At 44.5% G+C, this 576,716-nt stretch overlaps 1 protein-coding gene and 1 long non-coding RNA gene across 2 annotated transcripts; both read left to right on the forward strand.

Annotated features, from left to right (window-relative positions):
• Positions 1-6,480: 6,480 nt before the first annotated feature.
• Positions 6,481-480,943, forward strand: maml2 (mastermind like transcriptional coactivator 2). The gene is made up of 5 exons (XM_070891947.1): positions 6,481-7,419; positions 346,135-347,589; positions 459,014-459,220; positions 474,698-474,809; positions 479,711-480,943. Exons 1-5 carry the CDS (start codon positions 7,105-7,107, stop codon positions 480,742-480,744), a joined length of 3,123 nt encoding a protein of 1,040 aa, XP_070748048.1. The 5' UTR covers positions 6,481-7,104; the 3' UTR covers positions 480,745-480,943.
• On the forward strand, positions 114,279-122,374 carry LOC139275042 (uncharacterized). Its single transcript, XR_011595662.1, has 3 exons — positions 114,279-114,297; positions 114,410-114,521; positions 122,331-122,374. It is a non-coding gene; the product is annotated as an uncharacterized lncRNA (long non-coding RNA).
• Positions 480,944-576,716: the final 95,773 nt, after the last annotated feature.

Below are 576,716 nucleotides of genomic sequence, written 5' to 3' on the forward strand. Positions count from 1 at the left end.
GCTAGGACCGTGCACAAAGTAATGTCATTTTCAAGCAGGAATATACATGGCAGATCGTACATGCCAGCTGCTGCACGACCTCAGATGACCCAGAGACCGCCATCAATCATTAATGCGAGGCAGTTGGCGTTGTGGAGGTGATCATCGGGCCCATCAATGCCGCTTCAAACACTATGCGTGCAATGGCTGCAGAACAATGGGACACCTCCAGCGAATGTGCAGGCGAGCTGCAAACCCTGTAAATCCTGCAAACCATCATCTTGCAGAGGAAGATCGATCCATGGTGAATCAGGCTGAACTAGAGACTCGAACCGAGGAGGCAGAAGTGAATGGGGTACACACCTTCACCACGAAATGTCCGCCAATTATATTAAAAGTTGAACTGAACGGAATTCCAGTATCCATGGAACTGGACACGGGTGCGAGTCAGTCTATAATGAGCAAAAAGGTCTTCAACCGGCTGTGGTGCAACAAGGCACACAGGCCCAAGCTCAGCGCCATAAGCAAGAACTTACACCAAAGAACTGAAGTAAAAGTCTCCTATGATGGAGCAGTGCACGAACTTCCATTATGGATCATGCCAGGGGATGGCCCCACACTGTTCGGCAGAAGCTGGCTGGGAAAAATCCACTAGAATTGGGACGACATCCGAGAGCTTTCGTCCATCGACGATGCCTCATGTGCCCAGCTTCTGAGCAGATTCCCATCGTTGTTCGAGCCAGGCATTGGAAGTTTCTCGGGGGCGAAGGTGCAGATCCAATTGAGCTGGACAGGCTGCAGCGAGATGGCATCATCGCGCCGGTGGAATTCAACGAGTGGGCCAATCTGATTGTCCTGGTGCTCAAAGGTGACAGCACGGTCAGAATTTGTGGGGAATATAAAGTAACAATTAACCGTTTTTTGCTACAGGACCAGTACCCACTACCCAAGGCAAATGACCTATTTGTGACCCTGGCTGGAGGAAAGACGTTCACCAAGTTAGACCTGACCTCGGCCTACATGACGCAGGAGCTGGCGGAATCGTCGAAAGGCCTCACCTGCATCAACACACACAAAGGTCTGTTCATCTACAACAGATGCCCGTTTGGGATTCGTTCGACCACAGCAATTTTCCAACGGTACATGGAGAGCCTGCTAAAGTTGGTTACACGCACCGTGGTTTTCCAGGACGACATACTGGTCACAGGTCAGAACACCATTGAAGTATTTGGAAGAAGTTCTAAGTCGGCTAGATCGTGTGGGACTCAGGTTGAAACGCTCGAAGTCTGTTTTCGTGGCACCACAAGTTGAGTTCTTGGGAAGAAGAATCACAGCAGATGGCATCAGACCCACCGACGCCAAGACGGAAGCCATCAAGAACGCGCCGAGACCACAGAATGTGATGGAGCTGCGGTCGTTCCTGGGACTCCTCAACTATTTTGGTAATTTCCTACCCGGGTTAAGCACCTTGCTAGAACCCCTACATGTGCTACTGCATAAGGGAGACGACTGGTTATGGGGGAATTTACAAGAGGCTGCCCTTGAGAAAGCCAGAAATCTGTTATGTTCAAACAAATCACTTGTTCTGTATAACCCATGTAAACGATTAATGCTAGATTGTGATGCGTCGTCATACGTGGCTGGGTGTGTGTTACAACAGGCTAACGAATCGGGGATTTTGCAACCGGTCGCCTATGCAACTAGGAGTCTGTCCAAGGCCAAAAGGGCCTTCAGCATGATTAAAAAAGAAGCTCTGGCATGCGTTTACGGGGTGAAAAAAATGCACCAGTATTTGTTTGGTCTCAAGTTTGAGCTAGAAACTGACCATAAGCCGCTCATATCGCTGTTCTCAGAGAGCAAAGGGATTAACACCAATGCCACTGCCCGCATCCAAAGATGGGCGCTCACGCTGTAGGCATACAACTATGTAATCCACCACAGACCGGGCACAGAGAACTGCGCTGATGCTCTCAGTCAGCTATCATTGCCCACCACCGGGGTGGAAATGGTACAGCTGGCAGACTTGCTCATGGTGATGGATGCATTCGAAAACGAAAAGTCACCCGTTACAACCCGTCAGTTCAGGACCTGGACCAGCCAGTATCCTTTATTGTCCCTGGTAAAAAATTGTGTCCTCCATGGGAGTTGGTCCAGCATCCCAGCGGAGATGCAGGAAGAGATTAAGCTGGTCCACAGGCGCAAAGACGAAATTCCCTTACAGGCGGACTGTCTTTTATGGGTTAATCGCGTGGTCTTGCCCAAGAAAGGCAGAGAAATGTTCATAAACGACCTACACAGCACCCACCCAGGCATAGTAATGATGAAAGCCATAGCCAGATCCCATGTCTGGTGGCCCGGCATCGACTCAGATTTAGAGTCATGCGTGCGCCAGTGCAACACTTGCTCTCAACTGAGCAATGCACCCAGAGAGGCACCGCTAAGTTTGTTGTTGTGGCCCTCCAAACCATGGTCTAGGATCCACGTTGACTTTGCGGGCTCATTTCTAGGCAAAATGTTCTTGGTTGTTGTGGATGCTTATTCAAAATGGATTGAATGTGTAATAATGTCTGTAAGCACGTCCACCGCCATCATCAAAAGCCTACGAGCCATGTTTGCCACGCACGGCCTGCCTGATGTCCTTGTCAGTGACAATGGTCGGTGCTTCTCCAGTGCTGAATTCAAGGAATTCATGACCCGCAATGGGATCAAGCACGTTACATGTGCCCCGTTCAAGCCCGCAACCAATGGCCAGGCAGAACGGGCAGTTCAAACCATCAAGCAACACTCGCTCACCGGGGTTCCCCCAGCCAAGCTGCTCATGAAAAGAGCGTTCAAAACAAGGCTCTCTCTTGTCCACCCCGATCTCCATGATCATGTTGAGGGCAGGCGACATCAACAAAGCATGTACCATTATCACGCAAACTTGTCACGCGATATTGAGGTCAATGATCCTGTGTTTGTACTTAATTATGGACATGGTCCCAAGTGGCTTGCTGGCACGGTCATAGCCAAAGAAGGGAGTTGGGTGTTTCTGGTCAGACTAGCCAATGGACTAATGTGCAGAAAGCATTTGGACCAAACCAAATTGCGGTTCACTAACAGCAACGAGCAACCCGAAGAGGACACCACCAACTTCGACCCTCCAACACACACACAAGTGGCAACCGACATCACGGTTGACCACGAAGCCGAACTCACCATCCCCAGCAGCCCGACAAGGCCAGCTGCCCAGCAGCCCAGTGAAGAACCAACCAACTCACCCATACCTGCATTTGTACCGAGATGATCGACAAGGGAGCGAAAAGCCCCAGACCGTCTCACCCTGTAAATAAGTGTACTATTGACTTTACGAGGGAGTGATATTATGTATGTAACCCTTGGCAACCTGTATCACACCACCACCAATGGGCCTATCTGTTGGAATCCCAAGGGATCCCAGCATCCCTTGGGAGCACTGTATATAAGCAGGCCTCCCATGCTGTACCACCACTCTGGAGTCTAATTAAAGGAGCTAAGGTCACACTTACTCATTGCATACAGTACTCAATTTCATCCTTTATTATGAGCATAATAGTCAGTGCTTCAATGCTGGGGATGTTGGCCTGGATGAGGACGTTGATGTTGGTGTGCCTATCCTCCCAGGGGATTTGTAGGATCATGCAGAGACATCGTTGGTGATATTTCTCCAGCGACTTGAGGTGTCTGCTGTACAAGGTCCATGTCTCTGAGCCATACAGAAGGGTGGGTATTGCTACAGCCCTGTATACCATGAGCTTGGTGGCAGTTTTTAGGGCGTGGTCTTCAAACACTCTTTTCCTCAGGCGGCCGAAGGCTGCACTGGTGCACTGGAGGCGGTGTTGGATCTCGTCGGTGATGCCTGCTATTATTGATATGAGGCTCCCGAGATATGCGAAGTGTCCAGGGCCACCTATTACTCCTACAAATCCATTGGCAGGCCTAATGGAAGGCCCATGGTCAGCACTGCTTGCACTGGTCATAGCAGGAATGCAGCTGTGTGCACCAAAGGTGGGTGGGGGAAGGTCAGCAAGCAACAGGCAAAAATTCACTCGCTCTAATGCATAACCTCAGGATGAGAATAGCATTCAGAAGGCAAATCTCAATAATATGGCAAGTTCATTTTACGTGGTGGAGCGCTTCAATTAACAACTTTCAGGCCTCATTGTACCTATTTTATACAAGTGCACAGTGAATTAAGAGCTGCACTGCAAAAATACAAGGGGAATCTCAAGCGATACCAGTTATTAAAATAACTTTGTAGTGTAGACTTATCTACCTATTTGAGGTCCGTTCCTATTACTGGTGCGGGGCCAAATCCTGAGCGCATCTCCCCAGATTTGACCCTTCCATGTGGTGCCAAAACAAAACAGTATGAGACTACCCCTTCAGGGATTTTACACTGCTTTACTCCAGAGACAGGTCATAGAAACATAGAAAATTTCAAGCCTGCAACAGTTCATAGGCCCACCTAATTTTCCATTCTGCTGTCCTTACAGTTGTATCTAATAATGTGTTTATTTTCAGGATATGTGTCCAATTTTGCCTTGAAGAGATTTAAGCTACTATCCCTGCAAGCTCCCTTGATAAGCTATTGCAAATCCAACCTTTCACTTTATCAAAAAAATCTATTCAGCTTACATAGAAACATAGAAAATAGGTGCAGGAGTACGCCATTCGACCCTTCAAGCCTGCATCACCATTCAATAAGATCATGGCTGATCATCCACCTCAGTACCCCTTTTCTGCTTTCTCTCCATACCCCTTGATCCCTTTAGCCGTAAGGGCCATATCTAACTCGCTCTTGAATATATCCAATGAATTAGCATCAACAACTCTCTGCGTTAGGGAATTCCACAGGCTAACAACTCTCTGAGTGAAGAAGTTTCTCCTTACCTCAGTCCTAAATGGCTTACCCCTTATCTTGGTTCTGGACTTCTCCAACATCGGAAACGTTCTTCCTGCATCTAACCTGTTCAGTCCCGTCAGAATTGTATATGTTTCTATGAGATCCCCTCTCATGCTTCTAAACTCCAGTGAACACAGGCCCAGTCGATCCAGTCTCTCCTCATATGTTAGTCCTGCCATCCCGGGAATCAATCCCGGTGAACCTTCGCTGCACTCCCTCAATAGCAAGAACGTCCTTCCTCAGATTAAGAGACCAAAACTGAACACAATATTCCAGGTGAGGCCTCACTAAGGCCCTGTACAACTGCAGTAAGACCTCCCTGCTCCTATACTCAAATCCCCTAGCTATGAAGGCCAACATACCATTTGCCTTCTTCACCGCCTGCTGTACCTGCATGCCAACTTTCAATGACTGTTGTACCATGACACCCAGGTCTAGTTGCACCTCCCCTTTTCCTAATCTGCCGCCATTCAGATAATATTCTGCCTTTTGTGTTTTTGCCACCAAAGTGGATAACCTCACATTTGAGTCTTGATGTTAGGTTTACATTGCCAGTTTAGTGTTGGTGCAAAGTGGAAATCACTTCACACTGATGTTAAACTTGCAGTGCAAGTGCACCCAAGCTATCTTTGAATTGTTGCATTGTGTGTGATCTACATTAACGTTTTTAATGTGAAGAGTACCAGTGCACAGATTGGAGAGGGCACAGGTGTTGCCTATCATTGCCCACTTGGTGACTTCTGATCTACATTTGGCTGTTGTGGTAAGAGAAGGTAAGATGCTTTCTCACCGAGGGTGGGTGGTTATCTATCACACTATGGGCTGTTAACACACATCTTCCATTGACTGTCACAGCATGGATTGCCAGTGTCTGTGTCCGTGCAGGAGAATGAGCAGCAACATGGATCCAAAAAAGAGTTTTCGACAAAAATTGGGATCATACTTAATTTTATTTAACAAAACAGAATTTACTGATGAACCTGGGTCAGTGAGGTTTGCATTGTGATATGAGGCATTTAAGACGCACTCCTCTCACACACCGCGATTACTAACACTGCCCCTTCAAGACATGTGTTCATGCATTTCTCCAATTGTATAGAATATTTAACAGAGAATAAAACAATCCCTAATTCGAGAAGAGGTGGTTTAAATTAGATTGCTCCCAGAGAAAAGAAAGCATTTTTTTAAAAGTTTCCCCGTTTACAAATTTACGTAAAATTGTGAAGAAACTTAATCGTGAAAGGAAAGCTGGAAGAATCGTTGACAAAAAGCGGGCGAGCGAACTCTTCGTGCAGTGGCAGAGGGTGAAGCTTCCACTTTTTTAGGTTTACTTTTTTGCAATGATTCTGAATCCGTTGCCTTTTATTCAATAAAATGTAAAACAAATTGCCCCTTCGCCCATTTTGTTTGCTATTTGGAGTCTGTGGTTTTATTTTCCTTTCCCTTCCCTTGTTTACTCAGGCAGTGGCGGTATCATTCCGCTAGTCTGGGGAAAGAAGCGCCCCCTTTCTCTCTCTCTACACAATGTGAGTCCCAGCTCCGTGCAATGAGCCATTAGACAGCGGCGGCAGCCCACAGCGAGCAGAGACAGCGCCGAGTCCCATTGCCTCCTCTCGCCCACAAACTTGCCGCAGATCCCCGCCGCCAGCGCTGAAAAGCTCCCGCATCTGGATGGCCGGGAGCGGCAGCACAGAAATCCCCAGCCGAATTCCGCCTGCCACCGGGCGCAACTTACCAAGTTTCAGCGCGATCTGCTTTTTCTGAAGACTTTTTGTGTGTGTGTGTGTGTGTGTGTGCGCGTGTTGTTGTGTCTTTTCCTCGAGTATTTTTTTCTGTTGGTCGGGACAGGAGAGGGGACCGTGCGGGCAGCGAAGAGGGAGATACAAACATATCGTGTGTGTGTGTGTGTGTGTGAAAGGAGAGAGAAAGAGAAAGTATCTGTGGGTGCATTAAAGGGGCCGGTGTCACCATTGCGATCGTCTGAAGGAATATTATCGTAATCCAAGAGAAAAATGGGGTTCAATCATCTTGAAGGAGGTGGATTGAAGGGTGCAAAGTGTTTTTGTTAAGATCTTGATTTAATTCAAACAAAAAGGAATCCAAGACTTTTTATTGCAATTTATACCTTTGCAATCCCTCCGGGGTTTTAAAAAAAAATCAGCAAACAAAAACTTGTCAACATAGTGTGCTGGGAGGTGAGGATGGGGGATTACAACATGCCCCCAAACCCGAAGCACAGCGCGATCGTGGAGAGGTTGAGGCAGCGGATCGAGTTGTGCCGCCGGCACCACGCAGTCTGCCAGGTCCGCTACGAGCAGAACCAGCCGCAGCGCATCGAGCAGGAGCGAAGGGACAAACTCGCCCTGCACCAAAAGTACCTGGAAACACGCAGCAAGAAGACCCCCAAAGCCAAACAGCAGCAACACGAGAGCAACCGGTCCACCAAAAACTGCGACAGCGAACAGCCCCCGGGACCTAACGCATCCAGCGAACACAGGAATCTCACTCTGATCGCTGTAAGTTTGCTTCCTTTGCTCGCTCACTTTGCCTCCTTATCTTATGTTTAAAGAAAAAAGCGACACGTTTTGTTGATCTATTTGGAATTCCCTTTGTTGTTGTTTTGGTTTTTGTTCAAAAGAATTGGATCTGCATAAGCATCTGTTAGTTTTTGCAAAACGTGCACTCAGACTTTGAAAAGTGTGTCTAAAAGCTGTCCTTTTCCCAGCTTGTTTACATGAGATTGTGAAGAATAAAATGTCAGTTTGGATTTATTTTAAGAAATGCATTGAAACGTTCAAAAAGGTTGTCCCTTCGAAAATGGCTGTGTCACAATAATATATTTATTTTTTTAAAGTCCCACAAGTGTTATCAAAGAAGCCAAGTCTATTTGCTCCCTTTTTTATTTTGTGAAATAATAAGCTGTGACCTGTGTGGAGGGTTCAGTCGAGTGTATACTCTGAAAAAGCCTGTCTGTACTGAACTGAATGACCCTCTCATCTCATTGGAAGAAACAGCCGACCAGACATGTGATCAATAAATTGAATTTGCTCACTCAAAACTTCTGAATTGGCCAATAAGTTGCACCTGCTTATATTAATGGTTGGTAAATATTAGGGTAAGAACTGCTTTGATTTAAGCAAGTTTGTTGATGTTTTTATCTACAGTTTTGAATAACAGTCACTGTGTGTGTTATACCGAATAACAAATGGCAATTAGGGAATCAAAAGCAGTTATATAATTCTCAGGGTTTGGATTGATGTACATTGCTAGAATTATGTTTCTGTAGTATCTGAACTCCTTAGTTTGCAGCTCTCTCATAACTATCTGTTTTTGTTTGTGTATGAACAATATGATTCTTGGTAAACTGAAACCTTTGTGAATGTACAGCATATCACCAGGACTAAAACTTGTTGATATTGGTATATAGTTGTTCTGCTCTTTGATCCATAGTTTTACGAAAGAGATTTCAGTATTGTACACCTTTTCTCATTAGTTTTCTCCCTTGTCCACTCCTTCTGAAAGTACTGATTCCTAACTTGGGGTACGGTTCCAGTTGCCCACTATATATTACACACATGCGTGTTGTTTATGTGAGCTTTGACAATGAGTGTCCATAGGATAGCTAACTGTCAGTAATAGGGGTGTATCATACCTGTGCTCATCCTGTTCCCATCTGATGTGTACACTTCTAATGGGGGTTGCTGGGTAGCGAATAGGAACCCCAGTGATTTTTCCTTAGATAACACAGGGGTGCTGAGGCAGAAATCAGCTAACTGAGTACAGAAAACTGATCGAACCGGGGACTTTCCTCAGTATAGCCTCACTACTCATTGGATAAACTCATGGGCCATGTGAAGAGCAATGTCTGTACACTTGTATGTATGTGTGTGTGTGTGTATATATAAACATGCATATTTATATAAATAGTTACAAAGCTGTAATTCACTCAAGCAATTGTGATGACATCTCAAACTGTGAAGTTGAAGCTTTAGCAGATTACAAACTTCAGCACAACATTGAGATTAAATTACATCCTTAAACTCAATGCCAGCTATTTGCTTTTGTATCATTAATACTAAATAACTAAACATCACTTTTTCAAGATAACTGCTTATTGACATTTTTTCAGAAAATAAATTGTTTTCTTTGAAATGATAACAGGAAAACAGTATTTAAAAATAAACACACACAGAAGAGAAAATTAAATAAGTACAATAATTATATTTCTGCAAGTTTATATAATGTTGACAAATGGTTTATTTAGGGCATGGGATCAGTACTCCTATAAGAAAAATCCTACTTAAGTGAACATTCTTTAAGGCTGTAACGATACACCTGTGTGATATCTTAACTCATCACCTCAAATTGCTGTCACCACTACCAACACCTGTGGTAGACCTGTAACCATCAGGATTTTAGTCGAGCGTTCTGTTGTTCAAAACATTCTCTCCAGCTGCAAACTAAACTTGGGAAAACAAAACTGAACAATCTTACTGCAGGTTTTTATTTTATAGTTCGGGTGGTTAAAATTTGAAAAATGAACACTCATAGCATTGCAGTACATTCAATATAATTATACATAGTAGTCACTATCCTTGGACAGCTCAAATAATGGTAAAAGGAGGATGAAGACTAGGGCATCAAATGAATCCAGTTCATTATCATTCGGATATCAATGCAAAAAAGATCTGTGGCATGGATTTTCTCTAAAAAGGAGAAATATGAGTTTTTAAAATAATCTTACCAGACCATGAGAAATGCCCTGATGACAGTAAAGGTGGGATAATACAGGTATATATGAATATAGTAGGAAATGAAAAAGCAGGAAACTATAGATCAGTTCGGCTAACATCTGTCATTGAGAAAATGCTGGAGTCCATTATTAAGGAAGCAGTAGCGGGACATTTGGAAAAGCCTGATTCAATCAAGCAGAGTCAGCATGGTTTTATGAAAGGGAAATCATGTTTGACAAATTTGCTGGAGTTCTTTGAGGATGTAACAAGCTGTGTGGATAAGGGGGAACCAGTAGATGTGGTATGTTTGGATTTCCAGAAGGCATTTGATAAGGTGCCACATAAAAGGTTACTGCACAAGATAAAAGCTCACAGGGTTGGGGGTAATATGTTAGTTAACCAATCCTCTATCTATGCTAACAGAAAACAGAGAGTCAAACAGAGACTAGTGGGGTGCCGCAGGGATCGATGCTGGATCCTCAACTATTTACAATCTATATAAATGACTTGGATGAAGGGACTGAGTGTTATGTAGCCAAGTTTGCTGATGATACAAAGGTGGGTGGGAAAGCAAATTGTGAGGAGGACACACAAAATTTGCAAAGGGATATAGACAGGCTAAGTGAATGGGCAAAAATTTGGCAGATGGAGTATAATGTGGGAAAATGTGAGGTTATCCACTTTGGCAGAAATAATAGAATAGCAAATTATAATTTAAATGGAGAAAAATTGCAAAGTGCTGCAGTACAGAGAGACCTTGGGGGTCCTTGTGCATGAAACACAAAAAGTTGGTATGCAGGTACAGCAAGTAATCAAGAAGGCAAATGGAATATTGGCCTTTATTGCAAGGGGGATAGAGTACAAAAGCAGAGAAGTCCTGCTATAACCGTACAGGGTATTGGTGAGGCCACACCTGGAGTACTGTGTACAGTTTTGGTCTCCGTATTTAAGGAAGGATATGCAGGAGGCTGTTCGGAGAAGGTTCATGTTGTGTATCTGTAAAGCATGCACTTCCATGTTCCGCCACCAGGGAGCTCATCCTCTGAAGTCCCAGCATCCCTTGGGAGCACTGTATATAAGCCGGCCCCGAAGGCCTGTTCCTCACTCTGGAGTGTCTTATTAAAGACTGAGGTCACTGTTACTTTAACCTCTCTATGTGCAGCCTCATCTGTGTTAGGAACACAATAACTGGCGACAAGAATACGAATCCAACACAAAGATGCAGCAAACTGTGGGCATCCTGGAGAAGTTCTCGGAGGGTGAGGACTGGGAAGCCTATGTCGAACGGCTAGACCAGTACTTTGTAGCCAACGAGCTGGACGGAGAAGGAAGCGCTGCAAAAAGGAGAGCGGTCCTCCTCACAGTCTGCAGGGCACCGACCTACAGCCTCATGAAGAATCTTCTGGCTCCGGTGAAACCCACAGATAAGTCGTATAAGGAGCTGTGTACACTGGTTCGGGAGCATCTTAACCCGAGGGAGAGCGTGCTGATGGCGAGGTATCAGTTCTACACGTGCCAGCGATCTGAAGGTCAACGTCGCCGAGCTAAGGCAACTTGCAGGACAAAGTGAGTTTGATGGCGACCTGGAACAAATGCTGAGAGACTTTTTTGTACTGGGCATTGGTCACGAGGCCATCCTATGAAAACTTTTGACTGTAGAGACACCGACCCTCAGTCAGGCCATTGTGATAGCACAGGCGTTTATGTCCACCAGTGATAACACCAAACAAATCTCTCAGCACACAAGTGCTAGCAATGTTCATAAATTAACTGGAACTGTGTTAGCAAGCAGAAATGTACAGGGCAGAACCCACGAGTTTGCAACTGCCAGCAGGCCTCAAGTGACCCAGATGACTCTTGTTGGCGTTGTGGAGGCTTCCATTCAGCCTATTCATGCTGCTTCAAAGGGTATGTTTGCAAGAGCTGTGGAACAATGGGGCACCTCCAATGAGCTTGCAAACGAGCTGCAAGCTCTGCAAAACCTGCCAACCACCACGTGGTAGAGGAAGATCGGTCCATGGTAGATCAAAGCAATTTCAAGCCTCAGAGAGAGGAGGCAGATGCTGAAGTACACGGGCTGCACACATTTTCGACGAAATGTCCACCTATAATGCGAAACATAAAATTGAATGGCTTACCCATAGCCATGGAACTGGACACTGGCGCTAGCCAATCCATCATGAGTAAAAAGATGTTTGATAGACTGTGGTTCATTCAGACCAGCCCTGAGCCCCATCCACACAAAACTGAGAATGTACACCAAAGAGCTTATCACTGTCCTGGGCAGTGCCATGGTCAAGGTCACCTACGATGGCACAGTGCACGAACTGCCACTCTGGATTGTCCCGGGTGATGGCCTCACACTGCTTGGAAGGAGCTGGCTGGGCAAAATCCATTAGCGCTCGGATGTCACCCCAGTTCCATCACATGTCGATGAGGCCTCATGTACCCAGGTTCTTAACAAATTTCCTTCCCTTTTTGAGCCAGGCATTGGAAACTTTTCCGGTGCGAAGGTGCGGATCCACTTGGTCCCAGATACACGACCCATTCACCACAAGGCGCGAGAGGTACCTCACATGATGAGGGAGAGAGTGAAAATAGAGCTGGACAGGCTGCAACGCGAGGGCTTCATCACCCCAGTGGAATTCAGCGAGTGGGCCAGCCTGATTGTCCCAGTACTCAAAAGTGATGGCACGGTCAGGATTTGCGGCGATTATAAAGTAACTATTAATCGTTTTTCGCTACAGGACCAATACCCGCTACATTAAGGCAGACGAGCTATTTGCGACACTGGCAGGAGGTAAGACGAAGCTCGACCTGACCTCGGCCTACATGACGCAGGAGCTGGAGGAGTCTTCGAAGGGCCTCACCTGCATCAACACGCACAAGGGACTGTTCATCTACAACAGATGCCCGTTTGGAATTCGGTCGGCTGCAGCGATTTTCCAGAGAAACATGGAGAGCCTACTCAAGTTGGTACCACGCATGGTGGTCTTTCAGGACGACATATTGGTCACGGGTCGGGACACCGCCGAGCACCTTCAAAACCTGGAGGAGGTCCTCCAGCAACTGGATCGTGTAGGGCTGCAGCTGAAGAGGTCGAAATGCGTCTTCATGGCAACAGAAGTGGTGTTTTGGGGAGAAAGATCGCGGTGGACGGCATTCGGCTCACAGCCTCGGTCTTGGCGGCTATCAGGAACGCGCCCAGGCCACAGAACGTCACGGAGCTGCAGTCGTTCCTGGGACTCCTCAACTATTTTGGTAACTTCCTACCGGGGTTAAGCACCCTTTTAGAGCCCCTACATGTAGTATTGCGCAAAGGTGAGAACTGGGTATGGGGGGAAAAAAAAGTAATTGCTTTTAAGAAAGCCAGAAACATTTTATGCTCCAACAAGCTTCTTGTATTGTATAACCCGTGTAAAAGACTTGTGCTCGCATGTGATGCATCGTCGTACGGAGTCGGGTGTGTATTACAATAAGCTAACGTTGCGGGGAAGTTGCAACCTGTCGCCTATGCTTCCAGGAGCTTGTTTAAGGCCGAGAGGGCCGACAGCATGATTGAGAAAGAGGCATTAGCGTGTGTGTTCGGGGTAAAGAAAATGCATCAGTACCTGTTTGGCCTCAAATTTGAGCAGGAAACCGATCACAAGCCCCTCACATCCCTGTTCGCTGAAAACAAGGGGATAAATACTAATGCCTCAGCCCGCATACAAAGGTGGGCACTCGCGCTATCAGCGTATAACTATACCATCCGCCACAGGCCAGGCACCGAGAATTGTGCGGATGCTCTCAGTCGGCTACCATTGCCCACCACGGGGGTGGAAATGGCGCAGCCTGCAAACTTGTTGATGGTCATGGAAGTGTTTGAAAATGATAAATCACGGCCTGCCAGATTAGGACTTGGACCAGCCAAGATCTTCTGCTGTCCCTAGTAAAAAAGCTGTGTACTGCATGGGAGCTGGGCCAGCATCCCCGTTGAAATGCAAAAGCCAATCAAGCCGTTCCAGCGGTGAAAGGATGAGCTGTCCATTCAGGCAGACTGCCTGTTGTGGGGTAACCACGTAGTGCTACCAAAAAAGGGCAGGGAGATGTTCATCTCGGATCTCCACAGCACACACCCGGGTATAGTAATGATGAAAGCCATAGCCAGATCCCACGTGTGGTGGCCCAGTATCAACTCTGACTTAGAGTCCTGTGTATGGCAATGCCGCGTGTGTGTGCTCAGTTGAGCAACGTGCCCAGAGAGACACCACTAAGTTTGTGGTCCTGGCCCTCCAGACCATCGTCGAAGATCCATGTCGACTATGCGGGCCCGTTTCTCGGTAAAAAGTTCCTGGTGGTGGTGGATGCTTTTTCAAAATGGATTGAATGTGAAATAATGTTGGGAAGCACTGCCACCGCCAGCATTGAAAGCCCGAGGGCCATGTTTGCCACCCACGGCCTTCCTGACGTACTGGTCAGTGACAACAGGCCATGTTTCACCAGTGCCGAATTTAAAGAATTCATGACCCGGAATGGGATCAAACATGTCACCTCGGCCCCGTTTAAACCACCCTTCAATGGGTAGGCAGAGTGGGCAGTACAAACAATCAAACAGAGCCTCAAATGAGTCACAGAAGGCTCACTCCAAACCCGCCTGTCCTGAGTACTGCTCAGCTACCGCACGAGACCCCACTCGCTCACAGAGGTGCCCCAGGCTGAGCTACTCATGAAAAGGACACTTAAAACCAGACTCTCACTGGTTCACTCCAACCTACATGATCAGGTAGAGAGCAGGTGGCAGCAACAAAATGTAAACGATGGTCGCGCCACTATGTCACGGGAAATTGATCTGAATGACCCTGTGTATGTGCTAAACTATGGACATGGTCCCAAGTGGATCGCGGGCACGGAGATAGCTAAAGAAGGGAATAGGGTGTTTGTAGTCAAACTAGACAATGGACAAATTTGCAGAAAGCACCTGGATCAAACAAGGCTGCGGTTCACAGACGGCCCTGAACAACCCACAGCAGACACCACCTTTTTCGAGCCCACAACACACATCCAAAGAATCAATGACACCATGCCAGACCAGGAAATCGAACCCATCATGCCCAACAGCCCAGCAAGGTCAGGCTCATCTAGCAGCCCTGCAGGGCCAACAACACGCCAGCCCAGCAAGGGCACAGACAACACACCAGAACAGACATTTGTACCGAGGCAGTCCACCAGGGAAAGAAAGGCTCCCGACAGCCTCACCTTGTAAATAGTTTTCACTTTGACTTTGGGGGGGAGGGGGGGAGTGATATTGTGTATCTGTAAAGCATGCACTCCCATGTTCCGCCACCAGGGAGCTCATCCCCTGAAGTCCCAAGGGATCCCAGCATCCCTTGGGAGCCCTGTATATAAGCTGGCCCCTAAGGCCTGTTCCTCACTCTGGAGTGTCTTATTATTAAAGACTGAGGTCACTGTTACTTTAACCTCCCTGTGTGCAGCCTCATCTGTGTTAGCAACACAATAGTTCACCAGGTGATTGCGGAGATGAGGGGGTTGATTTATGAGGATAGGTTGAGTCGGTTGGGCCTATACACATTGGAGTTCAGAAGAATGAGAGGTGATCTTATTGAAACATAAGATAATGAGGGGGCTCGACAAGGTGGATGTAGAAAGGATATTTTCATTCATAGAGGAAACTGAAACGAGGGGACATAGTCTTAGTTTTAAATGGGCGGTCCTTTATTCTGAGATGAGGAGAAATTTTTTCTCTGAGGGTTGTAAATCTATGAAATTCTCTGCCCCAGAGAGCTCTGGAGGTTGGGTCATTGAATAAATTTAAGGCGGAGATAGACAGATTTTTGAGCGATAAGGGAGTAAAGGGTGATGGGGAGCGAGCAGGGAAGTTGAGCTGAGTCTATGATCAGATCAGCCATGATCTTATTGAATGGCGGAGCAGGCTCGATGGGCCAAATGGCCAACTCCTCCTATTTCTTATGTTTTTATGCTCTTGGGAGCAGGAGTAGACTATTGAGCCCTGCGAGCCTATCAATTTCAGTCTTAAAAATTTCAATGGACTCAACATCCACAGCTTTTTGGGTGAAGAGAGTTCCAGATTTATGTGAAAAGTGCTTATTGATTTTACTCCTAAATGGCTGAGCTCTAATTATAAGATTATGCCCCCTTGTTTTGGATTCCCCATCAGAGGAAATAGTTTCTCTGTATCTATCCTATTGAATCCCTTTATTACCTTGATTTATATCACCCACAACCTTCTAAATTCAATGGAATATAAACCAAGATTTTGCAACTTGTCCTCATAATTTAACTGGGTGAAAGGATAATAAAGCTGAGATAAATCGAATCACATGCCCAACTATAGTATTGTGCTGTTCCAACAACCTCCTGAGTCTAAAAATATATAGTTACATTTGCACATATTGTGACATCTTGTGTAGAGTAGATTTGATTGTGAATACTTTGGAAGGCACCAGAACTAGTTCTATTAACAAGAATTATTAATGCATGTATTTGATGAGCCGTATTTGTTGGTTATTGCTTAAAAGTACTAAGGAAAAAAAGAACTTGTGTTTATGCAGCATCTTCAGGAAGTTCCCAATGCACTTCAAATCCAGTGCATTACTTTTGAAGTCATTAATCTAAAGTAACAAAATGGCAACCAATTTGCAGTCCACAGTGATCAGTTCAGCAGTTTTGGTGTTTTAGTTGAAGGAGGAATGTTGGCCAGAACACCTCCCTGCTCTTCAAATAGTAGCATGAGATTTTTTTACATCTACCTCGACAGGCAGACAGATGCAGTTTAATGTCTCATCCAAAAGACAACACCGTGAAAAGCATAGCACTGTTTCAGGAATATACCAAGTATTAGTTTAGATTATATACTGGAAGAACAAGGCTTGAGCTCTGAATCTTCTGACTGTGAGGTGAGAGTGCTACTAACTCTGCCAAATTGACACTATAGAATGATGTAGAGAATAATATAGCCAGGGGCTATATTTCATACATTACATTAATACTCTCTTGTCTCCCTGACAATATTCAAAAAAAATTGTAGCACAAGATTACTACAGGCAAACAAAATCAATAAATAATCTTCCATGCAAACATAATAAGCTGGAAAATTGTCGCAAGACCATCAGCATCTGAAAAGAGAAAATAAGTTGACTGCCACTCGGCTTTGACCTGTAATTCTCCAGTTGGCATATGTTTTAATGCTAGGACAGGTTGTACCAAACCTGTTGTAAGAGTCTGTTTCTAATCATAAAAAATGTATCTGTTTTTATCAGTTTTGACACTGTGTGTAAAAAGCCAATCTCCACCTATTGTATCTGGTTTTAAATTACTTGTTTTCATTAGAATAACTTTATTTTGCAGCACTTCTGTTGAATTTTAAAACTTTTGTGGTCAAAAAGCAGATTATTATTTAAAAATCTGTTAGTTCTTTAACCAAAATTTGAGATGGGTTTTAATCAGACCTCAATTATCCAATTTTGTTCGGAGACTGTCCAACAAGCCTTTTTTAAATATTCAAGTACCAGCATTTCAAATTAACCAATAAAGAACGTATTAGTACATGACATGTAAACCTTTTCCCCAACTGTAGGGGTTCAGAGCATATAATATACTTACCAGAAAATAGTTTTTGTCACTGAAATTATTTTGTGCAATTTTGCAGACTTTATTTAAAATATTAAAGATTGGCCTGGATTTTGTGGCAAAATTAATGGTGAGGCAACCTGCCTCATTTAAGAGTAAATCAGACAACAACTTCCGGCGATCCCACATGTGAAAATCCAGAAGTTACGGTCCATTGACTCTTTAATTCTGCCTCTATTCGCTTCTCCCTCATATGCTTGTCTAGCCTCCCCTTAAATGCATCTATACTATTCGCTTCAACGGTAGCGAGTTCCACATTCTCACCACTCTTTGGGTAAAGAAGTTTCTTCTGATTTCCCTATGGATTTCTTGGTGATTATCTTATATTGATGGCTTCTAGTTATGCTCTTCCCCACAAATGGAAACATTCTCTCTCTATCCACTCTATCAAAACCTTTCATAGTTTTAAAGACCTCTATTAGATCACCCCTCAGCCTTTATTCAAGGGAAAAAAGATCCAGCCTGTTCATCCTTTCCTGATATGTATACCATCGCATTTCTGATATCATCCTTGTAAAGCTTCTCTGTACCCTCTCCAATGCCTCTCTATGCTTTTTATAATATGGTGACCAGAACTGTACACAGTACACTAAGTGTGGTCTAGCCAAGGTTCGATACAGGTTTAGCATAACTTCCCTACTTTTCAATTCTATACCTCTAGAAATAAACCCTAGTGCTTGGGTTGTATTTTTTTATGGCCTTGCTAATCTGTGTCACAACTTTGTGATTTGTGTAATTATTCTCCAAGATCCCTTTGTTCCTCTACCCCACCTAGACTTGCACCCTCCAAGTAAGAAGTAACCGCCCTATTCTTCCTACCAAAATGTAATATAGTGTACCTCACTTTTATCTGTGTTGAACTTCATTTTCCAATTATATGCCCATTCTGCAAGTTTATTAATGTCCTCCTGTAATTTGTTGCAGCCCTCCTCCGTATTGACTATTGCCCCCAATTTGGTGTCATCCTCAAATTTAGAAATTGTGTTTTTGATTCCAAAGCCTAAATTGTGAACAACATTGGTCCCAGCACTGATCCTTGTGGAACACTACTACCCACCTTCTGCCACTGTGAATAGCTACCGTTTACCCCGATTCTCTGCTTTCTATCTTGAAGCCAACTAACAATCCACGCGTTTTAAAATGCTGTCCCCTGACTCCGCATTCTCTGACCTTGTTCATCAGTCTGTTATGGGGCACCTTATCGAAGGCCTTTTGAAAATCTAAATAAATTACATCGACTGCATTACCATTGTCTACTCTTTCTGTTACCTCTTCAAAAAATTCAATGTGGTTGGCCAAGCAAGATTTTTCCTTTTGAAATCCATGCAGACTATTCATTATTATTATATTTTTGGTTTATAGATGTTCTTCTATTTTCTCCTTTAGTAGCAAATCCATTATTTTTCCTACCACTGATGTTAAGCTGACTGGTCTATAATTCCCTGGACATATTCAATCCCCCCTCTTAAATATAGGTATTATGTTAGCTATCCACCAGTCCTCTGGCACTACACCTATTTCTAATGAATTATTAAACATGTGTAATAATGGCTCTGCTAGCTCGTCCCTAGATTCTTTTAAAATGCGTGGATGCAATCCATCTGGACAAGGGGTTTGATCCTCTCCGTTTGATTAGTTTATTTAATATAGCCCCTCTTTTTATTTTAAATGTACTTATCTCATTACTAATCTCATCATCCAAGGTCATGTCCACCTGTTCTATTTCCCTGGTAAATACTGAAGCAAAACAATTATTTAATATTTCTGACATCTCTCTATCGTTACCTGTAGTATTATCCTGCCTGTCCCTTAATGGCCCTATTCCCATCCCAACCTTCCCTTTTTTATTGATGTGCTTGTAAAATATTTTACTATTTTCTTTTATGTTCCTTGATAATTTAATTTCATAGTTCCTCTTTGCTTCTTAATTGTTTTTTTTTTACTTCTCTCCTAATTTTTTCATATTCTCCCTTATCATGCACTCCCCTGCTGTCTATGTACTTAATATATGCCTCTTTCCTTACCCTCAATTGTTCCTTTATGGTTTTATTCATCCATGGAGTCTCATTAGTGCTTACTTTGTTCTTTCCTTTTAACGGAATATATTGTTCCTGCACTCTGTTGAACAGCAATTTAAATATTCCCATTGCTGTTCTACATTGTTTTTTGCCAATATTGTTGCCCATTTTATTTGATATGATGTGATAAATCATAATTATTGATAAACAAACCCTCTGACACTGAAAATTAAATTTTTCAAGCATGGAGTTTCAGTCCTTCAGATTTTAATTATTGTTGGAGATTTTTAAAATATTACATTTTTTTTGTCTTTGTTTTATCTCTCTTTCTTAATCCCATCTTTCTTTCCCTGTCATTATTTTGCTTTCTGTACATGATTTTGCATTGCATTAACTATTCTAACGTAGACCCTCAGTAAGGATTTTTCATTCTAAGGGGATGCACAGTTGCTTGGCCTATTCACACAGGTGCAGATCCCCTGTAGAGTGCACCGCACTGTTTTAACTCAGTAATCACAGCAGTTCCAGTGCAAAAGCCCATAAAAAGTCTGTGGGCAAGTGTAAGTGGAATAAACAACTGGTGCCATTCGGTCGCCACTGACTGCAAAATCCAGGCCAATATATTTCAAGGACATTTTCAGGGGTATTGTGTGTATATTAATGCCTAATTTTTAAAGCTTTTCTTATTGGCATAGAACCTCAATAAAATGCCTTATATTTGTGTCTTGTTCGCTCATACATTTCATTTCAAGAAACTAAACATTACAAAGAAACAGATTCCAAGTAAATTGGAACAGGATAATCTATCAATGAATATCCCAGGTGTAACATTATTTTCAAAATTAAAAAAACGTTTTTAAAAAAAGCCAAAAGTTTACTTTGGTTTTCATAGTGATATAGGGTCCACATTTCTCCATGAGTTTCACTGTTTTTTTTTGGTGTATCTTTTTAGTTGCAAATATGGCTATTTAATTTGCGCCAGTGTGAGTTAGTTAGGTTTTTTGTTAGGTCAGTTTTTTTTTTCAAAAGGGGGTGTTCCCAGCCACTTACACCATTTATGCCAATTTGGCCAGAAAAAAGTTGTACTAAACTAACTTAGGGCAGCGTATGTGTCCACTTTTGTCCGCACAGAAAAACCTTACTTACAGTTAAGGAATCAGCGCAAGTAACTACATTTAAAGCACCACCAAGCACCAAACAAAGCACAAAAAGTAATAAGCAATTAATTAACAAATAAAATAGAAGGAATCCTACCCCTAAAGCACCAAGATCAAAGTAACAAGCAATCAATAAATAAAAAAGAAAAGAATAGAAGGAACCCTGCCCCTAAAGCATCAAGACCAAAGTAATAAGCAATCAATAAATAACAAATTAAAAAAATAGAAGGAACCCTGCATCTAAAGCACCAAAATCAATCAGTAAATAACAAATAAAAAATAGTCCTACTTAGGGAACGCAGCGGGATGCCGATGAGGGAGCCCATTTGGCCAGGGCTAGGGAGGGTGTGCTTCGGCCCCTCCCACACAGCCTGCAGCGCGCGTTTGCAGAAACAGCCTGCCAGGAGCTACTGCACATACGCGCAGACTCTAGCGCGCATGTGCAGAGGTCCCGGCACTGTTTTCAACGCTGCGCCACGACGGAGGAGAGGCTGGGGAGCGGCCAAAATACGGAGGGTTTTTTTCGGCATGCTTGGAGATGGACAAAAGCAGCGCAGCTCGAGTGAGGGCGCCAGAAAAAGAGTTAGGGAAATTTGGGTCCATAGCACCTGTGTATATATCTTGGTGTCTATGGAAGTCAGTTAAGATGAAAGTGAATGCTATGCATCTTTGTATAGTTGGAAAGTTTTTCAAGTGGAGGTCAATAGAAAGCCAACTAGCTTGTACTGCAAGCAGACAAGTATCTATATATTAAAACTAGCCAGGGTAAAAGGACCATTTTAGATATAACAAGGTTTTGAGGTTGAAATGAATTTGTACTAAGTCCTGAAGAGGTGTTAGAGGTGATGAGTGTTGTATCTTATTTTGGCTAGGTTATTTTGAAAACTACTGAGCTGGAGTCTGTGGTGTGGTTGTGCCAGTAATCTGAGGATTTTCACTGGGTCTTAAAGACAATTGAATGCAAATGAATTCTGGTTCATATCTGTTAACTTTCCCCCTCAAATCCATTTAAAAGGTGGAGAGTTTGACAGTATTAATTGAATAATGTATCAGATAGTCTGTTACATTCAGCACAACATATAAGCTAGAATGTCAATAACATACATTGTAATTTATGTGGGATACAAGTGACATCGTAAGTCAGAAAAGCAAAGATGGTAGATTTATCAGAATCCCAAAGAGTTCATGTCTTTGAAACATGCTCCTTTCTAGATCTTGGCAGCTAGCTTATTCAGATTTTGGCAAATATTTGGTAGTTGCCACCAGCAGGCTCACTTAGTTGAAATATTTGATTTGTACTGAATTATTATTCACTGTCTTTTTACCTCTGGGACCTTGCTTTGAACCCAGCCCAGACTGACAGGATGAAAGTTTCCTCTTTCTGCTGGTTCCTGCTTGAAAAAGGTTTGGGTTGTCCCAGACCAATTTGTGCTGGCATGGGCCCAGAGCACAGAGCTGGTCATCATTTTAATTAACACTAAATTGGCAATTGCACTCAGACCGAAGAGTGGTTGATGTGGAAATAGGCAAAATCTCACTGATGCTGCTTTGTCAAGGCGAAGTTCAGCTCTTGGCATTGGGAAAATAAAGGTGTTGGGAGTGATGACTGTGACCTCAATCACAAATGTAGAGCTGTGTTTATTTCTAAGAGTAATAATAGAATAAAATAGGTCACAATTATTTTTATTAAAAAAAACACTTTTTTTCTTGCTGATATTCTCCTCTGCTCTCCAGAAGGCTTCCCAGGATTCGGCTCCACAGACACCAACCACCCTCCAATGATCTGGTATCTGAGATCATGAAAGGCACTATATAAATGCAAGCCTTTATTCATAGGTTTAAATAAAAATGAGTGATTGCCAATCTTAATGAGTGACATTTAGCATGTCTGGAGTAGAGTGAGCTTTATCTCTGCAGCTGGCCATGACCTGAGAGTGCTTGATGCTGACACTGGGTATCTAGAATGAAAAACTGTTCCATGCTTTAACACTAATAGCCCTTACATAAATGAGAACAAAAATTATAATAAATATTTTTGTGCCATGTTACTTAACTCGACTGATGAGGTTTTATATCACTAAATGTAACCGGAGAATCAGACATACTCTGTAAATGTGAAAAAATTACATAATTCATTTATATTTTATTTTAAAATGTAGTACTTTGAAATTAAAATGTGAGGAGGTGTGTAATTAAAGCTTCATCAAAAACAGTGCCTCCCATTTAATTCCATAGTACTTAATCACATATATGAGCCCAATGTCCTGATTTTTCCTGTTACTTCTGTGAACATAATCCACTTAATTGAATGTATAAACATAAATGGCTAATTTGGATAATATTTTGGCTTTCCAGTAGTTCCCACCCACTTATGTGTGATCACTGCTTGAGTTTCTGACATTGGTAAATTGAACTAAGTGACAGTTCCGTGAAATGACTGTCAGGATGCACTATTTCATGAGATTAAGAATCCGAACACCTCCTTGATGACTCAATTGATAAAGGGAGTATGTAGCTGAACCATACAATCAAAAGGTCCAAGATTCAATTCCTAGTCTATATTGAATAGCTGATCTCAGCTGGAGTGGTAGTTGGAACTATATAATTGGCTCAGTTGGCTTCAGCATCTCTGGGCCAAGGAGGGGAATAAATATCCAGTGATCTGTGCGTGAACATGCCTCTGTCTGAATGTTGGGTGGGGATAGGATAAGACTTGGTTGTGCTGCCCCTAGCAATCAGTCTGTGGACACTCATTGTCTCGGCTCCTACATGAAGAATAGATACTTGGATGAAATAATGGAGGGCTGCCAGCATTTGTGGGACTTCATGAACTTCAGAAGAGGAGAGGAAATCTGGGAGATGTTAATTTAGAAAAGAAGTACTTTTTAATTTCACTTTTGACTATCTCCTTGACATTCTTCAGAAACATTGGCTCAGATTCAGAAGTGGAAATGTTTGTCCAAAGGATTTTGGGTCAGGCCATGTCGGTGCATATTATATAGTTGTACAGAAATCTCATCATTGTGAAACTAAAGAGAAGGTAGCAGGTCTTTAATGCATTGTGATATTTACACTCTATATACCATCACTGACCATGTTTAATGCCCATGTTCATGCCTTCATGTATATCACTGTTATCCAGGCATTTGGATTAACACTATTAAAACTCTTGTAAGCGCCTGCATCAGCTTTTCCAGCAAGATTTTACTGTGCCTCTTTGGTGGGGAATGAAGCAGTATCTGAAGCTTGCACCAATTCTTCATTAACTTATAGACACAGTAGTTTTGTCCACGTTCAATTGAACTGACTGCTTTGAAGTTGTTGTGGTGAGATGCTAAAGTCCAGTCTGTTTACATTGGATCTTTTGAGACTGAATCAAATGATGAGGGATGAGTGGGCTTCAGTCAAAGGAAGATGTTTTAGAGGGTTCCTTCAAAAAAAGGTACCAGTTGTAGGAGCTTGGTCTCTTCAGTTTAGAGAGTTCAACCCTTTGATCTGTTATATTTATTGAGAAACACTTCAACATCTTCAAATAATTGGATTGAAATAATTTTTCATCCTCCTGATATGATGGGACTGGAATAGAAAGAGAATTACTTGCCCATGTTCCCCAGATCACCATTTATCGACACTTATAATTTATCATTGGTGGCTGCTCTTTCAGCTGTTATTCTCCTGCCCACTGAAACTTCCTTCCTAAATCCATCTGTCGTGCCTACTTCCTGTGTGCTTGCCTCATAAAAGCAGGACCCATAAAATCCCTTTCCTTTAACTATGACTTTTCTTGCCCCAACTTGCTATCTTTAATTTCCCTCCTTCTCAGTACCCATTCACATCCTCCATCTTGTAAAGCAGTCTCAGATCTCTTTTTTTGTGAGGAACACGATAGAAATGCAAGTTAGTGGATTCATTATCAATCTGTATTGTAGCTGGTATCATGCAAGTGACGATGGATTGTCTGTGGAAAGTTCCCAGTATCGGATGGTAGCTGTTGAAGGCTGCTACCATTTTCCTTCAGAATGGAGTGATCCGTGACGACAATTTATCGTGCCTTGTTTTCCAAGATTGGAAACTTTGATACATTGTTTTGGAGTTTCTGGTTGTATCCGTTTGCAGTAGGTTGTTGTCACTCAGTCGCATAGATAATTCCAGTGCTTTAACTCTGGAAATCCAGTTTGATTATACTGACTAAACAAAAGTCGAATCACAATCTCTATTTAGATTGAGAATATGTCAAACTATATCTTTTTTTTTCCTTCTTTTATTCTTTTTTGAAAAACCTGTATAAATTCCTGTGCTATCTTATACACAATATAATAAACTTCAGGAAGTATCTTCCTCCTTCGAGAGAAAATAATTGCTCTTCAAAAGGTCTGCCATCTGTACTAATATGTGAGAGTCACACACACTGAAACTCAAACCTTTCTGAGAACTGTGCCCTAGAATATAACAGTATTATATTTTTCCAGGATTAATTTAGATGTTCCAATTGTAACCAATTGCTGTCCTTTAGAAGTTATGCATGTCTGTGTGTATATGCAAATGTTTTTGCACTTGTGTGCATTGGCACTGTCCTCAGGTTCTCCTATCTCCTTGTAGTATATTGATTTTTTGCACATGTCACTGTACTGTGATTCCTTCTGTTTGTTAGCACAAACCTTTAACCCCACTCTCCCTTCGTGTGTGTTATGTCCCTAAGCATTTCAATTGTTTGCATGTGTCTCACCACTGCCAATTTACTAAACATTTGGATGGAAAGCCCTCCAAATGTATTCAAAATAATTAGAATTAAAAAAAAAATTAATCAGCATGTTGATGTTTTAAGTGCAGTGGTGATGTTGGAACCTCCCATGATATTTACAGTAGCTTTTTCATTTTCAAATATGGTACATTAATAAATGCAAGAGCTCCCCCAACAAAGACACATTTGAAATTACTGATATTTATGCATTTTGCTTTAAATAAAAATGAAAATAAGTGTTTCAGGTCACGGAATGAATGAGCTTACCCGTGCTGTGCGAGTTGGAAATCTTGTCATTTGCACATCTCCAGACTCTGGACTCATATAGCAAATTATTCAGGGGCACATTCGGTACCCTGTGACATGGTAATTAATGACTATCCGGATTATTCCAAGCAATGAACTTTGTCATGCCTTGTCCACCTGTTAAAGTACAACTTTCAATTTGATCATCTCTTAATGAAACTTATTCACTTCATTAAACAAATCTGTAGCTTGATAGCTGCGGATATCAGTTAATCAGTAAACTGTGTTGCCAGGTAGACAACCACCCTGTCAGGAGTTATAGGTGCGAGGGTGCAGTTCACATTGTAGCTGACAGTCACGACATACGAGGATTCTTCACTGCAGTCAAGGCCACCTACGGTCCAAACTCCTAAGGTCCCACCCCACTCCTGGCAAAGAACGGGGAAACACTCATCAAGGACACCGAGGCAGTCAGGACCCGTTGGAAGGAACACTTCAAAGATCACCTCAATCGAGACTCTGCCTTTGACTCGAGTGTTCTCTACTCCATCCCGCAGCATGCGACCCGCCACCGCCTCAGTGAAATCCCAACGCTGCACGAGGTAGGCAATGCCATAAAACAGCTCAAGAATAACAAGGCTATGGGTGCAGATGGAATTCCTGCTGAGGCGCTAAAATATGGCGGAGAGGAGTTGGCACGGATACATGACCTCATCTCTCTCATTTGGAGGGAGGAGAGCGTGCCGGGAGATCTGAGAGAGGCAGTGATTGTGCCCATTTTTAAAAAGGGGAACAAATCCGACTGCGACAACTGCAGAGAAATCTCCCTGCTATCAACCACTGGGAAGGTTGTCGCTAGAGTTCTCCTCAACCGTCTTCTCCCTGTGGCCGAGGAGCTCCTCCCGGAGTCACTGCGGATTTCGTCCCCTACGGGGAACAACGGACATGATCTTTGCAGCACGACAACTGCAGGAAAAATGCAGGGAGCAGCGCCAGCCCTTATACATGGCCTTTTTCGATTTTACAAAGGCCTTCGACACTGTCAACCGTGAGGGCTTATGGAGCGTCCTCCTCCGTTTTGGGTGCCCCCAAAAATTTGTCAAGATCCTTCGCCTGCTCCACAACGACATGTAGGCCGTGATCCTTACCAGTGGTTCCATTACGGACCCATTCCACGTCGGAATCGGGGTCAAACACGGCTGCGTCATCGCTCCAACCCTTTGGTGGACAATTACACTGTGTCGGAGGGACATCACAGCAGATCCCAAATCCAATCCACTCATTAACCAGCATCCACATTTCTAACAAATATTTCACACTGTATGGCAGTCAGAAGCAGGGACCGGCTTTATTTTTCTCCTGAATCTCCATACGGAGGAAATCTGTAGTCACCTCCTTGTTTTATTTTCCCCCCATTTTCTTGCTTTTGTCTCTCCTTCTCTTGAAGATGCTGATCCTGCTGGGGTATGTTTCACAAGCATGGCAGTCCTTCAGTTTCTTGCCCAAGTGGCCATTCTTCATGTTTGAAGTTTAAATACTGAGGGCCAACAGAGCATCACAGCAGAGGCCAATCCTGTATTCAGCTGAAGTCTGCAGATACACTTTCCAGCAGCTTTCACTGGATAGCAGTTAGGAACACAAGCCCCCTCTCTTGAGCTAAGGCAACTGAGACCAATTGTAGCATCCCAACTGCTGGCCCGGTTAAGGTCAGCTAACTCAGGAATAGCTGTGGTCTGCATGACTTATTACCACAGCAGGTAGCGCTGTCATTCCTACTTTGAACAAGGATCTGGGCCAAAGCTAGTTGGCTGATGGATTTATAGTCATGACCACCACCCTGAATCAATCAGTATTTTAGCCAGTTTTATGAAGGAAATGCAAAATTACACTATTGTGAATAATGACATTCTTGATATTGAGTTTGGGGTTGTCATAGCTGTTCCAGAATATCAAAGTGCTACTGTACAGAAACAGGCTATTCAGCCCACCAAGTCTGCACTGGTGTTTCTCTCCACATGAGCCACCTAGTTTAATACCACTTTCCCCTAACTTCTCTTAACTTTAACAGTCTTTTTCAACATCTATGATTCCCTGTTAAAATAATTTATCAATCTGCTTAAAAAACTGGTTATAGCAGAGAATTCCACTTTCTAACCACCATTTGTGATTATCTTGCATTCATGCTCTCTCTCACCAATCAGTGAAAACATCAATCACTATTTACTGCATCATAATGCCTCATAATCTTGATGATCTCGCTGTAATGAGAAAAGCCCTAAACTCTCAAGTTTCTCTTCATAACTGTAATCCTTCATCCCGGTGAATCTATGCTGTATTTTTTCAGTTTGTTTTTTATAGCTTTCCTATAATGGGGTGCCCTAAACTGCACAAAAGTCTCCAGCTATGGCCTAAATACAAGTTCAATATTACCACCTCGTTTTTTTAATTGTACACCTTTCAGATATAAAATCGAAAGTTTGATTTGCCTCATTTTCTTGTGCTGCTACCTTTTAAAGACCTGTGTATCTGTGCACCAAAATCCCTCTGCTCGACTCCATTTAAAATCTTATGAACTGCTTCTGCCACATATCTGCCCATCCTTCTAGCCTGCCTATGTCCTTCTGCAGTTTTTTAGAATCCTCATCACAATGTTTTCATCACTCAATGTGGTGTCAGTTCTTAAATCCAGATTAATTACGTAAATAAGAGCCCCCTCAATGTGGAACACTATCCACCATATCTTTTCAGTTTGAGAAACTCAGTTTAGCCCCAATCCATTGCTTTCTGACCTCCAACCACTTATTCATTTAATTCCTTGTGCCATTCATTATTTTTGCATGGATTTCTTATGAACTATCAATTACCATTTTTTACTGTCCATGGTAGTGCTCGCAGATTTATATGGATTAGCCTCTTTCCTGTGTCTTCTATTGTTGGGTAGTGTGCAGCAGACTATGATCAGAAGGGAAGACTATGCTCTCTCTCTCTCTCTACCTCTGAATTGTTTTTCATTCTGGGAGCTCACTCACTGCTCTTCTCTCTGTGATTGTTTTTTAAAATTTTAGTTCATTATTCCACAGCTATGTTATAACGTGATTTGTTGTACATATGTGTCTTCTGGCCTGTTTGCTACCTGTCCTGTTTTCTGTTTGTTCCTCTTAACGTCATTGTTCAAAATTCAGGAATTCATCTTGCCAGTTTGTGCATGTGTCAGAGGCGGCCTTGGTGTTGAAAGTCAGCTGGCTGGTTTACACGTCATGAGGTGTGCAATTGGCTCAACAATTTGTGCATACATCAAAAATACTTAATTGGCTGTGAAGAACTTTTGAGACGTCCTGAGGTCATAAAAGGTGCTATATAAATGCAAATACTTTCTTCTTAAAGAAAGTCAATGGAGTAGAAGGGATTGGGGAAGAGGAAGGGAAATCCTAATGCCAGGCCTCTTCATTGACTAGTGGATCTTTGGCATCCATTATGCCTTGGTGAGACCAGGTATATCAACAACAACTACTTGTATTTATAAAGTGCCTTTAACGTACTGAATCATCCCAAGGCATTTCACAGGAGTATTATAAGATTAAAAATTTGACACCTAGCCGCATAAGGAGAAATTAGGGCAGGTGACCAAAAGCTTGGTCAAAGAGGTAGGTTTTAAGGAAGAAAGGAGATTTGGGGAAGAAGAGCAAAGGATGGCTATGGATGACCATGGATACAGCTGGTCAGAAAGGAGCTTCCATCCCAGGAGCTATCTTGAACCCAGGCTGCCATATGCTGGAAATGGAGCCGACCTGAGGATCCAGGCCTGATTCATTGCCAAAGACCCTTGAAGATTCAAAGGGTAAGATTTGTTTTTGTTTGATTTTAGTATCTGACCCAAGGGGGTGGTGGGTGTATTCTTTCCTCAGGGCTGCAGTCAGGCACCTCAAATGTGTCCCTAGTGGTAGATCAAGTGACCTCCCGTTGACCCCGCAAACCTCGATGGGGTCAGCGGCAGAGGTGCCAGGCAGCGCATCAGGGCACTTATTCATGGATACCTAACCCCACCCACCACTCTGGATTTTTTCCCCAGATATTTAATCATTTAGGAGGACGCAAATTGATTTGTCATAGACTAGATTAAACATATAAGACAGACACCAAAATATTATAAAGATATAAACTGAACATAATCAGCTGACGACATGGGTAGAATCATAGCAATCACCATTGCTACTTCCAGATGTATTTGCAGCAGTAATTCTGCACTCTGTTTTCATTATGGGCTGAAGTGTTTCACAACGAAAAACAGTGAAGAAATGCTGTTCAATGTAGGTTTGAACCATTAACCACAGTTTGGATAGAGGTTTACAAATGCTGGTAAAGTAGGATTCTCTTCATGTTCTGCTCAGCAGTGTGAAGGGGAGATTGTAGAAATGCTGCAAAAGGGATTAAAGGGTTATCTGGACAATCAGGACTATTCAAATGTAAATGCTCGAGCTGTGCCCATTTCTTGGTGTAATTAGATGTTGGAGAGTTTGAATATTAAAATGAACTAAAGCTAGTTGTTGCTAGGTGAGGCGACTTTCATTTAGAAATCATTGACAAAACCAGTTCTTTTTTGACATAACCATGGGATTAATTACCTACAAATGAATGGGAAATGACTGCATCTTGATAGCCCATGTTATTTTGGAACATGATATAATTTGGTACATTTTGTTTGGGATGATTGGATTATGATTGTTGGATTATTATAATCCAGTAATGAGATGAATGACCAGTTCATCTGTTTTTGGTGATGTTGATTGAACGATAAAAGTTGGCCAAAACACCTGCAGAACTTCACTGATCTATTCTTGAATAGTGCACGGGATCTTTTGTCCATCTGAACAGGCAGATAGGACCTCATTGTAACATCTCATCTTAAAGTTAGTAGCTCCGACAGCACAACATTCCCTCAGTACTGCTCTAAAGAGTCAACATAGCTCATGTCTTGGAGTTGGGTTTGAACACAAGAGTGCTGAGCCAAGGCTGGCACTGTTAGATGATGTTTGTAAAACAGCTTTTAGTGTGAATGGATTCTGATAAAAGCTTTTGGTGCCCCCTATTTACCAACAATTACACAATGTTTCCCTGGAGTTTTCTCCCCTTCTCTCCTGAAAGTGTGATGATTTAGCAAAGGGTGGTCACCTTTCAGTATTTTGCTCAAGTGAATGCTGAGGCCAGCTATAACACCTATGTTGCTACTGTGGCTGAGATCCAATAATTCAGTGCAAACTGGGTATCAGTCTGGCACTTTGTGATCTGTAACGCTCAGTTATGTGGTGATTTTACCGACTGAATTGGGAAAACTCGGTTGAGACTTCCTATGTTCTTTGTCAACCTTTATCAGCAGAAACAAAAAGCACACGGCGAGATGTGACAGAATCAAAAAGCAGTGAATATGCAAAGTAGAGTTCCTGAAATGACTTATTTTAGGGAGAAAATAAGGTGTTTATTATCCTTAATCAATAGGTTTGCATCTTGTTAACCAGATTGCATTTATAAAGTAGTCATTCTGAACAAAGATATTGTTACTGTGTAATTTTGGCCACTGTGCACAGACAACAGTAGTATGCCTGCTGTATTTTATGCATGTACAGTAGAAATGAACAGAGATGACATTTTTTTGTTTCCATCCTGTTCTGTTTCCCAAAGGTGTTGACTTCTTATTGTGGTATGCTTCCCACTCGCACCTCGTCCCATATATAAGCCCTGATTTTAAATGTCAACGTGGTATTCATCTGCATGGGGCATCAAAGAGGAACCTGGTCCTGTTCTCAACTTATGTCTATGTATGGACACTTTCTATCATTGACTAATGGTTAGTGTTGAGCAATGGGAATTCAAGCTAATTTCCCTCTTCCTAACCCAGAGAAGCTCAGACCAATTCTAGTGTGCCTACCATTTCCTTCTGAGGAAGAAAGACTGTAAGGAAATAAAGGATGGTATCAAATTGAAAACAAGGGCATACAATGTGGCCAAGACTAGTGGAAGGCCAGAGGATTGGGAAACTTTTAAAAGCCAGCAAAAAACGTCTTTATAAAAAAAAATGATAGAGAGGGAAGATAGATTATGAAAGTAAACATAGAAACATAGAAAATAGGTGCAGAGTAGGCCATTCGGTCCTTCGAGCCTGCACCACCATTCAATAAGATCATGGCTGATCATCCCTCAGTATCCTATCCCTGCTTTCTCTCTCCCTCCCTTTTTAAAAAGTGGTGTTACATTAGCTACCCTCCAGTCCATAGGAACTGATCCAGAGTCAATAGAATGTTGGAAAATGATCACCAATGCATCCACTATTTCGAGGGTCACTTCCTTAAGTACTCTGGGACGCAGACTACCAGGCCCCGGGGATTTATCGGTCTTCAACCCCATCAATTTCCCCAACACAATTTCCTGCCTAATAAGGATATCCTTCAGTTCCTCCTTCTCACTAGACCCTCGATCCCTTAGTACTTCCGGAAGGTTATTTGTGTCTTCCTTCGTGAAGACAGAACCAAAGTATTTGTTCAATTGGCCTGCCATTTCTTTGTTGCCCATTATAATTTCACCTGAATCCAACTGCAAGAGACCTACATTTGTTTTCACTAATCTTTTTCTTTTCACATATCTATAGAAGCTTTTGCAGTCAGTTTTTATGTTCCAGGCAAGCTGCTTCTCGTACTCTATTTTCCCCCTCTTAATTAAACCCTATTCCTCCTCTGCTGAATTCTAAATTTCTCCCAGTCCTCAGGTTTGTTGCTTTTTCTGGCCAATTTATATGCCTCTTCCTTGGATTTAGCACTATCCTTAATTTCCCTTGTTAGCCACTGTTGAGCCACCTTCCCTGTTTATTTTTACTCCAGACAGGGATGTATAATTGCTGAAGTTCATCCATGTGATCTTTAAATGTTTGCCATTGCCTATCCAATGTCAACTCTTTAAGTATCATTTACCAGTCTATTCTAGCCAATTCATGCCTCAAACCATCAAAGTTACCTTTCCTTAAGTTCAGGACCCTAGTTTCCGAATTAACTGTGTCACTCTCCATCTTAATAAAGAATTCTACCATATTATGGTCACTCTTCCTCAAGGGGCCTCGCACAACAAGATTGCTAATTAGTCCTTTCTCATTACACATCACCCAGTCTAGGATGGCTAGCTCCCTAGTTGGTTCATAGAAACATAGAAAATAAGTTCAGGAGTAGGCCATTCGGTCCTTCAAGCCTGCACCACCATTCAATAAGATCATGGCTGATCATTTACCTCAGTATCCCTTTCCTGCTTTCTCTCCGTACCCCTTGATCCCTTTAGCCGTAAGGGCCATATCTAACTCTCTCTCGAATATATCCAATGAACTGGCATCAACAACTCTCTGCGGTAGGGAATTCCACATTAACAACTCTCTGAGTGAAGACATTTCTCCTCATCTCAGACGTAAATGGCTTTCCTCTTATCCTTAAGACTATGTGCCTTGGTTCTGGACTTCCCCAACATCAGGAACATTCATCCTGCATCTAACCTGTCCAGTTCCGTCAGAATTTTATATGTTTCTATGAGATCCCCTTTCATTCTTCTAAACTCCAGTGAATACAGGCCCAGTCTCTCCTCATATGTCAGTCTTACCATCCCGGGAATCAGTCTGGTGAACCTTCGCTGCACTCCCTCAATAGCAAGAACGTCCTTCCTCCGACTAGGAGACCAAAACTGAACACAATATTCCAGGTGAGGCCTCACCAAGGCCCTGTACAACTGCAGTAAGACCTCCCTGCTCCTATACTCAAATCCCCCAGCTATGAAGGCCAACATACCATTTGCCTTCTTCACCACCTGCTGTACCTGTATGCCAACTTTCAATGACTGATGAACCATGACACCCAGGTCTCGTTGCACCTCCCCTTTTCCATTTAGATAATATTCTGCCTTCGTGTTTTTGTCACCAAGTTGGATAACCTCACATTTATCCACATTATACTGCATCTGCCATGATTTGCCCACTTGCCTAACCTGTCCAAGTCACCCTGACCCTCTTAGCGTCCTCCTCACAGCTCACACCGCCACCCAGCTTAGTGTTATCTGCAAACGTTGAGATATTACACTCAATTCCTTCATCTAAAATCATTAATGTATATTTTAAATATCTGGGGTCCCAGCACTGAACCCTGTGGCACCCCACTAGTCACTGCCTGCCATTCTGAAAAGGACCCGTTTATCCCGAACGTTGGATTACAATGGAACTTTCAGGAGAATATTAAAGTTGGGCACCACAGAAATAATTACAAGTTGAGTGTCAAGATCAGGGTAACTCATTCCTGGGGCCATTCATTCATTGTGGGCCACCCCGACATGCAACAGGGCACCACCGCAGGTCGGGAGGATCAAAGAACAGCGCAGGCCCTGGAACATCACGGGCCACCCTGATCTGCGAGAGGACACCACCGTAGTCGGGAGGATAAAAGAGCATTCCTCGACATATTGGTCTAGAAAACCATCCCAAATACACTTCAGGAAATCCTCCTCCACCGCATTGCTACCAGTTTGGTTAGCCCAATCAATATATAGATTAAAGTTGCCCATGATAACTGCTGTACCTTTATTGTATTCATCCCTAATTTTTTGTTTGCTGTCCCCAACCTTACTACTAGGACTCAACCTTGCTCTTGTTTGAAATAGTGCCATGGGATATTTTATGTTCACCTGAGAGAACAGATGGGATCTTGGTTTAAAGTCTAATCTGAAAATTGGCACCTACGAGAGTATAGCATTCCCTCAGTTCTGCACTAGAGTGTCAGCTTAGATTGTGCTCAAGTCGCTGGAGTAGGACTTGAAACAACCTTCTGACTCATTATTGAGTGCCATGACTGAGCCATGGTTGACTTTGCAGATAACCTAATGCAGAATCAGAAGAAGCCATACCTGCAAACACCTAGCTGGGCTGTACAATCAGTTTGTTACACAATCACTGGTATGTTAACTCTTTGCATCTTGACTTTTCTTTGGTGACTAGCCTTACAATAAACAGCGAGCTTTTTGTATAACCTGCCTGAATCTAGCTCCAACCTACTCCTAAACCATGCAGAAAGTTCTAATTGCAATAAAAATGCATTGGTTAGAAGCCCTAGCCCTGCAATTATGTATCAAAATGCCACACAAATAACAATAGCATCAAACCAAGCCACAACTGACAGATCTGCAAGGAACAACATCCATCAATGGTGCACCAATTACTTATAGGTGACATCTGTGGCCTCTGAGTATTAAACCATCAGTTATTAAGGATCAGCAAGGACTGCAGGCATTTATTTGGTATCTTCAGCCCTTCGGAATCAGGTCACCATCGTATGTTATTAAGACTGTTCGTATTGAAAATCTGATCAGACTTTATTCATGAACGTCACCTCCAGCCAAAATAAACGGTGCATGAGTCGTCACTGACTTCTTCTTTCTAATAGATCAGCAAATCAGAACTGGAAAGCATTCAAGGCAGTGAATAACTAATATTCGGAGAACAAGAAATTAATCAAGTTACAATATTTGATTAAAGTAACCATAATACCCTTCTACCACTCTCTTCATGAAGATCATGCCTCTGCTTGCATCTCAAAGCCTTGTACTTTGCACTCATTCCACAGGATCTACAGCAGTTCAAGAAATAAAGAATGACCCTGTCCCCATACATTAATGACTAAGTTTTGTTCAAGGAATTTATAACTTAAATGATTTAAAGTAAAACATTTGTGTAAGATGCTATTAGGGGAAAGTAGCAGATAGCTAGGAGGGAGTTAACAGTAGTAACATAACCTCAGGGGTTCAAATGACTCGTTTGAAATGCTCAAGCTCTGCTCTTGTGGCTTTGTGTTACTAGCCTAATATCTCCCTCCTAGCTATCAATTACTGTATTCTATATGTCACACACTACCTTCCATGCTGCGTTCCTTTGTGTCCAGGCAGCACAACGCAGACCCAAAGAGATGGAAAGAGGAGTCATGTGGAGCGACTCTCTACTTTGTTCACGTAGCTGCCATTAGGCTCTTGCCTCATCCAGATCTGCACAACGCTGACAATTAAATTCAAGAAACTCCCATCAGCTATACTGAACAGTCCAGGCTGCTTGGCAGAATTAACTGCAGCTACGGGCTAAGAAAATGAAAATATAAGCACATAAAGCACCGAACACACACAAACAAAAGACCTTACAGCACTTAACAGTGTATGATCCAAGAGCAGTACCGTTGCACTGAGCATGAACTCTCTGGGCCACTAAGTTAAGGGGATACAAATTCAATCCCACACTACATTATTTGAGCCATGTCAAAATAAGAAAGACTTGATTTTATATATAGCGCCTTTTGCAACCTTAGGACATCTCAAAGCACTTTCAGCCAATGAAGTACTTTTGAAGTGTAGTCACCATTGTACTAAGAACATAAGAAATAGGAACAGGAGTAGGCCATATAACCCCTCGAACCTGCTCCGCCTTTTAATACGATCATGGCTGATTCGATCATGGACCCCAGGTCCACTTCCCTGCCCGCTCCCCATAACCCCTTATTCCCTTATCATTTAAGAAATTGTCTATTTCTGTCTTAAATTTATTCAATGTCCCAGCTTCCACAGCTCTCTGAGGCAGCGAATTACACAGATCCACAACCCACTGAGGGGGGGGGGGGGAAGAGAGAGTGCGCGCGAGAGGCTGGTGGGTATAGAGAGAGAGAGAAAGAGACAGACAGACGCTGGTGGAGAGAGAGAGAGAGAGAGAGAGAGAGACAGTCAGACGCTGGGGGAGAGAGAAGGAGAGAGAGAGAGGGACTGCTGGGGAGAGGGAGGGAGAGAGGCTGGTGGGAGAGAGGGAGAGAGGCTGGTGCGGAGAGAGGGAGAGAGAGAGAGAGAGAGACAGACAGACACACTGGGGGAGAGAGTGAGCGAGAGAGAGAGAGCGCGAGAGCGGGGGAAAGAGAGAGAGCGCGAGAGCGGGGGAAAGAGAGAGCGAGCGGGGGAAAGAGAGAAAGAGAGGGAGCGCGAGAGCGTGGGAAAGAGAGAGAGAGCGCGAGAGCGGGAGAAAGAGAGAGAGAGCGCGAGGGCGGGGGAAAGAGAGAGAGCGCGAGAGCGTGGGAAAGAGAGAGAGAGAGAGAAAGAGAGCGCGAGAGTGGGGGGAAGAGCGCGTGAGAGCGGGGGAAGAGAGAGAGAGAAGGAGGGGAGAGGGCGAGATTTCGGCTGGGGGGTGGGAAAGAGAGAGAGAGGCTGGAGGTGGGCACGTGGGGAGGAGAGAGGGGGGGAGGGGGGGATGTAAGAGAGAGCCTTGCCAGGGGGTGGTAAAGAGGGGGTGGGGGGGGGGGGGAGAGAGAGAGAGGGGCTGGTGGGAGAGGGAGTGAGAGAGAGAGGCTGGTGGGAGGAAGAGAGAAAGAGAGAGGCTGGTGGGAGGAAGAGAAAGAGAAAGAGAGAGAGAGTGAGAGAGAGAGGCTGGCTGGGGGGAGAGAGAGGCTGGGCAAGAGAGAGGGGAGAGAGTGAGAAAGAGAGAGCGAGAGAGGCTGGTAGAGAGGGGCTGGGGGCGGGGGGGAAAAGAGAGAGAGGCTGGTGGGAAGGAGAGAGAGGCTGGCGGGGGAGAGAGAGAGAGAGGCTGGGGGAGAAGAGAGAAAGAGAGAGATGCTGCGGGTTGGGGAGAGGGAGAGCGAGAGCGAGACTGGGGCGGGGAGAGAGAGAGGCTGGTGGGGGGGGAAAAGAGAGAGAGGCTGGGGGGAAAAGAGAGGCTGGGTGCGGGGGAAGAGAGAGAGAGAGAGAGAGGTTGGGGGGCGGAGGAGGGGTAAGAGAGAGGCTGGCGGCGGGGGGGGGGGAAGAGAGGCTGGGGGTTGGGGAGAGAGAGAGAGCGAGAAAGAGATGTTGGAGAAGCGGGGAAGAGAGAGGTGCTGGGGGGAAAACGAGAGGTGCTGGGGGGGGGGAAACGAGAGATGCTGGGGAGGGGAAACGACTGAGGCTGAGAGAGGCTGGGGGGGGAAACGAGAGAGGCTGAGTGGGGGGGAATGCGAGAGCCTGGGTGGGGGGAAATGTGAGAGGCTGGGGGGGAAATGAGAGAGGCTGGGGGGTGGAAATGAGAGAGGCTGGGAGGGGGGAAATGAGAGAGGTGGGGGGGGGGGAAATGAGAGAGGCTGAGTGGGGGGAAACGAGAGAGCCTGGGTGGGGGGGGGAGCGAGAGAGCCTGGGTGGGGGGGGAGCGAGAGAGTCTGGGTGGGGGAGAGCGAGAGAGGCTGGGTGGGGGGGCGAAACGAGAGAGGCTGGATGGGGGGGGGGAAGAGAGCTAGAGGCTGGTGGGAGAGAGAGCATGAGAGAGAGGCTGGCGGGGGAGAGCTAGAGAGGGGGAGAGAGAGGGGTTGGGCGAAGAGAGAGGAGCGAGAGAGAGAGGCTGGGGGGGCGAAAAGAGAGAGAGAGAGAGGAGGTGGGGGAGGAAGAGAGAAAGAGAGGGGGTGGGGAGAGAGAGAGGCTGGTGGAGAGAGAGTGGGGCTTGGTGCGGGGGGGGAAAGAGAGTGGCTGGGGGGAGGGGGAGAATAAAGGCGATGGGGGAGGGGGAAAAGAGAGAGGCTGGGGGAGGGGTAGAAAGAGAGAGGCGGGGGTGAGTGGTAGAAAGGGAGAGGCTTGGGCAGGGGGGTGAGGGAAGAGAGAGACTGTGGCTGGTGGAGAGAAAGAGAGAGAGAGAGAGGGGCTGGGGATTGTGGGGGCGGGAGGAAGAGAGAGAATGGTGGGGAGAGAGAGAGGCTGGTGGAGAGAGAGACGCACGGGTAGAGGGGGGGGGGTGGTAATCAGAGGGGAGAGAGGGAACTCGGGGAAGACGGATCAGGTTCTTCTTACAACCCCCTACAAGGGACATCATTGGAGTGGATGATATCCTGAAGTCACAACACTGTCACTATTCACTTCATATCCAATAAACCTGTTAACAATCCGTACACAATGCCTGCCCCATCTATGGTGGGGTGGGGATGGGGGGAGGGGGGGGCGGGGTGAAGGATGAACATGAGCTGCGGTAAGACACTTCGGCTGGGGGAGGCATGCACGGACTGGGGTAAGGCACTTCGGCTGGGGGAGGAATGTACTTGGACTAGGGTAAGACATTCCTGTGAAACGTGAGGGTGTGGTTTATCCTCCAAGGGGACCAATCATAGACAAAGGGTGGGGCATGACAGCTATTTTGGTAGTACAAATAAGCACGTCCTTTTCACAATGACAGATGTTAGGCTAACTGGTCTATAGTTTCCTGCTTTTTGTCTGCCTCCATTTTTAAATAGGGGGGGTACATTTGTGGTTTTCCAATCTGCCTGGACCACCCCAGAATCCAGGGAATTTTGGTAGATTACAACCAATGGATCCACTATCTCTGCAGCCACTTCTTTAAGACCCTCGGATGTAAGCCATCAGGTCCAGTGGACTTGTCCGCCTTTAGTCCCATTATTTTATCGAGTACTACTTCTTTAGTGATAGTGATTGTATTAAGTTCCTCCCTCCCTATAGCCTCTTGATTATCCACTATTGGGATGTTTATAGTGTCTTCTACTGTGAAGACTGATGCAAAATATTTGTTCAACGTCTCTGCCATTTCCCTGTTCCCCATTATTAATTCCTCAGTCTCATCCTCTAGGAGACCAACACTATTTACTTTAGCCATTCGTTTCCTTTTTATGTACCTGTAGAAACTCTTACTATCTGTTTTTATATTTCGTGCTAGTTTTTGGTACTGTTGAGGGGGATGACTCATCAGGGGAGAGCAGCAGCAGCCAAGTTCATGGCACCGTGGGTGGCTCTGCTGTACAGGAGGGCAGGAAAAAGAGTGGGAGAGCTATAGTGATAAGGGATTCAATTGTAAGGGGAATAGACAGATGTTTCTGCGGCCGTAGAATGGTATGTTGCCTTCCTGGTGCAAGGATCAAGGGATGTCTCGGAACGGGTGCAGCGCATTCTGAAAAGGGAGGGTGAATATCCAGTTGTTGTGGTGCATATAGGTACTAACGATATAGATAAAAAACGGGATGAGGTCCTACAAGATGAATTTAGGGAGCTCGGAGCTAAATTTAAAAAGTAGGACCTCAAAAGTAGTAATCTCAGGATTGCTACCAGTGCCACATGCTAGTCAGAGTAGGAATCGCAGGACAGCTCAGATGAATACGTGGCTTGAGGAGTGGTGCAGAAGGGAGGGATTCAAATTCCTGGGACATTGGAACCGGTTCTGGGAGACGTGGGACCAGTACAAACTGGACGGTCTGCACCTGGGCAGGACCGGAACCAATGTCCTGGGGGAGTGTTTGCTAGTGCTGTTGGGGAGGAGTTAAACTAATATGGCAGGGGGATGGGAACCTATGCAGGGAGACAGAGGGAAGTAGAATGGGGCCAGAAGCAATAGATAGAAAGAAGAAAAGTAAAAGTGGAGGGCAGAGAAACCCAAGGCAAAAAGCAAAAAGGGCCATATTACACCAAAATTCTGAAAGGGCAAAGTGTGTTCGAAAAACAAGCCTGAGGGCTCTGTGCCTCAATGCGAGGAGTATTCAGAATAAGGTGGATGAATTAACTGTGCAGATAGCAGTTAACGGGTATGATGTAATTGGCATCAAGGAAACATGGCTCCAGGGTGACCAAGGCTGGGAACTCAACATCCAGGGATATTCAACATTTAGGAAGGATAGACAGAAAGGAAAAGGAGGTGGGGTGGCATTGCTGGTTAAAGAGGAAATTAATGCAATAGTAAGAAAGGACATTAGCTTGGATGATGTGGAATCGGTATGGGTGGAGCTACGGAATACAAAGGGGCAGAAAACGCTGGTGGGAGTTGTGTACAGGACTCCTTGGAGTGCTGGCTAATAATTCTTCAACCAACACCACAAAACAGAAACAGGTTATCTAGTCATTACCACATTGCTGTTTGTGGAACAATGCTGTGCACAAATTGGCTGCCGTGTTTCCTACTTTACAACGGTAACTACACTGCAAAAGTATTTAATTGACTCTAAAGCGCTTTGGGACATCCTGAGGCTGTTCAAAATGCTATATAAATACAAGTTTGTTCTTTCAGTCTGCTTGGACTGCATGTGGTGTGTGTATGTGAGACTAGCTGTAGTGTTTGTAATACAGATTGAGGATGAGGAAGTTGTATCGGAAACGAGGGTACTATGCTTAAACAAAGGGGACTACAGTGGGATGAGGGCAGAGTTGGCTAAAGTAGACTGGAAACAAGGACTAAACGGTGGCACAATTGAGGAACAGTGGAGGACTTTTAAGGAGCTCTTTCATAGTGCGCAAAAAAAATATATTCCAGTGAAAAAGAAGGGCGGCAAGAGAAGTGATAACCAGCCGTGGATAACCAAGGAAATAAAGGAGAGTATCAAATTAAAAACCAATGCGTATAAGGTGGCCAAGGTTAGTGGGAAACTAGAAGATTGGGAAAATTTTAAACGACAGCAAAGAATGACTAAGAAAGCAATAAAGAAAGGAAAAATAGATAACGAAAGTAAACTGGCGCAAAACATAAAAACAGATAGTAAAAGCTTTTACCGATATATAAAACGGAAGAGAGTGACTAAAGTAAATGTTGGTCCCTTAGAAGATGAGAAGGGAGATTTAATAATGGGAAATGTGGAAATGGCTGAGACCTTAAACAATTATTTTGCTTCTGTCTTCACAGTGGAAGACACAAAAACAATGCCAAAATTTGCAGGCCACAGGAATGTGGGAAGGGAGGACCTTGAGACAATCACTATCACTAGGGGAGTAGTGCTGGACAGGCTAATGGGACTGAAGGTAGACAAGTCCCCTGGTCCTGATGAAATACATCCCAGGGTATTAAAAGAGATGGCGGAAGTTATAGCAGATGCATTCGTTATAATCTACCAAAATTCTCTGGACTCTGAGGAGGTACCAGCGGATTGGAGAGCAGCTAATGTAATGCCTCTGTTTAAAAAAGGGGGCAGGCAAAAGGCAGGTAACTATAGGCCGGTTAGTTTAACATCTGTAGTGGGGAAAATGCTTGAAACTATCATTAAGGAAGAAATAGCGGGACATCTGGATAGGAATAGTGCAATCAAGCAGACGCAGCATGGATTCATGAAAGGGAAATCATGTTTAACTAACTTACTGGAATTCTTTGAGGATATAACGAGCATGGTGGATAGAGGTGTACCGATGGATGTGGTGTATTTAGATTTCCAAAAGGCATTCGATAAGGTGCCACACAAAAGGTTACTGCAGAAGATAAAGGTACGCGGAGTCAGAGGAAATGTATTAGCATGGATAGAGAATTGGCTGGCGAACAGAAAGCAGAGAGTCGGGATAAATGGGTCCTTTTCCGGTTGGAAATCAGTGGTTAGTGGTGTGCCACAGGGATCAGCGCTGGGACCACAACTGTTTACAATATACATAGATGACCTAGAAGAGGAGACAGAGTGTAGTGCAACAAAATTTGCAGATGACGCTAAGATTAGTGGGAAAGCGGGTTGTGTAGAGGACTCAGAGAGACTGCAAGGAGATTTGGATAGGTTAAGCGAATGGGCTAAGGTTTGGCAGATGGAATACAATGTCGGAAAGTGTGAGGTCATCCACCTTGGGGAAAAAAACAGTAAAAGGGAATATTATTTGAATGGGGAGAAATTACAACATGCTGTGGTGCAAAGGGACCTGGGGGTCCTTGTGCATGAAACTCTTTTTGGAGTTTATCTGAAAACATAAAACATTAATCCGTGCCACCCGAATCCCAAAAGGTTAGTTTGCAGGTGCAGCAGGTAATCAGGAAGGCAAATGGAATTTTGGCCTTCATTGCGAAAGGGATGGAGTACAAAAGCAGGGAGGTCTTGCTGCAACTGTATAAGGTATTGGTAAGGCCGCACCTGGAGTACTGCGTGCAGTTTTGGTCACCTTACTTAAGGAAGGATATACTAGCTTTGGAAGGGGTACAGAGACGATTCACTAGGCTGATTCCAGAAATGAGGGGGTTACCTTATGATGATAGATTGAGTAGACTGGGTCTTTACTCCTTGGAGTTCAGAAGGATGAGGGGTGATCTTATAGAAACATTTAAAATAATGAAAGGGATAGACAAGATAGAGGCAGAGAGGTTGTTTCCATTGGTGGGGGAGACTAGAACTAGGGGGCACAGCCTCAAAATACGGAGGAGCCAATTTAAAACCGAGTTGAGAAAAAATTTCTTCTCCCAGAGGGTTGTGAATCTGTGGAATTCTCTGCCCAAGGAAGCAGTTGAGGCTAGCTCATTGAATGTTTTCAAGTCAAAGATAGATAGATTTTTAACCAATAAGGGAATTAAGAGTTACGGGGAGAGGGCGGGTAAGTGGAGCTGAGTCCATGACCAGATCAGCCATGATCTTATTGAATGGCAGGGCAGGCTCGAGGGGCTAGATGGCCTACTTCTGTTCCTAATTCTTATGTTCTTATGTTCTTATGTTCCTCCTGCATGAAAAACATTTATTGAAGCTTTAGACCTATATGCGCAAAAATGTCCAGAATGATTGTCAAGAAAGCTGTTTTTAAAAATTTGTTCTTGGGATGTGGGCAGTGCAGGCAAGATTACATTTATTCATCATCCCTCATTGCCCTAAGAAGGTGGTGATGAGCCTTTTCTAACCACTGTAGTCCTCAGAAGCAGTGGCAGAGCCAGGGGGACGCATGAGGCCATGACCCCTCCCATCTCCTCACATCACTTTGAAGTCGGCCAATTTTGTATGTCAGGACTTGGCCAAAACTGACTACAAATAATTTGTTGACTTAACTTTGAAATTCCTGATTGCGATTGCATTACTGTTTTGAGTCTGACACAAAGAGCAGTGCAGCATTGGAGGACATTGTCGTGGCTGTGTTGAGTCGAGTTGGTCAAATCTGAACTTCAACACCCCCAAACCCCAATCTTTTGACCTTAGGATCAACTCCAATGAGGTAGAGGATTCCAAGATTATGACCCAGCAACGATAAAGGAATGGCGATGAATGGTGTGGTAATGGTGTTTGGATGGTGTGTGACTTGGAAGGTGATGGTGATCTCACAACACTTCTGCTCTTGTTCTTTTTGATGGTAGATTTTGCAGGGGCATGAGGTGCTGTCAAATTAACCTTGGTAAGTTGCTGAGCGACAAGGGGGCACTTGTAATATACTTACTACAGTCCTGGCTGAGATCCCTTATCTCAGAATAGACTATAGATTGACCAAGTTGGGTCTGGATGATTTACCCATTAAGTCATTGAAGGTTAGAATGCATATTATGGCATCACCTTAATCCCTAGGATTTGGGTGAGCTGGCTATCAAATATTGCAGTGAACAAATAGATCCGTTTCTTTTAAATGGTATACCTGCATTAACCTTCTTGTATTTGATGCACTTCCTGCAACGCTGCTGAGGATAAAGAACTTGGTGAACTAAGTGTAGCTTCACAACACCAACAGTATCAAATAAAAAATAACAACCCCACACATGTAATTTGCTAAGGACTGATATAGTTGCATTTTACAAGGATGTAAAGCAACTTGGCTGGATTATTAAATGAGCTGCTTTCAATTGATCACTGTAATCTGTAGCAGCTATTTTCCCTCCTCCAGGTTAGTATTTAACTGTTTGATTAATCTTTAATATCACTGGCAATGTGAGGTTTGTGGTTTCTGGTGACGTAGCTGAGTGGATGGCATGAACTGACAGTTGCAGATTAGTGAGGGAGAGCAGTCCTGAATTATTGATGTATAATTGCCCATGCTGGCATCACATTTCACTCTTTATTGTATTTAATTTTTTGTTGTTGTTGTCGTCAATTACTGCCAAGGTTTTCTGATCAACCTTATTTAATGCCAGTTAAATGAACCCTTAAATGAGTTAATGTTGAAGTTGAAATAAAGCTGGTCAGAAAGTCTTGGCTTGTGTTGTCTTAATTGTCCTGGACAGAAAGGCTACATGCACCTTTAGGTACCCTCTGTGGATTGTATTAGCCCTGAGTTTGTGCACAAGTGAAAATAAACACATTAAATCGCTGATGCCTTTTCTGAACTGGTTCTGATGCTGACAGCAGCTGCTGTCTCCCTGCAGGATTGCCACTGGCTGTTAAGAATTTGTATGTTAAAGGGTTTACCTTGAACTCCCAGGTTTATGCAGTGGGGATGGAGGAATGATGGAGACGATTGATTTCCACTGGTGTTGCTATAAGCAGGTACCTTGTTGTCACTGAATGCTGGTATCTATCGAGGGTCTGTCAACAGAACTAATGTTTCAGCTCAGCACTGAACGATGAAGTGGTTGCTCCCTAAACACCCATTTTCCAATCTCGCACGTGTGCACACACACGCTTTAGTTTGGGCTAGAACTGAGTGTTAATCTCATCAGTAAGCATTCTTGGGATATTGATGTAGGCTTCAGAATATTTGACTGCCTTTTGTTTAAGGGGTTTGAGGAGGGAGGCTCTGAAGGTCTACATCCTGCTCTAAGATGTATTGAGAACATTTTGAAAATGTCCAGGATAATTGCCAAGTAATTACTTCAACCGCTGTATATGAAACTAATTTTTCTCCCAGGGATACCAAAGAGCACTGGTATTGACTAATCTCCCCATTTGCATCTTGTTTTAACCAAGTTTCATTGAAGTGTTTGTTCTATTTTTGTTCTCGTAGTTTTTCTTTCCAGAAAGAGTTTACCTTAATCAAGCTAATCTATTACCTAATGATAAATGCATAATTACATTTATTACTGTAGTACAACAAATCACTAAAGTGCAGAGGTGTTTGCCCTAGATTACTATCTGGATATCATCACACTGATTTTAATGGTAACTGTTTCATAACTTGCAATGCACAGTTCTTAATGAGATACATAAAAATCCCCATCTCTCAATCAGCATTCTCTGGATTCCATTGATTTTCCCTGTTGTCATTTCCCCAGTGATAAATATTAACTGGTGCTCTAAATGATTTTACTTTGTACACTGCTGTTGTACTCTTTTTTTTAATTAAAAAGGGTTCATGGCAAATATGGCTGGTAGTTAGGAAAAGTAAGTTCTTTATTTTGTAAAAAAAAGTAAATATCATGAATTTCTACTGATGCATAACTACCCCTGGCAAAAAAAAAAGGCCATTGAGTATTAATAGAACAAAGTATACAAAGGAATGTGGAATCTTTCAAGCAATGCCTCACCCATTAGAGATAAGATTAAAAACTGCAAATGCTATGTGATACAATAGGGCTTATCACATGGTACTCTGTACCTTCAGGTCAAAGGTCACAGCTCCCAGTAATGATATCCACATGTACCCTGATTGCAAACTTCTCAGTTGAAATGCGTAAAGGATCGTGGATACCTCTCAGTGAATTCAAAGGCATTATTTCAGTTAAGAGCATTGCTCAAGCATGTTCCTCAATGCTGTGCAATGATCCCTAATGGAAAATGTATGTGTGTGGTTAGAGAATTACCGATTTTATGCTGGAGGATCTGAAGTTGTGTTAGATCTGTAACATTGGTCCAGTGGTGTTACAGGGTTATTTTTAATAGCATATTGCAAGAATATTAATTTTTTTTTTTTACATATCCCACCTGGAGTAGCAGTACAAAAAGCATCAATCTCTGTTTTTCCAGATTCACTGCATTTTCTGCCCATTAGTGAGTCATTTTCTTTTGCTCAATACCTTTCTTGCCTAACACTGTTTGGTGATGAATACATTTTGTGACCTTTTTTTTAAATGGACTCAATTGTACATAGGTTTGTTTTCATTCAGAAACCTGCCCACTTAATTCCAGGTTCACAGAGATAGTGCCATGCTGGTCAGAGAAGTTGGGTGAGTAAATACGTTCCGTCTGTGATCAGTAAAGAAACTTGTAGCTTCATAATCTTTTGTTCAGTAACCATAACACAAAAACTTTTGTAATTAGTTGATATATAATTCTATTTTTGCCCCGATCTGACCTAATAAAAAGGTGGTGTCCGAAATGTTGTGTTCTGATTACAGATGGCAGGTGTCCGTCTTGCAGCGGGTGGGGCAGATGTGTTCCAAAGTTCCAATGTCAGGCACAGGATTCAGGGGCTGGGGACAGATTTAAAGTGAAAGGTGCGAAGAAAAACAAGGCATTTGAACAGCCATTTTTAGCAAGTGGATGTTAGAATTGTGGAATGGTTGTGGTGTGGAACAGAAAGGCATGGAAGGTTTTCTAAAAGGACTGGATGAATTCCTGTTATTAAAGGGGATACAGGACTAGTAGCTGCAGAATCATGGTAAGTAACCTGACTGGAGGTTTGGAAGGATAGGCTGGACTGACCAATGGTCTTCCCTTTCCCAAAACATTACTATTTTACAATGTTAATGAAAGCCTCACAATCTGTGTCCCCTGCTGCATGATACCTTGAGTCTGGAATTTTGGCAAACAGCTCGTCAGTTTTGATTGATGGCTCAGGGCTCCTGCAGTAAAATGCTCATTTCATTTCAAATCTAGGAAAGCACTTATCTAACTAGCCAAAAGCATTGTAATGCAGCAGTAAAAATGCACCAACTCATTACCAGTATCTGAGTGTGATATCAGCCAGGTTCTGATTAGTCAGCCTTTGAGTTTGTTAATAGTTGGTAAATTAGGCTGATAAGCAGAGCACTTGTGGTAAAGTAGTTGTCAGAGAGGAAGCACCAGTACAGTATCTTTATGACATGTACAAGCTGTTCAGGGAGCAACTGAGAACTGGGTGGAAATGAATGTCGGGTCAATTAATTCCTGATCCACCTCCTCCTCTCCCTCCCTCTCCCTCCACCCCGTCTCTCCTTCCCTGTGAACACCACAACGGCTGTCTTGTTGATAAAACACGTTGGGATCACTAGTCTTAATCTCAAAATAAATCTCTTCCTCTCTCTCCATTATCAGATGACGACAATTAAATGGCTAGTTTGATCCTGGACCATAGGTTTTGAAAATATGATGGTAAATTAGGTCATTTTATTTGATATACTGGATCCCATTTCAGGCAGAGCCCTTGGAAAAGAAAAAAAAATTGCTTACCCCATCCCACCAAGAACAGCAAAAAGCAACCCTCCTGTAATCCTTTAAAGCCTTCTCAGAATACTACTTCTTCCTTAGGTTGGGATGTTGGATGTAGAACTGAATACCATTTTTACCATACAAGTTGTTGGCTCTCTTGAAAGAACCTCTAGGTCCAGTGAATGAGAACATGGCGTATTCAGATCAGATGACCGCACGTTGACTTTGTGGCCAAAGTTTTCTGTTTGTGCGCTTGCTAGGCTGTGATTTTCCTGTCCATTAAAATGAATGATGGAACTTTGTGGATTGATGAGCATATAAGCCAATGTGTATATCTACAGGTAATGGCACTCTTAGTGGATCACTTTTATTATGCTATCTTATTAAACGACAACAAAGCAGCGCAATCTTTCAGTAATAAATGTTAGTTCTTTTGAGACGGCATGATTTCTTTAATGTTCAGTTATATAGGAGCTGCACTATGCATGGCAGCTCAGAGGAGCCATTTTGGAAATCCAGTTTGTTTCTGTAATGTACATGGTTTGGTTTATTCAGCCATATATTGTCAGTGTCTTTAAATCACCCAGTGGTCGATAGGAAGGATATTTAATACACGGTGCAACCGTAATAATGCTGTTCCAATATAGTGGAAGAAACAAAGAGATTAATGTACAGGCTCCAATCACAAAAATGTAACAGGATATGTGGGATAATTAGGATTCTTTTTTAAAAAACCTTTTATGTTTCTTTACATATTTAAGTTTGTGCCTGCAGTTATATACAGTAAAGTAAAATTGTGTGAATTAAACGCCCTTGGGTTTTGTGATAACATTGTTTTGTAGTTAAGTCCAAAGTATGTCAAGGATAGTTTCTTTCATAGCACAGTAAATTCATGTACTGTACTTAACCTTTTGCCCTGACCAGGCCATTCTTTCACTGAAAAGCAGCAGTTGTGATAGTGTGGGAACAGAAATAAATAAAAGGCATATGAAAGCATTCAGAACTCTCAAGCATTTCAGATCCTGTTCTTTGGCTGCAGATGTCAAAACAGTGAATTATCCCTGCAAAGGACATCCATTTGCTTTGGACAATGAAAATCAAACTAGGTTCAGCACAGGTTGCAGTTAAATTAGTTTCTGTGCATCAGATATATTTGCACAGAATATTTCCTTGCAAGAACCATAACTTAAAAAAAAATGAACACTCGACAACTGTCAAATGTCCTTTGTGCCACTGCTGCCTGCTGTGAGCTGCAAAGCTTGGTGCTGTCTTGTGGTTGTTGTCATGCGAGCTTTGAAGCGAGCTTTGTTTATTTTTAAATTAAGTTAATTCTTTTTTCTTTTTCTAATTCGTTTTAATGTGTTTCAGGTAATAAAGTTTCCTTCTAGTAGTTGCATGATAGTAAGGGACTGTCTCAGTATTCAATCACATACACTTAGTTTTATTGTGGCCTTGCTTTTTCCACGTATCTATTTCCCCTCTTCCCCTTTCTTGATTCTTTGCTAACAGGAAAGGAGGGAAGAACTATATTTAGACCTCTGCCTATGCCACCATAACCGTAGTGGCTTGGCATAGGTTGATGTACACAAGGGAAATAACTTTCCAGAAGAGATTTTCTTCCTCTTTCTGGAAAGGTATTTCATGAGGATGATGTGGGGCAAGCTGGTTGGGAAGTGTTACTGAGCTCAGTGTGAGAGGGTCTGATGTATTGTCAAACAGAGATGCGCTAGCTTTTCTGTTGGCTTTGTGCCATGCTCGTGTCGCCAGCTCCCAGCATGTGGGTCTCATACAGCCAGTGACAACACCGGAGTAAACCTAATGGATTTGCTAACGTTGGAAGCTGAGGAGACCTGATGGGGCGGCGGGGGGGGGGGGGGGGGAACACACGGCTTCCCAACTGTTGGTGCAGCAAATGCAGCAAGATTACTGTGGGGTTGCCACCGGCTGTGTGAGCCGCTCATTGAGAGCCAGCATTGCATTTTATATAGCGCCTTTCACAACCTCAGGACGTCCCAAAGTGCTTTACAGCCGGCGAAGTACTTTTTAAAATTTAGTCACTGTTGTAATATAGGATGATCTGAAACTAATAGAAAATCAGCTACTGCCGTGAGCACAGGGTTCTGCCGTGATTTTAACTCGTGGATGTATATGTTAATTCAGCTCTCACTGTCGGGTCCAGTTTCTTGATCAAGCTGCTGTCCTGATAGCATCAAAAATGTTCAAAAACTGAACACAAATATGTAGAAAGAGAAAAAAAAGGTTTTAAAGTGGATCATTCTTTGTAAAGTAACTTGCAAGTGTTGGACTTTCACTCACCTGACACCAGGGATGAGCCAAGCACTGATTTGAACTAAAATTCTATTAGATTAGTAAAATGTTATTATATTGGAAGAATGTGAAAACGTACTTGTTACGGAGATGGAAATAAAAGTTTAGTTTACCACACAGAAGGAGGCCATTTAGCCCATCATATCTTTGCTAGAACAATCCAAAATTAAACCCATTGCCTTGGTCTCTGTGTAGCCCTATATTTTCCTCTGTTTCAAATCTTTATCAAATTTTCCCTTAAAAGGTGAATGGTCTCTGCCTCAACTATTTTCTGTAGTAAAACATTCCACTCTGTCAAAACCCTTCTGAATTTTGAAAACCTATTAAATGTCCTGTTAGCTTACTCTGCTCAAGTGGAAAAGTCCCAAGTCTCCCCGCATAACTATAGTTTCCTATCCCTGGCATAATTCTGTTGAATGTAAGCTAATCTCGATGGCTTTAAATGTATCTTTCCAAAAAAAAACTGCACACAATACTCTAACTGTGACCTAACCAATGTTTTGTACAAATTTATAATTATTTTGCTGTTGTATTCTATGCTCCTAACCCGTGACCGTTACTACCTAGAAGGACAAGGGCAGCAGGCATATGGGAACACCACCACCTCCAAGTTCCCCTCCAAGTCACATACCATCCTGACTTGGAAATATATCGCCGTTCCTTCGTCATCACTGAGTCAAAATTTCTCCCTAACAGCACTGTGCCTTCACCACACGGACTGCAACGGCTCAAGAAGGCGGCTCACCACCACCTTCTCGAGGGCAATTAGGGATGGTCAATGAATGCTGACCCAATGCCTGCATCCCGTGAATGAATAAAGAAAACCTAATTGGTACTGGGTGAGGCACACACATCTCTTTTGTAGGCCTTCCCTGGAGTACTTTTCTTTAAACATTCTACCATGTGAGAAAGTTTGGGAAGCTCCCTAAGAAGTAGCTTGCAGTGCAAACCCACACATAGGCTTACGTCATGTAACGAGATCTGGTTCCAACCTAAATATAGAGACATTTCAGTGAAAAGGCTTAAAAAGCTTGGCTTGTTTTTGTGATTGAGATGGATCTATCGGCTGACAAGGCTGAGATTTTTGCAAAAGCCTGAATGCAAAGGTCAAAACTAACAAATAATATACATGTTCTCCTTTCTCAGATTGTGAATCAGTGGTATTTAATGCTTCTCTGGAATTTTCCCACCAACATACATGTACTTGACGATTATTCAGAAATTTGGCTGTAATACGCAAGTAATGAGCTTTTGTGAATAAAACTAAGGGCTTGAGGGCATTAATCTGTCAATGGTAGCCTGCTGTTTTAAACTTCAAAACCTGATCCCTCAGGCCATCCAAGCAGTGATGTAAATTATTGGTTGGGGCACCTCAACATTTTGAGCCGATACTATTTTACTTTTATTTTGGTTCACCCATCCTCCGCTGTAGTTCTCTTGTTTTCTCCTTTTCCAGACAGTCATACTTTTGATTTATCTAGAAAGGCAACATGAACGAATAAATGAGGGATAGCTCGACCTCCCTGTCAGTGCTGTAAGATGCACTCCTTTAAATTGCAGTTCTGCAACATGTCAGTGCTGAAATTTGACCTGTTTGCAACAGAAAAAACTACCATTGCAATTTTAGCTGCTTTTATGTTACGCTAAGTCCTGTGTTTTCTTACTGGGTATTTCCAGCTGCCAATCTTGGTAAGTCCCAGCAGGTTTACTTTCAGGTTGCAGTTGGCCGTGTGTGATGCCACGTGTTGGGAGCTGCGCCACAGGCACAGATCTCGCGCCAATAGTGCAGCTTTCCATCCCTCACCACTGGACAATCCCCACATGCTGGAGAAAACTACACTGCTGGCCAGTATGGGGAGGCTGTGTACTCAATAATAACAACTTTCTATAGTGCCTGTAATGTAGTAAAACGTCTCCAGGCGCTTCACAGGAGTGGTAGCAGACAAAATCCGACATCGAGCCACATAACAGGTAGTATACTAGGTGATCAAAAGCTTCGTCAAAGAGGTAGGCTTTAGGGAGCGTCTTAATGGAGAAGAGAGAGAGGTGGAGAGATTTGGGGAAGAAATTCCAGAGCCTCTGCCTGCCCAAAGCCAGAAGAAATGATGGGCTGTGCAGTAAACTGCTGTTTATATTTGTCACCAAATGTGTGCCACCTGATCTATATTTACAACACTGTTACCAGAGTCAGGACAGCTCTGTGATGGAAATGGATAATAGACAGGCTGTCTTACCTCATTTGGGAGTTGGGGTAGGGGGTATGTTCACTCAGGGGTTTAATTTCCTGTGTCACTGTTTAATGCAGTTGGTTAATAACTGTGTGAAAATAGTGCAAATGGGAATTTGATGGGACCATGTTAACCAGTGCAGAAAAAGCAGTGCATGCTCAGGTATACACAAGAGAGCTGACAATACTTTGTGGCTGAAGCTTCTGGATTTCCATAATACAAGAATTATCGTGCAAATTATTTAATTTACAAATAGCATCAAAAGCAGTGAGAATATTAAGAGAGATGGAGGGCAAAGCAAACATTACAGAGGGGCAATATACTTCAGGATTGCACCTTTACCCAGAATTTATGGTGGGGAAACAGGTGTCCCAACAGCCTGAGGCCTGAATAGAGAATGGAGGCTGGTTTTAACAAGAGAACTAAAAACTGCGGAGATACGTGGGAGTTGGGAAACTGAGAAAAGTCAAGGATGCAATGCAAGGACAGTTTTCACCCAGTTACGGCAGGGTTATGTATTTTGTTAAATATTAAATTATCAACCAAAATATGTACAAATACGTAAACACAATAACTGCTACTTAGATTATTTGAATCCTCAAAATTCTAGGCCACATTTCTTAATATATTTGACAGCATTAAGAATAACTATTAAAATGTGTGAGCTTTATTGGCTTTGAGTTAATGCGATGAGTGGCTGAGCCACAAGAAAGATCACAGGTTCAATCCGCAGTCTGAGTTGACTTGGCTAATCTCAGCTGGGCTGGGAGTAAATGATGCCAGAGTTCACTTCAGTACCCTGGATTAAGGAGGGGAAAATCACTCCGCATTCCCATTTCTCATTACTATCCACTGGGCTTTGCTGGAAGTGTGCTTGCATACATGTCAATTGATGACGGAATCGCCTAGACTATAATGCGCCTACAGATCAGTGGTTCTTAAACTGTGGTTCGCGGAGCCCTAGGGATCCATAGAGACTTTCCAGGGGGTCCGCAAAGTCATCTGAATGAGATCTATTGCTGCGATAGCGTGAGTTGGGCGTGCGCTGTTGGCCATTATTTTGATTTCCTTCGTCTGCTCGTGCACGGAGTCCGATGTCTGGTGCAGGGGCCTGGTGCACTCGCACAGCGAGACACTGAAAAGCGATTGTCAGTGGGCACTGGGGCTGAGGCAGCTCTGGGAATGGACACGTAACCAGATGAGCGGGGTCTTAGATTGACTGAGGATCCGGTGAGAGGAGACGAGAAGCCCCAGAGACACTGGGAATGGAATTGCAGGGCTGGGGGAGGATATGAAGGAGCTGCCACATCAGCCGTGTCCGTGTGCCTGGAATAATGATCAAGCCAAGCTTTGGTCACTTGAGTACAGCAGCTGGGCCTGTGAGTGGACCCGGACTAAAGCCGCGGTCCCAGTTACTGGCGGTGTCCTGATGGCAGAAATGCTGCGCTCCAGGCAGCGTGTCAGCAATATTCCAGCACAGACAGTCGGTAAACAGCAGAGGATGAGGGGAAACAAAGTAAAACACTCAGCAGCTATGCAGTGAGTAGGCAGGCGATAGAGGATTACACCTGAAACAGTGCCAGTGTTCCCAACAGGAGCCATTCAGCCTAATCCCACTCCAAGAAGAACAGGAAAGGTGTTGTACAGTTCAGTATTAAACAGGCATGTTGCTGAACCTGTAGGGTTACCTTTCAGCTGACAGGAAGATTGAAAGTTTTCATATCACCAATCACATCAATGTTCACTATTTTAGACAGCCCTGGCAAAATTTCACGCAAGTCTCTTTAACAGGACACTGATGAACTTTACATTCAGAAATGTAAATGTGCAAGGAGTTTATAATACTATAATTTAGATGGGGCGTCTGTGATTACTAATCCATTTGAAAAAAACAAAAAGTTTGAGAACCACTGCTATAGATAAATAGCCTGTTGATACACACTGTCGAGGATTATTCACGAATATCCTGTAATGGTTACTTGGGTGAGGTAGTCCAGGCGGATATCAGCGTAAAGACTCACTGATATCAGGGACACTTCCGAACCACCTGCGTCCCTGGGATCACGTGGACCAGGTCCTCCAAGGACAAAGGAGGATTCCATTGCAATCATTTACGAAGGGAATCCCAAATAATATGCAATGGAATCCCCAAATAATTTACACAATTCCCAAATATTATACAATTTACACAATTCTAATAATTATAAATGTACTGAATTTCAATTTTATTTATTGCACCAACCTCAATAAAAATTTAATTTTTTGATAAATAATTTTAAACATCTTAATCCGATTCGCATGCACGAAATCCGGAACTTGCGATCTGTCAAGGTGTTCCTTGACCGATCGCAAGTTCCGGATTTCGCGCATGCAGAAACCCAGCAGTTGCGGGACCTTTTGAAATGGATTACGATGACGGAAGGAGATTACAATTTGCACTTCAGTAGCCCCAATTAGGTTTTACTTCCACTTCACAAGAATGCCTTGTCCATGGAGAAAGGTTGGAGGTCATCTTTTGGGCTGAAACAAAGCTGTTGTAAAATAATTTTTTTTTCAAAGAGCAAATTCAGGCATATCCTGAGCTTATGTAATGCCAGTGAAGTTCATTTACAAATATTTTAGTCTTGTCCAGCTACTTTAATTATTCAGTCTTTTTCACCTTGTGTGTAAAATTTACAAGCTTGTCCACCATACAGTGACATGTGTATGACCTAATCAGGTGATGTACACGGGTAGGAGGAGGGGTCAGTTTGAAGTCAAGAGATAAGTAATTCTCATTCCAACTGTTTTCAGGTATCAAACAAAAACAACTCGACAACACTTGCAGTTGAATTATTAGGTATAATTAATTTAGAATGTTAAGGCAAGTCTGCAGGTGTTCCGTGAGGATATCATATCCTGTAGAATTCAAACATTTATAGAGCTCTTTCTGGAGGCGTGTCTGGGAAAAGCAAGAGAAAACTGACAACCAAAATATTAAGAAGTTTGCTCTCAGTGTAATCTCCAATCAAGTACTTAGTAAATGTAGAGGTTCTTTAGGCGCCTGTCAGATTAATGTCATCCTGCTATATTCAAAGTGGCAAGGAGGTAGACTTAAGCAGGAGGCTGTGCTGATATTAGCTGTAGTCTGCAGTGACACAGAGTAATTACTGCTAGTCCACGAAGGCTGTCTGCTCTGAAATGCTTTGCTTAGCTGAACGGATGGAACCATTGTGGGTCGAACAATTGTTTGCAACTTGGATGAATGTGATGTTGTCATGGAAAAGCTGAAGACTTAAGGGAGGCTGTGTTTCCTTGGGAAGCATGCCAACTTTGTATGATTTACAACTTGGTGACTGCAGCGTTATTAAAGGGAAGTAAGTTATGGAGAAGGTAATTTAATACAGGGGAGAAGAGTATACACCTTTAATCATGCCCTAGGAGAATCTGCGATGTTTACTCCCTTCAGATTTTAAGAGCTTGAAAAATCAATCTGTACTGTCCCTGTGCTGTAGTGGGAGTCGTCTTAGAAGCAGGTCATGTTTGAGCACATACAAATCATCTGGTAATCAAGAAAGAGTTTATGTACACCTTTTTAGAGTACAGATTTTTAATCAATTTTAAATATTTTGAGTGGATTTTTAGACATTGTAGTTTTTACTTATTTTTGGCTTTCCTTGATTTTTGTCTTAGTTATTAATTTTCTTTACACTTTCATTTTTCACATGTCTCTCCTGCCATTCCATGGGGGTTGATTTTGAAATATGGTGGCCCAAGAGGCAACATGGATTTTGAAGTTGTGTCTGGCAGTGATGACGACTTTCAAGTCTGAATGCTAACTGATCAATGGCAAATGTAAAATATGCTTAAAAACAATGTAACAGAAATCTTAAATGCAGATTGTTTTAAACCAGTAGTTAGTTCTCATTTATGTTTTGCATTAAAGTTTGGACTGAGAATACCAAAGATAGCAGCCAAAGAGAAACATTAGAGCACTTTTTATCTTTTAACTATTTGAAAATTGATTTTCCATTCAGAATTTTCTGTCATAAATGCCAAAATCATTTTCTGTAAATTTTACAATGCTGCGTCAAATTGGCGACATGTTGGCACACTGGGAGTTGGACATGATAAAGGCATGTCTTCGCCGTGTACCCATTTACACTTTTTAAAGCAACTTTTTTGATACTTTCTCTCACTGATTCAGTTCCTCTATAATTTAAAAACATTTGTTCATAGTGCACTCTGAATAATTATAAACATGTTATCCTATATTTTAACATTTTGTGAAGAATGTCACTGCTGGGAGTATCCTCTTGTAAGGCAGCTTTATTCCCTGTTGTAAAATTTCCTAGAATGTACCAATATTCTGTTCAAATGTCTCAAGTCAGATTTAGTTTCACATGAATATTTGGGACTGCAAGTCATGAGGGCAATACCAACCAGTTAAATCAAATATCTTACAATTTAGAAAAAAAATGAAACCACTAAAGGACTATATAGACAGGTTAATCTTCTCTGAGCAGAACCTGCTAGTTTATCCTTGTTTATGTTGAGGGACAAACCCCAGTTCATTAAGATAGCTTTTTTGATCCTAAATTTTGATTTGTGTTTGTATGTTGCTGTGCTGACATCAGCAGGTTTCTGTAGACAGATCGAGCTGTCGCTTTTATTTCTTTCTAATATACTGTTCTATTTCCTGGAAATTACTGGTGGACTCACTTCATAAGTTTGCACTGATTCTGCGACAGTTATTAATTCTTAGGTCATCACATATCATGAGGGTTGAAATTGCCACTTTGCTTAAGGCCTGTTAGCACCGGAAATCAGCGGTCACTTTGCGGAGTGCAATGGCCGCCGATTTTTCGTATAATGGCTGCCGTTATCAAAATTCCGCTTCTGCGGTATCCCGGCGGTGACCTGCTCCACGCCACCACCACCACCACCACTTCACTGCTGCCGAGCTGTCCTAAGTGCGTCATCACAATGTGCACCGCCGATGTTGCCCCCCCCCCCCCAACCACCGACAGCAAAATTCCACCAAGAAAATCTTCCTCCCGCCGGGCGGTGCCAAAACCTGCTTTTCTAAGGTGGTCCAGTGAGGATGTGGCCTTCTAAAATGGCTGTGCGGCTCCCATTAAAGGGGAGGGCGCACTGCCGCTGCCAGCATGTTTATTTTTGTCAGCCACTGCCATGTCAGGCCGACAATTATGCCCCCGGGTTCAGCCGGACCACCAATAGGCAACCTGGCAATCCCTCTTGGGTGCCAGGCTGCTGGCCAGGCCGTAACCCTCCCTGGTGGCCCAGTGGACCAAACTTTAAAAATCGCGAAGGCTCTCCCCTTTAAGTGAAGGGGAGAGCCGTGGTGACACGGCACTGTGATGATGTCAGACCGACATCGGCGGATACTGCACCCCGCCCCAACTTCCGCCCCTCAAGTGTACTCGCCGCCACACTAACGCCCCCATTATGAGCAACTATAAAAGCCAAAGAGCGGAATTTCGCTCAAGAGGCCACCTCATCCATCGCGGAGGTGAAAACACGAAACGGGGTGGGAGCGCTCCGTTTCCTGCGGTGGGCAATTTCGGCCCCACAGAGTTTTCTGGCTGTCTCTTTTTTGTCAGCTGAGGAAAGATATTCGACTCGAGATGGATATATTTATTAAAACTAAAGTATTGGACATTGGGGCACGGAATATGACCAGGCCTAAATAAACAACTACAGGAGCTGAGAGGGAAATGGGAATGGGGAAACCTGTTTTACTTTTAATGGGAGTGGAGCAGAAGCAGAACTGGGAGGAGAACAGTTAGCATGGCAAGGAGTTTGGGAGGGGAGTTGGAGGTTCAGTGAGGCTGGGAAACATTGATCAGAGAAGGGATGTAGGTGGAGCCAGGAGGTAAGTGGGGGCTGGGGTGTAGAAGAGGTGGGTGTGGGACCAGTCAGAGGCAAGCTGTAAGGGGAGCTGTCGGCACAGTAGCAGCTGGGGATGAGGACTAGCTGGTTACTGGAATAGTAAAAATGTTCGAAGGCCACTGTGAGCACATTATAAAAAGTGCTGCCATACACTTCATAGTTTTTTCCATGATAAGTGTTTACAAAGTGACTTTGATTGTTATTGTTGACATAAAAATCATCGCGCAAAATTTGGAAGTAAGGTTTGTAGACAGAAAATGAGCGCAGTTGCAGATTTTGAATATATTCTACTCATTCTAGAAAAGAAAACGCGTGATTTCAAGGCAGGCATAATACTGGATTTCAGGGTACAAGTACACCACTGAACCTTTGGTCTTGGGCTTTATATGTCTTCTGAACCACGATGAAATCACTCCAGAATATTCTTCATTCTCTGTAAAGTGTAACATAAAGTGGACATGCTGATTCGTGCATTAAAATAAAAACATAGGTACGCATGCACTGACAACTGGTGGAAAATGTTTGTGCATGGTTGTCAGTCAAGACAGGATCGGGCTTGGCTGTCAGCCTTCTGCAGTGGAATAGCCTGTCAGCGCTCACTGTTTAATGCTCAACCTGAAGAATGGTCACATGGGAAAGTTACCCGATAGTTGTTGGCACCGCTGGCGCCATACATCAGAAAGAATCAGTGCCCTTAAGACAGACTGAAAATAAGCGAAAGTGGCAAAAAGCCGAGCTAGAGAGATGGAATTGAAGTAAATTGAAATAAACACATTTCAGGTACTACTTTACATTTTATTTTAGTGGAAACTTTAATCAATAATACATCAGTTGACATGTTAATTTGCTGCCTGATTCTAAAATGTTGTGACATTTGGCAACATTTATGAAATGTCGTAACAAAAGCGACTAATTCTATGGTGAGCATGGTGACGGGATGTTACCACTATTTGAAGCCTCAGCTAATGTGTGTTAATTCAATAGATGTGTATAATATGAAACAAAATGTTATTTTTTATTTGACTAATCCTCTCGGCTAGTTTTGCTACCATCTTAACTGAAGTAATTAAGGAACAGTTATCACAGAGGTCAGCTTGCAGTTTCAGTTTTTACTGTACAGGGGTGCTTCAAAGGAGGCTGTTCTATATTTACGGAGCACATTAGAGGTTGGTGGCAATACAAAAATAATTGTCTCTGTTTTTGAGATGATCAATTGTGCCTTTAATCATCTGCCCATGCACCTTACCTGATGTGTAAGCAAGCAAGACAATGGAAAAACTGCTTGTTGATAGAAAAAATCATGGTGTGGTTCTCTGCCACTGGAGGCACTAGTGCCACCTCATTTATATTAGCGCCAGTGCCTAAATTGGGACTGATGCAAATGGCAGATCCGCACTATATCTGCAGCAGCGAACTTTGGGGGAGAAATTGGGGGCGGTAACCTGCTCGAGGCGGTACTTCCTGTTGGTTGCCCCCTGGCAACACTCTGGCTGCTGAATTGGGAATACCGTCCCTCAAAGGAAGTGGAGCGCAATCTCATGCCTTCCACTTCCTGTAGGGATGGGACCAGTGGCGCGAACGGGGCGCGATCGGAAGCGCTACGCAGATGCTGCGCGTATCACTGACGCGCTTCAGTGTCTCTCCCCTTCACTGAAAGGGGAGGGCCGCTGCACACTCTGCAAGGCCTCTGATGGCCTCCACTGGATCACCAGGGCAGCGTGGTACCGGGGGGCTGTAGCCCGACACCCAAAACGGACTGCTGGGCTGCGTGATGGAGGCCCGGACCACGCTAGGGAGGAACCAATAGAGCCGACCTGAGAGTCGGCAAAACGAGCAAGGTGGCGACGCAGGGCGCTGACAACCTCCCCTTTAACTTCTGCACTGCGAGCGGATGTCGGCCAGCTTCACGACCCGCGTCGCTGGCACTGACACCCGCTCGCACCAGCCTCACGGGCAATGGGGCAATATCCTGGGCAATGGGGTGGGGCACTTTGGGATGCCACGCACGCCGATTAAGTTATCAGAAGATGTGCAGCGGCCTGGGTCGCGCGCTGCTGTGACAGCGCCTCAGCAAACTCCCGGGCAATATCCTGGGAGCCAGTCGTGTCATTTCCCCCCCCCCCCTCCCCCACCGGGCAAAAGCTGCTTTGCAGCCCTTTAGCACGTGCCCCCCACCCCCCGGAGACATTAAGGGGCATTGCAAAAAGGGGAAGTTTCACCCACTTTGTGTCTAAAGTGCTGAAACTAGTCTGAATTTTTATGTGCTAATTACGTCATTTACATACCCTGAAAACAAAGGGCTAGACTTTCCACTTCACATCACCCATCTATGGCCCGTATCTGGCCCAAAAAGGATCTCTCTCGCCCATTTTGAGCAAAAAGTGCAAACTAGGCCCAAAATATCGCCCAAAAAACAGGTGGCTAAGTTTCCACTTTGATTACCGAGAAGATCGCCGAAATTATAGCCCACACAAGGCCCATCCCAAGTTTTAGCACCTAGCATGCACTTCGCTGGGCCGATGTAAGGCCCAAAAGAGTGCTGAGAAATAGTTGCTTTTTCTGGGCCTAAGAGAAGGAAAATGGGCACTACAGACACCATTTTGACTTCAGAGGAAGGGTGGAGCATTAATTGTGAGTTATTTAGAGAGTTAGTTGTACTCAGATTATTGGGACAGGGAATATAAATAGGTATTATTATGTTATTTTTTGTAAATATTGAATTAATTAAATAGCTTTTACATAGTAAAGTTATTACTAAAGTACTTGTGTATTAAAAGACTAAACAAATATGGATTAACAACTGTATAATTGACAACTAATGTAATTAAGAGAGAAGACGCACACAATTTATTGAATCAAAGATAAAAAAATTTTTATTAACAAATATGAGAAAAAAAATTGATAAATTATCCCTCCAACCCCCTCCCCCCAACCCCGCACCAACCCACCCTTCCCTCAACTACACAAAATCTTAACAATTAACAATGAACAATTAACAAACAACAACTAACAAAAACAAGAACAATTGAACGAGTGAACAAACTTTGTGAAAAAACTCCCCTCTCCCGACCTGCGGCCACATTTCCCTCCATGTCCAGTCCCACCCCGTGTTCGTACCCTACCCGCCCGTTTTGGTCTATGCAGACCAACACCAAGACGTCGTGCAGAGTGGGACGGCAAGACTTCCTGCCGTGGTGGAGGTGACGGAGCGGGAGCGGAAGCGGAAGCCTGAAGCTCCACTTCCGAGTCAGGATGAACTGTGTCCTCCGTACTCGCTTGCGTGCTAGGGGTCTCGCTGCGAGCAGACACGACACCTTGGGGTGCAGCGCCGTGTCCAGCCAGCAACGCATGCCGAAGGGCATTGGTTGCGGCTGTCTGCTGCCGAATGGCCTCCAATGTCTCTCTTGCAGTCTGTACTTGCTCGGAAGACCAGTTGGAGAAGTTCGTGCTGAACTCACTCCAGGATGCTGGAAACTGGCTCCAGTTCGCAGAGAATCCCACGAAACCCTGGATAAGTTCACGATAAGTTCTCTGGCCCTCCATGGTAGGCGATTGCTCACCACGCTGACCGGACCTCCATGGGGTCGGCGTTTTCAAAATGACGTACCTTGGCATCGCCACCTGTACACCGCTTGGTCCCAGTGCCTCTTCCATCTCAATCAAGATGGCTGCAGGTTGTTCCCCCCCGCCCCCCCCCCCCCCCCCCCCACAAAAACAATCTCATCCTTCTCCTCCTCCTGCTCCACCTCAAATAGACTGAAGGAGTGCGTTGTTATGTCCTCCTCCTCCTCCGTCTCTTCCTCCTGCGAGTTGTTGGAGGGGTCTATATTTGCGGATGTCTCCGCTATTTCGCAATGCTCAACGGACACTTCACCTTAGAAAGATGAATGAAATTTCTAAACAACTCGTAACAATACATATCAATATATATCAATATTTCAATATCAATATTTCAAATACCCAAAACATTGCAATACTTTTCAAAACCCCATATGCACAAGGGTTCATCAGGGTTAACATGGCCTCATTCGTAGATCAAGACTACATCAAAATGATTGAATTATAATTGCATAACATTACATGCGTAACTATGATATTTTTCGCATGTATTTACTAATGTTTGACACATTGCACAGTTCCCATTGCTCACGAGACTGAAGGGTGGCTCGGCCAAGCCACGGGTCGTGACCAAACGGCTTTCAGGCCCCACCAAGGCCACCGCAAGCTACTCGTATGGAGTGAGAATGTGTACCGTCGTGGAGCCGCCACCCGTTCTCCTTTGCTCCGCGTGGTTGATACTTATCTTTTTCTGTAAATTATCATTCAACATTGCACGGCATAAGCTAATGTACTTGACAATAAACATTGAAGACTGACAGATTTAAATGTTCAATTATTGCACAACATTGTAATGCATATGAATAATAGAAACATAGAAAATAGGTGCAGGAGTAGGCCATTCGGCCCTTCGAGCTGCATCACCATTTAATAAGATCATCGCTGATCGTTCCCTCAGTACCCCTTTCCTACTTTCTCTCCATACCCCTTGATCCCCTTAGCTGTAAGGGCCATATCTAACTCCCTCTTGAATATATCCAATGAACTGGCATCAACAACTCTCTGCAGCAGGGAATTCCACAGGTTAACAACTCTCTGAGTGAAGAAGTTTTTCCTCATCTCAGTTCTAAATGGCTTACCCCTTATACTAAGACTGTGTCCCCTGGTTCTGGATTTCCCCAACATCGGGAAAATTCTACCCGCATCTAACCTGTCCCGTCCCGTCAGAATCTTATAAGTTTCTACGAGATCCCCTCTCATCCTTCTAAACTCCAATGTATAAAGGCCCAGTCGATCCAGTCTCTCCTCATATGTCAGTCCTGCCATCCCGGGAATCAGTCTGGTGAACCTTCGCTGCACTCCCTCATTAGCAAGAACGTCCTTTCTCAGATTTGGAGACCAAAACTGAACACAATATTCCAGGTGAGGCCTCACTAAGGCCCTGTACAACTGCAGTAAGACCTCTCTGCTCCTATACTCAAATCCCCTAGCTATGAAGGCCAACATACCATTTGCCTTCTTCACCGCCTGCTGTACCTGCATGACAACTTTCAAAGACTGATGAACCATGATACCCAGGTCTTGTTGCACTTCCCCTTTTCCTAATCTGCTGCCATTAGGATAATATTCTGTCTTCGTGTTTTTGCCCCCAAAGTGGATAACCTCACATTTATCCACATTTTACTGCATCTGGCATGCATTTGCCCACTCACCTAACCTGTCCAAGTCATCCTGTAGCCTCCTAGCGTCCCCCTCACAGCTCACACTGCCATCCAGTTTAGTGTCATCTGCAAACTTGGAGATATTACACTCAATTCCTTCATCCAAATCATTGATGTATATTGTAAAGAGCTGGGGTCCCAGCACTGAGCCCTGCGGCACTCCACTAGTCACTGCCTGCCATTCTGAAAAGGACCCGTTTATCCCGACTCTCTATTTCCTGTCTGCCAACCAGTTCTCTATCCACCTCCGTATATTACCCCCAATACCATGTGCTTTAATTTTGCACACCAATCTCTTGTGTGGGACCTTGTCAAAAGCCTTTTGAAAGTCCAAATACACCACATCCACTGGTCTTCCCTTGTCCACTCTACTAGTTACATCCTCACAAAATTCTAGAAGATTTGTCAAGCATGATTTCCCCTTCATAAATCCATGCTGACTTGGATCGAACCTGTCACTGCTTTCCAAATGCACTGCTATTTCATCCTTAATAATTGATTCCAACATTTTCCCCAGTCCTGATTTTTAATGTTAGGGAGAATAAATGTATTTTTAATTTAATTATTTTATATTATACATAAATTACATTGAGGATTAATTACAATTGTAAACAGCAAGTAAATAATACATATGTGTGATTTTAAATATGACTTTTAAATATGTTTTAAATATAGAATATATAACCCAACTTACTCTGGCAGCTGCCAGCAGGCTGTTCCATCTCTTGCGGCACTGGTCAGCCGTCCGCACCTCATTCGATGCCGATGTGACGACATCGGCAATCTCCAGCCAAATTCTCCTATATGCACGGCTGGAGGTTTCCCATGCCCACCCTGTGTCAAATCCTCCCACCTCGTTGAGACCACATTAACATGGGCCTCGTTGGCCTCCTCACTGAAAGCTTTTGGCCCTTCGCCTCTCCATCTCCCTTTGTTTTTGTGCTTGCATTGGCATCGACATAGATGATATATAATAGATAATAGATAGCCAATAGAAAAAAGATAATAGCTCCTATACTAGCTATTACTTCAATCAAATTTAATAAATAAATTTAATAGATTTGTCAAAGTTTAATCGATATTTTCCTCACTGCTTCTCTCCTTCTCTCTCCTCTCTCCCGCTCTCTCCGACCCTCCCTGTGCTTCTGAACATGTGCGATGACCCATGAACTCTGCATACGCGGCAAAAAAAACCAACCCCCCAAAAAAATCCCACACATGCGCACAATAGCGTTGCTAAGGAAGCTTTTTTTTTCTATGACTTCCGTTTGACTTCTTTTTTTGGGCGATCGTGAGATCACCAAAAAATCAGATCACCCATTTGACATTGCCGGGGTAAGGCCGAGTGGAAAATCGCAAAAAAAAAAAATGGGCCTTATGCTGGCGATCTGTACGTCCCACATCGCTGAAACAAGGCCCATTTTTTTTGGCCTTAGCCACCTAGTGGAAAGTCTAGCCCAAAGGATTTATTGAAATGCCTCTGCAATGCAGTTACAGCACAGATTGCTTCGGTAAGCAAGCTGTGTGGGCTGAATGGAGAGGACTGTTTGCAAAGCCTGTGTTCTTGTGTCCATCCATCTTTGTGTATTCCCGGGCAGACAATCAAACAGTGATAGATCTGCATAACTGTACAGCAATATGTCCATTGCAGGTGCATGCTCACATACTGAATCTTCTGTCCATTGTTCTGAATTGTTCACGGTGAAGTTGTGGAGAACTCTGCAAACACAATGTTTTCACCACATGGCTGGTGACATTTTGCTTTCTTTTCTGATTGCCTTCTGAATGCAATGGTGACCTAGTCAAAATGGCTCCTGGCCGCACACATTATCTGAAGTATAGTGTTTTGCTACAATGGTACTTTCAACCCGTGCTCTGAAAAGATTTGGTTTATGAGTAGACTATTGAAATGTATTTTTTTTAATGTGTTGAATTACCCTTTAAACTGTTATTCTACGGTTGTATAGTTATAAAAAAACAGGTAGAGTAAAGTACCACGACTAAAAAAAAATCCTATATTCCTGTTGCAGTTGGAGCAGGAAATCCACAATAAATATGCTCATTAGGAATGTAATATAGTCATTGAAATAATTACTGTAGTGGATTCTGTTGTCATTGGCTTTGTGGAGGAGTAACTAAGCAATCCTTTTCATTCTGTACCGGTGACAAATCAGGTGAGTGGACCTAGGAAGGTTAATTGCATTCTGCCGAAGATAGATTCACATTAGCTACCATGAATAAAAACAGTGCCTCATTGTGTCTGTTGTCTAAAGTGAAAATAGTTGCACTTTTTAATTTCCTCTTATTTGTAATATCTAGAACCAATTACAGACAAATGTTAGGACCGCACAAACATGCTGCTCTGTCTCTGTGTGTAATGAAAGTTGTGAGTTTCATATGTTGGCAGGGTAACCTTTATACCAGAAAAAAATTTAATTGATGTCCTGAAGGAGGAAAAAATATCAAAAGTAGCCAATTTGTGCAAATACATTGCATGGTATTGTAACTGTACAGGCAGGTTTGATCCCTGGTCTACGCTGAGTTAGTTGAGCTCAGCTGGTGCACCAGAAGGGTATTGCAGTTCATCTCAGTGTTTCTCAGCTAGCGTTCCCTAGCCCAAGTGGCCATTATTCATATGTGATCCCAGTAAGGCTATAAGATTACAAGGGTATCAGAGATGAGCCCAATGCTGTTTGAGGCCAGTGTCCATGCACTTTCAGCAGGGATTGCTGGATATTGATCAGGAAAGTGAATTCTGGCTGACATTTTTCCCCCTCCTCCCTATCTTGTGGTGCTATGGCTCATTGCAGCACCCCTGCTGCTATCATGGCAGACAGCAGCTAACTCTGCATAGACCAAGGATCAAACCTGGAACCGTGCTGTTTCGTGTGGCTGAGTTAGTCAATGGATAAGGCTGTTGAGCCATGGTGGGATTTGTATTTTGGGTTTTAATAGTTACAGGTCGAGTCTTATAAAACTCAATAGTGCTGAAAACGGTTTGAGCTATTAGGATATGGCTGTAGTGGTTGCCAGTGCATCTTTAGCAGTAACACTCTTGCTGGTCTTGGCTGAGTACCTTTAGCAATCACACTTTTTTTTCTTTTTAAGCTCTATTAGTAGGGACAACTGAAAGCTGTAAGTTGGCTTGTTTTTACGTTCGCTGTGAGTTTCCACCTTCAGTACTTGGAAGCATTCCTAATCTGGGTCTCAAGTAGTAGCACCTTGCAGTATCTTTGTAAGCTGTTTGGTTCTTCAGGTGGTGATAAAACTATCTTTGTTTTTGAGCTTTTTAGTTTTAACGGTGTAACATAAAGATGGAATCACAACATAATGAAGCACTGATGAAAAATACATGCAAGAGGTTTTAAAAATAAATTCTGTTTTACAGCACAGAAGAGCCATTTACAAAAGAAATAAAATTCTAGAAATAGTTGGCAGATCAGGACAAATAAGTTAAAAGTTACAGGTGTAGTCCCTTCATTAGAACTTGAAAACATTACAGATGAGCAGTATTTATAAAACACACACACACACACACACACACACACACACACACACACACACACACTAAAGACAGTTAACAGACACACAGAACATGTGAGTAGTTTAGGTGATGGTGTGTAAGGCAGGTCTGAAGTGGTAACAGGAAAAGCTGGCAAAGTGGAATCCAGCAGCCAAGCAAAAGAAAAAAGCAGAGACATAGAGGGTGCAGATTGTCTCCTCAGCACGATGGAGGGTCCCCACTCCAAATGCCAAACTGTCGTTCCCCCCCCCTCCCCGGCCTCAAAAAGCCTTCACACCCATCTTGCATTGCCAACATCCCCCTGCAAGAGCCCAAGTTTCGGCTGGAGTTGCTCCTATTTTTTTGGAGCAACTAGTTTAGTTTGGATTATTTTAGAAATCGCAATTCTTGCCATTTAGTTTGCTCTAGTTCTAGTGAGTTAGTTTAGTTTCGTTTTAGTTCTGTTTTTATTTTCAAAAGGGGGCGTTACCAGCCACTTGCGCGCAGCTGCCGGCACTCTTTTCGGCGCAGGGCTGTAGCACCGTGCCCCCGCTGCTTGTGCTGCGCCCCATCGACTGTTAAATAGGCCTGCTGAACACCGACAATTGCGAGGTACGTTTTTAGGCACGCTTTTAATTCTACAAAATAGGCGGGCCTCTTCGAGGTGTGCCGTTCTGCGGGACAGCCGAAACTTGGGCCCAAAGAAAGTAGGAGTTGAAGTTGAGGCCTGAAGTTACTGAGGTCAATAAGAATGCCAGAGGGCTACTTTTATGAATGGCCTTAAAATCAAAAGAAATTTGTGCAAAGCAGATTCAGTCCTCTCTGTATTTGAAAAGCAAAGGATATTAAAGTACAAAAAGATCCTACAAGGGTGATTCCAGAACTGAAATACAATATTCTATTTTTTTTCCACGTTGTTTGTGGTAATGTTGTAGAGACGGGACAGATAGAGAAAGCTCACCTGTGTCCTGCTGACTGCCGTTCTCAGTGGGACGCGAGTTACCCAATTGTTCTGAGTTACCGTCCTGTGAAAAGTAAATCGCTTTTTCAGATGGAAGTGAATTGTGTGTCTGAATGGGAATTCAGACTGCATTGTACGGAGGGCACTGCATGCTGGGCCAGGACTGAGATTCCAGCAGTTAATTCAGAAGTAATGAATGGAAGTAGACAACCTATTGAATAGTTTAGGAAAAGTATTACACTCTGTGCTGATGCAAGCTTTTTGATTCACTCTTTAAATTTGTGAAGAAGTGCCTATTGGTCAGATGGAATTAGTCTGACCAATAAGAAAATACATTATGTTTGCTGTGAGAATTTGAAAGTTGATCAGATTGCTAAAAAAGCACAATTTGGGTCTTTTAACATTTTATGCATTATAACAGAGAGATTTGTAGTATTTTTTAAAACTGAGTGTATATAATTGCAGCTTGTGATTAAGTATAGTTGTATCTAAATTATACTGGTGTTTTGTGTAAGGATGCTTTGTGTTTTTAAATTATAAATTGACCTTTTATGGGCCTCTGAGAAGGTGTGGTTCTATTCATGAGCGTAAGGTACTGTACAACCAATGACAGCTGGTAGAATCAATGGCATTTCCAAAATTATGCGCAAATTTATAGAAAATCTGTTGGTCTAAACAAAGCTTCCAGTCATATACAGTTGTAAGCAAGGTAACTGGCAAGCACTTCGAGCTGGCACAATCAGCTAAAGCAACCCATTAAATTGCCAAAATGTGCAACTCTACAGTGCACTGAACAGCACCATATGATGGACACTTGGATATAACTGTGCTTTGATCTTTGATGTAGTGGGGACAAGTACCCCTTTCAAAGTAGCACTTTTCCAGTCTAGACTAATAACTATTTATAGTCCCTCTGTGTCTCAGTCCCCTCCCCCTCTCTGCCGCGCCATGCTGACTCTTCCAGCAACTCTCATGTTCTTGGAGTCCATGCAAGTGTCTGAGTGGCAACAACACGACTAGAATACTTGGATTTACATTGACTTGTTCAGGTCTTAACTGAGTTTCAAATGAGGGAGCTTTTTTAAATAAATACATTCAAAGTTCCAGCATATTGTTACTTTTGACCTGCTTGGGTTAGACTCAAGATGAAAATAATGTTAATTGAATAAATCTCGACAGTTTTAAGATTGCATTTCTTGTAGTTGTTTTTGTTTTGTTGTAATGTGCTTGAAACAACAACAACAACTTGTATTTATATAGCACCTTTAACGTAGTAAAATGTCCCAAAGTGCTTCACAACAGCGTTTTAAGACAAAATAAATGAATTGACAACATTTGATGGTGATTTTTGTGTAACCATTGGCATTTGGGAGAGATTTATTTGCAGAACATAATCCCAAACCTCATAAAGCACATTTTTTCTCTTGTGTGTTGGAGGGGCGAATGCTCAAATCCAGGAAGATTCCAAATGTCATTTTTTTTGGAGTCTTTCTGCTTCTCTTCTATTGCTGTCTATCAGTTCAGAAGGAGAATTACATTAAATTTGACTACATGACTTAAGCTACATTAATAGTTATTTGTTTTTCACTTGCATGTCAATTTCTTCCCCATTTCTCCTGAAGCTTTGATTCCTCTTGTTCGGGTATTGCTTGACGGGCACGCTCGCTCTCCTGTACCTCGCCGAAGTCATCATTATTCATACACTGAGTCTCCGCAGGTTATTCCACCTCTGGGGATACTGCAGCTGAACTTAGTACTGTTCTCACCCTACAGCCAGTTAGCAGGAACGTCCATTTGTTCCCCTACATTCTTTCTCCACTACCCCTTCCCACTTTGCTGTCTTAAATTGGTACGGGTTTGGACTTCTGACTGTTATCTTCTCTGTCCTTTTCTCAGCCTGTCCAGCAGAGGAGCTCTGCTTCCTTACCATGCCAGTTCTGATAAAGCATTCCATTCAGAACACCAGCCCGCCTTTCTCTTTCAAATCATCTGCTGTGTATTTGCAAATTTTTTTTTCATAAAATGGGTTGGTGAGTCGCTACACAGGTACCAGTGGATGTAACAAATTCAAAGCCTAAATACTGATTAATAATGGATATTTGATTGAATAATTTTTTTTGAGGAGCAGTGCTCCTGAGACCCCCCCACCCCCTCCCCTTTCCATGGTAGCTATTTGTCAGTGTGATCCAGAAGCAGAATTTGGAAATCCAAGAGTTCTTGTATGACTCATATTACACACAAAATGATATGCACAGAAGTATTATACCGTAACTGATGCTCCAATATACTATCAATTGGAAATGAGAGCACTGTGAATTTCCCCATTAAATCCAGTTTCCAGTTGCTGGTGAAGATGCTACTGGGATGATTCATAGCAAAATTGCGTGATTTTTAGTTTCTTTAGAACTAGTCCTCGTCACAATCTAGGATAAATTGTCCAACAATTTTTCTGTGACCAGTTTTTCTGCTTTGGCTGGCAAATATTTAAATGGCCAATGCAGAAATATAATGACATTGTTTCAGCACCACCAACTGATGGAGACTGAGGGTTCTTAATGATTTCACTATGTAAAACCAATTAAATGGCCAGAGATTCTACAATCCGGTTGCTGTAGCAAACCAGCATGGTCCTGAGCTCCTTGATCTTGGTACGATATCCGAGCACGGTTTGAGTTAAAATATGACAGATATTTGTTAATAATGGCTGTATTGAATGACTGCTTATTCAGTGAGGTTAAGGAATTTTGACATGAAATAGTCAAAGGAGCTTTTTAGATAGCTATTCTTGCCTTAAGAAACACAGTCAACTTTGTAAAGGAGAATGTGCTGGCTTCAAGTGGAATTACTCCCTTATATCAATTTGTCTTCTTTGTGTAAATGTGCCAGTATTGTTTCCTGTGGTGTTGTACAGTAATGCTGGGTTGCAGTTAATGTTTTCTAGCCCATCTCAGCCTGCATAGTGTCACAATTATGGCGCCAGGCAGTAAAGCGTGCTTCCTGTGTCTCAGACGGACAGTGGAAAAGGGCTTGGTAATGAAACACATTTATCATCACAGCATCAAAAGAACAGGCATCTAATTTTTTACAACTCGACACGGAGCAGGGAAGGATTTGGCTCATATTACACTCAACTTGAGGTGTACTTAACCCTTTTGAAGACCTATTGAAATTGCATCTTCTCATCTTAAATCAAAATAATTCTTAATTTTTTTGCTTTAATTGGGGGGGAAATGAACAAATGTAAAATATATAAACATTTTGAACAAGAGTCACAGGATAACAACAGGGAATGAAAAACCAAACAACTCTTTCCCCTCCCCGCCCCAGGGATTCTGAGGCTAAATGTAATGCAGCTATTGTCATCTCAGTTGAGATCAGCCAATTCAAAACTGATACACAAGCAAAATACTGTGGGGATGCTGGAATCTGGAACAACTTCTCCTTCAACTCCACTCACTTCCTCCAAATTAAAGGTGTTGCTCTGGGAACCCGCAAGGGTCCTAGCTATGCCTGCCTTTTCGTGAGATATGTGGAACATTCTTTCTTCCAGTCCTACTCGGGTCCCCTCCCTCCTGGAGAGAAAGCAAGAAAGGGGTACTGAGGGAATGATCAACCATGATCTTCTTGAATGGTGGTGCAGGCTCGAAGGACCGAATGGCCTACTCTTGCACCTATTTTCTATGTCTCACCTCTTTTTCCGGTACATTGATGACCGTATCGGTGCCATTTCTTGCTCTCACCCTGAACTTGAAAATTTCATTCACTTTGCATCCAATTTCCACCCTTCCCTCATCTTCACATGGTCCATCTCCGACTCTTCCATTCCCTTCCTCGACTTCTCCGTTTCCATCTCTGAGAATAGGCTTTCGACCAGTATCCACTATAAGCCCACTGAGATGACAGTTACCTGGACGACACTTCCTCCCACCCCGCTTCCTGTAAGGACTCCATTCCATTCTCCCAGTTTCTCTGTCTCCGTCACATCTGCTCTGACGACGCCACCTTTCACATTAGTGCCTCTGACATGTCTTCCTTTTTCCTCAACAGAGGATTCCCCTCCCCCATGGTTAACATGGCCCTCGACCGTGTCTGTTCTATTTCCCACACGTCTGCTTTCACCCCTTCCCCTCCCTCTCAGAACCATGACAGAGTTCCCCTTGTCCTCACCTTTCACCCCACCAGCCTCCACGTTCAATGGATCATCCTCCGCCACCTCCAGCGTGATCCCACCACCAATCACATCTTCCCCTCTCCTCCCCCTCAGCATTCCGAAGGGACCGCTCCCTCCGTGACACCCTGGTTCGTCCCGCAGTCACCCCCAGCACCCCGCCCCTTCCCACGGCATCTTTCCATGCAAGCGCAGGAGATGCAACACCTGCCCTTTTACCTCCTCACTTCCCACTATCCAGGGCCCCAAATATTCCTTCTAGGTGAAACAGCAATTTACTTGTACTTTCAATTTAGTATACTGTATTCATTGCTCACGATGTGGTTCCTACATTGGGGAGACCAAGCGTAGATTGGGTGACCGCTTTGCGGAGCACCTCCGTTCAGTCTGCAAGTGTGACCCTGAGCTTCCTGTCGCCTGTCACTCGAATTCTCCACTCCATTCCCACTCTGACCTCTTTGTCCTCGGTCTCCTACACTGTTCTAATGAAGCTCAACACAAGCTCGAGGAACAGCATCTCGTCTTTTGTTTAGGCACATGACAGCCTTCTGGACTCAACTTCGAGTTCAAAAATTTCAGAGCGTAACCACTGCCAATCTTTGGCTCCCTTTCCCCCACACCCCCTGAGCCTGATTGTTTTTTTTCTCCTTGTCTCTAATGGCAGTTGGTCATAATCCCACCATTCACACCCTATCTCGACTAATGTTTTCCGAACTCCTGGCATTAGCATTTGAATTTGGGCCATCATCCCTTTTGTCTCTATAATCTCTCTTGTCTACCAACCTATCACAGACCTTCCCTTTTGTTCATTCTTCCCCTCCCCTTTCAGTGCTTGTTAAGAATCTGTTCTTTTCGAACACTCCAGTTCTGACGAAGGGTCATCGACCTGAAACATTAACTCTGCTTCTTCTCCACAGATGCTGCCTGACCTGCTGAGATTTCCAGCATTTTCTGTTTTAATTCAAAATTGATTGTGATCAAATCTGGGATCATCCTGGTCTTGTGGTTCAGTTCCATACTGGGCACTGCACTGAACAAGTGAGGCATCGGAGGTGCTCTATGAAGTATTTTTAAATGATTTTGTTTTAGTATTCGCCATGAAACTGAGTGCTTCCGACCCCCAGATTAAAAATGTCATTCAAATGTATAAGTTTTGGTTGTTTCAGCTGAACAAATCCATCCAGAGAAGAAGAATGTTAAAGTTTGCATACGAACGTAGGAACAAGAGTAAGCCATTTAGGCCCTCAAACGTGTTCTGCTATTCAGTGAGATCATGGCTGATCTGTGGCCTAACTCCACATTCCTACCTTTGCCCCATATCCCTTAATACCTTTGGTTAACAAAAATTTATCAATCTCTGATTTAAAATTAGCAATTGACTTAGCATCAACTGCAGTTTGCGGAAGAGAGATCCAAACCTCTACCATCCTTTGTGTGTAGAAATGTTTCCTAACTTCATTCCTGAAAGGCCTGGCTCTAATTTTTTAGACTATGACCTCTAATATTTGTCATTGAGAAAATGCTGGAGTCCATCATTAAGGAATTGGTAGCAGGACATTTAGAAAATCATAATGCAGTCAAGGAGAGTCAGCATGGTTTTATGAAAGGGAAATCAAGTTTGACAAATTTGCTGGAGTTCGAGCAGAGTGGATAAGGAGAACCAGTGGATGTCGTATATTTAGATTTCCAGAAAGCATTTGATAAGGTGTCACATAAAAGGTTACTGCACAAGATAAGAGCTCACGGGGTTGGGGGTAATATATTAGCATGGATAGAGGATTGGCTAACTGTCAAAAAACAGAGTGTTGGGATAAATGGGTCATTTTCATGCTGGCAAATTGTAACTAGTGGGGTGCCATGGGATCAGTGCTGGGGCCTCAACTATTTACAATTTATATTAATGACTTGGATGAAGGGACCGAGTATAACATAGCTAAATTTGCTGATGATACAAAGATAGGTGGGAAAGCAAGTTGTGAGGAGGACACAAAGGGCCCAAGTTTCGAGCTGCGCCTCGAACGGCGCAGTCCCGACCTGGACGCCCATTTTTCACACCACAAAGTGCGCCTAAAAAAAACCTCCCTATTCTCCACCTCCCTGCAGGTCCTCTGGCCCTCGGCGCAGCGCAGCAGGAGCTGTAGGGGGCGGAGCCAGGTCCCTGCGCTGAAAACAGTGCCGGGACCTCTGCACATGCGCGCTACAGTGGGCACGCAAGTGCAGTAGCTCCAGGCGCCCGAAACTTTGTGGGAGGGGCCCGAAGCACGCAGCCCCTAGCCCTGGCCGAATAGCCTCACTGGGGCTGCGTGAATAAGGCTCCTCCCACGGCCAGCTCCTGCTTCCTCCCGACCCGACTCCCGCTTCCCGTCCTCCGCCCCCGCCCCCGGACCGGAACCGACACCCGCCCCCGGACTGGACCCGACAGCGCCCTGCTCCCCCCCCCCGCCTCCGGACTGGATCCGACCTGACCTTCCTCTCCCTCCCTCCCCCCGACCCGAACCGAACCAACCTCCATCCCACCACCCCGCCGACCGGACCCAACGCCACCTACCTGTAAATCTGGTGCTGGGGACGGGCCCTGCCTGAAGTCTCGGGCCCGGCCCATTCAGCCTCCCTCCCACTTCTCCTCCCCCACCCCCCCAATCTCCTTCCCGCCCCCCCCCAATCTCCTTTCCCCCCCCCAATCTCCTTTCCCCCCCCCCAATCTCCTTTCCCCCCCCCCAATCTCCTTTCCCCCCCCCCAATCTCCTTTCCCCCCCCCCAATCTCCTTTCCCCCCCCCCAATCTCCTTTCCCCCCCCCCCAATCTCCTTTCCCCCCCCAATCTCCTTTCCCCCCCCAATCTCCTTTCCCCCCCCAATCTCCTTTCCCCCCCCAATCTCCTTTCCCCCCCAATCTCCTTTCCCCCCCCCAATCTCCTTTCCCCCCCCAAATCTCCTTTCCCCCCCCCCAATCTCCTTTCCCCCCCCAATCTCCTTTCCCCCCCCCAATCTCCTTTCCCCCCCCAATCTCCTTTCCCCCCCCTCAATCTCCTTCCCCCCCCCCCCCAATCTCCTTCTTTCCCCCCCCATCTCCTTCTTTCCCCCCCTCCATCTCCTTTCCCCCCCATCTCCTTTCTCCCCCTTCTCCCCTTTATCCCCTTCTCCCTCCCCATCTCCCCCATCCCTCCCCCTTCTCCCCCTGCTCTCCCCCTGCTCCCCCCCTCACTCCCTCTACCCCCTCCTCCCTCTATCCCTAGCTGTCAGAAACACAGACACTGACAGACAGAGAATGAGAGACACACAGACAGAGAGATAGAGACACTGACAGCGACACACTGAGCGGGGCATCCCAGCACGCTGTTGGAGGGCTCCCGGTGCTGCAGTCGGTAAGTAGAAAATGTTTTATTTATTGATTTAAAAAAAAAAAAATTATTTTTGATTGATTTATTGCTTGATTTATTGATGTATTTATCTTTTATTATTGATGATGGCTCTTTATTTGTAAAACTGAAGTGTTTAATATTTGTAAACTTCCCTTTAAACCCCCCCCCCCCACCATTCCCTACGCCTGATTTGTAACTTACGCCTGATTTTCTAAAGTGTAGACAAGGTTTTTTCGAGCGTACAAAAATCTTCACTTACTCCATTCTAAGTTAGTTTGGAGTAAGTTTTCACTCACGAAACTTTGAAATCAGGCGTAAGTGGCCGGACACGCCCCCTTTTGAAAAAAAAAATTCTGTTCCAAAGTGAAACTGTTCTAACTGACTAGAACTGGAGCAAACTAAATGACGAGAATTCCGATTTCTAAGATACTCCGTTCTACACCAGTTGCTCCTAAAAATCAGGAGCTAATCATGTGGAAACTTGGGACCAATGAATCTACAATGGGATATAGATAGGCTCAGTGGGTGGGCAAAAATTTGGCAGATGGACTATAATGTGGGAAAATGTGAGGTTATCCACTTTGGTAGGAGAAATAAACAAGTAAATTATTATTTAAATGAGGAGCGCTTACAAAATGCTACAGTACAGAGGGATCTGGCGGTTCTTGTACATGAAACGCAAAACGTTAGCATGCAGGTACAGCAAGTAATCAAGAAAGCAAATGGAATGCTGGCCTTCATTGCAAGGGGAATGGAGTATAAAAGTAGGGATATCCTGCTCCAACTGTACAGGACATTGGTAAGACCACACCTGGAGTACTGCATACAGTTTTGTTCTCCTTATTTAAGGAAGGCTATACTTACACTGGAGGCAGTTCAGAGAAGTTTCACGAAGTTGATTCCTGATATGAAGAGGTTGTCATATGAAGAAAGATTGAGCAGGTTGGACCTATACTCCTTGGAGTTTGGAAGAATGAGAGGTGATCTTATTGAATCATATAAGATTCTGAGGGAGCGTGACAGAGTAGATGCTGAGAGGATGTTTCCCCTCATGGGGGAATGTAGAACTAGGGGACATAGTTTCAGAATAAGATGTCACCCATTTAAAACAGAAATGAGGAGGAGTTTCTTCTGAGTGTCGTGAATCTTTGGAATTCTCTAAGCCAGAAAGCTGTGGAGGCTGGGTCATTGAATATATTTAAGATGGAGATAGACAGATTTTTCTATGATCAGGGAGTCAAGGGTTATGGGGAGCGGGCAGGGAAATGGAATTGAGGCCAGGATCAGATCAGCCATTGTCTTCTTGAATGGCGGAGCAGGCTCGTGGGGCCAAATGGCCTACTCCTGCACCTATTTCTTATGTTCTTATGTTCTAGTCCTAGATTCCCCAACCAGCAGAAATAGTTTCTCTCTCTTTACCCTATTATTTCCGCTTAATATCTTGAAAACTTCGCTTAACCTTCTAAATTCCGTGGAATATAATCCTACTTTGTGTAATCTCTCCTCGTAATTTAACCCTTATCATTCTGGTAAATCCAAACTGCACTCCCTCCAAGGCAAATATATCCTTCTTAAGGTGTGGTGCCCAGAACTGCTCAGAATACCTCGGGTGTGGTCTATTTGAAATGCTTTGTATAGCTGTAGTATAACTTATACGCCTAGTATTTGAGTCCTCTAGATATAAAGACTGGTATTCCATTCGCCTTTTTGTTTATTTTCTGTACCTGTCCATGACATTTTAATCATCTAAAGAGGCACCCAAGTCTCTTTGGACCTTTACTGTTTCTAGCTTTGCCTAAACAGAGGCAAATGTTAAAGTGTTTGCATGTATATTTTACATGAGGCAGGCAAGAAATGAGGAGCATTTTCTCTTCCTTTCTACGACTACTAATGAAAGCTGGAATGTCATTAGACAAGCACTTAATATGTGCGCCATGGCAGATGAGAGCTGCATCTAAAATAGGCCAAATTTGCCCAGTCTTTTCTTGAAACTCTGATGTTAAGGTTCAGCCTGTGGCTCTTCTCTGCACTTCTTTCAGGTGCTCCAGTGTTTCCCTTGTGCCGGTGTAATCTGTACTGTACAGTTTGATCATCTCTTGTTTTTGCTATATAGTTCAACTTTCTATTGGTTTTGTTGATTGTTGCTGTGCATTGCTTGGACATGTTGAGTGTCAAGTCTACTCAGTAGATTCGTAAATCTCCTTCCACTTCATACTGAGCTATTTATGGAGAACATAACTTGCTCATTTTTATTTCTCAGTGGAGTCCTTCACATTTATCTGCATTAAATTTCATCAGTACTGAGGGAGTGCTGCACAGTCAGAGGTTTTGGATGAGACATTGAACGAGGGTCCATCTGCTCTCTCGGATGGACGCAAAAGATCCCAGAGCATTATTTCGAAGAAGAGTAGGGGAATTATTACCGGTGTCCTGGCTAATATTTATTCCTCAGTCAACATTACTAAGTCAGATTATCTGGTCATTATCACGTTGCTGTTTGTGGGAACTTGCTGTGCGCAAATTGGCTGTCGCATTTCCTACATCACAACAGTGACTATACTTCAGAACTTACTTCTTTGGCTATAAAGCAGTTTGAGACATCCTGAGGTCATGAGAGTCTTTCTTTTCTCCACCAATTCCACTACCCCAGCTAGTTTAGTTAATCTGCAAATTTGATCACTTTACACTGGGTTTCTAAATCAGAGTCATTGATGTAAATTAGAAACAGTGGTGGTTGCAACACTAATCTCTGAGGCACTCCACTCTCAACAACTTCTCCCACCTGATGTAACTCCTTTAACAAGTCCCTGTTGTTTCCTACTCTTAAGCCAGTATAATATCTATACATAGGAGTTATTCTCTATTTCCACAGCTTTGAGCTTTACCATAAGACTTTAATGTGGAACTTTGTCAGGTACTTCCTGGGGGAAGCCGAGATACAACATGTTGTAGGGCTTACCACAGTCCACTTGGGATGTTACTTCCTTTAAAAAAAAAGTGAAGAAGGTTTGTCAGGCAGAATCTTCTTCTGAATCCCTGTTGCCTGCTGTTTACTGAGTTATTGTACAGATAATCTTCAAATTTACATCTGATAATCAGATCCATTATCTTACACAGGACTGAAGTAAGACTGTCGGTTTTGTAGTTGCTTGTATTTGACTGATTGCCGTTTTTGAACATAGTACCACATTTACTGATTTCCAATCTATTGGTACCTCCACAGTGTCCACCCTTTCATGATAATTGTCAATGCCTCAATAGTCTCCTCCCTAGTCATTAAGGATTCTAAGATAAATACCATCTATCCCTGGGCATCTTGTTTTTGAGCTCTTTCAGCCTGTCCAGAATTTCAATTTCATTTATATCAAGGTCACTAATTATGCTTGGATTAACTCGGGGTCGGGCACATTGCCCCTCTTTTCTCTTGTGAATACTTCAAGGAAGTACTCGTTCAAAATATTGTTCTTGTCCTCAGTTTTGAATCTGTTTGGATTTGTAAGGTTTATGAGAACATAAACAGGCTTGGCTGTGTTCGCCTCTTCCCCCACAATGAACTAATAACTTACTGTCCAGGTTCGCATACAAGCGATGGCCACTTGGTTGAGCTCTTGGAGATGTCTAGTGTATGTGTAACTGTAGCGCAGCAGGACACAGTGCTTTCAGGGCCGCAGGCTCGAAAATGCTTCAAAGAGAACGGAGGGAAAATGTTTAAAAAATAAGTTTCAGTAGTAGCTCTATCACTGCTGAGTCAGAACGTTGTAAGTTTAAGTCTTACTCTAGGGATTTGAACACATAATCTAGGCTGACACTTCAGTGCAGTGCTAGGATAGTGCTGCATTGTTGACGAAGTCATCTTTCAGATGAGACATGAAACTACTGCCCCATCTGCTTGTTCAGGTGGACGATAAAAATCCACTGTCACTATTCATAGAAGGACAGGAGAGTTCACCTCGTATCCTTGCCAAGGTTTGTTCCTCAGTGACTACTCTTCAAAAAAAATTCATTGGCTTTGAAGTGCTTTGGGATGTCCTGAGTATGTGAAAGGCACTGTAGATATGAAGTTACTTATTTCTTCAAATATGCTGGCACATTTCTTATATTGGCACATTTCTTCTTCAGAGTGGGATGGAGGAAAGCAGATGCTGTTGAAGTTGGTTTGAATTTTTCATTTGCTAGTGCTGTGAGAATTATTATTGTTCACCTCTATAAATTCGGCAGCTGCTTTATTAATGGTACTGTGTGTTAGCAAAACCAGAGCAATTTCGGGATGCCGCAAAGCAAATCCAGCACTTGAAGGGTTACTGCCACATAACAAACCAATGCAAAGCAACAACCTAATTATTAACACATTTTGAAACTGGAGCAAATTACTGATGTAAGGCAGGGAGAAGTACAGGCACATAATTCAATCTTTGATCACGTTGATGGGCAAAATTTGGCAGAGGTGAAATGTTTTCCACTCTGGTACACACCGGGGAATTCGTAATGGGGAACGTGGAGATGGCAGAAACTCTAAACAAGTATTTTGTATCAGTCTTTACGGTAGAGGACACTAACAATATTCCAACAGTGGATAGTCAAGGGGCTATAGCAGGGGAGGTACTTAACACAATCACAATCACTAAGGAGGTGATACTCAGTAAGATAATGGGACTAAAGGCAGATAAATCCCCTGGACCTGATAGCTTACATCCCAGGGTCTTAAGAGAAGTAGTGGCAAGGATTGTGGATGCATTGGTTGTAATTTACCAAACTTCCCTGGATTCTGGGGAGGTCCCAGCAGATTGGAAAACTGCAAATGTAATGCCCCTATTCAAAAAAGGAGGCAGACAAAAAGCAGGAAACGATGGGGTCAAGTTTCGGCCACCCGCTAAAACGGCGCACATCGGAGAGGCCTGCCTAATTTATAGAGCAAAAATTGCGGCGAATACTTATCTCATGATTCTCCGATAGGCCCTTTCCACCTCGGCGCTGCGCAGCAGGAGCTGCTGGGGGCGGAGCTACAGCCCGGCACCGAAAACAGTGCACCGTAGCTCCCTGCGTCTGTCTCCGGGGTGACCCTATCCCAGGCCGAAGGGACGTCGCCCCTAACCCGGGCCGAGTGGCCTGCGCATCTTACCTCAGCGGCGGGACCCGTCTGCCCAGCCTCTCGCTGGGGGCGGCCCCGCCCGAAGAGTCGGCAGCCCGGCATCGGCTGCGTGCGGGCCCCACCTGAAGTCCTCGGCGGGGCCCAGCTTCATCGTCGGTGGTGGGACCTGCCCGCCCCGCATCTCACTGGGGCAGGCCCCACCCGAAGAGACGTCAGCGGCCCGGCATTGGCTGCGTGTGGGCCCCACCCGAAGCCCACATTTCGCTGCGGCGGGCCCCGCTTGAAGAGTCAGCGGCTGCGGCCCGGCATCATCGTCGTCGCCTTCTCTCTCTTCCCTGCACCCCCCCCCCCCATCTTCTTCTCTTCCCCCCCCATCTTCTTCTCTTCCCCCCCCATCTTCTTCTCTTCCCCCCCCATCTTCTTCTCTTCCCCCCCATCTTCTTCTCTTCCCCCCCCATCTTCTTCTCTTCCCCCCCATCTTCTTCTCTTCCCCCCCATCTTCTTCTCTTCCCCCCCATCTTCTTCTCTTCCCCCCCCATCTTCTTCTCTTCCCCCCCATCTTCTTCTCTTCCCCCCCATCTTCTTCTCTTCCCCCCCATCTTCTTCTCTTTCCCCCCCCATCTTCTTCTCTTTCCCCCCCATCTTCTTCTCTCCCCCCCCATCTTCTTCTCTCCCCCTCCCCATCTTCTTCTCTTTCCCCTCCCCCCCCCTTTCTTCTCCCCGGTGCTGCAGTAGGTGAGTAGAAATAATTTTTTATTTATTGAGTGATTTTTAATTTTTTTAAATTTTTTATTAATTTTTTTGGATTGATTTATTGGTTTATTTATTGGTTTATTTATCCCCCCTCCCTATCTTTCGTTCCCTACGCCTAATTTCTAAGTGTAAGCAAGGTTTTTCTGAGCATACAAAAATCTACACTTACTCCATTCTAAGTTAGTTTGGTGTAAGTTTTCGCTGCCTAAACTTGCAAAACAGGTGTAAGGTGACACGCCCCCTTTTGAAAAAAAATCTGTTCTAAAATGAAACTGTTCCAACTGACTAGAATTGGAGCAAACTAAAGGCCGAGAATTGCAATTTCTAAGATACTCCATTCTAAACTAGTTGCTCCAAAAAAGTAGGAGCAACTCAGGCCGAAACTTGACCCCTATAGACCAGTAAGCCTAATATCTGGGTTGGGAAAATATTGGTGTCCATTATTAAAGAAGCAGTAACAGGACATTTGGAAAAGCAAAATTTGGTCAGGCAGAGTCAGCATGGATTTATGAAGGGGAAGTCATGTTTGACAAATTTGCTGGAGTTCTGAGGATGTAACGAACAGGGTGGATAAAGGGGAACCAGTGGATGTGGTGTATTTGGACTTCCAGAAGGCATTTGACAAGGTGCCACACAAAAGCTTACTGCACAAGATAAAAGTTCACGGGATTGGTGGTAATATATTAGCATGGATAGAAGATTGGCTAACAAACAGAAAACAGAGAGTCGGGATAAATGGTTCATTCTCTGGTTGACTATCAGTAACGAATGGGGTGCCACTGGGACCCCAACTATTTATAATCTATATTAACGACTTGGAAGAAGGGACTGAGTGTAACGTAGCCAAGTTTGCTGACGATACAAAGATGGGAGGAAAAGCAATGTCTGAGGAGGACATAAAAAAATCTGCAAATGGACATAGACAGGCTAAGTGAGTGGGCAAAAATTTGGCAGATGAAGTATAATGTTGGAACGTATGAGGTCATGCACTTTGGTAAAAAAAATCAAAGAGCAAGTTAGTATTTAAATGGAGAAAGGATTGCAAAGTGCTGCAGTACAGTGGGACCTGGGGGTACTTGTACATGAAACACAGAAGGATAGTATGCAGGTACAGCAAGTGATCAGGAAGGCCAATGGAATCTTGGCCTTTATTGCAAAGGGGATGGAGTATAAAAGCTGGGAAGTCTCGTTACAGCTGTACAGGGTATTGGTGAGGCCACACCTGGAATACTGCATGCAGTTTTGGTTTCCATATTTACAAAAGAATATGCTTGCTTTGGAGGCAGTTCAGAGAAGGTTCACTAGGTTGATTCCGGGGATGAGGGGGTTGACTTATGAGGGAAGATTGAGTCGGTTGGGCCTGTTCTCATTGGAATTCAGAAGAATGAGAGGTGATCTTATCGAAACGTATAAGATTATGAGGGGGCTTGACAAGGTGGTTGCAGAAAGGATGTTTCCACTGGTGGGGGAGACTAGAACTAGAGGGCATGATCTTAGAATAAGGGGCCGCCCATTTAGAACTGAGATGAGGAAAGATTTCTTCTCTGAGGGTTGTGAATCTGTGGAATTCACTGCCTCAGAGAGCTGTGGAAACTGGGACATTAAATAAATTTAAGACAGAAATAGACAGTTTCTTAAACGATAAGGGGATAAGGGGTTATGGGGAGTGGGCAGAGAAATGGAGCTGAGTCCATGATCAGATCAGCCATGATTTTATTGAATGGTGGAGCAGGCTCGAGGGGCCGTTTGGCCTATTCCTGCTCCTATTTCTTATGTTCTTATATTGAAGGCTTTGCCATTAATAACTAATAACTGCAACATGCCTTTGGAATTTGAACAAAAAATTGCTTATAGTAAGAATTTATTCACTCTTTGGGTTGAGTGAAAAGTGGGTAATCAGATAATGTCATTGGTAGTGTGAATCTACTTATTCACAGTAAAAGATGGTATTTTAAACATGATTTATCAGCTCACCTGACACTGTAAATTTACCCTGTCTGCACCACCTTGAGGATTTATAAATCTTACAAAGGTAAGCTCACAATTTAATTTTTTGGTTTATTAGATATCAGCGTAGAATGCGTTTGTTTTTTGTTGTTGAGGTTTGCGCTTTCATGATGTCTTGCATGATACTTTACCGTCCTTCTCACTTGCCTGTGTTTGAGGCAATTTCTTATCATAATAATTGCAGTTTTTAATTGTAAAAGGTCAATTTTTCATGCTTCTATAAAGAGAGGATTTGTAGCATAGTTAGAAACGGAAATGAGGATTTTGAAATGGTGGTCTTTGTAATGGTGTCCTCAGTTTCTTCTTCCATTCTGGTAACATCAGCTCTGGTGTAGCCAGGACTTCATCCATGGTTTCCTCCTATTCACCACCTGCATGCTACCCCTTGTCATCTGCAAGCAAGGGATCAGCTTTCACATGCATGTTAACAATCTCCAACTCGACCTTTCCGCCACCATCATTGATGCTGCTGCTGTACTATTCAACTGTCTTTTGGTCCTCTACCAACCTGCCCCCGCCACACAACACTGCCCCCTTATCAAAATCCAAGATGAGGCCTTGGCCAACGTGGACCATTTTCCATACCTCGGGAGCCTATTGTCAACAAGGGCAGACATCGAAGACGAGGTCCAACACCGCCTTCAGTGCACCAGCGCAGCCTTCGGTCGCCTGAGGAAGAGAGTGTTTGAAGACCAGGACCTCAAACCCGGCACCAAACTCATGGTCTACAGAGCAGTAGTGATACCCGCCCTCCTATATGGTTCAGAGACATGGACTATATACAGCAGACACCTCAAAACACTGGAGAAGTACCACCAATGCTGCCTCCGCAAGATCTTGCAAATCCATTGACAGGATTGGCACACCAAAATCATTGTTCTCGCTCAGGCCAACATCCCCAGCATTGAAGCACTGACAACACTCGATCAGCTCCACTGGCCGGGCCACATTGTCTGCATGCCTGACACGAGACTCCCAAAACAAGCGCTCTACTCAGAGCTTCAACATGGCAAGCGAGCCCCAGGTGGGCAGAGGAAACACTTCAAGGACACCCTCAAAGCCTCCTTGAAAAAGTGCAACATCCCCACTGACACCTGGGAATCCCTGGCCCAAGACCGCCCAAAGTGGAGGAATAGTGGAGGGTGGGGTGCCTGGATTGCCGTGCGCTCCTTCCGCTGTCTACGCTTTGCTTCAGCTTGCTCCCGGCGAAGAGACACGAGGTGTTTAGCGCCTTCCCGGATGCTTTTTCAAGGAGGCTTTGAGGGTGTCCTTGAAGCGTTTCCTCTACCCACCCATTCCTTCAACCACCATCTGTCCCACCTGTGACGGAGACTAGGTCTCGCATTGGACTCTTCAATCACCTGAGAAATACTTTTTAGTGTGGAATTAAGTCTTCCTCGACTCCAAGGGACTAACTAAGAAGAGAAGATTTGTCATCAAGCCCTGGATCCGTAGTCACTTCTTGCAACTTACTGTTGAAACCATCCTGAACATTTCGCATCAAAACTTATATGCTCTAGCACGGACTCATTCATACTACCTGCCTATTTGATCAAATTGGCACCATCGGTATGCAACTTCAGTGTTCTGTTTGATTTTGAATTGAGTTGCCTATCCCACATCTAAGGCCATCATCAGGACCAACACCTTTTATCTCTGGAATGCTGCTGACACCCTACCCCAACTCCTCCACTGCTGAAATACTCATCTTCCCATTCATCACCTCAGAGTTCTATTTCTTAAATGCCCTCTTTGCCAGTATCCTCTCAAGCCCTTTACAAATTTTAGTTAATCATGAACTACATGCTTGTGTCCTCACCCACGCACAGTCCCACACACCCAGCTGCAATGAGTCATTCTGCCTCAGTGAATCTACTTCATGATCTACATGCTTTCTTTGAAATCCCTCCATTGACTCTTTCTAACCTATTTTGGCAATCCTCATTTTTTCATAAGTTTCAGCCTTGAACCCTCCATTCCTCTGAGGATTGTTGCTTTTCCCCCCCATCTCATCCTTTCTATCATCGGAGGTCATTTCTTCAGTCTTTGTAACCTTGACCTTTGGAGCTCTCTTACAAAATCATTTGCCTTGTTAACTGTTCCCCTGCCTTCAAAAGCATCCTAATACCCATCCCATCAACTGTACCCCCAACAGGTGTTATAGGGGGTGTGCATTTGGTAAAACATTGAGGTTTTACTGCATGATGAATGCGATATAATTGCTTAGCTGCTGGGAATCCTGCTTAATGTTGGTGAGCAAATTACGCCAGATCAAGATGGGTCAGAGCCAAAAACAGCCAAGAGACTTTTATCGGTTTCATTTTCCAGTATCTCTTGTTTCATTTTTCAGCGCAGTATAAAACATTTGAAGGTTCAAAAATAAGAGCGGCTGTGTCACTGGCTATTTTACAGTAAAAAAACTAAACTGTTTGTGTTGGAGAGGATGATTTTGTGAATTTTGTATTTTTGGAATGAGCATCACTATAGGGCACTGTGATGGTTTAGCAACATGCTGCAGCATGGAATGACATGATGCTGAGCTTTGCCACATCATGGGTTTCTCAGCTCAACCAAGACATTGAGGGGTGGCTTTAAATATAAGAGGGAAACTTCATAAAACAAAGTTCAAACAAGAACATGCCATTCATCCCATCAAGCCTGCTCCCTCCAGAGGTTCTGTATAGTTTAACCGATGATGGATTCTACACTGCCCATTTCATCCCAGGAGATACTCAAAGGTACTCGTGCAAGTCAACCCAGACTGCTTGTAGCTGACCGACACAGGGACACCTCTGGAGCAGACTAGGCTTGTGCCATTTTTGAACTGTTGATTTTGTAAATTGAATATAGTGGACATTAGGTTGTTGTTTGCTTTTGATTTATGGAGGTCATGTGATGATGGTCAGAACAGTTGCGTGGAAGTGCCAGTTCCTTCAATGGTGACTTCGAGCTCCTAAACCCCAGTAGAGTGATGTAATATGTTTATAATACATCATAGAAACATAGAAAGTAGGTGCAGGAGTAGGCCATTCGGCCCTTCGAGCCTGCACCACCATGCAATAAGATCATGGCTGATCATTCACCTCAGTACCCCTTTCCTGCTTTCTCTCCATACCCCTTGATCCCTTTAGCCATAAGGGTCATATCTAACTCCCTCTTGAATATATCCAATGAACTGGCATCAACAACTCTCTGCAGTAGAGAATTCCACAGGTTAACAACTCTCTGAGTGAAGAGGTTTCTCCTCATCTCAGTCCTAAATGGCTTACCCCTTATCTTTAGACTGTGTCCCCTGGTTCTGGATTTCCCCAACATCGGGAACGTTCTTCCTGCATCTAACCTGTCCAATCCCGTCAAAATGTTAGATATTTCTATGAGATCCCCTCTCATCCTTCTAAACTCCAGTGAATACAGGCCCAGTCGATCCAGTCTCTCTTCACATGTCAGTCCAGCAATCTCGGGAATCAGTCTGGTGAATCTTTGCTGCACTCCCTCAATAGCAAGAACATCCTCAGATTAGGAGACTAAAACTGAACACAATATTCCAGGTGAGGCCTCACCAAGGCCCTGTACAACTGCAATAAGACCTCCCTGCTCCTATACTCAAAACCCTTAGCTCTGAAGGCCAACGTGCCATTTGCCTTCTTCACCGCCTGCTGTACCTGCATGCCAACTTTCAATGACTGATGAACCATGACGCACAGATCTCATTGCACCTCCCCTTTTCCTAATCTGCCACCATTCAGATAATATTCTGCCTTCGTGTTTTCGCCCCCAAAGTGGATAACCTCTCATTTATCCACATTATACTGCATCTGTCATGCATTTGCCCACTCACCTCACCTGTCCAAATCACCCTGCAGCCTCACGTGTGCAGTGTGACTTTATTGTGTCAATTTTGTAAAGACAAAAGATATTTTTCCCGTTTAATATATTGGTCTCTGCTATATTCTCTTGGCATGCAACCTCAAAGAAGCCACCAATTTACCAATAGTGTAGTGACTGACTCAGTCTATAGATTAATGACTGGGTGCCAGTATTCCAATGGAGCACATGTCCTCAGAGCTGGTTGCTTTAAAACTGTATGCAAGTTTCCTATTATATGGAGCATCTCGGAGCCAGCACGAACACGATGGGCTGAAATGGCCTCCTTCTGTGCCGTAAATTTCTATGACCTGAAATAAACATTTTCTGTGCATTTTGTAAGGCTAAATATTAGGACAATAGGCGCAACTACTAGGGGGATGAGGCACAGTTGCTTTAAATTTTGGGGGTATGGATTGTGTGTCCCCTCTCTCCGTTCCAAATCCTGGAATTACCCCTGATGTTGTTTCCCCCCCCCACAACTCTTCTGATGTGATTGGACCTCTGGAAAGACCAGAGCCACTTCATAACAACAGGTTCAGAATTGACCGGCAACGGCTTGGGAGGAAATTGATTGTCCTCCCTGTTGTCAAAGAATAGTAGTGATATGCAGGAACCAACCAGAGGAGATAAATAACTTGTAACATAAAAGGGGTGTGGGAAATGAAAACAATAGTGTAAAGCAGAACTATAGAAACATATAAAACATTTCTTGATGCACTGTATTCTCAGAATAAATGAAGAAACATGAAATATTGCTGAATTTTTTTCGACTTTTTTTGCTGTAGAAGTTCTCCTTCAGTATCAAATGGATGATTTTATGGTTATATTTCAGTCTGGGCTTGGATTAGGTGCTGGAACTGAAGGTCAACTGATCACAATACTTTGGATAACTTGGGATGTTTTGGAGGTGTTTAACTCCCAAGCTTAATTTCTCTGTGTTTCATTATTCGGGAATTTTTAATCTTCAGGATTCTCAACCTGATCTATGATGCAAAGTAGTGAACTGTGAAACTCATTCAGGTGTATTTTTATGTTGAAATGTGCTTTTGAAGCAGTTGGGATTGACTAAGAGGATATTTACTCTGAAAGTTGAGCCAAACGCCTGCTGCATTAAAGACAATAGGAAGTTTAATTTAGCAAATCTTTACTGACAAATACTTTCTATTATAGAAAATTAAAACAAAATCCATTTTCCCCATGAGACTTCCGTGTAATCATTTGATGTCCTATTTCTTGTTGTCCAGTGTGAAGGACAAGAGCATACAGAGCACCATGCCTCTGTTTCTGCTTCTGGTTCATGAACAGCATTTCACCAGTAGAAATGTTTAGGGCCTCTACTTACATCCACTTAGCTGCGTAGTCCAAAACTACAAGCACTCCATGATGCCATCTAACTAGTTAATCCAGAAGACTGACAGCAACCCTTAACATGCGTTGGCTGCAAAAGTTTGCAGATCAGTGGTACAAGTCTGTCGCACTGATGGGGAGGGGGGAGTTTTTTCAATGTTCACAGTGCAGTATGAGACTGTAAATACATTCTGGTACAGCCAGATTTCTGATTTTCTTTTCCAGTCGTTGTTTGCGTAAAGTTATTTTCTATTTTCTGAACTTTCTCTCTATCAAGCTGCTCCTGCTTCATGCTGTCTCCCACCACGAAGGCTCATCTCAATGTTGCACTGTAATTGGCTGCTAGGAGATGACATGAGATGCCACTCTGAAGCAATTCACTGTTGGTTATTCACCAAGATGAAAAAGCCTAATTGCCACTCACTGCCACTTTGCATGACATTGCAGTCGTGAAGAACTCTTGTGTGTGCCATTTTTGGTACTAAACCATGTTCTACCGCAAGATGATGCACTGAAGTTTAGACAACACTGTGTCCCCACATCACTGTAGCCTTCTGCCCTTAAATAGTGTAAATAGTGTTCTCACAAGTCACAAGCAAATTGTGACAGTAGTCTGAAAAGATAACTAGATTTTTATCTGTGATTTAACAGTAATCCTAACATCCTAACAAAATGAGACACAAACTGATTGACTTGTAGGGAATTTCAGTAATTGCTTTGAACCACCATCGTACATTACACTATTTTGCCGAGAATCCATTTAACATAAATACTCCCTGGTAAATATTTCAACTCAACCCAGTCCCACAGAAATGTGGTTGTGTCTGATGAGAAAATGAAATTAATGTATTCTCCTTTGTTCAAAGATTTGCTTTAAAGCACGAGAAATTCTGTTCAGAGCAAATGCTGACCATTAATAAGTTTTTTCTTGTGTCCATATAGAATGTACTCCTCAGACACCCAACTCATACCCTGATAAGTAAACAGAAACTGCATACAATTAGCACAAGAAATGCTTTGAGGGGGAATCTGATTCTAGGTCATTTTTTCTCATCTTATACTTGACTGTCTTCTGCAGTTTGAACTTTTGTAGTACAGAGTTTAATAACATAAGGACTGGAAAAGCCCCCGCTGTTGGCTACAGCGCAGAAGGAGGCCATTCGGCCCATCGAGCCCATGTCAGCTCTCTGTTTGTTTATCTGGTTGATTCCTAAAACCATTACCTATCAATTACCACTCCCTGGGCAGTCCATTACATACATCCACTACAATCTGTGTAAAATAGTTAAGTCTAAACTGTATAGGAACATAGGAGGTTATATTGTTTTAATTGTTCTTAGTTAGAATATAAGAAATAGGGGCAGGTGTAGGTCATTCGGCTCCCTCGAGTCTGCTCTGCCATTCATCATAGGCAGTCCTTTGGAGTCGAGGATGACTTGCTTCCACACTAGAAATGTGTTCTCCGATGATATAATTGGGATTACGGAGACATGGCTCCAGGGTGACCAAGGCTGGGAACTCAACATCCAGGGGTATTCAACATTCAGGAAGGATAGACAGAAAGGAAAAGGAGGTGGGGTAGCGTTGCTGGTTAAAGAGGAAATTAACGCAAGAGTAAGGAAGGACATTAGCTTGGATGATGTGGAATCTGTATGGGTGGAGCTGCGGAATACCAAAGGGCAGAAAATGCTAGTGGGAGTTATGTACAGACCACCAAACAGTAGTAGCGAGGTTGGGGACAGTATCAAACAAGAAATTAGGAATGCGTGCAATAAAGGTACAGCAGTTATCATTGGTGACTTTAATCTACATATAGATTGGGCTAACCAAACTGGCAGCAATACGTGGAGGAGGATTTCCAGGAGTATATTTGGGATGGTTTTCGAGACCAATATGTCGAGGAACCAACTAGAGGGCTGACCATCTTAGACTGGGTGATGTGTAATGAGAAAGGATTAATTAACAATCTTGTTATGCGAGGCCCCTTGGGGAAGAGTGACCATAATATGGTAGAATTCTTTATTAAGATGGAGAATGACACAGTTAATTCAGAAACTAGGGTTCTGAACTTAAGGAAAGGTAACTTCGACGGTATGAGGCGTGAATTGGCTAGAATAAACTGGCGAATGATAGTTAAAAGGTTGACGGTGGATAGGCAATGGCAAACATTTAAAGATCACATGGATGAACTTCAACAATTGTACATCCCTGTCTGGAGTAAAAACAAAACGGAGAAGGTGGCTCAACCGTGACTAACAAGGGATAGTGTTAGGGATAGTGTTAAATCCAAGGAAGTGGCATATAAATTGGCCAGAAAAAGCAGCAAACCTGAGGACTGGGAGAAATTTAGAATTCAACAGAGGAAGACAAAGGGTTTAATTAGGAGGGGGAAAATAGAGTATGAGAGGAAGCTTGCTGGGAACATAAAAACTGACTGCAAAAGCTTCTATAGATATGTGAAGAGAAAAAGATTAGTGAAGACAAACGTAGGTCCCTTGCAATCCGAATCAGGTGAATTTATAATGGGGAACAAAGAAATGGCAGACCAATTGAACATATACTTTGGTTCGGTCTTCACGAAGGAAGACACATATAACCTTCTGGAAATACTTGTGGACCGAAGGTCTAGCAAGAAGGAGGAACTGGAGGAAATCCTTATTAGTCAGGAAATTGTGTTCTGGAAATTGATGGAATTGAAGGCCGATAAATCCCCAGGGCCTGATAGTCTGCATCCCAGAGTACTTAAGGAAGTGGCCCTAGAAATAGTGGATGCATTGGTGAACATTTTCCAACAGTCTATCGACTCTGGATCAGTTCCTATGGTTGGAGGATAGCTAATGTCACACCACTTTTCAAAAAGGAGGGAGAGAGAAAACTGGTAATTATAGACCGGTTAGCCTGACATCAGTAGTGGGGATAATGTTGGAATCAATTATTAAGGATGAAATAGCAGCGCATTTGGAAAGCAGTGACAGGATCGGTCCAAGTCAGCATGGACTTATGAAAGGGAAATCATGCTTGACAAATCTTCTAGCATTTTTTGAGGATGTAACAAGTAGAGTGGACAAGGGAGAACCAGTGGATGTGGTGTATTTGGACTTTCAAAAGGCTTTTGACAAGGTCCCATACAAGAGATTAGTGTGCAAAATTAAAGCACATGTTATTAGGGGTAATGTATTGACATGGATAGAGAACTAGTTGGCAGACAGGAAGCAGAGAGTAGGGGTAAACGGGTCCTTCTCAGAATGGCAGGCAGTGACTAGTGGGGTATCGCAGCGCTCACTGCTGGGACCCCAGCTCTTTACAATATACATAAATGATTCTAGATGAAGGAATTGAGTGTAATATCTTCAAGTTTGCAGACGACACTAAGCTGGGTGGCGGTGTGAGCTGTGAGGAGGATGCTAAGAGGCTGCAGGGTGACTTGAACAGGTTACGTGAGTGGGCAAATGCATGGCAGATGCAGTATAATGTGGATAAATGTGAGGTTATTCACTTCATTGGCAAAAACATGAAGGCAGAATATTATCTGTGGTGGCAGATTAGGAAAAGGGGAGGTGCAATAAGACCTGGGTGTCATGGTACATCAGTCATTAAAGGTTGGCATGCAGGTGCAGCAGGCGATGAAGAAGGCAAATGGCATGTTGGCCTTCATAGCTAGGGGATTTGAGTTAAGGAGCAGGGAGGTCTTACTGCAGTTGTCTCGGGCCTTGGTGAGGCCTCACATGGAATATTGTGTTCAGTTTTGGTCTCCTAATCTGAGGAAGGACATTCTTGCTATTGAGGGAGTGCAGCGAAGGTTCACCAGACTGATTCGCAGGATGGCGTATGAGGAGAGACTGGATCGACTGGGCCTATATTCACTGGGGTTTAGAAGAATGAGAGGGAATCTCATAGAAACATCTAAAATTCTGACAGGACTGGACAGGTTAGATGCAGGAAGAATGTTCCCGATGTTGGGGAAGTCCAGAAGCAGAGTCACAGTCTAAGGATAAGGGGTAAGCCATTTAGGACCAAGATGAGGAGAAACTTCTTCACTCAGAGAGTTGTTAACCTCTGGAATTCTCTACCGCAGAGAATTATTGATGCCAGTTCGTTAGATATATTCAAGAGGGAGTTAGATATGGCCCTGACGGCTAAAGGCATCAAGGGGTATGGAGAGAAAGCAGGAAAAGGGTGTTGAGGTGAATGATCAGCCATGATATTATTGAATGATGCTGCAGGCTTGAAGGGCCGAATGGCCTACTCCTGCACCTACTTTCTATGTTTCTATGACTGAAGAGTCCAATGCGGGACCTACAGTCTCTGTCACAGGTGGGGCAGACGGTGGTTGAAGGAACGGATGGGTGGGGTGCCTGGGTTGCCGCCTGCTCCTTCTGCTGTCGACACTTGGCTTCAGCTTGCTCTTGGCGAAGAGACTCTAGGTGTTCAGCGCTTCCCGGGTGCTTTTCCTCTATTTTGGGCGGTCTTGGACCAGGGATTTCCAGGTGTCGGTGGGGATGTTACATTTTTTCAAGGAGGCTTTGAGGGTGTCCTTGAAGTGTTTCCTCTGCCCACCCGGGGCTCGCTTGCCATGTCAGAGCTCCAAGTAGAGCGCTTGTTTTGGGAGTCTCATGTCGGGCATGCAGGTGATGTAGCCCGGCCAGCGGAGCTGATCGAGAGTGGTCAGTGCTTCGATGCTGGGGATATTGGCCTGAGCTAGGACATTGATGTTGGTGCGCCTATCCTGCCAGTAGATTTGCAGGATCTTGCGGAGGCAGCGTTGGTGGTACTTCTCCTGTGCTTTGGGGTGCCTGCTGTACATAGTCCATGTCTCTGAGCCATATAGGAGGGCTGCTATCACCATTGCTCTGTAGAACATGAGCTTGGTGCTGGGTTTGAGGTCCTGGTCTTCAAACATTCTCTTCCTCAGGCGACCGAAGGCTGCGCTGGCACACTGTAGGCAGTGTTGTGCCTCGTTGTCGATGTCTGCCCTTGATGACAGTAGGCTCCCAAGATATGGAAAATGGTCCACGTTATCCAAGGCCTTGTCGTGGATTTTGATAACTGGGGAGCACTGCTGTGTGGTGGGGGCAGGTTGATAGAGGACCTTTGTCTTACGGATGTTTAGTGTAAGGCCCATGCTCTCGTATATCTTGGTGAAGGTGTTGACAATGGCTTGGATTTCGGCCTCCAAATGTGCGCAGACGCAGGCTTTGTCTGCATACTGTAGTTCGATGAGGAGGATGGGACGACCTTGGATCTGGCCTGGAGGTGGCAGAGGTTGAACAGATTCCCGTTTGTGCTGTGATTTAGCTCCACTCCAGCAGGGAGCTTGCCAAGGGTGAGATGGAGCATTTCAGCAAGGATGATTGAGAAGGGCTTTGGTGTGATGACACAGCCTTGCTTGACCCCTGTCTGAATGTGGAATGGGTCTGTGGTGGATCTGTTGGTCAGGATCACGGCTTGCATGTCATCGTGGAGCAGACGGAGAATGGTGACAAACTTTTGAGGGCAGCTGAATCTGAGGAGGATGCTCCATAATCCCTCATGGTTGACAGTGTCAAAGGCTTTTGTGAGGTCGAAGAAGATCATGTACAGGGGTTGGTGCTGTTCCCTGCATTTCTCTTGTATCTGCCACGCGGTGAAGATCATGTTCATTGTGCCCCTTAGTGGGCGGAATCCGCATTGCGACTCTGGGAGGAGTTCTTCAGCCACAGGAAGAAGGCGATACAGGAGATTCTTGCGATGAATTTCCCGGTGATCGACAGCAGGAGTTTCCTCTGTAGTTACTGCAGTCGGACTTGTCACCTTTCTTGAAAATGGTCACGATTACAGCATCTGAGATCTCCGAGCATGATCTCCTCCTTCCAGATAAGAGAGATGAAGTCATGGATCCACACCAATAGTGCTGCTCCGCCATGTTTTAGTGCTTTGGCGGGGATTCCATCTACTCCTGATGACTTGCTCTTCAGTTGTCGGATGACCTTTTCAACCTCCTGCCGGGCTGGGGTTGTGCTGAGATAGTGGCGGGTGGCATGCTGTGAGATGGAGTCTCAGACACTCACATCGAAGACAGAGGCTCGGTTGAGGAGATCCTCGAAGTGCTCCTTCCAGCGGGCACTGATTGCCTCTCTGTCCTGAATGAGCACCTCTCCGTTCTTGGCCAGTAGTGGGGTAGGGCCATGGGTGCTTAGGCCATAGGTGGTCTTGATTGTGCTGAAGAATCCTTGCACGTCGTGGTTATCGGCTAGCTGCTGGATTTCTTGAGCTTTCTCCACTCACCATCTGTTCTTTAGGTCATGGGTTTTTTGTTGAACCTCGGCCTTCAGACATCTGTAGGGCTGCTTTCTTGCCTTCGAATTGTGTTGCTGCTTCCAATCCAAGAATGCCTAGCGCTTGCTGCATATTAGCTCCTGGATCTCCTGGTCGTTCTCGTCGAACCAGTCTTGGCGTTTCCTGGTTGAGTGACTGAGCGTCTCTTCACAAGTGCTGATCACGGAAGCCTTTGAGGGTTGACCAGTCACGGTGGACATTGCGTCTCTGGGTCACTGGGAGTTGTCAGGTTGGTAGCGAGGTGTTGGCTGAATAGGGCTTTCTTAGCAGGATCTTTGAGTGCACCGGCGTTGATTTTCCTGCGGCAATGTTTCTGATGATGGCGCTGTTTTGGGGCAATGTTGCTGGTGATGACATAGCGAATTAGGTGGTGGTCCGTCCAGCATTCGTTGGCTCCTGTCATGGCACGGGTGATGCACACATCTTTGCGGTCCCTCACTTGGCCGATGACATAGTCTAGCAGATGCCAGTGCTTGGAGCGTTGCCATGAAGCTTTATATTTGTCCTTTTGACGGAACAGGGGATTAGTTAAGACGAGGCAGTGTTCTAAGCATTTTGTCAGGAGGAGGCTGCCATTGTTGGCTTTCCCTACCTCCTCTCTGCCAATCACACCTCCCCAGATGTCGGTGTCCTTTCCGACTCTGGCGTTGAAAGATCAGCTTGCCACTCGTTTGAACTCGGGACAGGGATTGTTTGAGGCTTAAGTAGAATTACTCTTTGGTCTCGTCTGTAGCTTTCAGTGTTGGGGCGTATGCACTGATGAACGTAGCGCACTGGTTCCGGGCTAAGGTGAGCCGAAGAGTCATGAGGCGTTCGTTTATCCCACAGGAGGAGTCTCTGAGACTGCCTACTAGTTTGTTTTCTATGACGAAGCCAAACCCATGGAGGTGGCGTTCTGCTTCTGGTTTGCCTTTCCAGAAGAAGGTATAGCCACCACCTTGTTCTTTGAGCTGACCTTCCCCTGCCCACCGGGTCTCGCTTAGGGCGGCTATGTCAGTGTTGAAGAGCCTGAGTTCCCGGGCAATGATAGCAGTGCTGCTGTTGCTGTTAGGATTGTCCATGAGGGTCCTGACGTTCCAGGTCCCGAATTTCATCTTAAAGTGTGGAAGATGCCTGTGCGTGAGTTCGTTTAGCATGGGGTGGTCGTTATACACCAGCTACCATACGGGCTTGATAGAGCAAGGTCTTGGTCCAGTGGAGACCAGGCTGACCTGAGGGGACACAGCAGCTCTGTCATTCAATAAGATCATGGCTGATCTTCTACCTCAACTCCACTTTCCTACACTATCCCCATATGCCTTGATTCCCTTAATATCCAAAAATCGATCGATCTCTGTCTTGAATATACTCACCCGACTGAGCCTCCACATCCCTCTGGGGTAGAGAATTCCAAAGATTCACCATCCTCTAAGTGAAGAAATTTCTCCTCAATGTCCTAAATGGCTCACCCCTTATTTTGAGTCTGTGACCCCTGGCTCTAGATTCCCCAGCTAGAGGAAACATCCTCCCTGCATCTACCCTGTCAAGCCTTGTAAGAATTTTGTATGTATCAGTGCGATCATCTCTCATTCTTCTAAACTCTGGAGAATATAGACCTAGTCTACTCAATCTCTCCTCATAGGACAATTAACCCCATCCCAGGAATCAGTCTGGTGAACCTTCGTTGCACTCTCTGTAAGGCAAGTATATTCTTCCTTAGGTAAGGAGACCAAAACTGTACACAATACTCCAGGTGCGGTCTCACCAGAGCCCTATATAATTGCAGTAAGACATCTTGGGCTGAAATTGCCTCTTTTTTTAAGAGCCGGGGCGGAAAGAAATTACTGCTCAGTCGGGGCAGAGTGGCCAACATTCGGGACATTGCCCTCATCCCTTTTTCTGGCGGAGAAGGTTACCACCCCGCCCGTGTTCCCGCCCCGTCGGCCACAAGCTGACCCCTTACCGCCCGGCGGCGACCCCTTTCCGCCCCGCAAGAGAAATTGCCCCACGGGAGCGGAGCCGCCGCTTGTCAATGCCCCCAACAGCTTTCCCCGGCAGTAAGGCCCCTTAAAGAAGCAGACGCACCACCGCGGCTGCCATTTTATATTAATTGTCGGCCGACTCTGACAATGGCGGCCACGGGTTCGGCAGGACCGCCAACAGGCAGCTCAGCACCCTCTCTTGGGTGCCAGACTGCTGACCCGGCCGAAACCTTCCCTGGTGGCCCAGTGGGCGCCACTAAAGTGGCTGCAGAGCTCATAGCGGCCCTCCCCTTTAACTGAAGGGGTGGGACATTACTATGGGTCAACGCGACACGGCACGTCTGCGTCGCGCTGACGACATTGCCCGTCTTCTGCCTCGCTCCCGACCCACTTCCACCCCGCTGCCACCTGAAACACCGCCCTAATGGAATCAATCGCTCACAAAAAGAGGCCAAAATCGCTCCAATCACCGCCCTATCGATTGGGGCGGTAAATCATCAAGTAAGTCGGAATGTGTGCCCCGTTTGGGGAGAAGGGCAATTTCGGCCCACTTTACTCATACTCAAATCCTCTTGTAATAAAGGCCAACATACCATTTGCTTTCTTAATTGCTTGCTGTACTTGCATGTTAACTTTCAGTGATTCGTGTAGTTGGGGAAAAGGTTTATGTGATATTTCGCGTGATGATATCCTTACACCCCTGTCAGCATGCACACCTGTATTTATAAATTTGGCTGGATGGCTAGGAACAATTCTTAATTTAGGCAACAGTAAATGATGCAACTGTAAAACTGCATCAATTGTATTCCTTTTCACTGACGTCAGTGAGTTGCCAACTTAAGAAAGGAGTGAAAGACTGGATGAATGATTTGAGCAGTCAGTCAGCAGTAGGAACAAGGAGCAGCCTAGTGCACGAGTCCGTGTTCATGTACTATGAAAGAGTTACTTGACCTCTGGGTACAGCAATAGGAATAAGTAAGGCCAAACTAGTTGGTGTCCGATCAATGGCTTACTTGACCTCTGGATACAGAGATACAACAGGTTCTTGGAACAGATATGTCAACAATAAAAAAAAGCAAAATATTCTTAGCTTATCGGATTGTATTCTTCAAACCTACATTATCTCCTTTTGAAGAATCAGACAGACAATACTAAACCGCCAGAATGGAGCTGATCTATTTAGGATTAAGATGATGGAGCGTTAGGGATAAAGCAGTGTCTGATTTGATTCTCTAACTTCCAGAATCAATGTGTTTTTTATTTTAAATGTGCTAGCTTCGAAAATTTTCTCCGATACAAACTGTGGTTCACAAACTTTACATGATGTAATCAGTAGTGTATACATCCAGCGAGTAACATGTTCTTTGAAAGTCGTCACTTTGACCTAAAAATGAGATGTTTGTCAGAACCTGGAGTTTAACTGTTGGCGAGCAGTACAATAATGATCAGATCGTTGATATATGTAACTGACTGATACAAGGGACAATCGATCTCGAGCTGTGAATGCATAAGCCTCCTGGTGCAGGTGCACGGATGGTGATGTTAATGGGAAGGTTGGTGCTGTCACTGCTGGTGAGGTTAATAGAAAAACTAGTGATATCAGAGATCGTGACATTGCTGGCATGGCTGTTAGTCTTCCCAGTACACATACTGTGTTCTCGTGGAAACTCCCCAATGGCAGCCTAAATAAAAATGTAGTTTTAAATCGGTCTGGGTTATTCAGTTCAGTTCTGGTTACAGTCAACTGAGGATTAATAGTATAAACATGAAACCAGTTGAGTACAGTGCTTTGATGTTGATCTTGAGTTCACCGTAACCAAGAAAGCATAGTGCACTGCTGTAAATTAACTCCCCAATGCAAATTTGTACAGTGTTTATGACTTTCTTGTTACATCTTTTATTTTCCGATATCTAATGTCAAATTTAACCTCTCTTTATATACTCCACTTTGCTCCCCTTTCCCTTTACCTCCTGAGGTGGTTTGGCCCATGCACCACTTCTTGTCCACAGTCGATGTCACTTTGTAATAAAAACATGAAAAGATGCACAATGGGTTAGTCAGAATTTGAAGGAGAATATGTTAACATTTAGGGTGTGACTCTCCACCCTGGAGATCGAGCTTCAGTGCTTTATGTCACATCCAATGAAGAAGGCGTGTATTGTGCAGATATTCAGTTGCTTGATGGGAGTTTTTCAGCTCTGGGCATCTAGCACTCTCTCACCAGCAGCGGCTTTGTTTTCTTTTATTGATGTACAACAGATGTGTGGTGATGTGCAGTGATGTAGTATGGTTCTGTGAACTTTGACCCACATAGCAAGAGGTGAAGACTAGGGGTTGTTTTCCCTCCTACAGCAATTGGAAAAATGTTGTTTAATTTTCTTTTGCGTGGTATCTAGCAACCAGGCTCTGCATCTTTGTGCCTCACTTATGTCATTGGTTCAGTGTTTATGAACATAAAAGAGAGTTTCTCTGATCTTTTGAAATGAAATATGCTGGTACAAACCGCTCTCTCAATAGGCAAGTTTTCTTAATGTATGTTGTGGTACTGAGCCATACAGATTGTACAGGTGATTTTCCTCTCCCACACCCTCCCCCCCCCGCCCCGCCATCTATTTTACCCCTTCTCCTGAAGGCTTGCTCGGAACAATTTTATGGGCACTGATCACTCTTTGGTACCTCAACCTAATGGCCATTCTTCAAGTGTGAACCCAGACAGTGAATGTTGACCAAAACGAACATTACAAGTAAATCTAATCCAGTCCTCAGCTACATTATACACCTGTGCACTGCCAACATGGGTCACTACATATGGATGAGGATTGAAACTCTGGCTGATTTTTACCCTCATTAGCCAGGAGTGCCGAGGCCAACTGTAACACCATTATTGCCACCCTGCCTGAAATGGGCTAATTCAGCACAGACCAGGAATTGACCTCATGATCTTTATGTTATACGTACCCAGCGTTTAACAATTGAGTTAATCATTGGTCTGATTGGCAATTAATGACTTCTGCATATGTGTGAGCATTTGTCAGGCCCCTTATGGTTAAATAGCATGGTAACCTTCAACGTTTCGGTTTACATATATCGAATAGTTACTTTGGCAAGGGACTGGAGGACAGTTGGTGCCGATGGAACTATCCTTCAGCCTGAATCAGTGCTTTAGAAGGAATAAACTGTTAGATGGGGAGAAATCTCCTATTTAGAGTAAAGTGTAATCCAATTTCTTTTTGTTTATTTTTCCTTTTGCCATTTTTTTTCTCCATTTTTTGGAACTTAAAGGTTTTTTTGGAGTTAAATAAATTTAGGGCCATTTTGCTAGTTTTGCCAGTGGTGTAACGCCGTCCTTAAAAAAAATAAAAAAATAAATAATAAATAAATAAATAAAATAAGGGATGATTTTTTTTTTGAGAACCGTTTTTGTGACGTCACTCAGGGTCAAACCCAACGATAACACAATTTTTTGCGAGTTTCACCAATAAGGATATTTTTAAGGACAGTGTTAAATACCACTTTTACAAAGCTTGCCTTACCTGGTGGAGTCAGATGGAAATCGGCGATAACGGGGCCATCTTGGGAAATGGAGCTAAAAGTTAAAGCTTTGGGAGGGAACAAAACTTACATTTTATAAAGGAATAATAAATACTCTCTATTCCTTGTCTTCAGCTGGTTCATTTGCCATGCCAACAGAGGCAACATTACGCTATAAACCCCAGGAAACCTATAGTGATGATTTCATCTTTTGTTGAACAAGAATGGGAAAGAATGATTCTCCATTACAGAACCATAGCCAGGGTTGAAGTAAAACATCGGATTTCTCTGTCCTGTGCCCGTATTTGGGCGGGATCCTATTTCTAGCCCAAGGAACCAGCGCGCCGACCCGACCCGACATGGGCGACATCCGAGATTCTGCTGCTCACACCGAGCCAGTTCTAATAGGCAGCTTCAGTTTTAAATTACTTTTAATTCAAAATTCAGAGATGGGTGAAATCAGCCACTCCTTCCTAAATCGTTCCTGTTGCCTAGGTAGTTTATGGTTATGATGATTCTGTAACACGGTGGCCGAAATCTCTGCTGAGTTGCAATTGTGACTCGCATTACCCTGGAAACCTAACTGCTTCAAGTGTTGGGCAATCGCAGAATGGAGGTTATTTTTAAGGCGAAAAAATTTAGCTCCATCCTTAAAAACTGAGGTATTTTGGCGTAACTTATTTTTTTTGCATTATTTCGGCCTAAAAAATATTCCGTTAATCGGAAATAATGCCAAAAAACAGAGCTGTTTTACAACGTGGAAAGTCTGGCCCAATCTGCTTTAGATTGAAAGGATCTTCCAGTTTCCCTCTCCTTTAACATATGAATGCATCTACAGCTGATAAGACTTGATATTGTAATTCTTATAATACTCTGATTCAAAAATATCACAGTGATACCTTTTGGATATATTGTTTATTATAATACATTTGTAGCTATCCTGTGGTAAGGCTGATGAGTATCACAGGGCAGAAGCTGGGCAGCACAGTACTTGGGGTCCACGTATGCAGATGGTTGGGAATATATAAAATTTGAGCCAGTCAGGGTGCTTTACACCTGGACACTTTACCTTGTCCTACAGACCGGTTGAAGGGTTTGTCTTGAATAGACAGGTTGGAGACTTTGCATTGCCGTAAAGATAGGTTGGACATTTGATGCATTGTACAAAAATATCAGATTGTTTAGATAGATCTGTGGCTGCCAAGTGAGGACAAGATTGGGTTCTAATGTGTTGCCCCTATCATAAAAAAACTGCTGGCATTCACTCTTTGGCTCATACACAAAGTGACCATTTGGGTAAGGTATCAGAGGACTGCCAGCACTTGAGTAGTTACAAAAATATGATCTGACGTCTGGAGTCCTCAATGAGATTATCTTTTGTGCAATTGCTCCCATCCATGGTTCTCCATATTAGTTGCAAATTGTGACACTTGAAGTTCAGGCACTTGCTCCCAATTTGCCACACCACAGATTTGTCTCACCTGGGCCTATAATGTATAAATAATTTTGGGTTTTTTAGGCTTTTGCCAAACTTTTTTCTTCATCTCTGCCACAAAGGTCTGATTCACAGCAATATAAACCTGATGTGAAATTGGTCTGATACTTAGCTGTGTCTTGTTTGATGTCTGAAGAAAGTGTTCCCTGATTCCTGTTTTGTATTGCACAATCAGATAGAAGCAAATCTGTAATCTGCTGGAGTTTTCACAGTTGTTTGAAAGTTATCGATCATTTTGTTTTTTCTGTTCACTGAAACTTTCTCAGTGGCCAGAAAACAGTGGTGACTGGTGTGGCTGACAACGAGGTTTATATTTGCTGCCAAAAGTATGACAGAAAATAACATCACCAACTTGCATGTATATAGTGCCTTTAATACAGAAAAATGTCCCGAGCCATTTCAGAGGTGTAAGGAAAACAGCAGTGGTCAATGAGGTGGATCTTAAGGAGGGCCTTGAGAGGTTGTTGGAGAGGCAAAGGGAGTGGGATGCACAAAAAGTTGGAGTCCGAATAACAGAAGAGAGTTGTGAGGGTGGGGCGAGTTGTAGGGCTGGAGGAGGTTAGAGGTAGGAAGAGGCAAGGCCACAGAGGGTTTCAAACTCCAGGATAAGTTTGATGGGCAAGCAGGCCTTGGTGTGCTATAGGATACGGGCAGAAGAGATTTAAATGAGCTGTAGTTTACGGAGGGTGGTAGATTGGAGGCTGATCACGAGTGCATTGGAGGAATAGAGTCTGCAGGTGACAAAGCTATGAGTGAAGCTTTCAGCAACGGATGGGTTGAAGTAGAGATTGAGGCGGGCGATGTTATGGAGCTCGAAATAGATGGTCTTTGACTCGATGCTGGACAAGCAGCATGTCAGCTCAAAGGCAATGACAAGAGGGGCTGGAGAGGTAGAGTTGAGTGACATCAGTATATATTTGGAAGCTGATCCCATGGCTATGGATGATGTCTTCAAAGAGCAGGATGAAGATGAGGATGGAATCTTGACTACTACTCCTTGAGGTAAATGTCAGTGTTTCCAGAGCAGCAGCAGTACAGTGTTTAAATTCTGTTGCTGTGGTCAATGCTGTAGTATAAAGGGGCCATATCATTTGGCAGTTCTTGTGTAATAGTCCTATTATGGCAGCTCTGATGAAAGAAATAGCTGACATTGACCTGGATCTAGAGATCTGAGTGTGATGACTGCACTTTTACTAACAGCTAACTTCCTTCCTGAGTAAAGACCTTTTTTTTTTTAACATTGCCACATACATCAATCCTATCCATGAAGTGGTTGTTCATATCATGGTCACCTCCAGTGAGGGCAGAGGGAAGACTGATGAGAAATCATTTCTGGGAACTGTTTCCATCAAGTTTTCTGCCCTGCAGCGGTTACTTTTCAAAAATAAAAAGGAAAGCACATGTTTTTATGTAGCACCATAACACATTCTCAGGATGTCCTGAAGCTCTCCATGGCCAATGAATTACTCTTTTTATAATATTTAGTTATAATATTGCACAAAACTTCATTGTTCTGACTTGACATGTGCCCTTCTGTGGTCTTTGAGGTTGTTTTTTAATATTGAGGTTTTTGTTTAATATATTAAAACAAGTGTCCTTGGTACCCACATAATTAAAATGTATCCGAAGGGGATGAAGTGGTGAGTGGTATGAATTCAATTTTACATCGCTGCATAAACTCAGTCAAGGCTGATAAATCTCTGAGTGAAAGGAAAGTGTGAGTCAGAAAGTGCCTATTGTTTACTGGAAAATGACATTTCAGCAATTCCTTGAGCTATTTATAGACTTCTGTCAGGAATCAAAGAAAGGGAAGGAAAGGAAAACTATTTTGAACATTTTAAGTACTTCTGGCAACCTTGTTGCCCTACTGACAAATGAAACCGGATTTTGAACCTTGGGGTCTGTGGCTTTGCTAATGCTGCGCAATACACAGAAGTCCCTCTCATTGAGTTAACCTCCTGGTAAATTCTTAATCGTTCTCCCCTTTTCCTTAAAGGTGTTAGGTGAGGCAATTGAATGGCTTCTGCTTTGCAGGGAGCTGGAGAGATTCAGTACTTGAAGAGTTAAAGTGTTGTGGTGACAAGTGTATGCAAACAATTGACCACAAATACAGTAATCAGACAGACCCCCACACAGCTAGTGGCAGAAGGGAGATTAACCACCATTCTCCTCGGAAATCAGCCAAATCTGTCCCACCTCAACTAACTGCCTCTGCTAAAGCCATCACCCGCAAACAGACACATGGATTTAATTCAAGAGCTGGGACAAGGATTCTGCGGGCATAGGAATCAACAAACCGACCCGCTGGAAAGGATTTAGTAGAAAGGGCTGGGATAGGAGGGAAACCTAGCTCATACATTCAAAATGATCAAACCAAAACAAGGCGAGATGGGGCACGAATCAGGAGGGTAATGGTTAATGCCAGTTTCATTCTCCGCCCACTAAATGTTACAGCATAGGACTTGTTCTACCTGGTTTTAATTTTTGAAACCAAGAGTACAATTACAGAACATTTCATTGCTCCCCTGATGGTTCAGTGAGTTTATCCACTGAGTAGCTGAGCCATACAGATTAGGGAAAGCCTTGTCTTTGATCTTCAGTTTATCTGAGCTGGCTGTTCTTAGTTTGGCTGGTAGTAGGGCATATACTTGGGTTCAGTATCTCTAGTTTAGAGGGAAGGAAATCAGCTAAGCTTCCTGCTCCTGTTGAATATCCAGAAGCCAATGCTGGGCACGTGTGTCATTGGGTGAGGACAGGACCATACTGAGTCTAACTGCCGCCCCCCTCCCCCGCAACTATCACCACTGTTGAATAGTCTGCAGATACTGTTACGGCTTACTTGCGAATGATGGCAGCTTGGGTGAATGAATTGAGGTGACTGGTGCCTGTGGAACTGTACCCCAGTGAGAAGTGAACACCTGAACACCTCAAGAGGGAAGGGGAAAAAGTCATGGGGAAAAAGGGAGCTTCTTACTTTGTCTTACATGAAACATCAATGAGACTGGACAGGGGCAGAATATTTCACAGCAGCCATTCATTTTGTATAACAATTTCTCATGAAAGCACCTTACCCTCTGAAGTCCTGGGTGCTGGATAGTGCGTAGGAATATAATAACAGGAGTAGGCTATTCAACCCCTCGAACCTGTTCTGCCATTCAGTGAGATCATAACTGATCTGTACCTCAGCTCCATGGTGCAGTGTGTTGGGCACTGGCCTTTCACCTTTCGAGCTTGGATCCAGAAATGGGCTGAGAGTCTGCCCTGACTGCTGGCATTAAGCGTCCTATACAAAAGAAAGCCTTGCATTTTCATAACACCTTATCACATCTGTGAGCAACATCACAAAGCGATTCATACAACTTACTTTAGAAGTGCTTTACAGTCACTGTTATGTAGGCAAACCTAGCAATCAATTTGTACACAATGAAATGCCACAAATAGAGACACACAATTTGTGAATCTGTTTTTGGCAGCGTTTGTTGGGAGGAATGTTGGCGAGGGCACCAAGAGAACCCCCTGCTCTTCTTTGAATCGCACCATGGGATCTTTAATATTCACATGAAAAATCGACGATGCCTCAGTTCAATGTCACATCTGAAGGACAGCTCAACTGACCATGTAGCACTCCCGCAGTACTGCACTGAAGTATCAGCCCAGATTGCATGCTCAACTCCTGGAGTGAGGCTTGAACCCACAGCGTTCAGTGTGGCCACTAATATTTGAACAAGGGGAAAAAATGTTTGGTTTGTTTGACTTGGCCACTGGAAATGGTTAAATAGTCCTGTTCATAAAGATTACCGAGAGGCAAAATTGGTCTACGCCAGTGACCTCGATGGAAAAGAAAATTGAGTGCAGTGTACAATGAGCTGCAGGTTTGCAGTGATCCTGTTTCACGCTCTTGGCACAGACCAATTTCACCTGCACCCGCCTAGAATCGGAGTTTGGCTGTTATTTTATGCAGGAACTATAGCAAGGCTTTCAGGCTTTCTGGAATGTGTGATTACTTTACAATGGAGTAACTCGAAGATGTATCATGCTGAATACAATATTGTGGTGTATTTTCCAGCAAACCAGCACGACAGACCATCTGTTTTGGTTCCATTTTCTGACAGGCACTCTAATTCCAAATATAGAAAATGATTCCTTCATCTATTTTGTTGGTATACTTAAAATAATGAAAAATGACCTTGTTCAGACATTTTTTCCACAGCGATACGGATTTGACTGGTTACTGTTGGGTAACTGGAGCCAGTAGCCCACGCTGCAGAGAAAAACTGGGGATGGGGTGGGGGGAGGGCGGGTGGTGCAGGGTGATGGGGGAGGAACACATTTGAAGCCCATCTGATTGAGGCTGTGTGGAGAGCAGGGATGCTGTAGTGTGACTGTTTGGTGTCATAATAGAAAATAAGTATCGGAATATTCAACCCTCGGTAATAGGTCAGAAATAATGTTCAGTCTGCCTAATAACCATGCTGACAAAACATTGCTGCTACTCTACACAGTTTGTCTCTGTCTCAGATTCTTTCACTGTTCTGCTGTGAAGTCATGAGCATCAGTTAGCAACAGAAAATATAAAGGTTCTCACAAAGAGATAAACGCTAAACTCCTACACCCTACCCATAATCTAATGAACAGGAAAGCATATGTTTAACAAAATGTTACACCGCATCTTGTACCAGGCCAGCATGATCCCTGCTGTGCTAAAGCAAACACTGAGCATGCACATTCTCATTTACTATTGCCTAATTCAGTCAGACAAAAAAGCAGATTTACTGAAAGGTATAATCAGTTGTCAGTTGGAGACAGTTGAACTCAATCGAAAATCGCTTGAAAATGTCCTGCCGAGCGGAGATATATTACTCCAAAGCGGGCTGTATTTATATAGGTCAGTAGTGATGGTTAGCGAGAGACCCCGAAAATATGGTGGTGATCGCAGGAGAGGTAAGCCTTGGGTAGAGTAGCAGCAATGTTTTGTCAGCACTGTATGTGAGGGGATGCATCCAAAGATAACTACTGTCTATCATTCTGTTTTTCTTATGATGAGTCTGTCATTTGAAGAATTTTTCTATTCTGCTTTATTGTGTCAATATGAATTTAACTTGTATTCTCAGGAGAAAAAAATCAAGAATAAAATTATTTTACCTGGACTAAGAAGTTAGAAATTGTTTGAAAAGGCCACAACTTAGGATTATTGGTGACTGGCCAGTCCATCATGATACTGCTTCATTAATTAATTAATGATAAAATTAGAATTAATGTTCCAGTGTGATGTATCTTTGAATAGAGGGACTAAACTAATTGAAGTACAAGGTTATTACGGTATGGTCCCAACAAATAAACAGTATCTTCAGATATTTCACTGACTTGTACGCCTAGCTGTGTGGCTTATGTGATAGTTCTTTTGTCAAATTTGCCACGATTGTGACTGATACGAGGAATGTTGTGGTAGGAAATTGTTAGGACAATAGCGAGCATGAGCAAACTGGAACATTTTAAGGATATAGGATGACTGTGCTTTGAATCTTTAGATTGAAATGCTTTCTTGCAAAAGATACAGAAATGCCAGAGGTTTCGAATGCCTCATGCAGAGAAAAAACTGAGCCTTGGAACTTTCTCTGACTGGCTTACTAACAATCGTCCATATACGGTCCAATGTGTGCATAGATTTTTATTCTTCAAAATCTGATGGATCTTTACATCTAATATGTCCTTTATGGAGATACTTTTTCATTTCACAAAAATAGTACTATTTTGCAGCCAACCATGCACCTGATCTTCAAAAAGCTCAAATCTTCCCAGGCTCCTTCCATTTCTATCAATTTTAATGGAAGTCCATCTTAATTCAGTGTTTACAATATGGCTGATTCTCATGTGAGTGGGTAGTTGCACAGTATGTGATGGTGGGCACCTGATGGGCTTCAGTGCAATGTCCGCTCCCTGTATTCTATGGTACGGAAGCCAGAGGCCTATAATGTGGCCGAGGAGGCCCAATGCAGATGGCAGACAGTGGGAGCTTGCGCACAGGGCTCATTAGGTCACTAACTTTCGTACAGATTTAATGGCCACCCCATAATGCAGCTGGAGTTTGGAATTGATGCAACAAGTCTGGTTTTCAAGTTTTAAATGAGGATCGTCCATGGCAATGGACCCATTTTGTGTTTGTATTTGTAGCATCAGACCTATTTCATTCATGTGCGCAAAATTTTTGTTTAAAAAAAACACTGGCCTCCTTATCCAGAGATCTGATTCCTGTCTCAGCCCCACTAGACAAAATTTATAAATGCTGAAATTGATTTTTGCCAGTAACGTGAAACCGGCTTCTAGCAAATCGGCAGCCAGTTTTACACTGCGTCCGATTGTCTTTACCATGGAGTCATTGAGGAACCCGGGCTTGAGAATTCTAATCTGTTAGTTGTTCATCTCATTAGATCATTGCTGATATCTATTATTGGCTATCACACTGTTTGAATATAACACCCTCTGATATACACATCCAAAATATTTAATCTTACCTCTATTTTGAATTGTAGCCATTTACTTTATCCACTTTTCTTGTAGTAATAGTTCTGTTTTGATTTTGAAGTGGCATAAACTGGTTCACATTTAAAACATATAGTGTGAGAAATTCGCATCGTTCGCACCTCTCGTTAAGGGTGCAAACGATTTCTCGCCTGTAGGGGTGGGGTTACCAGCTCCCGCGAAATTGCGCAGGCATTAGCAGAAGTGCAAAACCGGCAGCACGCCGCTCCTGCTGTTAGCGTCTCGGGCTGCTGTGCCAGTGATGATAAAGTCATTGCCATGCACAGCAATCCGTTTTTGCCCCGCAGCGGAAATTAGGCAGTGTCCTGTGAGGCTGCCGCATGCGATATCAGAACCAGCTTCGCAAGTCGCGAACCGGGCCGTACTCTGCTTGCAGGGCGAAAATTAACGGGGAGGTGCGTGGCACCATTTTTTGCCGGTTGGCCTTCCGTTGTCTATTTCTCGAGGTCTGTGCCGCGATGATGCAGCCCGGCACTCCGCTTCTGTGCCAGGCTACGTCCACAGTGCCCTGCATCCCAGGTGGCATAGTGGATGCCCCTTGCCTCACTGCAGAACTTGCAGCGTGCCCTCCCCTTTAATGGAAGCGGTGGGCCCTGTACTTGTGCCAGCGCTATGCAGCAAGGATGTGTAGCGCTGGAAAATTCAGGTGCTTACCATCCTGGTCCCGCCTCCACGAGGAAGCTTGGTGCTCAACATTGTGCTTCACTTCCTCTCGGGGGCGGTACCCCCAATTTCGCGGCCGGGGTGGGACTTCCGCGCCAGTCGCAAGAAGTCCTGCCTCGCCTCAGTTACCGCCCCCAAACAGGTTGATACCGAATTTTAACACCATAAAATATTAACAACAATATTTCTTCATACATAAGATAATACCAATAAAATGTAAAGTAAGGGCTGGAAATTAGGTTGAGGGATTTTTGAGGCAGTAATGTCAGGCGGTGGATAAATGTAGCGCTGGGAAATGATTTGCATCGGCAGCAAAAAAAATTCAGCAGCTGCGCCCTGACAGTGGAGCGCAGTGTTAAGGGAAGTGTTCCACACTTATCTTAGGGTGCTAGGCCAGGTGAGCAACTGAATTTCCGTTGCTAAAGAGCCGGATTCGTAGCGCCCTAAGAGAGGCCTCCCTGCAAAAAAAAAAAATCAGAACAAAAAACATTCCCGAGATATTACTCACCCAAATAAACTTAAATCACAAAAAAAAAAATCACAATTACCTCATGCAGTCATTCCTTCCCTCACTGCCGCCGGGACAACTCTGCACGCCAGCTTTCTCTGGCAGAGTCACTATGGGGCGCTATGGGTTCAGCGCAAAACAAATTTTGAAATCGGGTTGATACTGGGGGCGTTGTACACCGGCGCAACGCTCCCGGGCGGTACTCCTCTGCGCTGCTGGTACCGGCACACTGAAATTGCCAAACGGCGCGAATGCCGACACTCACGGCTACCAACACTTTACTGCCCCTGTTCCGACCCTCGTGAGGGTCAGTATCCCAGCGAATTTCCAGGGTTTTAACTACATCAGAGGCTATTTTAGAAATCGGCATTACCTCATGGCAAAACAATTCCCAAGACTGTGAAACTCCTGCTACACTCTTGTCTTGTAATTCCTTATTCCAGAAACGTTCATTACTAGCTGATTTAAGTGTCAGACTTCTTATATATTTATTGCATTTAGATCAGCAATAAGAACATAAGAAATAGGAACAGGAGTAGGCCATATGACCCCTCAAGCCTGCTCCACCATTCAATAAGATCATGGCTGATCTGATCATGGACTCGGCTCCACTTCCCCGCCCGCTCCCCATAACCCCTTATCATTTAAGAATCTGTCTATTTCTGTCTTAAATTTATTCAATGTCCCAGCTTCCACAGCTCTCTGAGGCAGCGAATTCCACAGATTTACAACCCTCAGAGAGAAGAAATTTCTCCTCATCTCTGTTTTAAATAGGCGACCCCTTATTCTAAGATCATGCCCTCTAGTTCTCGTCTCCCCCATCAATGGAAACATCCTCTCTGCATCCACCTTGTCAAGCCCCCTCAATCTTACAATCTTTCTCCATTTAAATAATAACTTGCTCTTTGATTTTTTTCTGCCAAAGTGTATGACCTCACACTTTCCAACATTATGGGCCCAAGTTTCCACAAGAAAAAAAACGGGCGCCCCTCCGAGCTGGGCGCCCGTTTTTCGCGCCTAAAACGGCGCCTAAAAAAATCCTCGGTATTCTCCACCGACTTACAGGTCCTGTGGCACTCGGCGCAGCCGGCACGAGCTGTGGGGGGGGGCGGAGCCAGGTCCCTGCGCTGAAAACAGTGCCGGGACCTCTGCACATGCGCGCTAGAGTCGGCACGCAAGTGCAGTAGCTCCAGGCGCCGAACTGTGTGGGAGGGGCCCGAAGCACGCAGCCCCTAGCCCTGGCCCAATGGCCTCACTGGGGCTGCGTGAATGAGGCTCCTCCCGCGGCCAGCTCCTGCTCCCCGCCCGACCAGACCCGACACTTGCTCCCCCCCCCCCCCCCCGACACCCGAGACCCGTGACCCGCTCCCCCCCGCCCCGACCGAGACCCGACACCCGAGACCCGTGACCCGCCCCGACCCGACACCCGCTCTCCCCCCCCGCCCCGAGACCCGCTCCCCGACCCGCCGCTCCCCCCCCCCCGACCCGACACCCGCTCCTGTTCCCCGACCCCCCCCCTCTCCCCTCCCTCTCTCTCTCTCTCTCTCTCTCGCTCTCGCTCTCGCTCTCTCTCTCTCCCCTTCTCTCTCTCCCTCCCTCTCTCGCTCAGCGGCACGAACAACTGCAGAATTCTCCCTGGCTGAAGCACTTTCACACAGGTAGGAAGATGGTTTATTTAATCTTTTCTTGGCTTATAAATGTTTATTCAGGTTGGATTTATTTGTATAATATTTGTAGAAGTATAAATAAGGATTTATTGTCGAATTTAATGAGTTCCCTTCCCCCCCACCTCGTTCTGGACGCCTAATTTGTAACCTGTGCCTGATTTTTTAATGTGTAGAACAGGTTTTTTCAGTTCTACAAAAATCTTCACTGGCGCCATTCTACTTTAGTTTGGAGTACATTTTCACTGTGGAAACTTTCAAATCAGGCGTCAGTGGTCGGACACGCCCCCTTTTGAAGAAAAAATTCTGTTCTAAACTAGAACTGTTCTACCTGACTAGAACTGCAGAAAAAAAAATGTGGAGAATTGCGATTTCTAAAATAGTCCGTTCTCCACCAGTTGCTCCTAAAAATCAGGCACGAATCATGTGGAAACTTGGGCCCTATACTCCATCTGCCAAATTTTTGTCCATTCACTTAGCCTGTCCTTTTGGATAAAATTAAATATCTAAAATGCTGAAAATACTCAGCAGATCAGGCAACATCTGTGGAGACAGAAGCCAAGTTAAAGTTTCAGGTTGATGATCTGACGAATGCTGCCTGACCTATGTATTTCCAGCATTTTCTGTTTTTATTTCAGCAATCAGTCAGTTCACTTTCACATTTCAGTCAGTGCTTGAGAGCTGGTCCTTTTATTTGTCAGATTGAATAACTTTCAAAACACATACTTATGTATATACACCCACATGCAACACAACAATGAACTATTGTCTTTTTCAAGATATGTGCTAGTTCAGGCCCTTTTTGAGAGACATGGGCACATATAGCTTACAAAACTGTGTGAAGCATCAAAGTTACTGGCGGAAATGAAAATATCTCGACGTGTGCAGTGATGTTCTATCAGGAGCTTGATCTGTGTGTAAAAGATTTTAGATATTGCCTACCTCTATTTCCCAGAACCCACTTTTGATGAAGTTCCTGGGCTTCCCTTCCTCCACTATCTTTGACTGAACTGATTCTTTATGTAAATAGCTTCGGCTGTACTAAGCTGTTGCCACAATCACACTGCGTCCCATCATCTGTGTGGAATGGCACATGGCTTTCAGTGAGGAGAAAGTCACCTCCAGGTTCCCATGTACTTAAAAGTTAAATAATTAAGTTAATCTTTACCTCACCATTGCAAATTGAATTTTCTCTGTGGTTACAAAGCTATTTTAAGGATGTAAATTACAGAGTAATCTACACAACTAGGCGAGAGTGGAAGAGGGCAATACATGAGAAATAAAGAATGTAAAAAGAGCAGCAACAGAATGAACTCTTCTGTTACCCGAATGTCATTTGTTTGAAACTGAGGTACAAATATAAGTAAAATGCACAGAAGCAATAGAATTGTTGCGATTGTGCTAGACTAAAATGCAAAAGTACAAGATTTAAAATGTATTTTAAGAAAGTATTTGGGACCTCCTCAAATCCAGGAACTTCGACTGCTGGTATTTGTCCTTTCTCTTTGCAGTTTGTGATCAGAGAGGGGGGCGGGGGGAAGGTAGGTGACCTGCCCAGCCCCCACCAGTGTCTTCTCTAAGGGCAGCATGAGAATGACCAGAGGGATCGTCTCTCCGTTCAGCATCTGCGCACATCGGCAATGTTGAAATTGGGAACTCGCTGTCTGCAGAGTACTACACATCTCATTGTCACCAGCTTTTATTATAAAAATGTTAGCATTTATCACCCCGACTAAAAGTTCGAACAAGACTGACTTGTGTTATGTCTGGGTCTGTTGTAGACTAATTGGCCTGGAGTTTTCGCTCGGTTGCATGTTTTTTGGTGCAATTCGCCCGAAATTGGCCAAATCAGTGTAAAAGTTTATGAAATTTTAAGTATAAATTGCATTCTGCAAAAATCGAATTTCCGTAATCTTTTGCACTAGTTTAAAAAACATTGCGCTAGAAGCCAGCCCCGCCCTCAAAATTGACCACACCCCCAAATCTAATTGGTCAATATTGCAAATTTCCACTAATTGCGCTACTTTGATGGCCTTCGGTTAGGCTCTAAAAAATTAAGTTTTTTTTAAGGTGCATGTTTTAAATACTTTTGAACATCATTTTTTATTTTATTAAGAAACTAACTACTGTACCCAATATAACTAGCAAATAGTTCTGTATTTTTTTAAGTCATTTTCAGTTATTTAAAATCTGGTTACTCTCAGGTGGCTGACCAGACATTGATTTAAAATGCTTATTTTTTTTAATAATAAACCCATATTCAGCTCTATTAATCAAACTGCACCAAGTTACCATTCTTAAATATATCTCAGATTTTTTTTTAAGCGAAAATATATATATATTTTAAATTACGTTCTAAAAAATCACTCCCAGATTCCTCTGGTTCATGGCAGAATTTGAGTTTGCTGATATGCAAATGAGTTTGAATGGAAACTTGAGAAAGAAAACACTTCTCCAAATGAGCACAACTTTGGGTGCACTTGGTGCCCGGATCACCAATCGTGCCCGAAACGGAAACTCTGCCCCATTGATAGATTGATTGCTATGATTAGTCAACAACTCCATTATCATTCAAATTCCTGCGACTACCGCGATGGAACAAGATGGACAGTGGTCTTTTTTGGGCTAGCAATTTCAGTGTTGCTACTAAAGCTTTAATTTCTCAAATTTTATTCTGAACATTCCTGAGTGAATTGTAGTAAAAGAATCATCAACTTAATTTGAATCATTCAAAATAAAATGCTTTTTGGGAAACCAGTCACTCTGGGATCAGCTTAAAACTATGCCCTGCTACATTTCTTCCGCCCCCATTATATGTAAATGAGATCATATTCAGTGAGACAAGATTTGTTACATTGAATTTCTTCATGGTCCCATTGAACTTCTGTTGTCCTCGAGCACTTTTTTTCCCGTAGTTTTAATTTGCTGTTGCATGGCTGGAGCTTTGGGGAAAATTGAAGTGTGGCCTGAAGCATTGCACCTTTCACACAGACAGCTGTGGGAGCCTTTGAGAACAGAAGACAGCATTCCTTTCTCAATCCCACTCGTTTGTGAGGTTCTTGAACTTCCTTCCTGTTTCCTTTTTTACATTTTGTGTATTTTCTCACATCCGGCATCAAAGGATGTTTTATTCCTTTTTTGGTGTTGGTTAGTTTAAATGCCGCAGAGATAATGTTTCTGCAAGACGAGATTTCACGGGTCTCCACCATGACACTGACTGTTTGCAGGGACTTAATGTAGAATGAAGAAAAAGGACTATCTGCTTCAGTGGAGCGAAGCAACTGTGAATCTGGATCCACTGCCTGCTGTATTACTGAACCCTATCATAGTGCTTCACATAAGATTGTTTTTATTGCAAAATTATTTTTATTGGAGTAAACATAAACCCTCAAGAAGTTTCTGCTTGATATGCTGTGGGTGTAAATTTGACTCCACATTCTTTTTTCTCTCTTTACCTGTCCCCACCATGATTTTGCTTGTCATGTGTGAACTCCACTACAACAATAACAACTTGCATTTCTTAAGGACCTTTGATGTAAAAGGACATTCCGAGGCACTTTACAGAGGTGTGAGGGGAAACTGGATCTGAGTCAAAACAGAAAAGTTTAGGAGGAGTGACTACAGCATCATCGAAGAGGTGGGTTTTAAGGAGGATCTTGACAGAAATGTGGGAGGAGAATAAGTGAAGGGATTTAAGGAAGAAATTACAGTCCATGGGCCTAAGAGCTAATGGCATGGCTGCCAATGATAGAGGATGGGAGGGGAATGCACAAAAGCCCAAAGTCAGAGGAGTGGAGAGTAATGGAGAGGGTTGTGGGGCTGATGGTGGTTAAGGAGGGATTGAAACACATGGATGATCATTTTAACATTGAGGCACTCTGGGAATGCTAGCTAATGTAGGTCAGCAAGGACGTGGTAATGAGTGGGTAGGACTTGCTCTGGGATAGGATATGAACAGCAGAGTTTTGGAGGTAACAAGGGAATGAATTATGGTTTCAGTAACAGATGGGCTGAGGTAGGGATAGAGGAGGGTAATATAATGAAGGTGAAGGTCTTTGTGATGGGGAGGAAATGCATTTGGAACCTCAGCTTGAGGTTGAATAGGACACTGAGGTTATGAACAGTCTGATTCAGCCTAAGATAATGGCTAGAGATGGGAATGGAGGCAGTGTTAAGGATATTGAGTTTACACCAGGGGCCAAAGACGATGGTTTTGGTCTTCTAAGTGCTTAGCTGGATGAAATTACGGTTCATTCAAGACTAAATATCGGACAAATGGTCTGATAGCACAGAGGCAATGCGAGAGTTGAGAGAGATGAGGTGAAGCTGGATATCATCCGTGTACATGTGGAGGCTGACCCCATGTTTGCAAATGATAATGTTGCCAAGGGGCAGCATGAAAATGGTTCCTTGGGAGACTGCTGAGGTGATGATTCGGGATGGGAAGAGAAGACATTGGTAGCTCCATAATTGATCAGATAGTTAAGAGGAGAAACAAGCAAGGGCTGTTCCGCCGAACTGGACAGTGGAGGAGAGGCGTTAGATAGTTTGATTGACAGTGTTCAAAGCTGCAGAGAGATAGAAGGAAGGATAATGCACCATGATCACAGTACATAAACAGGGAAGGATCTGGGAGGCAACAACACATTCAGGGACTTTGGAGAGGAAAGGGAGGTTGTAGATGGAATAATAGTTAGCGAAGACATTGGGATGGAAGGTAGGATTTTTGAGGAGGTGACTGATCATGGCAGTTGTGAAAGTGAGGGAACCCTGTTTGAGGGGAGAGAATTATTTACAATGTCAGTTAGGATAGAACCAAGAAGAAAAGTTGAATGGTCAGGAGTTTAGGTGGAATGGAGTTGAGGCAGTCGGAGGTTGATGATCTGGATGAGATGAACTTGGAAAGGGCATGGGAGGAAATGGGAGAGAAATTAGACAAGGATAGGGGCTTAGGGATAGGGTAGAAGGGGAACTCTTGGGAGGTTTGGTTTGATGGGAAAAGGGAACAACAGAGGCAGCTGAACAGATGATTTCAATCTTGGTGATGAAAAAAATTATTAGCTCTTTGCACTTGTCAGAGGTGAGGGTGGCGGGGCAGAGGAGAGGGGTTTAAGGAGAAAGTTGGTGATAGAAAAAAGAAGCTGCCGATTATCTTTGCCTTCCAGGATGATCCAAGAGTAGTGGGCAGTTTTGGCAGAGGCGAATGAGTCCCAGTAGAACTTGATATGCTTGAGCCAGATCTGGCATTGGATGGCTAAACCAATTTTAAGCCAGAGATCACGCTTGTGTCCCTTGAACAGGAGGAACAACCAGGATGGAGTCCGTGAAGTTTTTACTGGGAATGAGAGCATTGAAGGTGGCGGTGAGGGAGTGGTTTAATAAATCAACTGCTGCTGAGGTACAATGGTGAATGGAGGTCAAAAGGCTAGACAGTTAGGAATTCAAGTGCAATTGTAAGCGACTCAGTGGAGAGTTATTTTCCAGAAATGGATTCAGAAGGAAGTGGAGGATAGCTGATGAGAGATACAAGAAAGTGTCCGAGATGGTGCGAACAGAGTCCACGGGAGTAGAGAAGCCACCGGCAATATTGAGTTCGAGGGGATTGCCATGACTTTGTGTAAGAGAATATATATGGAGAGAGAAATTTAAAAAGAACATCCTTTTACCAAATAAAACCATTTTCCAAGTGGTTTCCATACAGGAGGCAATTGCTTACCACCTGTGTGAGAGAAATATGATAATGAGGAGGTAGCTGCTGGAATTATGGTTCTTGATGTTTAACATCTGGCAATTTATTTTATCTCTGAAGCCACATTTATACCTCCATGCCACATTCATCTCTTAAGCCCAAAGATGATGAGGCCAATTTTGCCTCCATTGTCGCCCTCCAAGGTCTGCTAATTCACCACAGTCCAGGGCTTGAAGGGCAACTAAACCTACATTACAAGTGTGGGTTTATGATTTGGTATTATGGTCAGTTGGTGTTTCTCCTCAACTAAATGGTTCATCTTTTAACCAGAACCTCATACAGTACGTTCATCTCCATGCCTTTCTGTTGAGAAAAGATGATGTAACTCAAGACAGGAAGTACCTTTTTGTAAATACATCTGGGAACAAGCATCCAGAGCTGCAGAATTGAATTCTGTAAGCTTTTTGAATTGGTTTGTTCTGTATGTCTGACTTAATAGCGAAGTGGCCTAAATCATTGCAACAAGACTTCCTCTATATTATAGGAAGTGCTTGCAACATGAACTTCCTTTTCTCCACATCACAGCCAAGCTTTCACCAGGGAGCAAAGGTGGACACCTAATTTAAAAACTATGAAGCAACTGCTTTAGCGAGTTTGCCCAAAACTATACCATATCATAATGCTTAGTGAGCATTTGTAGCTTACATATGTGGTTCAGGCTTTGTCAACTTTTAAGGGGCATTATTTGGTTAAAATATATTTTTAAGCCACTTGTATGTGATGGCAATCACACACATGGTGATATTTTGGGACAATCCACAAACCATTAGGTTTTCTAACTTTCTCTGTGCAGCAGATAATTAGAACTGGTCATTATTTGTACATTTGTTGACAAAGTGTCAAGCTATGCATAAGCAGACTAGAGTAATGATTTGTCAAAGAAGCCAGTGTTGTAGACTTTGTGTAAGTAAGGCCGCTGTACATAGTTCCTCAGCTGGGCGTAAAATGTTCCCGTCATTATTGATACTTTCATCGCTCAGCACAGTGGGCAGTGTCAGCTCTCCACATGTCAATCCTGTTTTGCACACTAATCAACTTTTCAAAAATCATTCATTGTTTTTGCAGTGAAGTGTTTCTGCTTTAGTTTCACTTGCAACAGATGTGATTAAATGAGGCGAGACACAAATATTCCAAATGGATCATTTGTTATAAGCAGGCTGTAGAAATCCCGATCCAAGCACAAAATGAATTGGTAAGCTCGCTCAGAAATATCAATTTCGTTTGTGATTTAAAGCTGTCGTGCCTCTGCAACTAGAGCATCACATGTAATGCGTCAGACAACCTCTTCACCCACGATGCTTCAGCTGTAGTCAGTGATCGCAACTAGAAAAGTCAGTCATGGGAAATTTTCTGTAAAATAAAAAGAAAGACTTGCATTTATATAATGCCATTCATGACTTCATGATGTCCCACAGTGCTTTACAGCCAATGAAATACTTTTGAAGTGTCGTCACTGTTGCAATATCGAAAATATTCAAGAGAGATTTCCCCTGATGGAATAGTGCGTAAATGCACTGTATTGTGTAATACTAATCCATAAAGTTTCTATTCCCAGTCTGTTCTGAGTTAGGTGATCTCAGTTGGAGTAGCAGTTGGGGAACAATCTACTTGGAACAGAGGAAAACTTGTGGTTCTTGAAGCTGATCGCTCTCCAGAAATCAGTGTGTGGGTGTTGGGTGAGGACAGGATCGGGATCAGCTGTGATAGTTGTAGAAGCCTGATGACATTCACTGTCAAAGCTTTTACTAGAAGAATGAAACTGTACCACCACAAGAGTCTCTGCATTCAGAAGAGGAGAGAAAATTGAAAAGGCATTTTAGCAAACTGACAGCTCTTCATGCTGTGCAGTGCCAGAAAAAAATGAAATTGCTGAATAGCACTTGTGGGTTTTACAGAAATTCTTCATTAACGGATAGGTTTAGCAAAGAAAGCTAATTGTTTGGATCTAGGGTTGAACTGTTGGATTTAAAAGGGACAGGAAGTATGAGGAAATGTTTTGCATATGTGTGGTTTTCATTAATGACTGAGCTGATATTATGGACACACACTAAGTCTCACTTTCATTCCTTGTGAATTTGATGTTTATAGCTAGTTGATGATTTAGACGAGGGGATTAAATGTAGTATCTCCAAATTTGTGGATGACACTAAGTTGGGTGGCAGTGTGAGCTGCGAGGAGGATGCTATGAGGCTGCAGAGTGACTTGGATAGGTTAGGTGAGTGGGCAGATGCATGGCAGATGAAGTATAATGTGGATTAATGTGAGGTTATCCACTTTGGTGGTAAAAACAGAGAGACAGACTATTATCTGAATGGTGACAGATTAGGAAAAGGGGAGGTGCAACGAGACCTGGGTGTCATGGTGCATCAGTCATTGAAGGTTGGCATGCAGGTACAGCAGGCGGTTAAGAAAGCAAATGGCATGTTGACCTTCATAGCGAGGGGATTTGAGTACAGGGGCATGGAGGTGTTACTACAGTTGTACAGGGCCTTGGTGAGGCCACACCTGGAGTATTGTGAACAGTTTTGGTCTCCTAACTTGAGGAAAGACATTCTTGCTGTTGAGGGATTGCAGCGAAGATTCACCAGACTGATTCCCAGGATGGCGGGACTGACGTATCAAGAAAGATTGTATCAACCGGGCTTGTATTCAGTGGAGTTCAGAAGAATGAGAGGGGATCTCATAGAAACGTTTAAAATTCTGACGGGTTTAGACAGGTTAGATGCAGGAAGAATGTTCCCAATGTTGGGGAAGTCCAGAACCAGGGGTCACAGTCCAAGGATAAGGGGTAAGTAAGCCATTTAGGACCGAGATGAGGAGAAACTTCTTCACCCAGAGAGTGGTGAACCTGTGGAATTCTCTACCACAGAAGGTTGTTGAGGCCAATTCACTAAATATATTCAAAAAGGAGTTAGATGTAGTCCTTACTACTAGGGGGAATCAAGGGGTATGGCGAGAAAGCAGGAATGGGGTACTGAAGTTTGCATGTTCAGCCATGAACTCATTGAATGGCGGTGCAGGCTAGAAGGGCCGAATGGCCTATTCCTGCACCTATTTTCTATGTTTCTATGTTTTCTATGTTTCTATGTTGTCTGAGGGACCAAGTTGATGAGGTCATCTGCCACACAACCTTTGCTGGGTTCACAGCCCTTCAGAACACAACACATTGGATGATATTTGGGAAAAAATAGCATTTGTGTACTACAGTTTCCAGCTTTGTGAACTCATAAATTATCAATGAGAGCAGAAATTTTCCAGAAAACAGTGACACACTTTCAATAGTTTGGTAGATTATTAATGAAATCCATTCCTTCATACAACAACCACCCTGTCCCCTTAGAGTCAGTGTGTTACTTTAACAGCCTGCTAGTCGCTTAATTGAACAGTAACAGTGACTACAATGGAAATGAAAATGTGGAGAGATTTATAATGAGCCGTTGAATCGATATTGCCTGTTTTACACAATCGCTCAAAGTCAAAATTACGTCCCTTGTCTCTCAACTCTCTGGGATAAATATCTAACTCTTAAAAAAATAATTTATTTTCAGTCCTTTTAGGTTTTTTAAGACTTCCATCTCATTTCATATCAAAGTCATTGATTTTACTTAGGATGCCCCTGTTTGGGGAGGGCATCTTACTCATGTCTTCCTTTGTGAATACTTTGAGGAAGTAATCATTCAGAATATTAACAAAATTATCAGCATGGCATTGCTTTATAATGAACAATCTAAATGTTTAAATGCAATGGCACTGAATTCAACAGTTGTTGTGATTAGACACTAAATTGCTGATTTTGAAAATGGAGCTGTGTGCTGACTGCCCTTCTGCAGATATAAAGGAAACTGTGGATCCCAACACCAGAAATATGTCTGGTACAAATGTCTCTTTAACACCTTTGTTGGACATTTAACACAGTAGCTCCTACCCTCCTTTATTTTCTTGTGATCTTGTAATATTTTTGGGACACTCAATCAGTAACATCATAATATACAGTGTCTATCCCCAGATTTGATAAAGTTCTTTATCAATGCATTGTGAGCCAATTGATAACACAGCAATAAAACGTATGTTTAAATCAATGATTTAAAAAAACAGGTTACATACCCCTCGTAAAATAAAACAACGGAAACTTGATGCATACTGAAAAATTGTTGATTGATTTGATTTAATTTGATTAATCACGCTAACATGAGTATAAGTTGTTAGGAAATGGGGATATTGCAGAGGGACTCTCTAATTTCATGTTACTTCCCTGTGCCCCTTTAAATTCCTGGTTAATGAAGTACAGGCTGTAACTAAGTATATTTAATCATGAACTGTTGGGTTTCTAAACAAGTCTAGAGGCCAGTGCTTCCCAGTCATAGACTTGCCCCTAGAGTTTCCTTCTCCTTTACAGATGGCAGTTTACACCAAGTGAAAGCAAATAATTTGTGGGGTATTCGTCTAGAATTGAATGTAAAGTTTCAGGAAACCTGCATTTGTGTCTCTGGTCATAAAATAAAAAAATATGATATAGATGTCTGTGCCATTCATCCAGTTGAAGTCATGTTAATCTTTACCTGTCAATTTGGCTCAACGGTAGCACTCTCAACTCAGTCTGAAGGTTGTGGATTCAAGCTGCACTTCAGGACTTGGCCGACATTTCAGTGTGATACTGAGGGAATGCTGTACTGTTGGAGGGTACTGCCTTTTGAATGAGACTTTAAACCAAAGTTCTCTGTGCTTGTTAAGGTGGACATTAACGATCCAGTGGAACATTTGAGAAAGAGCAGGGGAATTCTTCGACGTAGGGTCATCAACCCTAAATGTTCATTTTGGTTTCTCTCCACAGATGCTGCCTGACCCGCTGAGATTTCCAGCATTTTCTGTTTTTATTTCAGATTCCAGCATCCGCAGTACTTTGCTTTTGGAATTCTTCTGGTTCTGGCCAACATTCAACATCAGCAAAACGGAGTACTGGTTATTATCTCATTGCTGTTTGTGGGACCCTGCTGTGGGCAAATTAGCTATCATGTTTGTCTACATAACAATAGTGACTACATATCAAAAATAATTCATTGGCTACTTGTATTACAGAGAAACTTTCATTCCTGCAAGAGTCAGTTTTCCACAATGTGTGGCTATGAAGCTAGTGAGTTTGGACCTTCTACGCGAATGGAGGGCCCCTGTAACATGCGGGGGTGCCGGGGGGGGGGTCATTTTAACCTTCTGGGGGGGGAAAGGGAGGTAACATTTCAAAAATCGGAAAGCTGACCACAAGACCACCATTTCCGGTTTTAACGAGGCATGATGGGGGTGTGGGCAGCTTACCTGCTCGCCAGAAGAGGGTCGGTAATTTACATATGATAATGAGGCTATATACCTCAAATGTTTACAGGTTTTCCGGTTTAACTGATGTGGGTCAGGTTTTCCAGGGCTCAGGAAACCCAGCAGCTGAGGGAGGAGAGAAAGGCCAGATCCAGCAGGTAATTTGGTTGGTAAAGTTTAGAAACTGTCTATGAATTTGGCTGATGCTAAATGCTGCATTTCTCCTGTAGATCACAGCCATTCCCAGTATTTCTTTTCTCTACACCTGACACCAGCACAATGGAAATTCTGTGCTTTAATTTCTATGATTATTATTGCATTTATTAAAATCTATAATAAAAATGTTGAGATCCCCTAGTGAAGTGCCATTTTATGCATTTATTTATTTAGCCAAGTGAGTCAAGCCTTCAGAACTTGAGAGCCCATGATCGAGACTAGTACAGGTTGTACCTCTCCAATCCGGCACCCTTGTGACCTAACTGGTACCGGATCAGAGAATTTTCCGGACCACGGGAGGTCATGCCGACCCTAGACTTACTGGGTCCTGATGGCCGTGCTTGGGCTCCTGAACACTTCCGTCACGCTCAGGCTGCAAAATTCGGGCCTTGCTCCCTCTCCGCACTGACCCGACCTAGGAGGGAACACCGGAGGCAGTGGGGATAATAAGGAGCAGCCAGCCCCAGGACACAGCGCGCCAACCCGACTTAGGAAGGAACACCGGAGACATGCAGAAATCTCAGGCCTTCCTCTCTCTCTCTCTCTCGAGATGCTGGTTTGGTGCTCTTTTTCTGGAGGCAACTGCTGACAACGACCCGGCCATGTTCTGCGCATGCACTGTGCAGAAGCCTACTGTGCAGCATTTCGTCACTCAGACTCTCCGCTTTTTGCAATCCTCGGCGCCTCAGTCAGCCGCCTGCCCTTCCTTGCCTTGTCCGGCCTGCTTACCTCCATGAACAGCACTGGATGCCGCCCCCATCAGGAATGATGCCGGAGTGCTGCATTGTTGGATGGTTCTTCTTCAGATAAACCATGGACCCATCTGCCTGTTCAGGTGAATGTTAAAAGATCCCATGACAACATTCAGAAAGAGCATTGTTCCCTGAACCAACATCACTGAAAACAGATCAACTGGTCATTCATCTCATTTATGTTCATGGCATTTTAGTGTGAGCAAAATGGCTGTACTGTTTGCCTGAATAGGAGATGATTAATTTTGATTTTATTTAAAATTGATAAGCAGGTCATTAGAATAAAGGGACAGTTTCAATTTATGTATCAAGCAGTTGGAGATGTTTCTGATACTATATGAATGCAAGCTATTCTTTTTAATCTGAGTCAATTATTTGCAAAATAAACTATTTGAATTATTTGCTTTGTGAACTGTTTACTTAAGAGTCCAGCTTGTTCAAATGCCTGTCGAAGTAAAGCATGCTAGTTCCCCAACCTAGGAATTTTCCGATTTGGTGTTCTGACTTTCACACTATACAGTGCGGTTACTGCAGGCACACATCACTGCCATTAGCAAGAAAATGCATACTCTTTTTTTTAAAGTCTAATTTTAATCTTGAGTAACCCTGTACTTGGAAACAATGTCCAGTCAAATGTTCTGTGTAATTCTGGAAGAGTCTGCAGCCGCTACCTGGGAGCTGCTTTTGGCTCTTCTGAGTGGGGGAGGATTCATTTTGATTGGTCCTGAAATTGACAAGCAGATTGTTAGAAATAAGGAACAGTTCCAATTAAGTCATTTCATTCATTCACAAAAAGCAATGAAACTTGATTGATCCTTTACAAGGCTTCTTAAACAGGCCCGGGACTAAAAATGGACCAATTTAAATTTAGCTTGAACTTTATTGTCGTCGTTCGCCTTCTTTTCCTGTGGGGAGGATGGAGTATTTATTTTCTTGCGTTGATCTTTAAGCTGCTTTGGTCAGCGAGATAGAGAGGGTTTTTGCAAAACATGTTATTGACTGAAGCACAGGAAGTGATCTCTGCTTCCTTCGTAATCTAAATAACACAAAGCTATCGGCATGCCAAAGTTGGAGGTTCCAGTACTCCACTGCTTCAGTGTGGAAGAATTTGCTTTTCATTTAATTTTCTAAACCCAGGGCAGTTTTTGCTGCAAAATCTAATAAGGATTACATTGTTATAGGTATCTAACCTTGAACTCTGTGTTCTTGGCACTTTGCAAACACTGCTAACCTGTATTTTCATCACTTAAGAAATATCTGGAAATGATGCACAATGCAAGTTTAAAGCTGCAGTGTGTGTGTGTGTTCCATAACTAAGTAATGCACTTTTAGTTTGCTGAGTTAAAATTGTTTCCTTGGACTCCTATCAGGAGGGCCTGTAGTCCAACCCAGCCGTGGCTGCCGCTCAGATTGATGTGCTGCTGAACCATCGAGAGAGATTAGGTTTCATTCATGGTTGATACTCAGCTGGGCTAGCAATGGGACATTAATAGTTGGCTTCAGGATTCTCAGGTGGGCAGGGGACTGATGAGTCAGACATAGCTCTTTCTATTCAGTGATATCAGAAAGTATACAACCTTGGACCCAAGTTGAAGAAAAATTGGGCCTGGCATGATCGAATAGCAACATCAGCACTGACGAGGCTCATACATAAAGAATGGCCACTTGGAAGTACCAAAGGCAACTGGTGCTCATAGAAGTGTATTACATTATGAATCAGCACCTTCTTGAGAGGTGGGTGGGGGGAAAATCAATTAAAGTACTGTACAATATTCATTAATGGGGCCAGAGTTGAGGACTAGCAGAAATTACAAGTAGTTAATGACACAACACTGTCGGGATTGGTGACTACCTCCCAGGCACAAATGTGGAAATCACTTGTATTTGAGTAAATCTCATGTGCCTGGTTAAAAAAAATCTTAGTTAACAACTAACGTGGAGAATTTCCAAGCTTCACTGATGGTCTAATGGATAAAGGCACCAGCCTGCTGTAGCACTGAGCCATACAGACCAAAAGATCCCAGGTGTGCTCCTTAGATTGTGCCAATTTATCTATTTTCAGTAGACAGCGTGTTGCATGCCACAGTTGACCTCAGTACTCATGGGGAGGAGAAAAATCGCTATTGTGTGGCTTCTGTTGAAAAATCTGCATGTATTTGGATAAGAAAAGGATATTGATTGACTGTGTTGCCCTCCATTGTTTAGACTCACACGAGTAATGTTCATGTAGGTGACGTAATGGAGGGCATTTGGTAAATATACTTCAAATACTCAAAGTTAGCTAAATCATTGAAGAGAGTTGGGGGCCTCGTTGCAAATGTGACACTGGGGAGATAATGGGGCCGAAATTCAAGGTCTCACAGAGACCTGTTAATGCCCGTTTGCGGCGGCCATTCTTAAAAATCGAATGGCCGCAGCTTTGGAGTCAACTGGCCAACCCGACCTAAATTCAGGTCGGGGATTTTTCGGCCTAGATCCGATCCCGCCCAATTCTGATGACCGCCGAAAGCGAGTCATCAGGGATTGCACCGCCAATTTTATTAAACAAAAATACTTACCATCTGATATTCAGCTCCATCAGTCAAATCCTTGTCACGCGGTGCCCCCGACAGGTTTTTCTGTCGGCACTCACTGCAGAGTGAGTGCGGCCCGGCAGCCAGCGGCCCTTAAAGAGGAGGGCCCACTGCCGGGGCTGCAATGCAGAAATTTTTGCCGGCCGACTTCCCGATCGGGTGGCAAAATACTGCCACCGGGTTCAGCTGGGCCTCCAACGGACAGCGTGCCAGGCTGCTGGCCCAGCCGAAACCCTCCCTGGTGGCCCAGTGGCCGAAGATTTAAAATAACAGAATCTCTCCCCTTTAATGAAGGGGAGAGAGCGTGATGATGTACATGCGTTGTGACGTCACCACTACTCCATCGTTGATTGACAGCGGAGGAGTTCCTGTCCGACTGATTTCCAGCCAGTCAGCCTGGTTTTAAGTCTGTGGCCCGCACCCATTACGAGTCATTTCCTGTGGGACTTTGAAAACATTTCAAAGTCCTGAAAATGGGTCTTCCAACCACATCGGAGCTCCCAGCACTAAGTACCACTCTAAAAATCATAGGTGCGCCAGCTTTCTTCATAAATTCATAAATTTATATGTTTAACATAGGTCTTTTTATTAGCCAACCATTGACAGAACACGTGGATCTGACATTGAATGATGAGATTAGAAATGAGATGACTGCATTTAAAATTTTAAAAGAGGAGAATTATTAAGTAAACTTAAGTAAACTAATCAAACTCAAAGAGGATAAAACCCCTCGTCCAGACGGATTACATGCGCGCTTTTTAAAAGAATCTATAGAAGAGATAGCAGAGGCATTACTGCACATACTTAATAATTTGTTAGATCAAGGTATAGTGCCAGAGGACTGGCAGCTAGCTAACGTAATACCTATATTTATGAAGGGAGATAGAATATGTCCAAGGAACTATAGACCAGTCAGCTTAACATCGGTGATATAAAAATAATGGAATCGTTACTAAAGGAGAAAATAGAAGAACATCTAGAAACCAAAAATATAATAATGAATAGTCAGCATGGATTTCAAAAGGGAATGTTTTGCTTGATCAACCTCATTTGAATTTTTTGAAGAGGTAACAGAGTGCAGACAAGGGTAATGAAGTAGATGCAATTTATCTAGATTTTCAAAAGCCATTGATAAGGTGCCACATAATAGTCTAATGAATAAGGTCCGAGCATGCGGAATCAGGAGACGAGTAGCGGAATGGATACCTAGCTGGCTTCAAAGCAGAAAGCAGAGAGCATGGGTAAAGGGTAGCTATTCAGAGTAGCAGAAGGTGGAAAGTGGTGTTCCATAAGGATCAGTGCTAGGACCACTGTTCTTCACTATATACATTAACGATAAGAACATAAGAAATAAGAACAGGATTAGGCCATTTGGCCCATCGAGCCTGCTCCACCATTTAGTAAAAACATGGCTGATCTAATCATTGACTCAGTTCCACTTCCCTGCCTGCTCCCCTTAACCCATTACTCCCCTATCGCTCAAAAATCTGTCTATCTCCGCCTTAAATATAATAAATGACCTAGCCACCACAGGTCTCTGGGGCAGAGATTTCCACAGATTTATAACCCTCTGAGAAGAAATTCCTCCTCCTCTCAGTTTTAAATGGGCAGCCCCTTATTCTGAGAATATGTTCCCTAGTTTTAGTTTCCCCTGTGAGGGAAAATATCCTTCCTGCATCCACCTTGTTGAGCCCCCTCATTATCATGTTTCAATAAGATCACTTCTCATTCTTCTGAACTCCAGTGTGTATCGGCCCAACCTAATCAACCTATCTTGATAAGTCAACCCCCTCATCTCCAGAATCAACCTAGTGAACTTTCTATGAACAGCCTCCAATGCATGTATATCCTTCCTTAAATACAGAGACCAAAACTGTACACAGTACTCTCGGTGTGGCCTCACCAATACTCTGTACAGTTGTAGCAGGACTTCTCTGCTTTTATACTCTATTCCCTTTGCAATAAAGGCCAACATTCCATTCGCCTTCCTGATTACTTGTAGTACCTGCATACTAACTTTTTGTGTTTCATGCACAAGAAACCCCAGGTCCCTCTGTACTGCAACACTTTGCAATTTTTCTCCATTTAAATTGTAATTTGCTTTTCCATTTTTTTCTGCCAAAGTGCATAAACTCACATTTTCCCACATTATACCCCATCTGCCAGATTTTTGCCCACTCACTTAGCCTGTCCATATCCCTTTGCAGATTTTTTGTGTCCTCCTCAGAATGTGCGTTCCCATACATCTTTGTATCATCAGCAAACTTGGCTACATTACACTTGGTCCCTTCATCCAAGTCATTAATATAGATTTGTAAATAGTTGAGAACCCAGCACTGATCCCTGCGGCACCCCACTAGTTGCTGTTTGCCAACCAGAAAATGACCCATTTATCCCGACTCTCTGTTTTCTGTTAGTTAGCCAATCCTGTATCCATGCGAATATATTACCCACAACTCCGTGAACTTTTATCTTGTGCAGTAACCTTTTATGTGGCACCTTATCGAATGCCTTCTGGAAATCCAAATACACCATATCCACTGGTTCGCCCTTATCCACCCAGCTTGTTACATCCTCAAAGAACTCCAGCAAATTTGCCAAACATGATTTCCCTTTCATAAAACCATGTTGACTCTGCTTGATTGAATTATGCTTTTCCAAATGTCCCGCTACTGCTTCCTTAATAATGGACTCCAGCATTTTCCCAACGACAGATGTTAGGCTAACTGGTCTATGGGTTCCTGCTTTTTGTCTGCCTCCTTTTTTCAATAGGTGCATTACATTTGCGGTTTCCCAATCCGCTGGAACCGCCCCAGAATCCAGGGAATTTTGGTAGATTACAACCAATGCATCCACTATCTCTGCAGCCACCTCTTTTAAGATCCTAGGATGTAAGCCATCAGGTCCAGGGAACTTGTCCGCCTTTAATCCCATTTTACCGAATCCTATTTCATTAGTGATAGTGATTATATTAAGTTTCTCCTTCCCTATAGCCGCTTGATTATCCACTATTGAGATGTTTTTACCGTGTTCTACCGTGAAGACCGATACAAACTATTTGTTCAATGTCTCTGCCATTTCCTTGTTCCCCATTATTAATTCCCCAGCCTCATCCTTTAGGGGACCAACATTTACTTTAGCCACTCTTTTCCTTTTTATGTACCTTTAGGGGACCAACATTTACTTTAGCCACTCTTTTCCTTTTTATGTACCTGTAGAAACTCTTACTATCTGTTTTTATATTTCGTGCTAGTTTACTCTCATAATCTATCTTCCCCCTCTTTATCATTTTTTTTTAGTCGTTCTTTGCTGGGTTTTAAAAGTTTCCCAACCTCTGGCATTCCACTAACCTTGGCCACATTGTATGCCCCTGTTTTCAATTTGATACCATCCCTTATTTCCTTAGTTAGCCATGGAAGGTTATCCCTTCTCTTACAGTCTTCTCATTGGGATATATTTTTGTTGCGAGTTAGGAAATATCTGCTTAAATGTCTGCCACTGCTCATCAACCGTCCCATACTTTAATCTATTTTCCCAGTCCACTTTAGCCAACGATTTAGACTTTGAAATCAAAAACACAATTTCTAAATTTGCAGATGACACCAAATTGAGAGGGATAGTCAATACTGAGGAGGACTGCAACAAATTACAAGATATTAATAATCTTTAAGAATTGGCATATAATTGGCAAATAACATTCAACACGGTTAAATGTGAGGCTGTATTACAATTTTGGAAGAAAAATAGGGAGGTCACATATTACTTGGAAAACATAAATCTAAGTGAGGTCGAAGAGCAAAGGGATCTCGGAGTACAAACTCACAAAGTAATGACACAGGTTAACAAAGCCACAAAAAAGCAAACCAAGCACTAGGGTTTATTTCTAGAGAGATAGAATTGAAAAGTAGAGAAGCTATGCTAAACTTGTATCGAACCTTGGTTGGACCACACTTGTGAGTACTGCGTAAACTTTTGGTTGCCATATTATAAAAAGGATATAGATGCACCGGAGAGGGTGCAGAAAAGATATGCAAGGGTGATACCAGAATTGTGAGGGGATGCCTATCAGGAAAGGATGAACAGGCTGGGTCTCTTTTTTTTCTCTTGCAAAAAGAAGGCTGAAGGGTGACATAATAGAGATCTTTAAAATTATGAAAGGTTTTGATAGAGTAGATACAGAGAGTATTTCCACTTGTGGGGAAGAGCAAAACTAGAGGCCATCAATATAAGATGGTCACTAAGAAATGAGAAGAAACTTCTTTACGCAGAGAGTAATGAGAATGTGGAACTTGCTACCACAGGGAGTAGTTGGAAGTGAATAGTATAGATGCATTTAAGGGGAGGCTAGATAAACATATGAGGGAGAAGGGAATAGAGCTAGATGATTAAGATGGGAGACCTGAGCGGCAGCAGCAATAGAGGTGGCAGCAAGTTATAAAACAGCGGGAGGCGATGCAGCGTTGACCTGAGTGGCGGCAGCAGTGGAGGAGGCAATACAAATCCAGCGAATTCAAAAAAAACAAGGAGTGACATCACTAAGGTAGAAGCCAATGGAATTGTGGGCAAATTATTGATCTGGTTAGGAAATTGGCTGAGCGGCAGGAGTTATGTAGTTGGGATAATGGGTAGGTAGATACTCAAATTGGCAGGATGTGATGAATGGTGTCAAATAGGAATCTGTGTTGGGGCCTCAACTATTCACTATTTATTAACGACTTAAATGGTGGCATAGAAAATATTATATCCAAAATTGTCGAAGACACAAAGATAGGCAGCATTGTAGGCAGTGAAGATGAAAGCATAAAATTACAAAGGGATATCGACAAATTAAGTGAATGGGAAAAACTCTGGCAAATGGATTTCAATGTAGGCAAATGTGAGCTCATCCACTTTGGATCTCGAAAGAATAGAACGTCCGGACCGGAGTCAAGCAGGGCTGCGCCATTGTGCCAATCCTCTTCTCGACCTTCCTCGCTGCAATGCTCCATCTCACGCTCAACAAGCTCCCTGCTGGTGTGGAACTAAATTATAGAACCAGTGGAAACCTGTTCAACCTTCATCGCCTCCAGGCTAGATCCAAGTCCATCCCATCCTCTGTTGTCGAACTACAGTATGCGGACGACGCTTGCATCTGTGCACATTCAGAGGCTGAACTCCAAGCCATCGTCAACATCTTCACCGAGGCATATGAAAGCATGGGCCTTACACTAAACATCCGTAAGACAAAGGTCCTCCACCCACGACCCCGTCACACAGCACAGCGCCTGGTCATCAAAATCCACAGCACTGCCTTGGCCAATGTGGACCACTTTCCATACCTCCGGAGCCTACTATCAGCAAGGGCAGACATCGATGACGAGGTCCATAACCGCCTCCAGTGTGCCAGCACAAGCTTCGGTCGCCTGAGGAAGAGAGCGTTCGATGATCAGACCCTCAAATCTGGCACCAAGCTTGTGGTCTACAGGGCTGTAGTGATACCCACCCTCCTGTATGGCTCAGAGATAGAGATGTGGACCATATATAGCAGACACCTCAAATCGCTGGAGAAATACCCCCAACGATGCCTCCGCAAGATCCTGCAAATCCACTGGGAGGATAGATGCACCAACATCAGTGTTCTCGATCAGGCCAACATCCCCAGCATCAAAGCACTGTAAGGGGAAAATGGGAAGGCTTCTCCTCCCAAGAGCGGGCCCCCTGATTATAGCAGGTCGACGCTCGCCCCAACCCACGTAACAGCCCCCGGAGTTAGCAGATAGAGACGGATGGCAAGGTATAACGATCTTTTATTACGAACGTCCGGGAATACCTCTTATCACAGCCGCCTGTGAGTGGAGATGCTCCCCGAACAACACAATCATACAACTTTTGTACATTTCAAAAACCCCTCCATTTCCTGGTAAGAACGCCCTAGATCTCTAATTGGACTACCTTATCAGTGCTACTTCTCTAATTGGACTACCTTATCAGTGCTACTTTGGATTGACAGGCCAAGACCCTCGTGACCACCTTAGGCCGTGACTAGAATGACTTCATTAGGTCAGAATTTGTTGATTCTTCTTGATGCCCGTGAGTCTGCGTCGAGCCTCTTCACGAGGTCTTATCAATGTCTGTTTAGGTTCTCATATCGTATCCTGTCGGAATATTATTGAATTGATAACTTCTGGAGCCATGGTACAAGGCCGAAGAGAGGCCTTTTACCTCCTTATGGATCGGTGCAGGAACCAGCACTTTAACCCTTGTCCCGCTGGTACCCCTAATGCCAAATTTCTCTTGCAGCACTGACCACACTTGACCAGCTCTGTTGGGTGGGCCACATTGTTTGCATGCCTGACACAAGACTCCCAAAGCAAGCGCTCTACTCGGAGCTTCTACACGGCAAGCGAGCCCCAGGTGGGCAGAGGAAACATTTCAAGGATGCCCTCAAAGCCACCTTGATAAAGTGCAACGGCTCCACCGACACCTGGGAGTCCCTGGCCAAAGACCGCCCTAAGTGGAGGAAGAGCATCCGGGAGGGCGCTGAGCACCTCGAGTCTCGTCGCCGAGAGCATGCAGAAAACAAGCGCAGGAAGCAGAAGGAGCGTGCGACAAACCAGACTCCCTACCCACCTTTTCCTTCAATGATTGTCCCACCTGTGACCGAGACTGTAATTCCCATATTGGACTATACAGTCAGCCGAGAACTCACTTTTAGAGTAGAAACCAGTTTTCCTCGATTTCGAGGGACTGTCTATGCTGCTGATGATGATGATGATGGCAAATGGATTTCAATGCAGGCAAATGTGAGGTCATCTACTTTGGACGTGGAAAGGATAGAACAGGATACTTTCTAAATGGTGAAAACCTAAAAACAGGGGATGTCAAAAGAGACTTGGGGGTCCAGGTACATTGGGCCCGAACTTGGTCAAAGCTAAGGCCCGCCCAAAGGACCACCGAGAGCTGGCGGTACTTTGGCAGTGATTCCTGCAAAAGATTTGCAAAGACCGCCCGGCGGGAAAAAAATATGACTTGTGCTGTGAATCTGGGCAGCAGCGGGCTGGAGCTCCCAAATTCGGCGGCAAATGCAATCCTCGCCAAAGTGCTGCCGAGGATTGAGTTGGGCCCAGGGAGGGGGAAAAAACACACACATAAAAATTTGCACAGAAGAAAAAAAATGACTGGAAAACATTCAGGGGACCCCATCCAGATGAATCGCTGCAACAAATAAATAAATAAATAAATTTACTAACTTTATTGCAGGTCTTCAAACTTACCGTTGGGGTTAGACCTGTCTCCATGCAGCGGTCCTTCCCCCTGCTGCCTCCAACTCCCGCCCGGAGCAAACTGGCAGATCGGAGGGCAGGAGGACACTTGCCCGCCTTGCACGCTAGCAGCCGTCAGCGGGCACTTCCCAGCGGTCTTCCCCTCCCACCGGCGGGAGGCCTAGTGGAAAATGGCACCGAGGGGAGACTGCCCAAAAGACTTGGTAGCAGCGGGCAGTGAGTGCACCAAGTGCAGCGTAGGTTTACCAAAATAATACCCGGATATCAAGGGTTAAGTTACGAGGAGAAATTACACAAATTAGGGTTATATTCATTAGAATTTAGATGGTTACGGTGTGATCTGATTAAAATTTTCAAGATATTAAGGGGAACAGATAGAGTATCGAATGATAGAAATTTAATGCACAGAAGGCCGGGGGGGCGGGGGTGGGGGAGGAGGAAAGTGAAGGTTTTGATAGGGTGAAGGGCAGGTGTCATTAAATGACAAAAGGGATGATGATGCATTGCAAAACGGGGTGGTCACTGGACAATAAAGAAACAAAAGATGGGTCCCAAGGAAGAGTAAATGGTAACCGTAGAACCATTATCAGCTCCTGCTGTTCGCGAATTTGGGCGTGGTGATTATGATCTGAAATTGTTAGACTCGTGTTGAGGTCGAAAGTTTGTAGAGTGCTTAATCGAAAGATGAGATGCTGTCTGATAGCGGATGAGTCGCAATTTTCTTCAGTTATATTTTGGGAAGACTGAAACTATCATCATCGGTCCTCCCGCGCAAACTCCATAACCCTTGCCCTCCATTTCCCCCCTTAGCCATTGTCTCAGGCTGACATTCTGTTCACAATCGCAGCATCCTATTCAACCCAGAGTTGAACTTCTGACCCCTTCTAGTGTCCATCACACAGGCTGCCCACTTCCACCTCCGTAACATCAACCACCTCCACCCTGCCTTAGCCTATCTGCCGTTGAAACCCTCATCCAAGTCTTTGTTATCTCTAGACTCAACTATTCTGATGCTATCCTGGCCAGCCTCCCATTCTCCACCCTCTGTAAACTTCAGATCATTTAAAAGTCTGCTGTCCGTATCCTATCCCTCCCCAACTCCTGCTCGCCCATCACACAGTCCTTGCTGACCTATATTGTCCCATGGTGCCCCAACAGCTCTGTAACTTCCAGCATTACAAACCATGCCCGAACTCTTCATTCCTCTGACTTCTGTCTTGTGTATCCCCCACCTCCCTTCACCCCACCAGCTAGAAAGTGAGCGCATATGAGCATAGCATGAGGACAGGAATGGGCTTGGTTGTGATGCCCTTGAAATTGAGTAGTCTGCTAACAATCAGGGCTCACATAGGAAAAATGGCCATTTGAGTCAGATACTGGAGAGAGATCAGTACACGTGGAACCATACCACAAAACAACACAGAAGAGAAGAGGAAAAAGAGGAATGGTGATTTTTAAAAATCAATAAAACACAGCCTGCAATATCCTAATCAAAGTGAAGTTGTAACCCCATCCCCATGGGAATAAAAACACACAGAAAATTCTATTTTAATTTAGCAATAGTTAAAGATTAGGTTATCAAACACTGATGCGCGGTTGCCAGTTTGGATTAAGTGCAGAAGCCTGTATCTGCCAACGTTTCTTGAAGAAAATTGGGAGACCGTGAGCTTCAATTATCTTTACTGATGTGTAAATCAATTTTTGTATTGCAGAAAAAAGTTCGAAATCTGGTTCCTTCCTGTTGCAATTTGAACTCGAGTGTTAAAATAAAAATGAGAACTGTCCTAATTAAAGGAGAGAACAATGGCCAAATATAGCACAGCCTTGGAAGGATTGGTATTTGATCTTGTCATGAATAGTGACATGGACTCCTTTAAAACAATGTCATTATAATATGCTTAATGTATGGCTTTCCGCATTTCAGAGAGACCTTACTGAACCTTTTTATTTGTTTCTATATCAATTAATGTACAACAGACATGATCCGAGGAAACCCTAGTGGTGGAGAGTTTTAAGGACCATCGATCCATAGTCACCTGTTCCTCCCAAGCATACTACACTTACCACATATCATGTCACAAAATATTTGTACTGTACCCCAAAATGTTAACTTCTGAAATAAATCTATTGAATTTGCATTTGACTGAATCAACACCAACAGCTATCCTGCTGGCCTGTGCTGTATGATGTTTTCTTTCAAATAGGTGGGCACAATTGTCAGTTCAGACCAGAAACATTTTGTGCCACAGTCTAATATTTTTATTGTTTTGAAAAAATATTTTTCTCTTGACCTACTTTTCATTTATAAGGCCATTTATCAATTGTGTACAAAAAGTTTTTTATTTAGGACAGGAAACAAGAGCTTCTCTGTTTAAAAAAAAACAAATTGAAATCATTCCAAGTTATTTTTTGTTAAATAGCTACAGTGTCCATGTTTAATTTTTTCCAAAAAAACGCTGTTTTATCAGTCACTGAGATTATGTTTGTGTAACCAGATCCCCGTGATGTAGAATGGCTCGTCTTTTACATAAGAACATTCCATCAACAATTTGTTTACAGTGTTGAGGTTTTAACAAACATTGGGATTACTCTAGAACTCTGAGTGGAAAAAGAAAATACCCCTTTAAATAAATAATAGAACAACTTTGTTGGACATGCGCAGTGCTGTGTGTGACACCAATACACCTTTTCTTATACTATGGGCTAAAAACTCGTGGGTTTAGAGCTAATGGTTACTGCCAGATTCGGAGAGGGAGGGGTGTGGGGGGAAGCAGCCGTCACATGTTCGCCTGCTGCCGGCGGGTCCTGTGGCGGCCACCATTTTCAGCAGATTGTGACGTCAGTGAGTGTGCAATACTTACTTGACGCCCAATCTGCCATTTTGAACTTCACCGCTCCACTTACTGGCATATCTTAGTGCAACCAGCTGAGCAAGCGTTGATGAGCAGGAAGGAGGCTCCGGCAGAGGTATTTAAAGGGATCATCAGCAACAACTTGCACCTGACATGTTTCTGTAGTTTGACTGGCTCTGTGGAACTTTCTGCAACACCGGCAGCTTTATAAATATCTTTCAAGCTTCTAAGGTAACAGGGAGTGTTGTTGTAATTGGAGAACACCTTCATTCTTATTTAAAGGCTTCTGCTCACAGCACTTGCTCACAATCATGGGGGCTCTACTGGCAGTCCCCCCCTCATTCTAGTATCTTTGGGAGAGGGAGCAGAGGCAACGAAGAAGACAAGAAGCTACACACAGAGGGAAAACCTAGGGTTTTCATAGAGCACTTCTCGTATATCCACTTAAGCGAGGAGCAGTGTATTAGGAGACTCCACTTCAGCAAGGACGTGGTCACAGAACCCTGCCACCTTCTGCAACCAGGCCTGCAGCCTGAGAACAGGATGACCATGGCTCTTCCAGTGGCCCTCAACATCACCGTGGCCCTCAATTACTTCGCCAGTGGATCCTTCTAGTCTACAGCAGGAGACATAGCTAACATCTCACTGTTCGCCGTCCATCATTACTTCTCGGTGGTCACAGAGGCTCTCTACATTAGAAGTGACTATATGTTATCTCTGAGCGGAGAGAAGGAGGAGGAGCGCACATGTGGCTTTGCCAGGATAGCGGGCATCCCATGGTGCAGGGAGCCATCGACTGCACACGTGGCTTTGCAAGCGCCGCATAACAATTCTGAGATCTTTCGGAACCGCAAAGGTTACCACTCAGTTAATGTGCAGTTATGTGACCGCGCCCAGCAATTCTTGATGGTCAATGCCCACTATCCTAACAGCAGTTATGATGCCTTCATTCTGGACCAGTCCGGTGCACCCGCAATCTTCCAGCCATGAAATCAAACTTGAGGGCAGCAGCTCGGAGACCAGGGCTATTCGCTCTGCACCTGTCTCATGACTCTCCTTTGCAACCCCACCACTTATGTCCAGCACTCATTATATGCCATGTTTTCACCAGGAACATCACCGAGCAGACCATCGGGCTACTGAAGCAACGGTTCTGCTGCCTTGATTGCTTCTGTGGTGGTCTGCTGCATGCTTCACAACTTGGCCATCATGAGGGTGCAGCCCTTGCGAGCAGGGATTATGGGATCTTCTCAGGAGGAGGACGAAGGAGAGGAGGAGGAAGATGAGGAAGAGGACAGGAGGAAGGGAGGAGGCAGGCAACCAATCCCCCTTCTGGATGGGCTGTCCATGAATGCCTCATCAGATTCTGATTCCAATGAATGAAACTCCAGATCCCCATTGCTCACCAAATCTCCATCATACCGTCCCTCTGTCACGGAATATCACAGCGTCCTCCTGGGAACAAAGCTGAAATGAGAACCACCACAAAAGATTCCAAACAAAATTATAAAATTTATCATCAGTCAATTTACACATACAATATCTACTAATCACCCTCGTGCAATCCCTTAGTGCTTGTTGTTCAGGTGCCCTTTCTTGATCTAGTGCTCCTACAAAGTGCTTCCCCCAGTAGTTGCAACATGACTGGTGGAAGGCCGTGGAGTTTCCATGAGGGAGACTTCAGATGGCCTTGCAGAATGACCTGGAGCAGTTCTGGATGTAGAAAGCCTGGCTGTAGACTGCATCACCTTGGCACGGATGGCAGCAGTTTGGGCTGGCTGGATAACAGGTAGTGACAAGAGCAATGGTGATGTGGGAGTGGTGGGAACAGGAATGCTGTCATCTAGATTTAATTTGCTTCAATTGTTGATTTTCTCATGTTAACTTAATTTATAATTATTCGATAAATTATTTCATTTTGTTTCATTATAATTAATCTTTATTAACTGATTTTACTATCGAACAGGGTAGATAAAGGGGAACCAGTGGATGTGGTGCATTTGGACTTCCAGAAGGCATTTGACAAGGTGCCACATAAAAGTTTACTGCACAAGATAAAAGTTTACGGGGTTCGGTTAATATATTAGCATGTATAGAGGATTGGTTAACTAACAGAAAACAGAGAGTCGGGATAAATGGTTCATTCTCTGGTTGGCAACCAGTAACTAGTGGGGTGCCGCAGGGATCAGTGCTGGGACCCCAACTATTTACAATCTATATTAACGACTTGGAAGAAGGGACTGAGTGTAACGTAGCCAAGTTTGCTGATGGGAGGAAAAGCAATGTGTGAGGGGGACACAAAAAATCTGCAAAAGGACATAGACAGGCTAAGTGAGTGGGCAAAAATTTGGCAGATGGAGTATAATGTTGGAAAGTGTGAGGTCATGCACTTTGGCAGAAAAAAAATCAAAGAGTAAGTTATTATTTAAATGGAGAAAGATTGCAAAGTGCTGCAGTACAGCGGGACCTGGGGGTACTTGTGCATGAAACACAAAAGGATAGTATGCAGGTACAGCAAGTGATCAGGAAGACCAATGGTATCTTGGCCTTTATCGCAAAGGGGATGGAGTATAAAAGCAGGGAAGTCTTGCTACAGCTATAAGGGTATTGGTGAGGCCACACCTGGAATGCTGCGAGCAGTTTTGGTTTCCATATTTACGAAAGGATATACTTTCTTTGGAGGCAGTTCAGAGAAGGTTCACTCGGTTGATTCCGGGGATGAGGGGGTTAACTTATGAGAAAAGGTTTGAGTATGTTGGGCCTCTACTCATTGGAATTCAGAAGCATGAGAGGTAATCTTATTGAAACGTATAAGATTATGAGGGGACTTGACAAGGTGGATGCAGAGAGGATGTTTCCACTGATGGGGGAAACTAGAACTAGAGGGCATGATCTTAGAATAAGGGGCCGCCCATTTAAAACTGAGATGAGGAGAAATTTCTTCTGAGGGTTGTAAATCTGTGGAATTCGCTGCCTCGGAGAACTGTCGAAGCTGGGACATTGAATAAATTTAAGACAGAAATGGACAGTTTCTTAAACGATAAGGGGTTATGGGGAGTGGGCAGGGAAGTGGAGCTGAGTCCATGATCAGATCAGATATGATCTTATTGAATGGTGGAGCAGGCCCAAGGGGCCGTATGGCCTACTCCTGCTCCTGTTTCTTATGTTCTTATGTATACTCCTTATTGTATTATTTGCAATGTCATTTGATTTTTTTTAAAGTTTTTTTCGTCTGTGTCTATCTGTGTGCGCATTTTGGCTGCCATTTCAGACCCGAGCCATTAACCTCTTTTTACACTTCCTTCTCGTGCTTTTTCCCTCTTTCCCTCAATGGTCAATATCTTATATGTTGTAAAATTGTTGTGAAGTGCCTTTGGACGTTTCACTACGTTAAAGGCGCTATATAAATCAAAGTTGTTATTATTATAGGTAGAGATTGTTAGATTGTTTGTTGGTTAGTGATGGAGGTGTGGTACATTGAGCAGTGTGTGAGGCTTGTGGTGCAGTTGGTGAGATATGGCATTTGCTGAAGACTTCATTCATTTTGACCTGCCGAGTGAGGTCATTAAACTTCTTGTGGCACTGGATCGACGACCTGGGACCACAGTGCTGGTCGCCACATATTCGACTATCTCCTACCGGAAGAGGACAGCCCGCCTCCCCTCCACGACCACCAGCAGAACTGCATCTGAGAATCTTTGTGCTCTCTCCCTGTGCTGGGGCTCAGCCACCTGCTTCTAGTACCAGGTGGGGTTCGAATTGGCTTGACAATCAGGTTCTGTAGTATCAGTGCACCTCCCCTTTTATATACTGAATAAAGCCTGTGCCAAACATGACGGGGAATTGGACTGGACCCGATATTGGCCCACCTGTTGAGCGGTAAGCCAAGGAGCAGCAGTTTTCACGCTGTGATCAGCATTATAATCATGTTAATGAGGAGTGAGCATGAATTATAAAATTGGGTGTGCACGGTCTGTATTGTTGTGTTTGGCTTTGCGCCGTGTGTAATATGTGTCCATGTTCATGGGTAGATGCTTTGAATAGTTTAAAATTTTATTAATATAGCCATCTCGGAGGTAGGAAAATTTTGGCGGAAGCGAAAAATGACGGATCGATGAGCAGAAATAATGCTCATTCAGCAGCCAGGTTTTTTTTAAACCACCTTTGCTGTAAGTACTGTTCCCTGAGGTTTAGGAGACACTTTTCGTCTCGGTGGGAATGGTGCAACAGTGGGTCAAGACGTGTGGTGCAGCACTTAGCCCTGTGTTCCCACTGATGACCAACCGGTTAGTGATCATGGAGTTGGCTGGGAAACAGGCGATCAGTGCCATTGCCTAAAACAAACCATATGAAAATTTGGGGCCTTGCATGGTTTTCAGGACCGTGCTATAATTTAGGTCTTTCATTGGGCGGGAATGCACTCCACTCAGTTGGAATGAGCTTTGAGTGACCAAGCTGGTGGTTCTGAAAGACATTGCTGCAGGCCACTCAGAAAAATAATTGAGAAAAAAAAGCTTTTCTAATCATTTTTATGAGGCCAGAAGGAGCATAAATGCATCTCCTGGGTGCACAAAAATTTTCTCGCTCAATGCCAGTCCCTCCATGGCCCCATCTCCTGGATTACCCACTCGCTTTAGTGCTCCCAATTCAGGCTCAGTTTCATGGAGGAACTGTCAGATTTCCTAACTCTCTCATTGGTGAACTGTCTGTCGGTGCTTGTTCAGTGCAGGCAGCTCACTGATGTAATGAGTCCTGACTGTGAAAATGGTTCAGGCTTCACACTGACATCATTGGCTGCGTGCATTGGACATGCTAATGGTAAATTGCCTCCATGGTATATTGTTGTTGAACCCTTTGGGTACGTTGCCAAAGTGACCATGCTTTATATGTCAGCCTAGACATTGAGTGTTAGCAGGTTATTTAACCATGGCGAGCAATGCAGCAGAGCCCAATTCTATCCTCATTTGATATCTGCTTCCACTCTTTCCCCCCACCCCCCACCCACATTAGACCAGCTTTAATACTGGAACAGTGCTTCTAGTATTGCAATGGAAGGTTATGGGAAGGAATGTTTTTCGAAAAATATTGCCTGTGTAGTGACTGTTGTGTGCACAGTTAGTCTTGCTACCCACACATTTCCATTGCTGCAGAGGAAGCACTGTACTACTGAATGTTAGAAAAGCTGTGCAGATCACAGACCTGGAGAGCATGGGTACAATTTAGTAAACATGAAGCGAGATTAGAGATCAGGTCCCTGAAATTCCAGGGGCTGGAGAGAGCAGTTTTGTAGCTCAGTGTCTATGGGGGGTAGTAGGAGGGATTTGAGGTAGAAGGCGGATCTGGCCGCTTTCTGGTCCTGCCAAAAATTCTTGTATTTTTGGGGATGCACTTATAATAGATGCCCATGAGACCTTAACGTCCAGTGATCCTAGGGCCTTAAATGTGGGAAGTTTTAACAGCCGGTTTCACAGTGTTGTCGATCGGAGTGTGATGGATTGCATTACAGAAAAAGAGGAGGAATTCTGTACACGTTTGGAGCGACTAATTGAACCTGCAGGCCTAAAAGCATTCTCTTTCTCCCCACCAACCCCCCTCCCCGCCACCCAGCTCAGGTGACACTCCAGTTGCCTCGGAAACAGTGGGGACACCTGCCAAGGACATGGAAATTGTCCTGACACTAGGATTTTCAACATGGTCAAGGATGAGGTCAATGAAGAAGTAGTTTTGCTCTCCCCCAGGTCTTTGCCCCCTTTCCCAGGAATTTCAAGGCATAGAAAATTTTCCTTCATAAAATCTTATATGAAATAGAATCTCGCCGGCTCCAATTAATGTTGTGTCAATTACCTTCTTTCAGAAAGTCCTAAATTAATATTTGGTTAGGAACAGGATTGAAGATTACAAAGATAATTATAGACAGATGACCAAATACTTTATAGAATACTAAGGTTGTTGAGCAGTTGGGGCCCTGGAACATTATTTGTGGGGTGTGCTGATCAGGTTTGAACTTTCTAGATAATAATGAATCACTATCCTAGATTTTCCCCTCCCCAAACCTCTCTACAGGTCTCCTCCTACCCTAGACCTGAACTCTTATTTCTCTGCAATTCCTTCCTTAAACTAGTATCGTCCAAAAGGAATTGCTGACAAGCCACCATTTTAACCACATGTACTAATTTTAGGAGAAAACGCCTTGCATACAATCCAGGTAAATGTATATTTTTTATATATTTACTTAACAAACATCTACCACCATTCACTGCAAGAATTTGCAGTCTTTTTCAAAAAGTTTAGAATCCTGGCATGAATTTATCAGACACCGCACAATTTAATGCAGCTTCTAGGCTTTTGTCCAGCAGTTGCGAGCGACACTGACTTCAGAGTGATTGCTGAGAATGTTGACTCACACAAGATGTGCCAGACCCACCCCTGTTCTCCATCTTGAGCCCGGTTGGTTGCTGTTTGCCCTTTGCCATTACGTGCCCTGTTGGAGCTGCACGTTATTGGTTGGGCTTGGTTTCTTCTGGCCTGGAGCGGTTATTCCAATTGATCGAGCTGACCATGATGACACCTCTCCTTTGTACAACGCTGCTGGCGTTTCCATCAAGCTGATCACATGTGTTACACGCCATTTTAAAATTTAACCTACAAGCAGTAACCAGGGAAACAAAGCATAAACAACAATCAAAAAACACTTGCACACTTTGCTTTTTTGTCTTACCATTTTACCAACAAACGCACAAAAAGATTAAAGTACACATGTATACGCCGAGCAAATTTGAGTATCGAGATCACATGATCACAATGGTCTATTATTTTTTAGTTACTAATCAGAAATGTAATTAGCCACACCTGGATTCCAAATTAGCCACATGTGGTTAGTGGCTTGTACCAAGTCCCCCTTTGATTTTATGTTTTAAAGTTTAATTTATTTTAAATGCTGGGTTTTAGTGTCCCCCTCCCCTTTTATAGGGGGCACTTGTAAATTATATGATTTTAATGCCCCCAAAAAAATCACAAAAGGAAAAAAAGCACAAAAAAACCCCCAAAAAAAGAAAAATAAAGAGGGCAGTTATAAGTGTCTGGAGTGTCCCCCAGATCGGGGAGCACTCGATCTAATGTTTATTTGTACTCCTCAAAAAGAGTTGTTCTTAGTGGCTAACGTATTGGACAACACTGCCCCAAACTACTTCAGCTCTCCACTTGCCTCCCATTCTTTAAGACCCACTTTAAAATGCATTTCTGAGCAGAAATGTGGTCACCCCTCTTAATATATGTTTCTTTGGTTAGGTTTTCATTTTTGGTTAAGCGTTTACTAAGCAGCTTGAGAATTTTTTCTACGTTAAAGTTGAAATGCAAGCTGCTTTGTGTTAGTAGTAGTAGTATTTTTTAAACTTATTCATTCATGGGATGTGGGCATCGCTGGTAAGGCCAGTATTGCCCATCCCTAAGTGCCCTTGAGAAGGTGGTGGTGAGCCGCCTTGAACTGCTGCAGTCCGTGTGGTGAAGATACTCCTAGAGTGCTGTTTGGGAGGGAGTTCCAGGATTTTGATCCATCGACGATGAAGGAATGGCGATGTGCTTCCAAGTCAGGATGGTGTGTGACTTGGAATGGAACTTAGAGGTGATGGTGTTCCCTTGTGCCTGCTGCCCTTGTCCTTCTAGGTGGTAGAGGTCGTGGATTTGGGAGGGGCTGTCGAAGACTAGTAGTAGTAGCACAATGGTAGTCATCTGGCTCAGTGCTATATCGGAGTGTGTGAGAACACAGGCAGTTATGTAATCTCTTGAGTGGTGAACCAGCTACTTGCAGTGGGGTGAGATGCAACTCATCAATGCTGATGTTATTTCTGATTCTGGTTTGGAATTTGTTAATTCAGACCATTTGCAGTGGTGAATGGAGGTTGACTTTCTGGCTGAATCCAACCTCCTTTGTCACTATTAGTAATGGTTAAGAATGCTTCTCTTTTGTACTGTCAGGACTTTAGAAGTAAATGGAATGAAAATACTCCACATCCTTTAATACCATGTACAATAATGGCTTGCAGTTCTGTAGCGTGGGAAAGAGTTTTGAGATTAGCTCCAACCAACTATAAAGTGGTGTAGGTACAAATCTCCACATCGCACTGGTAGTGTGGAAATGTTGGAGAAAAGTAAAGCTAGCCCAGAAGAATGGGTCCCCCAGTTAAGAAACAATCAATCAATTTATTTTACATCCAACCAAAAATGGTCGGAAAACAAACGGCTGCTAAACTGTTTGTAATTCGCCCATGTCATCTGCTGCTTTCTAATGTGTGCTGTTGCCTGTGGCTGCATTTGCACAGAGCTGATGAATGGCATTGTAGCTGCACAGCAAGTCCCTCCCTGCCAGTGACGGATTGGAAGGCAGGAAGTTTTTCTATTATTACACACTCTTCCTTTACATTGTTGTACTTGTCGGATCCCTACAGGGCTGTGGGATCATGCAGTTAGATTATATTCACACCAGCTCCTGCAGCTTCCAAGGGCTCGCTTTTTAAAAGATTTAACTGTTCACTTTATAATCAATCATTCATGTGCTCTGCAGTGTAATGTACTTCACCAGCAGAACTCCGATGTATTTACCTCTAGGCACTTCACTACATCGAAAATTGCATGACCGTATCATTGGAGGTTTTTTTTTACCCAGACCTGTTTGACTTCTATGCAGGAGTCTCCCAGCTTTTTGATTGTAAGATACCCAGGGGCTAGAGATTTTTGCAACTAATAGCAAAGTTCATTCATTACCTGCCAGCTGAATCTTTGGAAGGTTTTCCTGCGATGGCTTAAATGTCTGCAATGTACTTCAGTGCTTTTGCACATTATGGGTGACACCCACATTTAAGGACGACTCAAGTTGACTACTGCAGTGCGAGCAGAGGACCGTCAACAAAAGAATGTTGATTGTAATTTCTATTGAAATCTCAACTTTGCTTTTACAATGACATGTTGAATTCTTTACAGACATACTCGATCACCATAGTTGTTGTATGTTGTGTTCACTGTTTTTTTAGGAGAATGGATTCAAACTGAATCGAATTCAAAAGTTCACAGTGCGTGCAATGCAGTGCTTCTTTTTGACAGCGTACTTGAGACCAAGAACTCACCACATGTTTCCAACCAAATTTGAGTGGTATAATTCAGAAGTATCTTGCACTGCTTATTGTGTAACGGGATGTAGAGGTGTGGTCTGCTGGCGAAGAAATTGAGGGCTATGGTGATCTTGACTGCCATAGGGAGAGATGTGATCGTGCTGGTCTGAGACTGGAGGTCTGGTTGCAAGAGGTGGCAGAGTTCTGTGCCCACTTCCTTGGTGAAGCAAAACCTTCTAATACACTGCTCTTCGCTTAATTGAAGGTAGGAGAAATGCTATCGGAAGACCCGCGAAGGGTAAGGCCTCCTGTTGAGAGCCCTGATGGCCCTCCTCTCTCTGCACACGTTCTCGTCTTTCTCACTGAGTGCGAGGTCGACTACCAGTACAGCCCCCATGACTTTTAGCAAATGTTGTAGTTTGAAGCATTTCAAAAATAATGAGGGAGTTTTGTACTTGCCAGAACACTCCCTGATAACAAAGATCCTTGAAATGACCAAAGAAAACTCTTGCAGTTGCAGGAAGCAGCACACAGCCACTCAAACTTCAAAACCCTGTCAGATGTGAGTGATTGGTGATGATCTCTTTAAATAGCGTCGCTGCAGCCGGCTTCCTGTTGCTGCACACCACCTCAACCTGTTATTGCTTTCTCCAGCCGCTACTTTCAATGGCCAAAATAAAGTTGGGAGGTTGGGCGTCAAGTGAGCATTGCACACTCACTGACATCATGATCTTCGTGATCGCGATGTCCCTGGCGATCAAATTTAGCGGCAGCGCTCCTAGCAAGACAGATATGGCGTGCGGTGCTGGAATCGCCATCAGCTGGTGGTGGAGATCTGAACAGCGTTTTAGCACTGTCTCATGGCGCCAACGGGTGGCGCTAAACACACGAATTTCTCCCCCATTGGGTTTTATAATATTTAAGGCATCTGAAAATAAGTAAATACATTTATGCCGCCAAAATATCTCCAAGCACTTCATACAATGAATTGCAATTTTCAGACCAATGTCTGATTTGGAGATGGATTGCACCCATGGATTAGTCAATTAAAGGTGATTTATAGATACTTAAGTCTGACAGAGATTGCAAAATAGATAAAGACCCCTCCCTCCCACACCAGTTCCCAGAGGAATCACTACTTCATTTCCTGTAAACAAAGCTATCAATTATTTTGAATTACACCTGATGTTGTGAGAGTGTTGTATTATCCCTTATGATTTATTTAGATTGGAGAATAACACGGATCTTTGATGTACAGTTTACAATTCCAAATAAGCTTATGAACGACACACTCTATGTTAATCTGCAATTAGGAAATTTGCTGTGGAAAACAAGACTGGCTGAGGAATGTTTATGCAGCATGGGTCTTCTTCCTTGTCCAACTTCTTTGCTCGAAACATTCTGAACTCTAAACCTGTTCACAGATACATTTAAAGTTCTATTCAAAAATAATCTCTTGCAAATGTACTGTGCTCTGTAGCTAAAAATTCTCAACTGGGCTCTTACTTTTCAGCAAGTTGTGTCCTAAGTTTATGGTTACAAGTTGTAAATTTGCTGTAAAAATAGCAGATATGCTCTCCTGATGGCTCAGTTGGCCTAGGCACAGCTCTTTGTGAGGCTGAACCACATGGAGCAGCAAATAAATTGATCTCTGTCCGTGGAGCCATACTCCAGATGTGAAAATGATAATGACCCAGCCTGTAAAGTAAGACTTGATCAATCCACAGTACTGTACAGTAGCATCCTGTACTACTGTACTGCATTTGTCTCAAAGGAACAGGATAAGTTTCAAAATTGGTTTTATCTTGCCAGTCGTAACATCATAGGTCAACAATGGCAAACTATCACTTTTGAAGGAACAGACCTGAACTTGGGGATTTACCGGGTAGATTTAATTCCTGGAACAGCCTGCACAGAAAACTCCTCAGAATCTGTCTCTCTTACTTCACACCACACTTCTACAGCCATATTTTCTGATGCATGTGCTTATCACCATAATGATCACACGTGGCCCATTGCTGGAGCTGATCACCTTGTGACCTTTAGGTTTAATGTAAACTCCAAAAAGTGAAACCTGCAGGGGGAGCCTGCTTTAAATAGGGAAGCAGCATGAGGTGCAGCAATGTGTGCCTCCCGGGCTTTCCCCATCTGTTGGCTGCTACATGTAATTACATGGTACAATGCATGGTACAGAGCATGGCTGCAAATACATCACAGTTTCACCCTCTGCAAAGTTTGGTTGTATGTGTAGATTAGGCATCTTTGTCAGAATCACAGGTTTAACTATTATTCCATTGTGTACCAATCATCACATTGTACATGCATGTAATTAATTCAATTAATTGTGTCTCATTTAAATATGGTATCGTTTGCATAAACAGCAAGCATAAAAAATGGGAGCAGGAGTAGACCAAGTGGCCCCTCGAGCCTGCTCCGCCATTCAATGAGATCATGACTGATCTTCTACCTCAACTCCACTGCACTATCCTCATATCCTTTGATTCCCTTATTAGCCTAAAATCTATCAATCTTGAATATACTAAATGACTGAGCATCCACAGCCCTCTGAATGAGAATGCCAAAGATTCACAAACCTCTGAGTGAAGAAATTTCTCCTCATCTGAGTCCTAAATGGCCAACCCCTTATTCTGAGACACTGATCCTTCGACTCTCCAGCCAAGGGAAATCTTCTCCCAGCATCTACCCTGTTAAGCCTTGTAAGAATTTTATATGTTTCAATGAGTGCCGAATTATATGTGCGATTTGATATCACAATGATACCCTGTGATGGGTGCTTTTATGAGAGAAAAAACAACCTTTGCTTTAAGCATTGCTCATGAGTGGACTGTTTTAAGACTGACTTCTTTGATAATACTATTTATTTTCAATCCCTCCCCTGCATTTTTATTGTTTTCTTTTTTTCCCCTCGTGACCACACATGCCATTTCACTATTGGTTGCCTTGAGGGCAAACAGGAGATCTACCGCCCCCCACCCCCACACCCCAATCCTCTCCAACCCTCTACCAATTCTGCTCTGTAACTAACCAACAGGGGCGATACCAGAGTGGGCCTGAGTGCTTGCCCGGCAAGGAGTGACTTGCTGGCCCAGCCCAAGATTGTAGTGTTCTTAATGGTTAGAGATGAGGAACTGTGGAGGAACAAAGGGATTTGGGTGTCCATGTACACCAATCGCTAAAAGCTAGCGCACAGGTTCACAACATCATCAGAAGGAGACTATTCTTCCCATTGTGCCTGTGCTAGCTCGTAGAAAAATCTATCCAATTTGTCGCACTTCCCTGCCCTTTCCCCATAGCCGTGCAAATTTTTCAGTTTCAAGTATTTATCCAATTTCCATTTGAAAGTTACTATTGAATCTACTTCCACCACCTTTCAGGCAGTGCATTCCAAATCATAACAACTCTCTGAATTTAAAAAAAATTCTCCTCACCTCACCTCACCTCTGGTTCTTTTGCCAATTACCTTAAATGTGTGCCCCCTGGTTACTGACCTTCCTGCCACTGGAAGCAATTTCTCCTTATTTAGTCTATCAAAACCCTTCATAATTTTGAACACCTCTAAATCTCCCCTTAACCGTCTCAGCTCTAAGGAGAACAACCCAATTTTCTCGAGTCTCTCCACGTAACTGAAGTCCCACATCCCTAGTGCCATTCTACTAACTCTCCTCTGCACCCCCTCTAAACCCTTGACACCCTTCCTAAAGTGTGGTGCCCAGAACGGCACACAATACTCCAGCTGGGGTCTAACCAGTGATTTAGAAAGGTTCCTTGCTTTTGTACACTCTCTGTTTATAAAACCAAGGATCATTCTTGCCTTTTTTTAAACTGCCTTCTCATCTTGTCCTGCCACCTTCAAAGATTTGTGTAAGTACAATCCTAGGTCTCACTGTTCCTGCACCCCCTTTAAAATAGTTTATATTGCTTCTCCTCATTCTTGCTACCAAAATGAATCACTTTGCACTTTTGTGTGTTAAATTGCATCTGCAATATATCTGCCCATTTCACCAGTCTGTGTCCTCTTGAAGTCTATTACTATCCTCCTCATCGTTTATTACATTCATTTTCCTGTCATCTGCAAACTTTGAACTGATGTCCTCTATGCCCAAGTCCAGGTCATTAAAAATCTCAAAAAGTGCAGTGGCCCTAATTCTGGCCCCTGGAGGACACCACTGCACAGCTCCTTCCAGACTGAAAAACAATGTTCATTATTACTCTCTGTTTTCTGTCTCTTAGCCAATTTCGTATCCATGCTGCCACTGTCCAGGTAATCCCCTGGGCTTCAATTTTGTTAACTATTACGTGTTTCTTTATCAAATGCCTTTTGGAAGTCCACATCCACAACATTAACTACACTACCTTCATCGAGCCTCTTTGTTACTTCATCAAAGAACTCGATTAAGTTAGTCAAACATGATTTTCCTCTAATAAATCTGTGCTGGCTGTCATTTATTAATCCATATGTTTCTAACTGACAATTAATGTTGTCTCGGATTATTGTCTCTAAAAGTTTCCCCACCACCGACGTTAGGCTGACTGGCCTGTAGTTATCGGGTTTATCCCTCTCTTTTTTTCACAGGGGTGTAAAATTTGCTGTCCTCTAATCCTCTAGCCCCACTCCATATCTATGGAGGATTGGAATATTGTGGTTAGAGTCTCTACTATCTCCATCCTTGCTTCCCTCAGCAACCTAGGATGCATCCCACCTGGACCGGGTGACTTTTCCACATTGGGCGCTGCCAATCTTTTAAGTACCTCTATTTATTTTTATCCTATCCAATTTCTTTGCTACTTCCTCCTTTACTGCGACATTGGCAGCACCCTCTTTAGTGAAGACAGATGCAAAGTATTGATTTAGTACCTCGGCTGTCCTCTGCCTCTACAATAAGATTTCCTTTTTGGTCCAAAACAAATTGTATTTATATAGCGCCTTTAATGTCGTAAAACGCCCCAAGGCACTTCACAGGAGCGTTATCAAACAAAATTTGACACTGAGCCACATCAGGATATATGAGGGCAAATGGGTCAAAGAGGTAGGTTTTAAGGAGCGTCTTAAAGGAGGTAAGAGAGATAGAGAGGCAGCGAGGTTTAGGAAGGGAATTTCAGAGCTTAGGACCTTGGCAAGTGAAGGCACCAGCGATGGTTGAGCAATTAAAATTGGGAATGTTCAAGAGGCCAGAAATGGAGGATGCAGGTATTTTGGAGGGTTGTACGGTTAGAGAAGATTTCAGAGATAGGGAGGGGCAACAGATTGGAAAACAAGGATGAGAATTTTAAAATCGAGGTGTTGCTTAACTGTGAGCCAATGTAGGTCAGCGAGCACAAGGTTGATGGATGAACGGGTCCCTAATTGGCTTCACCCTTCCTTTGACTACTCTTTTACTACTTACATGTTTATGAAAGACTTTTTGATCCTTTTCATGTTACCAGTTTATCTATTCTAAGACACTCTCTTTGCCCCTCTTATTTCCTTTTTCAGTTCTCCTCTATACTTTCTGTATTTAGCTTGGTTCTCTGCTGTATTATGACCCTAAGCCCAATATATATTTCCTGAGGTACAGTACCCAAAACTGAATGCAGTACTCCAGATGGGGTCTGACCAAGGCGCTCTGTACAAATGAGCCTCCTTTTACTGTTTCATTTTAATCTCTATATTTTTAGTCATCCAGGGAGCTCTAGCTTTGGATCCCCTTCCTTTCCCCCTTGTGGGAATATGTCTAATCTGTACCCAAACTATCTCCTCTTTGAAGGCCCCTCATCGCTCATTTGCTGTTTTACCGACGAAACTGGTTCAAATTCACCTGGGCCAAAGGCCCTTTTAACTCACTGAAACGAGCCCTCTGCCAGTTGTGTAAATGTTGATCATCATCGCAAGGAAGTAATGCATTGGTTGTACAGAGCCTCGGAGTACTGCATTCAGTTTTGGGTACTGCAGATCAGGAAAGATATATTGGGCTTGGAGAGTGTATAGTGCAGATTCTCCAGAATGATATCGGGGCTTAGTGGGTTAAATTATGAGAACAGGTTTCATAAACTTGGTTTGTATTCCCTCACGTTTAGAAGGTTGAGTGGTGAACTACTCAAGGTGTTTAAAATGATAAAGAGATTCCATAGGGTAGATAGAGAGAAACTATTTCCTTTGGCGGAGGAATCCAGAACAACCGGGTACAATCTTAAAATTAGAACTGGGACATTTAGGAGTGAAATCAAGAAGTAGTTTTTCACACATAGAGTAGTCGAAAGCTGGCAAACTCTTTCCAAAGGCTGTGGATGCTGGGACAATTGAAATGTTTGAGACTGAGATTGATGTATTTTTGTAAAATTAAGGGGGGAAGAATTGCATCGTTTGCACCTCTCGTGCTAACGGGGCGGTAACGACTTCTTGCCCAGGCGCGGCACCGCTAATGACTCCCGCTAAATTCCGCGGGAGTTAGCAGAGGCGCAAACCTGTTGCGCCCCACTCCCGCCTTGCAGCATGCAATTATTTTATAATGGGTGAGTTATCAGGCACGGCACCCCGCTCCCCGATGGTAAAGTAGTGGCCCCTTGCCCCATTGCAGAGTTTGCAGCGTTTCCTCCCCTTTAATGGAAGGGGAGGGCCCCGTGTTCACGCCAATGCTACACGCACTCTGTGTAGCCCTGGTAAATTCCCGCAGTTAACTCCCCAACATTGCGCTCCACGTCCTCCTGGGGGCGGTAACCCCAATTTCTTTGCAGGACCAGGACTTCCGCGTCTGGCACAGGAAGTCCCGCCTCACCTAGGTTACTGAATTTCGGACCCAACGTATCAAAAATCAGAATCAAAAGCGAATAAATGGATTTGAGGTGCAGATCAGTCATGATCTGATTGAATGGCTTGAAGAGTTGAATGGCCTTCTCCTGTTTCCACATTCCTATGTTGCATGGAAAACCATTGATGCAGTTGAGTGACATGGTGTGTTAATACACATTGCTGCACCCGAGTAGTGGGAAAGCACAAAGTTATTGCATAGAAGCCAGGAGAAGTGCAAATGGGCTACCCGGTATATCAAAAGTTAGAATTACTGATTAATTCATTCATGACTCAAACACGCTGTGAGATGATTGTTTAAGACAATGTAACTGAGCCACTGCCTTTGAATGATGCTATCAAAGAGCTGCACTGGCTTATTATTGCTCTATAAATGGGTGGTGATTTCATCATAAGGGGGTTTTAGGTTATTTGTCTTTAATTGTCACAATATATAGCCAGTGAGTGAATTGGAGGACTGTAATGTTTTCATTAGGAGAGGTGTTACACTGTAAATGTATTAGTTTTACAAAGATTTCAGGGTATATAAAGGACAGCAGAAGATTCTGCAGTCTCCATATTCTCAGAAACAGCAAAAAGTCAATCCAGTCAATCCAGAGACACTGCTAAAGGATGAATGCCATTTGATGAGACCAAATCCTCTTTCATCTGCATGCAAAAGCCCACTTAGAAACCTTTAAAAATAGAAGTGATCCAGTAACAAACTGACGGGAGACTGCAGGCAGATTGATTGTATTCCAGCAAGAGGAAACTGCCTGATACAAAGGGCAAATCTTTGTAAGATGAGCTTGACACATCCAGAGTACCAAGGCGAATATATGCCTATGAATTTCTTGTTTTATTTTATAGACCTCTTAAAGCTACAATGGCTTTCAAACAAAATTCAGATGTACATTTTATAGGCTCAGTGAAGAGGTTAAATGATCTGGGAATATGGAAGTGGCATCTTCTGTACCTGTAACCCTTGTGCCACTCTGCACTTATCAAATTAGAAGTAGACAAATACTATGACTTTTTTGAGGAGGGCTCCCCCCAACATTCTCCCCTTATTTACTGACTGATGCTGAGTTATAGTTTCAGATGTACTAGTCGCCCTCTACTACATCACCCATGTGCATATCCTTCAGTCAGTATGTAGCAAGCCCAACACAAGAGGGGGCGATCTTGGATTTAGTTTGGGGGAATGAAGCTGGGCGGGTTGAAGGGGTATTAGTGGGGGAGCAGTTGGGTGCCAGTGATCATAATTCAGTCAGATTCAAGTTGGACAAGAATAGGCCTGGAATAAAAGTTCCGAATTGGGGAAAAGCTAATTTTGCTAAGTTAAGCAGTGATTTGGCCATAGTGGACTGGAAACAGCTACTTGTGGGTAAATCAGTGTCGGAACAGTGGGAGACATTCAGGGAGGAGATCCGGAAGGCTCAGGCCAAATATGTGCCCTTAAAGAAAAAGGCTGGGAAAAATAATTCTGGAGCCCCCTAGATGTCTAGGGACTTACAGAGGAAGATTAAGAAAAAAAGGGACGCTTATGTCATATACCAATGGCTAAATACTTTAGAATCTTTAGAGGAATATAGAAAGTTAAGAGGCAAAATTAAAAAGGATATTAGGAATGCTAAGAGAGAGCATGAGAAATTCTTGGCCAGTAAAATTAAGGAAAACCCTAAGATGTTCTATAAATATATTAAGAGTAAGAGGGTAACTAAAGAAAGGGTAGGGCCTATTGGAAACCATAACGGTAATGTTTGTGTGGAGGCAGATGTTGGAAGGGTTCTTAATGAATACTTTGCATCTGTTTTCACAAAGGAAAGGGGTAATGCAGATACTGCTATCGAGGAGGAGTGTGATATTCTATAGGAAATAAATATAGTGAGAGAGGAAGTATTAAGGGATTTAGCAGCTTTGAAAGTAGATAAATCCCCAGGCCCGGATGAAATGCATCCCAGGCTGTTGAGCGAAGTAAAGGAGGAAATAGCAGAGGCCTTGACCATCATTTTTCAGTCCTCTTTGAATCTGGGCATGGTGCCGGAGGATAGGAGGACTGTTAATGTAGTATTCTTTTTTAAGAAGGGAAAAAGGGATAAGCCGAGTAATTACAGGCCTGTCAGCCTAATGGTGGGAAAATTATTGGAAAAAATCCTGCAAGACAGGATAAATCTGCATTTGGAAAGGCAAGGATTAATTAGGGATAGTCAGCACGGATTTGTTAAGGGAAGATCGCGTTTGACTAACCTGATTGAGGAATTTTTTGAGGAGGTAACTAAGAGGGTCGATGAAGATAGTGCGTACAGTGTAGTATATATGGACTTTAGCAAGGCTTTTGATAAGGTCATGAAGGTTAAAGCCTATGGGATACAGGGCAAAGTGGCAAGTTGGATCCAAAATTGGCTTGGAGGTAGGAAGCAAAGGGTAATGATTGATGGATGTTTTTGTGACTGGAAGGATGTTTCCAGTGGGGTTCCGCAGGGCTCAGTACTGGGTCCGTTGCTTTTTGTGGTATATATCAACGATTTAGATTTGAATATAGGGAGTATGATTAAGAAGTTTGCAGACAACACTAAAATTGACAGTGTGGTTGATGAAGAGGAAAGTCATGGGCTGCAGGAGGATATCAATCTACTGATCAGGTGGGCAGAGCAGTGGCAAATGGAATTTAATTCAGAGAAGTGTGAGGTGATGCACTTTGGGAGGACTAATAAGGAAAGGGTTTACACATTAGGCCACTTAATAGTGTAGATGAACAAAGGGACCTTGGAGTGCTTGTCCACAGATCCCTGAAAGTAGCAGGCCAGGTGGTTAAGAAGGCATATGGAATGCTTGCCTTACATACGGAATTGTCCGAGGCATAGAATATAACAGCAGGGAGGTTATGCTTAAATTGTATAATACTTTGGTTATGCCACAGCTGGATTACTGCGTGCAGTTCTGGTCGCTATATTATAGGAAGGACGTGATTGCACTAGAGAGGGTGCAGAGGAGATTTACTAGGATGCTGCCTGGAATGGAGAATCTTAGTTATGAGGACAGATTGGATAGGCTGGGTTTCATTGGAACAGAGGAGGTTGAGAGGAGACCTCTTCGAGGTGTACAAAATATTGAGGGGCTTGGACATAGTGGATAGTAAGGGTCTATTTCCATTGGTGGAGGGGTCTATTACGAGGGGGCATAGTTTTAAGGTAGTTGGTGGAAGTTTTAAAGGGAATTTGAGGAGGGGCTTCTTTATGCAGAGGGTTGTGGGGATCTGGAACTCGCTGCCTGGAAGAGTGGTGGATGCAGAAACCCTCACCACTTTTAAGAAATGGTTGGATGGGCACTTAAAAGTGCAGTAACCTGCAGGGTTACGGACCTAGAGCTAGTAATTGGGATTAGACTGGATGACCTTTTGTTGGACGGCGCAACTATAATGGTAAGTACTGCAGGGAATAGAATATGGCCAGGGTGATCTCCTGGACTAGTGTTGATCGCCTGGATGGGTCGGAGAGGAATTTCCCCAGATTTTTTCTCCCTAAATTGGCCTGGGTTTTTATCTGGTTTTTGCCTCTCCCTGGAGATCACATGGCTCCGGTTGGGGTGGAGTGTAAATGTTTTCAGTATAAGGGGTGTCGCAATTGTATGAGACGGACTGGTTGGGCTGGGTGCTCTTTGCCTTTCCGTCATTGTTCATAGGTTTATATGTAACCTTTAGGGTTGCTGACCAAGGGCCGTGCGGCTCTTTGCCGGCCGCGCAGACACGATTGGCCGATCTGGCCTCCTTCTGCGCTGTAAATTTCTATGTTTCTATGTGTGAGCCTAGGTGGTGAACTTTGCAGGGTATTGGACCACGGGGGCATCACAACTGAGCTTGATCCCTTCAACTCCTGACATCCAGATGTACATTTTTCAACAATGGTCACTGGACAGTGATCAGGAGCAGAAATCTTGGCTATTTTCTTCCTCTCTCACCCTAACCCAGGCTCACCAAGTCTGATTGTGGCACCATTATTGCCACTTCAAATGAAATCAACTAATTCAGTACAAATCTGGGATTGAACCTGGGATCGTTCTGGTCTGCAGTGCTAAATTACATGCTGGCATTACTAACTGAGCTATCGGAGAGCACTGGCTCATTTTTATGCACCTGATGAGGTTGTTACTGAGCCCTAGAAAATATATGTTGTTAAAATCCTTAATTTCTGGCTGCCCAAACCTATGTGTAACTCCTGATGTCTGTCACACTGCAACTAAAATGGCCAGTCAGCCAAATGGTTATCAGTAACAGTGGGGGTGCTGTGTCTTTGGTTCAGCTTCTCCAAACCATTGGTAACAAAGACAACTTCAATCTGGAGCATTTTGAAAGTAAGTTGCAGCTTAAAAGGCAAGTTGTTAGGGAGTTTTCAGAATAGTAAATTTGTTTTGAAAGAATGCTGCAGCTCCGCATGGCTTCTTAGTGCCTGCCTATTGAACGTGTTCTTTGTTAGGTTAAGCCTGCCTCTGAAGCATGTGTAAAAAGTACTAGGCAGTGCTGTGAGGCTATTGAGAAATGACTGGTGGTTATATCAGCTCTTACTAAGTGTTTGTTCTTGCCAGCTGCAGTCTCGCACGCACAGAGAAGCCTGGCCTCCAGTTGCTCCTCCCTTCTCTCTTCTCTATCCTCAGCTGCCTGATCTGATGGTTGGTTCTCTCTAGCTCAGACTGCCTCTCACAGGAAGTATCTGCCAAATAAGCAGAAAACCCAGACTTTGGCCCGAGACTGCTTTACACACCAGCTCAGGCAGTTCCTATTGGTCCCAAATCACTGTGTCGGGCCGGAAAGCAAACTTCATTTGATGGAAAATGTCCATTTGTCAGTTTGAGATGTTCCAGAATATGAAGCTGAGTGGAAAAGGCAGCAAAGAGGAAGCAATTAACCAGCTTTTAAATAAATCTAAAAACTTAACTTTGTTTATGTGGGTGAAATGTTGCATGTTGAAGAGGGTAATTTTGCTGAGTGGTTGTTTTCTTTACTGATCAAGCCACACACTTTTGGGTACACAGGAGAAGCAGATGTTTGGGAGGCTCAGAGGAAGTGGTTCTGACAAGCGACACAGGGTTTTTTTTGATTGTTCATGAGCAATTCTTTCCTGCCTGTAATTTTAATCTGTCTCATTGTGTTTCTTTATGGTGGAAAAGTGCTCTGCCTCAAAGACAGGATAAGATACAATAATCTTTACACACTCACACTTGTAGATATGCAGTCCTGTTAATGCATGTGGCATTTGTTAGGGATAAAATTCAAAGTCACTGTCCATTTCACCCATTGTTGTTCATTATATCACAAGGCATAAGTTATGTACATTGTATAGTGAAATTAAATACATATTATATAGTGAATATACAGCATATAGTGAAATATCAGAATGATATACAGGTTAATTATCAACACTATCGATAATAAATTTGGAGAGTTTAGAATAATGATTTTGAACAAAAGAGCATCCTATTTAGAGCTGAGGGCATGAAACATCAAATAAAATACATTTAAAGGGGTATTGCCACTATATTTTAGAGTTTTCAGGCAGTATCAGGCTAACTGTCTTGGAGCAACCTGTTTTAAAGACTTGGCTCACCGGGTGCCATATTGACTGCTGGAGTACATTTGGTGTGCAGCATCTGTCAAAATCTCAGCACCAGTTGTGCCACTGCATACTGTGAAGGTACAAGATACTTTTTGGCAACATTATCCTTTCAAAAGAATACTATGCCATAAATTGAAATTAAATGTGCTTAATTGGATTATTATTTACACTCGCATCTCCGAAGGACATTTATATCTTTAAATCTGACAGGGTCTTGCATCTTCAATTTAATCAATGCTGATGCAAATTGCCTCAGTGAGTTAAACAATTATTTAGTACAGTACTGAACCACACAGACCAGGAACGTTTCAGTTGTGATCTACAGTATGTGTTCATAGAATTAGACTGCACAGAAAGAGGCCATTCAGCCCATCATGCCTGTGTTGAGTTATCCCACCCTGGTCAGGTCAAAGGGAGAATTGTTCTGGGCATGAAAAACGGTCAGGTTGCCCACTCCTGTTCGCTTTCTGGATCATCATCATCATCATCATCATAGGCAGTCCCTTGGAATTGAGGAAGACTTGCTTCCACTCTAAAAGTGAGTTCTCAGGTGACTGTACAGTCCAATGTGGGAATTACAGTCTCTGTCACAGGTGGAGCAGACAGTGGTTGAGGGAAAGGGTGAGTGGGGAGTCTGATTTACCGCACATTCTTTCCGCTGTCTGCGCTTGATTTCTGTGTGCTCGCGGCGACGAGACGCGAGGTGCTCAGCACCCTCCCCGATGCTCTTCCTCCATTTTGGGCGGTCTTGGGCCAGGGATTCCCAGGTGCCGGTGGGGATGTTGCACTTTATCCAGGAGGCTTTAAGGATGTCCTTGAAACGTTTCCTTTGCCTACCTGGGGCTTGCTTGCCGTGTAGTAGTTCCGAGTAGAGTGCTTGCTTTGGGAGTCTCGCTCAGGCCAAAATCCCCAGCATCGAAGCACTGACCACGCTCGACCAACTTTCTGGATATTGCATGGGCGTTGGGTGAGTACTGACTCAGGCTTGGCTATCGTGCCGACCCCTCCTCCTATGGCCAAATGGCCTGCTGTCTAGCTGGCATGTGAAAAATGGGTATTTGGGCAGTGTATGGGAAGATGACTGGTGTGGCACCACACTGCAGCATTATTCAGAGTCTTCAAGAGAAGCGAGGAGATGAGAGAAAGTTGGGAGATGATAAGACAACACTGAACTATTGATAGCCCAGTCAAAATAGAACATGAAGCTGAACTTCAGAGCATATTCTGTCAGGTTGAATATTTAATTTTAACAAGGTGAAAACATAGAATGTGGTGTCGAGGAATAAGTTTGACACTAAATGTTGGCTGATTGCACCACCCATAATACAATAGTTTGACACTTGTACTATATACTCCTTTGCTGATATTGCTGACCCCATACCCCCTCTATCACAAAGACCACCTGTCTACTTCCATCTCCATAACGTCCCCTGCCTCAGCTCATCTGCTGCTGCAACTCTCATCCATGGTTTCGTCACCTCCAGATTCAATTATTCAAATGCTCTCCAGACTGGGCTCCCATGCTGCACCCTCCATAAACTTCAGCTCATCCAAAACTCTACTGCCTATATCCTATCCCGCACCAAGTCCCGCTCACCCAACCTCCCTGTCCTCACTGACATACATTAGCTCCTGTTCCCCCAGTGCCTACAATTTAAAATGATCATGGCTGTGTTCAAATCCCTTCACAGCCTTGCCCTTTCTGACCACTGTAACATTTGACAACCCTTTGCCCCAAACACTCTATGCCTCTGACTCTAGCCTCTTGTGTTGCCCCCCCTTTCATTGCCCCCCTTTCTTTGCCTCACTGTTAGCAACTGTGGGTTCAGCTGCCTATGCCCCATGCTCTGGAATTCCATTCCTAAACTCTTTCACCTTTCCACCTCCCTTCTTTTTTATGATGCCCCATAAAACCCATCTCTTCCGCTAGCATTTGGTCAGCCAACCTAATATATCCTTTGGCTCGGCATCCATTTTGTTTCTTGCACCTCTATGAAGCGCTTTAGGACATTCTATTCTATGTTAAATAATATATAAATGAAAGTTATTGTTCACCCTGCGTTACTCATATGCATTTTATTATACTATAAAATGTACATCTTTTTATGTCACTTTATAATATGTACATATTTTCAGTGTGGACCGTTTGATTCTGCACTGTATGCTTTAAAAGCTAATCTAGTGGCAATACTTACTCAGTGCACCTCTCGCACTGTTAGTGACTGGTACTATTTTAACAATTAACTAATTATAAAGCTAGGAAACTATGCAGATTTCAGTGCCCAAATTTCAGGAGTACGGTATTAGATTTAAGAAGACAAAGTGAAGAAAAGACGGTGCATTAATGACGTGCCCGGGATATCCTTGGCATACCTTGTAAATATGACAGGATACAGCAGCTAGCAACATCTAGTGGCAGAATGGTAATGCTGGGGCAATAATTTGTATTGCTAAATGCTCCTATTTGGACACATTTGTTCCTTTCCGTGGAGTATGTTTCCCAGGTCTCGTCAGCTTTCTAGCACCTCACCCCAGAGCAATTCTTTGTCTGTGAGTCGTGACAGTGAGTGTTGGTAGCTATTAAACTGAAGAGGACATCACAGCTTTTACCTCTGTGCAGTATTGAGTGAGTGTTGCACTGTCTTTTGAATGAAGCATTAAACCGAGGCCCAGTGTGCCTGTTCAGGTAGATTCTAATGATTCCTTGGCACTATTAGAAGAAGAGCACAGTGCTCCTCTGGTCCTCTGGCCAGCATGCTTCCCTCAACCAACACCGCAGATTAACTACTCATTCATGTTCTTTGCTGTTTGTGAGAAATTGCTGTTCAAAAATGTCATCCTTCCGGACATCCGAACATGAGCCTATGTTCAATCCCCAGTTTGTTCTCCATGCATGGGCAATGGCTGCTTGGGTGAGACTCTGGAAAGCAAATGGTACTTATGGCACCATAAACCAGCAAGAGCCAACACCTTGAGGAGAGTGGAAGGAGAAAAATGTAAATAAAATCCTTAAAAATATATTTTCAATGGATCCTTCTCTACATTCATTTTTCAACAGAATAAAAGATTATTTTTAAGATGTCACATTGAGTATTTTGCCAATTTAACATTTTGTAGAATTATTTATGCCATATAAAATAATAATCTTGACATTGATGGTGCTGAATTGCACAGCTGTCTCCTCCACATGCCCGATCCAAGTTTGTTGAAATACTTTTTTTCAGTTTTTGTTTATTGGTATTTTCTTCCAACATTTAATGTTTCTGACCAGTTGTGAAGCAGAATTTATTTTCTGCACTAACACCAATCAAGTGGGTTACTGTGTATTGAAGAGTGGCTGATACCAATCCAAGCTTCTACTTCAACTTGTTGAAGTTTATGTATGACCTGAGATAGTGATCACTGATATATTTTCCAAGCTACTTTTGCAGATCACAGGGGGGAACGTGGAAGATACACGCGCAGGGGGCAGTTTTAATCCTCCCATGATGGGCGGCAGAGGGTGAGGGAGGTAGGGGTTACATTGGAAAATATGCAAAATCCAAACCCAACACGCCGCAAATGCCCCTACTTCCATTTTAATGGCAGCGGGCTTCAGGGCATCCAAATAGCCTGCTCTGGAGAGGCGGGTCAGTCATTATAATATGTAAATGAGGCTCCATTCTTGATATTTCGGCAGCCATTTAAATTTAAGGCTGACTGGCTGGGTGTCTCCGGGGCCTGAGAAACATGGCAGCTAAAGGAAGGCGAGGGCAGCCAGATCCAGCAGCGAAGTGCTTTTTATAGCAATGCTTGTGGTCCTGGAGAAGCAGGAGTGTTCAAGAAAATCTGCTGCTGCGATCGGCGGACCCTCCCAAACCGCTATCTTTCCCAGTCTGCCCTCCTACCTGGTTACTGGTCCGACTCTCCTCCCCAACTCCCTCCCCCACAAAATATCAATGCTTCCCAGTTGTCGGGGACCGTCCCCAAAGGTCTGCAGCTGCGGCCTCCTAGTGCTGGCTTTCCCACCCAGGACCTGGCCAGCCTGTCAGTGTGCCCCGTTGCCAGGCGGGAAATGGAGTTAAAAAAATTATGAGTTCCTGCCGTTAAATTCATCAGGAATTCTGTGTTCCTGTATTTCCAGATTACCCCCCCAGCAAACAAACACGCGCACACCCCCCAACCCCCGTCCCACCCCTGCTGGTGCTGCATTGTTCAGAGAGCATGTTGGGTCTTGCACATTGCCTTAATTCCCCACTTCTCTCAACACTGTTTAAATTGAAAGAAAGAAGGACTTGTATTTATATAGTGCCTTTCACGACCTCAGGACGTCCCAAAGCGCTTTACAGTTAATGAAGTACTTTTAAAGTGTAGTCACCATTTTAATTTGCACACCGCAAACTCCCACGGACAGCAATGTGATAATGGCTCCCGGCCTGCGAGCACCATCGGAGCAGGCCAGGGAGCGGAAGGAGCAGCGTGGAGGCCTGGTCCTGCAGGCTGAGCGGCCCCTGGCCTGCGAGGACCATCGGAGCAGGCCGGGGAGCGAAAGGAGCAGTGTGGCAGCATACCACTCCAGGGAGCAGCACGTGCTGGAGCAGGAGAGCAACAGCAGCAAAGAGGGCGACTGGATTGGACATCACCAAGATCCAGGTCGCTGATTGGAGCGTGGGCAGGTACAGCAGGAGGGGTGAAGGAGCGGCGAGAGATTATAGAGGGATGGCATCAGGGCCAATGAGAGGCGCGAGTTCAGGGTCCAGAGGAGGCGAGGGCCCAGGGGCAGCACGGGCCAGCCCACACTGCGATATGTGTGCACACTAGGTCCATGCAGCAGAGCAGGTCTCCGGTCATCTTGGATAACCCTTGCCACTGGACCAAGACCTAGCTCTGTCAAGCCCGTGTGGTGGCTGGTGTGCAACGGCCACCACATGTTCAAAAAGTCCACACACAGGCATCTTCCATCCTTCAAGATTTAGTTCAGGACCTGGAACTTCGTTGAAACACCTGTAAACTTCTTGGCGTGGAAGCAAGTCATCCTCGATTCGAAGGACTGCCTATGATATGATAGGGGGGATAATGACCAGATAATCTGTTTTAGTGATGTTGATTGAGGGGTAAGTATTGTCCAGGACATTGTGGTTAACTCCCCTGCTCTTCTTCAAAATAGTGCCATGGAATCTTTTACATCCATCTGAGAGAGCAGACGGGTTTAACTTCTCATCTGAAAGACGACAGTGCAGTGTCAGCCTAGATTTTTGTGCTTAAGTCTCTGGAGTGGGATTTGATCACAGAATCTTCTGACTCTGAGGTGAGAGTGCTACCACTGAGCCGCATCAGAAGATCAGACAGTACTTTAAGAATGTGATTGAGATTTACATTGTAATCTGTGTACATAACCCTATCACCAGCAGAAAGCAAATTACCTTTGAGACACTTTTCACTTGAACCTGAGCCAAGAGTGTGTTTAACCTTTTAAGAGCTTGGAAATAAAAAAAATTCCCATTATCCCGTTTGATTTCATTGTTTTTCCTTTCTGTGGGGGATTTAATTACCATTCTGTTTGATGTTCCTTTTTTCCCCTTTTGCTTCATTTTTATTTTTTTCTCTTCGCTTATACCGTTTTATTTTCACTCTTCCTCATTATACATTTTTTGTCAACCCTCCGTTCTCCATTACCTGGAACTGTTCACAGCCCACACATTCATGGTACCTAATCTTCAGTGGCAGGGGATCCTCGCTTGCCACTCCTGGTAGTGACATTTATACACCTGCTCATGGTGACTATGATGGTTTGGATGGAAGATGTTGCCTGTTGTATGGAGCATTTAGAAGTGTTCTTCCAGGAATTTGCACTCTCCTTGAACCAGCCTGCAAGCTCATCCTTCAGCCACTTCGGTTGCTATATTTCACAGAGATGTGATCAAACTAGGCCTGGTAGGGTTGATGGCATCCCTAATGTCCTGAAGATACTTTTCAGGCATTGGGAATGTTTTCTGCTGTTGTGGAGATGGACAAAGTTACGTTTGGGAAACTATTTTTGTACCAATCTCAGGAGATGCAACAAAATTATATTTGTATGTGCATGTGTGTCAAGTCTTAGTAACTGTCAAAACATGACTGACTGAGAGTAGTGGAAAATCCAGTCAGTAAATGAAGAACTATGAACAAGGTGCTTCTGTTTTCCTCCAGCTTAGTGCACTGAAAGTCTACAAAGATCCACGGATGTCGCAGCTGTCACTTGAAAGTAGCCCCCAAAAAATTAAGAAAGGTGTAGTATTTCTTGCTTGTAATGCTGATATACCAATTAAGCCCCATTGTTGAAACCAATATGGTGGCATCACTCTGAATCTAAGGTTACATCATGGTGTTGAAATTGCTCTTTACAATATTCAGGCAATGTACCTCTTGAGAGCTGAAAACATATTAAGAGTTAAGATATTCCACATGTTTGCCACAAATTATTTTAGTTTAAGTTTTTTGGCTTCTTTTGTCTGATTATATAATATCTTTCCTTGTCTCTTTGTCTCCCTGTTGTGTATGTGTGTGTGTGTGTGTGTGTCTCATCTATGTTTCTCACTCTTTTTCTCATATCTATGAAAACAACAGCCACCAAAAGAGGGAGGGGAAAACTCTTTCGTGTTTTATTTAACAAGTGAGCCTCCTTTCATCCACAACTGGCTGGAGCCCAGGTTCAGTGTGTTCTTACTCTCTCTCACTGGTTAGCCAACTGGAATGGAGCCCTTTGATTGCTTCAAAAAGCTCTTTGTAACTACCTCTTCAGGTTTAACTGCTGAAGTACTGCGAGTAACAACTTGTAGTGGAATTTATTTTGTATTAATTATTTCTAATTTGCTTTATGCTGCTACTGTACAATAATCTCACATCATAACACAGGATCATTTGTTATTTCAGCTGTAAATTGTCTTTTATTTAAACTATACAAATGAAGGCATTTAATTCTAGGTGTGCGTGCATAGGAATGTACATGGTGTGTTCCAGAGTGCTATAAACTAAAATAAATAAGAGACTTTTTAAAGCAGGAGTGTTCCTAAACAAGTAATAATTACAAATCTGGTATTTATAACTAATTGACAATCGCAAGTGAACTGTGCCGTGCACCTCAGCTTTTCATAATGGTAAACAAGCTGGAGTAGCACCAGACCTTACTGACGCCCATCTGATGCTGCCATGGGCTGTGACCCTGTGGGTGGAGCTGGAGGCTTGGAGACTATGCGACTGTCTGCATGCACAGCCTGAATGTTTAAGCAGTGCCCTCAGCTTCACAGCGCAATGCAATGTTATGATTTCTCGAGTCAGTTTGAAATCAAATTTAGCATCAAGTTCATTTCTTCAACATTTAAAAAATATATAATTTATTGAAATATCTATACATTTCCAAGTTAAATACCCACCATGTTCATGGATTACTTAGTACATCTATTTCTACGAAACATTGTGCAGTTTATTTTCAAATTATTTACTGGAAAAGTTAAAAGTGTATTTTCTTCCTTACCTGCTAGTATCAAATTCCTGGAGTAACCTTTGACTCTATATTATATTAAGTCCTAATAATCTTTGAGTTGAGTTTTCCGTCCCATGGTTTTTTTTTGTCCAGGCAGCTTTTGCTTCGAGTAAGAACTTCTTTCGTCGTCGTCATAGGCAGTCCCTCGAAATCAAGGAAGACTTGCTTCCATTCTAAAAGTAAGTTCTCGCGTGACTGAACAGTCCAATACGGGAATTACAGTCTCTGTCACAGGTGGCACAGACAGTCGTTGAAGGAAAGGGTGGGTGGAACTGGTTTGCCGCATGCTCCTTCCGCTGCCTGCGCTTGTTTTCTGCATGTTCTTGGCGACGAGACTCGAGGTGCACAGTGCCCTCCCGGATGCTTTTCCTCCACTTAGGGCTGTCTTTGGCCAGGAACTCCCAGGTGTCAGTGGGGATGTTGCACTTTATCAAGGAGGCTTTGAGGGTGTCCTTGAAACGTTTTCTCTGCACACCTGGGGCTTGCTTGCCGTGTAGGAGTTCCGAATAAGAGTTCTTTCACATCCTTTTAAAGCATTACCAATTCCTTCCCCATTCCACTAAATTTCAAGCCTTCAAACTCCGCAGCATCTCCATTCTCCATTTGACAAGTCTGGTAATGTTAGGATCTTCCATACACAAAGTATTTTTTGGGGGGCTGCCAATCTGACTTGTTGAAGAATTATTTTAAGAAACTTTCTACTACCCAATCTTCAAAATTGTTGTGCAGGAAAATGATTAGTCCTGCAATGCGTACTAACTTAGTGGGGGAAGAGTTCCTCTGTGTGCTATGTGTAACAAATCGTAATCATTATTATTGAGAGTGGGTTTATGATTTTGTTATGCATATAGCGCAAAGGAAATCTTCCTCCCCAATATAAGTAACCCATTTGTGGGTCTATGTCTGGTTCTGGGGCATGAGCTCTTAATACTTAAGCCCTTGGACTGGAAAGATGAATTGATTGCCTTGTTCTTGGCTCCCTGAACACCCACGATAAGGGACGGCAATATTTCTGAGTTCAGCGGTCTAAGTATAATCGGTATTGTGGGTGTTCAATCACTGATGGTAGAGATTGGTGGAATATTTCCTGTTTCCCACCTTGCCTGCCACAGGCCTTGGTCCACTATTTTAAGACTGAACTCAAAGCTCCAGTGCTCACTATTATTGGGCAGGCAAATCCCATTTTTTTTTATAAAAGATTTTGAAAACACATCTTCCTCTTGTAGAACTGTAGTTTTATTTTTGCGATTACAGCCCAGGGGATCGTGTCATGGTTTTAATACATACTGGGGGCAAAATTGTCCCTTTTTTAAAAAGAGCCGTTACCACTCAGTCGCGGCAGAGTGGGCGACAATCGGGACATCGCCCTCTTCAATTTTCCCGGCGGAGAAGTTGACTGCCCCGCCCATCTTCCCACTCTGTCGGCTATGCGCCAACCGCTCACCACGCCACGGTGACACCTTTCCACCGGCGAGGGAAATTGCCCCGCGGGAGCGGAGTGGCCGCTGATCGGTGTCCCTGACAGCTTTTGCTGGTGGGAAGCTGCCAGTGGCTGGGCGGCGTAGTCGCCCTTAAAGAGACGGTTGCATCGCCATGGCCGCCATTTTATTTTAATTGTCAAGACAACTCTGAAATCGGCCCAACAATGGCGGCCATGAGTTTGGCCGGGCCACCAACAGGGAGCCCAGCACCCTCTCTTGAGTGCCGGATTGCTGACCCGGCTGAAGCCCTCCCTGGTGGCTCAATGGGCACCACTAAAGTGGCTGCAGAGCTCGCAGCGGCCCTCCCCTTTAACTGAAGGGGTGGGTGCTGACATCATAAGTGCCATGCTGACATGTTCAGCATGGTGCTCATGACACCGTCCGTCCTCCGCCCTCTCACGGCCCACTTCCGTCCTGCTGCTGCCCAAAACACCACCCCAACACTTTGGAATTGAAAAAGAGGGCAAAATCGCACTAATCACTGCCCCATCGATTGGGGTGGTAAATCAACAATTAAGTCAGTAAGTGTGCCCCATTTGGGGCGGAGAGCAATTTCGGCTCCAGATGTTTTTGTTTTATTTGAGTTGTGCCATAATAGACATCTGACTAACATACCAAAGACCTTAACACGATTCAATCATTAAATTGTTGAAATCTACAAGAGTGAATGACCACCTGTAATTCTCTCTGACAGACTAAAGTGCTGAAATGTTAAGCTGCCCAAGGTGGTGTCATAATGCAATGAATGTGATTTTCTGAGCAGCTGTGGAATTATTCAGACGGCACATATATGGTGAATTCAATATATATTTTGGTGAGCTTTAGGAGGAAGTTTTGACATTTTCACTAAGTGACGAAACAGATAGCATATATCCTGTACAAGACAGCAATGCGCTGAGAAAAAGGACAATTTTCTTTCAATGCTACAAACTCAGCCTTTTTAGGTTACTGGACAGTAAATCAGTTGAAGTACTGGACCAGATTTCATATTTTTACATGCACTCACTGAGAAAGATCTTTTGCATTGAACACATTATCTCTCCTGACACATGTTCATTATTTCTTTCAAATTTTGTTTTAAATAAAAATTCAGGTTGCATTTATGGCAATAGCCTTAGATTTCTGTGGGGGGAGGACTTTAAAAATGTGATAGCACAACTTTGAAACACAATATCTATAAACTAATAATCCATTGAAATTCCATTTTGCATCAACACTATAATTATTCAAATGGTTCTCCATAGTGTGATCTTACCAAGCTGCAGAGTTCTTTTGCTAAATAGTCGTTGATCCATGTGGTTAAGAGAAATCTCAGCAAAGTCGAGAAATTGCCCGTTTTTTAAAGAACCGTTACCGCCTCAAAGAGGTGGCAACAGTGCGGAAAGCACACACCGCCCAGTCGGCATAGAGGGGCCGACATTTTCGAAATTGCCCTCCTTTATTTTTGGAGCAGTGTATGGGACTGCCCCAGCCGTCTTCCCACCCTGTCGGGCACGCGCTGACCCCTTACTGACTGGCGTGGGAAATTGCCCTGTGGGAGCGGATCGGCTGGCACTCGGTGCCCCCAACAGCTTTTCCCGATGGGAAGCTTCTTGATGGCGGCCATGGATTCGGCCGGGCCACCAACAGGCAGCCCGCTGGCCCGGTCAAAGCCCTCCCTGATGGCCCAGTGGGTGCCACTGAAGTGGCTGCAGAGCTCGCAGCAGCTCTCTTTAACTGAAGGGGAAGGACGTTGTGACGCATCAGCGACTCGCTGAGGTCACCAGCACAGTGCTGATGACTCGGAACGGTGGCCGACCCAACCCAACGGCACTTCCGTCCTGCAGCCGCCTGGAACACCGCACCAGCACAAAACAACTTAGAGCTGAATATCGCTCTACTCTCTGCCCCATGGATTGCGGCGGAGACATTTTTTTTTAAACGGTAAGTGCGCCCCATTTAGGGCGACGGGCAATTTCGGCCTCTTTATGTTTATTGTCATGAATGTTAACAAGTTAAATGATTATATAAATGAAGAGAAGGAGAAGTTGAGGAGTGACTGACTTTTTGCAGTGTGTATGTGTTTGACAAATGTAATTTTCCAGAGGCACTAACATTCTGCATTTTTCTGACCATTGACAGTGGCAGATAGCTCGACTCACTAAGATTGTTGCATTCCATAATTCACATTTTGACTAAAGCTACAGTTTCAGTAGTTTTGCGTTCTGGCATTTTCTTCTGTATCATTTGCCTAGTGAGGTGAGAAATTAACAGTAATGTTATTATTTTTTTCTCAATAGCACAGGTAATTAACATAAAAATAGTAACTCTCAGAATTCTTTAAACTTTGATTCTTGTGTTCAACACCATGTTGAGCTACGTATGATTGAATAGCCTATCAACACCTACAGGCTCACACATAAAGAATGGCCCTTTGAGCAAGAAGCCAGAAGGCTGCTAACATCTGTGGGACCATATCCCAGCAAGGAGTCAACACCTTTAGAAAAGGAGTAAGGGCTGAAAATGAACTTTAAAATATAAAGAAATAAGGCTGCCTTTTTACTTTTGGGTTACTAACTCTTTATTTTAAACTTCCCAAATTGACTTTTAATTAAAGAAAATAATTATCATTGAACAGCATGGTGGAACAGAATATTGGAGTTCCAAAGCACTGCATGTTGCTGTTGATAAATCCTGTTGTGCTGAATTCTTGAACTCGTGGGAAAGCGCCAAGCAATCTGCACGGGGAGGCCAGGAGGGAGCAACAGTTTGAGAGCAAGTCACAACTTTCAGTGGCCAACACCAACACCATAACTAACAACAACTAACATTTATACAGGGCTTTAACATAGAAATACTTACCTAGGTGCTTCACAGTGGAGTAATCAAAAAAATAGATACAGCCAAAGAAGGAGATATTAGAAAAGATGATCAAAGGGGTGCATTTTAAGAAGGGCCTTAAGTGGGAGGGAGGTGAAGGGGGTTTGGTGGGAATTCCAGAGTGTGAGGTCTAGGAAACTGAATGCACAACCGCCAATGGTAGTGTGATGGTGGGCTGAGTGGGGGGGTGGGGGATGTCCAAGAGACCGGTGTCAGAGAAGCGGTGGGTTGGGGGGTAGAGGATTTGTAAGACCAGAGGAGGTTACAGAGTTAGGGAAGGGAAAGGCCATGAAGGGATTTACACATAATGAGTATTTTAAATTTAAAGCATTGGGGCACTGTGGGTCAAAGCAGGTCAGCAATGACCAGGGTTCTAGGTAGTGTTCACTTTAAGCTGCCCGACTGCACAGCACTCTGCAGCTTCCGCGCAGCCAGTGATCCAGCTTTTAAATAGGAAAAACCGCGCATGCGTGGCATTTTGAATGGGCCGCGCACCCAAAAAAAATTAAAGGGAACATGGGCGAGTGGAACCTGATGTGGGATCGAATACAGGCAGCAGAGTTTACAAAGGCTGGAGGATGGGAGGCCAGCCAGGACAGTATTGGAATAGTCAAGTCTCGAGGTGACAGAAGCATGGATGAAGGTTTCAGCAACAGATGTTCTGAGGTGGGCAGAGACAGGTGGTGTTATGGAGGTAGAATTAAGCAGTCTTTATGGTGGGCAGGATATGTCGTCAAAAGCTCAGCTAGCGGTCGAATAGATTGGACAATTTCAGACCCTCTTAAACATATTTTAGGGCATACAACTTTAAGTTCTGTCAGACATATTTAGTATATATCCAGAAATGTGGAAATAAACAGTATTCCACGTGAAAGCCATGCACCCCTCCCTGCTGGATCTCTACGTCTCAAAAATAAAACAAGTTAGCAGTCACACAAAGATTATATTTAAAAGAAAGCAATTTATGGTGATACCAGTCTGTGTGGGCCCCACACATTGCCACAATTACAAATCAAATGTTGAATTAGTGAAAAACACTCTCATAAGATTGTACTACAGGAGGTGCAATGTCCCAAATCCGGAACTCCAAAAACCAGAATTGTCCGAAAACCAGACATTTTGCGCATCCCAGATGGAGTCGTCCAGAATCCGGAATTATTGTCCAAAAACCGGACATTTTTGAAGTGGCCAAGATGGCGACATCGGACAGCGAGGGACGAGGAAACTGGTAAAAAAAACGGAGCGCGGGGGGCCGCAGCCAGTGGGAATGGGCGAGCTGCGAGGTCTGAAATCCGGCAAAACCCGAAATTCGGCACGGATTCAGTTGAGGAGTCTGGATTTCAGACAAGAAAATCAATAGTCTGAAATCTGGAATTTTTGACCGCCCAGCCTTTGGCCCTCCATTCACCAAGACATTTCTGCAGCTACCGATCTGCTCAACCACACCCTCATCACCACCTTTGATGCCGTATTCCCTATTAAAACCATTACTCTCTCTCACCCTGGACGTTCCCCCTGGTATGGCCCTCATCTTTGCTCCCTTAAGTCCAAGGGCCGTAGACTTGAACAAATATGGCAACTGGTTTAGCCATTCACCACCAGTTCTGGCTAGACCACATAAAGCATTGTCGGGTCCTGCCATCATCTGCCAAAACTGCTCACTACTCCAGGATCATTCTGGAATGCAAGGATGATCCCAGGCTTCTTTTCTCTACTGAAAACCGATTTCTTAAACCCCTCTCCCTGTGTCCTTCACCCTCACCTCCAACAACAAGTTTGAGGAACTCAGACTTCTATGTCTCTAAGATTGAGACCATCCGATCAGCTCCTCTGCCACTCTCTTTTCTTCCCACCGGGTCAAACTTCCTCTTAAGATTCCCCCCTGCCGAGCCCTGAATTTGCATCTTTCTCCAGTTTCTCTCTGATCTCAGCACATGACCTCTCACGTTCATTTTGTCCAGGAGACCCACTTCTTGCTCCTTCAACCCTATGCCCACCAAACTGCTGACCACCCAGCTTCCTTTTCTGGCTCCCATGTTATCTGCTATTGTTAACGGTTCTCTCTCCTCAGGTACTATCCCTCTCTCCTTCAAATCTGCCATCATCACGCCTCTCAAAAAAAAAACAACCCTTGACCCGTCCATCCTTGCAAACTACCACCCCATCTCCAACCTCCCTTTCCTCTCAAGTCCTCCCAAAATCGTGCCCACCTTTCCCCCTGTTTGAATCACTCCCATCAGGTTTTTGCCTCGCCACAGTACTGAAACCACTCTCAACAAAGTCACAAATGACATCCTATGCGACTGTGTCAAAGGTATCCCTCCTCGTCCTTCTCGACTGCAGCCTTTGACACAGTTGACCACTTCATCCTCCTCCAATGCATCGCCACTGTCACCCAGCTGGGTGGGACTGCACATGCCTGGCTCCATTATTGTCTATCTAATCGCAGCTAGAGAATCACCTACAATGGCTTCTCTTCACACTCCTGCATCGTTACCTCTGGTGTCCCCCAAGGATCTATCCTTGGCCCTCTCCTATTTCTCAACTACATGCTGCCCCTCGCCGACATCATCTGAAAACACAGCATCAGTTTCCACATGTACGCTGATGACACCATGCTCTACCTCACTGCCACTTCTCCCGACCCCTCCACGGTCTCTAAATTACCAGACTGCTTGTCCGACATCTAGTACGGATGAGCAGAAATTTTCTCCAATTTAATATTGGGAAGACCAAAGCCATTGTCTTCTGTCCTCACCACAAGTTCTGTTCCCTAGCCAATGTCTCCATCCCTCTCCCAAGCATCTGTCTGAGGCTAAACCAGACTGTTTGCCACCTCGGTGTCGTGTTTGAACCTGAAATGAGCTTCCGACCACATGTCCGTACCATAACTAAGACAGGTCGTTTCCACCTCCATAATCTCACCTGTCCCCGCCCCTGCCTCAGTTCATCTGCTGCTGAAGCCCTTATCCATGCCTTTGTTACCTCTAGACTTGACTATTCTAATGCACTCATGGCTGGCCTTCCACGTTCTACCCTACGAAAACTGGTCATCCAAAACTTGGCTGCTTGTGCCTTAACTCGCACCAAGTCCCGTTCACTCATTATCCCTGTGCTGACCTGCATTGACCCCCGGTTAAGCAACGCCTCGATTTAAAAATTCTCATCATAGTTTTCAAATCCCTCCATGACCTCACCCCTCCCTGTGGGCTCAATTTTCCGTATGGGTAATTTTTGGCGCAGTTGAAGAGGTACGTACGATTTTTTTAGTGGTCCAAATGTGGCAAAAAAAATCCAAGTTTCGCCGGAATTAAGTTTGCATTTGGAGCGGCGCAGATTGACCTTCAGCTTTGTGGGTGGAGCTTAAGGCCTGCGCCAAAAACTGATGTTGCTATGGTAACGAGGGACGCTCAGAAGGGCTGAGGTTAGAAACAGAGGGCTGAGGCTGGCCTGGGGTCCTTTCGGCCTGGGATGGCAGCAGGCCGGCCCGCACCTATCCCGCGCCGAAATGACCCACGCTCCCCACCTACCTGCCCTGTCTTCAGCTCTGCTGAACAATGGTGTCTTCTCTCCGCCGATTTTCTTTTCTCTGCGCTGATTTCCTGAAGTGTCGGAAAGGTTTTTCACAAGCGTGCAGTGCGCTGTTTTAGAAAAAAAATCGTACTTGGCCAAACTCGCTTAAATGGCCAGAAGTGGCGCAGGTTCCGCCCCCAGTGACGTAGAAAAATCGGACGTACTTACTTTAGAACGGCGTAGAAACTTTGGCCAATCTTGCAGATTATTGTCTGCTCCCCAAAAAAGCTGCATACGGCCAAAGAACAGTGCAGAATGGTGGCCTATATCTGTAATCTCCTCCAGCTTGACAACCGCCCCCCCTCACCCGGCCCCGAGATATCTGCGCTCTAATTCTGGCCTCTTGAGCATCCCTGATTTTAATCGCTCAACCAATGGTGGCCGTGCCTTCATCTGCCTAGGCCCTAAGCTCTGGAGTTCCCTTCCTAAACCTCTCTGCCCCTCTACCTCTCTTTTCCCCTTTAAGATGCTCCTTAAAACCTACCTCTTTGACCAAGCTTTTGGTTATCTGCCCTAATTGTGGCTCGGTGTCAAATTTGTTTCATGGCACTCCTGTGAAGTGCCTTGGGATGATTTACCACATTATAGGCGCTATATAAATACAAGTTGTTGTCGATAATTCTCTCCAATCCAATTGCAAAATAAAATTTAAAAGGACAAAGTACCCAACTGTGTTTAAAAAAATTTTTTTGTTTTTCATTCTAAAAAACGGTTTATTATTTTTACATTTCTGCTTTGATAGACAGGGAAACATGAGGCCTGATTTTAACCCGGGACATGAGTGCCTCATTTGGGAGCCGAAGCAGGTAGCAAACACCTAATTCCCCACAATATGCTGCCCGAGAGATTTTAACTCCTGGTCCTCAGCTCAATGTTCCATGTCGGACTCCCGCCCAAACCTAATGGGAATGGTGAAGATGCCAGCAGGCTGGAGTGGGATTTTGAGTGGCAGGTGGCCAGTGCATTAGACCCAATGGGACTGTCCTTGGCACTGCGGTAAGTGATGAGGGGGCCTAGAAACCCAAGGCTACCTTGTGGGGCTTGGAGGAACACTCCTGCTCCTCATGGCTCACAGGAAATCTTATAAAAACATCAACTTACCTGGGCCTCTTCGAGCCATGATCCTGCTTGCTAGCTGCAGCACTGGACATCAATGTGTTGAATGGCAGTTAAAATCATATCAGGGTCCGAATTATGTCATTGGACTTGACATTTAAATATAAATGAGGCATCTGTTTGCCCATGTCAAGCGGCCCAACACTGCTGAAAACCCGTTGTTTGAAATAGCAGCGGGCGCAAAAGCAGCGAGATGTGCCCGACTGCCATTTTAATCACCCCATTCCCACCAGGCAGGTAGGGTTAAAATCGGGCCTAGGATGTCGCCTGGTAGCATTAAATAGACAGGAAAGGTTAGTGGACAGTCGAACGTGACATTGAAGATTGTAGCCATCCTGAACCAGATTCAGAATAACTTGACTTTGCTTTGAGTACATTTTACTCTGCTTAAGTATGTACTGTAATATATTTCATGAAATAATAGAAATGACAGAATCAAAGGAGGCCATTCAGCCTGTTGTGCCTGTTCCATGCTAGATCTTCAACAGAGTCTGCTCCTGAGAGAGGCTGCAACTGGCACGGGCAGTGAGAAGATCATCAACAAGGGAGAGTGGGAATTCCTCATCTGTTAGGAGACGAGGAAATCCCTCTTGCAATCTGTAGCACAGAGTCTGCTCCAGAGCGAACAACAGCTGGGGCCAGTAGCGAGAACATCAAGGACTGGAAAGGCAGTGCATTCCCGTCAGATCTCAAGGAGTTGTCAGTTGATGTGCCACTCCAGAGGACAAAATGTGTATATATACATCACTGGCAGGAGGTGAGTTGCCCGGTGGAATGACCAGCATGGGGATGAAGTTGTGGGCAGGTAGAAGGCAAGGATGCCAGCTCTCATTTAAGCATAACATATTCTCCAAGAAAAGGAAGAACTTTTTCTTCACAGAACAGTGTTGCATGCTAGTTATCATGTAAATGCTTTTAGTCTTCAGCTGCTGTGCAGGTGGCTGTTCCAGAAAGCACGGACAGAGAGTTAATGTAATGCTCATTACACTTTCATCATACTGGGCAAGAAAAGTGGCTCCCCGGGAAACTGAGCATGGAGTGTGACAGCCCTGGAAAGTCGTAACTTGAGGTTTTTCCCAGACTGGCTGTAGTTCAGTGGAACCTAACTGTGTAGGTTTCTGTGCGTAGTTAGCAGTCTGAAGGCCCACTTTATTCTTTCGGTGTTTGCCATGTTTGAAATTGCACGCAAGTCTCCTGGGAGTCCCAACAAATTGACATTATTATGATTTAAACCAAAAAAAATTAAATAGTGTGCAACTTTTATGACGATAGTATAAAAAACATTTGTGTTACATTTTCCTTGAACCATATAGAATTCAAGTTCAGGGAGATACCAGGAAATGTAAGGCTAACAAAACAGAAAATATAGAAACATAGAAAATAGGTGCAGGAGTGGGCCATTCAGCCCTTCGAGCCTGCAGCACTATTCAATTAGATCATGGATGATCATCCACCCCTTTCCTGCTTTCTCTCCATACCCCTTGATCCCTTTAGTCGTAAGGGCCGTATCTAACTCCCTCTTGAATATATCCAATGAACTGGCATCAACAACTCTCTGCAGTAGAGAATTCCACAGGTTAACAACACTCTGAGTGAAGAAGTTTCTCCTCATCTCAGTCCTAAATGGCTTACCCCTTATCCTTAGACTGTGTTCCCTGGTTCTGGACTTCCCCAACATCGGGAACACTCTTCCTGCATCTAACCTGTCCAGCTAGAGTTAGAGAATGTATTGCAGACATGTGTGAAGTGGGAATGTTGGAGTAATTAGCAGAGTTTGGTTTGATTAGTTCAGATCTGAGTGATCATCATTGTCTGTACCCTTCCATCTTTCTTGTTAAGTGCTCCTTTTTTGTGAATTCTGGGTTTTGCATTTCCATTCTTTGGGATTTTGTTGTATTAACATAGCTGGCATCTGAATAAGAATCTCGTGCAGTGTGTGTGGGATTCTTTCGGTTGCAAACTCTGTTTCGATTTAACTGCACCCATGTAAAGTTTCTATCTGATTTCAGTTTCTATGATTTCTTTCACACTGTGCATTCTGGTTTTCAGGCGTCTTGTCATTTAATTCTGTTTTGGTTCGCACAATTGTTTTGCTCTCTATGCGAGGTCAAGAGTGTGAACCTCAGGCCTGGACAGTTGTTTGTAGTAAATTTGACAGCTATGGGATTAACATTGAAGTGAAGTCTAAGTCAAAATTGTGTCTTTGAGAAGATTTACATGCAAATGCTTCCCCTGAGAATTGCAATCTGGTTTTAATACACCCAAAGAGTTGCTGTTTAGGATACTCAGGCTAGTTAAGCAGAAGTGATTGAGTGGCAAAGTACTGGCGGAAACTGAGAGGAAATGGGAAAAGCACAAGGGAATGGGAGATTGGAAACACTTTGTTAAGCCTTGCAGTACACCAGCAGCTGTGAGGCAGCTTCTGGAGGCTCCATGGAGTACATTTGAGGGAGTGGCAGCACCAGAACTTAGAGCAGACACAGGAGACGGCACATTCGGAAGCTGCTGAACCCAAAGAGATTAAACAAGTGAATCCAGCCATGTTCGTACAGGTAGCTTGAAGCTAAACAGCTACAAGGCTTAAAGTTACAATGATCAATTGATTTTCATGTTGACTCACATCCAGCAGAATTGTTTGTTTAAAATTGGCTTAGATCATTTGGACTTTAAAATTAACTTCTTGTACATTTATTGAGACTTCTGATATTCATTCAGATACTGGTGATTTTTTTTTTGTCTCGGACCATCAGATGCTATGTTAGAGGTAAAGCATCTGGGTGAGTTACTTACAGAAATTTAAACCGACAATGAGTGCTGTACTTCCTGTGGGTAGAGGAAAACCGGAAAATAGGATCCTGAAGCTTTAACCCTTTCCATACACAATCAGAAAAGATGAAAACAGCTCACAAAAACCAATGGAAATTCTTGATAAAATAGGCAAGTACAGTTAACCAAATCCAATCACTTGACTGTATCCAAATAAAGAATTGCTAAATGAAATCTCCCTCTTAAATGTCTCTTGCCCATAAATTGTATATGTAAAGGCAGCCACTATTTATATGGAAGCACTTGTGGACCTTCTATTTATTCTCTTCTGATGCGCTTCATAATGTGAAAACAAGCCAGACTGTAGTTCAGAAGAAAGGGAACTTAAGAGTGACATCATTATCATAGGCATTATGCTAGCTTAATCTCCTTAGATATGTCATAGTGAACTAACATGGTGCTCTCTACCAATTTGCTTTTACAATCTGTGAATGCTGTATCGCATTCTTTTGACCACTTCCAATGGACCTGTTTTTTACAAAAGTTCATTCAGTGGATGTAATACTGTAGCCAAATTTGGTAGGAACTTCCCATAATAGTTCAAAAGACTCAAGAATGAACAAAGTTCAGTGACATTCCTGGGAGTGGGTGCATTTCTGATTGCATCCAGCTTTTCCTTGGTCGGATGTAAACCATCTTTGTACCCCAAGTACTCCACTGAGTTTTTAAATAACTCACACTAATGAGCAGACACTCGTACTCTGTGCTTCTCTAGTCGTTTGAGGACTTCATTCAATATGTTGAATTATGAATTTGCCTATTTGGTGCTGAAATTAGTATGTCATCCAAATAACATACTACCCCTTCAATACCTTGCAAAATCTGGTCTATCACTCCTTGGAATATGGCAGGGGCGGAAGACACTCCAAACGGTAGCCTATTAAATTGATATAGGCCTAGATGAGTATTTATAGTCAAACATGACTTGGACTCCTCATCTAGTTCAAGCTGTAAGTAGGCATTCGTAAGATCCAGTTTTGAGAAGATCTGACCACCTGTCAGTGTTGTGAACAAATCTTCTATATTCAGCAATGTATTGGGGACATTACCCTATAGAACCTGCTTTACGGTTACTTTATAATCACTACACAATCTTACCTTACCATCGGACTTAGGTACAACAACAATGGGTGGAGCCCAATTACATCGATCTATCTTACAAATAATGTTCTCGGTCTCTAGTCTTTTAAGTACTTGCTCAACTTTCTCCTTGAGTGCATATGATACGGAACGTGGCTTGTAGTAAACCGATCTAGCGTCCTTCTGCACCCTGACACTCACCTTGAAGCCTTGGATCGGACTGCCCGTTTCGCAGAACACCTTCGGATACTTCTTGATAACTTCATCCATTGATGAAAATCTCACTTCCATACAGAAAATCTCACTCCAATCCAGCTTCAGTGAGCTCAACCAATTTCTTCCTTGTAAGGCAAGTTCTGAAATTGATCTTTATATTTCACCGGTACAGTGATACGACCTACCACAGGAATTTTCTCTCCCGAGTAGCCTCGCAGATCTATCTTGGATTTCTCCAGTTGGAAATCACGCAATTTGTCGAGGTACTGCGACTCCGGTACTACACTCACGGATGCACCCTGTTGATTTCCATTGGTATCTTGAATCCCGCAACAGCTATTTGGATTTTGATACTTTCCGAATCGCTGTCAGTTAATCTCGTGCTCCTGATGACGTGTGACTCTAACATCTCCTCGTCCTGTTGTTGTTCTTCCATGCTATGTAGTCTCTTGGGATTTCTACTCATAGCTTTGAACGCTGATTTACCCTTCAGTCGGCATGCCTTCACAAGATGCTCAGTCTTTCTGCGAAGAAACACTCTGCCTTCACGTATGGACAACTTTGAGCAACGTGTTGTCCCAGGCACCTATAGCACGACTTCGACGCTCTGTTAGAATTTCCAGTATCTGAGACTTTGGGCCCCTACCGTCTTTTACTTTGAACCTGCAGGCGATTTACCTCGGTTGACTGACGACTGTAATTATTTTTTAATTCTCGGGAATATTGTTCGGCCATGCCCATCGACCTCGCTGTCTGACAAGCAATCTCAAAAGTCAACTCATCCGTCGTCAATAACTTCCTTCTGATTGCATAATTTTTCACCCCACAAACAAAACTATCCCGTAATGCTCGGTTTTGAAAGTTTCTGAAATTACAGTGCATCGCTAGCTTTTTTAATGCTATGATGTAATCACCAATACTTTCATCAGCCTTTTGATTCCGAATCCCGAAACGATAGCTTTCAGCAATTTCTAACAGTTTGGGGCTATCGTGCTGCTCCAGCTTCGTTAAAATCTCTTTAAGCATTGTGTCCTTTGGCTCGTCGGGCACAAGCGGATTTACCAGCGTTTCGTACAATGCCGGACCTGCCTCCGATAATAAGATCGCTCTCTTATGTTCCAACACAGTCCAGTTCTCGACTGCATTGTCTGGAACTTCGGTTATGTTAATTGCAGTGAAATACATTTCTAGCCGATCCACATAGACTTTAAAACGTTCCCGGTCGTGTCTATATTCACCCAAATGTCCCATTACACCTGTCATTTTAATCTCTATCTGTTCACACCATGTGCTGTATTTTACCTCGAATTTTTGTAGCTTTTTCCAAAGACAGAAACTTCCAAAGTCTCTCTGTCGGCTGGCTGAATCCTTCAAGAAAATGTAAGCGAAAAATCCCATCTCATCGCCAAATGTGATATATTCACAGAGCACAGCACACACAGCTCCTAACCTGGCAGGCAGCTCTGTCGGAAGCCTCCGGAACAGCCTGATTCTGTTTATTAAACAGGTATACCGTTTTGGATACTGTTGGGGGAGATGACTTACCAGGAGAAGGCACCAGCAGCCAGGTTCATGGCACCATGGGTGGCTCTGCTGCACAGAAGGGCAGGAAAAAGAGTGGGAGAGCTACAGTGATAGGGGACTCTATTGTAAGGGGAATAGATAGGAGTTTCTGCGGCCGCAATCGAGACTCCAGGATGGTATGTTGCCTCCCTGGTGCAAGGGTCAAGGGTGTCTCGGAGCGGCTGCAGAGCATTCTGGAGAGGGAGAGTGAATAGCCAGTTGTCGTGATACATGTAGGTACCAGCGATATTGGTAAGAAGCGGGAAGAGGTCCTACAAGCTGAATTTAGGGAGCTAGGAGTTAAATTAAAAAGTAGGACCTCAAAGGTAGTAATCTCTGGATTGCTACCAGTGCCACGTGCTAATCAGAATAGAGGGAGCAGGATAGTTAGAATAAATACGTGGCTTGAGCAGTGGTGCAAGAGGGAGGGATTAAAATTCCTGGGACACTAAAACCAGTTCTGGGGGAAGTGGGACCTGTACAAAAGAGTCGGTCTGCACTTGGGCAGGACTGGAACTGATGTCCTGGGGTAACATTTGCAAATGCAGTTCGGGAGTGTTTAAACTAATATGGCAGGGGGATGGGAACCTATGCAGCGAGACAGGGCAAAGTAATATGGAGTCAGAAACAGACAGTAGAAAGGTAAAAAGCAATAATGGAAGGCCGAGTAAACAAAGGCAAGAAACGAAAAGGGCCACACTACATCATAATTCTAAAAGGACAAAGGGTGTTAAAAAAAACAAGCCTGAAGGCTTTGTGGCTTAATGCAAGGAGTATCCATAATAAGGTGGATGAATTAACTGTGCAAATAGATGTTAACAGATATGCTGTGATTGGGATTACAAAGACGTGGCTCCAGGATGATCAGGGCTGGGAACTCAACATCCAAGGGTATTCAACATTCAGGAAGGATAGAATAAAAGGAAAAGGAGGTGGGGTAGCATTGCTGGTTAAAGAGGAGATTAATGCAATAGTTAGGAAGGACATTAGCTTGGATGATGTGGAATCTATACGGGTAGAGCTGCAGAACACCAAAGGGCAAAAAACATTAGTGGGAGTTGTGTACGGACCTCCAAACAGTAGTAGTGATGTTGGGGAGGAAATTAGGAGTGCATGCAATAAAGGTGCAGCAGTTATCATGGGTGACTTTAATATGCGTATAGATTGGGCTAACCAAACTGGAAGTAATAGGGTGGAGGAGGATTTTCTGGAATGCATAAGGGATGATTTTCTAGACCAATATGTCGAGGAACCAACATGGGGGGAGGCCATCTTAGACTGGGTGTTGTATAACGAGAGAGAGGATTAATTAGCAATCTCATTGTGCGAGGTCCCTTGGGAAAGAGTGACCATAATATGGTGGAATTCTACATTAGGATGGAGAATGAAACAGTTAATTCAGAGACCGTGGTCCAGAACTTAAAGAAGGGTAACTTTTAAGATATGAGGCGTGAATTGGCTAGGATAGATTGGCGAATGATACTTAAGGGGTTGACTGTGGATGGGCCAAATTATTAGAAGACCTCCATGACCAACACCTGGGAATGTGCTTGACTAAGAGTTTTGCACACAGTTATTTATGGTGGCCAGGTCTTGATAAAGATATAGAGTACATCGTGAGTCAGTGTACGACATGTCAATCGGTAAACAAGCAACCACCATCAGTACCATTACAGCCATGGAAATGCCTCTCAGGGTGTGGCAAAGGCTACATATAGATTTTGTTGAGTTAGAAGGCTAACAATTGTTCATTGTGATTGATAGCCATTCGAAGTGGGTTGAGGTGTTCCAAATGTGGAAAATTACAACAATTAAAACATTGGACATTTTACGAAGATTATTTTCTTCATTTGGCCTCCCTGAAGAAAATGTTTTGGATAATGGACCATAATTTTGTTCAGAAGAATTTGCACAATTCACGGGCAAAAATGGTGTGAAACATACAAAGGTTACACCATACCATCCTGCTTCGAATAGTGCAGCAGAGCGCACTGTACAAATTGTAAAACGTGCCCTCATAAAACAAATGTTAGATCCAAATCCAAGGAAATGACAGTTGTTATTTGATCACAAATTTGCTAATTTTTTGATTATATATCGAAATACTCCTTATACAACTACTGGTAGAACACCAGCAGAGTTATTTCTCAAACGACAACCACGAACCAGATTCTCGTTGTGAAAAACCCAATTTGGCACAGTCTGTAGAAGAGACACAATTAAGACAGAAAGAGAACCATGATAGCGGTAGAGTAAAAGAGAGAAGTGTGAAATTAAACCAGAAGGTGAGAGTGAAGAATCATCACCATAAATGGTTAAAGTGGTTACCAGGAAGAGTGGTGAAGATATGTGGTCCTCGCACATATTTGGTAAAAATGTTTGATAATGGACAGGTGAGGTTTGTTCATATTGATCATATTTTACCTACAGACATGGAAGGAGTTGAAGGTTCAAGAAATGATTCAATTATTTCTGACTCATCAGATAGTTTTGATACACCAGTAGCAAATCCTAAATCCAATGTACTGGAAACAAATCCAGGAGAGAATCAGAATGAAAGTCTGAGTCAGGAAAACAAAGAGCCTGAAGTTAGTGAGTTCAAATGAAAATCAAGGAAATTCCGTGGAGGAAAACGTTCCTCAGAATGAGCTTCGAATGAGTGTGAAATCGACACCATGTTTGGAAGGTTCTGTTCGAGAGCGAAGGTATCCTCTTGGAAACAGAAAACAAGTTGTAAAGTTAAATTTGTAAATATGGAAAAAAAAAAGTCTATATCCTGTGTTATGTATACAAATGAAAGTTATGTATGATGTTTGTTATAATAACTTCTTTATTAAGGAAGGAGAAGTGTAATGTCTGTAAGCTTGTAATGTTTGTAGCGCCACACTGTGGATGTGGACATATTGTGTACTGCAACTGCAGAGTTAATAATAAACAGAACCAGGCTGTTCCGGAGGCTTCCGACAGAGCTGCCTGCCATGTTAGGAGCTGTGTGTGCTGTGCTCTGTGAATATATCACACCGTTGAATTCGGCAGGATCTGAGGGAAACCCATTCTTCGAAGTTTCCCGACTGCTAAACTGCTCCCTTCCCTCCTCCGTATAAATATATATCAAAAATAATGAGGTACTTCATGTTATCAATGGTTTTAGGTAGGTGTTGCACAGTCGAGCAGCAAGAAGTAAAAGGGAAATGGAGGGGGGGTATGATAGCGCAAAGAATCAAATTGTAATATGAGTGGTTGATTGCAACAAGGGGGTTGAAATGTAGCATGGCTCGGGGCATGAGCCAGTAGAGATTGTTGTAAATTAAATGATATGGATGGAGATAACTAATTTGATGGGACTAGAATGAGCTGTTATTTTTCCAGTTAACAGGATAAGGGATGATGTTAATTAGGCCAATGCAATGCTCATCAATGTGAGCCTCGATGTATTGTTCACAAACAATTCATTAAATACAAAATGCTTCACCAGTTGCTGAGGTGCTTTCATGCATATGAATGGTCTTTTGGGAGAAAGTGCTACGTATTGCTGGCCTGCCAGAGATATGGCTTAGAATCTGCTGTGATTAAAGGCTGTGCCCCTTTGTTAATAATGTGTTGTATTCTGTTTTAAGACCCCTTGTACTAATAATTACAAACATTAATTATCATTGCTAAAAACAGCAGCATAGCAAGTGATTTTCTGTCAGTTTTGGGGGAAGTTTATAAGAATATTTCTTTATTAATTCTTGCATCTGAAATGTGCCCTTTAAAAATGAAAGTGACATCTAGATACATTTGTACATGTGTGTACAGGTATAGCTGGAACATTGGCCCTCTTGGCTTAATGTCCTCATCATGCATATGAAAATAATAATTTATACACCAATCCTTTGGAAATGTAAAACTCCAGAGTGTCTTCAGTCAAGAGATATTTTTATAAAATACCATAGAAATAGGAAAGAGATTGGTATTATTATGGAGTGTCACAAGTCACTTTCTAGTAGCAGAAAGAAAGTATGGCCAGAGGGAGGAGAGTGTAGGGCAACGCAACCAGTAGCACTCCGTCTCTATTTTTAATTTAAAAAGACCTGTGAGAGAAAGATTGGTTCATAGACCAGTTGGGTACGAGCTGACGTGTGTTCGAGGAGCACAAATAGCTATGTGCAGAAGGAGAGTATGGGGAAGGCCAGTGAGGAGAAACCGACATGTGTAAATCAGCAGATCTGGGGCTGGGTGGAGCCAGTGGGAATATGTGCAGGAAGCCTGAGGACAAGCAGAATGCAGGAAGACTATGGGAATAGCAGCGTGAAAAGGAATAGTGCATGGGGAAAAGAAACCTGTAAGAAGATTAGTGAATATCTGTGGAATTTTAGAGCCAATATATGTAGAATCTAATATATATGAAAATTAATACAATTGGCCCACATTAATGAACAAATGTTCTTAGAAATTTAAACGGATGAATCTGAATACTATTTGTAGGAGTTCAGAATGCAGCGTACAGTCCAATGGAAAACCTACAGTGAGGAATGGTGTCAGGCGTTCCATTTCCTGTTTATGCAAGTTTTATTGTAATTGCAAACCTGATATTTTACATTTCAATTTTTTAATAAAAGAAAATTGTTTATCTTCCCCCAATAATTCATTCGGGTAATAGACTGCTTGGTGCATTAATGAGCCAGTAAGACCAGGAAGGTCCAAGCTTTTGATTCCCAACCTGATCTCAGCCACAGCAACAATGCTCCCGGGTTAGGAAAGGGTAAGATTAGCCAGTTCTGATAACTGTTTATTTGTCTGTCAGCTTGGCTCAATTGGCATACCTTATCATTGAGTCAAAAGGTTGCAGTATTGAGAGCCACACCAGTGGGTTTCATTGAGTTCATAAACCAGCATAACAGTGATACAATCTAGGCCGTATGATACCCAGCTGTACCTCTTCATTACGTTTCTCAATCCTTCCACTGCATCTGTGTCAGGCTTTTTGTCTAGTATCCAGACTTTGATGCACTTTCCTTTAGTTAAGCATTGGAACACCCAAAGCCATTGTCCTCAGCCCGTGCCACAAACTCCATACTGATGCCATGTTGCTTTAGGCTGAACCAGACTGTTCATAACCTCCGTGTCCTATTTGATCTCGAGCTGAGCTTCCAACCCCATATCCTCTTCATCACAAAGACTACCACCTCTGCAATATCGCCCGCCTTCAGCTTAGCCAATCTGGTGCTGAAACCCTCATTCATGCCTTTGTCACCTCCACACTCTACCAATTCTCTCCCACCCTGCATTCTCCGTAAACTTCAGCTCGTCCAAATCTCAGCTGTCCATATCTTATCCCACATCAAGTCCTACTCACCCATCACCTCTGTCCTTCAATGATCTAGGCCTTACCCTATGGAATTCCCTCCTTAAACCCCTCTCCCTCTCCAGCTTCCCTTCCTCCTTTCAGACTCTCCTTAAAACCAACCTCTTTGGCCTTTTTGCTCACCTCTCCGAATATCTCTTTTGTCTGTGAAGTTGCTTAGGATTTATTTCTACTTTGAAGTGTAATAAAAATGTAAGTTGTTGGTGTTATTTGTATAGAAAGAGTGCCTTGAGAAATCTTTCTACATTAAAGGCGATTTATAAATGTAAGTTGTTGTTGCTTGAATAGAGGGAGTGGTGTTTTGCCAGAGATGTCATACTTCAGATGAAAAGTTAAACTGATGTCCTGCCTATTCCAGTGGATGTTTAATTCTGGAAGGAAGATCAGGGCTGCCTTCATCTGATCACTATTCAGTGCCCCTGCTGGAAAGGGCATGTGTGAGGACAAGATCAGGTCTTGGCTGTGATGCCTTCCATGCTTGCATAGCCTGCTCATACTTATATTAAGTCTCGAATATAAAAATGCCTCTGCCCATGTAGCATACTCTGTAACTGTACCAGCAAAAGTCAACGCCTTTAGGAGATGGGCAAAATTTATATGGGGGTGTTTTATTTTTCTTAAGTTACTGTCATTACCAAAAATCCTTGATGAGAGTGTTGATATTAAAAAAGAAAAAGCTGAGCACTTCAGTTTTTTGAAGATAAGTCCTCATAGTCCTCAGTCAGTCAGCCTAAAATTGAGCAGTCCTTTGCTTCAAAGGTTTCATGATGTTGTGTTTACATTGTGTTTGGGCGTCACCCAGGAGAAAGTCAAGGAGTTGTTTGTAGGAGCGAGTGAATATGTTAACAATATTTAATCTCTGGGATTGCAGAGCTAAGCATTCAGCTAAAATAAAGCTCAATAGCAGAGAAGTAGCTGGCTAAGAGAAAGCGTAGCAATGTTTGAGGGCATGGGATAATTGGACCAAGTAGCCTATTTAATTTTCATTGGTATCTCTTCGGTGACACCTAATGTAACAGGTTGCTGGGAGATGTGAGAAAACAGCATAAGTTGATTTGTACTAATTATATAAAAATAAAATTACAACAACAACTTGCATTTATATAATGCTTTTAACATCATAAAACGTCTCAAGGCGCTTCACAGTAGCGAATATCACACAGTTTAAGGAGATATTAGGACAGGCTTGGTCAAAGAGTTCGGTTTTAAGGAGCATCCGAAAGGAGGAGAGCGAGTTAGAGTGATTTTGGGGGGGAATTTCAGAGTTTAGGGCCTTGGCAGCTGAAGGAATGGCTACCAATGAAGCAATAAAAGAAATCAGGGATGTGCAAGAGGCCAGAATTGAAGGAGTGCAGAGATCGTGGAGAGTTGTAGGGCTGGAGGACATTACAGAGATAATGATGGGCAATAAAGCCATGGAGAGATTTGAAAATAAGGATGAGAATTTTAAAATCCAGGCAATACCAGACTGGGAGCCAATGTAGGTTAGCGAGCACAAGGGTGATGTGTGAACGGGACTTGGTGCGAGTTAGGATACGAGCGGCAGAGTTTTGGATGAGCTCAAGTTTATGGAGGGTGACAGGTGGGAGGCTACCAAGAGAGCATGGAATAGTTGAGTCTAGAGGTAACAAAGGCGTGGATGAGGGTTTCAGCAGCAGATGAGTTGAGGCAGGGGCAGAGATGGGTGATGTTGCAGAGGTGGAAGTAGGCGGTCTTTGTGATTGAGAGACTACTGAGTTGGAAGCTGAGCTCGGGATCAGGTAGGATGCACATGTTGCGAACAGTCTGGGCCAGGGAGAGGGATGGAGTTGGTAGCTAGGAAATGGAGTTTGTGGTGGGGACCGAAGGCAATGGCTTCGGTCTTCCCCATGTTTAATTGGAGAAAATTTCTGCTCATCCAATACTCTGTGTCGGAGAAGCAGCGTGACAAATCAGAGGCAGTGGAGTGGTCGAGAGAGATACTGAAGTCAAGCTGTGGGTATCTATGTCAGCTGCTGTCTGAAGACCTGCAGCCCACTTCTACCAGAAGAACATCATTGTCTGTATCAGTCAAAGTCACCGCTACCTTAAACCTCTTTACAACTGGATCTTTCCAGACAATATCTTGTGAACACCATAGTCAGGCAGCAGCTCACCATTACAAAAGAAAAATACTGCGACTGCTGGAATCTGAAATGAAAACAGCAAATGCTGGATTTCCATTGAGATTTCCAGCAGCAGCTCACCATTGTTATTGATGCTTCTTCAAATGGGCATGCCGTCCATTTTCTTCTCAATGGAATCAGCTAAACAAAAAGAAAAAGCTATGTAAATCTACAGGCTGACAGAATGCCCACAGATGCATGGAGCATTGCTGTGAAAGTTCCCCAAAGTCTTCGAGGCTTGAGGTTATTCTTGTCTCAATCAAGCAGTTGTACCAGAGAGATCTGCTTCTGGCAGTCATTCTGTGGCAGTATCAAGAGGTGCTGGTTTCATGCTTGAAGCTCATCTTTGTGCAGGCACTGGAATGGGCCTGAGGGAAGCAAGCTCATTGCAGGCAGTCATTGAAAAGAGACGTATCGTACTGTTTTTTTCACTTGCATGTCCCTATCCACCACTCTACCTGTGATGTGGCTTTCCTTTAAGGTACTTCAGTGTATGCTTGTTTTTCTCTGCTTTTGATCTGCAATCACCTAGGCAAATGCCACAGTCTCTGTTACTTAGCTCCTTGTCTGGCTTGCACTTCGCACCTCTCCACAGGCAACATGGCTGAGTTTGACAACTGATTGGAGCTGGGCTATCTCCTCCCATCTATAATGGTAATCATTCGTGTTCCAGTGTGCTGTTCCACCGATGTTGGGGTTTTTAAATATTTAGGCTAGTTCAGGTATAACCAGGAGAGGTCATAATACCTAACAAATAACTTCCCTAAATCTCATTGACATGCTTCCTCACACAGCTTTGCAGATTTCTTCTTAACAGCCAAGAATATAATAATAAATCTTAAGGTAATGGCTGCTTATTTGAAACTCTTCACTTTAATGCTAAAATTCTAATTCTAAAAATTTAAATTAAAAATAAAGGAATACCTAAACCTATAGCTGTTAAGTATTTGGTGAACTTATGATTTGGTAGTATTTGTGTACTGGAGCTGTAGAGACAAGAAACTAGTGTATGTGAACGCTCTGACAGGGAAAAACAGGAAAACAACTTCCTTTCTGCCTATGTACTTGTTTCCTGATGAAGTTTTCTGAAATTTTTTTGCCGAATGTTACTGAGGAAAAGGTACAGCGCCAAATTAAGATGTCAGTTTATTGCAAATACCTCTGGAAAGAAAGGCAAATTAGATCTTCGAAGATATTTACCATCTATACTTCAATTTGGATGATTAACTTTATCTATATATACAATACTAGTTGATAAAAGAAGGCAAGGGATATTTGGACTAAGTCACACAGATATAATTCAGTCTGTATTTTAAAGTCATAGGGCCCGAACTTGGTGGAAATTTATAATGGGGAACAAAGAAATGGCAGACCAGTTGAACAAATACTTTGGTTCTGTCTTCACGAAGGAAGACACAAATAACCTTCCGGAAATACTAGGGGACCGAGGGTCTAGTGAGAAGGAGGAACTGAAGGGTATCCTTATTTGGCGGGAAATTGTGTTAGGGAAATTGATGGGATTGAAGGCCGATAAATCCCCGGGGCCTGATAGTCTGCATCCCAGAGTACTTAAGGAAGGAGCCCTAGAAATAGCGGATGCATTGTTGACCATTTTCCAACAGTCTATCGACTCTGGATCAGTTCCTATGGACTGGAGGGTAGCTAATGTAACACCACTTTTTAAGAAAGGAGGGAGAGAGAAAACGGGTAATTATAGACCAGTTAGCCTGACATCAGTAGTGGGGAAAATGTTGGAATCAATTATTAAAGATGAAATAGCAGCACATTTGGAAAGCAGTGACAGGATCGGTCCAAGTCAGCATGGATTTATGAAAGGGAAATCATGCTTGACAAATCTTCTAGAATTTTTTGAGGATGTAACTGGTAGAGTGGACAAGGGAGAACCAGTGGATGTGGTGTATTTGGACTTTCAAAAGGCTTTTGACAAGGTCCCACACAAGAGATTGGTGTGCAAAATTAAAGCACATGGTATTGGGGGTAATGTACTGATGTGGATAGAGAACTGGTTGGCAGACAGAAAGCAGTGAGTCGGGATAAATGGGTCCTTTTCAGAATGGCAGGCAGTGACTAGTGGAGTGCCGCAGGGCTCAGTGCTGGGACCTCAGCTATTTACAATATACACTAATGATTTAGATGAAGGAATTGAGTGTAATATCTCCAAGTTTGCAGATGACACTAAGCTGGGTGGCAGTGTGAGCTGTGAGGAGGACGCTAAGAGGCTGCAGGGTGACTTGGACAGGTTAGGTGAGTGGGCAAATGCATGGCAGATGCAGTATAATGTGGATAAATGTGAGGTTATCCATTTTGGTGGCAAAAACACGAAGGCAGAATATTATCTGAATGGCGGCAGATTAGGAAAAGGGGAGGTGCAATGAGACCTGGGTGTCACGGTTCATCAGTCACTGAAAGTGGGCATGCAGGTACAGCAGGCGGTGAAGAAGGCAAATGGTATGTTGGCCTTCATAACGAGGGGATTTGAGTATAGGAGCAGGGAAGTCTTACTGCAGTTGTACAGGGCCTTGGTGAGGCCTCACCTGGAATATTGTGTTCAGTTTTGGTCTCCTAATCTGAGGAAGGACGTTCTTACTATTGAGGGAGTGCAGCGAAGGTTCACCAGACTGATTCCCGGGATGGCAGGACTGACATATGAGGAGAGATTGGATCGACTGGGCCTGTATTCACTGGAGTTTAGAAGGATGAGAGGGGATCACATAGAAACATATAAATTTCTGACGGGACTGGACAGGTTAGATGCAGGAAGAATGTTCCCGATGTTGGGGAAGTCCAGAACCAGGGGACGCAGGATAAGGGGTAAGCCATTTAGGACTGAGATGAGGAGAAACTTCTTCACTCAGAGAGTTGTTAACCTGTGAAATTCTCTACCGCAGAGAGTTGTTGATGTCAGTTCGTTGGATATATTCAAGAGGGAGTTAGATATGGCCCTTACGGCTAAAGGGATCAAGGGGTATGGAGAGAAAGCAGGAAAGGGGTACTGAGGTAAATGATCAGCCATGATCTTATTGAATGGTGGTCGAAGGGCCGAATGTCCTACTCCTGCATCTATTTTCTATGTTTCTATGTTTCTGCCCAAGTGCCGCCCAAAGGACCACTGAGAGACATGACGGTACTTTGGGCTAGAGTTTCGTTAAAAAGTCATGGAATCACCGCTCAGTGGCAAAAAAAGACTTACGCCATGAATCTGGACAGGAGCTCCCAATCTTGGCGGCAAATGCAATCCTCGGCAAAGTACCGCTGAGGATTGAGTCGGGCCCAGGGAGGGGGGAACACATAAAAATAAATATTTACACCAAAAAAAACCTACTGGACAACCTTCTGGGGACCCCATCCACCTGAATCGCTGTAATTAAAAATAAAGAAAAGAAGTTTACTAACTTTTTTTTGCAGGTCTTCATACTTACATATGTCACGCGGTGGTCCTTCCCCCTGCTGCCGCTGACTCCCGCCCGGAGCAAACTGGCAGCTCGGCGGGCGGGAGGGCATTTAGCGTGAGTTGCGCGTTAGTGGACACCAGCGGGCGGTCCCCAGCGGTCTTCCTTCCCCGCCAGCAGGAGGCCGTCACCAAACTCACTCGGAGGAGAGACCGCCGAGAAAACTCGGCAGTGGCGGGTGGTGAGTCCATGTTCGGGGCCATACATATACTGTCTTTAATTTTGTATAATACTTTGATTTTATATTATTATTTATAGTTAAATAGCAAAACGTAGGGCCATTTGGACAACACGGAAACAGAGTTAGTTGTAGTGAAAGAGCTTGTCTGCAATAAAGGTTGAAGAGCTGCGAGATGCTTCAGTACCATTACTGGGGGGAAGATGTAATTACAATGTGACCAGTTTACATAGTTTCCACTATAAATGTAGACATAAGAATTTATAATAGAAAAAGTTGACACAAATGTGACAACATGAAGTAAGGTTGTGTAGAGAGGAAATGGGCATAGACAAATTTTTAAAATGTTTTATATATTATTAGTCAATCTTCCATGGAGTTGTGCAGAGCACGAGAAAATTATCTCTGTTACCTGCCTCTGTTGCTGTTGTTTCTGTCTCGCTTCCTCTGATTTTGCATCTCTTTTTCTTCTCTTCTGCTTATCTCCCCTTAAGTCTACTTTTTGCTTCTCTCTTTCCTTTCTGTTGGAAGCTGGTGAGTGGTACGGCAGGGAATGGAGAGACCAATGACTGTGGGCTTAATTGTTTTTATTCGTTCATGGGCATCGCTGGCAAGGCCAGCATTTATTGCCCATCCCTAATTGCCCTTCAGGTGGTGGTGGTGAACCGCTTTAACTCGCTGCAGTCTGTGTAGTGAAGGTACTCCCACAGTGCTCGTGGGAGGAAGTTCCAAGATTTTGACCCAGCGACGATGAAGGAACGACGCTATATTTACAGGTCAGGATGATGGAGGGGAACTTAGAGGTGATGGTATTGTTGTCTTAAACTTCTGTTTGTTCGCTTGAGTAGTAATGAATTCATTCTTCTGGTTATAATCATTTTATTCTGTTCCTCGAGCCTCTGTTGAGCTTCAATAGAACAGTGTGGGAGACCAAGGACAGAGAGGTCAGAGTGGGAGTGGGGCGGAGAATTAAAATGATAGGTGACCGGAAGCTCAGGGTCATGTTTTGCAGAATGAACGGAGGTGTTCTGCAAAGCGATCACACAATCTGTGTTTGGTCATCCGAATTTAGAGGAGACTGCATTGTGAGCAGCAAATACAGTATAGTAAGTTGAAAGAAGTACCAGTAAATTGCTGTTTCACCTGTTACAGTATTTGGGGCCCTGGATGGTGGGAAGGGAGGAGGCAAAAGGGGCAGGTGTTGCATCTCCTGCGCTTTCACATGAGGGGGAATGGGTGTTGGGGGTGATTGGTGACCAGATTGAACAATCCGAGTGACGTGTTTACATTCTAAATGTGGAGATAAGAACTTACAATGGTAAAGTTTACACAAAACATGTGACATAAATGTGGCAACTGGGAGTTCAGTGACACAGACATGAAATGTGTGCAAATGTACATTTGTTAATATATTATGGATATATGTCAAATATATTTTTACTCGTACTTTGTTTTCTAATTGAGATTCAATGATTTGAGTTTTGAATATTTCATTCTGTGCAACTTGGTTCTCCATCCCCTCTCATTTATTCCATGAAACAAAATGGAGCCTGATACTTCTGCCATGTGATGGTGCTGACAATGTCATGATTTTTAACAGCATACAGAAAACACATAGAAGGCAGCTTGGATGGGCTTCAAGGCATTTAATTTGAGCCAAAACTTACTGGCAGTTCTGATTTCCTTTTTGAAATCTGAGTAAAGGCACCATTTGGACCTTTATGTCTCTTTTGAACCTGGTGTCATGCTGTGCCAATTTGGTTCCTACTGCATGTGTTTTTGTACTGTTTTTCTATGCCAAACGTGTGGATATGACCAGCTTCTCATTTTCTTCTTTTCCTCCGACTTCCAGCAGAACACCTCACATTATGTTTTATGGGTTTCTTTGTCAGCCGCTGAGAGGACGGGACTAGCAAGTGATTATTTTATGTTGTAATAGTCACCTGATCATCAGCATCATCATCATAGGCAGTCCCTCGAAATCGAGGAAGACTAGCTTCTATTCTAAAAATGAGTTCTTATGTGACTGAACAGTCCAATAAGGGAATTAAAGTCTCTGTCACAGGTCGGACAGACAGTCGTTGAAGGAAAGGGTGGGTGGTTTGCCGCATGCTCCTTCCGCTGCCTGCGCTTGGTTTCTGCATGCTCTCGGCGACGAGACTCGTGGTGCTCAGTGCCCTCCTGGATGCACTTCCTCCACTTAGGGTGGTCTTTGGCCAGGAATTCCCAGGTGTCGGTGGGGATGTTGCATTTTATCAAGGAGGCTTTGAGGGTATCCTTGAAACGTTTCCTCTGCCCACCTTGGGCTCGATTGCCGTGTAGGAGTTCCAAGTAGAGTGCTTGCTTTGGGAGTCTTGTGTTGGACATGCGAACAATGTGGCCCGTCCAACGGAGCTGGTCGAGTGTGGTCAGTGCTTCGATACTGGGGATGTTGGCCTGATTGAGGACACTAACGTTGGTGCGTCTGTCCTCCCAGGGGATTTGCAGGATCTTGCGGAGATATCATTGGTGGTATTTCTCCAGTGATTTGAGGTGTCTACTGTAAATGGTCCACGTCTCTGAGCCATACAGGAGGGCGGGTATCACTACAGCCCTGTAGACCATGAGCTTGGTGGCAGATTTGAGGGCCTGATCTTTGAATACTCTTTTCCTCAGGCGGCCGAAGGCTGCGCTGGAAACTGGAGGCAGTGAATGTCGTCGTCTATGCCTGCCCTTGCTGATAATAGGCTCCCGAGATATGGAAAGTGGTCCACGTTGTCCAAGGCCGTGCCGTGGATCTTGATGACTGGGGGGCAGTGCTGTATGGCGGGATCAGGTTGGTGGAGGACCTTTGTCTTACAGATGTTTAGTGTTAGGCCTATGCTTTTGTACGCCTTAGTGAAGATGTTGACTATGACTTGGAGTTCAGTCTCTGACTGCGCAGACGCAAGCATCGTCCGCATACTGTAGTTCGACGACAGAGGTTAGGACGGTCTTGGATTTGGCCTGGAGACAATGAAGGTTGAACAGGTTCCCACTGGTTCTGTAGTTTAGTTCCACTCCAGCGGGGAGCTTGTAGAGTGTGAGGTGGAGCATTGCAGCGAGGAAGATTGAGAAGAGGGTTGACGCGATGACGCAGCCCTGCTTGACCCCAATCTGGATGTGGATTGGGTCTGTGATGGATCCGTTGGTCAGGATCACCTGATCAAACCACCTAGTGACTGTGGTCCAGTGACTTGCACCCAAGACATTGCTTTCACGATGGTGCAATAGAACTATTTACCTTCCGATTTCCTTTGTGATGAAGTATTCATCTGAGGCACCTGTTTCTCCCCTTCATTCTGGGAATGTTCTCCCTATGGGCCCAAGTTTCCGATGCTGCTGAAAACGGCAAACCTCCTTGATTTAAGTAACCTGTCTGGGGGGAAATGTGCACCAAAATCTTACCGGGGAATTCTCCGGTCATCCTGGAGCGTGGCGTGGCGCAGCAGAGTCTCCCTGGGCCGGAGCAAGCCGATCGCAGCCAGCAGGGGGGCGGGGCTAGGGATCAGCATTCTTCTGAGTGCCGGCAGCATTGCACGGGTGCGTTGGACGCATTGGCTCAGCAGGGCGTTTTCCCCCCAGTCTGTGTTTGGGTACCGGGGAGGGATGGAGGAGCGTGGGTTGGGGGGCACTCGAAATGATCAAAGGGCCGGAGGAGAGAGCAGGGGTGCCTCTGTCCAGCCCCCCCCCCGGCGTACTTCCCCTCCGCGCGTTCAGCCCCCCACCCACATCCCGCCCCGCGTTTAGCCCCACCCCACGCCCCCCCCCCCCCCCCCCCGTCTCACTGTCAGATACAGAGAGAGAGAGGCACTGGACAGAGACACTGACAGAAACACCTTCCCTTCACATACAAGTAGGATTTCTATTTTTTATTTTTTATTGATTGGTTGCTTATTACTTTGGTGTTGGTGCTTTAGGTGCAGGGTTCTTTCTATTTTTTATTAATTAATTGCTTATTAATTTTTGTGCTTCGTTTAGTACTTGGTGCTTTAAATGTACAGCTTTGTTTTGTGCTTACTGCTTTAAATGTACTTTGCTTCTTTAATGTTATTGTGAAGGTGTTTATGGAAAATCCTCTAACTTCCCTCCCCCCCCCACCCCCCAGTTGTGATGTTGATGTGGCCTTTGTGTTTAATGCTTCCCATCCCCCAGTCTCTGGCTGTGCCTGCACTAAAATTAACTCTAGGTAAGGTTTTTCAGAACTTACAAAAGTGGACACTTACTCCATTCTAAGCTAGTTTGGAGTAAGTTTTTGCTACCGAAACTTGCAAAACAGGTCTAAGTGGCTGGACACACCCCCTTTTGAAAAGAAATACCTGAACTAAAATGAACCTAAACTAACTCATTCGAACTGGAGCAAACTAAGTGCCGAGAATTGCGATTTCTAAGATACTCCAATCTAAACAAGTTGCTCCAAGAATATTGGAGCAACTCCACCCGAAACTTGGGCCCAATAAACCTTGACAATATCAAAATATTGTTTTATTTTGCTTTGAGATCTTTTGAAGACTGAACTAATTTGAACATGCATTCTTCTGAGCAGCATATTTTTTGAAGTAACTATTAACATTCAGTCAAAAGGAAACATTGCACTAAGTTGGCTCTTAATACACCCTTCAGATGGATTCTAACTTATCAAATTTACATAAAATAAAGCAAAAACAAATGGATGAGCACTTGGCTACCAACCAGACAGTCACTAGTTCAAGTCTGACAGCTGCCTCTTGTCATTTCACTCATTGGTCTTGCCTTGGTTGGTTGAGTTTCCATGTTTTGGAAAGGAACAACTGATAGCATCTGTAATTTCCATATTCTAATGGTTAGGTGACATCAACTTGTATTGATGTTGACAATGGAAATCTTCCTGGCCATTCTACCTTCTTGACAGCATAAGAGCAAGCAACATTGTGAAACTGGTGGTCATTGGAAGGGGTGGAAAGAGAATGGTGATGACTGATGTAAAACCTTTGTATGAAGGAATAAAATTGATTTAATATTGCAAAATGAAATTTTAATACAAGTTTCCAGTGATCAGTAATTGTCAGAAATTTGTCGGTACATCGCTGCTTTGCTAAGGTAAAGAATCTTTGCTGACCTCCTAGGATAGCTGACATGCAATAAAAAGCCTTATTCATTCAAAAAGTATATTTTAAAAAAATTTATATGTGAGGGGTGCAGCCATGGACATAAGCAAATTCATAGATACCAGAATTATTAACTAGCCTCTTGTCTCCATATGCTGAGTGTGTAGTGAAAGCTCTCTGTATCCTGAATTTCAGCAGTAGGTAATTAGCCAGATTGTGTTAGAGTGAATGGCAGAAGGTTGTGGATGAATGGCTCTTTTGTTTCTCTAAGAAGGACCTCCTTTGCACTTGTGTGCTAGTAGACGGGTGGCGCTGGTCACACTGAGGACCCTTTATCACATTAATGGCGTAGAGTCATTGTTGGTGTTGTAGCAATTAGTAAAAATATGCAGTGCCAGCACCTTTTCCTTCTACAAACAGGAAACTGTTAAAGAACAGTGGAGCCCCTGATAAACAAATAAGTAACTTGCCAAGGCATTTTATTCTTGGATCAGAATTTCTATAGACTGTGTTTAGCAATTTTTAGTTCAACTAAAATTAATCAGATTGTACTCAGTGCATCTCAGTCCTTTGGTCATTCATTATACAACTGCATTCAAGTACAAACATTTACAAGAAGGTGCTAATTACAACAGTGACACACTCCAAACGTACTTCATTGGCTGTAAAGCGCTTTGAGACATCCGGTGGTCGTGAAAGGTGCTATATAAATGCAAGTCTTTTTTTCTTTAATATCTGAAAAATGAGACTTGTAGCATGTGCGGTTGCTTAAATCATTGCTCACCCCTTCTTCCTAAGTGGCCAAAAGGTTAAAGGCCATATGCAATGACCTGTGTAAAGGATTACTGAGTCATTTGGTCATTATTGGTTTGAATACTGCCTTTTTAATTTAACTTTTAAGGTGGTGGGTGGGGTGGGACTGTTTACAGTTACTGTGTTCTCGCCCCATCCCCTTGCATCCTCTGTACCAAATTGAGTGTTATGAGTCATGGCTCAAGCATGTTCTCATTTATTGTACATCTTTAAAGGGGTAAAATCTTAATTATAGATTATATTGTAAAAAATAAATTTACCTTGAAGGGTTAAATATACTTTAAATATGCGATGTAATATTAATCTTTACTGTAGACTGCCGCTTACCTAGCAGAATTTAGTCAGTGGTGAACCATATTAAATTAAACTAAGGGAAAAATACTTAAATTTTTCTCACTTTGTTTATCATTTTTCTTAAACATCTTGAATGCATACAGTTGCTTTGAAGTGCCAAGGCCTTACATTTTCCTACAAAGTATATTAGCTAATGTACATAGCATGATCCCACAAACAGTAATTAGATGAATGATCAGTTAATCAGTTTTTGCCTGAGGGATGGATGTGAGGCATAGAGAGAACTCCCTGCACTTTTAAGAATAATGTCAGGAGGTCTTTAAAAATCATCCAACAGACAGGACCTCAGTTTAACATCTCATTCAAATGATATAGCACCGTTACTATTGCCCTGGATTGTCAGCCTAGATAATGTGCTCATGTACTGGAGTGTAGAACTGGCAGTCTTCTGATTCTGTTACCAATTGGACCAAATTGATTTTGATTTGAAACAAGCCCTATTCACTCTTACTTTTGCTGTAGAGAGGACAACTTTAAGTTTTTTTACCCCCACCAAGATATGTTAATCCCCTTTATCTCTGCATTTGTGGTTTCACAGGGCCACATATGTGCTGTGCGACCTGCTCCCAATCCTCTGTCAATACCATGCTAGTTGACTCCCAGGGAGTTCATGAATTGGCTCCACAGTGAAATTTGGGCCAGTTTTGTCCCTACTTCTATGAGCAATGCAACTACAATCAGAAACTCTGGGTAATGGAGTTAAAAGTACCACTGTACCAGCAGAGGAGCAGATGTATGTGTCTTAATTTTGTGGTTTAAATCAGCTGATAAATACTTTATTTGATGATTTTAATGCTTCCATAACTTCTTTTTGTTTATTTTGTTATCCTAATTTATAAGCAAGCAGAAAAAAACACCTCATAATAAATAGAATCCATAAACCTATCAGAACATGCATTATGTATGATAAAGATCAGTCTCACTGGTCAGAATCGAATGAATCATAAATTAGTATGCCTTTACTGCACTATGGTTCTGGTTCTTAGGATATGTAAGCATTAAGTCAGCTATCTTGGAGTTTCAAGACTGGACTACTTTGCACCATTTAAAATTTGCTTACTAGAATTTTTAAAAAAGATCACCCGATCCTATTTTGTCTTCTTTCACATCTTTCTGCTTTCACACTATCCATGCCATTAATTAACACAGTTGGCTAACAGACCGGGCTGTGAATGCAGTCAGCCTCACTGTGCAATGGCTCAAAGAAGGCTTGCTTCGTGAAGGGATTTGATTTCCCTTGCAGTTTTTTCTTCCTTCCACAAGTAAAGAGGTTTATCATTACAACTGAAAACTAGCTCAACTTGTCCAGAGATTGGCACCATGTCAATGTTAGCCCTAATTGGTACCTGGCTTATAGGTTATGACAGTTTCTTACATTACAACTAGCTGATCTGCTGTGACATTGTTCACAGGTAGTCTAGGATTTGAAGCATAGTTGTGGGGGCTGAACTTGCCTCTCCTGATAAGGCCTCTGGCCGCCGGAAAGCATTGGCCATGGGGCGGCGCGGAATGGCCACCGACTCTCGGGCCATTTTATAAGTTGTCCTACTTCAGGAGCGGAGTGATGTCCAGGACCGCTCTGCCCGTTTTCCCGCCGCGGCGTGCACGTGACGACCTCTTAGTGACTGGCGGGGACTCCTTTGCAAAATTGCCCTTGCTAAATTGCCCCTGACCCAAAATTGCCCCGTGGGAGAGGCCCCGCTGCTGGCCGGTGCCCCCGACAGCTTTTGCTATCAGTGCACTCTGGCAGCACAGCTGCCCTTAAAGGGGAGGGCGCACTGCCGCGGCCGCCATGTTATTTTTGTTTTGTCGGCCAACTGCCAGGTCGGCCCGATAATTATGTCCCCGGGTTTGGCTGGGCCGCCAACAAGCAGCTCGGCTCCCCCTCTTGGGTGCCAGGCCACTGGCCCGGCTGGAACCCTTCCTGATGGTCCTGTGGATCTAACTTAAAGAATCCGCAGCAGCTCGCCCCTTTGTGATATGCCAGCGCAATGACGTCATACGACGCTGATGACTGACAGCTGCAGACGCTCCATCCCGCCCCGCGAGTGACGGCCACTGTGCTGCACTCCCACTTTCGCCCCAGTGATGATTCACTTTTGCCCCACTGGAAAAAAAAACCCCGATGAGCTGAATTTCACTGGATACACTTCAGAAAGAATAGGTGTGCTCCATTTCCGGTGGAGGGCTATATTCTACCCTGTGATGTTTAGCAACTATGTTGGAGCTGTATTTAACCTGACTTGCTCCCTAAGGGATCAGCCGCTCCATATGAGAGGTAATCTACATAGGAACATCCTGTGATCAATAAGAGACCAATTGCTGTTGTTCAGTGAAGTTTTTGTAGATTGGCAGTTGCTCATGAGTCCTCAACTCTTAACCTTGATGAGAGGTCAGGCTGTGAAGGACAGAAGAAACCAGCAGGAAATGTCTCTCTTTTCGATCATATTGTTCAGTATTTGTAGTGAACTGTAATGGATGAAATGTGATGGACTCAAAACATTCTTGCATATAGCATAAAAAACTATACTAGCAGATTTTTGGAACAGTATAATCTTTCTTCTGTGCACACTTGCTGTCAACTTTTTTTATTTGTTCTTGGGATGTTGGCAATTCTGGCAAGGTGCAATTATTGTTCATCCTCTGAGAAGCTAGTGGTGGATTTCCTTCAAGGACTGCTTCCACAATGGTGTTGGGTAAGTAATTCCAAGATCCACATCCACTGGTTCTCTCTTGTCCACTCTACTAGTTACATCCTCAAAAAATTCTAGAAGATTTGTCGAGCATGATTTCCCTTTTATAAATCCATGCTGACTTGGACCGATCCTGTCACTGCTTTCCAAATGCGCTGCTAGTACATCTTTAATAAATTGATTCCAACATTTTCTCCACTACCGATGTCAGGCTAACCGGTCTATAATTTCCTGTTTTCTCTCTCCCTCTTTTAAAAAGTGGGGTTACATTAGCTACCCTCCAATCCATAGGAACTGATCCAGAGTCAATAGAATGTTGGAAAATGACAACCAATGCATCCACTATTTCTAGGGCCACTTCCTTAAGTACTCTGGGATGCAGACTATCCGGCCCTGGGGATTTATCGGCCTTGATTCCCATTAATTTCCCTAACACAATTTCCTGACTAATAAGGATTTCCTTCAGTTCCTCCTTCTCGCTAGACTCGGTCCTCTAATATTTCCAGAAGGTTATTTGTGTCTTCCATAGTGAAGACAGAACCAAAGTATTTGTTCAATTGGTCTGCCATTTCTTTGTTCCCCATTATAAATTCACCTGATTCTGACTGCAAGGGACCTACATTTGTCTTCACTAATCTTTTTCTTTTCACATATCTATAGAAGCTTTTGCAGTCAGTTTTTATGTTCCCTGCAAGCTTACTCTCACACTCTATTTTCCCCCTCCTAATTAAACCCTTTTTCCTCCTCTGCTGAATTCTAAATTTCTCCCAGTCCTCAGGTTTGCTGCTTTTTCTGGCCAATTTATATGCCTCTTCCTTGGATTTAACACTATCCCTAATTTCCCTTGTTAGCCACGGTTGAGCCACCTTCCCCCTTTTTTTTTACGCCAGACAGGGATGTACAAATGTTGAAGTTCATCCATGTGATCTTTAAATGTCTGCCATTGCCTATCCACCATCTACCCTTGAAGTATTATTCGCCAGTCTATCCTAGCCAATTCACGTCTCATACCATCAAAGTTACCTTTCTTTAAGTTCAGGACCCTAGTCTCTGAATTAACTGTGTCACTCTCCATCTGAATGAAGAATTCTACTATATTATGGTTACTCTTCCCCAAGGGGCCTCACACGACCAGATTGCTAATTAATCCTCTCTCATTACACAACATCCAGTCAGGATGGCCAACTCTCCTAGTTGGTTCCTCGACATATTGGTCTAGAAAACCATCCCTTATACACTCCAGGAAATCCTCCTCCACTGTATTGCTACAGTTTGGTTAGCCCAATCTATATGTAGATTAAAGTCACCCATGATAACCTTTATTGCATGCATCCCTAATTTTTTGTTTGATGCCATCCCCAACCTTTCAACTAGTGTTTGGTGGTCTGTACACAACTCCCACTAGTGTTTTCTGCCCTTTGGTGTTCCGCACATTGATGAAGCAGATGAAGATTGTTGGGCTCCTGTACTGATATCCTGGGGCTGTGATGACTGGTTTCTGAAAACCACAACCACTTTCCTTTCCATTTGACCCCCATTGACTTCTGTTTTGCGAGGGTTCCTTGGTGCCATACTCGGTCAAACATTGCCATGATGTGCAAGTCAGCTGCTCTTATTTCGCCTCTGGCATTCAGCTCTTGATTCCATGTCTGGATCAAGGCTGTGATGAGGTCTGGAGCTGAGTGGTTCTGGTGGAACCCAAACTGACTGTTGATAAGCAGGTTATTAGTAGGTAGGTGCTGCTTGATAGCACTATTAATGACTCCTTCGATCACTTTATTGATGATTGGGAGTAGGCTGACAGGGTGATATTTTGTATTTATTTTTTATTTTTATGCTTTTTTTTGTGGGAAAAGAGTTGGGCAATTTTCCACATTGTCAACAAGATGCCAGAACTGGATCAGATTGGCTGGGACAGCAACTAGCTCTAGTAGACAGGTATTTAACTTTGTTATTAAAATTTCCTATATCCACATTTATAATTAAAATTTCCTGTGTAGTCTTATCACATTGTCACACTTCCCAAGTGGAGGCACTGCAGTACCATCACTGGCAGGAGGGTATAATCATTGTGTGACAAGTTATAAATGTAGAGAAAGGAATTTATAGTGGAAATATAAAAGTACGAACAATGACTGGCAGATAAAGATCTGGTCCATCGAGCCTGTCCCACACAAGTAAGGACAGAATATCTGTATAATTATTCAATCTGAACAAATAAGAACAAAGGATACAATACCCCTTGGTGGTTTTGTTCTCGGTTACTTTTTTTCTTGAATTCACAGCAGATCAAACTCTGAACTGGAAAGGCGGCTCCTGGAGCTTGAGTTGTCATATTACATACTAATTATCACAATCATTGGTTTATAGACAAGTTTATACACACAATTAGCTCGTTCACCCAGAGGCCCAAAATTAGATTGGCCTTTGTTGACTCAATTGATTACTTCTTACAGATGTACATCTATAATAATTTTAAAAGTAAGTCTTTGCACATGTCCTCGGCATCATGTCACACGTTATAGGTAAATTTTGTGCAGCTGATTGGCTCCTATGCTAATTTATTACAAAAATCTTCAAAATAAGAGAAAGGTAGTGATTTGGATTGCACAGAGAACCTCCCCCCTCACAAGCAACAAAATATATCTTATTGAGATAGGAGTCAGATGTCAGTAGATCTGGAAAAAATTTAGCATTCTCACTTTTTTTTTAAAAAAGAAAGGAAGATTGCCATTTAACCTTGGATTCTTACTTGCAGCCTGATGAGCAATGAAACTCTGATTGACCTCATTCTTCACAGTTGCCTCACTAAACAATTAAACTCTGATCTCAACCTTCAAAATTCTTCACCAAACAATTACATTCTGACTGACCTCAGGCTCCATTTACTTAACAATTGGACTTTGTGACCCTAAAAGGACACAGCACTTTAGAACTGGGATAATGCATTGTGTATGGTATAATACTCCTGTCCTTATAAAATAGTATAGCATCTTTGAGCAATGCCATTCGAAAACTGCAAGTTCATGTGAGTGTGTGTATATTTTTCAGTTTACATTGCCGTTGTACAGAACGAGTCAAGACCAAGTGCAAGCTTCAGAGGAAGCAAGATCAGACACTGGGGGATAATTGGAGCAGGGCACACAAGCATAATTTAGTCCCCACTTTAAAGTCATATTCAGGTATGAGGCATCAGGAACTGAACTCTTGCTGAATTTGGAGCTACCCTGATCCACAATGAACAGCACAGGAGATGAGCCTGAAGTGGGACAAGAATAATTTCTGAGCAAAATCTGCTGTAAGAGTAAGAAATTCTCAACTTAATTTGTATCATGTTATTATGTGCTGTTTGTACTGTGCTGCTAATTTAAATCAACAGTAAAACCATAGCCATTATGTAAATGTTGTTTCCTGGAGTTTTTTCTGGAATATTTCCTTTTATGGTTTAATTCCAGTGTATGTGGGAAGTGGCAGTGATCTATAGCCAACTGTTTGACTTCCTGTGGCTGCATAGGAGTGTATCTTTCCTTAAATCATAGAATCACAGAATGACAGAGTGGGGGGTGGGGGGCATTTGGTCAATTGTGCCTGTGCCACCTCTTTGAAAGAGCTATCTATTTAGTCCCCCTCCCTACTTTTTCCCCATAGTCCTGTAAATTTTTCCATATCAACTATTTATCCAATTTCCTTTTGAAAGTTATTATTGAATCTGCTTCCACTACCCTTTCAGGCAGTGCATTCCAGATCATCATAACTCGCTGTCGCCTCTGGTTCTTTTACCAATTACCTTAAATCTGCAACCTCTGGTAAGCAACCCTTCTGGCAAATCAAAAAAAAATATTTTAATCCAATTTTTAAAGCCTCCTTATTAAATTGCAATGTGTATAACCTATGTCTACCTACATCTGTCGTCTACAACTGAGACAGAGAGGGTGTGTGCTTTCTAAGAGAGTAATGGGTAACCTTGAACTTTATTCATAATTGCCCAGCTCACTAATACCATTTGCTGTCTTTTGTTTTTCTGACATTGCTGTGCTTTGTTTCCAAGGATTCTCCTTGGCAGGATACATGCTGTTCCTTGTGTTGGAGTGAAACTGGAAGAAAATCAAAAGTAATGAATTGTAAAACTTCAGCTTGCAAGAACTGATTTCAAATGAGTAGATTTGACACTATAGGCCAGGTGCAATGTGAGATATTATAGAAGTGGATTGTGACAAAGACATTGATGTTAAATGCTTCTATTGGAAGCTGGGCTTTATCTAACTAATAATACATACCGCATTAACAGCAAACATACAACTTAAACAGTGTTGCCTGCTGTTTTTTTAAACAGCGCTTCCTGACAGTTTTTTTTACAATGAATAGCACCCTTAATGCAGCAAGATGTCCCAAGGCGCTTTATAAGAGCGTTATCAAACAAAAATTTGACGCAGAGCCACATAAAGAAATATTAGGACAGGTGCCCAAAAGTTTGGTCAAAGAGGTAGGTTTTACGGAGCATCTTAAAGGAGGAGCAAGAGGCGGAGAGATTTAGCCAAGGAATTCCCGAACTTGGAGCCTAGGCCGCCAAGGGTAGCCCGATGAAAATCGGGGATGCACAAGAGGCCAGAATTGGGGAGCGCAGAGATCTTGGAGGGTTGTAGGGCTGGGTGAGGTTACAGAGATGGGCAGGGGTGAAACATGGATGGATTTGAAAATAAGGATGAGAATTTTAAATTGATGACATTGGCAGACCAGGGGCCAATGTAGGTCAGCGAGCACAGGGGTAATGGGTGAAGGTTTGGTGGTAGGAAGGTGGATCTGGAAGGGAAGTCCGACGCTCAGTGTTGAAGGTGAGCAGGCATGGTTGGGGGTTGATGGATGGGCAATGAGCCCAGGTAACTGCCCTTACAGCACGGGTTTTAGGGATAAGGGATATACTTTAGGGGTAGGAAATGCACCCACTATTAGGCTTAAACAGTGGGGAGGGGAGATTGGAGGAGAGAAGAGTGAAGGATGGCAGCAGATGGCCAGAGGGAAATTTGTTCAGGGAGAGCTCCCTCGGGAGCTACCATCCCGTCTGTCATCTTGGGACCGTTGCCGACTCGGCTGCTCCACCTGATCCCCGATGGTGTCCAGTAAGCCTCTGACCAGCTCCGACCACAGATTTGAGCCCAACCTTGTCTCTCCGTCCTCACGTTCGGGCTTCCTTCCTCTGGCGACGCTCTGGCCTCCCCCCGGCCACTGGTCACACTTAACCGCGGAGCCCCTTGTGAGATCGTTCACAATGACTGTTGCCACTCTGACCTCTCCTTCCACGAAGTGGACCTCTGACCAGCCCAATGCCTGCCCTCAGTCAGGAGCTAATACCTGGGAGAGGTAAGCATTACCTCAAATCTCACCCCCACTTTCCACACCTCGGATCGCTCACCACCTCCTGAAGAGAGCTTACAGCTCACATCCCACCGCAACTAAGCCCATATAGTACAGCCTGGTCTCCAGTCATCTCGGACCCCTTGCCACTGGATCAAGACCTTGCTCTGCTAAGCCTGTGTGGTAGTCAGTGTGAAACGGCCACCCCACGTTAAAAGAACTCACGCACAGGCATCTTCTACCCTTCAAAATTAAGTTTGGGACTTGGAACGTCAGGACCCTCATAGACAACCCGAACAGCGACAGACCGGAACGTCGCACCGCCATCATTGCCCGGGAACTCGGGCGCTTCGACGTCGACATAGCCGCCCTAAGCGAGACTCGGCGGGCAGGGGAAGGCCAGCTCAAAGAATGTGGTGGTTACACCTCTTTCTGGGAAGGCAAACCAGAAGGAGAACGCCGCCTCCATCAAGAATGAGCAGAGAATCCCTCTGCGGGGTTAATGAACGTCTCGTGACTCACCGGTTCACCGTATCCTGGAACCATTGCACCACATTTATCAGCGTGTATGCCCCAACACTCGACGCAACAGATGAGACCAAAGAGGAATTCTACTCCAGCCTCGAATAATCCCTGTCCCGAGTCCCTACGGATGACAAACTGATCCTCCTCGGTGACTTTAACGGCAGAGTCGATGAAGACACATACCTCTGGGGAGGCGTGATCAGCAGAGAGGTGATAGGGAAAAACAACTCCAGCGGTATCCTGCTCCTGACAAAATGCCGAGAACATGACCTTGTCATCACCAGCACCTTGTTCCACCAGAGGGACAAGTACAAGGCATCGTGGCAATACCCTTGCTCCAAGCACTGGCACCTGCTCGACTACGTCATCGTCCAAGCGAGGGACCACAAGGACGTGCGCATCACACATGCCATGACAGGAGCCAACGACTGCTGGATGGACCACCGCCTAATCCGTTCCGTCATCAACATTAATATAGCTCCAATTTGGAACCCATGGGACTTGGCCTGTTCCGAATGAGGTATATTTCCGGATAATGGGAGGTTACATGTGACCTCTTTTTATCTGGAAATATCCCTCATTAGGAACAGGCCAGGTCCCGAGGGTTCCGGATAAGGGAGGTTCAACCTCTATAAGGAAATACACAGGATGATTTATAAATACACTGTTATACATTTTATTGTTATTTGATAAATGGTGATTGGAATGTTTAATATTTGCTGTTATCTCTCATGGGGGTTTGGTATGGAAGGGCAAAGATGTAGTGATGGAGATGTCCACAGGAACCGGGAAGTAGGATAAAAATCAGTGGAAACGAGCTTTGATGAGACATTCGCGGACCTCCCTTGCGGGATCACGATGGAGTCACTGCCTCCTCAATCGTGGGTGTTGCTGCTCCTGCTCCTCCTCGTCCTCCTGCTGTTGCTCCTCCTCGTCCTACTGTTGTTCCTCCTCCTACTTCTCCTCGTTCTACTGCTGTTGCTCCTCCTCCTGGTCCTCCTCCTTCACCTGAGGTGATGGAGCTATGCCTGATGGGCAATGTCTGTGCCCTCATGATGGCCAGGTTGTGCAGCATGCAGCAGCCGACGACGAATAGGGACACCCACTCAGGTGAGTACTGGAGGACTCCTCCCAAGCGGTCAAGGCAGCGGAACCATTGCTTCAGCACTCCAATGGTCTGCTCAATAATGTTCCTGGTGACAGCATGGCTCTCATTGTAGGAGTGCTGGGCAGGAGTGTTGGGGTTGCGGAGAGGAGTCTTGAGCCAGGTGGATTGCAGCCAGTCGTGAGCTTCATTTGGAGACTGGAAAAGAGCTGGCACACTGGTCTGGTGCAGGATGGAGGCATTGTGGCTGCTGCCAGGATAGCGGGCATTCATGGTCATTATTCTGTGTGTGTGGTCACAGACCAACTGCACATTCAGTGAGTGTAGCCTTTGCAGTTACGGAAGATCTCTAGATTGGGATGCAGTGCCCTCAAAGTGACGTGGGTGTAGTCAATGGCGCCCTGCACCACGGGGAAACCCGCTATCCTGGCAAAGTCACAGGCACGCTCATGCTGCTTCTCTCAGCTCATGGGGAAGGAAATGTAGTCCCTTCTCCTTCTGTACAGAGCATCTGTGACCTCGCAAATGGAGCAATGGACGCCAAACTGGGGGATGTTGAAGATGTCTTCTGTTGCTCCCTGTAAAGATCCATTGGCATAGAAATTGAGAACGATGGTGACCTTGATTGCCACTGAGAGCCATCCTCACCCTGGTCTGAGGCTCGAGGTCTGGTTGCAGCAGATGGCAGAGCTCTGTGACCATGTCCTTCCTGAAATGCAGCTTTCACACACACACTGCTTCTCAATGAAATTGATGTAAAACTGCTGCTGGAATATCCTGGGAGAGTAAGGCCTCCTGTTGCCAGCCCTGTGGCGCCGCCTTCCTCTGGTAACACGTTGATGTGCTTCTCCCTGTACTGCTGCCTATGATAGCGGGGCTATTTCACTTCTGGGGCGGGTAAGGGGACGATGCGCATGGCGATGATGTCATTCTTGCGCCGCAACTGGGCGAATTCTATTTTGCACCCTGTTAGCACCTTCCAGATAAAAGGGACAATTTCGGCCCGCGAAAGTGTACTTCATTGTGAAATGCTTTGGGATATCCTGAGGTCGTGAAAGGCACTATATAAATGCAAGTGTTTTCTTTCTTTAAATGCAATTAGTGGTCAGATTTATTGTTCAATTCCTTGTGTTTCTCTACAATTTCCCTGCAGCTCCTCCTGGTTAAATCCACTTTTGGCTTGTTTAGTGTATGTGAGTGTAGCCATTTTTTGTTGACTAATCATGGGTATATGTCATCATTGAGTACTTGGGTTTCACACAGGAAATACATCACTAGAAAATCGTTTTCATCCAGATGATTGTTCTGATCTCAGTATTGGGGGATTCATTAATTCACCAATGTGTGCAAGATGGGAGGCAAGAAAAACACCACCTGGTGCAGTGGAGGGTGCTGTTTAGACACTGAGTTGAGGGTTTACAATATCACAGCTCTCGACAACTGTTTTCAGTTGGTGACTTATTGCGCACCTGATACAGAAGTACAAATAACTCTGTGGGTGTATTGGGAAATTTTACTGCCCACAGAATTGTTGCTTCACATATGTGAAAATCCAGACTGTTATTTCTCATGTGTGAGGTAACATTTACCGACCAGCCATAACTCACACGATTTTAGAATTCTTTTAAAGGTCTGCCTAACATTCAGTTCTGGAGCAGGATCAGTGACAGCAAGCTCCTTTAGCTTGTGTGAAAGATGATCAAAATTCACAAATGGTGAGTTCTGAGCCTTTCACTCTCTTCAAATAAGAACTATAACATCTTCACTGGGGAGCTATCTTATGTTATCCTGCCACTAGATATGGATTAGAACATTCTCTTTCCTTTCTCAGTAATGTTGGCCTCCACTCTATTATCACCACAACATTGGTTACTGAATGTTTTACTTGGACTGCAACTGAAGTATGTTTAAAGAAGCACTGTCCTTTTTTGTTGCCAATTATCCAGAAAGTACCCATGCTGGTGTACAGATCCATGGTTACAGAGAGTGCTGCTTTACCTGGTGCAAATGGCTGTTCTTCATGTGTGAGAATAGACTGTGGTGTCTGTGGCCATGAAAACTCTATACTTAGAAGACCAATGCATCATTTTTATCATGCATTGGAGCATTTGTAATCCGTGGATAAAAGTTTGGTAAGCCCTTTTTCATCGGGGTGATTCCACTTTAAAGATTCCATGGCTGGTCTGCACTGTGGGCACACTGGTAATGGGTGAATAGTTTATTTTAGCACTGAGGTCATATTGCAATTCTAAGTGATCAAGTGGAGTTGAGGACCAATCCACTTGGTGGAGGACGAATGGCTACACCCAGATTTGCATAAGGTTTCAGGGTGTGTTTGTGCTTCATGGTATTGTCTGTTAACAAGCATTTCCCCAGACTGGAAAGCAGTTCCATTGTTTTTAGTTGAAAGTTAAGAATTATAGTTGCCATGTTGCAAAGAAAATTGGAAAAAAATGAAATTTTTTAATAAAAGCAAGTAGATAGATGCGTTGTAAGGAAAATGATCTTGGCTGTAGTGATTCTGATCAGTTTTGTTCTGCATCTGGAGAAAAAAACTGTCCCTAAACAGTGTAGCTGCTTAACGATGATGTACCAGACTGTATTCCAAAGTTGGGCCATTACCAAGAGTTTGCTTGGGTTTTCCAACAGCTAGTTGTTGGCTTTGTACAAAATGCTGACAGCTGGAATTTTTCCTGCTGTACTCCTGAAGACAATCGAGTGTGTCTCTGAAAACAACCAATTACTAAAACCCACTGTGCATTGGAAGAACATGCATTGTCTCCTTTGAGTCTTTGATGAGCAATTTTCCAGTCCTATCAGCTAATGAATTATCAGCTAACAATGACGAAATTAGATTTTGTGATTCATGTAATAACTCAAAGTAGCAGTATCCATTTTTTTAAAAATAGGTAATGTTTTCATTCCAGTCCTTTCCTTTTGATGGGGAACTCCGTCCTATTTTTTTTGTGTGCTTCCAATATTTCCTTTCCCAAACTCGTGCTAACGCACCGCAGCAAGTAATCATTCTTCCTCTCTTCATCCAGACATTGTCTGTAAGGAGACTTCTTGAGCATGGGTGCTCTCAGTTGAGCCCAGCCCTGCCCATATTTAATCTCTGCACATATGCATTTTCCGGCAGTGGTTACTTGGTACTGATTTAGGGCTATGAACCCTGGCTGATCTTCTGCTTTTTTGCTTGATGATAATGAGGCCAGTTTGTTGTGCCTCTATTGTCATCCTGGTTGAGCGCACCTAACTCCACAGTCTAGGGATCAAATCTAGGGCTTTCCTGGTTTGTAAGGCTCAGTACCACACCAAGACATGTAGTACTTATATGGGAAACCTGTACAGAGTAGATAGAGAGAAACTGTTCCTATTGGCGAAAGGGTCGAGAACCAGAGGACACAGATTTAAGGTGACTGGCAAAAGAACCAAAGGCGACATAAGAAAAAACTTTTTACACAGCGAGTGGTAGGATCTTGAATGTACTGCCTGAAAGGGTGGTGGAGGCAGACTCAATCACTGCTTTCAAAAGGGAGTTGGATAAGTACCTGAAAGAAAACAAATTGCTGGGTTCCGAGGAAAGGGTAGGGGAGTGGGACTAGCTGAGGTTCTTTTGCAGAGAGCTGGCACGGGCTTGACAGATCGAATGGCTGCCTTCTGTGCTGTAACCATTCTATGGGCCCAAATTTGGCCCTCCGTTTATTTCGGCGCACTCACGTGATCAAAACACTCTCCTCCTCCACCCCCGCCCCCCACCACCACCCCCCCCCCCCCGATCAAAACGGTGCCGAAAAGATATCCCCCTATTCACCCCACTCTGTTGACTATCCTTGTGCTTGGCGCGGCGTGGCAATTCAATTAGGGGGCCGAGCTTAGGGCCCTGCACTCAAGAGTGCCGGCAGCTCAACGCATGCGCACTGGAGATTTCGCGCATGCGCAGTAGCTCCTCCGCAGCATGGGACCCGATGTCCCGCCCCTATCCCAGGCCGAGTGGCGTCACAATACGTGCCGTGCTGCTGCACGCCATAGAGAGAGTCCCGCACCTATTTCCAGCCGAGTGGCCTCCTGCACCGGCCGGCCGGCCCGCTAACTTCCCGGGCCAAGGTAGGACATGAGTTTTATTTTTTATTTATTGGTGGTTGTTTAGTGAGGAGAATTTTGATTGGGGGGGGAGAAGGAGAGTGTTTTGATCGGGGAGTGAGGGGGGAAGGAGGAGAGTGTTTTGATCGGGGGGGGGTCAACAGTCCCTCGGAGAGAGAAGTCCACCAGTATCTCGGAGGAGAAGTCCACCAGTCCCTCGGAGTTTACTGCTGCAGCCTCCGTGTTCTGCGAGCCCAGCCTGCTTGTGTGGCCAGTTACCTGTGCTCTCTCCCCTGCCTGGGCATCCCACCCACCCGCACCTATCCCTAATAGAGTGGTCTCTCGCACCGGCAGGCCCGCTGACTTCCCGGGCTGAGTTATGAAGGTAGGACTTAAGTTTCATTTTTTATTTTTTTATTTATTATTGATGGTTTTTATGCTTCTTGAATGTTGTTGTGTAGGTGTTTAGTGCTTTGCAAGGTCCTCTCCACTTTCCTTCCCCCCCCCCCCCCATATCTCTGGCTACCTGCGCTGATTTCTTAACTCTCCGCAAGGGTTTTCTGTGCGGCCACAAGTGACCACATACGCTGGCCTAAGTTAGCTTGGAGCAACTATTAGCTGTCCAAACTGGCTTAAATGGCCAAAACAAGCGTAGGTGGCTGGTAACGTCCCCTTTTGGGGGAAAAAAACTAACTAAAAAACATCCTAACTCACTTACACTGGAGCAAATTAAATATGTAGAATGTGGATTTTTAAGATACTCCAGAAAAATAAAGTTGCTCCAAAAAAACGGAGCAACTCCTGGGCAAATTTGGCCCCATAGATTCTGTGATACATTTTTACAGGTTTCTATAGGGCCATTGTCTTCCCTTTCGTATTCTGAAATAAGAGCGCAGTGTGTTCTGTTTTACACTGCTGTTTCTGCTCCAAAAGGTCTACTCTAAAAGACAAAAGGCTAGAAATTCGGCAATTTTGCAACCGGGTTTTTAATGCTATTTCGCACCTTTTTTGACGAAAACCGGTGCGCACCTGAATTTTGAGTGAAAAATACCGACATGTAAAAAGCTGCATTGCAGTCCTTTGAGTAGCGGTAAGTATGAAGACCTGCAAAAAAGATAAGTTAAAGTTTTTATTTTTTAATTCTTCTGCAGCTATTTGATAAATAAGTGTCTTGTAAATGTTTTGTGAATTTTTTTTCCCCCCAATCTATTTTTAGGTGTTTTTCCGCTCTCCCAAGGCCCAACTCGCAGTGGTGTCGGCCTCGGACTAAAGTTGATGAGGATCATGGTTTGCGTCGCGATTCCTCGTGCATCGCTGATTTTTTACTGCTGCGCAAATTAAAGCTTGAATTTCTGGCCTAATAGCGATAGCGGTAATTTTAGCGAAAAAATACCGTTATCACTGAGAACCGAATTTCCAGCCCAAAGGAGCTTGATAATATCCTCTGGTGGGAGAGTGCAATTGCAGCATGATGGATTTACATCGACGGTTTCCATTATAAATGTGACCATAGACATTTATAATGGAAAAAATTGACTGAAAGGTGTGCAAAGTAAGGGGGAAAATTGATTATAGCCGGTTTTGAGGTGGTAACATCGACTGGGCGAAAGGATTAGCGATATTGATGTTTAGCACCCCAAGAGTGAAGTAGAGAACGAGGGGAAGCATTCCACACTTCTCTTAGGGCGCTAAATCGGGAGCGCTACTGAAGCTCTGCCGCTATTATACCGTCATCCTAGCGCTCAAAGGGGACATTAGCTGGAGCACCTGAAAACTTTTTTTTAAAAGCAAGGGAGCTAATTTGACCATCAGGAAGAGCAAAGAAAGTGGAATCCATGCAAAGAAAGTGAAATCAAATCTGAAATTCTTACATGATAAACTCATCCCTTTCATTCATGCCCTGGGAGCTTCTCTGACAGTTGTGAATGCCAGCTTTTTCTGGCGCGATTAACACCAGGCAGGTGAAGTCATTGAAGTTGGCTTCTGTGGCATTACCGGTGTATTGCACACTTGCGCTACGGTGCCTGGCGCCGCTGCTAAAAACCTAATCAAGTTTGCGAGCGCCGCTAAAATCACTGCGCCCGGGCGATAACCCTTTACCGCTCCGGTAGCGCCCCTTGCGGACACCAACAGGTGGCGCTAATCTATTCCATTTTTAGCCCTAAGACTTGTACTTTCTATATAAATAGATCCTACAAGGAAGACTACGCTTACTCCCTTACTATATACAGAGGCACAGCAAAATATTTCTACTGTTCTGAACAGGATGGCACATGGTTGGCCTCTGACCAACACAATCTTCTTTCTGTCTTTTGATTCTTTGTGTTTTGTCTTGAAGAACTTACGCTTTCAGCATTGTGCTATGTGACCTGCTGGTTTCCTTGATTCAATTGAATTCAATGTATCCAGCAAACATGATCTCAGGTGGGACATGCTACTCAGTGCTTTGTTATCTTGAGATTGCGGGGAGAATATTTATAATCCAAGGTTAAAATGTTACTCATTCCCTGCAGTTATTGCAATAGGATCTCTTTAAATATTATATTCATTGTCATCTTTCCATAGATCTGTAATGTAGTGAAGAAATCTTCATGTTGATCTGAGTTAGTAACAAAAGTTCATCATCAAGGTTTCAAGAGGAAAGTATTGCAGGAATAAGCTGTTCGAAGTACCCTGTGATTTGAAAAGCATTTAGAAGCTGATTTTGTGGTGAATCGGCCAGTTGCCTCTACACTCCCTCACTAAAAAGTGCTTGAATAAAAAGTTATCACTGACAAAAAAACAGCAAACAAGGAAAGGAAGCTTGTGCCTTCATGGAGTTCTTTTAGGTTTTTGAAATCCTTGAGACAGAACAATACTGTACAGGAGCTGCTAATGTGTTGGACTTGAGTGCTGGAAATGGTGCCAAAATATGTTTACACTAAATTTCTTAACAGATGTACAATTGTGTTGGAGCTTCTCCAGCTCAGCAGAATGTACTACACTAGAGGGCCTGAATTTTTGTAGCTATTAAGTTTATATTTAAGTTGGTGTTTGCAAAAGGTTATTAATTGCATTTGAGGGAGATCTGAAAAAATATAGGAAAGGGGTGAATCTGAAAATACTTTATAGACAGCTATGCTTTTCCTTATTTTTTTTCTTCACACTGCCCTACCTCCTGACGGCATTGAAGTACCATTCCAAAGCCCTTGCTGTCTTCAGGTAACCTTTTCTAATCGCTATACTTCTTTTGTAAACCTAGAGCATGATTATTGGCAGGTGCTTCAACAGTGGGAAAGGAAGGAGCATCATAGAAACATAGAACATAGAAATTTACAGCGCAGAAGAAGACCATTTCGGGCCATCGCGTCCACGCCGGCCGACAAAGAGCCACATGGCCCTCGGTCAGCAGCCCTGAAGGTTACATATAAACCTATGAACAATGGCAGACAGGTAACGAGCACCCAGCCCAACCAGTCCACCCCACACAACCACGATACCCCATGCATCGCAAAATTTTACACTGCAACCCACCTGGAGCCAAGCGATCTCCTGGGAGAGGCAAAAAACAGATTAAAAATTCAGCCCAATTCGGGAAAAAGTCTGGGAAAATTCCTCTCCGACCCATCCAGGCAATCGAAACTAGTCCTGATGATCACTCTGGCTGTATTAGATTCCCTGAAGTATTTACACCAACAAGAGGTTATCCAGTCTAATCCCACTTACCAACTCTAGATCCGTAACCCTGCAGGTTACGGCACTTCAAGTGCAATCATAGTTAAGCTTGATCCTGTTTTTGCCTGTGTCCTTAAATGTACACTTGCAACTAGGGTTACTGGGCAGACTTCAAGAATGGGAACACTAAATAGTTCTTCTCTGCAGCTCAGAGCCACTGAGACCAATTGTAGCACATGCCACTGTTGCTCTGGCCAAGATTACCTAACCTGGCAAAGATCTTTATGCTTCATGTGACTCAGTCCCACACCTAGTACTGCACGTATCATAGAAACATAGAAACATAGAAAATAGGTGCAGGAGTAGGCCATTCGGCCCTTCTAGCCTGCACAGCCATTCAATGAGTTCATGGCTGAACACTCAACCTCAGTACCCCATTCCTGCTTTCTCGCCATACCCCTTGATCCCCCTAGTAGTAAGGACCTCATCTAACTCCTTTTTGAATATATTTAGTGAATTGGCCTCAACAACGTTCTGTGGTAGAGAATTCCACAGATTCACCACTCTCTGGGTGAAGAAGTTCCTCCGCATCTCGGTCCTAAATGGCTTACCCCTTATCCTTAGACTGTGACCTCTGGTTCTGGACTTCCCCAACATTGGGAACATTCTTCCTGCATCTAACCTGTCTAACCCGTCAGAATTTTAAATGTTTCTATGAGGTCCCCTCTCATTCTTCTGAACTCCAGTGAATACAAGCCCAGTTGATCCAGTCTTTCTTGATAGGTCAGTCCCGCCATCCCGGGAATCAGTCTGGTGAACCTTCGCTGCACTCCCTCAATAGCAAGAATGTCCTTCCTCAGGTTAGGAGACCAAAACTGTACACAATACTCCAGGTGTGGCCTCACCAATGCCCTGTACAACTGTAGCAACACCTCCCTGCCCCTGTACTCAAATCCCCTTGCTATGAAGGCCAACATGCCATTTGCTTTCTTAACCGCCTGCTGCACCTGCATGCCAACCTTCAATGACTGATGTACCATGACACCCAGGTCTCTTTGCACCTCCCCTTTTCCTAATCTGTCACCATTCAGATAATAGTCTGTCTCTCTGTTTTTACCACCAAAGTGGATAACCTCACATTTATCCACATTATACTTCATCTGCCATGCATTTGCCCACTCACCTAACCTATCCAAGTCGCTCTGCAGCCTCACAGCATCCTCCTCGCAGCTCACACTGCCACCCAACTTAGTGTCATCCGCAAATTTGGAGATACTACATTTAATCCCCTCATCTAAATCATTAATGTACAGTGTAAACAGCTGGGGCCCCAGCACAGAACCTTGCGGTACCCCACTAGTCACTGCCTGCCATTCTGAAAAGTACCCATTTACTCCTACTCTTTGCTTCCTGTCTGACAACCAGTTCTCAATCCATGTCAGTACACTACCCCCAATCCCATGTGCTCTAACTTTGCACATCAATCTCTTGTGTGGGACCTTGTCGAACGCCTTCTGAAAGTCCAAATATACCACATCAACTGGTTCTCCCTTATCCACTCTACTGGAAACATCCTCAAAAAATTCCAGAAGATTTGTCAAGCATGATTTCCCTTTCACAAATCCATGCTGACTTGGACCTATCATGTCACCTCTTTCCAAATGCACTGCTATGACATCCTTAATAATTGATTCCATCATTTTACCCACTACCGATGTCAGGCTGACCGGTCTATAATTCCCTGTTTTCTCTCTCCCTCCTTTTTTAAAAAGTGGGGTTACATTGGCTACCCTCCACTCCATAGGAACTGATCCAGAGTCAATGGAATGTTGGAAAATGACTGTCAACGCATCCACTATTTCCAAGGCCACCTCCTTAAGTACTCTGGGATGCAGTCCATCAGGCCCTGGGGATTTATCGGCCTTCAATCCCATCAATTTCCCCAACACAATTTCCCGGCTAATAAGGATTTCCCTCAGTTCCTCCTCCTTACTAGACCCCCCGACCCCTTTTATAACCGGAAGGTAGTTCGTGTCCTCCTTCGTGAATACCGAACCAAAGTACTTGTTCAATTGGTCCGCCATTTCTTTGTTCCCCGTTATGACTTCCCCTGATTCTGACTGCAGGGGACCTACGTTTGTCTTTACTAACCTTTTTCTCTTTATATATCTATAGAAACTTTTGCAATCTGTCTTAATGTTCCCTGCAAGCTTCTTCTCATACTCCATTTTCCCTGCCCTAATCAAACCCTTTGTCCTCCTCTGCTGAGTTCTAAATTTCTCCCAGTCCCCAGGTTCGCTGCTATTTCTGGCCAATTTGTATGCCACTTCCTTGGCTTTAATACTATCCCTGATTTCCCTTGATAGCCACGGTTGAGCCACCTTCCCTTTTTTATTTCTATGCCAGACAGGAATGTACAATTGTTGTAGTTCATCCATGCGGTCTCTAAATGTCTGCCATTGCCCATCCACAGTCAACCCCTTAAGTATCATTCGCCAATCCATCCCAGCCAATTCACGCCTCATACCTTCAAAGTTAGCCTTCTTTAAGTTCTGGACCATGGTCTCTGAATTAACTGTTTCATTCTCCATCCCAATGCAGAATTCCACCATATTATGGTCACTCTTCCCCAAGGGGGCTCACACAACGAGATTGCTAATTAATCCTGTCTCATTACGTAACACCCAGTCTAAGATGGCCTCCCCCCTAGTTTGTTCCTCGACATATTGGTCTAAAAAACCATCCCTTATGCACTCCAGAAAATCCTCCTCCACCGTATTGCTTCCAGTTTGGTTAGCCCAATCTATGTGCATATTAAAGTCACCCATTATAACTGCTGCACCTTTATTGCACGCACCCCTAATTTCCTGTTTGATGCCCTCCCCAACATCACTACTACTGTTTGGAGGTCTGCCACTGAGCTATCAGGGTGGGGCTTTCTTGTCCTAGTTTTAACAAAGACTAAGACTATGACAACTGTGTTGGGTACTTTCATGCCAAAATAGATATAGCATCTTTTGCAATGTGTACATGCCACAGTATGCAACATCATGGCTTTATAGTCGAGTTTTATTTGTCTGCTCACAGCTTTGTGTAGCACATTGAGACATATTTTAGGTTAAAGGCACTACATAAGTGCAAGTTGACGTCGTTATTTTTGGAGCAGGTTGCTCTTGGAACTGAGCCTGCCTTTATACTTCCCAATATGCTGATGCTGCCCCTTTAAAGAAAGTCTTGCTTAAGCCTGACTCTCCTAATAGTGTAAAATAGCCTGTGTGGGTAAACAAACTGGATACAGGTATATATTTTATAACTCTAATGGGTTTAAAAGGTTCATAGGCAGCCTAAACTAACCAGCATGCACATGAAACCATGACGACCGCTTTTGCTAATGTATCAAAGCAGTTTATTTGCTCTTGAACAAATGCTTGTAGCTATTACTCTAGTATTAATGATTAACACATTATTAAGCAGACTCTGCACCTTGTTGAACAGAGTCAAAGGGTGGGGAGAGATACATAGAGCATGTGTTTTTATTGAAGCAGTAAGACTACAAATTGCACACTAACGGTGTTGTGATATCAAATCAAAAACAAACTGTTTAATGTTACAGTAAATTAATTAAAGTCAGGATGGGATCTAGGCCTTGTTTTGTTATTGTAATTTGATACCTGTTATTTAAGAAAAAGTGACCAGTTATATGCTGTATTTTAGGTAATTAAGTGCACATCGTGCCAAGATTCAATGCGGAATGGTGTGAAGGCAGTTACGTGAAGTAATTGAGCTGTGCATTATCTGATTAATGCACAGCCTCATTTTCATTACTTGCTATTATGTTTTGTCAAATGCCATTGAAATGTAGTGGGTGATTCATAAAACTGAATTACAATGTGATCTGATACGTTGTAGTGATACTTTCTGCTTAATTCTCAGTGTTAATATATGCACATGTGTTAATATATGGTTCTGTGCAGGCTGTAATAAAAGCTTGCATTTAAACAATGCCGTTTTGTAGCTGATGAATATGTAGGCAGACAGAGCAACCAATTTGTACACAGCAAAGATCCCACAAATAGCAAATGAGATAAATTACCAGTTAAGCTATTTTTTATGGTGGTCACACCTTTCAGAAGCATTTTGCAGACAATGAATTAGAAATTCAGTTACTATTTTGCACAGATTCTTTTTGTAGCACAGCTCTTGTTGAAGGTTAGCTGCCCCTGATCTTTTTGAAACCCCACTCCCTGGTTTATTGGGAGACCATCTCGCTGGCTACCTTTTTCCACGCTGTTCCCTATAGAAAACATAGAAACATAGAAAATAGGTGCAGGAGCAGGCCATTCAGCCCTTCTAGCCTGCACCGCCATTCAATGAGTTCATGGCTGAACATGAAACTTCAGTACCCCCTTCCTGCTTTCTCGCCATACCCCTTGATCCCCCGAGTAGTAAGGACTTCATCTAACTCCCTTTTGAATATATTTAGTGAATTGGCCTCAACTACTTTCTGTGGTAGAGAATTCCACAGATTCACCACTCTCTGGGTGAAGAAGTTTCTCCTCATCTCGGTCCTAAATGGCTTACCCCTTATCCTTAGACTGTGACCCCTGGTTCTGGACTTCCCCAACATTGGGAACATTCTTCCTGCATCCAACCTGTCCAAACCCGTCAGAATTTTAAACGTTTCTATGAGGTCCCCTCTCACTCTTCTGAACTCCAGTGAATACAAGCCCAGTTGATCCAGTCTTTCTTGATAGGTCAGTCCCACCATCCCGGGAATCAGTCTGGTGAATCTTCGCTGCACTCCCTCAATAGCAAGAACGTCCTTCCTCAAGTTAGGAGACCAAAACTGTACACAATACTCCAGGTGTGGCCTCACCAAGGCCCTATACAACTGTAGCAACACGTCCCTGCCCCTGTACTCAAATCCCCTCGCTATGAAGGCCAACATGCCATTTGCTTTCTTAACCGCCTGCTGTACCTGCATGCCAACCTTCAATGACTGATGTACCATGACACCCAGGTCTCGCTGCACCTTCCCCCTTCCTAATCTGTCACCATTCAGATAATAGTCTGTCTCTCTGTTTTTACGACCAAAGTGGATAACCTCACATTTATCCACATTATACTTCATCTGCCACGCATTTGCCCACTCACCTAACCTATCCAAGTCACTCTGCAGCCTCATAGCATCCTCCTCGCAGCTCACACTGCCACCCAACTTAGTGTCATCCGCAAATTTGGAGATACTACATTTAATCCCCTCGTCTAAATCATTAATGTACAATGTAAACAGCTGGGGCCCCAGCACAGAACCTTGCGGTACCCCACTAGTCACTGCCTGCCATTCTGAAAAGTACCCATTTACTCCTACTCTTTGCTTCCTGTCTGACATCCAGTTCTCAATCCACGTCAGCACACTACCCTCAATCCCATGTGCTTTAACTTTGCACATTAATCTCCTCCTGTGGGACCTTGTCGAAAGCCTTCTGAAAGTCCAAATATACCACATCAACTGGTTCTCCTTTGTCCACTTTACTGGAAACATCCTCAAAAAATTCCAGAAGATTTGTCAAGCATGATCTCCCTTTCACAAATCCATGCTGACTTGGACCTATCATGTCACCATTTTCCAAATGCGCTGCTATGACATCCTTAATAATTGATTCCATCATTTTACCCACTACTGAGGTCAGGCTGATCGGTCTATAATTCCCTGCTTTCTCTCTCCCTCCTTTTTTAAAAAGTGGGGTTACATTGGCTACCCTCCACTCGATAGGAACTGATCCAGAGTCAATGGAATGTTGGAAAATGACTGTCAATGCATCCGCTATTTCCAAGGCCACCTCCTTAAGTACTCTGGAATGCAGTCCATCAGGCCCTGGGGATTTATCGGCCTTCAACCCCATCAATTTCCCCAACACAATTTCCCGACTAATAAAGATTTCCCTCAGTTCCTCCTCCTTACTAGACCCTCTGACCCCTTTTATATCCGGAAGGTTGTTTGTGTCCTCCTTAGTGAATACTGAACCAAAGTACTTGTTCAATTGGTCTGCCATTTCTTTGTTCCCCGTTATGACTTCCCCTGATTCTGACTGCAGGGGACCTACGTTTGTCTTTACTAACGTTTTTCTCTTTACATACCTATAGAAACTTTTGCAATCTGCTTTAATGTTCCCTGCAAGCTTCTTCTCGTACTCCATTTTCCCTGCCCTAATCAAACCCTTTGTCCTCCTCTGCTGAGTTCTAAATTTCTCCCAGTCCCCGGGTTCGCTGCTATTTCTGGCCAATTTGTATGCCACTTCCTTGGCTTTAATACTATCCCTGATTTCCCTAGATAGCCACGGTTGAGCCACCTTCCCTTTTTTATTTTTGCGCCAGACAGGAATGTACAATTGTTGTAATTCATCCATGCGGTCTCTAAATGTCTGCCATTGCCCATCCACAGTCAACCCCTTAAGTATCATTCGCCAATCTATCTTAGCCAATTCATGCCTCATACCTTCAAAGTTACCCTTCTTTAAGTTCTGGACCATGGTCTCTGAATTAACTGTTTCATTCTCCATCCTAATGCAGAATTCCACCATATTATAGTCACTCTTCCCCAAGGGGCCTCGCACAATGAGATTGTTAATTAATCCTCTCTCATTACACAACACCCAGTCTAAGATGGCCTCCCCCCTAGTTGTTTCCTCGACATATTGGTCTAGAAAACCATCCCTTATGCACTCCAGGAAATCCTCCTCCACCGTATTGCTTCCAGTTTGGCTAGCCCAATCTATGTGCATATTAAAGTCACCCATTATAACTGCTGCACCTTTATTGCATGCACTCCTAATTTCCTGTTTGATGCCCTCCCCAACATCACTACTACTGTTTGGAGGTCTGTACACAACTCCCACTAACGTTTTTTGCCCTTTAGTGTTCTGCAGCTCTACCCATATAGATTCCACATCATCCAAGCTAATGTCCATTCTAACTATTGCATTAATCTCCTCTTTAACCAGCAATGCTACCCCACCTCCTTTTCCTTTTTTTCTATCCTTCCTGAATATTGAATACCCCTGCATGTTGAGTTCCCAGCCCTGATCATCCTGGAGCCACGTCTCCGTAATCCCAATCACATCATATTTGTTAACATCTATTTGCACAGTTAATTCATCCACCTTATTGCGGATACTCCTTGCATTAAGACACAAAGCCTTCAGGCTTGCTTTTTTAACACCCTTTGTCCTTTTAGAATTTTGCTGTACAGTGGCCCTTTTTGTTCTTTGCCTTGGGTTTCTCTGCCCTCCACTTTTCCTCATCTCCTTTCTGTCTTTTGCTTTTGCCTCATTTTTGTCTCCCTCTGTCTCCCTGCATTGGTTCCCATCCCCCTGCAATATTAGTTTAACGCCTCCCCAACAGCACTAGCAAACACTCCCCCTAGGGCATTGGTTCCGGTCCTGCCCAGGTGCAGACCGTCCGGTTTGTACTGGTCCCACCTCCCCCAGAACCGGTTCCAATGCCCCAGGAATTTGAATCCCTCCCTGCTGCACCACTGCTCAAGCCACGTATTCATCTGCGCTATCCTGCGATTCCTACTCAGACTAGCACGTGGTACTGGTAGCAATCCCGAGATTACTACTTTTGAGGTCCTACTTTTTAATTTAGCTCCTAGCTCCTTAAATTCTTTTCGTAGGACCTCATCCCTTTTTTTACCTATGTCGTTGGTACCAATGTGCATCACGACAACTGGCTGTTCTCCCTCCCATTTCAGAATGTCCTGCACCCGCTCCGAGACATCCTTGACCCTTGCACCAGGGAGGCAACATACCATCCTGAAGTCTTGGTTGCGGCCGCAGAAACGCCTATCTATTCCCCTCACCATCGAATCCCCTATCACTATCGCGCTCCCAATCTTTTTCCTGCCCTTCTGTGCAGCAGAGCCAGCCACAGTGCCATGAACTTGGCTGCTGCTGCCCTATGTGGCATGTCGCTCTATTCGGAACTCATCCACGGCAAACAAGCCAAAGGCGGGCAGAGGAAACGTTACAAGGACACCCTCAAAGCCTCCCTGATAAAGTGCGACATCCCCACTGACACCTGGGAGACCCTGGCCGTAGGCTGCCCGAAGTGGAGGAAGTGCATTCGGGAGGGCGCTGAGCTCCTCGAGTATCGCCGCCGAGAGCATGCAGAAATCAAGCGCAGGCAGCGGAAGGAGCGTGCGGCAAACCAGGCTCCCTGCCCACCCTTTCCCTCAACGACTATCTGTCCCACCTGTGATGGAGTCTGTGGTTCTAGAGTGGAAGCAAGTTTTCCTCGATTCCGAGGGACTGCCGATGATGATGTCCAATGTTGTAGGACGGGGAAATCCAATCTTTTGGAGCTGAGGCATGCTAAAATCCCCCACTGCTGACCCTGTATCGAATAGAAGTTTTTGCGTTGCCATTGAAATGGTAGCTGCCTATGCCATTAGGAGCGCTTGAAGGTGGGGGGGTGGGTGGGTTACTGGCTACTCCTCGCCCAGCCACCCCCCAACCTGAAAATTCCTGTGCCACAAAACAGATCCCCAAGGTGAGCCTCATGTCTTCCATTCAGCAGCCTGATGCTCAACCATACAGGATCGGCAACATTAGGAAACCCTGTCACTATCCCTGCCTTGACTCACGTCAGTGGCCTTACCTGAGGCTGGTGGGGTCTCTGATCACAGAAGGCTAAACTGAAACTCTAGGCAAGGTCAGATTTGCCAGGTCGTGACATGTAGTTTGCAGTCCTTCTGCCGAACTCCCGATGGTGTTACAGCGGAAGTGTGCTGGAAGGACCACACATTTTCAGCCACAGAGATTGTTTAAAATATTTTCAAGGAAGGTCTGAGCTGGATCAAACTGTTGTATAATTCTGCTCACTTCAATATGTTGGATGAGCTGTGAAAACTATCTCAAGACGACAGAAAGCAAACCTTAGCCCAAAGAAAGTGATCATTTTTTTTAGCAGCAGATAAAACATGAGGGTATCGTATTGTAGAGACAGAAGTGGCATCAAAATTACTTGCAGCACTAACTATCTATTACTATGCATCAGAAAATAATAAATCAGATGTGGAGAAAAACATTTTTTTTGAGGCTCGGAAAGCATCTCGGTTTATGTAAAATTCCGTGGGGTACAGTCTCTTCCTTTGTGGATGCAGCAAATTGACCCGTAATCACAGATGTTTATTGGCTGCAGACTCTTTTGAAACTGTCCTGCACTAGTTAAAATGACATTAAACCGTGAAATTATGGGTGGCACATCACTTCAGTTGAACATCAAATCTTGCATTAGTGTCTGAAACTGGCACTAGCTACTAACAAATTTGCAAGTCAATGTGATGTCTGAAAATGTACCAGTGGCAATCGCCTACCAGTGAGCAGCTGCGCTGACAAAGGCTTGCAATAAAATAGCAACAGTAAGATCATAATAAAATTAGAGATGAGGGCATATGCACAAAGTAGCTTTGGCTTTGCTTCTGGATATCAGCTGTTGTTAAATTTACATAGTGGCTCAGTAATTGGATTTTATTTTCAAGCACTGTTAGTCCGTAGGGAACACTAGTTTTGGTAGAGACTACTGCAAAGGGAGACTTGTGCTTAAGAACCCCCCCCTGTTCATTGGAAATCTGTGTAGCAGGAATGAGGCCTCTCGTAGCATCTTTGTTGAAGTGCTCACTGTGTTGATGGATCTCAGGCCTGCAGTTGACAGACTGCTGCTTGTAGAGTATCCCCCTGACTGTTAGTTTAAAGATATTATCAAGCTATTTGAGAAGTGTGAAGTCAGTGGCTGTAACTAAAGACTGTTAAAGGGCCTGTTAAATAGTGTAGCACAAACAGCAGCAACAGCAAATGGGACTCCTCACTGTAGTTACCTACATTCAAACATAAGCCAGATGTTTCCAGTGCACTTGAAGTTTTTCACTCTTCTAGCCCTGTTTTGCACAAACTGGTTCTTCAAAAATATTTTTTTTAATTTACCTTTCAGAAACTTCTTTCTTGCTTGCCTTTTGTTTATATTAGTGTGGCACAGTGAAACAGAAGCATTTGGCCTGGAGTCTTCATATTCTGCGTCGTGCTGCCAAAAACAACAACAACTTGCATTTAAAAGCAGCTTTAACGCAGTAAAAATGTCCCAAGGCGCTTCAAAGGAGAATTATCAAACAAAATTTGACACCGGGTCTACACATTAAACACAGGAAAGATGAACTCCAGGACATAGTCGACGTATTTACTGAGGCGTACGAAAGCATGGGCCTTACGCTAAACATCAGTCAGACAAAGGTCCTCCGCCAGCCTGTCCTTGCCTCGCAGCACTGTCCCCCCCCCAGTCCCTCGGAATCAAGGAAGACTTGCTTCCATACTTAACATGAGTTCTTGGGTGGCTGAACAGTCCAATATGAGAACCACAATCTCTGTCACAGGTGGTACAGATAGTCATTGAGGGTAAGGGAGGGTGGGACTGGTTTGCCGCACGCTCATTCCGCTGCCTGCGCTTGATTTCTGTATGCTCTTGGCGACGAGACTCGAGGAGCTCAGTGCCCTCCCGGATGCACTTCCTCCTCTTCGGGCGATCTTTGGCCAGGGACTCCCAGATGGGGATGTTGCACTTTATCAGGGAGGCTTTGAGGGTGTCCTTGTAACATTTCCGCTGTCCACCTTTGGCTCATTTGCCGTGAAGGAGTTCCGAGTAGAACGCTTGCTTTGGGAGTTTCGTGTCTGGCATACGAACTATGTGGCCTGCCCAGCGGAGCTGATCAAGTGTAATTAGTGCTTCAATGCTGGGGATGTTGGCCTGGTCGAGGACACTAATGTTGATGCGTCTGTCCTCCCAGAGGATTTGTAGGATCTTGCGGTGACATCGTTAGTGGTATTTCTCCAGCGACTTGAGGTGTCTACTGTACATGGTCCATGTTTCTGAACTGTACAGGAGGGCGGGTATTATTACAACCCTATAGACTATGAGCTTGGTGACAGTTTTGAGGGCCTGGTCTTCAAACATGCTTTTCCTCAGGCGGCCGAAGACTGCACTGGCACACTGGAGGCGGTGTTGGATCTCGTCGTCAATGTCTGCTCTTGTTGATGGGAGGCTTCCGAGGTATGGGAAATGGTCCACGTTGTCCAGGGCCGCGCTGTGGATCTTGATGACTGGGGGGCAATGCTGTGCAGCGAGGACAGGCTGGTGGAGGACCTTTGTCTTACTAATGTTTAGCGTAAGACCCATGCCTTCGTACGCCTCAGTAAATGCGTCGACTATGTCCTGGAATTCAGTCTCTGTGTGTGCGCAGACACAGGCGTCGTCCACGTACTGTAGCTCGACGACAGGTTGGGATGGTCTTGGACCTGGCCTGGAGTCGGCGAAGGTTGAACAGGTTCCCACTGGTTCTGTAGTTTAGTTCCACTCCAGCAGGGAGCTTGTCGACTGAGGTGAAGCATGGCAGTGAGGAAGATTGAGAAGAGATTTGGGGCGATGACGCAGTCCTGCTTGACCCCGGTCCAGACGTGGATTGGGTCTGTGATGGGATCCGTTGGTAAGGATCACGGCCTGCATGTCGTCATGGAGCAGGCGGAGGATGGTGGCGTACTTTTGGGGGCATCCGAAACGGAGGAGGACGCTCCATAGACCCTCGCGGTTGACGGTGTCAAAGTCCTTTGTAAGGTCGAATAAGGCCATGTATAATGGCTGGCGCTGTTCCCTGCATTTTTCCTGCAGCTGTCGTGCTGCAAAAATCATGTCCATTGTGCCCCGTAGGGGACAAAATCCACACTGCGACTCCAGGAGGAGCTCCTCGGCCATAGGGAGAAGACGATGGAGGAGGACTCTAGCGACGACTTTCCCTGTGGCTGATAGCAGGGAGATTCCTCTGTAGTTGGCGCAGTCGGACTTGTCCCCTTTTTTAAAGATGGTCACGATCACTGCTTCTCTGAGATCTCCTGGCACACTCTCCTCCCTCCAGATGAGAGAGATGAGGTCATGTATTCGCGCCAACAGCGCCTCTCCGCCATTCTTCAGTGCCTCAGCAGGGATTCCATCCGCACCTGTAGCCTTGCTTTTTTTGAGCTGTCTTATGGCTTTTTCTACCTCGTGCAGTGTTGGGGTCTCACTGAGGTGGTGGCGGGTAGCATGCTGCGGAATGGAGTCGAGAACATTCGAGTGAAAGGCAGAGTCTCGATTGAGGAGATCTTCAAAGTGCTCCTTCCAGCGAGCCCTGACTGCCTCGGTGTCCCTGATGAGTGTTTCCTCATTCTTGGCCAGCAGCGGGGTGAGGCCTTGGGTGTTTGAACCGAAGGTGGTCTTGACTGCAGTGAAGAATCCTTGCACACATCAAGGCTGTTGGCCAGCTGCTGTATCTCCTGTGCTTTCTCCATCCACTACCTGCGCCTCACAGCTAACCTGGCGTGCCTTGATGACCCTGAGATGCAGAATGCCCACAGCGCTTGGTCTGCCCTCCAGTCCTCCATAACCAGTGCCTGCAAAGTGACGCTCGGTCACTCAACCAGGAAACACCAGGACTGGTTTGATGAGAATGATCAGGAGATTCAACAGCTAATAGATTGCAAGCGCAGGGCATATCTGATCCTTAAACAACAACCCAACTCAGGAGCAGCAAAGCAGCATTACAGATAACTCGAGGCTGAGGTCCAACAAAAAACACAGGAAAGAATGGTACAGAAAATGCGTGGTTTGTGTAGTAGTAGATTGGCTACAAACCTGCATTAGCTGAACCCATGTAATTAAGTGAAGTGATTGATGCAAGTTTGCAGTTGGAATTTGGGATGGAGATATAAGTGGTAAATCAGTGCAGTTTAATATGTCTGTTATCTAGGATTCTGATTGGGGAGGCATTAGCCTTGGCAAACAGGTGATATTCCCCAAGTCCTGTGTGTGCAAGTCCTCAGACTGGTCAGTCCAATCATGCAGGCACACGCGAGGCTTGGCAGTCCAGTGAATTCATATGACCCTGATATGAACCTTTTATTGTCTAAAGATGTACAGCACAGATCCAAGACTGATCTTGCTGTCATTAGGACAGTTGTTACACTTTTTAAGGATGACATAATAAATTTGCAAGATTTTCATTAGTGAAACAGTAAAGGAGATTTTATATTAGTCTTTTAATTTGAAATCTGGGAGCTCAGCACCCAGCAGAAAGTTAAGTCTGTTTTCTGTAGACTAAGTAAAAAGTCAACACAAAGGGAAATCGGGCAGGTGTATTACGGGTGACCAATCAAAACCGCCAGTTTCCTGCCTCGGCTGACGTTGAAAGTTACCCCCATTGTGCATTCCCAACTAACAAAGGAGAACCAGTTGATGTGGTATATTTGGACTTTCAGAAGGCTTTCGACAAGGTCCCACACAAGAGATTAATGTGCAAAGTTAAAGCACATGGGATTGGGGGTAGTGTGCTGATGTGGATTGAGAACTGGTTGTCAGACAGGAAGCAAAGAGTAGGAGTAAACGGGTACTTTTCAGAATGGCAGGCAGTGACTAGTGGAGTGCCGCAAGGTTCTGTGCTGGGGCCCCAGCTGTTTACATTGTACATTAATGATTTAGACGAGGGGATTAAATGCAGTATCTCCAAATTTGCAGATGATACTAAGTTGGGTGGCAGTGTGAGCTGCGAGGAGGATGCTATTAGGCTGCAGAGTGACTTGGATAGGTTAGGTGAGTGGGCAAATGCATGGCAGATGAAGTATAATGTGGATAAATGTGAGGTTATCCACTTTGGTGGTAAAAACAGAGAGACAGACTATTATCTGAATGGTGACAGATTAGGAAAAGGGAAGGTGCAACGAGACCTGGGTGTCATGGTACATCAGTCATTGAAGGTTGGCATGCAGGTACAGCAGGCGGTTAAGAAAGCAAATGGCATGTTGGCCTTCATAGCGAGGGGATTTGAATACAGGGGCAGGGAGGTGTTGCTACAGTTGTACAGGGCCTTGGTGAGGCCACACCTGGAGTATTGTGTACAGTTTTGGTCTCCTAACTTGAGGAAGGACATTCTTGCTATTGAGGGAGTGCAGCGAAGGTTCACCAGACTGATTCCCGGGATGGCGGGACTGACCTATCAAGAAAGATTGGATCAACTGGGCTTGTATTCACTGGAGTTCAGAAGAATGAGAGGGGATCTCATAGAAACGTTTAAAATTCTGACGGGTTTAGACAGGTTAGATGCAGAAAGAATGTTCCCAATGTTGGGGAAGTCCAGAACCAGGGGTCACAGTCTGAGGATAAGGGGTAAGCCATTTAGGACCGAGATGAGGAGAAACTTCTTCACCCAGAGAGTGGTGAACCTGTGGAATTCTCTACCACAGAAAGTAGTTGAGGCCAATTCACTAAATATATTCAAAAGGGAGTTAGATGAAGTCCTTACTACTCGGGGGATCAAGGGTTATGGCGAGAAAGCAGGAAGGGGGTACTGAAGTTTCATGTTCAGCCATGAACTCATTGAATGGCGGTGCAGGCTAGAAGGGCTGAATGGCCTACTCCTGCACCTATTTTCTATGTTTCTATGTTTCTATTCTCTTTGTGTGAAAACTAGTGGTGAGTACCATCAGGCTACTAGAACACAATTGAGTTTAATTGTGTTCTCTCCCAGTGTGCATTTTCACTCACTTTCTATCAGGGTAGACTGGATAACAGTCAAGAATGGGAACCCAGGCTGATTTCCACCTCTCTAATTCAGGAACATTGCAGTCAATTGTATACTCTCTACTGTTGCTCTGACGGTGATGAGCTAAAATAACTTAGCACCATGAATTGAACCTTGAACTTTCCTGGCCTCTACTGCTGAGTACTGTGCCATTTGAAACATTTTCCCACTAAACCATCAGGGCAGGGGTGGTGTGCTGCACTGGATTAGGTACTACCCTTTCTCCATTGGAATCTAGATTCAAATCCAGCCTAATTTGATGGCATGAAAGTTTCTGTTTTCTGATAATAATGGCCCTACATGAAATGAGTTTAGAATCCAGTTAATTTTGGGTGTGGTATCTCTGCACTAAGCTAATACTACTAGTACTAACCCTTTGAGTCTGAAGGCTGAGTTCAAGCCACAACCCAGAACATAATGTATGCTGATACTCCAGTGAAGTAATGAGAATTTGTTGTATTGTATGAGGTGCCATCCTTTGGCTGATGCTTTAAACTGAGACCTGTCTGCCTATTCCAGTGATTCTGATGGATGTTAGAGGAACAATGGCACTATTTTAAGAAAAGCAGGTGGTTCTCCTGGAGCCCCAATCAATCTCATCCAACAAGTTAACTAGTTTTTCATATCATTGCTGTTTGTGGGATCTTGTTATGCACAAAATATCTGTCACACTTACCTATATAATAACTGTGCTTTTAGATGGTTTGAGAGACAAGTTAGGTACTGTACTATATACATTTTAATTTCCTTCCTATCTCACTTACAGAGACCAATGAACAGCTGGTGTGGGAGGGCTTGCTCTTTTGAGGTTGGGACAGAGGCACATTGTTGGGACAGAAAAGAGGAAGCTGTACTTTGCATCTAATCATGTTATATCTGACCAGAGAGTGCTTGCTGCTGACGCTGGTACTCGAAATGGAAAGTGTTTCATTCCCCACTTTTTGATAAGCATAAAAGTACACAAGAAAAATTAAATAAGCAAAAACCGTCTGGGGAACAGTCATCAAAATCCATTGTACTTTTAGTACGGCCCACCGTATGCTTGTGATGCAATGGTTAATCAAGTAAAATTGAAGAGGCACGACTCCTGTAGTACATTGAGGGGGCAAAGTTGCCCCGTGCCCTGATTGGGACTTTTATCGCATGGCCCAGAGGTCCCGCCCCTGACGCGGAACTGGGCCTTACGCCCCTCAAACGAACCGGAGCGCTGATTTGCTACAATGCCCCTCCCCTTCCATTAAAGTGAGGGCCGCTGCACACTCTGTATGGCCCTTTGATGGCCGCCACTAGTGACACGTGAGACCGGGCTAGCAGCCCGGCACCCAAGACGGCGTGCCGGGCTGCACACTAGGGCCGCCATGGTCGGGCTAACCCAACCCAAAAGTCGGCTGACCAACAAAGATGGCGACCCGTGAAGCTGGCGTTGACATCTGCCTGCGCCTGCCTCGCGACCTGTGGGGCAATTTCCCCCGCAGGGCGTTAAGGGGTCGTCAGGGGCAGTGAGAGGTCAGTGCACACGGCGATGACGTCATTGCCAGTTGTGCAGTGGCCTGGGGCGCTAAATGCGGGTAGCACCGCTACTGTGACAGCGCCTCCCAAACCTCGGGGGCAATTTCCTGGGCGGCGATAGCACCCCCTTGCCCCGGGCAAAAACTGCCTCCCGGAGGTGCTAGCGGGGTGCAAAAAAAGGGCAATTTCACACCTGGGTGTTTCTAACTTTTCTTGATTGATAAAATTCAACAGAATGATTTATTAACTTAATGGCCACCCCTTCATAGTATAACACTTAAAAATGATTGCTAAAAATTTCAAATTGAATTTTGTTTTGACTACAATTGCAAGCTTTGACATTGGTTGGCAATAAGATTGTGCTTGCAATACCGCAAATTGAGTCATCGTTTCACGCAGTTTTGTTACTGGCTCTTGATTTTTGCACATTTTTATACTAAATCTTAATTTACATTTATTAGAAATTTTTAGTCATTTAGTGGTACGTAGAGTTTCCCAGTAAAATGAGTGGCAGTAGTCAGTGATTTTGGATGTTTTGTAGTAAGCAAATCCATGTTTATGGATGTACTGATGTAATTGGTAGAAGAGTTATTTTCAAAAGCAAAGGCCTAACTTGCATTATTGTCAATTTTTTGTGTTTCTGCTTGATAGCTAATTTGATCAATAAGGCAAGGAAGTTGGTTCTATCAGAAACCTGTTTAATTGTACCCACAGGGTTGACATTATAGCCCCCGAATTTGGTGGAAGCTAAGTGCCGCCCAATGGATCGCTGAGATACCTGACTGTACTTTGGGCAGGAGTTTCATGGAAAAGCCCTGGAATGACTGCACGGGGGCAAAAAAAGGACTTGCATTCTGAAACTGGGTTCAGGGAGTGGGGGTGGGGAACAGATAAAAATAAAAATGTACAAAAAAAACACTGCAATACCTTCAGGGGACTCCATCCACCTGAATCGCTGGGAAAAAAAATTAAGAAAAGAAGTTTACTAACCTTTTTGTGCAGGTCTTCATACTTACCTTTGAGGTTAGACCTGCCTCCACACGACGGTCTTTTCCCCTGCTGCAGCAGATTCCCGCCCGGACCAAACTGGCAGCTCGGTGGGCGGGAGAACACTTATGTGAGTTGCACGCTAATGGACATCAGCGGATGGTCCCCAGCTATCTTCCCTCCCCACCGGCGGGAGGCCTCCACCAAATTCGCTCGGAGGGGAGACTGCCCAGAAAACTCGGTGGCAACGGGTGGTGATTCCACTAAGTTGGGCCCCTTAGGACATGATTGTATCTGAGAAAGTAAGAGAATTGCTGGCAGGCATTGTGAATACCAACATCTTAGCTGTGTGTTGAAGGCAGATATCTTCCAATTGTTGCTGTTTCATGTCATGTAGCCTGGATGGTTGCCCTCCAGGAATGCGTTTTAAGACAGTAGGGATTGTTCCCTGCACCAAGCTGCTGTGACTCATCATGTTGAAGATTGGACCCCTCAGGAGTCAGTGCTCCTGTACCTTGGGTTTTGTTAATTTTTCAATGTGTTTGGTGTACAGATGCCAGTCTTATTTGCCTTTTCGGTTTTCTGCAATTCGACTCATGTTCTGTGCATCATATGAGGGGGCACTGAGCAAGCTTCACTAAACCAGATAGGAAGCATAACTACTTGAATCATGTTATGAGTGAAGAAGTATCACACAAATGACAATTTATAAATGCAGTTTGGGGCTTCAATAAAGAGCGTATTTTCCACTGCTTGCTCTGCAATGAATGCAGAAGACAATGGCCCTGAAATTCCAGTAGAGCTCTTCCCGCGGGCAAACGAAAGAAAAAATTAAAAAAGATGCGCACTTACCTGTTGCTGCTGCGCCTGTTGGAACCTCCGAGCCTGAGGCCTATCGTGACTGCGCGTCGCAGCACGGCACGTGGGGACGTGCGCACGCTGGGATCTGGTGACAGCAGCCGATCAGGTGTAGTATAGATTCTCATTCATAGTAATAGGAGTTCCATAAGTCCGGAACTTCTTTTACTATGAATGAGAACTCCCCCCCCCCCCCCCCCCCGCAAGCACCCAAAACACAATAAAAAAATAGAAAATAAACTACATATTTAACATTCATTTAAATTTAAAGTTGTTATTAAAAATATATATTTTCCCAACTTTTTAAAAAAGTTTTTTTAATTAAGCCTTAAAATAAACTTACCATTGTGGGGAGTGTTTTTAACAATAAAATGTGCTTTTATAACTTTATTTTAAAATGTTTTTGTATATTTTTAAATATTTGTGCCTGTAAAAGTAGGCTATACTCCTGCTTTTTCAGGCGCAAGATTTTAAAAGACATTTGCTGGGCAAGATATTAGTAAATAATCGGAAATCTTGCCCTGCAAGTGTCCTCGCTCCCGATATGCGTTGGATTTGTCAAGCCAGAAACTTGACAGATCGGAAAAGCCGGTTTTCAGTGCATGTGCATTCCCGGGTCCGTAGAAACTTCGTGTCCCGAATATAGGAATGCCAGTGAGGCCACATGGTGACAACATATTGGCTTCCTTGTGTTAATTTTTCTCTCCTCTCCTCTCCCAATGGCACTAACTCATGTTAACAAGTGGAGAATGGCCAACTCTGAGGCACCATGGGGCTGCTGGTGCCTGTGGACAGCAACAGTCAATGCCTTTATCCACTGATTCATTGGTGATGGCTAAAATGTGCTCAGAGGATCAACTCAAATCCCCTTGGGGTAGGATTCCATTTAAGTGAGCTGAACGGAATTAATAAACTACCTCAAAAAAAAAACCCAACTTAAATCAGGAAAATGGCAGCATGGCTGTCTTGAGCAGCACTGTGTATTAGCATGAAAGGATGCATGTTCACACACTCAATCCTTTATGGAAAATGTGAAATACTCACAAATGACTTCTGTTCGTGGAAAATAGGATATTTGTATATTGATACAAACCAAGATCCTTCATATTTATTTTTGCAATTGTGCCCAGGGAAGTGGGAAGAATTGGGAATCCTAGTCTTTGCACTGCTGCCTCAAGATCATGGATGGTGACCTACTTAAGATCTGGTAACTTGGTATTTCCTTAATTCATTTTTGGGATGTGGGCAGCTGTCAAGGACACTATTTATTGCCCATCCCTAGCTTACTAGGCCACTTGAGCGGGCAGCTAAAAGTCAGCCATGTTGGTATGGGACCGGAGCCATATATATGCCAGACCAGACAAGGACAAACATTAGTGAACCAGTTGCATTTTTATGACCATACGAAAGCTTCATGGTCTCTCTTACTGATGCAGTTTTTTATTTCCTAGATTCAAATTCTCAAACCGCCATATGGGATTTTAGCTCGCCTTCTCTGGATTATTAGTCCATGCCTCTGGATTACTAGTCCAGTAACATAGACACTGCACTACCGTCACTTTCCGAGCAGAGCAGGGGAGTTATCCCTGGTGACCTGGCCAATATTTATCGCTAAATCAACATCACTTTAAAAAAAAATTATCTGGTCATTATCACATTGCTGTTTGTGTGATCATGCTGTGTGCAATTTTGGTTGCCGCGTTTCCTGCATTACAACAGTGACTAGACTTCGAAAAGTACCTCATTGGCTGTAAAGCGCTTTGGGACGCCCGGTGGTCATGAAAGGCATTAATATTTCTTTCTTACTGTACCCTATTATTGAATGGGAATTGAGCCATTGTCTTCGGTCCCCACTACAAACTTCATTCCCTAGCCTCCGACTCCATCCCTCTCCCTGACAATTGTCTGAGGCTTAACCAAACTGTTTGCAACATTGGTATCATATTTGACCCCAAGGTGGGTTTCCGACCACATCTACACCATCAATAAGACTGTCTATTTCCACCTCCAGTACATCACCCGACTCTGGCCCTGCCTCAGCTCATCTGCTGCTGAAACCCTCATCCATGCCTTTGTTACCGGTAGACCTAACTATTCCAATGCACTCCTGGCTGGCCACCCACATTCTATCCTCCGTAAAATTGAGGTCATCCAAAATACTGCTGCCCGTGTCCTAATTCACACCAAGTCTCGTTCCCCCATCCTCCCTGTGGTCACCAATTAAACAACGCCTTGATTTAAAAATTCTCATCTTTGTTTTGAAATCCCTCCTTGGCCTCGCCCCTCCCTAGCTCTATAATCTATTCCAGTCCCACAACCCTCCAAGATATCTGCGCTTCTCTAATTCTGGCCTCTTGAGCATTCTCAATTTTAGTCGCTTCATTCACCATTGGTGGCCTTGCCTTCAGCTGCCAAGGCCCTAAAGCTCTGGAATTCCCTCCCTAAACCTCTCCGCCTCTCTACCTCTCTTTTCTCCTGTCAGATGTTCCTTAAAACCTATCTCTTGACCAAGCTCTGCCCTAATATCTTCTTATGTGGCTCGGTGTCAAATTTTGTATTAATCTCTGAAGCGCCCTGGGACGTTTCACTACACTAAAGAAGCTACATAAATGCATATTGTTGTTGAGCCTTCTGTGAACCTTTCTTGTCCCCCGTTCAGCTCCCGCTCTGGCTCTCCCACCCCCACCATTCCGGTCCGGTCCGCTCCCCCCCACCCCCCCCCCCTCCCCATTCAGCCGCTCCCCTTCCCTCCACGTCCTCGGTGGGGCGTGCCCGCCTGTCATCTTGCTGGGGGCGAGCCACGCCCAAAGTCTTCGGCCTGGCTTCCCCTCGTCAGCCGGGCCCGTTCAGCCTCCCCCCCCCGCCCTCCTCTCCTCCCTCCTCTCCCTCTCCCACCCCGCCTCCCTCCCTCCCTCTCCTCCCCTCCCTCCATCTCCTGCCCTCCCTCCGTCTCTTCCCCCCCCCCCCCCTCCCTCCTCTCCTCCCCCCCTCCCCCTCTCCTTCCCCCCTCTCCTCCTCCTTCCCCCCTCTCCTCCTCCTTCCCCCCTCTCCTCCCCCCTCCTCCCTCCGCCTCCTCCCTCCCTCCCCTTCCTCCCTCCTCTCCTCCCCCCCTCCCCCTCTCCTTCCCCCCTCTCCTCCTCCTTCCCCCCTCTCCTCCTCCTTCCCCCCTCTCCTCCCCCCTCCTCCCCCCTCCTCCCTCCGCCTCCTCCCTCCCTCCCCTTCCTCCCTCCTCTCCTCCCCCCCCCCCCTCCCCTCACCCCTCGTTGTCAGAGAGACACTGACAGAGAGAGAGACACTGACACTGACAGAGACAGAGACACTGATAGAGAGAGAGACACTGGGGTGGGGGGGACCCGTCCCAGCATGCTGTTGGAGGCCTCCCGGTGCTGCAGTCGGTGAGTAGAAACTTAATTTATTTATTTATTTTTTTTTTAAAAATGTTTATTAATTTTTATGATTGATTTATTGGTTGACATTAATTAATCATTTATTATTGATGATGGCTCTTTATTTGTAAAACTGATGTGTTTCATGTTTGTAAACTTCCCTCCCCACCGCCCCCCCCCCCCCATCTCTCGTTCCCTATGCCTGATTTCTAAGTGTAGGCAAGGTTTTTCTGAACGTACAAAAATCTACACTTACTCCATTCTAAGTTAATTTGGAGTAAGTTTTCGCTGCCTAAACTTGCAAAACAGGGGTAAGTGGCCGGACACGCCCCTTTTGGGGAAAAAAATCTATTCTAAAATGAAACTCTTCTAACTCACTAGAACTGGAGCAAACTAAATACCGAGAATTGTAATTTCTAAGATACTCTATTCTAAACTAGTTGCTCCAAAAAAATAGGAGCAACTCAGGCTGAAACTTGACCCCTATGTCGCAAGATGCTGATTGGACCCAGATCCAGGGTCAGAAAGGAATCCAGAAGGAGAAAATCTCTAGAAGAATAAAGAACTTGCATTTGCATAGCACCGTTCATGACCATAGCACATCCCCAAAGTGCTTTACAACCAATGAAGTACTTTTGACTTGTAGTTACCGTTGTAATGTAGAAAACTCAGCATCCAGTTTGCGCTCAACAAGGTCCCACAAACAGCAATGTGATAATGACCAGATAATCTTTTTAGTGGTGTTTTCTTGAGGGCTACCACTGAGCCATGGCTGACACTTTTTGAAATCTAGAATGCTTGTGCTCAGTTGTTAGCAGCTGGTCGCAAAGTCGCATTGATGGAGGCCTAGATAAAGATCACCGGCTGGGTATGGTGTGTGATGCTGTAAGACCCAAATAATACTTTAAATACCTTAAGAGGGAGCTTATCAACCAGACCAAACCCCTAGTAAAGGTAATGCTGTCACTATGCCTTGAATTTATAGTTTTAAAATAATGTGTGAGAAATTCTTTGAGGTTTATAAATCAGATTTTGTTATTTTCAAGAGAAATTTGAGTTTAATGCCAGGTATGTGCTGGAGTTAAAGATGCTGAAAATTAGTGTCGCTTACTGTAGCTGCAAAGTTACAATGGGAGATTGTTGGCCTTAGTCCTATCAGTGATTCCATTGTGATAAATGGCATAATTGTGACAGTAATGATAATGGTGTAGTAAACCATGATTAGGTATTTTGACAGTTACCAATTACAGCAACTTGTTGCTAAATGATGGGTGTTTGGAGCCAAGGGACCAGCCGTGAGATTAAAGATGCTACCAGTAATTGAGGTAGATGTTGTCAGAACCTGTTCCTTTACTGGAAACCTACATAACCTATTCCAGTCGCTGCAATTTTAAACCCTCTTGAATAAAACTAAAAGAAAAGAACAAGGACAATAAAACCACAGTGCTTGTGGCTCTGCTTCACTGTCTACTCTTCTCTTCAGTGTGAAGAATATGTGGTGTCAAGGATAACAAGATGTCAGGTTCATGATCACCTACATCATCACATTTCTGAGTTCTGTTACATTGTGGTGAGGAAGTGCTGAAGATAGGCCGGGTGTTTACAGACCTGTGATGAAGGGAAAATCACTGGGATTATTCGCCGCTGTCATTCTCGCATAATAATCCGTTCTTTACAAGTCAACTCGGAAACTCCTGGAAACCTCTGCTGTTCTCCTGAGCGTTCCACTTGTGTCTCCCGAAGTTATATCAGGAGACCAATGGAACTACTATCTCGATTCACACATGAAAAATTGGTACCTAGGTAAGGCACAGGAGAGCTGCCACTTCAGGACATGAGTCACCGCTTTCAGGAAGCGAGACTGGAAAGTTGCAAAAACAAAGAAAAACAACTAATTGTTCTTCTTGATGATTAATTTTTCAACATAATGCTGTTGAGTTGCTGTGTTGTATTGTTTTCAGTTTAAAAAAAATTGAAAACAAGCACCACTGAATGCTTTTGGTGGTGTAACCATTCTGCTATCACTGTGGAGAAGCAGCCAGTTATGGCTTGCAAAACATTAGGAAGATATTTAAAACTAATGGTTATGAGACACTGCTGCTTTAGTTGAAAAAAAGTCATAAGTCATTTTCTTTTTCTTGTGTGACTGCTAATGTTGAAAGAAGTGGAAAGTTAGTTTATGTTGAGTGCAACTGGTAACTATCTAGATCGCCCTTGGGTTCAGCAAGCAATGTTTTGCACAGGCATGCAAAATACATATGTTTAGCATATTGAGGGTGGACATTAGATTCATTTGTCGCAGTCCATTCCATGTGCTCCTAATCAACATGTGTTATCTTCATTTCTCCTATTGGAGGCCCACACTCTCAGCTGGCATATGATGAATGCACAGAGAATGTTTTGAAATGGGGATTGAAACTGGGTGAATCCTTGAATGGCAACACTGGTATCTGTGCATTTCAGACTATTATGCAAAATATTTCCTTATGCTTACCTTGCTGAGGCTGCAGCATATGATTGAGGAGACTGCACACTGGAATAGGACCCAAAGAGCTGATTAAAATACCAGTAATAGCCGAGTGTATCCATCAGCTAAAATCCTCTGTTTTGTTGTAGAACTTCCTCAATCACACATTGCTGGGTGCTCAAGGGACATCATTTTTACATTTATTATGATAAACATTTCTATTCCACTTTTTTGTTGTTAGAAATGTTGACATTGTTCTAAGACTATTAACAGACTCATGGAATAGTACATCACAGGAGGAGGCCATTCAGCCCATCCAGTCTGTGCCAGCTCTTTCAAAGAGCAATCCAGTTAGTCTCACTTGATGGTTCTTTCCCCATGTCGTGGCAATTTTTTCTTCAAGTATTTATCCAATTCCCCTTTAAAAGCAACTGTTGAATTTGTTTCAACCACCCTATCAGGCATTGCATTCCAAATCCCAAGTCTTTCTTCATGTCGACTCTGCTTTATTGCTAATCATAAATTTGTGCCCTCTGGTTATCAACATTTTGGCCATTGGAAACAGTTTTTCCTTATTTATTCTATCTAAACTCCTCATAATTTTGAACACCTCTATTAAATTTCCTCAGCCCTCTCAGCTCTAAGGAGAACAACCCCAGCTTCTCCAGGCTATTCACATAACTGTAATCTCTCATCCCTGGAACCATTCTAGTAAAACTCTTCTGTACCCTCTACAAGGCCTTCACGTCCTTCCTAAAGTATGGTTCCCAGAATTAGACACAACACTCCAGCTGGGGTCAAACTAGTGTTATATATAGATTGAGCATAACTTCCTTGCTTTTGTGCCCTATATTACTCTATACCTTTCTTCATAAAGCCCAGGATCCCATGTGCTTCATTAACTGCTTTGTTAACCTATCCTGCACATTCGGCAGACACAAGGGCAGGGATAGGGGAGGGAAGGGAACTGGAGAGGACCTCAACAACCAAGCAACAAACATTGCAAGGAAAAGCTCAAACAATTAAAATACTAATAAAAATGAAGTAAATCCTACCGGAGAGATGCGAGCTGCTGGCCGCGATGTCACAGGGGAGGGGGGGTAGTCAGAGAGAGAGAGAATCTGGTATACAAAACTCTTCCCCCACCCCCAAAACACTCTCTCTCCTCCTGCTCCCCCCCCCATCTAATGCACTCTTTCTCTCTTTCTCTCCCCCCCCGCCAAAGCTCTCCTCCTCTTCCCCCCCGCCCCCCAAACTCTCCTCCCCGCCCCCCTCCCCAATCAAAACTCTCAAGCACACACCACCACTAAATAAAAAATAGAATCGAAGTCCTACCTTGCCCAGGAACCTAGCGGGCCGGCTGGTCGATGCGGGAGGCCACTCGGCCGGGGATAGGGTGCGGAGAGATAGGGCGTCCCTTTGGCCGGGGATAGGAGCTGCGATCATCGGGTCCTGCTCACAGCCCACAGGACGCGCTGGGAGGGCAGGAGCATGCGCGCAGCTCTCACTGAGCATGCGTACAGGTGCTGGCAGTGCTTTCTGCGCTGGCCTGTTGCTCCGCGCCCTCCCCCCCCCCCTTCAGACTGCACGCCACGCCACAGCTCCGGGAGCTCCGGGGACTCCGAAGAGCGGCCAGGATGGCAGTCGGCGAGCTTCAGGTCAGTGCGCCGAAAAAATGGCTTGGGCAATGTTGGGCCCTGTATATGTAAACACATAATTACAAGTTTGATTTTGTTGTTGAATGTCCAGCAATTGTTGAAGGTTGTCAATTTTTGATTTATTGCATTGCCAAGTCTTGCATGTTAGTTTTGTATGTTTTTAAAAATTTTGTCAATCGTAATAATTTTCATTAAGAAATGAGTGAACATCTATTGTACAAAATGGTAACAAACCATTATGATGTCAATAAAGATAATCAGAGCACTTGACTAAAAATGTACAACGCTGAAGTAAACAAGCCTTTATCGATATTTAGTCAAGAAAGTAACATAGGAACAAAGATGGCCTCTTCAATCCTTCGAGCCTATTCCGCCATTCAATTAGATCATGGCTGATCTGTACCTTAACTCCTTGGTTCGATAATGCTTAATACACTTTCCGAATTAAAATCTATCCATCTCACTTTTGAAATTGATAATTGATCTAGTCTCAAATTTCATTTTTTTTGTTTGTCTTTCGTATGAAGTTTACTGCACTGATGAATAATATTCAGGAGCTGATTTAAAAATGAAATTAGTGACAATATAAGGTGTAGCCACTATGATTCAAGGGGACACTGATAACAGAATGAGGAAGTTAAGAGAACAACTTAAAAAATGGGTTACTGGGTGGCCGAAAAATTAGTCAAAATGAGACCTGAGCATTGCCAAAGTTTACAAAGTATCTAAAGATAGAAAGACTTGCATTTATATAGTGCGTTTCACGACCACCAGACATCTCAGAGGCAGGCCATTTGGCCTGACCCATCCATGCCCCACACAAGCCTCTTCCCACCCTTCTTCATCTAACCCCATCAACATATCCTTCTAACCCTTTCTCCCTCAAGTGCTTATCTAGCTTCCCCGTAAGGTTGGGTAAGCAGTCTGTGGTTTCACTCTACATTCTAATAGGGGTGGAATAGTTTTCATTCACTTTTCTCTCCAGCTGACAATACAAAGATGGGAGGAAAAGCAATGTGTGAGGAGGACGCAAAAAATCTGCAAAAGGACTTGGACAGGCTAGGTGAGTGGCAAAAATTTGGCAGATGGAGTATAATGTTGGAAAGTGTGAGGTCATGCATTTTGGCAGAAAAAATCAAAGACCAAGTTATTACTTAAATGGAGAAAGATTGCAAAGTGCTGCAGTACAGCGGGACATAGAAAACGGGTGCAGGAGCAAACCATTCGGCCCTTCGAGCCTGCACCACCATTCAATATGATTATGGCTGATCATGCAACTTCAGTACCCCATTCCTGCCTTCTCTCCACACCCCCGATCCCTTTAGCCATAAGGGCCACATCTAACTCCCTTTTGAATATATCCAATGAACTGGACTCAATAACTTTCTGTGGTAGAGAATTCCACAGGTTCACAATTATCTGGGTGAAAAAGTTTCTCCTCATCTCGGTCCTAGATGGTTTACCCCTTATCCTTAGACTGTGACTCCTGGATCTGGACTTCCCCAACATCGGGAACATTCTTCCTGCATCTAACCTGTCCAATCCCGTCAGAATTTTATATGCTTCTATGAGATCCCCTCTCATTCTTCTAAACTCCAGTGAATATAAGCCTCGTCGATCCAGTCTTTCTTCATATGTCAGTCCTGCCATCCCGGTAATCAGTCTGGTGCACCTTCGCTGCACTCCCTCAATAGCAAGAATGTCCTTCGTCAGATTAGGAGACCAAAACTGCACACAATATTCCAGGTGAAGCCTCACCAAGGCCCTGTACAACTGCAGTAAGACCTCCCTGCTCCTGTACTCAAATCCTCTTGCTATGAAGGCCAACATGCCATTTGCTTTCTTTACTGCCTGCTGTACCTGCATGCCTACTTTCAATGACTGATGTACCATGACACCCAGGTCTCGTTGCACCTCCCCTTTTACTAATTTGTCACCATTAAGATAATAATCTGCATTCCTGTTTTTGGTACCAAAGTAGATAACCTCACATTTATCCACATTATACTGCATCTGCCATGCATTTGCCCACTCACCTAACCTGTCTAAGTCACCCTACAGCCTCTTGGCATCCTCCTCACAGCTCACACTGCCACCCAGCTGAGTGTCATCTGCAAACTTGGAAATATTACAATCAATTCCTTCGTCTAAATCATTAATATATATTGTAAATAGCTGGGGTCCCAGCACTGAACCCTGCGGCACCCCACTAGTCACTGTCTGCCATTCTGAAAAGGACCCGTTTATTCCCACTCTTTGCTTCCTGTCTGCCAACCAGTTCTCTATCCACGTCAATACATTACCCCCAATACCATGTGCCTTAATTTTGCACACTAATCTCTTGTGTGGGACCTTGTCAAAAGCCTTTTGAAAGTCCAAATACACCACATCCACTGGTTCTCCCTTATCCACTCTACCAGTTACATCCTCAAAAAATTCTCGAAGATTTGTCAAGCATGATTTCTCTTTCATAAATCCATGCTGACTTGGATCGATCCTGTCACTGCTTTCCAAATGCGCTGTGTGATATATTCACAGAGCACAAGCACACACACAGCTTTCTAACATGTCAGGCACCTCTCGGAAGTCTCCGGAACCCCCTGGTTCTGCCCTGGTTCTGTTTATTATTAACTCTGTAGTTGCAGTACACAATACGTCCACATCCACAGTGTGGAGCTATAAACATTACAAGCTTACAGACATTACACTTCTCCCTCCTTAATGAAGAAGTTATTATAACAACATTATACATAATTTGCATGTTTATACATAACACAGGATATAGACTTTCCTTTTCCATATTTACAAATTTAACTGAACCAATTGTTTTCTGTTTCGAAGAGGATACCTTCGCTCTAAACAGAACCTTTCAAATATGGTGTCAAATTTACACTCATTCGAGGCTCATCCTGAGGAACGTTTTCCTTCAAGGAATTTCCTTGATTTTTCATTTGAACTCACTCTAACTTCAGACTCTTTGTTTCCCTGACTCGGACTCAGATTTACATTCTGATTCTCTCCTGGATTTGTTTCCAGTACATTGGATTTAGGATTTGCTATTGTTATATCAAAACTATCTGATGAGTCAGAAATAATTGAATCATTCCCACCTTCAACTCCTTCCATGTCTGTAGGTAAAATATGATCAATATGAACAAACCTAACCTGTCCATTATCAAACATCTTGACCAAATATGTGCGAGAACCACATATCTTCACCACTCTTCCCAATAACTACTTTAACCATTTATGGTGATGGTTCTTCACACTCATCTTCTGGTTTAATTTCAAACTTCTCTCTTTTACTCTACCTGTATCATGATTCTGTCTTAATTGTGTCTCTTCTACGGACTGTGCCAAATTTGGTTTTAACAACGAGAATCTGGTTCGTGGCTGTCTTTTGAGGAACAACTCTGCTGGTGTTCTACCAGTAGTTGTGTGAGGAGTATTACGATATGTAATTGGAAAATTAGACAATTTGTGATCCATTGACAACTGTCGTTTCAATGGATTTGGATCTAACATTTGTTTTATGAGGGTACGTTTTACAAGTTGTACAGTGCGCTCTGCTGCACCTTTTGAAGTAGGGTGGTACGGTGGAATCTTGGTATGTTTCACCCCATTTTTGCTCGTGAACTGTGCAAATTCTTCTGAATGAAATTGTGGTCCATTGTACGAAACAATTTCATCTGGGAGGCCAAATGAAGAAAACAAACTCCGCAAAATGTCCAATGTTTTACTTGTTATTTTCCACATTGGAAACACCTCAACCCATTTCGAATGGCTATCAATCACAAGGAACAATTGTTGTCCTTATAACTCAGCAAAATCGATATGTAGCCTTTGCCACACCCTGGGAGGCCATTTCCATGGCTGTAATGGTGCTGATGGTGGTTGCTTGCTCACCGATTGACATGTCGTACATTGACTCACGATGTACTCTATATCTTTATCAAGACCTGGCCACCATAAATAACTGCGTGCAAAACTCTTGGTCAAGCACATTCCCAGGTGCTGGTCATGGAGGACTCCTAATAATTTGGCCCTGAATTTATTTGGTATAACCATTCTTGCACCCGACATGATACAATCTTTATCGACTGATAATTCATTCCTTCGAATGAAGAATGGATGAATATCTTTGTCTATTACCTGGTTTGGCCATCCATTTGCAATATAATCATACACCGTTGACATCACTGGGTCACATTTGGTTGCTCTACCAATCTCTTCAGCTGTAACTGGCAGTTCATCAATGTATGAAAAATAATACACTTCTTCCCTATCCGGTGTGACTTGTGATGGGGAAGGCAATTTAGACATTGCATCAGCATTACTGTGATCAGCTGATCGTCTGTATTCAATATCATATGTATATGCTGACAAAATCAAAACCCATCTCTGCATTCGGGCTGCAGCTAATGTTGGAACTGGGGACTTTGGATGGAGGATTGCTGTTAGGAGCTTATGGTCCCTAACATTGGTAAACTTACGACCATACAAGTATTTGTGAAACTTCTTGACCCCAAAAATTAATGCCAAAGCTTTCCTTTCAATTTGCGCATAATTACTCTCACTGGCACTGAGAGTGCGTGAAGCAAAAGCAATTGGTCTCTCCTCCCCACTACGTGATACATGAGAGATCACTGCCCCAACTCCATACGGAGAGGCATCACATGCTAGCTTAATCTCCTTAGATATGTCATAGTGAACTAACATGGTACTCTCTACCAATTGGCTTTTACACTCTTTGAATTCTTCCAAAGAGTGTATCGCATTCTTTTGACCACTTCCAATGGACCTGATTTTTAATAGTTCATTCAGTGGATGTAATACTGTAGCCAACTTTGGTAGGAGCTACCCATAATCGTTCAAAAGACCCAAGAATGAACGAAGTTCAATGACATTCCTGGGAGTGGGTGCATTTCTGATTGCATCCAGCTTTCCCATGGATGGATGTAAACCATCTTTGTCTACTCTGTACCCTAAGTACTCCACTGAGTTTTGAAATAACTCACACGAGCTGACACTCGTACTCTGTCCTTCTCTAGCCGTTTGAGGACTTCATTCGATATGTTATTATGAATTTGCCTATTTGGTGCTGAAATTAATATGTCATCCAAATAACATACTACCCCTTCAATACCTTTCAAAATCTGGTTCATCACCCCATGGAATATGGCGGTGGCAGAAGACACTCCAAATGGTAACTTATTAAGTTGATGCAGGCCTAGATGAGTATTAATAGTCAAGCATGACTTGGACTCCTCATCTAGTTCAAGCTGTAAGTAGGCATTCGTACGATCCAGTTTTGAGAAGATCTGACCACCTGTCAGTGTTGTGAACAAATCTTCTATATTCAGCAATGTATTGGGGACATTACCCTCTAGAACCTGGTTTACGGTTACTTTATAATCACTACACAATCTTACCTTACCATTGGACTTAGGTACAACAACAATGTGTGTAGCCCAATTACATCGATCTATCTTACAAATAATGTTCTCGGTCTCTCGTCTTTTGAGTTCTTGCTCAACTTTCTCCTTGAGTACATATGGTATGGAACGTGGCTTGCAGTAAACCGATCTAGCGTCCTTCTGTACCCTGACACTCGCCTTGAAGCCTTGGATCGGACTGCCCATTTCGCAGAACACCTTCGGATACTTCTTGATAATATTATCCGTTGATACAAATCTCACTTCCACACGGGAAAATCTCACTCCAATCCAGCTTCAGTGATCTCAACCAATTTCTTCCTAGTAAGGCAGGCTTGTCTCCTTTCACTACTATTCGAGGCAAGTTCTGAAATTTGTATTTCTCCGGTACGGTGATACCATGGGAATTTTCTCTCCTGAGTAGCCTCGCAGCTCTATCTTGGATTTCTCCAATGGGAAATTACGCAATTTGTTGAGGTATAGCGACTCCGGTACTACACTTACGGATGCACTCGTGTCGAATTCCATTGGTATCTTGAATCCCGCAACATCTATGTGGATTTTGATACTTTCCGAATTGCTGTCCGCTAACCTCGTGCTCCTGATGACGTGTAACTCTAACATCTCCACGTCCTGTTGTTGTTCTTCCATGCTATGTAGTCTCTGGGGATTTCTACTCATAGGTTTGAATGCTGGAATCGTAGCTTTGAAAGCTGATTTACCCTTCAGTCTGCATGCCTTCGCAAGATGCCCAGTCTTTCTGCAGAGGAAACACCCTGCCTTCACATATGGACAACTTTGAGCAATGTGTTGTCCCAGGCATCTATAGCACGACTTTGACGCTCTGTTAGAACTTAGTTTCTGAAACTTTGGGCCCCCACCATCTTTTACTTTGAACCTGCAGGCGATTCACCTCGGTTGACTAACGACTGTAATTATTATTTAATTCTCGGGAATATTGATCGGCCATGCCCATCGACCTCGCTGTCTGACAAGCAAGCTCAAAAGTCAAGTCATCCGTTGTCAATAACTTTCTTCTGATCGCATCATTTTTCACCCCACAAACAAAACGATCCCGCAATGCTCGGTTTTGAAAGTTTCCGAAATTCCAGTGAATAGATAGCTTTTTTAATGCTACAATGTAATCACTGATATTTTCATCAGACTTTTGATTCCGTATCCCGAAACGATAGCTTTCAGCAATTTCTAACGGCTTGGGGTTGTAGTGTTGCTCCAGCTTCGATAAAAACTCTTTAAGCGTTGTGTCCTTTGGCTCGTCAGGCACAAGCAGATTTACAAGGGTTTCATACAATTCAGGTCCAGCTGCAGATAAGAAAATAGCTCACTTCCGTTCCACTATCGCCTGATTCTGGACTGCATTGTCTGGAACTTCGATTATGTTATTTGCAGTGAAATACATTTCTAGCCGATCCACATACGCTTTAAAACGTTCCTGGTCATGTCTATTATATTCACCCAAATGAACCATTATACCTGCGGTGCTGCCATTTTTAAACTCTGCAGTATCTAGTGTGCTCATTTTTTACCTCGGATTTTGTAGCTTTTTCCAAAGAGCTTCCACAATCTCTATCGGCTAGCTGAATTGTTCACCAATAAAATTTCAGCTTTAAATCATCCAAAAAATCCCATCTCGCTGCCAAATGTGATATATTCACAGAGCACAAGCACACACACAGCTTTCTAACGTGGCAGGCAGCTCTTGGAAGTTTCCGGAAGCCCCTTGGTTCTGTTTATTATTAACTCTGTAGTTGCAGTACACAATACGTCCACATCCACAGTGTGGAGCCACAAACATTACAAGCTTACAGACATTACATCTTTAATAATTGATTCCAGCATTTTCCTCACTACCGATGTCAGGCTATAACTGGTCTATAATTCCATGTTTTCTCTCCTTTTTTAAAAAGTGGGGTTACATTAGCTACCTTCCAATCCATAGGAACTGATCCAGAGACCATGGAATGTTGGAAAATGACCACCAATTCATCCACTATTTCTAGGGCCACTTCCTTAAGTACTCTGGGATGCAGACTATCAGCCCCTGGGGATTTATTGGCCTTCAATCCCATCAATTTCCCTAACACCATTTTCTGACTAATAAGGATTTCCCTCAGTTCCTCCTTCTCGCTAGACCCTCGGTCCCCTCGTATTTTCGGGAGGTTATTTGTGTCTTCACTACTTGGTCTGCCATTTCCTTGTTCCCCATTATGAATTCACCTGATTCTGACTGCAAGGAACCTGGGGGTACTTGTGCATGAAACACAAAAGGCTCTGGGCAACCAACCAGGTAATGTATTTTCTCATTCATAATAATGGGAATCAGTAAGTTGGAGTTCCCATTATTAGGAATGAGAAAGAGCCCAAAACACACAAAACCAGTAATAAAAAATAGAAAAATTCACCACATATTTTTATTAATTTAACTTAAGTTATTTATGTATTTATAAAAAAAATATATTTTTCCGATTTATAAAAAAAACGTTTTTTTACTGATGGTTTAAAATAAACTTACCATAGTTGGAAAGGGTTTTTAACAATAAAATGTGTTTTTATTATTTTATTTTAAAATGTTTTGTGCATTTTAAAACTCTTACACCTGTAAAAGTAAGCTATGCGCCTGCTTTTTATCAGGCGCAAGAGTTTTGTGGGTAAATCCCACAATCTTGCCCTTGCAAATGTCCTGGCTCCTGAGATATGAACCAGCTTGATAAATTGGAAAAGCTGGTTTCAGCGCTTGCGATGCCTTCCCGGGTCCGTACACACTCAGTACGGACCCGCCTGAGGCCGGGATTTCTGCCCTAAGAAAAGAATTACATAAATGCATAGAGAAGTGGAAATCCAGCATACTGAGGGAGCTATAAAAACAACAAAGAGATACAAAGAAAATAATAAGAGGTGCAAAACAGGAATATGAAATTAAAACTTGCAAGGGATATTATAGCGAACAGTAAAAGTTTTAATAAATATGTTAAGTGAAAGAAAGTGGTAAGGGAAAATGTGGACCCATTCAAGACAGATGTAGCTGAGAATATAATAGACAATAAGGAAATGGTGGACTGTGAATATTCTGTATTTATTTTTCACAGTCGAGGAAGGAGACAAAATACCAGGAACCTTAAAAATAAGTAAATGGGAGGAATTTATTTGATTTAATATAAGTAATAAAGAAAATAATGGTACTTAAGATAGACCAGTGTCCAGGACCTGATGCGTCCCGCCCCAGGGTAGTAAAAGAAATAGGTGAGGAAATTGCAGATGAGTTAGTCATGATATTCCAAGGTTCTCTGTATTTTGTAATTCTACCTTTTGGATTGGAAAACTGCAAATATCACTCCATTTTTTAAGAAAGGATGGAGAGAGAAACTATGAAACTACAGATATGTCTGTTTAACGTCAATTGTGGGGAAGTTACTGCAATATATCGTCAGGAACAAAGTGACTGAGCACCTGGACAAGTATGAACTGATCAGAGAGTTGGCATGAATTTGTGAATGTGAACATGTCTGACTAATCTCGTTGAGTTTTTTTTAGGAGGTCATTAACATGGTGGATAGGGAATGCTTATGGATGTTATGTAGTATCAGCCGTGGCTCAGTTGGCAGCACCCTCACCTCTGAGTCAGTTGGTTATGGGTTCAAACCCCACAAAATCTTGGGCTTATATTCCAATACAGTACTGGGAGGTGCCATCTTTCGGACGAGACGTTAAGTGTCTGCTCGATCAGGTAAATGTAAAAGATCCCATGGCACTATTTCAAAGAAGAGCAGGGGCATTATCCCTGGTGTCCTGGCCAATATTTATCCCTCAATCAACATCACTACAACAGATTATCTGGTCATTATCATATTGCTGTTTGTGGGAGCTTGCTGTGCGCAAATTGGCTGCCGTGTTTCCTACAGTTACAACAGTAACTACACTTCAAAAAAGTACTTCATTGGACTTACTTCAAAATGATGAAGGGATTCAATCTCTGGTGGGGAATCCAGGACAAGGGGCACAATCTTAACATTAAAGCTAGACCATTTAGGAGTGAAATCAGGAAGAACGTTTTCATATAAAGAATACATGACCTCATCTCTACTCATCTGGAGGGAGGAGAGCATGCCGGGAGATCTCGGAGAAGCAATGATCGTGACCATCTTTTAAAAAGGGGACAGGTCCGACTGCGGCAACTACAGAGGAATCTCCCTGTTATCAGCCACTGGGAAAGTCGTCGCTAGGTCTTCCTCAACCGTCTTCTCCCTGTTGCTGTGGAGCTCCTCCCGGAGTCAGTGCGGATTTCGTCCCCTACGAGCACAACGGACATCATTTTTGCAGCGCGACAGCTGCAGGAAAAATGCAGGGAACAGCACCAGCTCTTATACATGGCCTTCTTCGGCCTTACAAAGGCCTTTGACACTGTCAACCGCGAAGGTCTATGGAGCGTCCTCCTCTGTTTCAGATGCCCCAAAAGTTCGTCACCATCCTCCGCCTGCTCCACGACAACATGCAGGCCGTGATCCTTACCAACGGATCCATTACAGACCCAATCCACGTCCGGACTGGGTCAAACAGGGCTGCGTCATCACCCCAACCCTCTTCTCAATCTTCCTCACTACCATACTCCACCTCACAGTCAACAAGCTCCCCGCTGGAGTAGAACTAAACTACAGAACTAGTGGGAACCTGTCCAACCTTTGCCGTCTCCAGGCCAGGTCCAAGACCACCCCAACCTCTACGTCTGCGTCTGCGCACATACAGAGGCTGAACTCCAGGACATAGTCGACGTATTTACTGAGGCGTACGAAAGCATGGGCCTTACGCTAAACATCAGCAAGACAAAGGTCCTCCACCAGTCTGTCCTTACCGCACAGCACTGTCCCCCAGTCATCAAGATCCATGGCATGGCCCTGGGCAACGTGGACCACTTCCCATATCTCAGGAGCCTCTTATCAACAAGAGCAGGTATTGACAATGAGATCCAACACCGCCCCTAGTGTACCAGTGCAGTCTTTGGCCGCCTGAGGAAAAGAGTGTTTGAAGACCAGGTGCTCAAAACTGCCACCAACCTCATGGTCTACAGGACTGTAGTAATACCCGCCCTCCTGTATGGCTCAGAAACATGGACCATGTACAGCAGACACCTCAAGTTGCTGGAAAAATACCACCAACGATGTCTCCACAAGATCTTACAAATCCCCTGGGAGGACAGACACACCAACATTAGCGTTCTCAACCAGGCCAACATCCCCAGCATCGAAGCACTGACCACACTTGATCAGCTCCACTGGGCAAGCCACATAGTTAACATGCCAGACACGAGACTCCCAAAGCAAGCACTCTACTCTGAACTCGCCCACGGCAAACAAGCTAAAGGTGGGCAGCAGAAACGTTACAAGGACACCCTCAAAGCCTCCCTGATAAAGATGATAAGTGAAAATCTGGAACTTGTTGCCCCAAAAGCTGTGATTGTTGGGTCAATCGAAATTTTCAAGACTGAGATCAATAGATTTTTGTTAGTTAAGAGTATCAAGGGATATGGAGCAACAGGACAGCAGCTAAGGTTAAAAAAATAAGTCTTTTTCTGCTCTAGTATAGGAACACTGATGCTGATTATGCTCACAAATTGTTCTGATTTATCAGTGAACTCAGACCTGGGATTAAATTTGGAATCTTAGTCTATATGGCTCAATACAAGGTTAAACATGTTATATGATGCTTGGTACCTAAGCTCATAGATGAAGAATAACCATGTGGCCCTCAGTACTTCTGGTACTGTACTTCAGCTAGACTCTTCATCTTTGGCATATAAGGAGAGAGAAAGAGGAAGATCAAAATTTGATAACAGTTGAATTGTTATAATATCAAAATCAAAATTCAAACTTCCAAATAAGAGATGTGGAAATTTATTTTGAAATTTGTATACTATAGACATCACTGACCTCAACATGGCAAAAGCTGGAGAATGGAGACATTTCTTGCCTTTACTCAGGCAACTTGTTGATTCCACTTTGGTCAGTTTGATGAGTGTTTAACACAAGAATTTTAGAAAATATCACTTGTGTGCCTTCCATGACCTTCATGTCAGCTCTTGTTTCTTTGCTCAAGTCTTTTTGCTATCAAAGCGCCTGTATATGCCTAGGTTACTTGGAAGCAAGTCTCTTGTTGGGAAACAGTGGAGACATTTTGTCTAGCCTTAAGTTTTATGAATCATTGGTTTAGTGCTTATGCTATGTGGTTGTCATTTGAGTCTCATTAAAATACCAATATTTAAAGCAAAGTAAATGGGTGATTCGTAGTAGGTAAGCTGTAGTCACAGGCTGTGGCTAGGCAGCAACAACGTTATGTTGACAAATCCCACAAAGTGGAAAAAGATGTCGGGGTTGAATTTGCGGTTGGAGACTTCCCATGGGCGGATGCCTCTGACCAGCAAAAAATCTACCCACTTACCTTCTGCCTCACGATCCATGAAGACATGTGCACGTATGCCTGCTTAGAAGCCCACGCATCCAGTTCTCAAGCACCCCTGGGATCATGTGGGCCAGCCCAACCAATCAAAAAAGGGAATCCCCATTCATGCTTATGGGGATTCCGTATGTACAGAATCCCCATGAGTATGAATGGAAATACCCCCAAAAATACACCTTGACATCAAATAACTAAAAAAAAACTACATATTTAAAATGGCATTTAATTAAATATTTGAAGCAAATTCAATTTTTAGGAAAATAAATTTACATGTTTTAATGGGACTAAAAATAAACTTGCTTTATTGCACAGGGTTTATAATATATATAAATGATTGCTAAAATGTTATTTTTATGTTTTTTAAACGCTTACGCTGGTAATAACGAGCCGTATGCCTGCTTTTACCAGGTGTAAGAAATTCATGGGCATTCGCTGGGCAGAAGTTGCGCAAATAGCCCAACCCCACTCGCTGAGGTCCTTTTCCTGGAGACGTGTGCAGTCTGTCAAGAGATTGACAGACTCCAAGTTCGAGGTTTTAGCGCATGCCTAAACCTGGAACCTGCGGTACCCATGCGTATCTCGTACACGCTCATGGTGGCTGCAAATTAAAGCCTGTAGCATTCTTCGATCTAAGCTGTTGTCAATTTGTCCAATTTACCTATATGTCAGAATTGTATTGCTAATCTGGTTTGCTGCAAAGAATGTCAGAAAATGGTCTTTTTCTTTGTGTCTTTATGAAATCTTGTTTAGGAAATTTTGAAGATCTTGCATCAAAAACATCAACTGCAGCAGAGCTACAGGAAACCCATGGCCTATGAGAACTTGTAAATGTGAAATAGGAGAATATGGGTCATTTTTCACTTTGCCACCTGGGTGGTAACCTGGCTGTCCGCACGTTGTAGAACCCAACCAGTTTTCATTCCATTAACATAGTTGGAACAAAAATCAGGTGGACAGTCTGCTCTGTTGGTTACTGCCCTTATGGCAATATTGAAAGTTACCTCCAATGTGCCTTCATAAACAAGGGGTTTGAAACATGCAGTTTGAATGAAAATCAGCTTATTGGGGGCAGTACTCTCTATTCTGTACAAACTGCATGGGGTAGAAATTCAGCGCCACCCAAAATGGGTTGCACCTACCACTTCTGATGTATTTTCGTTGCCGCTGTGAATGAGGTGACCTCCTGAGCGAAATTCAGCTCTGTCATTTTTTTTTTGGAGCAGACTGGAAGTCGGTCATAATGGGGGCGGAGGTGCAGCAGTGAGCACTCTAGAGGGGCAGAAGTGGAGGCGGGAAGGGGCGAGCCACTGCGAGCTCTGCGATTATTTTAGTTAGGCCCACAGGGCCACCAGGGAGGGTTTCGGCAGGGCCAGCGGCCTGGTACCCAGCTGAACCTGGGGGCATAATTTTCAGGCCGACCTAGCAGTCGGCTGACCAAAAAAAAATGGCGACCGCGGCAGTGCACCCTCCCCTTGAATGAGCGGCGCACAGCCATATCGCACACACTTCAAACACAGTGCACCGACAGAAAAGGCTGTCAGGGGTACCGCTCGGCGGGCCGAAGGTTTTTGTAGCTGAATTTCAATGGAGGTGCAGGAGTTCGGCAGTACACACTTTGATGACGCACTTAGGAGGGGTTGGCAGCAGCGGTGCGGAAGTAGGGACCGCCGGAAAAATCACCTACGAGAATTTCACTGGAGGTGGCCATTTGATCGCAAATCTGGCCGCCGCTTTCTGACGGTAAGAAGCCTTTCGGGAGACTGAATTTTGGCCCCCATAAATCCATTCTAATGATGATGATGAGTGTGAGCCCTCTTTGGGTATAATTTAGGGTAGATTTTCTAATTGCTAATGTCTGATGTTTAGATGTAAAATTTGTGTTGCCAATTGGAAAATTGGGTGGAGATCCGCTGATTTTTCACCATGTCCAATTTTGCAATTGTGAATTAAATAATTTAAGGAAGTACATGCCAGGTTTTGAGCAGATGCATGTAATTGAGGCCAGAATGCTATTGTGATGTCAACCAGGCTATTGTCCAGCAGAGGACTGTCTGCATTTCTTGCCCATATAAAATGGTCCAAGATTACTAGGTACCGAGTTGTATACAGATGTTCATTTAAAGAGCACAATAAGAAGATTCTTTGACTAATTTGCAGCCATTTCTCAATGGTTTTTCTTGTCTTTATTTTATTTTGTTGGCCACTTAGGTTTTCAGGAGTTTTTTGATTATGGTTCTGATGCTGCCTTTTTCCCCAGCAGCTCCAGTAGCACTGCAGTGGGTTTCCTCATAGGATTCCCTCTGTGGGCCCAAGTTTCCGATGCTGCTGAAAACGGCGCACCTCCGTGATTTAAGTAACCTGTCTGGGGGGAAAAAGTGCGCCGAAATCTTACCGGGGAATTCTCCGGTCGTCCTGGAGCGTGGCGTGGTGCAGCGGAGTCTCCCTGGGGCGGAGCAAGCCGATCGCTGCCAGCATGGGGGCGGGGCTAGGGATCAGTGTTCTTCTGAGTGCCGGCAGCGTTGCGCATGCGCAATGGCTCAGCAGGGCGTTTTTCCCCCAGTCTGTGCTTGAATGGTGTGGGGACCGGGGAGGGATGGAGGACCATGGGAAGGGGGCACTGGGGAGGTGATTGGTGGGAGAGAAGCATGGGAAGGGATAGAGAAGCATGGGAAGGGATGGAGGAGCGTGGTTTGGGGGGGGCACTCGAAATGATCAAAGGAGAGAGCAAGGGTGCCTCCGTCCAGCCTCCCCGCCCTCACCCCGTACTCAGCCCCCCCCCCCCACACACACACACACCACCCCCACCCTCACCCCCCCCCCTGCACCCTCTCTTTCCCCCCCCCCCCCCTATCCTCACCACCTCCCCCCCCCCCTCTCTTCCCCCCCACCCCTCACTGTCAGATACAGAGAGAGAGAGACACTGACAGATACAGAGAGAGAGACACGGAGGGAGACACTGACAGAAACACCTTCCCTTCACATAAAGGTAGTACTTCTATTTTTTTTTATTGATTGGTTGCTTATTACTTTGGTCATGTTGCTTTAGGTGCAGGGTTCCTTTTATTTTTTATTAATTAATTGCTTATTACTTTTTGTGCTTCGTTTAGTGTTTGGTGCTTTAAATGTACTGCTTTGTTTAGTGCTTACTGCTTTAAATGTACTTTGCTTCTTTAATGTTGTTGTGAAGGTGTTTATGGAAAATCCTCTAACTTCCCTCCCCCCCCCCCAAGTTGTGATGTTGATGTGTCCTTTGTGTTTAATGCTTCCCACCCCCCCAGTCTCTGGCTGTGCCTGCACTAAACTTAACTCTAGGTAAGGTTTTTCAGAACTTACAAAAGTGGACACTTACTCCATTCTAAGTTAGTTTGGAGTAAGTTTTCACTGCCAAAACTTGCAAAATAGGCTTAAGTGGCTGAACACACCCCCTTTTGAAAACAAATACCTGAACTAAAATGAACCTAAACTAACTCACTAGAACTGGAGCAAACTAAGTGCCGAGAATTGCGATTTCTAAGATACTCCAAACTAAATTAGTTGCTCCAAGAAAATTGTGCCCTATATGCTTTTTGGAAAAAGAAGAGGAGGATCAATGGAAGATGCAAGGCATCAGAAGTGCTCTGCACCCACCTGCTTTTGTACATACACCAGAATCTACAGGCACAAACGCACATACCTTCATTTACCAGAGGAGCAGTGTCTGTGGAAACTGATTTACAAGAGGTATCAGGCAGATCTGCGGCCAAGCTCCACCATAGTGGCTGTTAATGCTACATTGATCCATCCTGAGCTGTTATGCTTTGGGATCATTTCAGGCTGCTGCTGGAGAAATCATCAACAAATCAAGAAAACCCAATCAGCAGTCAAGAGAAGTGTAAAGCAAGTGACTGATGCCTTGTTTCTTCAAGGAAGCAATGTTGTCTACTTCTTCATGGACACTGACAGTAGGATGTGCAATTTTATAGAGTGGTAGGATTCCTACCCTATGTACTCTGGGCATAATGCACAATCTACATGAATAGGAAAGATTCCACTCTCAATGTTCAGTTTATTTGGAATCATCAACACTAGATTATGTAAATCATTGGTCACTTCCCAGGCAACTGTCATGATGGCTTCATTTTAAGGGCCCATCACCGCATAAATGCAAATATCAGGGAACCAAAAGCAACACTCATGACACTATAATACTGAGTTATCAGGTAGTTGCTGCTATTTGCAAAGGAAATAAAGGCAGAATAACTGTACAAAAATAATGGATTTCCCTTTTGGAATTCCATTATTCCTATCTTTGAAAAGGAGCATGATGAAGACGGAGTACAGGTACAACGTCTCAAATCTGGCAACCTCGGGACTGAGATCGTGCCGATTTTTGGATTTTTCCGGATTTTGGACAAGAAAATCAAGAGCATACGTATGCTACCGAGATAGACAAAGTACTAATGGTGGCGTGGGTCAGGTCGTGCCGGGTCGAGGGTCATTCGACAAGGCTCGGACCAATCGCATGCCATTTAAAACATAGGTGCGATGCCGATAAATAATGGGGTCCGCCGGTTTTTGGACAATAATTACGGATTTTATTTTACTGATTATCAAATGGATTTTTTCAAAAATGTCCGGTTTTCGGACAATTCCAATTTTCGGACAGCTGGATTTGAGACATTATACCTGTAGTAGAGGAGGCGGTAAAGACCCAAAACTTCATCAACAAGAAAGGTTTTCATTCTCTGTGCAGTTTGTAAGTGATGCCAGCATGTGTATGCTTGGTACTGTGGAAGCTGCCATGATTCTTTTGGTTCTCTAACAATCAAGGTACCTGCATTGTTCAGCCAGAGCAATGTGTCAGGAAAGTTGTTTAGAGATCATAGTTACACACTTCAACCATGGTTGATGACATCGTCCAGGATTGAGAGCAACTACAGATTTAATTAAGCGTGTATGGTACACATTCGGTACTCTGAACTCTCGCTTCCATTTACGGATAGATATGGCAGAGCCCTACATTACAGCCCAGCAAGGGTGTCAAAAATTAAAATGGCATACCATATGATGCATAATTTTTGCAGTTAGGAAGTGATTAAACCTTCCATTCGCAGAAGATGGAGAGGAAGTAAGTGGAGGCCATCAATCTCCTCAAGGGTGCCCTTCTTGGGATCCAGATAGCTTTGCCATCCTTCCATTTTTCTTTGCCAAAATCACCTTCTGACAACTTTGGGGCTTTTACCACAGAAGACACCCTGGTGCTGGTCCATTCTCCTCTCACTGTACCTCCTTAAGACTTGCAATGCCTTCTGGCCTTTTTAGCAGCAGCAGCCTTTTAACTGCATTTCTCTCCCTCCCAGTGATAGAACCAGTCATCAGAGGGATTCCCACCTTGAACTTTTCCTGCATATTTCTCCCAGGGAAATGCAGTCAGATTTTCATGTTTTCATTGGGACCAGGATAATAGCTTTTTTATTGTTCGTTAATGGGATGTGGGCATCGCCAGCAAGGCCAGCATTTATTGCCCATCCCTAAGTGACCTTGAGATTAGTGGTGAGCTGCCATTTCAGAGGGTAGTTAAGAGTCAACCATATTGCTGTGAGTCTGGAGTCACAAATAAGCCAGACCGGGTCAGGATGGCAGATTTCTTTCCCTAAAGGACATTATTGAACCAGATGAATTTTTATGACAATCCGATAGTTTCATGGTCACCATCACTGATACTAGCTTTTTTTTTATTATTCCAGATTTTATTTCATTAACTGAATTTAAATTCCCCAATTGTCGTAGTAGGATTTGTCATTAGTCCAGGCCTCGGGATTACTATGCTACCATACCCGCTTGGAAATGTGGCCATGACATTGGAGAAATGGGTCACTCTCTGGTCTGCCCCAATCCTTACAGACATTAGGGGTGAAATTTCCCCTTTTTATAGACCTGCTAGCGCCTCTGGGGAAATTGCCCCGGAGCTTTGGGACGCGCTGTGCCGTCATTGCCACACCCCGTGGGCCATGAGGCTGGCGCGGGTGGATGTCAACAGCAGCTTCACAGGTTGCAAAGCTGGCTGACATCTGCCACTGGTACGCCCTTTAAAGCGGTGGCCTTTAGTGCCCCAGGCTGCCATTTTTACTTGTTGGCCGACTCTTGCGTCAGCCCGACAATGGCGTGACTCCCGTCGACCGGGCCGCCATTGTGCAGCCTGGCACTCCGCTTTGGGTGCCAAGCTGCTGGCCCGGTTGATCGCCTCCCTGGTGATCCAGTGGCAGTCACCAAAGGGTCTGCATAATGCGCAGTGGCCCTCACCTTTACTTGAATGGAAGGTGCATTGTAGTGTTGGTCTGCTCCACGCAGTGCTGGACCCCAGGAGCGCCCCTCCAAGGAAGTGGAGCAACGGAGACGGCACTCTGCTTCCTTTGGAGGTGCACAGCCCAATTCCGGGCAGGAATCCTGGCCCCGGAAGGTTACCGCCCCTGATCGGGACGAAGGGCAATTTCTAGCCCATTGTTTTTAGCTTTCTTCCTTCCAAATTGGAGAAATTAACAGTCCTTTAAGCTGTCACTTTAATTCCTGCAAGAACATGCAATTTGACAACCATCAACAGATATGCTGTAAATCACAGGTGCTTTCCACCTGTCGAGTTTGTCCACAATATTAAAATTAGGTTGACACTGAAACTACAGTTGTAGTCAGCACATGACAGGTTGGGTGCGTATGATTCGTGTTTGCTCCCAATCGTTAAATGAATACCAGCTAATCCACATGTCGATTGCTTTTGACCATTTTGCTTAAACTGTACAAACATTGCTTATCTTTTTCAAGTAAGCTTGCACAAGTGTGCTCTTGTATTCTACTCCCATCCCTCAAAATACTAACAAGTTCAAAAAGTCAGGGATCAAGTATCTCTAATTGATGTATTTTAACATTACATGTTGATTTAAAAATTTAATAGTCAAAGTAGTGAGGAGATTTTTGCAGATTACAGAGAGAGACAGCTGTATTACTTCAGATATTAATAAAAATAGCAAAAGAAATGTCTGTTTGCAAATGTAACTCAGCTCATTTTCAATAACAAAAGCTGTTGAAACTTGGATAACACAGAAAACTTTAGACGCTGACAACAGCAGAACAGGGCTGAAAGCAGGGGAGGGGTTGAACTAGTAGTGTGAAGCATTTAGAGGCTCCTGTGAGTTTTTTGGATCTTGACTGAGCCTGGTATGAGTCATATCTTCTACGTAAAATACAACAAAGACAGCATTCATGTAACTTGCTGTGGGATGTTATGGCACAAGATTATTACATTACACTAAAACCTGCTTATAATGGATGTCAATTGATGACCTTTATTATACAGTGGACTGGTGTAGCATCCCTTCATGTGCAGCCATAATTTATCTTAGTAATGCACCATAACAGCACACATGAAACACGTTCCAGCCCCACAACCCCTACCACCAAGAAGGGCAAGAGCAATAATATCATGGGAATACCATTACCTCCAGGGTCCCCTCCAAGTGACACATCATCCTTACTTGCCATTCTTCCATTGTCACTAGGTCAAAATCATGGAATTCCCTACCTAACACCACTGTGGTGCCACCATCATCACCAGGACTGCAGTGGTTTAAGAAAAAGGCCCACAACCAATGTTCCCTCTAAATTTTTGGGGGGCTGAGCGACCCATTAAAAAAATTTACGCATGTGCGGTTTATGTAATTAAAACCCGGTGAGCTGGCTGCGCAGGAGGTCCAGACTGCCATGTGGCCATGCAGCTTAAAGGGAACATTCCCCACAACCACCTCCTCAGGGCAACAAGGAATGGGCAATGAATGCAGTCTTGCCAATAATAAAAAACAATTTTTATACACAGTAAATGAAATATTAAGTATGTTATGCCAATAAAAGGAGCTCAGCAACAAGCTTACAATTTAGTATAATAAATAAATGACACAAAATATAAGAACTCAAGACTGATTAAAACAATTAGTCCCTCTGCACAAATATAATCAAACTACAGTGAAAAGCAAATGAGATGCACAGTCAGGAAAAATATTACTTGAAAGATCAATGCTAATATATTATTATGTGGGCAGTAACGGCCGCCTTGCATTTAATTGCTGCAAGCTCTTATAACTCCGCATCGTATCAATAACAAAAGGAATCTTTGAATATGAACTATTATTAGCGCATCATTGATCGCACACTCGGCATTCAACCAGGAGGTCTTGGGTTCAAATCCCACTCAGAACGTGAGCACAAAGTCTAGGTTAGCATTTCAGTGCAGTACCACAGGAGTACTGCATTCATAGCTCTGTCTTTCAATGAGACTTAAACCGAGGCCCCATCTGCACTCTCATTTTAATGTAAAAGATCCCATGGCCAGAGTTGAAAAAGAGCAGTGAAGTTATCCTGCTGTTCTGGTGAACGCGGATTGGGGGGGGGGATGGGGGGCAGAGGGAGAAGGAGTCGGGAACAGGGGTTGCTGAAATCGCAAGGCGGGATAAAATCGCCTAGGGGTGGGGGTGAAACCGTGGTGTATGGGGCTGATATTGCAATGTGGTGCTGAAATCATGGTGAGGGTGTGAGGTGGGGTGCTCAAGAGTTGTGGCGAGACAGAGAACTGTGGAATAGAGGCAGGGGGACAGAAATGGTTTCCCCTCTTTGTCTGCTCACTTTGTCTGCAGCCTCCTGGTTCTTGAAACTTCTCACACAACAGCTGCTGGAGTAAAACTATAAATAAAGATTCTCAACTACAGGGGACCCAACCTTTATAGGGTAACTCCGTAACATTTGTAGAAATCATGTGCTCAGATGTCACATGATCTGACGTCATATGGTCAGAACATCACGTGATCAAACCTCCAGGAATGTTTCCCACCAGAGATGGCAACCCTACTCTACCAGTACTGATGAGCGATTAACTTCCCACCCCCCAGCACTTCAAACATTAGCCGCTGTAGCACACAGAGGAAGGGTGTCCCGGACCGGGATCTGCAGGGCATTAATCCCACCCACTGCCCAATTTGGCTGGAATCTGCTGGGCACTGCGGCCCTATAGCAGCCACCTTACCTTGTGCAGGCTACCAATCTGGCAGATTTAAGGATCAGGACACCACTGCCTCGAAGACAAAGGACCAAGGAATGGCAATGAACTAGGAAACCCAACGAACAGAAAATGAGCTGAAATCACATCCTGCTGGCAGGGCTTCAGAATTAGACAGGACATAAAGCCAATCCCAGGATATCTGGCTGCTCCGGTTTACTATACATACGATGACTATTTTGAAAATAAGGACACTTGTAACTAAAGGACACCTGATGCCAGTCCCTTAGCACTCCCTTATTTACAGGATTCACTGTATATAAATGTAATTAATTTGCTTGTTGTTCTTATTGGTACTGACTCTGAGACAATTTTTGCAGCTTGAATTTATTACATTTGTGAATATTAAAGAGACCCTCATGGAGTGGTACAGGTACAATGTGGTAAGAATGAGTGCATGCTGCATCTTTGGTGCTGCATATTAAGGACACTTCTGCAAATAGTTAAAAGAAATCTACAGTACCAAGGGTTTTGAAACTCTTGGGCAAATGGCTACTGGCAAAAGGTGTCAAATTTGTTCCATAATAATGTATTGTTTATAGCCCATGCATACAATAGCTCACTTGGGACTTCTGAATCAGGAGTTCTCTCACTTATGTGGCCATAACTCTTGTAGTTTTTGTGAACAATAGTGCTATTTCATAGACATAAGAGATCAGCCCCAGTTTATGATCCCTATTCTGTTTAATCTTACTATATAAAAGGGTAGTTTAGTATATCAAGTTACAATCAAAGATGTGAATTGGTTGCATCTTTGAAATTTTTTAATTGGAAACCATATTAGTTATGAAAGTGACGGTGGACTCAATTGCCCACCATCATTTTTGAATACCGTAAATTTGGCCTCAGGTTTTTCTCTTGCATATTATTTTTACAAGGTTATGTAGCCCTTTTAATCAGTACCTGCAGCTAATTAGTACCCGTTGCCTTCCAATTAACAGAGTGCAGTACCCGTACATATTTTTTGTACAAGTGACAGAAGAAGAGGAATAATAATGCTAGTAACTAGATTCATTTCATTAGGTCCTTGAACACTGTATATAGCTTGAAGTCACTTGAGTTGCTGATTAGAGTTTTAATGTTGTGATTCATACCTTTACCATGTTATTGAATAACAGATTCTGTGTAGATGCTTCAGGTGAAATGTGCATACCAGATTATATATTTTAAAAAACCCAGCTGGTGTGACCTGTTTATCACAATGACTTGTTTGTCCAAATTGCTCACAATAAAATTGTCAAAAAATTGATTGCCATGTTGCAGTAATTGGACAATCAGGAAAGCAGGAGATGATGTTTATTTTGTTATGTTGTAAACAATAATATTCTCTGAAGATATGTTACTGAGGCTGACTTGGAATAAGTGCAAAGTTTCAATAGTCGATTTCTGAGGAACGTAAAATGAGTGACCATCTCCAGAGGGTTCTGTTTTGTTGCAGTAACAGTGGGGGTAATTTTAACATAGAAACATAGAAAATGGGTGCAGGAATAGGCGATTCGGCCCTTCGAGCCTGCACCACCATTCAATAAGATCATGGCTGATCATTCACCTCAGTACCCCTTTTCTGCTTTCCATACCCCTTGATCCCTTTAGCCGTAAGGGCCATATCTAACTCCCTCTTGAATATATCCAATGAACTGGCATCAACAACTCTCTGCGGAAGAGAATTCCATAGGTTAGCAACATTCTGACTGAAGAAGTTTCTCCTCATCTCAGTCCTAAATGGCTTACCCCTTATCCTTAGACTGTGACCCCTGGTTCTGGACTCCCCTAACATCGGGAACATTCTTCCTGCATCTCACCTGTCCAGTCCCGTCAGAATTTTATGTTTCTATGAGCTCCCCTCTCATTCTTCTAAACTCCAGTGAATACAGGCCCAGTCGATCCAGTCTCTCCTCATATGTCAGTCCTGCCATCCCAGGAATAAGTCTGGTGAACCTTCGCTGCAATTCCTCAATAGCAAGAACGTCCTTCCTCACATTAGGAGATCAAAACTGAACACCGTATTCCAGGTGAGGCTTCACCAAGGCCCTGTACAGCTGCAGCAAGACCTCCCTGCTCCTATACTCAAATCGCCTAGAATGAAGGCCAACATGCCATTTGCCGCCTTTACTGCCTGCTGCACCTGCATGCCAACCTTCAATGACTGATGTTCCATGACACCCAGGTTTTGTTTCACCTCCCCTTTTCCTAATCTGCCGCCATTCAGATAATATTCTGCCTTTATGTTTTTGCCAAAGTGGATAACCTCACATTTATCTACATTATACTGCATCTGCCATGCATTTGCCCACTCACCTAACCTGTCCAAGTCACCCTGCAGCCTCTTAGCATCCTCCTCACAACTCACATCACCACCCAGCTTTGTGTCATCTGCAAACTTGGAGATATTACTCTCAATTCCTTCACCTAAATCATTGATGTATATTGTAAATAGCTGGGGTCCCAGCACTGAGCCCTGCGGCACCCCACTAGTCACTGCCTGCCATTCTGAAAAGGAACCGTTTATCCCGACTCTCTGCTTCCTGTCTGCCAACCAGTTCTCTATCCACGTCAATACATTACCCCCAATACCATGTGCTTTAATTTTGCATACCAATCTCATATGTGGACCTTGTCAAAAGCCTTTTGAAAGTCCAAATACACCACATCCACTGGTTCTCCCTTGATGTGATTCTGTGGATGCCCACATGCATGAGCACGAGCCCTTGGAATATTTTACCCTATTTAATCAATAACTATGGAGACTAACTGTAGCATTTCTACCAGCTGAGATCAGCTTGCTCAGATCAGACTTAAGATTGAATCTAGGATAAAAACATGCTTTTATATAGCGCCTTTAACATAGAGCTTCCCAAGGAGCTTAATTAGACAACAATTGACACCAAGCCAAAGAAGGAGATATTAGGTTGGGTGACTAAAAGCTTGGTTAAAGAGGTAGGTTTTAAGGAGGGTCTTAATGGAGGAAAGAGAGGTGGAGGCAGAGAGATATATGGAAGGAATTCCAGAGATTAGGGCTAAGACTGTAAAAGGCACGGCCATCAAAGGTGGTGTGAAGGAAGAGACAATATGGACAAGAGACCAGAGTTGGAGGAACGCACGGTTCTTGGAGTGTTGTTGGACTGGAGGAGATTGCATACATGGGGAGGGACCAAACCATCGAGGGATTTGACCATGAGGATGAGAATTCTCTGGTTACAACTGAATAGATGATTGGAACCAAGAGCGAGGGCAGTCCCACTTAGCTGGATAATGGAGGAGAGGCATTGGAGGAGGGTGGTCTGGTCAACCTTGTCAAAGGCTGGAGAGAGTAGAGAAGGATAGTACACCACAGTCACAGAACATGTCCTTTGTGACTTTGATTAAGGCTGTTTCAGTTTCAGCATCCTCCTGGCCAGTATAATTCAGCTACTCAAACTTGACTCAATAATGTCCTTCTGGGTCACCATTGTTAACAAAGAGACAGATGAATGCCATCTAAAAAGTAGAAGAATTGGAGAATTTACCAAGTTAACTCACAAGTTAACTCAAACTAGTTCAATTCATCTACTTCAGGTTCAGATACAGTTTGTAGTTCAGTCTTCCATTCATCCCTGATTGGTATAGAGAACTCTTTGTCAATTTATCCGCAAATAGCACATGTAAAAGTCCTGTGTGTTTAAAGATTGAAATTAAATACTGCAGAATTTCAGATTACGACTGTTGTATCTAGTGAATTAAAATAGTGATTTAACAATTTCTGTGACATTTCTATAGGCCATATTGAGTTTAATCTCTGATCAATAATGCTATTTTGTACCAGTTGAATGCTGCCATGGATTGCATGCAGCAATGGCGGCCAAATGTTTCAGAGGAAAGAAGCTAGTTAATGCGTGAAAGTTTTAAATAGAAGCCTTACTGTTATGTGACAATGAAATCCTATGAGTTATATTAATGTTATGAGCTTGCCATTATGCTTTCTTCAGTCTTGTAAAACGATCAACTGATATAATCAAAGAACCTATTTTGAAAGTTCTGTGCAACTTTTCTCCTGATAAAGCTGGAGTATGTTGGAGTTAGGTTTTTAGTAATATTTTTAGATAGAAACTATTTGCAATTTGCTGTAATACTAAAATTATTTTTCAAGGAATTTTGAGGGAACTTCTTCCAGATTTAATCATGGAAAAGCAGATTTTTTTTCTAATCATATAATTAAGTTTAAATGCTACAGATCTGCTTCTCTGTCCGTTTCTAATTTTTATTCTGATTTATCATTAGGTAATGAAAAATGTTTAGAGTAGAGTTGGATTCTTTCATATTGTAAACATGTTCTCTGCCATATTAGTTGCAGGGAAATGAGTTCAAGGTCGGGTTTTATTCTCAGTTGTCAATCTTTGAGACAATATCCCAGTATTAGAAATCTAACGTCATGATAAATAATTGTGAATGTGATATTCATTGCAATACCACACATGTGAACTTCCTTTTCATTCATGTATTACACATTGTTTCCACTATGTTATCACGACCAAAATGGTCTTGCAACAGGAGAGACAGAAACTTTAGGGCCCCAAAATATCAAGAGGCAGAGTGCAGATCAGTGAATAGCACGTGGCGGTCAGTACATCTAATTTGCTTTGCTCTCGATTTTCTGGCTATTAAAATTGCACGTCTCACAATGGTGACTACAAATGTGTTTCTGGCTCACTTCCAAACTATAAACTTAAACTTAATTCTATTTCAAGTCTGATGTAAAAATTGCTAAGAAGCCAAATGCTGACCTGCCCAAAATGTGTGGCCACCTGTGTCTGTGGCAGAGTTGTTAGTTTTGTGATACAAGTCTCTAATATAACTAAATTATTGGACGGGTTCATTCCTATATAAGAGGAGGGCTTTTCCAATTGCAGAACAATTCCATATATTACAGTTCACCAATCCTGTAGCTTTTAACTTTGATGCATTTGACTGGTAGTGCCTGCAATCTGATGTTAGTCTTCAGTTCATCTTCCTCAAACTGTTCCTCATAGCCTTCAGCTGTCTTGGCCCGTTCTCCCTGAACTGCCTTCTGAAATCTTGCCACCTAACTGCTATTTTCCCCACCTTTAAAAACACCTTCAAACTCTTTTGAACTAAGGTTTTGGTCACTTCTCCTAACTCTAATTATCTAATCTCTCCATGTAAAGCGTTTTGGGATATTTTATTACATTAAAGGCGCTATACAAGTGCAAGTTGTTATAAACTTAAAATGTTTCATTCTTTGGCAACATGCAGGGTTCATATCCACAATTCACCACATGATACGTTGCTATAGGGGTGATTTAATGAGTGGAGATCATATGCTCCCTCATAGGCATAAAGGCTTATTGGAGGGAGAGTCATTTTGGCCTGCTTTCCTATCCCTCTCAGATGGGTAATGAGAGTCCTAGCTTATTGTCCACCAATTTGGGTAAAGAGTGGCGGGTGGGCTGGAATGACCTGAAAAAGAGGAGAAAAAAGACAAAGAAGAACTTGCAAAAAAAATTATGTGCTGTAAATATTTTGTGGTCCGCTAAAAAAATACATTCACATCTGAATTTATTTATGTTCTCACTCCACTAATATCACGAGACTTAAAGTTAGTTTTAATTTAAATGTGCCCTGTTCATGTCTAGAAAAATGTTTATGGTAGGCTGGGAGTTTGTCAACGGTGTAAACATTTTTGCAACCACAAACTGTTGGTTCGCAATATAATAAATAATCTAAAAGGCCGTCTGAAAGAACGGCAGCAAAGTGGAAAGAACCCAGTTGTCCCACCAGCTGTTATGGGCAGGTGTGTGGTGTCTGGAACAGCTTGAGCTGTGTTCCAGTGGCAGTGATTTCCGAGTGGCACCACTACTGCCAGTGTACTGCTAGGTGTGCGCAATAGAGACTAACAAGTCTAGCACTTGGCGATGCTGTTGCCAAAGTTTTTAAAAGAAAGACGACTCGACCCAGATAGACCTTTCGCAACATGCCTGGGTATGACAGTTTTTATGATAGCTTTCTAGCAGGGTCAAACAAAGCATGGTGCTTCCTGCTTGTGATTTTGTCTGTCATTATTGCTTGCGTAACCGCAATGTACATATTTAAATACATTAATGAGGATAAATCCCTTGTTTGCAAAAGATTTTGCCTTCACATTGATACCCACCTACATATTTACACAATTTCTAATGATTTGCCTCATTGACTAACCAACCATCATGCACCCCTTGCTCCCCCTCCACTGCCTTGACACAAGACAGCAGAATGCACCACGAGCAAGTGAAAATAGGAAAAACCGAATCACCTGAAAACAGAACTGATTCCCATATTTTAACAGAGATGGATTAATTACATAATCTGTTGAATAGTAGGAAATTCTTCAGTCCATGTTGTTCAACTAAGGGAGGAATGGTAGATAAGAAAATTTAAGTTTTCTGTATATTGAATCAAAAAGGCCGCAGTGTGTAAGTGATAGAAGCATGGTGGTGTCCGGCTCAGCTCCAAGGGGACTCAGTTCGTTGTAAGTTAATCATAAGAACAAACAGTCTTGCTTCCAGCAGTGCAGCCACAGAGCCACAGGGGGCTTTGAGCTAATTCCAGGAACAAAAGAGGGTCTAATGCAATAAAAAGCTAGCGGCAGCAGTGACCATTTTATTCACAGCAACATGCACTCTTGGTAGCTGTGGTGAGGGCAGTGAATTATAGCAGTTACTGAGCATGATGGGGTGATTGCACTTGAATTGTAAACACCAAGTTTTCCCAACATTAAATTGGCAGCTGTGCTATCTGATGGGCAATAGAACATCAGTCGTCTTTTTGCTGACATGAAAGTACGTAAAAAAAAATTTAAACCAAGAGACGTGCCTTCTGTAATAAATTTTCTTCATGGGTTCTTTGCTTAAGAATTCATAGCAACACATTGCTGTTAAGAACTAGTTGGTTTATTAACAGGTTTAACAATTATACTACACATTACCAGTTCATCCATCAGGCTCACAACCACCTGCCTCATCGTGGATCCCCTGAACCCAACTGGCTGGGGTTTTATTGAGTATTGTGAACATCACGTGACTGGCTAAGCCACTCTCAACTCAGCAGCTCTACAACTATTTTTGGCTTAAAACTTTAAAACAAGTACCCCCTTTTGTAAGGGCACAAAACTCCACACATTAAAGGGAACCTTGACAAATCAAATTGAATTAAAATTTATTCCCTGTTGAAATTATGCACTCCAGTCCCTCCAGTGCCCACCTCTCGCAGAAGGCTGCGAGCATAGCGGTGGACACCGTGTGCTCCATCTCCAGGGACACACCCTGGTGCAAATGTAACCGTGGAAGAGAGACAGGCTGTCGGGCTGAATGACCCCCTCGACCGCCCGCTGCCTCGACCTGTTAATGGCCAACTTGGCCTGGCCCAGAAGCAGTCCTACGAGGAGGCCCTCCGACCTGCCCGCTCCCCTCCGTCAGCAGCTCTACAAACCTCTGAGCATACTCACAGGTGCATACATTACACCTACCTTCATAAAAAGTTATCTGCTGCTTTGCTCAATAGCTCAGTGGATAAATGAACTATGATACTCAATCATGCAAACCAGGAAGGCCCCAGATTTCACAGCTGAGTGAGCTGATCTCAGCTGAGGTGCTGGTAAGGGAGCTACAATTACCATCAGTATTCCTAAACTGGAGATGAGAAAAATCAGTCAGAATTTCCTGCTGGGATGTTTGTGTGTGGATGCCAGATGAGAACATGATGGGGCTTAGCTCTGCATTCACCCCCACCGCCCCCCTCCCCCCCACCCACCCCAACCTGGCCCCAGATGAATTGGTAGCTTCACAGGTAGAATCTCAAATTAGAGAGATACCTTCACATGAGTCACTGCTTATAGGAGAGAAGAAGAGAGAATTATATTCATGAAAAAAGCAAAATGCCGCAGATGCTGGAAATCTGAGCTAAAAACTAAATTTGCTGGAATACTCAGCAGGTCAGGCAGCATCTGTGGAGAGAGAAACAGCATTAACGGTTCAGGTCAATGTCCTTTCGTCAGTTCTGAGTATTTCCAGCATTTTCTCTCTTTAATTCATGAAACATTGTTCAGTAAACCATTTCTCTGATCAGAAAGAGCCATGAGTCATCATTATGATTATTGGGGAAATTCAGCAATCCTATGCTCCCAGCTGAAATGAAGGGAGTGCAAGCTGGAGATTTGGTGCTACAGTATTGTAATTCTATTTCTAACCTGCACTCCCTTTGAGCTAGACTCTCCATTAGTTGTGTGAGATTGGCGAATTCACTCTTCTATGTGTCAACATAATTCATAGTACATTTTTAAACAAACCAGGAAGGATTGTTAATAAAGATGATACACCTAAATATAACTCCGTCGTTTGAATAATTGAAGGCATCATTTTCCCATTTACTCTTGGGCCTTATATTCATGCATATTGGTCACTTAAATAATGAGATCAAATTGGTTGAACGTGTGTCCAGTTAATTAATGAGGCATTGATCTCTGATAAATCTTATGTACGACTTTTTAAGTGTTTGCCAATCAACGGGTTGTACTTTAATAGGCTTAATGCCTTTGTTAAAATACGTTGAAGTTTGTTACTAATATTACACTATGATTTTAATCCACAGTTCCAACCTATTACTTTTGTCTTTGTTGTAACGAATATCTCGGGGGTGGGGGCGGGGGGGGGCGGTGTTGTGGGGCTGGAGGAGATTACAGAGAAGGGAGGGGCGAGGCCATGGGGGGATTTGAAAAGAAGGATGAGAATTTAAAATTGAGATTTTGTTTAACTGGGAGCCAATGTAGGTCAGAGAGCACAAAGGTGATGGGTGAATGAGACTTGGTGTGAGTTAGGACACGGGCAGCAGGGTTTTGGATGACCTCATATTTATGAAGGGTCGAACCTAGGAGGCCAGCCATGAGTGCATTGGAATAGTCAAATCTAAAGGTAGCCATATCTAAAGGTTGGTGCTCCGACACACTTAAGTTGAAGTAACGGTAACATTGTAGTGCAATGAGAACACGATACATTCAACAATGGGTGACAGGAGAATTGTATAATTATCTGTTCTTTTGTTAAATACACCTTCATCATAAATGCCTCTTTTTAAGGTAATAAACAGCACTAATAAACTGAATGTCTTCTGTCTTGTTAATTGGGGATAGGACAGGCAATTGACAAACTGGATCTATGGGCCCATAATTTGCGGTCAGCAGCGAAGCAAAGGTGTTTGCCGCTGACTTCGAAGAAAGCTGCCAACAGAGATCTTGCGATCTGTGGTTTCTTGACATGTAATTGATTGTAGCGCTGTGAATAAGGGATTCCTAGAGCGATGCAGCCGTGACATCATCAAGCTGTTTAAGCAGCCAATCACATTGAAGAATTCTCACAGGCAGCAAAAACAGCTTTTATCCTCACTTTAAAAATTTTTTTTATAGATGGTGAAATAAAGATCGGGGCTTTCACATGGGTATAAGGTAGCAGTGAAATATCACGGAACAAACAGTAGAAAAAATTTAATTGGAATTTTTTATCATAATGGGAACATTTGGCAAATCTAAAAAATAAATTTTTCAGGGCATGAACAGTTGTTTAGCAGTCAATACGCTGTTAAAACCCCAGTTACCCCTATTCCAACAAGACTTAACATTTAATGGTGTGGTTAACAGCAATATTAGTGTGGAAAAGCTTAAGTTTTCTTCAGTTCTACTGATTTCAGTGACTGCCAGCTATGGGGGTTGGGGGAGGGGGAGATCCACAGTGCAGCCTGTGTCGGAACAGTGAATGACTGGTTGCAACTTCAGGATTTCCGCATTTAGATGCGCATGCGCTACATCCTGAAGTTGCGGTCAGTTTTAGAGGGGTAATGACACCGAAAACTGGCAGTTCGCTGTCATTACCTACAGCAAAATCTGGGCCATTGTGTCATTGTTCAGCCTTCCTGATTCTGCATTCGGAACCACATCTATTAAAATCATATTGGTGTTTTTAGCTGCACTATAATGAGAACAGTTTAGAAACTTTAATAACCGATTCAAACACGAGAATTGAGGGAGGGAATGTTTTTCATGTTAAAAACAGAGGACTGCTATGAAATGTAATGAGTCGGTTGATGCATTTCATAGCACCCTGTATGGCAAATTGGGACACATTTTTTTATGACGATAGATATATAGGCAAAGTGTGTTTTAAAAGTGGCTAGACCCAAGATGGATGCTGACTAAATTTCAAATTACAGACTGAAGCCAAGCAGTGAAAGTTGAAGGCAGGTTCTTTGATATAGATTAGTTAGTTAGGATATAGGGTTTTATTCTAGAAGGTTATCAGCTCATTGGTCCTTTGAAGGACAATGGCTATGTTATGTACTCTGGCCATGCCAGTCAGACAAAGAATGGTTTCAGTTGCTAAAGAGTGTCAAAATATCAAAGCTTACAGTCAAATGCATTATATTCTAAAAGGCCAAACCCTTTAAAGAAAGAAAAGAGGACTTTATACTAAAAGTTTAAAATATTTCTAGTTTAAAGGCGTTGGTAGCGGCACTGACCACGATGGGATTCCAATCACCGTCAGGTGTCAAATGCCCCATCAGATTCCCCAGAGACTACTGTTCACACCTATCTATTTAAGAATTAGAAACAGTTAATATCTTAATTGCCTTACTATTGAGAAGATTTATGTTAATCATCAAAGGATGCTACTTCAACATCAAAGTAAAGACAGCCCTATAATTGGGGAACAGCTCTGTTGTTCCCAGTTCCCTACTTTGTACAGCATACATCACATGAGGCAGCCAAGAGAGACTTCATGAAATCTTCTCCAAATATCACATCATCACTCAGTCAAAAGCTACAGTTTGAGCGTCCGAAATCCGGAGTTCCAAAATTCGGAATGTTCCAGAATCCAGACACCAGTCCGATCTGTGGCGGGATCGTCCAGAATCCAGAAAATGTTCCGGAATCTGGATACTTTTTTAAATGGAATTAACTGCGGCAAAAGAATTAAAAAATGAAAACATTAACATACCTTTCTGCAGGTCTTCAACGTAGGTTTTTCCTGACCCGGAACCACCGACTGCCGCCGACCTCCTTCCGCAACCGCCCCCCTGACGCCAAAGCCCACCCCCACCAACCTCTCCCGCTCCGCCGCCATCACACCCCCTCCCCCCCCCCCTGCTCCAATGCCAAAGCCCCCCCTGCTCCGACGCCAACCTCCCTCCACTCTGACGCCACTGACCTCACCCCTGCCTCTTGTTAAAGAGAGTATGGATCAAGATTCATAGACTCATAGAAATTTACAGCACAGAAGGAGGCCATTCAGCCTATCATGTATGTCTGTGCTGGCTGAAAAAGAGCTTTCCAGCTCTTGGTCCATAGCCTTGTAGGTTAGTGCAATTCAAATGCATATCCAAGTACTTTTTAAATGTGATGCGGGTTTATGGCTCTACCACCTTTTCAGACAGTGAGTTCCAGACCCCCACCACCCTCTTAGTGAAAAACGTTCTCCTCAAATCCCCTCTAATCCTCCGACCAATTACTTTAAATCTATGCCCCCTGGTTATTGACTTCTCTGCTAAGGGAACTAGGTCCGTTCCAGCCACTCTATCTAGGCCCCTCAAATTTTATACACCTCAGTCAAGTCTCCAAACGGCCTCCTCTGCTCCAAAGAAAACAAGCCCAGCCTATCCAATCTTTTCTCTTAGCTAAAATTCACCAGTCTGGACAACATCCTTGTAACATCTCCTCTGTACCCTCTCTAGTACAATCACATCTTTCCTGTAATGTGACCACAACTGTACGCAGTACTCTAGCTGTTTTATACAGTTCAAGCAGAACTTTCCTGCTCTTATATTCTATGCTTTGGCTAATAAAGGAAAGTATTCCGTACGCCGCTTTTAGCCACCTTATCGACCTGTCCTGCTATCTTCAGGGATCTGTGGACTTGCACTCCAAGGTCCCCCTGTTCTTCTACATTTCAATATCCGACATTTATTGGGTATTCCCTTGCCTTATTAGCCCTCCCTAACTGAATTACCTCACACTTCTCCGAATTGAAATCCTATTGTCACTGTTCTGCCCACCTGACCAGTCCATTGATATCTTCCTACAGTCTATAGCTTTTTTCCTCACTATGGGCCCAACATAGCCCAAGCTGTTTTTTCGGTGTACTGACCTGAAGCGCGGCGACTTTGCGCGCTGGAAAAGGCGCCAGAAAAAAGGGGCCCCATCCTGGCCGCTCTTCAGAGTCCCCTAAGTCATGGCGAGGCGTGGAGACTGAAGGGGGGGGCGGAGCAACAGGCCAGCACACAAAGCACTGCTGGCACCTGCGCGCATGCTCAGTGAGAGCTGCGCGCATGCTCATGCCCTCCCATCGCGTCCTGTGGGCTGTGAGCAGGACCCAATGCTCGCAGCACCTATCCCAGGCCGAAGGGGCACCCGATCTCACCACACCCTATCCCCAGCCGAGTGGACTCCCGCGCAGGCCAGCCGGCCCGCTGAGTTCCTGGGCAGGGAGGACTTTGCTTTTATTTTTTATTTAGTGGCTGTGCTTGTGTGGCTCTGCTTGAGACTTTTGATTGGGGGGGGGGGGGGGCAAGGAGGAGATTTTTTTGGGGGGTGGAGGGGGAGAGTTTTCGGGGGGGAGGAGGAGAGTTTTTGGGGGGGAAGAGAAAGAGTGTATTGCGGGGGTGGGGAGAGAAAGAGTGTATTGCGGGGGTGGGGAGAGAAAGAGTGTATTGGGGGGGAGAGAATGAGTGTATGGGGGGGGAGGAGGAGCATTTTGGGGGGGTGAGGGGGGAAGAGAAACGTTTTGCTGGGGGGGGAAGAAAGAGTGATTTTGGGGGGGGGGGGTGGGGAGAAAGAGTGTCTCTCTCTGGCTACTCCCCTCCCCTGTGACATCGCGGCCAGCAGCTCGCATTTCTCTAGTAGGATTTACTTCATTTTTATGAGTATTTTAATTGTTTGAGCTTTTCCTTGCAATGTTTGGTGCTTGGTTGTTGAGGTCCTCTCCAGTTCCCTTCCCTCCCCTATCCCTGCCCTAATGTCTGCCGAATGTGCGCTGCTTTTTCTTCACTGCCCGCAAGGTTTTTCAGAGCTGGCCACATGCGCTGACTTAAGTGGATTTGGAGTAAGTTTTTGCTGGCCAAAGTGGCATAAATGGCCAAAACTGGTATAAATGTCTGGGAACGCCCCCCTTTGGGGAAAAAAAAACTGACCTAAAAAAAAATCGTACCTAACTGACTTACTCTGGAGCAAATTTTTTGGGGAAATGTCATTTTTAACTTACGCCAGAAAAAACAACTTACTCCAAAAAAATTGATGCAAGTCATGGCCAGGATTGGGCCCCAAAAACCACATGGCCAATTTTTGTATCATCTGCAAACTTCTTAATCATGCCCCCTACATTGAAGTCTAAATCATTGATATATATCACAAAAAGCAAGGGACCTAGTACTGAGCCCTGTGGAACCCCAATGGAAACAGCCTTCCAGTCGCAAAAATGCCTGTCGACTATTAACCTTTGCTTCCTGCCACTGAGCCAATTTTGGATCCAACTTGCCACTTTCCCTTGGTTCCCATGGGTTTTTACTTTTCTGACCAGTCTGCCATGTGGGACCTTGTCAAAAGCCTTGCTAAAATCCATGTAGACTACATCAAATGCGTTACCCTCGTCAACACTCCTTGTTACCTCCTCAAAAAATGTAATCAAGTTAGTCAGACACGACCTTCCCGTAACAAATCCATGCTGACTGTCCTTGATTAATCTGTGCCTCTCTAAATGATAATTAATACTATCCCTCAGAATTTGTTTCCAATAATTTGCCCACCACTGGTCTATTCCCTTTTCCCTTTTTGAACAACGGCTGTTCTGTAATCAAGCCTTGTCCTTGCAACAGGCCATTTGCAATTTGCAGTGTTGTGACCTCTCCCCGATGTATTTAATCTCCTAAAAGGACTTTACAACAAGGATGCGTTTATTTGTACGGTAAAAATGGACGCCCCTTGTCTCTGATTGATGCCCTTGGGGGATAAGCCATACCCTGAAGTTTCTCTGGAATATGCAACTGGAACCATCCAAGCCAAGGTCTCACTGACTTCGCAAATTCTAACTCGATCCACTTTGACTTCTAGAAGCCACAAAGGATGGATCTCCCCAGAAGCCACCAGGAATAAAGTGCTAGCTGAAGTCCCTTATCCCAGCGCAAGTGGGTCCCTCCCCTAGCCGAAGTTACTTGCCCCAGCGCAAGTGCATCACGCCCCCCTGCCCTCGCCATAGATGGGACACTGTATGCGGATTGTAAATAGGTTTATTGGATATGAAGTAAATCGTGACAGTGTTGTGACTTCTGGATTGGAAGAACCGCTCTCCCCTCTGATCCCCCACCCAATCTCTCTCTCTCCTCCCAACCCCCCCGCCCCCCCCCCCCCCCCCCCCTCCAGCTCTCACTCTCCCTCCCCCCCGGGCAAGCTCTCTCTTTCTCTCCCCCCAAGCTCTCTCTCTCCCTTCCAGGCTCTCTTTCTCCCCCCTGCCCTCCATCTCTCTCACTCTCTCTCCCCCACCCCAAGCTCTCCCCCTTCCCCCTATCCCCAAGCTCTCCCACACCCTCCCACCCCAAGCTCTCCCCCTTCCCCCCTCGCTCTCCCTCTCCACTCCCCACAAGCTCTCTCTCCCCACCCCCCCAAGCTCTCTCTCCCCATGCCCCCCCCCCAGCTCTCGCTCTCTCCCTCCACCCCCAAGCTCTCTCTCTCCCCCCCAAGCTCTCTCTCTCCCCCCCAAGCTCTCTCTCCCCCACCCCCCCAAGCTCTCTCTCTCTCCCCCCTCCCCCCCCATCTCTCTCTCTCTTCCCCCCCCACCTCTCTCTCTCTCTTCCCCACCCCACCCCAAGCTCTCCTCCCCGCCCCCCAAGCTCTCTCCCTTCCTCCCAAGCTCTCCCCCTTCCCCCCTCCGCCCCCAAGCTCTCCCACTTCCCCTCCCCGCCCCCCAAGCTCTCCCCTTTCCCCCCCCCCAGCTCTCCCTCTCCACTCTCCACAAGCTCTCTCCACCCCCCACGCTCTCTCTCCACCCCCCCAAACTCTTTATCCACCCCCCTCCAAGCTCTCTCTCTCTCTCCACACCCCCCCCCAAAGCTCTCTCTCTCCCCACCCCCACCCCCCCCCCAAAGCTCTCTCTCTCCCTCCACCCCCAAGCTCTCTCTTCCCATCCCCCAAGCTTTATCTCCCCACCCCCGCCACCCCCCACCAGCTTTCTCTTCTCACCCACCACCCCCCCCAACAAGCTCTCTCGCTCCCCCAGTGTCTCCTCCAGGCTGTTTCTCGCTCTCTTCCCTCCAGTCTCTCTCCCCACGCCCCCCAAGCTCTCTCTCTCCCCACGCCCCCCAAGCTCTCTCTCTCCCCACGCCCCCCCAAGCTCTCTCTCTCCCCACGCCCCCCAAGCGCTCTCTCTCCCCACGCCCCCCAAGCGCTCTCTCTCCCCACGCCCCCCAAGCGCTCTCTCTCTCCCCACGCCCCCCAAGCGCGCTCTCTCCCCACGCCCCCCAAGCGCTCTCTCTCCCCACGCCCCCCAAGCTCTCTCTCTCCCCACGCCCCCCCAAGCTCTCTCTCTCCCCACGCCCCCCAAGCGCTCTCTCTCCCCACGCCCCCCAAGCGCTCTCTCTCCCCACGCCCCCCAAGCGCTCTCTCTCTCCCCACGCCCCCCAAGCGCGCTCTCTCCCCACGCCCCCCAAGCGCTCTCTCTCCCCATGCCCCCCAAGCTCTCTCTCTCTCCCCCACCACTGCGGCTTGCGGCTCAGCTCTCTCTCTGCCCACTGCCTTTCTTGCTCTTCCCCCCTCCAGGATCTCTCGGGGCCAGACATCCGGGTCCGGCACTTCCAGTTTAGGCGGGAGGCATCAGGGGCGGGAACGTGACGGAAAACGTACAGTACAAATAGTCAGTCCCTTACAACAACAGGTAAAAGTTACATGAACATGAAACCCTGTGAAACATCATGCTTCTTTCTGAAGGTAATTGATCAGAAACTCCAGGATATAAATCCACATTTCACATATGATAGTCCCATTATCCCAGCAAAATTGGAGTTACTGTTCCATTGGTATTTGATCATCTGCGTCTCTACCTTTCCCTTATTTAACTTGAAGTTTCATCCAGCTCATTGTAATACTACTTGCAGTTATGTAACACAGTATCAAATTGAAACATCTGAAAGCACTTTACATTATTTTTGAACTATAGTGACTGTTGTTGGTAAATCTGGCAGCCATTCTATGCCAGCAGCTTCTGACATCTGAGCTGATAGACGAATTAATCTGTTTTTGGTGGTGTTGGCTGAGTGAGGAATATAGTCAGACCATTCAGAACACGCCATGCTTTTCTGCAAATATTGTCTTGGGATGCTTAATCTCCACCTGAATAGATAGGATCTTGGTTTTATGGGCCCAAGTTTCCACACGATAAAAAACGGGTGCCCCTCTGAGCTGGGCGCCCGTTTTTCGCGCCACAAAGTGCGCCTAAAAAAAAAACCCTCCATATTCTCCACCTCCCTGCAGGTCCTCTGGCCCTCGGCGCAGCGCAGCAGGAGCTGTAGGGGGCAGAGCTAGGACCCTGCGCCGAAAACAGTGCCGGGAGCTCTGCACATGCGCGCTACAGTGGGCACGCAAGTGCAGTAGCTCCAGGCGCCCAAAACTGTGTGGGAGGGGCCCGAAGCACGCAGCCCCTAGCCCTGGCCGAATGGCCTCACTGGGGCTGCGTGAATAAGGCTCCTCCCACGGCCAGCTCCTGCTTCCTGCCGACTCCCGCTCCTGCTCCCCCCCCCCCCCCCCCCCCGACTGACCCGACTCGACCCACCTGTCGCTGCCGCTCCTGCTTCCCCGCTGCTCCTGCTTCCGCCCCCCCCCCCCCAACCGGACCTGACTCGACCCGCCTGTCGCTGCCGCTCCTGCTTCCCCGCCGCTCCTGCTCCCGCCCCCCCCCCCCCCCCCCCCCCCCCCAGACCGGACCTGACTCGACCCGTCTGCCGCTCCCACCCGACTTGACCCGACTCTACTCTCGCCCCCGGACTGGATCCGACCTGACCTCCCCCTCCCCGACCTGACCTCCCTCTCCCCGACCTGACCTCCCTCTCCCCGACCTGACCTCCCTCCCTCCCCCTCCCTCCCTCCCCCGCCGACCCGAACCGAACCTCTCTCCCCGACCCGACCCAACGCCACCTACCTCTGGTGCTGGGGACGGGCCCTGCCCGAAATCTCGGGCCCGGCCCGTTCAGCCTTCGGTCCTGACGGCAAACCGCTTCCTAAAGGCCTGCCTGAAGAACTTTCACACAGGTAGGAAGATGGTTTATTTAATCTTTTCTTTGCTTATAAATGTTTATTCAGGTTGGATTTATTTGTATAATATTTGTATGTATAACTAAGGATTTATTGTAGAATTTAATGACTTCCCTTCCCCCCCCCCTCCCCCCACCTCGTTCTGGACGCCTAATTTGTAACCTGCGCCTGATTTTTTAATGTGTAGAACAGGTTTTTTCAGTTCTACAAAAATCTTCACTTGCTCCATTCTAAGTTAGTTTGGAGTACGTTTTCACTGTGGAAACTTTGAAAGCAGGCGTCAGTGGCCGGACACGCCCCCTTTTGAAGAAAAAATTCTGTTCCAAAGTAGAACTGTTCTACCTGACTAGAACTGCAGAAAAAAAAAATGTGGAGAATTGCGATTTCTAAGATAGTCTGTTCTCCACCAGTTGCTCCTAAAAATCAGGCGCAAATCATGTGGAAACTTGGGCCCATTGTTTCATTCAATGTATAATATGAACGCAGAAAAATTCAGAATTCCCTCATTGCATGGAAATGCTAGAAAGGAGTTAATCAAAATGGTATTAATTACTATGGATGGGCACCTATTCCACACACATTGTATGTGTGTGCGCATGTGAGAGAGATGGGGATTGTTTTGATCACAAGTCTTACTTGAGGCTTGCCAATCTTCTCCTTGTGTCCTTCAATTCTGCTAGCACTGTTTCAGTTAAACAATGCACTTGCATGCACATTATCCACACCTTTGGGCATTTTGGATTTGTGTCTCTCTCAATCTTTTTCTCCAGTCAAAACAAGTTCAATTTTGCAAGCCTCATCTCATAACAAAGAGCTTAAGGAAGCGCAAACTGTGATTGACTATTGAGAAAGAGTAGCATTAGCAGCAAGAGTGTATAACTGAGCCTGAATTCTGCACACTACCAGTTGCCATAAACTGCCATACACACATCATCATCATAGGCAGTCCCTCGAATCGAGGATGACTTGCTTCCACGTCACAAAGTTCACAGGTGTTTCAATGAAGGACCTAAATTTCCAGGTCCTGAACTAAATCTTGAAGGGTGGAAGATGCCTGTGTGTGGATTTTTTTAATGAGTGGTGACCATTGCACACCACACGGGCATAACAGGTCTTGGTCCAGTGGCAAGGATGGATTAACCAAGACTACTGGAGACCAGCTCTGCTGCATGGACCTAGTGCACACAGATATCGCAGTGTGGGCAGGCCCGTGCTGCCCCTGGGCCGTCACCTCTTTTGGGCCCCAAACTCACGCCTCTCCTGGGCCCTGATCACATCCCTCTACAATCTCTCGCCGCTCCTGCTGTACCTGCCCACGGTCCAATCACCGACCTGGATCTTGATGACGTCCCTCTTCATTGCCATTGCTCTCCTAACCAGCACGTGCTGCTCCCTGGAGTGGTATGCCATACACTACAATTGACTGTCACACACAGTTGTATTCTAACGTTCCACTAAGGGGGCTCAATGGACATGATCTTCACCACACAGCAAATACAAGAGAAATGCAGGCAACAGCAGCAACCCTTGTAAAGGCCGCCTTTGACCCCTCACAAAGGCCTTCGACACTGTCAACCGCAAGGGATTATGGAGCGTCCTACTCAGATTTGGCTGCCCTCAAAAGTTTGTCACCATCCTCCGCCTGCTCCACGATGACATGCCAGCCGTGATCCTGACCAATGGATCCACCACAGACACGTTCCACATTCGGACCGGGGTCAAGCAAGGCTGTGCCATCGCACCAATGCTCTTCCTGATCTTCCTTGCTGCAATGCTCCATCTCACCCTCAGCAAGCTCCCCGCTGGAGTAGAGCTAAATTATAGGACAAATGGGAATCTGTTCAACCGTTGCCACCTCCAGGTCGCCCCCTTTTGTGTTCCTAACACAGATGAGACTGCACACAGGGAGGTTAAAATAACAGTGACCTCAGTCTTTATTAAGACACTCCAGAGTGAGAAACAGGCCTTAGGGGCCAGCTTATATACGGTGCTCCAAAGGGGTGCTGGGATCCCTTGGGACTTCAGGGGATGCACTCCCTGGTGGTGGAACATGGGAGTGCATGCTTTACAGATACACATCACTCCCACCACCCCTCCGCCCCCCCATCCAAAGTCAAAGTGAAAACTATTTACAAGGTGAGGCGGTCGGGAGCCTTTCTTTCCGTGGTGGCCCGCCTCGGTACAAATGTCTGTTCTGGTGTGTTGGCTGTGCCCTCGCTGGGCTGGCGTGTTGTTGGCCCTGCAGGGCTGCTGGGTGAGCCGGGCCTTGCTGGGCTATTGGGCGTGATGGGTTCAATTTCCTGGTCCGGGGAGGTGTCGTTGATCCTTTGGGTGTGTGTTGTGGGCTTGAAAAAGGTGGTGTCTGCTGTGGGTTGTTCAGGGCAGTCTGTGAACCGCAGCCTTGTTTGGTCCAGGTGCTTTCTGCAAATTGGTCCATTGTCTAGTTTGACTACAAACACCCTACTACCTTCTTTAGCTATCACCATGCCCGCGATCCACTTGGGACCATGTCCATAGTTTAGCCACAGCTTAGACACAGGGTCATTCAGATCAATTTTCCATGACACAGTGGTGCGACTATCGTTTACATTTTGTTGCTGCCGCCTGTTCTCTACCTGATCATGCAGGTTGGGGTGAACAAGCGAGAGTCTGGTTTTACGTGTCCTTTTCATGAGTAGCTCAGCCGGGGGCACCCCTGTGAGCGAGTGGGGTCTCGTGCGGTAGCTGAGCAGTACTCGGGACAGGCGAGTTTGGAGTGAGCATTCTGTGACTCATTTAAGGCTCTGTTTGATGGTTTGTACTGCCCACTCTGCCTGCCCATTGGAGGCTGGTTTAAACGGAGCCGAGGTGACATGTTTGATCCCATTGCGGGTCATGAATGCTTTAAATTCGGCACTGGTGAAACGTGGCCCGTTGTCACTGACCAGTATATCAGGCAGGCCGTGGGTGGCAAACATGGCCCTCAGGCTTTCAATGGTGGCGGTGGCGGTGCTTCCTGACATTATTTCACATTCAATCCATTTTGAAAAAGCATCCACCACCACCAGGAACATTTTACCGAGAAACGGGCCCGCATAGTCGACATGGATCCTCGACCATGGTCTGGAGGGCCAGGACCACAAACTTAGTGGTGCCTCTCTGGGCGCGTTGCTCAACTGAGCACACACGCTGCATTGCCGTACACAGGGCTCCAAGTCAAAGTCGATACCGGGCCACCACACGTGGGATCTGGCTATCGCTTTCATCATTACTATACCCGGGTATGTGCTGTGGAGATCCGAGGTGAACGTCTCCCTGCCCTTTTTGGGTAGCACCACGTGGTTACTCCACAACAGGCAGTCTGCCTGAATGGACAGCTCATCCTTTCGCCGCTGGAACGGCTTGATTAGCTTTTGCATTTCAACGGGGATGCTGGCCCAGCTCCCATGCAGTACACAGTTTTTTATTAGGGACAGCAGAGGATCTTGGCTGGTCCAAGTCCTAATCCGGCAGACCATGACAGGTGATTTATCATTTTCAAATGCTTCCATGACCATCAAAAGTCTGCGGGCTGTGCCACCATCAACAAGTTTGCAGGCTGTGCCATTTTCACCCCCGTGGTGGGCAATGGTAGCCGACTGAGAGCATCTGCTCAGTTCTCGGTCCCTGGCCTCTGGCGGATGGTATAGTTATATGCTGATAGCGCGAGTGCCTACCTTTGTATGTGGGCTGAGGCATTAGTATTTATCCCCTTGTTTTCAGCGAACAGGGATATGAGGGGCTTGTGATCGGTTTCCAGCTCAAATTTGAGGCCAAACAGGTACTGATGCATTTTCTTTACCCCAAACATACATACTAATGCCTCTTTCTCAATCATGCTGTAGACCCTCTCGGCCTTAGATAAGCTCCTGGAGGCATAGTCGACAAGTTGCAACTTCCCCACAACGTTACCTTGTTGTAATACACACCTGACTTCGTACGACGATGCATCATATGCTAACACAAGTCTTTTACACGGGTTATACAATACAAGCAGCTTGTTGGAGCATAAAATGTTTCTGGCTTTCTCAAAAGTAATTACTTGTTTTTTTCCCCCAAACCCAGTTCTCACCTTTACGCAGTAACACATGTAGGGGCTCTAAAAGGGTGCTTAACCCTGGTAGGAAGTTACCAAAATAGTTGAGGAATCCCAGGAACGACCGCAGCTCCGTGACGTTCTGTGGCCTGGGCGCGTTCCTGATAGCCTCTGTCTTGGCGGCTGTGGGCTAAATGCTGTCCACCGCGATCTTTCTCTCCAAAAATTCCACTTCTGTTGCCATGAGGATGCATTTCGACCTCTTCAGCCACAGCCCTACCCGATCCAGTCGCTGGAGGACCTCCTCCAGGTTTTGTAGGTACTCAACAGTGTCCTCACCCGTGACCAATATGTCGTCCTGAAAAACCACTGTGCGTGGTACCGACTTGAGTAGGCTCTCCATGTTTTTCTGGAAGATCGCTGCAGCCAACCGAATTCCAAACGGGCATCTGTTGTCAATGAACAGTCCCTTGTGCGTGTTGATGCAGGTGAGGCCCTTCGAAGACTCCTCCAGCTCCTGCGTCATGTAGGCTGAAGTCAGGTCGAGCTTAGTGAATATCTTGCCTCCTGCCAGCATCGTAAATAAGTCGTCTGCCTTAGGTAGCAGGTATTGATCCTGCAGTGAGAAACGATTAATAGTTACTTTATTCTTTATAATGCCGCAAATCCTAACCGTGCCATCACTTTTGAGTACTGGAACAATCGGGCTGGCCCACTCACTGAATTCCACTGGGGAGATGATGCCCTCGCGTTGCAGCCTGTCCAGCTCAATTTCCACTCTCTCCCTCATCATGTGAGGTACCGCTCGCGCCTTGTGGTGAATGGGTCGTGCCTCCGGGACAAAATGGATCCGCACCTTCGCCCCGGAAAAGTTTCCAATGCCTGGCTCAAAAAGGGAAGGAAATTTGTTAAGAACCTGGGTGCATGAGGCCTTATCGACATGTGATAGCGCTCGGATGCCATCCCAGTTCAAGCGGATTTTGCCCAGCCAGCTTCTTCCAAGCAGTGTGGGGCCATCGCTTGGGACAAGCCAGAGTGGCAGTTCATGCACCGTGCCCTGGTAGGTGACCTTGACCATGGCGCTGCCCAGAACAGTGATGAGCTCTTTGGTGTACGTTCTCAGTTTCGTGTGAATGGGGCTCAGGGTTGGTCTGAGTGCCTTATTGCATCACAGTCTCTCAAACATCTTTTTACTCATGATGGATTGGCTAGCACCAGTGTCCAGTTCCATGGCTACGGGTAACTCATTCAATTTTACGTTTAGCATTTTAGGTGGACATTTCATCGAAAATGTGTGCACGCCGTGTACTTCAGCATCTGCCTCCTCTCTCTGAGGGCTCGAAATTGCTTTGATCCACCATGGACCGATCTTCCTCTGCCATGTAGTAGTTAGCAGGATTTGCAGAGGTTGCAGCTCATCCACAACACCAACAAGGTGTGAATTGCCTTGCATTCATCCTTTGTTGGGGACTCTGAGTCATCTGGGTCACCTAAGGCCTGCTGGCAGTTGCAGACTCGTGGATTCTGTCCTGTACATTGCTGCTCGCAAACACAGTTCCAGTTAATTTATGAACATTGTTAGCACTTGTGTGCTGAGACATTTGTTTGGTGTTATCACTGGTGGACATAAAAGCCTGTGCTATCGAAATGGCCTTACTGAGGGTCCGTGTCTTTACAGTCAAAAGTTTTCGTCGGATGGTCTCGTGGCCAATGCCCAGTACAAAAAAGTCTCTGATCATCTTCTCCAGGTAGTCATCAAACTCACATTGTCCTGCAAGTCGCCTTAGCTCGGCGACGTAGCTCGCCACTTCCTGACCTTCAGATCGCTGGCACGTGTAGAACCGATACCTCGCCATCAGCACGCTTTCCCTCGGGTTAAGATGCTCCTGAAATAGTGTACACAGCTCCTCATACGACTTATCTGTGGGTTTCACCGGATCCAGAAGATTCTTCATGAGGCTGTAGGTCGGTGCCCCGCAGACCGTGAGAAGGACCGCTCCTTTTTGCAGCGCTTCCTTCACCGTCCAGCTCGTTGGCTACAAAGTACTGGTGTAGCCGTTCGACATAGGCTTCCCAGTCCTCACCCTCCGAGAACTTCTCCAGGATGCCTACAGTTTGCTGCATCTTTGCGTTGGATTCGTATACTCATCGCCAGTTATTGTGTTCCTAACCCAGATGAGGCTACACATGGAGTTTAAAGTAACAGTGACCTCAGTCTTTATTAAGACACTCCAGAGTGAGGAACAGGCCTTAGGGGCTGGCTTATATACTATGCTCCCAAGGGATGCTGGGATCCCTTGGGACTTCAGGGGATGCACTCCCTGGTGGCGGAACATGAGAGTGCAAGCTTTACAGATACACCAGCCCCATTCTCCGTCATTGAATTACAGGACGCAGATGACACTTGCATCGCACACTCGAAGGCTGAACTCCAAGCCATCATCAATACCTTCAATGAGGCGAATGAGAGCATAGGCCTTGCACTAAACATCCGTAAGACAAAGGTCCTCTACCAACCTGCCCCTGCCATACAACACTGCCGCCCGTTATTAAAATCCATGACAAAGCCTTGGACAACGTGGACCATTTTCCATACCTCGGGAGCCTACGGTCAACAAGGGCAGACATCGACGATGAGGTCCAACACTGCTTTCAGTATACCAGTGCAGTCTTCGATTGCCTGAGGAAAAGAGTGTTTGAAGACCAGGATCTCAAGCCCGGCACCAAGCTCATGGTCTACAGAGCAGTAGTGATACCCGCCATCCTGTATGCTTCAGAGACATGGACTATGTACACCAGGCACCTCAAAACACTGGAGAAGTACCACCAACGCTGCCTCCGCAAGATCCTGCAACTCCATTGGCAGGCAAGGTGCATCAATGTTAGTGTTCTTGCTCAGGCCAACATCCCCAGCATCAAAGCATTGGCCATGCTCAATCAGCTCCGTTGGACGGGGTACACTGTCCGCATGCCTCTCACAAGACTCCCATAACAAGCGCTCTACTCGGAACTTCGACACAGCAAACGAGCCCCAGCTGGGCAGAAGAAATGTTTTAAGGACACCCTCAAAGCCTCCTTGAAAAAGTGCAACATCTCCACCGACATCTGGGAATCCCGGGCCCAAGACCACTCAAAGTGGAGGAAAGCATCCGTGAAGGCGCTGAACATCTCGAGTCTCTTTGCCGAGAGCAAGCTGAACTCAAGCGCGACAGCGGAAGGAGCGCGCGGCAAACCAGGCACCCCACCCGCCTGTTCCTTCATCCACCGTTTGCCAAACCGGTGACAGAGACTGTAGGTCCCGCATTGGACGCTTTAGTCACCTGAGAACACATTTTGTGTGTGGAAGCAAGTCGTCCTCAACTCCGAGGGACTGCCAAAGAGATTCTAACATTGAGAGTTTTGGTTTACCATACACTTCCATGTTTTAATATCAATGATTCTGCTTGGCTGGATAGATCAGCATCCATTATAAATGGAGTATTCCTTTAATTTAGTCCATCAATTATAAAAGTTGTTCAATTCTGACTGATTTAACACAAAAATGCAAAACCATGAAAGACAGCTGTCAAATTAGCAAACACCAGTAACAATAGTATCATCATTAATTGCTAATAAAGGTTGAACCTCCCTTATACGGCACTCTCGTGACCTAGCCTGTGCCGAATGAGAGTATTGCCAGATGAGGGGAGGTCATTGGCCCGAGGGGGGTTGGGGGAGGAGGTTGCCCGAGGTCGATGGGGGGAGGAGGTCGGCGGCCCAGGCGGGCCCTGAGAAGTGCCGGCGGGCCCCGAGAAGTGTCTGTGCAGGCGCCACCCAGCAGCCGGGAATGGTGCCGGACGAGGGGTGGTGCCGGATAAGGGAGTCCCGGGTAAGAACTGTTCAACCTGTACATTCATCAGTTCCTTTTATGGATTGGAGTTCTCTCCTCCCCTTCACAGCTCCTTCACTCTGTTACCAAGTTGCCTATTACCATTCCCTGGTTTGGCAAAAGCACTGGGCAGATGGATTTAGCAAAAAGAGGTGCAGTTAGATAAATTAATGCATTCTACTTTTGTTAAAAAACAATCAAAATGCAAACTGCAGCAAATCTGGCTTCATAATAGCAGTCATCATCATAGGCAGTCCCTCGGAATCGAGGAAAGCTTCCTTCCACTCCTAAAGTGAGTTCTTTGGTGGCTGAATAGTCCGTCACGAGAGCCACAGACCCTGTCACAGGTGAGGCAGATATTCGTCGGGGGAAGTGGGGGTGGCACAGATTTGCCGCATACTCCTTCCGCTGCCTGCGCCTGATCTCTTCACGCTCACAGCGTTGAGATTCGAAGAGCTCAGCGCCGTCCCGGATGCACTTTCTCCACCTAGGGCAGTCTTCGGCCAGGGTCTCCCAGGCGTCAGTGGTGATGTCGCACTTCACCAGGGAGGTTTTGAGGATGTCCTTGTAATGTTTCCGCTGCCCACCTTTGGCTCGTTTGCCATGAAGGAGCTCCGCATAGAGCAGTTGTTTCGGGAGTCTCATGTCTGGCATGCGAACTAAGTGGCCTGCCCGGTGAAGCTGATCAAATGTGGTTAGTGCTTCAATACTGGGGATGTTAGCCTGAGTCAGGACGCTGATGTTGGTGCGTCTGTCCTCCCAGGGGATTTGCAGGATCTTGCGGAGACATCGTTGGTGATATATCTCCAGCAACTTGATGTGTCTTCTGTAAGTCGTCCATACCTCTGATCCATACAGGAGTGCGGGTATGACTACAGCCCTGTAGACCATGAGCTTGGTGGTAGGTTTGAGGGCCTGGTCTTCGAACACACTTTTCCTCAGGCGGCCGAAGGCTGCACTGGCGCACCGTGAGGGCTTATGGAGTGTCCTCCTCTGTTTTGAGTGCCCTCAAAAGTTTGTCAACATCCTTCGCCTGCTCTATGATGACATGCAGGCCGTGATCCTTACCAGCGGATCCATTACAGACCCATTCCATGTCCGAACCGGGGTCAAACAGGGCTGCGTCATCGCTCCAATCCTCTTCTCAATCTTCCTCGCTGTCATGCTCCACCTGTCAACACGCTCTCCGCTGGAGTGGAACTAAACTACAGAACCAGTGGGAAGCTGTTTAACCTACGCTGCCTCCAGGCCAGGTCCAAGACCACCCAAACCTCTGTCGTTGAACTGCAGTACGCGGACAACGCCTGCGTCTGCGCACATTTTGAAGCTGAACTCCAGGATATAGTCGATGTATTCACCGAGGCATATGAATCATGGGCCTTATACTTAACATCCGTAAGACAAAGGTTCTCCATCAGCCTGTCCTCGCCGCACAACACTGCCCCCCCAGTCATCAAGATTCATTGCGCGGCCCTCGACAACGTGGACCACTTCCCATACCTCGAGAGCCTTTTGTCAACAAAAGTAGACATTGATGTGGAGATTCAACATCGCCTCCAGTACGCCAGCAAACAGTATGAAGTATATCTTGTGCCAAGTGAGATTGCCAATTAATGTTGGGTTTCTTTTCATTCATTTTGCCGGGAAATGAAACTGATTTAAAGTTGCTTCTGCAGGTGTTTGCGTCACAGCTTTAGTGCTATACAGAATCTGAAAGGTCTGTGCAGCCGTAAATAACAACAACAACAACAACAACAACTTGTATCTATATAGCGCCTTTATTATGAGACAAATCATTTGACACCGCGCCACATAAGGAGAAATTAGGGCAGGTAAACAAAAGCTTAATCAAAGAGGTAGATTTTAAGGAGCGTCTTAAAGGAGGAAAGAGAGACGGAAAGATTTAGGTAGGGAATTCCAGAGCTTAGGGCCCAGGCAGCTGAAGGCACGGCCACCAATGGTTGAGCAGTTATAATCAGGGATGCTCAAGAGGGCAGAATTAGAGGAGCATAGACATCTCAGGGGGGTTGTGTGGATGGAGGAGATTACAGATAGGGAGCGGCGAGGCCATAGGAAAACCAGGATGAAAATTTTGAACTGGAGGCGTTGCTTAACTGGGAGCCAATTTAGGTCAGCGAGCACAGGGGTGATGGGTGAGCAGGGCTTGGTGCGAGTTAGGACACTGGCAGCCGAGTTTTGGATCACCTCTAGTTTACGTAAAGTAGAATGTGCGAGGCCAGCCAAGAGTGTGTTGGAATAATCAAGTCTAGAGGTAATAAAGGCATGGATGAGGGCTTCAGCAGCGGATGAGGCAAGAGCGGAGACAGAGGTGGAAATAGGCGGTCTTAGTAATGTTGCATGATGCGTTCATAATAAAGGATGTAACTGAGTACTATGTACAATGAGCAAGTATGACCTTCGCTCCTTTAATGCAGGTACCTCATGGGTGGCCTGCTTATATACTGCGCTCCCAAGGGATGCTGGGATCCCTTGGGACTCCAACAGGTAGGCCCTCTGGTGGTACTGTGAAACAGATTGCCAAGGGTTAAATACATAACATCACTCCTCCGTAAAGTCAATAGTACACTTATTTACAAGGTGAGACGATCTGGGGCTTTTCGCTCCCTTGTCGATCGTCTCGGTACAAATGCAGGTGCGGGTGAGTTGGTTGGTTCTTCACTGGGCTGCTGGGCAGCCGGCCTTGCCGGGCTGCTGGGGATGGTGAGTTTGACTTCGTGGTCGACCATAATGTCAGTTGCCACTTGTGTGTGTGTTGGAGGGTCAAATTTGGCGGTGTCTTCTTCAGGTTGTTCGTAGCTGTTGTTAAACCACAATTTGATTTGGTCCAAATGTTTTCTGCACGTTAGTCCATTGGTCACTTTGACCTGAAATACCTGACTCTCCCCTCTTTGGCTATGACCGTGCCAGCGAGCCATTTGGGACCATGCCCATAATTGAGTACAAAGACACGGTCATTGACCTTAATATCGCGTGACAAATTTGCACGGTCATGGTACACACTTTGTTGATGCTGCCTTCCCTCCACGTGATCATGGAGATCAGGGTGGACTTAGAGAGAGCCTTGTTTTGAGCGCCCTTTTCATGAGCAGCTCAGCTGGGGGAACCCCGGTGAGTGAGTGGGGTCTGGTGCGGTAGCTGAGCAGCACTCGGAATAGCCGGGTCTGCGGGGAGCCTTCTGACACGCGTTTCAAGCTTTGCTTGATGGTCTGAACTGCCCATTCTGCCTGGCCGTTGGATGCGGACTTGAACGGGTCAGATGTGACGTGCTTGATCCCATTGCGGGTCATTAATTCCTTGAATTCAGCGATGGTGAAACACGGTCCATTGTCTCTGACTAGGACATCAGGCAGGCCGTGCGTGGCAAACATGGCTCATAGGCTTTCAATAGTGGCCGTGGTCGTGATACAGATATTATTGCACATTCAATCCTTTTTGAGTAAGCATCCACGACAACCAAGAACATTTTGCCGAGAAATGTGCCCGTATAGTCCACGTGGATCCTCGACCACGGTTTGGAGGGCCAAGACCGCAAACTTAGCGGTGCCTCTCTGGATGCATTGTTCAGCTGAGAGCAAGTGTTGCACTGGTGCACGCATGACTCTAAATCTGAGTCGATGCCGGGCCACCACACATGGGATCTGGCCATGGCTTTCATTATTACAATGCCTGGGTGGGTGCTGTGCAGTTCACATATGAACGTATCTCTGCCTTTCTTGGGCAAGACCAAGCGATTGCCCCACAACAGACAGTACACCTGCAGAGACGTTTCGTCTTTGCGCCTGTGAAACTGCTTAATTGCCTCCTGCATCTCCACTGGGACGCTGGACCAGCTCCCATGGAGAACACAGTTTTTTTTCCAAGGACAGTAAAGGATCCTAGCTGTTCCAGGTCCTGATCTGGCGGGCCGTAACGGGGGACTTTTCATTTTCGAATGCATCCATTACCATGAGCAAGTCCGTGGGCCGTGCCATTTCTACCCCGGTGGTGGGCAATGCAGATGACTGAGAGGATCAGCGCAGTTCTCTGTGCCCGGTCTGTGGCGGATTACATAATTTTATGCCGACAGCATGAGCGCCCATCTTAGTGACCTTACCAGCTCAGAGTGCAGCTTTCAAGCAGTGAAACTTCTGTCTGTTAATGGAAAAATGCATTATTCATGCCGGAAGCACATTACACACCTATCTGTATAAAAGTGTTCCAGAGATGATAAATTAGATTTGGGTAACTAATATTTTTGACATGTCACAGCCAAAGGGTTTAATTGGGTCGGAAACTCTTGATAGATATAGATAAAGGTACTATGTTATAATACTGAACCATACAGATCAGGAGGGGCCCAAATTTCAGCCCTCACACACTTTCAGTTAGTTAATGCAATCTGTGCAGTTGACCTCTAACCTCTGGTTAGGGAAAGGGAAAATTAACCAGAGTTTCCATCCCTTTTCACTGTTCAGTTATTTCCATGTGGAAAGTACGTGTGTAGATGTTTGGGTAGATTAGGATTAAGCTTGACAGTGATGCCTTCCAATGTTGAATTGCTTGAAGATAATATCAGGCTGAGATGCAATATGGTCACTTGTGCAAATTAGTGGAGAGCTAATGGTACTTATGTAATCATAACTCAGTATGAGTCTCTATCGTCACAAAGAGTGGAGTGGGGGCAATTGGAAAAAGAATGAATGGAAAAGATAACAAAAATTTGGAAAGTCCAGGGGGGGCTCACTGCAGTCAAGTAAACTGAAGCTTGTACCTATCTTGCTTTACAATAAAATTGTATATGGAATTAAGCATAGTCCTGTGTAAATCATGAAACTATTTTTGGTGACTGTCAAACGATTTCCTGAAATATAGGGCTTGATCCTTCTTAACACAATCCATTTTAAAATCATGTTGAACATCTGTTGCTGTTTGCACCTGCCATCTGGTCAGTACAATGACTGGTCTCCTGTATTCGCTTTAGTGCCAGAACTGGACAGCTCTTCTCTCAAGTACAATGTTTAAGTTAGATTGATCTTAGTGAAGGAGTGACAGAACCACCTTTTCCTTTGAGATGATACAGTTGGTCAAGCAATACTTAAATGGCTGACGATTTTAGAAATGCAGCGCATTAAAACATAAGAAAGCATAGCGGAAATAAATGCTATTCAGTCCATTAGGCTTTGTCCTTCCCCAGTATTCTTCTCATCCTAAATATATAAATAATTTTCCTATTTTTATACTGTATGCTTATTGAAGATATACATGAGGAATGAATATAAAGTAGACATCAGTACAAATGACATTCGATTGGGCAACATAATAATGCTATGTACTGGTGTACCAGTGCACTGTACTTGGAATATTAATATGTGAGTAGTGCCATGTGATTTTACACTGATCGCAGCTGCATTACCTGAACAAAGCAGCAGTTTGTCGAAGCAAAGCATTTGAAGGATAACAGAAGATTGAATTACAATCATGGTAGCTCGATACTGGCAAGTGGCCTGGGAAGAGACAATCTGAGTCTGTCTACCCTCTCCAGAGAATGGAGGGTATCATGGCAGCACCTCCAAAGGAAAAGAAAATAATTCACAAAATGGAGAGCTAGCTACGCAAATTAATCCAGAAAATTCCTTGCTCTTGCAGTATAAGAAAGAACTTGCATTTATATAGCGCTTTTCACGACCTCAGGACATCTCAAAGCAATTTACAGCCATTAAAATACTTTTGAAGTATAGTTATTGTTGTAATGTCGGAAATGCGGCAGCCAATCGGCACTCTCAAGGTCCCACAAACAGCAATGTGAAAATCTGATAATTTTTAAGTGGTGTTGGTTGAGGGGTAACTATTGGCCAGGACACTGGATAACTCCCCTGCTCTTCTTTGAAGTAGTGCCATGAGATCTTTTACATCGACCCGAGAGGGAAGACAGGACTCTCTGTTCTGTTGCCTTTGCCTCCACGCCCACATCTTTGGCCAGACAGCGGACCCTTTCTCCAATTTTCAGAATTCTTGTTCTACTTGAACCCCTTCCTCTGGCCCTTTCTAGATCATTTCATTGGGAACTGCCAGCCTGACATCAGCCATTGCAATTTCTCTGCTGCCCTCATTCCAACCTACCTCCCCTCTGAACTTGCATCTCTCTCAGATCCAGCCCTAACATTGTCATTAAAGCTGCTGACAAGGGTGGCGCTATTATTGTTTAGTGAACCGACCTCTACCTTGCGGGGCTGAACGGCAACTCTCTGACACCTCCTCCTACCTCCCCCTGGATCATGACCCCACTTCCAAATATCAAGCCATTGTTTCCAAGACTGTCATTGACCTTTCTCTTCTGGAGATCTTCCCTCTATGACCTCCAACCTCTCAGTTCCCCAGCCTCGCACAACCTGCTCTACTTCCTTACCAAGATCCACAAACAGGACTGCCCTGGTAGACCCATCATTTCAGCCTGTTCTTGCCCCACAGAACTGATTTCTTCCTATCTCAGCTCTATTTTTTTCCCATTGTCCAGTGTCTTCCCACCTACATCCGCGACTCTCCTGACACCCTCCTCCACTTTAACAGTTTCCAGTTTTCCATCCCCACTGTCTCCTTTTCACCATGGACGTCCAGTCCCTCCATCCTCCACCAGGACGGCCTGAATACACTCCGCTTCTTCCTTGAACAGAGGCACAACCAGTCTCCAACCTCACAGCCCTCCTTCGACTGGCTGAACTTGTTCTCACATTGAACAACTTCTCCTTTGAATCCACTCACTTCTTCCAAATAATAGATGTTGCTATGGAAACCCGCATGGGTCCTAGCTATGCCTGCTTTTTCATGGGATATGTGGAACATGCTTTGTTCCAGTCCTATTCGGGTCCCCTCCCTCACCTCTTTTTCCGGTACGTTGATTCCGGTACGTTTCCTGCTGTTCCCCTGAACTAGAAAACGCCATCAACTTTGCTTCCAATTTCCACCCTTCCCCCGCCTTCACATGGTCCACCTCCGACTCTTCCCTTCACTTCCTCGACTTCTCTGTCTCCATTTCTGGGGATAGGCTATCGACCGATATCAACCATAAGCCCACTGACTCCCACAGCTAACTTGACTGCACTTTCTTCCATCCCGCTTCCTGCAAGGACTCTATTCCATTCTCCCAGTTTCTCCATCTCGGCCGCATCTTCCATACCAATCCTTCCGATATGTCTTCCTTTTTCCTCAACCGAGGATTCCCCTTTAGCGTGGTTGACAGGGCCCTCGATTGTATCTGTTCCATTTCCCCTACTTCTGCTTTCACCCCATTCCCAGAACCATAATTGAGTTCCCCTTGTCCTCACCTTTTACCCCACCAGCCTCCATATTCAATGGATCATCATAAAATCACAGAAGTTTACAACACAGAAGGAAGCCATTTCGGCCTATCGTGCCCATGCCGGCCAACAAGAGGCTATCCAGCCTAATCCCACTTTCCAGATCTAGGTCTGTAACCCTGCAGGTTACCGCACTTCAGGTGGACATTCAAGTAATTTTAAATGTGGTGAGTTCCAGACACCCACAACCCTCTGCGTGAAGAAATTTCCCCTCAAATTCCCTCCAAAGGTTCTACCAATGACTTTAAATTTATGCCCCCTGGTTGTTGACCCCTCTACTAAGGGAACTAGGCCCTTTCTATCCACTATATCTCGGTCCCTCATAATTTTATACACCTCAATGAGGTCTCCTCTCAGCCCCCTTCCAATGAAAACAAATCCAGCCGATCTTACCTGCCCTCATAGCTTAGATTCTCCACTCCCGGCAACATCCTCGTAAATCTCCTCTGTACCCTCTCCAGTGGAATCACGTCCTTCCTGTAATGCGGTCACTAAAACTGCATGCAATACTCCAGCTGTGGCCTAACCAGTGTTTTATACAGTTCAAGGATAACATCCCCTGCTCTTGTATTCTATGCCTCGGCTAATAAAGGCAAGCATTCGGTAAGCCTTCTTAACCACCTTATCTACCTGGCCTGCTACCTTCAGGGATCTGTGGACATGCATTCCACAGTATCCCTCAGTATCCTACCATTTAATGTGTATTCCCTTTCCTTGTTAGCCCTCCCAAAATGCATTACCTCACACTTCTCTGGATTAAGTTCCATTTGCCACTGTTCTGCCCACCTGACCAGTTCATTGATATCTTCCTGCAGTCCGCAGCTTTCTTCTTCGTTACCAACCACACAGTCTTATTTTAGTATCATCTGCAAACTTCTTAATCATACCCCTTACATTCAAGTCTAGGTCATTGATGTATATAACAAAAAGCAAGGAACCTACTACTGAGCCCTGTGGAACCCCACTAGAAATATCCTTCCAGTCGCAAAAACACCCATCAACCATTACCCTTTGCTTCCTGCCTCTGAGCCGATTTTGGATCCAACTAGCCACTTTGCCTTGGATCCCATAGGCTTTTACTTTTTTGACTAGTCTGCCATGTGAGACCTTATCATAAGCTTTGCTAAAATCCATATACACTACATCATATGCTTTGCCCTCATCGACCCTCCTCGAAAAATTCAGTCAAGTTAGTCAGACATGATCTTCCCTTAACAAATCCGTGCTGACTGTCCCTGATTAATCCGTGTCTTTCTAAGTGAAGATTTATCCTGTCCTTCAAGATTTTTTCCAAGAACTTTTCCACCACTGAGGTTAGGCTGACTGTCCTGTAATTACTCGGTCTATCCCTTTCTCCCTTCTTAAACAAACAAACTACCACATTAGCAGTCCTCTGGCACCAGGATTGTAAAATGATGGTCAGAGCCTCTGCTATTTTCTCTTTTGCTTCGCTTAGCAGCCTGTGATGCATTTCATCCAGGCCTGGGGATTTATCCACTTTCAAAGCTGCTAAACCCCTTAATACCTCCTCTCCCACTGTTTATTTCATCTAATATTTCACACTTCTCCTCGATAGTAGTGTCTGCATTGCCCCTCTCTTTTGTGAAAACTGACGCAAAGTATTCATTAAGAACCATACCCACAACTTCCATCTCCACACACATATTACCCTCATGATCTCTAATAGGCCCTACCCTTTCTTTAGTTATCCTCTTGCTCTTAATATATTTATAAAACATCTTTGGGTTTTTGCTTGATTTTATTTGCCAAGAATTTTTCATGCTTCTCTTGTTACTTTCCTAATATCCTTTTTAATTTCACCCCTGGACTTTCTATACTCCTGTAGAGATTCTGCAGTATTTAGCTCTCGGTATCTGTCATAAGTTTCCTTTTTTTTTCTTTATCCTACCCTGTATGTCCCTCAACACCCAGAGGGCTCTAGATTTGTTAGTCCCATCCATTTTTTTAATGACACATATTTGGCCTGAACCCTGCAGATCTCCTTGAATGCCTCCCACTGCTCTGACACTGATTTACCTTCAAGTAGCTGTTTCCAGTCCATGATGGCCAAATCACCTCTCAGCTTAGCAAAGTTGGCTTTTCCCCAATTTAGAACTTTTATTCCTGGTCTATCCTTGTCCTTTTCCATAACTACCTTAAATCTGACTGAATTATGGTCACTAGCACCTAAATGCTCTCCTACTGATACATATCCCTGCCACCTGCCCAGCTTCATTCCCTAAAACTAAATCCAGAACCGCACCTTCCCGTGTTGTGCTTGCTACATACTGGCTGAAAAAATTGCTCTTGAATGCATTTTAGGAATTCCGCACCCTCTATACCTTTCACACTAATTTTGTCCCAATTAATATTAGGATAGTTGAAATCCCCTACTATTACTGCCCTATAGTTTTTGCACTCTTCAGAAATTTGCCTACATATTTGTTCTTCTATCTCCATCTCACTGTTTGGGGGTCGACAGTATTCGCCCAGCAGTGTGATCGCCCCTTTTTCATTTTTCAGTTCAACCCATATGGCCTCGTTTGATGATCCCTCTAACATATCATCCCTCCTCACAGCTGTAATAGTTTCTTTAATCAATACCGTGACCTCCCCTCCATTTTTATTCCCCTCTCTATCCCATCTGAAGATCCTGTAACCAGGAATGTTGAGCTGCCATACCTGCCCCTCTTTTAGCCATGTATTGCTATAATATCATACTCCCAAGTGTCTACCTGTGCTCTCAGCTCATCTGCCTTATTCTCTATACTCCTTGCATTGTAGTATATCCCATTTAGTACAGCCGGACCTCCTTGTTGACTACTTTCTAGCCCTTGTTTCCTTCAAATTCACTTTCTGCATTTTTGCTTTCCAATTCCAGCTTTACTCCCGTCCAATACTGAATTGATTCTCTGGTTCCCATCCCCCTGCCAAGCAAGTTTAAACTCTCCCCAACAGCACGAGCAAAGCCCCCGTGAGGATATTGGTCCCGGCTCTGTTGAGGTGCAACCTGTCCGTCCGGCTTGTACAGGTCCCGCCTTCCCCAGAAGCGGGTTCCAATGCCTCAGGAATCTAAAGCCCTCCCTCCTGCACCATCTTGCCAGCCACGCATTCATCTGCTCTATCCTCCTATTTCTGTACTCACTAGCTCGTGGTACCGGGAGTAATCCAGAGATTACTACCTTTTGAGGTCCTGTTTTTTAATCTCTCTCCTAGCTCCTTAAACTCTGCCTGCAGGACCTCATCCCTCTTTCTACCTATGTCATTGGTACCGATATGGACCACGACCTCCAGCTGTTCACCATTTCCCCCCAGAATGCACTGCAGCCGCTCGGTAATATTCCTCACCCTGGCACCAGGGAGGCAACATATCATCCTGGAGTCACGTCTGCGGCCGCAGAAACGCCTGTCTGCTCCCCTTACTATTGATTCCTTACCACTATAGCTCTTCCATTCTTCTTCCTTCCCCCCGCCCACCCCCCGGTGCAGCTGAGCCATTCATGGTGCCATGGACTTGGCTCTGGCTGCACCGCCCAGAGGCACCATCGCCCCCACCGGTACTCAGAAGAGAATACTGGTTTGAGAATGAGACTCCTGTACTACCTGCCTAGTCCTCCTCTTCTGTCTGGCGGTCACCAGCTCCCTCTCTGCGTGCACACTCTTAAGCTGTGGGGTGACCACCTCTAGAAATGTGCTATCCACATAGCTCTCAGTCTCTCAGATGCACCACAGTGACTCCAGCCGCCGCTCAAACTTCAAAACGTGAGCTAGGGTTGATGCAGCTAGAGGTACCTCCTGCACATGTGGTCGTCCAGGCTGCACGAAGCATCCAGGACTTCCCACATGCCACAGGATGTGCAATCCACTGGACTGAACTGCCCTGCCATCCCTCTAGTTAGACTCGGAACTATCAAGCAAAAATAAACTCTAAACCTTAACAAAACACACCCAGCAACTATTCAGCAATGAGCTGATTTAACTAACCTTTATTTAAAGACTAATATTAACTTAACAGAAAAAAACTCGCCCATCAGCTACTTCCCTTGTGCCGACGTCACTTTTAAACTCTGACGTCTCTATCGAATGTTGTCTGTTGAGCCTTCCTTTAAGCGCTCTGCCTCGCCTCGGGTCCCGTTGCTGCTCCCACGCAGGTCCGCTGCCTCTGCATCCTTCGCCATTTCCTCTACCTCAAGCGTGCTCCCACCACCAAACACATCTTCCCCTCCCGTCCCTTTTCAGCATTCCGTAGGGACCGTTCCCTCTGCGACCCCCTGGTCCACACCTCAATCGCGCCCAAAACCCTCTCTGCTTTCCTGTACAAATGCAGGAGATGCAACACCAACCTTGTCTGTCCACCGTCCAGAGCCCCAAACAATGTTCCCTTCAGTGTCAGTTGTGGCTCACTTGCCTCTGAGTCAAAAGACTGGGTTCAAGTCCCACTCCAGGGACTTGAGCACATAAATCTAGGCTGACACTCCAGTGCAGTGCTGAGGGAGTGCTGCACTGTCAGAGGTGCTGTCTTTCGAATGAGACGTTAAACTGAGGCCCAGTCTGCCCTCTCAGGTGGATGTAAAAGATCGCATGGCACTATTTCGAAGAAGAGCAGGGGAGTTATCCCCGGTGTCCTGGCCAATATTTATCCCGCAATCAACAACAAAAAAACAGATTAACTGGTCATTATCACATTGCTGTTTGTGAGAGTTTGGTGTGCGCAAATTGGCTGCTGCATTTCCCACATTACAGCAGTGACTACACTCCAAAAGTACTTCATTGGCTGTCAAACACTTTGAGATGTCCGATGGTCGTGAAAGGTGCTAATTAAATGCAAGTCATTCTTTTCTTTCTTTCTCTCATGCTGCGCGGCTACACCACGTTCAGGAGCTCCCACGCAGCCGGTTCACCGGATTTTAAATGGGGAAAACTATGCACGCGCGGTATTTTGAAGGGGCCGCGCACCCAAACAACATTAAAGGGAAAATTGACTCCAAACACTCCTTCCAGGTGAAACAGCGATTTACTTGTACTCCTTACAATTTAGTGCACAGTAGTCGTTGCTCGAGATGCGGTCTCCTCTACATTGAGGAGACCAAACGCAGATTGGGTGACTGCCTTGCGGAACAAGTCCATTCAGTCCACAAATGGGCCCCAGAGATTCCGGTCGCCTGTCACTTTAATTCTCCGTTCCATTCCCACTTTCACCTCTCTGTCCTCTGCTTCCTACATTGTTTCAGTGAAGATCTACGTAAGCTCAAGGAACTGCACCTCATCTTTCGATTAGGCACTTTACAGCCTTCCAGCCTCAACATTTGAATTCAACAATTTCAGATCATAATGCTCCCATTTTTTCAGATGGAAGCTGTTGTTGATTCTGCTATTCCCATTTACACCTCTTCTCGACCCATATTTTGTTTCTTTACTTGTCTCATTACCACTCACTTTTGCTTTGCACCATCATCCAATTTGTCATTCAATCTCTCCTATCCATCCATCCTATCACAGACCTTCCCTTTTGTTCTTTCCTCCCCTCCCTCCTGTCTCTACATCTGTAACATGTTACATCTGTAATATTTTCCAGTTCTGATGAAAGCTCATTGACCTGAAGGCTCTGTTTCTCTCTCCACAGATGCTAACTCTGTTTCGAAGTGGGGAGACCAGCACGTGAACTGGTCCCGTCACCTCAGAATAGATCAGGCTGTGTGCATTCCTTGTCAGTTATCTTTCATTCTGCAGAAAGATGTAATTGAGTTACTCCTGCATCACTGGCTAGCTCTATACCAGACCTTGGATAAGCAGAGGGGTGGATAGAACAGTCATTTTGATGGTGTGCTTTTCTAAATACAGCACCAATGTCAATTCTTAAATGCAAGAATATAATAAACTTCTGGTGTATTGAACACAATGTAGACATTTCTGACGAAGGGTCATCGACCTGAAATGTTAAACTCTGTTTTTCTCCCACAAATGTTGCCTGACCCGCTGAGATTTTCAGCATTTTCTGTTTTTTATTTCAGATTCCAGCATCTGCAGTATTTTGCTTTTGTGTTGTTGTAGTAGAGATTTATATTTGGGCTTTGTAACATGAACCTCTGATAGTTAATGTAAAATGTGCTAAATCAACATTGTTGAGGTTTGAGGTCGGTCTCATGGACTGGCAGGAGGCCCATTTGATACCTAAATTTAAGGTGAGGAACTATTAAAAATTTGGAAATTATAGGCCAGTTAGTTTGATGTTGGTTACAGGAAAGTTGCTGGAAGGAATTATTAAAGATGCACTGTATGATTGAGCAGCATTTATTATGGAATGTTAAGATGGCTTTTAGAAAGGAGGTGCTATTTCACCAACTTGGTCAAATTACTTGAAAATGTCACAATTTTGGTGGATAATGGTAGTCTGGCAGGTATTGTACATCTTGATTTTGAAAAAGCCTTGGATATAGTGCCACACAGACAACTTTTAAGTAAGTTTGCATCTTGTAGGATTGGAGGTAACATTTTAAGATGGATTGTGAATTTGTTGCAGTTGCAGTTGCATAGGCAGAGGGTGGTTATTAATGGTAGCAGCTCTGCATGGAATACGGTCACTAGTGGAGTCCCACAGAGATCCATGTTAGTAATGTTTATCTTCACCATCTTTAGCAATGATTTAGATGGAAGCATTGGCAGCACAATCCTTAAGTTTTCTGATGACACTAAGGTGTTCACAGGAATTAGGGCCCAGAAATTGGGCTACCTACCGCCACAAGTTACCACTGCAATCCTGTAAAAAATGGTGGCTGCCACTCTATCGCCCTTCTCTGGCGTGGGATACGGCAGCTGACATTTTGGTGAGGGCCTTAATGCTGCTGATAGCAGTGCTGGCCCTGGAGTTGCAAATATGGAGAGCGTGACTTCAGCTTAACGTCACGCTCTGTGAACTTGGACCTTAACGTTCAATTTAGCACTGGGTCCTATGCTCGCTCTGAGAAGTGAGCATGCGGCAGACTGATGCTGTCAACACTTCTTAAAGGGACACACACATCTTTCAGGTAAGTTTGCATTTAAGCTTTTGGACTGGATTTTTAATATTTTATTGTAGTAGTGGCTTGGTGCAATATATATTTAAAAAAAAATGTAAGTGTGTAACGAGTGCTGCTGGACGCTTGCAATACCTCGGTTGATAAAGAAAGGTCTGTGAGAAGACAGAAAATGCTGGAAATACTCAGTGGAGAGAGAAACAGAGTTCATGTCTCAGGTCACAATGCTGCCTGACCTGTTGAATATTTCCTGCATTTTATGATTTTATTTCAGATTTACAGTATCTGCCCACAGAGGGAAGAGGAGAATGCAACCCAGACAGCCCCTTTCTGACCGGGATATCTGGGATGGAATCATCCGCCTGCGGTACCAGTGACCACAACCCTAATTCCTCCTTCAGCATTTGTCCCACACCTAACCTTCCCTCTGTTACTGACCATCACATCCTCTTGACCACAATGCTGCAATAAAAGTCACCACAAAGCAAACTTTCCAATCCAACTTTATACATCTGTCCATCCAATATAACATCAATAAATCAATTCATCACCCTTATGCATTGCCTTAGTGACTGTCTTGTGTGTGCGTTTGCCTATCCTACTGATGTCACACAGAGTTACCCCAGTGGGTGCAGCATGGCTGGTGGAAGGCTGCTGACTTTCAGGGGGGACACTGCAAATGTCCTTGCTGGTAGGTCTTGAGGAGCTGGTGGGTGGGAGTGTGAAATTGAATGACAGTGTTTCTTCTTTTTCACTCTCCTCTCCCTCTTCTTGGTCAACCACTGCCTGGGCAAGCTGCATTTCTTATGTGTGAAATGAGGAAGGCATAAGAGTGGAGTTCTGGTGAGGAGAGGGCGGGAAAGTAAGAGTTGCATGCGAGAAGGAGGATGTATGAAGATACCAACATCTTTCAGCCCCTCCACTGGCCAACGGCTCAGCTCTGCCAAGAATTTCCAGCTTCGTCTCCTCCAAGGGGGTGAGGTGAAGCTAGGAATGGGAACTGTGTCTCGTGTTTGGTACAGATTATTGGTAGGTGAGTGATTTGCAGGGTGGCGGGTAGTTGGGTGGAGGGCTCAGGAATCTATTAATCTGAATTCGAATTGCCATGCACGTTTTACATTGACTGAGGATAGGATCACACTTAGCTGTAATTTCCTTCGTAATCAACATAACTTGCTTAAAATCAGTCTGAGTTCACACATGAAAAACGATGTTCCTTCATGAGTCGCTGCCTTCAGATGAATAAGGCAGAAATTTCAAGAAAAACAGTGTATTGTAAATGGTAGTGAGAGTTTAAGTGGATGACCATAACAATGCTCCAGTCTATTCACTGCATTTTGTTTTTGCTTTGGTGTTAGGAAATAGAGAACCATTGGAAATGGATATCATTTGTGAATAAACAGTTTATTGTGCAGGGTAATGGCATTCAATTTGATCTGAATTACTTGATTGTGATCTATTTACTTAGATCCTTTGTGAAGCCGAATAAAGCATATTCTCAACATTATATATTCATATCAGAGTTTAATCAGTGCGATTGAGACAGTAACAGGATCTTCATTTTCTCAGTTTATCCTATTTTTCCCCCTTCTGTCCTGATGTCATTGAATCACATTCAGATACAGTTCCGTAGATACTAGCAGGCCTCCGGTACATCTCTGAAATAGCTGTTCTTAATGAGTGAGCTCAGACAATGAGCATTGCTGCAGCTGTGTTCCTGTCCTCACCTGACTTTACAAACACGAGCATATTGTAGCAAGAGTCACTGGATAACAACCAGCAACCAGGGACCCAGGTTGGATTGTCTTTGGACTCTCCAGCCTTGGTGTGATCAGCCAACTTAACACAGGTCAAGGATCAAACCCAGGATTTCCCTGGGCTTTGTGGCTCACTGCAACACTGGAAGTTTTCATTTGATATACTTGATGTATCTTTTAAATTTGTTCATATCGGGATCTCCCAATGACTCAGCAAGTTTATCGGGTTTCAGGCAAGTTTGATCGCTGCCTGTGCTGAGTCATTTGTTCTCAGCCATGCTGGCAGCATGGGAGCTTAAATTTAGCCTCACTGGGATTAGGTAGCGAACAACTAACCAGGGTTCCATTCCCGATTACTATCCAGTGATCTGTGCTTAAAGTGCAAGCGTGCAGATTTTGGGTGAGGAGAGGATTGAACTCAGCTGTGATGCCCCCTGTAATCGAATAGTTTACATACATTCATTATCTCGAGTCACTCATGAGTAATGGCTACTTAAGTGAGATACCAAAGGGAGCCCAGTGGCCCAGCAAAGAGCCAATGTCTTCAGGAAGCAAATTGCTGGTGAAAAGAAATAATAAAATTGTGTTTAATAAATCTTCAGTGTGATTAATACTGCTCACAGAAATAAAGTGTGATTTCATCTAATTTAGCTTTATTTACAAATAGATCAATTTATGTTGTATTTTTATTTTAAAGATCTGATTTTCCTCCTTCTCCCATAATCTAATACCTGTATTCAGAATGTATTTCCCAAGATATGAAGGTATTGGCAATTATAAACAATGCTATTGTTTTACAAATCATAAAATCACAGTCCATGTGTTCTATATATTAAAACATGACAAGTGACAAAGGGCAGAATAATATGTTAATCAATCTATTTTGCCACATGGAGGAACATTTAATACATGATTTTAAGGCACCTGGTGGCATTATGAATGCCTTTTTAGTGAAATGACAAACTATCAAATAAATTTGGTCATGCAGAACAAATATAACCTCCTCCATATCTGTTATCTTTACAGTCCAGGAATCTGTTGACATGACACTGCTTTATGCTCTTCAAAGTACTACAAATAATATCAGGAAGCACAAGACTTCCTACAGGAGAAACCCCATAGATAAGCCTGTTTTGAAGAGGCAATATCAGTTGTGGTCAAGCTTGTAAAACATTGCTGAAAAATTAATTCAACAAACACCTCTGCAGTTTATATTAACATTTCCAGTTGGCGCTGTGTTTAAAAAATCTCTGTGAGCAGTCTGGATATCCTTACTCCTGTTGTTCATTGGAGCACTGGAGTTATGTGGAACATAAACACCCCCCACCCCCATCCAGCCGAGTCCTTGATGCCAGTCTCCGATGTTCTCTCCCTTCCCGCCCCCCCACCGATGCTAGAGTCCGGCCCCCACCTGATCCCTTTCTCCCTCCTCTCTGCGGCCTAGTGCCGCAGGCCTACCCACCCACAGCCAGCCAGCCTCTCCATCTGGCGGGCTGCGGGTGGCAAACAGAGGTTTCAATTGCAAATCAGGCCCTGAAGTTAAATTTAGCCAGGCCTGCAGGAAACCCATTCTCCCAGGTTTGTCGATTGCTTCTGAGCTCCCCACTTAAAATTCTGATTTATGTCATTCATAATCATTCTCAGAGATTAACAGCAGAATAGTGTATATATTCCTGGTGAATGAATGTGGAGTAGTTGCACTTTAAATTAAAAAAGCTTTCATAATAGCAGAGGAAAGTGTGGAAGAAACTATGTTCAATTTTCACTAAATGGAGTCTACCAAACTCATTGATCTCCTGAGAGAACTGTATAAACAGTAGCCAATATTCCTACAATTGTTTTTGAATCCATAAACTATTTTAATAGCTCATACAGATACATATTGATATTCAGAGCACAGAATTGGAGCCTTACTGCCATTTTTGTTAGCCATGCCTGCTCGCTCTTTGAAATCCCAATTCCCTGCCTTTCATCCACCTTCCTTACTACCTTTGCTTCCCAATTATCTAGCTCCCATTTTAAACATCTCAGCTGACTTGCCTCTATGGCCTTCTGGGGTGGTGTGTTACACGTACTTACAACTCTGTAAAGATTTTTTTCCAAGATTAATTTTTCGCTGGTTTAGCTGGGTCCCAGCTGTGTCAGCTTCCGCTTGACCGGCATGCTTGGGAGAGCTACGGCAATCTTTTAAAATATTCAGAAGCACCTGAGCGCACAGACGCCGAAGAACATAAAACAGGCAGAAGTAGTTTATGTGGATCACAGACTGCAGCGACAGCTGTGAGTATTGTAAGTAAGAACAAAACAAAATGGTGCAGTGGAACAATTCCACTCTCCAAGGCTCTCCGAATGCTGCAAAGCTTCAGCTGGGAGCAGGTAATATGAAAGAGCAGGGAAAAATGAAAAGGGAATCCAGAGCCTGAGGAAGTTTAAAACGGTTAGTACGATGTAGAAGTAATTTTAAAGCACCTGAATAAACTTAGAGTCAGATGAGAGAAGCCAAAAGGGTAACGTCAGAAGGAAGCAAAAATTAAAGGAAGCACCAGAGAGAAGTTAACTGGAAGAAAAAGAAGTGCCCAAGAGAAATAAATAGAGCACCGAGAGAAATATAGACAAGTAGGGACACGACAGAAGTGAAATTAAAAAGGAACAACGAGGAGAAGCAACTGAGAAAAATACAATTAAGATAGAAGCTGTTAAGTGTGTTTTCAAACTAGAAGATTAGATGCGATGGAAGGATATGAAATGATGACAGATTTTGTTCGTGAATTGGGGAAAGACTTTTTGCTGGTTGGGGAGTTAGTGGCAAGTGGTCATCAATTGAATATTATCACTAAAAGACTCAGTGCCACATCCCTCACCACCAGGGCTGCAGACCAATGCTGCAAAATCATGCAATCGCCTGACAAAGTCAGGCAAGGTAGCCAACTGCTCACTTTGCCTTTTCTTCCTTGGGCAATGTGTGACACTAACACATTGTTCACCCTCTAAAATTATAAGCTAACTACCTCCCCATGACATTCAATGGCATTACCAGAGCCGAATCCCCCACAATCAACATCATTTGGATCACCAATGACCAGAAACTAAACTCGGCCAGCCACAAAAATGCCATCGCTACTAGAACAGATCAGGATATTCTCCAGCAAGTGGCTCAACTCCTAACTCTCAGAAACCGCTCCACCACCCACAAGGCACAAGTCAGGAGTGTGATGGAATATTCTCCACTTGCCTGGGTGCGTGCAGCTCCAACAACACTCAAGAAGCTCTACACCATCCAGGACAAATCAGTCCGTTTGATCGACACTCCATCCGCCACCTTAAACATCCACTCCCATCACTGCTGGCATGCCTTGGCTGCAGTGTGTAATATCTACAAGATGCACTGCAGCCACTCCCCAAGGCTTCTTTGGCAGCACCTCCCAAACCCGTGATCTCCACTACCTAGAAGGACAAGAGCAGCAGGTGCAAGGGAACACCATTACTTCCAAGTTCCCCTCCAAGTCACACGCCATCCCAACTTGGATAGTCTAAGGGTAAGGGGTAAGCCATTTAGGACAGAGATGAGGAGAAACTTCTTCACTCAGAATTGTGAACCTGTGGAATTCTCTACCACAGAAAGTTGTGAAGGCCAGTTCGTTAGATATATTCAAGAGGGAGTTAGATATGGCCCTGACGGCTAAAGGGATCAAGGGGTATGGAAAGAAAGCAGGAAAGAGGTACTGAGGTGAATGATCAGCCATGATCTTATTGAATGGTGGTGCAGGCTCAAAGGGCCGAATGGCCTACTCCTGCACCTATTTTCTATGTTTCTATATTGCTGTTCCATCATCGTTGATGGGTCAAAATTCTGGAACTCCCTACCTAACAGCACTGTGGGAGTACCTTTACCACACGGACTGCAGCGATTCAAGAGGAAGGCTCACCACCACTTTCTCAAGGGCAACTAAGGATGGACAATAAATGCCAACTTTGTTAGCAATACCCATGTCAGAAGAATTAATTATAAATCACACTGCATGGTTAAGGATTGATGATATCAATGTTGTTAGTCCCCTAATAGCAATTACTTGCATGCATAATTTTGAAACCCTTCCATCTACATTGACAAGTTGAACTCTGATCTATTGCATCAGCTGTCACCTGGGAGACATCCCTCAGATGCTACTCTTCACCTAATTTCCTCAATCTGTTGTAGGAAAAGTTTGTGCGCAATGTTGATGAAAGGCAGGAGACTGAAGGAGGATCCAAGACATCAGAAAGCTGACCCACTTTGAGCAACAGGCCATGGAACTGCCGAGGAGCCACTCTGCTCTAACCATAGGTGAGAGCAAGATCAGAGGGAGAGTGCACACTTAAACAGTTACCATGGAATTCCCATGAAGCAGCGGTCTGCCAGAAATTTGATGCCCATGCTTAGCCTTTGTTTACTGCACATCTATTGCCGCAATCGGGCAGAAGATGATGGACAAGGAAGATGAGGAGGCGGATCAGGAGGCCTGCAGTTACTTCCTTGCCGACTTTGTGAATGATGGTGACGAGAGGCAGCACAAGAGTTCCTGGAACAACATCCTGCCCCATGTTCATCTGCCATAGCCCCTCAATGTCAGCCCCAGGTCATTTGTTTTATCAGTAGTTCAGATCCTGTAATTCATGGGGAATTAGCGGGGTTGTGGCACCAGGTGATTTACAGAAATATGAAGATGCTGGAGGAGTGGGTGAGGGTATGCCATCTTCAAGGCAGAGAAGTAGCATGCACATCGTTTCAGAGTTGTGAGACCCAGAACCCATGGGTACTTGTCTGTAATATAGGATGTCCAAGTAACAGCATATCTACATGCAGGCTCTGAGCTCAGTCTTTGGGGAAGTTCTGCAGCTTGCCAGCTGTGACTCTAGAGTCTACAGTCCTCATTTATGGTAACATTATGGAAGTTTTTACTTCATTTCAGGCATCAATGGAGTACATGACAGCTTCATTGTATTCTATAGCAGCCCCCCACCAGTGGGCATGGACCGCGTCCATGGAAGCAGTGCTGCCCCAGTGGCAATGGGGGGCAGATTATATAACGCCCTTTCAGAAACTGGATGCAAGCAGACGTTTTTCAGGATATGATATCTGGTCAGTACGGATAGAGATCCAGGGTCCAATGCAATTCTGATAACAGGAAGTGACCTGCATGTATCTGCTGTTTCTTTAAGACACTAGCATGTGCTAGGTGTCCAGCCTTCCTCTTAGGAGGACCATACACATGGCACTTAGGTGATATCAGGCTCTTGCTATGCAGAGATGGGTAGATTCAATGACTTGATAAATATATATATGGAAGGCACCCTTGGTTATATTGTGCAGCTCCCCCATGGCTGCCTGGAATGAGCCTGCAGCATAAGAGTTGAGTGTGGTCGTCACTGGCACTGCTCCTCTATTGCCGGTTTGATGAAGCACACTCTTTTTATGCAAAGATCCTTGCTGAGATCTTTTTACAATCTGCATGACAAATTTGGGACCATTTTCATACTGAGCGATCAATATATAGGATGGAGTCTTGGATAAAGTAATGGAGGTGAAAAGCTTGTAATCATTTAAGAACCAATTGGTTGCTGCACTGGGGGACTTTAGGATTACTCTGGATGAGACAGACTGCCTTCATTCATAATTACCTTCTGATCTTGTGAATTCTATTATGATGTCTCATTGTTATGATTTCCCTACTAGAGGATAGTTTGCCTATATACCTTGCATATGCCCTTCAATACTTTAAACACATTTTGTAGTTTGTGTAATTATGTCACAAGAAAAATCATCATCACATGTGCCTCTTCTCCACCCCCGACACTATCCTCCTGTGGTGGATCCATTGGTCAGGATCATGGCTTGTATGTCATCGTGGAGCAGATGGAAGATGGTGGCAAACTTTTGAGGGCAGCCGAAACGGAGGAGGAAACTCCATAATCGCTCATGGTTGACACGGTCGCCTGAGGAAGAGAGTGTTTGAAGACCACGACCTCAAATCCGGCACCAAGCTCATGGTCTACAGGGCAGTAGTGATACCCGCCCTCCTGTATGGCTCAGAGACGTGGACTATATACAACAGACACCTCAAAGCGCTGGAGAAGTACTGCAAACGATGCCTCCGCAAGATCCTGCAAATCGACTGGCAAGAAGGAGGAACTGAGGGAAGTCCTTATTAATTGGGAAATTGTGTTGGGGAGATTGATGGGAGTCAGAGGAAATGTATTAGCATGGATAGAGAATTGGCTGGTGAACAGAAAGCACAGAGTCGGGATAAATGGGTCCTTTTCCGGTTGGAAATCAATGATTAGTGGTGTGCCACAGGGATCAGTACTGGGGACCACAACTGTTTACAATATACATAGATGACCTAGAAGAGGGGACAGAGTGTAGTGCAACAAAATTTGCAGATGACACTAAGACTAGTGGGAAAGCGGGTTGTGTAGAGGACTCAGAGAGGCTGCAAGGAGATTTAGATAGGTTAAGCGAATGGGCTAAGGTTTGGCAGATCGAATACAATGTCGGAAAGTGTGAGGTCATCCACCTTGGTGGAAAAAAACAGTAAAAGGGAATATTATTTGAATGGGGAGAAATTACAACATGCTGTGGTGCAGAGGGACCTGGGGGAATCCCAAAAGGTTAGTTTGCAGGTGCAACAGGTAATCAGGAAGGCAAATGGAATGTTGGCCTTTATTGCGAAAGGGATGGAGTAAAAAGCAGGGAGGTGTTGCTGCAACTGTATAAGGTATTGGTAAGGCCGCACCTGGAGTACTGCGTGCAGTTTTGGTCACCTTACTTAAGGAAGGATATACTAGCTTTGGAAGGGGTACAGAGACGATTCACTAGGCTGATTCGAGAAATGAGGGGGTTATCTTATGATGATAGATTGAGTAGACTGGGTCTTTACTCCTTGGAGTTCAGAAGGATGAGGGGTGATCTTATAGAAACATTTAAAATCATGAAAGGGATAGACAAGATAGAGGCAGAGAGGTTGTTTCCATTGGTGGGAGAGACTAGAACTAGGGGGCACAGCCTCAAAATACGGAGGAGCCAATTTAAAACCGAGTTGAGAAGGAATTTCTTCTCCCAGAGGGTTGTGAATCTGTGGAATTCTCTGCCCAAGGAAGCAGTTGAGGCTGGCTCATTGAATGTTTTCAAGTCAAAGATAGATAGATTTTTAAGCAATAAAGGAATTAAGGGTTACGGGGAGAGGGCGGGTAAGTGGAGCTGAGTCCACGACCAGATCAGCCATGATCTTATTGAATGGCGGAGCAGGCTCGAGGGGCTAGATGGCCTACTCCTGTTCCTAATTCTTATGTTCTTATGTTCTTAAGGCCGATAAATCCCCAGGGCCTGATGGTCTCCATCCCAGAGTACTTAAGGAGGTGGCCTCGGAAATAGCAGATGCATTGACAGTCATTTTCCAACATTCTGGATCAGTTCCTATGGAGTGGAGGGTAGCCAATGTAACCCCACTTTTTAAAAAAGGTGGGAGAGAGAAAACAGGGAATTATAGACCGGCCAGCCTGACATCGATAGTGGGTAAAATGATGGAATCAATTATTAAGGATGTCATAGCAGCGCACTTGGAAGGAGGTGACATGATAGGTCCAAGTCAGCATGGATTTGTGAAAGGGAAATCATGCTTGACAAATCTTCTGTAATTTTTTGAGGATGTTTCCAGTCGAGTGAACAAGGGAGAACCAGTTGATGTTGTGTATTTGGACTTTCAGAAGGCTTTCGACAAGATCCCACACAAGAGATTAATGTGCAAAGTTAAAGCACATGGGATTGGGGGTAGTGTGCTGACGTGGATTGAGAACTGGTTGGCAGACAGGAAGCAAAGAGTAGGAGTAAATGGGTACTTTTCAGAATGGCAGGCAGTGACTAGTGGGGTACCGCAAGGTTCTGTGCTGGGGCCCCAGATGTTTACATTGTATATTAATGATTTACACGAGGGGATTAAATGTAGTATCTCCAAATTTGCGGATGACACTAAGTTGGGTGGCAGTGTGAGCTGTGAGGAGGATGCTATGAGGCTGCAGAGTGACTTGGATAGGTTAGGTGAGTGGGCAAATGCATGGCAGATGAAGTATAATGTGGATAAATGTGAGGTTATCCATTTTGGTTGTAAAAACAGAGAGACAGACTATTATCTGAATGGTGACAGATTAGGAAAAGGGGAGGCGCAAAGAGACCTGGGTGTCATGGTACATCAGTCATTGAAGATTGGCATGCAGGTACAGCAGGCGGTTAAGAAGGCAAATGGCATGTTGGCCTTCATAGCGAGGGGATTTGAATACAGGGGCAGGGATGTGTTACTACAGTTGCACAGGGCCTTGGTGAGGCCACACCTGGAGTATTGTGTACAGTTTTGGTCTCCTAACTTGAGGAAAGACATTCTTGCTGTTGAGGGATTGCAGCGAAGATTCACCAGACTGATTCCCAGGATGGCGGGACTGACATATCAAGAAAGACTGGATCAACTGGGCTTGTATTCACTGGAGTTCAGAAGAATGAGAGGGGATCTCATAGAAACGTTTAAAATTCTGACGGGTTTAGACAGGTTAGATGCAGGAAGAATGTTCCCAATGTTGGGGAAGTCCAGAACCAGGGGTCACAGTCTAAGGATAAGGGGTAAGCCATTTAGGACCGAGATGAGGAGAAACTTCTTCACCCAGAGAGTGGTGAACCTGTGGAATTCTCTACCACAGAAAGTTGTTGAGGCCCATTCACTAAATATATTCAAAAAGGAGTTAGATGTAGTCCTTACTACTAGGGAGAATCAAGGGGTATGGTGAGAAAGCAGGAATGGGGTACTGAAGTTGCATGTTCAGCCATGAACTCATTGAATGGCGGTGCAGGCTCAAAGGGCCGAATGGCCTACTCCTGCACCTATTTTCTATGTTTCTAAGACAGACGCATCAACATCGGTGTTCTCGCTCGGGCCATCATCCCCCGCATCGAAGCATTGACCACACTCGATCAGCTCCATTGGGCGGGCCACATTGTTCGCATGCCTGACATGAGACACCCAAAGCAAGCGTTCTACGCGGAGCTTCGACACGGCAAGCGAGCCCCAGGTTGGCAGAGGAAACGCGTCAAGGACACCTTCAAAGCCTCCTTGAAAAAGTGCAACATCCCCACCGACTCCTGGGAATCCCTGGCGCAAGACCGCCCAAAATGGAGGAAGCACATCCGGGAGGGCGCTGAGCACCTCAAGTTCCATCGCCGAGAGCAATCAGAAACTAAGCTTAGACAGTGGAAGGAACATGCGGCAACCCAGGCTCCCTGACCACCCTTTCCTTCAACCACTGTCTGCCCCACCTGTGACAAAGACTGTAGGTCCCACATTGTACTCCTCAGTCATCCGAGAACTCACTTTAAGTGGAAGCAAGTCATCCTTGGTCCGAGGGACTGCCTATGATGACTATCCTTTAAACGCTTTGGTGCTAAAGCAGTATTCTCCTTTGTGTTGAACATTATCTATTACTCATACATGTTCAGGGAATAATTAGCACCATTCTTCACATGTGCAGGTGGAAGGTTTGGACTCATATTAGTGAATGTTTATGGTTCAAACAAAAATGAGGCATCGTATTTCTGTTGTGTCCAGTTTACACACAACAATTTGAATTGGGATAAAGTCCACACAGAGGAAGGATCAGAATAAAATGGTTGAATGTTAACAGCAGCAACCAGAAAATTAAATGTTATACAACACACACAAATACAGGCCTGCCAGCATACAATTTAATCAACGTGTATAAGTATCTTAAGAAATATTGATGGGGTCCTGAATTCAGAAGATTTTAACTAAAGCAGGATTTCTGTGTAAGTGATGACTTATGCCACGTGATGGGCACAATCTTTATTGAATACGAAATGCAGTTAGCAACCTTTAAACTGTTCTGGATGTTATTTATCAGTGGAAGTTGAATTAATGTTTGAGTTGAGGCTACATCAAAGCAGTGGAAGGGGTGAATATATGTTATTTCAATTCAGTTCCCCCATACAATGTGAAGCTCTGCTTTTTGGTGTTCCTCCTCACATGTAGAAGGTGTGGAAACAATGATGTGGGTAGAAGAGGAAAAAACTATCAACCATAGTGCAGTAGTTGTCTTCCTGTCTTCAGCTAACAGCTGTGGTATTTCATTAGGATTGGCTGTTTAGATAAGGCAGACATCTTATTCTCAACGACCTAATTTTCCATTGTCATTCTGTACACTCTTTCTGCTCGAGGGGGTTGTTAGTAAGAAACTAAGAACACTGAAAAGGTTTTGGCCGTGAGCGAGAATTGCTGGGATCATGATCAAGCCCTGATGTAAAACACTGGCAATGAGTCAGTTTTTCTTTTCAGTTGTGGAATAATAAACTCTCTTTCCTTCGGATTTTACAGGACCTGGTACAGATTATCTAACAATCCAGACATAAAATAGTGAAGCAGAATAAATGTAACAGCGATGTGATTGACCTTGATGTCTGAATTTTAATTTACTCCAGAGGCCTCTTAGTTGCGATCTTTCCCTCCCGTGTTAATCAGTATCCTCTTTATCCAACTGCAAACACTCTAGGTATGTGGAGATTAAAGCTTCCTTTAAACACAGTTTCCTCTTAAATATACTTTACATAGACAGGATGTCCATTAAATCGTTTATACTGAATTACCACTTAAATAAAACTTCTCTATTTTCAGAATTGATCCTCCCCTCCCCTTTTAGGCCTCTCTACCTGTACCATACAATTCCCCAACTGAAAGTACATGAAAACAAACTCTCAGGCCCCTCTTGAATGTTGTGGGTTGACTTGCACTCAAATTTTTCTTCCCCTCCCGCCATCCAGTTTGTCCCTTAATCCAAATAAAAACAGAAAATGCTGAAAATCTCAGCAGGTCAGGCAGCATCTGTGGAGAGGAAGCAGAGTTAACGTTTCGGGTCGTTGACCCTTCGTCAGAACTGGAGAGTGTTCGAAAAGAACGGATTCTTAACAAGTACTGAAAGGGGGAGGGGAAGAAAGAACAAAATGGAAGGTCTGTGATAGGTTGTGATGGCCCGATTTCAAATGCTAATGCCAGGAGTTAGAAAAACATTAGTCGAGATAGGGTGTGAATGGTGGGATTATGACCAATTGCCATTAGAGATAAGGAGAAAAAAAGAATCAGGCTCAGGGGGTGTGGGGGAAAGGGAGCCAAAGATTGGCAATGGTTACGCTCTGAAATTTTTGAACTTGAAGTTGAGTCCAGAAGGCTGTAAAGTGCCTAAACGAAAGACGAGGTGCTGTTCCTCGAGCTTGCATCGAGCTTCATTGGAACAGTGTAGGAGACCGAGGACGGAGAGGTCAGAGTGGGAATGGAGTGGAGAATTAAAGTGATAAGTGACAGGAAGCTCGGGGTCACACTTGTGGACTGAAAAGAGGTGCTCCGCAAAGCGGTCACCCAAACTACGCTTAGTCTCCCCAATGTAGAGGAGACCACATCGGGAGCAGCGAATACAATATATTAAATTGAAAGAAGTACAAATAAATCGCGGTTTCACCTGGAAGGAATATTTGGGGCTCTGGATAGTGGGAAGGAAGGAGGTAAAAGGGCAGGTGTTGCATCTCCTGTGCTTGCACAAAAAGATGCCATGGGCAGGGGTGCTGAGGCTGAGTGCACAATGAACCAGGTTGTCGTGGAAGGAGTGGTCCCTTTGGAATGCTGAAAGGGAAGGGGAAGATGTGATTGGTGGCGGGATCACGCTGGAGGTGGCGAAAATGGCAGAGGATGATCCGTTGAACTTGGAGGCTGGTGGGGTGAAAGGTGAGGACAAGGGAACTCTTTCATCGTTCTGAGAGGGAGGGGAAGGGGTGAGAGCAGAGGTGCGGGAAATAGAACGGACATGGTCGAGGGCCATATTAACCACGGTGGAGGGGAATCCTCTGTTGAGGAAAAAGGAAGACATATCAGAGGCACTAGTGTGAAAGGTGGCATCATCAGAGCAGATGTGACAGAGACGGAGAAACTGGGAGAATGGAATGGAGTCCTTACAGGATGCCGGGGTGGGAGGAAGTGTAGTCCAGGTAGCTGTGGGAGTCGGTGGGCTTAGAGTCAAATGCCTATCCCCAGAGATGGAGACGGAGAAGTCGAGGAAGAGATTGGAAGAGTCGCAGATGGACCATGTGAAGGTGAGGGAAGGGTGGACATTGGATGCAGAGTGAATGAAATTTTCAATTTCAGAGAGAGAGCAGGAAACAGCACCGATATGGTCATCAATGTACCGGAAAAAGAGGTGAGGGAGGGGACCCGAGTAGGACTGGAGCAAAGAATGTTCCACATATTCCACAAAAAGACAGGCATAGCTAGGACCCATGCGGGTTCCCAAAGCAACACTTTTAATTTGGAGAAAGTGAAGAGTTAAAGGAGAAGTTGCTCAAGGTGAGAACAAGTTCAGCCAGGCAGAGGAGGGCGGTGGTGGATGGGGACTGGTTGGGCCTCTGCTCGAGGAAGAAGCGGAGCGCCCTCAGGCCGTCCTGGTGGGGGATGTAAGTGTGGAGGGATTGGACTTACTCCCAAGTTTCCTGAAGACAGTGGCACTGGTAGCCCTCTGCCACTTTATCCAAGTCTGGGTGTTTCTACAGTGAGTGAAGATAGGATTGGATGTGATGAACTAACAGTCAAGAATCCTGCCAGTACTCACAATCTGAGCTCGCTTATGAAGAAAGGTGCTAGAAGGCTGCCAGCACCAGATCATACCACAGTAATGTCCCCTAATTTATGTATCTTTCCATCAGAGTGGAAGGAAAGAAATATTGGCCCCCAAATCACTGATGTTTCTGGGGCCCTGAAAGCCCCAAGAGACAGCAGCCTGCATTCCGGTCCCCGGTCCTTAAAGTCTGGAAGTCGGAACAAAGTCTAATCAAGAGGGTTGAGGCAGAGGCACATGGGGCAGGATGTTTCTCCAGGGACTCTTGTGTGTCCATGTCCTCAACATGCTCTTCCTCATCATTCTCATTGTATCATCATAGTCCACCAGAAAACAATTTCTTCTCTCCTGCTCCTCTTCCATTTCCTCATCACCAAGTTACTTGATTTCATCATCCTCTGCCCCCATTGCTGTGATGGATCTGCAGGAAAGAAGTGCATAAGCTAAGAATGGGATTAAGGTGAAGGGAAAGGATGTGAAAGTTTCTTGCAGACTGCCTCTTCCTAGGGATACCATGGTGTCACTAACTTGCCAGCAGAGTGTGCCACCCCAACAGCTTCATGGCTGCTCTATGTAGGGGTCTGCTCCCTGTTATCCCGAAAGACCCCAATGGACCCCTGCCTTTCACAAGCATTGTGATTAAGTATCTTCTTTACCAAGTTTAAGAGAATTAGCTGGAGGCAAACAATTGAAATGTGTCTCCCAGGTGGCATCAGACAGCTGATGTAATGGATCTGCTGAGTTTACCCAGTGAAAGTGGGGGAAAGGTTTTTAAGTTCTTTATACAAATAGTTATTAGTGGTGGTAGAGGGATAACAATGCATATCATAAGTTCCTGAGTTTGTGACACCCCTTATAAAGGGTTACTTGTGTAGTTAATCATTTTAGAGGGTGAACAGTGTGTTGGTGTCCAAGGAAGAAAAAGGAGAGTGGCCGGTTTGTTACCTTGTCTAACCTCATCAACTTTTTCAGGTAACTGCTGTCACTCGATAAGTGTGATGTAAAAAAACATGCAATGTTAATGACAAAAAAGCAGTTGTCTGAATTCCCTGTTTGCTTCAGCATGTGGTGTTGGAAGCATGGGGTTGTTGTGCCACTTAAAGTAATTGTTGTGAATTGGAAGGTAATTTCTTACAAAGTCAGATTGTTTGGGATGTGAGTGTGAGCTATAGCAGCTACTCTTTCATTTGGCCTGATATTCTCACTGAGTTGGAGAAGTCCAGTAAACAGTGAACATGCTTTTTTTTCTTTTTTGGTTTCTCATTAATTCTGCAGTGGTGTGCAAAAAAGAATGAGTGTAATGAGTCAGCCCTAATGGGATTTCCGACGAGGAAAGCCACAAAAGAGCATTTGGCATAAGATAGTTTCATGCAAACTCCCTGAGACACCATAGAGTGAACGGGATTGTGGGTGCACAGCTGTTTTTTTACTGGTCATGGGCTGGAAAGTACACTTTGACTCAGAGGTGAAGTATGTGAATGAGTAGAGATTGTGGAGCTGTCATTAAGCAGAGGTTGCTCTGTTGCACTCTCAGTTCTAATAAGAGGCTGATATGACTGAAAGAAAAAGTTACCTTCTCTTCCCCTCTCTCCCTGCACAAAGATGCATATGAACTGATTAGAATGCAGTTGTTTGCTGGAGGCTTGAACATGATTTTCTCTAGATAAATACCAGATAGGTCAACTGTGTTCCCCCCTCCTCCATCATGATGGAATAGGTATTCATTGTCAAGCCTCACATGTGAATAATGGCTACTTGATAAAGTGTACCTCAGAAAGGAGAGAAGGGAACAGGAGAAAATTGTCAGGAAGTAAAAGTTAGAATTCAAAAAATACATACAGAAAAATTTATATAGCGCCTTTCACAACCTTAGGACGCCTCAAAGCCCTTTACAGCCAATGAAGTACTTTTGACGTGTAGTCTCTGTTGTAATGTAGGAAATGCAGCAGCCAAATTGCACACAACAAGATGTCACAATGAGATAATAATTTAGTGATGTTGATTGAGAGATAAATATTGGCCAGGGCACCAGGGAGAACTCCTCTGCTCTACTTCTAAATAATGTAATGGGTTCTTTTACGTCCACCCACCTAAGAGGGAAGACCTTGGTTTAATATCTCATTTTAAATAAGGCACCTCCAACAGTGCAGTGCTCCCTCAGTACTATACAGGAGTGCCAGCCTAGATTTTGTTCTGAATTCTCTGGAGTGGGACTTGAAGCCACAGCTTTCTAACTCAGAGTCGAGAGTGCTACCACGGCTGACACTTGTAATATGGAATTAATATTTCATCCTACTATGTTGGGGTATGGCGCTGAGAGTAATGGCAGCCTTCTGGTACGTCACTAAAGCAACCCTGTGAGGGCCTGACTATTAAGGTAGGCTAAATATTTAACTGTGGTGGGATGCAACATAGCCAAGCCGGAACCTATCGCCACCTAAGATCTTCATTCCATTTAAGGGTACCTTGGTAACTGTGGTGTATGTAGCACACAAATCACTGACTCCACACGGTCTGGTGTAAGTCTAACTGCTGTGACCTTCGTCCTTTATTGTTCAGCTCCAGAGTGCCTCCCAGGTGTGGTGGTCACCCTTATATAGTCCTTGTTGCAGGTACTACCAGGGTTTCCCACCGCAGCGCCCTCTGTGGTGTGGCATAGTACTTACATTACATTTAAGGTACTGGGACGATACACGCATCATTACATAACATCACCTTCCCCCCCCCCCCCCCCCCACCTGGACGCAGGATAACGATACACACATCATTACATAACATCACACTTGTCCAACGGAAGGCAGGTGGGCATAGACAGTGCGTTAGTATGGTACATTTTATCTGGTACATTAACTGGTTATTGACTGGTAGCGGAACCTTAATTTCCTTGTTAACCGTTATCATTAATTGTACTTCATCCATTATTTTACACAAATACAGTGGCCATTCAGCATAAAAAAAGTAATTCTTATTATAAATTCACTATCTCACATTAACATAGCTCATTTTAGACTCGCTCTGCCAAACAGAAGTCCTTTGTGGAGACCACCTCTTTGTAAGGCCCTTTTAAGACTCCCAGGTGCATTTCCTCTTTAAGGCGCCATCTTTGATTCAGGAGGATTCCACGAGGCTTCTCCTTGGGCGCCGCCATCTTTGATGCTCTGCAGTTCCGACACGATGCCGCCGCCATCTTCTTCTCCGCCGCTCCGAATGCCCTCCGCCATCGCAGCCTCCGCTCTCCTCCGCTGCCACCTGACTTGCCGCCTCTCCTGCGACCGTCGTGGCCTCTCCAGCGGCCGCACTTGCCGCGGCCTCCGTAGCGGCCTCCCCTGCGGCTGCCGCCGCCCGATGCTACCAGCTCCTCGGCGGGGCCCGCCCAACGGCCTCTTCCTCTGCGGGGCCCTTCCGAACCGCCGGCCCCTGGATCCCTCAGCACCCCTCCCGCAGCGCCCCGCCGGCTCACTTCCCCCCCCCCCCTACTAGGCCCCTCTGTGCAGGGCTGCTTGCCTGTGGGGATTAAGGCTGCAGGATCTCTGTGTGAGGTCTGGGCCTGGGACTTGCCTGTGGGTGGATTGAGGCTGCAGCTCCAGCTCGGTCGGCGCTGCTCTCTGGGGACCCGGGGCACGGCAACACCCTGGGGTGCAGCAGCCTGTGGAGGAATGAAGCCTTCCCAGCTCCCACGGACCTTCCCCATCCACCTCCGGCCGAGGAGTGTCGGCCCATCGCCTGCAACGACCCACAAAGGTAAAGCGTGCGTCTCGTCCGCGTGGGATACCTGCACCATCGCTCTGCCGAGAACAGGTATTAGTTCCCTGGTGTAGGTACGCAGCTTCACCGTGACCGGGACCAGCTTGGGTCGTGTAGCTGGGTTAATCCACAGTTTATCAAAAGTTCTCCGACTCATCAACGACGGACCCGAGCCCGTGTCCACTTCCATACTCACTGGGACTCCGTTGATTTTTACTTCACTTATCACTGGGGGCAAATCATCGGTGTACGTATACAGTCCCAACACCTCATCTTCTTCTACCTGCTCCTCGCTGAACAGTGGATCATCCCCCATCTCCTCAGCTACATGGTGAGTCTGATTTCTTTTATACATACGCTGAAGGTGGCCTTTAACGTGGCAGATATTGCACGTGTACTCCGCAAACCTGCACCGGTGAGCCCCACGGCTTCCTCCACAACGCCAGCATGGTGCTGCTTGATTAGCCCCCCTCAGCGGACTCTGAGCCCCAGGATCCCGAGGTCCGTGCTCTCTGCCCCGGGCAGAGCCACGTTCTGCAGTTTTGTCCGTGGTGGGCGCTATCCTGTGGACAGTGCCTGCCGGGTTCGAGACTGTGTGGATTATTTGCTTGGTGCTGCAAGTCGAGGTCATATATGCCTGGCTGATGGTGATGGCCTTTGTCAGAGTGACTGTGGGTTCCGTGGCTAACAGCTTGTGAAGGAGGCCCTCGTGGCCAATCCCCATAACGAAAACGTCCCGCAAAGCCTCGTCAAGGTGTGCCCCAAAATCACACCGCGCCGCGAGTCTCCTGAGGTCCGCAGCATATTTGGTGACATCCTGGCCCTCAAATTTGTATCTGGCCGTGAGGGTGCTCTCCTTCGGTTTCAACTGGTCACTAATGAGTTCAGTCAGCTCCTCGTATGACTTGTCCCTGGCACTCCCAGGTGCCAGCAAATCCCTGACGAGACAGTAAACCTCATCTCCACAACTGGAGAGCAATATCGCCTTACGCTTCTCTCTCATTGCGTATGTGTCCTCCGTCAGGTCATTTGCTGTGAAATAGTACTCGAGCCTTTCCGTAAAGGCCTCCCAATCATTGCCCACGGTAAAATCCTTTAGCGAGCCCAGAGTAGCCATGGTTATAAAAGGGGTCAGAGGGTCTAGTAAGGAAGAGGAACTGAGGGAAATCTTTATTAGTCGGGAAATTGTGTTGGGGAAATTGATGGGATTGAAGGCCGATAAATCCCCAGGGCCTGATGGACTGCATCCTAGAGTACTTAAGGAGGTGGCCTTGGAAATAGCGGATGCATTGACAGTCATTTTCCAACATTCCATTGACTCTGGATCAGTTCCTATGGAGTGGAGGGTAGCCAATGTAACCCCACTTTTTAAAAAAGGAGGGAGAGAGAAAACAGGGAATTATAGACCGGTCAGCCTGACCTCAGTAGTGGGTAAAATAATGGAATCAATTATTAAGGATGTCATAGCAGTGCATCTGGAAAATGGTGACATGATAGGTCCAAGTCAGCATGGATTTGTGAAAGGGAAATCATGCTTGACAAATCTTCTGGAATTTTTTGAGGATGTTTCCAGTAAAGTGGACAAAGGAGAACCAGTTGATGTGGTATATTTGGACTTTCAGAAGGCTTTCGACAAGGTCCCACACAAGAGATTAATGTGCAAAGTTAAAGCACATGGGATTGGGGGTAGTGTGCTGACGTGGATTGAGAACTGGTTGTCAGACAGGAAGCAAAGAGTAGGAGTAAACGGGTACTTTTCAGAATGGCAGGCAGTGACTAGTGGAGTGCCGCAAGGTTCTGTGCTGGGGCCCCAGCTGTTTACATTGTACATTAATGATTTAGACGAGGGGATTAAATGCAGTATCTCCAAATTTGCGGATGATACTAAGTTGGGTGGCAGTGTGAGCTGCGAGGAGGATGTTATTAGGCTGCAGAGTGACTTGGATAGGTTAGGTGAGTGGGCAAATGCATGGCAGATGAAGTATAATGTGGATAAATGTGAGGTTATCCACTTTGGTGGTAAAAACAGAGAGACAGACTATTATCTGAATGGTGACAGATTAGGAAAAGGGAAGGTGCAACGAGACCTGGGTGTCATGGTACATCAGTCATTGAAGGTTGGCATGCAGGTACAGCAGGCGGTTAAGAAAGCAAATGGCATGTTGGCCTTCATAGTGAGGGGATTTGAATACAGGGGCAGGGAGGTGTTGCTACAGTTGTACAGGGCCTTGGTGAGGCCACACCTGGAGTATTGTGTACAGTTTTGGTCTCCTAACTTGAGGAAGGACATTCTTGCTATTGAGGGAGTGCAGCGAAGGTTCACCAGACTGATTCCCGGGATGGCGGGACTGACCTATCAAGAAAGATTGGATCAATTGGGATTGTATTCACTGGAGTTCAGAAGAATGAGAGGGGACCTCATAGAAACGTTTAAAATTCTGACGGGTTTAGACAGGTTAGATGCAGAAAGAATGTTCCCAATGTTGGGGAAGTCCAGAACCAGGGGTCACAGTTTGAGGATAAGGGGTAAGCCATTTAGGACCGAGATGAGGAGAAACTTCTTCACCCAGAGAGTGGTGAACCTGTGGAATTCTCTACCACAGAAAGTAGTTGAGGCCAATTCACTAAATATATTCAAAAGGGAGTTAGATGAAGTCCTTACTACTCGGGGGATCAAGGGTTATGGCGAGAAAGCAGGAAGGGGGTACTGAAGTTTCATGTTCAGCCATGAACTCATTGAATGGCGGTGCAGGCTAGAAGGGCTGAATGGCCTGCTCCTGCACCTATTTTCTATGTTTCTATGTTCGTCCGCTTCCTCGTTGCCAATGTGGTGTATGTAGCACACAAATCACTGACTCCACACGGTCTGGTGTAAGTCGAACTGCTGTGACCTTCGTCCTTTGTTGTTCAGCTCCAGAGTGCCTCTCAGGTGTGGTGGTCACCCTTATATAGTCCTTGTTACAGGTGTTACCAGGGTTTCCCACTGCAGCGCCCTCTGTGGTGTGGCATAGTACTTACATTACATTTAAGGTACTGGGACGATACACGCATCATTACATAACAAGTAACAATTAGAATCCTGGCTGATTTTTTCACTTTTAGCTCAGGAGCACTGAAGCCAATTGTAAAAATCTACCAGCCACCCTGGCTGAGATCATTTAGCTCAGCACAGACTAGGGATTGAAACTTGGAGCTTCCTGATCTGTCTGTTTCAGTATCACACTGCACCACAGGCCCCGACCTGCGTGAGAACACCAGCGGCAGGTCGGGGCCATAAAAGGAGCGGCGAGCAGCGGCCTGGGAGCGGTGTGGAGGCCCCAACCTGTGTGAGAACACCACCGGCGGGTCAGGGCCATAAAAAGTGTTGAGCAGTGGCGTGGAGGCATGCCACTTCTGGGACCAGCACGAGCTGCGACGGCAGCGAAGAGTGACATCATCAAGGTCCAGGTCCATGATCGGAATGTGGGCCGCTACTGCAGGAATGGTGAGAGACTGTGGTGGGATGTGATCTGGACCCAGGAGAGGCATGAGCTCAGGGTCCCAGGGGCAGCATGGGCCAGCCCACACTGCGATATGTGTACGCACTAGGTCCGTGCAGCAGAGCAGGTCTCCAGTCGTCTTGGTTAACCCTTGCCACTGGACCAAGACCTAGCTCTGTGAAGCCCGTGTGATGACTGGTGTGCAACGGCCACCACACGTTAAAAAAATCCACCTACAGGTATCTTCCACCTTTCAGGATGTCGCTCAGGACCTGGAATTTTAGGTCCTTCATTAGAACACCTGTGAACTTATCCTTTTTTGGCGTGGAAGCAAGTCATCTTCGTTTTGAGGGACTGCCTATGATGATGCACCACATGGAGAATATACCCAGTGGGAAGCCCATCTGAAATTTAAAAAGAACTTCAATGTAATTAAATATAAAGGAGTTTAATTTTTCCACAAATACTGGAGTGTGACAGTAATGCCTTGCCCTTGAATATTATTTACAATTCTATTTCCATCATTTTCCTTGTTGGTTTCTCACTGTGTGCACACAAGAAAACCTATGGGATATGATTCAGGTAAGTGTTTAGTGTACAGGGGCAAACTGATCATGATCTGACAATCTCTGACTCAGATCTCTACCCTCAAGGGGATAATATATATATATATGTGCTGGCTGAACAGCTGCTTTCATTCCCACTCTTCCAAACCCTCCACCCATATTTCATGTGGTTCCTGTCTGAAAGGTACCTCACCCCTTATTTTACCTCCACTTGAATATACTTTAGATGTACATTGCACCTAAACATCAGACAAGATTCTTTCTAATCCCAACACACCATACACTTTCCTAATCGTTTTCCTGGCTTTTGCGCAGTAAACAAAATATTTTCATTGTGTTCCTCCCCCGCGGCTAGTATTTTGACCTTTACTTTTTTACGGTTAAAGATCAGGAAAGACTCCCTTTTGGAAACTATATTTGTGAGAATTCATTATGCTTTATGCTCTTCCAATTGTGTGGTGAAGCAGTGATGGTATCTTAAGTGGGATTAAATGTAAATTAAAAGGTTAGGATAAAAAAAGGGAGAGTATTGCTTTCAAGTGAGAATCCTTAGTGTATTAGTTAAAAGAGGAATTCCTATTAACCTGCAGCAGGCAAATCAGTGAAATCTCTCAAAGTGAGACATATATGCTGCTGGGGTCAGCTTGGAAGTGTAATGATTACAGCCAGCAGGAATGCTAGAAGCCCATTCACAATTTCCACGTCTTCCACAGATCAGAGCTGTATCCTTCCCGAGGGGTACATTAAAACCCAAATTCAGCTATGTACAGTTTTTACCTTTTTGAGGAATGTGTAACAATTTCTTAAGGAACCAAACAATTGTCAAGACTGCATTCCAACAACTTAATTTGACACTTTTAATATTAAATAACATAATTTCTCTACTCCAAAAAGTGTAGCAGTAGGAATGGAACGCCTTTCTGATGCTGGTTTTTCATTTTGCACTAACTCATATATGACAGCTGCCCCCCAATGCTTTATTAAAATGGTTATTCCTCACGCATGACTCTTGACAGCGAGGCTGGAATTTTGGTTCTTCGGTGGCGTTCTGGCAGGGCAGGACCATCTGAATCTGCTCTAACCCTGACCGATTTCCCTGGATCATGGTTCATCTGCGATACACAGAGGAATTCTCAGGACCAAGAGGAAGCCCACCATTGTGAAAAGGACAAGCCTGAATGTGTTGCAGTGGGGATGCTGCTTCATCACCAGAATAGGAAGTGAGAAACCTTAAAGGGGCTGAAACACCCTGAAGATGACATTAATGCTCCCAGTGAAGACTTCAGCCGAGGCCTTCAGCATGTTAGCGCTGGAATCAAAGTGGAGGAAGACAACGCCGCAACTAAGCTTTCTCCCTCTATTGAGGGACCTCAGGGTCTTTACTGTTGCTTTCTGGGGATGACAACCACCTTCTATATAGGAATGCTAAGTGAGATGTATGAAAAGGAAATCCTGCTGGGACCTGGGTCGCCCCGCTGCCATTTGCATGCCCCAAGTTTCCATCCTTGGCCTTCTATTCCTCATCTTTATGTCACCCTCGGGAGCAAGCATGGGGTCAGCTTTCATATGTATACCAGTTTACTTCTCCACTATCACCAGTTGATTTCATGACTATCAATGTTTGGTCGGACTGCTTGTCCTACATCTAGTTGTGGATGAGCCAGAATTTCTTTGAACTCAACATTGGCATAACCAAACCAATCTTGTTTGCCCCCTGTCAGAAACTCTGTGCCGTAGACCATAGATCCTTTGTCCTTTTTCCTCAATGCCTACTCAAACTCAACCAGTTAACATGCACCCCCACAGTTCTTCTAGTTGCTGAGCTGAGCTGTAAACCTAACAACAGGTTCATTATCAAAACTGCCTATTTCTACCTGTCTCTGTCCCCTCTCACCTTCCCATTGCTACTGAGACTGTCATTATTTGTCATTTTCTTTGTCAGCTCTAGAGTTTACTTTTTTAGTCCCATCCTTGCTGGCCTTCAAAGCCCCATTTTTACAAAAACACAAGCTCAAACTACTACAAAAGTAAAAGACTGCGAAATTAAATCAGAAAATATTGGAAATATTCAGCTGGTCAGGCAGCACCTGTAGAGAGAGAAACAGAGTTAGCGTTTCAAACTATGCTGCTTGTATCCTATTTTGCATTTAATCTTGCTAACCTTTAATAGCAATCTTTGTCAAATGCAATTGGCTCCAAGTCCCTCACCACACTGATTTGAAAATCTTCCTCTTTGTCTTCAAATCCTTGTATGGCTTAGCCCCTTCCTTTCTTTACAATCTATTTTAGCCCCATTGTGCTGCCTATATCCTCCACACTTCCAATTCTAGTCCATTGCATATTCCCACTTCTCTGCAGTCAACCAGAGCCATCGTACCTGCACATTCTAGAATTCTCTTCCTAAGCCTCTATGTCTTGCTTACATCTCTGCTTCACTTTCAAAAATCTTAATAAAATATACCCCTTCAAATGCTTTCTTTTGCTTTCTTTTGGTCACTTCTGCTAGATCTCCATTCATTTTTCATTCTCTTGAAGTTAAAAAATATACTGATGACGAACAGAAATATTTTTCACAATCTTATTCGTGGTCGAAAAAGATAAAAAGTCACTCTAGTTTTCTGATGGTTTGGTTATATTCTGATGTGGACAAACATGGAATTTCTAAGATCACTTTGACCTCACATTAATAAGATTTTCACAATTTTAGTCCAAACGGCAGCTATTAAACCCTTGGCTTTACCACAACAGGAAAGATTTTTTTGTTGTGTCTCTTCTGGAAAGGAGTGTGTGAATTTGATTTCTAAGAGTCTTGCAATGCGAACTATGAAGTCCCACCAATCACCACACTGTATGCTTACATTACAGAATTGAGGATTCACGGCCAATTTATAAATTTGTGTGTTGGACCTTTTAGTTTGCTGTGAACAGAATGATTCTCTCCTGGGAACTGCGTCTTTAGTTCACAACAAAGAGCTCAGATTATTCAAACAAGTGGCAGTATGAATTGGAATTCTGAAGTTTAACGTCCAAATGATTGTACATTCAGCTACTCAAAGGAACATTGCTGTTTTTCTGAGAAGAAACTAGTGGCTATGGTAACTGCTTACAACTGTCTACGCTGTTACCAATAACAATGGCTCTAACCATCATGGACACACACATCTCAATCTTTTGTTTTCCCCTTATTTTATTCCTCTTCATCTAAAGTTGGTGAATATTACAAAGATGGTTCACAGATGCTGCCAGCCCTACATTGCCTCACCAAAGTGGCAGTTTTCTTTGTGTAATCCTAGACAGTAAGTGTCGGCAGCCTATTACCATGGGTGCCATCACAGTTGAGCTCAAATCTGCTTTAGATAAGAAACAGGAATAAGAATGCCCTTTGATTTGCAAGGACACTGAGGCCAATGGTGTCACCCTACTGTAACCATGGATGAGATGGGTTTAGGATTGATTTTGGGACCTTGCCAGCCGTACAGATCAGTACCACATTAGACATTGCATTTACCAAGAAGCCACTGGGAGAGTCTGTTTCAATATTTGCAGTGCGAGTACTTTGAAGTTTTGCTATGTTCATCGTTTAGGAGCACCTGTCCCCCTCTTCAGGCTTCAATGACTGACCTAGATAATTAGTCTCCTCAGCTTCGAGGTTCTTCTGCCCCCTTTAACGCTTTCTCTTCAGGTGCTACAGTGTCTGTATTATTCAGCCTTGCAGAGGTGGGTTCCTTCTTGGTCGCAGAAATCTTTCAAGAAGCTCGACGTCCATAATCAATGAACACCCCCACGCCCAAGCCATCAAGGAAAATTGGGCAGGGTCGTGATTGGGTGTGGGGTGCAGAATTCCATCCCTGCTGCAATACCACCAATGGGAGGAGAATCCAGTCCAATGTATCAAGGAAAGGAATAAAATATAGAGTGTTGGTACTCTATATTTTATAAATGTCCTATTATGAAGTCAGCTCATGCAATACATATCACCTTACCACAAATTGTTTTCACAGCGATTTTTACAGCTCAATACAAAAGTAGCCTGAGGTACAAGGAAATCCTTAAATACAAATTTTCTTTCATCTGCTGCAAATTTTGTGGTAAATGTTTCATGACACAAGGAGATGGCTAATAAGCCACGTTACCCATTAGTTGAAGCTTAAGTAGAAAAAAATGCTTCCTGGTTGCTCCAAGAGACAGATCCTTTAGGCCTCAGTTGATACACTTATTAACATAGTTGTACCTCTCCAGTCCGGCACCCTTGGGACCTGACCGGTGCCAGAACAGAGAATTTCCCAAACCACGGGAGGTTTCGCTTACTGGTACTGGTGGACAGCGCCCGTGCTCCTGTATGTGTGAGTGCGTGCCCTGGCAGCCTGTGGACGGCTCCCTCAGCACCCACGCACGCACTCACTGACTGACAGACGCTCCCAGCCGATTGCCGAATGCACTGACTGGTCAGCCATTGCAGCCGAAACTTTTTTAACATAAACGCTTCTCTCCCACAGGCCCAACTAATGCCGAACCACGGATGTTTCCAGATGAAAGAATCCCGGACTAGAGAGGTACAACCTGTAATGCAATTTTATTGCTAATAATTACCCAATTAAAAATTATTTTTTAAGAGCCTTAACTTTTAAATTTAGTTAATTAAAAGTTAAGTAAATGTTGTTGTTAGTTTACCCAGTCGCCATTTTCAATGTGGGTAGACTGAGGGAATTGGCACTGCTCATTCCTGTCCGTTTGCATAAAAGTCAATTTTCCTAATTTCCCATGGCATAAGGAGAAACACAATAGGCTACTTCTTCCTTTTAATTGTCGCCCTTTTTCTGATGGCATTGACTCATGCTGTAGCATGGTTCCACAGGGGCCAGCAGCTCTCTCAAATCTCACCCAAGTGTTCATTCTTCATGTGTGAGCCAAAACAGTGCATTCTGTTAGGCTCTTTGACAGTGGCGAGCATCACAGCAAAGCCAGATTCTGTCTTTACAACACAGTGTAATCCACAATGCAAACTTTCCAATAGACATCGGGTACCCTGACTGAGTTTTCCTGTTAAGACCAATTATAATGCCCCTATTCCAACGCTGGTTGAGGTCAACTAACGGCATATATCAGCGCTAAAACTCTGGTCCTTTCTGCAGTCTCTGGCCTAAGACCACACTGATCCATTGGGGAAACGATCCAGTTAAAATCTCTATCATGCAGGTACGTCGGAATCTTGGAGCCAAGCGCTAGCATCTACAGGAATTGTATCAGCTTAATTTGTCAAAATTACGTTATTTACATCAGATTCCCGTGAACTTTTCTTTAAAGCTGATGATGTCACTCGTGTCTCTTTCTGGCTCCTGTCACCTTTTAACTAGCTACGGTCAGTGCAAAAAGAGATGGAATTAGCTTTGACTTTGGAAAATGGTATTATATTTCTACTTAATGGAATCTATGTTGTGCATTCATGAGAGTGGGCAGGCAAGTGACCTGTTCCAAGGACTTTCTGATTTCGATTCAACCCTAGGAGGTGGATGAGAATATCTAAGGATGATTCTCATGTGCTGTTGGGGAGGAGTTAAACTAATATGGCAGGGGGATGGGAACCAATGCAGGGAGATAGAGGGAAACAAAAAGGAGGCAAAAACAAAAGACAGAAAGGAGATGAGGAAAAGTGGAGGGCAGAGAAACCCAAGGCAAAGAACAAAAAGGGCCATTGTACAGCAAAATTCTAAAAGGACAGAGGGTGTTAAAAAAAACAAGCCTAAAGGCTTTGTGTCTTAATGCAAGGAGTATCCGCAATAAGGTGGATGAATTAACTGTGCAAATAGATGTTAACAAATATGATGTGATTGGGATTACGGAGACGTGGCTCCAGGATGAGCAGGGCTGGGAACTCAACATCCAGGGGTATTCAACATTCAGGAAGGATAGAATAAAAGGAAAAGGAGGTGGGGTAGCATTGCTGGTTAAGGAGGAGATTAAGGCAATAGTTAGGAAGGATATTAGCTTGGATGATGTGGAATCTATATGGGTAGAGCTGCAGAACACCAAAGGGCAAAAAACGTTAGTGGGAGTTGTGTACAGACCTCCAAACAGTAGTAGTGATGTTGGGGAGGGCATCAAACAGGAAATTAGGGGTGCGTGCAATAAAGGTGCAGCAGTTATAATGGGTGACTTTAATATGCACATAGATTGGGCTAACCAAACTGGAAGCAATACGGTGGAGGAGGATTTTCTGGAGTGCATAAGGGATGGTTTTTTAGACCAATATGTCGAGGTACCAACTAGGGGGGAGGCCATCTTAGACTGGGTGTTATGTAATGAGAGAGGATTAATTAGCAATCTCATTGTGCGAGGCCCCTTGGGGAAGAGTGACCATAATATGGTGGAATTCTGCATTAGGATGGAGAATGAAACAGTTAATTCAGAGACCATGGTCCAGAACTTAAAGAAGGCTAACTTTGAAGGTATGAGGCGTGAATTGGCTGGGATGGATTGGCGAATGATACTTAAGGGGTTGACTGTGGATGGGCAATGGCAGACATTTAGAGACCGCATGGATGAACTACAACAATTGTACATTCCTGTCTGGCATAGAAATAAAAAAGGGAAGGTGGCTCAACCGTGGCTATCAAGGGAAATCAGGGATAGTATTAAAGCCAAGGAAGTGGCATACAAATTGGCCAGAAATAGCAGCGAACCTGGGGACTGGGAGAAATTTAGAACTCAGCAGAGGAGGACAAAGGGTTTGATTAGGGCAGGGAAAATGGAGTATGAGAAGAAGCTTGCAGGGAACATTAAGACGGATTGCAAAAGTTTCTATAGATATGTAAAGAGAAAAAGGTTAGTAAAGACAAACGTAGGTCCCCTGCAGTCAGAATCAGGGGAAGTCATAACGGGGAACAAAGAAATGGCGGACCAATTGAACAAGTACTTTGGTTCGGTATTCACGAAGGAGGACACGAACAACCTTCCGGTTATAAAAGGGGTCGGGGGGTCTAGTAAGGAGGAGGAACTGAGGGAAATCCTTATTAGCCGGGAAATTGTGTTGGGGAAATTGATGGGATTGAAGGCCGATAAATCCCCAGGGCCTGATGGACTGCATCCCAGAGTACTTAAGGAGGTGGCCTTGGAAATAGTGGATGCGTTGACAGTCATTTTCCAACATTCCATTGACTCTGGATCAGTTCCTATGGAGTGGAGGGTAGCCAATGTAACCCCACTTTTTAAAAAAGGAGGGAGAGAGAAAACAGGGAATTATAGCCTGACATCGGTAGTGGGTAAAATGATGGAATCAATTATTAAGGATGTCATAGCAGTGCATTTGGAAAGAGGTGACATGATAGGTCCAAGTCAGCATGGATTTGTGAAAGGGAAATCATGCTTGACAAATCTTCTGGAATTTTTTGAGGATGTTTCCAGTAGAGTGGATAAGGGAGAACCAGTTGATGTGGTATATTTGGACTTTCAGAAGGCTTTCGACAAGGTCCCACACAAGAGATTGATGTGCAAAGTTAAAACACATAGGATTGGGGGTAGTGTACTGACATGGATTGAGAACTGGTTGTCAGACAGGAAGCAAAGAGTAGGAGTAAATGGGTACTTTTCAGAATGGCAGGCAGTGACTAGTGGGGTACCGCAAGGTTCTGTGCTGGGGCCCCAGCTGTTTACACTGTACATTAATGATTTAGATGAGGGGATTAAATGTAGTATCTCCAAATTTGCGGATGACACTAAATTGGGTGGCAGTGTGAGCTGCGAGGAGGATGCTGTGAGGCTGCAGAGCGACTTGGATAGGTTAGGTGAGTGGGCAAATGCATGGCAGATGAAGTATAATGTGGATAAATGTGAGGTTATCCACTTTGGTGGTAAAAACAGAGAGACAGACTATTATCTGAATGGTGACAGATTAGGAAAAGGGGAGGTGCAAAGAGACCTGGGTGTCATGGTACATCAGTCATTGAAGGTTGGCATGCAGGTGCAGCAGGCGGTTAAGAAAGCAAATGGCATGTTGGCCTTCATAGCAAGGGGATTTGAGTACAGGGGCAGGGAGGTGTTGCTACAGTTGTACAGGGCATTGGTGAGGCCACACCTGGAGTATTGTGTACAGTTTTGGTCTCCTAACCTGAGGAAGGACATTCTTGCTATTGAGGGAGTGCAGCGAAGGTTCACCAGACTGATTCCCGGGATGGCGGGACTGACCTATCAAGAAAGACTGGATCAACTGGGCTTGTATTCACTGGAGTTCAGAAGAATGAGAGGGGACCTCATAGAAACATTTAAAATTCTGACGGGGCTAGACAGGTTAGATGCAGGAAGAATGTTCCCAATGTTGGGGAAGTCCAGAACCAGAGGTCACAGTCTAAGGATAAGGGGTAAGCCATTTAGGACCGAGATGCGGAGGAACTTCTTCACCCAGAGAGTGGTGAACCTGTGGAATTCTCTACCACAGAAAGTTGTTGAGGCCAATTCACTAAATATATTCAAAAAGGAGTTAGATGAGGTCCTTACTACTAGGGGGATCAAGGGGTATGGCGAGAAAGCAGGAATGGGGTACTGAAGTTGAATGTTCAGCCATGAACTCATTGAATGGCGGTGCAGGCTAGAAGGGCCGAATGGCCTACTCCTGCACCTATTTTCTATGTTGCTATGTTTCTAAATGTTTTGGGAATTGTGCACAAACTCACATTCCAACAATCTGTGGTTCCATCAGTCGGTCTTCAATGCCCTAAACTATAATGTTTGCAGATTTTTAAGATTTTGAAACAGACTTCAATTTAATTTTCCTCACAGTTTTTCTTTTTATGAAATCTCATTTTTTTCCCCCTTCTTCCTTATTACTTTTTATCCTTTAGCATTTTGTTCTGGTGTCAGTTTTCTCTCTCCAATCTGTTCTCTCTGCATCTTATCCTTACATTCTTTATTCACTGCCACTTTTTCCCTCTTTCCTCTCTGAAATTATTTGTTATATGTGAGAATGTTCCCACAGGCACAGATTGACTTTCAGAGCATGTTCAAGTTCTGGAGGATTTGCTTAGTTATGGGACAAATGCAATAACTACCATATTAACTTGCACGTCAGAGGGGCCGAAGCTTCTCAATGCTGGGATATCGAGCACATTTTTTTCAGAGAGAATAAATCAAGTTAAGTTGGGGGTGTAATCTATATGCACATGAACATAGTACTGGTCTGCCTTGTCAGATGGCAACCAAGGTGCTAAACCAAGTACAGGTTTAATATTCAAGTCTCTGGCACAAATTCATCATTTTTATTCCACTTACAGAGGGAGTTTTTAAGGAACACTTTTAAAAATTCAAGTTGGTAAGAATCACCACCAGCTTAAACACCCTTTTCTTCTTTTCATGAACGAATATTATGTGCAGTTTTGCACTCTACCTTCCGAAATACAATTGTGTTGGAGGATTTAAGAGAAGGAGATCAAGGATGAATACAGGATTTTGGGATTAAAGTCAGACAGATAGGCTCACAGAACTTAACTCGTCTTACTGGAGAAAAGAAGTTTGGGAAAACGAGAGTCGACAAAATGGTGATTGGTATGAAAATTGTAGATGTAAGCAGGCCGTTTAACTTGGACTGAGCGTAGAACTGAATGACCTGAATACACCACTAATGATCCTGAAGCAAGATTAGCGATTAGAATTACATAGGATAGGAGTGACTGGAGAGTCTAGAACCAGGGATCACAGTCTCAGAATAAGGGGTTGGCCATTTAGGACTGATAAGAAATTTCTTCACAGAGGGTGATGAATCTTCAGAATTCTCTACCCCACAGGGCTGTGGAGGCTCAGTCGTTGAAACATAGAAACATAGAAAATAGGTGCAGGAGTAGGCCATTCGGCCCTTCAATAAGATCATGGCTGATCATTCACCTCAGTACCCCTTTCCTGCTTTCTCTCCATACCCCTTGATCCCTTTAGCCGTAAGGGCCATATCTAACTTCCTCTTGAATATATCCAATGAACTGGCATCAACAACTCTCTGCTTTAGGGAATTCCACAGGTTAACAACTCTCTGAATGAAGAAGTTTCTCCTCATCTCAGTCCTAAATGGCTTACCCCTTATCCTTAGACTGTGTCTCCTGGTTCTGGACTTCCCCAACAGCGGGAACATTCTTCCTGCATCTAACATGTCCAGTCCCGTCAGAATTTTATATGTTTCTATGAGATCCCCTCTCACCCTTCTAAACTCCAGTGAATAAAGACCCAGTCGATCCAGTCTCTCCTCATATGTCAGTCCAGCCATCCCGGGAATCAGTCTGGTGAACCTTCGCTGCACTCCCTCAATAGCAAGAACATCCTTCCTCAGATTAGGAGACTAAAACTGAACACAATATTCCAGGTGAGGACTCACCCTGTACAACTGCAGTAAGACCTCCCTGCTCCTATACTCAAATCCCCTAGCTATGAAGGCCAACATACCATTTGCCTTCTTCACCGCCTGCTGTACCTGCATGCCAACTTTCAATGACTGATGTACCATGACACCCAGGTCTCGTTGCCCCTCCCCTTTTCCTAATCTGTCACCATTCAGATAATATTCTGCCTTTGCGTTTTTGCCACCAAAGTGGATAACCTCACATTTATCCACATTATACTGCATCTGTATGCATTTGCCCACTCACCTAACCTATCCAAGTCACCCTGCAGCCTTTTAGCGTCCTCCTCACAGCTCACACCGCCACCCAGCTTAGTGTCGTCTGCAGACTTGGAGATATTAAACTCAATTCCTTCATCCAAATCATTAATGTATATTGTAAAGAGCTGGGGTCCCAGCACTGAACCCTGCAGTACTCCACTAGTCACTGTCTGCCATTCTGAAAAGGACCTGTATATCCCGACTCTCTGCTTCCTGTCTGCCAACCAGTTCTCTATCCACGTCAGTACATTACCCCCAATACCATGTGCTTTAATTTTGCACACCAATCTCTTGTGTGGGACCTTGTCAAAAGCCTTTTGAAAGTCTAAATACACCACATCCACTGGTTCTCCCTTGTCCACTCTACTAGTTACATCCTCAAAAAATTCCAGAAGATTTGTCAAGCATGATTTCCCTTTCAGAAATCCATGCTGACTTGGACCGATCCTGTCACTGTTTTCCAAATGCGCTGTTATTTCATCTTTAGTAATTGATTCCAACATTTTCCCCACTGCTGATGTCAGGCTAACCGGTCTATAATTACCCGTTTTCTCTCTCCCTCCTTTTTAAAAAAGTGGTGTTACATTAGCTACCCTCCAGTCCATAGGAACTGATCCTGAGTCGATAGACTGTTGAAAAATGATCACTAATGCATCCACTATTTCTAGGGCCACTTCCTTAAGTACTCTGGGATGCAGACTATCAGGCCCCGAGTATATTCAAGACAGAGAGCGATAGGTTTTGGATATTAAGGGAATCAAGGGATTTGGGGATAGTGCAGGAAAGTGAAGTTGAGATGGAACATAAGAAATAAGAGCAGGATTAGGCCATTTGGCCCCTCAAGCCTGCTCTGCCATCCAATAAGATCATGGCTGAGTTAGGGAGGAGAAAAAAGAAACCAGTAACCCCAGTTGGAAAGCACATTGAGTGCAGATAGGATAGGGCTCAAAGGATTCTTGTAGTGACAAATGACCTGCTGATGCTAACATACATAAAGAATCATTGGTATTGATAGTTGTTACTGAGCCCAGGTAATTCAACGAATGAGTTATGAAGAGCAGTTAAATTGAAAAGATTGATGGAGCACTCCACAATTGGACCGGAATTTACAGTCCTGATGGCGAACTGGCAACGGAAATCCTGAAGTTGCGGTCTGTAATTCACTGCTTCTCCACAGGATGTGCCCCCCCCCACCCCCCCCCCCCAGCCCAGAGCCAGCAATCAGGGAAACGAACGAAAGATTCGGCTCTTCCACAGTAATTACATTGTTAAATACCTCACTAAAAGTTAGACCCAAAGATTATGGCCCTGAAAAACAAATTTAAATTTTGTGCAATGTCAAATTTATCCATTTTAATTAAAAATGTACATTTTTAAGAAACTTTAAAAAAAAAGTAAGTTTGTTCATCTTTATTTTAGGTTTGCCTTTTTCCCATGTGAGAGCCCAGTCTTTGTTTTGCTCTCTCTAACATTTTTTTAAAGTTGGAATTTTAAGAGCTTACTCACTTCCTGGTTTGCTGTCTGTGCGAATTCTGCCTTTTAATTGGCTGCTTAGACAGCTTGTTGACATCACAGCAGCTCGCACTAGGGGATCCCCACTGTATTTCGTTGATTTGAATTGCACGTCAGAAAACCCGAACTTCTCGACACAGAGATCACAAGATCTTTGTGCGAAGCTTACTTCGGGGCCAGCGGCGACCACCTTTGCTTCGCCGCTGACCACCAATTCTGGGCCAATAATTATATCCACTGACATTAACTCAGCTCCCCATCTCTGTCAAATAAGTAACTCCTCCCAGCATGATTCTGGATAATGAATTACAAATATTCCCCCTACCCCCAAAGATTATCTTTGTCTTTGGTCCTGGCAGGCCCACCCTTCCACCTCCTGAAAGGATGAATCCATTGCCGGCTTCCAGCCAATTTTCTCTTTTCCCCTCCCAGAAAGATTTCTCACCAAAATCGGACACATCTCTATACAACACAGTTCAGATTGGATCAGATTTAAGCTGCGTTATTCTACTATGGGTCTGCGCACTGGTGATTGAATGCCCAGCCTCAGCATGCCACCCTTGTAGCCATTGTCATACTGCAACAGAACACTGCTAGAAAGAAAAGAATGAAGACTATTGTAGTCTGCACCAGTCTAGTATGCTCAGCACAGTAATACAATGCTTAATATTCAGGTCAGTACAATTTACTCCCTGTCAATGTGCAGTCAGCTTCTAGCCTCACATTTTAAACAAAAGGTTGAACATTATTATGAAATGACAGCAGTGTTGAGCTCATGAATTTCAAGATGAAGACTGCACCAAGTGGATCCATATTGTATTTTCTTTCCCTCCTGTGCTGTGTTGAGTCTGTTGCCTGCCCTTAGGCAGTGAACTCATTGCAAACAAGCTTTCAAACTGAACTGGGTTATCCTGTGTAAATCTTTAAAAAAAAATAAAGCAACAGTCTGGCTTGTTACACTTTGCATGTTCACGTGTGTGGCAGTATTTCTGTCTGAGTCTACAGTGGCTAATGATTACTTGGGTAAAACAATTTTTTTTTAACCTGTCTGTTCCATAAGAGCAGTCTGCTCTTTATTTCTCCCTCACCCACTCACTCCCCCTGCCCCCCCCCCCCAATTTTATCAGCTGTTCTCCCCATGTCTCTTGAAGGCAGTGACTCATACTAGGGTATGGCCTGCCAGGCTCTGGTAGCCATCTCGTCACTTGCCCAAGTGTGTATTCTTCTTGTGTGAGTCTGACCAGTGAGTATCCTAGACTGCCATTGTGCAACACATGGCCTGCGTGCTGCATTTACCCCCAAATTCCTTCAATCCAGCCTACATTTCCCTCATTTCCTGTTGTAATGTTGGGAGTTTTTGCATGGTTTACAAATCCTGGACCTAGAGAATTACAAAAGGTTGCTTCCTGATTGGTCCATGTAGACAACTGAAAAAGCAGCATTATCGAGCTAAACAGGAAGCAGTCGTTGAGCCCAAGCAATTTAAAAAAACCTGAAACAAAGGGAGACCCACTGGTGGCAAGGCCAGTATCAGTGCAAAGTGAAGAAGGTAATGGAACAATCCAAGCAGTAACAGAGAATGTAGTGGAGCTGAGGATATCAGACCAGGAAGAGCAGAAATATATGCAAGGTAGTGCCTAATTCGGGGAAGGGTGGAGTCGATTTTTAATATATGGTAGTATGCTTTTTAATGAGTGGGGATAGATTTTAGTGTGGTCCACTTAATATGGATCTGGGCCCTGCTCCAAAAGGTTGGATACCTCTGTTCTAGACTATAGAAGGTATCACAGTTTAGATGAGGTCTGTCCTTATCTGACATCCACACATGCATTGTCCAAAAGCATCCCGAGCATGCTGAGGCCAATTATGGTACTCACCAGTGCCCCAACTGGAATTACCTAACTAATGATTAAACTTGGAACTATCCTGGTGTGTATTGCTGGTTTCCTACTGTATCATTGGGAAATCTTAACGTGTCCTTTTTAAAATCATTTTTAGTGGTGTTTTATCTGTTCACTCGAGTTTAACTTAAAATCATTATTTTCCAGTCGACAACATATGAGCCAGCAGCAAAGATGACTATTAGACCACAATGTTTTCACTAAAAGAGTCCGTCACATTGAAATAAACCATGCTGAAATTTTAGAGACTTCAAATAACAGTTCTCCTTTTATACTGTCCATTACTACTATAGTCCTGCACAGGAATAACATAGAATGCAGAACAAGGCTAGAGTCTGTGTACTGTCTCGTAAGATGAATTTAATTCTTATTGCAAGATGCTGCATTCTGGAACAACTAGCTAGGATTAAGTGTTTTCATCCCATGTGTTTATTTTCCATTGGAGAAAATTCATATTCAAAGAGGGATGCCAGGAATTTCTTCTGGGATTCTCCTGTGAGGCCACTGTAACTTCAGTGGAAACCACAGATAAACCACTTAAATGGGGTTTTTGCCGATCTTCTGCCAAAATGATGATATTTTATCATGCAAAATGTCCCATGCTATTTCAAATGTGGGCGGGAGGAGAATAGACATTGAATAAAAATTAGGAGCAGAATTGTGCTGACCGAATACATGGTCAAAGTGATAGACACTGAGAAAGTTAGGAAGTGGAGGGGTTTAGGAAAAAAAATTTGCGATGCTGGGCATGATGGCTGAAGATTTTGCCATCAATGGTTGAACAGAGGGGAGCTTGAGGAACAGAGGGGAGCTTGGGAGCCTACAGTACTCCAAAGTTGGGAGAGCAGAGGGTTTGACCTGGGGTGCAAACCTCAAGGAAATTGCAGAGGACGAGACCATTGATGGAGTCATAAACAAGGATGATTTTAAAATAAATGTTTTGAGGAATTTTACATGAGTCAAAGTTTGCCTTTGGTAAAGCCCTGAGGAAATTACCAGTGGGAGTCTAACTATTGAACCTCATTTATAAAGAAAGAAAGACTTGGATTTATATAGCACTTTTCACGACCACCGAACGTCTCAAAACACTTTACAGCCAATGAAGTCTTTTTGGAGTATAGTCACTGTTGTAATTTAGGAAATGCAGCAGCCAATTTGCACAGTCAAGCTATTTCAAAGAATGATGATCAATTGTAAAATTTTCCTATTTAATTGCATATATATTTTTTTGTGTGAATAGTTTTGTTTGAATTTGAGTATTGCTTTTGAGCTGGTTGGAAGAAGTACATGATGAAGGTGGGGAACTAAGTTAACATCAGTAGAGATACTGTACAACAATTCAGCCAGTGATTGAGTCATTTTAACTGTGTTAATTCGAGTCCCTTCCGTTAGTGAGCTCAGTTATTCCTCGCAGCTAGTTCACCTGATGATATTAACAATCTACATTTAAACATAGATGTTTAAAATGTTGATCAAGATATCAAAAAATATTGTTAATAAATTATGGGACCAAGCAAATTTAGTTTTTTAAATAGAGACATGAGGCATTGCAACACTCCCCCTTTAATATCAAGCTGTGAATTGCACATTGTGCATTTCTATTCCTATCAGCCCCACCAATAACAACAACTTGTATTTATATAGCGCCTTTAAAATAGTAAAAGGTCCCAAGGCACAACACAGAAGTGTTATAAGACAAAAATAAATTTGACACCAAACCACATCAGAAAAAATTACAGCAAATGACCAAAAGCTTGGTCAAAGGGTCGGGATTACGGAGCGTCTTAAAGGAGGAAAGAGAATTAGAGAGGCAGAGAGATTTAGGGACGGAGTTCCAGAGCTTAGGGCCCAGGTAGCTGGAGGCATGGCCACCGATGGTTGAGCAGTTACAATCAGGGATGTTCAAGAGGACGGAATTTGAGGAGCGCAGATATCTCGGGGGAGGGGGGCGCGGTCGTGAGGCTAGAGGAGCTTGCAGAGATAGGGAGGTGAGAGGCCATGGAGGGATTTGTAAACAAGAATGAGAGTTTTGAAATCGAGGCGTTGCTTAATTGGGAGCCAGTGTAGGTCAGCAAGCACAGGGATGATAGAGAAACGGGATTTGGTGCGAGTTAGGACACGGGCTGCTGAGATTTGGATGACCTCAAGTTTACGTAGGATAGAATATGGGAGGCCGGCTCAGAGTGCATTGGAGTAGTCAAGTTTAGAGGTAACAAAGGCACGGATGAGGGTTTCAGCACCAGATAAGCTGAGACAAGGGCGGAGACGGGCAATGTTTCGGAGGTGGAAATATGTGGTTTTAGTTATGCCGCGGATATGTGGCCGGAAGCTCATTTCAGGGTCAAATATGACACCTAGGTTGCACACAGTCTGGTTCAGCCTCAGAAAGATGCTAGGGAGAGGGATGGAGTTGGTGGCTAGGGACCGCAGTTTGTGGCAGGGTCCAAAGACAATGGCTTCGGTCTTCCCTAATAGTTAATTGGAGAAAATTTCTACTCATCCAGTATTGGATGTCGGACAAGCTGGATGACAATTTAGAGACCATGGCGGGGTCGAGAGAAGTGGTGATGAGGTAGAGCTGGATATCGTCAGCGTACATGTGGAAACTGATGCTGCATTTTCAGATGATGTTGCCAAGGCGCAGCATGTAGGAGGGGTGCCCTGGGGGACACCAGAGGTAACGATACGGGAGTGGGAAGAGAAGTCATTGCAGGTGATATTCTGGCTATGATTAGACAGATAAGAATGGAACCAGGCGAGTGCAGTCCCAACCAGCTGGACGGTGGTGGAGAGGCGTTGGAGGAGGATGGAGTGGTCAACCGTGTCAAAGGCTGCAGGCAGGATGAGAAAGACGAGAAGGGAAAATTTACGTTTGTCAGACGCAAAGGATGAAAGTATAATATATAAAAACTAAGTCAAGTAGACAGACACCAAGGAAACACTTCAAGGACTTCCTCAAAGCCTCCTTGACAAAGTGCAACATCCTCACCGACACCTGGGAATCCCTGGCCCAAGACTGCCCAAAGTGGAGGAAGAGCATCCGGGAGGGCACTGAGTACCTCGAGTCCCATCGCCGAGAACAAGTGAAAACCAAGCGTGGACAGCGGAAGGAACGTGCGTCAACCCAGGCTCCCCGACCATCCTTTCCTTCAACCACTGTATGCCTCACCTGTGACAGAGTCTGTAGGTCCCACATTGGACTCCTCAGTCATCTGAGAACTCACTTTTAGAGTGGAAGCAAGTCATCCTCGACTCCGAGGGACTGTCGATGACATGAGCTGCATTGGAACAACTTGACTAGGGGAACAGCTCTTTCTGGTGCACAGGTCTTCAGCATTACAGCCTTTTCTGTGTCCAGTGCACTCCGCTGCTTCTTAGTATCATAGGGCTGGAATTTCTTGGACACTGGCATCTATGATGGTGGGGATCTTGGGAGGGGGCCAAGTGGGATTGTGAACTAGACATTTTCGGCTGAAGACACTTAAAATACTTCAGCATTGTATCTTGCATTCAAGTGTGAGGTTTCACCATGATTGAGGTGTTGATGGAGCCAATTCTCTCATTAGTTGCCTGATTGTCTACAACCATTCTCAACTGTGTGGGAGGGCTAGAGTACTTTGCTCTGATCTGTTGGTTGTGGGACGATTAAATCTGTCTATATAGCCTGCAGCTTTTTATGTTTAGCAGGCAGGTAGCCTGTGTTACAGCTTCACTAGGTTGGTGAAGATATTCTAAGATATGTCTGATCCTGCTCCCTTCTGCAAGCCCCATTGAAACAGAGTTATTAGTCTTCTGGCTTGATGGTGATGGAGGAATAAGCAGTGTTCTGGGCAGTGAAGTTACAGATTGTGGTGGTATGCATTCCTGCTGCTGATGGTCCACAAAATCTCTTGGGTGCCTAGTTTTGGACTGCTAGATCTGTTCTTAGTCTATCCCACATATCATGATGATAGTATTACAGTAGATGATGGAGGATATTCTTATTGTGGAGATGAGATTTTGACTTGACAAGGACTGTGTGGTGGTCACTCCTATTAGTGACAGGTAGGTTGGTTCCCTCACTACCTAACACAGGGCTAGTCTGGTAAGTATAACAGGTGTGTGTCGGAAAGGCCAGGGATATCTGGCCCCATTTTATGTGTGTAACTTGTGGTTTGTACATAAATAAAGTTTAATTGCAAAGTTAAATTACAGGGACCTACTGATTGGTTTGGTGTACATTACAGGTTGAACCTCTCTTATCCGGGACACCCTTATCCGGCACCACCCCTCTCCCGGCACTATTCCAGGCCGCCGGTTGGCGCATGCGCAGAACTCTGACCCACCCCACCCCACCCCCCCACCTTCAATTTTCCTATTCCCTTTTTTAGGCACAATGGTGATACCTTTCCTTTATGATTTAATTAAATCATTCACCTAAACAGAAAATCAACACACTAGAAAGAAAGTGATCAGCAGTAGCAGAAGCCCCTTCAACCTAGAACATCTCTGGGCCGGCTCGGCCCTCCAACACCTCAGGGCCCGACAGCCCGCCGATACCTCTGGGCCCGCTCAATCCGTCAACGTCTTGGGGCCCACTCAATTCGGCGACACCTCGGGGCCTGACCTCGGGCCGATAACCTCCCCATATCCGGTAAAATCCCTCATCCTGCACAGGCCAGGTCCTGAGGGTGCCGGATAAGGGAAGAGACATATAAATTAGCCAGAAAAAGCAGCAAACCTGAGGACTGGGAGAAATTTAGAATTCAGCAGAGGAGGACTAAGGGTTTAATTAGAAGGGGGACAATAGAGTATGAAAGTAGGCTTGCAAGAAACATAAAAACTGACTGCAAAAGCTTCTATAGATATGTGAAGAGAAAAAGATTAAAGACAAATGTAGGTCCCTTGCAGTAAGAATCAGGTGAATTCATAATGAGGAACAAGGAAATGGCAGACCAATTGAACAAATACTTCGGTTTTGTCTTCACTAAGGAAGACACGAATAACCTCCTGAAAATACTAGGGGACCGAGGGTCTAGCGAGAAGGTGGAATTGAGGGTAATCCTTATTAGTCGGGAAATTGAAGGGACTGAAGGTCGATAAATCCCACAGGGCCTGATAGTCTGCATCCCAGAGTACTTAAGGAAGTGGCCCTAGAAATAGTAGATGCAGTGGTGGTCATTTTCCAATATTCCATGGACTCTGGATCAGTTCCTATGGATTGGAGGGTAGCTCATGTAACCCCACTTTTTAAAAAAGGAGGGAGCGAGAAAACAGGGAATTATAGACCGGTTAGCCTGACATCAGTGGTGGGGAAAATGCTGGAGTCAGTTATTAAAGATGTAATAGCAGCGCATTTGGAAAGCAGTGACAGGATCGGTCCAAGTCAATATGGATTTATGAAAGGGAAATCATGCTTGACAAATATTCTAGAGTTTTTTGAGGATGAGGGAGAACCAGTGGATATGGTGTGTTTGGACTTTCAAAAGGCTTTTGACAAGGTCTCACACAAGAGATTAGTGTGCAAAATTAAAGCACATGGTATTGGGGGTAATGTATTGACGTGGATAGAGAAAGGTTGGCAGACAGGAAGCAAAGGGTGGGAATAAACGGGTCCTTTTCAGAATGGCAGGCAGTGATTAGTGGGGTGTCGCAGGGTTCAGTACTGGGACCCCAGCTATTTACAGTATACATTAATGATTTAGACGAAGGAATTGAATGTAATATCTCCAAGTTTGCAGATGACACTAAGCTGGGTGGCAGTGCGAGCTGCGAGGTGGATGCTAAGAAGCTGCAGGGGGACTTGGACAGGTTAGGTGCATGGGCAAATGCATGGTAGATGCAGTATAATGTGGATAAATGTGAGGTTATCCACTTTGGTGACAAAAACAGGAAGGCAGAATATTATCTGAATGGTGACCGATTAGTAAAAGGGGAGGTGCAACGAGACCTGGGTATCATGGTACATCAGTCATTGAAGATAGGCCTGCAGGTACAGCAGGCATTAAAGAAAGCAAATGGCATGCTGGCCTTCACTACAAGGGGATTTGAGTATAGGAGCAGGGAGGTCTTGCTGCAGTTGTACAGGGCCTTGGTGAGACCACACCTTGAGTATTGTGTGCAGTTTTGGTCTCCTAATCTGAGGAAGGATGTGCTTGCTATTGAGGGAGTGCAGCAAAGGTTCACCAGACTGATTCCCGGGATGACAGGACTGACATACGAGGAAAGACTGGATCGCTAGGCTTATACTCACTGAAATTTAGAAGAATGAAAGGGGATCTCATAGAAATGTGTAAAATTCTGACAGGACTGGACAGGTTAGATGCAGGAAGAATGTTCCCGATGTTGGGGAAGTCCAGAACCAGGGGTCACAGTCTAAGGATAAGGGGTAAGCCATATAGGACCGAGATGAGGAGAAACTTTTTCACCCAGAGAGTTGTGAACCTGTGGAATTCTCTACCACAGAAAGTTATTGAGTCGAGTTTGTTGGACATATTCAAAAGGGAGTTAGATGTGACCCTTGCGGCTAAAAGGATCAGGGGTTATGGAGAGAATGCTGGGATAGGGTACTGAGGTTGAATGATCAGCCGTGATCATATTGAATGGCTGTGCAGGCTCGAAGAGCCGAATGGCCTGCTCCTGCACCTATTTTCTATGTTTCAACCTGTATCTCTTTATAATCAACTGATTCTTAATTACCTTGAGAAATTAATGATACTATTTTTGCCACTTTCTTTTGTCGTCTCCAGTTTCAGATTTCTTTCCATTTGGCACATACTTCCAGATGCCTACTCAAGTCTCGCAGTGCCAACTCTACTAGATATTAGAGTTGTTTCATCTGGGTGGTGGATGAGCTGGGAGAGCAGAGGTAGTTGCAGTAACAGCTGCAATGGGAGAGCCGCTGTTACTATTTGGCTGTTGTCGTGTTCAGAAGCAGAAATGACTTGCTTTCATATTACGTAACTTGTTAGTGCAATGTTTGTTTTCAGTAGTGAAGTTAATTTTACGTGTATTGTTAAATCCAACAGCTTGCCAGATATCACCAGTCAAGAATAGGCAGGAAATAAAAACTAAAATATTTAATTTACAATCCTGCAGGTATGTCTTGATACCATCCCTTTTATGTATGTAAACATTACCAATGTGTAAGACTTGCCACCAAGGGACACACCTGTGGGAGACCCAAGGGTCACCTGCACACCCTGGGCAAGCAGGTATAAAAGGCAGTCTACCATGCTGCCTCCTCACTCTGGAGTTACAAGAGACCAAGGTCACAACAGTTTGAGCTTAAAATGTACAGTCTTGTGGAGTTATTCTAAACGTAACAATCCCCAAGTGCGATTCTTGCAAAATACAGAATAAAAAGTTGCTTGATTATTGAGGCGTTTACTTTAGCATCTGGAGGATTCTATGCTGTGTATTTAGTTCTTGCTGGTTTGTGATTTCATTGCTGGTATTATTTCCTGACAGATTGGATACACTGTATAAAAAAAAAATGACTTGTCAGAAAAGCATAAAAAATTAGCATTTTTTCTACATGGCTTTTAAAATCCAGGGCCCAGTTGTAATCTGAATGTTTATAAATTGTGCTGCAATAGTTTAGAAACAAACTCTCCAATAAGGCTGAATTTATTGGCCATTTCGACAGACTCTCACTGTAACTCCTGCAGGAATCCAGCAAAACAGTCCAGAAATATGTGGACAACTGGAACACGGTTGTATTCCCTGGAATTTAGACGGTTAAGGGGTGATTGGATTAAAGTTTTCAAGATATTAAGGGGAACTGATAGGATAGATAGAGAGAAACTATTTCTGCTGATGTGGAGTCTAGGACTAGGGTAACTGGTCGCCGTTTTGGAGCGTGGGCAGGAACATCAGCGGAGCCCAGGTACAGAGGAGTGGGAAGGTTGGGGCAGAAGAGCGGCGAGAGTTTGTGGCGTAGCAGCGGTGAGAGATCATGGCAGAGGTGCAGTGATTGTTTTTGTGGTGGAGGAGCGGCGAGAGATCGTGGCAGAGGTACGGTGAATGTTTGTGGCGGAGAAGCGGTGAGAGATTGTGGCGGAGGTGCGGCAAATGAGGGTACGGGGCCCAGAAGTGCCGAGGGCCCAGGGGCAGTACTGGCCAGCCCACACTGCGATCGAGCGTGCGTGCAGCAGAGCAGGTCTCCAGTCGTCCTGATTAACCCTTGCTACTGGATAAAGGCCTAGCTCTGTCAAGCCCGCATGGTGGCTGATGTGCAACGGTCACCACACATTAAAAAAATTCACGCACAGGCATCTTCCACCCCCTCAATTTGAGTTCAGGACTGGAATATCGGGTCCATCATTGAAACACCTGTGAATTCGTGGAAGTAAGTCATCCTCGTTCGAGGGACCGCCTATGAGATAAGCTTAGAATTCAGTTAGGAAACACTTCTACAAACACAGGGTGGTAGAGGTTTGGAACTCTCTTCCAGAAACAGCAATTGTTACTCGATCAGTTGTTCATTTTAAATCGGAGATTGAGCTCAAAACAGAAATTACAGCTCTTGTGAAAATGGTCCTCGAAGATCGAGACTCAATTCAATTTTTAACCAGTGATGCAACAGGACTTACTGGCTTCTCTCACAAGTGGGCTGGACCATGCAACATTACCCGCACCCCTCCGCCGATCGGATGCCCAAGCTGTGCCGATACAGGTGCCCTCTGGCTTATATTTAAATAGCCTGACCCTAGGATTGCAAGGCCACCAGCAGGCTGTGATTCTCACAGTGGAGCGCGGCTGTGGATTTTTAGCTCCATGTAGTGTGTGTGTGTATCTCTGTATTTACACAGACTAGTCTTATGGACATTGCAAAGAATCAGACATTTGATTGTATTTTCCTACTGTGTACACTTGATCTGCAAAAACAAGCCAGCAGTGCAATTATTGCTGTTGTCTATTCAAGCATCATTTTTGTCTGGAGAGAGCATTTTAAAATATGAAACATTAGAGTAAAGTACCACTGGTTGCAGGCCTGCCACTGGTGATGACAGCGGTGGAAGTAATTTGAGGTCTTGAAAAGCAAGTATTAGCTGAATGTTTTCCCTTGTGTAATTAATGGATACCAATGCTCTGATAAAGCTTGGCAGGTACAGGTACTTGCCTCAACCCAACTGCATTTATAAGGTCAATGCCGCCAAGGGGACAGGGACTCCCTATCCTGGGGGTTCCTGCTTCACCAACTCAGAAGAGACCTGGCATATTACTGGAGGCTAGTATGCTGAGAGATGAGCCTCTAAATGGCCCCCCAACAGTGAGGTCATTTTGTTTTTTTAAAGCTTGGATTGACCCCCTTAAAAAGTGGGGCCCATGGGGAGATGGATGCGCTGCACTTTCTGACCGCATGAGGCAGGCAGATGCTGGAGATGTAGCTATAGTGGCATGGATGCCCACTGAACCAGGGAGATCAGGTGCTTTTCAGCTGACTCTTCAAATTCCAATGGCCGAGATCCCAGTGTAACATGGCAAATTGTGGCACGTGGACTTTCGGAACCTTAATGTTTAAGCATTAATTAATTTAGTAGCATCAGAATTTTCGGAGGCGGGGGAGGAGTGGTTAAGTAATATGAAATGTTACTACTAAAAGAAGTTAATACATTTTCTTTCTTTTAGTTACAGGGTTCCATAAAGAGAAAGCTTGGAGGAAATGGTTCACCTGTCAGCAACGATAGACAAAATGGGATCTCCGATGGGCCTTTCCAAATGGATATTAAGAGAATACAAGTGGATGAAGGTGGTCTTGCAATAGGCCAAACTGGGCATCAGCTCAGTAATGGGCAAGGCCAAACATTGCAGGGTTCGGTCACAATGGGACCTGGAACACCAGGAAAAGATGGTGGTTTGATTGGAAGCACTCAAGCCAATGGTGGTGATGTCAATTCTGGATTCAACTTGCCACTCAACAAGGAGATGAAACAGGAGCCAGTGGAGAGTGTTTCATGCAGTGAGCATTTAAACAACCAAATCTCCGACACCAATATGATATTCGAACACAAAGATGATCTAGGAATGCAGTTGCTTGATCCGGATTTGCAGGATTTATTTGATGAACTGACAAATATGTCGGGTGTTCCTCCACTGAGTGAAATTGACCTGGACAACATGTTAAACCCCAGCATTAGGAACGAAGAATCATTCAACATGGACCTTGGCCACCAAAACCAGAGCAGTACACCGAAGCCGCATTCACAGTTGGAAAATCCAACAGTAAAAGCTGAATACTCACCTGGTTTTACCCAGGCGCCAGTAGGGTCACCCCAAATGCGGCCTCCTTCCGCAGGACCACCATATTCCATGGCAAATGCAGCCATTTCTGCTCCTTCACCCATCTCCTCAGCACCTCAAAGTCAGAACCAGTCACAGCAATCTTTACCTTCCGCAGCAAACAGAGCCCTATCCAATTGGCATGACCTATCTCATGCACAGCAACTGAAAAAGATTGCGGACAATCGGCAACAACATGCCATGCTGCAGCACCAACAGCAAAATCAGGCAGCTAGCTGGCCGCCTGCTCCACAGTCAGGCCCTTCCTCAGGAAATTTTGGCCAGGAGAAAATACCCAGTCCCTCCCTCCACCAACAACCCTTTAGCCCCCCAAATTCTCTGCTCACTGGGATGTCAACTAACAGCAGTCAGGCAAAAAACATGAATAACTGCCTCTACAAGACTCCAACCTCAGCACAGACTAGCCACATGGATATGATAATTCACCAGCAGCAGCAGGCACACAGTATAAATCGCAGCATGATGAATACCAATTCTGCATCACCAGACCAGCTTTCATACAATAACACCAAGCCCTTGTCTCATTTTGATCCAGAACCAGGCCAGATCTCTTCGATATTGGGCTCCCAGAACAAATCTTCTGTCTTGCATTACACTCAGCAACAGCAGCCTTCAGCACCAATGCAGCAGCAGCCTTCAGCACCAACAAGTCACCTCCAAAATCAGGCAATGCAGCGGGCACAGAGCATACCAATAGCACTGCAACAAAAGATGCTACTGCAGAAAATGCAACAAAACCAACAGCCTTCAGTGTTGCAGTATCCTCTGCCCCAACACCGACAGGTACGAGTTAGCCTTTTTCAAATGTTTGAGTCTATCCACAAAACAAACATTAGTTTCTTGATCCCCCATTAAAAAAAAAATCTAGCACCATACTTAGCAAGTTTGTCACGTCAACTGCTTATCACGGTCGACATATTGCTACTAAAGCAACAGGTCTGCTGTACTGGCTGATCGGGTGAGGTACATTGTTCACGCATACTTTTCTTGCGAGTTGAACGCATCTCCTGCCAGCAAAATCAACACTGATGTTTATCACGTGTGTTAATGATGTAATGCACTCAGTGCATCGTGGCTTTACCATGGCAGATCCACTCTGTCAACAAATTATTAAAAATAATAATTTCCAATGTTATTGCTTGGAATTTCTAAAAAGATTCCAATATAAAGATTTTTATTGTGATGCAAAATAATATTTTGAAATAATTTTTAGCTTAAACATAATCAATTAACAAGTATTTGTACTGTGCTGTTGAAATGATAGCAGGATTAAGTATACTGGTATTGAAATACCGTAGGGAGTTTCGCTCCGTAACTTACTGCAGGATAGGTGTGAGCGGTCGAGCTTTGGATGACTTGCAATTTGTAAGTACATAAAACACTAGTTTGGCCTCATCTGGAGTATTGTGTCCAATTCTGGGCGCCACATTGGAGGAAGGATGTGAAGGCTTTGGAGTGGGTATAGAAGAGATTTCCTAAAGTGGTTACTGAGTAATTTAAGGGTTAAGTCATGCCAGTTGAGCACAGTGCCGTGCCATGCTCCTCCTGAGCTATGCGGGGTCCCTGATTACCATATGGGTGGGGAGTGTGTCCAGCTGCAGCTCCTGACAAACGGCATTGCGGAACTGGAGTTGTAGGTGGATTCGCTCTGGAGCATCTGCGATGCTGAGGATGTCGTGGATAACACGTTTAGAGACTTGGTCACACCGCAGGCAAAGGGTACAAAGGCAGATAGGGAATGGGTGACCATCAGGCAGAGCAGTAGTAGGAAGGTAGTGCAGGGATGCCCTGCAGTCATTTCCCTCCAAAACAGATACACCGCTTTGGATATTGTTGAGGGAGATGGCTCATCAGGGGAAGGCAGCAACAGCCAAGTTCATGGCACCATAGGTGGCTCTGCTGCGCAGGAGGGCAGGAAAAAGAGTGGGAGAGCTGTAGTGGTAGGGGACTCTATTGTAAGAGGAATAGATAGGATTTCTGCGGCTGCAACCGAGACTCCAGGATGGTATGTTGCCTCCCTGGTGCAAGGGTCAAGGATGTCTCGGAGCGGGTGCAGGGCATTCTGGAGGAGGAGGGCAAACAGCCAGTTGTCGTGGTGCATATAGGTACCAACGATATAGGTAAAAAGCGGGATGAGGTTCTTCAAGCTGAATTAGGGAGCCAGGAGTTAAATTAAAAAGTAGCACCTCAAAGGTAGTAATCTCAGGATTGCTACCAGTGCCACATGCTAGTCAGAGTAGAAATAGCAGGGTAGCTAATATGTAGCTTGAGGAATGGTGCAAGAGGGAGGGATTCAAATTCCTGGGACATTGGAACCGGTTCTGGGGGAGGTGGGACCAGTAAAACCGGCCGATCTGCACCTGGGCAGGACTAGAACCGATGTCCATGGGGAAGTGTTTACTAGTGCTGTTGGGGAGGATTTAAACTAATAGGACGGGGGAATGGGAACCTATGCAAGGAGACAGAGGGAAGGAATAAGAGGTCAGAAGCAAAAGTTAAAAAGGAGAAGAGTAAAAGTGGAGGGCAGAAAAATCAAAGACAAAGATCAAAAAGGGGCCACATTACAACATAATTCTAAAAGGACAAAGAGTGTTAAAAAAAAACAAGCCTGAAGGCTCTGAGTCTCAATGCGAGGAGCATTCGTAACAAGGTGGATGAACTAACTGTGCAGATAGCAGTAAACGGATATGATGTAATTCGGATTACGGAGACATGGCTCCAGGGTGACCAAGGTTGGGAACTCAACATCCAAGTGTATTCAATATTCAGGAAAGATAGACAGAAAGGAAAAGGAGGTGGGGTAGTGCTGCTGGTTAAAGAGGAAATTAATGCAATAGTAAGGAAGGACATTAGCTTGGATGATGTGGAATCTGTATGGGTAGAGCTGCGGAACACCAAAGGGCAGAAAACGCTAGTGGGAGTTGTGTACAGACCACCAAACAGTCATACTGAGGTTGGGGATGGCATCAAACAGGAAATTAGGGATGCGTGCAATAAAGGTACAGCAGTTATCATGGGTGACTTTAATTTATATATAGATTGGGCTAACCAAACTGGAAGCAATACAGTGGAGGACGATTTCATGGAGTGTATAAAGGAAGGATTGGTTTTCTAGACCAACATGTCGAGGAACCAACTAGAGAGCTGGCTATCCTAGACTGGGTGTTGTGTAATGAGAGAGGATTAATGAGCAATTTTGTTGTGCGAGGCCCCTTGGGGAAGAGTGACCATAATATGGTAAAATTCTTTATTAAGATGGAGAGTGACACAGTTAATACAGAGACTAGAGTCCTGAACTTAAAGAAAGGTAACTTTGATGGTATGAGATGTGAATTGGCTAGGATAGACTGGCGAATGATACTTAAAGGGTTGACGGTGGATAGGCAATGGCAGACATTTAAAGCATCCCTGTCTGGCATAAAAATAAAATGGGGAAGGTGGCTCATCCGTGGCTTACAAGGGAAATTAGGGATAGTCTTAAATCCAAGGAAGAGGCATATAAATTGGCCAAAAATGCAGCAAATCTGAGGACTGGGAGAAATTTAGAATTGAGCAGAGGAGGACAAAGGATTTAATTAGATGGGGGACAATAGAATATGAGAGTAAGCTTGCAGGGAACATAAAAACTGACTGCAAAAGCTTCTACAGATAAGTGAAGAGAAAAAGATTGGTGAAGACAAATGTAGGTCTCTTACAGTCAGAATCAGGTGAAGTCATAATGGGGAACAAAGAAACGGCAGACAAATTGAACAAATACTTTGGTTCTGTCTTGACTAAGGAAGACACAAATAACCTTCCGGAAATACTAGGGGGACCGAGGGTCTAGCGAGAAGGAGGAACTAAAGGAAATCCTTATTAGTCAGGAAATTGTGTTAGGGAAATTGATGGGATTGAAGGCTGATAAATCCCCAAGGCCTGATAGTCTGCATCCCAGAGTACTTAAGGAATAGTAAATAGTAGATGCGTTGGTGGTCATTTTCCAACATTCTATAGACTCTGGATCAGTTCGTATGGACTGGAGGGTAGCCAATGTAACCCCACTTTTTAAAAAAGGAGGGAGAACGAAAAAAGGGAATTATAGATCGGTCAGCCTGGCATCAGTGGTGGGGAAAATGCTGGCATCAATTACTAAAGATGTAATAGCAGCGCATTTGGAAAGCAGTGACAGGATCAATCCAAGTCAGCATGGATTTATGAAAGGAAAATCATGCTTGACAAATCTAGAATTTTTTGAGGATGTAATTAGTAGAGTGGACAAGGAGCCAGTGGATGTGGTGTATTTAGACTTTCAAAAGGCTTTTGACAAGGTCCCACATGAGAGATTAGTGTGCAAAATTAAAGCACAATGTATTGGGGGTAATGTATTGATGTGGATAGAGAACTGGTTGGCAGGCGGAAAGCAGAGAGTAGGAATGAATGGGTCCTTTTCAGAATGGCAGGCAGTGACTCGTGGGGTACCGCAAGGTTTAGTGCTGGGCCCCCAGCTATTTACAATATACATTAATGATTTAGACGAAGGAATTGAATGTAATATCTCCAAGTTTGCAGATGACACTAAGCTCGGTGGCAGTATGAGCTGTGAGGAGGATGCTAAGAGGCTGCAGGGTGACTTGGACAGGTTAGGTGAGTGGGCAAATACATGGCAGATGCGGTATAATGTGGATAAATGTGAGGTTATCCACTTTGGTGGTAACAACCGGAGGGCTGATTATTATTTGAATAGTGACAGATTGGTAAAGGGGGAGGTGCAACGAGACCTGGGTGTCATGGTACACCAGTCGTTGAAGGTTGGCATACAGGTGCAGCAGGCGGTGAAGAAGGCAAGTGGCATGTTGGCCTTCATAGCGAGAGGATTCGAGTATAGGAGCAGACTGTAGTTGTACAGGGTCTTGTTAAGGCCACACCTTGAATATTGTGTACAGTTTTAGTCTCCTACTCTGAGGAAGGACATTCTTGGTATTGAGGAAGTGCAGCGAAGGTTCACCAGACTGATTCCCGGGATGACAGGACTGACATATGACAAAAGACTGGATCGATTAGGCTTGTATTCAATGGAATTTAGAAGAATGAGCGGGGATCTCATAGAAACATATAAAATTCTGACGGGATTGGACAGGATAGATGCAGGAAGAATGTTCCTGATGTTGGGGAAATCCAGAACCAGGGGTCACAGTTTAAGGATAAGGGGTAAGCCATTTAGGTTCGAGATGAGGAGAAACTTCTTCCCTCAAAGTTGTGGGCATGTGAAATTCTCTACCACAGAAAGTTGTTGGGGCCAGTTCGTTAGGTATATTCAAAAGGGAGTTAGATGTGGCCCTTACGGCTAAAGGGATCAAGGGGTATGGAGAGAAAGCAGGAATGGGGTACTGAAATGCATGATCAGCCATGATCATATTGAATGGTGGTGCAGGCTTGAAGGGCTGAATGGCCTATTCCTGCACCTATTTTCTCTGTTTCTATGAGGGATTACAGTTGGGGTTGTTTTCCTTCGAACAGAGAAGGCTACCAGGAGATTTGATAGAGGTGTTTAAAATCATGGAAGAAAGAACTTGCATTTATATAGCGCCTTTCACAATCTCAGGACATCCCAAAGCACTTTACAACCTTTACTTTTGAAGTGTAGTCACTATTGCAATGGAGGAATGAAGGGTTTAGGTGGAGTAAATAAAGATAAATTGTTTCCAATGGCTGAAGGAGCAATAACCGGAGGGCACAGATTTAAGGTAATTGGCAAAAGAACTAGAGACGACATGAGGAAATACTTTTTTACGCAACAAGTGGTTAGGATTTGGAATGCACTGCCTGATAAGGTGATGGATACAGAGTCAATAGTAGTCTTCAAAAGGCAATTGGATTAATACTTGAAGGAGAAAAAAATTGCAGGGATATGGGGAAAGAACGGGAGAGCGGGACTAACTGGATTGCTCTCCGAAAATCTGCAAAAGGACATAGACAGGCTAAGTGAGTGGGCAAAAATTTGGCAGATGGAGTATAATGTTGGAAAGTGTGAGGTCATGCACTTTGGCAGAAAAAAAATCAAAGAGCAAGTTATTATTTAAATGGAGAAAGATTGCAAAGTGCCGCAGTACAGCGGGGCCTGGGGTACTTGTGCATGAAACACAAAAGGATAGTATGCAGGTACAGCAAGTGATCAGGAAGGCCAATGGAATCTTGGCCTTTATTGTAAAGGGGATGGAATATAAAAGCAGGGAAGCCTTGCTACAGTTATACAAGGTATTGATGAGGCCACACCTGGAATACTGTGTGCAGTTTTGGTTTCCATATTTACGAAAGGATATACTTGCTTTGGAGGCCGTTCAGAGAACGTTCACTAGGTTGATTCCGGAGATGAGGGGGTTGACTTATGAGGAAAGGTTGAGTAGGTTGGGCCTCTACTCATTGGAATTCAGAAGATTGAGAGGTGATCTTATCGAAACGTATAAGATCATGAGGGGGCTTGATAAGGTGGATGCAGAGAGGATATTTCCACTGATAGGGGATACTAGAACTAGGGGACATAATCTTAGAATAAGGGGCCGCCCATTTAAAACTGAGATGAGGAGGAATTTCTTCTCTGAGATGGTTATAAATCTGTGGAATTCGCTGCCTCAGAGAGCTGTGGAAGCTGGGACATTGAATATATTTAAAATAGAGATAGACAGTTTCTTAACCGATAAGGGAATAAGCGGTTATGGGGAGCGGGCAGGTAAGTGGACCTGAGTCCATGATCACGTCAGCCATGATCGTATTAAATGGCAGAGTAGGCTCGAGGGGCCGTATGGTCTACACCTGCTCCTATTTCTTTATGTTTTTATGTTCTTATGATGGGCCAAATGGCCTCCTTCTGTGCTATATTATTCGATGATTCTATGAACTCAAGAGGTGCAGTGGGGTAATGAAGTCTGGAGGTGATGAAGATGAGGATAAGCATTTCAGTGGCAGTGGGGTGAAGTAGGGATGAAAGCAGTGATGAAAGTGGTAATAGGTGGTCTTTATAGTTGCAACAATGCAAGGTTGGAAACTCATCTCAGAGTTGAACAGGACACTGAGGATGTACACCATTGGCCGTCTGATACAGCAACATAAGAACATAAGAAAAAGGAACAGGAGTAGGCCATATGGCCTCCCGAGCGTGCTCCGCCATTCAATAAGATCATGGCTGATCTGATCATGGACTCAGCTCCACTTCCCTGCCCGCTCCCCATAACACATTATCCCCTTATCGTTGAAGGAATTTCTCCTCATCTCTGTTTTAAATGGGCAGCCCCTTATTCTAAGATCATGCCCTCTAGTTCTAGTCTCCCCCATCAGTGGAAACATCCTCTCTGCATTCACCTTGTCAAGCCCCCTCATAATCTTATACATTTCGATAAGATCACCTCTCATTCTTCTGAATTCCAATGAGTAGAGGCCCAACCTACTCAATCTTTCCTCATAAGTCAACCCCCTCATCCCCAGAATCAACCTCGTGAACCTTCTCTGAACTGCCTCCAAAGCAAGTATATCCTTTCGTAAATATGGAAACCAAAACTGCACACAGTATTCCAGGTGTGGCCTCACCAAAACCTTGTATAACTGTAGCAAGGCTTCCCTGCTTTTATACTCCATCCCCTTTGCAATATAGGCCAAGATACCATTGGTCTTCCTGATCACTTGCTGTACCTGCATACTATCCTTTTGTGTTTATGGAAAAAAATACATATAACAAAGGAAACATTATTTAATTTCAAAGCTGCGTGCAAGCTTTTGTTGCACAAAAACTCTGGTGGATAGTTGAGGTTGGACAGAATTGAACTACTGATGTTGGAGGTTCCAGTCTCGTAATCCTCTACGGTTGAGAAACATGGCTATTCATTAACTCTGGATTTACTCATAATTCAGCACACAGCGAGACAGAAGTATCAGTTGGGTTTACATGATGCTTCTTTAAACATCCTCTTTTAAAAATTTTTGTCAGCAATAGATAACTTTTGCAGGTATAATGAACACTGTGGCGAGGTTTTAAACCTTAACTTACTTGCTGTCAATGATGTGAAAGATTTATAATTAACCTGAAAAGTCAACATTTTGATTGTAGTGTGTAATTCCATGCTGCGTTAGACCTCCAGTGATTACAGTGTGCAGTTCTATGACTGCGGATAGACCTCCAGTGATTACCGTGTGCAGTTCTATGACTGTGGATAGATCTCCAGTGATTACAGTGTGCAGTTCGATGACTGCGGATAGACCTCCAGTGATTACCGTGTGCAGTGCTATGGTGCGGGAAACGTCTTGTTTCTTTGGTGCTGTGATCCCCCACCTTACAGATCGATTGTCCACAGTGGTTTACCACGAGTGACATTGTATCCATCCTATGTTGTATTTGTGGGCCAGAATATCAAGAAAGGTCCAACTTTGAAGAATGGATAAAGAAGGCCAAAACACTTCTTCCCTCCCCCGACCTCACACCTACAACCTCCTGGGAGAGGCAAAAAACCAGAGATAAAACGCAGGGCCAATAATGGTAAAAAATACTGCATAAAATTCCTCTCTGACCCCCTCAGGCTATCAAAACCAGTCCAGGAGATCACATGGACCAAGTGTTATCTATAAAGACACATACCTTCTATATGATACAATCTCTGCCCCAGTCAGGAACCGGTCCAGCTTCCTCTTGAAGGCCAGCACCCACCTCACCAGCCAGCAATGTATTCCAGGGGCTCACAATTTTCTGGGTAAAAGAAGAACTGCCTAACATCCTGTCTATTCCTACCCTTGCATAGTTTAAACTCGTGTCCTCTGGTCCTCCCCAATCTGGTAAACTGGAATAATCCATCAATAGGGACACTATCCAGCCCTTTAATTAATTTATAGACCGCTATTGGGTCACTTCTATGTCTACGCTGTTCTAAAGTAAATAGACCAAGGTCCTTGAGCCAATCTGAGTAGCTGAGGTTCTTCCTTGTCGTTCTTCTCTGGACCTTTTCCAAGGCCACTATTTCACCCACCATGTGGGATGGACAAAACTGGGCACAGTACTCTCAATGCGATCTGACCAGTGACCTTTTATAGTGTCAAAATGGTATCCTTTGATTTATATTGACTGATTCTGTTAATACAGCCCAGTACCCTGTTAGCTTTAGATAGTTTCTGAACATTGGTCATGAACCTTTAGTGATTTGTGCACAATAACACCAAGATATTTTTCTCTCTCAATCTCTTTCAGTATTGTTCACTGTAAATAGTATGTGTATTCCGAGTTGGCCCTACCATCATCATAGGCTGCCCCTCGAATCGAGAATGACTTGCTTCCAGGCCAAAAAGGGATGAGTTCACACGTGTCTCAATGAAGGACCTAATATTCCAGTTCTCACACTGCATCTTGAAGGGTGGAAGATGCCTGTGCGTGGATTTTTTTAACGCGTGGTGGCCGATGCACACCAGCCGCCACACGGGCTCGACAGGGCTAGGTCTTGGTCCAGTGGCAAGGATTAACCAAGGTGACTGGAGACCAGCTCTGCTGCACGAACCTAGTGCGCACACATATCACAGTGTGGGCTGCCCCTGGGCCCTCGCCTCTTCTGGGCCCAAACTCACGCCTATCCTGGGCCCTGATCACGTCGATCTACAAACTCTCGCCGCTCCCGCTGTACCTGCCCGTGCTCCAATCAGCGACCTGGATTTGGGTGACATCAAATCCAGTCGCCCTCTTCACAGCTGTCACCCTCCTGCAGCCAGCAACATGCGCTGTATCTTGTTGTGGCATACCTCCATGCTCTTTTAAGGCCCCGACGTGCCTCTGATGTTCCTCACAGATCGGGGCCGCGCCAAATGCCAGGTCCATCGCCTCCACGCTTTTTTATGACATTACATTTTATCTACATTAAATGCCATTTGTCACTGTGTGGCCCTCTCCCCTAGCACATTTAAATCTTTTGGAATTTGTTTACACTCCTCTACCACCTTAACCCTTGTGCAGAATTAGGTGTCATCTGCAAACTTAAATAACATACGCCCAACACCGCTGGGGACACAACTAATAACGTGTCTCCAAGCTGAACTACATCCATTAACTACAACATTTTGGCTGCAGGATTGGAGCTAATTTCTAATCCAGTGTTTCAAGTTGCTACAATGTACTAATAACACACAATTCTATCTTGCGAAGTAACCTAGCGTGAGGTAGCAAAGGCTTTTTGAAAATTCAGGTAGAAGATGCCTACTGGATTTCCCTTATCCACTACCCTTGTGACTTCCTCAAAAAATGCTTCTCAAATTTGCTAGGCATGTTAGGAAATTTTTCGGAAGCTGTGTTGTGAATTTTTAATAGCTCAGTGATCATAAAGGGCATCTCATATGATTCCTTCTAGCATGTTCCCAATAATGGATGCCAGACTGACAGATCTGTAGTTCCCTGGCTCTGATTTGTCTCCTTTTTTGAAAATAGGAACTACATGAGCTAGCTTCCAGTCTCGGGGAACTGTTCCTGACTCTACTGGGTTATTGAAGATACGGGCAAGGGGCTCGCAGAGCACTTGTCCCATCTCTTTAATCACTCTTGGATGGACATTATCTGGATGTGGAGCTTTATTAAGTTTGAGCTTTCCTACTCTATCCAAGATGACATTACACTCTACTTTAATACCAGTATGCTATTCAATACTGAGCACCCCTCATCTGGAACATAAACATCATTTACAGGTGTATAGATTGATGAAAAATAGTCCCATTTAGCAGCTCTGCCAAAACTTGAGAATCTGTTTGAATCTGCCCTACAGTATCCTTTTGTGGCCCTATACTGTCCTTAAAGGTCACCTGACTTCTATCATAGCTAAAAGAGCTTTTGCTATTACTACGACAATTACACACCTTTTCCAGAGATCTCGTGACTAATCTTATGGCTGTTTTTCTCTTCCTTCATTCCATTCAGTACTTTTCATAAGAATTAGGAGCAGGAGTAGGCCATATGGCCCTTCAAGCCTGTTCCACCATTCAGTAAGATCATGGCTGATCTTCGGCCTCAACTCCACTTTCCTACCTGATCCCCATATCCCTTGATTCCCCGAGAGTCCTGAAATCTATCTATCTCAGCCTTGAATATACTGAACAACTCAGCATCCACAGCCCTTTGGGGTAGAGAATTCCAAAGATTGACAACCCTCTGAGTGAAGAAATTCTTCCTCATCTCAGTCTTAAATGGCTGACCCCTTATCCTGAGACTATACCTACTAGTTACATAAAAATATAAGAAATAGGAACAGGAGTAGGCCATACGGCCCCTCGAGCCTGCTCCGCCATTTAATAAGATCATGGCTGATCTGATCATGGACTCAGCTCCACTTCCCCGCCCACTCCCCATAACCCCTTATCCCCTTATCATTTAAGAAACTATCGATTTCTGTCTTAAATGTATTCAATGTCCCAGCTTCCACAGCTCTCTGTGGCAGCAAATTCCACAGAGTAACAACCCTCTGAGAGAAGAAATTTCTCCTCATCTCTGTTTTAAATGGGCTGCCCCTTATTCTAAGATCATGCCCTCTAGTTCTAGTCACCCCCATCAGTGGAAACATCCTCTCTGCATCCACCTTGTCAAGCCCCCTCATAATTTTAAACGTTTCGATAAGATCACCTCTCATTCTTCTGAATTCCAATGAGTAGAGGCCCAACATACTCAATCTTTCCTCATAAGTCAACCCCCTCATCCTTGGAATCAACCTAGTGAACCAAGGAAATGTCAGACCAATTGAACAAATACTTTGATTATGTCTTCACTAAGGAAGACACGAATAACCTCCCGAAAATACGAGGGGACTGAGGGTCTAGCGAGAATGAGGAACTGAGAGAAATCCTTAGGAGTCAGAAAATGGTGTTCGGGAAATTGATGGGATTGAAGGCCGATAAATCCCCAGGGTTTGATAGTCTGCATCCCAGAGTACTTAAGGAAGTGGCCCAGGAAATAGTAGATGCATTATGGTAATTTTCCAACATTCCATGGACTCTGGATCAGTTCCGATGGATTGGAGGGTAGCTAATGTATCCCCATCTTTTAAAAAAAGAGGGAGAGAGAAAACAGGGAATTATAGACTGACATTGGTAGTGAGGAAAATGCTGGCATCAATTATTAAAGATGTAATAGCAGTGCATTTGGAAAGCAGTGACAGAATCGGTCCAAGTCAACATGGATTTATGAAAGGGAAATCATGCTTGATAAATCTTCTGGAATTTTTTGAGGAGGTAACTAGTAGAGTGGACAAGGGAGAACCAGTGGATGTGGTGTATTTGGACTTTCAAAAGGCTTTTGACAAGGTCCCACACAAATGATTAGTGTGCAAAATTAAGGCACATGGGATTGGGGGTAATGTATTGATGTGGATAGAGAACTGGTTGGCAGACAGGAAGCAGAGAGTCGGAATAAATGGGCTCTTTTCAGAATGGCAGGCAGTGACTAATGGGGTACCGTAAGGTTCAGTGTTGGGACCCCAGCTATTTACAATATACATTAATGATTTAGACGAAGGAATTGAATGTAATATCTCCAAGTTTGCAGATGACACTAAGCTCAGCGGCAGTATGAGCTGTGAGGAGGATGCTAAGAGGCTGCAGGGTGACTTGGACAGGTTAGGTGAGTGGGCAAATGCATGGCAGATGCAGTATAATGTGAGGTTACCACTTTGGGGGCAAAAGCACGAAGGCAGAATATTATCTGAATGGTGGCAGATTCGGAAAAGGGAGGTGCAACGAGACCTGGGTGTCATGGTACATCAGTCATTGAAAGTTGGCATGCAGGTACAGCAGGCAGTAAAGAAAGCAAATTGCATGTTGACCTTCATAGCGAGAGGATTTGAGTATAGGAGCAGGGAGATCTTGCTGCAGTTGTACAGGGCCTTGGTGAGACCACACCTTGAGTATTGTGTGCAGTTTTGGTCTCCTAATCTGAGGAAGGACATTCTTGCTATTGAGGGAGTGCAGCGAAGGTTCACCAGACTGATTCCCGGGATGGCAGAACTGACATATGAAGGAGAGACTGAATCGACTAGGCTTACGTTCACTGGAACTTAGAAGAATAAGAGGGGATCTCATAGAAGCATATAAAATTTTGACGGGATTGGACAGGTTAGATGCAGGAAGAATGTTCCCCATGTTGGGGAAGTCCAGAACCAGGGGCCACAGTCTAAGGATAAGGGGTAAGCCATCTAGGACCGAGATGAGGAGAAACTTTTTCACCCAGAGAATTGTGAACCTATCGAATTCTCTACCACAGAAAGTTATTGAGTCTAGTTCGTTGGATAAATTCAAAAGGGAGTTAGATGTGGCCCTTAGGCTAAAGGGATCAAGGGGTATGGAGAGAGGGCAAGAGTGGGGTGCTGAAGTTGCATGATTAACCATGATCATATTGAATGGTGGTGCAGGCTCGAAGGGCCGAATGGCATGCTCCTGTACCTTGTTTCTATGTTTCTCTGAACTGCCTCCAAAGCAAGAATATCCTTTCTTAAATATGGAAACCAAAACTGCACGCAATATTCCAGGGTGTGGCCTCACCAATACCTTATATAGCTGTAGCAAGACTTCCCTGCTTTTACACTCCATCCCCTTTGCAATAAAGGCCAAGATACCATTGGCCTTCCTGATCACTTGCTATACCTGCATAGAATCCTTTTGTGTTTCATGCACAAGTACCTCCAGGTCTTGCTGTACTGCGGCACTTTACAATCTTTCTCTATTTAAATAATAACTTGCCCTTTGATTTTTTTCTGCCAAAGTGCATGACCTCACACTTTCCAACATTATACTCCATCTGCCAAATTTTTGCGCACTCACTTAGCCTGTCTATGTCATTTTGCAGATATTTTGTGTCCTCCTTCCACATTGCTTTTCCTTCCATCTTTGTATCGTCAGCAAACTTGGCTACGTTACACTCAGTCCCTTCTTCCAAGTTGTTTATATAGATTGTAAATAGTTGGGGTCCCAGCACTGATCCCTGCGGCACCCCACTAGTTACTGGCTGCCAACCAGAGAATGAACCATTTATCCCGACTCTCTGTTTTCTGTTAGTTAGCCAATCCTCTATCCATGCTAATATATTACCCCCAACCCCGTGAACTTTTATATTGTGCAGTAACCTTTTATGTGGCACCTTGTCAACATAGAAACATAGAAATAGATACAGGAGTAGGCCATTCGGCCCTTCGAACCTGCACCACCATTCAATAAGATCAAGGCTAATCATTCCCTCAGTACCCCTTTCCTGCTTTCTCTCCATACCCCTTGATGCCTTTCGCCGTAAGGACCATATCTAACTCCCTCTTGAATATATCCAATGAACTGACATCAACAACTCTCTGCGGTAGGGAATTCCACAGGTTAACAACTCTCTGAGTGAAGAAGTTTCTCCTCATCTCAGTACTAAATGGCCTATCGCTTATCCTAAGACTGTGTCCCCTGGTTCTGGACTTCCCCATCATCGAGAACATTCTATCCGCATCTAACCTGTCCAGTTCCGTCAGAATCTTTTAAGTTTCTATGAGATCCCCTCTCATCCTTCTAAACTCCAGTGTATAAAGGCCCAATTGATCCAGCCTCTCCTCATATGTCAGTCCCGCCATCCCAGGAATAAGTCTGGTGAACCTTCGCTGCACTCCCTCAATAGCAAGAACGTCCTTCCTCAGATTAGGAGACCAAAACTCAACACAATATTCCAGGTGAGGCCTCACCAAGGCCCTGTACAACTGCAGTAAGACCTCCCTGCTCCGATACTCACATCCCCTAGCTATGAAGGCCAACATACCATTTGCCTTCTTCACCGTCTGCTGTACCTGCATGCCAACTTTCAATGACTGATGAACCATGACACCCAGGTCTCGTTGCACCTTCCCCTTTCCTAATCTGCCGCCATTCAGATAATCTGCCTTCGTGTTTTTGCCCCCAAAATGGATAACCTCACATTTATCCACATTATACTGCATCTGCCATGCATTTGCCCACTCACCTAACCTATCCAAGTCACCCTGCAGCCTTTTAGCGTCCTCCTCACAGCTCACACCGCCACCCAGCTTAGTGTCGTCTGCAGACTTGGAGATATTAAACTCAATTCCTTCATCCAAATCATTAATGTATATTGTAAAGAGCTGGGGTCCCAGCACTGAACCCTGCGGTACTCCACTAGTCACTGCCTGCCATTCTGAAAAGGACCCGTTTATCCCGACTCTCTGCTTCCTGTCTGCCAACCAGTTCTCTATCCACGTCAGTACATTACCCCCAATACCACGTGCTTTGATTTTGCACACCAATCTCTTGTGTGGGACCTTGTCAAAAGCCTTTTGAAAGTCCAAATACACCACATCCACTGGTTCTCCCTTGTCCACTCTACTAGTTACATCCTCAAAAATTCCAGAATATTTGTCAAGCATGATTTCCTTTTCATAAATCCATGCCGACTTGGACCGAACCTGTCACTACTTTCCAAATGCGCTGCTATTACATCTTTAATAATTGATTCCAACATTTTCCCCACTACTGATGTCAGGCTAACCGGTCTATAATTACCCGTTTTCTCTCTCCCTCCTTTTTTAAACAGTGGTGTTACATTAGCTACCCTCCAGTCCATAGCAACTGATCCACAGTCAACAGACTGTTGGAAAATGATCACCAATGCATCCAGTATTTCTATGGCCACTTCCTTAAGTACTCTGGGATGTAGACTATCAGGCTTTGGGGATTTATCGGCCTTCAATCCCATCAATTTCCCTAACAAATTTTCCCACTTTATAAGGATATCCTTCAGTTCCTCCTTCTCACTAGACCCTCGGTCCCCTAGTATTTCCGGAAGGTTATTTGTGTCTTCCTTCGTGAAAACAGAACTAAAGTATTTGTTTAACTGATCCGCCAATTCTTTGTTCCCCATTATAAATTCACCTGAATCTGACTGCAAGGGACCTACGTTTGTTTTCACGAATCTCTTTCTCTTCACATATCTATAGAAGCTTTTGCAGTCAGTTTTTATGTTCCCTGCAAGCTTCCTCTCATACTCTATTTTCCCCCTCCTAATTAAACCCTTTGTCCTCCTCTGCCGTATTACAAAATTCTCCCAGTCCTCACGTTTGCTGCTTTTTCTGTCCAATTTATATGCATCTTTCTTGGATTTAACACTATCCTTAATTTCCCTTGTTAGCCACGGTTGAGCCACCTTCCCCGTTTTATTTTTACTCCAGACAGGGATGTACAATTGTTGAAGTTCATCCATGTGATCTTTAAATATTTGCCATTGCCTATCCACCGTCAACCCTTTAAGTATCATTTGCCAGTCTATTCTAGCCAATTCCCGCCTCATATCGTCGAAGTTACCTTTCCTTAAGTTCAGGACCCTAGTTTCTGAATTAACTGTGTCACTCTCCATCTTAATAAAGAATTCTACCATATTATGGTCACTCTTTCCCAAGGGGCCTCGCACAACAACATTGTTAATTAGTTTTTTCTCATTACACATCACCCAGTCTAGGGTGGCCAGCCCTCTAGTTGGTTCCTCGACATATTGGTGCAGAAAACCATCCCTAATACACTCCAGGAAATCCTCCTCCACCGCGTTGATACCAGTTTGGTTAGCCCATTCAATATGTAGATTAAAGTCGCCCATGATAACTGCTGTACTTTTATTGTACGCATCCCTAACTTCTTGTTTGATGCTGTCCCCGTCCTCATTACTACTGTTAAGTGGTCTGTACACAACTCGCTCAACTGCCCTTTGGTATTCCGTAGCTCCACCCATACAGATTCCACATCATCCAAGCTAATGTCCTTCCTTACTATTGCATTAATTTCCTCTTTAACCAGCAACGCTACCCCACCTCCTTTTCCTTTCTGTCTATCCTTCCTAAATGTTGAATACCCCTGGATGTTGAGTTCCCAGCCTTGGTCACCCTGAAGCCATGTCTCCGTGATGCCAATTACATCATATCTATCTGCGCAGTTAATTCGTCCACCTTATTCCGAATACTCCTCGCATTGAGGCACAGAGCCTTCAGGCTTGTCTTTTTAACACCTTTTGCCCCTTGAGGATTTTGCTGTAATGTGGCCCTTTTTGCTTTTTGCCTTGGGTTTCTCTGCCCTCCACTTTTACTTTTCTTTCTATCTTTTGCTTCTGCCCCCATTCTACTTCCCTCTGTCTCCCTGCATAGTTTCCCATCCCCCTGCCATATTAGTTTAACTCCTCCCCAACAGCACTAGCAAACACTTCCCCGAGGACATTGGTTCCAGTCCTGCCCAGGTGCAGACCGTCCGGTTTGTACTGGTCCCACCTCCCCCAGAACCGGTTCCAAGTCCCAGGAATTTGAATCCCTCCCTTCTGCACCACTCCTCAAGCCACGTATTTATCTGAACTATCCTGCGATTCCTACTCTGACTAGCAGGTGGCACTCGTAGCAATCCTAAGATTAATACTTTTGAGGTCCTACTTTTTAATTTAGCTCATAGCTCCCTAAATTCGTCTTGTAGGACCTCATCCTGTTTTTTACCTATATCGTTGGTACCTATATGCACCACGACAACAGGCTGTTTACCCTCCCCCTTCAAAATGTCCTGCACTGGCTCCGAGACATCCTTGACCCTTGCACCAGGGAGGCAACATACCATCCTGGAGTCTCGATTGTGGCCGCAGAAAGGTCTATCTATTCCCCTATCACTATAGCTCTCCCACTCTTTTTCCTGCCCTCCTGTGCAGCAGAGCCACGCATGGTGCCATGGACTTGGCTGCTGCTGCCCTCCCATGATGAGTCATCTCCTTCAACATTACCCAAAGTGGTGTATCTGTTTTGCAGGGGGATGACCGCAGGGGACCCCTGCACTACCTTCCTTGCACTGCTGTTCCTGTTGGTCACCCATTCCCTATCTGGCTGTGTACCCTTTACCTGCGGTAAGACCAACTCACTAAACGTGCTATTCACGTCATTCTCAGCATCCTGCATGCTCCAGAGTGAATCTACCCGCAGCTCCAGTGCCGCAATGCAGTCTGTCAGGAGCTGCAGCCGGATACACTTCCCACATATGTAGTCGTCAGGGACACTGGAAGCGTCCCTGACTTCCCAAATAGTATAGGAGAAGCATACCATGTGTCTGAGCTCTCCTGCCATGATGTTACCCCTAGATTAACTTAATTTGGTAAAAATAATGCTGAAGGTTACTTACTGATTTGAAAAAAAGAAAAAAGAAAAAACTACTCACCAATCACTTATACCCTTGGCTGTGACGTCACCTTTCGATTTCTTTCTACTTTTTTGCCTTCTCTCCCTGCCCCAGCTGGCCTTTATAGGCCGCTCCGATGTCCCCTAACCTCTTGCTGTGACGTCACACTTAGTTTTCTTTTCCTCCCTGGTCAGGGAGTCAGCACTGGTGGGGAAAACAAGACAAAGCAACATCTCCCGCTCCCACTTCCCGAACTCTTACCTTTACACTCAGACCTGCCGCTGCACTCCGAGCAAGACTGCACTAAACCCCCTCTTTTTATACTGTTCCTGGCTGACTCACTGGCCTATTTAGGGAATCAGTTTTTACTAGCTGCCCAATTAACTAAGCTAGCTTGCTTGCTTGTCTCTGCTTCAACCTACAAGAATCCTATATGTTTAATATTGCAGTTTTACTTAAACTTGTAATCTTATTTTAGATATCGGTCAAATGCCTTCTGGAAGTCCAAATATACCACATCCACTAGTTCTTCTTTATTCACCCTGTTCGTTACATCTTCAAAGAACTCCAGCAAATTTGTCAAACATGACTTCCCCTTCATAACTCCATGCTGACTCTGCCTGACCGAATTATGCTTTTCCAAATGTCCTGCTACTGCTTCTTTAATAATAGACTCCAACATTTTCCCAACCCACAGATGTTAGGCTAACTGGTCTATTGTTTCGTGCTTTTTGTCTGCCTCCTTTTTTAAATAGGGGTGTTACATTTGCAGTTTCCAATCTGCTGGGACCTCCCCAGAATCCAGGGGATTTTGGTAAATTATAACCAATGCATCCACTATCCCTGCCGCTACTTCTCTTAAGACCCCAGGATGCAAGCCATCAGGTCCAGGGGATTTATCTGCCTTTCTTACTGAGTACCACCTCCTTAGTAATTGTGATTGTGTTAAGTTCCTCCCCCCCTATAGCCCCTTGCCTATCCACTGTCGGAATATTGTTAGTGTCCTCTACCTTAAAGACTGATACCAAATATTTGTTCAGAGTTTCTGCCATCTCCATGTTCCCCATTACTAATTCCCTGGTCTCGTCCTCTAAGGGACCAACATTTACTTTAGCCACCCTTTTCCTTTTTATATACCTATAGAAACTCTTGGTATCTGTTTTTATATTTTGTGCTAATTTACTTTCATAGTCTATCTTCCCTTTCTTGATTTTTTTTTAGTCATTCTTTGCTGGCTTTTAAAAGCTTCCCAGTCTTCTGTCCTCCCACTAGTTTTGGCCACTTTGGATGCCCTTGTTTTTAATTGGATACCGTCCTTTATTTCTTTAGTTAGCCACGGATGGCTATCTTTTCTCTTACACCCTTTCCTCCTCACTGGAATATATTTTTATTGAGAGTTGTGAAATACCTCCGTAAATGTACACCACTGTTCATCAACCGTCCTACACTTTAATCTATTTTCCCAGTCCACTTTACCCAACTTTGCCCTCATACATTCATAGTCTCCTTTATTTAAGCTTAGTACGCTGGTTTGAGATCCAACTTTCTCACCCTCCATCTGAATTTGAAATTCAATCATGCTATGATCACTCATTCCAAGGGGATCCTTTACTAGGAGGTTGTTTATTAATCCTGTCTCATTACACAGGAACAGATCTAAGATAGCCTGCCCCCTGGTTGGTTCCGTTACATACTGCTCAAGGAACCCGTCCCTTATGAACTCCTCCTCAAGACTACCCTGACCAATTTGATTTGTCCAATCACTATGGAGGTTAAAATCACCCATGATTATTGCTGTTCCCTTTTTATAAGCCCCCGCTATTTCCTGGTTTATGCTCCGACCAACAGAGTTGCGACTGTTACTTTGGTTCGGTATTCACTAAGGAGGACACTAACAACATTCCGGATATAAGAAGGGTCAGAGGGTCTAGTAAGGAGGAGGAACTGAGGGGATTAAATGTAGTATCTCCAAATTTGCGGATGACACTAAGTTAGGTGGCAGTGTGAGCTGCGAGGAGGATGCTATGAGGCTGCAGAGCAACTTGGATAGGTTAGGTGAGTGGGCAAATGCATGGCAGATGAAGTTTAATGTGAGGTTATCCACTTTGGTGGTAAAAACAGAGAGACAGACTATTACCTGAATGGTGACAGATTAGGAAAAGGGGAGGTACAACGAGACCTGGGTGTCATGGTACATCAGTCATTGAAGTTTGGCATGCAGGTACAGCAGGCGGTTAAGAAAGCAAATGGCATGTTGGCCTTCATAGCGAGGGGATTTGAGTACAGGGGCAGGGAGGTGTTGCTACAGTTGTACAGGGCCTTGGTGAGGCCACACCTGGAGTATTGTGTACAGTTTTGGTCTCCTAACCTGAGGAAGGACATTCTTGTTATTGAGGGAGTGCAGCGAAGGTTTACCAGACTGATTCCCGGGATGGCGGGACTGACCTATCAAGAAAGACTAAATCAACTGGGCTTGTATTCACTGGAGTTCAGAAGAATGAGAGGGGACCTTATAGAAACGTTTACAATTCTGATGGGTTTAGACAGGTTAGATGCAGGAAGAATGTTCACAATGTTGGGAAGTCCAGAACCAGGGGTCACAGTCTAAGGATAAGGGGTAAGCCATTTAGGACCGAGATGAGGAGAAACTTCTTCACCCAGAGAGTGGTGAACCTGTGGAATTCTTTACCACAGAAAGTTGTTGAGGCAAATTCACTAAATATATTCAAAAAGGAGTTAGATGTCGTCCTTACTACTAAGGGGATCAAGGGGTATGGCAAGAAAGCAGGAATGGGGTACTGAAGTTGCATGTTCAGCCATGAACTCATTGAATGGCGGTGCAGGCTAGAAGGGCCAAATGGTTTCTATGTTAGGGGGCCTATAGACTGCACCCACCAGTGACTTTTCCCCTTATTGTTCCTTATCTCCACCCAAACTGCTTCAACACCCTTTTCATTTGAGCCAATATTGTTTCTTACTATTGCAGTTTCTTACTAATGTAGTTCTCGACTCTCCAGCCAGGGGAAACAACTTCTCAGCATCTACCCTGTCAATCCCTGTCAGAATCTTATATGTTTCAATGAGATCACCTCTCGTTCTTCGATACTCCAGAGAGTACAGGCCCAATGTATTCAATCTCTCCTCATAGGACAATCCTCCCATCCCAGGGATCAATCTCGTGAACCTTGGTTGCACTGCCTCTAAGCATATATATCCTTTCTCAGATAAGGAGACCAAAACTGTGGATAGTACTCCCGGTGTGGTCTCACCTAGGCCTGTACAATTGTAGTAAGACTTCCTTACTCTTGATCTCCAACCTCCTAGCAATAAAGGCCAACATGCTATTTGCCTTCCTAATTACTTGCTGTACTTGCATGCTAACTTATTGGGTTTGAAATTCATTGACATACCAACCACCTACCACCCAAAAAACAGGGACAGACCGCCCGGTGGAAGATTTATCAGTGACATACCACCGGGCAGTATGCACACCGCCCGCCCATGCAGATTGCCGTCACACCGCCCAAAAGTGCAAAATCCATGACATACCAACGATACACCGTTCTGGAGAATGTGCTCTTAAGTGGGCGGTATGTACCCAGAGCTGACAGGTTTATTTGATATTACACAGATCTTTATAGTTCTCCACAGTTTGATGTATTTTTTAATGAATTGTATTATTTTCTAGTGTTCGGCAATAATATAAATGGTCTAATAAAGCCTTATTTACTCCTTTATTAATGAACTTTAATAAAAATGTTATGTCTCTCTCTCTCACCCCCCTCCCCATTCTCTCTCTCACCCCCCCCCAGTCTCTCTCTTGTTCTCACACCCCTCACCCCCCCACTCTCTCTCTCTCTCCTCTCTCTCTCTCTCTCTCTCTCTCTCTCTCTCTCTCATCCCCCCCGCCCCCAGTCTCGATCGCTCTCTTCCCCTCCAGTCTCTTTCCCCCCCCCCCCCCACAGCGATCTCTTTCCCGCCCCCCCCCCCCCCCCCCCTCAGCAGTCTCAGGCTAGCAGTCTCTGGCCTCTTGTCGGTGCCTCTCTGGGGGCGGAGCTTGACAGCTGGGTGTGCGTGCGCAGAACTCGGGAGTCGAAGATTCCTGCTCACACACCGCCTGCTGCACTCCGCCACCGCTCGCTGCACTCCGCTCCGGTTCTCACTGACAAAAGTGGGATGAAATTCATGCCCACTCGGCCCCAGCGGTATCAGGCAATGAAAAATGATGCACCGCCCGGAGACCGCTGAAAAACGGGCGGAATTAGTGTTTCACCAATTTCGGCCCCATTGTATTTCCTGTACGAGGACATCTAACTCTTTCTGAACACCAACATTTAATAGTTTTTCACCATTTCAAAAATGTTCTGGAGGAAAAATTGCCCCTTTTTATAGCCCCGTGAGCACCTCCAAGGGGCGCTAACGGGGAGCAATGGCATTTCCGCCCGGAGAGGGGATGCCAGCGCCTCCAAGGAAGTTGCCCCAGAAGTTTGAGAGGTGCTGTTCTGGCAGCGGCACACCCAGTGATTAGGGCTGGCGTGTAACCAGCGATTACATCATTACCGTGCGCACCAACCCCTCACCGCCTCGCGCTGACCCCTTTGCGCCCCGCGGGCTGCAAGGCTGGCACGGGTGGATGTCCACGAAGCTGGACACCCCTTAAAGGAGAGATCTTTAGCGCGAGGCCACCATTTTTATTTGTCGCCCAACCCTTTGTGTCAGCCTGTCAATGGTGCCCCACATGTCAACCGGGCCGCCATCGTGCAACCTGGCACTCTTTTGGGTGCTGTGCTGCTGGTCCATTCGATCGTCTCCCTGGTGGCCCAGTTGCAGCCACCAAAGGGCCTGCAGAGTGTGCAGCGGCCCTTTCCTTTTGCATTAGCGCTACGAGGAGCATCTGCGTTTCACTGGCCTGCTCCCAACGGCGCTGGAATCCATGCCAAGCTGCCTCCTCGGGAATTCCCTTCAAAGTAAACAGAGTGCCGGAGACAGCGCTCCGCTTCTTTTGAGGGGCACCCAGCCCAATTCCGCGTCGAGGGTGGGACTTCCGGGCAGGGCGCAGGAAGTCACAGCCCCGGAAGATAACCGCCCCTAATCGGGTTGAAGGGCAATTTCGGGGCCTCTGTTTTTCTATTCTTCCTACCAAAGTGAATAACCTCACATTTCCCCACATTATACTCCATCTACCACCTTACTGCCCACTCACTTAACCTGTCTACATCACTTTGCAGGCCCTTTTTGTCCTTCTCACAGCTTACTTTCCCACCTAGCTTTGTATTGTCAGCAAACTTGGATACATTACACTCGGTCCCTTCATCTAAGTAATTAATATAGATTGTAAATAGCTGAGGCCCAAGCACTGATCCTTGCGGCACCCCACTAGTTACAGCCTGCCAACCGAAAAATGATCCGTTTATCCCTACTCTCTGTTTTATGCCCGTTAACCAATCCTCTATCAATAATATATTACCTAATCTTAGGAGCACTTATCTTGCATAACAACCGTTTATGCGGCATCTTATCGAATGCATTTTGGAATTCTAAATATACTACATTCATTGGCTCCCCTTTATCTACCCTGCAAGTTACATCCTCAAAAAAATTGAAATAAATGTGTTAAACCCTGTCCCCCTGTGAGTTAAATGCCTTAAGTGTGTAGAATATCTTCTGTTTCAGTCGAATTTGCCTCTGTACATTTCTGGTCAACCATGTGCCCTTTTAACCATTGGTTACTATATGGCTTCATTCTGTTTAAGTATGGTTTTAAATAGTATGGTTTTAAATCCTTAGTGCATAATTGCCTATGTAGTACGGTTGGCTAATCAACTTTTGCCAGATCTTCATCCATTTTTGTAAAGTTAGCCCTCTTAAAATCTGGGACCAGCATTAGATTGGATTTGCCAATAAGATGAATCCTAATTATATTATGATCAGAGCTGGCCAGGTGTTCCCCTACATGGAGGTTTGATGCAGCTCTAGGGTCACTGCTAAAAAAACAGATCTAAAATCTATTTATCCCTAGTTGCCTCACCAGCATGCTGTGTAAGGAAAAGTTGAGGGTGTCTGCAAACGTCTCAGCTTCACTCCCCATTACACTACGTGGCATATCATCAGACTATTTAATACAAGGATATCAACTGACCCGTCATGATTTTCTAATCCTGCAGCATACTTCATTTTTTTAACATACAGAATGACAGGTCATTCTCTTCATCCAGTGTCAAAACCACCTCCCACCAAAATGCGACGCATACTCGGTGCGAAGCAGCAGAGCAGTCAAAGCAAGGATTTGCTCTCCAAGTTAAGTGTCTGAAGTGTGAGCACAAACATACTGAGTCAACTTTGCAATTTAAGCTTGGTCATTGGCAAATAAAAAAAAATCATCTGTACCACCGAAATTCCAACTATATGGATCTGGCAAGCACAATGCACAGTGTAGAACTGAATCCTACAGACCAGCCTCATATCCGATATGATCCCCAATCTGATTTGACTGTTGTCCTCAGCTGGTCTGGCAGCAGTAGAGACTACAATTATTTGTCAGTTCAAATAGCCTGCCACCAATGTTCCCTCTTTTTTTTCTGTGCGGGCCCTTTAAATTTACTGTGCAGCCACGCATGTGTGCTATCTGGTCCAGCGGCAGCAGCTGGTGAGTGGTCTACACGGGATGTCGCGATTGATGCTCAACCTCGCACCTTAGGGGGAACAGTGCCTGCCACCGCCACTATACATGTTTACAAATGTGAGGTGGAGCATGGCAGCGAGGAAGATTGAGAAGAGGGTTGGGGCGATGACGCAGCCCTGCTTGACCCCGGTCCAGACATGAATTGGGTCTGTGATGGATCCATTGGCAAGGATCACGGCTTGCATGTCATCATGGAGCAGGCGGAGTATGGTGGCGTACTTTTGGGGGCATCCGAAACGGAGGAGGATGCTCCATAGACCTTCGCGGTTGACAGTGTCAAAGGCCTTTGTAAGGTTTAAGAAGGCCATATATAGGCTGGCGCTGTTCCCTGCATTTTTCCTGCAGCTGTCGCGCTGCAAAAATCATGTCCGTTGTGCCCTGGAGGGGACGAAATCCGCACTGCGACTCTGGGAGGAGCTCCTCGGCCACGGGGAGAAGACGATTGAGGAGGACTCTAGCGACGACTTTCCCAGTGGTTGACAGCAGGGAGATTCCTCTGTAGTTGCCGCAGTCGGATTTGACCCTTTTTTAAAGATGGTTACGATCACTGCATCTCTAAGATCTCCCGGCATGCTCTCCTCTCCTCCACAGTTGATAAGCTCCCCACTGGAGTGGAGCTAAACTACAGAAACAGTGGGAAGCTGTTCAACCTTCGCCGTCCCCAGGCCAGGTCCAAGACCACTCCAACCTTTGTCGCGAGCTACAGTATGCGTACGATGCCTGCGTCTGTGCACACACAGAGGCTGAACTCCAGGACATAGTCGACGTATTTACCGAGGCATATGAAAGCATGGGTCTTACGCTAAACATTAGTAAGACAAAGGTCCTACACCAGACAGTCCTCGCTGCATAGCACTGCCCTCCAAACAGCAAGATCCACGGCGTGGCCCTGGACAACGTGGACTACTTCCCCTATCTCGAGAGCCTCCTATCAACAAGAGCAGGCATTGATGATGAGATCCAACACTGCCTCCAGTGCAGCCTTCGGCCGCCTGAGGAAAAGAGTGTTCGGAGACCAGGCCCTCAAAACTGTCACCAAGCTCATGGTCTACAGGGCTGTAGTAATACCCGCCCTCCTGTATGGCTCAGAGACGTGGACCATGTACAGTAGACACCTCAAGTCACTGGAGAAATACCACCAGCGATGTCTCCGCAATATCCTGCAAATCCCCTGGGAGGACAGACGCACAAACAATAGCGTCCTCGACCAGGCCAACATCCCCAGCATTGAAGCACTGACCACACTTGATCAGCTCCGCTGGGCAGGCCACATAGTTCGCATGCCAGACACGAGACTCCCAAAGCAAGCATCTACTCGGAACTCGTCCACAGCAAACGAACCAAAGGGGGGCAAAGGAAACGTTACAAGGACACCCTCAAAGCCTCCCTGAAAATGTGCGACATCCCCACTGACACCTGGGAGTCCTTGGCCATAGACTACCCGAAGTAGAGGAAGTGCATCCGGGAGGACGCTGAGCTCCTCGAGTATCGTCGCCGAGAGCATGCAGAAATCAAACGCAGGCAGTGGAAGGAGCGTGCAGCAAACCAGACTCCCTGTCCACCCTATCCTTCAATGACTATCTGTCCCACCTGTGACTGAAACTGTGGTTCTCGTATTGGACTGTACAGCCATCTAAGAACTCATGCTAAGAGTGGAAGCAAATCTTCCTCGATCCCGAGGGACTGCCTATGATGATGATGACATGATTACACTGAAGAATGATCAGTTGGGGGAGTTACAGGAGGGCAGCTGATTTTTAAGAAACTATACTCTGAATAAGTCAGTGTTTTCAGCAAAAATGGGGAGAACATTTGGGGAGGGGTAAAGGGCAAAATATAAATTTGGCAAGTCCCTAATCTTTAAAGGGGCACGGTCTTCCTGAAAAGCCTAATTGAATTTTTTTTATATTCAGGCAGGAAGATGATTCAAAACAGTCATTGATCATTTTCATCATGCTGATGACATTTTATAATCCATTTTATGATTTATGCCTTCACTAAAGGAGAAGATTTTCCTCAGTGCACTATGTGTAATGAAATTGAAAACCTGTTTCTTATAAATGGGTTTATGATTTTGTTACACATAGCAGCTGAGGAAATCTTCTCTCCTTGTGCCTCGACAAACAGAAAAATAAATTGCCAATTTTTTCACCAAGTGTGTGCTATTTTAATCAATGTAAAGGTTTGATGAGAAAAGCTACAACATTTGTGCGTGGCTTGTGGTGCCACACTAACACCAAAGAGAGGTTGCCTTTCAATTATTTCAACAGAACACCTTCAAAAGAAAACTTGTGGCTTTGTAAGGTTGCTTTTTGTTTTACTTTTCCTGTGCAAATGGGCAAGTTCCTACAACAAAAATAGTTAAAGCTATTGTCAACTGTTGGCATAGATGCTAAGGTGAATCTATTGTCTTGCACCATTCCAAAGTTACTGACACGCAATTGATGGATTCTGACATGCTCAGAAAAATTAGTTTCACTGGACTGGCATGTTGATATTCCACATCTTGTTACTGTAACTCGGTGAATAAGGAAGCAACATATTTGACAGAGATGAGAGCATGCACACAACATGCTGAGTGTGCATGTGTATGACTGATATAAAACTATGATGAGGTGTTGCTGAGATTGCATTCTGCAGAGCTCTTCATTCACACCTTTTAGACAGCAGCAGTAATATGTGAACATGCTTTCCTCCAGTACTCATTTCATTTCAGGCATACCTTAGGTTGAATTTAATCGTATAACTAATTTGAATTAAAAAGTAATACACAAGAAAAGTAGTTAAAACAGAGTAGCGCTCCGAAGCAAGGACTGCTATTTTCAATATAGAGGATGCACAGTGTCACCAACCAACTGTCAAACCTCCATTTGGTCAGAAGCAGATTGGTCAGATGCAATCTGCTCACTGTCATATCTGTTGCTGTACCTGACCTAGAGAAAACCAGGACTCGGTTTGCAATCATACCTTTCAAAATGAATTTTTACATTTTAAGCTTTTTACATGTAAATCTAAATGCATGCATAAATCTCTGCACCTGCCCATAGATGGGGTAAAGGTAAATGATATATATTTTTAAGTAGTCAAAAATTTATGACTCCTAATTTATCTGATATTTTAATCAACCACACACCAGACCAGGTCACGTCAAACTAATGATAAATGACTGTTGCCGTATGATGCGGTGTGTACCAGTGTTTAGCTAATGCAGTTCCATGGAAGCTGATTAAAAATAAAAGTAGTAAAATACTAGAAATATACAGAAGGTCTATCAATATCTGAAATGAGAAAAGATGGGTGAATATTTCAGGTAGAGACCTTTCATTAGAATTCAGTGAGGTGTGGCAACTGACACCTGAAACATTAACCTGTCTTTTCTCCTTTGAATTCTTTGCAACTTATGACAGGAAGTTGTGAGGGATTGTTCAAGCAATCTGAGTCATTTCTTGAAGCAGCAGTCTAAGTCTAGTCAGAAATTGGCTGTATTCAGTTGAAGCATCTCCTGCAGCCTCAGTGTGAAATGGCAGCTTAAAGTGGGCATGTAACAACATCAAAGTGTTGTTGTTCAGGCTCAGTGCCTGAAGAGCCAACTACAGCTTGCTCCAAAACTTTCACTATCATTACCCTACTGAAATCTGGCGCAAATTTGTGCTGTAGTGGATGTTTAACCTTGTTTTTAACTTCTAATGGAAAATATTCCCTTTGTGTACTAGATGTAGAAAAATCTTTATTATTTCACTACACCAAACACGAGAGGGAATCTTTCCCCATTATGATAACTTCTAGCTGAAATTCATTTAGTGCAACATTGCATCATTGCATCTCCAATCACACCATAATGCTCTCTTCTATAAGAGGTGGGAATGGAGTGGAGAGGCCTTACTGACCGGGGGCAGATGGATGGGCGTACCCTTCCGAAATTGCCACCGGGATGGAAGCAGCGGTAAAGGGTTTCCGCACCTTCTGTTATCCCACCGCGTCGGGCACGCGTCAACCCATTACCAACCGGCGTTGCCCCCCTTTTCAACCCCCGCGGAAAATAGCCTCCTGGGAGCGGCGCTGCCGCCAGTCGGTGGCGCAGCCGCCAGTCGGTGCCACTGACTGCTTTCCCGAGCGGGAAACTGTGTGTGACTGGGCGGCACATCCGCCCTAAACGGGGAAGTCGCGCTGCCGGTGACTCCATGTTTTTTTTATTGTCAGCTGACTGCCAGATCAGGCCGACAATTATGTCCACGGGTTCAGCTGGGTCGCCAACGGGCAATCTGGCATCCCCTCTTGGGTGCCAGGGCACTGGCCCGGCAGAAACCCTCCCTGGTGGCCCAGTGAACCTAACTAAAATTTTGCAGAGTTCACAATGGCTCTCTGAAGGGGAGGGACTTTGGGATGAGTCCTCGTCGTGCTGACGTCATCATCGTTATATGCAGCGCGAGTGACTCGGAGCGACAGCCGTTCCAACTCGCCCGCACTTCCGACCCACTGACGACCCCACATCTGCCCTGCTCCAAAAAAAATCAAAGAGCTGAATTTCCCTAAAACAACGGAAGGTGCGCCCGTTTGGGGCAGAGGGCAATTTCAGCCCCATCATCACTTTAAAGCTGCATTTTTTAATTATTATTCAGAAACAAAGGTGAGGAGCCAAATCCTTTGTGCAGGAAACCAGCAAAGCTGGAAAGAGTAGGAAAGAACATAAGTTCAATAAGGAAGAAGTAATTAAACAAGGCTAAACTTGGATTTTAAAAGTCTGAACAACAAAAACTGTGAGGTAAAAATTCCCATAGTTTTGAGGTCCTGGGAAAGGATGAGTTAGAAAAGGAAGATGAAAGAAATTTAGATTATAGCACAGATAGGGAGGAGGAAATGTGTCAACCATGATCTCATCACTTTGGGGCTAAAGCTACAATCAAAAGATTAAAATCACTGTTAATCGGTGAAAGGTAACATTTAAGCCACGATTTTAACTTTGGGCAGGAGCCGTGTGAGTGAGGGCCGAAGCCAGCAGCAGATCATCCGGCGCTCAACAGCGTGAGGCATGGGAGATTTTAACTCCCAGGCCTCAGCTGCATAGACCCTGTCAGTCTCCCGCCTGAACTCCGGCGGTTGTCGGGTGGCCAGAGTCCGCAATCTGAGTACCGAAGGAGCAGTCACCAGCACTCGGGTAAGTGGTTGGGAGTTGGTTCTGGAAGGCCTTGTGGTCGAGGTGGTGGAGAGGCGGGGTTTGGGTGGGGAGCCCGAAGCAGGGGAGGTCTAAACTTTCCTTGAGGTGCCTGGAGGAGCAGGAGTACTTGTCCTGCCCCGACTAGGAAAAGAAAACCACTTATCTTTTTGGGCCTCTTCTGGACATGGCTCCTCATCCCATTAGGTTGGACTGGCGGCAAAGCAGCACCAGCTTCCCTGCGCAGGCATCATCAGATCTGTATATTCAAAGAAGGACTACACTTGCTTCCAGCGGGTGTCCCTCTCACCTGCTCAGAAGATCAGAGGAAGATAGAGGGATCGGTGTGTATAAGTCAAACAGGCCATATTAAACGACCGCCTATCCAGTTTCTACCAGGTGAAAAGTGCTTCCATTTCTCTGAAGTTGAAGTACACCTGTCGCCACTGCAATAAAATGTTACCAGGCTAGAGTGAGAGTGCAATAAAAATAAGTGTCTGGTCCTTCAAACTCTACTCAGCAAACTTTCTGTTTTGATTTCATAAATACAAAGTAATTCCACTCACTGATTTTTGCCCTGACTCTTAAGTCAGTGGTTATATGGTTCAGAATTAGAATGAGGAACTTCAATGAAACAAAACTGAAGCAAAGCATTTGCTTACTGAGCTACTTGCAGCTTGCCCGATCCTTTTTTATTTAACTCTAATGATTTTATGTTCACTTTTTTTTGTAGAAGTGCTGATCCTCTGGTCCACACTAACAATTTGTGTCCCCCATATCCGGCCTCTCTGATCCATACAATCCTCCTTCAGCCAAAAATACGGGGTGGACTGAGCCAGAGACTTTTCCATCATCTCCATCTGTCAACACTATCTGTCTTGGCTCACAGTAGTCGCACTCCAAGCTGAATTTATTATTTTTAACAATGCCTTAGCAGTCACACTGTGCCTTAAGGCTCTGTTTTTCTTGTATGATTTGGCAGTTTGCAGCAACAGATATACAGATATTAACATGGTTATTTACTTCCACTTCCATCATACTTTCAAGTAGGTTTGCCAGAAACCCTTGCGTGTGGCTGGGGTGAATTACCATGTAGTTGAACAGGGCATTCAGAAGTCATTTGTCGATTTCCCACCCCGCTCACCCTGCCGCTGCCCCCCCCCCCCCACCCCAAAAAAAAAATCTTAGTGTTTGTTAAAAGAAAAAAAAGTGCTCTGTAGAATGCTGCGTCGTGATTTGATACATAGAATACCATTCAAAATTCTTGGGCATTAACTCATTACTGACTTTAAGAATTGCACAACAGGTCAGATTAGGTCCTGAATAGGTTGAATGTTGTAGTGGCAAATGTATTAGGAAATGTGCACCAACATATCTGTGCTGTGACACAAGCTGAATAGAATTCAACCCAATGGCACCCAGTTTGAGGTCTACAGTAATATTTCAGCATTAAAAAGTGGTTATTTGAACAGAACTGTAAGTTAAAACAAATCCTCTTTATCTTTAAATTACTTTGATTCATCCACATACATAAATTTAATATAGTATACACTCACTGAACTACATCGTCTGTTATTATGTGGTCTTATTTTGAAATCAAGACATTTAGTCTGCTAAGGGGTGATTCCCTCCATGTAACTGTAACAATCAGGGTCTTGGGTATCGCCTCTTTAATTAACTAATATTGTATTACAATCAACGGTTCATTTGTGGATGCTTGTAACCATATGTATCGTGATTTAAAAAAAAAATTAATTGGATTAGACAAGGGAAGTTCGTACAATTAATATTTTACTGTGATTGCTACATTTCATGAACATGATTAATTTCAACCCCTTTTGTAGAGAGTAAATGTGACTCAATTCCAGAATGCAGACGCCTTAGGCATTTAACATTGTTGGTTTGAACAGTTAATACTCTGTTTTGCCATTTTTTTACAGTTCCCTAAAAGCATTTGGATATGACGTAAATTCCTGAGGCCTTACTAAATCAGCATACGGTGCTCATAATTTCTTTGCCTGTCATACTCGCTTCATGTCAGATTTTCTGAGATAGTTACTGCTGGGCTTTACTAATTGGAGGCCTCATGCCCTGGGGACAACTGAATAAGCAGTAATCTCAGCAAAGTGCTGAAGAGTGTACAGGAATTGCAATCACTCACTCATTCCCATGCACACACCCAACAGATACCCTTGCAGATGTAATAGTGAGCATTCAGTGGAGTCGCTGCATTTCTTTGTCTTGTTTCATCACAGAAGACACTTAAATGAAACGTGATGTAGTCTGCATTTCCCTTGCTAAAGAAGTTGCAGAAAACCATAACTGAAAGCTGAAAACCTTCTTGAGAGTTGCGACTTCAACACCATTTACTGTAGAACCGTAAATTAATATTTTCTACAGAATTGCAGCTGCTCTGTAATAAGTCCCTGATGTGCCGAGAGCAGTGATTTCAGTGCTATGATCAGGACTTAGTGTATGAATCCATGAATTTAGAGTGAGTGGAGCTGCTTCATTAATGCTGCACTGGGGTAATTCCACGGGTGTAATTTTTTTATTGGATGCATGCTGTGCGTGTCTGGATATATCGGGTAGTAGACTCGTGCAAGTGGGTACTGTATGCTTTTGTGCAGACCAGAGGAAAATAATTAATTTGAAAGATGGCTAGAAAAAACTGGTTTGAAGCAGATGAGACAGGCAGCACAGAGTAGCTAATCGTGGGTAAGGGTACAGTCGATGAAACAGAGCGGATATTCAGATGCATTAATCTTCCATTTGGCAGCAGAAAAGCTGTAGGTTTCATTTCATTCCTTACTGAAGGAGTGGCTCATCCTGGGGTATGGGCTTTCAGTTAATCATACAGAACAAGAAGGTTTCACATTTGACCCTGGGTCTGGACTGAATTAGCTGATCTTAGCCGGGTGTAAGTAGGGGTGCTGCTCCCACAGCTGAAAGCAGCCTAGTTGTTATGACTAATAGCAAGAACCCCTTTCCAAATATCATTGGACTATAATTTATTTTGTCCCTGTGAAGACGCTGACTCATGCTGTGAAATGATTCCACGGATCCCGGAAGCCCTCCGGCAACTTACCAAAGTCGTCACTCTTCATGTGTGAGCTTAACAGTGCGTATTGTAAGCCTATTCCAATGTGGGACATCAGAACTGAGCTTGATTTTCCCCCTAGCATCACAGTTATTTTGAGAGTATGTGCCCTGGCTAAAATTTCCACTCCTCCCGACCCATGAGCACTAAGGCCTATTCATGCATCCCTGCTGCTACCCTGGCTGAGATCACAAAACTCAGTAACATCGGGGATCTATTTTTTTTTAATTCATTCATGGTATGTGGGCGTCATTGGCAAGGCCAGCATTTATTGCCCATCCCTAATTGCCTTTGAGAAGGTGGTGAGTCGCCTTCTTGAACTGGTCAGTCTGAGGTGAAGATAGTCCCATAGTACTGTTAGGGAGGAAGTTTCAGAATTTTGATCCAGCGACGATGAAGGAACGGCGATATATTTCCAAGTCAGGATGGTGTGTGACTTGGAAGAGAACTTGCATGTGATGGTGTTCCCGTGCACTTGCTACCCTTGTCCTTCTAGGTGGTAGAGGCCGCAGGTTGGTGAGTTGCTGCAGTGCATCTTGTAGGTGGTACAGCCTGTAGCCATGGTACGCCAGTAATGGAGGGAGTGAATGCTTAAGGTGGTGGATAAGGTGCCAATCAAGCAGGCTGCTTTGTCCTGGATGGTGTTGAACTTCTTGAGTGGTGTTGGAGCTGCACTCATTCAAGCGAGTGGAGAGTATTCCATCACACCCCTGACTTGTGTCTTGTAGATGGTGGAAAGGCTTTGGGGAGTCAGGAGGTGAGTCCCGTGTTGCAGACTACCCAGCCTCTGACCTGTTCTTGTAGCCACAGTATTTATGCGGCTGGTCCAGATGGTGATCCCCAGGATGTTGATAGAGGGAGATTTGGCGATGGTAATCCCATTGATGGTCAAGGTGAGGTGGCTAGACTCTCTCTTATTGGAGATAGTCATTGCCTGGCACTTGTGTGGCGCAAATGTTACTTGCCACTTATCAGCCCAAGCTTGAATGTTGTCCAGGTCGTGCTGCATGCAGACATGGACTGCTTCATTTTCTGAGGAGTTGCGAATGGAACTGACATTTTACAATCATCAGCGAACATCCCCATATCTGACCTTTTGATGGAGGGAAGGTCAATGATGAAGCAGCTGAAGATGGTTGGGCCTAGGACACTGCCCTGAGGAACTCCTGCAGCTGATGTCCTGGAACTGAGATGATTGGCCTCCAACAACCACAACCATCTTCCTTTGTGCTAGGTATGACTCCAGCCAGTAGAGATTTTCACCCCTGATTCCCATTGACTTCAGTTTTACTCTGGCTCCTTGATGCCACACTTGGTCAAATGCTGCCTTGATGTCAAGGGCAGTCACTCTCACCTCACCTCTAGAATTCAGCTCTTTTGTCCATGTATGGACCTAGGCTGTAATGAAGTCTGGAGCCGAGTGGTCCTGGCGGAACCCAAACTATGGTAATTTTCCACTTTTTCGGGTAGATGCCAGTGTTAAAGCTGAACTGGAACAACTTGGCTGGAGATAGGGCTAGTTCTGAAGCACAAGTCGGGATGTTTTCGGGACTGTTCAGCTAATGGCGTACTTTAAAGATTTTGACAGCAAATTAGTACCGGATTTCATTTCTTATTATGCTCCCTTAATACATATAAAGAAAGGAAATGTCTTGGATATATATAGCAGCTTTCACAACCTCAGGTCATCCCAAAGCAAATTTACAGCCAATGAAGTACTTTACCATGAATATATATATATATTTTTAATGAATGGAAACTCAGCAGCCAATTTGTGCACAGCAAGCCCCCACAAACAGCAACAATCTGATCTAATAATCGTTTTTTTAGTCCTATTGGTCCAGCAATAAATAACAGTCAAGGACACTGAGAAAACTCCCTTGCAATAGTTTATATAGTGCCATGAGATCTTTTACATCCACCCGAGAGGGCAATTGAGGGCTAAGTTTGACTTCTCATGTGAAAGATGACACCTCCGATAGTGCAGAACTCAGTACTGCACTGACATGTCAGCAAGGATTATGTGCTCAAGGCTCTGGAGTGGGGCTCAAACCCACAACCTTCTGATTCAGAGGTGGGAGTACTACCACTGAGCCAAGGCTGACACCTATCATTCTTCTACTGAGTTATGTTTTAATATAGATTGAGATTGACAGATGAGAGGATCATGGCAAGATATTTAACATTGCATCATCACTTGAATAGCCTGTTTGGAAAAGAGAAAGTAGCAGAAGTTTGAAAATAACCTTTATATTTTAATAAATAATCAGTTGCTACTAAAAATGTTTGTTTGTTAGTAATTTAATTTGGAATTATCTTTCTAAAAAAAATACATTTGTTCTTGTTTTATGATATTGGAAACAAGAGGATCAGACATCTGGGGTCAATTTGAAAAGTTTAAAATGTCTTAACTGCAGTTTGTGAAGAGTGCTACTCGGTGGATTGAAGAACTGCATTGAGCACATGGTTGATTTAATTTCTGAGCACCACTTCACTGCTGCAGACATGAGGAATCACAAAGCTGCAGAAGTAGTTTCAGATGGGGGCAGGGCACAGGAGTTGGCTGCATTGATTAAATGCGATTGTGTTTTCACTGTGACTTTTGCCATGTGACTTTTGCCACAGTGGGAATGAAAGGCTGCATGAAAAAGGGTTATTACTGACATTACTTTTATATTAGAAGTATTGCACTTTCACAGTATTTTTAACGTGCTTTTCTGAAAAACACATTTGTATCTATGCAAGCTATTACAGATACTTGTATATCCCAAACTGAGAGTGAAGTGAATACAGCAATATAGTAGCCTGAGCTTTAACCAAAGTGGCACGTTACTCGGTACTGGAATTCAGTATGGTAATAGAGATGCAATTTCATCATTAATATTAGCTTTTGCATCAGGGTGAGGATTGTCGATGTGGAGCAGAACATGTTCCTACTTTTGGCATCTAGTCTCAGTATCAAGCAGTCCCAGTTACAGAGAAAATGATGCCTCTGCCTTGCCCCAATAATGCCTTGGCCCAAACCTCAGGAGTTCCCCCCACCCCCTCTCCATTTCACACACTTTCTGAGTGAATTAAGTATAAGAATGGCCATTCAGCCCATCAAGGCTTATTCCTCTGGCAGTCAGCTGCATTTTGAATGTCCCTAATGGTTTTGACTCCACTCCCTTGCTTGGCGTATTACTCCAGACATTTATCATAGTTTGAGCAAAGGAGTTCTTCTTAACACCTGTTTTAAATGTACCATTTGCTCATTTAAATTTATATCTTCTGGGTACAGTTCTGGCTCACTTTAAAGTAGTATTCTGGATTTATTTTGTCCATACCATTTAATTGGTATACTTTAGTGAACTCAGGCCCTCCCTTAACAGCATTTTTGAGAGACTGTAGAGTTTGACTATCTCTGATCTTTTTTTGCAGCTTATTAACTGTACACTTCTGATCAATCTTTCTCCTCTTCTCTGCACATGTGCAGTACTTGTAAATGTTGTTATCCCATGGTGAATAGAATTGAACACAGTACTCCAAGTGGGTCTGAGCATTGCAATATAAAACCTTAGCACATCATCTGGAAACTTGCATTCTACTATTCTGGATGCATATCCCGATTCTGTTATCATTTTTTAAAATTGCTTTATTATATTTTCCACAACCAACTATCACCTTAAGCCATTCTTCCCTGTCCCCTTCACCCTCCCCACCAACAACAAGTATGAGGACTTCATGGCCTCCCCTTCCTGGCCTCCATGCTAGCTGATATTGTAAGCTGTTCTCTCTCCTCAGGTACTGTGTTTCTCCCTTTCAAATCTGCCGTCGTCACCCCGCTCCTCAAAAAACCCACTCTTGACCCCTCTGTCCTTGCACAACTTCCATTCCATCTCCAATCTCCCTTTTTGAGTCCATGAATGTATTGTCGATTTCCAAATCTCTGCCCATCTTTCCCACAACGCTATGTTTGAACCACTCCAATCAAGTCTCCGCTCCTACTACAGCACTGAAACAGCCCAAATCAAAGTCATAAATAATATTCTATGTGACTGTGATAATGGTGCACGATTCCTCCTCATCCTTCTCGATCTGTCTGCAGCCTTTGATATGATTAACCATACCATCCTCTTCCAACGCCTCTCCTCCGTTGTTCAGTTAAGTGGGACTGCCCTCTACTGGTTCCACTCTTAACTACCAAGTCGTAGCTAGGTAACCTCCTGCAATGGCTACTCTTCCCGCCCAGCATCATTACCTCTAGAGCCCCCTAAGGATCTATCCTTGGACCCCTCCTATTTCTCATCTACTTGATGGTCTTGGCAAAATCATCAGAAAACATAACGGCAGGTTTCACATGTATGTTAACGACACCCATCTCTATTTCACCACCACCTCTCTCAACCCCTTCACTGCCTCTGTGTTGTCAGGCTTATCCAACATCCAAACCTGGATGAGCCGCAATTTCCTCCAGTTAAACATTGGGAAGACCGTTGGGTGGCCCCCACTACAAACTCTGTTCCCTAGCCACTGATTCCATCCCCTTCCCTGGCCACTGTCTCCAGCGGAACCAGACTGTTCACAACCTTGCAAACCTATTTGACCCTGAGCTTTAGGCACCATATCCTCTCCAACAAAGACTGCCAACTTTCGCCTCTATAATATCACCTGTCTCCACTCCTGCCTCAGCACATCTGCTGCTGAAACCCTCATCCATGCTTTTGTTAGCTCTCGACTCGACTATTTCAATGCTCTCATAGCCAGCTTCCCATTTCCCCCACTCCATATACTTGAGGTCATCCAAAACTCTGCTGCCCGTATCCTAACTTGCACAAAATCCCATTCACCTATTGCCCCTGTTCTCGCTGACCTGCATTGACTACTGGTCAACCAACAAACTTGATTTTAAAATTCTCATCTTTGTGTTCATATCTTTCCATGGCCTCGCCACTCTCTATCTCTGTAACCTCCTCCAGCCCTACAACTCAGATCTTCAACTCTGACCTCTTGGGCACTTTTTCCGTCCCACCGTGGCAGCCGTGACTTCAGCATTCTAGGACTTAAGCTCCCTCCCTCCCTCCCTAAACCCCTCCATCTCTCCCCCCTCCTTTAAAACTACCTCTTCAACCAAGCTTTTGGTCACTTGTCCTGATGTCTCCTTACTGCGATAATATAAATGTAAGTCACTGTCTGAACATTTTATTGTCTGAACATTGTAGTTGAGAAGTCTTACTATAAGCCTTGGGTCATTTTCTAAGTCTCTCACTGCCAATTCAATTCCATTCATTGTATATTTACAACGCACAAGTTTTTGACCAATATGTAATACTTTATATTTATCAGTGTTCATTTTAATTTCACATTTGTCTGCCAAGTTATATAATTGGTCCACTTCCATCTGCAAATCTTTAGCTGCTCTACTGCTCATCAGATTTACAAGTTTACATTTGCGTTTTGTTATCCAAGTCATTAATATAGATTAGAAACAGCAGGGATCCAACACTGACTCCTGTATTCTCTAATCAACACCTCTACCCAGTTTGACATTACAGTGGTAATTCTCTGACTTCGCATTCCCTACTGAGCCTCACCTGCTGGCTGCGCATATTGAAAACGTGGATGTACATTGTACGTGTTTTTCTGACCTTTAGTTCTGATGCACACTGCCGCTGGCGAGGCTCCCTACTAGTAGTGCAAAGTTGGAAAATTACCCCTTGCATCTCTCACAAGGATACACTATTTCCTATTTTTTAATCAATTTCTTACAAAGTTCCATGTTTTGCTCCAGATTCCAATGGCTTTTAATTTAATTGAAAACCTTTCACATGGAACCTTGTCAATAACATTCAGAAAGCCCAAACAAACTATATTATGGAGCATTGTAACTATCTACTTTCTATAACGTCACCAACAGAGTAAGTTTGCTAGACAAAATTTTTCCCTTCTAAATCCATGCTGGCTGGCTATTCATTTATTGATGTACAGGTACTCCTTCAGCTCACCCTTTAGAATAGTTTCCATTATTTTATATGTTAGTGCAAGGCTTGCTGTTGCCTTGATCAGATTTTCACCCTTCTTAAAATGGGCACTATCCACCCCTGATGACTCTGCCATGATGATAACCAGTGTCATGTGTGTGCGCGCCCAAATGTGCTCCTTGGTCTCCTTCGGTACCCTATCTGTACCAGTAATGCTTAGGGTTTTAGTAACCTAAACTCACCCCTCATACATGGAGTAAAAATACTTAACTGGAGGAAGGCAAATTTCATTGGGATGAGAATGGATCTGGCCCAAATAAATTGGAATCAAAGATTGGCAGGCAAAATTGTAGTGCAACAATGGGCTGCCTTTAAAGAGGAAATAGTTCAGGTACAGTCGAGGTACATTCCCACGAGGGGGAAAGATAGGGCAACTAAAGTCCGAGCTCTCTGGATGACGAAAAAGATAAAGTAAGATGAAGGAGAAAAAGAGCACGTATGACAGGTGTCAGGTCGAGAATACATCTGAAAATCAGGCTAAATATAGAAAGTTCAGAGGAGAAGTGAAAAAGAAAGTAAGAGGGACAAAGAGCGGGTATGAGAATGGAATGGCAGCCAACATAAAATGTAATCCAAAAGTCTTCTATAGGCATACAAATAGTAAAAAGGTAGTAAGAGGAAGGGTGGAGCCAATTAGGGACCAAAAAGGAGACCTATGCATGGAGGCAGAGGGTATGGCTGAGGTACTAAATGAGTACTTTGCATCTGTCTTCGCCAAGGAAGAAGATGCTGCCATAGACATAGTAAAGGAGGAGGTAGAGGAGATACTGGATGGGATAAGAATTGATAAAGACGAGTTGCTAGAAAGGCTGGCTGTACTTAAAGTAGATAAGTCACCAGGACCAGATGCGATGCATCCTAGGACGCTTAGGAAAGTGAGCGAAGAAATCGCAGAGGTATTGGCCATAATCTTCCAATCCTGCTTTGAAACAGGGGTGGTGCCAGAGGACCGGAGAATTGCAATTGTTACCATCTTATTCAAAAAATAACTACAGCAACTATAGATCAGTCAGTTTAATCTTGGTAATGGAGAAGCTTTTAGAAACAATAATCAGGGACAAAATAAAAGTCACTTGGACAAGTGTTAGTTAATTAAGGAAAGCCAGCACGGATTTGTTGAAGGCAACTCGTGTTTAAACAACTTGATCGAGTTTTTTGATGAGGTAATAGAGAGGTTGATGAGGGTAATGTGGTTGACTGGTGTACATGGATTTCCAAAAGGCGTTCGACAAACAGGCTTGCCAGCAAAGTTGAAGTCCATGGAATAAAAGGGACAGTGGCAGCATGGATACAAAATTGGCTAAGTGACAGAAAAGAGAGAGTAGTGGAGATTGGTTATTTTTCGGACTGGAGGAAAGTATACAGTGGTGTTCCCCAGGGGTTGGCATTAGGACCACTACTTTTCTTGATGTATATTAATGACTTGCATGTGAGTGTACAGGGCACAATTTCAAAATTTGCCGATAACACAAAACTTGGAATTATAGTAAACAGTGAGGAGGATAGTGGTAGAGGTCAAGAGGACATAGACATGCTGGTGGAATGGGCAAACACGTGGCAGATGAAATTTAACGCAGAAAAATGTGATGTGATACATTTTGGTAGAAAGAATAAGGAGAGGAACTACTAAAGGGTACAATCCTAAAGCGAGTGCATAAACAGAGAGACCTAGGGGTATATGTGCGCAAATCGTTGAAGGTGGCAGGGGGTTGAGAAAACGGTTAAAAAAGCTTATGGGATTCTGGCTTTCATGAATAGAGGTATAAGAGTTCAAAAGCGTGGAAATTATGATAAACCTGTATAAAACTCTGGTTCGGTCTCAACTGGAATATTGTGTCCAATTCTGGGCACCGCACTTTAGGAAGGATGTGAAAGCCTTAGAGAAAGTGCAGAAAAGATTTACGAGAATAGTTCCAGTGTAAGGGGTGGTTTGAAGGGGGTCAGCTTTCCCTTCTAACCTTATATGAGCGGTTCCGAATCGCTCCCACACCCTTGGTTCTAGACACTGGAATTATGAAGAGACTGTGACAAACTTGGACAGACAATCGGTTTCAAGGTAGGAAGCAGGTATGGCTTTATTGTGTTTAAAAAGAAGTAAAAGGCACACCTTTAATAACACACACAGACCAATACACACTGAGGGGTACAACACATTGAATAAATTGTCCAATTAAAGTCTGTGGGGAAAAGAATACAGCTTAAACTCTAAATGGGGTAAAGAGGAGAATGCAGATACATTTACACAAGTTATTCCAGCCTCCCTCCCCCAATTCCCCTCACTAACTAAGTTATAGCTCTGTGGGTTCAGGGGACAGTTGCCGGTGAATTGCGGTTTCGGGGTTCGCTGCACTTGGCCTTCTAGGCGAGCTGTACCCCGGTCGGAGGAGAGGACTTCGGACTGCGTAGTCTTCGGTTGGGGTGCGTCCGTTGATGCGGTAAGTTGCGTTTTGGATGTATGGGGTAAGTACCCACTTTCTTTGGTTAGGAATAGTTTAGTTAGTCCCTTTTGATAATTTCTCACCCGTTGGTTGTTCCGAAGTAGATTGTAGAGTGGAAATAAATGTCGATTCTTCAGTTTTTGCTGAGTTGGTTTTGGTTGGTCGTTTCACTGGTTGTGGTGGCCCGGGTTGTCAATTTGGTTGCTGACAACCTTCCATTTCGTGGGCCTCGTGCTCGGTCGGTCGGTCGGTCCTTGATGATTTCTTGTAGTTTCCTTCACTACTCCATTTCTTCACTCCCCACCTCCGGCTGCTTGTGTCTGTCTGTGTTTGAGTCTGTGTTCTGCTGTTCGAGTCTGTGTCCTGCTTTCTGTGTTCTGTTCCTTGGTAAAACTAGGAATAGATATATCCACCAAAGGCTTCCTTATCTCCATCCAAATCTAGCCCAGCTAACTGAAATTTGATTAAGTGGTTTTAATCTGGCGTCAATAGGCTTTTCGAAGTTGATGAGCTCTCCATTGTGCTAGTCTGGCCTGAGCCAGATATTTCTATGCCTGTTGAAAAGGTGTTGGAATATGTATGTGGCATTGTTTAAATGCTAATGTTTTCAAGGGGCAAGTTTCGAGGGTATACAGTTCCCAGACAATTTGATTAGTTCTAATGTCCAAACTGGCCCTTTACATATTGACCCCACCCCTTTTCTTGACCCAACATACATCTTTTAAAAATCCCAAATTCGATTAAAGTTCGTAGTTTCTTCCATGTGCACTTTAGGATTTCAAACTTTCTGGTAGATAGTTCCAAATAAAATTCCCTTTCCTATGAGTCCTATGAATGCACCTCCTTTTATCCCCTGCAGGCCTCGTCTGCCCCTTTAAAATTCATTTGTGTCCCAAAGTTTTCCTTCCATTTTAAAAGTCCTCTGCAGGGGAAAGGTACCTGGAATCTTTGCAAGATATTGGTAAATTCTACACCAGGGATGAAGGACTTCAATTACGTGGATAGATTGGAGAAGCTGGGGTTGTTCTCCTTGGAGCAGAGAAGGTTGAGAGGAGATTTGATAGAGGTGTTCAAAATCATGAGGGATCTAGACAAAATAGATAGAGAGAAACTGTTCCCATTGGCAGAAGGTCGAGAACCAGAGGACACAGATTTAAGGTGATTGGCAAAAGAACCAAAGACGACATAAGAAAAAACATTTTCACACAGCGAGTGGTTAGGATTCTGAATGCACTGCCTGAAAGGATGATGGTGGCAGACTCAATCACAGTTTTCAACAGGGAGTTGAAAGAAAAAAATGTTCAGGGCTACGGGGAAAGCGAAGGGGAATGGGACTAGCTGAGGTGCTCTTGCAGAGAGCCAGCATGGGCTCAACAGGCCGAATGGCCTTCTTCCGTGCTGTAACCATTCCATGATTCTATGATGCATGCACCTCACTTCCATAAAACCGAGACAGTTTCTTGAGTATTATAAGTATAAATCTTTTTAAGCATGTAACTAGCTTCCCACAACCTATACAGGTTTATCATGGTACAGGTTATGTTTTGAGGAAATTAATGTGCTGTTCAATATTTACAATAATAGACTTGATGGCAATTTGGCACTGCGTTAGGAGTAGACCGTACCAACTTTCCTTTAATTACATCTTTTTTAAATGCCGGTTTTTCTTGTTCTGTAGATGACTATCTGTTAAATGTATAATGAGGGTAATTTTCTCGTGTTTACTTTTCCAGCCCACACCCCCATTCTCACCATTGCAATTGCTAATCTGTTAATTGTTCCATTTTCTGCTTGAGTCTCACCAGTGTAAATCTCACATTTTAAACTCTTTAAACAGTCCTGAACTGCTTATTACTGTAAATGTAAAAGAGCAAATTCCCAAACGTTTAGGTCCTGATTCTAGATGGGGAGTTGTAGCTAGTGGAATCCCACAGTGACAACTCAAATCAACTGTGGGAAAGCCTATGATGTTTTACACTTAGACTTCCAAAAGGCATTTGATAATGTTCCACATGAAAGGTTACATTTGAAGCTCAATCCTGTGGGAATTCAAAGCAATACTTGGGTATGGATAAGAAATTGGCTGAAGTGCAGAAAACAATGGGTACTGGTTAGACGGGTAATATCAGGGTGTGGGGAAGTACAAAGTGTGGTGCCCAGGACTCAGTATTAGGGTCACTCCTGTTTCTAATTTACGTCAATGGGTTAAGAAACTAAACACAAATTATAGTGAAACTTGTACAAATGGACACCTTTTGAACGTGCCAAATAATTTAGATTGTAATAGATATAAGCTGCACTTCAAAACCACGGACACTCGCAAATTACGAACTACGGACAGCCTTCAATGAACCGAGTCAGTTTATAACTTAAAACAAGGGACATGAGATAAGTGTCAGGCAGCAGCAGGTGAAAGAAACGGATTTTGTGGAATGGAGATCACTTTCCCCAGAGCAGCATTGAAGCTGCTCTATCTCTGGAATTGAATGCTTGCACGGCTCTATCCCAGGGATAGAGCAGTTTCTCTGCCGCTATGAATGTTGGGACCAGCTTCACCTTCACCTTCAATTTGCATTCAGTTGCCTGTTGCACTGGGCTCCACCGTGTAATTTCCCGTCTCCGGACCGGTCACAGAGAGCTGGGACCAGCTGTTCGGGATTCTGGTGAATAATGAGCTACACCAGCACCGGTGTCAGGAACAATTGAGGGTCGGATTTGGGGGATCGTGGGAGCTCAGGAGTTGGCAATCGGGGGGGGGGGGCCTTGGGATTCGGGGAGAAATGGAGACTGGGGCCTGGGGGGGAAAAGGAGACTGGGTTTGAGGGCTTGGGGGAGAGGGAAATTAGCGGCTGGGAGGTAATAGGGCGACTGAGGAATGGGAGCATGGGAGAGATGGAGAGACTGAGGAATGGGGGCTCGGGGAAGAGTTGGGATCGGTAGCTTGTGAGCAGGTGTTACGTGATCATATGTGACATGGTCAAATATCAGTAGTCAGAAGTTCACGCGATCACACCTCCAGTAATGCCTCTAACCAGAGTTGATAACACTGGATATCTCACACTGCCAGTATATCAGATACTGATGAGCTGCTAACAGCCCCCTACCCACCCCCACTACTTCAAACATTAGCAGCTGCAGCAAACAGGGGACTGCAGGACATTAATTCCCCAGCCCATCCGTCAGAATTTGACTGGGATCTGCTAGGCCCTCCAGCACTACAGCAGGCACCTCACTTCACTGCAGACTGCCAATGTAGCAGATCCCATTATTGCGACATCCCTCCCTTAATAGAAAAGGACCGTGGAAGGTAATGAACTGGGAAACCCAACAAACAGAAAATGAAATGAAATCACATCTCACTGGCAGAGCTCTAGAATTAGGCACAATCCCAGGTGAGGGCGAAAAAAAGGAATGCTGCAGGAGATGCAGTCAATCCTGGGATATTTGGCTCATCTGGTTTACTGTGCATACAGAGTCCATTTTGAAAATAAAGACACCTGACAAAAAAGGGCACCTGAAGCTACTCCCTTACGTGTCCCTAATTTACAGGTTTCACTGTAGTTACATTTGCAGATGATATCAAATTCAGAGGGGCAATGGAACCAAAGGACACAGCCCAGAAATTATACAATGAGTTAGACAAAGTATGTGGGTGGGTTGAACAGTGTGAACTATTGCACATGGGAAAGAAAAATGGGATCATACATACTCTATGAACTGTGTTGAAATAGCTAAGATTAAGCACTCAACACACCTAACCAATGCAGAGCAGTAATGAACAAACCGGTAGAATGTTGAACGACATAGCCAAAACAAGTCCGAGAGAGTTGTGATCAACTGTCCTATTGCTCTAGTCAGACTACACCTTGAATACTGTGTCCAATTCTGGTCGCCAAGGGAGGTTGTCAAGCACTGAAAGCAGTGAAGAAAAAAAACACCAGACTGATCTCTATTGTCAGGATTCGTGAGTTATGAGGAAGGATTCTAGAGATTTGGGCTTTTTAGTCTGGAAAGAAGTTATCTGAGAGGTAACTTTAGGATGTCAGCAGGTTCTTCTTCATGCAGAGAATGTCCAACATATGAAAGGTGAGTGGTGGCGATGAAAACCTTGGAATCATTCAGAAACAATTGGAATAAATAATGGTGAGTGTGCAGGGTTGTACTGGATGGATGAATTAAGATGGTTTGAATGGTTTTCTTCATCCTTAACTATCTTGTGATCTCACTAATATGTTCACGGCAAAATTGGACAAGTACCTTAGAGAGAAACACATTATCAGATACAACTGGTAGGACACGAGGAAGGAGGACTAGATGGACTTACATGAGATAATTCTGACGTTGGGTGATAATATAAAACATGTGATATCGGGCCAGCTGCCTGTTAATACATCTTTCCTGATCTTAATTTCCATTTTCACCGTACCTGTGTGCACTTGTCTCTCAGTGGAGGATCAATGCAAACAGCCCTGAAGAGTTACCAGAATGGCTGAGTGAGTTTACCCAGTCAATAGCTGAGCAGTGGAGACCAGAAGATCTCAGATTTAATCTGCAGTCTGTGCTGAGTTCGATGTGGAGTCAATAGGGGTCCTCTAATTGGCCTCAGTACCCCTCAACTAGGAGGGGAAACATTGGCCAAGTGTCCAGCTTCTGGTTGCTGCTATCAAGTGACCCCTACTGGCAGTGCTTATGTAAACATCAGGTATGGGTTTGTTTATTGAATATAAATAATAGTCCCTCTTATTGAATAGCCGACTGCTACTCGCTGTCTAGGCTCACTCATAAATAATGGCAAGAGTGACCAGCAACCATATCTCAGCAAGGAATCAACACAATGGAGGTGGGGGTGTGGGGTGAAAAGATGTTTTAAATTATCTGCCCTCCAACGATCTGCATTCTTCAATATCTATGAAAGTTGAGGTAATAGTAGGCTCTCAGAAACAACAAAAGCAACTTCAAATCATCAATAATTGTGATTTTTGTTCGATTTGCTTAATCATTTATAATCCAACATTGGAGGGGCAGCCACTAACTTAGGCTCTGAATTTATTTTGACCTAGAAGCTGTATTATGATACTGATTTACAGCAAAGTTGCCTTCAGCAGCATCATTGTGATTTTGATGATTCAAAACTTAATCGAGACAAATTGATGTTGTATTTCTCAAGCAACCTGTTTCAGTGCCTTGTTTAACTTTCCGGGATAAAAACACAAAATGCTGGAAATATTCAGCAGGCCAGGCAGCATCTGTGGGGCGAGAAATAGAGTTAATGTTTCAGGTCAATGACCCCTTAATTTTCTGGGATCTGGATTCAGATCCCTCTGTAGATGCACGCTCCAGGATACTTACTGATGCATGTGTTAAGTTTTGGCAGTTCTTCTGGCTCACTCGGTTAAGCTTTGGAGAACACAAAACAGTAATAGGCATCTTGGGCCCAAGTTTCGGGCCGCGCCTAGAACGGCGCAACCCCGACCTGGACGCCCATTTTTCGCGCCACAAAGTGCGCCTAAAAAAAACTTACAGATTCTCCGGCACCCTGCAGGTCCTCTGGCCCTCGGCGCAGCGCAGCACGAGCTGTAGGGGACGGAGCTAGGTCCCTGCGCTGAAAACAGTGCCAGGACCTCTGCACATGCGTTACAGTGGGCGCACATGTGCAGTAGCTCCAGGCGCCCAAAACTGTGGGAGGGGCCCGAAGCATGCAGCCTCTAGCCCTGGCCGAATGGCCTCACTGGGGCTGCGTGCATAAGGCTCCTCCCATGCCCAGCTCCTGCTTCCTCCCGACCCGACTCCCGCTCCCCCGCCCCCGGACCGGACCCCCCCCCCCACCCGACCTGACCTCCCTCTCCCTCCCCCCCTGACCCGACCCACGCTCCCGAGCACCCCCCCCCGGACCGGACTCGACCCAACCTGACCTCCCTCCCCCCGCCCCCGACACAAACCGATCCGACCCGACCTCCCTCTGCCCCCCTCCCCCCCTCAACCTGAACTGACCCGCGCTCCCTCCCTCCCCTAACCAACCCGACCTCCCTCCTCCACTCCACCGCCCCCCTCCCACCCCCTCCCGACCGCTCCACCCCCACCCCCCACCTGCCCCCCCCCCCCGCCGGACCGGACCCGACCTCCCTCCGCCCCGACCCCCGAACCCGACCCGACCCAACGCCACCAACCTGTAAATCCGGTGCTGGGGACGGACCCTGCCCGAAGTCTTGGGCCCGGCCCATTCAGCCTCCCTCCCCCTTCTCCTATCCTCCCCCCCTTCTCCTTTCCTCCCCCCCCTTCTCCTTTCCTCCCCCCCCTTCTCCTTTCCTCCCCCCCCTTCTCCTTTCCTCCCCCCCCTTCTCCTTTCCTCCCCCCCTTCTCCTTTCCTCCCCCCCTTCTCCTTTCCTCCCCCCTTCTCCTTTCCTCCACCCCCTTCTCCTTTCCCCCCTTCTCCTTTCCCCCCTTCTCCTTTCCCACCCTTCTCCTTTCCCCCCCTTGCCTTTTCCCCCCCATCTCCTTTCCCCCCCCCTCTCTTTCCCCCCCTCTCCCTCTCCTTCCCCCCCCCTTCTCCTTCCCCCCCTTCTCCTTTCCTGTCCCCCCCTTCTCCTTTCCCAGCACGCTGTTGGAGGGCTCCCGGTGCTGCAGTCGGTAAGTAGAAAATGTTTTATTTATTGATTTAAAAAAAAAATTATTTCTTATTAATTTTTTTGATTGATTTATTGGTTGATTTATTGATGTTTTTATCATTTATTATTGATGATGGCTCTTTATTTGTAAAACTGAAGTGTTTAATGTTTGTAAAATTCCCTTTAAACCCCCCCCCCCCCCATTCCCTACGCCTGATTTGTAACCTACGCCTGATTTTCTAAAGTGTAGACAAGGTTTTTTCGAGCCTACAAAAATCTTCACTTACTCCATTCTAAGTTAGTTTGGAGTAAGTTTTCACTGCCGAAACTTTGAAAACAGGGGTAAGTGGCCGGACACGCCCCCTTTTGAAAACAAAAATTCTGTTCCAAAGTGAAACTTCTAACTGACTAGAACTGGAGCAAACTAAATGCCGAGAATTTGAATTTCTAAGATACTCCGTTCTACACCAGTTGCTCCAAAAAATCAGGAGCAACTGAGGCCGAAACTTGGGCCCCTTGTCTGGTGAATGTGCATTTATGCCTTTGCAACTGCATAGTACCATTGGCATCCAAAGCCACAAATGTGTTGTCCACTCACCTGCTTTCCAGCATGGGGGAGAATGGTGTGTTAACACTCGGACATGACCACTTCATTATTCTAGTATTTAAAGTTGATTCGGAGTGAGGACAGTGAGGAGAAAGAAGCTTTACATATTTAAAATTCCTGGTGAAAATCTGAACTTTGACCTTCCTAGCCTGTAACCTACAGCAGGTTTGAAACCAGGGCAGCTTCCCATTGCCAGTTGTTATCAGTGGACTTTCATTGGACATCTATGCTTGAAGTGGATTATCCCTGGATTAATATTGCAATGCTAATGCACTTGCAGCCAATGCAATCATGAGGTATGCTGACAGGCAATGGTTCAAATGAGAAAAAAATGTGATAAAGGTGCCGTGTGGAAAATAATGACCAGATTCTCATTGCATTGTAAGTGAAAGATGTTGCAAACATGAGGTTCTTAGATGCTTTTATTAATCATGTAAGTTTTACTACAGAATTTTAATTGGAACTTGAGGATATGTCATTGTATTTCTGTTGCTAACCGACATTTTGTAACCCAATATCTATGGACGGGGGAAGTAGGAACAGATGAGAGGAGAGTGGGCATGCTATGAGATTGGAAGAGACCTATCAGAGCTATACTTAAAGGGTTGAAGAGTAAAGCAAATTACTTGTTCAGCATAAAGGTTCTCTGTTGTTAATGAGTTCATGAGATTTTTCTTGCAAGATACATTTTTGCTTTTGAAAATCTGGAGTCAGTGAGTATGGTTGTTAAAGTTGTTTAATACAACAGCAACATTACAACTTATATTACCTGTACTGCAACCAATAGAAAGGAGACCTTCAGAGACCAAGGATTTAAAAAATACACGAAGGTGCAATTGTGCTGATGCTCCAATTATCATCATCATAGGCAGTCCCTCGAAATCGAGGAAGACTTGCTTCCACTCTAAAAGTGAGTTCTCAGGTGACTGAACAGTCCAATGTGGGAATTACAGTCTCTGTCACAGGTGGGACAGACAGTCGTTGCAGGAAAGGGTGGGTGGGGCATCTGGTTTGCCGCACGCTCCTTCCGCTGCCTGCGCTTGTTTTCTGCATGCTCTCGGAGAAGAGACTTGAGGTGCTCAGCGCCCTCCCGGATGCTCTTCCTCCACTTAGGGCGGTCTTGGGTCAGGGACTCCCAGGTGTCGGTGGGGATGTTGCATTTAATCAAGGAGGCTTTGAGGGTGTCCTTGAAACATTTCCTCTGCCCACCTTGGGCTCGTTTGCCGTGTAGGAGTTACGAGTAGAGCACTTGCTTTGGGAGTCTTGTGTTGGGCATGTGAACAATGTGGCCCACCCAGCGGAACTGGTCAAGTGTGGTCAGTGCTTCGATGCTGGAGATGTTGGCCTGATCGAGGACACTGACGTTGGTGCGTCTATCCTTCCAGGGGATTTGCAGGATCTTGCGGAGATATCGTTGGTGGCATTTCTCCAGTGATTTGAGGTGTCTACCGTATATGGTTCACGTCTCCGAGCCATACAGGAGGGCGGATGTCACTGCAGCTCTGTAGACCATAAGCTTGTTGACAGATTTGAGGGCCTGATCTTCGAACACTGTCTTCCTCAGGGGGCCGAAGACTGCTCTGGCGCACTGGAGGTGGTGTTGAACCTCATTGTCGATGTCTGCCCTTGCTGATAATAGGCTCCCGAGGTATGGAAAGTGGTTCACGTTGTCCAGGGCCGCGCCGTGGATCTTGATGACTGGGAAGCAGTGTTGTGTGGCGGGGTCAGGCTAGTGGAGGACCTTTGTCATACAGATGTTTAGTGTAAGGCCCATGCTTTCGTATGCCTCGGTGAAGATGTTGACTGTGACTTGGAGTTCAGCCTCTGAATGCGCACAGATGCAAGCATCATCCGCGTACTGTCATTTGAGAACAGAGGATGGGACGGTCTTGGATCTGGCCTGGAGGCGATGAAGGTTGAACAGGTTCCTACTGGTTCTATAGTTTCGTTCTATTCCAGCAGGGAGCTTGTTGAGTGTGAGGTGGAGCATTGCAGCGAGGAAGATCGAGAAGAGGGTTGGCACGATGACGCAGCCCTGCTTGACCCCGGTCAGGATGTTGATCAGGTCTGTGGTGGATCCATTGGTCGGGATCATGGCTTGCATGTCGTCATGGAGCAGGCAGAGGATGGTGACAAACTTGTGGAGGCAGCCGAAACGGAGGAGGACGCTCCTTGGTCCCTCGTGGTTAACAGTGTCAAAGAAGGCCATGTACAAGGGTTGGTGCTGTTCTCGGCATTTCTCTTGCAGTTGTCGCGCTGTAAAGATCATATCCGTTGTACCCCGTAATGGACGGAATCTGCACTATGTCTCCGAGAGGAGCTCCTCAGCCACAGGGAAAAGGCGGTTGAGGAGGATTCTAGCGATGACTTTCCCAGTGTCCGACAACAGGGAATTCCTCTAGTTGCTGCAGTCGGACATCCCCTTTTTAAAAAATGGTCACAATTACTGCATCTGAGATTTCCCAGCATGCTTTACTCCTTCTAGATGAGAGAGATGAGGTCATGCATTCATGTCTATAGTGCCTCTCCGCCATACTTTAGTGTTTCAGTGGGGATTCCATCCGCTCCTGATGCCTTGTTTTCGAGCTGACGGATGGCCTCTTCTACTTTGTGCAGGGTTGGGGTTTTGCTGAGATGGTGGTGGTTAGCATGCTGCGGGATGGAGTCAAAGGCAGATTCTCGATTAAGGAGATTTTTGAAATGCTCCTTCCAGCGGGTCTTCACTGCCTTGGTGTCCTTGATGAGTGGCTCCCCGTTCTTGGCCAGCAGTGGGATGGGGCCTTGGGTGCTTGGGCCGTAGGTGGACTTGACTGCGGTGAAGAATCCTCGCATATCAACTGTGACATCAAGTGTCAGGTTGCACAGTTCCTCAGAGAGAGAGTGCGTGATTCCAGATATTCCATCAGGGAAAGACAATCATCAGAGACTAGTTGACCTCACAGAGAAAGGGGAAATATTGTTGAACTTTCCAACTTTCTAACTCTCTCTCTCTTCGTGAAAACAACATAGTCCCTGGAATATTGAGCATGCTTCTGTTATAGGTTAACAAATGACTGCCAGTGAGTTCAAGGCAGTACCTGTAATTCAACTGAATATTTCTGATAAACCATTTGCGTTTTGCTCCTGTGGTTTATATGAACATTAGCAGAAACATGAAATTAAATTACTGCTTTAAATATACTGGCAATTTGTTATTATATTGTATGCAGTCAATGGATTATATTTTAAAACTAATGTACATTTTGACTGTTATGGTTATGCTAGTACACGCATGGTCACACGGAGCATGATAGAGATGAAATGACATAAGTGAAAGGAAAGGCAAATAAATGCCCTGGACCTGATGGCTTCCATCCTAGGGTCTTAAGAGAAGTAGCGGCAGGGATTGTGGATGTATTGGTTGTAATTTACCAAAATTCCCTGGATTCTGGGGAGGTCCCAGCAGATTGGAAAACTGTAAATGTAACACCCCTATTCAAAAAAGGAGGCAGACAAAAAGCAGGAAACTATAGACCAGTTAGCCTTACATCTGTGGCTGGGAAAATGTTGGAGTCCATTATAAAGAAGCAGTAACAGGACATTTGGAAAAGCAAAATTTGGTCAGGCAGACTCAGCATGGATTTAGGAAGGGTAAGTCATGTTTGACAAATTTGCTGGAATTCTTTGAGGATGTAACGAACAGGCTGGATAAAGGGGAATCAGTGGATGTGATGTATTTGGACTTCCAGAAGGCATTTGACAAGGTGCCACACAAAAGGTTACTGCACAAGATAAAAGTTCACGGGGTTGGGGGTAATATATTAGCATGGATAGAAGATTGGCTGACAAACCGAAAACAGAGAGTTGGGATAAATAGTTAATTCTCTGGTTCGCAATCAATAACGAGTTGGGTACCGCAGGGATCAGTTCTGGGACCCCAACTATTTACAATCTATATTAACGACTAGGAAGAAGGGACGGAGTGTAACATAGCCAAGTTTGCTGATGATACAAAGATGGGAAGAAGGGTAATGTTTGAGGAGGACATAAAGAGGCTGCAGGAGCACATAGACAGACTAAGTGAGTGGGCAAAAATTTGGTAGATGGAGTATAATGTTGGAAAATGTGAGGTCATGCACTTTGACACAAAAAAATCAAAGAGCAAGTTATTATTTAAATGGAGAAAGATTGCAAAGTGCTGCAGTACAGCGGGTCCTGGGGGTACTTGTGCATGAAACACAAAAGGATACTATGCAGGTACAGCAAGTGATCAGGAAAGCCAATGGAATCTTGGCCTTTATTGCGAAGGGGATGGAGTATAAAAGCTGGGAAGTCTTGTTACAGCTGTATTGTTGAGGCCACACCTGGAATACTGCGTGCAGTTTTGGTTTCCATATTTAAGAAAGGATATACTTGTTGTGGAGGCAGTTCAGAGAAGGTTCACTAGGTTGATCCCAGGGTTGAGGGGGTTGACTTATGAGGAAAGATTGAGTAGGTTGGGCTTCTACTTATTGGAATTCAGAAGAATGAGAGGTGATCTTATTGAAACATATAAGATTATGAGGGGGCTTGACAAGGTGGATGCAGAGAGGATGTTTCCACTGGTGGGGGAGACTAGAACTAGAGGGCATGATCTTAGGATAAGGGGCCGCCCATTTAGAACTAAGATGAGGAGAAATTTCTTCTCTGAGGGTTGTGAATCTGAGGAATTCGCTACCTCAGAGAGATGTGGAAGCTGGAACATTGAATAAATTTTAAGACAAAAATAGACAGTTTCTTAAACAATAAGGGGTTATAGGAAGCGGGTGGGGAAGTGGAGCTGAGTCCATGAACAGATCAGCTATGATCTTATTGAATGGCAGAGCAGGCTCGAGGGGCCGTATGGCCTACTCCTGTTCCTATTTTCTTATGTTCTTTAGATGTGCCAAAGCATTTTACAGTTGGCGAATTTAATTTTGAAATACAGTCACTGTTGTTTTGCAGCCAGATGATAAAACCAATAAACACAGAGCAAGTCTTGACAACTACAAAGGAATGAAAAACATTTGTGAGTGTTGGTTGAGGGAAGAATGATAGCCAGGGAATTAGAAGAACTCCCTTGACTCCTTCAAATAGTGCTGTGGGATCATTATGATCACAGCAGACAGGGCCACGGTTTAATGTCTCATTTGTAAGATGGCCCCTCCTACAATGCAGCACTCCTTCTGTACTGCAGTGGAGTGCCAACTTAGATCGGGGTAGGCAATTATTTAGGCTGGAGGGCCACTTAGCAAGGTTTGGTGGGCTGTTGAGGGCCGCCCACCAATAATCCCCCTAAGGTGCGCGGTCGCGCATCAATCGCGAGTTTCTGCGTAGGCCGCTCAGCAGCTCGTGCCACTGGAAGAGATACTTTGCAGCAAATTTAAAGGGAACATTGCATAAACATAAACATTACATAAACTTAAACATAAATTCAGAAAGTAGTCAGATACTATTTTAAATAGACAAAATGTAGTGTGAAATAGAAAAATCTTCCATTACTAAAAGAATGAAATGATTGATCGATCGATTACATGTTGTACTGAAAGTTTACGTGGCTCCTGTCTGCGGGGCCTCCGTCGAGAGAGGTGTTCTCTTTTTAGTGTTTTTTTCAAAAATATACTTTATTCATATAAAATTTTCACAATGCATTGGAAAATAGTTCAGTACCTTCGGTCAGCAATTCCATACAATTCGTTTGAATGCTGACAGCAGTTCTATACAATGCACTAGCGTGCATTTCATTTCAAGGTACAGTTTAGTACAATCCGTAAATCACGTTACATGTTGTACTGTGCAAATAGGAGTATTACATGGAGCAGATAAGAACAGGTTTACATTAAATTCCAGGATACATTTCAATACCGATCACGAATCACGTTACATGTAACACTGTGCAGATGAAAGCAGTACATGGAACGGATAAGAATACATTTACATTTCTTTACTCGTTACTAAACCGTGCAGAGACTTTCATCATACATGGCACAACACAGGTGTTTTTCAGTACATGGTGCGCTATGTATACAAGCAGATTAACAAGTATAGTCTGAGGGGGGTCTGATTCCATCCCATGGGTTTATCGTGGCGGAAGGGCCTTAAACTGTGGCTCTTCCCCATCGTGCCTTTGCAGCGACTGCACCAACCTTTAATGCGTCCCTCAGCACATACTCCTAGACCTTGGATTGTACCAGTCTGCAACATTCGGCCGTGGACATCTCCTTGCTATGGAAGACCAGCAAGTTTCGGGAAGACCAAACTGCGTCTTTCACCGAGTTGATGGCTCTCCAGCAGCAGATGATGTCTGTCTCGGTGTGTGTGACCCTGGGAACAGTCCGCAGTGCACAGAATCCTGTGTTACAGAGCTGCTTGGGATGAAACTCGACAGCAACCACTGCATCTCCTTCCAGACCTGCCTTGCAAAGGGGCAATCCCGAAGGAGATGGATGACAGTCTCGTCTGCACCACCGCGGACTCGGGGGCAGAGTGCCATGTCTCTGAAACCCCGGCTGTGCATGAAGGATCTGACGGGTAGGGCCTTCTCACTGCCAACCAAGTTACGTCTTGGTCTGGCGATGAGACATTCTGCAAAACGAGTTCGACAGTCTGCTTGGAGAACCGCCCGACAGGATCCATCATCTTCTCCTTCCATAGGATGTCCAGGACCTTGCGTGCCGACCACTGCTTTATGGCCTTGTGGTCAACGGTGTTTTTCTTGAAAAACTTTCCCATGAAGGACAGATGGTGAGGCATGATTTAGTGTGGAGTACAGGAGCACGATGCTTCTCAAACCCTGAACTACTATCACATTACCTGGAGTCCTTGTGCTCCGGGATCCACTCCTGTGTCTAAGATGGTGTTGAGAATTCCCCTGCCATTGTACTCTGGGTACCAGGAGAGGAAAGATGCAGCTCTTTCTTTGATAACTGCTCATTTCCATGACTCTTTTATGACTCGACTCTAAAAGGGATATGGCATGTTCGAGTATACAGTGCATTCTGGGTACAGACATCCGCCATTGGGGCTCAAAATTGAGGAACGGATCCTTTAAAGATCAGACCGGGGAGAGTAGTTTTTGCGAATTATTAATTTGAATTAAGCATTTTTTTTTTCCTTGGCTGCAGTTCCAGTCCATCTCCGACCCACGAGAAGTGAAAGTGGATAGACTAATGTGCAGCTCGAGCTCGGGCTTGTGTTCTATTTCTGTCCCATCCAGCGGGCCGGATAGAAATACTTGGTGGGGCAGATATGGCCCGCAGGCCGTATTTAGCCTGCCACTGACCTAGATTATGTGCTCAAGTTCTGGAGTGGGGCTTGTACCCATAATCTTCTGACTTAGAGAAGCGAGTGCTGCCAGCTGAGCCAAGCTGATGCCTCCTTTTCTGATAATGTAAGATGCCCACAATTTTCTGGTTCTATAATATCCTCAATTTGTTTTTCAATTATTGATTATCAGAAAAATCTACTTCATACCATATGTGGTAAAAAGCGATAATACAAATATTGGCACCGTGACCTATAGTTATTATTGGGTGAGGGGTTCAAGTCTTTATTGTAACAGTGTTGAAAAGAATAGGTAGAAGTTGAGACAAAAGTGCAGTGATTAGGTGACACTAAGGTTTTGAAAGCCACTATATTCTAGGGGGGCATGAGGGAAGTGGTGAGTTCCATAGGATTGTCAAAACAAAATAATTTTCACATGATTTCTTTCAATGTAGAATAATCAATTGAGAGAGACCAGGAATTTGTGCTATTTGACCAAGTATAAGGATATTCTTACTCCGATTTTAGAACATTTTTCTTCCATAATTAACTTTGTCAGGGCTTTGTGACTTATTGAATTTTAAGGGTTTGATAACAGGAAATAGTTTTAAAGTATTTCTGTATATGATGGATTTTAGTGGCTGACCAGTGCTAGAATCACATAACTCTGCAAGAAAGCTTGATGTGCAAAACAGTGCTTTACCAGTTGTGAGTCTACCCTGATATCTGCATCTCAATATCAAAACTATTTCAGATCAGAAACAGCATTCCTTAAGGTTCTGGGGTCGGTGCAGTATCAGTACTCATGTTTGCCAATATAGTAAAGTGGTTACAAACATTTTCCTCAGGGCAGGCCCAACTAAGCCCCAGCCCCACAAACTAACTGATTCAGTTGGGACAAAAAGAAAAACATGTGATGCCATTGAGCATCCCTTTGAATACTTTTGAAACTTTTAGAGAAAATTAATCATAATATTTTAAGAAGTAGTTCTTCCATTTTATTCCATCATCTTAAAAACAACTTCAGTAACCCATGTTTATTAAGATATAATTAAGATTAAACTTGATTTTTCTTTCACTAGAAACACTTGTTATAGAGTTTAAAGAAAACTCAACTACAAACTAGTGTAACTTAAAGACTGAGCTAATAACTAAAATATATATATTTTTGAACATTACTAGGTGTATTCGATAGGCCACCTACTAGTGGGAAAGATATAGAGGAGCAAATTTACAGGGAGATTACAAAGAGGTGCAGGAACTATAGAGTAGTGATAATGGGGGACTTCAATTATCCTAATATAGACTGGGATAGTAATAGTGTAAAGGGCAGATAGGGGGAAGAATTTCTGAAGTGGGCTCAAGAGAACATTCTTGATCAGTATGTTTCCAACCCAACGAGGAAGGAGGCATTGCTAGATCTGGTTCTGGGGAATGAGGTGGATCAGGTGGATGAAGTGTCAGTCGGGGAACATTTAGGGAACAGTGATCATAGTATCATAAGGTTTAGATTTGCTATGGAAAAGAACAAGGAGTGATGTAGAGTTAAAATACTTGATTGGAGGAGGGCTAACTTCAGTGGGTTGAGAACGGACCTGGCCCGGGTAAATTGAATCAAAGATTGGCAGGCAAAACTGTAATTGAAAAATGGGCTGCCTTTTTCGAGGAGATGGTTCAGGTACACTCGAGATACATTCCCACGAGGCGGAAAGGTAGGGCAACCAAAGCCAGAATTTCCCAGATTACAAAGATAGAGAGTAAGATGAAGCAGAAAAAAGGGGCTTATGACAGATGTCAGGTTGAGAATACAAGTGAGAACCAGGCTGAATATGGAAAGTGAAAAAGAAAATAAGAGGGGCAAAGAGAAAGTATGAGAATAGACTGGCAGCTAAAAAGAAAGAGAATCCAAAAGTCTTCTATGGGCATATAAATAGTAAACGAGTAGTAAGGAGGGATGGGGCTGATTAGGGGTCAAAAAGGAGACCTACGCATGGAGACAGAGGGCATGGCTGAGGTACTAAATGAGTACTTTGCATCTGTCTTTACCAAGGAAGAAGATGCTGCCAAAATCATAGTGAAAGAGGAGTTGGTTAAGATACTGGATTGGATAAAAATTGATAAAGATGAAGTACTAGAAAGGCTGGCTGTACTTAAAGTAGATTTGGGATGCAACCAAAGATGCTAAGGAAAGCAAAGGTGGAAATTGCAGAGGCACTGGCTGTAATCTGCCAATCCTCCTTGGATATACGGGGATGGTGCCAGAGGACTGGATAATTGCAAACGTTACAAACTTGTTCAAAAAAGGGTGTACGGATAAACTCAGCAACTACAGGCCAGTCAGCTTAATCTCGGTAGTGGGGAAACTTTTAGAAATGATAATCCGGGACAAAATTAACAGTCACTTGGACAAGTGTGGATTAATTAAGGGAAGCCAGCACGGATTTGTTGAAGGCAAATCGTGTTTAACTAAATTGATTGAATTTTTTGGTGAGGTAAGATGAGGGCAATGAAGTTGATGTGATGTACATGGATTTCCAAAAGGCATGTGATAACTTGCCACATAATAGGCTTGCCAGCAAAGTTGAAGCCCATGGAATAAAAGGAACAGTGACAGCATGGATACAAAATTGGCTGCATGACAGAAAACAGAGAGTAGTGGTGAACGGTTGTTTCTCGGACTGGAAGAAGGTACACAGTGGTGTTCCCCAGGGATCGGCATTAGGACCACTGTTTTTCTTGATATATATTAATGATTTGGACATGGGTGTACAGGACACTATTTTAAAGTATAGTGAAGAGTGAGGAGGCTAGGGATATACTTCAGAGGACATAGAGGCTGGTGGATTGGGCGGACACGTGGCAGATGAAATTTAGTGCAGAAAAGTGCGAAGTGATATATTTTGGTAGATAGAATGAGAAAAGGCAATATAAACTAAAGGGTACAATTCTAAAGGGGGTGCAGGAACAGAGAGCCCTGGGGGTATATGTGCACAAATCATTGAAGGTGGCAGGGCAGGTTGAGAAAGTGGTTAAAAAAAGCATATAGGATCCTTGGCTTTATAAAGAGAGGCATAGAGTACAAAAGCAAGGAAGTTATGATGAAGCTACATAAAACACTGGTTCAGCCACAACTGGAGCATTGTGTCCAATTCTGGACACCGCACTTTATAAAGAATGTGAAGGCTTTAGAGAGGGTGCAGAAAAGATTTACAAGAATAATTCCAAGGATGAGGGATAGACTGGAGATGGATATGTGGATAGACTGGAGATGCTGGGGTTGTTCTCCTTGGATCAGAGAAGATTGAGAGGAGATTTGATGAGAGTAGATAGGGAGAAACTGTTTCCATTGGCAAAAAGGTTGCGAACCAGAGGACACCAATTTAAGGTGATTGGCAGATGATCAAAAGGCAACATGAGCAAAAACGGGCTCAGCGGACCGAATGGCCTCCTACTGTGCTGTAATGATTCTATGATTCTATGAATTTATATTTGCTATCTCAGCAAAATTTGGGTGTTTTTCCCAGGAACTTTGTGAGCTCCCTTAGAACAGAACTGGGACGCAAGACTAGTAAACATAGGCCCCAAATTTGATCAAAGCACAGCCCCTCAAACAATGTGGTTACTGATGTCGCTAAGATGCTTTTCAGTGCTGGTTGGTTACCTAAACCAGGTGCAACCTCTCAGATGACGTGCCTTTCAATTTTTTTATCCCAGCACTTTCTTTTTGTGGTTCCTCAGAAGTCTGAAGAGGAAATGCTCACTGCAGGTTACGTGTGTAAAAAGCTATTTTTTATTATTGTTAATGTAAAATATGCCATATAAAATTAGAGAACTATGCTCTTATTTGGCTGTCTCAGGTTCACAGTGGTTAAAAGGAAATCATAATAAATGTGATACAGTTCTTCACACAGGCTGAAACCTTTTAAGAGCTGTCCACGGGTGAGGGAGTGAGGAAATGAGTAAAATGTATGAGAATGTTACCCTGTTATTTGATGGTAGTGTGAACGTTGTGCCGATTTCCTGGGAATAGTGGTTGCTGCCAAGTTGACATGCCTAAGTTTTCCCCAGGGAGCAGCTCGGGCTCGAGAGAGTATATAAACTCTGTGAGAAACGGAGGAGGCAGTGATGTGGATTTAGATCTTTTTTTTTCTAGATGTGTAGAAATGGCAGACAAGATTTCTTTATTTGTGTTCATAGAATTCCATTGTACAGTTTTCTAAAATATAAATTGGAATACTGCTTAATCAGGAAAACACACTGAAAATCAATGTGTTTGCAGTTAGAATTCTCTGCTGAACTTCAATTTAATGTCTACAAATCATTGCATGTTTCAAGATAACAGCTGGAAAATTGTGAATTGTCCTGTCTGTTTTACATTGGAAAATTGTAATAATACACAGTAATCTGTGTTAACTCTCACCTCTAGCAATTGCCTGTAACATCCCTGTGTGGGGATTTAATAGGATTTCCAGTGTGGCATAGCCTGCGATGTGATCGTTCCCAGTTACACCACTGTGTGGTGGAGAGCCACTCCTCCAACCCCACCACAGCTACATCTGCTGTATACAGGTGCAGCGCCTAAAATCCGGAACCCTTGGGACCAAGGCCAGTCCGGATTCCAGGCTTTTCCGGACTTTCGATTTGTTTTCTGACATCACGAATCCGGAAACACCCAAGCCCAGGTTCGGGTATTTCCCGATTTTGGAACATCAGAAAGGGGGGAGGATTCCCGCCAAAGAGCTGTTCGGGCCGTCCGGCCCCACCAAGGAGGTTGTTGGGCCAAGGAAGATGTCGTCGGGCGGGTCCCGCCAAATAGGTTGTCAAGCCGTCCGACCACGCCGAGGAGGTGTTCGGGCGGGCCGGCCCCGCCAAGCAAGTTGTCGTCGGGCTGGCCCCTGCCGGGGTGTTTGGGCGGAGTCCCACAGAGGAGGTGTTCGGGCGGGCTGGCGAGGAGGCCCCGAGGTAAGGGCAGTGGGGTGAGACCCGAGGTCGGGCAGCGGCGGGGCCCCGAAGTCGGCAGTGTCGTTGGGTCCGGATTCCAGAACATTTTACGGATTCTGGACAACCCTGTCACCGATCAGTCCAGAACCCGGATTTTGGAACATTCCGGAACTCCGGATTCTCGACGCCGCACCTGTATTAAAAAATATGCATTTTGAACCATTTAATTTCAAGTTACGTTTCTCTCAGTTTTTTCTTTAAGGTTATCAAGTTGCTGAAATCTTGCTACCATACTGCTTTGGAACCTTGCTCTGACCTGATCTCAGGCCTCACTCCCTGGCCCAAACCCTAAGAGGGGTGGGGGGCAGAGGTGGCGATCTTAACCCTCCTCGTCAAACGGAAATGGGACAGAAGGACAGTTAAATGCCCCTGCTAACTTATCTGCCTGGATCCCACCATGTCCAATTTTACTCTGCTCATCTGAACTGGTGGCAAATGCCTAATTGACATATGCAGATCAGAGTCCAATCGCGTCAATCAGACTCCAATGCCATTTTAGCTCAGGATCTGAGTAGGGGAGCTGCTGTGGCTTTCTCACCAGGCTGCAGCAGGTCTACAAGAGAATTATAGCCTGAAGAGGCCCTGAAAGGTAATTTTTAAAAACTTTACTTTGTGGGGCCAGCAGAAGCAGAAGTGCTCCTTCTAGCCCCACGAGGGACGTTTAGGCCCCCTCCCCACACCAATCTGCATGCCAGCGGACAGACATTGGCCGATCTTTGTTCGCAAGGCCAACCACATCCTGCTCATTCAAGGTGAGAAGTCGAACCGTAGCATGGTAATGATGGTCAGTGGTTAAAATTGCTGTTGCCTCATTCTGCCACAGGCAGGTTAGAAACTAACTGACTCCTGTGGGTTCCTGCCTGCCAATTAAAGTCATCCCCCTTTCTGTTAGAACCCCACTGCCTAAAATTCATAGCCCCTGCTTAGGAAAATCCTGCTGTTACCCTGCTGTGTTGGCAGGCCCCACCACTAGACTTCTCTTCACTCGAGGGAATCTCAGCCCTGATATGCTGCCACCTGTGCTGTAACCCTGCCAGCCTGGTGACTACCTCCATTCCATCTGACCTCTGGGCCTCGCCCTAAGGAATCATTGCTGCTACCTGACCTGTTGGCAGGTACCATTCACCACCCCCTTTGTACTTTTGGCAGAGGATGGTGAATTATGTCTACATGCCCTGACCCAATTATTGTCCAGCATCTAATTTTGCTTTACCTTAAGATTGGAATTGATCTTGACCTCCCCCCCCACCCCCTGCCGTCATGTGCAACACAACAGGTGTGTGCATACAAGCAGTCATATATTACAGTGGGAGATTTTACACTTGCTCGTGTTCTCTCTGATTCCCAATAATTTAAATGCCAATTTTCTTCCCGTGCTTCCTCTCTTTGAGGCATTGACTCCTTGCTGAGCTATAGCTCTAAGGGCATTAATTGCCCTCTGTTATCTTGCCTCAGTGGCCATTTTTCAGGTGTGACCCTTGATAGTGAGAGTCAGCAGACTACTGGGCTGTTTTAAATGAAAAAATATGTAAATCACATCAGATCACATCACTTATATGTGATCTCATCATGATGAAAAGCATGCAGGGCTCTACACACTGGTTTAACTCCATAAACAAGAAAAATGGATTTGCTAAATGCTAATTGACACAAAGACAATGCCATTTTAAAACTACTGGTCAGAGGCAGCCTGGGAACAGACACACAAAGAAGAAAATTGACCTCCAGTGACATCCCGATGTTCTCCACCAGTGATCCCCATTCATGATATCATTGGAGCAGAACTTCATGACATTTTTGCATAGTAACATTCTGCCTAGAATTACTTCTGTTAGGCAGCCTTTGGCCAAGAGTTTAAAGCATAAACTTGAGTGAAAGGAAGGGATGAGAGCACCTGTAAAGGTGTGAATCATTCTCTACAAACTGTAAGTTTTCAGATTATGTGGCCATGCAACTTAAATCAATTCTTTAAAAATTAAAAAGTCACTAAGAGAATTAGATCAACCAGCCACTCTAATTGGCCTACTCAGCCACAAGCTGAGTAATTCTGCATGTTGCGTAACCCTGAGAGTGTCAGTACTACTCATGCACTTCAAGTTTTTAGTATGGTAAACATGTTGTAATTCCAATGTTAAACCAAAATAAAAAATGAGATATTTCTTAGTTAATTAAGATGCTGACTTGTACTATCTGCTGAGTTACTGTGTTGGTTGTTACTGTTCTAAAACATAAATGGGGTGTCTGAAATATAAACAAAGTCAATTTTTAAATTAGTTAAAATTGGCCTGAAAAAATAGGCATTAACAAACTGGCTGTGGAGAACAAATGCTTGGATAGGCTCGATGTGCTATCCATAGTACAATATTTTCAATACCATTGCACTCACTCTCACCCTTGGCCATTCCACTGGGAAATCCACCCACCATGGATTGAAAGGACACCATTGTGTGGTGCAAAAGTGTAGTTGGAGTTGGATTCTTCCAAAGCACATTAATAAGTAGATTAGAACAGCAATGGGAAATTCTGCTTGTGAGCAACCTATTGAAATGCATCATTTTTCAACTTGGTGAAGTCCACCTTTTAATATTGGTACCTTTGGACAGTGGCGGGATACTGTACTGATGATCCATTAGAAAAAGTCATGTCTGGAACACATATTAAAAAAAAATCATGTAGATCAGAACTATTTGGTACTCTTCTCCCACCAGCCAGAATGCACATAGTAACAATGTTTTTTATATTATACTTCTCTATAGCCAAAACATAATGCAGACATAATCCTACTCAGTGCCCTCCTTTATAATAAAAGGCATGACTCTCATAATACATCCAGTTCAGCCTCCACAAAAGTCAAAAAAGTAACTGTTGAGTTGGGAAAGGTGTTTACATTTTTTTAAGTATTTGCTCGAGTGTAGTAAATTATTGGATGTTTCGGACTGCCTGTCCATCTTTGGCTTGCAAGCCAAGATTTCCCACATACAAACGGAAAGTACAATCAGCAGCTAGTGTGGAGTGTCAAAGATCAGGAGAAGGATTGTGAATATGCCACAATAAATATTTTTTAATTACTTCAAAAACTGTGTTCATATTTTTCCCCAAACTAGTGCCAAATTTGGAACTATAAATGGAGTAAAATGGGTTAAGTCGATAAAGATAATTTTTACAAATATGCCTTCAAAAAATCTACACCTACATTTTTCTCCCAAGCATCAATTACTTTAAGGCTCGCCGGGAACCCAATCCACTTCACATAAGTGTATCAGGAGTGTGACTAATCTTCCAACCATTTCCTCCAGCTTCTTATAATAATTAGATCTAAATAATTAAAAGTTACAAGAAGGTAACCAGGTCATGGAAGCCCTGCGAAAGTGCTCTGTTCAAAGCATCTATTGCAGCCACCCCAGAAGCCAACAATGCCCTTAGAAGCTCTTCCTGGCATCTTGCTACCACAGAAATCTCCCAGGCTGTCACAGTCTATATAGGGTGTTCTACAAGTTGTGATAAATTTCCTGCAAAGTGTTGCAGATCTCACATCTCAGCTGTATGCATGGAGACTATTTCCACTGCCTTCACATGACATTGATGCTCCCTAAGCATAGCTCTGTTGAACACTAGGGGGGGAGAAATTCATGTCACCAGCAACTGGAGTTAACGGCCACTGAAAATGGCCGCAACGCTAATGGAGCAAAATTGGTCTGGGGGTGCATGAAGATTGGTAGCGCAACGCTTACTTTCTGTGCAACATCGTCCTGGGGGCGTTAGTTGAAGGCATCTGAGACAAAATTTCTGCCCAGGTGCAGCATTACAGCTTCCCTCAGCCTCTGGAATTGAGGCTGTGGAGCTCTCAAGGAATTGTGGGTGATGAAGAGATCTGAGAATGAAAGGGGCCATGCACACTGAAACAATACAAAGTAAAATAAAGTGAAACAATGCAGTTTTCAGCCGTCTCTGCCTCTTAAAAAAAATATTTAGCATTAAACAGAAGCCCCAAATGTGAATAATCAGCTTTTAAAGCTCTATTACCATCCTAACCTCAACAAATGGTAAAACTGCCTCAGCACTAACACACACGGCTCAGCAAGCCAGGGAAGGGGCAGGAGGCCCTCCAGAAAGAAGGATGTGGAATACATCACGGAGGCCATCAACATCTGGCTCCAGTGCCCAAAGAAGCTTCATGACCTCAGACTACTGGTCAAGGTCAGTGAATGCCACTTCAAAAGGTCTCATCTACCAACTGCACCAGGAGCGTCACACACTGCTCAATGCACGACTCCCGATCACTCAACTACCAACAATCTGCACCAATCATGAGGCACATCTCCCATTCCTAGTCTCGCCTCACCCCCTTGGAGGAGACGGTGCAGGCCATTCTTGGCAGGAACATGGCTGAGCCCTTGCCAGCAGCGGGGCTGAAAGGATACAAGATGCTGGTGTCCTCATATCCTCTTTCTGGCATGTACCTCATGCTTTCCCATCCTCCCATCACCATAACTCCACCCTTGTGCCTTTCTCATTTTACACACCCAAGAAATGCAGCCTGCCCAGCCAGTGGGTGACCAAGAAGCGGGAGAGGAGAGTGAAGAGGAACAAGATGAGAAGGTGGTCAACCAGTAAGGACATTTGCAGTGTCTCCCCACTGAAAGTCAGCAGCCTTCTACCAGCCATACTGCAGTCACTGGGGTAGCACTGCATGACATTAGTAGGATAGGCAAAGGCACAGACAAAGCAGTCACTAAGAGAACGCATAAGGGTGATGAGTTGATTTTTTGATGTCACATTGGATGGATAGATGTACATAGGTGGATTGGAAAGTTTGCTTTGTGGTGGCTTTTATTTCAGCATCAAAGCCAAGAGGACGTTGTGATGGTCCATAACAGGTGGAATGTAAGGTATGGGACTAATGTTGAAAGGGGAATTGGGTTTATGGTCACTGGGTCCAGAGGCAGATGATTCTATCCTGGATATCCTGCAAAGGACTGTGTGGGATGCATCCTTCCATCTCATTCCTCTTCGGCTTCCTCCTCTACTGCTTCCTCCTCTTCTGTGTTCCTCTTCTCTCTGTAAGTGGATGCTGTAAATATGAAATGACAGCTTAAAATGCTGGAAATACTCAGTTGGTCAAGCAGCATCTCGACCTGAGACGTGAACTCTGTTTTTCTCTCCACGGCTGTTGTGTGATCTGCTGAGTATTTGCAGCATGTTCTATCTTCTCAGAGGCCTTCATTTGCCTCAGAGCCCTTGCAAGTATTCAGCAGAACTCCCGACATACTTAAAAAGCTTTTCACATCTATTGCAGCAAGGTATCAATTCAATAAAATCAAAAAAAAACAGTCCAAAACCTTACATTCAAACTTGCCTAACGATGTGTGTGTCCCTTTAAGAGGTGCATCGCCACTGTCATCCTGGTTGCACACCAGGTTAACTTGCAGCGCTAGGATTGAAGTTCAGGTTGGTGACGTTAAGTCGGAATTGCATGTCGATTGATGTCACCGCTGCCATTTTTTCTTTCAAGGCACTACCAATTACTAACAGTGCAAAAGGGAACATGAATATGGCAGCAGTTGCGGGACCTGCCACCAGCTGGCGAAAGAGCAGCAGCCACCATTTTATCACCCTTTCATGTAGTGGCGATAAATTGATGAATTTCTAGCCCCTAGGTCTCTCGTGTCTTGAGCCAAGGGTGTTCATTTCTCTGCGCTCCATGAAGGCACGACACTTGGCCTCTCTTCCACTCCCCAGTCCTCATTCTTATTAATGCTCAGTGCTTCACCCAAAGATACTGCTTCTGACTCACCAGCTACATTCTCCCAAATGGATATCTCTCTGCTGCTACTTGCACTTGAAAGATGCCATGAAGTAGTTGATGAGGAAGTAGCAGCAGCTGAGGCTGTGGTTCCAGCAGAGAATTCCTCAATGAAAGTGCCTGGGTGATGATCGTTATAGTTGGCATCTTCCTGCAAAGCACTCCCTATGATGTAAAACACAGAAGAGCTTGTTCAGCTGTATACTTGGTGAAATAGTGGCTGAGCATAAGGGCATTGCAATAAATACTTTAGAAAGTGCATAAAGCTGGCACTACATGAACATTACCCAGCATTTACCCATCTTCGCTTGTCACCTGGCCTCCACCCTCACCATTTCCACACCTCTCCTGTTGACCTATGATGTCTAACAGTTCCTCTTCATGAGTGTAATGTATTTGCTTCTTGAGTTCTTTGCTTAAGAATTCATAGCAACACATTGCTATTAAGAACGAGTTGGTTTATTAACAAAGGTTTAACAATCACACCACACATTACCAGTTCATACATTAGGCTCACAACTGCATACCTCATCGTGACTTCGAGCCAACTGACTGGGGTTTTATTGAGTCTTGTGAACATCACGTGACTGGCTAAGCCACTCACAATGCAACAGCTCTATAAATCTGTGCGCATGTTCACAGGTGCATACATTATAATTGTTAATTTTTTTGTCGGTGCTCTCATCATCATAGGCAGTCCCTCGGAATCGAGGAAGACTTGCTTCCACTCTTAAAATGAGTCCTTAGGTGGCTGAACAGTCCAATACGAGAACCACAGTCCCTGTCACAGGTGGGACAGATAGTCATTGAGGGAAGGGGTGGGTGGGACAGGTTTGCCGCACGCTCTTTCCACTGCCTGCGCTTGATTTCTGCATGTTCTCAGCAATGAGACTTGAGGTGCTCAGCGCCCTCCCGGATGCACTTCCTCCACTTAGGGCGCTCTTTGGCCAGGGACTCCCAGGTGTCAGTGGGGATGTTGCACTTTTTCAGGGAGGCTTTGAGGGCATTCTTGTAACATTTCCTCTGCCCACCTTTGGCTCGTATGCCGTGAAGGAGTTCCGAGTAGAGCGCTTGTTTTGGGAGTCTTGTGTATGGCATGCGAACGATGGGGCCTGCCCAGCGGAGCTGACCAAGTGTGGTCAGTGCTTCAATGCTGGGGATGTTGGCCTGGTCAATGACGCTAATGTTGGTGTGTCTGTCCTTCCAGGGGATTGTAGGATCTTGCAGAGGCATCGTTGGTGATATTTCTCCAGCGACTACCATTTCTCTGGCGCAGGTTATGGGCGAGCATTTTCTTTGTCGTCAGAGAACAATGTTAAACACGTGGGTGCCATGGATATTTCCCCCATATGTATATATGCATCTCATGATGTTGCGAGATGCAGGTGCATGGTCTCTTTACATGAAGTGACATTGAGGACTAGCAGAATTCCTTGTGGCAAGCAACATGAGTTGCCAAAATGGTTTTGAGTAAAGATGGTGTTTGACTCTTTGCGAGGGTACCATCAAATTAGTTTCTCGAATACCCGGATGCTAAAAGAGAAAGAGTATGAGGTGAGTCAAGCCGTTTGAATAGGAGAGGATGTACCTTGGCCACCTTGTGAGATCGTCAAACCTCCTCCTGCACTGTGTGGCAGTTCTTGGGGTGGTGAAGGTTATACTGACCTCTGTCACCTCCCTCCAGATAGCCTGCATCACCCTCTTATGAGGCTTCCTGCCATCAGTGCCCAATAAACTTGCTCTTCTGTGCCTGACTTCTGCCCAAAGAACCTCCATGGATGCATCAGGGAATCTGGGAGTGTTTCAGCTATTGACACCCCTGAAGCTGCTGCAGCTGCTTCAGCCATTCTTGTACAAATCAAATCTTTACCCGGCTGCAGCCTTTTAAAGGCAGTACCAGTACTGTATTTCCTCCCACCCAGTAGCAATTAACTGATCAGAAATGGGGATCTTTGCTCCAAACTCCCCCTGTATGGCAAATGAGGGCGCCAGGTGGAAATTACAGCGGGTTAGTGACGGATTAACATTGGCAGGCGGTATTCCCACTTTGTTGCTAACTCGCCAATAGGAGGGAAATTCCGGCCCGCGTCTCTGAAGCTGCAAACAAACAGAGCACTCCCACTACCACCTTTGATACTTCAGACGGGTTAATACCCTCAAAATTATTTTCCTATGTAGCCTTTTTATATTGTAGTCTGTATTTTGAACAAGATAGTTAAAATGCTGCAGATGTTCGTGATGAGAACCCTTTATCCTTGAATTATTCTGAAATAATTTCTGACAGAATGTAGATATATAAAGCACATCTCATGCCTTCAGGGCACCTCAAACCTTTCCACAGAAAATTAATTACCTTTTGAAGTTCAGTCACTGTTGTTTTGTAGGCAAACCCAACAGCCAATTTGTACATGGCAAGGTCTCACAAACAGCAATGGGGATAAATGATCAGTTAGTGTCACGGAAATTCCAGCATGCCTGCTCCACCACTGGAAATTCGAATTGTTTCTATAATAGATGGCCAATCGGCAATGCCAGCTTTCTGCCCGGGCATCGTTAAGAATCTATTCCATGGAGTCCCCTTGTTCAGTTACTCAAAAACAGATGTTTGATTAGCATTATTCAATTTTTGCTTATAGCGCTAAGGTAAGCTGGCTTATATCAATGCTGATCTTAACTGCAAATGTTTGGGCACATTACAAAGGGCATTCTTTATGAATATGAGGAAAGGTACTTTACCGCTTTAACAGAGGGATGGGTGACAATCCCATGGATCTAATATTTGAGCTATTTCAGCTCAAGGATTATAATGAGTAAAGCACGATCATTAGAAAATGAAATTATTCCATGTGTTGAAGCTAGGTATGCAGTACTTTGTAGTAACTTTGTGTGTTAGCAGTAATGAAGCATGCAAGTATTTTTGGCAGTGCTCCTAAAATTCCTCTGGAGAGCAATCTGGTTTAGTGCACATTAAAAGACAGTCCTGGCATTAATGTTCAGCTTGTTAAGGATCAATTAATGGTCAACATGCAACTTTACTCATGTTTGCCTTTAGGCACACATGTCATTAATGATGCCCACATTAAAAGTGGCATTGAAGCAGTGGAAAGATTTGACAACAGACCAACATAGAGCAGAGCAGGAAATGCTGTTTTAGCCTGTACAGCAGCAAAGGTGTATTCCAAGTCTCAATTTTCTGGACACATTAGAGAAGGAGAAGCAGCAGGAGAGGAAGTGAAGCTGCTCCTGGACCATAGAAGGAGGACTACATTTCTTACTTCTACATCAGACAGTGAGTCTTCTGCAGACAACAGAGCTACCTTGACTTCACTGAGGAGGGTTTGCCTCTTCCAGGATGTCATAGAACTAGATCTGTGACATCAACCTGTAATGGTAAAAGTGACTCAACTATTTTGCCATAGGATCTTTCGAGGCAGTAGCTAAAGATTAAGCAGGGAACAACTATTTAATGGTTCATCACTGCATATCATCATCATGGGCAGTCCCTCGGAATCGAGGAAGACTTGCTTCCACTCTTAAAATGAGTCCTTAGGTGGCTGAACAGTTCAATACGAGAGCCACAGTCCCTATCAAAGGTGGGGCAGATAGTTGTTAAGGGTCAGAGAGGATGGGACAGATTTGCCGCATGTTCTTTCCGCTGCCTGCGCTTGATTTCTGCATGCTCTCGCCGATGAGACTCGAGATGTTCAATGCCCTCCCAGATGCACTTCCTCCACTTAGGGCTGTCTTTGGCCAGGGACTCCCAGGTGTCAGTAGGGATGTTGCACTTTATCAGGGAGGCTTTGAGGGTGTCCTTATAACGTTTCCTCTAACCACCTTTGGCTCATTTGCTGTGAAGGAGTTCCAAGTAGAGCGCTTGCTTTGGGAGTCTCGTGTTTGGCATGAGGACAATGTGGCCTGCCCAGCGGAGCTGATCAAGGTGGTCAGTGCTTCAATGCTGGGGATGTTAGCCTGGTCGAGGACGCTAATGTTGGTGCGTCTGTCCTCCCAGGGGATTTTTTGGATCTTGCGGAGACATCGTTGGTGGTATTTCTCCAGCGACTTGAGGTGTCTACTGTACATGGTCCATGTCTCCGAACCATACAGGAGGGCGGGTATTATTACAACCCTGTAGACCATGAGCTTGGTGGTAGATTTGAGGGCCTGGTCTTCGAACACTCTTTTCCTCAGGCGGCCAAAGACTGCACTGGCGCACTGGAGGCGGTGTTGAATCTCGTCATCAATGTCTGCTCTTGTTAAGAGGCTCCCGAGGTAGGGAAATAGTCCATGTTGTCCAGGGCCGCGTCGTGGATCTTGATGACTGGAGGGCAATGCAGTGCAGCGAGGACAGGCTGGTGGAGGACCTTTGTCTTACGGATGTTTAGCGTAAGGTCCATGCTTTCGTACGTCTCAGTAAATACGTCAACTATTTCCTGGAGTTCAGCCTCTGTATATGCGCAGACGCAGGTGTCGTCCGTGTACTGTAGCTTGACGACAGAGGTTGGGGTGGTCTTGGACCTGGCTTAGAGACGACGAAGGTTGAACAGATTCCCACTGGTTCTGTAGTTTATAGTTCCACTCCAGCGGCGAGCTTGTTGACTGCGAGGTGGAGTATGGCAGCAAGGAAGATTGAGAAGAGGGTTGGGACGCTGATGAGCCCTGTTTGACCTCGGTCTGGACGTAGATTGGGTCTGTAATGGGTCCGTTGGCAAGGATCACGGCCTGCATGTTGTCGTGGAGCAGGTGGAGGATGTTGACGAACTTTAGGGGGCATCCGAAACGGAGGAGGACGCTCCATCGACCCTTGCGGTTGACAATGTCAAAGGCCTTTGTAAGTTCGAAGAAGGCCATGTATAAGGGCTGGTGCTGTTCCCTGCATTTTTCCTGCAGCTGTCGCGCTGCAAAAATCATGTCCGTTGAGCCCCGAAGGGGACAAAATCCGCACTGCATAACTGAGGTCACAGATGCCCCACTTCAACATGTTAGTGACCATGTTAAATTTAACATCAGGCTGGAGCAGGAGAATCATACAAGACTTTAGGAATTCCCAAATACAAGCATGATCCACTGCAGCCATGAGTCATAGAAGGACCTGTGAAGTATCCCAAAGAGTTCATCAACAGACAAGAATACTATTCTATTCATGTTCAAATGGTTTGCAACAAATAATTCTGCATCTTGATGAATGGTTTCCAGGGCGTGCCCATGGTGCTATATCTTAATGGAATTATGGGTTCGTCACATATTCCAGGGAGATAGAAATGACATGGCTTACTGAGTCACATATGGGTAACCGACTTGAAGTGTGGCTTGTGACGTCACTACACTCAGAAAAAAGCCAACAACAAAGCATTTGCGAGAGGCAGGGACCCCATTGAGCAGACAGTTGACAGCTGAAGCAAAGGTTCTGATGTTTGAATTACAATTCAGACGCTCTGTGATATGGTAATAAGTGCAATTATATGAATGAAAGGGATGTGCAACATAGCCATGGAAAGAGGCATATGCATGTTTGTAGTTAAGGACCAGCAACAACTTTCGCACAGAAATTAAACAATTCACAGCTGGAATGCCAGAGGGGGCTAATCATACCAGTTAAGTAGCTGTTTAGTTGAGTCAGTTTACCTCCCTCGGGCCAAGTGCCAGCATCAAACAACAAACAGCCCCAAGTAAAATAAATTTGGTTTGAAGTGGTAGATTTTTCTTCCATTGCTCTGAAAAACCAACTCAGTTGTAAGCTGAATAATTCCTGGCTAAGATCAACTAACTCAGCACAAGACAGGGATCAAACATGGGATGATCTTAGTCAGTTTGGCAAAATTCCCAACTGCTGGATCAGAGAGTCTCAAATGGAATCCAAACACATAGTGCTACCAAGTCTCATACTTTTTTCAAAGAAACAAAACCTTGGAAATTAGTAAAGAGAAATATCATTTACTGGGCATTGTTCTCTAAACACTGGTTTGCTTTTGTAATATCTTTTGAAACTATTTAAGTTATCCTCTTGTTTCTTGGTGAGTGATGATGAAAAACAACAGTGATTAATTTTTCACACACCATAAACTATTGCTTGAATTTAAGCAGAGGAATTTATCATCATAGGCAGTCCCTCGAAATTGAGGAAGACTTGCTTTCACTCCAAAAGTGAGTTCTCAGGTGACTGAACAGTCCAATATGGGAATTACAGGCCCTGTCACAGGTGGGACAGACAGTCGTTGGAGGAAAGAGTGGGTTGGGAATCTGGTTTTTCGCACGCTCCTTCCGCTGCCTGCGCTTGCTTTCTGCATGTTCTCTGCGATGAGACTTGAGGTGCTCAGCACCCTCCTGGATGCACTTCCTCCACTTAGGGCGGTCTTTGGCCTGGGCCTCCCAGGTGTCGATGGGGATGTTGCACTTTATCAAGGATGCTTTGAGGTGTCCTTGAAACGTTTACTCTGCCCACCTGGGGCTCGCTTGCCATGTAGGAGTTTAGCGTAAGGCCCATGCATTCATACGCCTCGGTGAAGATATTGATGATGATTGGAGTTCAGCCTCTGAATGAGTGCAGACGCAAGTGTCGCCCGCGTACTGTAGCTCGTGATGGAGGATGGGGCGGTCTTGGATCTGGCTTGGAGGCGATGAAGGTTGAACGGGTTCCCACTGGTTCTATAGTTTAGTTCCACTCCAGCAAGGAGCTTGTTGAGCGTGAGATGGAGCATTGCAGTGAGGAAGATCGAGAAGAGCGTTGGCGCGATGACGCAGCCCTGCTTGACCCCAGTCCGGACGTTGATTGGGTCTGTGGTGGATCTGTTGGTCAGCATCATGGCTTGCATGTCGTCGTGGAGCAGGCGAGGATGGCGACAAACTTTTGGGAGCAGCTGAAAAGGAAGAGGACGCTCCATAGTCCCTCACGGTTAACAGTGTCAAAGACCTTTGTAAGGTCAAAGAAGGCCATGTACAGGGGTTGATGCTGTTCCCTGCAAGGTTTGGACTCTACTTTCTCTCCTTCGCTCTCGCCCTCACGCACGAGTCTTCCCTCCGGCGACGTTCGGGCCTTCACTCCACCGCCGATGTTCTGGCCTCCCGCTCCCCCTGGCCGCTGGCCCCACTCAACAGCGGAGTCTCTGTCGAGCACGTGGTGTGCACAATGGCTGTAGTCACTCTGATGACCTATTTGACCTCTCCTCCTTCCACAAAGTGGACCTCTGACCATCCCAATGCCTGTCCTCAGCCAAGCCTCGGTTTTGTCACCACCTCACTCCTCAAAATGAAGTTCGGGACCTGGAACATCAGGACCCTCATGGACAACTCCAACAGCGACAGACCGGAACGTCCCACCGCCATTGTTGCCTGGGAACTTAGACGCTTCGATGTCGACATCGCCACCCTAAGCGAGACCCGGCGGGCAGGAGAAGGCCAGTCAAAGAACAAGGTGGAGGTTACACCTTCTCCTGGAAAGGCAAACCAGAGGAAGAACGCTGCCTCCACGGAATCGGTTTCACCATCAAGAACGAGCTGGTCGACCACCTCAGAGACTCCCCCTGCGGGATTAGCAAACGTCTCATGACACTCTGACTCACTCTATCCCGGAACCAGTGCGCCACAGTTATCAGCGCGTACGCGCCAACACTCGACGCAACAGATGAGGCCAAAGAGGGATTTTACTCCAGCCTCGACAATCCCTGTCCCGCGTCCCTACGGACGACAAACTGATCCTCCTCGGCGACTTCAACGCCAGGGTCAGTAAGGACACAGACCTCTAGGGAGGCGTGATTGGCAGAGAGAGGTTAGGGAAAACCAACTCCAGCGGTACCCTGCTCCTGACAAAATGCCTCGAACACGACTTTGTCATCACCACTCCTTGTTCCGCCAGAGGGACAAGTGCAAGGCATCGTGCCAACACCCTCGCTCCAAACACTGGCACCTGCTCGACTACATCATCGTTCGAGCCAGGGATCGCAAGGACGTGCGCATCACCCGCGCCATGACAGGAGCCGACGGCTGCTGGATGGACCACCGGCTAATCCGTTCCGTCAGAGGCATTTAATGTTAATAAAGAATATGAAGTAAGAAACAACAGCAACAAGCTAGAAATTATCAGGTGCAGCAATAGCCGAGAAAGAAGAAGGAAAGGAGTGGAGATGGTAGGATGCGCATACTGGCTATCACTTTCCCTTTGAATGGATCCATCATATTGCAATATTGTTGTTCTTTCCTGAATACTGGTCATTTTCGTATGTCTCTTACCGAAAGAAAAGGTACAGCTTGGAGTCTGGAAAAATGAAAGTGAAAAAGGAAATAAGAGGGACAAAGAGAGAGTATGAGAATAGATCGGCAGCTAACATAAAAGAGAATCCAAAAGTCTTCTATAGATATGTAAATAGTAAACAAGTGGTAAGAGGAGGGGTGGGGCCAATTAGGGACCAAAAAGGTGACCTACGCAAAAGTGAGGCAAGGGGCATGGCTGAGGTACTAAATGAGTACTTTGCATCTGTCTTTACCAAGGAAGAAGATGCTGCCATAGACATAATGAAAGAGGAGGCAGTTGAGATACTGGATGGGCTAAATATTGATAAAGAGGAAGTACTAGATTGGCAGAAGAACCAAAGGCGACATGAGGGAAAACATTTTTACGCAGGGAGTGGTTATGATCTGAAAAAGAGGTGGAGGCTGATTCAGTCGTGGCTTTCAAAAGGGAATTGGTTAGGTCCTGAAGGAAAACATTTTGCAGGGCTACGGGGAAAAGGCGGGGAGTGAGACTAGCTGAAGTGCTCTTGCAGAGAGCCAGCACGAGCTTGACTGGCCGAATGGCTTCCTTCTGTGCTGTAACAATTCTATGATTCTATAAAGCAATGGGTGTTGGTGTCAGCCATCTAATATAATTCACTCTATTTTCTTTTACAAGGCGCAGTTGAGGCGAATGGCATAGATGCATTTAAGGGGAAGCTGGATAAACACACGAGGGAGAAAGGAATCGAAGGTTATGCTGATGTGGTTAAATGAAGAAGGGTGGGGAGCATAAATACTGGCATGGACCAGTTAGGCTGAATGGTCTGTTTCTGTGCTGTATATTCTATGTAATTCTATATCATTGCCACCAGCATCGATGAATCCTAATAGAAGCTGGCCTTCTCTCCTCCATCAATGAAGGACATTACTCACATGGTGGTTCCTAATGCTATTGTGTCCTCTTCTCAGTGGGACACATCCTTGAATCACAAACTCATGTTTCTTTGTTTTCAAATATGCACAAGTTGAAATATCACCTGCTGGTCTCCTGTGCTCTTGTCAACAGTAGACAAACAAAATAGCAGCCTCAGGATGGAAAGGCTGCTCAGGTAAGATTTGGGTATTTGAACAAACAAATAATGTAAATGTTGCTTGCAGAATCTGTTGAGGGTTCCTCTGGCCTCATGGAACTCACCGGAAAATAACAAGGTCCTGGTTGCACTGGGTGGCAGCCTTTTCTGGGGTTTTCCAGCATACATTGGACAGGGCGAACCCCTCCCATCTACTCCATACATAACAAATGTTTTCGGGAGTGCAGAGCCAGGTGCAGGGAACCCCTACTCTGGGAGATTCCCCATCCTTGCCTCAGTTAAGATGCAACATTGTACTGGAGCTAGCGAAATGGCCTAGACTCACAAGGCAAGGTACAGACCATTCTAAAAAAAAAAAGATTTCTTGATCACCCCCATTTCACGAAGGCTGAAGGAGTTTTGACAACAAACCTCCTCCACCTCCTCTCCCCCGCCGGCAGGTGCTGGTCCTGGTTGCAAGGTGCATACACACGCCTAGTATTCAATTTGGCATCCATTGCACTTCATGTCTGCTGTGGCTCAGTTGGTAGCACTCTCGTCTCTGAATCAGAAGGTTGCGGGTTCAAGTCCCACTTGAACATAAAAATCTGGGCTGGCATTCCAATGCAGTATTGAGGGAGCAATGCACTGTTGCAGGTGTCGTCTTTCGGATGAGCCGTTAAACCAAGGTCCCGTCTGCTCTCAAGTGGACGTAAAAGATCCCATGGCACTATTTCGAAGAGAGCAGGGGAGTTTTCCCCGGTGTCCTGGCCAATATTTATTTCTCAATCAACATAACAAAAACAGATTATCAGGTCATTATGACATTGCTGTTTGTGGGAGCTTGCTGTGCGCAAATCTACTGCTGCGTTTCCTACATTGCAACAGTGACTACATTCAAAAAGTATATCATTGGCTGTAAAGCGCTTTGAGATGTCCGGTGGTCGTGAAAGATTCTATATAAATCCAAGTCTTTACAAGGAAGATGGGGCACAGGAGGTTGTGACCTGAAATCCATGCCCACGACATTTCTTTTCTACCCAAAAAACATGGGTGATGATGTTCAATTTGTCCTCCATTGTGTTTGTATAGAATCTGTGCAAGATAGAAATGCTTTTTAGTTCTAAAATTCTTTAATTTCACTTCTTCATTTATTTCTCCGTTTTGTCCCCTTTTTAATAATCTCTCCTGAAGATGCAAGAGCTGATTTTATGAAATCACCCTTCTGCTCAGGATCCTCTCCCAGTAGGAAAGTAGGCTAAATGGGAAATCATGGGGAGTGTATTCCTGAATTCATGGGGAAAAAGCAAAATTTCCCAAAATTGTGCCTCGTGCTTAAATACATGATGCTGGCAGTCTTTAGGTGCCCAGTGTTGTTACCAGAATTTCAATCGTGCAATGTGAGATTTTCATAATTTTCCACTTAAACAACAACAACATAGCAACTTTATCGTAGTAAAATGTTCCAAGGCACTTCACAGGAGCATTATCAAACAAAATTTGACACCAAGCTACAAAAGGAGATTTTCGAGCAGATGACCAAAAGCTTCGTCAAAGAGGTAGGTTTTAAGAAGCATCTTAAAGGAGGGTGGCGAGGTTTAGGGAGGGAATTCTAGAGCTTAAGGCCTTGGCAACGGAAGGCACAGCTGCCAATAGTGGAGCAATTAAAATTGGGGTGCTCAAGGGGCCAGAATTTGAGGAGTGCAGATATCTCGGAGGGTTGTAGGCAATGTTACCATTAAGCTGCATGAACGCGCAACGCTCTGAAGGTCCCACGTGGGCCATGCTCCAGCTTTTATATGAGAAGAGCCATGCATGCAGGCCACGCAGCCCATTAAAGGGCCTGCACACCGAAAAAAAATAAGAGGGAACATTGGTTGTCGGAGGAGATTACAGAGATAGGGAGAGGCGAGGCCATGGATGGATTTGAAAACAAGAATGAGAATTTTAAAATCTGGTTAATTGCTTAACCGGGATGTAGGTTAGTGAGCACAGGAATGATGGGTGAATGGGACTTGTTGCAAGTTAGTACACGGGCAGCAGAATTTTGGATGACTTCAAATTTATGGAGGCTAAAAAGTGGGAGGACGGCCAGCAATGTTTCCCCTAATTTTTTTTTGGGTGCATGGTCCCTTTCACGAGTTGCATCGCCCATTCAAAATTTCCTGCAAGAGTGAAATCTCCCACTGAAAGCCAGTGTGCGGCCTATAGGGGACCTCCAGACAGCTGTGTGGCTACGTAGCTTAACAGGAATGTTGCCGACCAGGAGTGCTTTGAAATAGTCAAGTCTAGAGGTAACAAAGACATGGATGAGCATTTCAGCAGCAGATGGGCTTAGGCAGGGGTGGAGTCGGATGATGTTTCTTAAATGATAAGGGGTTATGGGGAGTGAGCAGCAAAGTGGAGCTGAGTCCATGATCAGATCAGCCATGATCTTATTGAATGGCGGAGCAGGCTCAAGGGGCCATACAGTTTTGGTCTCCTAACCTGAGGAAGGACATTCTTGCTATTGAGGGAGTGCAGCGAAGGTTCACCAGACTGATTCCCGGGATGGCGGGACTGACCTATCAAGAAAGACTGGATCAACTGGGCTTGTATTCACTGGAGTTCAGAAGAATGAGAGGGGACCTCATAGAAACGTTTAAGATTCTGACGGGGTTAGACAGGTTAGATGCAGGAAGAATGTTCCCAATGTTGGGGAAGTCCAGAACCAGGGGACACAGTCTAAGGATAAGGGGGAAGCCATTTAGGACTGAGATGAGGAGGAATTTCTTCACCCAGAGAGTGGTGAACCTGTGGAATTCTCTACCACAGAAAGTTGTTGAGGCCAATTCACTAAATATATTCAAAAAGGAGTTAGATGAAGTCCTTACTACTAGGGGAATCAAGGGGTATGGTGAGAAAGCAGGAAGGGGGTACTGAAGTTGCATGTTCAGCCATGAACTCATTGAATGGCGGTGCAGGCTAGAAGGGCCGAATGGCCTGCTCCTGCACCTATTTTCTATGTTTCTATGGGCTACTCCTGTTCCTATTTCTTATGTTCTTATTATGTTACAGAGGTGGAAATAGGCAGCCTTAGTGCTGGCGCGGATATGGTTGGAAGCTTATATCGGGGTCAAATATAACACCAATTTTGCGAACAGTTTGGTTCAGTCTCAGATAATTGCCAGGGAGAGGGATGGAATCGATGGAAATGATCAGCCATGATCTTATTGAATGGTGGTGCAGGCTCGAAGGGCCGAATGGCCTACTCCTGCACCTATTTTCTATGTTTCTATGATAGCTAGGGAATGGAGTTTGTGGACATGACCGCCCTGTCCTCACCCAATATCCATATGCACACACTGCTCACTAGAAATCAGAAAACATTGATCAATGTATCTTACATTACAACAGTGACTACACTTCAAAAGTACTTCAATGGCTATAAAACACTTTGGGAGATGCTGAGGTCATGAAAGGCGCTATATAAATACAAGTCTTTTCAAAAACTGCACTCTCATTTCCATGCATCCAGGCACATTACACCCATTTTAAATGGGTTTTACACCAATCACTACTCCAGTGGACATGCAAATGAATTGGTGTAAGTACCTCCCCAGATGTAACTCATTTCCCATTGGTTTAAAAGTGGTGGAACTCACCGCGTGGAATTTATAAGCCAATATATTGTAAGATCACATTGACATGGCATAATTTAAGGTGGAGAACTTCCAAATGTTTTTAAAATGCTATCTTCCTCACATCTAATTTCCCTCTAATTCCAAAATGGTCGGCATAATTCTGTATGATCATATTGTTGCAATAAATTTAAAATGTTGAAAAGGGGTAGGAGAAATAAGATACTGATTTTCCCTTCTAGCATGAACAGTAAGTGCTTGCATTACATTTCTTTTAGGGACAGATCCATAATTTGCTATGGAGCAGTAGCAGGAAGCAGGCTTATTCCCTGCTTGAACCTTCAGGAAGGGAGTGCCAAACTGTGAAGCAGGGGTCAACCAGTTTTTCATAGTGACCAGAAGAAATCTTCTCCCTCTGTGTACTGAAAGATTTTCTCTGATGGCTATTTCTAGCAAAATTGCAAACCCATTCTTTTATGATTGCTTTTGTATGTCGGAAATCTGTTTTATTTACAATGATGTTAACACATAACAACGAGAGAAAATCTTCTCTAGAGTGGGCAATACCAATGGGTTGAATCAGCCTGGGTTTCTCACTAGCAGCTGTTTCAAAAATAGCATGAGCAGAGGCCTCCATGGTCTCTTGGCTGGGGAATGGGAGATGGAAAATTGAGGACAGAAAGGCATTTCAAATAGAGCCAAGCAAAAAATAACCATCAATTTTTGATTTATTAGCTAGGTACATATTATAAAGACTGAAGAACATATAGCCTTATGTTTTAAAGCTCCAGAGGCCATTCATTGCTCATAGGGTTGATTGTATAGGCGACAACATTATTGGCCTTCTTGGTATAAAATGTAACCTTCTCTGCAGTGTATGTTAGTGGGCAGGGGAGTACATTTCTAACGATCACTGCTCCAGCACCACATTTGGACCCGTAAATAGTATTGCAGTTAATAAAACAGTTTCTTCAGGACAGTAGTCGGGCTTAGATTCATTTTTTAGCTCTTTTATATGGTATTATGTTTTTTTCCCTAAAAAGTCTCTCTCTTTCTTGCCATGGCTTGTGTCTTTCTTTCTTGAATACATACAGGAAGCAGGGAAAGTAATAAAATGTTATGCTTAGATGCCAGTTGCTGTTACATAAAAAGAGCCAAATCTGTGCTTGTGGGCAGAATGTCCCAGCATGCAATAGGTATCTGGGCCGATGTGTGTATCTGGCACAGTTCCCAGGAAGAGTGCACAGGAACAAACCCAGCTTGTATTCATAAAGGATAAGGCATGATTTTTAATGAGCGGTAACAAACACAATCGGCTACCTTGTGGTTGTGTAAGGGAAAAGAGCACGGGTTTAGATAAATATCGGATATCAGTTCATTTGCAATATAGCAACAGCAATCCATTTTCATTTTTGGAAGCCTTATCAATAACTATATTGATGTCTAACTTCCATTTCTTTTACATCTTGGCTTGTTTCATATTAAAAGTTCATTTACAGTATTTTCTTTTACTGTGGAGTAAGCTTTCCTTTATCAACTAAGATTGACATTTTTGAGTAAACTGTTTTCTCTGTCTTTTTCTACATATTCTCTTTTAAATTTCACCTTGCAAATGTTGTCCAGTTAAGAAACCACAAGGAGCTGCATGAGGCCTAGGGTGGCTGTTTTAACTTCTCTCACTGTATGTGTGCGTGTGGTGGGGAGGGAGCGGTGACAGCTGGGCTCTATGCTGCACCTCCCCACTTTGACATAGCTGTAATTGTGAATCCACAATGGGAGGAACTGTTTTTGTAGACCTGTGCCTTACCAGCCACTAGCACAAAACTGTTTCTCAAGTGGCAGGTTTTTGATTCATTTCAGAGTTTTGACTCCCTTCCTCAGTTGATTCTTTGATTCTGCCATGCTGTATAAACACTAACAGAGCCTGGAGTCCCTAACCCAAAGGTCATATGTTTAAGTCACATGTATAGCTCCCTCCTATGTCATATTAAAAGCTGTGCAGAAGTCAACTTGTGGTAAAGCACCAGATTATCCTCTCAATTCAAAACAAATTACAGCACAAAGAAAGCTGACCTGACCCTCCTTCCACTCAGTCCCCATTTCCTGCATTGTACAAATGGATCACTTGTTATATAATGTAAATTATTTTTTATTTACTCTACTCCAGGATCTTTGTAAATGGCAGTTCAAATCCAGCATGCAGAGCGGCTACGCGATCTGATTCAAACGTTTTAAAAATTCCAACCAGGGCTTTAGCTGCTTGGGGACTGGCTTAAAAGAAACAACTGTAAAATTGTAACATTGGACTTTGATAAATTAAGAAGAATCTCATTAAAACTGCAGTGCCCAATATTAAGAAATCAGATTGAAGGAACCTCACCTGTCAGAGAGAGAAAAAAAAAATCATGTTCCTCACATTATGAAAATATTTTATTTTTTGTAGCTGAGATTGAAAACCGAGTTGGTACACTCAGAGCACTGCTAACCTTAGCTCCTTGGCTGAGTGCCTGGCTCTGTGATTGGTAGAATCTGGAGCTGAAGATTGGATATTGAGCTCAAATGCACAGGTCTTGCACTTTCAGTTCAGCATTTAAGTATGAACTCAAAGCCTCAACTAACCTTTCATTCACCCGCCCTTATCTGTAGCAGAGAAGTCCTGCTGCGAATGTACAGGGTGTTGCTAAGACCACACCTGGAGTACTGCATACAGTTTTGGTCTCCATATTTAAGGAAGGATATACTTGCATTGGAGGCTGTTCAGAGAAGGTTCACTAGGTTGATTCTGGAGATGAGGGGGTTGACTTATGAGGATAGGTTGAGTAGGTTGCACCTATACACATTAGAGTTCAGAAGAATGCGAGGGGATCTTATCGAAACATATAAGATAATGAGGGGGCTCGACAAGGTGGATGCAGAGAGGATATTTCCACTCATAGGGGAAACTAAAACTAGGGGACATAGTCAGAATAAGGGGCTGCCCATTTAAAACTGAGATGAGGAGGAATTTCTTCTCTGAGGGTTGTAAATCTGTAGAATTCTCTGCCCCAGAGAGCTATGGAGGCTGGATTATTGAATATATTTAAGGTGGAGATAGACAGATTTTTGAGCGATAAGGGAGTAAAGGGTTATGGAGAGTGGGCAGGGAAGTGGAACTGAGTCTATGATCAGATTAGCCATGATCTTATTGAATGGCGGAGCAGGCGCGAGGGGCCAAATGATCTTCTCCTGCTCCTATTTCTTATGTACTTCTTATGTTCTTATGATTTCAAACCTGTTTTTGACTACGTCAACCAGGGGACAGGGCGGGGGAGACAAACAAAACCACCAGCACCTGTGATGTTTACAGGACTGAGAGATGGACTGTTCAGTGGTGAGTGTTCCAATTTACAGCCAATGAACTTTTTCTTTTTTCTGAAAAAAAACTGAAACAAAATTTGAAACTTATGCAAATATGTTATTGTATTCTTAAGAAGCTGAAATAATGATGGAGATCTTGTAAAAATGATATTGCTATAATTTCCTGGAATTGAGACTCTCAGGGCCCAAGTTTCCGCCCTCTGGAAAAACAGCACACCTCCATGAGATGCGCCGACTTTCTGGAATAAAAAGGGCGCCTAAAACTTACCTTGTGATTCTCCGGTCTCCTCAGGACGTTTTCATGCTTGGTGTGGCGCAGCACATGGGGTCGAGGGCGGAGCCAGGTCCCGGCGCTGAAAATAGTGCAGGCCCTCTGCACATGTGCGCGAGAGTGTGCGCGCATGTGCAGTAGCTCCAGGCCCCCGAGGCTGCGTGGGAGGGGCCCGACCCGAGCCGAATGGGCTCACCGGGCGAAGATTGGGACTCGGACCTCCTTCCCGTTCAGCTCACTCCCTCCCATTCAGCCTTCCCCCCACTCCCTCTCCCCTCTTCTCCCTCCCCCCCCGCCCCGTCCCTCTTCTCTCTTCCCCCCCGAAGAATCAGCGGCCTGGCCCGTTCAGCCTCACCCCCCGCCCTCCCGCCCCCTTCCTCTCCTCTCGCCCTCTCCCTCTTCTCCCCCCCTCCTCTCTCCTCCCTCCCTCTCCCTCCCTCCTTCCCCCCCCCATCTCTCGTTCCCTATGCCTGCTTTCTAAGTGTAGGCAAGGTTTTTCTGAGCATACAAAAATCTACACTTACTCCATTCTAAGTTAGTTTGAAGTAAGTTTTCGCTGCTTAAACTTGCAAAACAGGCGTAAGTGGGTGGATATGCCCCCTTTTGAAAAAAAATCTGTTCTAAAATGAAACTATTCTAACTGACTAGAACTGGAGCAAAGTAAATGCCGAGAATTGCAATTTCTAAGATACTCCATTCTAAACTAGTTGCTCCAAAAAAATAGAAGCAACTCAGGCTGAAACTTGAGCCCTCAATCCCTAGGTTAAAGAGAGGAAAATTAGCCAGGATTCCTACTTCTGATTACAATTCATTCATCCCTGCTGAAAAGTGGATCTTGGGTGGGAAAGGATTATTGTGATGTCCCCACCATTGAATAGCCTGACAACACTGATTGGCCATTTGGGTGAGATACCAGAGGGCCTCATGTGCCTGTACAATAAGAGCCATGCATGAATCAGGCATTCAACAGTGGAAGGGAAAAATGAGGAGGTGTGTGAGGTGGGTTGAAAAATCACTTACAATTAACACTTATTATTTGGTGCCAGAAATTATGTGTAGCCAACACGATTTTATCTTTCAATATATATACATTGCTACAAGACCAGCTTACTGTGTTTTCTTCTTGAGGTGATGATTTAGCCGAGGACAGAAAGTTCCTGTTAGAAACGTTAATGCACTCACAAGGATCTCTTATTGCAGAGGTTTCCTCCATTTCTTTATTCAGTTGTTCTAGCGATATTGTCATACCTAGCACAGCTCCATTTGCATTATCAATTCCTAATGAGAAGCCGTGATATCACTGCCTTCCATTTAAATAGCTGTGACTGGGCTGCATGTAGTGTCCAGGGTTGTTTTTATGGTCTTTAAAAATAATAATTTGAAATTGGTCACACTAATAAGTTGTCTTTCAGTTCATTGACAGTCCAGCCACCAGGGCTTAGTTTGTTGCATGTGTCCTGTTTTTTTTTTGGTTTTCTGAGTGCACCGAGCTATTTGACTAGGAGGTCCTACAAACTGCCTTGAAAAAAAAGATAAACATTTTTTAAATACTGTAAATCTGAAATACACAATCAGTTTCTCGGCATTTGAAAAGAGAACAGATAGATTGACATTTTAGACCATTCAAGGGTATCTATGCAAAACATTAGCCTCTCTTGTCCCTTTAAAGATGCTGACAGACCAGCTGTGCATTTCCACCATTTTTTCTTTTTAAAAGATGTTACCTTGAACTCCAGTCTGAGAAACTCAGAACTCAGCACTAATAAATGTCTTGCAAAGCTATTTTGATGCCAAAAATCAAAATACAGCCATCTGCAACCTTTTAGTTTCACAAAAAGCTGCATAAATACCCACACACAATGTTGTGATAGCAATGACTTTGCTGGGCTGATTTCTGCAAGATCTATCTCACACCTTATTTCTATTGTGTCAGCCACAGCTCAGCTGATAACACTCTCGCTTCTGAGTCAGAAGGTTGTGGGTTCAAGTCCCACTCCAGAGACCAGAGCACAAAAATATAGGCTGAGACTCCAGTGCAGTACTGAGGAAGTGCTGCACTGTCAGAGGTACCGTCTTTCGGATGAGACATTAAACTGATGCCCCATCTGGTCTCTCAGGTGGACATAAAATAACCTACAGCACTATTTTGAAGATCAGGGGAGTTATAGCCTGTGTCCTGCCAACATTTATCCCTCAATCAACATCACTAAAACAGATGATCTGGTCGTTATCACATTGCTGTTGTGGGAGCATGCTATGTGCAATTTGGCTGCCGTGCTTCCTACATTACAACAGTAATTGCACTTCAAAAAGTACTTCATTGGCTATAAAGCACTTTGGGACATCTTGAGGTCGTGAAAGGCGCGATATAAATACAAATCGTTTTTCTTTTTTATTAGAGCACAGTCACTGACAGACATCCTAACACTGTAATGTAAGTGAGGCAGCACAATTGCTTCTGGGGGGGTGTAAAGCCACCTCAAAAGCTGATGTTCAGCTGATCATCCGCAGGCTGGGGAGCGGAAGGAGCAGTGTGGCGGCATACCACTCCAGGGAGCAGCACGTGTTGGAGCAGGAGAGAACGGCAGTGAAGAGGGCGACTGGATTGGACGTCACCAAGATCCAGGTCGCTGATTGGAGCGTGGGCAGGTAAAGCAGGAACGGCGAGATCGGGGCGAAGGAGTGGCGAGAGATTGTAGAGGGACGTGATCGGGGCCCAGGAGAGGCGTGAGTTCAGGGCCCAGAAGAGGCGAGGGCCCAGGGGCTGCACAGACCAGCCCACACTGTGTGCGCACTAGGTCCGTGCAGCAGAGCTGGTCTCCAGTCGCCTTGGATAACCCTTGCCACTGGACCAAGACCCAGCTCTGTCAAGCCCGTGTGGTGGCTGATGTGCAACGGCCACCACACGTTAAAAAATCCACACACAGGTATCTTCCACCCTTCAAGATTTAATTCGGGACCTGGAATATTAGGTCCTTCATTGAAACACCTGTGAACTTTTTGGCATGGAAGCAAGTCATCCTCGACTCGAGGGACTGCCTATGCTGATGATTTTCATCTACAAGCTGCCCCTTGGTGACGTCATCCACAGAAATGGGGTCAGCTTCCACAGTTACATTGACGACACTCAACTCCTCTCTCTTACCTCTCTTGGCCACTCTATTACCTCTGTGTTGTCAGACTGCTTATCCGACATCCAGTCTTGCCTGAGCCGCAATTTCCTGCATTTAAACTTTGGGAAGACCGAAGCCATTGTCTTTGGCCCCTCGCAACAATCCCAGTGTCCTTGCCACCAAATCCATGCCCCTCCACAGCTGTTGTCTCAGGCCAAACCATACTGTTCGCAACATCCATGTCCTATTTTGAACCCGAGCTGATTTTTTGACCTTATCTTTTTTATTACAAAGACCGCCTACTTCCACTTCAATAACATTCCACTAACATAATCCTCATCCACACCTGTCTCACTGCCAGAATGTACTATTTCAGTGCTTTCCTGGCCAACTTCACATTCCTTCATCCTCCATAAATTTCAGCTAAACTAAACTCTGCTGTCTGTATCTTATCTCGCACCAAGTCCTGCTCATCTATCACCCTTGTCCTCACTGGCCTACATTGGCTCCTGGTCCCTCAATGCTTCAAATTTAAAATTCTCATTCTTATGTTTAAATCCCTTCATGAACTCAACCCTCCCTATCTCTGTAACTTCCTGTAGCCCTACAATCTCCTCCCCAAACACTCTGTTCTTCCGATTCCAGCCTCTTGTACATAACCCACTTCCTTTGCCCTAAAATTGGCAGCCATGCCTTTAGTCGATTTGGCCCCACACACTGGAATTCTCTCCCTGAATTCCTCTATCTCTCCTCCTTTAAGACTTTCCTTAAGGTTGAGCGTCCAAAATCCGGAGTTCCGGAATCCGGACTCGTGAACAATTGGGTCATCCAGAATCCGTAAAATGTTCCGGAATCCGGACCTGCCGAACCTGCCAACCTCGAGGTCCCGCCGCTGCCCGACCTTGGGCCTCACCTCGCCGCCACTGCCTTTACCTCGAGGCTTCCTCGCCGGCCCACCCGAACACCTCCTCCGCGATGGGGCTGCTCGACCAGCTCCTTGGCGGCGGGACCCGCCCGAGCATTTAGGCAGTGGGGCCCGCCCGACTCTTCCCTGGTGACGGGCCCCATCTGACCAGCTCTTCGGCAGTGGGCCCCGCTCGAACACCTACACGGCGGCTGGGCCCGCCCGGACACCTCATCGCCCGGTGACCCGAACAGCTCTTCGGCGAGCAACCCCCCCTATTTCTGGCGTTCCGGATTCATGACGCCAGAAAGACGTTCCAAAATCCGGCAAAACGCAAAATCCGGAACGTCCTCGGTCCCGAGGGTTCTGGATCTGGGACACTGCATCTTTACCCATCTTTTATCTCCTTCTTTGGTTTGGTGCCCATTTCTTTCTGATTCTGATTCCATGAAGCACCTCGTGACTTTTATCAAGCTATATGGTGCTATATAAATGCAAATTGATGTTGTTCCTCCTCCAAATGAAGAAGTGCAGTCAGCAACAAATGTAAATGGACAAGTTCTGGCAGCCAGGAATGAAAGAAGTAGAATCTACCCTGCAGTGTAAATCAAGTGCATTCCATAGCATTGGCAGCCCTAGCATATTTCAGAGCCACTTTGACATGAAGTAGTGCTGTAATATAAAGGGGGCATCAGAGAAAATTGGATTGGCAAACTGGTGATGGTCAGTTGATTACCTTGAAAGAGAGCCAAGTTGTAATGTAGAATCTATTGCAGGCCCCAAAACAGATTTGGTTCACGTTAAAGCTACTTTTGTATTCTTTCAGTTCAGATTCTGGGAGCTCTGCGTCTGCGAACTGGCTCCAGACGTTTGTGCTGTGAATTCCGTAGCGCAGCAGCAGACTCATAGACCTTGTTTATTGGTTCTACAGAGAACTGACTTAACAGTATAAACCTGGAAGCCAACTCTGGACCTCTGGCTCCCAGAATCTGAAATAAAGCTAGATCAATACAAAAGCAGCTCAAGACCCCAGCTTAAGAGTTTTAAATCAGCATCAAGCATCAGGAATGTGTCCTTTTCAATTCACTGGCATTAAAACATATTACGTCATCAGTGATTGGTAACTGTTGCCACCAGGACATTACAGCAGCGTGTTAAGAAAGCACTACTTTTTTTCAAAGGGCAGATAAAACGAAATAAGTAAAAGCTACTACTGCACAGCAGGATCGAGTTTGTAAAGGGAAGCAAAGCTGACTCGTTGGTTTCCAACGAGTTGCTTCGACATGTGCAAAAAGACTTAGGAGCTAAGAGAGTTTAATTATTAATCACTGTCAACCTTTGTTCCTGTTAAAGACCTGATTGTTGTAGCAAGCTGGTAATGAGGCACAGTTTCTGTGTCTGTTGCTATGAGATTGTGAGGGATGATCTTTGGTCTCTGCAAGATATCGCTCTGAGCCTACATTTAATGAGTTTGGATGCAGACTGTTATTGATAGAATGGTTAAGTAATACAGCTGCTTTTCAGCACTAGCATGCAGATTTACAAAGACAACATTCTCTTTACTTCTGTCTTGGCTGCATTTCAAAGATATTGTTCAAATAACCTTTCACTATATTCCAACATTTTTTTTCAAATGATCACTGCAGTTTGTTTAAACGTTCGTGTAAACCATATGAATTACAATATAGCGAATGGTGTTGCTGCAGTGCTGATAACTGCATAACTAGTCTCCCAGGGAATGTTCTGGTTAATCAGGATTTATGTAAACTGGGCAATTTACACCATAGCCCCAGTTAAAACTCCATTCCTCCACAAATAAAACAAATTAAAAATTCAATAGTATTCACCTTTAATAGGTCAATCTTGATAAAATCACTTCTGTTTTTCAAAAGATATATCCTAATTGCTAATCATTCACGCAATATTAAGATAATTTAGAGGTTTTAAGGTACTAATGTATCAGTAATTATGCAATTGCAAAAATGTGTTTGAACACCCTGCCAGAGTCGTACAGTGCTTGAGGGCCAGTGTGATGCGTTCACACACGTGATTCTCTGCTTAATGATTTGAAGTACAGGACTGTGTAAAAAGATAAGAGAACATTATATTCTGGTTCCTTAAAAACAAATGTAAAAAAATAAAGAATCTTTGAGCCCTTTCCCAAGTGGTAAATGTAATGTAACATGTGATGCTGAGCCAGACAGACTGAGAAAGTTCCCAAGTTTGAACCCGAGTGTGTGCTTAAGTGAATTGACATCATAATCCCAGGGTCATAGAGAGGAAAAATTAGCAAGGTTTCCTGTTCCTGATCACTCCCCAGTGACTTTTATTGAGAAGGTCTGTGGATGCCAGGCGAGGTCAAGTTTAGAATAAAAACAGAAAATGCTGGAAATCTCAGCGGGTCAGGCAGCATCTGTGCAGAGAAAGCAAAGTTAATGTTTCGTTTCGATGACCTTCTGTCAGAACTGGAGAGTGTTCAGAAAGAACAAATTCTTAACAAGCACTGAAAGGGGGAGGGGAAGAAAGAACAAAAGAGAAGGTGTGTGATAGGTTGGAAGACAGGAGAGATTAGAGAGACAAAAGGGATGATGGCCCAAATTCAAATGGTAATGCCAAGAGTTAGAAAAACATTAGCCAAGATAGGGTGTGAATGGCAGGATAATGACCAACTGCCATTAGTGACAAGGAGAAAAAAATTTAAAAAGAGGCTGGGGGTGTAGGGTGGTCGGGGGGTGGGGGGGGTGCGGGGGTGGAGGGAGCCAAAGATTAGCAGCGGCTACGCTCTGAAATTTTTGAACTCAATGTTGAGTCTAGAAGGCTGTAAAGTGCCTAAACGAAAGATGAGGTGCTGTTCCTTGAGCTTGCGTTGAGCTTCGTTGGAATAGTGTAGCAGACCGAGGACGGAGAGGTCAGAGTGGGAGTGGAGTGGAGGCGACTGGAAGCTCAGGGTCACACTTGCGGACTGAACAGAGGTGCTCCGCAAAGCGGTTACCCAATCTACGCTTCGTCTCCCCAATGTAGAGGAGACCACATTTTAAGCAGCGAATACAATATACTAAATTGAAAGAAGTACAAGTAAATTCCTGTTTCACCTGGAAGGAGTATTTGGGGTCCTGGATAGTGGGAAGGGAGGATATAAAAGGGCAGGTGTTGCCTCTCCTGCGCTTGCAAGGAAAGGTGCCGCGGGAAGGGGAGGGAGTGCTGGGAGTGACTGCGGAATGGACCAGGGTGTCGCGGAGGGAGCAGTCCCTTCGGAATGCTGAGAGGGGAGGGGAGGGGAAGATGTGATTGGTGGTGGGATTACGCTGGAGGTGGTGGAAATGGCGGAGGATGGTCCGTTGAACGTGGAGGCTGGTGGGGTGAAAGGTGAGGACAAGGGGAACTCTGTCGTGGTTCTGAGAGGGAGGGGAAGGGGTGAGAGCAGAGGTGCGGGAAATAGAACAGACACGGTCGAGGGCCATGTTAACCACGGCGGAGGGGAATCCTCTGTTGAGGAAAAAGGAAGACATGTCAGAGGCACTAGTGTGAAAGGCGGTGTCGTCTGAGCAGATGCGACAGAAACGGAGAAACTGGGAGCATGGAATGGAGTCCTTACAGGATGCAGGGTGGGAGGAAGTGTAGTCCAGGTAGCAATGGGAGTCAGTGGGCTTATAGTGGATACTGGTAGAAAGCCTATCCCCAGAGATGGAGATGAGGAAATTGAGGTAGGGAAGGGAAGAGTCAGAGATGGACCATGTGAAGGTGAGGGAAAGGTGAAAATTGGATGCAAAGTGATCAAGGTTAGGCTCGGCTGTGAAGGCAAGTGGCAGTTTTATGACCAACGTTCCCGATAATGTTCTCTGCCGGTCCCGCGCAGCCTGGGATCGGCTTTTGCAATGTTAAAGGAAACTGTGAATGGGCCGCCCAAAAAATTATGGGAACATTGTTTATGACCTGTTGAATTCACCATCAGGCTCACGTCTGAAGAATCGCCACAAAAAGCAAAATATTGCAAATCCAAAACCAAAACAGAATATGCTGGAAACGCTCAGCAGATCAATCAGCATCTGTGGAGACAACAGATAAGTTAACGTTCAGGCATAGACCCTTCATCAGAACTAACAAAAGGTCGACATCTGAAATGTTAACTTACTGGTTCTCCCCACGGATGCTGACTGACCACTTGGGGAAGGTCAGAAGGACTGCAGCAATGTGCAGAACTGTTTCTAGAGTCTCTGCCTCCAAAGGAGGAGTGTAAAGGGAAAAATCAGAGGAAAGGTTGGAGAGAAATGGGAAGGCTACAGGGGATTGGATGGATCCTTTAATCAGAATACCATATTCTGCATCACAAACTGGGTATTTTAAAAAATTCGTTCCGGGATATGGGCATCGCTGGCAATTGTCAATCACTAATTCCCTTGAGAAGGTGGTGGTGAGGCACCTTTATGAACCACTGCCGTCCTTGTTTTTTTTTTCAAAAAATATTCATATAAAATTTTTACAATACATTGGAAAATAGTTCAGTACCTTGCGGTCAGCAATTCCATACAATTCGTTTGGATGCTGACAGCAGTTCCATACAATGCACTAGCGTGCATTTCATTTCAAGGTACAGTTTAGTACAATCCGTAAATCACGTTACATGTAGGACTGTGCAAATAAGGGTATTACATGGAGTAGATTGGAACAGGTTTACATTACATTCCAGGACACATTTCAATACCGATCACGAATCACGTTACATGTAGCACAATGCAGATGAAAGCAGTACACAGGAACGGATGGGAATACATTTACAAGTTACAGTGCAGTGACTTTCATTATACGTGGCACAACAGAGGTGTTTTTCAGTACATGGTGCTCTATGTATACAAGCAAATTAACAAGTACAGCCCAAGGGGGGGTCTTCCTTGTGGTGACGGAACTCTCACAGTGCTGTTAGGAAGGGAGTTCCAGGATTTTGGCCCAGCGACGATGAAGGAACGGTGATATATTTCCAAGCCAGGATGGTAAGTTTCATTAAGATCACCTCTCTTTCTTCTGAACTCCAATGTGTATAGGCCCAATCTACTCAACCTATCCTCAAAAGTCAACCCCATCAACTCCGGAATCAACCAAATGAATCTTCTCTGAACAGCCTCCAATGCAAGTATATCCTTCCTTAAAAACGGAGACCAAAATTGTACGCAGTACTCCAGGTGTGGCCTCACCAATACCCTGTACAGTTGTAGCAGGACTTCTATGCTTTTATACTCTAGCCTCCTTACAATAAAGGCCAACATTCCATTTGCCTTCCTGATTACTTGCTGTACCTGCACACTAACTTTTTGTGTTTCATGCACAAGGACCCCCAGGTCTCTCTGTACTGCAGCACTTTGCAATTTTTCTCCATTTAAATTATAATTTGCTTTTCTATTATTTCTGCCAAAGTGGATAACCTCACATTTTCCCACATTATACTCCATCTGCCAAATTTTTGCCTGTCTATATCCCTTTGCAGAATTTTTGTGTCCCCCTCACAATTTGCTTTCCCACCCATCTTGTATCATCAGCAAACTTGGCTACATTACACTCAGTCCCTTCATCCACGTCATTAATATAGATTGTGGGAAAATGTGAGGTTATCCACTTTGGCAGAAATAATAGAAAAGCAAATTATAATTTAAATGGAGAAAAATTGCAAAGTGCTGCAGTACAGAGGGACCTGGGGGTCCTTGTGCATGAAACACAAAAAGTTAGTATGCAGGTACAGCAAGTAATCAGGAAGGAAAATGGAATGTTGGCCTTTATTGTAAGGAGGATAGAGTATAAAAGCAGAGAAGTCCTGCTACAACTGCACAGGATATTGGTGTGCAGCGAAGGTTCACCACACTGATTCCAGGGATGGTGGGACTGACATATGAGGAGAGACTGGATCAACTGGGCCTTTATACACTGGAGTTTAGAAGAATGAGAGGGATCTCATAGAAACTTACAAGATTCTGATGGGACTGGACAGGTTAGATGCGGGAAGAATGTTCCCAATGATGGGAAAGTCCAGAACCAGGGGACACAGTCTTAGGATAAGGGGTAGGTCATTTAGGTCTGAGAGGAGGAGAAACTTCTTCACTCAGAGAGTTGTTAACCTGTGGAATTCACGACCGCAGAGAGTTGTTGATGCCAGTTCATTGGATATATTCAAGAGGGAGTTAGATATGGCCCTTATGGCTAAAGGGATCAAAGGGCATGGAGAGAAAGCGGGAAAGGGGTACTGAGAGAATGATCAGCCATGATCTTTTTGAATGGTGGTGCAGGCTCGAAGGGCCGAATGGCCTATTCCTGCACCTATTTTCTATGTTTCTATGTACAGTTGAGGACCCAGCACCGATCCCTGTGGCACCCCACTAGTCACTAATCTTGATTATAGAAGGCTTTGAAGATGAAAAAAGCTCTCTGATGACTTTAAATACCCTATGGGAAATTTGCTAAGTTTGTTCCACCCATTTTCCTAGTCAGTTTTGGTTCACATGAACATAATTCAGCAGTAATTGGCAATCTCAGAGGGCCCACAAGAATGGCTGGTTGTGAAATGGAAAATTTCATACAGTATGTTCTGAAGTTGGGGTTCAGACACATCAAGGGAGGATTTTCTTCACTATTTACAGCAGCAAAATTAAACTATTTGTGCTGACAATCGTGCTTACCGTGTTCCTAACACAGATGAGACAGCACACAGGGAGGTTAAAGTAACAGTGGCCTCAGTCTTTATTAAGACACTCCAGAGGGTCCAGAAGACACTTAAGGGCCGGCTTATATACAGTGCTTATATACAGTGCTCCCAAGGGATGCTGGGATCCCTTGGAACTTCAGGGGATACACGTGCTGGTGGCGGAACATGGGAGTGCATGCTTTACAGATACACAACATCATTCCCTCTCAAAGTCAAAGTGAAAACTATTTAAAAGGTGAGGCGGTCGGGAGCCTTTCTTTCCCTGGTGGACCTCCTCAGTACAGATGTCTGTTCTGATGTGTTGGCTATGCCCTCGCTGGGCTGGCGTGTTGTTGGGCTGCTGGGTGAGCCTGGCCTTGTTGGGCTGTTGGGCGTGATGGGTTCGATTTCCTGGTCCGGGGTGGTGTCGTTGATCCTTTGGGTGTGTGTTGTGGGCTCGAAAAAGGTGGTGTCTGCTGTGGGGCTGTTCAGGGCAGTCTGTGAACCGCAGCCTCGTTTGGTCCAGGTGCTTTCTGCAAATTTGCCCATTGTCTAGTTTGACTGCAAACACCCTACTCCCTTCTTTAGCTATCATCATACCCATAATCCACTTGGGACCATGTCCATAGTTTAGCACATACACAGGGTCAATCAGATCAATTTCCCGTGACACAGTGCCGCGACCATCGTTTACATTTTGTTGTTGCCGCCTGCTCTCTACCTGATCATGCAGGTTGGGGTGAACCAGCGAGAGTCTGGTTTTACGTGTCCTTTTCATGAATAGCTCAGCCGGGGGCACACCTGTGAGTGAGTGGGGTCTCGTGCGGTAGCTGAGCAGTACTCGGGACAGGCGGGTTTGGAGTGAACCTTCTGTGACTCGTTTGAGGCTCTGTTTGTTTGTACTGCCCGCTCTGCCTACCCATCGGAGGCTGGTTTAAACGGGGCCGAGGTGACATGTTTGATCCCATTGTGGGTCATGAATTCTTTAAATTCGGCACTGGTGAAACATGGCCCGTTGTCACTGACCAGTATGTCAGGCAGGCCGTGGGTGGCAAACATGGCCCTCAGGCTTTCAATGGTGGCGGTGGCGGTGCTTCCCGACATTATTTCACATTCAATCCATTTTGAAAAAGCATCCACCACCAACAGGAACATTTTACCAAGAAACGGGCCCACATAGTCGACATGGATCCTTGACCATGGTCTGGAGGGCCAGGACCACAAACTTAGTGGTGCCTCTCTGGGCGCTTTGCTCAACTGAGCACACATGCTGCATTGCCGTACACAGGACTCTAAGTCAGAATCGATACCGGGCCACCACACGTGGGATCTGGCTATCGCTTTCATCATTACTATACCAGGGTCTATGCTGTGGAGATCCGAGATGAACGCCTCCCTGCCCTTTTTGGATAGCACTACACGGTTACCCCACAAACAGGCAGTCTGCCTGAATGGACAGCTCGTCCTTTTGCCGCTGGAACAGCTTGATTAGCTCTTGCATTTCAATGGGGATGCTGGCCCAGCTCCCATGCAGTACACAGTTTTTTACTAGGGACAGCAGAGAATCTTGGCTCGTCCAAGTTCTAATCTGGTGGACCGTGACAGGTGATTTATCATTTGCAAATGCTTCCATGACCATCAACAAGTCTGCGGGCTGCTCCACCATCAACAAGTTTGCAGGCTGCGCCATTTCCACCCCCGTGGTGGGCAATGGTAGCCGACTGAGAGCATCTGCACAGTTCTCGTGCCTGGCCTGTGGCGGATGATATAGTTATACGCTGATAGCGAGAGTGCCCACCTTTGTCTGCAGGCTGAGGCATTAGTATTTATCCCCTTGTTTTCAGCGAACAGGGATATGAGGGGCTTGTGATCGGTTTCCAGCTCAAATTTGAGGCCAAACAGGTACTGATGCATTTCCTTTACCCTGAACACACACGCTAATGTCTCTTTCTCAATCATGCTGTCGGCCCTCTCGGCCTTAGACAAGCTCCTGGAGGCATATGCGACAGGTTGCAACTTCCCCGTAACGTTAGCTTGTTGTAACACACCTGACTCCGTACGAAGACACATCACATGCTAGCACAAGTCTTTTACACGGGTTATACAATACAAGCAGCTTGCTGGAGCATAAAATGTTTCTGGCTTTCTCAAAAGTAATGACTTGTTTTTTTTCTCCATACCCAGTTCTCACCTTTACGCAATAACACATGTAGGGGCTCTAAGAGGGTGCTTAACACCGGTAGGAATTTACCAAAATAGTTGAGGAGTCCCAGGAACGACCGCAGCTCCGTGATGTTCTGTGGCCTGGGCACGTTCCTGATAGCCTCTGTCTTGGTGTCTGTGGGCCGAATGCTGTCCGTCACGATCTTTCTCCCCAAAACCTCCACTTCTGTTGCCATGAAGACGCATTTCGATCTCTTCAGCCGCAGCCCTACCCGATCCAGTCGCTGGAGGACCTCCTCCAGGTTTTGTAGGTGCTTGACGGTGGCCCGACCCGTGACCAATATGTCGTCCTGAAAAACCACCGTGCGTGGTACCAACTTGAATAGGCTCTCCATGTTTCTCTGGAAGATCGCTGCAGCCGACCGAATTTCACACGGGCATCTGTTGTAGATGAACAGTCCTTTTGGCATGTTGATGCAGGTGAGGCCCTTCGAAGACTCCTCCAGCTCCTGCGTCATGTAAGCCGAAGTCAGGTCAAGCTTGGTGAATGTTTTGCCTCCTGTAAGCGTCGCAAATAGATCATCTGCCTTAGGTAGCGGGTATTGGTCCTGTAGCGAGAAACGATTAATAGTTACTTTATAATCACCGCAAATCCTAACCGTGCCATCACTTTTGAGTACTGGAACAATCGGGCTGGCCCACTCACTGAATTCCACTGGGGAGATGATGCCCTCGCGTTGCAGCTTGTCCAGCCCGATTTCCGCTCTCTCCCTCATCATGTGAGGTACCGCTCGCGCCTTGTGGTGAATGGGTCATGCCTCTGGGACCAAGTGGATCCGCATCTTCGCCCCAGAAAAGTTTCTAATGCCTGGCTCAAAGAGGGAAGGAAATTTGTTAAGAACCTGGGTACATGAGGCCTCATCGACATGTGGTAGCGCTTGGATGTCATCCCAGTTCCAGCGGATTTTGCCCAGCCAGCTCCTTCCAAGCAGTGTGGGGCCATCGCCCGGGACAATCCAGAGTGGCAGTTCGTGCACCGTGCCCATGTAGGTGACCTTGACCATGGCGCTGTCCAGGACAGTGATGAGCTCTTTGGTGTATGTTCTCAGTTTCGTGTGGATGGGGCTCAGGGCTGGTCTGAGTGCCTTGTTGCACCACAGTCTCTCAAATATCTTTTTACTCATGATGGATTGGCTAGCGCCAGTGTCCAGTTCCATGGCTACGGGTAAGCCATTCAGTTTTACATTTAGCATTATAGGTGGACATTTCGTCGAAAATGTGCGCACCCCGTGTACTTCAGCATCTGCCTCCTCTCTCTGAGGGCTCGAAATTGCTTTGATCCACCATGGACCGATCTTCCTCTGCCACGTGGTGGTTAGCAGGTTTTGCAGAGCTTGCAGCTCGTTGGAGATGTCCCATTGTTCCACAGCTCTTGCAAACATACCCTTTGAATAGGCTGAATGGAAGCCTCCACAACGCCAACAAGGTGTAAATTGCCTTGTATTTATCCTTTGTTGCGGACTCTGAAACATCTGGGTCACCTGAGGCCTGCTGGCAGTTGCAGAATCGTGGATTCTGCCCTGTACATTTCTGCTCACAAACACAGTTCCAGTTAATTTATGAACATTGCTAGCACTTGTGTGCTGAGAGATTTGTTTGGTGTTATCACTGGTGGACATAAACGCCTGTGCTATCGCAATGGCCTTACTGAGGGTTGGTGTCTCTACAGTCAAAAGTTTTCGTAGGATGGTCTCGTGGCCAATGCCCAGTACAAAAAGTCTCTGAGCATTTGCTCCCGGTAGCCATCAAACTCACATTGTCCTGCAAGTCGCCACTTCCTGACCTTCAGATCGCTGGTACGTATAGAACTGATATCTCGCCATCAGCACGCTCTCCCTCGGGTTAGGATGCTCCCGAACCAGTGTACACAGCTCCTCATACGACTTATCTGTGGGTTTCACTGGAGCCAGAAGATTCTTCATGAGGCTGTAGGTTGATGCCCTGCAGACTGTGAGGAGGACCGCTCTCCTTTTTGCAGCGCTTCCTTCTCCGTCCAGCTCGTTGGCTACAAAGTACTGATCTAACCGTTCGACATAGGCTTCCCAGTCCTCACCCTCCGAGAACTTCTCCAGGATGCCCACAGTTTGCTGCATCTTTGCGTTGGATTCGTATACTCGTCGCCAGTTGTTGTGTTCCTGACACAGATGAGACTGCACACAGGGAGGTTAAAGTAACAGTGACCTCAGTCTTTATTAAGACACTCCAGGGCCTTAGGGGCCGGCTTATATACAGTGCTCCCAAGGGATGCTGGGATCCTTTGGGACTTCAGGGGATGCGCTCCCTGATGGCGGAACATGGGAGTGCATGCTTTACAGATACACAACATCTTTAATACAAATGGCAAACCAGAGAATGCTTTCTCCATTGTTGGGACAGAGTACGGCTTTAATCTGCATCTGACCGTGAAAAACCAATGTGGGAGTGCACAATACTGACACTGAGTGGCCAGAATGAAAAAAGCATTCCATTCACAACACTAAGTGCAAAGAATTCACCCAAAAAATTTAAAATAAGGGATGTAATTCCTTTGAAAGGACTTTGCTAGACCTTAACTTAATTTCATAACTAGCTTTTCCTTAAGAACCACATGGTTCAGTGTTCTCGTGTCCAGGTTCTGCCTTCTGTGAGAAATCATGGGGCTGATTTTGGTTTGCTACTCGGTGACATTGGTGAACATTGGGAAGTCTGAACCATTTTCATAGTCAAGCCCCATTTTAGTGTCAAGGACAAACTGCACGTGTGATTTGCTCAATACATTGGCTATTCGGTCATTGGGAGGGTGGGAGATTCATCTAGGATCCCATGATATTAAGGCAGTCTGTCTGTCTAGGAGGTGCACTTTTGTCATAAGGCTCAGTATTGGAAAGGTTTCTTCACTGTCAGAGAAGAAGATAAGTGTATGCAGGTTTGCGGAAGTACTGGCAGACCAAGTTACCAATAGGAGGGAAGTCCTTTTCCCACATGATTGCTGCCGGACATGCAGCAAACGACCAGGCCTGGAAGTGTAATGAAAGTGATGTGCTGCTGCCCCATAGGAGTGGTAGTGGTCCGATCAAAGTGGCACCAAATGTCTCTCTCAAGAAAGAAATACTTGCATTTATATAGCGCTTTTCACACCCTCAGGATATCCCAAAGTGTTTTACAGCCAATTAAGTATTATTTGAAGTGTAGTCACCGTTATAATGTAGGATGACGGTCTGTCTGCTCCCTCACTACTCCTTTCACCAATAACCGCTCTTGTGCCAGGAAGCCAATTGGGCTGGAAAATACAAGAATTGTAGAAATCTGGGTCTCTGTTGGGATGTTGTGATGAGACCAAGGGATTGTGCTTTTTCAGTTGCGTGGTGGTACAGGACTTCCATGTGGACGGTTGCCTCACTGCAGGGTGGAAGGAAAAGTACAAGGCTGTACATGCTGTAGCAGTGGGCTCCAGTTTCTGTTGTAGGTGGTGACACAACACTGTCTTTCTGCAGAACTGCAGCCTCTTTACACATTGCTCCTCCAAAAGCTGCAAGTACGAGGTTTGGAGTTGGGATGGGTAGGGAGACCTTCTCGCTCGCTCCCATGCCTTGTGTCCTTCCCGCTGCAGTGACAGCTCTGTGTGGCCCATCCCGCTGTTGTTCCTTCTCCTCCTCCTCTAGACACAGTGATAACCCAACCATCACTCTTACACCCTGAATGCTGACAGATGCCCCCTTCTCAGTGCAACAGACATGAGAGGCTGTCCCAGCAATAGCAGCAGGTGCAGAAATAAAAAGAAAATGCGTTATCTCCAACCAGCAACCTTGAGCTTACATCAGATGAGGATCCCTTTAAACAGCATTCAGAATGGTGCCCTCTTGACATGCAATGCCAGTGAATTATTGATTTGTTGTAAAAATGGCATAGGCAACACGGCTACATATGAAAATAGCCTGGCAGTGTAGGACCTCTCTTTGTATATTGATATGAGGCCACTGTTTCTGGATGGGAGTACTGGACACCTACTTTGAGGTCCTCCCAAAGGTTGAATAGCCGACCTTTCCCGAGATCTGGCAGGATGCGAGTCTTGCTGATTTTCGTGTTACTGCTGCCTCGTTCTTGCCAGGAAATCGGGTGGCCAGCAGATAAAATCAACCCTAATGTGTCATTTCAATCATTTCAAAAAAATCTTTTTAGGGGATTTTTATTTAATTTGACATATGATTGTCTGTTATCATCCTCTGAATTCCTTTTGTAAATGGGCCTGCTAGGAACAGTCATTTCTTTGGATCATATGTCTGTAAATATTCTGTAAATGCACATGAACTTGTCCTGTGAACTTTAAAACCTTTTACTGAGCTTTCATCGAACCAGATAAAGAGCTTCTGTTATTATTCTGTTGGTTCCTTTTGATATTAGAGACTCTGGAAATAGCACTGTTATATGTTCAAGTGCCCAAGAACATACTTGTAACATGAAATAATTTATTCTTGTGATTGCCTGTATTATTGTAGTCAGATACAGAATTTGATTTCCACCGCCCCCCCCCCCCCCCCCACCCCCCGCAAAAAAAATGTTTTTTCTTTTCTGCAGCTGACAGTGGGGCATGGCTCTGCAGCCCTGGCAACCCTGTTCCCACTATAGATTTTTCACTGCATTATTTTCTCCACAATCCCCCCTCCCCAACATCCCTGGAGCGTCAGAGACTCAACAGTAAAAGTACATGCTATGAAAATCAATCCGCCCTACCCATGTGACGTGTGATGCTCCTACTCTCTCCCGATGTCTCGGTTGGTGTAACTTGTTACAAGAAGTGTGGAGGTGGGAAGAGAGATCTCACCAAATAACTTTCCCCTGACTCCTTGCTGGAAAAGTGCTTTACTTTTGTTTAAAAAACATGCCAATTATTTATTATATCATTACTGTATATACACAGCTTGCACAAGCCTTCACCTAATTCTGTCTTTTACATTGGCATTTCCTCAGAGAATTAACAAAGATAACACTATGTAGTTTTCAAAAATGAAGTAACTGAATTAGTCCAAATACAGTCATGACAATAATAGGAATCTCCAGTGTAGTCAGTGACTAGATTTCCGATATCCAGGTGTTAGAGTCCATAGTGGAATTATTTAATGATGAAAGTGGTGGCCAAACTGTTTCCTTCCAAATAAATCACCACAGCACTTTAGCCCTGATGACACCATGATAAAAATGAAACGGAGCTCTTCCAGCTCATCTTCCTCTCAAACACTTTCCCGTAAAGACGGTGATTTTTTGATGGGGAATGCTGAAGTACTCTTTATATGCATATGAGTGAGGATAATCAAATAAGGAGCAGGAATGGAAATAGAGTGTACACATCAGGGTACTGTTGAATATAGTCTTTGTCCAACGTGTGGACCTGCCTAAATAAAGCACAAGTGACAAAATACAAGTAGAAAGAACAATGGTCCGGAATTTGCGATAGTAATAACGACGAGGCTGTCAGTGCTTGCCATTATTACTGTGTAAAAGTGACAGCAACTTCTGCCATCCACACAAGCGCAGTTAAATGTGGAAATCCAGAAGTTGCTGTCAGTGATACCCTGCTGCTCCACAGGGCATGCTGTTGCAGTCTTCGCAGATGGAATCGTTTGAAATCACTGATTTGTCATGAACTTCAACTATTTACACACTATTCTCACTGTAAAAATCAATAAAAATGTTAAGCCTTGTTCAATCAGGAGTAACTGAGTTTTTAACGATGTACTAAGTCCTAATTACTGCAGAACAATATTCCTGTAATTTTTTTTTGGTGAACAGTCCCTTTAACGGTCTGCGCAGCCCATTCAAATTTTCGCACGTGCAGTTTCTTGCATTGAAAAGCCAGTGAGAGGTCTGTGTGGGACCTCCAGACCGCTGTGCAGCCATGCAGCTTAGCGGAAACATTACACCTGAACAACCTCTCTGGCTCTGAAAAATGAATTTTACAAATGTGGAGTTTCAATCCCTCAGAAGAATGTGTAAACATTGTATACTTTTAATAGAGCTTATATTTTTTTAATATTTTTCTAATATTTACATTTCTCCATTTAACTCCATATGTACGTCCCAATCTTTATTTTGCTTTCTGTTCAATGATTTAAATGTGATTTATATTCTCTGCTTTTTACTTCCTGCTTTGCTGTCTGAGAATTCTTCAATCTGATTGGCTGATCAGCCTGCCTGCCTTTTTGCTAGATACCACAGATCCCCTGTAGAAGGTGTCAAATTGAAAAAGAGGAAATATGTGTTCTAGAGCCCACTAATTCTTTGTGGACAGCTTTTTTCGAGGTCAATGGCGAGCACCGTCCCCTTGCCACTGACTGCAAAATTTGGGCCTATTAGTAGTGTATGTTCGTACTGATTAGGATTCAGTTTCTTGACTGTCGTGCATTAGCTGACCTCAGCTTGCATAGCAGCTACGGTTCCCTTAATATTGCATAAAGCTAGATAGTGTGGACTTCTGACAAGTGATTCTCCCTATGCCTAAGTAGCCTATCAACACTCACTATCAGCGGTCATGCATGAAGGGCTGCTTTGACCCTGGAACTGTACTCTCACCTGAGTCAGCACCTTCAGGAGAAAAGGGCACAAGGATGGAAAAATTAAAAGAATAATTTAGCAGTTGAGAAGCAAAAGTGTATCTATTAAGAAACTAGTACTGAAGATTCTTAAAGGAATGGATAAATTGAACACCAATAATATGAGCAAAATTGCAAAAAATAATTAGAAATAGGACACAAGCTGAACCTTAAAATAGAGATGGTAACCAACTGTTTAGATTTAACTAGTTTACACAGAGGGTAGTGAATATGGGGAATGGCTTGCCATGGGAACTCTGGAGGAAAATAATCTGGAAAATTATACGGTAGAACTGGGTAGATGTTTGAGGGATTGGATGATTGTGAATGATTAGTTTTTGAGACAGATGGACTGGAGAATATTTTCTGGTCCTGTACGTTCCTGTTTGCATGGAGCACATGTGCAACGTGTATGTAGTATATGAAGCATGCTGATTGTCTCACATTTAACATTCATTAAAATGCAACCAATCGAAGACTCGGGACTTAAACAGAGCACTTCACTATCTCTCTCAAAATTCTCACTCATATCCCTGCAAACAAAATTCTAAATATTTTGTGTGGTCATGTTTATCCCAGCCCACCTTAAATTTATAATATTATAAACATCGATAACATTTCAATTGTTCAACCTTTTCTAATATTTCCAAGGATGTAATGGGAAATTGTATTGAGATGTAGTGAAGTGCAATATGTTTGTGTGTTTTTAGTTGGTTCTAACTTGGGAGACTTGGGCATTTCTTCTACTCCATTCTAGAGTTCAAATTCTTCATTCTTTTACTTTACATTTATTCTCTTCATACTTTTCAGACCTCGACCAAACACAACCTTGGTGTGGATTACCACCAGAGGCACAACCTCTGACCCAGTCTCACATTGTCACGTGCAATTTCTGTCCAGCTGCATCCTTTACAACAGAGAGACAGGCCCCACATTTAAAATCAAATAATTCTAAAAGAATACAGGAAACAAAATTAAGGCAAAAGCAAAATGAATGAAAGTAGCAAAAGTGAAAATATCAAAGGAGCTGAGTAAAAGCAGGAAGAAATCAAATAGATAACCAAAAAGACAAAACAACTCAAAATAGGCAAAAGAAAGACATAAAACAAAGCGGGCAGATGAAGATAGGAAAAGACACAAGAAAAGAATAAATAAAGTTTAATAATGTCAATTTTTATAGATAAGCCTAATTTTTGTTATATTTTTCCCCCTTGAACAGATGGGTCACAAAACAGGTTAAAAATATGCCCATTACATTTCTATACCTGGATTAAAGGACTAAGTTTCCAGTAAAAATGCCAGGACTCATGATTTTCCAAACTAAGTGATTATGAATATTTTGTGATAGTTTTGTAACAATTATTCTTTGATCTGCAGTATCAAAGAGGCCAAGTTTAAATATTAAATGGATTGAAGCAGCCTATCCTTCAGGGAAGAAAAATGGCAGCATCTGTGTTTGTAAGGTCACAATAACCATCTTCACATTTTCTTTGCATTGGCTATCATGGCTCAGTACAATAAAAGTGCAGATTATTGGGCAAGGAAAACTTTCACGAGGTGACTACTGCCAAGAAGCAATCTGCAGACACAGCACTTCTTTGTGTTAGATCAGCAAAGTATTCAGAGTATGAGCTCAAATTATGGACAATCTCACAATCGAAAGAAGCCATGCATAACATGTTTGGCTAGGACCAGTCAACCAACTTCAAGAAGCTACAATGGATTTGAAAATGGATGCAAGGATTGAGTCACAGCAATATTGCTCCAAGAAAATTGGGGTGAAAATGAATAGTTACTTTGTATTGAACCAAATGAGCGCTGAATATTGTAGCTTTCACTGTAGCAGCAGATTCAAGTTAATCAAGATATTGCAGGTACACTTATCATAATAAAATCATGACAACTAAGAATAAAACTAAAATGGACGATTTACAGCCCTCTAGATCTTATCCAAGCTTTATGTCTTTGTGAGCTTTTTAAATGCATACTGCTGAGCCTTTTGGGCCACATAAAAAGTTTAAATTAAAGTTACCATGAATGTACATATACTTAAGCTGCAGAAACATATCTCAGTTTTCAGATTGAGGATTTATCCACTAATGAGGCAACAGTATGAAGAATGAATTTTTGCAAACCCCCAGGGTCATAAATTTCAAACAGAACAAACCAATGAGTAAAAAATATAAGTGTCGAACTTAGTTCCTGGGCTTCATGGGCTGGGTTACCTGGGCATGCAGGCTGCGTGTAGTCCATGGGCCATAGTTTGAATACTCGCGCTCTAGATGTTGGTAAAGGAGAAGTATCTGTGATGAAGAAATAGCAACCAATAAATTTTGCTGTTAGGATTACACTGCTGCCAATGAGTTGGGGAGTAAAAATGTAATTGCGTATTTTTACAGATTATATAAACCATGAGAGCAAAACGCATGTGGTTTATATAAATATCAGCAGAAACACAAGATTGAATTGCTGTAATTCTTGTTTTAATCTTTTAATGTATCATCTACAGTTTATTTTATTTCAAAAATAATATTTTTTCAATGATTACTTTTATATGTTGGTTACATTGAGCTAAGTATATACATGGAAGGGAAATAAAAAAGACACAGGTATAGTAGCTGATTCCATATTCCTACATTATACTATATTATTACCAGGTGTTTATGGCTGGGCCATATATTATATAATACATTGAGGGGTTGAGATGGGATGGCCAGATAGACTGCAGTGTTATTTTCTAGTTTTGTACAATCCTAAACAGAGAAAAACTCTAGCAGTTCATGACATCTTCTGTACAGTGATGGTGTTCAAGTTTTTTTTTAAATTCATTCTTAGGATGTTGGCGCTGCTGGCAAAGCTGATGTTTGCCCATTCACAGTTGTCCTGAGAAAGTGGTGGTGGGCCTTTTTGAACCACTGTAGTTTATTTTTTGTAGTAGTTTGATACAATTGAGTAGCTTGCTAAGTCACTTCAGAGGGCAGTTAAAAGTCAACCATGTTGGTGTGAGTTTGCAGTCACATAGACCAGACCATGTAAGGATGACCAGTTTAATTCCCTAAAGGACATCAAGTAATGCATATAATGTTCACAATTTTGTGCAGCTTTTCTATTTGAACTTTTATTTGCTGGTAGGGTACCATTGCAGAGAGCAATGGATAAATGGCTCCCACGGTTCAATTATGTGACTTGACGAGCAGTAATAATTGTAATTTATTCAACTAAATGATCCTGAGGAATCTTATAATTTCTATATATTTAGGCAGTAAAGGTTTTTTTTAAAGGGAGGGAGTCAGGAATGGTAATAATTTAACAGAATGAGAAGTAACGTTTTTCCATTCTTCATAATCATCATCATCATCATAGGCAGTCCCTCGGAATCAAGGAAGGCTTGCTTCCACTCTTAACATGAGTTCTTGGGTGGCTGTGCAGTCCAATACGAGAACCACAGTCTCTGTCACAGGTGGGGCAGATAGTTGTTGAGGGAAGGGGTGGATGGGACTGGTTTGCCGCACGCTCTTTCTGCTGCCTGTGCTTGATTTCTGCATACTCTCGGCGTTGAGACTCGAGGTGCTCAGCGCCCTCCCGGATGCGCTTCCTCTACTTAGGATGGTCTTTGGCCAGGGTCTTCCAGGTATCAGTGGGGATGTTGCAATTTATCAGGGAGGCTTTGAGGGTGTCCTTATAACGTTTCCGCTACCCACCTTGGGCTCGTTTACCCTGAAATAGTTGCGAGTAGAGCGCTTGCTTTGAGAGTCTCATGTTTGGCATGCGAACTGTGTGGCCTGCCCAGCAGCCATAAGTGTGGTCAGTGCTTCGATGCTGAGGATGTTGGCCTGGTCGAGGACGCTAATGTTGGTGCGTCTGTCCTCCCAGGGGATTTCTAGGATCTTGTGGAGATATCGTTGGTGGTATTTCTCCAGCGACTTGAGGTATCTACTGTACATGGTCCATGTTTCTGAGCCATACAGAAGGGCGGGTATTATTACAGCCCTGTAGACCATGAGCTTGGTGGCAGTTTTGAGGGCCTGGTCTTCAAGCATCTTTTCCTCAGGCGGCCGAAGGCTGCACTGGCGCACTGGAGGCGGTGTTGGATCTCGTCGTCAATGCCTGCTCTTGTTGATAGGAGGCTCCCGAGATATGGGAAGTGGTCCACGTTGTCCAGGGCCATGCCGTAGATCTTGATGACTGGGGGCAGTGCTGTGTGGTGAGGCCAGGCTGGTGGAGGACTTTTGTCTTGCTGATGTTTAGCGTAAGGCCCATGCTTCGTATGCCTCAGTAAATACGTCGACTATATTCTGGAGTTCAGCCTCTGTATGTGCGCAGACGCAGGCGTCGTCCGCTTACTGTAGCTCGACGACAGAGGTTAGGGTGGTCTTGGGTCTGGCCTGGAGACGGCAATGGTTGAACAGGTTCCCACAGGTTCTATAGTTTAGTTCCACTCCAGTGGGGAGCTTGTCGAGTGTGAAGTGGAGCATGGCGGCGAGGAAGATTGAGAAGAGGGTTTTCCATTGGGCAGTGGTCAAATATAAAAAATGACTGAGCCTTCACAACCTGAGTGATAGACGGTCACAAGTGAAATAATATTTGTATTTAGCATTTGTCAATTAGATATTCTATTTGTTTTATTTAGAATTTCATTCATACACTAAGCCAGGGTCAAAAATCATAGCTCCCTTTCCCTTGGCAGCTGTTTAACAAGCAGATTTAGTATCCTGCCCCAAAGAAATATTGTAGCCAAAGTGCGACTGATCTTAAGAAGTGAAGCTTCTGCCCCTTGCTTGTAAAGCCTGCAAGTGGTCAAAATTTAACCTCTTTTGACAGATTTTCAACCAGATGGTGAACTCATTTTCTACACTGTGATTGTGCAATTTGACTCTGGTTGCCATGTGGTTGAAATGTTGCCAATTTAAGTAGACATGCTGAAAGTAGACCGGACAGGCCAAATGGAAAATTGGACTGTTAATTTTTGAATAGTAGCTATATACTAGGTACAGACTACAAAAGTGCTCAGAAAAGGGTAGTTAGGAGGAGATGGGGCAAATAAGATAGTCAAAATGTAATCATATTTGAAAGCATTTTGTTAACTTTTAGTATAATTTGCAGTTTTTTCAAGAGAATTTATCATGTATTGGATCGGAGCAGTGAAGAGTGCCATCAAATGATGTTACATTTGGCCAGAGCATGGTATAAAAGTATATCAACCATATCAACACTGAGCCTTCCTCGCCGCTTCCAAAATGTCCACATCTTTTCTTTTACACAACATCAGTAGTGAGAAGTCCTGCCACATTTTGATCAATATTTGAAACTAGGATTTGTTTTAAAACACAAAATTGGACACTTCTTAATATCACCAAGTTCTCTGATAATCAACAGGATAGTCCGTGCTCGGTTTTTATTTTACATTTGATCACTGATTCATTAATCTGGCCTCAAGGGGTTAATACATGGAATTTTCAAACCCTCAAAGGTGTCTTAAAAATGTCTCAGTTCTGGTTTTACTCGAAGAAAGTCATCATGACAGCTTCTATCAACACAGTATACAAAGCAAACTGATTAGAAGAGGGGAAAAAACATGTATATTTGGAGTACAAGTGCATGAGCTAGAGAAGCAGGATTGTCAGGGCTTCTCTGTGGATATAAATGAGCAGCTTCAGTATGGGTTGTCCGATTTAGTTGAAGTGGTATTCAGACAATCATTCCTGATATATTTTTAATAATAAAGATTAAATAGAGACTTGTTAGCTATTTGTGAATAATTAAAAGATTGTAATTTCCTCAAAAACTTTAGGTAGCATTGTAAACAAGAGCACAATGACGGTTCTTAATTATCATTTTGCACCTAATGACAATCGTGGGTTTAAAGCAAACTTCAAAGACTTGAGCACGTAACCTAGGTTGCCAATTCAGTGCAGTAATTAGGGAGTCAGAGGGTGCCATCTTTCGGATGAGGTTAAACCGAGGTCCTGTTTGCCCTTTTTAGATGAAGATAAAAGATCCTATGGCACTATTTGAAGAAGGGCAGGTTAGCTGTCCCGGTATCCTGGCCAACATTTATATCTCAACTAACTTCGCTAAAACAAATTGGCCTGGATTTTGCAGCTGTAATGACGGTGAAACTGTCAGCATTCGCCATCATTTCCCTGTGAAATTGACAGCAACATCTGGCGTCCATACATGCGCAGTTAAATGCAGAAATCCAGAAATTGCTGTCAGTGACTCCCTGCTCCTCCACAGGACGCGCTGTTGAAGTCCCCGCAGACGGCAATCTTTGAGAAATCACTTAACTGATGAGAACTTCCCCTTTTATGCTGTAATATCGCTGCTAAAACCTCTCAACAGTTCAATAAGGTGTAACTGGGTTTTTAACGTCGTACTAAGACATATTTACTGTTGAACAACCTCGCTGGCCCTGAAAAACTAATTTTATATTTATCTCTATTCTTTTAAAAATCCATATTTTTTAATATATCGGGGCAGAATTTGCGGTCGGTATGACTGCGTACTTTCAGAGTACACCGTCATACCGCCTAAATCCCAAACTTGCAATCTGTCAAGTTCCGACTAGATCGACCATCCGCTGCAACTGTTAAATCCTCATTGCTGCTGAGAAGTTGTGCTAATTGTCCACCAACTGCGCAGCAATTACACTGGAAAATTTTACGGCTGGTGCGAACAAGCACAGGAGCCTGTTTGCACAACTTGAGAGGGAGGGGATAAGAGCAAATTGTATAAATAATTAAAAACACACAGAGAAGCACCATGAATCAACATACCAGGCAGCTGTAATGGCTTAATTTGAGGGATGAGATGCTTTAATCTGTTTCCTGATTGGCTAGTGAAAGGAACACCACCCCACCTGATCCCAGGTTTCCTTACGCACAACAGTGCACCCCTGCGATCGTGAGCCACGACACTGCGCATAACTCTGCAGCATTATAAAGCAAGTTTTCATTTAGGACCTCACACCAGGTAAGTATGGATTTCGTTCAGAGGTTGGCAGCCTACTCCTTAGCTACCAATAAAAACAAATGTTTTAAAGTTGTTTATAATATTTCGGCTTCTACCTTAATCCCATGTGTATATCCCAATTTTTACTTAGCTCTAAAGTTTATAAAAAGTGATAGATAATCAGTGCATTTTACTTCCTGGTTTGCTACTGTGAGATTTCTTCAATGTGATTGGCTGCTTAAACTGCTTGATGACATCACTGTTGCTGGATGTTGGAGATCCCCTAGTCTTGGCTAGAATCAAATTAGCGTTGGGAAAGGTGAAATCGACACCTCAGAGATCACTAGATCTTTATGGGCAGCTTTATTCATGATTCACGGCGATTGCCATCACTTTGCCGCTGACCGGATAATCCATTATCTGGTCATTTACCTCAGTGCTGTTGGTGGGATCTTACTATTTGGAAATTGACTACCGCATTTCCTACCTTACAACAGCGACTACACTTCAAAACCACTTCATTGGCTCTAATGCTCTTTGGGATGCCTTGAGGTAATGAAAGGCAATGTATAAATGTAAATACTTTTTTTTCTTTGAGAGAGAAGAGTGACCAAATCATCAATCCCAAGCTATTAATATGATCCAGGTGACCTATGAAGGCAGGCCCATCCCCTGGCAGGACTCTATGTTGGGATTGAGGGTTGAAACAGTAGCACATCTGGCTGCCAGCCTCAGGACCTGAAGCTCTGATGTGGAGGAATGAAGAAGACTTGCCTTCAACTAGGCTCCATTTTCAAGGTGCTCCTCACACCACTGCAGAAGACCTTCTGAGATCTTGCCTTTGGTTGAATAATTTCGGTGTTCTTAACTATGATGTGTGTACTCCTCTTCAATATCGCCAACCTTCAGGAATAAGCTCGGATAGTAACCAGCAACATTCTCTAAGCTGCCCCGGGACTGGCTTTTTTAATGTTAAATTTTGTGCAGGTGAGAAACTCTGAAAGGGCCGCGCAGCCCCTTAAAGGGGCCACGCACTCCAAAACAAATTAGGGAGAATATTGGTAACCAGCATTTCTACCGCTGTTGAGTGTTTGTGTTGTGCTTAGCTTTCCTGAGAGTGATGCTGACAGTCAAAAGAAACTATTCAGGTTCCCAGCACTTATCTGTGTACCCAGTACAGTTGGGGGGGTTTTCAGTGTTTTGCTTCTGTGCAATACAGTTTCTCTCTCTCTCCCTCCCCCTTGTACACATGTGCAGGTACATACACTGATTATCTAGATATAGAAGTGAACAAAGAAATTTGATTATTCATCCGCTTTCAACCTAGAATATGTTCTTTTTATCTTTCATTTATGGAAACTCTTTAATTGTTTTAATTTTTAGTACAGTCCCTTAAACGAGCACAAAAATAGAGTCTGAAACCGAGCCAACCATCTGCAAGGTTAACACCGCCCCCTACCCAACCATGCTATTTTTTTTAAGTAAAGTGAGCATTTTTATCTTTTGTTCATCCATAGTGCAAGTGCAGATCCACTTGCTCTGACTCACAATTCTCCCAAGCTCCCTCCCTCCCCAGTCCTGTACTTTACACGTCTCCCGCCCTCTACACATTATGTTATACAAAATGATTCCTAAAATAAATGGTCTTGTGATTTTGCCTTTCTTTTTAAACTAGCTCAGTGATTTGTAACCTCCTTCCTGTTTGGTTGCTCTGCAAGCCTTCAACGATAATTAATTTATATATGTTTATAGGAATTAGAATAAAAGCACATACACTTTATTTAAACCATTACGCTGGTTTAAAAAAAAAGGCCTCACGCCTGCTTTTACCAGGCATAAGAGTTTCGTGGGCAGTCTCTGCACCAGCGAATATCCATTTCCTTCAGATGGGTATGGTCTGTTAAGCAAAATCTTGACAGATCGCAAGTTCTGGGTTCTCATGCATGCGCATCACGTGTGAAAACCCGGAACTTGTGGGGCATTTACGAACTCTGCGTATGCAGTCATCAGCTCCGGAAAATCAGGGCCAATAATTTACGTTTTTGTAGTTATAGAAACCTTTAAATGCATCATATCGGAATGCATTGCTTCCCCTGAGTTGTTTGACATAGGTTTGTGTGCAGGATTCCACCACAGTGACTCCTTGGCTTTAGCTGTCATCATGGATGGCTACAGAGCTCATTGATGTAGGCCTTTAAAAAGGTCACTTGGCCTCTCTACGAATTACAATTGCTTAGAAAACCTAAGATTAAACTTTTTTAAAAAGCTTTCAAAGATGTATACAGAATAAATCAAATCTTGTGAAACAATTGTGAATTAACTATAAAACGATTTTTTAGATCTCATACCATATTCCTTCTGATACATTTTACTCTGCACAAAGCTCAAATTTATAAAGTTCAGCGCAAGAAATAACAAGTGTTTTCTTTCCTTTCTCAGGATCAGAACACTGTGGTGGGCCCAGGTCCAGGCCCGAGCCAAACTCCTAATACCTGTCCAAACCCAAATCCTGGCAACAGCTACATTAACAACTCGCATCAGGCTGTGCTAAAGCAGCAATTAATGGAGAAGAAACAGGCCATGCAGAGGCAGATGATAGAGCATCAAAAACAGCTGCTCCTTCGACAACAAATCCTAGCAGACACGGTACAGTATTTTCCTGATTACTTTGCTAAAACACCTTTATTTTAGGAATAAAGTTTTTTAAATTTCTTTTTACATCAAATCACGAAGCACAATGTCTAAACAGTTTAGGACCCAACCTCCCATTCATTTTTAACTTGCTTCCTCTTGCCTCTCATCCTTTACTAAGAGAGCAACCAGGCAGTATTTCCCTAGGCCTGTGCTGCTCTCAAGCTTGTTTTGGCGGCAGATATATGGGCCCTGATTTTAACTCCGGGTGGGTTTTGGGAAGTGCGTAATGAGATGAATTGCAAACTCACCTGCTGCTCCAGAAATGAAGCCCGGGGTGTCTTAACTCCCGGACCTAATTTAAATGCAACCTGCCAACTTCCAGATCCTCTTTCCAGTGTCTACACCAGGTAGGAAGCAGCAGCAGAGAAGCCCAGAGGTTGCCCACGGACACAAGGTAGGTGGTCTCATGAACTGCCCTAAGGTCTCCAGTTACAGCTGAATGTGCAGAGCTGAATTCCCTCCTTTTTAGCCATGTGAATGACAGGTCTCCAGTCTCAATTAAGAACAGCAGCAACAACAAAGGAGTTAATGGGAGAGAGCAGTGTACAGAGATTGAGCACATCACCCCCAGGACCACTGTACATAGTGTTGTGTATGGAGAAAGAGTCAGACTGAATACTGTAAACGCAAAGTAACGTGTGACCTTAGTCTTTTATTGCAGGTCTCCAGAGTGCCTCTCCAACCTGTGAAGCCTCCTTAAATACCTGTCCTCCCAAGGGATTATGGGATCCCTTGGGACTCCGGGGAATGAGCCCTCTGGTGGCTGTATAGAGTAAATACAAATTAACATATAAAACAACATCTCCCCCCCCCCGCCCCCCCCCAAAGTCAATGGTGTAAATATATACAATGTGAGACGATCTGGGGCCCTTCTTGCCCTGGTTGATCATCTCGGTGTGAAAGCTGGTGTTGTTGAATCATTTGTTGGGCCCTCGCTGGGCTGCTGTGCAGCTGGCCTTGCTGGGCTGCCTGTTGTGTTGGGCCCTGCAGGGCTGCTGTGGATGATGGGTGCTGCTTCGTGGGCAACTGTGGTGTCGGTTGCCACTGGTGTGTATGTTGGCGGATCAAAAAAGGTGGGGTCCAAGGTGGGTTGCTCAGGGTAGTCCGTGAATCTGAATTTAATTTGGTCCAGGTGTTTCCGGTGAATGAATCCATTTGAAAGTTTGACCCAAAACACCCTGCTCCCCTCTTTGGCCACAACAGTGCCGGGTAGCCACTTGGGACCTTGTCCATAATTTAATATAAATACAGGATCATTGACTACAATCTCGCGTGACACGTTTGTGCTATCATGCTATGCACTTTGTTGAAGCTGCCTGCTCTCTACCTGTTCATGTAGATCAGGGTGAACTAACGAGAGCCTTGTCTTGAGTGCTCTTTTCATGAGCAGTTCAGCAGGTGGGATCCCAGTGAATGAGTGGGGTCTCGTGCGGTAGCTAAGCAGGTCTCGGGATAGGCGAGTCTGCAGTGAGCCTTCAGTTACCCTCTTCAAGCCTTGCTTGATGGTTTGCTCTGCTCTCTCTGCCTGGTTTAAACGGGGCAGATGTGACATGTTTCATCCCATGACGGGTCATGAATTCTTTGAACTCAGCACTGGTAAAACATGGCCCGTTGTCGCTCACCAGGACATCGGGTAAGCCGTGTGTGGCAAACATGGCCCGCAGGCTTTCAGTAGTGACAGCGGACGTGCTAGCCGACATTATCTCACATTCAATCCACTTGGAGTACGCGCCTATAACCACAAGGAACATTTTACCCAAGAACGGGCCTGCATAGTGAACGTGTACCCTAGACCACGGTTTGGAGGGCCAAGACCATAAACTTAGCGACGCCTTCGTGGGCACATTGCTTAACTGTTAGCATGTATTACATCTGTGAACGCAGGACTCTAAGTCCGTATCGATACCGGGCCACCCCACGTGGGATCTGGCTAATGCTTTCATCATTACGATGCCTGGGTGGGTACTGTGGAGGTCATTGATGAAGTTGTCTCTGCCCTTTTTGGGGACCACTACTCGATTGCCTCACAGAAGGCAGTCTGCCTGTATAGACATTTCATCTTTGCGCCGCTGGAACGGCTTTATCTCTTCCTGTATTTCCACTGGGACACGGGACCAGCTCCCGTGAAGCACACAGCTTTTGACTAGAGATAATAAGGGGTCCTGGCTTGTCCAGGTTTTGATCTGCTGGGCTGTGATGGGTAATTGCTCACTCTCAAATGCTTCCATAACCATGGCTAGATCTGCGGGCTGCGCCAATTCCACCCCCGTCGTGGGCAATGGCAGCCTACTGAGAGCATCGGTGCAGTTTTCTGTGCCTGGCCTGTGGCGGATGGCGTAGTTGTATGCGGACAACGTGAGCGCCCATCTCTGGATGCGGGCCGATGTGTTGGTATTTATCCCTTTACTCTCGGAGAACAGGGATATAAGTGGCTTATGGTCAATTTTTTAGTCAGTTTTTTATGGTCAGAATTTTAGCCCAAACCAAAGTAGTTCAAGATTCCCAGAAACGACCGCAGCTCCATCACGTTCTGTGGTCTTGGTGCGTTCTTGATTGCCTCCGTCTTCGCGTTGTGGGCCTGATGCCGTCCGCCGCAATCCTCCTTCCCAGGAACTTCACTTCAGGCACCAGTAAAACGCACTTCGAGCGTTTAACCTGAGCCCGACGCAGTTGAGTCGACTAAGAACCTCCTCCAGGTTCTGCAGATGCTCGACTGTGTTCCGACCTGTGACCAAGATGTCGTCCTAGAAGACCACGGTGTGCGGGACCGACGTCAGTAAACTTTCCATGTTTTTCTGGAATATCGCCGCCGCTGATCGGACTTCAAACGGGCACCTGTTATAAACAAAAAGACCTTTGTGCGTGTTGATGCAGGTGAGGGCCTTTGATGATTCCTCCAGTTCCTGCATCATGTAGGCTGAAATCAGATCCAGCTTTGTGAACATCTTTCCTCCCGCCAGCGTTGCAAAGAGGTCGTCAGCTTTTAGTAGTGGGTATTGGTCCTGGAGGGAGAAACGATTGATAGTTACTTTGTAATCGCCACAGATTCTGATGGTGCTATCTCCCTTCAGGACTGGGACAATATGACTGTCCCACTCGCTGAACTCGATCGGTGAAATGATGCCCTCTCGTTGCAGCCAGTCTAGCTCGATCTCTCCCCTTTCTCTCATCATGTACGGCACTGCTCTCGCCTTATGATGGATGGGTCGCGCCCCCGGAATTAGGTGGATCTGCACTTTTGCTCCTTGGAATTTCCCGATGCCCGGTTCGAACAGTGAAGGAAATTTGTTTAAGACTTGGGCACACGAAGTGTCGTCAGCGGGCGATAGCGCTCGGAGTTCCAGCGTATCGTCCCAGTTCCAGCGTATCTTTCCCAGCCAGCTCCTGCCGAGCAGCGTGGGACCATCGCCCAGTACCACCCAGAGTGGTAGCTTGTGCACTGCTCCATCGTAGGAGACCTTTACGGTAGCACTGCCGATTATAGGAATCAGTTCTTTTGTGGAAGTTCTTAGTTTTGTGCGAATTGGAGTGAAGACTGGCCTTGAGGCCTTGTTGCACCACAACCTTTCGAAAGTCTTTTTGCCCATGATGGACTGGCTTGTGCCTGTGTCCAACTCCATTGACACCGGGAGTCCATTTAGTTCAACATTCAGCATTATCGGGGAACAATTCATGGTCAATGTGTGTACCCCATGTATCTCTGCCTCCTCTATCTGAGGCTCTGTTTCGTCGTGAGCGTCCTCTGCAACATGGTGGTTTGCAGGTTTAACAGGCTTAGCAACTCGCCTGCACACTCATTGGAGGTGTCCCATTGTTCCACAGCCCTTGCAAACGTATCCTTTGAATTGGCATGAATGGAAACGATGATCACCCCTACAGCACCAACAAGGTGTTAATGGCCTTGCATTCATCACCCTTGATGGTGGACTCTGAGACATCTGCGGACGTGTAGCTGCAGGTATGTGTGGCCTGTCCTATATGTTACGATTGGAAAACATCACTTTGTTCACAGTACTTGTAGCAGCACTTGTGTGCTGAGAGATTTGCTTAGTATTGTCACTGGTGGTAATGAACGCCTGGGCTATCACTATAGCCTTACTCAAGGTTGGGGTCTCTACAGTCAAAAGTTTGCAAAGTATGGTTTCGTGGCCAATGCCAAGTACGAAAAGGTCTCTGGACATGTGCTCCAAATGTCCTTCAAATTTGCAATGTTCTGCAAGGCGTCTTAGCTCGGCGACATAACTCGCCACTTCCTGGCCTTCAGACCTTTTGTAGGTGTAGAACCGGTACCTCGCCATCAGAACGCTTTCCTTCGGGTTCAAATACTCTCGGACCAGTGTGCACAAATAGTCGTACGATTTCTCCGTGGGTTTCGCTGGAGAGAGCAGATTCTTCATGAGGCCATACGTTGGTGCCGCACAGATGGTGAGGAGGATCGCCCTTCGTTTGGCAGCGCTCTCTTCCCCATCTAGCTCGTTGGCCACGAAGTATTAGTCGAGTCGCCCCACAAAAGTTTCCCAATCATCTCCCGCCAAAAATTTCTCCAGGATGCCCACTGTTCTCTGCATCTTTGGGTTCGCTATCTGTATCTCGTCGCCAGTTGTTGTGTATGGAGAAAGAGTCAGACTGAATACTGTGAGCTCAAAGTAACGTGTGACCTTAGTCTTTTATTGCAGGTCTCCAGGGTGCCTCTCCAACCTGTGAAGCCTTCTTAAATACCTGTCCTCCCAAGGGATTATGGGATCCCTTGGGACTCTGGGGAATGAGCCCTCTGGTGGCTGTACAGAGTAAATACAAGTCCACATATATAACACATAGTATAAAAGGGAGGTTTAGACAGTCAGTAGACAGTGATGCAGATTTGCTTGCATTCTATTTTCTTCCTTGGACTGGATTTTCGTCTTTGATGTTTTTGGAGCGGTAATGGCAGCGGGGTGATAAAGTTTGCACCCGGAGACAATTTGCACCTCAGTAAGTAAAATTGGGCAGCTAGGTCCTGAGTCAGGGCACAGAGGTAAGTGAGGCGTTGTACACCTCTTTTCGGGCATTAGGTTGGGAAACTTCCGAGCTAAAGAGCTGGGCTGGGAGCACTCTGAGAGACGCCTGGGCGGGGTGGAGGGGGGACATTAAAAAAACCCACAAAAACATTCCCAAAACATTGCCCACAAATCACAAGAAAAAGAAAAAACAAGCACACTTACCTTAGGAGTCCATTACTTACCTCTCCGCTGTCGGTATCGTTGGACCGCCTGATTTCCCAGGTGTTCACTGTGGGGCGCACTTTGGAGTGTATGGGTCGGACAAGAGTCAAAACTCGTGCTGGTGTCGCTACCCAGGGTGTTGCACACTGGCGCAGCTTTTCCGGGTGGTGTTGCTCAGTGCCGCCGCTAAACCAGACCCGAGGATCCCTGCGGCGCGCTGGAGGCTGACCGCTCGGCGAGAACACCTCAGCACCGTTATTGCCGCCGCTCTGGGGCAAAAAAAGGAGCAGAGAGAAGCCGAAAATCCATCCCAAAAAGTCTCTCCGGCGAGTTATTGGCTGCTTTATCATTTTTAAACATTTCAAGTAGACAAACAATGTTATTGGGCCTCAAAAGCTCCAGGGCTCAACTCCATGGCATAGGTACCTGACTCTGATCTCTGAACTGGTTACTGAGTGCCCATAGTATAGACTGAACTCTCTTTCCTAATGACGTATCATATTCCACCTCATAATAAATTGTCCTCACCACAGACAGGGCCTCACTTTAACATCTCATCTGACAGACTACACCTCTGACAGTGCAGCTCTCCCTCAGTACTGCACTGGAGTGTCAGCCTAGATTGTGTGCTCAAGTCTCTTACAATAATACAGAAATGTTGGAGTAGATTTACTTCTGCACGGCTCCCAAATAATGCCTGAATTATGGGCACAATGCAGAGGGAAAGAAGATGCTAATCCTTTGGCTCAGCTCTGTGCCCAAATAGTGCAGCTGCCAAACGTCCTCTATGGCTTTTCTAATGTCTGTGCATGAGTGCACCTCAAGAGGGCGCAGCACTTTAAATTACACGCAAATAGCATCAAACATGTCACTTGGACCTGCGCCCACATGGCCTCCAATAACGTTGGGTGCAGATCAAGGGCATATAAACCTGGTGCCACTGCTTCATGAGCTGTCCTTTAGGCATTATCTCTCTTGAAGGGTCTGGCTGGTATTGACAAGAAAAGTCTTTGGGGCAACCTGGGGCATGCTAACGGGACGCAAAACTTTTCGCCCACGAGGGGAGGCCGGCCAGCTCCTGCAAAATTACACGGAAATTAGCAGGGGCGTGAACACGGTAGCGCGCTCCGCTAGTAGCGACGGAAACCGCCTAGCGATGCCTGCAGCAGCCTCACAGGTCTCAAACCGGGGCGGAAGTTAAAGGGGAGGTGCGCTGCGCCAAGCGCCGGCAATTTTTTTCTTCGGTCGGTTCCGTGCTCCATTGATGTGTGATCCGTGCCGTGATGGTGCAGCCTGGCACTCCGTTTGGGTGCCGGGCTGTAGCCATGGCACCAGGCAGCCCTGGTGGCCCAGTGGAGGCGATCAAAGGATTTGCAGAGTTCGCAGCGACTCTCCCTTCTAACGAGGGCGCGTAGCGCTGCGGATCCCGCCCGCGTAGTGCCCCGGACACCGCCCCAACAGGAAGAGTCATGCGCGACATTGCGCTCCACTTCCTGTGGGGGTCGGTAACCCAAATTTCACGGGCGGGACGCTGGGCACAAGAAATCCTGCCCCGACTCGGTTACCATCTCCAAATGGGGCGAAACCCAATTTCGCCCCCTTTATCTTTGACTTTTAACATTAAAAATTATTTTGCTGACTCAGTACTTGTTGCCAAAAGGTTGCTAGTCTCCTACAAAGTGGTCGATGTTGTGTTCCGTACTAGGTCACCGCCTTCTATGCCTCCTGTCCGCTCTTTGCATTGTGGTTTATTTGGGAGTAACAACCGCAAGCCCTTTCCCTTTCCCCCACCCACCGATGGCCGCTGAAGTATTTTGCTTGGCTCTGAACTCATGAGCCACCAACATTGGTTTCCTTCTTGCCCCTGACCATACAACTACTTCACCCTACCTTGAATAAAAAGCTCACCCAACACCCCTGTGCTCGCTGACCTTCATTGGTTCCAACTCGCTTTTAAAATTCTCATCCTCATGTTCAAATCCCTCACCCCTCCCTATCTCTGTCACTTGCTCAAGTCCGACAACCCTCCGAGATCTCTGTGTTCTTCCAACTCTGACCTTTTGTGCAACCCCAATTTCCTTCGTCCCACCTTTGTCAGCCTTGTCTTCAGCCATCTAGACCCTAAACTCTAGAATTACCTCCCTGAACCTCTCAGCCTTTCTGCATCTCCACCGTTAAGACACTGCTTAAAACCGACCACTTTCCCCTCCTCGTATCTCCTTTGTGTCAATTTTTGTCTGATTGTGTGAAACGCCTTGGGACATTTTCCTATGATAAAGGCACAAGTTGTTGTTGTTGAGATCACCCTCTCTCTATACGCACACCATCATCCTTGACACCCAATACTTTATTCCCTGTTCATTTAATTTAAAATTTTTAGACCAACACCAGATTACCAAGAGTGTTGTGTGTTTGCTGCTTATCACCATTGTCTTTCCTTTTGGCCCCTTTTCCAAGGTGACATCTGAGGGGCACATCTACCTATCCAGTGCTACTTCTAAGTGAACTCCCACTGACAGGACACTGGGAGAGGGGACACAGCTGTGTCTCAAGTACGGTCTCTAGGAAAGGGTGCTGGGAACTCTGAACACCGACCCAGATTTTCCAACTGCAGGCTGTGAACTTCCTGCTGCTGCAATAGCAGCCTGGCCCAACCAGCCTTCTGGCTCCTGGACAGTCATGGGAATGGACGGAGGAGTATATGGAAATCCTGTTTATCCTGAGAGAGAGAACCTCATCTTTCGTGGCCACTGCTGTCCTCCCCCTTGAAGGACGTGTGAAAATTATCCCTCGCCCTGTCCAACAGCTTATAAAGTTCAGACTTGAGACTTATGAGAAATTACACAAGACACATGAGTTCTGCCTTTAAACCGTTATTGAAAACGACAGATTCTGCACCCCCAACTACTATTCGAGCAGTACACTAATGATGTTACCAGAAATCATGCATAGAATCATAGATGTTTACAGCACGGAGGGAGGCCATTTCGCGCCGGCCAACAAGAGGCTATGAAGCCTAATCCCACTTTCCAGCTCCAGGTCCGTAACCCTGTGAATTATGGCACTTCAAGTGCACATCCAAGTACTTTTTAAATGTGGTGAGGGTTTCTGCCTCTACCACACTTTCAGGCAGTGAATTCCAGACCCCCACAAACCTCTGCGGGAAGAAATTTCCCCTCAAATCCCCTTTAAACCTTCTACTAATTACTTTAAATGTATACCCCCTGGTTGTTGACCCCTCTGCTAAGGGAAATAGGCCCTTTCTATCCACTATATCTCAGCCCCTCATAATTTTATACACCTCAATGAGGTCTTCCCTCAGTCTCCTTTGTTCCAAAGAAAACAAACTCAGCCTATCCAATCTGTCCTCATAGCTAAGATTCTCCACTCCCGGCAACATCCTCGTAAATCTCCTCTGTACCCTTTCCAGTGCAATCACGTCCTTCCTGTAATGTGGTGACCAGAACTGCACACAGTACTCCAGCTGTAGCCTAACCAGTGGTTTATACAGTTCAAGCATAACCCACCTGCTCTTAAATTCTATACCTCGGTTAATGAAGGCATTCTGTATGCCTTCTTAACCACCTTATCCACCTGGTCTGCTACCTTCAGGGATCTGTGGACATGCACACCCAGGTCCTTTTATTCCTCTACACTTCTCAATGTATTACCTTTCCTTGTTAGCCCTCCCCAAATGCATTACCTCACACTTCTCTGGATTAAGTTCCATTTGCCACTGTTCTGCCCACCTGACCAGTTCATTGATATCTTCCTGTAGTCCGCAGCTTTCTTCTTCATCATCATCCACACAGCCTATTTTTGTATCATCTGCAAACTTCTTAATCATACACCCTATGTTCAAGTCTAGATCATTGATGTATACCACAAAAAGCAAGGGACCTAGCATTGAGCCCTGCGAAACCCCACTGGAAACATCCTTCCAGTCACAAAAACACTCATCAACCATTACCCTTTGCTTCCTGCCTCTGAGCCAATTTTGGATCCAACTTGCCACTTTGCCCTGGCTTTTACTTTTGTGACCAGTCTGCCATGTGGGACCTTAACAAAAGCTTTGCTAAAATCCATATACACTACATCATATACTCTGCCCTCATCGACCCTCCTGGTTACCTCCTCAAAAAATTCAATTAAGTTAGTCAGACATGACCTTCCCTTAACACATCCGTGCTGACTGTCCCTGATTAATCCGTGTCTTTCTAAATGTAGATTTATCCTGTCCTTCAGGATTTTTTCCAATAATTTTCCCACTACTGAGGTTAGGCTGACTGGCCTGTAAGTACTTGGTCTATCCCTTTCTCCCTTTTTAAACAAAGGTACCACATTAGCAGTCCTCCAGCCCTCTGGCACTACATCTGAAGCTAGAGAGGATTGGAAAATGATGGTCAAGACCTCTGCTATTTCCTCTTTTGCTTCGCTTAACAGCCTAGGATACATTTCATCCGGGCCTGGGGACTTATCCATTTTCAAAGCTGCTAAACCCCTTAATACCTCCTCTCTCAGTATGTTTATTTCATCTAATATTTCACACTCCTCCTCCTCGATAGCAGTGTGTGCATCGCCCCTCTCTTTTGTGAAAACAGACGCAAAGTATTCATTAAGAACCATATCCACATCTTCCGCCTCCACACACAGATTACCATCATGGTCTCTAATAGGCACTACCCTTTCTCTAGTTCTCCTTTTTCTCTTAATATGGGTTGTCCTTGATTTTACTTGCCAAGAATTTTTCATGCTCTCTCTTTGCTTTCCTAATATCCCTTTTGATCTCACCCCTGGACTTTCTATACTCCTCGAGAGATTCTGCATTATTTAGCCCTCGATATCTGTCATAAGCTTCCCTTTTTTTCTTTATTCTACTCTGTATGTCCCTAGACATCCAGGGGGCTCTCGATTTGTTAGTCCCACCCTTTTTCTTTCAGAGTACATATTTGGCCGGAACCCTGTGGATCTCCTCCTGAATGCCTTCCACTGCTCTGACACTGATTTACCTTCAAGTAGTTGTTTCCAGTTCACTATGGCTAAATCACCTCTCACCTTAGTAAAGTTGGCTTTTCCCCAATTTAGAACTTTTATTCCTTGTCTCACTTTGTCCTTTTCCATAGCTACCTTAAATCTAACTGAATTATGGTCACTAGCACCTAAATGCTCTCCCATTGATACCCCTTCCACCTGCCCAGCTTCAATCCCTAAAACTAAGTCCAGATCTGCCCGCTCCCATGTTAGGTTTGTTACATGATGCCTAAAAAAGTTCTCTTGAACATAGATCTACCCACAGATGAATAGTCCAGAATTGATTGTAGGTCTTCCTTCCCTGACTGCAGCAGTTCTTAATAGGTGAGATGATCATTCTCAGGCCACACCCTCCAACTGCAGTAATGATATCTTTCAACCACCTTTTATACAGGTTTTCTTGCCTTTCCCAGTAAATCAATAATCCAGGATTGTCAGAAGCCTTCTTTTAATGTCCAATTCGAATTGTGTGAGTTGTGAAATTTTCACACGTAACACATCCTGCGTTCGCTGCCGTTATCAAAGCTCACATAGTCCAATCACTCATAAAGAGTTTGCAGAAATGGGCAATAAGCCATCTGGCCAAACTTCACGTGTTACCTTGTGTCCTGTTCTTCAGAACTACCCAGGTTTGACTCCTCCCACGTGTTTTTACAACTTTGGCTTCTTCGTTGCAGTGGAGACGTCTAGAGAGTTTCTTAAAATAAAAGGGCGTTTGTTTATGTCGTTGTCTTGACTGTCCCTGCAGTTATGATCATTGTCCAGTCTTGGCCATCTGGAACACAGCTTTTGAACTCGCAAAGCAGTTTACAAGCTTCCAACAGCTCTGTTTACAAGTTTACACACCTGTTCAACAAATACCTGCTAGTCTTTATGTCACTTCGAAAAACCTTTTGCTTGGCAGAGCATTTTTATTATATTCCAAACTTAAGAATTAAGGGTCTGTATATTCTTACATCCTCCATGTCACCATGCCATCTGATCTGCGGGTGTGCAGAATGGTTGGTGGTAATCACATCTTAGAAAATCTATCACTATCTTGCATCTCATTTGGGTAAGCTTATTAGAAATTCTGCCCAATTAAGTGGCTGGAGCCCAGCCCAAGGTCTGGATGGTACTGAGAGGTTGTACTGCAGATGGCCCTAGAATTGCCACTTCTTCCCAGGCTGATTGTAGGTTCTGAATGCAGCCCCTCCCCACATGTGACTGGTGGACTCCTCCATACTTAACACCATTTGTTTTAAGCTTCTGGGTAGATCCCAAGTGATACAATAAATTCTCATGCTCAGATAGCATTCTTTTCCTGAAAACCAGGCAGCATTGTTCTGGCTCCCTAACTTTATGGGCGGGGGTGGGGGCGGAATGACCTCACCTTCTGCCATGGAGCTTCCTGCTCCTCTACCTCTACCTGTTTCCATTCCTCTTCCTCTACTTGTGATCTGTACCTCCGTCTACTGAATATCCAAAGCTTCCAACATGAATGCTCCTGAGTTGGTGAATGGATATGTTGATGCACTGACAAAGTGCTCGGTGTGCTGCTGCTACTCAGCATGGGGTTGCTTGCTGACGAGTGCTGGAATGGACCAACTCCTTAAGTCTGAGGGGATCCTGCAAAAGTATAAAAGGAGCAGTGTTAATAAGAAGGAACTGAGATAATTGGTACTCTTGAATTGTCATTTTCAAGCACTTGAGATGGTGCAGCAGTTCCAGGACACCGTGTGTGTCAGTTCTTCCAGTAGAATGTTAGATTGCAATGTGCATGAAGGAGCCTTTGGAAACAAACTCTGTGCTAGGACTCGCCCTCCTACTTCTCCACCTCCAGTCAGCTCTTGGCAAAAGTACCCTTGAATCTTAATGGCTGGTTCTCAAAGAGGTCCCAGATAGAGGCTTCCCCATCGCTTGTTACAGAGGAATCCTGTTATTATGTGCTGGTTTCTCCTATAAGAGATGAACGAGTGATGCAACAAATTAAAGAGGGTGCAATTTCCGTTACCAATCCCGTGATATGGGAGACTAATAAGAGAAAGAAGTGGATTATATGAATGAGATGCCTTGCTAGCTTACTAGTGGGTATGCTTGTGTTGGGGAAAGAAATTGTGATCAAGGAATTGGAAAATAGAGAAGTGAAGCGATGATTTCAGGACTGTACCGAACAATACAGATTGTGGGGAGAGAGTGCTTTGATCTACAAGGAAACATTCCTTGGTGCAAAGAATAGCCCACCATTGGCCTACCTTGTCCCATCTGGTGATGTCAAGGAACTTTTGCCATCCCTGCAGCAATGTGCAGCATACAGCGCTGCTGGAATTGACTTGTTTCACCCCCTCCTGCCTCACTCTTTGGCCTGTGGTCTTGGTTACTTTTTGCCCTTGTAGCAGGGAACAGCACAGCCCTCCTTTGCTGCACCGTCTGGAGCAGTATGTCAATGGTTTAATCGTAGAAATGGTGCGCCTTGGCACTTGCTTCTGCTACTGATGCCCTCCAAGTTTTCCAGAGAAGCAATAGCACATTGACGAGGAAGGCATATTAAAAGCAATGTCAAGAGCAGAGGCACACAAAGCAAAGGCAACAATAGATTCTAGCAATATAAAACATACAAAAACAGCTAAAATTATATCAAACTTCTTTCTGGAAACCTCAAACACCCACAAAATCCCAGTTTCAACAGAAGCTTCTGTCATGGGGCTGCCTTTAAGGCCCGAGAAGCACCAAACTTCCTCTCCCCTGTAGGTCTCTCCTCTGTGTCCTTTGCCCAGTAATGTGCCATTACATGTCCCCAGTGTACATCCACTGTGAGGAAGTTCATGCATTAAGGACATGGTGCAAGCAGAGTCCAAGTTGCACTGGGGAAGCTCTAGGAAAGAAAAATCTCTCCTGTTATCTACATATCTCTCACCTCGGAGCAACTCTGTTATTAAACAACACTTCAATGAAGAAGAAAGCCGTAGACTGCAGGAAGATATCAGTGAACTGGTCAGGTGGGAAGAGCAGTGGAAAATGAAATTCAATCAGGAGAAATGTGAGGTATTTGGGGAGGGCTAACAAGGCATGGGAATACACATTAAATGGTAGCACACTGAGTAGTGTAGAGGAAAAAAGTGACCTTGGAGTGCATGTCCACAGATCCCTGAAGGTAGCAGACCAGGTAGATAAGGTGGTTAAGAAGGCATACAGAATACTTGCCTTTATTAGCCGAGGAATAGAATACAAGAGTAGGGGGGTTATGCTTGAACTAGTTAGACCACAGCTAGAATACTGCGTGCAGTTCTGGTTACCATATTACAGGAAAGATGTGATTGCACTAGAGAGGGTACAGAGGAGATTTACGAGGATGTTGCCTGGACGGGAGAATTTTAGCTATGAGGACAGATTGGATAGGCTGGGTTTGTTTTCTTTGAAACCAAGGAGGCTGAGGGGAGACCTTATTAAGGTATATAAAATTATGAGGGGCCTAGATAGAGTGGATAGGAAGGACCTAGTTCCCTTAGCAGAGGGGTCAACAACCAGGGGGCATAGATTTAAAGTAATTGGTAGAATGTTTAGAGGAGATTTGGGAGGAATTTTTTCACCCAGAGGGTGGTGGGAGTCTGGAACTCACTGCCTGAAAGGGTGGTAGAGGCAGAAACCCTCACCATATTTATAAAGAACTTGGATATGCACTTCAAGTGCCGAAACCTACAAGGCTATGGATCAAGGGCTGGATAGCTGTTTGTTAGCTGGTGGGGACACATTGGGCCAAAATGCTCTCGTTCAATGTTGTAAATTTCTATGATTCTATGATTTCAGTGTATTGTGCCAGAATATGGATTCAGACACATGATTCCCCACACAGTGACTTCCTGATTCCAGCTGTGTTGCCGTACAGAAGTGGAAATCCACTGCTTCCCAAACAGTGGTTCAGTCAGCCAGGCTGCTGTCACATATCTCCTGGCAACTGGTTGATGCACAGCATTGGTGGAGTCCTGGATAGCACATGTCCAGCTCATCCTCTCACCTGCGAAGGTGTATGTCTGTGGCCAAGAGTTGCTCTGTTTTTTTTGGAGCAACTTGATTTTTCTGGATTATCTTAAAAATCCCCATTTTGCACATTCAATTTGCACCAGTGTAAGTGAGTTAGTTACGATTTTTTAAATTTAGTTTAGTTTTTCTCAAGAGGGGCATTACCAGCCACCTACGCTAGTTTTGGCCATTTAGGCCACTTTGGCCAGCTAATAGTTAATCCAAATCTACTTAGGCCAGAAAATGTGGCCACTTTAGAAGACCCTTACATTAAGAAATCAGCGCAGGTAGCACATCGGAGGCCAGCAGAACTTAATGACTTGACTAAAGAATGTGAATAGGATCAAACAGCTATACAGGACATCATATGACAAACTTCGCAAAGTTAAATTACTATACAACAGAAGCATTCTTGGAAGCTTAAACTACAAAAAAAAGTAGATGGTAAATAAAAGAATAAAAGATAATTGAATTAAATTGCCCTAATCTCACAACTAATTTAAACAACTATTTGTTTGCAATGATTAAACTGTGCCAAAATTGAGTCCATATTATCTAAATAAAGTCTACTTCAATAAATAAGATATTCTCTCAGTGTTCCTCTGTCACTTATGTTCTCTGTCATAATAACACCAGGTGAATAGGCTTGACAAATGGTCACCACTATTCACAAGAGACAAAACATATTTACATAATTTTTTCAAAATATCCAAGAGTCGAAAATGACAAGCCATTAAGAAAGTTCAAAAATAGCTACAGTGCATTAAATTTCAACCTGAGGTCGATTGCACCGGGAGGCCACTGGGCCAGGGATAGGGGCGGGCATCGGGTCCCACATACACAGCGGCTGGAGCACGCACACAGAGAGGCTGGGGACGAGGAACTACTGCACATGCGCGGACACTCCAGTGCGCATGTGCAGATGTCCCAGCACTGTTTTCAGAGCAGGCCGCTGGCTCCGCCCCCAACCCAACTGGCCACGCTGCGCGAAGACCAAGGAGAGGCAGGACAGCGTCCAAGTGGGGAGTGATTTTTTCGGCGCACTTATCAACGGAGAAAAGCGGCGCATCCCCGGTAAGTGCGCCGAAAAAAGGGGTGGGCCAAATTTGAGCCTATGAAGGGGAGAAAAGTGGGGGGGGGGAAATAATCGTCTTGGTTTCTGGAAAGCTTAATGATTGATTATTGGTTTATTTTTTAGGAGAAAATGAATACACAAGATCAACTTAATAGACATTTGACAAGGCCGCCTCCAGATTATAAAGAGCAGAGGCGAAATCTGGTTGGAATCCCACAGCCAAGTCAATATCCAGGTAATAAAAAAGACAGCAAATTACACAACTTAGCATTGCACTTTGAAATTTATTTTCTGTACATTGCAATAATGAAGCATAATATAAAGTTATTTTGTGTTAATTATTTTTTTCTGGATAGTACAGATTTTAATAGGTGTTTGTTTAAGGCTATAAGTTGCACATAATGCCTGCAGTATACATTATTATGCACTTGTAAGATAAACATGAATACACAGTTTGTAAGATAAATAAGAGTGTGTTCTTACACAAAAGTATAAAATTCAGGATTTCAGGTGGGGACATGTAATGGAGCATTACTAGGCAAAGGCCTATAGAGGAGAGGCCTACAGGGGAGAGGAAGTTTGGTGCTTCTCGGGCCTCAGCGGCAACAACCGCATTAAAGAGTCTGGTGCAAGAGCAGCCCCATGACAGAAGCTTCTGTTAAAACTGAGATTTTGTGGTTGTTTGAGGTTGGGTGAGGGAGCACTTTATACAAAATGTCAGCTTTCCACTTACCATAACATTAAAATGAAAGGAAAAGTGTAAGATAGAAGTTGGAAATGATCTTTTTAGCAATCTACTTGGGCTGTAAGTGGAACTTGCTCTGTGTTCTGCTGCTCCTGAAGCAGGTTGCATACTGTACTTTCAGACTGTATGCTGTAGTCAATCACAGACCCCTGCCATTTTAACTCCCCAGCCAATTTCCAGTCTGCTGTGAGTGGCAAGTCAGCAGGAAATGATGGAAAAGTGTGCGGCCTGGAGTCCGCCCACCAACACAAATTAAGTAAAAGGATCGGATTCCAGAGGCATTTTGCGGGAGTCTCGCATTAGAGAAGAGTGGGAGTCCTGGGCAGGGTAGGCCGAAGCTTTCCTGCTCCTCCTGTCACCACAAAGGAAAGAAAAAAACCTCTCCTTTTTTTGCCTCTTCTGTGGCTGATCCCATTCCGGCCTGACTCAGGCCTTAGCTAAAACTGCAGTCTTGATGTAACTGGCATGCATATGGACGCTGCTAGCTTTCAGTGGGTGTCCTTGCCGCCTGCTCAGGAGAGCTAGTTAAAAGCCTGAATGGTGGGATCCTGGTGGCTTTATGGCTGGTAAGTAACCTGGGTGGTTTTAACGGCCCATCCACCCGGTTTTCTGAGAGTTTCTGGAGGAGGAAGCATGGTGATTAGGGGTCTATACTGGTCGAAAATGGGAAGAGAAAAGAGTTACCCTTCAGAATAAATACAATAACAAAAAGGGAGGAGACTTCAAATAACATTTGTATGCAGGGAAAATTCTTACCATCCTTCACTATTGTCGTCTAATTCATTGCCAACATCCAGCGGTTTTGATGTCACTTTCTGCAGCCCAGATCTGTTCTCCACAGCTGGACTAATTATCACCTGGTGCCTTCTCACAACTAAAGAATTGATTGGTGACCAGCACTGTCGCACATTCTGCTTTTATCATAGAGTTTTTGAAAATAAATTGGTGGTCCTAATATTCAGAAATTGATGTTTATTTAATTTATTTATAGATTGCAAGGTAAATTGTCCCAGAAATGGTAAAGTTAAAGACATATTTTGTATCGGCCTTCATGGTAGAAGGCACTAAAAACATCCCAATAGTGGATAATCAAGGGGCTATAGGGAGGGATGAATTTAATACAATCACTATCACGAATGAAGTAGTACTCGGTAAAATAATGGGACTATAGGCGGGCAAGTCCCCTGGACCTGATGGCTTAAATCCTTGGGTCTTAAAGGAAGTCATTGAAAGTTGGCATGCAGGTACAACAGGCGGTGAAGAAGGCAAATGGCATGTTAGCCTTCATAGCGAGAGGATTTGAGTATAGGAGCAGGGAGGTCTTACTGCAGTTGTACAGGGCCTTGGTGAGGCCACACCTTGAATATTGTGTACAGTTTTGATCATCTAATCTGAGGAAGGACATTCTTGCTATTGAGGGAGTGCAGCGAAGGTTCACCAAACTGATTCCCGGGATGGCAGGACTGACATATGAAGAAAGATTGGATCGATTAGGCTTATATTCAATGAATTTAGAAGAATGAGAGGGGATCTCATAGAAACATATATAAATTCTGACGGGATTGGACAGGTTAGATGCAGGAAGAATGTTCTCGATGTTGGGGAAGTCCAGAACCAGGGGTCACAGTCTAAGAATAAGGGGTAAGCCATTTAGGACCGAGATGAGGAGAAACTTTCTTCACTCAGAGAATTGTGAACCTGTGGAATTCTCTACCACAGAAAGTTGTTGGGGCCAGTTCGGTAGATATATTCAAAAGGGAGTTAGATGTGGCCCTTATGGCTAAAGGGATCAAGGAGTATGGAGAGAAAGCAGGAATGGGGTACTGAAGTTGCATGATCAGCCATGATCATATTGAATGGTGGTGAAGGGTCGAATGGCCTACTCCTGCAACTATTTTCTATGTTTCTAAGTTGTTGCAGTAGTTGTCAATGATAGATGCATTGTTTGTGGTCTACCAGAATTCCCTGCATTCTGGGGCGGTCCCAGCGGATTGGAAAACTGCAAATGTAACGCCCCTATTTAAAAAAGGAGACAGACAAAAAGCAGGAAACTATAGACCAGTTAGCCTAACATCTGTCATTGGGAAAATGTTGGAGTCCATTATTAAGGAGGCAGTAGCGGGACATTTGGAAAAGCATGATTCAATCAAGCAGAGTCAGCTTGGTTTTATGAAAGGGAAATCATGTACAGGATATTTGTGAGGCCACACCTAGAGGACTGTGTACAGTTTTGGTCACCGTATTGAAGGAAGAATATACATGCATTGGAGGATGTTCAGAGAAGGCTCACTAGGTTGATTCTGGAGATGACGGGGTTGACTTATGAAGATAGGTTGAGTAGGTTAGGTCTATACTTATTGCTGTTCAGAAGAATGAGAGGTGATCTTATTGAAACATACAAGATAATGAGGGAGTTTGACAAGGTGGATGCCACTCATAGGGGAAACTAAAACTAGGGGACATAGTCTCAGAATAAGGGGCTGCCCATTTAAAACTGAGATGAAGAGGAATTTCTTCTCTCAGAGGGTTGTAAATCTGTGGAATTCTTTGCCCAGAGAGCTGTGGAGGCTGGGTCACTGAATATATTTAAGGTGGAGATAGACAGATTTTTGAGCGATAAGGGAATAAAGGGTTATGGGGAGCGGGCAATGAAGTAGAGCTGAGCCCAGGATCAGATCAGCCATGATCTTACTAAATGACGGAGCAGGCTCGAGGGACCAGCTGGCCTACTCCTGCTCCTATTTCTTAAGTTCTAAAGTGCCAGAACATCTTGTTCTCAGACCATTAACCTCCAATTTTAACTCAGAGCGGGAGTAAGGTGGGTGGGGGCCAACACAAGCATGATTAAAATCACTCCTTGAGTGATCTTGCAGCATCTTCAACCAACAAGTACATTGGATGTGTTAAAACTACCAGAATTGCTCTGCTCCTGTTGTACAGAACATTTTGTGGGAATACATAGACACTATTTGTGGAATAGTGTACATGTACAATATTTTAAATTTTACATTTAAATTGCTTTAGTTTAGAGGCCATCAGCCTGATGATATTTGATACAGTAAACTTTTTCAAGGTGAACCTTTTTTTACATCAAGTGGAACTTTTTAATTAAGTTATCAGGGAGAAATGAACTTAAGATATAATGGAGGTGAAATTCAACTTTGACAGGGGCACAAAACAGGCAGTAGCGAATAGGCTGCCAGTTATACATTCGTCTAATTTTCCTTTCCATTATGTAGGTAACTAATCTGCTGCCACCTGCTTTGCAATCAGGCCAAAGTTAAATTTCACCCCAAATTAGTTTCACTGCTGGTAGAGGGTTTGAGAGATAATGATAAACAAGCAGATAGCTAGAGTTAAGATTTAACAAAAACAGACAAGCTTATTGTGCTGCTGCCTTTTACTGTTCTCTGGTTGATTTTTTTCTCACTCTCCTCAATGGTAATTCCCAATAGGCATACCAGGATACTTTCCTTTATTAGTCGAGACATAGAATATAAGAGCAGAGAGGTCATGCTAGAACTGTATAAAACATTAGTTAGGCCATAGCTAGGATACTGCATACAGTCTGGTCACCACATTACAGGAAAGATGTGACTGGCCCTAGAGAGGATACAGAGGAGATTTACGAGCATGTTGCCAGGACTGGTGACTTTTAGCTGTGAGGAAAGATTGGATAGGCTGGGTTTGTTTTCTTTGGAACAGAGGAGGCTGAGGGGAGACCTAATTGAGATGTATAAAATTATAAGGGGCCTAGGTAGAGTGGACAGGAAGGATCTATTTCCCTTAGCAGATCATTAACCAGGGCGTATAGATTTAAAGTAATTGGTAGGGGAGTTGAGGCGAAATATTTTCACCCAGAGGGTGGTGGGGGTCTTAGAACTCACTGCCTGAAAGGGTGATAGAGGCAGAGACCCTCACCGCATTTAAAAAATACTTGGATATGCACTTAAAGTGCCTTAACCTACAAGGCTACGGACCAAAAGATGGAAAGTAGAATTAGGCTGGATAGCTCTTTTTTGGCCAGCACAGATACGATGGACCAAATGGCCTCCTTCTATGATTCTATGACAGCTACCTGACACAAGATCTAATAATTCAGCACAGAATAGAGATTTCCTCATTGTACTGTGCAGCTCAGAAAATAATAAAAGGTAATTCTTTTGGTCTTTTAATTGAAATTTTGAATCATCACCCTACCTCCAAATCCTGGATCCATCCTGCTATCATCATTAGTAAAATTTGAACTATGAAAGGCCTTACTGATCACTTTTCATTTGTAGCAATTCATCTTTTTTTTGTATTTATGCCACTATATTACTGTATATTGTATGTTATTCTATATCGGAGTGTGTATTCTGGAAATTAATTACTTAAATTTAATCTTACAGGTGCTGCAGCTGCAATGGGATTGAACTCCTCTCAACCTCTGTCAAACTCTGCTCCTAATCACCGTGTGATGCCTCCAAGCTCTAGTCTTTTGCAGGTGAATCCACCAAGCAGCCAAGGACCTAGAATGCCTCCTATATCAGGAACTCAAAGTGACAGAGCCATAGGAATATATGGAAGTGTGTCAGCTTCCCAGCAGGGAGCATATACTGTTTCTTCTAGTGTTAATCAACTGCAGCATCACACAAGCCAAAGTCAAATGGGAATGACCCAGAACAACGTAATGATGCCAAGGCAGCCAACATTAGGTCAAGGGACCACAATGTCAGGGTTTAGCACTGGGTCTGTTGGGAGTTCTGCCATTTCTCAGCAGCAGATGAGACCGGTTTTGAACCACATAAACACCAGTATGTCTGCACAGAGACTTACAAATATAATGACCAATTCCAGTATGGCGCCGCAGAACTGGACACCCCAGGGGGTGCAGGTAACTCCAAAACAGACACAAATGGGACCTAATGTAAGATTCTCTAATAACCCTCCTTTCCCAAATCAGTCTGTGCAATCTAATATGTCCAGTCAACATTTTGCTCAGCGAGGCCTGCCACCCCCAAACCAGATAGCTCCAAGTGTTCAGATGCGACCTTTGACCCAAATGAACCAAGCTATGAGTGGACAGACAATAGGCTCACTGAGTGGGCCACCTCCTCGAGCTAATCAGGCAAGACCACAACCACAAGCTATGTCTGTAATGAGCCAATCAGCAGCGAGCATGGCTGTAATGAGCCAGGCACCATCAGTGCAAACATTGCCCACAACCAATTTTCCCTCCGCCAACCAGACCCCTAGAGGTTACCAGGGAACAAATCACAACAGTGACTTGGCATTTGACTTTCTCAGCCAACAAGGTGACAATGCACTGTCTGGACTTAGTAGTGACTCTGATTTCCTTGACTCATTGATAAAAAATAGCACTGGCAACGATGACTGGATGAAGGACTTAAATCTTGATGAAATTTTGGGGCAGCATTCATGAAAAAGCCTGAGGATTGGTAAATATTATCCATCTGTTGGAGAAGTATTGATGGACAGAATTTATCTATGCCTATAGCCAGCTGGCAAAGAGCCCCCAGCAAATCGCAGGTGTGCACAGTTGTGCCCGATTAGATACATGTTGCCGAATGGATTACCATTGTAAAAACGTACGAGTACGCCCTCCCCACCAAGTGTATATTACTGGGCTCAAAATGCATAGATTTTATGTGTTTAGTAAAAAGAAGTTTTGTAAAATATGTTTTTTACTGAAAATCATATTCTCTGTAAGAAGATTATATTTATACTTTTTTTCTGGAAAAAATTCTGTGAATCATTGTAGTGAAACATTTTTACTTACAAAAATTAAATTGTACATTTTTGTTTTCTGTTATAGTTTTAAATTGACTTACATGTTAGATCAGCAGTCTACTTATTACCAGTTTCAAATGCATACAGTAGTTTGCTTTTAAAGTGTTTTACAGTATAGTTATTGTTTTATAAATGACCTGTTCTGGTTTCATTGATTTTGTTACAGTCCCAACAGAGTATTTTATCTTCGCTTTCATCACATTTATCCATTGTGAGCTTCTATGGCAAAACTTCCTAAAACTATTAGTTTTAATGATAAACCTCATTATCATTCAGCCACTTCAAACTATTTGTGAGTGAAACAACAGGCATGGGATTTCAGTGTCACTGTATGTTTCCACTATGTCATGAAGAAAGGATGTGTTTGTCAACTATGAATGTTTATAAGCCTCTACACTTCCAGATACAAATCTGGAGAGAAGGTGACATTCCAGCCTGCCTGCTATGCATTGTTTGAGCTTCCTCAGTTTTCAGCTTGGCTTTGTGGTGGAGCAGCCCATCTGGGAAACATGGCTTCCTTAAGATTTTCATTTCAGCAATTGTACTTCCAAAGAGCCAATCCATGGAGCACTATTGTTGCTCATTTTACAGAGTGGTTCCCAGTTTGAAGGTTTATTGTGGAAGTGAGACACTTCAGAAAGCTGGTAAGAGAAAATGGTTATAAGTTGCTCAAATAGTTTTGTAGATTTGTGGCAGTACAAAGTGTATTTTTCTAACTTAAAGGTGACACACTTAACCCCTGATAAAGTATTGCTAATGGCACGAGTGTGCATATTCATCTGATCCCAAGCTCTTATTAAAATATGTTTCAATTCAACTGCAGTATCATTGTTTTGTGTATTTTCAGAGACAATATAATAGTATGTTAATACAACTTCCCATTTCCAACCGATAATTTAGCCATAGTTCATGAGAAATGTTTAGGTGTGAAGAAAAGTGGTGCTATAACAGCAGCTTGAAATGTCCTTCACAATAAGAGGTGCAGTGACCGGAAGGTTGATTGAAATGATTATTACTGTGTGGAAATTAACCAAGGGTCATAAATTAAATCAGTTCTGGTAAAATTAGCCTCAATTGGCCATATTTTATGCCCAAAATTTGCAGAGGTATAGAGAATTCAAACTGTTTTCTCTGGTTGAGGTTTAGTCTACAATCTTAGACCTTGTAAAATATATCTGATACTGGTGCTCACCAATGCTGGCTTACCACCAGATACAGGGTGGAAACACAACTTAAGGTCAATAAGAAATGACAGCACTGTACTTTTGCAAGTGTTAAGAAAAAGCTTATCCATTCAATGTAAGGATAATATTGATAAAATTAAACATATGAACATATTGATATGTGTGTCAGAGACAAAGCACTAGAATTATCATTTTAATTCTGCAGTTTTTGGTGCTGAGATTTGGAGTAATAGATTAAATAAAACTATAGACACCACGCATCTTGAGACTGAATTAGCTGGGGCCTCAACACTTCATTTTTAGGGCAGATCTGAAAACTAATTGCATTATCTAATCATCTTTTGTTATTGGACCATTTTGTATCTGTTATAAATGATTCGAGTCAAGCACACTTGTTTTGAGTTAAGGTTAAACCCATGCAACCAATACGTTTTTTTATTTTCAGCTAGGTGGCGAATGATGTTGGAGTTTTTAGTTCATGCCACAAGGTTGACTTGCAAACTGAAACAATCAATGAATATGACAGAACCAAGTCTTTTAGATATGCAGACCATGAGAAATGGTACTTTTATATAATAGATTTTGTAAAAGTTCTATTGAAACAATATTATTATACTGCATTTTGTATTTTATTGTAATACAGTATCTTTCTTGAACTATTTCCAAATACACTACTGCAGATGCAACAAGCAACGTGTCATGAAACTGCTGTGATTTATTTTTCTTTGTAATTAAACTACAAGCTACTCTGATTACAGACTATAGTCTGTGCATTTAATGAACTTTAGCTCTACCAATGCTAGTGCAACTAAAATATTTCAACAACATAGTTCAAAAAAAATTGTGAAAGACTTAGGAGCCTCTAGGCTTGATCCCCATCTGTGCTGCGATACCTGGTCTCAGACAGGAGAGTATTGAGTAGTGTCCTGTGGCTAAGGGAAGGGAAAATAAATCAGCCACTGTTCCTTTTCTTCACAACTATCTCATAACTCTGGCTGGAATTAGAAAGCAAAAATAAGGAAAGTGAACTTGAAGGAGAGAAGAAACAAGCAGGAACAAAGGGTAAAAAAAAAAACAATTTTAAAGGCACTTTGTCTAAATGCATGTAGCATTCATAACAAAATAGATGAGTTGACGGCATAAATAGATACAAGTGGGTATGCTCTGATAGCCATTACAGAGACGTGGTTGCAAGGTGACCAGGATTGGGAATTAAATATTATGGGATATTTAACAATCCGGAAGGACAGACAGAAAGGAAAAGGAGGGGTAGCTCTATTGATAAAGGATGGAATCACTGCGATAGTGAGAAACGATACTGGCTCAAATGATCAGGATGTTGAAACAGTTTAGGTGGAGATAAGGAATAATAAGGGGAAAAAAGTCAACCAAATCTATAGGCCCCCTAACAATAGCAACTCTGTTGGTCGAAACATAAACCAGGAAATGGTGAGGGCTTGTAAAAAGGGAACAGCAATAATCATGAGTGATTTTAACCTCCATATTGATTGGACAAATCAAATTGGTCAGGGTAGCCTTGAGGAAGAGTTCATAGAGTGCGTAAGGGATGGGTTCCTTGAGCAGTATGTAACGAAACCAACCAGGGGGCAGGCTATCTTGGATCTGATCCTGTGTAATGAGACAGGATTAATAAATAATCTCCTAATAAAGGATCCCCTCGGAATTTCAAATTCAGATGACGGGCGAGAAAGTTGGATCTCAAACCAGCATACTAAGCTTAAATAAAGGAGACTATGAAAGTATAAGGGCAGAGTTGGCTAAAGTGGACTGGGAAAATAGATTAAAGTGTAGGACGATTGATGAACAGTGGCATACATTTAAGGAGATAGTTCACAACTCTCAAGAAAAATATATTCCAGTGAGGAGAAAAGGGTGTAAAAGAAAAGATAGCCATCCGTGGCTAACTAAAGAAATAAAGGACGGTATCCAATTAAAAAAAAGGGCATACAAAGTGGCCAAAACTAGTGGGAGGACAGAAGATTGGGAAGCTTTTAAAAGCCAGCAAAGAATTACTAAAAAAATGATTAAGAAAGGGATGATAGACTATGAAAGTAAACTAGCATGTAATATAAAAACAGATAGCAAGAGTTTCTATAGGTATACAAAAAGGTAAAGAGTGGCTGAAGTAAATGTTAGTCTCTAAGAGGACGAGACCGGGAAATTAGTAATCGGGAACATGGAGATGGCAGAAACTCTGAACAAATATTTTGTATCCGTCTTTACGGTAGAGGACATAAACAGTATCCCAACAGTGGATAGTCAAGGGGCTATAGGGGGGGAGGAACTTAACACAATCACAATCACTAAGGAGGTGGTACTCAGTAAGATAATGGGACTAAAGGCAGATAAATCCCCTGAACCTGATGGCTTGCATCCCAGGATCTTAAGAGAAGTAGCGGCAGGGATTGTGGATGCATTGGTTGTAATTTTCCAAAATTCCCTGGATTCTGGGAAGGTCCCAACAGATTGGAAAACTGCAAATATAACACCCCTATTTAAAAAAAGGAGGCAGACATAAAGCAGGAAACTATAGACCAGTTAGTCTGACATCTGTGGTTGGGAAAATGTTGGAGTCCATTATTAAAGAAGCAGCAGCAGGACATTTGCAAAAGCATAATTCGATCAGGCAGAGTCAGCATGGATTTCTGAAGGGGAAGTCATGTTTGACAAATTTGCTGGAATTCTTTGAGGATGTAACGAGCAGGGTGGATAAAGGGGAACCCGTGGATGTGGTGTATTTGACAAGGTGCCACATAAAAGGTTACTGTACAAGATAAAAGTTCACTGGGTCGGGGGTAATATATTACATGGATAGAGGATTGGCTAACAGAAAATAGATAAATGGGTCATTCTCGGGTTGGCAATCAGTAACTAGTGGGGTGCCGCAGGAATCAGTGCTGGGACCCCAATTATTTACAATCCATATTAACGACTTGGAAGAAAGGACCAAATGTAACGCAGCCAGGTTTGTTGACAATACAAAGATAGGAGGAAAAGCAATGTGTGAGGAGGACACAAAAAATCTGCAAAAGGACATAGGTTAAGTGAGTGGGCAAAAATTTGGCAGATGGAATAAAATGTTGGAAAGTGTGAAGTCATGCACTTTGGCAGAAAAAAATCAAAGAGCAAGTTATTATTTAAATGGAGAAAAATTGCAAAGTGCTGCAGTACAGCGGGACCTGGAGGTACTTGTGCATGAAACACAAAAGGTTAGTATGCAGGTACAGCAAGTGATCAAGAAGGCCAATGGAATCTTGGCCTTTTTATGCAAAGAGGATGGTGTATAAAAGCAGGAAAGTCTTGCTACAATTATACAGGGTAAATATCCGTATTTAAGAAAGGATATACTTGCTTTGGAGGCAGTTCAGAAAAGGTTCACTAGGTTGATTCCGGAGATGAGGGGGTTGACTTATGAGGAAAGGTTGAGTAGGTTGGAATTCAGAAAAATGAGAGGTGATCTTATCGAAACATATAAGATAATGAGGGGGCTTGACAAGGTGGATGCAGAGAGGATGTTTCCACTCATAGGGGAAACTAAAACTAGGGGACATAGGGCCCAAATTTCCCCAGGAGTTGCTCCGTTTTTTTTGGAGCAACTAGATTTTTTGGGAGTAACTTAAAAATCGCAATTCTCCCCATTTAAGTTGCTCCAGTGTAAGCGAGTTAGGGTTTTTTTTAGTTCAGTTTAATTTTCAAAATGGGGCGTTACCAGCCACATACGCCTGTTTTAGCCATTTAAGCAAGTTTAGCCAGCTAAAACTTACTCCAAACTAAGTTAGGCCAGAGTAAGTGGCCACTTTTCTACATTTCTAATAACCCTGCGGTGAGTTAAGAGATCAGTGTAGGTAGCCTCTAAATGACAGTGTTATGATAGGAATGCTATTTTTTTTTTTAAATCCCAAGCACCGCGACTGGACAGAGTGTAGGTGTTATCAGCCTGATTAAACTGAGTATATTTTTACTAAAGATAGCTAGATATTAAAGCACTGACAAATCTTTGAAAATTCTTTTCATTATCCCCCCCCTCCCAGCCCCGGCCAGATCAAAACTCTTCCCCCTCCCTCCTCCCACAAAACTCTTCCCCTCCCCCCCCCCCACAAAGCTCTTCCCCTCCCCCCCTCCACCAAAACTTCCCCCTCCTGCCCCCCGATCAAAACTCTTTCCCCCCCACCAAGCTGTCTCTTGTAGCCCTCAGCACAGGAAGGCAGCGGCTGGCCTGTGCGGCAGGCCACTCGACCCGGGATAGCGGCGGCGAACATCGCGGCGGCGAACATCGCGTCGTCTCTTCGGCCAGGGATAGGGTCGCCCAGAGGCAGGATGCGCTGGGAGGGCCAGGAGCTACTGCCGCACGCGCGCAGACTCCACTGCGCACGCGCGCAGCTGCCAGCACTCTTTTCGGCGCAGGGCTGTAGCTCCGCCCACTACGCGTTCCGATGCGCTGCGCCATAGGCCTGAAACCAAACGGGGAGAATACGGAGGTAAGAAATCGCCGCCGTTTCTGTACTACAAAGTTGTGTGCCATTCTAGCAGAGTGGGCAAACTTGGGCCCATAGTCTCAGTATAAGGGGTCGCCCATTTAAAATGAGGAGGAATTTATTTTCTCAAAGGGTTGTAAATGTGTGGAATTCTCTGCCCCAGAGAGCTGTGGAGGCTGGGTCATTGAATATATTTAAGGCAGAGATAGATAGATTTTTGAGCGATAAAGGAATAAAGGGTTATGGGGAGCGGGCAGGGAAGTGGAGCTGAGTCCATGATTAGATCAGCCATGATCTGATTAAATGTCGGAACAGACCCGAGGGATCAAATGGCTTGCTCCTGCTCCTATTTCATATGTTCTTATGTTGATAAAACCTAGGATTCCATTTGCTTTTTATTTTACAGACTTATCAATCTGAGGTACTGGTTTTAATGCCGTGTTAATTTGTACCCACAAATCGCTCTGCTTTTCCACAGCACTGAACTTACTTCCAAATATTCAAAATATAATTACTGCTTTTTCTTTTTACCAAAGTGTATCATCTCACACTGACATTAAATTCTATCTGTCATTTTTTAGCCTATTCTCCCATATCATTAATGTTCCTTTGCAGTTTCCATTGATCTTCTATTTTATAAATTTCAACACCACTGCCCCTCATTCAATACCCCTTAATCTTCTCTAGTAATTATGTGATGTCTTGTCGAAGATTTTCCTAAAGTCCATATTCACTACATCCATTGCATTTCCCCCCAACTATCATGACTATTCAATTTTCAAAGAATTTTACAAGATTTGTCGAGCATGAGTGTCCCTTTCGAAATCCAAGCTGGCTACCTCTTAACTATTTTCTTTGTATCTGGATACAGGGTGATTCCATTCTTAATTAAAGAGTGTAAGATAACTGGCCTGGAATTACCTGGATTAGTTCTGGTTCCCTTTTTAATAATGGGTACTATGTTGGCCATTTTCCAATCCTTCCATTAATCCACTCAATGCAGCCCTAAAATATAATTTTATATTTCCTCTCTGATCTCTCTCGGGATCCTAGGACGCATCGTGTCAGACCCTGGTGCTTTGTCTCCCCATAGCCTAATTAACAACTAATATTTTCCTTTTATCCATCATAATGTCACTGTTCTCACTCAGGATGTAGTGAGCATGGACTTTAGAAAAACCCTTCAGGACTCACTTCAGGACTCACCTCCTCTCTGATAGTCTTCTCTTTAATAAAGACTGGTGCAAAGTACTTTTCATCATCTACAAATTGATTATCCTCTCTTTTAGCAATTCTCTTCCTCCTAAAAGACTTGTAAAATACTTTACTGTATCTTTGATATATTTTTCCTCATACTCCCTCTTAGCTTTGATTATTCTACTCTTAAACCTCCTTTCTTATTTTCTCATATTCTCCTTTAGAATCATAAAAATGTATGGCACAGAAAGAGGCCATTCCGGCCCATCATGTCTGTGCCGGCTGAAAAAGAGCTATCTAGCCAAATCCCACTTTCCAGGCCCTGTAGGTTACAGCACTTCCAAGTACATTTTAAATGCGATGAAGGTTTCTGCCTCTACCACCCTTTCAGGCAGTGAGTTCCAGACCCCCACCACCCTCTGGGTGAAAAAAGTTCTTCTCCTTCTACCAATTACTTTAAATTAATGCCCCCTGGTTATTGACCTCACTGCTGAAGGAAATGAGTCCTTCCTATCTACTCTAGGCCCCTCATAATTTTATATACCTCAATTAAGTCTCCCCTCAGCTTCCGCTGTTCCAAAGAAAACAACTCCGACCTATCCAATTTTTCCTCATAGCTAAAATTCTCCAGTCTTTAGTTTTTTGATTATTATTCTTGTAGGCTCTTTTCAATTTTACTCGGTTTCTAATCTCTTTAGTCATAAAATCCTGAACTGTACTTGCAGTTTCCTTTTTTTTAATGAAATATACATATTCTGTATCTTTCGAATTTCTTTCTTAAAAACGTCCCACTGTTGCTGTACAGTTCTGTGTGCTAATTTCTCTTCCCACCTCACCTCAGCTGCCTCACACCTTATCATCCTAACATCCATCCTCATCCAATCTGGTGTTCTAGTTCTTCGACTGACTTTTTCCTTTCTAGTTATATCTTAAGCTTTAGCATATTGTGGTCACTACTCCCACATTTAGCTATCCAATATTATTCATTATTCAACCAGCTCCAGTAATGGAGTGTAGTTTAATATCTGTGGCTAGAATCCGCCTATGTGCATTCGTGTTGCTGCATGCTTACCATTTGTAATGGCATGTTGCTTTTTCAGTGGTAATCAATGTAATTACCGTTAGTCTGCATTTTTGCTTTAATTTAAACAATGATAATGAGAATGGATTAGTGCATAGTGACTAAAACATCAATTAAGCATGCTAATAGGGAGTGGTTCTGACTAAACTAACGAGACACTTTCAACATTAAATATCCACTTACTCCATGAGTGCTGCAAGTCACAGTTACAGTAGATTTTAAAGACTGCTAACCCACTCTCATAGCATTAGCTATGTAATTGACTTCATAGGTATCTCAAATAAGTGGAATGTTTGCAGATGTGGGTGGTGACTGGACAATGAGAGACTTTTCTTTCCATAGAATTTATCAACCAATAGTTAACTACTTGTCATTGACAAAACAGCAGCATTGTTGGTGTTTTTTTCCATGGTGGAGAGGTGCTTATTGATCGTTAAACCCTGTTAAACCCTGAGCTGGGATCACCCTTTTTGAGAGGAACTGTTTTCTGTAGCTGTGATGATACTGTTAATGAGAGATTCCAGCTCACTGTTGATAGAAGTAGTGATCACTTGGCTTATATATGACCTTGAAATTGATGAATATGTACAGATTGCTGGGACATCTTTCAAAGAGGAGGGAGAAACCAGATGGAAAGAGGAAAGAAGATATTATTTGTGTTATACTCATAATAAATGGTGAGACTGAGTACTGTGTGTAATGAGCAAGTGTGACCTTAGCTCCTTTATTAAGGTTCCAGAGTGCAGGTACCTCGTGGGTGGCCTGCTTATATACAGGTAGGCCCTCTGGTGGTCAGGTGTAATGCAAGTTACAACAGGTTAAATACATAACATCACTCCCCTGTGAAGTCAATAGTACACTTATTTACAAGGTGAGACAATCTGAGGCCTTGCGCTCCCTTGTCGATCATGTCGGTACAAATGTTGGTGTGGGTGGGTTGGTCAGTTCTTCACTGGGCTATTGGGCAGCCGGCCTAGCCGTGCTGCTGGGGATGATGAGTTCGGTTTCATGGTCAACTGTGATGTCAGTTGCCACTTGTGTGTGTTTTGGAAGGTCAAAGTTGGTGGTGTCGTCTTCGGGTTGTTCCTAGCTGTTGGTGAACCGCAATTGGATTTGGTCCAAATGTTTTCTGTCCATTGGTCAGTTTGATCTGAAACACTCTACTCCCCTCTTTGGCTGTGACTATGTCAGCGAGCCATTTGGGACCATGTCCATAATTGAGCACAAACACGGGATCATTGATCTCAATATCGCATGACAAATTTGCGCGGTCATGGTACATACTTTGTTGATGCCGCTTACCTTCCACGTGATCATGGAGATCAGGGTGGACAAGAGAGAGAACCGTGTTTTAAATGCCCTTTTCATGAGCAGCTCAGCTGGGGGAATCCCGGTGAGTGAGTGGGGTCTGGTGTGGTAGCTGAGCAGCACTCGGGACAGCCAGGTCTGCAGGGAGCCTTCCGACACACGTTTCAAGCTTTGCTTGATGGTCTGAACTGCCCATTCTGCCTGGCCATCGGATGTGGGCTTGAACGGGGCAGATGTGACATGTTTGATCCCGTTGCGGGTCATGAATTCCTTGAATTCAGCACTGGTGAAGCTCGGCCCATTGTCGCTGACTTGGACATCAGGCAAGCAAGCCGTGCGTGGCAAACATGGCTCCGTAGGCTTTCAATAGTGGCCGTGGATGTGCTTACAGACATTATTGCACATTCAATCCATTTTGAGTAAGCGTCCACGACAACCAAAAACATTTTGCCGAGGAATGGGCCCGCATAGTCTACATGGATCCTTGACCACGGTTTGGATAGCCACGACCACAAACTTAGCGGTGCCTCTTTGAGTGCATTGCTCAACTGAGAGCAAGTGTTGCACTGGTGCACGCATGACTCTAAATCTGAGTCGATGCCAGGCCACCACACGTGAGATCTGGCTATGGCTTTCATCATTACGATGCCTGGGTGGGTGTTGTGCAGTTCGCAAATAAATATGTCTCTGCCTTTCTTGGGCAAGACCACGCGATTGCCCCACAAAAGACAGTCCGCCTGCAGGGACAATTCGTCTTTGCGTCTGTGGAACGGCTTAATCGCTTCTTGCATCTCCACTGGAACACTGGACCAGCTCCCATGGAGGACACAGTTTTTTTACCAAGGACAGTAAAGGATCCTGGCTGGTCCAGGTCCTGATGTGGCGGGCCGTAACGGGGGACTTCTCGTTCTCAAATGCCTCCATGACCATGAGCAAGTCCACTGGCTGTGCAATTTCCACCCCGGTGGTGGGCAATGGTAGCCGACTGAGAGCATCTGCGCAGTTCTCTGTGCCCGGTGGATTACATAATGGAGGATTACATAGTTGTATGCCGACAGCGTGAGTGCTCACCTTCGGATGCGGGCAGAGACATTGGTATTAATCCCTTTGCTCTCAGAGAACAGCAATATGAGTGGCTTGTGGTCAGTTTCAAGCTCGAACTTGAGGCCAAGTAAGTACTGGTGCATTTTTTTTTCACCGTGTAAACGCATGCCAGAGCCTCTTTTTCAACCATGCTGTAGGCCCTTTCAGCCTTGGACAAACACCTGGATGTATATGCAGTCGGTTGCAAAATCCCCGAATCATTAGCCTGTTGTAACACACACACGACCTCTTATGACGACGCATCGCAAGCTAACACTAATCGTTTACATGGATTATACAGGACAAGCAGTTTGTTAGAACACAATAAATTTCTGGCTTTCTTAAAAGCAGCCTCTTGTGAATTCCCCCATACCCAGTCGTCTCCCTTGTGCAGTAGCACATGTAGGGGTTCTAGCAGGGTGCTTAACCCAGGTAGCAAATTACCGAAATCGTTAAGGAGTCCCAGGAACGACCGCAGCTCCGTCATGTTCTGTGGTCGCGGCGCATTCTTGATGGCCTCTGTCTTGGCGACGGTGGGTCTGATGCCGTCTGCTGCGACTCTCCTTCCTAAGAATTCGACGTCCCGTGCCAGGAAAACACACTTTGACCATTTCAACCTGAGCCCCACGCGATCCAACCAACTAAGAACCTCCTGCAGATTCTTCAAGTGCTCAATGGTGTCCCGACCTGTAACCAATATGTTGTCCTGGCAGACCACTGTGCAAGGAACCGACTTTAGCAGGCTCTCCATGTTCCGCTGGAAGATCGCAGCAGCCAACCAAATCCTGAACGGGCACCGGTTGTAAATAAACAGACCTTTGTGCGTGTTGATGCAGGTGAGGCCTTTCGAAGACTCCTCCAGCTCCTGAGTCATGTAGGCCGAGGTCAGGTCCAGCTTGGTGAACGTCTTCCCTCCAGCCAGGGTCGCAAATAGGTCGTCTGCCTTGGGTAGCAGGTACTGGTCCTGCAGCGAAAAACAGTTGAGGTGGAGGTGTCCCATTGTTCTGCAACCATTGCACGCATAGTGCTTAAAGTAGCATTGATGGGGCCGATGATCATCTCTGCAGCGCCAACAGGGTGTTAACTGCCTCGCATTAACAGATGATGGCGAACTCTGGGTCAATTGAGGTCGGGCCACAGCAGCCGGCGTGTACATTCTGCTGTGTACAGTTCTGCTCAAAACCGACGTTACTTTATGCACACTACTAGCCGAAACTTCTTTATTATGCAAAATCTTCTTGGTGTTATCGCTGGTGGACATAAATGCCTGGGCTATTGTTATGGCTTTACTGAGATTAGGAGTTTCTACAATCAATAGTTTGCGAAGGATTGTCTCATGTCTGATGCCCAGTACAAAAACGTCTCTGAGCATTTGTTCCAGGAATCGCTCAAAGTCACAATATCCTGTGAGGCGCCTTAGCTCGGCGACGTAGCTCGCCACTTCCTGGCCCTCGTTGACACGTGTCGAACTGATATCTCGCCATCAAAACGCTTTCCTCAGGATTTAGGTGCTCCTGGACCAGCGTACACAATTCTTCATAGGATTTCTCAGTTGGTTTTGCCGGAGCCAGGAGATTCTTCACGAGGCCATAGGTTGTTGCCCCACAGACAGTTCGGAGGATCGTCCTTCGTTTGGTGGCGTTCTCATCTCCTTCCAGCTCGTTGGCTACAAAGTATTTGTAGAGTCTCTCCATGAAGACCTTGCATGGTCCCCTTCTGAGAACTTCTCCAGGATGCCGACTGTTCTTTGCATTTTCGCGCGGTTGTTCATTACCTCATCGCCAATTATTATACTCATAATAAATGGTGAGACTGAATACTGTGTGTAATGAGCAAGTGTGACCTTAGCTTCTTTATTAAGGTTCCAGAGTGCAGGTTCCTCGTGGGTGGCCTGCTTATATACTCTACTCCCAAGGGATGCTGGGATCCTTTGGGACTCCAACAGGTGGGCCCTCTGGTGGTCAGTGGCTCAGTGGACAAAAAGCACCACATTGTGTCTTGCTGGGCCACACATAACAGAAAGGTCTATGGTTCAATCTCTAATCAGTGTTGACATCTCATCTCAGGCTGGGTATCAATAGGGGTTCCACAATTGGCTTCAGTGACCCCTTTGAAAAATGATTCTGTGTTCCTGCTCTTAATTGCTACTGAGATCTAGGACAAGCCCAATGTCTATTCTGAGTCCTGGTGAGTCATATTTTATTGGTTTAATTCCTGTCAATAAATGATGAGCAATATCATTTTCAAGGATCAAAGCTGATCAGAATTATTTGTTCCATTTAAGGAGGAGAAACAAGAAACTATTGGCGTACTTATACTTGCAAAATTATATGGTTCAAGTGACTCAGAGGGTAAATGTACTAAAATGTGTGTTTTTGTCCCCTGCTCACCAGATTGTAGGAATCAAATTTAAAATTTACATTTCTTTTAACTTCTTCTCCCCCAATTCTCTCCTGTGATGCACTATGAGCATCTTATTTTTATGGGCGTTGATTCATATTACCCTATATTGAGTTGTAGAATAGCTGGATCTGGGAGGGTAATAGTGAAACCCCTTGTGTTCTGAATTGGATCTTCAGTTTCTTGCATAGTACTTACAAACTCCTAATTGTTCACCTTGTCCATAAGACCCGCCTTCAGCTCCCTTGACTTTATTCCCACTAAATTCCTGTCCTGGCTCGTATATTAGCTGACATGGTATATGGTTGCCTCTCCTCTGGCTCTTTCAAATCTACCATCATTACCTCCTCAAAAAACCCTCCCTTGATTCCCTCTGCCTTTGCAAACTACCACCCCATCTCCAACCTCCCTTCCTTTCCTTAAACGTGTTGTCACCTCCCAAATCTGTGCCCATCTTTACCACAATTCTATGTTTGAATTTCTCCAGTCGGGTTTATGCCCTTGCCACAGCACTGAAACTGCCCTTATCAAAGTCACAAATTACATCCTTTTTGACTATGACCGTGGTGTAGTATCACTCCTCATCCTTCTCAACCTGCAGCCTTTGACATGGTTGACCACGCCAGCTTCCTTCAACGCTGATCCTACGTTGCCCAGATTAATCGGACTGCCCTCGCCTGGTTCTACTCTTACCTATCCAGTCGTAGCCAGAGAATCTCCTGCAATTACTTCTCTTCCCACCCCACAGCATTACCTTTAGAGTTTCCCATGGATCTATCCTTGGCTCCCTCTTATTTCCGACATTCCGGTCCAGTCTGCCACCGTTCCACCCCTGGCCACTGTCTCAAGCTGTAACCTTATTGTCGTTTTGATCCTAAGCTGAGCTTTGGAATCAATATCCTCTCCATCACAAAGACCACCAACTTACACCTCTGTAGCATTGCTTGTCTCCGCCCCTGCCTCAGCCCATCTGCTGCTGAAACCAGCATCCATGCTTTTATTACCTCCGGATTTGAATATTCCAATGCTTTCGTGGCTGGCCTCTCTTTCACCCTCCATGAACTGGAGCTCATCCAAAACTCTGCTGCTCTTATTGTAACTCACACCAAGTCCCATTCACCTATCACCCTTATTCTCGTTGGCCTAAATTGGGTCCCAGTCCAGCAACGCCTCGAATTTAAAATGATCATTCTTGTGTTAAATTCATCTATTGATTTGCAATACAGCAGACTACTGGAGATCAGTGTTCTGATTGAAGTCCATATCCATTTGCTGTACCAGCCTGTCCAAGGTGGAAGAGATGGTGGAGCCCAGAGCCTGCATGATCACAGTATGAGCATGGCTGAGAAATGCTATTACTGATGACAGACTCCTGCATGGGAGTTCAGCTGCAGTGGCCATTGAGGTCACTATATGCTCCATGGTAACTATAGAATGTTGAGTTCATGCATAAGAACCGTCCCCCCCCCCCCCCTACTTAAGTTGGTAGTGGACTCCACCACACTACCTGACATTTTTGGAAGTGCTCTGCAGGCAGTCCAATGCATTCAGCAATTGCTCGTATACAGAAATCATTTTTTCATTGCTGGGTCAGTGAAGTCTGCATCACTGTCCTTTTCATCAGAGCTAGGACATGAGCTGGCCTTTCAGTTAACTCTTTCCTGGACCTACCTTGCCATCTGCAGCTACTCTTGCTGACTGTGTATCCCCCAGTGCAGTCCTCTTGGACTCTCGATCTAAGTCATAAGAACATAAGAACATAAGGATTAGGAACAGGAGCAGGCCATCTAGCCCCTCGAGCCTGCTCCGCCATTCAACAAGATCATGGCTGATCTGGCCGTGGACTCAGCTCCACTTACCCGCCCGCTCCCCGTAATCCTTAATTCCCTTATTGGTTAAAAATCTATCTATCTGTGATTTGAATACATTCAATGAGCTAGCCTCAACTGCTTCCTTGGGCAGAGAATTCCACAGATTCACAACCCTGTGGGAGAAGAAATTCCTTCTCAACTCGGTTTTAAATTGGCTCCCCCATATTTTGAGGCTGTGCCCCCTAGTTCTAGTCTCCCCTACCAGTGGAAACAACCTCTCTGCCTCTATCTTGTCTATCCCTTTCATTATTTTAAATGTTTCTGTAAGATCACCCCTCATCCTTCTGAACTCCAATGAGTAAAGACCCAGTCTACTCAATCTATCATCATAAGGTAACCCCCTCATCTCCGGAATCAGCCTAGTGAATCGTCTCTGTACCCCCTTCAAAGCTAGTATATCCTTCCTTTAGAAAGGTGACCAAAACTGCACGCAGTACTCCAGGTGCGGCCTCACCAATACCCTGTACAGTTGCAGCAGGACCTCCCTGCTTTTGTACTCCATCCCTCTCGCAATGAAGGCCAACATTCCATTCGCCTTCCTGATTACCTGCTGCATCTGCAAACTAACATTTTTGGGATTCATGCACAAGGACCCCCAGGTCCCTCTGCATTGTTGTAATTTCTCCCCATTCAAATAATATTCCCTTTTACTGTTTTTTTTCCAAGGTGAATGACCTCACATTTTCCGACATTGTATTCCATCTGCCAAACCTTAGCCCATTCGCTTAACCTATCTAAATCTCTTTGCAGCCTCTCTGTGTCCTCTACACAAACCGCTTTCCCACTAATCTTAGTGTCATCTGCAAATTTTGTTATGCTACACTCTGTCCCCTCTTCCAGGTCAGCTATGTATATTGTAAACAGTTGTGGTCCCAGCACCGATCCCTGTGGCACACCACTAACCACCGATTTCCAACCCGAAAAGGATCCATTTATCCCGACTCTCTGCTTTCTGTTAGCTAGCCAATTCTCTATCCATGCTAATACATTTCCTCTGACTCCGCGTACCTTTATCTTCTGCAGTAACCTTTTGTGTGGCACCTTATCGAATGCCTTTTGGAAATCTAAATACACCACATCCATCGGTACACCTCTATCTACCATGCTCGTTATATCCTCAAAGAATTCCAGTAAATTAGTTAAACATGATTTCCCCTTCAGAAATCCATGTTGCGTCTGCTTGATTGCACTATTCCTATCTAGATGTCCCGCTATTTCTTCCTTAATGATAGTTTCAAGCAGTTTCCCCACTACAGATGTTAAACTAACCGGCCTATAGTTACCTGCCTTTTGTCTGCCCCCTTTTTTAAACAGAGGCGTTACATTAGATGCTTTCCAATCCGCTGGTACCTCCCCAGAGTCCAGAGAATTTTGGTAGATTATAACGAATGCATCTGCTATAACTTCCGCCATCTCTTTTAATACCCTAGGATGCATTTCATCAGGACCAGGGGACTTGTCTACCTTGAGTCCCATTAGCCTGTCCAGCACTACCCCCCTAGTGATAGTGATTGTCTCAAGGTCCTCCCTTCCCACATTTCCGTGACTAGCAATTTTTGGCATGGTTTTTGTGTCTTCCACTGTGAAAACCGAAGCAAAATAATTGTTTAAGGTCTCAGCCATTTCCACATTTCCCATTATTAAATCCTCCTTCTCATCTTCTAAGGGACCAACATTTACTTTAGTCACTCTTTTCCGTTTTATATATCGGTAAAAGCTTTTACTATCCGTTTTTATGTTTTGCGCAAGTTTACTTTTGTAATCTATCTTTCCTTTCTTTATTGCTTTCTTAGTCATTCTTTGCTGTCGTTTAAAGTTTTCCCAATCTGCTAGTTTCCCACTAACCTTGGCCACCTTATACGCATTGGTTTTTAATTTGATACTCTCCTTTATTTCCTTGGTTATCCACGGCTGGTTATCCCTTCTCTTACCGCCCTTCTTTTTCACTGAACTATATTTTTGTTGAGCACTGTGAAAGAGCTCCTTAAAGGTCCTCCACTGTTCCTCAATTGTGCCACCGTTTAGTCTGTGTTTCCAGTCTACTTTAGCCAACTCTACCCTCATCCCACTGTAGTCTCCTTTGTTTAAGCATAGTGTGCTCATTTGAGACACTACTTCCTCACCCTCAATGTGTATTACAAATTCAACCATACTGTGATCACTCATTCCTAGAGAATCTTTTACTAGGAGATCGTTTATTATTCCTGTCTCATTACACAGGACCAGATCTTAGATAGCTTGCTCCCTTTTAGGTTCTGTAGGTCACTTGGGATACACATTTCTGTGCTGGTGCTTGGCAGGATAAGAGTGAGTGCTGGCGCATTATCTTCAGCATCACTCCATAAGTCTGTCTGGTAGTAGCAACTGAGTCATCTGACCAGTGGCGGCTGGTGTTCTTTCAACAGGTAAAGCACACGCTATATATGCCGAACCACAGCAGCTTGTTACCATGGCAACAGGCCTTTGCGCATGCTCAATTAACTACAACTTTACAACATTTAAAAAAAATCTTTTGTAATCAAATCTGTTGGAATTATTTTCTCATTCTTTGAACCTTATTATGTCGCATTGAAAGGGCAGCATTTCAGAATCACAAATTATTCAGCCAAATCACCAAGGAATTTGGTGTTTGATCTTGGTTCTCAGGTGATTTTAAACAGAATCTTTCTATTCTTAAACAGAAACAAATAAACAAAAAGCAGTGGCAAACAGGGTCAAGCTGGTAATGAATATCAACCCATGCACCCTACCTCTGCTAACTAGATAGGGAGTTACAAGAGAAAGGAAGGAGAACCTCAAACCTCAGGACTCACCAGGAATTCTGACACCAATCGCGCAGCACGGAATTTCACACATGTGACTGACGTAGAGAAAGACAGGAGGGACAAGGTTTAGGGTGTGATGTGAGGGTAAGCACTAGCAAATCAGTGGCAGCTCAATGCATCACAAGGTTGTCATGCTGTGGAAAGGAAGATGCCAAGACAGCCTGCTGTGCCAGGCCTCCAGGCTCGCTGTTCTGATGAAGGTTCATCGACCTGAAACGTTAACTCTGTTCCTCCACTGATGCGTCCTGACCTGCCGAGCAGTTCCAGCATTTTCTATTTTTATTTCAGATTTCTAGCATTTGTATTGCTGTAAACTATACAATGTTAGCTTTACAGATGCATGTGGGATTCTGCTGAGGCTTCATGGAAAATACTTTAAGGAAAATACTTTACAAGGTGGTCTTTGGTATCTTATGATAACAGTATTTACTCTATCTGTTGTTTATGGTGGGTGAGGGAAATAAGGTTAATGCTAGCTTAATAAAGAATTAACAGAGAGAAAAGGAGATGATTCAGCAGAGAAATGTTATTATGCAAGATGAACTCATCTAATGCCATGTTTTTGGTATCTTCAGCAGTTTCAGTGATGTTTACCAGATGTTTTCACATTGCTGTCTTTGAAGATTTTTTCATGTGGTTAACATGTGCTACGAAATAACACAAGCCGCTACCATCAGTCAGTTTCACTTTCAAATTCCAGGCCTCCCCCACCAACACACCACAACTGTGGTAGCTGTACAGAGAGGACTGACAGCATTTGACATGAGGCAATGCTGTATGTCTGCCCACTGACATGAAACTAAAATTGTCAGCTTGGCCGACTTTAGAACTCTCATTCCTGAACCAGAAAGTTGTGAGTTCAATCTCGGCTGATGATTCACTGGAGTAAACAAAAAAAGAAAGACTTGGATTTATATAGCTCCTTTCACGACAACCGGATGTCTCAAAGCACTTTACAGCCAATGAAGTACTTTTGGAGTGTAGCCACTGTTGTAATGTGGGAAATGTGGCAGCCAATTTGTGCACAGCAAGCTCCCATAAACAGCAATGTGATAATGACCAGATAATCTATTTTTGTTGTGTTTATTGAGGGATAAATATTGGCCAGGACACCGGGGATAACTCCCCTGATCTTCTTTGAAATAGTGCCATGGGATCTTTTGCGTTGACCTGAGAGAGCAGATGGGACCTCTGTTTCGAATCACAGAAAAATTTGATACAGAAGGAGGCCATTCGGCCCATTTTGTTCATGCCGGTTTAACGTCTCATCCGAAAGATGGCACCTCCAACAGTGCAGCACTCCCTCAGCACTGCACTGGAGTGCCAGCCCAGATTTATGTGCTTAAGTCCCTGGAATGGGATTTGAACCCACAACCTTCTGACTCAGAGGCGAGCATACTGCTCACCCTGAGGGAGTGCTGCATTATCAGAAGCATTGGCTGAAATGTTGAGCAAAGGTATCATCTGCCTGTTCAGATGGATATAAAAGTTAGTTTTTGAACAGCAGGGAGTTCTCCCAGTGTCCTGGTTAAAATTCATCTCTCAGCCAACACTACCATCATCATAGGCAGTCCCTCGAACGAGGATGACTTGCTTCCACGAGTTCACAGGTGTTTCGATGAAGGACTCAATGTTCGAGTCCTGAACTCCAATTGAGGGGGTGGAAGATGCCTGTGTGTGGATTTTTTTAATGCGTGGTAACCGTTGCACACCAGCCACCACACGGGCTTGACAGAGCTAGGTCTTGGTCCAGTGGCAAGGATTAACCAAGATGACTGGAGACCTGCTTTGCTGCACGGACCTAGTGCGCACACATATCGCAGTGTCGGCTGGCCCGTGCTGCCCTGGGCCCTGGGCTCTTCTGGGCCCCGTACCCTCATTACCAAATCATGATTAACTGACCGTTCATCTCATTGATGTTTGTAGGATATTGCTGTGTACAAATTGGCTGCTGCACTTACCAACATAACAATAGTAACTACACTTCAAAAGTAATTATTTGGCTGTGAAGTGCTTTGAGATAGACTGAGGAGAAAAAAGCACTATATATGTGCAAGTTTGGGTCTTTTTTTAAATTGGTCCTGTTCTCCTTAGTTCTTTTTCCCTGTCTTTTTTTTAAAAAAAGCTTTGTTGCATTCCTCATGGTTTTAAAATTTTCCATGATTTCTTCCCCACTGTCTTTTTTTTCAAGTCCTCTTGCTGGCTGTCGCTTTATTCTTGAAGACCTGTTTCCCTACCGTCTATTTGTTTATTGAATATCGGTTCCCCAAAGTCCAGGTGCATGCTCTGTTTTTCCTGTCTTTTCTAAAAGCCCATTGCATAGTGTGCTCTCTATCCGCATTCTCTTTTTGTTAAATCGTGCTGCATGCTTGCGTTTTTTCTCTTTTTGTTCCCTCATTGTCTTTTCTATTCAAAGCCTGTTCTTCACAGCTGTTTTTTTTTGAAAGCCTGTTGCTGATTGTCTTTTATTTCAAGGCCTGTTCTCCACTGTCTTTTTTTTTTCAGGTACCTTTTCCAGAATCTAAGGTCGGAATTTTGCCGACGTTCAGATGACGGGATCGGAGGCGGGTCCACTGTCAACCTGCCTCCACGTCAGTTTCCCAAGTGCCGGGTCAGCCTATGCTTTACAGAGTCAACACCAAGCGACAGGGGAGCCAATTGACTTAGTTAAGATATAAAACCAGAGAATGCTGGAAATCTCAGCGCGTCAGGCAGCATCTGTGGAGAGAAAAAAAATGTTAACATTTCAGGTCACTGACCCTTCGTTGTTGACCCGAAACGTTAACTCTGCTTTTCTCTCCACAGATGCTGCCTGACCCACTGAGATTTCCAGCAATCTCTGTTTTTATTTCAGATTCCAGCATCTGCATAGTTTGCTTTTGACATAGCTTGTTAAAAGATACTTAAATAGCATTTTACCATGTACTTATTATTTTTCCAGCTTTTTGATGAGTTTCACATCACTCGAGGATCACGTCCGGTATGTAGGTTGGGTTTTCAGTGACTCCATTGCTCTGAATAGATGACAGCTGCAAAAGTACTATAAAAGCTACCATTTCACAGCTGTTCACTTTCCAAAGTTAGAAGCTGGAGCCTTCAGGATTTGGAAGACACTTTTCAGCTTTATGCAGGCTGGAAATGTTTGGAGTAAACTCTGTCCACTGTCATCTGCTTGGAACAAGCTCTCTCACCATTGACAGGTCGCTTCTGTCATCTCAACTTTAGCTGCTATCTATTCCAACAGGATCCCTTGAAAAAATCTCACCTTGGCCTTCAGAATCCCACTACGATCAGCTCCAACATCAACATCACCAGGCACACTAGCATCACAAACAATACCAACCTGCTTTGCAATCACGTGATGCTGCACAGGACACAGTGCATCAGCACCCGACCACATTGCTGCCCAGAGATGGCCTCACCATGGCCAGATTTGCTTCACTCGATGCTGTACACCATGGCTGCCACATGGTGCGCTAGGTTAGCACCACCCCACACCAGCAAAATAAAGCATCCTTGCATTGCCCAAGCCATTCCTTTCACACTCATCACCATTGTGGAGGGTAACGTTATGTCTCACTATTCACTGCAATTCACTAAGCCACTTCAAAAGCTGTACACAAATCTGTCCAAAAAGGCAAAGTGTTGAAAACAAAGATTTAAATATTTGTCAGCACATCAACAGAAACTTTACATGAACATTGACAAAAACACTCAAGTGCTTACGGTTGTGTGTTGCTAGTTGGTACAAAAGCCAGGAAGTTATGCTAAACCTATATAAAACACTCATTCTGCCCCAGCTGGAGTGTTGTGTCCAATTCTGGGCACCGCACTTTAGGAAGGATATGAAGGCTTTGGAGAGGGTACAGAAGAGATTTACTAGAATGGTTCCAGGAATGAGGGATTACATTACGTGGATAGATTGGAGAAGCTGGGGTTGTTCTCCTTCGAGCAGAGAAGGCCAAGATGAGATTTGATAGAGATGTTTAAAATCAGGAAGGGTTTAGATAGTGTAAATAAACTGTTTCCAATGGCTGAAGGATCGATAACCAGAGGGCACGGATTTAAGGTGTTCGGCAAAAGAACCAAAGGCAACATGAGGAAAAACTTTTTTAGGCAATGAGTGGTTAGGATTTGGAATGCACAGCCTGATAGGGTGGTGGTTACAGATTCAATATTAGCTTTCAAAAGGGAATTGAATAAATACTTGAAGAAGAAAATAATTGCAGGGATATGGGGAAACAGCAGGGGAGTGGGACTAACTGGATTGCTCGTCGAAAGAGCCAATGCAGACTGGATGGGCCAAATGGCCTCCTTCTGTGCTGTACAATTCTATGATTCCAAAATTCTCCTACATTGCAACAGTAATTACACTTCATAAGTACTTCATTGGCTGTAAAGCGCTTTGGGACGTTCTGAGGTTATGAAAGGCGCTATATAAATGCAAGTCCTTCTTTAATAATTTGTTTCCTCCTAATAGCAGCATCCCCCTCCCCCCCACCCCACCCCCAACAACTAACAATTGTCAGGAACTTTAACTCACCTAATGGTCCTGTATGCAAGGAAAGAATTCAAGCACAGTCCACTGGTATGGAAAATTGGTAACGGTGCATTTTGAAACCTGAAAATGGAAAATTGCACCTGTAACAATTGGTGGCCTAGAAATTCTCGACCTTAGTGCCCACCATTAATGCTGGTTTTCATGAAAACTGGCAGCTGCCTCGCATCCAGCGCAGGACACAGCGGCTGCCAATTTGGAGAGGTCAATAGCACTGCTGTTGCCACTGCCTGCCTCTTCAATGCAAATATGCATATCGTGATGTCAATTGGCGTGCAACGCCTGATTTGATGCACGATTGTAATTTTGGAAGTCACTGCATGCCATAACGCCCTCTCCTAACCACACATTGATAAACATACAGTACTGCAGAGACACTGTCAGCGCTTCTTAAAGTGACACACACATCTTCCAGGTAAGTTTCGATTTGAGCTTTTGGAGTGTTTTTTATGGATGTGACTGCTGCCAATGAAATAAAGTGGTTGCGAATGCAGTTGTTTTTTGGTTGTTCCCGCTGGACTTCCCACAGATTGGTGAGAGAGAAAGGAGGGAAGGGAATGAGGAAAAGAGATCGCTGCTGACGAACTGAGCGCGTCAGGAGAAGAAAATAAAAATTCAATAAAAAGTTGAATTCCTGTTTCTGTTGGTTTATGAAAGTTAATATTTATGCACTGGTGAACTAATTAAAGTTAACATTTATGTCCTGCTGAACTGAGCCAAAAATAAAACAAAAATAAAAGTTGAATGAACATAAGAACTTAAGAAGTAGGAGCAGGAGTAGGCCACACGGCCCCTCGAGCCTGCTCTGCCATTTAATACGATCTTGGCTGATCCGATCATGGACTCAGGTCCACTTCCCTGCCCGCTCCCCATAACCCCTTATTCCCTTATTGGTTAAGAAATTGTTTATCTCTGTCTTAAATTTATGCAATGTCCCAGCTTCCACAGCTCTCTAAGGCAACGAATTCCACAGATTTACAACCCTCTGAGAGAAGAAATTTCTCCGCAACTCAGTTTTAAATGGGCGGCCCTTTATTCTAAAATTATGCCCCCTAGTTCTAATCTCCCCCATCAGTGGAAACATCCTCTCTGCATCCACCTTGTCAAGCCCCCTCATAATCTTATACGTTTCGATAAGATCACCTGAATTCCAATGAGTAGAGGCCCAACCGACTCAACCTTTCCTCATAAGTCAACCCCCTCATCTCCGGAATCAACCTTGTGAACCTTCTCTGAACTGCCTCCAAAGCAAGTATATCTTTGTAAATATGGAAACCAAAATGTACGCACTATTCTAGGTGTGGCCTCACCAATACCCTGTATAACTGTAGCAAGACATCCCTGCTTTTATACTCCATTCCCTTTACAATAAAGACCAAGATTCCATTGGCCTTCCTGATCACTTGCTGTACCTGCATACTAACCTTTTGTGTTTCATGCACCAGGACCCCCCAGATCCCACTGTATTGCAGCACTTTGCAATTTTTCTCCATTTAAATAATAACTTGCTCTTTGATTTTTTTCTGCCAAAGTGCATAACCTCACACTTTCCAACATTATACTCCAGCTGCCAAATTTTTGCCCACTCACCGAGCCTGTCTATGTCATTTTGCAGATTTTTTGTGTCCTCCCCACATATTGCTTTTCCTCCCATCTTTGTATCGTCAGTAAACTTGGCTACGTTACACTCGGTCCCTTCATCCAAGTCGTTAATATAGATTGTAAGTAGTTAGGGTCCCAGCACTGATCCCTGCGGCACCCTACTAGTTACTGATTGCCAACCCAAGAATGAACCATTTATCCTGACTCTCTGTTCTCTATTGATGCTAATATATTACCCCCAACCCCGTGAACTTTTATCTTGTGCAGTAACTTTTTATGTGGCACCTTGTCAAATGCTTCTGGAAGTCCAAATACACCACATCCACTGGTTCCCCTTTATCCACCCCGTTTGCCTCACCCTCAAAGAACTCCAGCAAATTTGTCAAACAGGACTTCCCCTTCAGAAATCCATGCTGACTCTGCCTTACTGAATTATGTTTTTCCAAATGCCCTGTCACTGCTTCTTTAATAATGGACTCCAACATTTTCCCAATCACAGATATAAGGCTAACTGTTCTATAGTTTCCTGATTTTTGTCTGCCTCCTATTTTAAATAGGGGCGTTACATTTGCAGTTTTCCAATCTGCCGGGACCTCCCCAGAATCCAGGGAACTTTGGTAAATTACAACCAATGCATCCACTATCCCTGCTGTTGCTTCTCTTAAGACCCTAGGATGCAAACCTTCAGTCCCATTATCTTACTGAGTACCACCTCCTTAGTGATTGTGATTGTGTTAAGTTCCTCCCCCCGCTATAGCCCCTTGACTATCCACTGTTGGGATATTTTTAGTGTCCTCTACCGTAAAGACTGATACAAAATATTTGTTCAGAATTTCTGCCATCTCCAAGTTCCCCATCACTAATTCCCTGGTCTCGTCCTCTAAGGGACCAACATTTACTTTAGCTACTCTTTTCCTTTTTATATACCTGTAGAAACTCTTGCTATTTGTTTTTATATTTCGTGCTCGTTTACTTTCATAGTCTATCTTTCCTTTCTTAATAATTTTTTTAGTCATTCTTTGCTGGGTTTTAAAAGCTACCCAATCTTCTGTCCTCCCACTAGTTTTGGCCACTTTGTATGCCCGTGTTTTTAATTGGATACCATCCTTTATTTCTTTAGTTAGCCATGGATGACTATCTTTTCCTCCTCACTGGAAAACATTTTTCTTGAGAGTTATGAAATATCTCCTTAAATGTACACCATTGTTCATCAACCGTCCTACACTTTAATCTATTTTCCCAGTCCACTTTAGCCAACTCTGCCCTCATACCTTTGTAGTCTCCTTTATTTAAGCTTAGTATGCTGGTTTGAGATCCAACTTTCTCACCTTCCATCTGAATTTGAAATTCAACCATGCTATGGTCACTCATTCCAAGGGAATCCTTCACAAGGAGATTGTATATTAATCCTGTCTCATTGCACAGGAATAGATCTAAGATAGCCTGCCCCATGGTTGGTACCGTTACATACTGCTCAAGGAACCCACCCCTTATGCACTCTATGAACACTTTCTCAAGGCTACCCTGACCAATTTAATTTGTCCAATCAATCTGGAGGTTAAAATCAGCCATGATTATTGCTGTTCCCTTTTTACAAACCCCCATTATTTCTTGGTTTATACTCCGACCAACAGAGTTGCTACTGTTAGCGGGCCTATAGACTATGCCCACCAGTGACATTTTTCCCTTATTATTCCTGATCTCCACCCAAACTGCTTCAATACCCTGATCATTTGAGCCAATATTGTTTCTCACTATTGCTGTGATTCCATCCTTTATCAACAGAGCTACCCCTCCTCCTTTTCTTTTCTGTCTGTCCTTCCAAATTGTCAACTACCCCTGAATGTTTAGTTCCCAGTTTTGGTCACCTTGCAACCACGTCTCTGTTATGGCAATCAGATCATATCCATGTGTAACTATTTGTGCCGACAGCTTATCTAATTTGTTACGATGCTGCGTGCATTCAGATAAAGAGCTTTTAAATGTGTTTTCTTACCATTTTCTTCTGCTTTAGCCCCAGTTTCTGATATATTCATGTCTATAGATTCTGTTCCTTCCTGTCACACTCAGGTTTTTGTTTCCCCCAATGCTATCCTGCTCTATTGCCTTCACCTTGTTCTTTGAGCTTTTAGGATTCTGCTCACCTGAACCCTCTTTCCGCCACCCCACCCCCCCCCCCGCCCCTAATTAGTTTAAAGCTCTCTCTGCAGCCCTAGCTATTCTGTTCGCCAGGACCCTAGCCCCAGCACGTTCCAAGTGGAGTCCATCCCGACGGAACAGCTCCCTCTTACCCCAGTACTGGTGCCAGTGCCCCAGGAACCAAAACCCATTTCTCCCACACCAGTCTTTGAGCCATGGGTTTAGCTCTGATCTTATTTAACCTATGTAAATTTGGTGTTTCTATTTGGCTTATGAAAGTTAACATTGAAAGTAAACATTTATGCGCAGAACGCTTCTGCGCAGCTTCTGGTTCGTTGGCAAGGAGCTTCTGATTTGTTGGCAGCAGTCACTTTTTAAATATTTTATTGAAGTAATAGCTTGATGTAATACATTAAAAACATTGTTAAATGGTGCAGGGAGTGCTCATGGACTCTTTCAAGGCTTTGAATGTTAAAGGAAGTCCACTTGTACACAGTCCTGGAGGCACATGGAGATGAAGCAGAGGCAGCAGAGCGGACAAGCTGCTCACAGAGGGAAGATTAGAAAGCAGAAGAAAGGAGGCAACCCAGACAGTCCCTTTCTGGCCGGGATATCCGGGATTGAATCATCCACGGTACCAGTGACCACAATCCCAATTCACCTTTCAACATTTGTCCCACACCCTACCTTCCCTCTGTTACTGACCATCACAGTATCCTCTTGGCCACAATGTGGAAAAAAACAAACATTCCAATCCAGCTTTCTCCATATATGCATGCAATATTACAGCAAAAAAATTAACTCATCACCCTTGTGCGTTCCCTTAGTGACTGTCCTGTGTGTGCCTTTGCTTATCCTAGTGATGTCACACAGTGCTACCCCAGTGGCTGCAGCATGCCTGGTGGAAGGCTGCTGATTTTCAGTGGGGGACTCTGCAAATGGCCTTGCAGGTTGACCTCAAGAAGCTGATGGCTTGAATCTGAAATCGAGCAACAGTCTTTCTTCTTCTTCTACTTCTCCACTCTCCTCTCCCTCTTCTTGGTCACCCACTGGCTAGGCAGGCTGGATTTCTTGGGTGTCTGAAATGAGGAAGGCAAAAGGGTGAAGTTGTGGTGAGGATAGGGCAGGAAAGCAAGAGCTGCATGCTTACACCATGCGCAGCTTGTACATTAGAAGAGATTGTGGAAGGAGGTGGAAGTGGGATATGAGAAGGAAGATAATGTATGAGGGTGCTTGCATCTTGTATCATTTCAGCCCTGCTGCTGGCTAAGGACTCAGTCATGCCCTTGCCAGGGATGGCCAGCACCGTCTCCTCCAAAGGGGTGAGGTAAAGCTAGGAATGTTGGTAGGTAAGTGATTGGGGGGGATGGGGAGGGCCATGCAATGAGCAGTGTGTGAGGCTAGTGGTGCAGTTGGTAGGAGCTGAAGTACTTTTACTTCGTGCAGAAGGCAGTTCAGCTTTAAGAGCTGAAGACTACCTAGTTTGGAATTATTTTTAAAGTTTTTTTTTCAGAAGGCAGTTGAGCTTTAAAGGCTGGAGACTGCCTATTTTTGAATGGTTTTTAATTTTTTTCAGAAGGCAGTTCTCCTTTAAAGACTCAAGATTGCTTTCTAAAATGACAGCCTTGCTTTAAGAAAATGCAGCCTCACTCCAGGGATGCTGCAGCAATGCAACATTGGGCCTTCTGCTGAGCGTACAGCCTGAAGCAACTTGTTTGTCACTGGCCTGTGTGCTGAAATCATTCAAATCAGCAGACAGCACCAAAATAATGTGCAATTTATGTTACGGGAGTGAGAAAATCTTGCCCTGCAGTGCCACTGCCCGTTTTCACACATCATTGAATTTCTAGGCCAGTATCTCCAATGCCACACTCTCAGTTCCACCTCCCTCAACTGGCCAACATTTTTAGCCTCTCCCCCACCATCACTGCGAAAAAATCCCCATCTTCTTACCCCATCCCCATTATAACGCAACTTTGCATTCCCCCCACCACCCCCGCCCCCGCACCCCTCCCACCCAAACCGGTGAAGAAACTTGGGCATCTTCTGATCACATCTACCCTGCTGAATAGAAACTCGAGCAATCCCCTCACCCACTCCAAAATGAGTTCCTCTTCCCTTCCTTGAAAAGCAATTTCCCTCCTCAACCATTGAGAAACATTTTCTGTCAGGTTTTTTCTGTTGTGTTACTCTAATATGTGTTTTTAGAAACATAGAAAAAAGTGCAGGAGTAGGCCATTCGGCCCTTCGAACCTGCACCGCCATTCAATGGGTTCATGGCTGAACATGCAACTTCAGTACCCCATTCCTGCTTTCTCACCATACCCCTTGATCCCCCTAGTAGTAAGGACTATATCTAACTCCCTTTTGAATATATTTAGTGAATTGGCCTCAACAACTTTCTGTGGTAGAGAATTCCACAAGTTCACTACTCTCTGGGTGAAGAAGTTTCTCCTCATCTCGGTCCTAAATGGCTTACTCCTTATCCTTAGACTGTGACCCCTGGTTCTGGACTTCCCCAACATTGGGAACATTCTTCCTGCATCTAACCTGTCTAAACCCGTCAGAATTTTAAATGTTTTTCTGAGATCCCCTCTCATTCTTCTGAACTCCAGTGAATACAAGCCCAGTTGATCCAGTCTTTCTTAATATGTCAGTCCTGCCATCCCGGGAATCAGTCTGGTGAACCTTCGCTGCACTCCCTCAATAGCAAGAATGTCCTTCCTCAAGTTAGGAGACTAAGACTGTACACAATACTCCAAGTGTGGCCTCACCAAGGTCCTGTACACTGTAGTAACACCTCCCTGTCCCTGCACTCAAATCCCCTCGCTATGAAGGCCAACATGCCATTTGATTTCTTAACTGCCTGCTGTACCTGCATGCCAAGTTTCAATGACTGATGTACCATGACACCCAGATCTCGTTGCATCTCCCCTTTTCCTAATCTGTCACCATTCAGATAATAGTCTGTCTCTCTGTTTTTACCACCAAAGTGGATAACCTCACATTTATCCACATTATTCTTCATCTGCCATGCATTTGCCCACTCACCTAACCTATCCAAGTCACTCTGCAGCCTCATTGCATCCTCCTCGCAGCTCACACTGTCACCCAACTTAGTGTCATCCTCAAATTTGGAGAGACTACATTTAATCCCCTCGTCTAAATCATTAATGTACAATGTAAACAGCTGGGGCCCCAGCACAGAACCTTGCGGTATCCCCACTAGTCACTGCCTGCCATTCTGAAAAGTACCCATTTACTCCTACTCTTTGCTTCCTGTCTGCCAACCAGTTCTCAATCCACGTCAGCACACTACCCCCAATCCCATGTGCTTTAACTTTGCACATTAATCTCTTGTGTGGGACCTTATCGAAAGCCTTCTGAAAGTCCAAATACACCACATCAACTGGTTCTCCTTTGTCCACTCTACTGGAAACATCCTCAAAAAATTTCAGAAGATTTGTCAAGCATGAGTTCTCTTTCACAAATCCATGCTGACTTGGACCTATCATGTCACCTCTTTCCAAATGCTCTGCTATGACATCCTTAATAATTGATTCCATCATTTTACCCACTACCGATGTCAGGCTGACCGGTCTATAATTCCCTGTTTTCTCTCCCCCTCCTTTTTTAAAAAGTGGGGTTACATTGGCTACCCTCCACTCTATAGGAACTGATCCAGAGTCAATGGAATGTTGGAAAATGACTGTCAATGCATCCGCTATTTCCAAGGCCTGCTTTTCCATCAGTGTTTTTAGTCATTATTAAACTTACCGTTTCATCTTACTTATCTCTGATTTGAATTTTATACAGTAGAGAATTTCATTGTCTAACCATCTTTCTTTGTAACCTGGGCTTTCTGATGAAGTAAGTAGTACAACTGAATTATTGGGCTAGAAATTCGAGTAAGCCGGAAAACGGCCAGTGCCAGTGTGGGCCGAAGTTAGCTGTTGCCCCTAAAAAGAGCACTGGCAAACTGGTATTTTGGTGCTGCCTGCTGATGTAAATTAGCGCAGTGAAAGACCTGCAGTGTTCTGTGCTGTTTCGGCCAGTATTCTCAGCAGGAGGACAATGCAGCGCGTGTGTAGCGTCCCTGAAGCGGGGCTGCGTTCCCTTAAAGCTAGCCTGTCATTTTAGAAAGCAGTGTCGAGCCTTTCCAGGCGAACTTCCTTCTAAAATGAAAAAATGGTCATTTAAACATAGGCAGACTTTAGCCCTTACAGCTCAACTGCCTTCTGAAATAAAATAATCATTAAGAATAATTCCAAAATGGCAGTCTTCAGCTCCTACCAAAAATAGTAAAAGTGCTTCAGCATTAACACAAATGGCTCAACAAGCCAGGGAAGAGGCACCCAGGGTCTCACAAACAGCGCACCAAATTTGTGCAGGGGGTCAACACTGCAAGACTGGTCCTCTGCCCGAAGGAGGCCCTCCAAAAAGAATGATCTGGGACCAGATCACCGAAACCATCACTGCGCTCGGTGTCGCCTCCACGACCTGGCCCAAAAAACTTTCATGACCTCGGACCAACGGTTAAAGTCATCTTCAAAAGCCATTTCCTACCAACTACACCACTAGCCTCACACACTGCTCATTTCACGACACCCCGCCCCCATCACTCACCTACCAACAATCTGTACCAAACACGAGGCACACCTCACATTCCTAGCTTCACCTCACCCCCTTGGAGGAAATGGCGCTGGCCATTCTTGGCAGGGACATGGCTGAGCCCATGGCCAGCGGCGGGGCTAAAAAGGATACAAAATGCTGGTATCTTCATACGTTTACCACCTTCTCACATCCCACTTACCCTCATCCCACAATATCCTCTGATTTATAAGGTGTGCATGGTGTAAGCATATAGTTCTTGTTGTCCTGCCCTCCCCTAATCACATGTCTGCCCTTGTGCTTTCCTCTGGTGGGAGGGGGTGGGGGGGACAGGGGTGGAGTGGAGGAGGGGTGGAAGAGGGAGGGACGAAGAGGCGAACAATGACAGACAAGTAAAGGCCATCTGGTCCATCAAGCCTGTCCCACATCCTTCTTTCTGGAGGGCCTCCTGGCCCCTGTGGGTAGGGGATCTGTCTTGCAATGTTGATGCCCTGCACAAAGCTGGAGTGTTGCGTGTGAGACCCTGGGTGCTGTTATATATCCTGTCTATAGATATACTCTTTGTGTAGTCACTGTATAGTTGCATAAGATGGAGACTTGTTTACCTGATGCACTATCAATAAGGTTTACACTGTGTACATACTATGCTGGCACCACTAGAGGGTACAACTGGTGGAGCATAGGGTTTCCTGCCCTGGTGGCAGGGGCTGTATAAAAGGGTAGCCACCATGCGGCTGCCTCACTCTGGAGTTATGAATAAAGGACCAAGGTCACTACAGTTTGAGTACAACACATTGCCTCGTGGATTCATTCATAGGCATATTGCAGACATAACAACTGGCGACGAGAATACGGACTTTCACATGATTATGGCTACCTTTGGCACACTAAAAGACTCACAGAGGGTGATGATTGGGATGCCTTCATGGAAAGGCTTGAGCAATATTTCGTGGCAAACGACCTGGCAGGGGAGACGGACGCATCGGCAGAGAAGCGCAAGGCTACTCTGCTGACCAGTTGTAGGCCCGAGGTCTACCACCTCATCAGGGACTTGCTGGCACCCACGAAGGCCAAGAATAAGACATACGATGAGCTGACTGAACTAATTCGCGACCAACTAAAACCAAAAGAGAGCATCCTCACGGCCTGGCACAGACTCTACACTCACCGCAGACCTGAGGGCCAGGTGATTGCAAATATGCTGCCGACCTCAGGAGACATGCGGTACTGTGTGATTTTGGCACACACCTCAATGAAGCATTGCAAGACATCTTCGTTATAGGAATTGGTTATGAGGGCCTCCTTCACAAGCTATTATCTGCTGACACCACAGCCAACCTGCAGAAGGCCATCAGCATCAGTCAGGCGTTCATGACCTCGACCTGCAACACCAAGCAAATTATTCATCCTGTGGACTCAAACCGGGCAAGTGCTGTACACAGAATGGTGCCTTTCACAGGCAAGACTGTAGAACGTGGCTCTGCCCAGGGCAGAGAGCACAGACCTCAGGATTCCAGAACTCAGAGTCTGCCGAAGGGTGCTAATCGAGTAGCACCATACTGGCATTGCAGAGGAAACCACAGGGCTCACCAGTGTCGGTTTGCTGAGTACGTATGCAAAGCCTGTAACACGAAGGGCCACTTCCAGCGTATGTGTAAAAGAAATACGACTCACCGTCAAGCAGAGTCGGTAGATGATTTTGAATCCAGCGGGGAGTATGATGATTTGGCCAAAGAGACAGCTCAGCCCCAAGAAGAAGTGTATGGAGTGTATACCTGCACCACCGATTGTCCTCCAGTGAAGGTGGAAGTCGAGATAAACGGCGTTCCAGTCTTCATGGAAGTGGAGACGGGAGCGAGCCAGTCAGTGATGAGCCAGGATGCCTTTGAGAGGCTATGGAACGAAAAATGACCCAAGCTGGTTCCAGTACAGGAAAAGTTGCGCACCTACATCAAAGAGCTGATACCAGTCCTTGGTTGTGCGGATGTAAGTGTAATCCATAATGGCGTGGTGCACAAGTTACCTCTGTGGATTGTTGCAGGTGATGGTCCAACGCTACTCAGAAGAAGGTGGATGGGGAAGATCCAGTGGAAATGGGAAGACCTCTTCACTCCAGCAATCAATGTCCCCCATGCTCAGAGGCAGAGCAAAACCTCACCTTCGCTTGGGCCAGGCACCAGAGAACAGACCATCCATCACGACTGCATGACAATGATCCGACCGGAACGACCTAAAAGTACTTTCCCGGCTCCAGTGGCAGGACTTCTGGGGAGGAAGATCGAATTTACAGGCACTCTTCCAGCTTTTGTGGCAGGATTGTGGGAGAGAAGGATCAAGGCAGTCGACCTTGAGGACAAAGGCAAGATGGCATCCCTGCTGCAGCGAGGCGTAGCGTAGCTGGAAAAAAAGATGGCCACGGCAATAACACGAGGTGCAACGCTGAGGGACCAACACGTGGTGTCTAACAAAGGATTTGATTGGGGTAAAGCCAGCAGGGTTCTCTTAAAGGAGACCTGCAACCAACTGAACTTAAAGAGACATTGTATGCATGGCAATCAATGTAACGAACCCATTAAGATTGTGAACAAAATGTTGTTGCAAGATGTCGGTACTATTCCTAATGTAAAGAACAAAATGTTGTTGCGCGATGTTGGGAATAGAGTGTCCCCAAAAGTAGCAAGCGAGTGAATTCGGGAGGGTGAAGGCACTGATCCTGATACCCTGCCCCAGGTCTATCTCATGCTACAGGCACCCGATGGCACTTTTCATAGAAACATAGAAAATAAGTGCAGGAGCAGGCCATTCGGCCCTTCGAGCCTGCACCACCATTCAATATGATCGCGGCTCATCATGCAACTTCAGTACCCCATTCCTGCTTTCTCTCCATACTCCTTGATCCTTTTAGCCATAAAGGCCACATCTAACTCCCTTTTGAATATACCTAACGAACTGGCCTCAACAACTTTCTGTGGTGGAGAATTCCACAGGTTCACAATTTTCTGAGTGAAGAAGTTCCTCCTCATCTCGGTCCTAAATGGCTTACCCCTTATCCTTGGACTGTGACCCCTGGTTCTGGACTTTCCCAACATCGGGAACATTCTTCCTGCATCTCACCTGTCCAATCCCGTCAGAATTTTATATGTTTCTATGAGATACCCTCTCATTCTTCTAAATTCCAGTGAATTTAAGCCTAGTCGATCCAGTCTTTCTTGATATGTCAGTCCTGCCATCCCGGGAATCAGTCTGGTGAACCTTCGCTGCACTCACTCAATAGCAAGAATGTCCTTCCTCAGATTAGGAGACCAAAACTGTACACAATATTCAAGGTGTGGCCTCACCAAAGCCCTGTACAACTGCAGTAAGACCTCTTTGCTCCTATACTCAAATCCTCTCGCTATGAAGGCCAACATGCCATTTGCCTTCTTCATCGCCTGCTGTACCTGCATGCCAAATTTCAATGATTGATGTACCATGACACCCAGGTCTTGTTGCACCTCCCCTTTTCCTAATCTGTCACCATTCAGATAATATTTTGCCTCCCTGTTTTTGCCACCAAATACCCTCACATTTATCTACATTTTACTGCATCTGCCGTGCATTTGCTCATTCACCTAACCTGTCCAGTCACCCTACAGTCTCTGAGCATCCTTCTCACAGCTCACACTGCCACCCAGCTTAGTGTCATCTGCAAACTTGGAGATATTACATTCAATTCCTTCATCCAAATCATCAATGTATATTGTAAATAGCTGGGGGCCCAGCACTGAACCTTACGATACCCCACTAGTGACAGCCTGCCATTCTGAAAAGGACCCGTTTATTCCTGCTCTTTGCTTCCTGTCTGCCAACCAGTTCTCTATCCACGTCAATACATATTTTTCACACTAATCTCTTGTGTGGGACCTTGTCAAAAGCCTTTTGAAAGTCCAAATACACCACATCCACTGGTTCTCCCTTGTCCACTCTACTAGTTACATCCTCAAAAAATTCTAGAAGATTTGCCAAGCATGATTTCCCTTTCATAAATCCATGCTGACTTGGACCGATCCTGTCACTGCTTTCCAAATGCGTCTTTAATAATTGATTCCAACATTTTCCTCACTACCAATGTCAGGCTAACCGATCTATAATTCCCTGTTTTCTCTCTCCCTCCTTTTTTAAAAAGTGGGGTTTCATTAGTTACCCTCCAATCCATGGGAAATGATCCAGCCGCCATGGACCTGGAAAGAAAACGGCGCCAATATGCGCAGTCGGCAGCTGTTGCCCACCACCGGCTGGAGACGCCGCAGCCCCCAGACCCAGTCGCGACCTCAGCCATGTCCGGGAGCGAAAGTCAGAACCAACAAGTTCCCCAAATGGAACCTGGAACAGCCAGGTTCCCAACACCGTTAGAGAGCAGGCAGAAGATTCTGCAGCCCTCAAAGGAGGACAGGGAGGCCACACACATCTGTGGCTCTGCCCACCACTAGGCAACGGCAAAGGCCCTGAGTCCTGGCAAGGTGAGTGAACCAAGCCCACCCCGCTAGCAGGGGGCACAGCACCGCTTCAGACGACTAGGACCTCATCCGGTTGCTCTGGAACCTACGTCCTCACATACCTGTACTGCTACCTCAGTACTGACTATGACTGAATCATGAATGCAATCTACCCAATCCTGGCACACAACCATAAAACGTAACGAACGTAAGTCACTGAACCAAGGTGTCACGATACAAGCTATTTTTTTTCTTCCTTTCGTTGTACTTGCACTATGTCTGATCCTGTATGTTAATGTAACGGGACAGTTGCATGATCTCGCTGTGGTGGGGTGGGGGGGGGTGGGGGGTGATGGGGAATGGATGTACGTAGCCATGGACACACACATGGTTCACACCCAGAACCCACTGGAACCTCCACTGCATCATTGAACCATCCAAACTGCTAACTACTACCCAACGTTGTGGCAAAAGGACTTGGGGATTAACAGGGAGAGAGCCAAGCCAAAGCACAGCCAAGGTGCAGGACTATTGGCACTTAAGTCTGGGGAGAGCTAAGCCAGAGCACATAGTGCAAAGATAACTGGCACAAAGGACTTGGGAAGAGTGATGTTATATATGCAGACTGTAGATATACTCGCTGTGTAGTTGCATAAGATGGAGACTTGTTTACCTGATGTACTATCAATAAGGTTTACACTATGTATATACTAATCTGGCACCACTAGAGGGTGCAACTGATGGAGACCGGGGTTTCCTATCCCGGTAGCAGGGGCTGTATAAAAGGGTAGCCACCAAGCGGCTGCCTCACTCTGGAGTTACGAATAAAGGACCAAGGTCACTACAGTTTGAGCACAACACATTGCCTCGTGGAGCCATTCGTATGTACATTACAGATATAATTGGTGCCCCTTCCCTGGGTGCCCAATTCCATGGCTTGCTGAGCCATTTCTGTTAGTGCTGAAGCACTTTTCCTATTTTTTGAGGTTAGGAAGGGAATTCAGCCTTAAGAGCTGAATATTCACATTTGTGACTTCTTTTTAATGTAAATTTTTTTTGGAAATGCAGAAAGGGCTGAAAATGGCATTGTTTCACTGTATTTTAATTTGTATTATTTCTGAGTGTATGACCCCTTTAATTCACAAGCCTTTTCATTACCCACAATTCCTTGCGTGTTCCACAGCCTCGCTTCCATGGAAGATAAGCACTGTGCATGGAAGGTAAGCACTGTGCTACCAATCTCCAGCCCGCCAGACGAATTTTGTCCCATTAGCATTACGGTAATTTTCAGCGGCCATCAACTCCAGTTGCTGGTCCTGGTGAACATGAATTTCTCCCCTGTAGTATTTAAGCCCAAAATTATTCCAGCACTTCTACATAGTTTAACTTATTCAATCACAGTATTATTAGTGCCCTGTATAATATATTGTAGGTCTGCCTAGAAACCCAATGGTCCCCTAGGTAAAGCAGGATATTCTCAATTTATAGTGAGTCATTTAGCACAAATGTTGTGCACTTCTCAGATTGATTAGGAAGTTTTAAAACATTTATACTGGTTGACTGGCTCACATGTGTCAGCCATGGCTCAGTTGGTAGCACCCTTGCCTCTGAATCAGCAGGTTGTGGGTTCAAGTCCCACTCCAGAGACTTGGGCATAACAATCTAGGCTGTTGGAGGTGAGGTCTTTCAGCTGAGACATTAAACCGAGGCCCTGTCTGCTTCCTCAGATGGATGTAAAAGATCCCATGGCACTATTTCAAAGAAGAGCAAAGGAGTTATCCCGATGTCCTGGCCAATATTTATCCCTCAATCAACATCACTAAAACGGATTATCTGGTCGTAGTCACATTGCTGTTTGTGGGATCTTACAGCATGCAAATTGGCTGTTGCGTTTCCTACATTACAACAGTGACTACACTTCAAAAAGTACTTTGGGATGTCCAGTAGTTGTGAAAGGCGCTATATAAATGCAAGTCTTTCTTTTCTTTTTAAATGACTCATTAAGCTCTTGAGATGTGTAAAAAATGTTTTTGATCATTTTTCCGCTAACAAAATTCACACATTCAAAACTGCACATTTTCCACACTTTTGTTAATATGACAAAAATAATGAAGAATTAAAAAAATATATTTTCCCAAACAGAAGAAAGTATAGTCATAGTTGATTATCAATCTATATAACATGTTGAAAAACATACTTACACGCACATTTCTTGTTAACTTTATCCATGATAAATTCCTATGTTCTTACTTATAATGGAAACTGCTTATGTCAACTTGTTGCACTATAGTTCTGTTCTGATCATCACATTACAGGACGAATGTGATTGCACTAGAAAGAGTGCCAAGGAGATTTACGAGGATGTTGCCAGGACTGGAAAACACTAGCTATGAGGAAAGATTGGATAGGCTGCAGTTGTTTTCATTGGAACAGAGGAGGTTGAGGGGAGATTTAATTGAGGTGTGTAAAATTATGAGGGGCCTAGATAGAGTGGATAGGAAGGACCTATTTCCCTCAGCAGAGGGGTCAATAACCAGGGGGGCGTAGATTTAAAGTAGTTGGTAGAAGGATTAGAGGGGCAATGAGGAAACATTTCTTCACCCAGAGGATGGTGGGAGTCTGGAACTCACTGCCTGAAAAGGTGGTAGAGGAAGAAACCCTCATCACATTTAAAAGGTACTTGGATGTGCACTTAAAGGGCCCAAGTTTTGGACCCTTGCTGGAACGGCACACATCGGAGAGGCCCGCCTAATTTGTGGAACAGAAATTGCACCGAATACTTACCTCGCAATTCTCGGATATATGTCGGGCCGTTTCCAGCTCGGCGCGGCGCAGCAGGAGCTGCTGGGGGCGGGGCAAAGGCGTTGCGAGGAAGAACTGCCGGCAGGAGGGCGGGGCTAGGGCCCAGTGTCATTTTTAGTGCTGGCAGCGTTGCACATGCGCGTTGGAGCACAGTGGCACAGAAACATTGGCAATCGGCCATCTTTAAAGGTACATACAGAAGAATGATTTTTGGTTTTGTGGAGCTGTGCAAAGGCTTCTGACTTGATTTTTTGTGCCTGAAGGAGTGCCTTTAGCAGTACTGTGGAAGAAATCACCTGCTGGAATTAGTGAGTGCTGTTTGTTGCTGCTAAACATCCAGAACAAGTGCTGTATAGGTCCATGCAAAATAAGGACAGTGTGTTTTGAAAAATCACTGAGTGTCAATTCAATACAGCAATGGAACGAATAATTTCTTGCATGAGGAAGTGGAGACATTAGTTAATGTCATTGAGCAGAGATGGCAGGAGCTGGATATCAGCAACAGCGGTCGCAGAAAAGTGCCACCCAAAGAAATGAAGAAACGTTGGAACCAAGTTGCAGAAGATTACTGCGCAGTGGTGCTTACCAGGAGATCTGGAAGCCAGTGTAAAAAGAACATAAGATCATAAGAATATAAAAAGTGGAACAGGAGTAGGCCATCTAGCCCCTCGAGCCTGCTCCGCCATTCAACAAGATCATGGCTGATCTGGTCGTGGACTCAGCTCCACTTACCCGCCCGCTCCCCGTAACCCTTAATTCCCTTATTGGTTAAAAATCTATCTATCTGTGACTTGAATACATTCAATGGACCAGCCTCAACTGCTTCCTTGGGCACAGAATTCCACAGATTCACAACCCTCTGGGAGAAGAAATTCCTTCTCAACTCGGTTTTAAATTGGCTCCCCCGTATTTTGAGGCCGTGCTCCCTAGTTCTAGTCTTCCCGACCAGTGGAAACAACCTCTCTGCCTCTATCTTGTCTATCCCTTTCATTATTTTAAATGTTTCTATAAGACCACCCCTCATCCTTCTGAACTGCAACGAGTAATGACCCAGTCTACTCAATCTATCATCATAAGGTAACCCTCTCATCTCCGGAATCAGCCTAGTGAATCATCTCTGTACCCCTCCAAAGCTAGTATATCCTTCCTTAAGTAAGGTGACCAAAACTGCACGCAGTACTCCAGGTGCGGCCTTACCAATACCCTATACAGTTGCAGCAGGACTTCCCTGCTTTTGTACTCCATCCCTCTCGCAATGAAGGCCAACATTCCATTCGCCTTTCTGATTACCTGCTGCACCTGCAAACTAACTTTTTGGGATTCATGCACAAGGACCCCCAGGTCCCTCTGCACCGCAGCATGTTGTAATTTCTCCACATTCAAATAATATTCCCTTTTACTGTTTTTTTTCCCAAGGTAGATGACCTCACACTTTCCGACATTGTATTCCATCTGCCAAACCTTAACCCATTCGCTTAACCTATCTAAATCTCTTTGCAGCCTCTCTGTGTCCTCTACACAACCCGCTTTCCCACTAATCTTTGTGTCATCTGCAAATTTTGTTATGCTACACTCTGTCCCCTCTTCCAGGTCAGCTATGTATATTGTAAACAGTTATGGTCCCAGCACCGATCCCTGTGGCACACCACTAACCACCGATTTCCAACCCGAAAAGGACCCATTTATCCCGACTCTCTGCTTTCTGTTAGCCAGCCAATTCTCTATCCATGCTAATACATTTCCTCTGACTCCGTGTACCTTTATCTTCTGCAGTAACCTTTTGTGTGGCATCTTATCGAATGCCTTTTGGAAATCTAAATACACCACATCCATCGGTACACCTCTATCCACCATGCTCATTATATCCTCAATGAATTCCAGTAAATTAGTTAAACATGATTTCCCCTTCATGAATCCATGCTGCGTCTGCTTGATTGCACTATTCCTATCTAGATGTCCCGCTATTTCTTCCTTAATGATAGTTTCAAGCATTTTCCCCACTACAGATGTTAAACTAACCGGCCTATAGTTACCTGCCTTTTGTCTGCCCCCTTTTTTAAACAGAGGCGTTACATTAGCTGCTTTCCAATCCGCTGGTACCTCCCCAGAGTCCAGAGAATTTTGGTAGATTATAACGAATGCATCTGCTATAACTTCCGCCATCTCTTTTAATACCCTGGGATGCATTTCATCAGGACCAGGGGACTTGTCTACCTTGAGTCCCATTAGCCTGTCCAGCACTACCCCCCTAGTGATAGTGATTGTCTCAAGGTCCTCCCTTCCCACATTCCTGTGACCAGCAATTTTTGGCATGGTTTTTGTGTCTTCCACTGTGAAGACCGAAGCAAAATAATTGTTTAAGGTCTCAGCCATTTCCACATTTCCCATTATTAATTCCCCCTTCTCATCTTCTAAGGGACCAACATTTACTTTAGTCACTCTTTTCCGTTTTATATATCTATAAAAGCTTTTACTATCTGTTTTTATGTTTTGCGCAAGTTTACTTTCGTAATCTATCTTTCCTTTCTTTATTGCTTTCTTAGTCATTCTTTGCTGTTGTTTAAAATTTTCCCAATCTTCTATTTTCCCACTAACCTTGGCCACCTTATACGCATTGGTTTTTAATTTGATACTCTCCTTTATTTCCTTGGTTATCCACGGCTGGATAACCAAGGAAATAAAGGACTGTAAATGGCACAACCTTGTTCAAATAGTTAGTGTAAGTAATATTTTCATTTTTCAATGGTATCTAAATTGTAAATGTTACCATCTGTATATGTCCCACCCTGCAGAAAGACGCACTTTGTAAAAGGTTATATTTTAATCTTTGCAGAAGAAATTGGCCCACAACAAAAGGGAAAGAACTCGAACAGGAGGAGGCGTGTCAAATCTGCATCCACTGACACCCTTGGAACAGAGGGTTGCTGCTTTGATGAGTCATACATGGAGAAAGGCAATCAGTACAGCACAAGCTGGGCCCACACGCGAGGGAGAGGGTAAGTCTTGAAAATGCATCGTGGCCCTTTAAATCAACCTGCTGCCTGGCCTGCTATGTGTGAGAGTACTCATGCCACCCATCCTGCTCCCTCCTGTGATGCTAACCATTTGATTGTTCTGATGTATTTTGCAGAAGATGATGCCAATCCTGAAGATCCTGAACTTACAGAAGAAGAACCAAAAGAACCAGATGCGGACGATCCAGATGATCCAGATCAAGGGTGGCTGTAGGCGTTGACTGAAATGTCTTCGGGTAGACCTTAGAAAATAATATTTATGAGCCCACATCAATGGACATCAGTGTTTCAAACCCTTCCATAGGTTCTGGTGGCACATTCTATTGTTTCACAGATTCCGACGTTGTAGGTCCCAGTGGTGCTGCTGGTGTAATGCAGCAGTTTACACCCACTGCCCCACCGTCCCAGCCTGCGCCTCCCACTGGAGTGGTGCCACATGAAAGACCCAGGGCCCCACCATCCCAGCCCGCGGCTCCCACTGGAGTAGTGCCGGCAGCAACACCCAGGGCCCCACCGTGCCAGCCTGCACCTCCCACTGGAGTGGTGCCGTCAGGCAGACTCAGGCAGAGAAGAAGACGAACCGAAACACGCTCTCCTGAAATGCAACGTGCAACAGATGTGGGTCAGTTTGTGGCATTGGGTGTGGAGAGCAATGACCTTACCCGATCACTCGTGGGCAGCGTCAGTGCAGTAGGTGAAGAGGTAACAGCACTGACTGGAGAAATAGCAGTAATGACACGGGAAATGAGGGAGGGAATGTCAGAGGGAGTGCAAGTGATGGCACAGGCCATCAGGAAGGGGCTGAGTGAGGTAACTGCTGCAATAAGGGCACACAGCCCGGCCAATCAAATGACACCCCCATGAAGAAGTGAACATTTACCGAGATGTGGATGAGAGATGGTTGCAGCCTTTCTTTGCTGCTTTTGTTCTTGTTCTTGATGTAACTGTAGTAACTTTTTCACATTGAAATTGTTTTGTAACTTTTGTAACTTTACAACTTATAAGTGATCTTAAGGTTTTTAAGTGATGCTAGAGTAAATGTTTTCACATTTTGTAAGTTATTTAATTTTGCACCTAAAAAGTGCTCTTGAAATTTCAGTGATCTTACGAGTGTAAGATTTTTCACATTGAAATTGTTTTGTAACTTTTATAACTTTACAAGTTTATAAGTGATCTTAACGAGTCATATTAAAGTAAAGTTTAATACAAGAAATATCTTATTACACTAACGTGAACTTTTCAATAAAATATTTTTACATTCAAACTGAATCATGTTCCATTAACACAACACGACATAGGAACAACTCCAAAAAATAAACATGTCCATGCGGAACAGTTGTCGCTAAGCCCTCAGGCATCAGTAATTGAAGCATTCACGGATGAGCTGCTGGCGCAGGGCTCGAGCAATCGTTAAAGGAACACGATGGACCGCCCTCCTCCGACCTCGTGCTCCGGCATCAGGCACTTGCATGCTTTTCTAATCGCCGTCATCATCCTCATTCTGCTCTTCCAAATTACTATCATCAGGCACTCTCTCCTGATGTGGGTCTTCTGGTTCCACTACCAGCTCCTGCTGCCTCATGATGGTTAAGTTATGCAGCATGCAGCACACAATAGTGAACTGACTGACAATCTCAGGGGAATATTGCAAGTGGCCTCTGGAATGGTCCAGAAACGCTGTTTCAGGATGACGGTGGTCCCCTCTATGATGCTGCACATCGCAATGTGCGCCATGTTGTATTGATGGTCAGCTTCCTTCCGGGTTACACATAGGGGCGTCATGTGCCAGGTGATCAGGCCGTACCCTTTATCTCCCAGTAGCCAGCTCTGCCCTTCTGGCTGCTGCTCAAACATGTCAGATATAACGCTGTCGCGTAGGATGAACGCATCATAGGTGCTGCCAGGGTGTCTTGCAGCGACTGACATGATGCGCTGCATGTTGTCACACACGAGCTGCACATTAATGGAGTGAAAACCTTTTCTATTCCTGTACTGCTCGGCATCCTCCACAGGTGCTCGCAAGGCGATGTGGGTACAATCAATGCAGCCCTGTACCTTTGGGAAGCCAGCAATCTTTGAGAACCCCAGAGCCCTGTCATGCATTGCTTGGTCGGTCAGTGGGAACTTGATGAAGTCATTCCTCCGCGCATACTTAGCAGCCATGACTTGGTGAACGCAGGCATGTATTGCACGTTGAGAGATGGCGCACACATCTCCATTTGTAGCCTGAAACGATCCCGAGGCACAGGAGGAAAGTGCAGCTGTTTGCTTCACTTCAACAGACAATGCAGTAGGTGTTCTGCTTCTCGGCTGTAAATCTGCTCTCAGCATATCACAGATCTCAACGACACCTTATCTGCGAAAACGCAGCCTTTTGACACAATCAGCCTCGCTCATGTCCAGGTACGAATGCCTGGCTCGATATTGCCGACGTGGGTAAGGTCTCCTGCCCTTCAGCCTACGGGCTATGACGTTCCTGGTGCAGTGAGCTCTAATCAATTCTCTCCTATGCAGCGAATTGATGGAGAACCATTGCATAATCCGTGGTGTTGATAATGCAGCACCCATACTTGAATTACAAATTAAACTTTCAAACTTGGCTGGCTGGCTGGCTGGCTGGCTCTCCCTCCCTCCCGGTGTTTTTCAGGCCTCCCCTATCCCCTAGCCGAACGGCCGAAATATCGCAGCTCGGTGCCTGCTGCTTCAGAGAGGTAGGAGAATTACATTTATTTTTTAATTGATTTATTTATCATGTATTATTCATGATGGCTGTTTATTGGTAAAAGTGAAGTGTTTAAGGCTTGTAAAATCCCCTAACTTCCCTCTAACTTCCTCCCCCACCCCCATCTCTCGCTTCCGGCATCTAATTCCTAAAATGCAGTCAATGTTTTTCTGAACATACAAAAATCTACACTTACTCCATTCTAAGTTAGTTTGAAGTAAGTTTTCGCTGCCTAAACTTGCAAAACAGGCGTAAGTGGCTGGTAACGCCCCCTTTTGAAAAAAAAAACTGTTCTAAAACATAACTATTCTAACTAGCTAGAATTGGAGCAAACTAAATGCCAGGAATTGCAATTTCTAAGATACTCCATACTAAACTAGTTACTCCAAAAAAAATAGGAGCAACTCGAGCCGAAACTTGAGCCCAAAGAGTCGTAACCTACAGGGCTAAAAACCTAATGCTGGAAGGTGGGATTAGGCTGGGTAATTCTTTTTCGACCAGCACAGACACGATGGGCCGAATGGCCTCCTTGTCATAATTTTCTATGGGACTAGACTTTCCACTTCACGTCGCCCATCTAAGGCCCATCTATCACCAAAAATGGACCTCTATCGCCCATTTTGAGCAAAATGTGGAAACTAGGCCAGAAAGATCGCCGGAAAAACAGGTGCCCAAGTTTCCACTCTGATCGGCGAAATGATCGCCCACACAAGACCCATCCCAAGTTTCAGCACCTAGCATGCACTTCGCTGGACCAATGCAAGACCCAAAAGAGTGCTAAGAAATAGTTGCTTTTACTGGGCTTAACAGAAGGATATGGGCACTACGGACACCATTTTGGAGGAGGGGTGGAGGCAGCAGAAAAGAAGGAGCTAAACAGTTATGAATTATTTAGAGAGTTAATTTAAAGATAATTCTACTCAGAATATTAAATCAGGGTATATAAAGTAGGTATTATCAAGTTATTTTAGAAATAGCTTTTACATAGTGAAATTATTTACTGATATTGTTGGGGCCTATTAAACTGACTGGTATACAGCGTAGAGAGTACAGAGTATAGTGATTAGAGAGTATAGAGTAGAGAGGTTATATATTAAATTAGTGAAAGTAATTATTGATAGTGATATGGGGCCTTTGCTTTCCCTGCCATTAATTGCAACTGCTCACACACTGGTTACTGAAAGGATCAATCGAAGAAGTGGCACAGTAATACGTAGATGGAGACGAAGTCAGAGGAGGAGACCGTGTAGCCAACGAAGGTACTTCGAAAAGCAATCTTACCTGAACTTGTCTGAAAATGCTTGTCTTAGGAGGCTGTGATTCCGAAAGGAGGTCATCGATGAGATATGCCAACTCGTCAAGGGTGATCTGCAGCCTTCCAGCACCATCAGAACCGCACTGTCCATTGAGGTGAAGGTTACTGTGCCCTAGCCTTCTACGCATCGGGATCTTTTCAGGCTTCAGCTGGCGACATCTGCCATATTTCTCAGCACGCTACACACTGCTCCATTCGACAGGTGACTGAAGCCCTTACGCTCGCAGAATGGACTTCATAAGCTTCCCAATGACCAGGGAGGTACAGACTGAGAGGGCTTTGGGTTTCTACAGGATATCACACTTCCCCAAGGTTCAGGGAGCAATAGACTTCATTCACATTGCCCTGAAAGCACTCTTAAAGAACGTGGACGTGTTTCGTAACAGAAAGAGGTTCCACTTCCTAAATGTGCAGCTTATTGTCGACCACAATCAAACAATTCTGACAGTAAATGCTACATTTCCTGTCAGCATCCATGATGCGCACATCCTACGTGAAAGTGCTATCCCTGATCTGTTTGTCAATCAGTCAGAAGGTCACAGTTGGATGCTGGGGGATAAAGGATATGGCCTTGCCAGTTAGTTGATGACCCCTCTGTGTAATCCCGTCACTGAAGCACAGAAACGTTATAATGAAAGTCACATAGCTACTTGCAACATTGTTGAAAAGACAATTGGAGTCCTAAAGCAACGCTTCAGATGCCTGGATCATTCTGGAGGCAGCCTATAGTACCACTCTGACCAGCTGAGTTTATTGTGGTGTGCTGCATGCTGCATAACCTAGCTATAAGAAGAGGACATGTAATGCCAGATCGGGCTGCAGATCCACCTTCAGAAGGAGGGGAAACAGAAGAACCAGCTGGCGAGGAGGAAGAGGCGGAAGAGGACGCAGGCGAGGACATAGGGAAGCGCAATTAGCCTGGCGATCTAGCACCGGGACCACCACCCCACTCCCGAAGACCAGTAGCCAGGGGCAGTTACACGGCCACTAAACTGTTGCGTCAGCAGCTCATTAATGAACGCTTTGCATGAACTATCATTGTGGATATTCAAATGTTCATTTACAGTTATGGTTAATCAAAAGTTTCATTTGCGTGGGGTTTCATTGTTGTCTTGCCAGTACTGGCAAATCATCGGCATTAATGCTTACTTTAAGTAAAGTTTAAGTAAAGTACTGTGACAATAAAAGAATAAACAAATAAGGATGAACAACTGTAAATTTGTTAACTAATGTAACTAAGAGTGAAGGCACAAAAACATTTGTTGAATTAAAGATTTTTTTTTATTCACAAAGAAAACTATTTAAAAAGATAACACCCTCCGTCCACCCGCACCCCCCAAGCCCTACCCCGCCAACCCACCCTTCCCTCAAATCCCAATGAACATTGAACAAAACGATAACGATAACAATTTTCAAGCAACAACAAAAAACAATTCAACAATTAAACATTGGTAAACAAACCCCCCCACCCTACCTGCGGCCACGTTTCCCTCCAGGTCCTTTCCCGCCCCGTGTTCTTACCCCACCCGCCCGTTTTGGTCTACGCTGACCGACACCAAGACGTTGTGCAGTGTGGGACGGCAAGACTTCCTGCCGTGGTGGAGGTGAAGGAGCAGAAGTTGAAGCCTGAGGCTCCACTTCCGAGTCCAGAGGAACTGTGTCCTCCATACTCGCTTGTGTGCTCGGGATCTCGCTGCGAGCTGACACAACATCTTGGGGTGCAGCGCCGTGTGCAGCCATCAACGCATGCCGTAGGGCATTGGTTGCAGTGGTTTGCACACGAATTGCCTCCAATGTCTGCCATGCTGTCTCTGTTTTCACGGAAGACCAGTTGGAGAAGTTCGTGCTGAACTCGCTCCAGGTTGCGGAGAACTGGCTCTAGTTTGCTGATAAACGCGCGAAACCCTGGATAAGGTTGCGACCGATCTTGACCGTCTCCCTGCACAGGGATATCAAGCTCTCCGTCTGGTCCTCCATGGTAGGCGATTGCCCACCCCACTGACCTGACCTCCGTGGGGTCGGCGTTGGCAATAGTTTGCGCCTTGGCGTCACCACCTGTACACCGCTTGGTCCATCTCAATTGAGATGGCCGCAAGTTGTTCCCCCACCCCAGAAAAACAAGATCATCCTTTGCCTCCTCCTCCTCCTCCTCCAACGTCCCCTGCTCCTGCTCTTCCTCCACATTTGGAAGGTGTTCCTCTTCTTCCTCCTGCGGTAGTTGATGTTTCAGGAGGAGTTGTAGATTTTAATGACACTTGACCTTAAAAAGACGAAAGACATTTCTAAACATTTCAAGGCAACTTATTAGGACATTAACGGTGCCCATTATTATTAAACATATATATCAATACATATCAATTTTTCAATAACCCAGTACATGAATAATTTTCAATACCCCATATGCACAATGGTTCATCAGGGCTGACATGACCTCATTCGTGAATCATGATTACCTCAAGAGTATATGTCATAAAGCATTATCATTGCAGGACATTACATGTGTAACTAAGATATTTTAAAGATGTATTTGATAATGTTTGATACATTGCACAGTTCCCATTACTCACGAGACTCGAGGGTGGGTTCGGCCACACCACAGGTTGTGACTGAATGGCTGTCAGGCCCCACTAAGGTGACCGCAAGTTCCTCATAATCAGAAAGTTATTGAAGTTGAGCTGAGCCGCCGCCTGTCCTCCTCTGCTCGGCTCTATTCATAGAAATCTTCTTCTGTAAATGATAAGATAACATTGCATTTCATTTAAAGGGGAAAAGTTAAATAGTTGGGAATCTTTCAGGTTTAGGCAGAGAAAAACAAGGTAACTCTCCAGTAGGAGGCAATTAGCAGCTAGTTAAAACCAGTTCTGTAAATGACTGACCAGTAGTGAGTCATTTGACCTAGGTACAGTTTAAAAAGAGGCAGCTCGTGCAGAGCACTGAGTGCAGCAGCATAGAGTGGCATTCGTGAGTTTGGTAAGTGGGTGAGTTTTAAGAGCAAGTGGGGGTGGCAGGTGCTGTTTTGTCTTGTTTTTCCTACCAGTGCTGACATTAGAGCAGCTGATAAGGAGTGCGAGAGTAGGAGACGGAGGCCTAGAAACCAGCCCAACCAGCTACAGATAAAGATAGAGGGGTGCGAAAGCTGGTAAGTGGTTGGTTGTTCAACTAGTAAGCATAACCCTCTTTTAGACTGACTTTTAGATTGGGTTAATTGGCAGCGAACTACAAAGTAGCTGTTTGGTGTTTAAGTAAATTTTAGTAAGTAAATTAATTTAAGGGTTAAGTCATAGCAGGAGAGCTCAGACCCGTGTCATGCTCCTCCTGTGCTATGTGGGAAATCAGGGACATTTCCAGTGTCCCTGACTACTATGTGTGTGGGAAGTGTGTCCAGCTGCAGCTCCTGACAGACCGCATGACGGCACTGGAGCTGCGGATGGACTCACTCTGGAGCATGCGCGATGCTGAGAATGTTGTGGATAGCACATTTAGTGAGTTGGTCACATCGCAGGTAAGGGTTAGGACAGATAGTGAATGGGTGACCAAGAGACAAGGCAAGAGAAGGAAAGTAGTGCAGGAGTCCCCTGTGGTCATCTCCCTCCAAAACAGATATACCGTTTTGGATACTGTTGGGGGAGATGACTTACCAGGGGAAGGCACCAGCAGCCAGGTTCATGGCACCATGGGTGGCTCTGCTGCACAGAAGGGCGGGAAAAAGAGTGGGAGAGCTATAGTGATAGGGGACTCTATTGTAAGGAGAATAGATAGAAGTTTCTGCGGACGCAACCGAGACTCCAGGATGGTACGCTGCCTCCCTGGTGCAAGGGTCAAGGATGTCTCAGAGCAGCTGCAGACTATTCTGGAGAGGGAGGGTGAACAGCCAGTTGTCGTGGTACATGTAGGTACCAACGATATAGGTAAGAAGTGGGAAGAGGTCCTACAAGCTGAATTTAGGGAGCTAGGAGTTAAATTAAAAAGTAGGACCTCAAAGGTAGTAATCTCTGGATTGTGACAAGTGCCACATGCTAATCAGAGTAGAGGGAGCAGGATAGTTAGAATAAATACATGGTTTGAGCAGTGGTGCAAGAGGGAGGGATTCAAATTCCTGGAACCAGTTCTGGGGGGAGTGGGACCTGTACAAAAGGGACGGTTTGCACTTGGGCAGGACTGAAACTGATGTCCTGGGGGTAACATTTGCTAATGCAGTTCGGGAGTGTTTAAACTAATATGGCAGGGGGATGGGAACCTATGCAGCGAGTCACGGTGAAGTAATATGGAGTCAGAAACAGATGGTAGAAAGGTAAAAAGCAAAAGTGGAAGGCCGGGTAAACAAAGGCAAGAAACGAAAAGGGCCACAGTACATCATAATTCTAAAAGGACAAAGGGTGTTAAAAAAACAAGCCTGAAGGCTTTGTGTCTTAATGCAAGGAATATCCGTAATAAGGTGGATGAATTAACTGTGCAAATAGATGTTAACAGATATAATGTGATTGGGATTACAGAGACATGGCTCCAGGATGATCAGGGCTGGGAACTCAACATCCAAGGGTATTCAACATTCAGGAAGGATAGAATAAAAGGAAAAGGAGGTGGGGTAGCATTGCTGGTTAAAGAGGAGATTAATGCAATAGTTAGGAAGGACATTAGCTTGGATGATGTGGAATTTATATGGGTAGAGCTGCAGAACACCAAAGGGCAAAAAACGTTAGTGGGAGTTGTGTACAGACCTCCAAACAGTAGTAGGGATGTTGGGGAGGGCATCAAACAGGAAATTAGGGGTGCATGCAATAAAGGTGCAGCAGTTATCATGGGTAACTTTAATATGCATATAGATTGGGCTAACCAAACTGGAAGCAATATGGTGGAGGAGGATTTCCTGGAGTGCATAAAGGATGGTTTTCCAGACCAATATGTCGAGGAATCAACTAGAGAGGAGGCCATCTTAGACTGGGTGTTGTGTAATGAGAGAGGATTAATTAGCAATCTCGTTGTGCGAGGCCCCTTGGGGAAGAGTGACCATAATATGGTGGAATTCTGCATTAGGATGGAGAATGAAACAGTTAATTCAGAGACCATGGTCCAGAACTTAAAGAAGGGTAACTTTGAAGGTATGAGGCTTAAATTGGCTAGTATAGATTGGCGAATGATACTTAAGGGGTGGACAGTGGATGGGCAATGGCAGACATTTAGAGACCGCATGGATGAACTACAACAATTGTACATCCCTGTCTGGCGTAAAAATAAAAAAGGGAAGGTGGCTCAACCGTGGCTATCAAGGGAAATCAGGGATAGTATTAAAGCCAAGGAAGTGGCATACAAATTGGTCAGAAATAGCAGCGAACCCAGGGACTGGGAGAAATTTAGAACAAAACAGAGGAGGACAAAGGGTTTGATTAGGGCAGGGAAAATAGAGTACGAGAGGAAGCTTGCAGGGAACATTAAGACGGACTGTAAAAGCTTCTATAGATATGTAAAGAGAAAAAGGTTAATAAAGACAAATGTAGGTCCCCTGCAGTCAGAATCAGGGGAAGTCATAATGGGGAACAAAGAAATGGCAGACCAATTGATCAAGTACTTTGGTTCGGTATTCACTAAGGAGGACACAAACAACCTTTCGGATAGAAAAATGGTCAGAGGGTCTAGTCAAAAGGAGAAACTGAGGGAAATCCTTATTAGTCGGGAAATTGTGTTGGGGAAATTGATGGGATTGAAGGTCGATAAATCCCCAGGGCCTGATGGTCTGCATCCCAGAGTACTTAAGGAGGTAGCCTTGGAAATAGCGGATGCATTGACAGTCATTTTCCAACATTCCATAGACTCTGGATCAGTTCCTATGGAGTGGAGGGTAGCCAATGTAACCCCACTTTTAAAAAAAGGAGGGAGAGAGAAAACAGGAAATTATAGACCGGTCAGCCTGACATGGGTAGTGGGTAAAATGATGGAATCAATTATTAAGGATGTCATAGCAGCGCATTTGGAAAGAGGTGACATGATAGGTCCAAGTCAGCATGGATTTGTGAAAGGGAAATCATGCTTGACAAATCTTCTGGAATTTTTTGAGGCTGTTTCCAGTAGAGTGGAAAAGGGAGAACCAGTTGATGTGGTGTATTTGGACTTTCAGAAGGCTTTCAACAAGGTCCCACACAAGAGATTAATGTGCAAAGTTAAAGCACATGGGATTGGGGGTAGTGTGCTGACGTGGATTGAGAACTGGTTGGCAGACAGGAAGCAAAGATTAGGAGTAAATGGGTACTTTTCAGAATGGCAGGCAGTGACTAGTGGGATACTGCAAGGTTCTGTGCTGGGGCTCCAGCTGTTTACATTGTACATTAATGATTTAGACGAGGGGATTAAATGTAGTATCTCCAAATTTGCGGATGACACTGGGTGGCAGTGTGAGATTCGAGGAGGATGCAATGAGGCTGCAGAGTGACTTGGATAGGTTAGGTGAGTGGGCAAATGCACGGCAGATGAAGTATAATGTGGATAAATGTGAGGTTATCCACTTTGGTGGTAAAAACAGAGAGACAGACTATTATCTGAATGGTGACAGATTAGGAAAAGGGGAAGTGCAACAAGACCTGGGTGTCATTGTACATCAGTCATTGAAGATTGGCATGCAGGTACAGCAGGCATTTAATAAGGCAAATGGCATGTTGGCCTTCATAGCGAGGGGATTTGAGTACAGGGGCAGGGAGGTGTTACTACAGTTGTACAGGGCCTTGGTGAGGCCACACCTGGAGTATTGTGTACAGTTTGGTCTTCCAACTTGAGGAAGGACATTCTTGCTATTGAGGGAGTGCAGCGAAGGTTCACCAGACTGATTCCTGGGATGGCGGGACTGTCATATCAAGAAAGTCTGGATCAATTGGGCTTGTATTCACTGGAGTTCAGAAGAATGAGAGGGGATCTCATAGAAACGTTTAAAATTCTGACGGGTTTAGACAGGTTAGATGCAGGAAGAATGTTCCCAATGTTGGGGAAGTCCAGAACCAGGGGTCACAGTCTAAGGATAAGGGGTAAGCCATTTAGGACCGAGATGAGGAGAAACTTCTTCACCCAGAGAGTGGTGAACCTGTGGAATTCTCTACCACAGAAAGTTGTTGAGGCCAATTCACTAAATATATTCAAAAAGGAGTTAGATGTAGTCCTTACTACTAGGAGGATCAAGGGGTATGGCGAGAAAGCAGGAATGGGGTACTGAAGTTGCATGTTCAGCCATGAACTCATTGAATGGCGGTGCAGTCTCGAAGGGCCGACTGGCCTACTCCTGCACCTATTTTCTATGTTTCTATGTTTCTTTGCATGGCATAAGCTAATTGACTTGGTAAGAAACATTTAAGATTGACATATTTAAATGTTCGATTAGAACCTTGCATTGCATTGGATGTGAACAATATGAACAATATTCCATAATATAAAATTCAACTTAGTGTTAGGATGCATAACTTATTTCATAATTTAATTAATTAATACTATAACGAAATGACACTGAAGATTACAATTAAAATTTCCATACATCATTTAAATATTACATATGTATAATTTTATATATAAAATGCAACTTACTCTGGCTACTGCCAGCAGGCTGTTCCATCATTGATGGCACTGGTCTGGTGTATGCACTTCGTTGGATGCCAATGTGACCACATCGGTAATCACGGCCCAGATTCTCCTATATGCAGGAGGTTTTCCATGCCCACCTTGTGTTAAATCAGCCCACCTGCCACTCACTATATTTGCCAACGCCTCGTTGCTCTCCTCGCTAAAGCGTTTAGGCCTTTTATGTTCCATTTCTCCCTCCATTCTAATATATAGTCAAATATATTTTTAATTATATTAGATAATATATTGTATATTGTATATTATCTATATATTGGTCAAAAAAAATTATTTAAAACACAAAAAGAATGAATACTTATCATGATTTAGATTTTCAATTCACAGACACTCGAACAGCTACTCCTCCCTTCCTTCCTCTCTCTCTCTCTCTCTCTCTCTGACCCTCCCTGTGCTTCTGAGCATGTGTGATGACCCTTGCCCTCTCAAAACATGGCAAAGAAACTCAACCACACAAAAAAAATCCCACTCATGTACACAATAGAAATGCCAGGCAAGCTTTTTTTTGACTTCCGTTTTCGGTGGGCGATCATGAGATCGCCGAAAAATCACATCACCCATTTGATATCGCCGGGGTAAGGCCGAGTGGAAAATCGCCAAAAAAAATGGGCGATATGCCGGTGATCAGCAAGGCCGAGACGTCCCGCATCGCTGGAACATCGCCCACTTTTTTGGATGATGGCCCCCTAGTGGAAAGTCTAGCCCTATGATTCCATGATAATTGCACTGGTCTTCTGGTGCAGACGCAATGGAGCCACCACTGGTGGGAAGGTGTAATTACAACCTGAGGAGTAACTATTGCGGCAAAAACCGCGCCCCCCACGGGCGCATACGAAGTGCGCACGTGCCCGTGGGGTCTCCACAAGTTCCGGGTTTAGGTTTGCGAAGCGCGTGCGCCTAAACCCAGCACTTACGATCTGTCAAAAGATCGCACGCATGCGAAGGAAAAGGGCCTCCCCGGGCAGAGAGTTTGGCTATTTGCCCAACTCCTGGCAAGCGAATGTCCTTCAAATTCTTACACCTGGGAAAGTCTGCTTTCACCAGCATAAGAGTTTTAAAAAATAGAAAAATAAAATGTTATCGCTCATTTATATATTAAACCCTGTCCATTAAACTAAGTTTATTTTTAGCCCAGTTAAAATATAATTTTTAAAAATGACAATTTTTTTTGTATAAAATATTTAATTAAATTGCATTTTAATTAATTTTAAATATGTAATGTGTTTTTAAAATTCATTTTCAGTGTTTGTGTATTTTGGGGGGGTATTTCCATTCATACGTATCGCAGTTCTGTACATACGGAATTACTATAAGTGTGAATGGGGATCCCCCTACTCTGATAGGTTGGGCCGGCCCATGAGATCCCAGAGATCCGTACGAAGCCCTTAAGTCCCTGGGATACGTGGGCCCCTACACTGGCCTTCGCGTAGAAGCCCAGGATCGCAAGTCGCCGAACCTCCGGGACCACCAGGTACTTTCGTAGAAATTATTGCAGTCGGAAGCACCCGCCCGCGGAAAGCCCCCGACCGCAATTTCTGGGCTATTGTAAATGCGGATATAGGAATATAAAGTAAGGAGAGAATGTATGACTTTTAAAATGGGGATTGAATTACCCTGCCCTCATTATCCCCTGCTTTCGTAGTCTCTTTCATCTAAGAATGCATTTGGTCTTCACCCTTTATATGGAACACCATAGGAGATTGACTAGTATTTTTAAAAATTCATTCAATGGCTGGATAATTTGTAATTTATTTGACAGAATCCTAAAATGCAATATAAAGGAACTGTTCTCAGAAAATATGTAGCACAATTCATCAAAGAAATGAAGCTTAAAACTAACATGACCATTTACATGCAAATGAAAACAGATTACCCATGTCAATGTTTTGTTGGAATAATTCAATAAGGTCCAAAACTCCACATTTACACCTGGGGAGATGATTTGTTTGCTATTTGTAAATGTGAGTATGAGAAACACATTTATGATTTTACTACAATGGTGAGTAGGAAAATCTTCTCTCCTGATATTTATATTTATATTTATTTTGAGGATTTTCCTATCTCAGAGTAAGTCAGTTTAATTCAACAAACAATCCATCTGGGAAATGGCTGCTCTATAGTGTGATATATATGGAAAGAGGATTTTTAATTGGATAATGCAATAAGAGGATTCATTTGACATGGTAGAGTGGATTAGGAAGCTTTGACACATTCATGTATAAAGGTTCCTTATAAAGACTCAGAAAATGTTTTTGATTTAGTTAATGGAGAGGGTGGGTGCAAACACATTGTATTAAAAGACAGTCTAGTTTCCAAATAATTGTGTATTTATGTGTAATCTTAGCCCAGCCAGGGCCATTTATTGCCCTCCTCCCTTTCAACTGCCCAACTGTGATGGGATTCTGTGCTGTTTCCTCACATTTACTTGGTCACCAGCAACTTAAGGCAAGGATATATTACTGGCAGAAGTTCCCTACTGGAAATCAAAAACCCTGTTACAAGTTTCATGCCTTAGCCTCTTGGATATAGTACTTCTAATCTCTCTCTCTTGTTAGTGGTCTGAGTGCCTTAAGTTCAGAGTGTGCTCTTACCATCCAATATCTAATTATGTGAAAGTGTAACTCAGGGTGTAACTATAGGATGCCTGTGTGAGCCAAACCAGATATTGTCTCTTTTGCCTGTGCTCTCACATGCATTTCTCTAACCTTTCAGTAGCTGGAGTGAGAAGCATTTTGCTGAGATGTCCAGTTGCATTGATTATTTTTGTCTTATTTTACATACAATATTCACAACTCTTGATGGAGTCTGCAGTCCCCTTAATTTTCCTCTGCCATTAATTACATTTTCTCAAGGGCTGAAGATATTTTTAGAAACACTTCTGAATAGCTGTCTCTATTGTCAACCAGAAGCTGATCAATTATATGTGTAAGTTATGCCTTAAATGTTATTTTAAGCCACATACATTGGTCTGAGTGAAAATGGCTTCTGAACAGTGTGCAAAGAAATTATTTGTGATTTTGTTGGTTCACCATCTGTTCCTTGCTAGTTATTTATTGATTGGTGTTTATTAATTCTTCATTGGTAGTTTTCCTACCTGTTTGCTGCTTGTTCATTGGTAAGTTTCCAACATGTTAATCATTTTTCATCAATCTGTATTGCTCTGTTAACAGTGATTTGTTGCCGTTTTATAATATATTTGTCAATCAAGCAAATGTGACATACAATATGACTTACATATTTCAAGTGTGACATGTTAAAGTGTGACGGACATCTGCTAGATATATGACTTTAAATTATATTGGCAAATTGCCTGTGGTGTTGCTCATGGTAAGTCAAAAGATTGCTGTTTTGTAAGAATAAGACCATTATACCATATAAAACTCAAAAGTACTATTCTTCTGCGAAAGAACAGTTGTTTTTCACTTTAAGTCTATAGTCTAATTGCTGTGTGGGATCATACAGAGGTCACTTAAGGAACTACAGATATCTTGGCTCTGGTATTTTGTGTTCTTGAAAAGTTCCTTTGTTCCTTTATGTTTTTCTTTGAGATGTGACACAGGAATTTGAGTGTGATGATTGGGCCATGATTTCGGCAGCCGTGGCGAGTTTGGTGCGGCCGGAGTAGACAGCGGCCTCAAACCTCACTCCCGTCTTCATCCCTGCTCCTCCAAGTGATTTTGCCCTGATTGGGCTTGTTAAGCCCGCCCTGCAAGGTTTCCGGTCAATTAAAAGCTAGCCGGTCTGATGACGTCATCTGACGACGCATCCCTGGGCACAAGCAGGGATGCCCTCAGGAGGACCTGGCTGCAATGGCGCAAACCTTTCAATGATTACAGTAGATCACTAAACGTTACTGCAAAGCCACACACAACCTTATCCTCCTGTGCCACTCATCACATCCCCATCACTCTGCCTTCCCTACTTTACTCCTGCACATTCATACTCACACCAACTTACCTTACACCTCCACCCATCCCTCTCTATCTACATTATCACTTCCCCATCTCACTAGCCACCCCTCACACTCTCCCTCATCCTTGTCCAATCATTCAACCTAACAACACACAAGGGTTAGACATTTGTGTGCTTTCACGAATGTTCATGTAAAGTTTCTGTTAATGTGTTGTCAAGCATTGAAATCTTTCTTTTCACCCCTTTGCATTCCTGGACAGATTTGTGTGCACCTTTGAAAGTGTCTTAGTGAGTTCTAGTGAATGGTAAGACATAACGCCCCCCCTCCCCTCCCCGTGCCCCCCCGCCACACTGCCACAATGGTGATGAGTGTGAAAGGAATGGCTTGGGCATTGTAGGGATGTTTTATGGTGCTGGCATGGGGTGGTGCCAACCTGGTGTATCATGTGGCAGCTAGGGTGTACAGTGTTCAGTGAAGCATATCTGGACATGGTGAGACCATCGCTATCGTTCCGGGCAGCATTGTGCACAGGTGATGATGCGCTGTGTCCAGTGTAATGAGAAAGGACTAATTAGCAAACTTGTTGTGCGAGGCCCCTTGGGGAAGAGTGACCATAATATGGTAGAATTCTTTATTAAGATGGAGAGTAACACAGTTAATTCACAGACTAGGGTCCTGAACTTAAGGAAAGGTAACTTCGATGGTATGAGACGTGAATTGGCTAGAATAGACTGGCGAATGATACTTAAAGGGTTGACAATGGATAGGCAATGGCAAACATTTAAAGATCACATGGATGAACTTCAACAATTCTACATCCCTGTCTGGAGTAAAAATAAAACGGGGAAGGTGGCTCAACCGTGGCTAACAAGGGAAATTAAGGATAGTGTTAAATCCAAGGAAGAGGCATATAAATTGGCCAGAAAAAGCAGCAAACCTAAGAACTGGGAGAAATTTAGAATTCAGCAGAGGAGGACAAAGGGTTTAATTAGGAGGGGGAAAATAGAGTATGAAAGGAAGCTTTCTGGGAACATAAAAAGTGACTGCAAAAGCTTCTATAGATATATGAAGAGAAAAAGATTCGTAGAGACAAATGTAGGTCCCTTGCAGTCAGATTCAGGTGAATTTATAATGGGGAACAAAGAAATGGCAGACCAGTTGAACAAATACTTTGGTTCTGTCTTCACGAAGGAAGACACAAATAATCTTCTGGAAATACTAGGGGACCGAAGGTCTAGTGAGAAGGAGGAACTGAAGGAAATCCTTATTAGGCGGGAAATTGTGTTAGGGAAATTGATGGGATTGAAGGCCGCTAAATCCCTGGGGCCTGATAGTCTGCATCCCAGAGTACTTAAGGAAGTGGTCCTAGAAATAGTGGATGCATTGGTGATCATTTTCCAACAGTCTGTCGATTGTGGATCAGTTCCTATGGACTGGAGGGTAGCTAAAAATGGAAGGAGAGAGAAAATGGGTAATTATAGATCGGTTAGCCTGACATCAGTAGTGGGGAAAATGTTGGAATCAATTATTAAAGAGGAAATAGCAACGCATTTGGAAAACAGTAACAGGATCGGTCCAAGTCGGAATGGATTTATGAAAGGGAAATCATGCTTGACAAATCTTCTAGAATTTTTTGAGGATGTAACAAGTAGAGTGGACAAGGGAGAACCAGTGGATGTGGTGTATATGGACTTTCAAAAGGCTTTTGACAAGATCCCACACAAGAGATTGGTGTGCAAAATTAAAGCACATGGTATTGGGGGTAATGTACTGATGTGGATTGAGAACTGGTTGGCAGACAGGAAGCAAAGAGTCGGGATAAACGGGCTCTTTTCAGAATGGCAGGCAGTGACTAGTGGGGTTCCGCAGGGCTCAGTGCTGGGACCCCAGCTATTTACAATATACATTAATGATTTAGATGAAGTAATTGAGTGTAATATCTCCAAGTTTGCAGATGACACTAAGCTGGGTGGTAGTTGAGCTGTGAGGAGGACGCTGCAGGGTGACTTGGACAGGTTAGGTGAATGGGCAAATGCATGGCAGATGCATTATAATGTGGATAAATGTGAGGTTATCCACTTTGGTGGCAAAAACACAAAGGCAGAATATTATCTGAATGGTGGCAGATTAGGAAAAGTGGAGGTGCAATGAGACCTGGGTGTTATGGTACATCAGTCATTGAAAGTCGGCATGCAGGTACAGCAGGCGATGAAGAAAGCAAATGGTATGTTGGCCTTCATAGCTAGGGGATTTGAGTATAGAAGCAGGGAGGTCTTACTACAGTTGTACAGGGCCTTGGTGAGGCCTCACCTGGAATATTATGTTCAATTTTTGTCTCCAATCTGAGGAAGGACGCTCTTGCTATTGAGGGAGTGCAGCAAAGGTTCATCAGACTGATTCCCGGGGTGGCAGGACTGACATATGAGGAGAGACTGGATCGACTGGGCCTGTATTCACTGGAATTTAGAAGGATGAGAGGGGATCTCATAGAAACATATAAAATTCTGACAGGACTGGACAGGTTAGATGCAGGAAGAATGTTCCATCAGGGGAGGGCAGCAGCAGCCAAGCACAGGAGGATAGGAAAAGAGTGGGAGAGCGATAGTGATAGGGGATTCAATTGTAAGGGGAATAGATAGGCGTTTCTGCGGCCACAACTGAGATTCCAGGATGGTATGTTGCCTCCCTGGTGCAAGGGTCAAGGATGTCTCGGAGCAGGTGCAGGACATTCTAAAAAGGAGGGTGAACAGCCAATTGTCATGGTGCACATTGGTACCAACGATGTAGGTAAAAAACGGGATGAGGTTCTACGAGACGAATTTAAGGAGCTAGGAGCTAAATTAAAAAGTAGGACTTCAAAAGTAATAATCTCAGGATTGCTACCAGTGCCACGTGCTAGTCAGAGTAGGAATCGCAGGATAGTGCAGATGAATACGTGGCTTGAACAGTGGTGCAGCAGGGAGGGATTCAAATTCCTGGGGCATTGGAACCGGTTTTGGGGAAGGTGGGACCAGTACAAACCGGACGATCTGCACCTAGGCAGGACTGGAACCAATGTCCGAGGAGGAGTGTTTGCTAGTGCTGTTGGGGAGGAGTTAAACTAATATGGCAGGGGAATGGGAACCAATGCAGGGAGACAGAGGGAAACAAAATGAAGATAGAAGCAAAAGACAGAAAGGAGATAAGTAAAAGTGGAGGGCAGAGAAACCCAAGGCAAAAATCAAAAAGGGCCATTTGTAGCAAAATTCTAAAGGGTCAAAGTGTAATAAAAAGGCAAGCCTGAAGGCTCTGTGCCTTAATGCGAAGAGTAGTCGGAATAAGGTGGACGAATTAACTGTGCAGATAGCAGTGAAAGGATACGATGTGGTTGGCATCATGGAGACATGGCTCCAGGGTGACCAAGGCTGGGAACTCAACATCCAAGGGTATTCAACATTTAGGAAGGATAGACAGAAAGGAAAAGGAGGCGGGGTGACATTGCTGGTTAAAGAGGAAATTAATGCAATAGTTAGGAAAGACATTAGCTTGGATGATGTGGAATCGGTATGGGTGGAGCTACAGAATATCAAAGGGCAGAAAACGTTAGTGGGAGTTGTGTATCGACCTCCAAACAATAGTAGTGATGTTGGGGAGGGCATCAAACAGGAAATTAGGGGTGCATGCAATAAAGGTGCAGCAGTTATAATGGGTGACTTTAATATGCACATAGATTGGGCTAACCAAACTGGAAACAATACGGTGGAGGAGGATTTCCTGGAGTGCAAAAGGGATGGTTTTCTAGACCAATATGTTGAGGAACCAACTAGGGGGGAGGCCATCTTAGACTGGGTGTTGTGTAATGAGAGAGAATTAATTAGCAATCTCGTTGTGCGAGGCCCCTTGGGGAAGAGTGACCATAATATGGTGGAATTATACATTAGGATGGAGAATGAAACAGTTAATTCAGAGACCATGGTCCAGAACTTAAAGAAGGGTAACTTTGAAGGTATGAGGCGTGAATTGGCTAGGATAGATTGGCGAATGATACTTAAGGGGTTGACAGTGGATGGGCAATGGCAGACATTTAGAGACCGCATGGATGAACTACAACAATTGTACATCCCTGTCTGGCGTAAAAATAAAAAAGGGAAGGTGGCTCAACCGTGGCTATCAAGGGAAATCAGGGATAGTATTAAAGCCAAGGAAGTAGCATACAAATTGGCCAGAAATAGCAGCGAACCCAGGGACTGGGAGAAATTTAGAACTCAGCAGATGAGGACAAAGGGTTTGATTAGGGCAGGGAAAATAGAGTACGAGAGGAAGCTTGCAGGGAACATTAAAATGGACTGCAAAAGCTTCGATAGATATGTAACGAGAAAAAGGTTAGTAAAGACAAACGTAGGTCCCCTGCAGTCAGAATCAGGGGAAGTCATAACGGGGAACAAAGAAATGGCAAACCAATTGAACAAGTACTTTGGTTCGGTATTCACTAAGGAGGACACAAACAACCTTCCGGATATAAAAGGGGTCAGAGGGTCTAGTAAGAAGGATTTAAAAGGGGTCAGAGGGTCTAGTAAGAAGGAGAAACTGAGGGAAATCTTTTTTAGTCGGGAAATTGTGTTGGGGAAATTGATGGGATTGAAGGCCGATAAATCCCCAGGGCCTGATAGTCTGCATCCCAGAGTACTAAAGGAGGTGGCCTTGGAAACAGTGGATGCATTGACAGTCATTTTCCAACATTCCATAGACTCTGGATCAGTTCCTATGGAGTGGAGGGTAGCCAATGTAACCCCACTTTTAAAAAAAGGAGGGAGAGAGAAAACAGGGAATTATAGACCGGTCAGCCTGACATGGGTAGTGGGTAAAATGATGGAATCAATTATTAAGGATGTCATAGCAGCGCATTTGGAAAGAGGTGACATGATAGGTCCAAGTCAGCATGGATTTGTGAAAGGGAAATCATGCTTGACAAATCTTCTGGAATTTTTTGAGGATGTTTCCAGTAGAGTGGACAAGGGGGAACCAGTTGATGTGGTGTATTTGGACTTTCAGAAGGCTTTCGACAAGGTCCCACACAAGAGATTAATGTGCAAAGTTAAAGCACATGGGATTGGGGGTAGTGTGCTGACATGGATTGAGAACTGGTTGGCAGACAGGAAGCAAAGAGTAGGAGTAAATGGGTACTTTTCAGAATGGCAGGCAGTGACTAGTGGGGGTACCGCAAGGTTCTGTGCTGGGGCCTCAGCTGTTTACATTGTACATTCATGATTTAGACGAGGGGATTAAATGTAGTATCTCCAAGTTTGCGGATGACACTAAGTTGGGTGGCAGTGTGAGCTGCGAGGAGGATGCAATGAGGCTGCAGAGTGACATGGATAGGTTCGGTAAGTGGGCAAATGCATGGCAGATGAAGTATAATGTGGATAAATGTGAGGTTATCCACTTTGGTTGTAAAAACAGAGAGACAGACTATTATCTGAATGGTGACAGATTAGGAAAAGGAGAGGTGCAACGAGACCTGGGTGTCATGGTACATCAGTCACTGAAGGTTGGCATGTAGGTACAGCAGGCAGTTAAAGCAAATGGCATGTTGGCCTTCATAGCGAGGGGATTTGAGTACAGGGGCAGGGAGGTGTTACTACAGTTGTACAGGGCCTTGGTGAGGCCACACCTGGAGTATTGTGTACAGTTTTGGTCTCCTAACTTGAGGAAGAACATTCTTGCTATTGAGGGAGTGCAGCGAAGGTTCACCAGACTGATTCCCGGGATGGCGGGACTGACATATCAAGAAAGACTGGATCAACTGGGCTTGTATTCACTGGAGTTCAGAAGAATGAGAGAGGATCTCAGAGAAATGTTTAAAATTCTGACGGGTTTAGACAGGTTAGATGCAGGAAGAATGTTCCCAATGTTGGGTCACAGTCTAAGGATAAGGGGTAAGCCATTTAGGACCGAGATGAGGAGAAAGTTCTTCACCCAGAGAGTGGTGAACCTGTGGAATTCTCTACCACAGAAAGTTGTTGAGGCCAATTCACTAAATATATTCAAAAAGAAGTTAGATGTAGTCCTTACTACTAGGGGGATCAAGGGGTATGGCGAGAAAGCAGGAATGGGGTACTGAAGTTGCATGTTCAGCCATGAACTCATTGAATGGCGGTGCAGGCTCGAAGAGCCAAAGAGCCTACTCCTGCACCTATTTTCTATGTTTCTATATTTCTATGTTCCTAATGTTGGGGAAGTCCAGAACCAGGGGACACAGTCTAAGGATAAGGGGTAAGCTATTTAGGACTGAGATGAGGAGAAACTTCTTCACTCAACGAGTTGTTAACCTGTGGAATTCTCTACTGCAGAGAGTTGTTGATGCCAGTTCATTAGATATATTGAAGAGGGAGTTAGATATGGCCCTTATGGCTAAAGGAATCAAGGGGTATGGAGAGAAAGCAAGAAAGGGGTACTGCGGTGAATGATCAGCTATGATCTTATTGAATGGTGGTGCAGGCTCGAAGCGCTGAATGGCCTACTCCTGCACCTATTTTCTATGTTTCTATGTTTCTGTGTGCAGTATCAGTTGATTGCAGAGGAGGTTGGTGTGGGTGTTGCTGCTGCTAGTGTGTCTGGTGATGCTAGTGTTGGGGCTGATCGTGTTGCGAATCTGAGGACCAAGTGAGATTTTTTCAAGGGCAATGGTGCTGATGGAACAGATGGCAGATGAGGTTAAGATGACAGAAGCAATCTGTCAATGGTGAGAGAGGTTGTTCCAATGAGGTGATACTGGATAGTGAGTTTGCTCCAAACACTTCCAACCTGCATAAAGGTCAATCTGTCTTCTAAATGCAGTAAGCAACTACTTCTAACCTTGGAAAGTGAAGACCTATGCAATGAGTGCTTTCATAGACCATTTGCAGCTGTCAGGTTAATGAAACTCTTTTGGAGTTTATCTGCAAAACAAAAAACAAAAAACGACCTGGGTGACACACCAGACATTTACAAGGCCTTTTTTTTTTTCCCCTCCTTTTTTTTTTTGTGTTTTTCTTTTTTTTGGTTTTTTTTTTTGGGCACTAAAATCACAATTTTTCCCCAGTGCCCCCTATAAAAGGGAAGGGGGACACTAAAAGCACCGGCAATTAAAACAAATGAAACTTTAAAACGTAAAATCAAATTAAAATTTGGTTGCCGGGCGTGATGATGCACTCCAGTCCCTCCGGTGCCCACCTCTCGCGGAAGGCCGCGAGCGTACCGGTGGACACCGCGTGCTCCATCTCCAAGGACACCCTGGACCGGATGTAAGAGCGGAAGAGAGGCAGGCAGTCAGGTTGAACGGCCCCCTCGACCGCCCGCTGCCTGGACCGGCTGATGGCACCCTTGGCCGTGCCCAGGAGCAGTCCTACGAGGAGGCCTTCGGACCCACCCGCTCCCCTCCGCACAGGGTGCCCAAAGATCAGGAGAGTGGGACTGAAGTGCAGCCAGAATTTCAGGAGCAGCCCCTTCATATAATGGAACAGGGGCTGCAACCTCGTGCATTCAATAAAAACATGGAACACGGACTCCTCCAGACCGCAGAAATTGCAGGCGGCCTGGGAGTCCGTGAACCGGCTTAAAAATTTATTGCACGGCACTGCTCTGTGCACCACCCTCCAGGCCAAGTCCCCGATGAATAGTGGGAGGACTCCTGCGTAGAGTGCCCTCCATCGGGGACCCCCGCCTCCTCCGGACGGCAGGATGGTACGCCATGGCGTGTCCGGACGGCAGGCGAGGATGGGTCAGGTTAATGAATCATTTGATGCTGACACAACACCTGACCTACTTACCTGAAGTGATAACCACACTCTGGGAAGCTTGTTAAAAAAACCTGGTAAAATGGTAAGTACATGGTAAAATCCTGTTTAACTACCTTTTAACAAGCTTTTAACTATCTAAATTGGCTGCCCCGCCACTTGATGTCGGGTCTATTCAGGAATGACAGACCCGACACTTGGGAAACGACAAGGAGGCGGGTTTACAGTGGGATACCAACCTGATATCAATCTTTTTGATTTTGACAGTGTCTTGCCGCCAAACCCGCACTCGCAGGTCTGATAAGATTCCGGCCTTGAACTATGATACAGATGTGTAAAGGACAGGAAATTTAATGCTCAATTTTCCACTTTTGTATTCATCAGCCTGTAATTTTCCTGAATGAGGCAAACTGTGGACTGGCGAGCATACATGCAAAACCCCACGCCTTATAATATTACCAGCTAATCTCCTGTGGATGCTATCAATAAAATGTGATGAGTTACATGTTGCAGGAAATAAGTAATGACTCTTACAGCAAAACATGTCCCAGCAAAAAGCATTGGCATCTCCATAATGAATGAATTAATTAAAATGGTGTCTGGAGAAAGCTTTTCTTGGGTTGGGAATGAGAACTGTGACCAGAGAATTAAAGAAGAATTAAAAATTTATGTACTGCTCTCAGCTGGGGCCAATGAATTGAAAACAAACTCAACTTATATATTTATTTACTTTCAAGAAACACTGGGGTCTGATGCATTGAAAATGAACTGTAGGTTTGGGAACGGGGTACAGGGACCAAATTTCCAGGAGCAATTAAAAAGGAAGTGTCACTGAATTTAACTAATTAATTAAAACATTATTTGGATGGATTAGGGAAGAGGAGTGGGAAATGGTAGCAATTAATTAATTAATTAGAGAAAAAGAAGTGGCACCAAATAAAAGATGAACTGCCAATTTATGGAAAATAAACTGAAGAACTCCCAAAGATTAAAAAACAAAAATTAGTTAAGACACATGTGCTTGAGTCAGGGAATGGGAAATAAAAATGAATTGAAAGGTTACCTGAACAGCTCGGGGAATGTGAAAGGAGACAAGTAAATTCGTAAATAAGCAAAAATGACATGACATTAAATTATAAATGAACTGTCACTCACAGAGGATGCTGCAATTTTCTATTTGTAAACTCAGCCTTCCAGATCAATGCTGCATTAGATGAAGGAGAAAGGGGCAGACTTAAGCTAAATTCCAACAGTTACAGTCTATCAGAGTGGCATGCACATCAACACTAGTAGGACATATACAGAGTGACACGGGTGCATTTTGGGAGCCCACTACTTGGTTGAGCCCATTCACTCAAGGAAGGTCCAGAAACACAATGGAACTTGCAGAACGCAGCAGGAGTCAAACCACAGGCCCTAGAGAGAAAGAGGCAGGGCAGCTTCAAACTTTAAATGGCTAACATTCAAGCAAAGTTTATTTTTTCTTTAGTATTTAATTTTTAAAATTTTAGGACATTTGGTAATCTATAATCAGGGATGAAATTATTAAGCACTTGGAGAAACATGACAGAACTAGTCATCATTAATTTCTAAAGGGCAGGTTATGCTTGACCAATCTAATCGGATTCTTTGAAGAAATAATACAGGATCACAAGATCATAATATTATAATTGCAAATGAGGGAGGCCGTTTAGCTCAATTTAGTTCATCGACCCAGAATGACTCTAAAATCTCCCTATTGCTGTATCCAATTGGTTCTTAAATTATTCCAGGATTTTTGCTTCCATTATTTTATCCAGAAGTCCACTCCATGTGTTGATCACAATTTGTGTGGAGAAAAGCATCTTGATATTAGCCCTAAATCAACCTTTTACAAGTTTACCTGTGTCCCTTTGTCCACTCTTGTCATTTAATTTGAAACAATTTTCTGGATTTACCTTCTCCATGTTATTTACAATCGTATAACTCTTCAAAATCACCACTCAGATGTCTCTGTTCAGTACGTTAAACCTGAGTCTCTTCCATCTCTCCTATAACTTAGACTTCTAAGACTAGGAATTGGCATTGTGACTCTTCTCTACACTGCTTCAAATGTTTGAATGTCTCCTTTGTGTCTCATTGACCAGAAATGAACACTGTATTCAAGATGTATCCGACCAAGGTAAAATACAACTTAATCATAATTTTTCCTGACTTGGATTTTTCCCATATAGTTCAACATTCTATTGGCTTTGTTGACGTTGTTTAACTTTGGTTGGACATATTGAATGTCAAGTTTACTAAGACATCTAGGTCGTTTTCAGCTTCATTCTTAGCTAACTTATCACCACTCACTAACATGTTGCCCATGTTCCTTTTTGTGTGCAATACTTTGCACTCATTGGTATTAAATTCCATCTCCTCTGTCCTGCCCACTTGCATATTTTGTCCAACTCATTCTGTAATTTCTGAGTGGCTTCTTTCAATTCCATACCCTAGTTTAGTATCATCTGCAATTTTATTAGGTTTCTGAGTTCAAATCATTGATGTAAATTAGAAACAGTTGGGGACCTAACACCCATATCTGGGACACCACACTCAGTACTTTCCCCCACCCTGACGTAACTCCTCTTGCAAGTACACCAGCCAATTTCTTATCCATATCCAAGATTTATCCTGAATTTCCACAGCTTTGAGCTTAGCTAATACTGATAAAGGGGCTACAATAGTTATGCTTTTCAAAAAGCATCTAATAAGTAATCACAAAGACTTATGGTAAATATAATGGCACACTCAATTAAATGGAATGTAGCCACATGGATTGACATGTTAGGACGGCACCAACTAAACGGTAGGGTTAAAGGGAAGTTTTTTTAGAATAGAAAGACTTATGGTTTTATGAAAGGGAAATCATGTTTGACAAATTTTCTGGAGTTCATTGAGGATGTAATGAGCTTGGGTGGGTATAGGGGAACCAGTAGATGTTGTGTATTTGGATTTCTAGAAGGTATTTGATAAGGTGCCACATAAAGGTTAATGCACAAGATAAGAGCTCACGGGGGTGGGGGTAATATATTGGCATGGATAGAGAATTTGCTAACTAACAGAAAACAGAGAGTCAGGATAAATGGATCATTTTCAGACTGGCAAACTGTAACTAATGAGTGCCACAGGGATCAGTGCTGGGGACTCAATTATTTACAATCTCTACTAATGACTTGGATGAAGGGGCCGAGTGTAATGTTTGCTGATGATACAAATATAGGTGGGAAAGGAAGTTGTGAGGAGGACGCAAAGAATATGCAAAGGGATATAGATAGGCTAAGTGAGTGGACAAAAATTTTGCAGATGGAGTATAATGTGGGAAAATGTGAGGTTATCCACTTTGGTAGGAAAAATAAAAAAGCAAATAATTATTTAAATGTTGAGAGATTACAAAATGCTGAGGTACAGAGGGATCTTGGGGTCCTTGTACATGAAACACAAAAATATTAGCATGCAGGTACGGCAGGTAATTAGGAAGGCAAATGCAATGTTGGCCTTTATTGCAAGTGGGATGGAGTATAAAAGTAGGGAAGTCCTGCTACAACTGTACAGGGTGTTGGTGAGACCACACCTGGAGTACTGCATACAGTTTTGGTCTCCTTATTTAAGGAGGGATATACTTGCTTTGGAGGCAGTTAGGAGAATGTTCACTAGGTTGATTCCTGGGATGAAGAGGTTTTCTTATGAATAAAGGTTGAACAGATTGGGCCTATACTCATTGGAGTTTAGAAGAATGAGAGGTGATCTTATTGAAACGTTTAAGATTCTGAGGGGGCTTGACAGAGGGGGATGCAGAGAGGATGGTTCCCCTCATGGGGGAATCTAGAATTAGGGGGCATAGTTTCAGAATAAAGGGTCGCCCACTTAAAATGGAGTAGAGGACGAATTTCTTCTCTGAGGGTCGTGAATCTTTGGAATTCTCTGCCTCAGAGAGCGATGGTGGCTGGGTCGTTGAATATATTTAAGGTGGAGATAGATAGATTTTTGAATAATAAGGGAGTCAAGCATTATGGGAAGCAGGCTGGGAAGTGGAGTTGAGGCCAAGATCAGATCAGCCAATATCTTTTTGAATGGCAGAGCAGACTCAAGGGGCCAAATGGCCTACTCCTGCTCCTGTTTCTTATGTTCTTATGTAAAGACTTGATGTGTGGTGTTCTACAGGGATCTCTGTTGGAGCCGCTCTATAGGCCCAAATTTCTTTTTTTAGTGTAACTTGATTTTTCTGGCGTATCTTTTTAGTTGCAAATATGGCCATTTAATTTGCGCCAGTGTAAGTGAGTTAGTTAGGTTTTTTGTTCGGTCAGTTTTTTTTTTCAAAAGGGGGCGTTCCCAGCCACTTACACCATTTATGCCAATTTGGCCAGAAAAAAGTTGCACTAAACTAACTTAGGGCAGCATATGTGTCCACTTTTGTCCGCACAGAAAGACCTTACTTACAGTTAAGGAACCGACGCAAGTTACTACATTTAAAGCACCACCAAGCACCAAACAAAGCACAAAAAGTAATAAGCAATTAATTAACAAATAAAATATAAGGAACCCCGCCCCTAAAGCACCAAGACCAAAGCAATAAGCAATCAATAAACAACAAATAAAAGAATAGAAGGAACCCTGCACCTAAAGCACCAAAATCAATCAGTAAATAACATAAAAAATAGAAGTCCTACCTTAGGAACACTGCGGGCCGCCGATGAGGGAGCCCATTTGGCCAGGGCTGAGATGGGGGGTAGAGGAGAGGAGTGGGGGGGAGAGAGAGGAGGGGGGAGAGAGAGGAGAGGAGGGGGGAGAGAGAGGAGAGAAGGGTGGGAAGAGAGAGAGAGGTGGAGGGGGGGAGAGAGAGGGGGAGAGAGAGAGAGAGTTAGGGAGAGAGAGAGAGGGGGAGAGAGAGAGAGAGGGGGGGAGAGAGAGAGGGGGGGAGAGAGAGAGGAGGGGGTGAGAGAGAGGAGGGGGAAGAGAGAGAGGTGGATGGGGGGGAGAGAGAGGGGGAGAGAGAGAGAGGGGGGGAGAGAGAGGAGAGGTGGAGAGAGAGAGAGGTGGATGGGGGGGAAAGAGAGGGGGGGGAGAGAGAGAGAGGGGGGGAGAGAGAGAGAGAGGGGGGGAGAGAGAGGAGGGGGGAGAGAGAGAGGAGGGGGAAGAGAGAGAGGAGGGGTGAGAGAGAGAGGAGGGGGGAGAGAGAGGAGAGAGGGGTGGAGAGAGAGAGAGAGGTGGAGGGGGGGAGAGAGAGGAGGAGGGGGTGAGAGAGGAGGAGGGGGCTGAGGGGAGGGGGGGAAGTGGAAGTACCCTCTTGCGAAACACGTCTATACTGATGTCCGGCATGGCATCAAACACCCGCATGAATGCCCGGTTCATCTGGTTGAGAGTTACAAACCCAGACCCCCAGAAACTCTTCAGGAGTTTTACAGTCAGGTCAGAGGCATTACCACTGGTGGATTCAAGAACCATCACCACGGGCCCCTCCTAGGCCAAAGTTCCATCTTGATTTTCTTAAAGTGTTTCTAATCTGTAAATCCCCTAATCCAAGGCTGAAAGGAATCAAATCATCTTTTGACATGAAGGGAAGAAAACAATCAGATGACACAGCCTGCAGAGCACACTATGGCCACCTATGAGGGCGCCCATTCGGCCAGGACTAGGGACGGTGTGCTTCGGCCCCTCCCACACAGCCTGCAGCGCACGTTTGCAGAAACAGTCTGCCAGGAGTTACTGCACATGCGCGCAGACTCTAGTGCGCATGTGCAGAGGTCCCGGCACTGTTTTCAGCGCTGGGACCTGGCTCTGCCCCCAATCCATTGGGTCACGCTGCGCCACGACGGAGGAGAGGCTGGGGAGCGGCCAAAATACGGAGGTCTTTTTTCGGCGCACTTGTAGGTGGACAAAAGCGGCGCAACTCGAGTGAGGGCATCAGAAAAAGAGGTTAGGGAAATTTGGGCCCTATTTTACTATATACATAAATGATCTGGACTTGAGAATCAAGGGAACAACATTGAAATTTGCTGATGACTTCAAATTGGTATGGGGAGCAAAGCAAATTTTGACAAGGACTGTGAAAGACTGCAGGAGGACAGAGATAGGTTATCAGGATGGGCAGGTAGGTGGCAGATGCAGTTCAATGTAGATAAATGTGAAGAAATACATTTTTGAAGTAAGAATAAGGAAAGTAAATGTACTTTAAGTGGCAAGATTTTAAATGGAGTAGATTAACAGAGAGACACTCTGATTTTGTACTTAAGGCATAGAATACAAAACAAATGAGGTAATAATGAACATGTACAAGACCGTAGCTAGGCTGCAGTTGGAATATTGCAGAGCGTTTGGACACAGACTTATAGGAAAAATATAAAAGCAGTAGAAAAGTTGCAGCATAGATTCACTAGGATGTTACCAGGGATGAAAGTTTACAATTATGAAGAGAAACTATAGAAGTTGAAGCTTTTTCACTGGGGCCGAGAAGGTTGAACAGTGATCTGCTGGAGATTTTCAAGATTCTGAAAGGTTACGATAAGATAAATATGATAGATTGTTTCCATTGATCGACAAGTCAGTAATGAGATGGCACAAATTTAAAATAATCACAAAAAGAATTAAAGAGGAGATTAGAAACAAATTTCTTTACCTAGCGATTGGTTACAAAGTGGAATTCTCTGCCATGAAACATTGTTGAAGCAGAATCAATAAGTTCTTTAAAAGGAAATTAAATAGTTCCTTGAAAAAGAGGAATATTAAATCATATGGACAGCAAGCAGGAGATACGGATTCGACTAGGGTGCTAACGGGGAGAAAAATACTGGGTCACACTTAATGGGCCAAATTATCTATTTCTGTGCTGTAGCATTCTATGTTATTCTCTATATAATTATATATTCAACTGGGTCAGAAATCAAGATGATGGTTGAAAACAAATTAAAAAAGTAAATCGAGTGTTCTTTGTGTGGTAGTTGGTTGTCTGATGCTACCAGATTGGTTCCTTTAGAAAGAAACTGAGTGATTGAATTGATTGGTTTTGTGCAGGACGCTCATTCGTGATTGATAGCTTTCCTGATATATACTTGAGCGAATCAGTATGGTTACCTTAACAGATGGGTAGTCATTTATGGCCAATCAAAAATTGTGACAAATTGATTTTTTTTGTGCTATAGACAGATTTATTGTGCCAACTCTCACATTTAGAGCTAACTTGATCAGGCGCCACTTCTGGTGCACAACCTGACAAGTAGCAAGCACAATATTGTCGTCCTGATTTTCCAAAATGTGTTCAACACTAGTGAGACTTTATGCTAGTAATAGAGCCTCAAAAAATTACTCCCTTAAGGTATTATGTACTTTAGTTATTTGGGCAGATGATATACATCATTGGGTACGACTATGAGGGAAGACTAAAGAGGCTGGGCTCTTTTACCAGGAAAGAGTAGGCTGAGAGGTGACATGATAGAGGTCTTTAAAATTATAAAGGGGTTTGATAGGATAGGCATAGAAAATCTGTTTCCACTTGTGGGGAAGTCTAAAACTAAGGGCCATAAATATAAGATAGTCACTAATAAATCCAATAAAGAATTCAGGAGAAACGTCTTTACCCAGAGATTCTTAGAATGTGGAACTTACTACCACATGGAGTAGTAGAAGTGCATAGCATAGGTGCCTTTAGTGGGATGCTAGATAAGTACATGAGGGAGAAAGGAATATAAGAATATGCAGATAGGATGAGATGACGAGGAGTGGGAGGAGGCTTATGTCGAGTATAAACACCGTCAGAGACCAGTTGGGATGAATGGCCTGTTTCTGTGCTGTAAATCCTATGTAATTTCACAAAAAAAGTAGAGAAACAGTTGGGCTTCTTATATTTAAGAAAAATAATTTGCACTGTTAATGTTTTACACATTTAAAAGGTATGTCTCTGGATTGAAGTTTTAGGTCTTTGGTTTTGGATGCAGTGTGGATATTTCAAACAGTATAACTATTTGCACTGCAAGGTTTTTGACAGACATGCGTCTGTCAAGCATCGCTCTTCCCCACCCAACCGGCCCCCCCCCCGCCCCAAGCCCCATGCCCGTATTGTACTTTTTTTGACAGACATGTGTGACAGCGTTTGTCAAACACTGCACCCCAGTCAAGCTCGTTCCCCCCGCCCTTTCCCAGCCCCAAATCATTCCCTCCATGTGGTGCCGAGAAGCAGGACCTGAGGCCTGAGATTCTGCTGAAGTCCTGACTCTCCCCCACCACCCCCCGACCCTCTCCCCCTCCCGACCCTCTCCCCCCCCCCGACCCTCTCCCCCCTCCCGACCCTCTCCCCCCCCGACCCTCTCCCCCCCCGACCCTCTCCCCCCCGGCCCACTCCCCCCCCCAGACCCTCTCCCCCAGACCCTTTCCCCCCAAACCCTCTCCCCCCCGACCCTCTCCCCTCCCCAACCCAATCCCCAGACCCTCTCCCCCCTCTCCCCTCCCACCCCCCGACCCTCTCCCCCCCGGCTCTCTTTCCCCCCCCGACTCTCGTTCCCCCCCCCCCGACTCTCTTCCCCCGCACCAACCCCGACCCCTCTCAGCGGGCTTAGAGCGGCAGACCAGGTGGCTGAGAGGGGGGTGGAAGAGAGAAAGAGAGATTTGGGGTCAGTGAGTGAGAGACTGGGGGAGGGAGAGAGAGAGAGAAAGAGGCTGGGGGAGGGTAAGAGAGAGAGGCTGGGGGAGAGAGAGAAAGAGGCTGGGGGAGAGAAAGAGAGAGTCTGGGGGAGAGAGAGAGAGAGAGTGAGAGGGAGACTGGGGGAGAGAGAGGGAGAGAGAGAGAGAGATATTGGGGGGGTGGGTGGGGGAGAGAGACACGGGTGGGGGGGATCAGAGGGGAGAGAAGGAACCCAGGGAAGACAGATCACGTTCTTCCAAACCCCTACAAGGGTCATTGTTGAAGTGAATGATATCCAGAAGTCAAGACACTGTCACTATTCACTTCATACCCAATAAACCTGTTAACAATCCGTACACAATGCCCCATCTAAGGTAGGCTGGGTGGGCTGGGGCGGGGGGGGAGGCGGCGGAGGATGCATTTGGACTGGGGTAAGGCACTTCGACTGAGGGAGGTATGCTCTTGGACTGGGGTAAGGCACTTTGGCTGCCCCCTGCTGTCTTCTGGGGAGCTCTGTCCTCTGTCGCTTCAGGAAGTCAAAGTGGATCGAATTACAATTTGAAAACTTGGGATGGGCAGTTCCAGTTACACATTCCTGTGAAACATCAGGGTGTGGCTTATCCTCCAAGGGGACCTATCATAGACAAAGGGTGGAGCATGGTGGCCATTTTTGCAGTACAAATAAGCGCATCATATTTTGAACACTTTGGGGGTTTTCTGATAATTGAAGCTTCAGCTTTGAAGAGAAGAACTACTGAGAAAACTCAGTTTAGTTTTGGCTTTATTTCCAGACCATCTGAACTGCATCAGACCCCAGACTGTTGAATCACGATCCTTTGCATGTTTACTAAAATGGAGAGGGGTGTTCCAGTGAAATGAGGAAATGACCTCGTATAAATCAACACTGAAATAGGTCTAGAAGCTATAAATAGTGCAAATCAGTTCCAAAAAAAATAACCACGCCTGTTTATGGCTAGTCTCCAGCATAATCCCAACCTCATCCTTCTACAGCGGTTATTTATATAATGACTTTCCAAGATATTGAAAGACACAGATCTGCTAAGCAAGCAATGTCCTTGTACAAGACAGAAGTGGCAGCTGCTGCCATTTCCAATAATGATACCGTAACTGGTATTGCATTTTCATTAATACAATTAGTGTTTAATTTGTTTCTGAACACAGATTTACTGCTAGGAATTTTATGCTCCCATTTATTTTTTGATACTTATGACGTTTCAGGACCACAGTTTGTGAAGAACAAAACACTATAGGGTAGATTTTCCTTGGGCCATCTGCGGTGAACGGGCAGTAGCAGCACGAAAATGGCTTAGTGTCCCACTTATGCTTGTTCTCCGGTAACTGTCATCCTAAAAGGGGGCTTCTGCTGGGTGGACTGTTTCAGGTGGTTGACCCTTTTAATATGCAAATTGGGGCCTATGATGTACATACTGGTGAGATGCAGCGGGCTGCTCATTTGGCACCTGTAACTCGTCAGTAGCCTGATAATGAGACCTGGCTCCCAAAATGGACCAGGCCTCAGACTGACAGGGTCAGGCAGTTGGTCAGCGCCCTCTGCTGGTCAGCCACCAAAAGTTAAATTTTACCCCAGTACAATTAAATTGCACAATAGAGAGTAATAATACAAGTTATGATATTCTATTATTGCTGTCATTAAACCACATTGTAGCAAAGGAGAACAGTTTACTGCTTTCAGAAAAATAAATTTCTATGCTTTGCTTTATGGCAGATATATTTAATGGAAAACTGGAATTATTGCCATCATTTCACTCATCATCATCATCATAGGCAGTCCCACGAAATCGAGGAAGACTTGCTTCCACTCTAAAAGTGAGTTCTCAGGTGGCTATACAGTCCAATATGGGAATTACAGTCGTTGAAGCAAAGGGTGGGTTGGGAGTCTGGTTTGCTGCACGCTCCTTCCGCTGCCTGCATTTGTTTTCTGCATGCTCTCGGCGACGAGACTCGAGGTGCCCAGATGCTCTTCCTCCACTTAGGGCGGTCTTGGGTCAGGGATTCCCAGGTGCCGGTGGGGATGTTGCACTTAATCAAGGAGGCTTTGAGAGTGTCCTTGAAATGTTTCCTCTGCCAACCTGGGGCTTGCTTGCCGTGTAGGAGTTCCAAGTGGAGCGCTTGCTTTGGGAGTCTTGTGTCGGGCATGCGGACAATGTGGCCCGCCCAACGGAGCTGGTCGAGAGTGATCAATGCTTCGATGCTGGGGATGTTGGCCTGATCGAGAACACCGACATTGCTGTGTCTATTCTCCCAGTGGATTTGCAGGATCTTGCGGAGGCAGCGTTGGTGGTACATTTCACTAACAAATCACCCAATAACTGCAATGGGTCCTCTGCTGCCTCTACTTCTGCATGGTTGCCATCTTGTTTATTCTTCTCAATGCCTCAAAATCAAATACATGATTCTGGTTAGAATAAATATTTTAAAAGCTTTATAGATTTACTTAAGATATATTATTGGATGAATAAAAATTTGTTCTAACTAAACTTGCTTGCAGCTAATTTGAAGTTTTATTGTACTGACAAAGGTTATCCTGAATAAACTATCATATATAATTGTCTTAAAATTTGAACAGGCACTCCTGATCTAATTTTTAAGGCTAAACTTAAATTCTAACCTCAAAGCCAGTTTGGCTTTGTAGCAAATCACTAAGGTACTCATTAGATTATGGGATTATTAGTGAGGATCCAACAGTCTGGTTGATTGGTAACTGGGGTGAATCCCATGATAAATGCTTGGTTTATCCGAGCCGATTAAAATAGAAACATAAAACGATACAAATAAAATACTTGTAATTGTGTGGCAATATGAATAAAAAGTGATGTTTAGTTTTGTTCCAGTTCACATGAAACAAATTCAACATCTGAATTTTTCCCATGCTGTACCTATTTCTGGTGTTGTAAAATGTTTAATAAATATTTTATTTCTCATTTAAAAACTTTCAATAAAACTACTTTCCCCCACAGGATAATGGGCATGTGGAACAGAGTCCCAGTTAACAAAACTGGTTCGGGATCAATTGGCACCTTTAAAAGAGAAACGGATCACAATCTATTGAGTAGGGAGATTGAGGATTATAAAGATATTGGGCCCAACTTTGCCCAACCCCTTTTTTCGGCGCAGTTACCTTAAGTGCGCCGACTTTGCGCGCTGGAAAGGGCGCCGAAAAAAAGGGGCCCCATCCTGGCCGCTCTTCGGAGTCCCGGCGTGGCATGCATTCTGAAGTGGGGGGCGGAGCAACAGGCCAGCATCTGCGCACATGCGCAGTGAAGTCTGCGCGCATGCTCCTGCCCTCCCAGCGTGTCCTGCAGGCTGTGAACAGGGCCCGATGCTCGCAGCCCCTATCCCTGGCTGAAGGGACACCCTGATCTCGCCGCACCCTATCCCCGGCCGAGTGGCCTCCCGTGCCGGCCGGCCGGTCCACTGAGTTCCCGGGCAGGTAGGACTTCGGTTTTATTTTTTATTTATTGGTTGTGCTTGAGAGTTTTCGGGGGGGGGGGTGGGTGGAGAGAAAGAGTGTCGTGGGTGGGGGGGGGAGGAGGAGAGCTTTGGGGGTGGGGTGAGACAGAGTGTGTTGGGGAGGGGAGGAGGAGAGTTTTGAGGGGGGAGAGAAAGAGTGTTTTGGCGGCGGGGGGTTGGGGGGGGGGTGGTGGAAGAAGAGTGTTTTATATACCAGCATCTCTCTCTCTCTCTCTCTCTCTGGCTACCCACCTGTGACATCGCGGCCAGCAGCTCGCATTTCTCCGGTAGGATTTACTTCATTTTTATTAGTATTTTAATTGTTTGAGCTTTTCCTTGCAACGTTTGGTGCTTGGTTGTTGAGGTCCTCTCCAGTTCCCTTCCCTCCCCTATCCGTGCCCTAGTGTCTGCTGAATGTGCGCTGCTTTTTCTTCACTGCCCACAAGGTTTTTCAGAGCTGGCCACATACGCTGACCTAAGTCGATTTGGAGTAAGCTTTAGCTGGCCAAAGTGGTATAAATGGCCAAAACTGGCGTAAGTGTCAGGGAACGCCCCCCTTTTGGAAAAAAAAACTGACTTAAAAAAAATCGGACCTAACTGACTTACTCTGGAGCACATTTTGGGGGGAAAATTTCATTTTTTAAACTTACGCCAGAAAAAACAACTTACTCCAATAAAATTGATGCAAGTCATGGCCAAAGTTGGGCCCAATAACAGCACAGTTTAAATGTTTAGGGGAGGTAGGGGAAGGAACTAGCAGAGCCTCAGCAGCCAGCAATGTAAATAAAAAATTCACGACCCTAACTTATCAGGATAGTGAGGCTACTCTGTGCATGTCATTGTGCTGCCGCTTGCTGTAAGCTAAGCTTATGTTTGGTGTTGGACATGTTAGCACATCCAAGATAGAGCCATACTCAATTGGAGACATTTCATTCACTGGAGCTCCTGAACAGGATTTTAGCATTCTACCAATTAAATAGGCAGGAGAAGGCCACATTTCACAAGCTGGGAAATGGTGCAAGAGAGCATAAGGTAGCAGAAGGAGATGTCCTATTAAAAAAATGGGGCCACAGAGAAAGTAGGAGAAGAAACAAAAAATAAAGAAAAAATAGTAAAATTGGAGTAGTCAGACAATGGAAGTAAAAGTTCATTGAATTTTGTAGTTTAAATGCTTGATTTGGCTGCATTATCTATTTCTTTCCTTCCACCCACATTAGCGATGAAATCACAAAGCATGTACAGCTGAATAATCAAGTTGACACTCTTCCAGGAAAATCTTCAGGCAAAGAGCAATTAGCACTTGAAATAGAATTCTGGGTAAAATGATGAAGACAAAGGTTTTGGAGTCAGTTTAAGAGATTGTTGGATATGCTCATGGGGGATATGTAGGCTTTACTAAATGGTCTGCCTGAGATGGGTTGAATGGTCTTTTTCATCTGTAATAATCTTGTCAGGAGGGAAGAGAAGAAAATTGGAGGCAGAAAAATACATTATTATTGCAGAAAATATGATGGAAGCTCCACAAATAACTTTTAAAGGAGTTAGAAAAGTACTTGAGGATGAGGAACTTACAGGGTTATGGACAAAAAGTGGGGGTGTGGGACTAAAGCACGATTGCTCTGTAAGTTTCTACGATTCTATGATTCTAGTGGCTAGGAATTTCCTCAGAGCTGCTCTCATTTTGCTTCTGTAACTTCGAGACATAAGGAAATATTAGGGCAGATGATCAAAAGCTTGATCAAAAGGTAGGTTTTAAGGAGTATTTTAAAGGAGGGAGGAGAGGTTTAGGGAGCGAATTCCAGAGCTTAGGGCTTCGGCAGCTGAAGTCACGGCCATGAATGGTGGAGCGATTAAAATCGGGGATGTGCAAAAGGCTAGAATTGGAGGCACGCAGGTATCTTGGAGGGTTATAGGGTTGCAGGAGGTTACAGAAATAGGGAGGAGCAAGGCCATGGAGGGAATTGAAAACAAAGATGAGAATTTTAAAATCAAGGCGTTGCTCAACTGGGAGTCAATGTAGGTCAGCGAGCACAGGGATGATGGGTGAATGGGACTTGGTACAAGTTAGGATATGGGCAGCAGAGTTTTGGATGTCCTTAAGTTTATAGAGGGTGGAAGATGGGAGACCAGCCAGGAGTGCATTGGAATAGTAAAGTCTAGAGGTAACAAAGGCATGGATGAGGGATTCAGCAGCAGATGAGCTGAGGCAGAGGCAGAGTCAGATGATGTTACGGTGGTGGAAATAGGCGGTTTTAGTGCTGGAGTAGATATGTGGTCGGAAGCTCATCTCAGGATCAAACACAACACCACAGTTGTGAACAGAAAAACAGAATTTCTCCCAGCTTCTTCTGAATAGATGAAAATATAAGCCATCCAATCAATAATAGCATTGAACAACCAGTCAGCTAACAGTAGGAGGATCCGGAATTGCCTCCCCGCTCTCATTCCACGTGGTCGAGAGTGGCGGCGGGGGGCCGAGAGTGGCGGTGGGCAGAGAACCGGGGGGGGGGCACCGAGAGGGTGGTGGGAGTGACTAGGAGAGAGGGAGAGTGACTGGGAGAGAGGGAGAGAGAGACTGGGGGAGAGAGAGAGCGCGAGACTGGGGGGAGAGATACTGGAGGAAAGAGAGACGGGGGTGGTGGGGGAGGGCGGGAGAAACACAGGTCGGGGGGGGGGGGGGATCGGAGAGGAGAGAGGGAACTCAGGGAAGATAGATCACGTTCTTCCAAACCCCTACAAGGGACATCGTTGGAGTGGATGAAATCCAGAAGTCACGACACTGTCACTATTCACTTCATACCCAATAAACCTGTTCATAATCCGTACACAGTGCCCCATCTATGGTGGAGTGGGGGATGATGCACTTGCGCTGGGGTAAGGAGGGACTTTGGCTGGGGGAGGGATGCACTTGCACTGGGGTAAGGCACTTTGGCTGGCCCTTGCTGTCTTCTGGGGAGCTCTGTCCTCTGTCACTTCAGGAAGTCAAAGTGAATCGAGCTACAATTTGCAAAGTCAGTGAGACCTTGGGATAGTCGGTTCCAGTTACATATTCTAGTGAAACTTCAGGGTGTGGTTTATCCTCCAAGAGGACCAATCACAGACAAAGGGTGGAGCATGGTGGCCATTTTGGCAGTACAAATAAGCGTGTCCTATTTCTTATCCACATAATATAGGATAAATCTAATCTAGCCAATTGCCTATTAATCTCCTCTCAATCACCAGTCAACTGATAGAATGAGTCATCAGTAGTGACATCAAGCAATACTAATAATCTGCGAACCCATACTCAGTTCAGAGTCTGTTAGGACCACTCAGCTTCAGACCTTATCACAATCTTAATCTAGACATGGACACAAGAGATGAATGCCGGAAGAGAGGTGAGAGTAGCTACCCTCAACATCAAAGTAATGTTTAATCAAGCATGATACCAAGTAACCCAAGCAAAGCTGAAGTTAATGGGGGTCAAAGGGAAAACCCTCCAGTTGCTGGAGTCATACCTGACACAAAATAAGATGGCTGTGTTTGTTGGAGGCCAGTCATCACAGCTCCAAGACATTAGTACAGGAGTTCCTCAGGGTAGTGTCTTTGGCCCAACTTTCTTCAGTTGCTTCATCAATGACCTTCCCTCCATCATTAGATTAGGAGTAGGGCTGTTCTTTGATGATTCCACAGTGTAAAACTCCATTCATAATTCCTCCTAAAATGAAGTATCCCATGCCAAATCTACTGTAGGACCTGAACAACAATCAGGCTTAGGCTGACAAGTGGTCGGTAACATTCATGGCTCATAAGTGCAAGACCATAACCATCTCCAAGCCTAGCCACCTCCCCATGACCTTCAACAGCACAACCATCACTGAATCCCCCATGGTCAACATCTTGGGACAAAAGCTTAATTGAACCAGCAATATCAACACTATGGCTGCAAGAGCAGGACTGAGGTTGCATGAATTGCTCACTTCCTGACTCCTCAAAGCTTCTCCATGATCTACAAGGTACACGTCAGGAGTGTAACAGAGTTGTCACCACTAGGATGTATGTGGCCATGGACACACATGGATCAAACCCAGAATGCACTCAACCCCCACTGCAACCTTAAACCGTCCACTACTGACCATTTCCCAATGTTGTGGCAATAAGGACTTGGGGGTCAACAGGGAGAGAGGCAAGCCAAAGCATAGACAAGGTGCAAGGGCTTTGAGCACTCAAGGCTAGGGCCAGAGCACACAATGCAAAGACCAGTGGCACAAGACTTAGGGCAGAGTGATGTTGTGTATGTACAATCTAAGTATACTCCCTGTACACTCAATGTACAGTTACATAAGGCTACTGGATGTACCTTCACACTGTATACGCAATGCTTGTACCACCAGAGTGTGCAACTGGTGGAGACCTAGGGGTCACCTGTACACGACAGGTAACCAGGTATAAAAGGAAGCTCACCATACTGTACCCTCACTCAGGAGCTGTAATAAATGGACTAAGGTCACCACAGTTTAAGTACAATACCTTACCTCGTGGAGTCATTACTAGAGTGCTTACAGACACAATATACAGGATGCACTGCAGCACGAGGATTACTTTGACAGCACTTCCTCTCTAGTGACCCCTACCACCGATAAGGACATAAGTAGCAATGTCATGGGTCCTTGTGCATGAAACACAAAAAGTTAGTATGCAAGTACAGCAAGTAATCATGAAGGCAAATGAAATGTTGGCCTTTATTGCTAGGGGGATATAAAAGCAGAGAAGTCCTGCTACAACTGTACAGGGTATTGGTGAGGCCACACTTGGAGTACTGCATACAGTTTTGGTCTCCGTATTTAAGGAAGGATATACTTGCATTGGAGGCTGTTCAGAGAAGGTTCACAGGGTTGATTCTGGAGATGAGGGGGTTGACTTATGAAGATAGGTTGAATAGGTTGGGCCTCTACTCATTGGAGTTCAGAAGAATGAGAGGTGATCTTATCGAAACATGCAAGATAATGAGGGGGCTCGACAGATTGGATACAGAGAGGATATTTCCACTCATAGGGGAAACTACAACTAGGGGACATAGTCTCAGTATAAGGGGCCGCCCATTTAAAACTGAGATGAGGAGGAATTTCTTCTCTCAGAGGGTTGTAAATCTCTGGAATTCTCTGCCCCAGAGAGTTGTGGAGGCTGAGTCATTGAATATATTTAAGGCGGAGATAGACAGACTTTTTGAGCGATAAGGGAATATAGGGTGATAGGGAACAGGCAGGGAAGTGGAGCTGAGTCCATGATCAGATCAGCCATGATCACAGTGAGTTGGAAGGCCTATAAAAGGCCCAACAGTCGGGGAGCGGCAGAGTCGAGGAGGAGCAATAAGTTGAGGGGAGGCCCATAAAAGGCCCAGCGTCAAGGAGGAGCGGCAGCCTCGAGGAGGAGCAGCAGCATCGAGGAGGAGACCAGCGATGCAGCTGCAGCAGGGAGAGAAGGCAAAAAGAAGCAGAAAGAAATCGAAGGTTGATGTCACAGCCAAGGGGGTAAGTGATTGGTTGGTGATTGGTGAGCAGTTTTCTTCATTTTCTTTTCCTTTATCAGTAGGTAACCTTTATCATTGTTGTTAAATTAAGTTAATTTAAGGGCTAAGTCATGGCAGGAGAGCCCAGACACGTGTCATGCTCCTCCTGTGCTATGTGGGAGCTTAGGGACGCTTCCAGTGTCCCTGACGACTACATGTGCAGGAAGTATATCCTGCTGCAGCTCCTGACAGACCGCATTGCGGCACTGGAGCTGAGAATGGATTCACTCTGGAGCATCCGCGATGCTGAGGATATCGTAAATAGCACGTTTAGTGAGTTGGTCATGTTCATGGCACCATGGGTGGCTCTGCTGCACAGGAGGACAGGAAAAAGAGTGGGAGAGCTATAGTGGTAGGGGATTCTATTGTAAGGGGAATAGATAGGCATTTCTGCGGTCGCAACCGAGACTCCAGGATGGTATGTTGCCTCCCTGGTGCAAGGGTCAAGGATATCACAGAGCGGCTGCAGGACATTTTGGATGGGGAGGGTGAACAGCCAGTTGCCGTGGTACATATAGGTACCAACGATATAGGTAAAAAAACGGGATGTAGTCCTACAAGCTGAATTTAGGGAGCTAGGAGTTAAACTAAAAAGCAGGACCTCTAAGGTAGTAGTCTTAGGATTGCTTCCAGTGCCACATGCTAGTCAGAGTAGGAATTACAGGATAGCTAAGATGAATACATGGCTTGAGGAGTGGTGCAGCAGGGAGGGATTCAATTTTCTGGGACATTGGAACCGGTTCTGGGGGAGGTGGGACCAGTACAAACCAGACAGTCTGCACCTGGGCAGGACCGGAACCAATGTCCTAGGCAGAGTGTTTGCTAGTGCTGTTGGGGAGGTGATAAACTAATATGGCAGGGGGATGGGAACCTATGCAGGGAGACAGAGGGAAGTAAAATGGGGGCAGAAGCAAAAGATAGTAAGAAGAAAAGTAAAAGTGGAAGGCAGAGAAACCAAGGCAAAAATCAAAAAGGGCTACATTACAGCAAAATTCTAAAGGGACAAAGTGTATTAAAAAGACAAGCCTGAAGGCTCCGTGCCTCAATGCGAGGAATATTCATAATAAGGTGGACGAATTAACTGCGCAGATAGCAGTTAACGGGTATGATGTAATTGGCATCATGGAGACATGGCTCCAGGGTGACCAAGGCTGGGAACTCAACATCCAGGGGTATTCAACATTCAGGAAGGATAGACAGAAAGAAAAAGGAGGTGGGGTAGCGTTGCTGGTTAAAGAGGAAATTAACGCAATAGTAAGGAAGGATATTAGCTTGGATGATGTGGAATCTGTATGGGTAGAGCTGCGGAATAGAAAAGGACAGAAAACAATAGTCGGAGTTATGTGCAGGCTACCAAACAGTAGTAGTGAGTTTGCGGACAGCATCGAACAAGAAATTAGGGACGCGTGCAATAAAGGTACAGCAGTTATCATGGGTGACTTTAATCGACATATACATTGGGCTGACCAAACTGGTAGCAATATGGTGGAGGAGGATTTCCTGGAGTGTATTAGGGATGGTTTTCTAGACCAATATGTTGAGGAACCAACTAGAGGGCTGGCTATCCTAGACTGGGTGATGTGTAATTGTATATGGAGAAAGAGTCAGACTGAACACTGAGCTCAAAGTAAAATGTGACCATAGTCTATTATTGCAGATCTCCAGAGTGCCTCTCCAACCCGTGAAGCCTCCTTAAATATTTGTGCTCCCAAGGGATTATGGGATCCATTGGGACGCCAGAGGATGAACCCTCTGGTGGCTGTACAGAGTAACTACAAGTATACATTATAACAACACTGTCCCCCCCCACCCCCGCACCCAAAGTCAATCGTGTAACTATTTACAATGTGAGTCGATCTGGAGCCCTTCGTGCCCTGGTTGATCGTCTCGGTGTGAAAGCTGGTGTTGTTGAATCATTTGTTGGGCCCTCGCTGGGCTGTTGTACAGCTGGCCTTGCTGGGCTGCCTGGTGTGTTGGGCCCTGCTGGGCTGCTGTGGATGATGGGTTCTGCTTCGTGGTCAACCACGGTGCCGGTTGCCACTGGTGTGTTTGTTGGGGGATCAAAAAAGGTAGGGTCCAAGATGGGTTGCTCAGGATAGTCCATGAATCTGAGTTTGATTTGGTCTAAGTGTTTCCGGTGAATGAGTCCATATGAAAGTTTGACCCGAAACACCCTGCTCCCCTCTTTGGCCACGACAGTGCCGGGAAGCCACTTGGGACCTTGTCCATAATTCAATACAAATACAGGATCATTGATTTCAATCTTGCATGACACATTTGCGCTATCATGGTATGCACTTTGTTGAAGCTGCCTGCTTTCTACCTGTTCATGTAGATCAGGGTGAACTAACGAGAGCCTTGTCTTAAGTGCTCTTTTCATGAGCAGTTCAGCAGGTGGGATCTTAGTGAGTGAGTGGGGTCTCGTGCCGTAGCTAAGCAGGACTCGGGATTGGCGAGTCTGCAGTGAGCCTTCAGTTACCCTCTTCAAGCCTTGCTTGATGGTTTGCAGTGCTCTCTCTGCCTGACCATTGGATGCTGTTTAAATGGGGCAGGTGTGACATGTTTGATCCCGTTATGGTCATGAATTCTTTGAACTCAGCACTGGTAAAACATGACCCGTTGTCACTCATTAGGACATTGGGTAGGCCGTGTGTTGCAAACATGGCCGCAGGCTTTCAGTGGTGGCAGCGGACATACTAGCCGACATTATCTCACATTCAATCCACATGGAGTACACGTCTACAACCACAAGGAACATTTTACCCAAGAACGGGCCTGCATAGTCGACGTGTACCCTAGACCACGGTTTAGAGGGCTAAGATCATAAACTTAGCGCCGCCTCCCTGGGTACATTGCTCAACTGCGAGCATGTATTACATCTGTGAACGCAGGACTCTAAGTCCGCATCAATACCGGGCCACCACACGTGGGTTCTGGCTATCGTTTTCATCATTACGATGCCTGGGTGGGTATTGTGGAGGTCATTGATGAAGGTGTCTCTGCCCTTCTTGGGGACCACTACTCAATTGCCCGACAGAAGGCAGTCTGTTTGTATAGACATTTCATCTTTGCGCCGCTGGAACGGCTTTATCTCTTCCTGCATTTCCACTGGGACACTGGACCAGCTCCCATGAAGCACACAGCTTTTGACTAGAGATAATAAGGGGTCCTGGCTTGTCCAGGTTTTGATCTGCCGGGCAGTGACGGCTGATTGCTCACTCTCAAATGCTTCCATAACCGTGGCTAGATCTGCGGGCTGCACCATTTCTACCCCCGTGGTCAGCAATGGCAGCCTACTGAGAGCATCGGCGCAGTTTTCTGTGCCTGGCCTGTGGCGGAAGGCATAGTTGTATGCGGACAACGTGAGCGCCTATCTCTGGATGCGGGCCGTGCGTTGGTATTTATCCTTTTACTCTCGGAAAACAGGGATATAAGTGGCTTATGGTCAGCTTCCAATTCGAATTTTAGCCCAAACAGGTATTGATGCATTTTCTTTACCCCATAGACACACGCTAACGCTTCTTTCTCAATCATGCTGTAGGCTCTCTCAGCCTTAGACAGACTCCTGGATGCATAAGCAACCGGTTGCAGTTTCCCGAAATCATTAGCTTGTTGCAATACACACCCGACGCCATATGACGACGCATCACGTGCTCGTAGCAAACGCTTACATGGATCATACAACACAAGCAATTTGTTTGGGCATAACAATGTTCTCGCTTTTACAAAAGCATTTTCTTGGCTTTTGCCCCAAACCCATTAACCCACTTTTCGTTGTAAGACATGCAGTGGTTCTAACAGTGTGCTGAGACCCGGTAAGAAGTTACCAAAGTAGTTCAGGAGTCCCAGAAACGACCGCAGCTCCGTCACGTTCTGTGGCCACGATACGTTCTCGATTGCCTCCGTCTTTGCGTTGGTGGGCCTGATGCCATCCGCTGCAATCCTCCTTCCCAGGAACTCCACTTCAGGTGCCAGGGAAACGCACTTCAAGCGTCTTAACCTGAGCCCCACGCTGTTGAGTCGACTAAGGAACTCCTCCTGGTTCTGCAGATGCTCGACTGTGTTCCGACCTGTGAACAAGATGTCGTCCTGGAAGACCATGGTGTGCGGGTCCGACTTCAGTAAGCTTTCCATGTTTCTCTGGAATATCGCCGCCGCCGATCGGATTCCAAATGGGCATCTGTTATAAACAAAAAGACCTTTGTGCGTGTTGATGCAGGTGAGGGCCTTCGATGATTCCTCCAGTTCCTGCGTCATGTGGGCTGAAGTCAGATCCAGCTTCATGAACGTCTTTCTTCCCGCCAGCATTGCAAAGAAGTCGTCAGCCTTTGGTAGTGGGTATTGGTCCTGCAGGGAGAAACAATTGATAGTTATTTTGTAATCGCCACAGATTCTGACGGTGACGTCTCCATTGAGGACTGGGACAATAGGACTGGCCCACTCATTGAACTCGATCGGGGCAATGATGCCCTCTCTTTGCAGCCGGTCTAGCTCGATCTCTACCGTTTCTCTCATCATGTACGGTACTGCTCTTGACTTGTGATGGATGGGTCGCGCCCCCGGAATTAGGTGGATATGCACTTTTGCTCCTTGGAATTTCCCAATGCCTGGGTGCACGAAGTGTCGTCAGCGGGCGATAGCGCTCGGATGTCGTCCCAGTTCCAGCGTATCTTTCCCAGCCAGCTCCTGCTGAGCTGCGTGGGACCATCACCCGGTACCACCCAGAGTGGTAGCTTGTGCACCGCTCCATCATAGGAGGCCTTTATGGTAGCACTGCCGATTACATAAATCAGTTCTTTCGTGTAAGTTCTTAGTTTCGTGCGAACTGGAGTTAAGACTGGCCTTGAGGCCTTGTTGTACCACAACCTTTCGAAAGTCTTTTTGCCCATGATAGACTGGCTCGCACCCGTATCCAGCTCCATTGAAACCGGGAGTCCATTTTGTTCAACATTCAGCATTATCCGGGGACAACTCGTGGTGAATGTGTGCATCCCAGGTACCTCTGTCTCCTTGATCTGATGCTCTGGTTCATCGTGATCCTCCGTGGATCTGCAACATGGTGGTTTGCAGGTTTAACAGGCTTTGCAGCTCGCCTGTACACTCGTTAGAGGTGTCTCATTGTTCCACAGCCCTTGCAAACGTACTCTTTGAATCGGCATGAATGGAAACGATGATCACTCCCGCAGCACCAACAAGGTGTTAATGGCCTTGCATGCATCACCCTTGATGGTGGACTCTGAGACATCTGTGGACGTGTAGCTGCAGGTATGTATGACCTGCCCTGTACGTTACGATTCAAAAACAACATTGTTCATGGTGCTTGTAGCAGCACTTGTGTGCTGAGAGATTTGCTTCCTATTGTCACTGGTGGCAACGAACACCTGGACTATCGCTGGCCTTGTTCAAGGTTGGGGTCTCTACAGTCAAAAGTTTGCGAAGTATGATTTTGTGGCCAATGCCAAGTCCGAAAAAGTCTCGGAGCATGTGCTCCAAATATCCTTCAAATTTGCAATGCCCTGCAAGGCATCTTAGCTCGGCGACATAACTCACCACTTCCTGGCCTTCAGACCTTTTGTAGGTGTAGAACCGGTACCTCGCCATCAGAACACTTTCCTTCAGGTTCAATTGCTCTCGGACCAGTGTGCATAAATCGTCGTACGATTTCTCCAGGGGTTTCGCTGGAGTGAGCAGATTATTCATGAGGCCATACGTTGGTGCCCCACAGACGGTGAGGAGGATCGCCCCTCATTTGGCAGCGTTCTCTTCCCCATCTAGCTCGTTAGCCATGAAGTATTGGTCGAGTCGCTCCACAAAAGTTTCCCAATCGTCTCCCTCTGAGAATTTCTCCAGGATGCGCATTGTTCTCTGCATCTTTGGGTTCGCTATCTGTATCTCGTCGCCAGTTGTGTATGGAGAAAGAGTCTGACGGGACACTGTGAGCTCAAAGTCAAGTTGACTTTAGTCTTTTATTGCAGGTCTCCAGAGTGCCTCTCCAACCTGTGAAGCCTCCTTAAATACCTGTGCTCCCAAGGGATTATGGGAGCCCTTGGGACTCCAGGGGATGAAGCCACGGTTGGCTGTACAGAGTAAAAACAAGTATACATATATAACAGTAATGAGAAAGGACTAATTAGCAATCTTGTTGTGTGAGGCCCCTTGACCATAATATGGTAGAATTCTTTATTAAGATGGAGAATGACACAGTTAATTCAGAGACTAGGGTCCTGAACTTCAGGAAAGGTAACTTCGATGGTAATGTGAATGTTTAAAAATGTATAGAGACATTGAAGTTGAGAACGTGGGAATTGTATAGGGACAGTATAAGCTAACAAAGAATTCATGGAGGAATAGCCATGACATCTCAGACTCGAGACTGCGAAATGTTACAACACTAACACATATTGAAACAAAACCCACAGCTTGCAGAAAAACCTCAAGGTCTTATTAAATCATGTTATTAACCTGAAACATTAACAGAAGGTCTTTGTTTAAAATCAGACCATACTTAGGTCGGCTTATGAGTGGACAAAGGGAAAGAGGGATCAAAAGGGATAGGCTGAACTAGGATGTCACTCTAGCCCTATCTTGTTATCTTTTGCCGAAAATGTATAACCGTCGTCCCTTTACAATGTAACGTCACTTTGTCCGTAGGAAGTGGGCGCGTTCTATCAGAGTTGCATTCCTTCTGTCTGATAAGGTCCCCGATCGGGATTTGCTTTTTAAATAAAAGCTTGCTCTGTTTAAAGCACAATCGGTATTCGACTCAGTGATTTCACTGAACCAGATTGAGGGAAAAGAATCCACATTTACAGTATGAGACGTGAATTGGCTGGAATAGACTGGCGAGTGATACTTAAAGGGTTGACGGTTGATAGGCAATGTCAGACATTTAAATATCACATGGATGAACTTCAACAATTGTACATCACTGTCTGGAGTAAAAATAAAATGGGGAAGGTGGCTGAACTGTGGCTAACAAGGGAAATTAGGGATAGTGTTAAATCCAAGGAAGAGGCATATAAATTGCCCAGAAAAAGCAGCAAACCTAAGGACTGGGAGAAATTTAGAATCCAGCAGAGGAGGACAAAGTGTTTACTTCGAAGGTGGAAAATAGAGTATGAGAGTAAGCTTGCTGGGAACATAAAAACTGACTGCAAAAACTTCTATAGATATGTGAAGAGAAAGAGATTAGTGAAGACAAACATAGGTCCCTTGCAGTCAGATTCAGGTGAATTGACAATGGGAACAGAGAAATGGCAGAGCAATTGAACAAATACTTTGGTTCTGATTTCAAGAAGGAAGACACGAATAACCTTCCGGAAATACTAGGGGGACAGAGGATCTAGCGAGAAGGAAGAACTGAATGAAATCCTTATTAGTCAGGAAATTGTGTTAGGGAAATTGATGGGATTGAAGGCCAATAAATCCCCAGGGCCTGATAGTCTGCATCCCAGAGTACTTAAGGAAGTGGCCCTAGAAATAGTGAATGCAATGGTGATCATCTTCCAACAGTCTATCGACTCTGGATCAGTTCCCATGGACTGGAGGGTAGCTAATGTAACCCCACTTTTCAAAAAAGGAGGGAGAGAGAAAACGGTAGTGGGGAAAATGTTGGAATCAATTATTAAAGATGAAATCGCAGCACATTTGGAAAGCAGTGACAGGATCGCTCCAAGTCAGCATGGATTTATGAAAGGGAAATCATGCTTGACAAATCTTCTAGAATTTTTTGAGGATGTAACTCGTAGAGTGGACAAGGGAGAACCAGTGGACTTTCAAAAAGCTTTTGACAAGGTCCCACACAAGAGATTGGTGTGCAAAATTAAAGCACATGGTTTTTGGGGTAATGTACTGACATGGATAGAGAACTGGTTGGCAGACAGGAAGCAGAGAGTCAGGATAAATGGGTCCTTTTCAGAATGGCAGGCAGTGACTAGTGGGTTGCTGCAGTGCTCAGTGCTGGGACCCCAGCTATTTACAATATACATCAATGATTTAGATGAAGGGATCGAGTGTAATATCTCCAAGTTTAGAGATGACACTAAGCTTGGTGGCGGTATGAACTGTGAGGAGGATGCTAAGAGGCTGTAGGTTGACTTGGACTGGTTCGGTGCATGGGCAAATGCATGGCAGATGCAGTCTCATGTGGATAAATGTGAAGTTATCCACTTTGGTGGCAAAATGTGAAGGCAGAATATTATCTGAATGGTGGCTGATTCGGAAAAGGGGAAGTGCAACGAGACCTGGCTATCTTGGTACATCAGTCATTGAAAGTTGGCATGCAGGTACAGCAGGCGGTGAAGAAGGCAAATGGTACCTTGGCTTTCATAGCGAGGGGATTTGAGTATAGGAGCAGGGAGATCTTACTGCAGTTGTACAGGGCCTTAGTGAGGCCTCACCTGGAATATTGTGTTCAGCTTTGGTCTCCTAATCTGAGGAAGGACATTCTTGCTATTGAGGGAGTGCAGTGAAGGTTCACCAGACTGATTCCCGGGATGGCAGGACTGACATATGAAGAGAGACTGGATCGACTGGGCCTGTATTCACTCAAGTTTATAAGAATGAGAGGGGATCTCATAGAAACATATAAAATTCTGACTGGACTGGACAGGTTAGATGCAGGAAGAATGTTCCCGATGTTGGTGAAGCCCAGAACCAGGGGTCGCAGTCTAAGGATAAGAGGTAAGCCATTTAGGACCGAGATGAGGAGAAACTTTTTCACTCAGAGTTGTGAACCTGTGGAATTCTCTACCGCAAAGATTTATTGATGCCAATTCATTAGATCTATTCAAGAGGGAGTTAGATATGGCCCTTGTGGCTAAAGGGATCAAGGGGTATGGAGAGAAAGCTGGAAAGGGGTACTGAGGTGAATGATCAGCCATGATCTTATTGAATGGTGGTTCAGGCTCAAAGGGCTGAATGGCCTACTCCTGCACCTATTTTCTATGTTTCTACATTTCTATTAAATGGCAGAGCTGGCTCGAGGGGCCAGGTGGCCTACTCCTGCTCCTAGTTCTGATGTCCTTATGTTCATATGTACACCTTTACCTCCAAATTCCCTCCATGTCACCATCCTGACCTGGACATATTTCACTGTTGATATTATTCAGTCCAAGGGGCTGAATTTTAACTTGCTGGAACACGTGGGTTTGGGTGCAGGTGAGAGGTCAAAAGAGGAGAAATTGACCGCGTAGTAAAGCCGGCTCCAACCCGTGGATGTCTACATCTCACTCAAACGCGTTGGGTTATGTGTGCGCAACTCCCTCGGCAGATGCAGGTTGCTAATTAACATATGTTAATTGCTCAATTAGAGTGATATTTCAACACCCTTTAGACTTTAACATCAGGTCCACAGGTTTCCTGGGATTCCTGAAACTTGGCACTGAAAGCAACCCATGAAATTGAGGGGGTCAATCCATCTCATGGAACTATAGCAATAAAAACTCAATATTCACAGCTACTCATGTGTGAAGAGTGAGTCACCAGGTGAAAAGCCAATTGGTCCCTCTGAAGTGTGAGTCTCTGAGTAGAAGCATGTACTACATGAGTCCTGTGTCTGTGCGCACTTCGAGGGATCCAGCTCCTCTGAGAATTCATCGCTGGCCACCTCCACAGATTCCTGATGAACATGTGAAGGCCCTGTGGAAGATAAAAGACATGAATTAGTCCTTGTAAGGTAAGAATATGTTGCAAGTTATCATGATGAAGGATCATATTTCACTTGCTGTTGAAACCAAGGCAGGTAGCTCGGTAACACCACTACTGACCGAGCTGGCTGAGTCCTGAGGGACATCACTGCCAGACTGGGCCTGCGACAGGTGGTGTGAGAACCAACACGAGAGAAAAATCTACTTGACCTTGTCCTCACCAATCAACCTGTCGCCGATACATCTGTCCATGACAGCATTGGTAGCAGTGAGAATGTGTACAGAAGGATTGCGAATGTGGCAGAGGGATAGAGAATCATGGGAAAATAGCTAAAGAAATGTCAAGATGCAGACAATTGCAGTGTCGGCACAAAAAGCGGTTACTAAGAAGCTGTGGTCAGCATGAGTCACGCGAAAGGCAAAGTTAGGTATGAGTCAGGGGCGCATGATTTCAATAAACCTCAAATAGGGAAGGACAATGTAGAGCAAAACTGTAAACAAGGACCCTGGAGCCCGCCCTAATTAGGAGACATTTTGGTCTGCCATTGGACGTACTCGGGGGGAGGCAGAAAGGGATAGGATGGACCAAGTGTTAATCAAATGTGTTCTGTTTTGAAAATGTATAACTGCTGTGTTTTTGCGCTGTAACGGGGCTTGTCCAGAGGAAGGTGAACAAGCTCTGACAGAGAGTGTTCCTTTGTCTTGATAAGTCCCGGCCAGAGAATCCTCAATAAAGGTCTTTTACAGAAAAAGCAACAAGGTGTTCGTGTCAGTGTATTCGCTGAGACAGATTGAAGGGAAAAGAATCCATATTAACATTTGGTGTCAGAAGTGGGATCTCAACGGACGACTGCCGAAAGCTTTCGAATTAAGAGCTGAACTAGCCTCGGACGAGACGGGAGGAAAGTGGCCACCGGAGTGAGTACCCTTTAAATACCACCTCGGTTTCCTCCAGTCCAAAAGTTAAAGTTTTGCCACTCGCTGGTTCTCAGGTAGTGTCTGAACGAGATCCAGGTCAATCTGGCGAATACCTTTTAAACTTAGGAAATCGCGGGGCGACGCGAATAGGAACACCGCGGGGTGACGCGGAGGGAAAGGGAAATTGTGTAAAACTAAATTGTACTTATGCCAGGTATGGCGTTGATCCTGTATATCACTTGGTCCGTCTAGGCTCTGGATAAGATAAAGTATTCTTTTATCGCGGGGCGACGCGAGGAATTGTGTAAGGATAAAAGGAATTGTGTAAGGATACGCGGGGTGACGCGGGAATGGGCAATCACTTAGATAGAACTACGGATGCGGGCAGCCTGCTACAGAAGTTATGCGAAGAATTCCCTGAAAAGGCTGAGCAATTTAGACAGTTATTAGGAGCCTTGAACAAATTGTTACGAGATGATCAATGGCCCTAGGGGGCACTAAGAGTGTAGAGGTGGCAAAAAGAGCCAGGAATTGATTTGGAAAAAAGGGACGAGGGAAAAGGGATAAAAGTTTAATTGCCACATGGAGACACTATTGTCAAAAACTAAAAGGTTGTAATTTGCGTAACTACGTATAATGCCATAAAAAAAGCTGATAGTGACTATCTTAAGTGACATATGGATCCAAAAATAGAGCCGGTCAAACAATTAATAGGAAAGAAGAGAGACTTTTGTGAATGTCTGTTTTTGATTGAGAGTACTTGTGTGATTTTGACTGCGGAATGAATTAAAGCCTGTTTGGGAAAATGTGGAGTTGTCTGTCTGTTTTAGCTCCACCCACTTTTTCAAACAGAGTGAAAGTTTTTTTTTAACCCTTCGTAGTGTTGTCCTGTATGTGGGAAGTTTAAAGAGTGTGAACCTTATTGAATTACATTTTAAGTTAGAAACGCAGGTGTGGATTTATTCGGATGAATCACTTCTGTCAAGTTGGCAGAAAAATGCCATCAAATTAGGATTCTCATTGATGGAGGGAGGACATGTTAAAACCCTAGATGTCTTAAAGAAAGAGTGCGTGCATGAAAAACGTACCAAGTGTTCCACTGGGACCTCTGAGAAGGGTATTGACAGACTACGTAGTCAAATGGTTGGCCTTGCAATAACCGTGGCTGATGACGAAATTGAAGAATGGTCACTGACTCGGCGCCCGACGGCGCCTCCCACACCTGGACCCCCTGGTACAGATGGTGGTGCCCAGAATGATGAGTCAAACTAAAAATCCTGCAAAGGATAAGTTAGCCTCGGAAAAACCAATGCCAACCATCCAAGATGTCATTAAAGCACAGAAGGACACTCCTGAAAAAGATAAACTGTTGTCGAAAGATTATGGATGTACTTATGGCAATGTTTCTAAACTTTGGACCATTCCCGCAGAACAGACTTGTATGTCTGACGAGTTGGCCCTCTGGGTTATTGAATGTATGCATTTTGCTACTCATTGCGGAGCAAGGACAACAAGTGACACACTTTTGGCCACTTGGTGGCACCCTAGACTCCAGGCGCTGGCCCAGAACATCAGTAGTCGCTGCCTTGTTTGCCAACAGCATAATCCAGGGAAAGGAGTCCCCTGTGATTGGGGTAAGACGCCCCTACCAGAAGATCCCTTTGAGACCTTGCAGTTGGACTACATTGAGTTGCAAAGAGTTCAGTGTTACAAATATGTGTCAGTAATAGTAGATGTGTTTAGCAAATGGATCGAAGTTTACCCTACCCTGGACAATAAGGCTCAAACTGTTGTTAAAGTGTTAATGAGGAAAATCGTTCCTACATATGGTATCCCAGCTCGACTGAGTTCCGACAATGGCCCTCACTTTATTGGCCAAGTTAACAAGGAATTCTGTTCCCAGATGCACATTAACCAGCAGCTGCATTGTGCCTACCGACCCCAAGCTATGGGACTAGTTGAGCATGCTAATCAAACTCTTAAAACCAAGCTTGCAAAATTGGTAGCTTCGACCAGACTCAATTGGCTCAAACTCCTTTCTATAGCATTATTCCAGATCCGAACTACCCCCGCTGGTAAGGCTAGACTGACCCCCGCTGAGGTCATTTATGGAAGGCCCCTTAGGACCCCCTGGAATCAGAATGTCCCCTCCACTGTCCAATTCCACCACATGACTGAGGAAATGACCACCTATATTCTTTCCCTGACTCAGGCTCTGCAAATAGCCCACAACCAGGTTCGAGATGCTCACCTCGACCTCCCAGTTTTGCCCGAATCGTCTCTCGTGGCACCAGGGAAGTATGTCCTGATTAAGAAATGGATTCAAAATGGATTAGAGCCATGGTGGGAGGGGCCTTTTCAGGTGTTACTCACTACCCCCACTACAGCTATGATTGAGGAGAGAAGCGCCTGCGTTCACCTGCACCACTGTGAACTTATCACCCCATAACGAACCTATTTTACTGGTAGTCCTAACCCCTGTTTCTGTTCCAGACTTCCTCTTCTCCATAGCTGAATAAGGTCCTTCCTAGGAGCATCCCAACTAACCGAGTGGGTCCCGAGGAGAACAGTTTGAATCCCTGCCCGTAGTGATAGACAACCAGCTACACCGACGGTGACCTGAGAAGAGAGGCGAGAAAACCAAACTCTTTGAATCAGCAAAATATTCGGACTATTTATCTTTGTCCATAGAGACGCTACAAGAAACATTTTGTTCTCGAGTAATTGTTAACCTAGAGCGATAAGATGAAACTGTGTCTGTGTGCCACAGTCTGTATAGTAGCGTTGGTTTACGTCAAGTGCGGCGCATAGGAAGCGAGACTGAAGCGAGAGCTCCATGTAAACACCTTTTTGTATATGTCTTATGTTTATGCGCGAAATGGGAACTTTTCTAGTTGCTGGGTGTGCTCACATATCCCTATACATTCCAAAGGGGGAATTCCTTTGCGCCCCATTCCACTGACCCTAACTGAGACTGTCAAGTGGCTTCTGAGCCAGAATAGCATGATAGGAGGGGGGCAATGCAAATACGAAGGATGAAAGGTGGGTCAAGAGGGATCACGGAGGGCAGAAGGACCATCATACCGCTACCGTGTGGACAACCACGGGGACGTCACCGAGTGGGAGAGTGCTGGGTACCCCATTAGTCAAACGTTCCAGGGATGGTACCAACCACCCTATGGCCATAAAAAGGAACCCCCATTCTTAGTCCTGACCAATACCTCGGGGATCGGGAGGCCAACCGGGACCATATGTTTAACCCGAAGCAACACCAGCAGAAAGGGACATTTCATAGGGTACAGCGATTGCCCACACAACCTCAACATTACAACAGGCGCACGGATCACTATCCTCTCTCGCCTTCCGAATAAAACAGGTGGAGGTCTGTGGGCCCAGTCTTGGG

Source organism: Pristiophorus japonicus, chromosome 10, assembly GCF_044704955.1.
Source record: "Pristiophorus japonicus isolate sPriJap1 chromosome 10, sPriJap1.hap1, whole genome shotgun sequence".
NCBI lineage: Eukaryota > Metazoa > Chordata > Chondrichthyes > Pristiophoridae > Pristiophorus > Pristiophorus japonicus.

Bases quoted from the DNA above. Each gene is read 5' to 3' on its own strand.
- maml2 (XM_070891947.1), top strand. From the start codon at position 7,105: ATGGGGGATTACAACATGCCCCCAAACCCGAAGCACAGCGCGATCGTG. The intron at 7,420-346,134 runs GTAAGTTTGCTT...TCTTTCTTTTAG, and splicing joins GGAATCTCACTCTGATCGCT to TTACAGGGTTCCATAAAGAG. The intron at 474,810-479,710 runs GTAATAAAAAAG...TTAATCTTACAG, and splicing joins ACAGCCAAGTCAATATCCAG to GTGCTGCAGCTGCAATGGGA.